Source organism: Struthio camelus, chromosome 2 (assembly GCF_040807025.1).
Source record: "Struthio camelus isolate bStrCam1 chromosome 2, bStrCam1.hap1, whole genome shotgun sequence".
NCBI classification, from domain to species: Eukaryota; Metazoa; Chordata; class Aves; order Struthioniformes; family Struthionidae; genus Struthio; species Struthio camelus.
Window position 1 is genome coordinate 22,245,786 of NC_090943.1, and position 475,253 is coordinate 22,721,038.

A 475,253-nucleotide genomic window follows, 5' to 3' on the forward strand; every position below is an offset into this window, starting at 1 on the left:
GGAACACTGGCTTCTTTGAGGCAATTTCATATAGAAACGTGGGTCTTGGATCATCTTTATTCACTTACATGAGTAAATTATTTTTTCAGAATTGTAAGAAAGTGTAAGTTAAAATAAAATCCAGAAGTATTTTGAAACTGCTTAGCCAATAGGTAGATTATTTTGCTTTATAGAATGTTTTATTTTTCTCAGTATTATGTGCATGGTCCAGTGTACCGCATCAGAATCTTTAAATTTTTATCAAGTATTAGTTTGAGGAAGGCTCTCAACAAGGAACAAGGACAAATGACAGCCAGAAATGGAACTGGGTAGTTCGTACTAGGTAAGTGACACACAGTTCCGAGTTCCTATCACACTTAAGTTTCTCTTTAAGAAATGCACATTAACATTTACTGTGAAGTTTAATTAGATATAGAGCTTTGATTCCATATTCTGTAATGCTTTCATATATTGAAATGCCTCTGGTATAGCAAAATGCATCCTTTATAGTGTAGCAAGCATCACTTTTCAATAAGAAAAGACTTACGAGCTTCCAAATGAACCTCAAACACTGAGAATGCATTTTATGTCTAAATCCCTCTATAATCTGTTAGAGCAACTTGAATACTAGATTTCTGTCTCTGTCCTAAATATATCTTTCAGGTAAAGGTTCTCCTCCTGAGAGCCACTGATGTGAAGTCCGTAGGAGGCATGTGTTCCGCGTCCAAAAGGATTATGTCCTTATTCAACAGCAGTGTCAAATCTAACAAATGACTGGCATCAAGAAGGTTTTTTCTGTGTTTACTGACCTCATAGCATACCATTATCAATGGGATCTGTGCCACCTTGGATGATTTTTGAGTAAAAGCTGGCACTTGAAAGTCCTGTGGAGACCCTCTGCACTGGATATTGGACAGGCTCAGAGTTTCTTGCTATCACTGCTTTTAATGTGTCCTAATTTTTGCTCTCTCACAGAACTTGGCTTTTGATTTTCTCTGTTGTATTAATTAGCAAGAATAAAGTTGCTTTTAGCTAGCGTTTTTAGCGATGAGGGAATGGTTGCCTGATGCATTGGCTCTGACAAGTCATGTCCCCTTTCCTCTCTCCATTCAAACCACATTTCCAGTCCTGTTCCACAGCCTGCCCCTGCCCCCATATCCATACAGCCACTTCTGAGACATACTGGAATGATAACACTGAAATGATCCAGATTGACTATAATCTCTTTTCTTTTTCTGAATGATTGTTTTTATCATCATCCTTTCAGTCATCTGGTTTATTGCACAACCTCAAAACATAGTATCACCATAAGGAAGGCGGTAACACCAGACGGGTGGGAAGGAATGTCTAAGGTGAAAAACCACAGATTTCTTGCTCTGGGTTTGCTGCAGAGGCTAAAGCAATTCAACCATATTCAACTTCAGAGGGAACATATTGTCAGTCTATGTAAACCCCGTGTTCTGGTGAGCTGCTGGAAGTAAATCCCCTTTGTACGATCAGAGTCCCATTGCACTGCAGCAGGTTCCTAAGACTGAACTGTTGAAGTACCGGCATGAGAGGACGTGCCACAGAACTCACTTGCTCCGCAAATTAGTGGGCGCTTGTTTAGCAATGATGGCAGAAACCAGAGATTCGTATTTATGCACTACACCCTAAATGCCATCTAAGCAGTCCTTGACTGTTGTTATAAATTTTAGCTTTGATTTCTTTCTCACCTGCCCACTGCAGATAAAATCTACATTTTATGGAGAGGCCTGCGCTCATGCCAAAGACTACTGGCTTGTGGCTTTGGCCACTTGTGTCTAGAAAAAGAAACGCATGCAATTCTCTCCGGGCATTAACAGTTAACCTTTAAAATTCTACCTGACATCTAAGTGTCCATTTTCAGTGCTTCCACAGGGAGCAGGCAGCTTTTGTGATTGTTCTTTGACTCAGGCCATAATTTTTCTGTATTTTTTCCTGCTTAACCATCTTTCTTGTCTGACATGCTTACAGCCTCCAGGAGTCTGTTGCTTTGGACAGCAGCTTTGCCAGGGCCCAAGGGAGATATTTTTAAGAGGCTTTTCAAAGCACTGAGAATTTAAATTGCTTGAAAAATGCGAGCGTTCATCAGCAGTTGTATCTGAGCCCACTGATGTGTCAGCTCAACACAGCAGCATTTGGTGCTCATCTCCCCCTGCCCCTGTACTTTGGCTTTACTGCGCATCCCCTGCCCCTGTACATTAGCTTCACTGTGCATCCTGGCCTTTTGCCTACTCTTCTTTCAGCCAGGCTTTGACATCTCTGTCAGTGAACCCTGCTGGGCTCAGTGCCTCTCCAGTCAGGCCTTCAGATCACTCAGCCTCTCTTGTTACTATATGCAGGATAGAAACTTCAGTGTGGCTCAGCGACCTGTACTCCTGGCAAGACCTCTGAGCAGAACTCAAAGAGGACTGATGCATGCTCCTACCCTAAAGGCTGTTACATTTCTTTTGACTCAACTAGGAACAGTTCTCTGTGAATGGTTCTCTTAACTGTCCTTTCATTGTCCTCCTTGCTTTTGGGTGGATTCTGGCTGCTTGTTTGCTCAGCTGCTGCTTTTGAAAAAGAAGGTGGTCATTTTTTTCACTGTTTCGCTAATATCCAAATCAGTTCTTGCGCATTCCATTCTTTAGAGGATTAGCATCTTTATTATGTTTTCACTATCATTGTTAGAAAAATCCCTGATTCCCTCCGAAGGTCAGATTCTGGACTGAACACTTGGTTCAGGAGAATTTCTCTTTTCATCAAAGATGGTCTTTAGATCTTCTTCAGAAGACAGTGTCAAATCCAAGCTCTCATTCCACATACGTATACTGTGTTGTTCACTTTGGAAGTGGTGTTGCTAGGCACTGTTGTACTGATTGCAGCCTTTCAGTTCCTAATGCTACTCGTTCTGAATTTTTCAGATAGTTTGTCTGTTAGATGAGATTGTCTGTACCAGAATCTAGTCTTACTGTAGATTAATATGCCATTATAAGAAAACACACTTCTTCCTCGTTAGTATTTCCTCTGACTCAAGATAACATTGACATCTTCCGATTTCATGGCCTGTATTCACCTTAGAAGGCCTATATCTAAAATAAGTTAAATTAATCAGGCTATAAAGGACTGTTTAGGCAGCCCTTGATGACTAGCTATTTACAGTATGGCTGTCTCAAGTTAGATGGGTTAAATGGCATCTCAGGTCTTGCTGTCCTACGGCTCCTCTGTGAAATGTTTCCTAAATTTATTTGAGTGACCCAGCTATTCAATGTACTGTCATTTGCATTTCCACTCCAGCAGTTCAAAACAGATGCAATAATTAGATGACAACTATTTATAATCAACTAATTAGCTGTGGGACTTAAAGAATTCCTCAGTCAACACAGAAGTGGAGAAAGTGAATTGGACTGCAAACTGTGTACTAAGTAGAGGAAGCAAGTAGCTGGATGTTAGGCTAGGCATCTGGCATTTGAATTGACATTCGACTTGCTTGTGCTTCCAACCATTATTTTTCCTTCTTCCAGCTTTTTCAAAAAATAACGAGAAAGCTCTGTCTCTTAAAGCATGACTTAGTGTGGTTTTGGACAAGTTTTTAATTTTTAGATTTTTAATGGAAAGAATAGATTCAAGGGCAGGGGTAAGATCTTGGAACAAAGCATTTATGCTTTCATATCCTAAAGCTACAAAGGCCCTGTTACTTAAATGAACTTTTATTTTGATCATTTGCATTTTCTGTTGGCCTTCAAAAAGCATTGAAATTATTTTCCTCTGCTCTGCTATCCACTTCACCTTTTCTGTAGCAGTTATCTTTGTAAGAAGGGAAAAAGACCAGAAATGTTAGTGTACTTTAGATAACTTTCTCTTCATACAAATATTTCATTGCTATTCTAACTAACATCTGTGGTGCAGTCTCCATTCAAAGTCCCTTTATTCCACCCTGAAGCAAAAAAAGTTACGTTCATTCTCCAGATGTCACTGGCCATGATGCTGTGTTGCACAGCTGTGGTTATAAATAAAGGGATGATGTTTGTTACAATGACAATAGCTACGCTCTCTAGAGCAAGTGCCTATCAAAGCCTCCTGTGAGAGCTTTCTAAACTCATTGCTCCTTAGAACTCAGTGGCCATCACTGTCGTAACAGAGTTCTGTGAGACTAGTAAAGTTGCAACTTTGGTCTCACTTGGTTTATTTGCCAGATGCTATAAAGTAAATGATCTTGTTGCTACAGCTGCTTTTGAACATACTGATTTTAGATCCTGTTTTGACGAGTTACTGCTTATCTTTTTGTTGTTGTTCTACCACTTGGTTGTCAGGATATAAGGGTCAAGCCAGAAGAACACATCAGACCTGCTCATGGGAGGGCCTGCTGCCAGCTAGATATGTATGTTTTCTTATTGTAAAACTTCCTTCTTTTTTCAGGACTGCCAAACTGGTTCTTAGAGATCCGGGATATGCACAGGAATGTACTCATCTCCTACAGGAGGGCCAGAACTGTGATCTGAGCTGTACAAAGTCACCCCAAACAAGGGCATATTCACTTTTAAGTCACAATCAAACTAGTTTGGCCACTAAGTTGAATGCATAATCCACTGTGCACACACAGTCCTATTCCCCTAGAAACTTTTCCTTCCTTAAATACTGCTGGTCTAGGGACTATATATTTTAGGGTTACATGAATCCAGTCTGAGAATATAAATAAAAAAATAGCAAGTCTCCCATGTGTTAATTGCAACCCTGATGACCATTAAGAACCCGCAACTAGGCAGCAGTTTAGTAAGGTAAGTGGAACAAGCCTACCTAGTCTGTGCATTAGTTTATTTTAAAAAGCTTTTTATAGTTTGAATTTTGTACAAGTGTGTACTTAGGTTCTGTACAGTAGCAATCAGTTTATCTGGTTTTGAAAGCAATATTGGGAAACTGTGGATCATATCCAAATAACTGGACCTTGCTTCTTAGTGCAAGATAAGGTTTCTTAATCTGCCATATTTCTTGTCTAAATTTTGCTTTATGTGATCCTGGGCAATATGCTCTAGGTGACCCTGCTTGAGCAGGGAGGTTGGACTAGATGATCTCCAGAGGTCCCTTCCAACCTAAACCATTCTGTGATTCTGTGATTCAGCTGAGGCAAAAACAAGCTAGAAGGGGCAGATTTTAAGAAGTATTTAGGTTCAGAACCCTGCAGATGAGAGGCAAGTGGGATTTTCAAATCACACTTGAAGTTAGCAGGGTTGGTTACAAAATGTTCTTGGAAATTTCACTCAGCATTTTAACACTCTAATGTGCCTTAGAAAATCAGTCATGATCCTCTGAAAACTTAACTATAAATTGTGAAATAGTCAGTGAATTGGAGACTTTCAGTCAAAATTTTGTATCACCCTTAAACCAAGCAATGAACCACTAGGCTAGAGCTATGTTTACTCATTTTCTGTCTCTTTAGACTAAGGATTTTTTAATTAGGCTACGTAAAGTGAAATGGGTGTCAATTCTGAGTTCCCAGTGGTTTGGCATTTAGGATGTTATTCTTGGACAAGAAACTTATTCAAAACCATTTTGATGGTGAGAAGAGCAAATAAATCCTGGATGAGGATTTGAGTCATTAGTTTTAAAGAGGTGAAAATATGTCCCCTTGCCTCTCTCTGACAGACAGGATTGACCATCGCTTTTTTTTTTTTTTTTGGCTATAGGACTGAGATATACCCTCAACAAAGTGTTCAGGGCTGTGAATAGTGAGCAGGGGTGGATGGGTATCTGTGCCACCATATGATGCGCCTCAGTCCTGGAGATACTTGAGGCCCAGTCTTGGCCTCAGCATTTCTTACCTTCTTCCAAGAAGCAGAGAAAGTAAGTGTATGTTAAACCCTGTGCTGCTGTTGTATGGTGGCTTTCAGTATTAAACTAGCTTCTTTAAAGCTAGCCTGAGGCTGTTCTGTAAGAGAAATCTGCTTGTGGCATATGGATCCCATTGGATTAATCACAATAAAGATAGTACTTACGGACTGCAGCTTTAGGCACCCAAATACCGTTAAGCTGTGTGGCCCTGTAAGATAAATATAAGGGTGTTTAGTGCTAGGTGCTTAACTTTTTATCCCTTTTATCAACAGCAATCTGTGTATGGTTAATGACCTAGTTCAGCTCCTATTGACAGCTATAAATCTGCTCTGTGTGTGTGTGTGTGTGTGTGTGTGTGTGTGTTGCTCCTTAGAATGTGCTCAGAAATGAATACGGTAAACGTTTAACGAAAGTCTATTTAAATTCTTATGAAATTGATTTGAACCCAGCCTGTGTTTTCTTTCAATGTATGTTGATAAATGAACAGGCCTAAACAAAATAGATATAAGCAATTTCAACAATATGTGTCTTTGAATGAAATAATTGGTTTTAAAATTGAAGTTAAGTGATGCAAATTCTGTTTGCAGACGTACTGAAATTGCGCTCAGTATTTTAATGGGGAGGAAAATACTGAGTAATAAATATCTCAAATAATAACTCAATAAATAAATAAAATGAGTTGTGTTGATTATTTTTCTTTCAAAAATGTAAATTTGCACATGAACTTTGTGGAGAAGTATGTTTTATCTGAATCCTTTTCTTTCCCTCTGTGTTTAAAGGAGAAAACCATTACAATAATTAGTTGCTGGAAGTTAAAGCTAGACAAATCTAAATGAGAAATAAGGCTAACATACATGGTTTATAGTAAGAAAAATTAGATACTGGAACTAACTACTAAGAAAAGTGCAGGATTCTTCACCTGTGTCAGCAAGCAAACAAAAGAGGCAATTTGTCTTCCTGTGGTGTCACTCTATTGTTTCAGGAGCACGGTGAGAGCATATACCCCATGGGGCTCAGTATGTCCTGTGTGGCTGGACATATGTCATAGGTCACTATTAAAGCTCGTGGTGTGGAATAGATGGAAAGAAGCTCATATTAGCCTTCAACAGAGACAGGAAATCCTAAAGCAGAATTAGGCAACCTTGGAAAGGGGAGGGCCAAATCCTATTTTTCTGTTCTAGCTTTGGTACGGATGGTCCGCATGGAAGCTCAGAGGAAGTAGGAGATGTTGTCCCAGTCGGCAGGTCGTGTCTCGCCTCTGTACAAGGCAGCAGCTTCTGTGTTCAGACCCCCTGGGGGAAAGTTGCTAAGGGACACCCCACGGGTGCCTTTCTACAAGTCCTCACACTCAGCCCCGCCATTCAAAATTTACCCAATACTGTTCAAAATTTGCCCAATACCAGCAGGTTTCTGAGCCCTGCATGTCTTTTTCTAAGTATATTTATTTCTCCTGTAAGTTACTTTTTGTAAATTGTTGGATAGCTCTGTCTCAGGTGGTGCATCACTGATCTGAAGCAGTGTAGGTGTTGTCTGAGCCAGTGTCTCTGCTGCGCTGTCAGCTGCAACTTGTCCAGGTGCTTATGTCTTTTTCACAGCTGTCCAGAGTAATAGCTCTTGACAGGAGAGATGTGGGGCATGTATTATCTGGAGGTCAGAGAGCAGCTACAGAAAGAAAAGTGAGAGGCGTTGAGGATGCTGAGATGGACAGGGAGGTCTTGGGATAGCGTGCAGGGTGGTGGGTGCAGACACAGGGTGAAGAAGCTGGAAGGAGCGGCAGGCTGGGAAGGCCCCAGCATGAACTGCGTTAGAGTGAGTCATGGCACTCGTTCCTGCTTGTGGAAGGCAGGAAAGGGAGGGATGGCAGATGCTCAAGGACCATTTCTCCTAAGTGTGCGCTTGTGCCTGCTATTTTTCATGGTTTCCAAATGATAGATTACAAGTGCAAAAAATCAGAAAGACAGAGTGTTCTCAGAGTAAAATTCAGGTTTTTTTTTGCTTCACATCAAATGCTCCTTGACAATACTCAGTGCATCTGTTGGCCTAACGTTTGCCAAGCCTATTAGAACTTACCTGAAAAACAGCCTTTGAAGTTTCTTGTTTTCTTTCTTCTTGAAGTGCGAAGCAAGTTTCCTGTTATTTATTCTTTCACTGGGCAATTTCCCGCTGTGATGGAATAAGGCAGAGGTCTCTCCTCTGTGTGCAGCTGCAGCAATTGATGCTGAAGACATTCTGAGACTGCCACTGACCACATTTTTTTGCTGTAATCTTCCCGATAAACATACCACGGATAGCTATTTGAATTTTTTCTAAATCTATCCACAGTATTAGAAAAGTGTCCAGGAGCTGCAATGGAGCGATACAATAATATTTGCTTTCCTCTTTTCTCTGGCAAGCTGAATGGAAAGCTGAGGAGCAAAATACCTGCATGTGAGCTTTTAAAACAGCCTTACAGGATTCAGTGAATCATGGTTTAGTAGTTCCCTTAACAGTAAAAAAGGCTGTGATATAAACCTGACACAAGGGGGCAGATGTGTACCATTAAAAAGTCTCCATAGTTTTAAGATTGGAAGGGTATTTATGAATAATTCAGAATTAGCAATAGGACATAGTCTGGTAACTGTCTTGATATGTGCATACATGGCTATGTTAATTACATTTTAGATAACATGGCATTGTATATTTAAATAGAATGAAAACTAACATTTTTACATAAAATCAAAAGGCTTTAGTAATACAGATTGATTGCAAAATCTGACTTCTAGTGCAGATGAGTGGCAGAAATAGCTAGGGAACAAAAATGTCATTATTCAGTTTTTACTGTTTAAGATGAGATGAACCATTCAACTGTAAAGTAATTCAATACTTTTAAAAATATAAACATATTGTGACCAAATATTGTTGTGGTGCTTAAAAATCTCCCAGTGCTTAAAAATGCCTGCGTTCTCCCTGAATATTGATAATCACTTAGAAACTTGTGGTGGTAGCTATGGTGGTATCTTAGTAGTTTTTAGAGTTAAATGTGTTTACAAAGTACTGTGTACCCCTGCAAGAAGAAAGCCAATACAGAAGGCATGATCAAGGAAAAAAACGCAGTAAAAGATGCTACAGTAGCACAAATTTCATTATGCTATTAAAACAAATTAATCTTCTGTAGAGACAACTATTGATAGTGTCTGGATTTTCTTGCCCAAAGCTCTCCATCCTGTGACCTACAGTGTCTTCATAACTGAATCCATTTCAGATTTCATCCAAAGCAAAAACATATTTTTGATTTATTTTAATTAAAAGGTAAGTGCTAGATAGGTTAGTGTTAGATATGAAAGATGCAGAACTGAAGCTTTGCAAGAACTTCATTGCTATTCCACTTTGGCTGTGTTGAAATGAATGGAATTAGTGCAAGAGAATAAACTCATGCAGTATGCTTCACATCTTAAACAGAGTACGGTTGTTGGCAGTAGTACAAGTAAATGCAAATTATTTCTCTATATGTGTATGTGGATATACATTTATGGGTATCCACTTACACACACATACACAGTCTTCATGTTGCAGTGAGGGGTGGGTTTGCAATTCAGTGTTCATTTGGGAAACTGTATTGTTCTGTGGAAGTCAATTCACTCAAGACTATTTAAAATCTCACTTTTTTTTTGTCATAATACCATTGTGCCAGCAGATGATCAAAACTTCCCTTGAAGTAGAGGAGACTTTATTCAGTTAAAGGCACGGAGAGGTAAGTAGATGATGCTGTCCTGCTACCTTTCATATGTTTCCAAGCACATTTCTCAGCCTGGCTTTGAGTATACCAAGTAGTAAATGAGGACATTCTTTTCCAAACTGTTGAGCTCTGTCTGTCAGAGTCATCCCTGACAGACATTTCCTAAGCGTTCGATTTCTTCATTTTACTGATGGACCTGTATGATAGACTAAGCACATGTTCCTTTGCCTTTTATTTATAAAGATGCTCTCTACATGAGTATAGCTTTAATATCTTTTCCATAATTGCCAAATGCGTTATTTTCTTAAGCATTTCTTTATATGCCAGTTGCAAATCTTTTCAGGTCTTTGAATTTCCTCCATTTTCTCTTTTTTTCTCTCACTGCCTAAATGAGTGCGAGGATGAATATAGATCTTCAGGAGAACCATGGAAAGGACAACTTCTATCCTGCTCTAAGAAATGAAGCCTGCTGCATAGGCTCCTATCCATGGTCTCTGACTGCGATGGAGAAAAAAGCCTGTGCAGCATCTTCTCCATCAGACACAGCTAAGATTTGGCTGTTGCTCCCCTTGGGCCTCTTTAGGAATTTTGCTGCTTATACAGCTCCACTTATTTCCTCACATTTATTAGCACTGCAAAAATATGTCTCCTTTTCTGCTGTCTTTCACCTCTCTCAGGGACACCACCTCCTGCCTCAGTCAGTTCTGCCTTAGATGTGTGCGCATGGGTCCTCCGTAGCTCTTGCCCTATGCCTAAGTTTCCTGGCCTTGAAGATTCACTTGCTGTGCTCCAAACTAGAGCTGGAGAACAAGGCAACATAAAAATAATACAAAAGACTAAAGCATTTGGGATAAGTGTGAATTCAAACTCAGGCTAAGATGGAAATCTAGATATGGGTCTCACTGCTCGCTCTGAGTAGAACCGAAGACTGGGCTCCAGGCCCGGGGAATGGGCCTCTCAGATACTACACATTGAAGGTCTCTTCTCTATAGCTTTCTGTATCGCCCCATATAGGCTCCTCTCCTTTATTTTAGATTGAAGTAAAGTGGTTGCTAGGTGGTTAATTGCCATGATTGTCTTTTTCCAAGCCTAGAATGTAGATACTACAATTGCTTTTATGGAATCTCCACTGTCTTCAATTTTCAAAAGTAATTACTCATGGTTCATTAAATTCCTTAGTTAGACCCCTAGCCCCTTAGGCTGAATATCACCGGGATGCGTTTCTGAATTTTTTCTAAGTATTCTCTTTCCTTATCTTAATAACTATCTATTTCTACAAAATCTTACTAGTAAGAGTTCCAAAACTGCTTTCAGATTGCATTTATTTTTGTTGTGTTTTTTTCTCTGCAGGCAATAATTTTCCTAATTGATTCTGACTACAGAATGGCTGGGTTCCTCCATTGTGTTTTGTAAATGTAATAAGCATAATAAGAAAGAACAGAGCAGAAGATATGACAGCTTGAATTTAATCCCAATTTTTAAAATTTTGTTTATATCTAAGCTATTGCCAAGATGTTATAGAGACACTCGGATTAAAATAAAATAAAGCATTACTGAAAGCAGGAAGAAATCAAACTATTTAGCATGTCATAATCTTTTTAATTCCAATTACCTGCTGTGTAAACCTGGGTTAAAAGTAGTTTATTCGCAATGTAATCCAGTACCAGAGGAAACGTGCTCCCTTTATACAAGTCATTTTACACTTTGTACATTATTTACACAATACGATCAGGACTATTTCCAATTACTTTGACGAAGGCTGAATGTATGGTCTATGAAGTGGAAACTTCTGTCACTGAAATAGTTCCTCAGGTTATCTTTCAACCATAGTTTGTTTTCTTTCTCAAGTTTTAGTTGCTGGTGTTTATTAGCTTAGGTTTGCCAAGATCTTGGCTACTGCTGGAAAGCGTGTTCTAGCAAATTCATCCTTGTGAGTCCATCGTCTTCATCCTGACAAATTGTGCAGATTGTTTGTGACCTCGGGTCTCTGAAAAACAGTATTTCTCGAGTTTTAGTGGAAGATTTGTGATAAACAGTGCTGTATTTACTGAGTGTTTGTAAGGCACCAAATTATGTTCAGCTAATGAGTGTTTAGTGCTGAAGTTAGCACATCTCACAGCTGGACATTAGCTAATGAATACAAGCTGGTTTAAATGTAATAGCTGTTTATTCTCTCAAGAAAAAACAAAATTTTGTCCCAGAAAGCCTGGGCAAAGCTTTTAACCAGACAATTTTACAGACATGTTGTCATTGCTCAAATTAAGAATATTTCTCCACTGCCTGTCCACGCTCTAGGAGTGACTGTATGGTGACTCAGATCAGCCTCTGTGGCTGGTTTGTTCAAAGGTCCTGACATGGAGTGGTTTAGGGCTACACTCTGCCATGGATAAAAACGAATCATTAAAATTATGCATATGCTCTGGAAGTATTTTTTAGAACAGGAGGAGTGTTACTCCTTGTGTCCTGACCCAATTAGTGTTTGCATCATTATTTTCTATTTTCATAATTCTAATTATTTTCTATCTTCATATTCATTTCACGGTTTCAGTAGATAAGGTGCTGGTTTTGTTAGTATACAATACCATACTAGATATGGTCAAGGCTGCTACACTGACCACCTTTTTCTGGTATGGAGTCAGTTCTTTTTTCTGGTATGAGTCAGTCTACTCAGTTCTTTTTTACTCCAGAATTTCTGATGCTTCCCAAGACAGCTGCTTGGTGCATTCTGTAAGCAACAAATAACCCATAGGAAATTTTTTAGGACATTAGCTTAAGTAGTGATATTTGGTGGTGCTATGAAATAGAAGTCAGTGCTATGAGAAGCTTGTGTCTCAATTGTCTCAATTTATTTTCCAATGTCTGGAAAATAAATCAGGATGAAACAATTCTGAATTTTCCACTAAAAACTTGGACATATGTCTTCTGAAGATTTTAGTGACTGTTTTTCCTGTTTTTATGTGCGTGTTTTGAAAAGCTTCCCCTGGGCAAGCAGACAAATGATCTGCTCAGTCAGCCCCAGCTTTAAAGTCTGAGAGAAGTGACAGGCAGAAGAAGGGAGAGAGAAAGGAGCAATAGAACATGTATCTGTCTTACGCAGTTGAAAAGTGCTTGTGATTTTATTTTATTTTTTGGCCAGATCTTCACACATAACCTGTCAAATAATTTAGAGAAATTCGTTCTGTCACCCTTGTTGACTCCATGAAGCAGAATTCAGTGAGGATATGACTGGTGTTTTGACGCTGCACCGCAAACCTTGCGGTTCACCTCTTGTTTCTCTGGCTGAACGCATCGTAACTGCCAAACAAGTATCAGAGATGCTAACTAGTTGTCTGGCACAGAACTGAAAGGAATATTATGGGCCGTAGAGATCTCTACCTGTTTCTGGATTTCAAATATTCAGTGCTTCGCTGTGCTCGTGATGGGAATTTGTTGTGAAACATACCATGCGTTTATGATTTCACATCTTGATTGAGGTTTTACTAGTAACTCTGTTCATCGGATTTCAAATACAGTATCTTTTGTGACATAAAAAGAGGCTCCCTTATATATGTTGATGTTAATGAATCCTTAGTTTTTGTCCTACACATAACAAAGACAGGTCACTGCCAGAAAAAATGTCCTTTAATGACCTATGTTTTCCACTTAAAAATCATACCTAGAGAAATGCCAAAAAAAGTAAAGGGCAGTGCCAAAATATGTTTAGCTACTTCAGATCAGGAGTGTCTTATTATGTCATAGAAGTTTTTTGTGTCAACTCTCTCTTGGAAGAAATATTGAGAACTTGGAGAAGAGTCACAATTTATTAATAGCTTATTGGTAACAGAGTAGCGTTTCTTGGCAGTACATACACCGGATGCAAAACAAATTCCTCACTGACTAATGTCTTTTAGCTCTCATTTAAAATTATCAGGTGGTTCCTTCATGATTGGCTATTCAAAGAACATTGTGGGAGGAAGTTTTCCCCCTTTTACTTTCCTTAGGCACTTGTTCATACTAAATGTTTGTACACACATTGGGCAAGTTGCTTACTGCTGTGTGAACTAGCAGAGGATGGCTCTGGCTATGATCACTTTTAAACACATCCTGTAGTAAACATGTTCTTCTAGTTCCTGTTACTGCTGCAATTTTTTATGAAGTATATTCTTACATCTATCTACGTAAGCATACCCCTCATCACTGTAACTGATAAATAAAAATCTAGCTGGGACTTTGCTGTTTAGAATTTTGTGCTGGTTGCATAATAAAATGGAAAGCAAAGGTAACTGCAGTTCTGTGGGTTGTTTTGACTGACATGATCTCATACTGCCAGTGGAAAATGGGACTGGCCCTGCCCATCCGGCTGTTTGTTCCCTCTTCTTTATCCTGCTCACTATCGTGCCAACAAAGGTGTCTGTACAGCCACACAGTGAGCTAAATTCAGCAGCTGAGCAAGATGATAGCCAACCCACAAACAAAATACGTTAGTTTTCACCTTGATCAATTCCCCATCCCATGGCATGGCTGATGAATGCAAGCCTCTACTCAGTAGGAGAGGTCAGTCAAGGAAGAGCAAAAAACGTTTTGGAGCTTATTAGTAGAAGATAAATTTCCGAGCAGAGAGTCTTTCTTCCGTGACATTATAACACTGTTTTTTACTGTCGTTTGCCAGGGTTTAGGACATTTTTCTTCTTAAAAAAATAATGAATTGAGGTAGATTTGTGTAGATGTATTCTTTGTAAAAGAATTTCTCCCACCTCTTAGGGTATGTACAATACAGAGTAATGAAATTTCAGTCCTTGTCAAGGGCTGTATGTGTGTACGTAATAGAAATAGGAACAGTGAAAAACCAGACTTCTTAACATGCTAAAACCAGTTTAATTCCAGATTTTGATGTATCAGAAGCTCTGCTATAGAGTGATATTTCACTGGAAACTGTGATGTTGCTAACCTGGTACATTTGTTTAATGTAAATGAAATTTCAGACAAGGCATAGTTGCTGTCGACAGTCTATCACAATCATAGCATCAACTTTCTGTGGAAGTAGGAGCAGTTGTTTTCCTATAAACCTGATTTTCCTTGAAGTTGCTTGCTGAGGTCTTACTGATGTTACTAAACATTTTTTATTTGAGTCTCAAGGGGGATTAAGAGAGTAAAAACTATTTGTCAGGTTAAAATTAGTATTGTCTGAACATTAATTTATTGAGTGGTGAAGTGTTAAAGACAGACACCTGCTGTCAGTCACCACATTTAAAAGCCTGCAGCGCTTAGATATCTCACAATGAGTGTCATAAGAGCAGCATTTCTCACACCTAGCTTTAGCCATATATAAGCTAGATATTAATTGAAGCTAATTGTATAGACTCTCTCATGGCAATAGAAAGAGATGAGCTGATGTATATGTCAAGCCATTTAAAAAGTGGAGTCCAGAGCAGGTGAGATGGGTCAGCCTTTGGAGCTGCCTCTCTCCAGTGACTGCAGAGGGAGCCTAGACAAGTTTGACCTAGGTGACTTTGGCAAAAATTAGCTTAACCTGAATTAGATGCAAAAGTGGACTGAAAAAGAAGACCTTGATCTTTCAACAGGCCATGTACTCCTACATCACTAAGGGAGTTCTGAAAAAAACTATCCTTAAAAATATACATATAACATATGTTTCCTTAAAGATGCTGAAAGAAAGGGAGAAAATTAGAGGCTAGCTGTAAGTGAGCTGAAAGTGAAAGTATATTGGGATAGTATCTTTCCTTCTACTGGATATTGTGTCAGTTCCTCAGATAGGTCTGTATTAGAAGTCTTCTTCATTTTCTTGTATTGCTGCACTGCTTAGGAACTCCTTGCTGTGGACAAGAACCTCATTGTCCTGGAAACTACAAAAAATAAGGATCCCTGTCTATCTCAGAGCCTTCCGTGAAAGAATGATTCCCATAGCTTAATATGAGTAAGATTTTTAAAGTCAAATTTTGTGTTCAAGTAGCAATATACCCTTAGAATTTAATTTATTCTCACAATGTTTTGAACTTTTCCTGCTCTATAATCCAAACAACCTGCTGTTTGAAGGACATTTGTTAGGGTTCTTAAGCAAAAAATGATTATATTCTACTATGCAGCTTATCTTAAGACATCTACATTTATGCAGAAATCTTAAGATAGCTAGCATGGATCTTGACAGCTGTGAAGCCATGGGGAGCTAAGTAAAACCTGCTCAAGGAACTGGCTAGGAGCTCTGATGTTTTGCTGTGCTGTATGCTACCGTTGTCAATACTTATTTAGCTGCAGTAACTCTAACTTGGGCATGTTTACCTGAACTGCAGGGACTCCAGCAGACATACCCATTGTGTACTTCTAGAAAACATGAGAGAAATTATAATGCAAAGCATTCGTTAGAAGATAAACAATTTAGCTTCTGGCATCAGCAAGCTTAATGGGATTCATGGGGATTAGGAAAAACAATGCATTTCAAGATGACAGTGTGCTAGCCAAAGTAGAGACTGGGAAGAAAGTTGTGCTTGGCTTTTCCTCTTGATTGTGTCTGAGAGGAAAACAGAAACAAAAATTTAAGAAGCCCAAAAGGTGAAGTTGTCAGAGTCCAGTGCTCTCTGACCAGATTCTTTTAGATATTCTACGCATATGGAGAGTGCAATGTTTAATGTAAAAGTTTATTTAGGGGGAATCTGATGTAACATGGGATTTTTTGATTTACTAGAGTGATTCAGCAGTATACTGAAATCACAGTTCAAGTGTATACACTTAATAAAATCTAGCTAGACAGTTCAATCACAATACCAATGTGATTGCCATTACCAGTCTCAAATATGCTCACCGTCATGATGCTAGGCGTCCCCAGTCGCCAGGAAGGAATACGTGAGTTGATACCAGCTGAAGCCCGTTGCTCTCTTCGAAATTTCTTTGTTAGTTGTTGAAGTTTTATACTCTCTGTTGAGCGGAGCTACATATACACTTCCCCAATGCTGGTCTGGCTAATCTCAGGGAGACATTTACATCCTTTTGGTTAGCTCAGGAAAAAAACTTATACCAGGTCCAGGTAACAGATATGACTGCTCATCTAAGATGAAGGCCACCCTTTGGTCCCCTTTCTCTTGAAATAACCTCAGTTCTCTGTGCAACAGAACTGCATCCTACACTGTCCTTGACATTTATGGGGCACCTTGCCCTCTGAGCCTTCTCTCATTGTAGGGGCTGTTGGTCAGTCACAAAAGTAGTCCAGGGCTTGATCTTCCTTGAGCTACAGCCAATGCCAAACTTTTCGGAGTGAAGTGCAGACACATCCTAGGACTCATTATAGAACATGAGTTTCAGCTATTGGTTCTCTGGACCCTGTGTGTCCAGGACAGGAAAATAGAAGCTTTCATTAAAAAAAAAAAAGAAAAAGGAAAAGAAGCTTACTTCTCTTTGCTTTCTTAAAAAGGAAGAACTTAAAGGGCTATCTGGTCAGTCAGTGTCCTTTCACTTGACAGTCTTCAACTATAGGATCTTGAGCAAATCTGAAAAGCTGTTACAGGAACCATGTATCTGTTTTATTAAGATCTGTTATTACATGTATTTATTCCATATGTGTGACGTAGCAGCACAAAAACATTCTGTACCAACAATTAGCTGCATCTTTTTTATATAACTCCTGTAGTATTAAGAGGATGACATTAGAGGTATCTTTGAAAATAAGTGGTATGTCATTTCGAGTTAGTGTGCATTGCTTTCAAAGTCTATATTTAGAAACAACCATGGAAACCTCTTTTGCATGGGCCAGCAGTGATGTGAACATAAGAAAATTGTATAAGTTCGGTTACATGTATCCTGATTTCCTGGGCGTCCCCTACAGCTATGGCTGTAGATGTTGACAAACAGGAAGGTAGTTTCCTCTCTGTAACGGCAGTTCTTTCTCTTACTGATTTATAACCTGTGGGCATAAACTCATTAACAATAATATAATGGTTACCTTAAGTATTTTATTTTCCTCCACTGGAATCTAAATATATTCTCTTCATCAAAGAGAAAACGAGGGGGACGACTGTATAAAACAAGAGATTATAGAATGGCTAAGGGAAGGAATCTCAGTTTGAATGCCTAAGCTTTCTGCAAGCAAGCCCAATTAGCAATAAAGGAGCATTGACTTTATAGGAAAACTATGATGGTAATTCTATTAGAATGAAAAAAGGCAGGCTATTTTCAGTCTTTATTCCTTTAAAAATCTTATGGCCATTTGCATTTTTTTACTATTGAATTTCTAACCTATTCATCAAGAGACAGACAACTTACACATGAAATTATGCTTTTGTATGTGCATGTACAATAGGTCTTTTCACTCCTGTAAAGCCACTATTAGTCCTATAACAATGTTTGCTTACATCTTTTCTGTGTCAGGAAGCTTCTTGCTATTCAAGTCTGCATCAAGTAACAACACTTCCTAATTTCATACAGTCCTAGTATATCAGAGCAACCCACTGAGCGGTTGTTCTGCTGGTGAATTAGCTAGATGCATTCATTATTCCTCCCCTCATTGTAACCACTCAAGCACTCGCTGAAGGAGGAGAAGTCTGAGCTTCCAAATAACAGCAACCATCTTAGGTGCTCCCCTCCTCCTTCTGCAAGGCAAATCTGCTCATACCTAAAAGGTCTTTGGTGCTGATGAAGGCTCTTGTCTTATTTTTAAACTTGACATGTCCAGCGTAGTGGTGTAATTGCTCTGTCATGATTAGCCTTTGTCTTTCAGACATCCTATGTCCTAGAACAAATAAAATTGTATTTTGGGAGAAAGGAGGGCGAGTCGCTTCCTTTTAAAGTGCATCAGGTTCTTCTTTCTCTCCTCTCCCCTCTGCCATCCCAGCAAGCAAATACCATGTATCATTTATGAAGGATTTTTTTTTCTAGTTAAGCTATGGTCACAAAAACCTGGAAAGTGCATACATTTAAATATATTTAACAAAATTTAAAATTAACATAGCATATATGAAGTCCCTCAAGAGGGATCGAGTGAGGGATAAGAGAGACTGCAGTTTAATAAAAGCACCAGGACTCCATTATAGATTTTATGTCTGAAAAGTATCACCCTTACTGTGCATCCCCAGAATATACCATATCTTATCATTAAAACTAGGCAGATGATAGTGAGAAATTATTTGTAAACATGACTTAATTGGATGCACACTACTGATTCTTTCTTTTATTTTAAGGCTTTGGTGAGAAGCAGGCAGGAGATAAGAGGATGAATGAGCTTCAAAGCCTTAATTTTCTCAGCTAGACTTTTTCAAATGGAGTTAAACAGTGAACAGCATATGCCATTGTCGACTCAAAGCATTTATCTGTAATTCTTCAAATTTATCATTCTAATATTTACTTTCTACGGAAAGGGGAGTCTGGTCAGAGTCACCATGTCTTGTCCCACTATCAGTAGCCCCATTTTGGCTTGTATTGGATTGTAAGGCAGTGGAGATGTAAAGATTTCTTTTCTCAAGGGGCTACAATACAGTGGAAATAGCTAAGTGTACATTATAAAGTTTGTTAGCAATGTTGCTACTAATTTGTATTGTTTGTATTGGATTCAGAGTTCTTTTGACATAGTACTTCGCTGGCCTTGGAGCTCAGACAGGAGCTAACAGTTATTGGAGGGGAGCATAAAGTTTTCAAAACACTCAAAAATTGCAGGCTTGAGTCCTATGCAGTTTGAAGTCTGTCGTGAGATGTAGTATATGAATCAGCAAAACCTCTAAATCCTTTTGCCGCTGAATTCATCTCTCAAGAATTATTTTAGACAGTAAGGAGAAAATGTTGGCCTGAATTTAAATGTTGTAAGATCAAAATCATTTTCAATAGCTCTAGAAAGCTAGTAGGCTTTACTGAGACATTGGAACTGTTATAATAACAATGGACTTCTGGGGACAGCAGTAGGTAATGGAGTCTATAGGGCAAACACTTAGTAATAGGAGATATTATCAAGTAGTTTGAGGTTCAGTGTTGCAGCTCGCGCCAGGCAAACAGAATCTGCTTAAGTTCCAAGAACTTCAGAACTAGGCACAATCTGATGTAGAAATCGTGAAAAAAATCATCTCCAAATTCTGTTACTCTTTCTTTATTCAGCTAACCAACACTTTTGACTTAAGGCTAAAACATGAATATTCCAGTAACAGAAGGGGAGGCCTTTTCTGGACTGCTGTTTCTATAGGTTCTGCTTCATTGCTTCCTCTTTTGGTAAGAAATGGAGATGGCTTTTGAAAGTGTGATAATTGCCACACCAATGTAGACATGGTAAAATAATAATCTTGAATTTATTTTCAGTCAATTTGATAATTTAAGCAGTACTGTATGATGGTCAGGAAGAAATTAGGTTTCTCATTGTGGTATAAAACACAAAAGGACAAACAGCATTATAATGAAAATAGTCAAAATAACTGTAGTGACTCCTGGAAAGTAAAATCATGCTGAAGATGTCACCTAAGTGTTGCAGCTCTATGGCTCTGATGTTCTGCTGCTTCATCAGTTAGTACTAATAAAAAGTCTGTTTTTCCGCTGTTAGGCAGTGGAGATGTAAAGATTTCTTTTCTCAAGGGGCTACAATACAGTGGAAATAGCTAAGTGTACATTATAAAGTTTGTTAGCAATGTTGCTACTACAATTCCTTCATTCTTTTGCAACTAGGTCTAGCGTATGGTCCCAGCAGGGTGACATTTTCTTGTGGCAAACCCAGTGGAAATAGTGTGAGGAAGGTACCAAGCTAATTACTAGGCTAGGCTGCAAAAAAATCAAGTTCAACTCTGATTTTAACATAAAAAACTTTAATGATAATATTAATTAAATTCAACTGACAAGTATTTTAAACACAAATGGGGTAGACCTTAGTTCTGCTATATAGGACTGGTCACACTAAAAATAACACTTAGCGTTTTCATATGTTCTTACTGCTCCATATCTATCAAGTAATGAGTACAACATCCCTACGGGGTTAGTAGATAAACTGTAGTAATACTCTTTTACAACAGATAAAATGAGACAGAAAGGCAAATGACTACCCAAGGTCACGCAATGAGAGAGTTACGGAATTGGGATTAAAGCTGTGAGAGATTTAAGAACATGCTGCTTCACTAGTAATCCATGTAATCCTGATAAGTGGCCAATAAACTATGAGGAGTGCAAAGTCCACTGTTAATAGATGGAGACAAGCTGCAGGTTTTCTTCAAGAGCAGAATGTCTTCAGTGGCGCTGTATGTGCTTTATTTATATATTTTTTAAAAGCCACTCTCTAAACTGCGTTATTTTGCAAACTCAGCGTAAAACAAAACATATAAAAGGAGTGATGTCTATATTATGAGCCAAAATAGACATGTTAGTAAAAATTCAGCAAGGGATTCTAAAATACCTGAATCTACATGGTGACTTTTAGTCTGCTGCCTTATATGGTTTATCTTGGACATGATGTTGACTATGTATTTTTATTGATGAAATCAAAATATACTTCTGAAATCTCTAATAAGGATTGCATTTTTTAATCATCCTCTGCATTTATTTACTTCAGGTATTCCATGAAAAGAATATGGAGCTGATAATAAAGCACAATACTTGATGGACAATCAGTGATATAGGCAGTAGCTTGGTAAATGTCCTTAGAATGTTTTGATTAATATTATTTTACTTTACTTGAGGCTTGTGATTCAGCTGTAGGGCCAAAACCTGAAAGTATTTATATACTTTTTTTTTTTTAAATCTTGGTGCAGTAATTTCTGACCGACTAATAGAATATCTCATAAATGAAATGGAAGACAACATGTGAGCAAAGGGACCCATTTGCTATAAAGTATCTTAATATAATCTAACCACTTTATTAAATCAATAAATAATTTGCAAATTAGCCCCACAGAGTGCTTACGTGCTGTGTCTAAAATGTTTCTAGCATCTGGATTAACACATTTACAGCTAATTCAGACATCTTCCTTGGAGAGGGGAGAGGCTGACCTTTTGGGTCAGATTATGTTTTGCTTTCTTAAAGTAAAGATTAAATATGTCAGCCAAAAGAGGAAGGTATTGTTTTTCAGAGCGGCATCTTGTCTGTGCCAGACAGTGGCTCCAAGTGTTTGCTGAATTCAGAGCTCTTTGGTAGCCAGGAAATAGAAGTTGATGCATAGATGCCTCTCTCAGTTGTGCTGGTTTTCATGTTGTTTTGCTCGCTCCTGTGTTACGCTGTTGTGATCTATACTGAAAAAGTACCCTTACTTTCCCTCACTGAAAACACTTAAGCCAAGTAATTCTGAAAAATGCCATTTAAAATGATCTACATACAGAGTACATTCACATGCAATGGCAACTGTATATTATGAAATCTATGAAGAGCAGCAGCTATAAAACCATTGGAAGTAACTGTCCTATTAGCTTGCACTATGATCCAGTGAGTCCTTGTGGTTATAGGAACTGGGGGGGTTAAACATCTAGGTCCTATGTGCAGAATTTGTGATTGATGCATTACCTGAGACTGAGGGAAGAAATATTGTTACTGTTCCACGAATTACTGCAAAATTGGCTCTGATATTAACTCAGCTAAGTTGGATATGGAGCTCTAGTCTGTCCTTTCACAGAAGGAGAGATGGGAGTGGGATTCATCTTACTTCAGTTTACCTAATAGCCCTGAATAAATGAACCCTTCCCTAGGAGTCAGCCATGCAGATGTCTACAGCTGAGCTGATCGCCGCTAGGCTTTTTTAAAAACAGTGCGAATAGCAGAGTTAAATGTCTGAGTTAGGATGAGAAGAATTGCACTCTGGTATATTTTGATTATTAATCAGTTCTCCATTGATTATAAAAGAGCCTGGGAAGGCTAGATTCAGCTTATTTACATTGTAGACATCTATCGTTGATCATAATGAATCTCACTGAGTGTGACTAAGCACAAAATGGCCTGCAACATTTGGGGCAGCTGACCTATCACTTTACTATTGGTTTCTTGGGACATCCGCTTTGTGCTATGTCTGAATTAGACTGCAGAATCTCATCTTTGCCCAAGTCACTGCACAAGGAGGAGACTTGCTACATGATTCTCTAGGTACGGTATATTCAAGTGGTCTTTAGGAAATTTTTGTTCTTTTTCAACCGTTGTAGGATCAGAAGAATTTTTAAGAGTGGGAAGAATTCAGAATCTAGGTAGTTTCTCTGCATAAAGTCGGCAAGAATATATATTCATTTCAGCTGTTGTTTTCACTCAGAATTTATCCATCTGTACCACTGATTAATATGGTTGGTGACTTAATCAATATTAGCAGGCATTGGTGAAGTGATATTATTATATTAAAAGTGATTTAAGATACATTCCAATAAGCAATGATTCTCAGAACAATACTCGTTATCAAAATGTTGACAATGTTGATATTAGGATTTTAATATCCTGCTTGATAATTAAATTTCTGCCTGGCAAAAAATTTCCTCTGGCTCTGCCGTATGGGATAGATACTTCTTCTGAGTTACTGAATGGAATGATATTTATGTACTGGTCAGTGAAAGATTGCTGGTAGTGTTTTTGTCTTGGTAATGTTTCACAGAGATGAGCCTAAAGTTATAAAGAGCAGCTGCTAGCTCAGAAGAAAAATTCAAGTTCTCTCCAGTCCTTGAATCTTCCAGCTTGTTTTCAGTTTCAGGCTAACAGGCTTTAGGGCACTCCAGTGCTGTCAGCTTTTCATCCGACATGGCATGGGGTGTGAGTGGTTAGGCTAAGGAAAAGAGAGAAGCTTTATAAAAGAAAATAACATCAAAGAATGATGAGATCCTCACAGATGTCAATGCTCTATGGCACATTTTACATGAATTATTAGTATTGCTGACTCTTCTGCTAGAGTACAAAGAAGAATGTGCTCTGCTTCAGTTCACTGATCAGTTCTTGACTTTCCTTAAAATAAATGAAACCAAAGACAGGTTATAAAAAAGGAGGTGTTGATCGGAGGCTGCCGTGGAATGATAATTGCTATTTTACTGTTTTTCGAATGGATTTGTTGTTTTTTTAGAATGTACCAATTAAAATGTCTTTAGTATGGCTTCTTAGGGAAAGAAGGGCTGTATTAACAGGCTGTAGATCTTTGCATACCTTTCCAAACTCTCTTTTGGGTAAATCAGTTGACTAGTATCAGTCAAATGGAAAAAAGGGGTAATGCTCTTAAGAATCATAATGTCCTATAGATTTTAAGAAAATAGACAATCAGGTTGAAGAAATAGGCCCTGCTAGTATCCTTACTGAGAGAAAGGCCCCAGAGAGTTCAGATACCAGTTTAGCCATATGCAACAGAGAAAGTAGTAGCTACTCTGTCTTTTGACAATACATTTTTTGGGCTTCACGCTTTGTTAGATACCAGGGTTGAACTTTATGTAAGCTAACTTTAAGAATCTACGGTAGAGACAGCTACACCTGACCTGTTCACCCTGCAATCTCTTTACAATCAGTGGAGAAAAACAGGCAAACTAGGGTGTAATTGTTCTGGCTTATTCTGGATGTCTACTTTAGGATAACAAGAATAATTTTAATCCAGGTCTCTTTATGAGATTCTAGGGTCTGATGCTTCCAGCAGCCAGTCCAAAAGGACACAGATATACCACAGGCCCATTGTTGTATCTACCAGGCATATCTCAAATATTCTAGGGCATGGCACATGGCACTAAATGCCTATGTTTGGGCAACTAAGTCAAGCCCTAATAGTCCTAAACTCAGCTGGCGTTTTCTGGGATTGTATGCGTCCTCTTATGCAAGTTTTCCAATAGAAACACTGTAACTGGACAAAATGCTTCCCGTAAAATGATATTTTACTTCATGCACTTGTGGGTGCTACCCAGAATATCTAGGCCCAGCGTTTCCCCTCACCTCTCATGTCCACAGCCCTTCTGTTGGCAGCAGCAAAGGCCAGTCTCAGTTACATACAACTTTTAAAACACGCTAACTCAAGTCCTACCCAGAATCTTCTTCAAGTAGTTAAATAAACATCTCTAACAGAAGGAACTCTATTGGAGAAAGGAGAAAAGGAAAATGAAATCAGATATAATTATGGAAATCTGAATGGCTGATGATACTGGTGTTATTGCCCTTTTCCCTTCTAAGTGCGTTGCCTGGAGTCCTAGCCATCTTTCCTCTGAGAGCTGTCACATGCTCAAATCTCCAATCACTACTGTCCTCTAATTGCAATCCCTCACAGTTTACTCTCCAGCTCAATGGTAGGAAGGTTAGTTTCTTCTCCCTTTAGAAGTCATTTAATTTCTAGAACCTTGCAGCTTATCCTAGCTAAAAATAATTATAGTTGTGCTGCTGAGTTGACAGAGACCTCACTGATGTGGTGGCTTAGCTCACTGTGCTGGGAAGCTCCCCTCTTTAGTATGTTCAGTGCTAGCTGAGTTCACCATTAACTGTGCCTCCTGATGGTGTTCCTCGCTAGTTGATTCTCCCGGCTGGGTTCGCTGTCAGCTGCTTCTGGAGTACTAAGCATAGCAAGCCCTATAGTTTGTTAGCCATTGCAGACAGGACCAGCTTGCTAAGTAGAATCAGTCCCTTCCTTTATATACCCACTTTGCCAGGTGATATCCACCTGGAGATCAGGCTGTACTTTCCACTCCATATGGACATGCTGATCACTGTTTAGAACGGTATTCTTTTCCTAACTTTTTTGTAAGTAATATACATACACATATTAGAGACAGCAAGATCTGTTATGGTAGGTCTTCTACCACCAGGCAAGAGATAAAAGTCTTGTTTCCTGTCTCCTCAGTGAACTTGTATAGGATATGGATATTATGTTCTTTCTCAAACATCAGTCTGCATCCAGGAATGAGACTCCAGGAATGTATCCAGGAATTGATTTCCATTTAATTTCAGTGAGGGCTAAACATCTAGAGAGAAATTAGGTTCCTAAATACCTTCATCACTCTGGATCTTGCCATTCTCCCAAGAGCAAGTTGGGGAGGAGAAAGGAAAGGGAACACAGAGAATAAGTTGTGATTTTTTTTTTTTTTGAGAATAAAGTTATTTCCTTAGCTGTTGTCCTGGTTATTCTGAAATCTATTTTGAGGCGTTTCAGTCTCTGCATACTGAAGACTTCATTCTAAGTGGCTAGTACGAATTGTGATATTCCAGTCGCAGACAGGAAAGGCAGTATATAAAAAAACTATGCCTGTCATCACTTAAATCTTAATGCCAGCTTTCTAGGGATTTATGAGTGGCTGGATTTAATCTTGAAATGGCAAATTCTAATATTCTGCATGTAGATGATATAGGTAACTTATAAAGATACATATTTTTTAATGGGCTGCCGGATTGGGGCTTTATAGAACAGTTTTGCCGTTACTGTTCAGAGTCGCATTGCACAAATGCCTGATTTTGAATTCAGAAGGGCAAAGCCTTTTTATACCTTTGATAATAGCATATTTAACAGGTGTATTATAGACTATTATTTCTCCCTGAGAATTGCCTTATAACTTTATCTAGTAGTTTTAATGCCTAGTTGAAAATGAGTAGGTAAAACTTGAAAGGGGTAAAGGAGGGTGATCATAATTTTACAAATACATCTTTTTAATGAAAGGAGGAGTTTATGCTCTCTGGTGAGGTCTTGCAGGATTTTATGTAGCAAAGGTCTGGAAGGTAGCGTAGACAAATGTTACTGGTGTCTGTACTTCAATATTTAAGTCTGCAGCTCTTGCATTTTAACAGGATTCTTTGGATATAATACTCTTTTCTAACGTTTTTTAGAGTTCAGAAAGTTGAACATCTAACTGAACCAAGATGTCCCACCAAGCCACAGTTTTCTGTGGCTGGCAGCATACAGAAACCAGTATGGCTATCACCATGTCCAGCTGCCTTTGATGCCTCAGCTCTATTAACATTATATTATTTATAGCTTTGTTTAGTGGGAATTTGCTTCACCATAAGTCGGAAAGGAGGTTTGAAGTCTTGCCTCTTGGTCTATAGCTATAATAAAAACAATTAAACTGTGTTGTTATAATATCTTCTTGCTCCAGAGTTTGTGTGTGAGCATACATGCGTGCAAAATGTCAGTCTACAGAGCCACAGTTTTTCTTCAATTGAACATGTGTCATGGCAGAGATGGCCTGAAAGGTTTTGTGTTTACTATGTTATCACAAAATTAAAAATTATTTTTGTCAATGAGGGTAAGTTTTAATTTGTAAGTTTTGTGTGTGTGTGTGTGTGTGTGTGTGTGTGTGTGTGTGTGTGTATTGTTATTATAAAAAGCTCAATGGCCTTTCACACAGAGGACACATTCAGTGTTTTAAGAGCAAGGAATGGCCCTGATATTTAGGGAGACTAATAGAATTGTTGAGTCCAGGGAAGAAATAGTGAACTCAGTGTAAAGCAGTCAACACACAAGAGTGAGCCTTGCAGTGAACGTTATTACATGTTTTGAAAGAATTCAAAGTTAGAATTAACACTTCTACTTTGTTGCAAAAACAGCGTAGAGGACCAGATTCATCAGACTGCTTTGGCAGTTTTGCACTGTGTTGGCAACATAAAGCAATAATAAAGCTAGTTTAACTGGCCTGTTAAACCTGACTTACTGCTGCTTCACACGACTGGAGTGGTACAAAGCAGCTGGCATACACCGGTGAGTCTGGCCCTACATGTTTAGTAATTTGCTGATGGTGTCAGCAGTGGCAAGATGATTGTGAATGACCCCATTGTGAACTTTGTGAATGATGTTTGGTAAAATCAGGGCTGGACAGTTGACAAGACAATGTTGCTAAATTTTATTCTTCAATGAGTACATGGCTAAGAGCCGTGTACTTTCTGAATGGCTATTTCACATTTGCTTCTCTTTGAAACAAAGGAAGGTGTCAAAAAGCAGAGAATTTTTGTATGGAGCTAGAGTTGAACTGACTTACAGGGAAACTTAAGGTCACTTTTTCTTCTAGTGGTTCTTACATCCTGTTCATGGTTTCTCTGCTTCACAGATCACTGCCAAAACTCGCTTTGCTATGAATCCCTTTAGACCAGCTTTCTCTTACTGTATAGCACTTTTTGCTAAAAAGGGAAACCCTCTAGTTTCTCTGATTTCTTTTCAGAACTGTTTCTCTAGTCTGAAGCTGCAAGAATGGCTGCTACAGCATCACTGTAGCACTTCGGCATTGACTCTGCAATGAAGAAAATGCTGTGTTGTTCTTCCAGCGCACTTTCACAACCAGAAATCACAGTACAAAACTATTTGGTCTGTGCTTGTGAATTCTTGGGCAGTGCATATTTCCCTCTTACAGCAAGGGATGCAAAAGCAGCCTTGATGTTCATGATGCGAAACTTCTCTGGAGCCTTTATGAAATTACAGCTTTGTGAGCTGAAGAGACAATGTGGCATTAATAGGCTTCTGCCAGGTGAAGTCAGAGGCCTCCTTTGAAAGTCTCATCTTGCAGGAATTAGCACTGTCCCCTAATGTGCATTAGTTTGTTAAGAAATTGGATGAGAGGCAACAAACTTAGTGTCCATAAATGCTGTCAACATGGAGCTACGTTGCGTATTTGCTAATAAGACAGCTAAAAAGTCATTTTGTCTCTAAGAGATCTGCTTTTGGCAGAGCAGTGACTGCTTCCACTAAACTGAACTAAAACAGAGGGAGGAGGCACTGGGAACTACCTGGGGCCTTGTTACTCTTCCTCTAGAGAGCCAATTCATCAAAGCACCCAACAACTTGCTGGTTTCCTTGCTAAGCTAGGGTAACCAGGAAATGTCAGTATTTAAAAATGCATTTCTCATCTCCAGCTTCCCAAGAAGCTTAGGAGCCTTCTTTTAAAGCAAAGAGCTATCAGCAGCAAATACTGAAAGAGCACATTTCTCACAGAGAGCCATTTGTCATCTCCAGTTGGGATTACTGTATAATGCTGTTCCTGCTGATACAGAATATGGCTCAGGCTGCCACATAGTCAAGTTCCCATAGTGATTGCTGGACTCCTGGTGACTGTTTAATGTCTTGGTTCCAGTCTTCACAGCTATTGGTGCATCAAACCTCAGTTATTGTAAAGGGTCTTTTCCAGTTTGATTCATGAACTTTCATAAAGATAAAGAAATTAGGATTAGGTTTATAACTACCTGGATCAAAGTTTTCTCTGTTGAAAAAAAATCTAGCTATGAAACAACATTTTAGAGAAGAACACATGAATCTAGTGCCCCAGTGCTTTCCAGAAACTGCTGCATAACAGCCCGCTTTCCAGCTCGGGGAGAATGATGCTCACAGCATTGGCAGCCTTTTTAATCCCAAAGCCACTCAAACAAGAGAGGAAAGAAAATACCTGCAGCAAACAAACAAAGCATTAGTCAGAATGAAGAAATAAATACAAAAATACTCTTAACTATATTCTGACCCTGGAAACAGAAACAGTGTCAAATACTGCACAAAGTTCTCCGGATACCTAGGTGTGGATACAATGTGTGGGATAATTACATATAGTGGTGATGTAATGTGCAGTGACATAATATAATAGGCTAATAATTCTAGTGTCTCTTTTATAACTGCTCCACTGTAGTGCTTTCTCCTTCCTGGTAGGTATCTCACAATATGAGATGTTTGTGTGGGTATATGTAACGCATATAAGAAAGAGAGAGAAACTGAGTAAGGTGCAGGACAAATTTCTCATATGTTAATACAAGTTTGCTGACAAGGCAAAGAAATGTGTGAAATGCCCTGCAGCAAACATTCAAAATGCTCTAGTTTACACCAGGGGACAGCTGGTATACAGATGGCCTGGGATCAGAGGAGCACAAAACTGCTTTAAGCCACACATGCTTTTCCTTGTGAGTTGATGTGTGTACACTGTATCTGTAAGTAAAGTTTTCTCCTGCCATCGCAGCACAGAGGGGTGGGACAAGGCAGATCATGAGGAAGGGATTGCATTGTTGCCTAACAGTCTTTTGGAGCCTTTTGGTTAAATAAATCAAGTTTTGGAATATGCTATTGTGTTGGAAAGCTGGCATTTCAGAAGAGCGTAGTCTTCCGCATGCAGCGTTTCTGAGGTAGGTTAGAGTGCAAATGATTTAGCTTACTATATTTTTTCTAAAAATCCAGAATGCAAAATGAATAGATCTGATCAACCGTCTTAACTGAATAAAACTGGTACCAATCCTATTCTTCAAAGGTTCTTCAGAAAGAAAATGACTATGCTTCGTTTCCTTGTCCATTAGTGTTACATAGGAATCTCTGTGTACTGAGGTTTGCTGTTGGGATGACTAATCCTTAGAGACTGCAACGAGTGTAAGCAGATTTTCACATCCTACATACGTGCCAAGGATTGATAAGGCAGAGCTGGTCTCTCTCTGTCTTGGCCTTTCCTGTGGTACATAATTACTTCATATACATTGAAATTGGTACGGCTGTGCATCCTGTTCAGTTCTAGCCTTATCAGAGAATGAATGGCCTGCCTAATTCTTGACACTGCGCTTTTTTGCCATCATCTTTGCACATTTGGGGAATTTCTTTTCCTCTAATGATAAGAAACAGTGGAGGGCAGGAGAATGGGCATTCAGTAGTCAAAAGGATGCCTGAGCAGGGGTCATTGACTTAGTGTCCTAACAGGCTTTCACACCCGTGTGTTAAAAGGATCATGAGTTTTACAGATGAAAGATAGTAAGATAGAAATGGCCAATGTTACGGTCTGGATTCGCATCATAAAACCCCAAGCTCTTTGTTTTCTGATTCTGATCATCACTTGCTTTATACTGCCCCCTCTAATCCAAGAAATAAGTACTGGCATCCCTGGCTCTAAATATAAAAAGGCTAAAGTGTCAATTTCCACGTATTTAAAAGATTTAAAAGATGAATGTGAGGGCACTTGCTGTGGATAACTTCTGATTTTTACCAAATCATCTTATGTTATTGAGGAGCTTGTTGATGAGATATACAAGGATCCCTGGAAATGAAGCTTGATCTGAAATGCATGTTGTGTTCCAAGGCAGGTAAAGCTGTTGCTGTGGATAACAGATTATCTACGATATGTTTCACGTATTTGTTATCCAAGCCACAAAAGAGCAATTTTTCACATTTTTCTTTGTTTAATACTTTTTTTTTTCTTTTTGCAAAGATTTGTTATCCATGCTTCCTGAGGAAAGAAGTATCTTGCTCTGATCTTAATTCCTTTTGTTTATGGTGAGTCAGGTACCGCCCTGGAGAGCCACAATTATTTTGATACTTACTCTGAAGTCTCAGGAAAATTTGCAGGGAATATATATCAGTTGCAGAATTAATTCAGTGCATCTCTCCTAATCCTTGATAATGATAATAATAATAATCTCATATTTATGTTCATGTCTTTCATTTTAAAGTATTTGACAATATTGCTCATATTGCTCTAAAGGGCCGAAGCGTACTGGAGTATATACTTTATGGGTGTCACTTAGTGAGTGGATTGGAGCAGATATTGGAGAGATTTGAATCAACTTCTCTGGGCTTTGGAGCAGGCTCTTAGTTCAGATCTCTGTGGCGTATCTTTAAGCTCATAAAACACTTGATATTTAGACAGGTAGGTATATGTTTGCACATACTTTTATGGCAGTTCTGGGCAAAATTATGGTAAATTGATTTGAATAAAATGTAGCATTTCATCCAAACAGAGCCATAGTCACACGTGAAGTGATGTATCTGTGTAAAAAATTTTTTTGTATAACTTATTTCTAGCACAGGTACTGTTTTTACACTGCATAATACAATAGGAGCTTCTTGGCTTGTTAGAGTAATGGTGGTGACTGAAATAGGTATAAAGTAGTGAAAATGCAACAGCTATTCTTCTTACCTTGTGAAAAATTTAACCAGAAAGAAAATCATCTGTCAGACTGCAGATTGAGAAAAGGTGGCTATATATTACTGAAATCACAACAGACTTCACTTCCTTGCTGCCTGGAGAAGATCTGTAAATTGCAGCTAGTGTATATCTTTAACTTATGTCCCTAGAATTTTGGAAGAATCTGCATTTTTAAAAATTATACTTTACCTTTGAAGAGAGAAGCCTTTCTCTTACCTTGTTTTCTGCTTCTAAAGCTGAAAAATCTGCTGTGGACACAAGTTATTAGAAATGTTCCTTTTCACTGATTAACGTAGTCACTTTCTCTCTGCCAAAATTTTGCCAATAAAAAGAGGAATGTGGATGTGAGGTTCACTTTAAAAAAAAACAGAGGGGAAACTCAACTGCTGAACTCGGATTGCAATTAAGTGTTTGAATGTTCAGGGCAGAATTGCTCTCACCTAAATTTAGATGTTTATAGTAGAGATGTTTGTGTCTGCTAGTGGTCTAGCTTCTGGCTAGTGGTCAATGGAGAGAAATAAACATTTCTAGAGCGCTGTTTATCTGATCGGCTTTAGATTTCTATCTTTGGGTGTGATGAGTCACAACCTAGATGTAATACCCTGTTGACATTAAAGGCAATCTGGCCTGCAGGTCCAGAGGTGAACGCCAGACATTTACACTGAAAACCTTTGTGCCTGGGGCCGTGAGTCCTACTCTGTGCCTCACACATTTTTCATCCATTCTGAATCTGAATCCTGTTGCACACTTCTAAGTTCTATTACATGAACTATGACTTTTGTCTTGAATCTACCTTGGGCATGGGAATATTATTCATGTTTTAGATGAGGCTAAAACAGATTGTCCAGACTATTGTACAGCCTTTTGCAAAATACTGTCATGGAGAAGACTTTTCCTTAAGAGAGATTTCTTCAGAAACATATATGGCCTATATGAATAAAATTGGGATTTAAAGACTGGGAAGCAAAACATAAGGCTGTGGTTATTTATACATGTGGGCCACTAACCTTAGACTCAGCAATACTGATTTCTTATAACGTCTGCAAAACAAACGCTTGGCAGCAGTTTTTAAAACGAGTATTAAAAAGAAGCTTTAGCCTGTAGGCTGCAACTTAATAACTGTGATTTCCAAAGAGTGCTAATCAGATATGGACTTTTTTTTTAATAGAATATTCCCTTTACTGTAGCATCGGTCAAGATATTCACATTAGCTTCATTAAGCTTGGCAGACATTGTTGGCTGGAATTGTTTAATGAGCCAATCAGCATTTAATTGTGGTTTACTGTCAAAGCATCTGTGATGAAGTCCACACAAATTAATAGCAATATATAATCTCTGAGTCAGTGCAGTAGAAAATAGCTCTGATAAGAAAAATATTAAAGCTTTGGTGAGTGCAAATATGGCAAAACCTAACTTCATTTAAGAGGGGGTTTGAAAGTGGAATTCCTTATGTGTTCAATGGTGTTCTGCTTTCTAAAGTATCTAAGTGTGAAAATATTCTGTATATGCATTTCTCCTCACATTTTCCTCACTGTAGAGAAGGACATTCCTTTAAATCTGCTTTAATCTCCTTTAAATTTAAAAAATGAAATGATCAGAAAAATGTAACTACTAGCATCTTCAATTTCTGAAAACACTGAATCCTATGGAAATAGTTCCCACCCTGTTGTAACAATGTTTTAAGCTGTCTTGTATTAAGAAGTGACATATTATTCTTGCTAAATTAATCCTTAAGGTTTTACTTTCTCAAGAAAACGATATGAGAAAAGTTCTGTCAAATTAATTAAAAGGGCTGTTTACTTTTGTATGCTCTCCCACTTGTATTAGAGAAGAAGTCCTTTCTCAGTAGAAAAAAGAGGGATGTGGTAGATAACTAAGACACATGAGTGCACGTGGAATAGAAAGCAGAAAGGTAGAAATAATTCAAAATGTTAAACAATCTGTCTAGAAAATAAAGGAGCAAAATAAATATTTCAGCAAACATGAGAAAATGAGGAACAAATGTGAGCAAACTGGAAAAAAAGTTAAATGAAAAATTACAGGACATAAAAATTTATCTAAAGAAATCTAAAGAAATCTAAAGAAAACTGTGGAAACTCTGCTGCTCTGCAAAAAAGAAACCAAGCTGCATTTTCTGTATGAGTGAATTACACAGCTCCAGGGCATGTTGCCATGCGTTCGGACACCACTATTTACTCTGCTAAATTATCAGAATGGACAGTTATGTGGCTTTGCCCTCTTATTCTCCCAAGCAGTTCTCCTCCTGGTTTGGGAGCCAGTGCAATCCAGGGACTTTTCCCAATGGGCGGTTTGCATGTGGACACCTTGCTCTGGAAACTACAAAAGTTTAGGAGTATGGAGGTGGGTTGTTCCACACCATTTGGCCTCAGTGGCAGATAACAGTGGTAGACAGCTAGTTACGAACAGACGCATCACCTTTGGTCAGAGAAAGATGATATGCCTGAGAAGAAGCACAATTCAGTCCTGGTGCTCACTGCAGACATTGTCCTGAACTCTTGTCTCTGCCTTCTGGGTAGTTTCTGCATTTTGCATTAAACAGTTAGTTACTCAAATACAGCAGTAGAAGCTGTGATGAGAAATAAAGATATGCCAGTCCTGACAAAAATGACGTAATTACTAGGCTGCAATGTCATGTTTTTACTTGCCGTTGCTTTCTCTTTCTCTGATCTCATGAATTTGCATTTTTCAACTCAGTGCACATACTTGATAGGATCAACATTCCTATTCATAAATGCTTAGAACTGGCTGGATACTAGCATTTTGGTGCTCTCCTGGGAAGTGGTAATTGCCTGGACAGTGTGAAATGTAGGTTCTCATCTCGTTAGGCAGAGAAGGCTATTGAACACTTGCTTGCCACTGCTGAAATGAGGATGGGAGCAAGAAAGAGCTTATATGGAAACAAGCAGTGATATCTCCTCCTCTATGGTATTTTATAGGAAAGGAGAGGACACAATGCAGTTTTGTGATGTTGATTACTTTTTGTATGGAGAAGGCATGCTCTGAAAATGTCTGCTTGACCACCCATCAAGGGGCTTAGACAGGGAGCTGCCTGTCTTCTGAATCAAATTAGGTTTAGATATAAAATAGCTGCTGAGCTCTACAGGCTTGCTGTTCTGCACAAAGTTACAACTGCAGGAGGATGGGGGTCTATATTGCAAGGGGAAGCTGAATGAGGCTTCTAGGATGACGATTTGGACACAAACTTTTATGCCATTCATGCCTCGCTTTCAGTTCAACCCCTTCTGCCAAAAAAAGAGCAATAGCTGCACATATACCTTTTATGTCCCAGGCTGCGTGCTCCCTGTCTTGTAAATGGCACAACTGGCAGTGTGTAATGTCATGGCTGGAAGACTACATGGTATTGCTGTAGGCTAGGAAGCTAGCCAAGATTTGACACATTAGGGTTTTAAAAAGCAACGTGGCTAAATCTATATATGGTAATCCGCAGAATCAGTTTGATTTTCGACATTACTGAGATCAGCAGAAGCTATTGGGAGCCCAGCACTTTTCAGAATGAAGCGTTTGCTTGGGCCCTTGCATGTGGAACTGGTTGCCCAAATATCTTTTGGATCCTACCTTTGAAAATCTTGGCTGGAGTCCAAGTAAATGAGGAAAATGAAAAAAACAAAATGAGCCTTCTAAATATGGCAATCAGTCACTACCAGTTGCTGAAAGCCCCTGTAGCAAAAGCAGTGCCAAAAGTTGAACTGCGAAACAATTCAGCCCAGTAGCAGTTGTCACCTGCAGTTCCTTGTCACCTTGTTGGTTTTAATGTGATAATGAGAAATGCATCAGTCTTGACATTAAATACTTGTGCAGACATCCAGAAAGAGGATGTTTAGGATGTTTTGGGATCAGAAAATAGGGATAAGAGATGGAATCTTGTGTTCTTTGTTCATGGCAAACTTTAATAAAGTATAAGGAAATGACAAGACAACAACTCAGTAACAATAAGAAGTCCACTCTATATTACTGAGCTGTACAGTCTAACAAAATTAACATTTCCTTTTGACAGATGGATGTGACATCAGAAGATCGTTGAAAAGTATTCTCTGGCATGCAAATTGAGTTGTCCTGCTGAGACTGAAACTTTTATAATCCAGATCCAACACATTGCCTCTAGAAAAACCTCAAGCTGCAGGGAACATCCTCGGTCCTTTCAATTTAAACCACTATCTGATCAGCTAGGAAGAAATGATAGAACAAAGTGGAGACAAGGCACCCCATTTAAAATTGTTTTCACCAGCAGGAAATTTTTCCGAATTTTACCTTTCTTGTAGTCACACCATTGTGTAGTTAAGTTTTCTCTGAGAGTGAATAAAAGCATTTAAACAAATTATGTCGGTGTAGGGTAATCGTAATGAAAATGGATGAAAATAATACTTAGGTTTGAAAGCTCTGAATTATTGTAGGATGATTAAAGTCTAGCATTAAATCTCTAGATCTAAACTCACAGATTAATGTTTTTGGGTTTGGCTTAACAAGATCTGGAAAATATAATTCTTTTTCAAGTTTCATTTTTAACGTTATCACAATCAAGCAAAATCAGATGTACTGCACTGTTTCTTCTCTTCAGGATGGTAAAAATCTTTGAAAGTTGGCTAATACTGTGAGATTTCCAACCACAGAGCCAGAAATCTTATAAGAATTTCTAAAGAGAGTTCAAGGTCAGATACTATGGACTGGATTCACTCTCAAATAAAAGATTTGTGCACATGGCTAAACTTCACTCACACTTATCCCTGAACACATACCTATCTGGCAGATACCTAGTTATGGTAAAACCCTTTGTAAGAAAAATTTCTGACATTTATATTCTAAAATTTTTCAAAATATCATATATCCAGATACCCATATGCACATGCTTCTAGTCTCTTTCTTGTGTACCAAATAGCTTTCTTTTTCCAATCTTCAAGCCATTTCTCCTCCAAAAGCCACAGCTGCAGCTTGTTAACAACATCTTGAAAAGACATGGTTAGTAAACACTATTTACTCTGTCTAGTCTATTCTCATTGTATTAAATTTAACTGCTTTGGGCTTATGCTAGCGAACTAAGCAAGAATTAAAATGATTTAGAGTTTTGTGCACTTTATGGATGTTTTATGAGTTTGCGAAACTATTAATAGATACAGTAGATGCTGTGGGTACTAAGTTTTAATTGTTTTGTAGCTGGATCATTAGTATCAATAATGCAATTCTTACTACTTTGTTTCTGGAAGTGTTGACAATATGCTAATAGAGTACATGCAGAGTAAGAAATACAGCAGTTTTAAGCACAATCTTTGAAAATCTCTTGGGCTCAGGATGTTGCTAATAAGCTACAAGCCTGGCTGGTGCAAGAGAAAAAGCATATTTGATATTTGGGTGACAGAAAGAATCCAAAGCTAATAGGAAATGTATTGGCTTCTGTTCACCTAGGTTCACACTCCTGAGTTTGTGAATGTGTTTGCAATTTAAACAAATCTCCATATGCAAACTAAAATTCAGTTGGATTCATAGAGTTCTTGTTTTAAATATACTTTCAGCTACTTGAAATTTTTGATCTGCGTTCATGTGAAATTTAAGTCAGCTTTGACATGTGCTTTGCAAACTTTTGAGTGAACCGGAGCCTACATTCTGGAACCTGATGGTTGAGCTGCTGCCTATGAAAACTGGATTAGGACTATTCACTGCATGGGAAGTTAAGCACGACTTAAAGCCAAAGTGTACTGCATTTGATTTCATTAGCAAATTCCTCTATATTTTTTCTTAAAAGTTTTCTGCTTAGAGGTAAGAGAGGACTAAAACATTGGACTGAATGGGGTATCTGAATACCAGACTTATCAATTGTCTCAAATACAAGTCAAATGACTGGTGTTTCATCTATACCAGGCTGGTACTGGCTAAAGTTTTTCTTCATGAGTGCTAACCGTTACCAATAGACAACGGAGAAAAAAATATATCCTAGGAAAATAAAAGGGAAATTTAAAATGCAAGAATGTGTGAAACAAAGCACGACTTCATAACTGTACTGTAGATATTCAGCCTACCTCCAAACCCCGTTAATTCACCCTAAATCAAGCACTAAACGTATGGTATGTGCAGATGGCTCTTGCAGCTGCTCATACCTAGAATCCAGGTGGGTGTTTCTCAGCAAATTTATCATATTTTGTTTCAAAAATCTGTTCCAATTTTTAATAAGAAAGTTCATGAGAATGCAGAAATAAAAATGGCATGGGTTAAGAATGTCATGCAATAGACAGTACCTGATTTAGGCCCAACTTGCATTTTAAGATTGTTTATGAGGTGTCAGGCTTGGAATTATAGTCTGAAGTATGGATTCACAGGGCATTTTTCTCAGTGGGTATTTCATCATATTGCTCAGACCTTTATAGATTTGCACTCTCACATGTCCCGAACATGGATGTTCAGACTCCTGTACCAGCTCACCACTACACGTAGTGTACAAGGATATGCATGCAAGAAGCAACATCAGATTTATTTCCCTCGAGTAGATGATACCAATGATGAAGTACCCGAACCAGGGCAGGCGGGCAGTTGGGAGCTCTTTGAATTAGCTGGGATTATTTAGAGCTGTTGTAAATGCCAAGGGTCCATCCCAGGGCTAACAGTGATGGTTCTGGAGAGTGTTTTTTCCCTTTGCAGTACAACAGACTGAACCAAGTATACCTTCAGAAATATATGCTCATAGAAGGTCTCCTTATCCGTCCTCCAATGATAGCTCTGTTCCATTCTCAGCCAGTAAATTACTCAATGCAAATCGTAGCTGTTAGGCATCTTTACTACTGATGCTTCCTGCACTCGCAGCCTGCATTATCACCCTTCCTTTTTTGCAGTTACCTCTTCCCTGTTTAGAGGAAGAGATGTAGCTGAAAGGGGTCTGCAGTATTTCTCTTGCCTAGATATTTGTACCTTACTCATTACTTTGGTATTGTCTCTTTTAATATCCTTGGGTGAGCTACATTGATGAGATATTAGTGCCATGCTGTCTGAACCATCAGATTTGGCCGATGTGAAGTCACAGACCTAGGACCAGGCAGCTGTGGCTTATGGTGGGCTGAAGTGGACCAGCATGGAGGGACACTGTGTACCAGTTTGCTGAAGCGCTGTGGTCTTGGAGCAGCAGATGGTTAAGATCACTGCGCAGCATGTTACTTCTTTTAGTTCTGATGTACTCTCCTGCTTGTAGTTCTGCTCAAGATTTTGTCTTTTTTTATGTTCAGTTTCACGCTGTGCTTTTTTCAGTGCTGGTGCAGAAAACACAAGTTATTGGCTTGTTCTTCCTGCAAATCTTACTCTTTGAACTGTAAGTGAAGAGAGCACCTGAGCCATCTGTAATCTGTAACAGACTGTATTAGAGATGGTAGGCACTTAATGTTTCCTATTCTAAACAGAGCCTGTCTGTCTGGAATGACATAGTGGACATTCTTACTGTGGTATGCTTCTTTTCCCCTGTGTGCTACCTACATATGTAATTGTGTCTGGATCATTGTCAAAACTCATCTGATGTATCAGGAGAAATGGTTAGTTTATCCCTCAGGCAAACTGGAATAGCATTATAAAAAGGCCTCACAAACTCAGATTAATTACGATGTCTGATACTATTGCCATTGGAATAAGTTTTTAACTTACACTGAAAAGCTATGGCTTGTTCAGATGCTGCTCTAAGGATTTAAAAACTGAAGTCCAAAACTGCAGTCCTCAGACTCTCACTACCAGCTGCCTAATGCTAAACCTGTCTCACGTCCAGGCCTGAATAAAATGCACCGTGAAAATCACTGGTCAAAGTTTATAACCAGAACTGGCAGAGGGACCAAATACGCATTTCCCCCAGCTCATGATCAGTGGACTTGAGAGCTCATGGCTTTAAATCCTGAGCAGAGGAAGGTTTCTTCCTGAAGTTTGGAAAAGTATGTGCCAAACTGCTTGATCTAACAAATTTGTTGTTGCCAAAGGTGGTCATCCTGCTTCTTCTCCGCTCTCCTGTTCTAGGTGCAGGCTCCTGACCTGTGCTTGTACTGACCTTGTACTAGTTCTGCTGTTTATCAGGACACTGATTCAGTTCACTGAATTTGGCATAAAACTATTCCAGCGAAAAACTGAGCAGTTTACTCAGTTCAGCTGGTCAGTGAGGGATCAGAAGACTGTAAAAACTGGAAGAAGGGAGAGGACAAAGAAGAGGAGAGAAAGGGTAGCACCACTACACACAGTAGCAATTGTCAATTAAATCTAAAACTGGCTCAGCTGTCACATTTACCATCATCTAATGGAAATGATGGAAATGGAGATGGCTGGGATTGAAGATATATGCCTTAATTCAGTGTTTCTTTATTAGCTGATTTGGATTACTTCATGCACTATTTTGGAGGATTTAATTCTGAGGTGCTTTTCTCCCTTTATTGATTGATTGTGTACACGACTGTGAAGTCTATTGCACAAGCTGATGTTAGGCAACGTGCTTCTGATCATTGCAGTCCCTAATTCCATCCCAGAGCTGTGCCCACCTTCTCCCTGGGGCGGACACTGAAATCCTTCCTTACTTTTCTCTGAGTCAAAATTCACACAGGCTAGAATTCAATTCATATTTTTTTTTTCCTGGAATGGCAAGAGATTGGTAGAAAGAGAACAAACAAAGCAAAGACAAAGGAGCCTGCTTGATACATCCCAAGTAGGAATCTTGCTGGTATATATAAATCAAAAAAACACCAGATGAAAGTAATGGAGTTATCCACCAAGATCTTGTCTCTTTTGTTTTGTCTTTAGCTCAAGCCATTCAGATTGCAATTTTTTTAAGGTTGTTTAAATAGGCTATTTCCACTGCAATTTTCTAAATTGTCTTGAGTGAAAACAAAGGAATGATGTCAAGATCTGGGCTTTTATTAACTTAATATATGTTCTCTTAGACAAAATCACTTCAATATACGGTTCCCTTTTGCTCCTCCGTACAATTTAATTAAGTAAGTGGCTCAGTCTAGAATATTGGATGTATTTCTTTCAGAGTAAACATTTTGTTTATCCCTTTCAGAATAAAATACTTATCTAAGGAAAAGATTTGCTTCTATTGGTATGGTAGTAGTGTGATAATAACTGAGGTGATTCCTAGACCTTCTATAAGGCATGGCGTTTTTCTGCCTGGAAGTTTTCATGAAAATACATTGTCATTGCCTGTAAAAGAGAGCCTCCTCAGTATAACCTACTTCAGTTCAGTCAGCAGTCAAGGGAATAAGCACTGCAGAAAATCTTGCAGACTTCAAGATTTGTAAGTTGTGGTGAAAGATGCAGCAAAGGTCTTTAGGTGAAATGTTTTGCTGCAGAATAACAGAATCCAGGTCCTATTTAGAATATACCACTACCAGTCGTAAACAGTCTTATTAAATTAAGAAAAAAAGAGTTTGTTGATTTTGTTGATCATTTTTACGATAATGTTGTAATGTGTCTTGGAGCAGTATTAATCACAGCATTTTATCTCAGATAAGTATTGTCATTTATATCATGCCTTTTTTTGAGTTTTATCATTTTTTTAGGGGGTGAATTTGATTATAAAAATGCTCAAGACTGGCAAACATACTTCAGGCTAGAAATATGAAGTTTCTAAGGACAGCAGAGCTCAGAAAAGGAAATTAGAGAAAGACAGCAGGAGAAACAAAGAAAGGGCAGTTTAGAATGTGTATTGAAAGAGAAGAAAATAATTTGGAGGAAGTTATGGGTATGTATGTATTTAAGCATTTATGTACCTATGGTGACATGAAAGGATTCTCAAGTTTAGTTAGAATTTTGTAATTCAGGAATGATTTTTGACCCTTGCTTACTCAGTTTCTAATTCATGTTTTAGGACTATTAAAGGGGTAACTTTCAGTACAAAATTCACATAAGCTTCCATGTGAAATATAACATCTGAAATGCATTCAGAATTTTCATTGGCTCTATACAGATATTGGGATAAGAAAGAGAATTAGTTCAAAGAATCATAAGTACAGCCACATGATAAGTGTGTATTGATGAAGCTGAATTTCAGGAACAAGGACCTCAAAACATACCCATACTGAACATAAACTAAGAGCCATCATTGAGAAAGTAAGCTGAATGCCTTTTGCGTCTTTGAGAGAGTTTGGCTGACTCTTCTCCTCATTATATTTACTTTTCCACATATCTGCTCTTGGGCTCTTTCCAACCAACTGGAAACATGAAGTACAAGAATATCTTTTCTCCCGAGAGTTCCAGCCCAAATTTACTCACTAGTGAAAAGAGGGCTCTGACTTGATTGCTAAGATGTACAGTTTAGATAGGCAAACATATTTTGTGTGCCTATACAAAGCCAATTTCAGCTTGGCCTAGGGCTCTAAATGCATTTATTCATACAGACTATGGGCAGAATATAAAGACGTAATTGTACAAAAGACTCAGGAATCAGTGTTTCTAGGAGTACTAATGGATTTGGAGTAGCTTTTAAATCTCTCAGCTCTGATTTAAAAAAGTAACATGGAAACAATTATATATTAATTTTTAATTTTCTCTGGGCTACCACATCATATGCTTTAAGTTAATGGTGTCTAAAAACAACTACAAAAAGCTGTAGATTTTTGGGGATTTACTCCCCAGAAATCTTCAGCTATTGAATTGTGGTGGCAGTGAATTTTAGCATTTCAGCATGTTATTTTTTATGGTCAGTGAATGAAGTTTGATGAAACTTGCAAACATGAGTACATGACAAGAGGATGCAGAGGGACTATAAACAGTAGTGCCAAAGCTTGAGTGCTGTCTTGTGCTTGCATAAAAGCAAAGCCTGCTAGTGCGGCCATTTGCTCCAGGAGAATTTCTAATCCCATCTGAAGTTCATTCCAGAACCCTGCAGCAGAATAACAAAGTAACCTTCTAGAAAAAGAGCTAATCACCTTTGGGATAGCAAAATATAAACAAAGAAATGCTGTTAAAAATTATGATTGAGGCCTGTAACATTTTAATGACTTGGCAGCTAGCACAGAATTGCTTTACAAACAAACAGAAACCAATACAAATGCGTCTCTTGGGCTGGCAAGTAAATGTATAAATCACTTAGATTAAGCCCTTTGCCTTTAATACACATCTCAAAACTGCATAATAAGGTGTGCTTAGACTCAAGCTGCAGTGGGAACCGGTGGAGCAATTCATCGGGTCACTTTGGTATAGAGTTAATGAGCAGACAGAATGTCCTCTGTACAGCAGAATGTTTTGCTCTTTACCTTGCTAGCTGCTACAGATCCTTTGATTGCTGAAAAAGTATTAGGAAAAGAGTAGGCACATTTAAAACAGGAGCACACAATGGTGTGAAGGATAATACTGCTGAATTCCCTACTCCTGCCATGAGAGAGAAACACAAACTGCAGATTCTATAACTTTGAAGTTGTCTCCTGTACAATATAGATGAGCAAATAATTTTTATAAAGTGGACTATCAGTTGTGATTGCCTCATGAGCATGTCTGTTGGTTTCCCCAGTGGAGTTAATTTTAGATCCCATGACTGGGTGGCAAAGGAACAGGGAGAGAAGTCTAGCTGAGTGCACAGGAAAGGGTTTGTGTCTGTCATCAGATGTCCCCTATCCTGGGTTTGAATCTGAGACACCTTGCAACAAGGCAGAAGCCACAGCATGGTAAGTTTCTAAGGACAACAGAGCTCAGGAAAGGAAATTAGAGAGAGAGAAGGAGAAACAAAGAAAAGGTAGGTTAGAATGTGTATTAAAAGAGAAAATAATTCTCTGGTGACATCTTCTATGGCACATTCCTATAGAACTGAAGAAGGATGAGCCAATAGTCGTTTCCAGAAACACAGCAAGGATCTTAAGGAATTACATGTAATACGTCACTGAATGATCTATCTTTTTTACAGTCTTTCAAGCATCTCATAAAATTCCTTAGCAGCAATATCATACCAAGTCAACAGACCCATCAAGGTAATGTGGTTAAGGTATGTTTATTTCTGCAGCATGTGTGAACCAGCAATATAGCAAGATGTCTGGCCACGTTTGTTTCTTTAGCTCAACAACCCAGTGCACACTTATAGCTGGGTTGCCTAGAGGCAGCCTTCAGCAGCTATTCAGAACTTAGGCATGCGCCTTGGGTCCTTAGTGAGACATTTTGATCATTCTACTCCAAAAATTACCTGATTTTGAGCATATAGTTATAGACATTTCAATATAAATGCACAGATTACAAATAAAAAAGTATGCATATATGCATATATAACCATACCATGCAACTATATGCAGAGGTAATCCTTTCCTATCACATCATACAGGTCATTTCTGTAATAGAACAGCCATTTCGTATTTCCTGTCACAGTGGACTTCAGAAAGCAGCAAAATGAATGGAAGATATAAAGCTTACAGGGTAATCTGGAGCTCTGCTGCGTGGGAATGCATGTATAACATGAGCAATTAGATATTATTAAACTCCTGTTCAATCTGATGATCAGGTTTGGAACAGAAAAATACACACAGGGAACTGCTGCACTTGGGAGCAGACAAGGCAACAGAGGAGCAGATAGCCTTCGTTTTTCAGAATGCTGTAGAGAGCAAGGCTAAAGCAATGTTCGGTATAAGTGACTTTGGAAAAATGCTTTTAAAGTCAAGGGATAAATATTTTAAATGCATGGTATAAGAAGGGAGGCTATGACCCATTTCCAGAAGTGACTTAGACCTCATTTATTCTAAGGTGGTAAAAGTCACACTCAAATATGTAAGATTTTTGATTTGCATCATTAAATACGTAAAATCTTCTAGGTAGACACTTTCCCTATTAGGGAAAAGGAGGGCATCGGTGTTAGCACTTTCATGCAGATATAGCTGCATTTCTGGGTGGGAGGTACTGGAGCTGCTGATGTAATTATGGTGGTATATGTAAAGGGGGAAGTCTTTTTAGTGTAGGCATGAGGGCCTGCTTTCACCTAGGGGACGGATGTAGTCATTCTCAAAGACTGAGATGTGACTCCTTGTTTTGAAAGGATAATTCCGCTTTTAGATGAGCTGAGTCATCCTTGTGGTTCCCAGTGATGTAGAAAGCCTAATGGAGGCAATGCAGGTAAATACCTAAAACAAGGTAGGGTACATCCATGCCCCCTTTCCAGTGAGGTCCAGCCCTAGCGCTTCTGGGAAGATTTGTTAAACGTTTTGGTTACCATTTCCTCTTTAATCAGTTTCTGCTTATTGTGGACCACCTTAGCAGATTATCGAAAGACAGAGCTGTCATATAAATATATGACACAGAGGGGAAATGAAACAGGCCCCCCTTATAGTAAGAAAAAAAACCTGACTTCTATTACACTCATATTTTCAAATCTTGCTACCCAGTTGAGACCAGCCACCTGTTTCTTGTATCCTCAGTGATTCTTTTCTATCATATTAGACGTTCAGAGATTTTTTTTTCCAGAAGAAAAATGGCTCTCATTTAAAGGAAGCCTGAACTTCATACATTTGCAATGTCCTCAATGGGATAATCTTACGTGTTATGGAACTCAAAGTCCAGCTCTGCCCATCTCAGCTGATTGCACACCAGAAATGTAGTGCTTTGTGGGACAAAAACTCTGTCTTTATCGCTGAGGAAGCAATTTGTTTCATTTTTCTTTAAGTTGGTGGTTTCGTAAAAGTTTTTAAAAGCTTTTTCACTTGAGGAAACTGACTGGTAGAGTAATACTCTTTTATTTTTAATAAAAGTAATGTTTAATAAAATTAGTTTAAGCTGGAATAATATCCACATGGAGTAGGTACACTGGGATAGTTAGGGGGAGGGAGGAGACATTGTCATTATGCCTTTCAATTTCCCAAAGTAGACAAATTCTAATGGCCTGATTCTATGAGACTGGAATGTATCCTGTAAATCTTATTTGCAGAAATTCCTGTGGGCTGTTGTTGTTTTTTTTTAAATGCTTTTCCGATTGTTTATTTACTGCATTGCCTGCCAGATGATAGACATTTCTGGACATGGACAATAATGTTTTGTGCCTGCACCCCTAATTTAGGGATTCTGCTCTCAAAAGCAGATAGTCAGGAGAATGAAATACTATTGAAAAAATTCCTCTGGGTCTGTACCTAAATTTTTTATGCCACGTTCAGTTTAGTCAAGTTATAAACCTTTCTGTATGTGTCATGATAATGAAAATGAAATCATAGTCTTAAATTAAATAGAACTTTGATGACATTTGGGATGGCAGTGAATTATGGATGCTTTTAGAAAGGCATGAAATATATTTATTTTCCTGTTATAATTGGCTAAGAGTTTGTCCCTTTGTCCTGATTGCTGCTAGATTTTTTTCCCATTAAAAGGAAAAGGAGTGCTTGCCTTGGTTTCTTATTAACTACCAGTCCGGAGGCCACGTTGGTGGGAAGGAAGAAGGCAGATCCTCACGGTCATTTGACATGATAGTTCCCTAGGGATAACCCTTGCATAAGCTGGAAGAGATGAGGGACCTTGGGGTGCTGGTGTGGGAGGCATCCTTGCTCTGCTCAGGAATGATGATGTCAAATTACTTGAGAGATTTAATGTTTTTCTCAGGGCTAGAGTGCATCAACAGGCATCTTTAGGCCCAGCCCCTTCAAAGCCCTGTCCTGTCCCATCCCATCTCTGTAGAGGTGCCCAAAGTCAGATCAGGGGCTGCCCCAGCTGCCCCTGGTGCCCTGCTCCCTCGTGGGTGATGGGAAGGGCCCTGCGGTGAGCTCTGGCCCTGCCTCACCAGCAGCTGCTCCTTGGGCTTTGCTGCTCCCTGACCCCCGTGGTAACCCCAATGGGTTTTGTTTCCCTCACAATTTTCATTAGAATAAATTACTGGAACTGTGAATGTCCCTTTTATACATACATGTTACCTCTCTCTCTGAATCTTGATTAATAGAGCTGTTGGACCCTAAGGAAAGTAGTCTTCCATTTTAAACCTCTGTCTAAGCTAGATTTTTCACAATATTTGCAGTTTTTGGAGTGTCTGTTCAACCTCCATGAAAAAATAATTCTAGTGAAGTCATTTGGACTACTCTAGATTTATAAACTGGTGTAGAAAATTAACTAACCTTTTGCTTCCCAGGTTTCACTTTTTATATGCTGGGAGGAATGTTTTTGAATCTTAGCTATTGATCCAGAATACATTCTCTCTTTCTTTGGCTTTGCTTATGTTAGGTGGTTTTCCTAAAAGAAAAATGTGTTACAATCCAACCAGATGGAGTTCAACTAAATGTGAGAATAAGATGTGAAAAAAGACACAACCAGTAAAAAACAATAAATAAATTGTAAGTGGAGTCATTAGTAGAAGCTTTGTTTGTTACTGTATTTGTCAAAGCACCTTTATGAGTGGTGAGGGGTGATCCCATAGTTCCTTGTAGCTAGATAGCTTGCAGAAAAGAGTGGTTGAGGATTATAAGAAGAGTACATTTGTTCTGTTTCTTTTTTTCAGTTGTATATTAGATAACTTTTTTGGGCCCTATTATAGGCCAGAACAAGAATCTGAGTTTCTATATTCTGATGGGAATCAAAGGACTCTTCAAGCCAGCAACTAGTACCATGGGTTTACATCCTGTGTTTTCATTGTGCCTCTCCTGGGTTTATGGCAAGCCCAAAAGTAGTAGTGGATCCATTTGTCCAGTGGCTGCAGGTTTTGGGTTGCAGGTAATACAATGTCTCTAAAGCTTCTGAAAGCACAAGAGCAAACAGGGCAGCTCCTGGGCCTGTTCCAAGACTGAGAAACAAACCCTTCTGCATCTCCTCAATCTCCTTCTGTTTGGAGACAGGAACACTGTCAACAGCACTTGCTTCACTCAGGAGAGCATATGCATTGCAATATGGCCTTTAATTACTCAGCTGGAAACTATTCCTCAAGTAATGTAAAATCATATACTTATTACTGTGCAGCCTCACATCTCTGTTTGCGACTCTACAAATGCCAGATAGCGGCCTGGATTGCTTTATGAGAAAAGTACATAGAATTCCATAACAATGCATGACAAAATATTTTTATTTGTTTAAATGTTGTCCATAGACAAGTTAATTTTCGGTTAAAAAGGCTCACTGTGACAAGGCTGCTGGTTGCAGAGTATTTTTTCTACCCTCAGACTTAGTACAGGTTCAGTGTGTGGAGCAGTCCAGCCCTAATGGACAGAACCTCATGGGACTCTGAAGAGCTGTAGCAGGTACTGCCTGATCTTAAAAAGGTTTTGGAGAGACGTGAATAAGAATACACTTTTTCAGTTTTGATGAACATACAATTTGCTTTGGATTTATGATGAGAAACTGCAAATTTTAGAGTAAGTTTGACTCTCTCTGGAATCATTTTTGCATTCCTAATGCTGGAAGTTTCTATTATTCTATTGATTTTAGTGATATTATTTGAAACATAAGCTTTGATTCTTCTGCCAAGACATGCTTGCACAGACCTCTGTAGTCTTGCAGAGTCCTCTTGACTTAAGTAGAATTCTTCAGTCTAGGATTTTATAAAGCTATAGGCCCTCTTGTTTTTTTTTTGCCTTGTAAGTTAAAACACATTTAAAATTTTTGTAAAACAAATGCGTGACCTAAGATGTCATGTGCAGTATGTCAAGCCACTGCAGCATGTAATTTCAGGGATTAAAATGGGCATTGGTAAAAGGAAATCCTGATGTATCCAAAAATCTGCAGTCCCAAAGGCTGTCACTGTAATGTAATTTGCTAGATTAAAGCAAGAGGGGAAGGGTCTCTACTGCCTGTCATACTGGAGTAAAAACAAGCACAGCACATTTTGAAATGATTAATGATGAGAGGATAATGCTCATTTTAAGAGATGTTAATACACAGTATTTAATAGGAAGAAGGCTGTGCAGGATGTATGATATTTATGTTCACGCAGAATCACAGAAAGAGACGAGTACATGTTATTTCTGACATCTTGATTCTCAGCATTAACAAAATTCTGCTCCGTGTAGAAAAGCTATATAATATGTTTAGTTTATTATGAGCTATGCAACCTGTGTGTGTTGTTACAAAATTGTTGATAAAGGTTTTCATCTGAGCGGAAAACAGCTCCATCAGTTTGCAAGTGTGAAACTGCTGTTTCAGATAGCACTGAGTCTTTGTTCAGTTACAATACTGGCTGTAATGCAAAAATGCAGGCTCAAAGGGATATCTACTTTATCAAACTTGGGATTAAGCATGGGAAATTGTGAATAGGGCTGAGGATAAAGACAAGGAGTAAGAAAGGCAGGGCAGGGACAATCATGGCCCTGCCCCTTCCTCAGGACCTCCTGATATACAAAAAGTTTAGAAATGGTGTCCTGAGAGAAAAGACAAATATAAAAACTAAAGGCACCAGAAGGACTCTACTTGGAAATACAAGGAGGAAAGTTATAAATGAATTGTGGTGTGAAGAAGGAAAGACCAAGGAGTAGAAGCCAGATACTCAGATGTGTAAGTCAGCACAGCCCTGTGAGAATCAATGAATGTGTACTAAAAGGGACAAATTTAGGGAGGGAGGTGCCTGGTATCCGTGAGTATCTGTTTGTGCAACACACACTCGGAAAGCTCGAGATGGAGAAGGTGCTGCATGCACTGAGTGTGCGGGTCTAGGAGTGGAAAAAAGGAAAGAAATGAACAAAAGCAGTTTGTATTATGAAATCCCTTCTCTTCCTACCCTATTTGTAAATTATACTCACTCTTAAACCTTAGGAACAGATCTGGCTGCCAGAGCTGTGGGCTGAAGTTTCTCCAGACTGTTGACTGCACAGAGCCAGGTACTTCTCAGTGTGCGTCTGACACTGAGTAGTTCAATTTCAGACACATCGCCTTTCTTCCCTGCCCTCTCCTCGTGCTTGCTCCAGAAGGAAGCTTTGCTTTGCTTGAGTATCTCTTGCCAATCTACTTTTTTATAAATGAATCTAATTGCAATAAATGTCTCACTAACAATTAACACATGATTCTTGCCTGACAACTGTCATACTCTGTGTAAAGACATGATGCCTTTATGCATGAAAGAAGAAAAAAACATGTTAAGCTATATTATTCATACAAAAACTTATAGTAAATAGTACTATATCTTAAGTGGCAAAAATGAGATAGATTGATGTGGGGATCAAGAACTGTGCCCTGGGGAGCAGAAATCCTATTGATAGCAGAGGACACAGGAAGATGCTCCATGATATTTCCCACTCTTTGATTACAAAACCTTCAGCGCTGCCTGACCCAAAGAGAGCCACCAGTCCTTGCTGTCTCAAAGATCTTTTAACTTCTGCTATGGTCTCCCTCCCACAGTTCTTACCTAAACTCCTCTCTCTCACCACTCTTTCCATTCTAGAATTACCCTCCTTTCCTCAGTAACCAGCTTCAGAGCACCTTGACTCCTCTTGATACTTCTCAACTTTCCATGGTGTGCTCTTTCTCCGTTATAGCAAACATTCTCCTACTGAAGTCCCCCAGTCCTTCTTTCCTCAATCCCCAAATCACCGTCTGCTCAGCTCAGGCAACTCATCACTGCCCATTTTGTCAGCTACTGTGCCACCATACCCTATAGGTGGCTGGCACCACCTGCTGCCATCCTCTTAGCTGCCTTTGTGTTTTGGGGGAAAAGCAAGCAGGAAGGATAAACACACACACACACACGCACACACGCATGCACGCACAAGTAGCCAGCAATTATTAAAATACCCACAAATCCATGTAGATGAGACCTTGGGGATGTAACCAGGCAAAAGTAGACATGTGGTAGTGCTAGGCACAGCTGTGAAGTCCCTAGCACTAGATAAAGCACATTGAAGCCCCGGGGCAACACAGCTGTTGAAGAAAGGAGAAGGGTGAGGGGAAGAAAACTGACATAGTACTATCTTCTTACCTATGTCTCACCTCTCACTGTTAGCAGTTAAGTTTGCTAGAGTGAAACTCGGGCCTGTTATCAAACTGTTTGAGTGTAAAGCTCTTAACATACTTGGCTTGTTAATTTTTAATTGCATTTGTCAGGAAAGAGAAATCTTAAAGATCCTTTGAAGTCTAGCACTCATCCAAAGAAATACCGTGTAACACTTCATTTGTTTTACTGAAGCAGTCTTACGAAGTTCATCAGAGTGCCAAAAGAGGCCTTTTTTGCCCTTTCTCCTCTTCTATCGTAGGGCCAAGCCCAAGAAGCATATACAATGCAGTTGACCTATTGCATGACACAAATCAGTCTCACCTCCTCCTCTGTTGCCCATGGGAAAGATGATAGTTGGGAGCAGGCTGCATTAGTCCAAAGTATATGGCAGATCTGCTTGTCCCAGTAGGCTGTAAGTCAACCTCAGGCTGTAAGTTAGAGACTCTGTTCTTCTTAAATGGACATAGATGCAAAAGAAATAGATCAATATTTACATTTAGATTTCATTTCATGTGGGTTAGTTCTTCAGTGCTTGGTATCATCTCAGCCATCTCGGCCTACAGTCTGGCTGCGTCTGTGTGGTGTTGTCCCAGAACTAACAAGGTCTGGAAAACATGACTGTATTGTTTTCACATCCAAGTTGATATATCTACAAAGCCTGATGCTATGTTGTGCAGACTTTCCAAAGTCTTTTCTTGATGCCAGTCTGCAGACCTCTATTGCCATGTTCCATTGTATGGACAATTCCAAAAAGTAAAAGGAAGTTATAAGTTGAATTCTGCGGGCGGGACACAGCCCATTACTCATGAACTTTTTACATTTGCACAGCAGAATACTGTGAAATTCTCTGAGACTAGCAAGGAACAGGCAATCAACCATACAATCTACAGACCCCTCCTTGCTTGAGGTCAGAAAGAAACTTCCTCTCAAGGGTATGTCATTACATGTTTACATTACATTTTATTTTGAAGCAGGTGGTGCTACTATTGTGAGAGCCAGGATATTAGACTGGATAGCCCCAGGGCAATGCGTATTCCTTTGTTACCCTTCCTCTTTGCCTTTGAGGCAGTTGGAGGTGGAATAAATGCTTTCAATTCTCTCAGGAAAGGTCTGAATGCAGCACAAAGAAACTGCTTTGCGCTGTAGCAGGGACTCCTTTTTTCCTGTTGCAAAGCAACCCTGAATTCTTTAGCAAAAATTATGTGAGAGTTTATGGTGCAAGTTTACCACCTAAACTCAGAGACTTTAAAGCTAACTGTGGAACATTACTCTTCTCTAGCACCTGTGCACTGCAGCATATGGGAAATAGGGACCACAGAGCTGAAAGCTGTGGTAACACAGAACATATGGGGTGGGGGAAACTGCTTTAGAAGAAAGAGGAAAGACAGACACAGAGGGCTCGCAGGTGGGAGTTGCGGGCAGCTGGAAGGAAGGGTCTTCTGGTCTCCGTAAGGTTTGACTTACAGGCGTTCATCTGCACAGTTTGAATAGGGACAAAAAGATGGTCTCCTAGCTGAATACATGAACCTCCAACCTGTCAGAACTTGTGTGACGTGCCTGAGAGGCTGGGGTTGGGGTGCTGTGTACCGTGTCACCAGGGACCTATGCAGAACAAGCCCATCAAACCTGAGGCCACACGCAGGCTTTGTCCAGAATTCCCTCCAGAGTGCAAACTTGCATTACTGAGCCTTAATTCTGTTTTCACTTATCATGCCCAGCTGTTTCAGACTGCAATACTAGATTTTTCATTAGTAACAGCTGCCAAATTTCAGAGACAGCGCTCTTGTTAATTTTGCCTCAAGCAGATCTTGAATGGCTTGAAATGTCTCTAATGTATTTATGTGCATTTAAGATTTGTGTTACCATTCAATAGCAAAATTGAAGACCAGAATTACACTCAAATACAGAGAAAGAAGAAAATATTGTTAAATGGGATACCTTTAGCTTATCTTTCTGCTATCGTATTTGTTTTGGGGTTTATGAACATCATAAATTTCAGGGACTAAGTGCAGTCTATTCAGCCTATTAGGGTTCATTTTCTTTTAATGCTCTAATCCCCTCGGGATGCCATTTGCCGTAATTGTTTCCTGAATGATCCTCCAGTGTTTAAGCTTCATCCTCTCTGCCTTGTAAGCTATTCTGTGTACACTCATGGTTCTATGTAAAGAAAATTGGGACACAAGACATCTGTTTCAAATTTGTTTTTCTTTACTTTGCAATTATGCCCCTTGTCCTCTTATCTGTCTTCCAGAAAAAAAAAAAGTGCATTTGACATTAACTATACTGTCTAAGATTTTATGTGCCATATTCATATCTCCTCAGACTGTCTTTTTATAGTCTATAAATTCAGATTTTATGGTCTCTTCTCATACTTTTTTGTACTTGGATCAATAGTACTGCCCCTCTTCTGAACTTTGCGAACATTACAAACATTAGGCATGTCTGTGAAGTTAGTACTAGCCAGAACTATAGATTGCATTAAGAGTGCAGCCAGACTGCACTTTTTCCAATCAAAACCATTTTTGGCTTGTGGCTTAAATTCTACATATATTTTTGCATTCCTATCTTTAAAAGTTCCTTCACGTTACTTAGATTATTTTAATTCACTGTCTATTCAATATCTATTATTCTACACTTCTCAGCATTGCAATTTTGTTTTCATAGAAGTCTTACTGAAAAGAGACAAAAGACCTGTTAAATAATCCAATCTGTGTTCCTATTAAAGTAGCTTCTTTCTCTACATTTTCTAAGTAAGTGTTTTGTCCAGCCTAAGAAAAATCTCCATGTTTCTCTGATTTTCTTTGGAAATTATTTTAGTCTCATAGAATTTGTTGGCAGCAAGGGTATTTGACAGTCAGCCTGAATTTCCCCGTCTTAAATTCATGTCACTATTAACGGCAGTGTCTTCATTAGTATCTTCATATATCATACCAAAGAACTCCTCCCAGCTCTTAGCAAGCCCCCCCCCCACTCTCTTACCCTTTAACAGTATGCTTAGCTAAGCTATACATACTCAGGCCTTTTAATTTCCTCAGAATTCAGTCCCACTGTGCCCTCAACGCTTCTATTTTATTCTCTGAACTTCCTCCAGACCTTGGAGTTAACAGAGCTCCTGTAGCTCAGGCAAATATCAGAACCCATCCTGCAGTGGGGTCTACTGCTAGTGTCAAAAAAGTCAGTGGCACCAGGACAATTAACACTAGCTGAGGAGACGTGCTCCTGTGCCTAATCTCATGCATCTCTACTATTGTATTGCCATATTATGCTTTCATTTAGCGCTTCTGACCTGCACAAAGATTTTCTGTAGTTATATCTTTTCACAAATATGTCTTACATGCAATACTCTGTCACTCAAGCTTCCGTTACAGCATTGACACTTCCCAGATTTTTCCCTTGCATTGATTGTTTCATGTATAAGGTTAATTTCCTTCAAGCAGCCATACAACGGCATGCATTTATTTTATTACTTACAGGATTTTTCTAACAAATTTCTATGATTTCCAGTTCTATTCTGCCTCATTTCTTTGCCATAGCCAGTCTTTGCTGTGCTTTCCAAGCTACTATATGCAAATTTTATACTATACAATTCTGGACAATACTAGGTATATTAAATTTATATTATACTCATACTATTATTGTTTTGTATTTATATATAGTACTATATATCAACCTATACATTTCCTTAATTTCTGCTTCTTTTCTTTTCTAGACCATCAGCAAAAAATGAAGTCATCAGTATGTGCAGAGTTTTATCCAAAATAGTATTTTCACCTGGCTAGAAACTGTTGTTTACACCCTTAGTTTGCAATTTTTTGGAAAAATTTTTAGCTTATAATAGTGTTTTTGTTCAAGCCACTTTGCTGTTTTTCATCTAAAGGAGACTTAGTGAGACATAATATTTACAATAGGTAAATATATAATACACGTTTACATATAAGAGCAATTTTCTTAATATTTATAACAAGATCTTTTAAAATGATATGAAAATTCGTATGTGCTGGTTTTATACTCCCATATATTTCCACTGAAAGAAAGGAAGGGAAAATGAAAAAAATTAGAGTGGTGTGTGGTGGACTAAACAGATTTTCCATCATTAATTCATATTTTCTTACTTGAAAAAGTTGGAAAAATGGAAAAAAAGGAGAAAAGTTGGAAAAATATATTTCTTCTTTTCTCTTTTTTCCCACTTAGAAGGGAGAAAGGTAAGGAAGAGAAAATTAGAATGCTTTTGTTTTTCATTTTGATTTAAAAAATGTGCTTCCAAGATATCATACTAAAAAAGGAGTATTTTAAAATGGGTTTTGTTCTTACTGTTGATATTTTGAGGATAGTGTGAAAAATACTCATGAATTTTCACTGAGTTCTGTTGAAGCCCTGCGCAAATGCAATTTAAGATCTGGGGCGTTTATTTAAAGTGTTTATGTATGGTTGAGGTCTCCTTTTTCTCGGGCTCTTTTCTACTTCCCATCCTCCTCTTTTCCTAAAAAGTTAGTGCAATTGTTTATGTACATGATCCTTCCTTGACTTAGTTACAAACAAATGAAAAGGAACCGTGCCTGCTTGTGCAGTGTACAGTGAAGGCTAGTCAAACGTGATTTCTCAGATTGCAATGAGTGCAATGAGTGGAATACATAGCAGAGAGTAAGTAAAGTGGGAAAATAGTGCTACATTCTAGGATGTTGCTTTGCAGCTGCACACCTTAGACTTAAATTGTTTGGTTGCTGAGCTTATGGAGGTGTCTCTAGCTTCCTGATTTATAATTTTCCCCCTGCTGAGCTTCAGTTGACAAATTTCTCTAGTGGCAGATATATGAAAGCTGATAGGCTGGCCTTAATAGGAAGACTTCACTGCTTAGAGATACTTTCTAGTAATTGCAGCACATTCCTTCCTCTAGGTGCTCTTGAACTAGATACCTTACTTTGCTCTCTGTACCTTACTCTGCTAAATGCAGGATTAAACCAAGGCCTATGTCACACATCCCTGAGCCTTTTTCTGTATTTCTCTAGAGAAGATTGATTGTCATAGTGTAAAAATGTGAGTCATGAATGTATGTCATCTTTCTTTTCCCTCAGTATGACAAATTTAGACTGTTAATCTCCATGCTGTCTATTTCCAGCTTTAGGTCCTGAACAGAGAATGTGAGAAATTGGTAGGAGTATTCTTTAAACCAACTGACATGAGGATACGCAGCAGCCAGAAAAATAAACGTCTTCTGTATTCAGAGTTAATAAAAATTACTGTGAAAGTAACGTGAGCTCACGTGGAGTAAACTTTTGCAAGTAAATACCTAGAGTAACTGCTGGGAAAGCTTTGTGAATAATGAGAAGAGCTTGCCTAGCCAGCTCTGCAAAGAGAGCAGCAGCCCTTCGGGGAGTTTATGATACCTTTCGTTAAGGATAGCTCTGGCTGTGGGTGAACAAAGATAAAGAGGAAAGTAAAGAGTTCACCTACATGATAGGGAGAGGTGGTTGGACAGCATTATCCTGAAGGCAAAGACTAGTGAAAGAAGACTGGAGAGCTGGAAAAAAACTTTTCCTCATCAAAAGGCAGTGCTCAAGGAAGGAAAACAGCTGGTAAGGGAAAGAGAGAGGGATATCGCTGGTGATCAATTGTCTTTACAGGAGAGAGGTCAGCCATCACCTAGTGGGGCATTTAGTGTATGAGCGGAGGACAGCTGGAGAGGGAAAACGCATCTTATATATTTGGCTCTTTATCCCAACTGCTGTGTAGCTTGAAAAAAATCCTTTGGCTGTTGTTCAGTTATGCAGGGAAACTGAAATCCAAGCCTGCTCAGAAATCTTCAGAATACTATTTCTGAACTTAATGAAAGCATCAAAGTTTCTTTTCAAAAAGTGCTTTTCCAAAACACTAATGGGATTAAATGCTCAGCTCCTACTGACTTTTAATGCGAGTTAGGCATCTAACTTCCCTTTGTGCCTTTGAAAAACTCCTTGTTAATCTTCACAGTTTACAATTTGCCCTCTGAGACTGCTTTCTCTTAAAGTAAATAATCTCTGATCCTCCCGAGAGCCTGAAGGGTTGTGCATCTTGCAAAATCCCCCCAAGAATGCACGATATGTGATTAGGGAGAATTCTTGTCTATTATTTTACTCAGGACCTCTAATGTAGTTTCATGCATAGAATCAGAGCGCTTGAACATCTGCCGCTTCAATTAGTAACTGAAATTAAGGGTGCAGAGCAAAGTCTCTCAGTCTTGCTGCCCACTGTGGTAAGGGCAGAGCTGTATCACTATGGTGGTGTTTGTACGTAATTAACAAGACTTGATATTATTAAATGGCACTAGGCAGATGCAAAACTTCCACCAAATCCAACGAACTGGACACTAGCTATGACTTCTGCTAGTCACAAGAAGTTATGTAGAGAGATGCCCTTGCTCAAAGATCACATATTATGAAAAATCACTTTTATTGCCTTTTCCCAGACCCATAAAACTGCAAATGCCTCTATACTTTTGAAATAAGCCACACTACTTGCAGCGATGCCATGACAAGCTCATCTGCAAACATCTTTGTTGCCTCAATAATTTCCCATTGTTTTATGTTATCCAAGGTATATTACTCATGACTGGAGTAGTGGCCATATCACATCCTGAACTGCCATCATCCTTCACTAAACCATAAAGAGATGTGTGTGCTCCATACCCACTTAACAGAGACTGTTCTGTTCACATTATAAATATGAACAATGGTCAGGTTAGAGAGGCAGTTTATGGAAGGAAAAAAACAAAGAACATGTAAGTACCAAGGGAGGAAAAGGACCTGTCAAGTGCATATTCTCTGTGTCAATCAAATATCAGCAGAACCACAGAAAACTAAACTACTGAACTCAATGATCTCCAAAGCCAGTGAAGCAAGCTCACATAGATAATCTCCATGAAGTCCAAGTAATAACAAAAATCACCACAGCCCACATATTTCAGATTCAGTGAAACAGATTCCGTTGGATTGTCTTTAGATTTGGCAAACCTGAACACAGGCAAAGAGACTTTAAAAAATAGATAAGGGTGCCATTAAAAAAAATGAAACGAATAATTGAATGGAATGAGCAGGTGTGTCCTGGCCAAAGAAAACAAGATCATTTCACAAAGGCAGAAGACCCTCAATAAGATTAACAATAAGCAATGAAATCAAGTCCTCACATTTTATTAAAAAAAAATCTTCTTTTCTGAATTAAAAAACAGAAAATATTTTACAGAAACCGGATCTGTATCGGTCACTTAGACTTATGCAGACTCTGTGTGGAGAAGGTAACTTGAAAGATGGTCCTCTTACTGATAGACCAGAACTGTCAGCCTCTCATAGCCTGGAGTTATTGCTGGCACCTGAAAAGGGAGTGTTTCAGTGGAAGCCAAATTTAGATCTGTAAGTTGCTGTGATTTCCATGGAAATCTGGACTAAACTGATTTTGTAGAAGTTTGCATACATTTTTAGCAAGATTCCTTAGCTGTGATTATTCTTCTGGGTGATGTATCAAGAAAAATTACTTCATGAATCCTGCCAAAATTATGTCTTTGTTTCTGATTCTGATCCATTTGTCCAGAACAAAGGCGAGGTTCTCTTTGCATATGTTTGAAGTTATGAATCTGTCTGAGCAGTCAATGCCTTTTTGTTTTGTTTTTAAATGTGCGACTAAGTCTCTAGGGAGAGGGGCTCTGTCTTGTGTATCTCACAGCTTACCAGCAAAAGCAATTGTCCAAAGGAAACTGCATGTGGTGGTCAGCTATATTTAACACAACTGTAAGATTTGCAAGTCTTTTAATTAAATCTTCATGTGTCACCATAAATACATTAAAGTCTGGTTTTAATAAAGCAGCTAAAAGGAATATAGTAATATACAGAATAGTTTAAAAGCATAGCAATAAAAAAAGCATGGCTAACTTTGCAAATAGTGAAGAGTAGCAAAAGCTCACATTTTAGAGGTGTTTACATTTTCTGGTCTATTTCATGGTAAACCAGAATAAAATATTGCAACAATAATGATACGTTTGCAGGGACTATAGAAAAAACTGGTAAGTCTAGTTCTAGAGTACCTGAAAAGTCACGTAGGTAGTTTGTTAAACTTTTCTAGAGTTGAAAGACTAAAAGAATGGGTAGATGTTTAACATTGATTTGTAGTTTTATTTTATCTGGAGTATCTGACAGTGCATATATGCAACACAGAGCAGAGATTCTTGAGTTAGCTCTGAACTTGCTGCCAGGGGCACTAAAAGTTGTGTAGCTGCTTCAGAGCCATGCTTTGCCTGGGTTTTCCGGCAAGTCTACCTAGCCTGCAAGATACGCTTACAGCCGTACTGCTTCGGGCAACGTGGTAACTCTGCCTGCGGTCACTCATGGTACTGAGAGGGTGGGTATCCTACCTTCCCTGCTCACCCTGTGTTTCTGAGATGAGTTTGTTTCTCCTCCCAAAGCAGCACTCGCGTGGTAACATTTCTGAAACAGATGGAAAGAGTATTCTCAGTGGTAGCTGGTTCCCACTGCTGAGGCAACAATTACTTTACATGTGATTTGGAAAATATATAGGGATAAAAGGTCCTTTCTACAGTGGTTGCTGTTGAAAAGTTGTCATCTGTTAGCAACTGCCAGAGAGGAACAAGACTAGGAAGAAGACTAGGTGCCTGAGCTGCTGGGCTATAGCAGTAGCAACTGTAATAGTCACTGTATTGCATGGATAATTTATTTAATATAGCTCTTTTTTATTCATCTCTATTCAACACTTGCATCTGAATAGCTCTAAAGTTGTACTGAACTTTGTAAAGGTGAGGAAATAAGTGACACTGAAGAAATATTTTCCTGCAATAGGATACAAAAGGGCAACATATCTGTCAGTGGAACATCTTTTGACTAATTATTCCTACCCTTGCTGTACTGTTTTTGCCCTTCAAGAAAACTGTTCCTGGTATGTTTATTTCTGCTTTAAAGGTTGGTTGGAGGTGTTAGTCTGGCTACTCAGTCGGTTCCTACATCTGAAGACAGAATTGAGAGTGAAAATCCTTTGGTGAGAGGAGGAAAGAATCTTTATTTTGCTTTCTGAGACATATGCTGAGGGTATTGTTACTAGGTTATGGCAATTTCAGTTTCAGGTAACACCTGGAATCAGATATTGCAGTTTCTGTTAATAGCTGTTTTCACAGGGCCCAGAAGTAGAGTTTAGATCACCACGGAGGCTTTATTGTCCCTTTTCATTCACACTCACAACCTGAATTTACTGCTTAGCAAAGGAAGATTTTATTTTGGAGTAGAGTCCCTTGTGACACATCAGAATACTACTAGGACTGGTTGTTCTCATATATTTATCTTGTCTTGGAAAATAAGTTTCAGCATTAAAATGATTTTACACCCTTCTTGCACCTACATTGCAGCTTCCAAGTCTCAGTTTTGGGATTCTGGGATTTGATGATGGGAAAAGATTTCAGTTCAGGAGTCTGACAGAAAGAGGGGAGCATATCATGAACTCCAGAGTAGAGCAGAGGTTCCTCAGCTCTGAATTAAAGCAGTTTCAATGGATAAGAGGAAAAAGTGACTCACTTTTGTTATTTATATTCTCGCATAGGTCTTCTTTAGAAAGTTCCAAGAAATACTTGAAATTTCCTTTACCCTTAGGGTATATGGGAGAACTAGGGCTAAGGAAAAATGTTTATTTTTCAGCTTTGTAGCTGGTGTGAGGTTTTCGAAGCTAACATTCATACAGGGTTTTGTGTCTTGGTGCCAATGCTGATGATCTTGTCAAAAAATGACTAGCAATTAATACTTATCCAACAGAAACTATCTGGTTCAAGGCTCTACAGATGGTTTTTACCCTGATCCATAAGCTGGCCCAAACTTTAAGACTTCGTCATGATCAAGAATTCCTAAACACCAATGCGACATTGTATTTTCTAATTATATATAAATACACTGTTACTACTTACAAGAAAAGTACTACAACCAAATCTAATTAAATGGCAAGTATTGAAAGAAAACTTGTTCAAAGATACCATTTCTTCTTTTTATGAATATGAAATACAAATAATACCACGACCAACAGCAATTATATCCTCTGCGAGCAATAATGTTGCTGATGCTAATTATTATTTGCTGTATATTGACATTTTAACCAGGACTAGAGTGGACAAGCAGTAGGCAAGCCATCTGCCTTTGTGATAAGAGTCCCACATAGCACTGCCCTATTTCCATGCTGAAGTGCTTTAGAAATATGAAATAAGCAAGCAAAGCTATTTATGTGGGTGGGGACTGTATTATTTTCACTGGAAAGTTCAAAATGAAACTTCAAAAGCAAATATGCCTAACCAGAGACTTTTAGCTGCTTGTTTGCCCTCTTCCTCATTACAGTCCTGCTTCTGTCTCTTTCTTTCTTTCTTTCTTTTTTTTTGGAAGATACAGCAAAATCATCTTCACAGCATCTGTGCAGGTGACTAAAAATAGCATCACAGACACAATGTAAATATGATTTTTTTTCCCAGCTAGGTAGAGTGAATCAAATGAAAACATCTCATTTCATCTCATCTCATCTCAAAACATTTAATATTCTGAGAGATCTTGCTTGATGGCTTGGAAATCCCCTCACAAATAAGTTTTATGCTTGTTCTGGAAAGATCTCCTGAGCTAGTGAAAGGCAATTTCAGATTTTATACATGTGGACTACTTGATCCAATTACTTTTACATTGAAGTATACCTTACCAATGCTTTGAACAGGCTTTGGATCAGGTGTTACATCTTTTACTAGGCAGTTCCATTTTCAGGAAATAAGTCATATTCTTTTGTAATGTGAGCATGTAGAACCATATTCATTTCTTCTGACCTTGCATGTCTGCAGAGTACACGTCTACATGTTTGCAGAGCACATGTCTACATGTGAACCAGTCGCTCAAGGATCTACTGTTGATGGGAAATGGGCACTTTCTGGGTTTTAATCCTCTTACCTATTCTATGCATTTACTTAGGATGAGATGAATCACGTCCTCTGCTACACTGACTACATCTCTACTGACTGTATACAGAGCCTTAGTGATTAGGTCATAGGGATGTGTCTCCTTCAGGCAGCTGAATGCCACCCCTTCGTGTTCAAGCTGACCCTGATCATTCCAAACAAGCTGCCAAGTAAAACAGATAATCATTACTGATACAGGATTAATTTCAAATAAATAGCTTCAAGCCTTTAGATAATTATCTAATTTTCAATAATTTGAATCAGTCAATATTCCTAATTGTTTGTTTTGGTGACTACATTAGAATCCTTTAAACATGTTACTCTACTTTAAACACCTTCTAAATTTTCTGAATTCTTTTGTGGAGCAGTGCAGTTCAGTTTAAGGACAAGTGGCTCTCTTCTGGTGCATAAAAATTGATTGCTGGTGCTTTATATTTTATTACCTAATTTCTGTTTCTGTTTCTATTTTACTGGCAGAACACATGGTAACATTTCTGACAAAGCAGTTTTTCAGAGAAACAAACTGTTTTGTTAAAACTGAAAATGTTTCATTCAGACATTTTGATTTCAATTTTTTTTTTGATTAGGAAGTATACCCTAGTGTGTTTCTGTTTGCATGCGTAAGAAATAGAGACATACAGCAAGGTACAACAATCCTGATCTAATTACATTTAAAAAAATTTGAAATGTCCAATTTCTGTGTAACTTGATCCTCTGTTTTAATGCAAACTATTCATTTCCATTTCCTTCTCCTGCCCTCCTGTTCCCCACCATGTGAGTGCCTGTGCATGGAGGATGCTGGGAGCTCTGCTGAGTGCCCCTGCCAGGGCCATTCTTGCCGCGTGGCTCCCGGTGCTCCTGGCCAGCTCTTTCAGAAGAGATGTTGTGAAGGAGGCTCCCCTGAACACCTCTGCAGAGACACCCCTATGGGAGCCCGCGTTCCTTCCTTTGGGAGCTGCTTTTAAGTTGATGCTCATGTGCATGGCACCTGCTCGAGCTATGCTGCAGCTGCATCGCAGCCGTGCCTGTGCCTGTTCAGGTGCTTCATGGATATGAACCCAGGTCCTGGCCCATGTCCAAGCTGATCTCAGACCTGCCTCGCTGCTGTGACTTTTCTGGAGGTCACTGGGCTGTGTCTGAGTGGTGAACATCACCAGACTTGCTATGCTCACCTTGCTTGGGTACTGTGGGACAGGCCCTTGCTGGTAAGGCCTCTGCCTTGCCAGCTATAATGGCATGTTTGGCCCCCAGTGCCCTGTCCCTGAGGGGTTGGCCCTCACTGCTCCTTGATGCTCAGAGCAGAAAAGAGAAAGCTGTATTCCTCTGGCCAAGTGGAGCTAAAAAAGTATCTAAAGGGAAAAAATTGCTATATCTGAAACACTCTGTGTGGAGTCCTCAACCCTCAACAAGAATACAACTACTTATAATTTCTCTGATAAATGATACATGCTTTGCTGCACTTGTGCAATACATGTGCCTTCCTTTCTTATTAGTACCTCAGATGACCCTGTCCTCACCTCACCTATTTCAGAATCTCCTTACAATCCTTCCATATCAAGGGCTACACCTATACCTCCTTTTCCCTCTTCCTGTATGAGGTTTCCTCATTCTTTCTTCCAGAGTAAAGTTCTGTACACCAATTTTCATGCCAAGCCTTTTATGTCCTCTAAGGCTCCTATTACTCCTTTTCTAAGTGTTCCTTCTTCAGTGAGTCTCTTTTTGTTTGTTTCAGGGCCGTGTGCCTTCCTGAAACAGGGCTTCTGTCTGCTTCCTGCTTCCCCCTTCTTTCCTACCTCGGGTTCATTTGTACTCTCTGTTCCTTCTGTGGCATTGTTTCTGTACTTTTCCCCTTTTTATCATGTTACTGACACAAATTTATCATATTCTGAAAGAAGATTGCAAATAGTGGCCGTACGTAACAAAAATATGGTAACAGAGCAAACAGATACCTGTAAGTATTAGCAAGAGCAAAATAATCTGGGAATAGGGTAATTTCAAGAATTTTCACAATCGATTTTCTGTAAATATTTTCTTGTAACTGAGGATTGGCTTTCTTCAAAGCACAGGTGTCATTTATACTCTCTGTTGGAGGAAGGTGTTCTAAGCATGAGTATCTGTTACTCAATCTGTGCACAAACTCTATGTTGAAAATCAGCCTAGAATTAATGCGCACATTCACCTTTCCCCAGGCAGATTTAATTTACATGCTGACACCTTTAAAAGAATAATTTTGCTTCCCATTTCCAGTAAGTATGTTTTGCGTGTTCCCTTGGGGAACATTTCTCATCTTGCTGACTCTGCTTTGCCTGTGCTTTGTTCCTTCCTTGGTCTAGTTGTTAGGTCTTGCCATGAGTTTGTTGCTGAGAAAGAAGAAAGGTGGTTTGAGGTTCAAACATTGTTAGTACATACTTCTTGTTTGTGGCTGAGAAAGAGGTGAGATAGGAGAAAACCTCTGCTTTGACAGACCTTATTCCAGCTCCCTGAGGTTTCAAACACTTGGCCTAAGGAAGAGTCATACAAATGGGACTTCTGTGTCAAGTTTGTATAAAGCAAGTGCATTTTTATGGTTTGTTTCAAGTCTGGTACTTAATAGGAACTGAGTTAATGGAACAGTGAAGAAAAATGCTTCTCTTGACTTCTTCTTTGGATACCCTTCACCAACATACCATTTTAGTTCTAATAAAGCTCTAATTCCTGAGAGGATATTTTGTTAAAGCTTCAGTTTTATATTAGTAATAATCTTGTTCTCTAGCATGGCTGTAGCTGGGTGTGAGGGGTCCGTGGTGCCTTAGAGGAAAAAGAAGTAATAGCAATTTGGATGAAGCTGCATGCGTAGAAGGAGGAGGAAAGACAGATTATAGAGGAACCTTTTTTTCACCTCTTTAACTCTGACTGTGTATGGGCTGTGAAGCCAAGACTAGAGGCTAGTTTTTTGTTTCATTCTGAAGAAGTTTGCTATTTTTTTTTTAATCAGCAAGAGAACAACATCTCCCCAGAATGGAGGAACTAAGTATGGACCACGTTTTGTCTACTGAACTACTTTGCCAGCCTGAAGAGACATTGTGACTTACTGCCACATGAGAATTGATTTCCACTAATCTTTTTGATGTTGCATTTTCCACACACTTTGGGCCTTTAATTGAAAAAAAAATTACAGCTTGAAGTTATTTATTTTATTATGAATCCATTTGTTCCATGAATTTTTGGATGGTGTTTGTCATTTACTGAATTCATGGCATCTGTGATCTTTTGTTTCCAGTGCTATTCCTGTGAGTCTTGGACACCAAACTCTCAGCTTTCTTGGGTTGAACATGGACTTCACCCTCCCACAGATCAGACTTTGACCTGCAGTTCCCCATCTGTCTTCACCTTGGCAAGCCTGGCTTCTCTGTATGCACTTTTGTCCCTTGCAGCAGCAATGGCAGTGAAACCAGCCTCAGTGGTCGAATTAAGGGGAAAATAAAAGGAGGATTTTGCAGCTCAGCAGGAGCTAGACTCTGAAGCTAGCTACAGCTGAGCTGAGCAGGCTTTGGGAGCCAGGGACCACTCCTGTTCTAAGGTAATATCCTAAGTGAGAAAGTGAGTCTAGATTATTATTTCTGTTTGGATAAGGAATGAACTTTGGAAATTAATCTCTCATTGAGCCCTCTAAGGCTTCCATTGAAACTCAACTTCATACAGCCTGTGAGCCCGGGCAGCTGCAAGTGCAGGGTCCTATTTAATTCTGAGACGGGTGAAGGCTGGATGATCCAGCTATGCACAGAGGCAAGTTTTTGCCTCCTTACGAGTGCTGTAGCTCCTGTAAGTTCAGAATTTTCATAGAAAAGCTTGCACTGAGTTCCAGCAAACATTTCTGATGGAACCCCTCTTCCTCCAAAGCTGATACGAGTCTTAAAGCATTAACAAGTTAATAAACAGTGAAACAAGAAAAAAGTAAGGGCATAATAATCTTCTATGTGTGTTCCTACTTCAGGTACTGCCAGTAGCACAACAGCCTTTTTAAACTAAAGTATTGTTTATTTAGAACAAAAGGACACAGAGAAATCATGAGGTAAACCCCTAAATCTATCTGACTTCTGCCTCTTTCTAAGGCCCACTGTTTTCTAGTTCAGGGAAAGGCTCTTTGTTCCTTACCCTTTTTCACTCTTGTCAGCCCCTGACCTGTTTTATTCTACCACCCTTCTCTTTTGAGCAATCTTTTTTGAGTATTTGTAATGTTCTCTTTCTTTTTAGGACTGTCACTACAGATTAGGAACGGGATAGGATGCTCAAAGACAATAACTTTACCTATTGTCTTTCATGTTTGATCCTGATGGTTTGGACCTGAAAAAGCATTGAATTACCTTCTTTATTATTCTTTCTATAGCTGCCACTGAAATGAACAATGGTAAGGAAGCATTTTACTGTAAAAAATAACTAATCAGAATTCTTAAATTGAATGATAGTCCTACTTACTACAGTATTGTCTACTAAAATATGAATTAAACATTTGAAATTGAAAAACAGCAGATGTGTAATGTTTAGCTATGGTAGTCCCTTTTTAGCTTCTTTATTTAAAGAAGTTGGATTCTCATTCCACAGACAATTTTAGAAGTGGATTTAATTAGTCATTTTATAGTAAGTATAGATTGACAGCAATAGAATTTTTGCTAAATTTACTGCAGCATAAAGCAGTGACAGCTGGACACTGCAGAGAAAACAGAATGCACAATATTTTTAATTAGGGCCCATCTTTTATTATTCCAAACTGTATTTCCTGAGTTAACTGTATATAGTCTTTGTAGTGTAATGTATTTTTTGTCCTAATCCTCCTTCTTTTTTATTGAAAAACAGACTAATGAGTCATTCCTGAGACCACGTAGCAAGAATTCCAGGCAGAGATTTCCTCTTCTCCAAGATTTTCATTAAAACCCATTTAGGAAAATGAAAGCAGTGTAATAAAGAGGCATCACTGTGAAATGACATTCTCTAGGTAAGACAACTCAGAAAATTTTGTAATGCTTCTCAGGGCTTCCAAACCTTATCTCCCATACATCTGCTCTCTGGATCTCTGATCTATTGGGGATATATTTAACAAAACTGAAATAACAGCTTGAAATCTTTGCTATGTAACATGTATTGATTTATCTGCTTGCATTCAGAGATCTGGTTCTTTATCATTATGTTGAAACTGGCTCAGTCCAGTTGCAGAAACATAGGTGTCTCTAGTACGCCCTTGAGATGCTCTAGAGATCTGCAATCGCTGTTTGCAATGAGGTGATACCACACCTTTGGATGCCTTGCAAAGTGGTAGCCAGAGGCCTATGTTTGGGCAACAGAATCAGGAGATGGATATCAGAGTGTTTGTTTGGGCATCAGAGGGACTAATGCTAAGTTGCCTGGTCTCAAAGCATAAGACTAACAGAGTCTTCTCAAAACGTCACAGACAAGCCCAGATGGAATTGCTTAAGAAATCAGAAACTTAAATAATCAAACGAACGATAAAGGAATCAATCACTTCTAACAAACTTCTCCCCTCAAATTCTTAGCCTGGGTACTGCTTTCCTTGAATTCAAAGGTGATGGTCCTATTAATTAAACAGAAGTTGGAGAGGGTTACATTCAATGCTGTGTTCTCCCTAGATGGTAATCTCACTTCTGCAGTGTATGGCAAGAGTTTTTCAGTTTAATGCTAAAAGGAGGATGTCATGATAATTTTTCCATTCCTTGTGCATTTAAATTCTTTGAAAACTTTGATTAAGACCAAAATCTGTACTTACTGATGCAGAAGGTAGAGTATTCCCATGAATGCCATGCAGTGTAGGCCTTGGGAACAGGAGAAGGCCAGAAGTTGAGTCAATGGAGTTAGGAGTATGAACATCTATTATCTATTCAACATCTTTCGTCGGCATTATGCTTCTTGACTTTTTCTTTCATTTAATGAGATATATCTCAATAGCAATGATAGAATAGTCTGGCTTCATTCATATCGCAAGGAACAGGGAATAATTCACAGAAAAGGACCTATGATAAGACACTTTGTAGATACCAAATACATTACCAAATATATTTTATTTACAAATAAATACATACACACATATATGTACATACATACATTTTTATATATGTATATGTGTGTGTGTGTATACATACACATACATACACACACAGATATGTATATACATACATACATACATACATGTATGCATGTATGTATGTATTTGTAAATAAAATAGTAGCAAGGGAATGCTCTGGGGCACTGGAAATCTTTTGTCTGTACTAATAAGCTGAAAGCATGGTCTCACATTTGGTTATTGTGATTCCTAAAGGCAATTTGGATGAGAGCAGTCTTCTGTAGGAAAGAGATGTTAACTATGTCTACATGGCCATTCTGTGTTAGCATGCCTCAGTGCTAGAGAAAAATTCTGGTCATATTTAATTTACTAACATAGACACAGCCTAAGTGTTGGTAAAAGGCCAAGTCCCAACCTTAAAAGCCTTAAACCTTAAAAACGAAACCAGCAACATCCAGAAGGAAAACCTATAAGTTTGGAATTGTAACTTCTTTGTTAAATCCCAATTTGTTATAATAGTTGGTTTTGTATAGGTTTTTTTCTACAAAAATTTATCTTGAGTTGTTTTCAGTAGAGAAAAATAAGAAAGGACTGTCCACCTTTATTGTTAAAATGAAAGCAATTTCCAACAAAACCAAGTTTTCTTCAAGAATCTTGGAGTATTGAAAATGAAATGAATGACAAATGTTATGATATGACATGGAAAAGCTGGTGGAAAAGTTCTAAAGAGCTATTTTTAATATCATTTTAATTTCAAATCAATATGGGCCGTCAAATACCTCTAGCATACCTGACCTGACAATAAATTTGGTATGCAATATTCCACTGGCTTAACTCTACTTGTGAAACACATTATACATTAAACTACAGTGTCATCTTTGTTTAACCTTGCATACACACACACACACACACACACATTCATTTTTTCAGTTAAACTAGGTTGTCTCAAGAAATATCATTTATAACTCTCAAAATTATTTTTCTGCCTAATTAGTAAAAACATATTGTGAACTTAACAAACTGATTCATCACATCAACCTACTATCTAATCAATTATGAAAGAGATACTCTTCATGTCAATGGTAAATTATGTTTCCCTCTCTTCACTATCACAGTCTCTATTTCACTAGGCCATTGCATTTTTAAATTCAAATCATTCTCTTACTATTTTCAACAAAATCACTAAAACTTAGATCTTTATATGAAGGCTGCAACTCTCCCCTTTGAAAACAGTAATGTAATTATGAATAGTCATTATTGGCTTATTTAAACAATATATATTTTATGGGGACAATATCACTGTTGATCTCCATTACACAAAATCTTTACATTTCATTAATGGTTTAAGCTGTAAATTTAGCGATATGCCTGTTTTTAAAATTCAGGAGTAGCTGATTCAACAGAGGTTTAGTAGCTATAATAACCTATAATACTAAGTTTTTGAAACCAGAAACAGAGAAAATGTTTACAGGAAATGGGTTTACAGGAAATAAAACAACAATAAAGTTGCCTAATTGCAGCAATGGTAAAAGGTTACAATATTAGTATCTATACAGTACCGAACATTTCCATTGGAGTCTACTGAGGGCTGTGATTGATTTCTCTGCAAAAATTTATGTACATTTTTGCTGAGCTTAGACATATGAGTATCCTATTTGGCACCATTATCTCGAGCATCTTAACAGTCTCACAGAAACCAAGTATTGATGGAAAATCTTCAACACACTCTTTCAGAGGTGAAAGCCTGAAATAAAAATCATCATGTAGGCAAGCAAACCCAAACAATTCCTTCTGTGCACTCTCACTTCAAATCTGTCATGGGTCTTTTTCTTCAAAAAGTGTTAATTCACTTGCTGTCAGCCAAGAGACTATTTGCCAGCTTTTATCTAAATTATGATCTCCGAGAAAAACAGCCTTCAGAGAAGAAATGCTGACAAAACCTTAACTATTATGAAACCTATGTATAGCTAATAAATAACACAGTAAGCTTTTTTTCTAGAAGCTTTTTTTGCATGTTGTAGATAATTATTTAAGCTCTCTGCACTCTTTTCAACCAGCAATTCCTGGATCTCCCCAGTGTTGGTTTCTTATTACGTCAAAGGAGTACTGAAGGATACGCTGTGGTTTTGACAGGTGTCCCGTGTCTCAGGCTGGTAGAATTCTGGCTGGGCTTTTATTAAGGAGCCACAAACTAAATAGGTAACCGTGACTTTCGTTTGATCTAACACCCATAGGCGTCTCAGAATATCACAGGCACGAGGGATTACATACAAGTATGCTTAGATTAGTGAGCGGGCTTCATGGAGAACTTCCTTGGAATGGATTCAAATCCAGCTCTGAGAAGTGACAAAGACAATGATTTACTATATATTATGAAAATCACCTGAAATATTATGTGAAAATGTAGGAAAAAGTAAATATAGGAGGAAAATATAGTAGGAAATATAGATGTGTGCTTATGTAAAGTCCAGATTTAAGAAACACATTTGAAAATCATGTTTATTAACAATAATATAGTAAATTGGCAGCTACTGCTATAACATAGCTACAGACGTGCAGGGACACATGTGTGTGAATGTGCCGTTAATGAACTCCATGTGGTAAACATACATCTAGGCTAGAATCCTTTCACCTCCACTAAATACTTTTCCCCTACATGCTATAGCTGAAGCTAAATAGCTGAAGAAGATGGACTACAGGAGGTTTTCACAGAGCCAAAAAACTGTGGTTCTCTTACTCAAGAGGATGTTTTGATTTAGTGTCCATAGATAGATCATAGTTTCATGTATTAGACCTTAGAAAGGTATTAATAGAGGGTACATTATAAACACACTTTAGTACTAACCCCTGTTAGCACTGGGCTTGTAGTCATGCTACACAGCATTTTACCCTTAGGCTGTAGTGAGTGAAGGGAAAGTTGAGCTGGCAGTTACTCGCAACAAGTATTTAGAAGTGTATGATATGCATGGTTGCCCTTCTTAGTTACCAAATCTCAGTAATGACTGTGCATTTAGCATTATATGCTCTACAACACATAGAATGTATTTACTTCCTACTTTATTATCTGTCTGAAGTGCCATACCTTGTGATAAAGACCTTAATTAGGCAGTTATGCTCAACTAAGCATGTCTGTACATTGTTGTCAGGATGCCTTTCAGCTTTGTTTCTCCTGATCAAATCACAGGTGTGGAGAACTGTTTTCTTTAAAGACTCAGTTTTCTGTGGAACACTATTTCTTTTTAAAAAAATCCCGAATGATCAGGAGGGAGCTTTAATGTGAATTTCTTTATTTGGGGAAAAAAGTATTGGCCTGTCTACTAAATAAAAAGGATCGGTCATTGAAAAGTTCAGTGGCCCCATTAAAATTTAAAAGCACATTTCAGCATGGCACTTGTATGGTGCTGTTTCTATCATCCTGTGAAGAGGACAGGAAAAAAGGTAAATTGCCTCTTGTATTTATCTTCATCTCAGCTTATATAATGCTTCACATAGAGCTTCAGAACACATATTTCTTAATGAAATGAAATGGAATGTATGAATGCAGCATGAAAGGGAATAAAATCACATTTGTTTTTAATGCAATCATATATTTGTTTTCTTGTAAGCCCTCCTTCATTCCTTTATTTAGAACAATATTAATAGGATTATGGATCTAATTCTCACTTTCATTATGGATGGGTTGGAGGCACTGTCATATTCTAGTACAGAGCTTTGCATGAAGAACACCTGTACATACAAATACACTATTCCGGGCCAGCTCCCCAGAGTACAATTCCTGTCTTCGTTCTGTTCTCCTTCTGCCCTGCTGTTGCCTTTCCAGGCAGCATGAGAAAAAGAAAGCCTGGAGGGCACTATCTGACCGGGTAGCACAGGAAGAAGTGGGATCTGCAGATTGTTTATCTGTTGGACAGGAGCGCATTTGGATGCAGTGTGGCAGAAGCAGCATGTAGGAGAGCAGTAGAAACGTTACACAATGGTGGGGCTGATAAGAATTGTGTATGTGTGTATATGACAAGCACATAAAGATGGAGACATTCACACATCCATGGTGCAATGTATACCTACTGTTAGGGCTGCTAAAAAGCATGCTGTATCAGTATGTGCATGTTTGGGCATATCCATGTGTCTGTAAAAGTAAGTGTAAAATTCACATGAGGAGATAGCGTGTACTTGTCAGGAGAGGTTGTCATTTGATATACCTTGCTCTCTTTTTTCCTTTGTGCAATAGTCAATACTAAGTTTTGGTACAGATGGAGAATGTCATGGAGTGAATCAGAAGTTTTCTCTCTCTCACTCTGTGGCAGGATCTAGGCTGCTGGGCAGGGGTACTCCTTGCTGTGCCAGCAGTCCTGCCCTGCAGTCATCCAGACCAGGGACATACAGTGGTCCGAAGGAAACCAGGGAACATGTGGGGATGGTGTATACTAAAGTCTCATTCTAACAGCCAGAGAGGATATAGCAAAGCATGTGCTAGAGGACAAGGATACTAATACCCAACAATACAGAGACAAACCATATTTGTAATATACTCACATAATATATTATATACTCCCACTGCCAAAGAGCAATTGCCATAGAGATTAACTGCTTCCTCTGCTGTAGGCTCTTAGATGACAGAAAGGAGTATCGAGTGGGCCATGCACATGGCTAGAGAGCACTGCACATTGTGGGTGGAGGTAGGTGCACATGAGGAGGTGAAGAAGTAATCCAGAGAAGCGATAAGAGAAGCAATAGGAGAGCCAGTGTTATTTTAAGCCTTGGTCTCACTAGACTCAAATCGCAGTGCCCCAGGTTAGAACAGGCCTCCCAAAGTCCATTAGCCAGTGCATGTTCAAGGGTGCAATGCCAGATGCTCTGGATATACTCCGCCAGTCCAGGCAATGTTAGTTGAAGTAGTCCTATGTCAAATGTAAAGAATTCTGTCCAGCAGTGTAAAATCAGTCTATTCTGGTCAAGCAAGTCTGACATGTTGGACTGATGTGTGTGCTCAGGCAAAATCTGTGTCCAGTTTGCCTAAAACCCTAAAAGTAGCTCTAGACAGAACAAATTCCAACTGCTTCACACCAGGTGAAAACCAAAAGAGTGGACAGTCCACCTCCACCAAGTTCCTGAGAAGTCCAGGAGTTTAATGTCCCACAGTTGCTGGGAATGCTGAATCCGGTGTTTACCTCCAAATGCTTTACTACCCTGGCAGAGGAGAGATGGACAGCTGTTGCCCCAGGCAAACCAGCAGATGGAGGGCAACCAGTGGAGTGAGAGGGTAATAATGAAGCATACTATAACCTTGTCCTGCCCTTACCCCTTTCTCCTTATCATATAATCTATGAGTATAGTCCCAAACAGCTGCGATTTTTTTTTAGTAACAACTAATGTACAACTAACTCGAAAAAGAGCGCGTCTGCTGTATATCAGAAAATATTAGGAAACTTGGTGACGAGGACCTAAAATAACAAATGGCTTCAAAAACTGAAGAAATGGTGAAGATTCTTTATTAAAAAAGAATAAAAATAGCAATAGTAAAAAGGCCACATAAAAGTAGGGAATATTTTCAATTTAATGAGAATGGTAAGAAGATGAAGCACAAGGTCAAGAACTGCAGTAGTATTTTTATACGTGTGTTTTCAGAGACAGTAGTAAGGGAAGATCTTTGTCTGAATTCTGGTGGGAAAAGTGACATTTATGCTATAAAGTGATTTAAATTTTCTACAGGGACTAGGTGAATTCTACTACAAATATTTAGCAAAGACCTTATAGCTGAAAGATTATTTTTTTATTTAAAGATAGAACTGAGATAAAAATGGGGCTTTCTACTCGTCTTTAAAAACAAATCCAAAGAGCTCCTTTCCCTGTGGAGTTGGTTTCTGTGAAAAAAAGTGAGAAGATATCTTGCTTAATGATATAATGAACCCTGGGAGGAGAGAACTGGTCACGAAGGAATAAGCTGTAATTGAGTCAAAAAAAACTTGCCCTTCACAGTTTTCAAAAGTTTCTGTTAACATTCAGTATGTAGGAAGAAAGGCTCTATCCACAAGTAAAGAGGATTTAATCGCTAATGAATCATGTAAGGTAAATCATTCCATTATTTAGGGACTTTGTGTTCACATGCTCTTTAACATGCTTCAGTTCAAAAATGATAACAAAAGGGTTTATTGACTGCAGTAACACTGAGAAGAAATTGCTACTTACTATAAATTTGAAGATTAGACTAGTTATTTCAGCTTAGGAAAATCTTTCTCAAATATGGATTTTTTTCCATAACAGGCGAACAGATCCTTGTATTTAAAGACTATCTGTTAAAATAGTACTTTTTTGTCACATCAACTGGCAAAAGAGGTTCTTTATTATAAGATTTTTAATGCAAGAGAGATATACATGTAATGATGCTGGTGAGTTACAGGGAATATTCTACATTTTGGAACCAAGAACAAAGAATCCCGTATATTTTTGCAGCAAAATACTGATGGCAGAAAACTGACCATATTTAAAGAAATACTTTGACTATATTTGAATTATTTAGGAGCCATCAAACGGGTTAGAAATTCTTCCTTCTCATCTTCTCATCTGTAACTGTTAACTGTATTCTGAAAGAGTAAGTAAGTGTCTAGTTGCGTTTCAGGTGATGAAACATAACTCATATGATGAGCGCTTCAGTTGCTGAGAAATAGACTGGCTGCTTATGGGCTACCTGAAGAGATCACTTCAGATAAAGGTCCTCAGTCTGTTTCTGAAGAATTTCAAATATTCCTAAGGAGAAATTCAGCAAAGCATACTCTGTCCACTGCTTATCAGCTAGCAGTGTCAGACAGGTTAGCAGAATGCTTTTGCAGACACTTTCAAAGGGCCCTAGGAAAAATCTCTCGGTTGTCTACCATACAGAAAAGTCCAGTAATGTTATTTTTTAAATGTCTGCTATGAATTAGGTTCGATTTACTGGATTGTGTTTTAGCAAAATAACTAAGAAAATAGTAGATGTGATTTTATTTTTAAAAGCTGGAAACACATGCCTTGACTAAGGAGAAAGGTCAGGGAAGGATATTGATCCTGGAGAATACACTCATGAAGGTATAGAAGACAAATCTTCACACTCAGAGGTAGATCTGAGGGATAGCAAAGAGCCTTCTGGACAGGCATCTATGGACATAATGAAATACAATGCTTTACGAGTCCAATTATACCAACAATTTAAAATTTTATTTGTATATATCTAATTCAGTGCTATTTCAATGTGATTATAGTGAGCATACATAGCAACTATTTACATAGTCTGTAAATGCAGTATACATAAAACATGCAGCCACAATGATTTTGGTTTTCGTACATGGCACCCCTACCGTTATAGGATGTCACCATCTGCCAAAGTGGCCGTTTTGTGAGGAAAGCTTGTGATGAGAGCCGGAGGAGGAGTAACATCCTGCAGCCTCCAGGGGCTCGACATTCGTTCTTTCTTACATAGCTGCTTCACTTAATGTACAGTGAATGTTATTATGAATTATGGTGTATGATATTTCCTTTGTGTATGAACTGTAGCCAGTCCTATCAGCAATCTTATGAGCTAACTAGTCATTACTCCTGAGAACTTTCTGAACCCATAAAATCACTTCGCTTTGTGAAATAGCTGAGTTTTCACTTTTCATTAAGCACCACTCACATAGGAAACTAGAGGCAACATCAATATATTGTCTTCAACTTTAAAAAGCGCTGAACATACAGCATGCCTTATTTATTAACTCTAGATAAAAAAGCAGTATCTTAAACTGACAGCCTTAAATGTACTCCTTTTGTTTTTCCTTGAAGTGATAGGAATTATTTCTCTCAAAGACTATGCAGTAGTCTGAAGCAGGCAAACAAGGGAGGTGGAATGCAAGGAATCTTTTATCATCATCAGGAATAGCACCTTAGATTTTCTACAGCATCTTTTATCTCCGAGACTGACCTGTTATTTCTGCACATGGTTGATTTGTTCAAATTCTGCTTTTATGTAGCTTGCTTGAATATTATGCCACAAAAACCATAAATTACATTTTGTAATTATACTATATCTGTATTCAAATCACACAACAAGAGGTGTATAAGAAGCAATTTAAAGCACTACGTTAATTTACTCTAAACATGATAACGTCTTGCATAAAGTTAAAATTGTTTTATTGAGTGGCCCTGAAAGATCTGTTGAACCACAGAAGAAAAGTTTTAAGATAACAGAGTTAGAACTAAAATGAAATGATACCTTTGCACACCAAATTATTGTGTAGGAAGTGCTTGGGAACAGAGAGACATTAACATCAAATCTTTTGATATACCCAGATGAAGAAAATGAGCAGTGTGATGACATTAAAGTCTGAAAAATTAAGTATGAATATTTCCTTCCAAATTATGAGATATATGGAAGTAGGAAACAGTCTTATGATGAAAAAAACCCACAACATTTCTTGCTACTTCAGTGGAGCACATTTCAGAAGCTGCTGTCACTTTGGTGAGTATCTACTTGCCTGTTGTAACAGTTCTCTATTAAGGGTCGATTCCTCTCTGGTGCAAGAACAGGAGGAGCCGATGTCTCTACAGCAACGTTTCTCACATACTCGCCCTGCAAAACCCACATCTGCATGTTTTACAGCCCACCTCTCAGGAAAGGAGAAAATTTGTAGACCACCAAAAGAAGGGAGTGGGGAGTAGAAAGATAGGCTTTGTCTCTCATATGATACCATAAAAATTGTATCAGAAATTAAGTATAGAATATGGATAAAGAATTGTTTCTATAAATAGTTCCTCCTTAATAGGAGAATGACTATATAGCCAGATAACTATAGCCTGAGAGGAGTTTTTGCTTTGTAACATCATAGAAATCACTGGTGTGGAACTGCAGTTCCGCCTGCAAATATTTCTGTCTGTGACAGAACCCAGAACTGTTGGCTTCTGAGACAACATTTCTCTGACCACTGCTGTAGCAGACAAATGGTCTTGAGGTACTCTTGGAGGCATATCTTCTACTAAAATTTTCATGTGACCAGTCTCCCTTTTACATAAAAGGAACAGCCTGGCCCAGCAGAGGCTGTGACCCTCCCTTGACAGACCTCCTCTGACATAGTGGTGATAGGACTGAAGATATATGCAAGCAGGTTAGATGACCAAATAGATATTTTTTATGTTTAGGCATTTTTTTTAGTGCTAATAGACATTACAAATGTTTACATTGTCAAAAATGTTGACCACTGGTCCTGAAAATGAAATATTTTAAAATCATCTTGAATTAAGGAAACAACTCTTGAATAGCTAACTACTCTGAAAATTGTTTACTCTGAAAATCTTGGATGTGACATTTTCCCACACAGCCTGCAAACACTCATTAGAACTGTTTCTAAACTATTTATTTTAAAAATCTGTTGCGGTGCACCTGATGCTGACAGAATTGATGTCAGAACTTAATAAATTAGAACTGACATGTTTAGGTCTCCACATTCTTGACTGTGCTCATTAGAAAGTTGCAGCGCTTACGCTCTACTCTGAGCCTGCTCTCAGGCCTTCCTCACAAGTCGTTAAACTCTCGCCCAGCACGAGTGACTGATTGCTCTCCTGGAGGTGATGATTTACTGTCAGCAGCAGAAATTGCCTCACCTAAAAGACATATGTAACAACTTCAGCATTTGTGTATATTTGTCTTCTATAGCTTTATAAAAGTTAATCTGATCCCTGCTATAACAATAAGAAAATCACTCCACTTTCTTCACTGAGAAATTTTGCCCGTTATACTGATCACTTCTCATTTTTGTAGTTGGGAGTTGAAGCCAGTGCCATAAAGTAAGAAACCGAAGCAGAACTGTGTTTAAATTTACTCTGGATATTTAAATAGGTAGGTAAGACTAAAGGGTAACAACACTTAATTTGCAACACAAACAAAAAACCTAACCAAGAAGATTATATAGAATTTCTAGATTAACAAATTGTGGCAGAAAGTATAATGCCTCACTGATCAAACAATTCATAGTGCCAGTTCATGGATAAATTTAACTAAGGAATCCGTATGGTTAATCATAGGCCTGAAATCAGCGTTAAGAAACTGAACCCCAGACCATATTTTATTGCAGTCTGAACTGTCATGTTAAATTAACGCTCCAGCTTGCACTTGCATCCATACGTCTGATTGGGTACAGCGCCTGTTTATTGATTTATGCTCCAGCTAATGTCTGGAGCAAACCAACCAATTTGCCAGGTGAAGAAACATTGACACAGAAAGCTGAACCCTACTTTTCTAGGCTGCAGGGACTCCAGTCTCTCAAGCCACAGGGCATGAAGCTTGGGATATTTTTTGACGTTGTGAACCACTCGGTACAGATATAGAGGATTAAAAATCCATGGCAGCATAGCAAATCCCAGCCCCTCTGCCTCTGCCCCCACCAACTGAATCTGATATTATTATTTATCATGAAACTGTCTCAGAACAATTGTTTTTCTTTCCATTCCTTATTTACCTTCTTTCTGTCCACCAATATTTTTGATGTTTACCAAGGGAGTAAAGAGTGATGCAGCAGAGAACACGTAAGGCTGAAACATTGCCTCACATAAATGCTTTTAAGTGTTCCTGATTCTACATGATAAAAAACTGAAGAACATTGAAACTTGTGATGATTTATTTCCAGATGTTTCTAAGATCACAGTATCTGATCCTGAGCAGAGCCTGAGGTCAACAGCCTTTTTTCATTTCAGCTAATTTCCTGTATTCCAGTAATTTTGCTTCTGGTTACAGCCAATGCCAGAAAATACAGTTGTGCAACCTGGAAACATGAACTGAACTGTACTTTTTCAGACCATAACACAGTTTATCATTGAAGCCCATGAATTATTTGTCACACTGGTTGATGGGTCACCCAGACTATTTTGTCCTTCTCTCATTGAACATTTTTCCTTCTGTTATTTTTTTTTATTTGTTGCTTTGCTACCTGTTACTGTTAAAATATTACTCAAAAAATAACAAGTATGTAATCAGCTACCTATGCTTTAGAACTTGCATTTCCAAAATAATCCACTTGTCTTATTCCAGATTGATGTGGAATTCTTGAACTTCTAATGTGTATTCTCTATATTAACTCATTATATCTTCTCACTTGCAAAAAAATGGGGATTGCGAACTGTTAGAAGTGTAGTCTCGTTTCCAAATGATTGCTCAGTTTGAAATTTTGATAGCAATGCAGGGTGGGAAATCGCTCAGGCTACCCAGATTACATCTCGTACTCCAAAACAGTTAAGGATTGAGATGACTTACACTTGCATTGTTATTAAAAAAAAGCTTTGTCTAAAGATACTTTTAAGAAATGCTCTGTATATCAACCACAAAAATAATTTCAAAGTATTATATTTTATTTTGTGTGGACACAGTCTTTAATAAGGGCCTGATTCTATCCCTGGATGTATTTAAAGTGAAACAAGTTCTGTGCATGTGTGAGGTCTGATCAGAGATTTCTGTTTTTTAATTTAAAGTCTAGTCTCCCTGACCTTTCAACAGAAATCACAGAATCACAGACTCACAGAATCGTTTAAGTTGGAAGGGACCTCTGGAGATCATCTAGTCCATCTGCTCAAGCAGGGACCTCTAGAGCATATTGCCCAGGATCACATCCAGACGGCTTTTGAATATCTCCAGCGAAGGAGACTCCACTACCTCTCTGGGCAATCTTTTCCAGGGCTCAGTCACCCTCACAGTAAAGAGTTTTTCCTCAGGTTTAGGTGGAACTTCCTGTGTTTCAGTTTCTGCCCATTGCCTCTTGTCCTGTTGCTGGGCACCACGGAGAAGAGGCTGGCCTCATCCTCTTGACACTCCCCCCTTCAGATACTTGTAGACGTTGATGAGATCGCCTCTCAGTCTTCTCTTCTCCAGGCTGAACAGGCCCAGCTCTTGCAGCCTTTCTTCATAGGAGAGGTGCTCCAGTCCCCTCATCATCTTGGTAGCCCTCCGCTGGACTCTCTCCAGTAGTGCCATGTCTCTCTTGGACTGGGGAGCCCAGAACTGGACACAGTACTCCAGGGGAGGCCTCACCAGGGCTGAGTAGAGGGGCAGGATCACCTCCCTCCACCTGCTGGCAACACTCTGCCTCATGCACCCCAGGATCCCATTGGCCTTCTTGGCCACAAGGGCACTCTGCTGGCTCATGTTTAACTTGTTGTCTACCAGCACTCCCAGGTCCTTCTCGGCAGAGCTACTTTCCAGACTCAACCCCCAGCCTGTACTGGTGCATGGGGTTATTTCTCCCTAGGTGCAGGACCTTGCACTTGCCTTTGTTGAACTTCATGAGGTTCCTCTCTGCCCAAATGAGTTACTCATAGTGCCTATATGACTCCAGAGTCTAAAAATACATCTGTAATACATATCTGAGAGGCAGAATACCTGGTGCCAGAAATATTGTCTCCTTAAGACTACATTCTGAGAGAAAAACTAGGCGATAGCTCTTCAACATGCTTGCTATAAATCTTTATGCTAATCAGATTTTTTTTCTATAAATAAGCTTTTCTCATTAGGAAAAAAAAGTATTATTCAAAGTGCTCTTTAAAAAATCAGCACTTTAAAATTCTTAAAAAGTGAGTGAAAAACTCACTGTTCAGAAAAAGAAATCCGAATTTATATATTCTTGTATAGCCAGTGGCTGGCTTAAGAGCGGGAGGACATTACTCACCTTTTTGTTTTCACCTTTTACTCATTGCCTGAGAAAGTGAAGAAATTAAGGAAGAAAGAAACTTTTATTTTTTAAAATAATACCTCACACTCAACAACTTCCTCTTTAATTAAGAGAAAGCTACACTGATCCTTCCTATTTGAAAAATACCCAGAAAATGGAAAAATAAATATTAGGAACTTAAACTGAATTCTTTATCTTTCATTTCTTACTACTGAAAGTTAGCATTTTCTTAGAAAATTAAAAGAAAATACACTAAAAATTTCAATGTAGTTGAATTTCTTGAAAGTATGTGTGTGTGTGTGTGTGTATTTATGTATGTATACTATATGTATTTATGTATGTGTTCATAGAAAATACATTTATTCAGACCAAAAAACTTTGGTAAAAATTTGCAGTTGGAAAATCGTCATTTTCCAGTCAGCTCCTAAATTGGCATGTCTACATAATGACTTTAGAACTATTTTAGAAGTCATAGAATGCTGAAAAAAGTTAATTCCTTCCAAATAGCCAGATTCAAATGGCCTAAATTCCACCTGACCTCCTGTTTCAGGTAGCTCTTGTCCTTTGAAAAGTGCTGAAGGTTAGGGTCAGCCATTACTAAACACTAAGCAGAAAACACCTGAGTGAAGTGCTGATTGGCTGATGCAGACTGAGAAATCTCCTTTAGGGAAGGAGGTGCGGTGGTGGTGATCTGGTTCAAGTGACTTGGGTCTGACTGGAAGATGGAGCCTATCAAGGAATAGTAGATTTGCCAATTTACTTTTATGTTACCAGGTTAAAAAAAAAAGTTTTTATTACAAAAAAATATCACTTGATATTCACATTTGAAAGTCATTTAAAATGTTTTTTATAACTTGAAAGCTTTTTATTTTCCAGTCTTGTAGCTTTTCAAAGTATTTTGAAAATGGAATGTCTTGAAGCTTTCACCACTGTTCAAAAGATTTATAGTGTATCTAACAGCAGTGCTATAAGTCAGTACTCCAGTCTCTGAAGTTAAATGAGGATTTAACATTTCTATGGATAGCATATTCCAATGTTATAAATTGTATTTCATTAAACAATAATCTTTAATGTAAATGGTCTCCCTTTATTATTATCCCTAAAAATAAAGTGTAGCAAGTGACACTTGACTTCTTGCCACTTGGTCAATTATGACTAATATACTTTCTATTCCAGATCTATTGAGCTGTTCTTGTCTATGTCTATTGTAAATTACCTCAAAATTATACTTCCCTCTGTGGATATTGATTTATCTAAGTGTATTCCAACAAGATAAAGCACATAATTTTGGTTTTGTTTTTAGAACTAAACTTAAAAATGCATCTATTGCGATCTTGAATTATACCTGGTGAAAACTGTAGGAATTAATAATCTACCCATGCTCTGTGTAGTGAATTCTAACACCTGTAACTTTAACTGAAGTAGCTGAGTTCAGTTCAGTTATGGAACTGCAGAACTGCTAAGAATGAGCAAAGTGGGATTGTTCAGCAAAAACCTCAAAAGCATAGTATGTCAGGCAGAGATGAAAGAGCACCATAGACAAATTAATAAATGCTTTTTTCTCTTTCAATTTAAGAAACACTTGGCTTTATTTTAAACTATCCAAAGGCTCTTACAATACGGGAAACTAACTTTTTGGCATTCATAATTGCCAGTAGGTTTTGAGTTTCCTGTATCTCATGCCCAGCTACATTGTGGGAATCCAAGCTGCAGAAAGCCTATGGAAGAGGGGAGTGCGTGGATCCCATGGGCTGGTGAATGGGTACATGTGAATTCCTGGATGTTGCATGGTAGCAGCACTGAGACTACCCTCAACAAGTGCATGGATTTCCTTAAATCTTCTTTTTACTGTGTTGCATTTTAAGCTGCCTGCTTGCAGGCAGACTGGACTCCTCAGGCAATCAGGAAGAGACTGATAAAGTTCAGGACACTGGTGCTTACATAAGGGGCTACAGCTGGTAAACTTGGATGAGTGCCCCCCCGCCCCCAGTTGCTCAATATCCTGTTAAAGGAAAGCACTAAAGTTTGAAAGCAGGATTGAAAACAAAGAGCAGTGAATATCTGAATATAAGATGTGTGCAAAGCAGTGGTTTCTGAGCACATCCAAGGGCTCATCTTTTCCCTGTGATATTCAGCCTGGGTCCTTTGCCATAGAGATGCCTGCTGAGTAACTGGGAGTTAGGAGAACAGAGCTGGGGAGATACTCGGGGAATGTGGTTTGAACAGGAACAGAAAGAGGTCCATATTCATTAAAAGTCTATAGATAACGATTCTGTGACTGCAGTTACCCATCAGAGATTGAGTCCTCCTATCCTTTTCTGCTAAAAATAAGATGACCAGGCATGCAGCAGCATTGTCTCCTGTGTATCTTTTGCTCGTGGCAAAATCTGCAGTCCAGGAGCTACTTGCTTTTCACTTTAACAGAACCTGCATACCTTCTTATCTTTGGGTAGCCCCATAATCACATAAGCCGTTCCTGCTCAGCCATACTTCACGGTTTTTGGCTCTTCTCTCAGCTCTATTGGAAACTAAGAACTAATGGTGTTGTAGGTCTAGCTTCTTCCCAGCAAACATGTATGCTGGGTTAGAGATTTGGCTATGTTCTGCCAATTTCATCAAACAGCGTTTAACTGCTGGAGAAAAAAAATTTAGTGGCTGTCTATTACTTCCATCCCCACTGTAAGTGAGAGGTGGGGGAAAAGAACTGACCCCAGGCCACAGTATTTTTCTAAGGCTGTTTTTGCATTGACACATTTGGGTTTCTTACCCTTTGGTCCCGAAGGTTCAGCCGAATTGCTGGGGACTGACCTAAAGAACGACTAGATGCGCTAAATGCACATCTGCTCTGCAGTGTGAAAATCCCTGACCTTCCGCTGAATTAACTTCAGAGTTTGTATAGTAATCCTGAGCTAATCTTGAGTTACTGAAAAGCACAATGCCTTATAATACCACTGAATTCCTTCTAGGAGCTGAGTTATTGTCTCTGGACAGTGCTGGCTCATTGTTATTGCCTTGAATGAAATAGATGGGCCATCTGGATTCCTTGGTCAAACTGTAGACATTTTTGAAACCAAAGTCTGCTGTTGTGTTGTGCTCATGCTGAAAGCAATGCTTGTCCCACTCCTGTTCAAGTTTGGGTGGAATCGAGGCAACCACATGGAGTGACAGAAAATCATCTCAGTCTATTAGATGATACTCTGAGTGCATCTACCAGGCACCACAAACGATAGCAACTGTGACCACCAAATTAAAAATTACAGCTGGCAACATTAATTGCCTACTTTTTTGTATAATAGCCTCAAGTAGGCCCTCATGGAAACAGCCTAGATGCCAAGATTTGTGCTGGGGAGGAGAAGAGCATGGTGGCCATGCTCTTACTGTGGCCGTTCAAGCCTGTCATCATATAGCAAACAATGGAAGGAAATGAGGAAGAGACTTTGATTCTGTAGTCTAGGTTGTGGTCCTTGTAGCAGAAGCTTTTTATGGATATTACAGTTTGATTGTTCCCTGATGGCTGTCTAATCTTAATGATTATGTGCAATGAAACGCGTAAGCGGCATTGGGAACAGGGACCAGAATTCCTGCTTTTAAACAACGAGGTCTCCTGAGTCAGCCTTGAGTTGGGTTTCTAAGCTCTTGAGAGGAATAAAAGCTCATGCTGCACCCTGGCTAGTGTGCTGGGTTTTAGATGTCATTCACGTGACACCCAGCACTCCCAAGGCCTCAGCTTCTGGCTTTGGGCCAGAACCAAACCCCAGGTATCAAAAAAGGAATAAACACCCTGCTTTGGACCTGCTGAAGACCTACTGGAGATGCAGTTGAACTCCCAGGCTTTGGATTCAGGATGTCTTGACTCCCTACTCAGTCCTACCCAGACTGCTGGCATATGACATAGCTAAGCTGTTAGATGGTTACACAGCTGCTATGGGTATAAATCACAAAGACAGAAAGCATTTGTTAAATAGATATTGACAAAAGGAGTAAAAGAAAACTTTGCAAAGAGTTGCTGAATTGCTGAATGTCTTCGTGGGAGGGCTCACTACCATGACTAACACTAGAGATGTTTATCAGGAGTGATTTACATATATTGTTTTGGACGGCTTGGTTAATGGAAAAATGTCATGTGAATATGCAAGTGCAGAGATAAGATAAATTTCAAGGTTTTATAAAACACCAGCCAGAAGGCTGGAATAATATGGTATTAGTTCCTTTTTAAAATTTTGGACGAGGAAGATTCCTAGTAGGCATTTTGGTTTGAATAAGAGTAAAAAGAAGAGTCGGTCTTACTTTAAGAGAGATGGCTTTTGGAAAGCTAATGTTTTTAAACATATATGTGACACAAATATTAATTCTGCCAGTCTGTATCTAATTTAGCAGTGCTTACTGATGATTGCCTTGATTTATCATTAGAGAAGATACATTTGATCAATTATTTTTAACTCATTACTTTCTGCATAGACTGCGGTTAAAGGTTAAAATTATGCAAAACATAGCATATTAGGACTTTGCACACTTTGAGGGGCAAAATAGTCCTACTGGATGTCTTGGCATCTAGATCTGATTTTTTTTTTAAAGAAAACTATATTCTTTCATTAGCTAAGCTGGAAAGACTATAAGGATCATCTGAATTTATCTCTATGGAGGAATGTGGAAGCTGGAAATGAAATTATCTGTGAGACTTTGAAATGGATAACTTCCGTTCTAGACATAAAAAGGTTTACTGTAGAACAATTACTTTTGCTTACAGTTAAACAAAGAAAATACAGTTACTAAGAAGCTAACTACCTTGAATATTACCATATTCATAAAGCTGTGCAATACCAGCCTCTCTTCAGATAATGAATCATGACATGATCCTGGGCAGTTAGCTCCGGCATCTGTTTGTTGATACCATGGATTGTACACCACCTGCATACTTAGTGATTCCAGCTCCTAAGTATAGTTTCTTTATGAGATGAGGCACAAACAGACACATATGCACTGTTAATAGCAACCATGACAGATGGAAAAGTTGCAGATTAAATGCCATAAAATGCATGCATAAGCTAGTGCGAGTGTAACATTTTCTGAAAAACTAATAAATATATTACTTCATTTGAGAAGTTCATCAATATGCTGGTCAATGCACCTGGAGAGGACTAATTGGCTAGCACCTGCTCCTTCTAGTGCTTATCTGAAATTATTCTGTTTACAGGAATACTAATCCTGTTATAACTTTAACTGTCACAGGTGTGGCCTGACTTTTATAGCTGTTGCTACAAATCTTGCTATACTTCCCCCCCAGCCACTGAGACTATTACAGGAATAGGCCTGTTGTGGCCAGGTTGCCTGTCCCTATATCCTTCATGGTATGCCTTTAATCCCACTGTGATCATGGCATTTAGCACCGAGACTGTTTTCCCTCCCAGGGGGGATTAAATCCCTCCAGGACTACCAATTTCTGCTGAGTTACTTCTTTTGCCGTCCTCCTGGCGACCCTGTATAGTCTCTTTTCTCCTGTTCTTCAGTACTTCTCTTGCAAATACTGCTTGTTCTTTCTGGCAAATGCATTCTGTATGCTTAAAATGGTATCTGGTTTCAGGTTTTGTGAAGCTGAGATGGGCAATAGTTTGACAGTACTAGACCCCTGACATCAAGGCTGTGAATTTAGCAGAAATCAAAGTGAAGGGTGGCAGAACAGCCCAAACACTGCAAGTTTCACGCTCCCCTTCCCCCCTGTCCCCGACCTTTTACTGAAACACACACAGTCTGTGCTTAACAGGTCCTACACAGGCACTGTACCAGCTCCTGACAAGTGCTAAGAATTAGTTACGCTTGCTTTTAGAAATTTAGATAAAGTCGTGTACAAAGATGAACTGAGCGTACTCACGGTTGTAATGCATGTAATGCATGCTGCAGAAGCAGTTCGTTTATTCACTTAGCACTCCTTTTTTATTTTTATTTTTTCCTTCTGGATTGTTTTGGCATGCGAAAGGCTGTCAGATGTAGTCAGTCTGAAAATTCTGGGTAGGAAGGCCAAACATTTTAGGGCTGTGTATATATAAAATAAGGGTATTTCTTAGTGAGAAGAATATTTTTTAACCTTGCTTATTGTATTTAAAAAAATGGGTGGATGGAGGTAAATTTGTAGGAAAGCTGTTTTAAAAGCCTAAATCTCCAGTTGAAACCAGTCATAGTGGATTGTAAGAAGGATATGAGTCTAAAGAATAAACTCTATTTATGCTAAATCTCCTCAAGTCATGTGCATCTGTTGAGTGGCTCTTGGGTTAGATTTTTTTTCACCATGCACCTGTTTGCTTTTGACGTGGCTATGAAATGTGTGACAAATGTTTCAGAAATGTGGGAGTATTTTTCATATAATTGAATACATTTTTCAGTATCTCTGATTTTTTGGGCATAGGATAGACTCTAGACTATTAATCACCGCTAAACCTTCAAAGTGCAAAGTACAGACTTAATCCAGCAAGAGGTCCCTGGTGAAGAAAAGCAAGGCTGGAAAGCAAGTGAGAAATGCAAAAGAGTTGCAGTCTTTGATTCTTTTGGGAACTCTATGTGTGCATCTGAAGACACTTTGGCCTGCTTCTTGAAAAGGTTGCTCAGGGTCAAATTTTGCTATAAGCTTTCAGCATATGACTGATTGAAGTCAGTGGGAGACCTCTGAGTGCATCTGAGGGCATAGTATAACTCTTCCTACTTATTTTCTCTCCGTATATTTTCATGCTATGGTACCTCTGGGCAGGGACAATCCTAGCTGCTCATTCATTTTAAAGGCCATCTGTAAGGAAAGCTATTCTTCTGTTTCCTTTTATTCTCTTTGGAGTGCTGAGACTTCTTTCTTGCTCCCTTTCTTGTTGAGTTATAAAGCTCCAAATGCTCAGATCACAGTCTATAAAAATTAAAACTTCAATCTGAGAGAAAAAATAATCAAGTGGATAACATACTTACAAGATAATAGCATGAGCAGCTACTGGCAGGATCAGCGTATTTAATTTTCAGCTGTCTTCTTGAACATAAAGGATCAAATTTAAAATGAGGAGAGATTTTCCTTCAGGCCACATTGAGCAATCAGGTCTAAAACAAGCCATATCGTGCTCTTAAAGTAGATAATAATATCTATTATGAGGTATTACTATTACATCATCTAATGATGAGGTATTACTATTAGGAATAAATGGTTCCTCTAAAATAATAAAATGATTTAATGGGCTAAATGATGACAAGGTGCTTTCCATGGATGTGCCAGAGGCAGAAATTATTTTGTTGGGACTGGAATCCTAAGCTGACATTCCTACTGCAAAGCTCCAGAAGGTTTGAGGCTCATGGCAGTTTTGGGATTAACATGGTTAAAACTGCAGTGGGTCCCTGAAAGCTCAATGTTTCACAGGCTATTTAAATATCTTTTACGGCAGGCAATGCTTAAAGCTCTGCCTCTGTGTTGAAGCTCATGTGCTTGCAGGAGCACTGTGCTCATAACTGAGGTTGTTACTGAGCAAAGCTCCCTCTGACAGAAGTGGTACAGTATTAGCATCTTTATGATGACGATTCACAAGATATTTTATGTTTACTTGCAATACCAACAATTCTAAAACCAGCACTCTTCCTCCATACTGGCCCACAGAAAAACTATAGTCTAGTGCGGCATCCTGTGTTAAGAGGTATTCGATGCTTATGCTTTAAGGCAGAAGAAGGAGCACCCTTGCAAGGCAGGCCTCTGCCTAGGCCATAACGTGGTAGTGTTTTACTTCTTTTGGTGTTTGGAGGATGCCCCGGGCGTAGTTTCAAACTTCTTGAAATTTATGAAATTTGATGAAATGTGGCAGCTTTTTTTAGATTCCATCAGAGATCTGGAGATAAATTCTGTACAACTAAAAGTGGCAATGTCTTAGTTGAGAACTTTCTCTGTGATAAGAAAGTTGCATGTTACTTGTAAGCCTTTCTCTTGCTGTAATATGTTCACTGACATTGAAGGATATTCTTTCAGTATCATGAAATATATTGGTTTTTATGTAGAATTTCTCCTCTTCTTCCATGGACACGTTTCTCTTTCCAATCACGATTTTGAATTTGCTGTTCTTTGAGTATGTGTATTCCCTATGAGTATGTTATTCCCTATTACTTTGTTTTCCACAAGCTATACTGTATTTAATCTTCTTTGTCAAATTACTTTTCCTTAGACTCCATGCTTACCTTTATATATAACATTGTAGATTTTTCAAATTCAAATGAGTTTGTTATTGCCTGAAATCCCTACATCTCACTATATTTTCTCATTCCCTTGACTTGGAAACATTGTTGAGTCTCGTTATCTTTGAGGACATCCATGCTTCTTGTGTTCTATTTTAAGTAATTTTTTGGACATTTTGTTTTAATCCTTTGATATCTTCAACTATTATCTTGCTTTTGTTTGAATTTAGCGGTTCCACTGGCTTTTTTCCATAAGAAATACAGGGTATAAGATCTTCCTTGCTCCCTTCCTTCCCATACTGCCAATTACTTTATTTGGAGTCAGAGGTGAAGGCATCTCCATTTGATAGCTTTGTCCAAGTGCTAGTTTTCTATCCTGTTACCTGCCTTTGTTATTGTACATTTAAGCAACCCTTCCTTGGCTTAAAGCTATCTGAAAGGTCCCCAGTCATAGTCACTCGAACTGTAGATATCTGTAATATTACTGAGATAATGTTTAAATGTGCTGTCTCTGTAACAGGATCCTAGTAAGGCACCAGGGTTTGTTATACAAGAGAAGAATTAGGCACTTCCAAAATGTCACCTGTAGGGAGCATATTGCCGTCTGTAGGTAGCCACTAGGAAAAGATAAACAGGACTATCTGCACTTCTGCCCACCTATGTCATAAGAGCATCCACGCGTAAGTGAAAGTGCGAGGGGAAGGCATCCACACAAGAGGATGTACAACAGACATGTTGTCTCTGAAATTTGATGATTTTTCTCCTCAGTCCTACTGCTTGCAATTTGGAAGCTAGCCTCCAGCCTTTCTTCCCAAAGCGAAGGTTTGACACCGGGGACACTGTGGTGTCTTCAGAAATTTACTAGCAGTCACTGACAGGGCAAAGCCACTGCAGTGCAGATTCCCCAATCTGCAGCACCCTTGGTGAGGTGGAGCAGCCACAGAAGTTTCTTGCCCTTTCCTACAAACAGGAAAGGGCCTAAATGATTACTTTTAACTCTCTTCTGACCTACTGGAGAGAGGCACAGGAGGAAGACTCAGTTTGCAGAAACAAGATCCGAGCAACCTGATCTGACCTTGTAACTGACCCTGCCTTGAGCAGAAGGATGGACTAAAAAGTTCTGTCCCTTCCAGCCTGAATTATACTATGATCCTACAAGAACTGAACTGTGAATACTTTCCCACCTAACAGAGAGCTTTGAGGGACTTTGCAGGAAAATGCAGTACGTGAATGTTTGGATACCTGATTTTCTGAAGAGAGCTCATATATATGAAGGTATTTTTCTGTAAAGGTTCCAATAAACATAATAAAGCTGTCATGTTTGAAAAGCTTGGATTTTTATTATTTGTATTCCACTACTGAACAGGATTTAGTTTTCTTCTTTCCTCTGACTTTATAATGGTTCTTCTCTGTGATCGGTGGATGTTGAGGCCAAGAATAGGGAAGGAATTTAAGAGGTTTGCTAAACCGGCTAGTGGCACCTTTGTTTGGCTTTGTTTTTTGTCATTTGCTTATGTTGGTGAAAGAAGAAAGTAGGCTCAGTGGGAAACTCTCCTAATATTACTTTAAAGATTTCACCTAGAATCTGAAAGCTGTACTGTGGGAGTTAAAATGATAGTATTCTCTAGTTTTCTGGTCCCCAAAGTAAACGGAAACGGAAGCAGATTTTGGTTAAAAAAAAGCTATGCAGTCCTCCTGTGTTTTCACTTTGCCTGGAATTCCCCAATAGCCGATAATTTGAATGTAACACAGATCTGCATAGAAATATCATGACAAAATGGTTCGAATCCTAGTCTAAGAAAAAGAATTTAAGCAATAAATAGTAGTATAAATAATTTACCTACAAAGGTTATTCTACAGATTAGATGGATTCATTCTTACCACTGCCTAGTTTTGAAAGGACTTTAAACTACTGTTAGAACCATGATGAACATAGGGAAGGCAGAGATGTCACCATATTCAGCAATAGCTTGAATAAATTATTTTATTATCTTAGGAAGTTTTATTTTAGGAATCAAAGATTCTTCTGAAATTTTTTGATGTCCTCATATATCTTTCTTACTATGAAAGTAATGAATTTACAGAGGAAAAGAAACAGATGAAAAATTCTGTGGAAAGAAACTGAAGCACTGAAAACAGGTATGATGGATAAACCTGCCTTCCATATACTGATAAGAAAGAAAGGAGGACAAAGTGATTTACTTCCAGTTTTTAAAATATGAAATCCAAAGCATAAAAAACACATAGAACTCAAGGAAATACCACCTCAACTTTCAATCTTGAGCTTTGTTTTTGCAGAATAACAGTTTATGACCAAAAAATTGCCCATGAGACATATAAAAATCAGTTCCAGGCACTTATTCTAACAATTTCTTATCTCACAGGGAGATACACTATGCATTTGTTATGAAGTTATTATTTTTCTCAATTTTTTATGTATTTTTTGTGTATAGATGCATACATGTGAACTAGTTTCCTCAGTTTTCTGCTTTGTATTAGAAAATGCTCTGACATTTCTGGCTTTTTATTTGGGGAAATATGTTACAAAGAAAGGTCCTCCTGCAAAAGTCTAAAAGTGCTGAATGAAAAAAAAGGTTCATTATCAATATCATTTATTCAAATCAATAACCTATCAAATTTCTAGTACGTATTTCAGTGAAAATTTCCTGAACGTTTTGTAAAGATTTGTGCCATTTTCTATGAGACTGGGCATGCACAGTCTCTTTTCCTTGCAAATCAGCTCCAAAAAGTATCTTATCACTGTTTAACTCTTCCATGATGGGCTCTAATTGTCTTACTGGTAATGTTAAGTGAGTATATAACATAATGTTATCATTTATTAGTGAAAGCTATCTATTTAGGCAAAGGCACTAGGGAACCATCAAGAACTGTATACTGATAAACAGGTATTAGCCTAAATGGCTCATATCCCAACAGCTGTTGGGATTATTACATGGAAGGCTACACCACAGGAGGAGAATACAGCCTCTGCTTGGCTATTTAGTGCTTGGCGGAAGAGAGAGCATTTTTTGTTCGGAGTTTATGGTGTTTAAAGGTTATGTTAATTGTTTAATCAGTTTAATCAACACAAATCTCAGAAAGTAATGGAATAAAAGAGAAAATGCATGTTTGGGAGAATTTTTGTTAAACTGAATATACCTTTTTACTTGATCTGTAGCCCAGTAAAATGCACCCCCCGTCCTCTGGCCTTTTCTCTGCATATTTGGAATACGTGATCAGTGATTGTGGTGAACTTCCTATTCAGGGCTGCGAGACAGAGTAGAAATACTGCATCTCCCCTTATTGCAGCAAAATTGCACACTACCTTGAAGGTTAATGCTTCAGAAGAGTCTTCAGGGTTTAGCATGTTTACTTGTAGCTAATGGTAATTTTCTCCTTATCTGTTTATATATGACTGTTATATGTTTGAGGTCTTCTTGGGGATTGATAAAAATACAGGAACTACTCTGTGCTTTCACCATATAGCTTTTGAATTTCTATAAAGGATTTCCTTCCCCAGATTATCTGCTAATAAAAAAAAAGTCCTAATAACCTATTTTCTTTAGACGCTTTCCTAGCATTGCCACCACAAGTATATTTTTAATGCTGTAAATGCTTTTCCACTGATTGCTACATCTGACAGAATAACAATATAATGTTCTTTTCATGCTTGCATTTTTTTCTACTTCCATTAGCACTGATAATAGTTATCTATGCATAGATTAGTGGAACTCCATGCCCCTGATTAATATGCCACTCATACAAACAGTATGTATGTTTCTATCTTTTAACATTTTTTGACATTACTTGAATTAAAAGACATTTATTGTTCAAAGATCTATTTAGACATCTTTCTGCACTAATTTTTCCCATTGATTCATCTCTACTGTTTTTGAATGATACAACTTGAAAGCTTGCACTAGGAAGGCATAATTGTAGTGATGTCTATACCAAATTACTATAGTTCATAAATGAATATAAAATAAATTGCATTGTTTTTACATTCCAGTGCAATGCAGTTAGTCTGAATTCTTAACACAAAGGTTTTCTTGCTCATTGAGGAAGTGATTCTACAGTTAGAGAGTATGCAGTTATTTCATTGATGAGGAGACTTGCAGAAGGATCCAGCTGACTTTTCTGAACACTAGCTCTTCAGTCTTGGCCTGGATACCATCTATTTGTTGGTCTGAATAGGAAGGGATACAGTCTTATTCACAAGCATTTCATCGGAGTACACTAAAGTTAATGGGAACTCTTTCATGAACCAGCCTGGGAGCAGCAGCGTAATTATAGGACACTCATTGCAAACAAATGGCCTAATTTTTGTTTAACTCCAGACAAAGACAGGAAATTGTCAAAAGTAATGTACAAAGTTTTCATTGATTAATAAAAGTTTCTTCTGGTTCCTACCAGGTTCCTTCCTGGAATTTGGATATGGGGGGAAAAAAAGTTTCCTGACATGCTGCTTCTGTATTCATGACAGAGGTGGAAGCGCTAGTTTTATCTGACATTGTCAATATTGTCTTTGTGAGATACTTCACAAATACTTAGAACTTTTGCCAAGACATTACTCACTTGGGAAGATATGTTCCATGTCTAATGTCTGCCTAAGCCAAAACACTGCTGTGTAAAGCAGCCCTGCTAAAGAAAGTACATTGCTTTGCCACATTGTCTTTGAAGTGCTCTAGTCCATATTTAAGACTGAACAGGACTGTAGGTTCATTCTTTGTCATTACTTCCTCACCTTTAGATGGGAAGTAAAAGGAGAAATGTATTTCTGCTGTCGCTCATCCAGAGAAAATCTTTTTTTTTTTTTCTGACCTAATGCAGTGTGACTTGATCAGGATTTTGCTTTTATTGATAGAAATGGCGGATTTCTGTTCTTCAGCCAGTTTACCTGCTAATGCAGTAGTGTACTTCGCAGCAATGTGAATTTCTTTAGGACAGGAAAAAGACTTATTTTCTTTCCTAAACCTTTTTTCTGATCATTGATTTGTCACATTTTAAAAGTAAAGAGATGAAAATACAACACAACAGTGGAAAGCCACTCTGATTCTATAAAAACTACTGCAATAACTTTAGCCTGTGGGAAGATAAAAGATGAACCATCTATTGAAAGGAATCTGCAATGGATGGTGGAAACTGGAGAATTCCACGATGTGATTATCTTTGGGGAATATTGCTGGAAGAGATACTGTTTAGGGAAATAAATACACCCTCCTGCCATATTTGACTTCTTTCCCGGCCTGTCTATAAGCAAAATAAAGAAACTTTTCCTCTTACTGGGATCCTTAAAAACGGGAGAACTGTCAGAGACATGGTAACAACTATAACTACTGATTTTTATGGGTAGTGGCCAGTGTCATTTTTCTTTTGATTTCAGGGAAGTCCAATGGTGTAACTGAGAGAAGAAGGCACCAGAGTTGTCATGGTTATCCAGGTCTGGGCTTGCAGATACTTAAGGTATTTTCAAAATCATTTGTAGTTTCTTTTTGAAATTAAATATATGCTTTTACCTTTTTCTTCAAAGGGCAGAATCAGTGAAATTTGGTTGATACTTGTTGCCAGGTTACTCAGTGAGACTTGCTGTATCAGAAGGTTTCGGTTATTGTGCTGCTGACATAAAGAAGGGTCAGGGTGTTGGGACCATAGTTTGATGCTCCAAGACATCGGCTCAGTAGGATGTCAAGGGGAGAGGTTGGGAGGCTGGTAGCAAGCCATACAAGTTTCAAACATCCTTATTGAAAATCTGCCCAAATTGAAACATTTTTTTCAAAGTATCCTGTTTTCAACAAAAGAGCAAATTCTAATAGACAATATTCTCGTGGATTTTTCTCTAACCAGCTCTAGAATTTACATTGTGAAAGTCAGATTCAAGATGATTCAATAAGCACATCTCAATATTTATGTTTTAGGGGAAAGAATTAAGCCTTAAATCTTAGAAATTATTTAAGGTATTGGTGCTCTTTTAGTATGTAGGACCTATTTAGCATTGCCCAGAAAGTTAAGTACTAATTTGGTATCTTTAATCTACAAATGTGAATGAATTGGTGTCATTGTAGCTCAATGGATTTTACAAAAATTATATTAAGAAAATGTGTTGCCTTCAGGATGATCGATGCTGTGGCACAAAGAAAGGATAAGGAATGGATGAGGAATGGATGGGGTAATTTGCTTTCACTTGCAGAAAAATGGAGCTACATTGAAAATCTATCAGGAGTAAATTAAAGAAAGGCTGAAATAAGCAGCTACCTTAGTCTTCTTTTCAGCAGCAAAGCTAAAGTGAAGACTTTGAAAATTTGTAAGGCAAATGAACCATAGGAAAGAATAGCCAGTTTAATTTAATTTTGATGCTGTGTATAAAATGATGCTCTATCTTAATAGAATAGACCATGTGACACAATCTTTTTCTTTTCTTTTGTATCACAAGATTGTTTCCTACTGTTTTACAAAAGAGCATTGTTTTGTCACACCTTAGCAACCATCCTTACTGAGATGCAAACATTGATCTCTATCCTAGTTCGCATATATTTCAGTGAATTTCATAAGTGTTGCACTCAGGTCTTAATTGCATTTATATGAAAGATGCTGCGTACAAGAAGGGGAAACAATCTGAATCTGTTGCCTCAGTGGTTCTACTGTGTAAATCTTCCATGGTGGCAGATTTAAGTAGATTATGTTTTCAGTTTGCCATGAACCAAAAAAGAAAATGATATTTTTGTGTATTTGGAGAGTTTAAAAAGTGGAGGCCTTGATTTCTCTTGAAAGGCAGTGATAGCTGTTTTTAGTATGAAAGGAAAAACAATTGTTCTTCCATCAATTTGCTTACTGTAGTTATTTTTATTTAAAGTTGTGTAAATTAAATGGCTTTATCAAGCACATGGCAGTCTGCCTATTTCTTGCTCTGCAGAAGAGGTATTTATGAGAACACACTGCTGAATTTCTGAAAGAATTAGGAAACAGATCCAATAAGGTACTCTGAGACTGGAGTATGACAAGGCTGGAGCTATTGAACCTACCCTTTAGGCACCGGTCTAGAAGCGTAATCAGTGTTATGTGCCCATTCTCCCTTTTACAACACTTAGAGGGACATGGATACCTCAGAATGAGATGCCAAACCACCAGCTTGTTTAGCAGGGAAGCTGCTGAAATCTGTGCAGAGACTCATAGAGCCAGCCAACTGGAAACACTGAACCCAGTTATGTTTCTGCAATATCACTTCTTTCCATGAATTGGATGCCTCTGTCTCCTCAGAATCCAAAACCCAGCCCCCAATTAAAGGGGGGGAGTATCAAGATATTGATACCTTTTCTTCCAAAGAACTGAGTTCTCTCCTCTTACAGGAAGAAAAGTTCGTTATTTCTACAACTATGTATTTCTTCTATCCTAGCCTCCTAGTTAGAGCACTCTGGAAGTAAAAAACGAAGGTTTCACCTCAGCCTGTGAAGATTCAAACCCACAGCTCCCACTCCTAGGCTGCTTCGTTAGGGAAAGAGACAAGAAAATGATGATAGACACTGTAGAGACTGATGTTTAGCATACTCAATTGAGAGAATAGCATCCAGGTTTTTGGACTCTAAGGAAAATATTTACCACTGTGAGGGCTGTCGAGTGATGGAAAGGGTTGCCCATGGAGGTTGTGCAGTCTTTGTCCTTGGAGGTTTCTAAGACCCAGCTAGATAAAGCCCTGAGCCACCTGGCATGTTTTCACAGCTGACCATGCTTTGAGCTGAACGTTGGACTAGGATAGCCTGAGGTTGCTTCCAACCTGAATTATTCTATTATTCTGTGAATTCGATTTCTTAGATAGAGCCAGTTTGCTTGTGCAATCTGGAAATTATACATTTTATTCAAATAAGAAGGATAGTGCAGGAATACTGCGAAATGTTGTACTTAGCTCAGTGTCCCCTTGAAAAATTAATATGGACTTACGGAGAAATTTCTTTTGTTATGCTTAGTTTCAGATCTGAAAATAAAATTTCGAGACTAGAAGTTCACTTGCTGGCTAATTTAATGGTTACATAGTTAGTCTCTGTTTTTCAGTACTGGAAGAACTTTCTTATAGGCTTCAGGGACTGGGCCATGGTGGATTCTGGTACAAATTCTAGATGACAAAAACTAGTTTATCCCATTATTCAAAATGTAGTAAAGTAGTATTAGATTAGGTTGAAAACTGGATATGGTATAGAACTTGTCTTATGGCATCTTTACAAAGTATTTATTGATTCATATACATATCCAAATTTACGCACAAGCAAGCTCTTGTGATTCATTCTATACATGTTTTAAAACTATTGTAACACAATCATTCATATAGAAGTTTCTGGAACTACTGACAGTATAAGATGCAACTTTGGGGAGAGATTATACAAATGTGCTTTTCGAAACAAGTTTACTCTAAGCAGCACTGCAGGTATCATCTACTTATTCCTTTCATTACAAAGTAGTTGCTAATGCTGCAAATAATTATTGCTGAGATTATCTTTGCGCACCTGTGTTGTCCCATTGACATTAATGAGACAGCTTATGCACATAAAATCAATCACAGATATGATTATGTGCAGGATCAGTACCCTACATAGTTCTGTTGTTTACTTTATGATAGTGATGAAGGTTATTAATTCGTGTATAAGAGTGTTGTGTGCAGCATAGCAATGAAACTGAAGAATAAGTCTATATTTCATTTGTGGGTGAGTGTTGTGGTATTCACCCAAGGTGTATCTTCAGTAATTGTAATTTCGTATGTGATATGAATCGCTCCAGTATTTCATATTCTCTGTTTTTCTAGGTTTATAGTACTGTAAGTGATAGTGACAGATTTCCTTTTTCATGTACTTGAATTTTTTGCTGTGTATGAACGCCTTGGGCTTTTCAGCATGTCCTTGAAGCAGTGCAGAAGATACGTTGGAAAGACCAGAGAGAAACCTTTATATAAATGAAGTTCAGTAATAGCAAGCTTGACAAGGAATTAATAAAAATTGTTCTCCGTCCAGTATAATAAAGTATCTGCATAAAATCAAATTTTGCAACAAAACTTACCTGAAATGAACCCTCTATTGCAATTACCTTATAGGTAGTGACTCCATAGCTTATTGTTGCTCATTTCCAGTGTTTATTAAACAAAGTTCACTGCTCAGTTTTTGAAGTCTCTGATTTTGACCTGTGGTGTCCACAAGGAAATACCTCAGCTGCACCAGTGTATACATGACAACAAATGAAACTGTCCTTCCTCTTGCAGGAGGCTTGAAGAACTTTCTCAAAGATGCCAGGTGTCAGAGAGAAACTCTAGAGGGTCTTCAGCTTGAGGAGTGCAGTGGAGAGGTGAGAGATAGCTTTCATGACTGCTTACATCCCTGATGTTTTGTGAGCTGAGCTGTGGTTTGCTTATGAGACCCAGGGAAATTTCAGCAATGGCCTTACCAAAGATATGATATGAATCAAATGAAGATGGGACAAACAATCAAACAGCAGGGACCATTCTGTCCCAAAGATTGACTGACATGGCACAGCTTAGATCCGTGAAGCTAAATTCTTTTGCCTTTCAAATCACCTATATTTGTGTTAATTATATCTGCGAGTTGTTTGGGGGACTGCTAATTGGCAGTAGCTAAAACTGTAACAGGGACTATGCTAAAATTAAACAGTAATGGTGACAGTAGGATGGTGGCTTTGCCTTGGCAGTTTCATTTACTATAGTGCGTATTGTCAAAAAGTATTGAAGAGAAATCCAAAGCCTCAGTGGTACAAAGAAACCTGCTTATGGTGTAGTGTTTCTTTCCTCTTAATATTCTAAACTCATCCATCCAACTGGATAGACAGACTGTGCAGGTCATGTTGATATACAGCATTGCTAAGCATTCCTTCTCCGCTTAGCAAGAAAGTTTCTACGTGACTTGTACAGGGACTTCTCTTGTGTCTGAGCAAAGCCTGTGCAAATGTGCTTGACTGGTGTGTAGCAGTTTGGCGGACAAGGTCTTAAATGGATAAATACTTCAGACTAGTTGACTTGCTGGTAGTTGCCAGCTGACTCCCTGCCACCAGCCAGGACAAACTACAACAGAGGCAAACAAACTGTCATTAGCTGGAGAGGATGCTGAAATAAGTTTGTTAATGGGTGGAGTTCTAAACTCTCACCCAAACCCAAACCGCAGAGCTACCCTTGACCGTGGCCAGCCTTACCCTCCAATAAACACGAGACATTTAGCACTGCAAACAGTCCTATTAGCTCACCACATCCTGCAAAACTTAGCAATAAAGTGAATTCCACAGCCCCTTCTGTCCATAACATTACCTTAATCCTAGCCATCTCTTTTCTCTGATTTGCATTTGTATTGCTGTGTTAAATTTTCCAATCCAAATCAGTTAATCAACCGGTTCAATAGCCCATTATGAAACCCTGTCAACCTTGCTGCGTGAAGCAGTATAATGAGATTTCTATCCAAGCTCAAGAAGCTTGTCCTGCCAAAGGTGAAAGCTGTATATTGAGTTAGGCATGGGTCACAGAGATGACGGAATACTTAAACTCAGAGCTGGCTTAATTTTAGGGTGTGGGGAAGAGTAAATAATATTTGGCTCACTGGTGTGTTCTTTAACGTTTGTTAATCTAGGGAGATTGTGTGGCAATCAGTCAGGACAGCTGGTCATAAGATGAGAAAGAGAGGCAGTGTTTGGAGCAGGAGGACTGTAGATCTTGATTAATTCCTAAATTCTTCAAATCTCATGAAGTCAGGAAAAGGGTTGTTGCTGCCAGAAGCTAAAGATCTCATTTTACTGAAGGGACCTGAAAGTTGTATGTATTTAAAATGCAATGCTTACAGAAATCCATGCCTTATGTTTAACTTCAGACAGTGATTAGGACCAGCTTCAGGTTTGGCAAAGAGTTAGGATTCAGAAAAGCAGGATCTGAGGAACTGGCTCGTTGCTGTTTTCTGCAGAGGTCACTAAGCTAAGGTAAGTGGTGGTACAGGTAGAAGTGAATGTTGTCCAGTGAACCAGGTGGTGTATTGGGATCACTGGGTCATGCTCGAACTGTAGGTTAACCAGGAAGATATGAGCACAGGGACCTTTGTTTTCCTTCTAGTTCAAAGTCTCAACCACAGGTGACGCTATCTGGCTTCCTCCTTAATGCATTTTAGCAGAGGAGATCCATCACTCAGAAGTGCTCTGCAGGCTTGCTGCTCTTCCTAGACTCCCCCCAAAGGGAATATCCCTGCATAAGGTTCTCTGCTTAAAGGTTAATGGTGTCTTAACATGTATTAACTTATCAGGAAATTTACTCCTGGAACGAGACAAATGAAGCTGGAAAGAGGCAAATAGCAGTACAAAATTCTGCTGTCTTTTCCATTTTGCAAGATCATGCAGGGTCTTGCAGGATCAATAGTTTAATATCCATGAATGGGATAAATAGTGAGACAGTTTAAATGTTTCCTGTTTGTCAGGAGAATTTCAGCAACATTAACCACTCCTAGGCTGAGAACTGTATTTTTCCAGGGGAATGAAGTCAGTCCCATTGCTGAGCTGTTTTACACAAGGCTAAGCAAGACCTTTTTGAGTGAAAGAATCTTGCAATGGAAGGAAACAGAGAAAAATTCCTTGGCTTTTCCTCCCTCCTGTGGAGGGAAATACTGTCCATCAGGCAAATGACACATGTTCCTGACATTATCATATGGGATCTGCATAAGAAAACAAGTACAGAAATGAAACTTGGCAAAGTTATATGGCCTGATCCTGCTGTTTGTGTATAGGAAAGTTTTTCAATGTAATATCAGCTCATGTCTTCAGACTGAAAACTCCACAGGGATCTATAGACCTCTTACACAGATTTACTATTAGATCACGTATTTCGTTGGTTAGATTTATAAGTAAGAAGTCCATAACATGTTCATAAATATACAAGTAATTTCACTTTTACCTAAGTTATTTTGGTTCTATTTTATTTTGGAAAAACCTATTTCACATGAGGTCCAGAAAGCATCAAATAGCACATTTGTTAAGTAAGAAATCTGTGTCACTGCCTGAGGGGTGGAAAGGAAGAGAAGGGAGTTACACTGTCACTACATTTGTGCTCTTCCAAGCTGCACAATTCTAATGTGTGGAAAAGCTAATCTGATATGCATTCTTGTAATTTTTAATGCAAAAGCCGTTTGATATTGGAGCATTGCAAATCTCTCAGAGGGAAGCCATTATCCAGTGTTTATGCAAAGCTATCTGAATACTCTGCTATCCCTCAGCAAGCTTTTCTTCTTCTTGCTGGACATTCTGCAATGATAATAACCAGGCAGGACTCATTTGTGGAATTTACAGAGAGATTATATATTCCCTAAATTGAGTGGACTGCAGGCAGGGCTAGGATGCTGCTAGAGAAATAAAGACAAAGAGTGCTTTCTTTTTTGTTCCCTCACTAGTTGTTTAATATAAAATGCATTACATTTGGTATTTAAATAAATTAACCTGCAGCTGTAAGAGATCAATTTTATAACATTCAGCAAGGGGTTTGATATTTGCAAATATAAAGGTCCTAGCAGAATATCCATTAGAAGCATGAAAAAATGAATGTGATACTTTGCAATACAGGTTAAGCAAGGTTTGTGAGGAGACGAAAAACCTTTTACTAGATCAGCTGATCATAATTAGGAAAAATAGACAGGTTTAAAGGCATGCAAACCTTTCTACAAGTTTGAAATGTAAGGCATCAGCCTTCAAAGCTAAGTACTAGTGAAGAGTAATTGCTCTTAATATAACTTACTTATGCTCAGTTAGAGAATCTGAGAAAAAAATGGTTAGTATTGGTAGAGCAAGATTCTCCAAAGTAACACCATAGCAAGGGAGGAGTCCAGGGGGTGCTGAGAGGGAGAAAGAGGGAATTATTTCCTGATGAACACTCAGTGATTTGTTAGAAGCTGAAGTAGGAGAAAGAAAATGACTGCCAGCCACAGAAGCGGATTCTCTTTAGGGTTTTTGATTTTTAATGTGCAGCGTAGTTATAAATTTGAATTTCTGCATACTATAACAACACTGTAATACAAGGTACCCCTTTTGTATTTTTCCTATGCAACACTATCATCTTTGATATACTTAAAAAGCAAGCTAAGCACATGCCACATTCTGTACTCTCAGAGGCCTTCCATTTTGACAAAGGCATTTCTACAGACTAGCAGAATCATTGATATAGGGGATCACCGGGTTAAGAAAATAATTGTCCATAAGTTTCATTAAAGAGCTATGCGTTGAATGCATGCCAGATAACATGTAGCTTTCCCTAGAGCCACTGAAGAAGATTTTTGCAAACTGTACAACTTCAGTGAATACTATCTGAAGAAGTTAAAGATTCTTTGAAGAATTTTTTTTTCCCCTAGGCAATTCATCAAAGATGCATTCTGTCAGTTTTTTTTCCCCCTACTCTCGCATGTAATTTGTGTGGAAAAAAAAAATCACAGGATCACAGAATGGTTGAGGTTGGAAGGCACATCTAGAGAACTTCCAGTTTAACGCCCCTGCTCCAGCAGGGTCACCTAGAGTAGGCTGCCCGTGATTGTGCTCAGATGGCTTTTGAATATCTCCATGGATGGAGACTCCACAGCTTCTCTGAGCAACCTGTTCCAGTTCTCAGTCACTCTCACAGTAAAAAAGTTTTTTATTAGATTCAGACTGAACTTCCTTTGTTTCAATTTGACTTTTGTTGTGTTACCAGGCACCTCTGAGGAGACTGTGGATCCATCTTCTTTACATCCTCCCTTCAGATATATATATATACACATGGATAAGATCCCCCCTCGGTCTTCTCTTCTCCAAGCTGAACAGTCCCAGTCGTCTCAGCCTTTGCTCATAGTAGCCCTGTAAGAATAATAATCCTGTAAATACTGAAACCCAAAGTGCCCTCTCTGTTTCTACCCACAAGAATTTTTACCCATATTGAACTGTGTGCTGTGTGACACTGGGTACTGAAACCAGTGGCTCAGATGGAACGCTAAGTCTGTAACATGACACAAGGACTCAATGATTATATGCAGTTTATTACATTTTGTACACTTATAGCTATGTAGACTGAGAAAAGAGAATTTCACTGCCCCCAAGTACTATTATGGGTATATCATCAAACATCGTAACACCACAAAATAGTATTTGAGATCCGTGCATGTGTGTGAAGGAAGATAAAAGATATATTTCATATGTGAGTGGAATAGGGTTTAGCAGAAAGCTGTGTGTTTAAAAGAGGAAAGGATGTAGGTCTGAGGGACTGGCTCAGGGCGGAAAGATTTAAGCTTATGATATCCATGCTGTCCTACAAAGTGGATATTCTCTCTCTGATGTAATGAAGTTTGAGTTTTCAGAAGACAGAGGTAACAGCTGAGAATTATTTGAATTTTCAATTCAAATTAAAAAATTCCTTCCAAGTGTCTAGGGAAGAAGAACTAAGCACACATGTAGTGGTGATATACTGAGCCGGGGGAGGTGCCCAGACTGTTAGTTGTTCTGAGCTCTTGATTTTATGAATAGCAATAAGCCTTTTTCATTGACCTCTGAAGGATTAATTTCTTTAATTTAGCGCTCACTGGCAAAAATGCCTGCAGAAGAAAAATATTTGGATGTGCATATAATGAATTACAGTGTTTATAGTTTGTATGAGTCAGGAAAACCATAATCTGTTGATTGGAGTTGAACTTGAAAAATACTAATTCATAAGCTTTGACATTCCAATTATTTTGCTATTAATATATATCACATCCACCTGTACTGCTCTCTTAGCATCATTCCAACAGAATTCCTGCTAGACACTAAATGCAGACAATGGGAAATGCTATACCACTGTGTGTTTTTCTAAAGGAGGGTATGGTAAATTTGGTGACACTTTTATATTATTTAAGATGGCTGCCTTTCAAAGACGAAGTACAAGGTATTGTTAAATTGCTGATGAAGGTAGAAAGCTAACAAAAATTCTATTCCATTGAAAATTTATACTTAATCAAACAATAATTTTTGTGCCTGGTGTATTTATTGGTGGCCTGCTGCAAATAGCTTAATATTTCTCACTTTCAGTAAGTGTTGCACTCATTTTAAATTATAAATTATTATTTTTCTTTCTCTGTGCTATCTGGATTTAGCTGCATAGATAGTTATCCAAGTCATGTTGCTGTATGACTAAATATACAAGAACTGAAACAAATGTAAAGGTGTTTAGAGAGTTACCTGAAAGCATTTAAGGAATAAGTTTTCACTGGTTACTTGTTATGTATGTCAGAAATAAAACAGTGATATGACCCTAATATTGTGACATGCAGTATCCTATTTGAGTGGATCAAAAATAACCTATGCATTTAAAAACACATAGATGTTAAGACTATGCAACTGCCTGGATTTGCGCATAGTGGGGCTGTCAAAGAGAATACCTAAATTCTCTTATCTGAAACTAAAAGCACTTTTGGTCACACAGTCCAGCCAGCCTGCCTGAGTCCTACTGGAGACCTGATGCTCCTAGACCCTGTGACTCAGCTCAGCAGCACTGCAGGGTACCAGGAGCAGGACTGGAAAGCATGGGCCTGCAAGATGGCTGAGCAGGGGTTAGTTCAGTTCTGAGGATGATTTCATTAAATCTGTGGGGTTTTTTTTGGTCTCCTAGATACCAGGAAGAACCCTTTAATGATTTTAAACCACCACTAGCTTGTCCCATTTTGCCACCTTGCACATGAAGAAAGAAACAGAAAACCAGCAGCATAGATTTTAATGGGAACACTAAAGGTCTTCGAGATCTAACTCCCCCTCTGCCCAGAAACTGTAAGACATGAGACTTCCAGAACAAAGGATATGCATTTTATTATTGCTAATAATTCTCCTTGGTGGCATTAAAGGTGCGCCACTTGCAGAAATTTCTATTCTGAACACATCAGAAGACATCTCTTCAAGGTACACACATTAACTAATGGCACAATAATAAGCTAGAGTATCTTCTTTCTATTCTCTTCGTACTCTTCTTAAACAGTTTGTTGGCTTTTTTTTTTTTTTTAGGCTTTAATAAGTAATGAAACTGGATACCTACTTTATTCCTTGGACTTTTTCTTGATGCATACAATAGTTATGCAATGTTTCCTAGGGCTACTTCTCAAGTAAATTATTTGCCCTTTCTTGTATAAATTATTTGCCCTTTCTTGTATAGGCCATGTAACATAAAGATTGTTTATTTATAGTGATGAAAGAACATTCACATGGACAAACCTTTTCATTAGAAAAGACTACAAAGTAGACTTTTTAAAGGCTTCACATTGGACTGTGAATAAAGGAATCACATTGCAATGTGATTAGTGATGCAGAAAATTTCAGTGATTTTTTTTTTCCCTCCAAACATACTCAGTTTGGAGAACTTTGCTAGTCAATTTTTAGCACAAAGCTGTCTCACTTTAGGGGAAGGAAACGCCTTTTTTCTCTAAGTGTCATAACACAGTAGGAATTGAATCAGCAACACTAGCATTCTTACTTTTGTTGCCAAACTATCCTGCATAACCATAGGTGACTATACTGAAATCTCTTCTGACGTTTTCGTACATAATAATATACGGAAATTGTGTTTTAGAATTCACTTGACTTCTTTGAGAACTAGAGATGGGGAAAGTAATTTTCATTTAGGCTGCTCTCTCAGCCCATCTTCATTTGCAGCTGCTGAGCTCAAGAATAAATCTGGAGTTTAAAACAATTTTAGCACTAGTCTTTACAAACTCAGAGCCTTACAGTCAGCTAGAACTCATGTCTAATATCCAGTGTTGTAGAAAGTGTCTTCTAAAGATATTCTCTAGTGTCCAAAAACATGTAATTATTCTTGAAATAGGTCTGATTATGAATCGTGAGCTTGTGTGACTGACATTTTAAAATAATTAGAATGATGAATATTTCCTAGCTATGCTGCAATTACCTTATACTAAATACAAGGGAATAGCAATGGTCTGGTCTCCATTTATGAAAATCACAAGAGAAATTGCTATTGTCAGATTGTGCCAGTTTTGGTAAGCACCATGCAAAATGAAAAATAATGGAACCCTTCATGCCCCAAAGAGCTTACAGTCAATAGCGAAAGATAAGAAGATACAAATGATGATAAACCAATAGTAAAGAGATGTTTGTGTATTGACAATACACTTTAGAAAGTTATTGATCATACTATGGTTTAACCAGCCCGCTACACTCAATACAGCACTCCATTAGCCAGCTTAAGTGCCTCACACTTCCTATCAAATGCACGGCCACACAACATTTCACTGGGATTCAGTGTAGTCACAGGTGGGAAAGAAAAATTGTAACTTAGCACCAGCATTTTTCCTAACGCATGCAACAGGATTTACCTCCCTTTGAGCAGTGTTGCCTAGGGGGAGAACTTAGCTTCCTCCCTACTTTGCCACTTCTATTCCCCCAGCACTTAAGAAAAAATGAACCCTTTCTAGGAAGGTGGAGTTTCTTCCATGCTTACCATGGAAACATGGAACAGTTAAGTCTTGGTTAAGTTTAGCTCTTTTATAGCCATAGCTAAGTTAGGCCTGCGATTGTTTAAACTCTTGCTATGGTCAATGGCAAGAAATAGATACATCTCTGATGAAAATTCTGGTCTTTGGAATCTTCTTCTGATCTTTGAATTGTCTTGTCTGCCGAATAGAAGAGTTGGGGTTTAGAAAGAGTAGGATAAATGGGAGCCAAAGTGCTTAGCTTTTATTATAATCTTCTAGAATTACAGATAAATTTAAAGTTCAAGGCATAGACAAGTATTACTCTGACAGATGGACCTTAGTGCTTGTTATTTTCTCTTGCACCTAGTGGCAAAGTTGCACAAGGCAACTAGTTGGGGAAGGTTTTTTCTGGCTTAACTGGTATGCTTTTGGCTAAGCCTAAAAATAGACCTACGTACCTACCAGGATAGAGAAGTATCTAATTTCTATTGTATGTCTATATTTATGTAGATGTGCCTTTATAAGTTTGTCCTTTCTTTTAGGATGGCACTAAGTATTTTGAATTTGCAAGCAAACTCTTTCAAGTACGGCAAACTGCACTTTCAACTCTTGTTCCAGAGGGTGGGCAAATCCTGCCAGACATAGGGGCAAGGTAACACTGGTAGCAGTAAAGTGCCTCTGGGTGGAGCAGTTCCTACTGAGCTCTGAACACCTCTGGGCAAAGGAGCACCTCGCCTCTTTATGTGGAAAGGGCTTCTAGCTCCCTGCTCACCCTGGACTCTCAGGGGAAGTGAAGCAATCCTATTTCTTAGAGAAAAGGAAGGGATTTATGGATAGAACTCACGGGGAGGATTTACCTCTCCTAAGTTAGAGTAACATTTGAAGCTGAAAGCGTAAAGTGAAGGAATACAGTGACACAATCAAATGATAAGTAACAAGCTCTGAATATTTTTAATAAGTTCTGATTTTTTTAATGCCATCAAATGCAGCCTTTTCAGATATTCCTAGTCAACAACTGGGAATGATTATCATTCTGCCAGAGCAAATCCAGAGTAAATCTATGTACAGTACATTATGGCTCTGAGACCATGCTCTACATATGGAATAATCCCAGCTTCATGACACAAAATCAACAAAAAATTGATCAGACAGTAGCATACATTCTGGACCTAGCTATGAACATTAAAAACCATTAAAAAGCTTTAGCATTTCTCAAAGGACTGCAGGAAGCTTTAAATTGGTCTGCATAAATAACAAGAAATAATGAAGAAGTAGCCCGGAGTGCTGAGAAAATGAAAATGAAGATATGTGTTTCATTGAGAGTAGAAATAATAAGAAAAGACTTCAAAAAACATGGCTAGAAAAACTTTTGTTAAAACAAAAGTTAAATAAACATTTTCTTACACATGATAGAGAAGATGATAGTACTTAGAGTTCCAAATCTCTGCTTATGGCTGAAAAGAAACTCATCTAAGTGTTAGCATTGAAAAGAAAAGGCTGTAACAGTGGAGTAATTAGGAAAAACTTTTTATTAATTCCATTAGTTCTCAAACCAGTTAAATGCAGCTTAGGTGGTGAATTGAAATATTGGCTGTTCGTGTTCAAATAAAAGCATGAAATCTGCCAAAAGAAACACTTACAAATCATTAAAAGTCACAATAGAAAATATAGCAATGTTTTATACATTAAAAATGCCTAAGGATTGTTTTTAAAATATGTTGCCCAGATTCTATTCAACCTAATCGTTGACGAGACAAAGATGTTGTTTATGTACTTTCTATCATGAAAATGAAGGAATGCTGTTCTATGGAAATGAAATCACTTTAGAAAAATTAATATAAATTTATATCAAATTCATTTTCCTCTGTGAATTTTGCTGTTAATTATCCATATGATCAATATGCTTCTCAAAACAGCTACATATAAAAATTCCATTGCAAACTGTGGTTTTATTATACACTTGGTAAATAGCAGGCATGTAGTCACTGAAAAGATAAGATACTCTCTGGGAAAACTTTGTTTTTGCTGGGTAGATTAAGACATGCAACCTTAAGCCTGTGACCTTGCGTAATATTACTGGCATTGCCATTCTTCAGATAGGCTTCCTGTAGGAAATTCCCCTGATGTCTGCAAGTCTAGTCACACGATTAAAGCAGTTGAGAGAAACTCAGGATAAAGTCCTAGTTTTCTAGAAGTCAGTGGCAAAGCTCCTATTGGCTGTGATATAGCCTATGTTTCACCACAGTCCTATTAAGTAAATCCCATTTTCTTTACAAAGCATAGCCATCAAATATGTTCAAGGAGTGAGAATTTGAGTTGAAGACAAAGAATGAGAGGTCTTTGTGGCAGTGCCTCAGGTCTCATGGAGAGCAAAAGGCAGTCACACGTAATTTTAATACGGCTGGATAGACAGAAGGAAGGTATTTTGAGCCATGGTTAGATGGAAAGTTTCTATATATTTTCTTCTTTCTCTTTTGGGGCACTTGATGGGAGTTTTGTCACTGATTTAATGGAATTAGGATTTTCTTCGGCACATTCTTGTACATTCTTATCTCTACTGCCGTACCAATTAGAGGATCAGTGAGATTCCTGCTGGGATATGCGCTATAAAAAGACAAACTCATAGTCTGTACATTCATTGAAGTAGGAATGATCTGGCGGATAAAGGGTGGGCAGAAAAAGAGTGGAAGCATAAAGAAATGTAAAGGCCGCACATAATGCAGTAGCTGGTCCCCTAAACTGACAGATTCCTGTTCAAAGACTTGCAATTCTTTTCAAATAGGATTTTCCTTTCTGAAACATAGTCCAGAGATGGATGCTGTGAATATACTGATAACAGTGAGGGTTTCATGTACTAACGTTTTCTGTGATTTGAAACATTTTGGGGGAAACCTGTTGAACAAAGACATAAATTGCACTTGTAATCTAGGCCTAATTAATGAGCTGAATTATTTTCTTCTATGAATCATAGGTCCAGAATGCAGCCTCCTTGTTTGAAGCAAGTCAAGTTCTGGGAATGAAAACTGATTATGCACAGAGAAGCATGGCATCATCCTAGTTTTCTGTTGCCTGGGAGACCACTCTGGAAGCTATTTTGATAACTTCTATGATAAAAAAATCATATTCCCATATTGTGTTTCATCCATCAAAGGGGATCTGTGTTAGGTTCAAGTAGGTGATTGAAGGTGGAGGGTTGGAGTGTGTAAACTCAGCCAATGGACTTTTTATTCGGCTTAGGGAATAGCTAAGTCTGCTAATTGTCTGCCTAAACTTCAAAGAGCAGCAAAGACATTTTCACAAGGGAAAATATATCCAGACTCAATTTTGAAAGGGCAACAATTGTGGCAGAGCAAAAAAAAGAACTGACACTACATATGCTGACAATTACCCTTTTCAAAACCCATCTGTGATAATAGGCCAGGTAACTTATGTCAGATGCTGAACTCAAGCCCATCTGCCTAAGGGATTAGGGAGGGAAGGGGTGAAATACACCCATAGCAGTCCATGTGCCTGTCTTTTTTTGTGGATGAACCATGGGTTTGATATGTTTGGGTCAACCCTATCAATCCTGCTCTGCATGCACTCACAGATGACCAGTGTGAAGATGACCTTTGGTTTAGCACATGCGTAGTAAGTCTGAGACATCAGAGAATGATGAACTCACTGTCTAGGCACTGTACACTTCTTGCAAGCATATTTCTGTCTCAGAAATCCCAGACAGAAATATGAACCCCTAGGGTTGTAAATCATCATTTTTCTCTCTGAACTCTATGGCTAATGAAGGTCATGTTGGCATCAAGCCTGCACATGAACAATGGAGATGTTTGGGCTGTGGAAAGTCTGGAAATCTCATGCAAATCTCCAAAGTCTTCAAGTTGTGGAGATTTCAGGTGTGGAAAAGGACGTGACCAGGGAAAGCTGAACAGATGATGGCTTTTTATATTTTGTTTGCCATATTTTTTGAATCTATTTCCACATACCAGATCTGGACTTGGACATTATTGTTGAATAGTCAACAGCATATGTGATTATTCCTCGACTGACAATCCCTTTCCCATTGTTTTTACCTTGGTACATCAGGCAACTTCTTGTTATTTCATATCCAAATCACAAATCTTCTTGATTAAGTTGTTTCTCAAGCACAAAAATTCCCATGTCCAAATTGGGAACATTTCCAAATGTAGTGTCTTTTAGCCTACAAGAAAGAATAAGCCAGCAATTCCTTTTCACCTCAGATGACTTTTAACCTTTATGCAAACTGCTTATTATATGCTTACATTGACTAAAGACACATGAAAGGAGTTTGCGTTGGTCTGTTTTATGGATCCCAGCAAAACAACTGTACTGCCAACAAATTGTTTTTCTAAATACCATTTTTCTTTTCCTTGTGAACATTTATTTTTGCATTTTAATAAAAAAAATTTTGCCCACTGTTCAGAAGTGTCATAACGGGACAAAAAACTGCAGGTCTACTTCCAGAAATGACATGAAAACATATGCTGTATTAAGTTTTCTTTTATCTTTTATGCTCCTCAGAGAAACAATTCTTACTGTTTGAAGGGGACCAAAGAAAACAGCCATAACTGGAATTTCACTATAACTTTCCTGCTATGAAGAAGCCAAGTGGGGGACAAACCACTATCAAGATCACTACATAGAACACACACTCTTCCATCACAGTTTCGCTTGCTACGTCTGACTATGGAGTTTATGTGGTGTTTCCTTAATGACGTGATTATTAATATTCAAAACTGCTGTTGGAACTAGAGTTGAGTGTTAAGAGACCTCTGTTCTGCTTATCATGAAAAGGAAATGTGTCCACAAGTGATTTCAAATCTTCCGATCCAAACAGAGTGCTTTTGTGCTGCTTTTGCTGCTACCAAAAATGAATTCAAAGACCAAGCCCACCTGCCCCCTGCGTTCCGTGGATGAGGAAATTTGCATTGGAGTCTTCTACTTCAGAAAATATTCATTAAAAAAAGGCAAAGCAGTATGCAAAGTTCTTCATTGCAAAATGTTTAAACGAGTTTCTAGTTGTCATTGCATTCAACTACCATAGTTCTTTGCTGTCTTTTAAAAGTTTTCAGAAGTATATCTGAAAGTTCTTAGCAGCTGCAAATCAAAGATATGCTTTTCCTATGATAATTTTGTTTTCATATTAAGGTGGCCATATTTGCTTAAAGAAGGCTGTGTGGCTGGTGCAGAGCAGATATACACACTAATGTCAATCAGCTGTATACTTAGTCACTCATTTCCAGAACGCAGATGCCTTCTCACAGAACTGAGACTGATGGAATGAGACACATATGAGAGGGTAAGTGGAGTCAGAAGCCCAAGCCAAGGGACCAGCAGAGAAATGGATGCATCGCTCTCACACTTGTAAAATCAACTGGCTGTGACTTCCAGCCATGTCCATTAATTAAACTATGAGACTTTGGTTTTATTATGTGTAATGGGCTGGTGGAACAATTTGATTAGTAATTTAAGCCAGTTGTGTTACTAAGGCTGAACGCATATGGGGTGAGAAAATTGGCCTTTGTGTTGTTTATAAAGTGTCACATTCATCTATAGTATTAAAGAGAAAATATTTATTCTTATTCACCTTGTTTAACCTTAGCTATCACGTCTTTTGCAAATTGTGTGATACTGTACAAAGTTACTTGTTCTGCCGTTACTTAAGATGCACAGTGACTTGCAATTATAGGATTTTGTTTTCAGTTTCAGTTACACATCTGCAAATCTCTAGCCCAGAGAACTTGTGCTCAGATTTTCATTCCAATCTGAAAAATTAATCAAAAACCAATTTGGCCATTTTAGAAAAAAAGTACTATTTGCTCATATTAACAGTTTTAAAATGAGAAACATTTATTATCTCTGTCCTGTGGGGTAGAAGTTGGAAGAGTGGTTCATAATTTGCTACATTGTTTCTCTGTTCTACATAAATTTGCTAGAATCTGAGCATTTAGTTTTACAATCTCTAATAGAAACATTTTCCACATATGAGGCAAGAAGGCCAATATTTCTAAACCTGTAATCTGCATCAGAGAGTGAGCCAACTGCAACTCTTAGGATGTGGACTTGCACTCGCAGCAAAAAAAGCCAGAAAATAAACAAAATGGGAAGAAGTTAATTAGGTTTTTTTTCCCCCCTTTCCAAAAAGGGTCAAACTTGAATTTCTTTCAGAAAGGTTGTGAGGTTCTAGCAAAAGTTGAAAAACACTGCTATGACCAACAGTCGTATTCACTGCACAGTGCAGATTTATTCCTGGATTACTACCCCTCCTGCACATGGAATGAGACAGGCATCCTTCAGAGGAACAAAATGCAAGCTTGTTGTAACTGAAGACTGACTCACAACATATAAACACAAATGTGCAGAGACAAGCTACGTATTTTAATTCTTGATTTCTTTATTATAAGCAGCCTTAAGAAGGTAGTAAAAATGAGTATCCCTACAAATATTGTCCATCATTTTATTCAGTAACCATTTTTGGAGTATATGTATGTTAGATGCTTCTAAAAAATTTAAAGTAGGCATTAGTAAGCCATAGTTTTGTTTTTCTAGTTCATTTTAAATACAGAACTTTCAACTACTATGGCACATACAGATGTCTCCTCTCCCTCTTCCTCTCCTTTTTTCTTTTTGTTCAACTTGGAGGACTGTGAAATTAGTGTAATTTTAACTATTGTACTTGTCAAATTGGACATATTATATTACTCATAAGACACATGAAGTTCCTTTTTTTTTACCCAAGCAGTTAAACAAGCTTTTTTTATTGCTCCTTAAAAATATCGTAGCATAACAGTGAATTTAATAAGGTTAGGTTCTGGCAGGAAGGACTAAATCATGGGAATAATCTGTATTTTACAGCTCCAAACATCAAGCAAATAATAATGTATACTGCTCAGTTTCCCTATTGCTGATATGACTTATTTAGCAATAAAAAATTAGAAAATTGAAAATTTTCCCTTGTGTCTCTTTAATATATTTTACTGACATGACATTTGATCATGTCAGATCAGACTTCAGGAATGGAAGAAAGAATGGTAAAAAGCCATAGCTTCCAAATGCTTGCAGATAAGCAGGAAGAGCAAGAAGTAAGCTATCTAGTGTAACAATGCTTTATTTCTTAAAAGGTTCTTGTGCTGATTGTACAGCTTCATCTGGAGAACATTAATAAAATTGCAGTGTGAAATATATGTCTAGTGAGACTATGGCAATGTAATAAGGCACTTTATGGGTAACATATTATGATTTTTAAAGACTGTTTTTTTTGTTATTGCCTTATGCTTGTTCAATGTGCACAATTTACATTTGACTTTATTTCCAGATACTCCTTCTGTAATAGGGGCTCTTTCAAATAGAAAATAGTGAAGATGTCAAAGCTTGTAATAAAGGAGGGTTTAGAAATGAAGTTTTAATCTGTAGCAGACAGCTTAGGGTCCTGACTTTTTCCAGCACTGAACACTGAACTGTTCCTGCTGATTTCAAGGTTTAAGAACAACAGTGAATCTCCTTCCTCTGCCATGGGGTAGTTATAATCTCGTGCTATACCTGCCATGGTTCTCCATGCCTAGCCTGACACATAGAGAGGCCAACTGGACCACAAGTATTGGCAGTCAGGGTAACTGGAGGATGGTGTCACCATGACGTGGCTAGACAGCTTTCCAATACCAAACAAAAGACATTGGCAAGCAGCTTTGCATTTGAATATATTTATTTTTGCCATTACTCCTTAAAAAAAACAGGTCTTTCCATTCCCTTACACTGCTCCTCAGTCCTTTTCCTGCCTGTGTGATGATACACTCCTCAGGACGAGTTAAGATTTGGCTGTCCCAGCCTTGTGCCTGCCATGTGTTCACCAGTTGGCTCAATGCTGGCCTCACACCTCGCTCTGTGGGAATGGGAGAGAGCAGAGAAATGGGGGTGTCAAGTTCCTTAACAGTGCTTATTCCCAACAAGACCATATAAGATGTTGTCCCTAATATGAAGGAAAGGGTGTTCTTATTCATAAAACTTTCCCCAGATTTGTTCCAGGAAGCATCATATAGTGCAGTGCTCAACAGAGCTTATTTTAGCAGCCCTGTAATATATTTACATTTAAACATCTTGCCTGTGCTGTTACAACTCCATTCCACTGAGCACATTTCCTTTAACAGGAAGACCTGTGGAATTTTGTTTGCACTTTGTTAGTGGGGAAATCACATGAGAGGCAAGCATTCCTCACTCCTAGGCTTGAATTGCACTGCTATCCTGGTGTCTGCTGTGGAGAACTTTTAAGTGGGATGTTTGCCATTACAGCCTCTCCATGTGAATTATTTACTATTGACAGTGGTAGCTAGTAGGGAACACTTCTGTAGGATATGGATTTATAATTACACTATTCCCTTAAGAACTAAAGCTTTTTATGATGGCTCAGAGAGAAAGTTTTTTTCTTGTTGGTTTTGAAACCATGGAAGATGTATTATAAATCTGAGCTATCTATGGTTCAGGAGAGGGAATATGGAGTGAATAATAATAATAAAAAAATGCAAAGAATGATTTTCTCTAAAAGCACTTTAAGCTGATTCCATGGACAAATGGCCGCAGTAGAAATTGCTGAGTTATTATAAAAGGTTAATGCCGTTGCCTGGGCATTATTGTCCCCATAGCAGGGCCAGCAGAATGAGCTTAGCGACTTCTCCTTATGCGCTTCTGTGAGAAGACCTGTGGATTAAGTTAGCAGGCAAAGAACAGTAACTTAAAACTGCAAAAAACCCAATGTCACCACATACATTCTTATACCACCTGTGGATTTACTGGTGTGTACAATATATTATTCTGTATTCCCAACCAGGAGTGGAAAGGTGGCTGTGATGTGAAGGGCACAACACCTATGCATAGCCGTGCGCACAAGGGCCCGGGCCTGAGCTAACGGCTGCTTAGCTGGGAGATGTTGCTGTGATGATGCATCTGCGCAGCTTGCTGAGCAGAGAGACCTTGCATGCGGCTGGCTCTGGGTATGACCAGACAGGTGTTTGTCTGGAGCGCGTGTCTCTATAGATGTAGCCCACATTAAACTTTAATGTAAATTTTGACAGTGACCATGGACTTTAGCATCCAAATAAAGAGTATAAATATGGAAGGAGGTCTTACATTGTGGCTGTAGATGGCTAGTTTAACGTATACTACTCCATATTCACTCTAGATCCTTTTAGCTTTATTTCCTCTATAAAGTATAATACTTGTAAAGTACAATCTTTCTACATGCCTTTAATAAATTATGATATGAAAAAAAAGTTCAACATAACCCTAGAACGAGCCTAAGAATCTTGTTTAGTACAGGATACATATGCCTCTTTAAGTAACCAATCTGAAAGTAATTGGCTTTTAATAATGAAAAAATTGGCTATTTGCTGAATCAAAGCATGAAATTTTAACTAGATTACCTCTTAACCGAAATAGTGAAGGGTAATGAGTACAAATTACTTTTCCAGTTAGATAATTATGATTGTCTTGTTTTTGAAAGTCAGCGCAGTGTAACTATCGTAAAATAAGGGAAGAATTTCAGAAAACCACAGTCCAGAGAATATGAAATTATCTCAGGAGGACAGCATGCCAGAAATGTATTACACTAACTTACAAACAAGTTGCTAGTGATTATATTGAAAAGCACTCCCTGTCTCTAGCGATGCTACAAATGGGCTGTAATGCAAAGGCTGATGATATAACCTGTTAGTAACAGTGCATTGCAGCGGGTGATACAACACTCATGGCTGAAGTGAAGGGCCTGCTGTAACAACTGCCTTGTGCAATTGCTAACCCACAGCGGTTACGGTTGTTAACCCATGATGGTTAACATAACTGCTAACTTTTCCAGTCTGTAGTACAGTATTGTTTCCAGTAAAAAGCTACGGAAAAATGGCAGGCTGAACTCTAAGAAATCTGTTTATCCGCAAGCCTTTATTTAGGAACACTTACTGTTGAAAGTGACATAAAATAACATTCCTTTATCTGTTTATAACTGACTAAGTGTATCATCAAACTGTTGAGTAGATTTTAAGTATATCCATTTTTAATATTGTATTTATTTTACAGACTCATTCTCAGTGAGTTCATTGACAAAATCCCATGTACTCTGTGTTTTCCCTTAAATACTCAGATAAATCAAAAAGCTGGCCTCCTAGGGTGTTGTTTCAGTGCAGAAAGAAATGTGACAGCTGAGTTACAAACCCTTGACTGTCATCTGCAGTCAAAATGCTTATATAGCAAGAAATGTAATTCTGTGGCTGATACTGCTCTAATACAAAAAAACTACTTTCCTTTTATTTTTGTTGGTTTTTTTCCTCCCCAACATCTTGTTGTGAGCTTTAGGCAACGCATTTGAAATAAGAAGCAATCATCTCTTGCTCTTCCTCTTCCAAGAACAGAATTCCACAGCAAATCTTTACCTGAGATTAATCCTACTTTATCGGTTGAACAATGAAACTTACAAACTTACTAATCAAAAGAGAGCTGTGAACTAAGAAAATAAACTCAAGATTGTCACAAACAATGCTTAACCCTGTTGTGGTAAGATTATGGCTGACTTCAAGCCTGACTTTTGTTGGGACTAAACCTTGCTTCATTAAGACCCTCGTAGCTTAAAAGCCTGCTTTTTTACCTCATGCCTGAATTAATAATTACTTCAGTACACAGAACTATACAAAACACATGAGCAGTGTGACTTCACAGAATTAAAATCTAATATTTGGGGTAGCTATCGTTGTATGGCAGCAAGAATCAGTGTCCCCAAGAAAAAAACTGACCAAAGGGAGAGCCAGATATGGTAAACCCTGGTTTATAGCACACGTTATTGTTTTGAGAGGACCCCATGGCAGACTAGATGTTTTAGAAATATGGCTGGAAAGGGTGTAGGACCTCTGTTTCATATTTCTGTAGACATTAAGTTTCTGCCTTTTTCTAAAAGAAACCCTTTTGGCTGGACCAGCACTGGGAACCCTGCATCCAGCAGCAGTGGCAGGAGCTGAGAGCACCCTTGGTGCCAGCACTGCAACCCCTTTCACACTCAGCAAGCTCAGGCATCGGGCTGAGCAGCCCCACTTGGCCCACGAAATCACAGAGGCTGCGGGATGGGCTCTGCGTGGCGCACAGGTGAAAACCAGGTACTGGGCAGGGGGAGCAAGAGAAAGGAATCTAACAACTGGATCTTAACATGTAAGATTTGAAAGGTCTGTGCTAGTGGGTGGAAGAGATATTACATCACTTATTTCCCAATAAAGTAATGCCTAGGCCTTCACCTATATATATATTAGAAAAATGGAGTTGTTTTTCCTCCTATAATAAATTATTGGAATTACAGAAACAAGTATTTCAGTTTCAAGACGACAAGAAAAGTTTTATCTCACAAGACGTTTACATCTTAGATAGATGAGGTCACAAAGCGAACAAGAAGAGACTCCAATACAACAGATGGGTGTCTGCCTATCTTAGAGGCACCGTGACCTGCCATCTGTATTTCCTGGATATTTGCAGCATGTTCAGACTACAGCTTCTTATGAAGAATAACCCAAAAAGATACCAGAGGAAACTGTTTGATGAACAAATTTCTATTTATAATATGCCATGAACCAGGAAGACGAAGAGTGGATGCTTTCTGGTAGGTGAACATAGTGAGAACATACTATGTAAAGTATTGACAACATCAGACAGGAACAATCCCACGATCTTCGGTTGCTTTTCATATGTGAACGGATTACCAACAGATTCAATAGATTTTCTACGGTTTTGGAGAATTCTTATTTGATCAGGTTGTTGGTGTTCTAGCATTGAGGTCACTGATGCTTCCTTGCCAGCTAGCTTATAGAGTGTCTCCATACTAAGCAGCCCATCGCTGTTAAGCACAGGGTCTTTTCCTGTCTCACATACTAAGAAATGGAAAACCCTAGGAGGGAGAACTACCTCTGTGGGAAAAAGGGGGGAATGCCCTGATCTAGAAAGCCCTTGAAGTTCTTATCAGTTGTCTCAAAAACCCTGCAATCTAATACTCCAATCTGGAAATAACTACCTACTGGCTGTAGGTGGATAGCACTTTCTCGAAGGATGAGGTAGCACAGATACAGGGACAGAGAAAATTCTGGCTCTACTGATGAAACAGAATATTTCAGTTCATCACTCTGAACAGCCTCAGCAGTGATGTGGGGACTGTTGCCTGTGGTCTGCCGAGCAGCTACCGAAGATGCTGGCCAATCTGCCTGTTGTGCCAGTAGTGGAGAAATAAAGTAGAAAGCACTGAGGGGTCTGTGACTGGGCTATTAATCAGTGAAAATAGGAGATGCAGAAAAACTTCATCTTTACATAAAATTAGCTGGGTTTGCATGTAATTAGTTCTGTAAATGGGGTTAGTTTTAGACCTCATCGACACAGGTGAGCTGGGCATGTTAACTCAGCACAGGATGTAGAGATAGTAGCTCTGAGATGCTGACTTGGGTCCTGAAAGTAGTACAACGGTGTTGATTATAAATAGTACAGCAGACAATATGCAGGTAATACTATTTTGAATACTCATGCTAATTGATTACAGATTTGCTTTGGTATCTCTCCTGGACACAGCATTATGCTCTTTAGACTTACCTTTCATGTACAAGCGGTGAAGATCACTGGTTTTCCTGCATTTAGGTAACACATAGTTTTACAATCACAGCTGTACTCTGAAAGGGGGAAGAAAAGATGAACGGAAAATGAGCACACCATATAAAAAACATCAATTAAAGAAAAAATTTATGGTTGTTGTTGAATGATGAAAAGCCAGAGGAGAAATGTCCTTAGTTTGTTTTGGTTCGGATGATCATATAATGATGAGGAAATTAAAAATATATCCTTTCTTTTCTCATTCCTTTCTAATGTTTTGAGATCTGGGGCTCGTTTCACTGAAAGATAAGGGAAGGAAAACGCTGGGGATAGTCAATGGAGGGGAACTGGGAGGAGAATTTTGAAGTACTGCAAAAAGTTTTTATCCTAGTAGTAATGGAGGAATTGCCAGTCTTCGGGTTATCAGCACATTGTGTTCCTTCAAGAGTATGCCCACAGAGTGGATGAGACTGGACTAGATTCACGAGACATGAATCCTGTAGGCAGCAGTATTCTAAATCCAACTGCGGGTGAGACATGAGTGAGCAATACAGAGCTAGCAAAACCCTATGCTGTGTCCCTTATAATAGTAACAAAACTCTGCCGCTGTTCTCAGACTTCTGGTAGACTACAGGCAGGAAGGTCATGCTGATACCAGCAGGAAGCGTTTTTGCATATCTTTACTTTATTGTCATTTTCATATTATGTTATGACTAATCGAGAGCGGAAGTTCTAAGTGAGTTAAATCACAGGTAAGTACACGCATAAATGTGCATTCACATATACTGGAGTTGCTCTGTACAGCTGACCTCTGATTTCTATAAATAATGTAACATGACAAAATATTACAATGTTAAAAAAAAAAAAACAAAAGCCAGTGTCTTTGCCTGATTTTGTACTCAGTGCAAGAAGAGACAAACCAAAGATGGCACCACTAATGTATGAGGAGGGATGTAGTTTACAAGAATAAGACTATAACACAAATTAGTTTGGCCATGTACACAACTGAAGATCCTTCGTATTTCACTAATATTTTCAAGTTAATTTATTCCCCTTCTCAGCAACTATGTTAAAATCACATATTCCTTCACAAAAGCCTCTCTGCAATCAGTAAGTTCTTGCAGGAAATGGTGTACTATCAGAGGAGTTCTACGCTTGGAGAAAAGAGAGGGCAGAAGTGATGGGTCAGTGGAGGTTTCCAGGCGGTCTAGCTATCTGCAAGATAAGCTTTTACCCCTTCAGATGAATGTTTTTGAAATATATTTGCATATCGATGCCAGATGATGGTGTCTGTAGTCCTAAAGCTGAACTGAAGATATAAAAAGGCACTCAAATGAAGCAGGGAAATGTTGTGTCAAAGCCATAGATACTATTCTGGATGCAAAATTTACCCAGCAAGTTACTGGAAAACAGCAGTCTCTTGAGTCTTGTAGCAACAGGATTAGCCCTTAAGTAGAAGAGCAAAATTTTTCCCTGACAAAGAATACATAAGAAAGTAATAGGCTAGATCCTCAACTGGGCCTAGAATCTATCCAGCAGTGTAAATAAGTTATGCAATAGATTTTGACTAAAAAAAGTTACGGCTCTCATCTGTTAAGTCTATTTAGAAAAAACCCTTGAACATGCCATTCACATTGCTTCTCAAGTCACCTGGGACTCAAAGATCAGGCATATGTTTACGCTTACCTTCTGATGATAATATAATACATAAGTAATGATGTACCACATCTGGCTCTGTTGCACCTGACCATGCTTGAAAATCTGTTTCTAAGTGTGTTTTATCACTTCCAGTACACAGCATTGCTCTAAGTGCGGGTGTGCAGTGACTGAGACGATGGCATGCGACAAATGCTTGTTTCCATCATTATGAGTGCTGAATAAGACATATCTGAACGATCTCTGCTTCCTGACTATGCGGGGTTTTCTTTAGTAATTGCAATGTGCAGATGCACAGTTTTTGGCTTCTTAGCAGAGTAAAATGAAAGTATTTGGGGCCTGCCTATTTCCAAAGAAGAAATTGGAGATCTCAAAATTCTCTACTTCTGACATTTCATTCTGGGAATTCTGATTTAGCAACAGACAGCTTCACTGTCAAGACAACTTGAAAACTACAGACAACACGTTGACAGTGAGTTTCCATAGGCACTTTTTTCCTTATGAGGGTCTAAACTTCTGTTTTAAGTATTAGTGAGATTACAGATGTTAGCAAAACATATGGAACTGGGCTGCTCCGAAGATCTTGGCTCTACTAATGTACTCTAGCTCTCGGTGCCTCTCAGTTCCAATTCAACATAGAAGGTTTCAGGAGATGGAAAAAGACAAGCAGGCATAATTTTTGTATGCTCTTCCACTTATGACTCAGTACTTTTTTGTGACATGAAGTTTGCATTGGACTATGCTCTTTCCTTGGGTCTGCTTTTCTTTTCTATGTAAGTGAGATATTTTGCTCGGTAAAGGTATGTTAAATAGAGCTAAAAAAAACATTAACTGCAATGTTGTAAGTGAGTGACGCTTACTCTCTACTAAATAACCTTTGCAGCTTTACAAAATAACCATCTGAAAGCCAGATAAGGTTGTATATTTATTCCAAGGACATAGTTTTAAATGTACCAATCAAAGCTGTCACCTACAATTGCTATGCAAGGCAATGAACTAATGAGCTAGTGTTAATCATTTGATTTCATTTTTGCTCCACAAGCTTTAAGCACAGGAAACCTATGTCAAATTTATTTCATTGCTCATTCAAATATTTGCTGTACAGGACAAAGAGGAATGTCCACAAAGAGAGCTTTCTTTTAATTTCCAGCAAGAAAAGATATTGGAAAGATTTGTGTCACTCTGTGTACTTCAATGCTATCCATACCTGGGGCTGACTGTTGATCAAAAACATGTTTTAAAAACAAAGCTGAAGAAGCTGCTTTAACTAAATGTAAACTTCCTTTCCCAGGGGCTAGAAGGAAGCAGAAATCTATTAAGAGGAAACTGGGCAGTGTTATTAGTGGAAGTACACTGCAGACACTGAAAATTGTTCCAAAAAACCTGTTTCCTCAATGAAAAAGGACCTTATTTCAGTTACTCAATACAGCACTTAATAAAGCTTTGGGAAATATCTTCATTTTTACGTATTGCTATGGCAAGCATCACCAGCTAGCACAGTTACAGATGAAGTTTTCTGAGTTCTATTTTTTAGCGCATTGGCAAATTTTGCACTGTTTGTAAACTCTCCACTGTGTTACTTCTTAAAGGAGCGCTAGTGTCTGGGACTTGGAAATTGATGCTGACTTAAGCTTGCTGAGAGCATCAATTAACTTGCGTGTTGTTTGAGTTTCTGATTTCAAAGTTCATGTGTTTATATAATGCTGAGAACATCAAATTATTTCCAGATTCAGTGTTAATAATATCCTCTTTCCTTCCTTAGAAGCCAATTCATTGCCATGTGACATGAGATCGACCTGGTGAGAACATCATAATAAGAGATTGTAAGAGATAATAAGAACATTATACATAATTTATCACATTATCAGTATCTTTCTTTTAATAATATAGCCAAAGCTCCTCCCCAAAAACACTTATTCCTCATTTTTTCCTTTGTAGTTCACGTTATATAGACGCATATCTTAGGCCTTCTGTTTCTTGTTAGAAATTGCATGTGCATGGATTTAATATGAATTCTTTTCAATGGTTCTGATCCATAAAAGGGACTTAGGGCAGCTGTAAAATAAGAAGTATCTCAGAAAAATATGCTTCAGGCACATCCAGTTTGTCATGTTCTGTTTGAAATGGGAAACATTCCAGCAGTGCTTCCTTCATATACTGCTTTGTTTGAAATGTTATGGGAAGAAGGCCTTTGGCCTACACATTTGATTATTCAAATGAGTATTGGAATAAATTGTAGTAAAAGTTTCAGGCAAGTCCAGAGCCTTGGCTTTTGCCCATATTTTTTCCGTATAACAACCAGTTTCTCTTACTTAGAAAGAGCTTAAGAATCACTGATTGATGCCCTCAGATTGGCGTTAGACATTGCTAAATAGAATAATGCCTTGGAGTGAGCCTAGAAGCAGATTTCTTGATCATCTATTGCGTGTAAAATTGAGATCACTCCTGAGGTGTATTCTGGAGTGATCCAGCTAGCTCCTTCCAGAACAAAATCCAGGGAGGCTGCAGGGTCCCCTCTCTCTAGGCAGCAGGAGTGGCATAGTACCAGGCTGGGCTCACACATACCCTGCATGCCTGCCCAGCATGATCCCAGCTAACCTTCCACCTTCACATATTTGGCTTTGCGCTGCGCAGCGTGCCAAGACCCATAGTGGCCTATAATGCTGTATTATAAAAGCACTACTCCTCTCCTGCAACATCACCCAGTAAATGTGAGAGACCATACCTCGCCACAAAGGGGATCTTCTTGCTGGCTTGAGAAAACCAGGACATATAGTCTCCATATACACTGAAATGTTCCAAGGATAGAAAAGCTTTGCCTCTGTCTGGACCAGGCATCAACTACTGCTCCTTCTGGTGACTCATCTGATAAACAGCTGACTGTGAATGCCTGCCTGTCTTTCTTGTAGTCTCTGTATGTGTTCATTTTTGTCATAAAGGGTGCTACTCTGGGAAAGACAAAAGAAAATGAGAGCATATAGTTTCTGCAACTTTTCAGCCAATCTTTATTACAGAAAAGACATAAAGCAGAATTATTTTCTTCAAATTCCATGTTGACTGCGCTAGTTCTAAAGCAAAATAAATTTAATCTTTCCTGGCTATCTTTTAAAAACGAATTTTTTTAATAACATGTTGGAATGTTCCAGCTGTTTGAATGTTTTGGTATGTATATCTCATGAAAACTTTTGAGTTATAGAGGAGTGCAGAGACATCCAGAGGCTCCGATTTAGAAGAGCATTTAATACATTCAGCAAGTCAACTGAGGAATTGTTTTAGTTCCACTGAAGCTGGGGGAACCTGAAGCACGATAAATTAAATAAACACTAGCTTTTAAAATATAGAATATTTTAAATTACAGACTAGATTACAGCACTGCTGAATTGTCTAGATATGTCTTCTGGCTTGGGAGATTATCCCAAAGAGTCACTCAATGTTTCCTAGGAAAAGCTTTCTCAGATTGAAAAATGCTTAAATGTATTATATATGAGGCAAGCTTTTCGAGAGATCATACCTTTTAGTAGAATAATTAACATATTCCAGAGCTTGACAGCCCAAAACGTAACTGTTTTTTTTTTTTTTCCAGCTTTTTCAGTTGGGCTAATAAAATATATTCTCTCCCCCTTTAATCTCTGCCTGGTTTAGCACAATCAGCCTTAGGTATGAAATGCTAGTTTTTGCAGCTTTCTCCTTTGCCATTTAGACAAGACACTGTCTGACTTACAGCAGAAAAATATACAGACAGAGACCTTGGCATTTACAGAAGCAAGAAAATCTTCAGGCAGGATAACCTGAATATCATCTGAGTGTTTCTCAGTGATCTTGAATCCCGTGATAAGAAGAAGTGGCACACCACTGGACAATTATACAAAGGCTGGTGAAAAAATTATGAAGCAGGTAATTATGTGAAAACATGTTTAATAGGTAAGCATCTCTTACTTCTTGCCTATCAGAGCCTACTTTATCCTGACTTCTCATCCTCTTCACATTAGTCCCGGGCATAATTTTAGAAGTAGACTCTCTGTGGGCTGTACTTTATGCAGGATAGCGAACATTTCACATCGCTTTTACATTGCCAATGAGAGAGGTTTCAAGACTAGAAGTTACATACACTGTCACTTAATTAAAGTCATCTTTAAAATACATAGCTATGTAATAATATGTATTATGGCATACATAATGAATATATTTCATCGGCTGGAAGAAGGTGTAATACAGTTATAAACAGTGGTAGAATAATATACCTCAGAGAACAGATATTGTGTTTCTTCTGTTACCAAACAGTTAAATGAAAAGTCAAGGAGTATGTATAAATTCTGTTGGCTTTGCTTCTCTCAGTATGACTAAGTATATGGCAAATGAAATGTGAACTAAATGGGAAAATATTTCCTGAACAATTTATGCTGTCAGAATACCTTGTGTATTTGCTGTAACCATTCCTAAATGTCAGATAATAGACCACCCTCTTTTACAGTATAGAGATACTGCATTCAGACCATAAGTAAAATGGAAAGGTTATAACTGTAGTTAGGAACAAAAGCCTACATCAGATACCCATTATTCTTCCTCTACCGTCAGACAGCACAGAATATATACAAATGCAGCATATATGAAAAAAAAACAAAGAACTATTTTAAGAGGCACGAAAGTGATTGGTTAACAAGAAATTAAAAAATTGGAGCAAGGTGCGCATAATAGACTCCTTGAATGTTGCTGCTTTTTAGCTAAGAGTCCTTGACTTTACAGTTCTAAGAGTCTTTCAGTAACTTTTTAAAAATGCACTTTCCAACTACTTTAAAATTAAATAAGAAAATAGAAATTGTCTGTTACGGTACTGTACAGACCAAACCTTTGTTTTCAGGTGAGTGACTGATGGAAATGATAATTTGCTATCCTTCAAGTCACACTATTTTTAGGAGGGAAAACAAACATTTTGCTAGGGGATTATGTTATTTTTTAGTAGAAAAATAACTACTAAAGTAAAAATACTAAAGTATTTTTCTACTTTAGTAGAAAGAAAGGGAATGTTGAACCTTGGAAATGATGAGTCCCATGTTCTAAAGGGAAATATGCTGCTGTCATCTATTTCCTTCACCCTTTTCTGCCTTACAATCTCTAAATTTTTCTCTCTGCTTTTTCTTCACCCATATATATGTTTTCCTCCTCATTCAACATGGCTCTAGCATCGTTGTTGTTCTTTCTTTCTCTTCCTTCCTGCTAGAAAATTGTTTTTTGGTCTCCTTTTCCCACTATCTTTTAAATATTGTCTTGGTCTTTTCCCCTCTTACAATTGACATTTTGGAGCTAGAACTACAGTGCTTAGGAAGATGGCCCGAGGGATTAGGAAAATGTGAATAGGGAAAAGAGGCAGTGAAGGCATTAGGATTTCGAGGAGCTGAGTGAGGGAAGTATGGCAGGGCTGCAGAGTATGGATAAAAATCCTGGAGATAAAATCTTGCTCCTAGCAGGGCAGAGAGATGGGGCTGGAAGGGAGAAGGACTAGAAGGCAGCGTCCGTAGAAAACTGTGCAAATGAAGGCTGGGAATCTGCAGTTTGACCTGTGTGTTTGCAGCTATAACATATGGCATCTGTTTTCTTTCGCCTAGGCAAAGTGAACAGTCTGCAGCTCTAGCACTCAGGCAGTGACCCCGGGCAGACTTTGCTTCTATCTATAGCTGTTCATGCCACTCTAGGTCACGTGTTCGGTCTGCTTCTCACCCCTCTCCACTGTAGATATTTTTCTTTTCCCGCATACTTGTCTGCTGGCTGAAGGATCGCTCCGATTCCAGAACTGGCTGTCTCTGTGCCATTGTCCAATGTTCAACAACAAGGTCTTGTGTGTGGGGAGTTAGAGTAGGGAGGAGAGAGGACATCTAGCTATAGAAGGTCACCAAGTGAGAGATGCTCTGTTACTCTGTGAATGTTTAACGCTGGCGTGATCTCCAGACAATTTAGTGGGCAGCCAATATCTCCACTGTGATTTTTCATACACATTTTTTGATCAAGTTTGGTTATACGGCAGTAAGTCATATCCCTGAGATGAAGATAACCATACTCCTTCCTGATATGAAATCTCTGATCAAGAATATCTCTGTGAGTCTACAAGCTACTGAATACTCTTAGTTCAAAGTTTTCCTCAGTTCTACTCAAATCTTCATTTCTTCTTTCCCAGTCCCACAGGAAATAATTTATCACTGTTGATTTCATACAGACATTTTATGCAGAGGAAACCATATGCAGAGGATGGAAACCATAGCCTTTGTATGCCTTTTCTATTTTTCATAGAAGAAGCACTTCCATTATTTCAATTTTTCCAGACTGCCTTAACTATTTTAGATTTTTATTACTTTCCTAGGAATTTTCTGTTGTCTATATTTTTGTTCAGGTATAGTGTCCAAAGAAAGAAGCCTTGATCTATACGTAGTAGAAACACCTTCCCAGCTATGGTAAATCACTATATTACGTAAATATTTTTAATATATGCTAGAAAGACATCTACCTTTCATAAAGCAGCAGTCATTTACCATATGCTTTTGATCCTTTCCTAAGGTGTTGCTTTTATCTTATTGCTCCATATTTTGCATTTATGCATTTGATTTTTTTTTCTTTCTTATACGTTGTACCTCGTATGTACATATAAAAATTTCAGCTTTATTTTTCCAGACCTTTTCTCAACATTGTTAAGATTCTTTTAAATGTTAATTCTGTCATTGAGAGAGCTTTCAATCTGGTGTCATCTGCTAATGTTGCCAACGTAGTCACATATTCTCTGTATCATCTTTCACCTTAATGAAAAGACTTAAGAATTTCAGATTTAGGACATATCTGTGAGAGTCCATTTGATATTTTCTCAGTAGAAAATGGACTATGAACTATTCTTTTCCAACATTTGTACACCACTTTCACCTAGATTATATTTCCCTAGTTTGATTAAGGATGTCATGTTGGTCTTTGTCAAAAAAAGCTGTACTAAAGACGTGTCACATTTCATGCTTCCCACTCATCCACTTAACCAACTATTTTGTCAAAGAAGGAAATTATATTGCATGAGCACAATTTATTTTTAAAAAATGCATGTTTGCTGGTTCTCCTTCATCCTAACAAACTGATATACTGTTTAATAAATTGTTCTGCTATCTTTGGGGTACTGAGGTTAGGTTGAAGAGTCTCTAATGCCATAGGAATGCTTTTTCCTCTTTCAGATTGATTTTCTCTCTGCCCTTTTCCAGTCCTCTGTGATCTCACCTGTCTTCTAAGCATTCTCAGGAATAATTGGTAATAGTTCCAAGATTGCTGTGACTGGTACTGAAAGTACTCTGGGGGACTTTTTGTCAAGCTCTGCTGACCTCAGTACCTATAATACCTAGATAATCTTCTGCTCTTCTGCCTTATCTCCCTTCCCTTTGTTACTAATATTAGTTGTATTAAGCACTTGTGGCAAGAACTGGGACAGCTACCTTGGAGCTTAAAATATGACCTGGTTGACACTCTGCACTTAAGGACGAAACATTCACAATATTTTCAATATGATTTACAATGTGCTTGCACCAGTAGGTATTTTGCCTGGAAGTGTCTGCATTTCAGGGATCTACGACCATGATGGGAAGTTCCAAATTACTTCCACTTCTTACTCTCCTTCATTGTTGCAGGCAGAAACATGCTAAGCTTTCTTCTGATTTCTACAACTACCTGAAGCTTTCTCTGCCCATGCTTAACGTCTGCTAGGAACATTGAATTCAGCACAAGGCATGGCCCCTAGATTTTTCATTTGCTTACAGTTGTGGTGGTCCTGATGCTTCCACCCACCTTCTGAGTAGCAGTCACATAGTTAAAATATTCAGTGAAGGTTCAATTCCCTCCTAGGTTTCAAATTTACCTATCTTATTTCTCTGAAGAGTGACTTAAGCTTCAGTTTACATAATAGTGAGGTTAATCTAATGGCTGACACCCACAGTTGAAATTTCCGTGCTCATGTTGTCCTTGGCTATGTGGTCCTGGTCACTGCCTTACGACAGCAAGTTCATACCAGGGAAACAGGGAGAGTGCACAGGAGGGAAGCAGAAAGGCAGGGAACTCTCTCCCTGCTCTAGCCAGGATAAGGAGGAGGGAGCCTTGTGTTAACTGAATGGGTGGAGAAAGGGTTAAGTTATGGTTTTTACTTAAAAGTTTGTTTCTCCTTCTGTTGAATACAGACCTGTTAAAGTTTAGGAAAGAGCCTCGTGGTAAAAAGCATTGGCAAATTTAATTAAAAACTTTCATTTTGCAGAGAAGGTGTGTTACATTGTAAAATAATCTTTTAAATAAAATAATTTTGTTTTTCAGTAGTAAGTACTCATTGTGTCCTATATGTTATGCCTTCCGGCAATAAGTTCAGCAATTACTGCAAGGCACATTTGCTGCTATCACAGGAGGTAATGAAATTAATTTAGAAGATCGACAACACATGGAGAAAAATGTCACTACGGTGAAAGACTTAATGATATGTTAACCAACAAATGAAGAAAATAGTCTTCCTGTGTAGAGAAATCTAACGTGTTTGAAGTATATCCCTGAAACAGTTTGATGTGCTTCCAAGCCTGCGTGAATTCTCCTAGGACAGTAAACTTTCACTATAATTCCCCACAGCAGGACAAAGCCAAGCAGGAACACCATAGCAGGTATAACCTAGAATATATAATCAACCAGAACCTCCCCTCCCTCTGAAATTTGACATTTTGGCTTGAGGAACTTTCATTTAAAAGTCTGTTTTCCTTGGAAAAGAAAGGCCTTTTGCTGAACTCGCAGACTTCTTCCCTGATGCAGTGTCACTGTGATACCTGCAAGTGAAATAAAACATCCAAAGCTTAAACTGAATCTTACAATATGTGTTGCCTTGTCTGAACATTTGCTTACTTAGAGGTGGAGCTGAAGTGGGGAGGAAGCCGCTGAAGAATTACCACTCTGGTCTGGCAGACGGCAGGGAAAGGAAAAAACCCACTGTGCATGGATTCAATTAAAAAAAATTTCTAAATTAGCTCTCTGCAGGAGGTATGGTGGCTGCTGCGTGTCCACTTGTTTGGATGGTTATTCTGAAAATGATAAAAAAAGAAAACACAAAACAAAGACTCCCGAAGAGGTATATATTCCCTAACTTTCCGGAAGACAAGAAGGGGCTAATTCAGTTCTAGAAGATAAAGAAGCTGACCCACCAGATTCATGCAACTGAGCATTTTCACTTTCTAGAAACAAGGGATATGGAATGGGATAGGAGTGGATGTTTCACCCCATAAAGCCCTTAGAAATGGGATTGGCATATTGCAAACGAGTGAGATGATGAAATCCTTGGCAGACAAGAGAGATCTTTCGGGCAGTAGAATTTGTTGCAATGAGTGGCTGGAACAGCCTAGTTTGTGCTAATTTCCATGGAACTGCTGCAGTGAGTCCTTCAGAAAGCTTTAGACCAGAAATTCCTTCGATTCTGTTTGTGCAAGGCCACGTCATGCACAGGGCAGCACCTACAGCTGCACATAACAAAATGTGTCTGTAAAGTAAAACAGACTGAGGACAATACAAAAGATCAATAAGCAAAAGCCTTGTAGGTCACATGTAGTCCCTCAACTTCACACCAGGGATCCCTCTTGAAATTTTAATAGGAGATGAAAATGGATAAAATATACTCCGGAGAAGAAATGTAAATCACTCAACAATATAGTAGACATTTTTATAGGAAGATACTGTCTAAGGGATGGGACATTTGGCTGATAGGATCAGACTACCTTTTGTATTTCTCCTAAGGAGCTGGAGAAATGAGGTACCCAGACCTGGGGGCAACTTATTACTTGTTAACATAAATCTCCTCTTGTTTCCAACCAATCAATTTTTCAACAGTTTTTCTCCAATATTGATGAACTTTTTTAAAATGAGGTTGGGGGAGGATGATGAAAGATAACAATATGAAAATGTATTTTCTCTCTGCTTCATAGAAAATAGCGTAAAGCAAGGCAAGAAAGAGCTCTTTTATTAGATTGGAATAATAAGAATCTATTTTCTCTGTTTATTACTAGTCATGTTTTGGCTAGTTTGATAAACAGACTTACAACATTTGCAATTTATATATACTGCTCAGGAGAACGAAAATTTAATTTATTCTCCTTTATAACATTCATATGAAAGATTATTCTCTGAGATTTGAAAAGCTGCTAGAATTTTAAAGTGGTTTTATTTATAGAGTGTTGCCCTGCTTGTTTACTACTTTATAAGAACAAAAAGAAGAGTGACTTTATCCACCAAACAATATTTCTTTTAAACGAATCCTTTCTAGAAATGAAGATCTTGTAAAGGTTTTAGCAATAACAAATAAGCCGTCAGGAGCTCAAGAGGATCTTACTGTTACCAGCTGCCATGTACTACACTTTTGAAGCAAAACTGGCAGAGATGGCCCTGCTCTGGGTAACAAACTATCAGTTGATCAGCAACAGCTACTAATTCAGAAAAGCACAGAGAAGGACCCAGTATAATGAGAAGAAAGGGATTTTCACACAAGTCTGCAAAAACATGTATTTTGGTTTGTACCAATGACAGTTCATTGAGATGTGAAGGGGCAAAATGGCAAAATAGAACGGAATCGAGTCTGTAAACTGGTGAGGTTTACATTTTCTTACTTTTCAAATGAGAAATGCAAGAGAGCTGGGCAGAGCCCAGGGAAAGAAGTATCTATGACTAGTCTATTTCTTATACATTCTTCTTAAATGTAAGATAAATATAGGTCAATTCTCACCAGAATGAAGATATTATATTACTGGCAGGGAGCCTTAATAATAGCATTTTTTTTCCTTGTTGTTAATAATACAAACATTTTTTTCATAATCAAAAGCTCAGGATGAGAGACCAGAGATCCTCCTCTGGGCATCTTTTGCAGGATCATTTACCTAAAAACTACCAAGCTGTTGATGGGGTCTGTCCAAGGGTATAGCACCCAGAGGTATGACATGGCTGGAAGCTTCTGGCAACCTCTATGTTTTACTCTGTGGCTTCCCACTGCAGCAAATAACTAGAACATCCAGGGCAAGGAGAAGGCTGCTGAGGAATTACCCTGGTTATATAGGGGAGTCTACCTAGAACAGTAGGTGGGAGATGCCTGATTAGGTGATTTGGTTTGATTCACAAACACTTCTATTTTCTTAGATATAGTTTTTAGTGGCAAACCATGAAAATGTGCGTTTCATTTGCCTAGCTGCAGCTATGTTGCAGGCTTGGAATAGTGAAGACTATGGAAAAACATACATGATTAGGAAGAGGTTAAAATAATGCATTTATTTTCCTTCCTTTGGCAGTGATCCATTCTGATCCATTTTAGCATTTGGGCATTGATGAAATATTCCTGCCGTTTGTACAGCCCAGCAACGCATTCTGAATATTTGATAATATACTGCAATATTTTGTGTCATGAATTATGGATCATATGACCCAGGGAAACTATAAACTCCGTAAGCAATGACAAATGGAAAGCTGAATTTGGCTTTCAGTAATGCCAGTAAATTTGTGGTAGCTTTAAATCCTACAGAACACTCAGTTTCAGAAGAAGTCTTTGTTTTCAGTATTTGGGGAAGGCTTGAACATCAAAGGGCAACTTTTAGGGCACCAAGAGCAGCATAACATTTAAGATAAAAGTGTAAGAAACCCTGAAATTTTGTGAAAAGAAAGCTATTTGCATATATCAACAAGTGTTGTCATAGTTATATAAATCATGGCAGATGTTCTGATTAGCAAATCTTAAATCTGAAGAGGCTACGGAAGGCAATGAACTGAAGGAAAATAGAAATTACCACACTTCTGACATGTTCTGGGATCAGTTTGTGGGGGGTATAATGATATGTCCTTGTTCCTCCCTGTGCAGGACTGGCAGGAAGACTTGCGCTTGCTTCCTAGCCCTGAGGCTTCCTGTGAGCAGGAAAAGAGTCCTACTGGCCTCAGCACGGAGGGGAGGATGTTGTAGCTGATGCTCCAGCCTCTTTTTGGAGACTCAGTTCTGGGTAAACATTTCTCCTTGCTTTCCTGCAGTAGATGGGTCTGGTTGCTGCTCTTCAATTAATGGAGATCTGATTACTATGCTGCTAGTTGTAAGTATGTTAGATGGTGGGGACACAAAGGATAGCTAAAAGGAGGCAGAGAAGAAGCTGGTATTGCTCTATCCAAACAGGAAAGAAAAGGTCAATATCCCCCCTGAGCTGAACTCTCTCTGTGGCTGCAGCAGGAATATTTATGAAGAATTTGTAGCACTTTTGGGATGGACAAAGACCATAGATGTCTAAATTCCTTTCAAACATGGGTTAGTCTCCCAGCAGACTAATCCACAGGAGACTCTACAGGTAATGTAAAGCTCCAGGTGCCTGGAACCAGCTCTGGTAAAAGGTCTACAAAGCCTGCTCTAACACTGAGCAAAGAAGAGACATAAGATTTTCCTGATTTATACATCTAAGCTCGTGTACATGCTTGCTTTGAGGCACTGTCTCCATTTTTTGTGTGGAGCAGGTAGAGACGAAGCTGTCAAAATCCAGATGTAAGCTCTGAAAGCTCTATTTCAGGGATATTCAGCTGTGGAGCAGATGGGAAGAGGAGGAGAAATATTTGAGTTTTGCCTACTGCTAATCTGTATTAACGAAAAAGCACTGCAAGCTATTTCCATTATCCTTTGCTTGCTTTTTGCTAATCCCTTGCTAGTCAGAAAAATAGCAACTGTATTTTGAAGACTTAAATTTATTGCATCCGTTCTGCAGATTTGGAAGTAGCGAGGTGCACATGCTTAGAATATTACCAGTCCAGGTATTGCATACATTCATCTAAGTGAAGATCAGCTGATTGCCTGATGGATTCCTACTAAATAGAGTTGGCTGAACTATACCTCTGTTTGTTTCCTCTCCTGTTACTAGATTATATGGAAAAAAAGCGATTTTTCAGACATATAGTCAGCCAGAACCTTTTATATTGGAATTAAGCATCAATGCAGCTTCTCACTTATTGCCAAATGTCTTTTATGAATTCGCAGAAAAAAAAAGGTTAACATTTACATTCTCATAACACTTTCCCTCTATAAAGCCCAAATCACCTATCATCTTCATTTTGCACAACTGTGAATGAAAGATTTATGATTTACTCAAGACAACATGAATAATTGCAAAGTTTTTTCCCTATGTTTTCAGCACTACAGTTAATCATCAGACATACTGACTTCTTTTGGATGATACCAGAATTCTACTCAATTTGATTCTAGCATAGTGATACAAGGTAAAGATTGGATAACTTTTCAAGTACAAAGCAAGAGCCCTAAACTTTCAGACATATCATCTGCCTTGTGTATCCTGGCAGTAAATAACAATGATCTCCCAGATTTTTTGGATAATAGGTAGGGAGCAAAGTGCACAGGCACACTCAAGAGAAAAACTGAAAGAGGTTATGAAACTAAAACACTATATAAGATTTAGAAAACTTGCATGCACTGTATTTGATCTTTACATTTGAAGAAAATGTTTTGGTCTTTTGCAATTTGCGTTCTGTGTACAGCAGCCTCAGAGGTTCACAAAAGTTCATATCAGAAAACTCTGTTACCCAAATGTCTGAATTTATAGGTGTTTGTTAAATCAGAAACAGAGAAACATTCCTACTGAACTACAAAGTGACAGTTATTTGTAGCAGAAAAGAAAAATGAGTTGAAATAAACAGAAAGAGGGAAAGCTGAGTCAGAAAGGGGAAAGAGGAATGAAATAATAGAATAATAATGGATGACTGTAACACAGATGAATTATGAGCTTAGTTCTGACTGGTGTCATAAGGTACAAAAAAAAGTCCTCTCCCCCTAACTTTCCCCTGTTCAAACTGATTCATCATATCATTTCTATTTCTCTGTTCTCAGACAAATTTCAGCTAAAGGCTACTTCAGAGCATTTGGAGGAATCCCCTCTGGTGAGGTCTTGAAATATGTATTTCTTTTTTTCCTGAAGAAGGCTATTCTGCTCTCCTAGCAGGCCTACCTTCTTTCTTGAGGCTCTATATATCTGACACAAGAATTCATTTTCCAGAAATTATTAAGTTTCCACGATGGTTAGAATAACCTTACCTGTCTTTAGTTGCTGAAAAATCCTCTTTGGTCTATGAGACTAGTATAGGTCTATTCCAAAGGGATGGGCAATATTTTTTTGGAATTCATGTTTGTATACCTCTCCTAGAAGCACCAAATCGTATGTGAGCCAGTTCTACTGTGATGCATTTTGCATATTTTTCATTAGTTCACTCCTTCCTGCCATTATCTAGTTTTCCAATTTCTTGTAGACATATTCTGAACTGAGGATGTTAGTTTGTAAAGCTCTTTAATTGATAATTGTGGATTCTGTCCTTTCCGGGTGCTTTCCAATTAGGTAATTTTCTCGATGTTCTTTTACCTTCCTCTCTGTGATTTGTAGTTCACTTTGATTAACTGCACCACTCCATTCACATGTTTTTTCCAGTCCACTTTGCCAAAGGGCTATATGATGCCTTCCATTCTCATTGTTCTTTCCAGAAATCAGTTACGCCTAGCTTATTTATTAATATATTCTTTTCATCTTTCTGCCCAGTGAAATTTGAAAAATTTCCTCTGGTTGCCTACACACAAGCCACTTCACTGGAAATGGTGTTGTACGCCTGTATATTCCCTTAGTTTTGTTGTTTGTATCAATAAGTTCGCCTTCAACTCCAGCTCCCACAATATTATGACATGGGGTTAAGAGTTTTTTCCTGCAGTTCCACTAATATTGATCTACTTTTCAATTTCCCCTTATTTATGTCACCTTAAGTAAATCTGCTATCACTACATTATTCCTGCAGACACAGCGGGACAAATACAGGGAAGATACGAAATGGAGCCTTGTCTATAAATCTTTATCAAATATAATCCTCAAAGAATCTGAATATGAATTGATGCGTTTTACACATGGAAAGGGTTTGAAAATGTAAACTGTGCAGCATTACACCTATTTAGACTTACTTATTACTATGGCTATGTAGTGAAGGAATCCTTCATAGTTCTTTACTGATTCCCTCAGAAATTTCATGCCTCGCTTTGATGAAATGCATATTTTCAAAGATTCTTACTCTTTTTCACACCAAAATTAAGCAAATCAAACAGAAAATTCTACAGTGTATTTTGTTTCTCTCTCTCTCTCTCTCTCTCTCTCTCTCTCTTTTTTCACTCCTACTATCCTACTAGAGGAGGTAGGAACGAAATGTGGCAGAGTTCTTATGGTTTTCTATTCACAACTTCTGTATGTTCTGGAAACTGATGTTTCTCAGAATGAGCTATCCTTCCCGAGGAAAGATTTTAGAATAAGAAGAGTAAGTGATTTAGTGTAAGGTGTTTAGTTTTCCCTTGCTCTGGACTGAGGAAGATTTTTAGTTCTTTGAAATAGTCAATATTCTTACTGTGCTGTGCTTCTGAACTAGGTAATAAAAGTTAGAGCACACTATAGTGAGTGACTGAGCGTGTGATGTAAGTCAGGACTGCCAAAATTATAATCTGTCACGTGTCAGGGAACCAATTATACTAAGTGCATTAACTTCTGGTAAACCAATCATAGAGAAAACTGTGGGCTGTTTTCTTTTGTCAATGTGAGTTTCCTGCTTCTTGATAATTGTTATACCAATCTGCATGATGATAAAGGACCTACTTTACTTTTAAATGGTCACTCACAACTCATATAAGTGCAATATATTTTTTGAGACCTGTGCTTTATGAGAAAGCATGGGAATGTGTTCTTCTATGATCTCTATAATTTTCAAAAAAAAAGTAGCTGGCTTACATACAGCATAGAGACACTGATTTTAATTTTAAATCTGCTTACTGGAGAGAGGAATGTGTTTTGAAGCTATGGTTTCATAATTTGGAACTAACCAGAGGATCTGTTCTTTTGCAGATAAAGTGCAGTGTACTCTGAATCAAATTACATCAACCGTTGTTTTATCTCTGTGTTGCTGGTGACCTTGCACTTAACCTCCTCATTTGTGTCTAAACTTTTGAGTATTGGAAGCAAATTAATGAGAAATATTTTATTCCTACTTTAGTATTTAATTTGTTGCCTATCATTTGTTTTACAATCTTTCTTCTTCCCATTGTTATTCCACCTTTGTCAGCACTTTTGAAACCATATATTGTGAAATACATAGTTGGATAGAAATATTTCTACAAAGCACACAGTCTTCAGAAGAAAATCCTGTTAACACACTTATTATATTCCCTCCTGTATATTAGCTTCCTTCCTTTCTGTATTAACTCTGTCCATGGAGATATATGAAAGTCATAGCAGTTACTCAGTTTAAACACTGACTTTTTGCAGTCTAAGAAACACTGCATAAGAAAACATCACATCTGCTTCACAGCAATTCTTTGAGCTTGCTCAGGTCAGTGCAAACTTCTCCTATGAGTTTTTGTCCGTTCCAATTAAGAAGTACCAAATCCTTCCTCTTGCATGCTCTCTTAACACTCTTTCTCTTAGGCAAGGCATTTTTACTGTGTGAATACAGTTCAGTCAGTGAAATCTAGACTAGCTTTAATGTGGCACAGTTGTTAGTAATGCAGTAAGGCTTTGGAAGCACCAATGTTAGCCCCTTGAACAAGTTCTCGGGGATTTTAACTGCCATACTGCTGATTTCTGGGTATATAAAGTTATAGAATTTACCTACATCTTTTATAGTCCCTGGATATGGCCACTGTTTCTAAAGCCCTGGTATGAATATATCCACAACTAAAAACTCTGTGCTTCGAGTTGAATAGCACTCAGTCATGGTAGGCAGACAAATGGCAGTGGGATAGTTTTGCAGGTAAGATACTTGACAAGAGCTTAGAACTAGTCCTGCATGTGCAGCCATTTCCTACATTTCTTTAAAAAACACTGTGAACTCTCTGTGGCTCAGTTCTTTCAGCGTAACATGGGAATTCTAATGCTTCTTGACCACACAAGACCAGGTCCATCAGTGTCCTTAGCGTTATGAAGAAGCTAGAAAAGCTCATAAATATTTAACACCTATGAGTAAAAGAGGGATTCATCTCGCTCAATGGTAGCCTTCCAAAAATGTAGGAGTCTAAGATCTCGCACTAATTAAGAGAGAGCAGGCACCAGTCCCACCTGCCTCAAACACCTGTCTGAAGACAGGATGAATCAGTTCTCTGAAGGTGCATATATTACTTCCGTGATGACAGAGGTAACTGGTTTAAACTAGAATTCTAACTTTTAGAAGGTAATATTTGGCTGAGGTTCATATTCTAAATAGAAATGTTTGTTATTGCTATAAATAGAAAATACTGTTTGTTACCTTAGAACTGAGCCTGGTATCATCAGATCTTGATATATCAGGAAACAGCACTATAAGTATCTTCTAAATGCATACATTCTCTCCACCAAGGGAGAAAAAACTACCCCTAGAAACTGATGTTAAAGTACAAGAAAGTACCTGAGCTGAAAATCATTTTTTCCTCTGCTCTTGGTCTTTCTGTGTTTTCATGCTTTCTGGCATGTTAGGTGAACATTCCAGAGAAATCTTGCTAGATATTTTTTTACTGACAGCATTTAAATTCATGATGATGAAATCCTTAAGTTTACTGCCAGAACTGAGAAAGAAGGCAAGATCTATTCTCTACATCGTGTTACCATCTTTCCCCAGTGAAAATTGAGGATTCTAAAGTATTTCCAGCTACAAAAATCCCCTGAAAGGTCTGTGGCAGCTGTGATCAGGAACTGCTAGTGATATCTGAGAGATAAAAGAAATGCTCACAGTGAAGGAGTACAAGAGAAACTCCTAGCCATAACTGTTGATTTCTCTTTATTAGCCAAGATACTGATTAGCTTTGATCTACATTGTATTTTATTAGAAATTCTGCTCAGAATCAATAGGAGTTCCAGTCTCCAGTGGTGCAGTATAATCCTGAGCTAGCCACTAATGATTAGCTGTGAACATAAAATAAGTCACAGTCACATTATACCACTTATATTTATAATAATTCTTAATCTCTCTTTAAATACCTAGCTCTGTGCAACAGAGAGTACGGAGAAGATGTCGCTGCTTATCTGATTACCGCTCAAGTCTCCAAGCACAAATTTATTCAGGAAAAGCATGATTAAGATTTTGCAAACTATACCGGATACGTAGACATCCATCTTTCACCAAGATTAGAGTGAGTCCATTGCAAATTTACTAATCAAGTTTCAGCTTTTTTCTCATTTGCATATTACTCTGGAGAGCTAATTGATGTTAGACCAATGGTAAGGGGCATATTTTCACCAGGGTGGGAATAAGAATAGACCTTTACCTTTTTCCAAATCTTGCACTGGTGCCCGGAAAAGTCTCTGAAAATTCTTGGAAATCTTAATATAACGGAGGGACGTTAGGTAATGGGCAAGAAAAAGCATATGTGACTAAACTAAGTGATCCTAAGTTGTGCCTACAGTTGAGGCACTATTTGCCAGTTTAAATAATAATGTTTTTGCGATTTAAAACTGAATGTATGCAAAAAGTTACTTGGTTCAGTCCTACCTATTCTAAACTCTTTGCTATCTAACAATTGGAAAAGATGTTCTGTCTACAGTCACAGAGGTGTCTTTTCTTCAGAAGTCTGCTTGCTTAAAGTTCATTTCACTGCTGCCTGCACTAGATAAATAACAGGATTTGAGGCTATATCATAAGAAAAGGCACTGTATGAAAGAACAGACTGGTAACATCCCCTTTCAAAACATTGCATTCATTTCTGAGCACCTCGTTTCTTTGTAAAATATTGGTGGGAGAACTGAGAAAAACAATGGTAATAATAAGACAGCCAAAGACAGTGACTTATTAGAGAAGACAAAGAGTCACACGTGCATGTGGTAGCTTGGCCAAGCAGTTAATGGTCACCGGAACTATAACAGTGGTCTGCCAATATTTATTGGATATAAATACTGAGAAGCAGTGGAACTTCTTAGGATAATGGAAATAAGGAAAAGTGTAAATCTGCTGGGACAGAAGACAGTTGTGTAGTCTGTTATCTTTTTTGAAGTAATTGCTATTAGTATAGTCCTAATATTGGTTTGTAATTTTTACATGACGACTACAAAACTACATTAATAACAATAAGAGAAATGGAATGCAATAAAAAGAAAAGCGGGAAAACCTTCCTGATTGTTACCATTACTGAGTTCTAGAACATTTTCTGAAAAGCAGCAACAGCCCTGCCTCTTGGGATTTTAAAAATACGGGAAAAACATGAATAAATGGGTAACAGCAAGCACTTTTAGATTGAAAGAGAGCAGAACTAGATTGCTGAGGTTTATCCATCTTAAATTTCTATCATAATCAAAGACCTTAACTTAAAAAAAATACATTCCCCTTTGACTGGGTGTATGTATAATTCAGACGGCACTGAAAAAACAAGTGAAAGAAATAAGGAGAAGACCTTCTGTGTTGAGGTATCCCTTCTTCTTCTTCTTCTGCTTTTGCTTCTTCTGCTTCTGCTTCTGTTTCCCAGAACTGTTTCCCAGAGAAAGCAACGATGTATGTATTATTTAAGTTCATTCTGGAATGTAAGCAGCTTCACTGGGAATGGCAGCTTTTCTTTGCTGTATCTGCAAGCGTATGATGTCAAGCTTCGACAGTCTTTACTATCCACTTAAACATTTGCAGTATGACTGGGACGAGAGAGATGTACGAAAGACAGCATCTTGGAAACTCACTGTTAGGAAGTGCCAGGTAGTTGCCAGTGTCACCCTACCTGGGACAGGCACTGACTCTGGGACCCCGGGATGCTTGACCCGTCCATACAGATCACAGAATCACAGAATCACAGAATCGTTTAGGTTGGAAGGGACCTCTGGAGATCATCTAGTCCAACCTCCCTGCTCCAGCAGGGTCACCTAGAGCATATTTCCCAGGATCACATCCAGACGGGTTTTGAATATCTCCAGGGAAAGAGACTCCACTACCTCTCTGGGCAACCTGGCCCAATGCTCTGTCACCCTCACAGTCGAGAAGTTTTTCCTCAGGTTCAGATGGAACTTCCTGTGGTTCAGTTTCTGCCCATTGCCTCTTGTCCTGTTGCTGGGCACCACGGAGAAGAGGCTGGCCTCATCCTCTTGACACTCCCCCCTTCAGATACTTGTAGACGTTGATGAGATCGCCTCTCAATCTTCTCTTCTCCAGGCTGAACAGGCCCAGCTCTTGCAGCCTTTCTTCATAGGAGAGGTGCTCCAGCCCTCTAATCATCTTTGTAGCCCTCCGCTGGACTCTCTCCAGGAGTGCCATATTCTCCTGAAAGCCACAGGAAGCAACCTGCCTCCCCTACCCTGGTCCTTTGGACTGTGGAGACATGTTTGATTCCTGTCAGCTGGTCAGAACAGAGAGTTTGGTTTGTCTTCTTACTCCAGCTGTGGCATTCCAATCCAGTGCTGCCCAAAAGGTACCCCCGGACAGCACTGGTTGCATCATATGCAACCTTTTTTCCTATATCTTGTCCCTTCCTTTCTCCACCCTTGCATCTCCATTTCTCCACTCCGGTTTTCTCCCAGAAGAAGACCTGGCAATAACGTCTGTTACCCCTGAAATATTTGCATGAAATACATCCTCTGCATTGTTATTCTGATTTATCCAGCTAGCAAGGACCTATCCCTGAAAGACGAAATATATAAACAGATCCCTAATGTATATATTTTTTTCAAGTTTTTCTACTATACTGAGATTAAAGATACCCTAAGTGGAACCTTCCCCTTTCTTCAATATAAAGGTCATAAATAATATTAACGATATAACATCACCTGTGGGACCTTTGGATAAACAAAACTGCTAATGTGCGTGTACCTTAGATAAATGTGTTTAAAATGTTATCAGTGTCCTTCTTATCTTAGGGGTGTCCTGCAGCGTTGCCTTCTGAAGGACATACAATAATTTCTCTACTTCCAAATTCCCAAAAGAGCCTTCAGCTCCATAGGTCTTCCTAAATAGTTTCCAGCATGCTTAAAAACTGTGCTTGAGTCCCTCCCCCTGAAAAACTGGGCTTGAATTCAGTTATGAGTTAGCCTTTCATACAGCACCACATGGTGTAAAAAGTAGGCCAATTTCTGTCAGAAGCATCTCCTAGCATTTTTTTGGTCTTAAGAAAATCATAGATGAATAAACATCATTTCTCACAGGCAGTGATTTAAGTGCTTGCAAATATCTTTCCTTTCCCCCTCCCTAGAGAAAAGAACTGTCATAGCCAGTGAGAGTTAATACTTGCAAAACACACTATTTCATAGAATTTCTATCAGTATTGCCAAATATATTTTAAATTTTTAAGTTTTCTTTTATGAAATAACACACACACGAGTGCTTTCTGCTATTAAAAATAGCTATCAAAACAATTAAACTATTAAAAATATATTAGGAGTGTTTGTGCGTGTGTTCACATGCGCGCGCACGCACGCACATCCTCTCCTATTCAGCGACAAAAACCTACTATTAGGACAGCTTAGACATTTATTAAGCAGACAGAAGATGGATTATACCATTAATACTAAGATATCATTTGACACTTTGTAGTGCTTAGCATACACTAAGAGTTGAGGAGAAATTTGTGGTGCTTTGCTCTAGAACACAATCTCAATTGCAAAAAGTCTTCTTACAATAGAGCTACCTTCCAATTTACACAATACTAATGTGTTATCCTGATGATAAGATCCTGGTGCAACAAAATGACTGGTGCTGCATTCTGCTTTCCATACCCCACATTTTCTCTAGTTCCTGTCATAGCTAATTGTAGCAGTCCAAAGTTTTCTGTACTTTCAATTTGATGAAAACTTGTGCCTTTTTTTGTTATTGTCATATGTGGTCTTCTCCCATATATGCCATGAACAGTAGTGTTTGAAAAATGTTGTAATGCTTTCCTTTTCTTATTTTCTACATCTTTGTAACTTATGAAGGTAACATTGCTCTCTTTCTTGCTACGCAGCACTGCCAACTTTGTAATGCAGTGATTTATACTCATCTCCAGACAGATGCATCAACTGAAATGTGATTTACAAGTAATGGGGCTTGGTCACATATTTTATTGTCTGTATTTAGACTTACCATCTGTCTTTGCATTAACATATATAATGCAAATGACTTATTTTGTCGAGCCACAGTTAAAATTTCAGGTTATTTTGTTGTTCCTTCTTTGTCAGGTCACTTATAATTTTCAATGTATTCAATGAAGTTTTGTAAAAGATACTTGATGTGATTTTTTTCATCTCTTTCTGCCCAGGTATCTCTTCCTGTTGTCTAACGACTTATAGGCAGAAGTACTATATTCCTCATATAGTTTTGATGTTGATCCAGTAAGTCCAGCTCTCATAGTTTCCTGTCATTACTAATTGTATTCTCTGACATCCTTCACTGATCTCATCTTTTCTCCTCTATACTTCATGCCAGCATAAAGTCTCTTCATGTCAGGGTTCATACAGTGCTAGCTTCCTCCTGCTGCCCCTGTCAGGTTCCTTTCAGTCCACTTTCATCAAGTCACTAGTCCCAGACATGCACTATTGTTGGGTGGCATATTACAGTTCCTTAATTCAGTCTGAGCTTTACTCAGTTTCCCTGAATTCTCTTTATTTTCTTCATTTCTTTATAACAATTCTCCTGAACTTCTATCCAAAGCTATTGACATCTTCGTTGTCTGACTGCCCCTCTTTCCTATGGCATGTGTGCAATTCCTTTTAGTATCAGAAGACACCGTTAAACCTAAATACTAGTTCACAAAACTCAGAAAGTCTTCACTGATGACTTAATATCAAGGAAATCCTGACTGCATATTTTCAATATCTACAAAACAGATGGAAACTGTTCTTCTCCGTTAGTCTTCAAATAGCATTTCCTATACATCTCAATTAACAGATACACCTGGAAGCTTCTAACATACTCATGAAAATTTCTGTCGGTGTGATACTGTTCTGCACTGCAGCATAATTTACCCAATTTACCTGCAGCTTTGTCCTCTTTCCTCCTTCAAAGCTTTCCTCTCTATATTATCTCTCTTTGCCTTTTAATAGCTCTTTACATCCTGAAACTTTAGTGTCCTTCTTCTTTTTGAGGAATCCTATCATTAGTTTCAATGTACTTGACAATTTTTTCACCAGTAATACTGTTCAGTTACACACAAATCTTGGGAAAGCAGACTATAGACCTTAATTTTTGTGTAGGACATTTTGCATAACTCTTTATAAACTGATGTTAGATTCTCTTCCTTCCAAGTTGCTTTCCTGTTAGGTTCTTCTCTCGATTCTTGAATATCCTCATGTGATCTGCACTTTATTTTGATTAACCACATGATGCCATTTGCAATTTGTTTTCCTGATCCACTTGGCAAGAAACTTCATGATGTCCTTATTTCCCTTCCTCCTTTCAAGAAATCAAAGATACTTTTCTTCATTAATCATTGTATTCTTCTCACCAGTCTATTTCAACCATTTGCATAATTTCTTCTTTTCATTGACAAAGACCGTTTTGGCAGGAATCATCACCATTACAAACATTCTTATTAGTATTCTAGAAGATTGTCCTATATCTAACCTGCAATACATTGCTAATATTAAGAATGCTCTTCTTAAAAATAACTAACTTTCTTTAAATTTGATTTTGAGATGAAAGCTCAATGTAAGAAAAAATATATGCCAATTTTTAATTAGCAGTGATAAGGAGCCCCAAAAACTAGATACCAAGGAATAATTTGCAGAATTACAGAATAACAGAATCACAGAATAATTGGGGTTGGAAGGCACCTCTGGGGATCATTTAGTCTGAGCAAAACACGGTCAGCTAGAGCAGGTGACCCAGGAGTGTGTGTAGCCAGATTTTGAATATCTCCAGGCATGGGGACTTCACAACCTCACTGAGCAACCTGTTCCAGTGTTCAACCACTCTCACAGTAAGCAAGTTTTTTCTTATGTTCAGGTGGAACTTCCTGTGTTTCAACTTGTGCCCTGCCCTGCCTCTTTTCCTGTCACTGAGCACCACTGAGAAGATTTTTAGCTCCACATTCTTTATATCCTCCCACCAGGTATTTATACACTTCAGATCAGATCAGATCTGATCAGATGCCCCCTCAGCCTTGTCTTCTCCAGGCTGAACAGTCCCAGCTCTCTCCCATTGTCCTTTTATGAGAGATGTTTCAGTCCCTTAATCATCTTAGGGGCTCTTCACTGACTCTTCACTGGAGTCCATATCTGTGTTGTACTGGGGAGCCCAGTACTCCAGATATCATCTCACCACTGCTGTGTAGCGGAAAAGGATCTCTTCCCTCGACCTGCTGGCAATGCTCCCTAATGCAGCCCAGGATGGCGTTGGCCTTCTTTGCCACAAGGACACATTGCTGGCTTGCATTGCTTGAATTGCTGGCAATTCAACTTGTTGTCTTCCAAGACCTCCAGCACTTTCTCTGCAAAACTACTTTTCAGCTAGTCAATGCCCAGCATGTACTGGAGGGCTGAGGGCTATTCCTAGGTGCAGGACTCTGCATTTCCCTTTGTCGAACTTCATGAGATTCCTGTTTACCCATTTCTCCAGCCTGTTGAGGTCCTTCTGACAATTTAATCAACATTATGTGCAAAATGCCTTCTGTCACAGTAAATAGGCACCAAAGATGTCTGGTCTTTTTTATTATTACTATTAAAAAGAAGACACACACATACAAACACAAATTCAAGGAGTTTTATCTTTAAGGTATAGAAGAGCCTTTCAGGTTCTGAGCTTTAGAAAGATTTGGTACTCTGCCAACCTCACAGCTGCCAAAGAAAAGGCAGGGTTGCTGTCCTACGCTGTTAGTACACAAAAGGACTGTATGACCTGTTAGCATGCCTGACTTCCTTCACTTATGGAAGAAAAGTAGTCTGGCAAGAAGCGCTAGATAAAGCTACCACCTGTTGGGCCTTTGGATGTTGTCAACAGGGCTCCTGCCCTCTATAGCCAAGTCTGTGTAGAGAAATCAGTGTTGGACCAGGCTTTCTATATTAGTGTCATAAAATGAGACCACTGATGACAAGGAAGGGAATCAGCATTTTGGCAACTGTATAGAAGCACATGATGCTTGGCGTAGAAGGATGTGATGAGGACCGCATAATTCAACACAAAATCTCTTAGTAATGTAATAACTGGCCTAGAATTTGCTGACTGCTTGTTCATTATTGAACAATCCCAAATTGTCTGACCAAAAACCTACCCTACGTCTCCTCAGCTTCTTGTCCTAGATGACTAATAGGAACTATTTTTGAAATAGGTCCAGGCATGTCTTTGTACTGCCTTTAGTTTTCCACAATTCTAGCCAAGCCTCTATATACCAAGAACCCTGAAACTCTGAGCCAAAATCTCTCCTTCCTGGTACTTATTCCATAAACAAATTCCCTGTTAGATTTTAAATACAGCTGACACTGATATATGCCAAAAAAGAAGGTCGAACAGAAGGATTCTTTGATTAGAAATTCTCTTAACCTCTTGAAAAAATATGGCTTCTTCCTTGTTAGCATTTGTGTAACCTGCATAGGAAGGAAAGGAAAAATAAAAAAACATTAACTCCTTAGACAAACATAACAGGTAAGAGTCACTAAATGCGGCAGTTGAATAACACAAAAAGGGATGTTCGGTATACCAGGTGTATGTCCCTGTATCTCTGTAAGATTTCAGAGGAAACTGGGGAACTGAGATAAGGTATTTTTTTCGACCAAAATTTCTAGAATTAACACAATTATTTGTAGTCTTTTTTTTAAGTGCTTTTCCTTAGAAAGTTGCAACTTTTACAATTGAAATTTGAAACTTTGGGTTATTAAGAAAAAATGGATAGTTTTGCAAAATCAGCTACATCTGGAAGAGAAATCGCAGCAACAGTTTATTTTCTGAACAGGTATTTGTCTCATTTCTGTCATGCTTTGCAAATGCCAACATTTGTGATATTTGTAAAAGGACCACAGAATTGTTCCTCAATCAACAATGCGCTGACCCACTACTGTCTGAAAAATGTGTTAAATGGGATCCATGACTAATTTAATCAGAATTTTAGTCCTCAAATGCTGTTCAAGCACAGGCCTTCTGAATTTTAACAGTACCACATTGCAGTTGTCTCCAAACAACTGAAATCTTTTTTTTCCCTTTAAGGAAGGCTTTTCTCTCTTCCTTCTGTGATATGGTCACACCTATTACTTCTTTTTGGCCAGAGGAAAAATAAACACTTAAAATCCTGTTATTCAGCATAGTACAAAGATAAATCTGTCTTGTCTTTTTTTCTGCCCCTCCTCTCCCAGGAAGGTGCTAGAAGAAGTGAGTAAAAAGCACTGCAATAATCTTCCTTGCTATGGCTACACACTTACACATCTATCAGATTTGTAGAACAATTCCATTTGCTTTTCCTATCTCTTTCTCTGGAAATGCTGCTATTCCCTCTTTAACTCTGTCTGAATTTACTCTTTTTTTTTTTCACTTGGGAATTTGATCAGTTCTGCAGAAGGACCTAGGCCAAACACATTTCACTCCGGCACCACAAACAGCAGAGGATCAAAACTGTCTACCACATCTCTAACTAGCTCAGACTTTGAACAGGCGCTTTTGTGCAGCTGTATATCTTCCATCCTAGTCTCTTCTAATGGCTTAGTAAAAATCCTGGCACTTTCCTTGACACCTCTCCTCAGTCTTCATATTCACAAGTCAGAAACAGCAAGAAGCAGTGGCAGTCAAAAAATTATAGTATCCTCCAGGTTTCATTCCAATCTCTTCTCTTAAATCTTGCATTTGGTGCTATATGAGCCAGTACTTCTTCAGCTCTTAGCTTCTAGACAGGAATCCAGAACTGTGGGCTAGATGGATATGTGTCTCCTACACTTAGGGGAAAAATTAGAGACATCAGAATGGAGAAGAAAATGACCAATGCAGTGATCCAGGTAGCACACGCCAACAGAAAATGCTGAGGATGGGGATTTTCTTGCTCTTTTCTAAGCACTTTCAGGGCTGTGGCTCTGGGTAGGGACACACACGACCACAGCCTGCAATCCTCTCCTGGTGACAGACCCATATAATGCCTCTTTCCAAGAGGTGAGCAGTTCGTTCTTTTTCTTTATAGCAGGAGGATGGTGCTATTATCCACTTTTTTGCAGTAAACTGTAATTGGCATGGGCACTCTGAAAACAGAAGAATATTTAGAGCAGTCAGGCTGCTGAACAAGGTCTTTGTGTTGCAATTGGAACAGTTACCTAAATCCTCTGTTGGGTCTGGTACTTTCCCTTCTTTCCGTTTCTACTTCTACTTGTGTCTGATCACATCTGTTATAAATAAAACTATCTACATCTATCCTGAAGAAATGACAGTATTACAGAATAACTGCATTTATTTGAAATTGTCATTATCTTGGTAAGAATGCTGGAAACAGATTTGCTCTGTAGGACATTTGACTGAAACCTTACTGCTTACTTGAGTTGCAAAATTTTGTTCATATTTATTTGTTAAATATCTCTCTTTAATAATCAGAGAATTTCTGTGAACTGTAACAAGCACCAGGAAGGCTCTAAAGAGTAAAGAAGGAAAGGTCAAATAGCTATACCGCATAGCAATTTCTATATCAAAGTAATGTTTATGTCAGAGTTTCCAAAACCAAGAATAATATTCCTCTTCTAGAATTCAGACAATATATTGCATTTCTTAAAGAGTGTGACATTTTGATCCATATTCTCATCACAAAGCTTGATTTTTCACCAGACAGCAACATGTGTAATCCTTGTGCAGGTATTAAGACTTGCACGTACCGTGAGCCCGTCAGGAGAACAGGTCCTAGAAATACCTGCAGTGAGCTGAACACTTGTGCCTGAGCCAGGTACCCTCTTCCATTCAATCTATGGTAGATGGTGTAAAATGTAATCTGGAAGTGAGAAGCTTCTAGATTTGCAACAAGATTTTGCAGAATGTTTGGTCTTAAACCTCTAACTACTGTGTTGCCAACTATAAACGCAGTCAACACCGAACACTTATCCCAAACAAGTTTCCATCTCTGGATTTGGTTTTGCAAAATCAAACCTCCTATGATTAAGTTTTGTAAGATCAAAACCAAAATCTTATTAATTTGTCTTGGCACAGTTGTCTTCACTAAGGTAAGTTTGAATAAAGTTAAATATACTGGGATTTTAGCTAATCAGCTATCTTAATATCTTTCTTCATCTTCGTTTTCAACATGACACTTCCCTCTGTAGTCTCAGAATTTGCTTACTATTGTAATATTCGAGTTTGACCTCTTTCTCAATCTTCCCTTCTTACATTTCTTATTCCACAGAAAATTCCTGACCAAGCTATTAAAATAATATTCCTCAAAAAAGAGGAAAGTGAAATTATCCTCCAAAATACAGTCTTTACTAGGCCAAGGAATACACTCTGGCTGCTTCTCTGGTATTTGTCCATATCTTGCCTTTGCCCATTAAGTGGTTACAGACTCTTCCTCAGATTTTGCTCTCAGAGCCTTTGGCATTTCCTTTATTATATTTATTCTTAAAGTAATGGCAATCTAGTACTAACTGGCAGTGGTTGTTAGATCTCATGGACTTGGAATAGATCTTTGTGCTTAATATTGTGTTTGGACATGTAGCCGGTATTTATCATTAATAATAGTAGTTAGAGAAAGTGTTTTCCTTTAATTTTTTTTCCCTTTAATTGGATCTAGGATGACCAACAGTGCAATTTGAAAATATAAAATTTGTTTGTAGTGGTCTAAAATGTGCACCATTGTTTAAAAATATCAGCTAAAAAGCTATGAAGATTCAAAAAAATTTCCAGGCTTCAGACCTGCCTTTTCTTTCTATGGGCATCCAGTCTCTAATTTCAATAATATCTTCATTTTTATGTCACTACACACAGACTAATGATTTAAAGCCTGTTTTGTCATTTGGAGATTGTTCAGTGACTGAAAACTATGCAATTAGCATGCCAATTGAATCTGCAAAATGAATCTAAACTTTTCCAAATATAGTCATATTAAGACCAGTTTATAGATTAGAGGCTGAGCATCCGGCGTGCCTGCTTTCCAAGGTGAATGAAAGGCTGCTGCATTTCTGCACATACACAAAGTATGGCTGTGGTGCCTGGGGGTTATGAGTTCCCCATTCACAGGGAAACCTCACAGACCCGATTAAGGTACCGACTGTTGTTTTTTTGCATTGAATGAACAGGTTAGGCACCAAACACCTTGTAGTTTCGGTAGAAGGCAGGCATTTAACTTGCTTTGAAAACCAAGTAAACACACAATTAGCACCTAAATATTTCTGAATAACTGCTTCATAAAGACTAGAAACAGTTTGTCCGTTTGCTGAGTGTAGATAATACTGCTTGTATTTAATAAGCCATTTTTATATGACTTTTTTTTCATATGTTCTCTCTGTGAGGCTCCATTTAGTCAATAAAGATATGCTGATTTGGTACACTTTTGATGTACTTCTTGTTTCCATATGAATACAGAGTGGCACAAAACCCAGTTTAAAAAAATCCTCATGGTGCTAATAAGTAATGCAGCATTTGCTGTTTTGGAATAAAATGGGAAAAACACAAACATTATGCAGTTGATTGCTTTGAAACAGGATGAATCATCCTTTGGAGATGCCTATCTTTTTCAACTAGTTAGAGTGAGTTTAATTTAAATTAGATGCTGAGTTTCTATGTGTCAAAAGTTAAGCTACACAAATCCCAGCTTCTCTAGACAGTTTATAACTACAAATTAAACAAAGCCCAATTTGCTTTAATTACTGACCCAATGAAGAGGGATTCCTTGTTTTGGGGGAAAATAATTCAGATATGTAAACACAGAACATGACAAAGCTCAGTGTTTTAATAAAGCTTTTGTTTTAATAAAGCTTTCTTGCCAGTTTAAACCATAATTAAAAAAAGTTTTAAATTACTTGGGATTAAAACAATTCCCCATAATGACAATAAATGATCAAAATAATAGTTTAGCTTTTGTAACTATTGAACACTTGAAACAAGGTGAAATGGAGCAAACACTGTGCGGTAGAACTATTTATTTGTCCTTGATTCAAAATACGGTGTCAACAGGATTAACTACAGAACTATGTTTGAATAAGAATTCAAATGTCTATTACAGGGAGAAAATAATTTTAAAATTATCTGTGATTAGGTACCAGTGAAATCTGGATTCAGTTACGAGTATTCTGTGCAACACAAACTTCCTGTGTACACGTATGTTGTCGCTGCTCATTTTTTGGCTTGAATTGATTTATTTTTCAGTCAACCACAGTTTTTCTTGTAGCACTTAGACATGGGTAAATATTAGATACTCTTTTTTAGCTCACCGCAGATAGTGAGAATGCAAGAGCTCTGATGGGAGAGGTCACTCGTGTGGGATTTAGAATCTCCAGGTGTAAGAAATGTTTTTAAATGCTTATTTGAACTCCTCAAACAAGCTAATACCTTTCTGATGTCCATGTGTCCTTATACATTTTAATGAGCACACACCAGAAACAATATTTTGGTTCCTATCGCTATAGGTATATTTTAGAAATTGAATGTGCATATCTCATGGTGTCCAGAAAATGAAGTCAGCAGAGCCTATTTCCATTAAAGAAGGAAGACTCTTAATGTAGTTTGATAAAAGGAAGTAAATACACAAAAAAAAGAAAGAGGCTTAGCAGTGTGTGCCATGGAAACCAAGATTAAGTGTCCAAAGAGAAGTATACATAAAAAATGGCAAACAGAATTATTTCATAGGCTCCAGGTGGATTTCACACACGGAATCAGTTTACAAGCCCTGAGGACCCATGAGTAAAAAGGGATACTTCAAAATGCACAAAAGCACTGACCTGAATATTAAATGAATGTTTATGAAATTACATGGCTAGGTAGAATGCAGACTGGAACAGTATTCAGTCCATCTTAAAAGTATATAATTTACAGTTGTCGTATTTTCCTGAGCGATAATTTTCTGCTATGTCACTTTCTCTTCCTGTTGCCCAGTTCTTTCATTTAGTGAAGAAAAGAACACGTCTCTGGTGACAAAGTGCATGTTGCTTCTTCAGGCTGTTGCAGTATAACCAAACAGGACACATGAAACATTCATCAGTGTCATCTAATTATGGTATGGGCAGAATTATGTTAGAAGTTAAAGAGTTTGGTGGCACTTCTTGTGACTGTGTATTTTATTATGCTGACCTTTTCAGTATTCAATGAGTTGGAGAGAAACTCCATACACTTCAACCCGTTTGCGTACACACAGACACAACCTCACATGCAGATTTTTTTCTTTCTGCTAGACTCATAGATAGTTGGTGGCATTTGATATTTCCTTCAAAATAATTGAGAAAGAAATGAAGTAAGTGGCACTGACCTTTCTTACTGTTTCTTTTTGGATCATTCCATGAATCTGCCACATTAATTCTTGTGGTTCTGGCATCCTAGCTGTTGATTGCAATAAAAACAAACATCTCAACTTTAGGTAATGAATCTCTTAAATTTATAGATTTAAAGTGACAGTCTCCAAATAGGTGCTAATGACCAATCTGAACAGCACAGATTCTGAAAGCAATCTCTTGCTGTGTTGTACCTTACTTTACAAACAAGCCTTCAGAAAAACGAGGCCACTTGTAAGGTAAGGATCAGTATTGCAGCAAGGAGTTTATCATCTACTCTACAACGGCTTTGAAGAGTGATTTAGGTGTTTCTAGTAATGCTGTTGTCTAGCCCACAGAATAGAAGAAAAAGATATGGTTTCTGCCTGGTCGTTGCATCTTTTTTTGAAGAAACGTTTAGTAGTTAATAACTTCAGAAGATGCATCTGATTACATTTGAAGTTCTTTGGTTAAGGAGCAGGGAGTACGTTGTTGCCATTCCTTGCTTCCTTCTAAGGTTCTTTGGCCACATCCAGTGCTATCGCAGAAGTACACCCTTTGTGTCCTTTCTAACTAGTGTGGGAGTTTCTGAATCCTCACTGTAATTTCACCAGCCACTTTAAGAGAATGATTTATGTATAACCTTTATGAAAAATGACCAATTGTGTCTTTCATGTTGAGAGAAACGTGACAAAAATATTAAGCTGGATGCTATGCAGATTAACTTCTAATTTAACTAAAATAATTATTTAACAAGTCACATTCCTTAACATAATCCATCATGTTGGCTATATAATATCAAAATTTCCACCTTCTTCCTAATTACATTTCCCAGAACGCTGCACATGCAGTAAGTTATTGTTCCTGTCTGCTGCTCAGTAGGTGCTACGCACTCAGATTTAAACTCACCGGTCTACCACTGATAAACAGTATGCAACTGAAGGAAGCTCTGTGTATATTGTAGCCTTTTAAATATATGTCATCCTAAAGACATTAAGTTATTCATAAGAGTACAGCCTTTTGCAAACATCCTTCTTTTCTCAAGGAAATTGTCATCTGTGTTTATTTTCCTGCATAAATCCACAAGCAGGCTGGATTGCCTTCTCATCATAACTGTAATGGCACCTGATATGCTGGAGAGACTATATTTACTCAAAACTATGTCTTATTGTAATATTTAACCACACTGATAATGGTGATGTCTGAACTGAGGCAGATACACAAGTTTCATAAATCAAAAACGCTGCAAAAGTCTGAAGCTAGGAGCTCATTATAGGCAGAAAAATAGGTATCAGAAGTTACGATGATGTTTAACTGTGACTATCAGGAACTGTAAGAGGGAAATAGGAAAGTTAATTTGTTTGGTGTGAGATTTCTTTTTAATGAATCACATTCCTTTCTGTGAAAATGAAAGCTTCTACATCAATGCCCAGGTGATCATGAATAAAACAAATTGAAAATATGAAATACTATCTCAAACTTAGAATAGATAGTAGCTTTTATCTTTCTTTCATAGCACAGAGCAGAACAATGTAACTGAAGCAACACAGAATTTTAGAGTTAAAGAACATGTAATTTTTCGGTCGAGTTGATAAGCTTCACGTTATTATCAAATGATGCTGTGTGTCCAAATGAAAGCACCAACAGCACATCTGTGTTATCTTCTCAGATAATAATATGCTATATGGTAGAATTACACACTTGTCCTTGATGCTAGAAATAGTCTTCAACTTTTATAGCTCTACTTGGGCATGTAACTACTTGCACCATTAATTCATGACATAGAATTGGCCCAGCAGAACTGTAGGCTGACTGGAAGCTATTTTAAACAAATCACAGTGTTCGTACTACATCCTCTGCTTGCCTTGGTTGAAGAAAATGTCACAGGTGTCCTCAGTAATAGGAAAAGACAAAGTTTGGAAAAGCGCTTCTTTTTTCTTTGAGTACATTTTACAGGCCAGTTACTCCAGACATGAGTTTTTGGAAGTTATGAAACGCTCACTGAAAGCCCCTCGGTGGGATCTATGGATGATCAGGACCCAGGCATATCAATATCCACATCCAACCTCACCTTACTCCTCAGTCCAAGCCAAAAAGGTCATTTATCACAGGAGGGAGCACCTGCTGCTTCAACAACAGTCAGTGGACCTCTCACTCCCACTGCTGCCTATGACCCCCCGACAAACCACCAGTGCCTTCTGCAAATGTACCTAAGATAGGTAAATATAAACATAAGCTCTTGAGGATTTTTGGTGGTTGATAACCCACACAAAGGTCTTTTGACCTTTTCCTATACTGACACAAAGAAGATGAATACTATTTCTGTGACTTTTGTCTAGGATGCATTTGGAATTGGGTTGTGCCATCTTAGATCAGTAAATTTATTTGTGTCCATAAAGGTATGTTTACTTAATGACCTAGACTATTAAGTATTCTGGAGCTGAATTTATTTTTACATATGCACGTTAGCTGTCCCAGTGATCATTAAGAATTGTTTTTACACAACGAACTCTGCCTAATCAGACAGCTAAGACTGAGGAACAAAAACGGCTTAAAACTACGTGTTTCTCACATCAGTTCCTCTATTCCTCTCTTGCTTTCTTTTCTTTCTTTTCCTAAATTTTGCATCTCAGGAGCATGAGCGGAAAATCCAAACTCAGCTTGATTCAGATCTTTAATGCAAACATTCCCTTAAATGCTGCTGGGATCACTGAGAGGGACATCTCAGCTAGATTTGAATTGATACCTTGAGGGGAGCACATCAGCTGTGCTCCTTCCACTGCCAGCCCATGTGTGGCTTCTGAGAGCTATCCTCAGAGCCATGATCTGCAAGCTGAGGAGGAAGGGATGGCTTGGTAGCTGATTTTAGTCAAAGTTAAGTTTTCAGATCTAAAATTTAGCTGTGCAGAGAAATATGGAAAAGCGGAAGAGAAGGGGAGGTGAAGAAAGAACATTTCAGTCTAATGGAGAACCTCAAGTTTTGATTACCTTTGCTCACACTCAGAGGATGAGATCCTGGTGTGAATCAGAACTGTCATTTAAGTAAAAGGATCATACTGATTTCTCCAGCTGAGAATATGACCTGCAACATATTCCCTATCTGTTCCCCTCCCAAAGTTTATTGAATTAAACTCAGAGGAGAACTAGAGAAAAAGTCGCTAGAACCACCCCTTCCTCCCCTTAAATTTAACAGAATTGCTCAGGAGTTTTCTTCTTCATGGCATTCTGGTCACAGAACTGTTCTGCTGGGAGTTTGCCCAACAGCTTGATGGTATAAACTTTGCACAACTCTTCTCTAAACCCAGCTAGTGTATCTGGCCTTGCCACTGACCTATTTGTTTGAAGTCTGTACATATTAGTTGAGGCTGAACTTCTGTTTGCAGTAAATTAGCACAGCTCAGGGAGAAGTCTCATCCTGTCTTACTGACCCAGGGCTGCATACTGATGAGAAAGAAGTTTCACCTTTTTAGTTCTCTAGAAGCTGTCTTCTGTATTTCAGTTTGTTACTATCATTGTTATTATTGCAAAAGAATTCATCGATTTTTACTTTCTTTAATAAGATCTTTCACAGAGATTTATAAGCTCCATTGCATCTAATTCAGATTAATAACACATTTCACTTAAATACCTTCTGATTCAGGACACTAGTTTGTATTAACTGTATAACACGGAATATTTCTTGTGCTTGAATAACTTTCTTGCTTTCATCCATATAGCTGCTCTCGGGTTAACTCTAAAGGACGCTGCCTTAAATATAATAGGCTGTAGCACTGGATCAGGAAGTAATAACAGTGTAAGAGAAGATAGTGCAAAACATGCTTATACTTTTCTCCAGCAATGCAATTAAATGAATGATTGTAGCCAAAAGTGCATCATGGACAGTGGATGTGATAAGACCATGCATCTGCTGATGGAAAGTGCAGCATGCTGTTTACCTGGGTGAGGGGCATCCTCTGCTATCTCATACAGCCCTAGAAAGCTGGTCTGTCTGGAGCTTGGCTAGGACAGACAAACACTACTTCTCTTTAGCAACGTCTGAGTGAGGTGGTTGTCCGACAGAGCATTGTTCCCTGACACATTATCCCCAGATGTAATGATCTGAGTTTGGCACTCCCAGATAGTGCCTCAGCAGTCATGGACCCACTCGTGGACTATGCTGACGTGGTCATCCAAGGGGCCTCTGAATTAAGTTATCGTGTGGCCTCTGCCAAGACTGACAGCCATCTGGCAGCTAATGCCATCTGTGGAGTGTTTGTCTGGTGACCCCTACATGTAGAAAGAAGGCTGTGACCATCACTTAATTGCTGTCCCCCTCAGCTAAAGTCCCCTAGCCAGCCATTCTTTTCAACTGGAAAATACGAGCTATAAACTAACACATTTCTGGATAAGCACTTTTGGGTAAATAACTTTTTATGGAAGTTATGAATCATTTTCTTTGAGAAACATAGTGCGGCAATGATACATGCAGTTGTTTATAAACAACTCTTTCAAAAGAACTAATGGTTTAGGTGATTTTTATAGTCTTAAGTTTGTTAAATACTGAAATTACAGAGGTTATTTGGCAAGTCAGTCTAAGGGTTCCTTTATTTTCAGAGATCTACAATAAAAAATAGCTGCTGAAGAGATTTTCAGTCCTTGTATATTCTCTTCTGTGCAGCATGTTTTGTGGCTAATGTGTTTGAAACAGACCTGTGAGCATAAAACACCGTTAAGATCCTGCATTGATGCTTTCTTGAATCCCAAAGATTTTCTTGGGCAGTCTATGAATCCTATCAGGCTACAGAAAGTCTCTGCACTGGTACTCCATAGGCTTGTGAAATGTTCAGGGACAGGACAAGGTCAGGAAAAACATGTTAAGCTAAAGAAACAGAAAAGGATCAATTCACCAGCTTTAAGCCAAAGTGGATACATTAAATGACAGAAGCTAAAGTGCTTTGTAAATAGTTTTACCCCATTCAAATGACAGCCAAATAAACAAACAAACCTCAGTATTGATAAACTTTGAGGGAGGAATAAGTTTTGTTGGTGGGAAAGGATGGGTAACTGTACTAAAAGGGGAGAGGGGAAGAGGAGGGGTGACCTCTACCACTTCATCCGTGCCTCCGATTCTGTGCTAATTCTGTTCTACCAACACTAGGCAATACTTCAGTAGAGAGAACCAGAGAGAACAGAGGAAACAAATTTCTACCGTAGTAATAAGAAATTCAAGACCAAGCTTCCAGAGCATTTCACAGGTGGTTATAGCTGCTTGGCTTGCAGCCCTCATGCCTTACGCCACCATCCAGGGAGCTATAATTGGCTACAAGCACATTGTGATTCTTTTCTTATGGCTTAGTTATTGCTCAGGTTTACTAAGTATGCCTAAGTTATGTCTAAGTGTGTATCTCTCTCTCTCTCTCTCTCTCTCTCTCTCTTTTTTTTTGATTTATCATTAATTATGTCTGAAATTATGAGTAATGAGAAGTACAATTTTGGTGTATTGAATCTATTTGCTACATTATTACAAACACCTTTCTAAACTGCATTATTTACAAATATTCCAGGAGATAGTATTTACTGATAATGACATGGGCAGTTTCATTTTATTCAATTGCTCCGTCTTGGAATTTGTTTTTTCAGAGTAAAAGGATTAAAAAAGATGCTTGGATTAAAAAGATTCATTAGTTTTATTAATGTAGGCTTAGTACAGTTTCAAATTCACTGTCTAAAGGTAGTGCTAAATAAGGAAAATAAGCTATACTTCTAGTAAACTGTTAGTATTGAACTTCCAGCTACCACTGTTTGAGAGTATCAAAATTATCTGATGAATAAGCATCTTTATAGCAAAGGACCCTGAGGGATCTAAAATTTATGAAGAATTTTATTCAGTGAAAGCAATTCAATGCTTGTGTTGCCCTATCAAAAACATTTTGCTGCACAGTACCTTCATTTCTGAATGGATGTTTCTTCCTGGAAAAGCAAGAGAATAGACATTTAGGGTAACAAAATCACTGTTGCATGAGCACAGTGAAGGAAAAGAAAAGATATGATTTAACTGGGAGTGAATAGCTCGGGAAGCTATTTCTTTTGGAAGGTTTTGACAATTTACAGAAATCATTTCTAAATTATTAGGCAAATATATGTGGAACTAGGCAGAATTTTCATAATTATTCACTGTAAGTCTAATGCTACATATAGACAGGACAATGAAGTCACTAATACTCTATTCAAAGGCGCAGTTGTTTTTCTGTGTTATATGATGAATAGTTTCTTAATATTACGTTAATTTAGGAGCATGTGCTCCTTAAGGAGATCCACGAATTGATATAATATATGTTGCGGCTGGTGACAGTCAATTATTTTTCCCCATGAACCACATCAGATCTTGTTAAGGGAAAAAGCTCTCCTAGAAATAATAAAAAGCTTCATTGTCTATAAAGAAGGTGGTGAAAGCCTTATCTGTTTGGCACCTGGGCCTTGGAAGAGCCTCTTAGGTACTTGGCTCAGGAGACTTAGGGGCTGCAAAAAGCAAATGCAAAAACACTGCTCTCTGAGTGGGGAGTTGGACTAGAGTTAGCTCCTCCCCAAAGGGTAAGTGTTTACTCCTGCCCCTCAGGGATGGATGATGATGGCTTAACCTGTTGCAACCTCAGCGGCTGCTCAACTGTCTGTCACCTGAGCAGGGAATTAACTTGGCCATTACTCATCATAATGTTTTAATAGTGAAGATAAAGTAGTTCAAAATACATAAAACTTGATGGGGGAGTAAGTGCACCTCAGCTGCTGCAGTGTGTAGTGTTTGAGCCAGAGTCTGTGGATTCACCATGCAGCGCACAGCATGTACCTCTTGCAATCAAATCATGAGATTGCATCAAATCTCTCAACAAACCCAGAATTTTGTATTTCACCGTTACGAGCAAACACGGTGATGTTTTCTGAGCAGTTACACACTGCTTCTTCTGCTCAGCATAAAAAAACAGAGGTTTGCTCATATGAAATACTGTATTTTAACAAACTTTTTTTCCCCCCATTATTTACTTACTTACTTACTTCCTATTGCTTATTCTATCAAGAAGCTTCAACATACATCCAGTTCCACCATCTTCTAAAGTTCCTCAGTGTTTCGGGTCTTCTTTTTCTGGAAGAGGACTGTCTTTGCACATTCTCTTTTAAATGACCCATTAAGGCTGTTGTGTGCAGGGAACAGCCTACAACTCAGCAGAGTAAGACCTGCATAAACTTTTAGCATGCCCTCCTGAGGCAGCTACCTTGTTAAAAAATCCTGAGGATTCAGAGCATGAAACAGCCACAAGGACCAAATGCGTTAAATGATGAAATAATAAAATCTACTTGCCACTACTTCAGTCCTCTGTCGCATACCTCATGCATACACTGAACTGAAGGGCAGTAGAGAGCCGCCAAAGGAGACCTTCCAGGTACAGGCACTTCTAGATATTACTTTTCTACCTACCTCTCTGCTTTTATCCTCCTGTTTTCTGCTCTTCCCCATCCCACTGGGGCAAGTTGGGAGTGACAGCTTGAGAAAAAGACTTCCTTCTCACCCTTGCAAATGATTGCATTCCTAGATGCTGATCATGAAAAAAATTTGTCCTTAAAAATATCGTTTTGTTCAAAAAATGTACATATTGAAGTTATAACCCATATGAAGTGCTGGTAAATATTAAATTTTAATACAACTGTATGATTTTAATGCTTTTCATTGCTCTTTCAATAAATATTTCTGTGATGATAAGCCAGGAGCTGTCCTTGGTAACCTTCTCCATTGTTCTAGGTTTCCATGAAAATTAGTTATGTTTAGCACCATATAAACTAAACACAGTTCCAGAACTTTTCCCACAGAGGAACTGGATGTGCACACTTGACCTACTGCTTTCTATATTTATAAAAGCCACTGAAAAATCATTTTTGACATTTTCAGGGATCAAGGAACAATAACTTCAAAAGGAAGTGTGAAACTGCAAACAATCACTCATGAAACTAAAATATAAAATGTATTATTAAATGCAGTACTTTTCTAACTGTCTCAGACAAAAAAAAAAATTACCTGGGGCAACAGATTTGCTGAGGAACATATTTCATATTTCATGTACGGGCTGAAACTCTAGTCACAACTTCAGTCACAAAGAAAGCACATTACTGTACAAAGGATAGTTGTTACTAGCCAAATTATTTCATGCAAATTTTATTATTATTTCATGAGTGTAATATCAATCAGGGTAACAGTTATATATTTTTAAAGATAATCTTAAGATTTTTTTTTCCTCCTAATTGAGCATCCTATTGGGCAACATTACCCAGATAAGCTCGGTACGATACATCTCACTGAACCGGGAAAAGATGAACTTGTAGCTAGGTTAATAGCTTATGGTCCCTCTAGAGTCAGTGGTGAGAGATAGGAGCCTCCAGACTGGGCTTCGACCTGTTCTAAGACAGATGAGGACAATCTTCCTCTGGAAGTGCCTGTGTCTGTTCACTAGTCACGTTTTGGCCCTAGATAGCTACTAGAAAGCAATATCCCTGCACTTTGAGATGACAGAAATTACGTGAGATAAATCCCAGACTTTGTACTCAGAGTTTACTTTTAGGCATTGGTCTAGTCATTCAATCACAAACGAGCTTTTTATGGTGTTTTCAGATTTTACTCTGCTCTGTCAGCTTAACTGGTAACTCACTGGGTGTATGACCTAACCCTTACCTGTTTACAGGTAGAACAAGTCAATTCAAGCGACCTTCAAGGGACTGCAATATCATAAACTGCTAAACTTTCATTTTGAATAGTCTGAAAAAAAAAAAGAATTAAAATTGTAGTAAGTCCTTTTTTATGGTTACATCTACTGCATAGGGAGAAGAGGCACCTTGCTTAGCTGAAGCAGATGACCTCCAGGACCTTTTACACTTGCGAGCTTGCAGCTGAGGCTGTGTGTTATACATGCTGTAAAAATCCTGGAGAAACATTTCATTCCCCTCACTGCCAAGCTCTTAACTTATCTATATTTGCCCCGTTCAAATTTTTCATGTAAAACAGGTGAATTCAAGTGTATTGGAGAACATATGCAGCCCACAATTTTAACAACGTATTGCACTGTTAAGAAGTGCCCAGTTTAGAGAGATTTTTTTCTTCATAAGCTACATCCTCTTCACCTATACAGCTGCAATTCCTATATTGCCAACAGAAGACAAATCATAACAGCAAGAAAGAAGCAGTGCCTGTCAGTGCTAATAGATTTATTTTCTGCTAAATTGCATGTTTGAATATTCTGATTTACTAAGGAACTAGTATGCCGTGTTCATATGACAAGTCCATGTTTATTCCAATCTGCCTATGAATATATAATTTAAAGAGAGTTGTACTGGCTTTTTTGTCCGCCTGGTGATTTTTACCCGGGGGTACATATTTTGAAATCACCAGAGGAGAGAGTGCTTGACTCATACTAAAAGCAAGAAAGTAATGGCTAATCATTAGTTAGGCTTGATTACTGTATACAGGGCACAAAAGAAAAATAACCTGTTTTTTGCACATTGCAGACTTTTATCAGAGCAAACAATACCGACTTGTAAATACAGTTCTTCAGCCCATTCCAGCTAAACTTCACGCAGTCAGCTAGACTACTCTGCAGCAAGGCTTGACTGTCAGGGCCCCACACGCCAGCTAAAACTTTAAGAGAAATAGAGTGTCTTTTTCCCATGTGGCAGGTCTGGGATCTCATCCAAATTCTGCCTGAAAGGAATCATAATTGATGCTACCATTTAATGAAGTAATCCTAATGTATGAGTGTGTCCCAGTGGGAGCCAGCTAGCCGGTAAACAGTGTAGCTGAGAAGCTGCTTTTTTGACATTCTTCAAAGATGCCAATGTTTCCTCCAGCCAAGAGAACAAAGTGAGGACCTAGTACTTCTAATCTGAAAGGGAGACAATGCAGAAAAAAATGTTCAATTTCTTTGAAAAACAAATTCTTGAGGACTCTTTGTACATGATAAATAAGCAAAAAAGAATGGAAAATCTGTCTCTTCTGCTTTGTAGGTCAGCTTTAAAACTTCCCGCTCTTAAAGAGAATGTTGCCCAAAGTTATCACATATCTACTGCTTTTTAATGGCTCATTTCCAAACGAAAGAAGACTTTTCCATTTAGATCTCATTAAACTTTACCATGGGGAGATAAAAAAAAGTATATGACTGAGTCAAAGAAACTAGTTCAATTACCTCAAAGTTCAGCGTTGCCTCAAAGCATAACACTAAACAATAACAATGAAGCTAGCTTCAGCTGCTACTTGAAAACGTTAATTACCAATTGGAATGCATTGACAAAATTGTTACTGGACAAAGACAGCAGGCAGAAAGTATTTAGCAAAGCTATGTATTTAGGGAAGATATTCAAAGGGTGGTTTAAGGGCACAAGGAAGAAGAGAGGTTTGAAATCTCTCAGTTTCGTTTTCCCATTAGGAAAGCACAGTGTTCTTCCCTTCTGCTTAGGGAACCGCCAAAATGGAGTATTTCAGACATGGTCCTCTCTTTCTACTTCCCAGCTGAGAATATGGAGCGTTGCTTCCACTCTGCCTGTTATGAATTGAGCTATTAGGCCTCAGCATATAGGCAGCCAGGGAGCATGGAGTAGCTCGGAGACTCCATAGGGGTCTGTAACCCTTCTCCTTCTTCCTAGAGGCAAGCTCCTAGATTTAAGGTGCTGCAGTCCTCACAGCATGACCATGACTTTTTTTCTTTGTCCTAAAGACCCTTGGGAGTTTAAGGCAAGGTGATTTGCTCAGGATCGTGGAGATACCTGGTGGGCAGTCAGGGAACCGAAAGGAGGTCTCCTGGATCTGTGGCTTAGACCATAGGCTCTAAATTTATTTCGTCTTGTCGTCTCCCTATTTTTACTAGTTGTATGTGACTCCTCAGGGCGGAAGACACCATGTTAATCTTGTTATCAGTGCTGACAAAACCAAATGGTAATCTTCCAGACAATTCTCTGTTCTTTGTTAAACAAAGAATACTCTCTGTCTCATGCAAAAGAGACTGATAAATATGGCCTTTTCTCCTCTTTCATTCTACCTTTTCAGAAATATATAAGCGCTGACCTGCATCTAGCTGCAGTGTGTTAAAATAAGTGTTGAGGGCAAGGAGTAAAAAAGAACAAGGACAAAAAAGTGTTTCCTTCAGGCTCATATAATAGTGTCAGTGGTAAGTTTTGCTTTAATAGGAAAAGAAACACTGCTGCTGCCTGTTGAAGCAGAAAGAATATATTACTGAAGACAAAAAAAATCAATGTAAATTATTTTGTGTCCTGCATTATATTACTCTAAGTCAGACACAACAGAGGAAAGCAGTGCTGTATGTGATGGAGAAAGGATGTAACTAAATACAAAATGGTATGAATTATTTCAAGGCTGATGGACAACAGAAACAATTCAACACACATGACTTACGATCTGAAAATTTGCCTTACAAGCTTATCTAAAGTAAAGAAGTAGCTGGAAATCAATACAGTGCGGAGACATGGAACAACAATGAGTGGGAAGCAGAAGAAAAGCGAGGGACAAACCAGCCTATGTACATTGGGTAACTGCTGCGCCTCTAGCAAGTTGCTTTGGCTGCTTCAAGGTTTTGAACAGGAGGCAGTAGTGGGACCCGAACTGCAGGTGCCGAAGGCCGTGCTGCCTGCGCAATGTGTCCCAGGGGGGCCTGTGGCCAAAGGGTGCCTCCTTGGTAGTGCGCTTTCCTCCTGCAACGTAGCACTGGGCTCTCGCCTTGCTGTGCGGTCTCTGTCCTTCCCCACTGCCCTTCTGGCTCCATGAGATGCCATTAACATGTGGAAAAAAATGGAGGCACCTTTGTAATCAGCTATAACTTTGTTCTCTCATGAGGCGTGAGGGCCGGACCTGTTTTACTGCATGATGCATTAGAATTGCATTGCCGTCGAATGACTTTTTCATGGCCTTAAATTACCTGGGACCAGTTCTGCCAGGACATTGCGCTGAGCACATCCGGCAGGTTGAGCAATCCAGAAACGTTACTGACATATAACGTACCCACCAGCCTGCTGCGAGATCTCTCAGCATGGGATTTTGTGAGTGATGATGAAAACCATGCCCTGAGATCAGGTTCTGCCTTGGCAGAGGCTTTGGACCTTCCCTTTCTCCCCTAGTTTAATCCTTTACAACTACCTAATCCTTTCAGAGGGTTATGTCACAAAGGAAATCTGTTGAATATTTAAAATATTTCCCTGTGTTTACCAACGTAAAACTGACTGTATTAGAAACCAATGTAAAACTAACTGCCTACACAACATGCAATCTGACTGATGAAGCTGGCTTTATTATATCTCAGTGTGAAAATAATTAATTATTTTGGAATAAATGGAAGTGTAAATAAAGTCCTGTATAAGTTAGCATGAACAAAGTGTTACAACACAGCAATTTTAAAGCAATCAGAATGCAGATTAACTAAAACAAATATTATCAGACAGACCAGAGAGGATTAAATTGCAAAGAACCTGTATGATATGCTTAACTAGTGTAAAGAAATAGAAAAAAGGGAACCCAATAAGCCTGTGCCAGGCTGTAAATAAGAACGAAGTTTGCAACCTGCCTAGTGATATATGTTTGCATGCAGGTATGTTTCTTTTTGTTGGGTCTGTTTTTTGAGTGAAATAATCTTAGGAAAATAAGTGTAAAGGCTGCACAGAGCAAACCACTCACAATATATATTTGTACTGATAGAAGTTTATTTGAGTGCTAGTAGTACCCTACACTTTAAAAGACTTACTAGACTAAAAAACATTTAAAAGAATTACTAGCAATAGGAGAAACAGTCAGCTCTGGTCCTATTTTTCTAAGATTAATTAAAAAGGGGTTCTGGATAACGTGTTATCAAAGACATTTTTGTATGCAGTAATGCCAGACTTGCCATTTCAAAGCTAAACTTATTTCCAATACGACTTTCCTTCAGTAAAAATTCTTCATTTTTCTTCCTATACTAATTAATGATCCTTCACTTACAGGGCAGGGGTCTACAATATAATCTTTTTAATATGAGTTTTTGCTATGCACTAAACTGCTGTTATGGCTGGTAACCTTAGCCTAATAATTGTGCCCATCACTATTGTCCATTCAGTCTCCTAAGATTATGTCTATTTTTTGGGTCTGATTTCTCGGTAGTCACTTGCCAAAACTTCGATGAGAAATTTCCATCTTTTATATACTTTTTTGTTGATATTTTCAGATGCTTTCTTTTTTCACTTTGTACTAAATTTTCCTAATGAACGATACCAATGTGGGATACAAGATCTGTTCTTCCTTAACGTACAAGCTGTACAGAAATTATTCTTTCACTATTAAAGTGTGGTCAGCTTTGAAAAAAAAAAATTCAAACACGTAGTACTGAGGCTTATTAATATTTGAAAGGATTTACCCATGCATCACATACATTCCCTGTTACCTGAAATCTTCAAATCAAGATTAATGGCTTTCTAAAAGATATGGTCTAACTCATCCTGAAGCTCTATTTGAGATACAGTACTCACCTGGTAAACTACCTTCTCACTTGCAGTCAGCAGATGAGAGGAGGTTATCACTATGATGTCTTGACCTTAAGCCTATGAATCTTTGAAAGGTCACAAGCTCCTTCACAATTCATAGAGCCTCCAAAACCATATGTGTTATAAAGAAAGAAATGAAACTGAAGAATGTATAGTCAGCGTGTAATTGCCTAGTCTGGACTTTAACTGGCGTGGCAGAGTTAATCTTGAGGAAAAATTTCTTGGTGGTCTTTAAACTCCACAGACAGCATCTCAGTTTTGTGGTACATCGCTTGCAGTTGGATGTATCTTTGACTGCAAGTGGCAAATACTAGAGTTGAACGTAAGTGAACTCTCTGCTTAGGAATCAAAATGTCACCAATAAAAAATACCTGCAGAGAACAAAAAGCTTTATATGCGTTTCCTCCACAAGAGTGGCTAATAGCACAAAAAGGAGAGAAACTAGAAATAATCTTCCACTGCTCTGTGCTCCCTGTGTCAAATTTTCTGTACAAGTTCTCTATCCTTTAGAGAGCTCTTGAAAAACTATATAATCAGCATTCTTTTCCCTTACAGAAAAGGTGGAGAAGGAAGAAGTGAAAATTGATGCATTTATGTTGAAGAAAAAGGAGGATGAACTGTAAGCAGATGGGCTGGAGGACAAAATGAAAAATGTGAGTACAGACACATGGCACACAGAGGCTGAAAGCGAGAGTGGCAAAGTGGTTTCTGAACTGAAATGAAAGAAAAGACCTTGCTGAAATTAAAAAAAAAAGTAGCTGGAAAACAATAGAAAGATCCAAACTTTGGGACTTTCACAACCTACTGAACTACTGAAAGAACTGAGCAAGCTGCAAAGTTGCCAAAATCAGAGGAGAGTTTGGGTTTTATAATTGGACTATCCACTGAGATTTGAGAGTTCACTATAGGGTTTTTTTTCCACAGATAAGTATCTGAGTTGATACTCGCTATGTGCAGTGCTGACTTAGACTCCAGAATTTATTGATATTTCATGAGATATTTGGTGATAAACGAAAAGTAAAATAGCTCTTTGACAGAATAAATTAGTGTCTGACAACTTATGACTTAGCCTCAGGTTTAATGATATGATTCAGATTAAAAAAAATTCTTTATTAGGTTCTAAATTTTGCAAGGTGAACGCATCAGGGCGAATTCAGTCCCAGTGCAATCCATAGACTTTCAGTGGGTTACACCAGAGATGAAATAGCTTGAAGCCAACTGAAAGCCTTCTGGTGTGCAGGCAAAATGAATAAAAAAAAATTTTGCCTCACAAATGAGTATATTATATCCTCATCTTTAGAGTGGAAAATTCAATTATGTGATGGAAGTGGCATATGGGGAGATAGGAGGAGGTGAGCTGGGAAGGGTCAGTAGGAATTCTGGCAGGATGGTAAAGAATATGGGAAGGGTCAGTAGGGCACTGTGGGGATGAGGGTAAGAGTTCAAAGTCGGTGAATGTTCGGCAGTGGTTAGGGTGAGGGAAAGCTCTCTTGTAGCTGGTCTGCTCTTTGGACGTAAGAGAATCTCAGCATCTCTTCTCCTCCTGCTTCTCCCCTCATTCTTGCTCTAGGTTGTGGTCTCCACCCCCAGTGCAACCTAACGTGCTGCCAGTCTTACCACAGTCTTGCTCCAGCCTTTTCATACAAGTAGCCTCCAGTCCTCACAGCATATTGTGATATTCCCACTACTTACTGAGAAGGGATTTTATTTTGATGGGCACAGAAAGAAAGATATGAAAAAAAAATCACTTGTAGACTTCAGAGGCAAATTAATATTCTTTAAATAAGCACTAAAATCTTAGCTTTAACTGTATTAGCTTATCACTAAAGCATAGAGAACCTTGACTATGTTTCTTATGTGTCTGAAGTCATACTTTACCTTTGGAAAGGAACTTCTCAAGCCATAGTCAATTGCTTGGTAAAATTCTATAAAAAGTAATTGAAATCTCAAGATATAAATTCCATCCGCACAGCTAGCAATGTTGTCCGCGTTTTTGAAAATCTTAAACTTACAAACATTAAAGAATAATGGTATTTCAGTGAAAATGGATGCTTTCATGTTTTTCTGCCTACCTTGGCATGTTCTTTTCTAAATGAGTTTACTGAAGTACAAAATTGACAGCTATGGATAATGAATTCACCTATTTCACCTAGACAGCCAGGCTAAGCACACACAGTTGCAAGCTATGCCACACTGGTGAGATAGCACCTCTCAGTTGACCTATACAGACCATTGCAAATGATAAAATGTACTTCAGTCTTCAGCAAGTATGATGTTTAGGTCTTACCTATAACATCTCATAATGAAAAATGTGAAACAGCTATAAAACAAAAGCAATGCCATCACATTAGAAATTTAGACCTTCTAGAAGGTGTTGATTTCAGGTTATTTCTCTTGCGCACATGGAGCCTCTGCAAGCTCCCATCATGAGCGTTCATAGCAAGGCCTTCTAAAGGGCGATGAACTTGGAACAACTCATCCTGAGCAGTGGGTTTCAGTTGCAAGAACATTTCAGCTGCTGAGAAATAAGGAATTAGGAACAAAGAAAATGTACGCTAGCTGATGATCCTGCAAGAGCTTGAAGAAAAATATTCTCCCTTCCCTTTCTGCATAGCCTGTAAGAGTGGATGTTTTGGCGGCTGCTGCTCTGTAGTTGAATTCAGTTTTAGTCAAGAAGGCTTCTTTCCAGATATCTACGTACTGGGCCCTGGCAATCTATCTGGCTAACTTTTTTCTGACTATTTAATTTGGTTATTCAGATAGTTAGAGCTGATGAGTCCTCTGTCATCTGCTATCTTTATATACATACATACAGAGAGCTAACACTGCTTGTTGAAAGTGCAATTTAAAGACAAAATTGCCCCCTCAACTAAAGCACTGTAGAATAACATGGTTCTAAAGTTTTACTCTAAGAGGTTTTGTGAAGTGGTTGAAATTCCACCTTTTAAGTCCCCCAGTCTTCAATTTTGCAGGCAAATAGCCTGAGCAAGTAAATCCTTAACTAGGGCTCAGACCCAGAAGACTTAAGCCAATATCATTACAAACAACAGCAGGACATCCACTGACAGTAGTACTGCAGAAAAGGACCTTCTAAGCAGGACAAGGCTCAGAAGTTGTATCCAGCCTTCTAGAAATATTCCCCTGACTCTATGTAAAATCTTTATTTTATTTCACATTCCCTTCAAACTAGGTACCAAGTATAAATTATCAGCTATAATCAAGTATCAATTTCTTGCTATCAACCTCCAGAGTACCTCCATTAGAGAAATGTTCTTTATTCTGGTTAGAAAAACTCTTGCCACTTCTTTTTAGCAGGTAAACAGTAGTATTCTGTATAATACCTACCTTTTGCTGAAATCTATATTCAAATGAATTAAGTATTTTAGTTGAATAAAAGTTGAGTAGGTGAATAAAATATTCCAATTTAAATCTACCAGCTTCCTGAGGTTTTTAAATGCCATTAATGAAATTTCATTGTGGGAGGAGAGAGGAAGAAAAAGGCTAGCCATATATTTTTTATTCTGCAAAACTAGAAGGCAGGGAAATGAGTAGCAAAAAAAAATCTTGTATAGGAGGATGCTGGAACATGTGCCACAAGTTTTGTGTGTCATCGGAAATTCTGAAGTGTCACTTTGTTTTTTAAGGCAGATTCAAATTCAGTAAAGCTAAAGAAAAGGTTTGCTCTAACTGGCTCTAGACTTTCCACTGTCTGTGGAAAAAGCTTTCCACTGTCTGTTAAAAGAATTTGTTGCTATAATTTTACCAAAACTGAATGGCCTTCCCTACCCCTAGGCTCACCAGTATACATGCTCAGATGAAATTGGTTTAGGCCATATTATTTCTTGCAATCATTTTCTTCAAGCTGTATTCAAGCCCTTGTTGATTTTTAAGAGAGTACAAAAACTTTAGCTAATGCACTGTAAGTTTCTTACTTTGCCTACAGTGTGACTAAAATTGAAAAGATTTGATTTATTTGTGTCTATAGCAGTGGCCTTACTCAGTGACTCATGGGTAATATGTATTATATTGCTGAATGAGGTTCACCACCATGACTCACAACCATAGGAAGTGGCCCTTAGTCCATTTTCACAGCAAGAGCGTGATATAATGTTTTCTACATTTATTACTCAGTATTGTTGCCCAGGAGCTGCTAAAGGTGAGGAACTGTTAGCGTGAACATAACAATTGATTTATTTTGTCCTGTTTTCTTCTTCTGAGACATACACGGTTCTTAATTTCATCCAAAATTATCAAGCGTTTGGTTGTAACAGACATTTATACCAAGTTGTATCTGTGCTATCGGCAATCACAGTAATTGGAATGTAATAGCAGTGTATGACGCGGGCAGTCTGTAAGGGAGGATCTCTGAGATAAGTTTGTGCACCAGTTAGATAATTACATATATGCTCAGGTTGTGCTTTCTGCTCACGAAGTGAACTGCAGTTCCTGAACTTCTCTGGAAACTGGATGCACCTCAGGATGTATGAACGAATGGAGCAACAAAGGGAGAAGAATGGAATAACAGAGGAGTGGAAAGAAAATCCCCCAATATTCTGAGGTATAAATGGGTGTATTAAAGATATTTGGATATTAAGCAACCTGGGTAACCATTTTCACACACACACAGGTATTTGCAGAAGCAGCACAGTGATAAACAGGGGAACAATGATGAACTGGAGTGACAAAGTGTTAATACATCCCCCAAACTTGGCTCTTTAAAGGTCAGAAACTTTTTAACATTAAAACATTGAAAAACTGGAAAGTAGTGTAGCACATGCTAGAAATCTACCGGCAGAAGCCTGCAGAAAGACATAAAAAAAAATCAGTATTACAACATGCATATGACTGAATTTCAATGAATCATCATTTTATAGTGCCCATGACACGACATCGCCTTCTTCTCCTGAAATTGAAGGTAAGGACTGATACAGTATTTTGTGCTGACTTGATGTTTACCTTAAAATTGTGAAAGCAGCATAAAGGAAAACAGAAAAATGAGGGAGAGAGACTAAAAACTATGTAAGATAACAAGGCAGCCATTGTTCTGTTATACACACAGACTTTCTATGCTAGATTTTAAAGTCTGTATATAGCAAATTGGAAATAGTGTTTTCATCGGCTCTTTCTTCATATTAAGATGCTAAAAATAGTTTACTGGAAAAACATCCTCAGCTTAGTACTCTGTCATACCATTCACATAACAATCAAGACTGCCTTGCTTTGGCATCTGTTTCTTTATATTTGATGTAGCTTCAACAATAAATTCAAATAAAGCTAGAAGGAATTTTCGTTGCATTTTTGAAGTGACTAGCTCAAACTTTGATTTCATTTTATAGTTGATGGTTCATCATATGGCACCAGGACTTTAAATATGATCCTGGAGGACTTTAAATATGATTCCAAAAAACATAATAGAAACTGCTATGGCTCTATGAGCTGTAACTTCTAGCTGGAGATATAATTGGTCATTTAGACACAATATGAAACTTCCCTATACCAGGAAGTTTCAAATGCCAGTGGATTTCCATTTCTCTAGCCCTAATAGCAATACAGGCTGCAACTGTAAATACTCCCGTAGGATTGGTAGCCAGATCTTCCTAAGATAGTAGAGGCTGATCGTATTGTAAGTAGCCACACGCAGTGGCCCAGATGTGACATATGCATTATAGGCCTTATCTGGGAAGCGACCTTCCTCATGTTTCCAACCAAATAAAAACTTAATTGCGCCATTCTATGTTACCACAAAAAAGTTGAAATCTGCCAATGATAAGTTTATAGAAAGGCAAAACAACTATATTCATAGCACAGGAGAGTGAGGGAGAAAGGATTTTTGCCTGACTAGCCTCCAAATGAGATTTAGAGAGCATGTCTCAGTTTCTGGTTTTAACACAAATTTCTTATGTCACTTGGGACAATTTCCTTGTGAGCTATGTGCCCAGCATACTTTCTTGTCTCACAAAGATGCTTGGCATGAAGCTAAATTGGCTTATATTTTTAGGAGTGCAGTTCTAACATTTTAAAGGTGTTTCGATGTTCAGAGTAGTGGGAACTACACAAGCCCACACAGCAGGCAGAGTACTAATGACAACGTAACGACGATGACGACAGTGTCGGGGAATCTGCATCGCCTCTTCTTGATAAGTGGATTGTAGCCAGTGGCATGGGTGCGCGTAAAGCTGGAGCAGCCACGTGCCTGAGGACTGTACGTGCAGGGGAACGTGCCCTCCCCGAGGGGGAGGTGTCGCAGCCCTCTAGGAGGGGGGCACATGTGAAACCAGATGGGTTCTGTGTTTGGGGGAGGCGATTAACTCTTTTGGGGCTTAACTACAGAAAGGCGTTTATTAACAGTCTGTATGTGTCTAGCATTGTTATCTGTTGCATTGCTGATATTTTGTCCTGATGTATATAGTTCACTGATTGTTGGTTAATTATGTGCCATTAGTAAATCAATAAACTGCTTCCATTCCAATTTTATTTAAACCACACGAGTGGAGCAGCTTTCCCCTGTAACATGTAAGATGTGATTTATGGTTTTGACCTTACAACTAAAAATAGTGGAAAAGGCACAGTAAACTCAAACAAATCAAAAAAGTTTAACAATCAAAGTGCTGAGGGTGGGATTTCTTTTGTAAGTTGTAATTACACCTGCACAGTTAAGATATGCTGTTAACAAAGATCACTGTAAATCTCCTTTTTGCTAGCTGAGGTATGCGACCAACCAGCAGTTAGGAGAGCATGAGACCTGTCTTGAGCCTGGCTAATAACCTGGACATTTTATGCCATTTTAGTTTCAGAGAATACGAATCAATGGTAGAGGAAGTTTAACGGAGTAGGAAGTGTCAGTTTGGTGTTCCTTCCTCCTTACACCTTTGGCAGGTGTCAGCATTTTATTAGGAAAAAGTACAGAAAAGAAGGAGACACAAAAATAATGTGAAGCTTGGCGACCTAGAGACCTGAAAGGGACCTCATTCGAAGGCGGAGGTGTGTGAGCTGGTGGCGGGGCAGCATGCTCGGGTATGGGGACAGCACACAGCTCCGCCAGCGCTGCGAAGCCCTCTCGCCAGCAGCACGCTCGCCCAGCGCTACGCAGCTCTGTGAGGGTGGCTTTTGCATGTGATGCTATCCCACACGTGACTGACACACTGCTTCAGAGGGGGCTACCTTGAAGGTCTCTTATCACTCTGCTCCTGTGATGGGAAATCCCTTTCAAGTGCACTGTGTGCTTCCCTTATCAAAAGCAAATTTTATATTGAAATGAGCTAACCAAGAGAAAATGTGGTTTAGAAACAACAGTTATCCGTTTAGGTCAGACTCAAGTACCTGGTCTTGTTTGCGGTGTAACTGTCTGTTGCACATTGGACACGGAGGTGCAGGCAGTACCTTGGAGAGTTTGGTGGCTCCTTTGTGCTTTAGACTTAGTGAGAGGGTGAGGACAGACAGGCTTAGCCTGAATCACTGATATTTTCGTATTTGCATATTTGTTCCTTGGTGTCATTTGTTGTGAACCTGGGTCAAAACTGAAAGCTCTGAGAGGGTGAGGGCTTTTGAAAATTGCTCCATTAAACAACGAGAGGGCCATTTCTACTAAAACTATTACAAATTTTACCTTTTCTGGGTAAGCTGTTTGGGGGTGAGAGGTGATGGAACGAGTGGAGTCCTGTGTCAAGAAGAGCTACTAAAAATCTTCAGTGATGTGTCTCAGCAACAGGCTGTGCTCAATCACATCAGCCATTAAATATCTTTGAGAGAAAAACCAAATTTCCTGAGAGATGGGCAATCTATAGCAACCATAAAAAGACATGCTGCATCCCCAGCTTAATCAAAGCTCGTGGTGGTTGCAAAAAGTACGGAGAGTGCTTGTGTCTGCTAGTGATTGTGGATAGAAAAATGTGTTTCAGGATAGCTGTGAGGGTGGGCAAACATCATGCAGTACATTCACATTGCGTTTGTGTCCCTACTATAGTCTATTGTACCAGAAGGACAGCAACAGGTAACATCTTTTTTTTATACCAACACCAAATTCAAAACTGATACACATATATTTGACTTGCTGCCTACCACTGAACCCAAAGGTATACAGAGCTTAGCACCTACTGGGCAGTATCTGGGGGAAACTGGGCTATTCATCTCTTTATATCTTCTGGGCCTCTTAGCTTTCAATTAAGTAATAGGCCTTTTATTACAGGCTATTACAGCAAACCTGGCAGTTTTAAAAGACATGACATTAAAGGCCGCAAGACTTTAGCCACCTGAGAACTGCAATATATAACCACCATGAGATGCTCAGCCTAAAGGATCTGCTTATAATAAAAGTGAAAAGATAAAAAAAGGAGAAATTATAGATTCACACATTTATTGGACTACATAGATGTGAGCACTGAATTTTATGACTCAGATCATTCCAGTTACCTCTGATTGTCTGAAAACCTTATTAATAGCATACAATGCCTTTCCTGTCAGCTTTTATTGTTTAAGTAAAAGTGAATCCTAATAAGGTCTTGTGTGAAGATGACCCCTTCTTATTCAATACATTTGGTTCCCTGTTTTTGCTCATCTAGATATTAATATGTATTGTTAAGTAAGAGAGATTTGTAATAATCCTTTCTCTCCTCACTCCAGGCAGCACTGTTTGCCAAGGCAGTAAAAGTGCGTGAGCTGCTTTCAAGCCCTGCTCACACCTCATCAGCAGAATTGTTTCCTACAGACCAGTTCCCGGACAAGTGTTAGATGTGAGCAAATCCACTGAGAGCAATCAAAACGCACAGGTATTACTTGGGGCAGCAAAGGAAAACAATCAGCCTGTCCAGGCCACTGACATCAGCACTTGGCCTTATGCGACCTGTATTACTGGAGCTGTTGTCTAGGGAAGAAAACTGTCATATCAGCCTTCAAAGCCCAGCATTGATTTTTGCAGGCTGGTATTTAGTAAAAGATACAATCAGCTTTGTTTCCTATAAAATGAAATAATTACTTTTGGAATTATCAGGGACAAGTTATGGACTCTTACAATGACACTTTTACCAGAAACTTTACGTTATGATCTACATTAGTTCCAGGATGGTAATTTCGAAAGAGAATTTTATTGATCTTTTTGTTGTCAACTTACTGGATCACAGCCTCAGCTGTGTGAATCAGCACATCTCATCTGAAGTTGGCAACATCACCAATGGGCATATTCATCCATGGAATGAGTTCATTACAAATATGCATTTGGCCTGATACACTGCTGCACTTTTTGGGGAAATAGCTCCAATATTTCCATCAGAAAGTCGTATAATGCAAGGTAGGGAGTACACAATTGTGTGTTAGAAGATGTTTTTGTGTTTTCCATCTACAAATAACCATCAGCAATAAGCGACAAGGAAAGGGACTTTTATATATCATGTATTTGTTTCATACAGAAAAATTTTAGAAAAGAGACTAATTTATAACACTTCTAGCAGCTAGGAAAAAAAAAACAGGAAAAAAAATATAAAGTAGACAGAAGCATACAAATGCAACACTATTTTGTTCACACATATATATAGGAATAAAAGACTTCTTTTGGTGCAATGACTGGCCCCTCTGAGAAGACCAGAGGATTTAGTTATAATATTCAACAGAATAGATATAATTTTAACAGTTTTATTAATGTATTTTAATTAATAGACTTAGATGTTCATTTAATTAATTAATTAATTTATTTTTCAAAACAGAAGCTTTTCTAAAGTTCAAGAGCTCACCCTGAATTACTCCTGGATAAATTTCTTTCCTTGTATTCCATTTAACTAAACTGAAAGGGTAAACTAACTAATTTAGCAGTTTCTTTAGCTATCTGTAAATCCATAAATGGATCCAGTATTCTATTTGCCCTATTTCTTATTAATCTATATGCCTGATGCAGTATCTCTCTTCCTATTCCATAGTAATGAGAAAAAGGATTACTTTTTTTAATTCTCATTTGTCAGCTGCTCAGCAGTCCTGGAGCAGCAGATACCTATCTTTCCATTTATTTTTTGTAGTTTGATTTTTGCCCACTGCTTGGAAACAACTTCTGCAGTCCCAAGACTGCAAACTAGATCCACATTAAAGTATTAGTTTGGACCTGTCCTGGACCTGACTAGCTTTTTTGACAAAATGAAATTGGCAACATTGCATTTAGAATTTCATTTGAGAACTGGAAATAGAGTGACTTTTGCTAGTCGGTAAATGCTCTGTACTAGAAAAATCTTAAAAGTAAAGACTAGCTGTAGTTTTTCTGTCAAAATAAAAGACTAAGCCTTGCATTACAGTGTTTGGAAATAGAGTTGCTTAAGTTATAAACAGTAAAATGCATTGCCAATGACTCTCACAAACCTGGCTCCATTCGTAGCCATTATTGAGGATTCGTCCCTAGGCTGTTGTCCTGCCCAGAAAGCTCACTTTTTTCTGGCATGCCTGCAAGGATGGAAATGGATAATTCTCAGATTTGCTCTTTCTGTTCAAATTGCCTAACGCTTGGGGTTTTGAGGCTGATATTGAAGCAGATACTGCTTTTACTTTGTCTCCACTCATATTTCTCTTGTGTGTTTGCCTGTGCATACTCCCATGCTGATTTGCTCCACTCCTGCAGGGGAAAAAAAAAAATTACAAAGCCTGGGAGCTCTTGTTAGCACTTCAGAAATCAGGTTGTACTCTGCAGCTCGTAGTGTTCTCTCCATAAAAAGAGATGAGGGAAGGTAAAGTTGAGAACTGGAAAGCTCAGACTTTGTAACACAAATCTTGCACCTGTAAATGACTCATTTACAGCACGTTCCATGGTAACACATGAGCAGACACGAGCTTCTTTGCCCATGTTTCAACCCAGCTAGACAGACATGAGCTAGCTCCGTATCTGAGGCACAGTATCTTACTGGGCTGAGACTGCGCTAACATGATACGTCTTTCAGCAGATCAGATGTGTATAATATTTGTAGTTAGAGCTCTCTTCAACAGGAGTCATGGGGCCCAATTTTAATTCGCTCCTAAAAATAATGATTTAAAAAAAAATAAATTACTCTTTCTTCTTCTACGTGTGACTTTTGGAGTTGGAGTATTTCTACAAATACAAATTGTACTTTTGACTTCACTTGTGTCATTTACCTACCAGGCCCTATTAAGAAGGCTAAGGATAGGTGTACTTTGACTTAGGCAATGTTTATCAAATTGAACATCTCTAGGATAGCACTGAAAACAAAACGCAAAGAGAAGAAACTGTAACTCGCAATAAATTCACCACTATCTCTTTTTATAGGAAAAGCCACTTTTAATCCTGATGTCTTTATGCACAGCTGCTCTATTTCCTGTTCTTTTTTCTGCTACTGTGCCAATAAGTTTGATCCTGGTAACGCTGCAGAGATCTGAGTCTTGCTGAAGTCAATTCCGGCCGTTACCAACAGAAACTGGAGTCTGCATGGCCATTTCTCGTTGGATCTTCAAGGCTAATAATGAAATGGGACGTGATTCTTTCCCACGGTAAAACCACCACTGCAAGTGAACGTGTGTGAGACGGGCTCCTTTTATTCCTTCTGTCTTTCTGTTTCTTTTGAGGCAGCAGCAGAGGTGGCTGATAGCTCCAGGGCTGTGCATCCTTGAGGCAGATGAAAGGGTGGCACATGTCCATCCCTCCTTGAGCCCAGCCCCGCTTGCTCCCCTTGCCTGCACTGATGAACAGCTGTCAGCTGCTTTCTCTGCCAGGCTCGCAGTGCACCAACTGGCTCTCGTTGTGAAGATGTGCTCATTTCCAAAGCAATGCACTCCCTTTTCTGCTGTCTGTGTGGGCACGCACTGTATGAGGAAATTCCCTGCGGAGCTGGATTTTTATTTTCTCTTTTAATGCATTCACACGTGCTTTGATGCAGCGATTTTTATTTGGTGTCAGAAATGATGTTTTCATATGAGGGACTGCGTATGTCTTTGCCCAGATCTTACATGTGAGCATGACACAAATTATCATCCTTAGTAAAGTTGTGCATTGTATTACATAACCCTTAAAAAAAAAGGCAGTAGCAACAGATAAAGCAGCACTTACACTTATGAGCAGCATTTTATGGCATTAGTTCCATTTAGGCTGTAATGCCTCTCTGACACAGATGCTTAATCTACTCTCTGTTTTTCAGAATGGCATTCTAATGTTATCCAATCATTCTCATTTCAAAGCAACCATCACAGCCTCCCCCAGCCCTTTGGCTAGTCTCTATGTTAAAGACTTTTTCATAAATCTTTCCAATGAAATGCTGTAGTGAATAAGCTGGGCATTTTTGTTTTTGTTTTTGTTTTTTTTTTTTGTGTGGTAATTCGTGGGCAAGGATGGGACTGGCTGCTATGCAGAGGCAGAGGGGAAGGCATCCTGCACCTTGCAATAGCTGATGTATCTATCTCCTCTAAAGGAAGAAGGCAGGAAATGGCAGGAGGTCTAAGTTGACCTGGGTACTTCTCTGCTTAGGGCAAGCCAGGTGCCTTTGCCTCTTTTGGCAGTTTCAGCCAGCTGAAGCACCCTATTTTTCTGTACAACAGCTTATGTCTTTTAATGGATTCTATATTTCAATTTGATTTCAGTAGGAAGGAACAAAAGCTTTGCTATAGAAATAGCTGCTTTTAGGGCCAGCTGTCCAGGATGTTGTTACTTGGTTACTGGGATTAGTGGAATGGTTCATGAAGTCAGATGTTTCTTAGAGTATTTAAATATCTCGTCCTCCTTATTTTTTTTCTCCACACTTTAAGTTTTCTGAGTAAAATATGTAAAAGGACATCCACATTTTTGATCTTTACCTACAATTTTTTATTAGTTATTATATGCAACTTCTAAATATGCGCTTATGTCCCTTTCAATGTTTAAAATACTTGTGGTATTTATAATGCCTACATCAAAGATTAAATTAATTAAATATAGATGATTAATTTTAAAACTTCTCTCATGCTGATCCTGATAATGCACAGCACAACAGACTGGCATCCCAGGTGTAAGCAGCAAGGAAAAAACACTAGTGCTATTGATCCAGACAGGCATTCATATTTTTAAACTTAATGGAAAAGGTTTGACTTTCATTAATATTTTGGGCTGCTGATTATGATTATAACTGCACGGAAAATGAGAGACCTCTCCTTTATTCAGAGCAAACGTACTGCTGCCTATTTAACACTCAGTAACATTCCTCAGCAATTTTAATGAAAGTATCTAAGTGTTGGCAGATGTGGTGAGAAATATTGTTTGCCTGAGTGTGTTTTTGCCCATTCTTTTTCCATTACTGAATGTAGCAATTCAGATTCATTTGTAGTACTTCAGCTGAGCTCTGTATGTGCTGTACAACTACTAATACCCACTGCAGGAAGAAAGAAGGAAGAAAATAGGGTTCGGAGTCTCTCTCTCAAACCAAAGCCAAAGTATATTCCTTCTTCAATATGGGAATAGCTGACAGAACTTTTATTAAAACAGCTGTCTACAAACGTCAGTTTTGCACCTACACTATCCTAGAAATAGCAAAGTTGATGTATTTCCAGCGTGCAATGGGCAGTGGTTGCAGAGAAGATACAGAGCAGACAAGTAAAAGCTCCATACATTATTTAGTTCTCAATGTACCAAGAGACTCCACTAAAACACTAGGGCAGACAGCAACTCGGCTAGCCTCCACATACCACTTTACAGCTTCTGCAGTGAAGGTTTCATTTAATTTCATTAGTCTTGCTCTGGATTTCCTGTAGCACAGTGTGGAGTGGCTGTGGTTACCGTGCTTGTGTGTATGTGTGTGCGTGTGTATTTTATTCCTGGCGATACTTACCACTAATATCTTAGTATCCTGTGGTAATGCTTTACGTGGCCTCTCTCCTAAGGCACCTAGCAAGACAGGAATGAGCTGTGATGACACAGAACACTTCCCCATTAGATTCATGAATGAAATCCCAGGAAAATGTTGGACACCTAAATGTATCTAATGGAAGATTGGATTCCTGAGGATGGGGCTGGTGAAAAATGAAGTAATATATAAAGCAAATGTGTTTATATTTTTAAAGTGCTGCTAATGAAATAGCAGTATCTATCTGAAAACCAACTGTCTTGCAGGCCTATGTAGTCTAGCATCCTAGTTCGAGTCAGATCCACAACCTGAAAAAGTTTCCTGCTTTTACAGGTCCACATGAAAGCCCTACAGTACACCCCTCATCACTGGGCACAGACCTTTTCCGCTTCAGCACAGATTCATCCATTCCTACTCTCACTCGCTCTTCTTGAGCCAAAGAATCTTGCATCATTTCTGCACCATGGGGGTGCTCAATGCATCTGCTATTTTTTGAGGTGCTTTTCTGGGAAATGAGACTGCACATGCTCCCCAGGCTGAGACCTGGGTTTACCACCTCATGGCCAAATGATCTGATTGCTAGGCTTAGTCTCCAGGATGGGGGCAGATGTCACTGTTATCCCTGGAGGGAGGTGGGCGATGCCGCTGAGCTCTGTGCTCACATGACTGCGTTAAAGATGCTCCATGTACTTCTCCTTGCTCTGGCCCTCAGGGGCACAGCTGCTCAACATAACTCAGCCAAGGCTGATCTTGATATGTGCCAAGCAACTTTACATACTGAAGTAGCTTTACTTAGGAAAATTTACAAGCCTAAGTAAAATTTTAGATGTTTGGTATTTTTTTTAAATATAATTCCTAGTCACAGCATGGAATCTAGAGCCCTGAATCAGGCACAAGAGTATAACAGAACTAAGTGTCCAAGAATGACATGTACCAAAGCCCAGGATGCCGACCAGGGGCTGCAGTTCCCTTAGCTGTCTTGTAGGTACTCAGGCAAACTAGGGGGAGTGTGTGTGTGGGTGTGTGAAAATAAGGCGAGCGCTACATCCAACAGCAGACGTGTCTTCCTCACCTCAGGATTCATAGCTCTGAATTTGCTTTAAAGGTACATATCTAAGACTCCACTTTCTCCTTAGAGAAGCCTTTTTCTCCTCCCCACCATAGTTCATATCTCCTCCCACCAGACTCTTCAGTTTTGTCTGGTTCACTCTTTGCAGCAGCTTGCAGGCCAAGTCAGGCCCACAAGCACTGGCTGTCTTCCACTGACACACCCACCCATTCCTCAGGCAAGCAGGGCATTGTACAGGCAGAAGATCTATCTGGTCCTCACAGCAGGATGCACTTTGGTGTTGCTGGATGTGTAAATACCATGAAGTGACATTATTGTATCATCTTATATGGTAACAGAGTGCTCTTGTTTTGTCTTTTTGACTGCATTGTTGACTGCTCTAGGCCTTGCATTGAAAAACCACTCTAAGCCAAAAATGCATCATCAACAATAACAGGGAGAAGTGGGCGAGTGTGAGGGGGTGCATGCATTCATATGCAGAGCGTCACCCTGTACCAAAACAAGTCCATGCTCACACTTCCTATCTCTTGCTCTGCCTCATTTTCCTTGCTGTGCTGCTCTGGACAGGGCTGAGGACTGTTCATCCTCAGTGCTGGTGAGGCAAATGATGGCACAAGGTCTCCCTCATCTTCTGAAGAACGGGTGTCTTAGAGAGGGCAGTCTTTGCCTCTTTCCTCTGTTGTGGACTTTTAAAAAGGGGGCTAAGGAAGGCGGTTTCTTCCTTGAACATCGGATATGTCAATGTTTCTCTATGTACTTGTGGGAAGCTTTGAAGCCACAGACACACTGCCCAGCCTGATACCATCCTTTCCTCCTCTGCTCTCACGGAAGGAGACCAACTCAGGGGAAGTGACAACAGAGGAAGCTCCACAGGGGTGATTTTGCCCAGGTGCAGGAGGAAAGATGAATGATGACCTTTGCTCCCAGGGGAGCAACAGGACCTGCAGTCCTCCAAGCACCTCTTGCTGTTCCTCACCCCTGGCCCACAGCCCATACTGAGGGCAGATTCAGCAGAGGTAAGACCCAGCCTTAAGGCTGATTAGTGCTAGAGGCAGTTTCACCCCATGTGCCAGAGATAAGTGACACTGCAGCTGTGCATGGCTTATGTTTTACAGAGGTATTTATTTCCAGTAACACTCAGTTTGTAATCAAAACCACCAGACTTATCTCCCTAGGAACAAGATTTCTACTGGAAGTAGGCCATTCTGAAAATACCCATTTGTTTATGTAAAAGACACCATTTTCTTCCATTGGAAAGCTGCTCTTTATCACTGAAAGGGGAGGTGAGGGGGGAAAGGTTTTATTTCTGAGGACCTCACAGGCAAGGCAAAACTCTTTTAAAGTTTAAAACGTAAAATAAAAGGACACTGTCAGTGATGTGTAATCAAACATGATGACCAAATTAAAGTATAATTTGCTACTTTCAAAGCAAAATTTGTTGCCTCTTATTGAAACAGAAGAAAAATGACCTAATGTTAAAAATATCAGCCCAAACAAAGCTATACACAAGTGATATTTATTACTAGCAGCTTCTAGGTGTCTGAGGAAATATCATGCCACCCCAGCAGTCAATAAATAAATTGTCTTTTGAACTAATATTAGCAATTAAGAAAACAGCCTTTTTGTGTTTCAAATAAGAGGTATTCCAAAGGAAAGTATGTAAACCGCACAGGAAGATTTTAATTATTACCTCTATACACCACTTCTCCAGAGAAACAACAGAGAAGCAGGGGTCTGTATTAGCTAACTGGGCAAAATAGCTTAGTTAAATGGGTGTAATTAAGAGTACTGTCTTGAGGCCTGCCTTCAAAGTCCTTTCTCTGCTTTTAAAAATTATCTGGGGTAAGTTTTCCACTGAAGAGAACAGTAAGTTGTTTGATCAAAATGTCTGAATAAAAAGGGCCTAAAGGATTCAGAATTTAGCTTGCTAACTTCCATACAGAATTCAGCCAATAACAGAAAGTCTATCTTCAGACATTTTTCATCAGTCAGAACCCATACACTGAAGAAAACTCCAGCGGAGCTTTCTTCAAAGATGGAAGTGACACCAAAAGTAACCATTTCATCTTATTATTTAGGGATTATAGTAATGAAAGAAAGCAAAGGAGTGAGAAAGCAGAGCTAGATAAGAGATGGTAAAAGAACCAAAGACAATAACAAAAAACGGAGGCAGGAGATCTTCAGCTTCTCCTGTAAATTACAAAACTTATTGTGATCCCTATTTTAGAGATGGCAAACTGAAGCACAGGGAACTAAATCACCTTTAGAGATTAAATACTACAACACTAAGTAGGCAACATTTATTTTCTAGGTGGCTGCTGGAGTTTGCATGGGACCCTCCGAAACTAGCTGCACACAAGGAAGCCGCCTATTTTAGTCGGAAGAGAAGGGCATAGAAAGGGCCGGGGGGTACAGGCACCTTTGGGTCTGGAGATACAATTCTCTTCCTACCAGGTGCAAACCTTATTCCACTTTGTGTCCTCAGCTGTTTTCATCTCCAAGAAAAATTAGAAAGCCAAGAAACCCTCCTACGACTTGTCAATAAGCTGGTAGTTAGAGTACAGCACCATGATTATAATATTGTTTAAATGAAGTGGAACCAACATACAGACTTCAGCATTTATCAGTGTTCCAGGTGTAAAGATATTGACCACTCTGAATCCAATTCACCTCATTTTCCCTGTCAGTTTTATCCAAGCTGCATTACTTTGTCGTATCTAGCTCCAAGCTGCATTACTTTGTCGTATCTAGCTCCTGAGAAAGCACTACCAGCAGACTAGTCTTAAAATGCTGCTTGGGGCGTCTAGCTTTCTTTTTGCAAAGGAGTGGCATAAATCTTCCATCAAGCGAAATATGCGCTCCTGCAGGCTTAGACAGAAGCTAAATGGTGGTTCTGAAGACATTTCTGGTGTTTAAAGGGTGGAGTTGGATATGAAGGAAGACCCTGTGCGTTCTGACTCAGTGCTGCCAGCACACAGGCTCACCGGTACCCTCAAGGCTATACCTCTGGGAGAAGTGACATCCCTCCTCTCCCACATTTCTCCCTTCCTCCTGCTCCTCTTTCTCCTTCTCCTCTCCAAAAAAGTTCACCCTTCCCCCCTGCTTCAAAACTCAACCTACCATCCCAATCATAAAAAAACCCCAATAGCAGCCAGCAACTCTTGAGACATGAGAATTAGGGAGAACACTATGTTATTGTTCAGTAGCATTTGATTTTGGCTTTTTTTAGGCTTCAAGTAGTTCTCTGAAAGAAGATACACAAGCATTAGGATGGATACCAGTGAACCTGCTCTGGACAACAGTGCTCTATTTCCGTTCTCCTAATGGCTAATACTATGGCTTTAGATACAATAATTTTGCATAGCTGAGATACCCCCCAGGTGGATGCTAAAGCTTGTCTTTTATATAAAGCTTCATTGCTGCTGTCAGAAAACAATCAGGTAGCCACTTCAAAATCACTTCAGCCACTATATTCAGATGTCCCCAATGCTAAATTTTCATTTGATGGTCTGTCAGCTGGAACAGGCAGCAACTTGGGGTACTCTGCATGCTCTAGCAATATCTCTGCTATCTGAAACACTGCCAGCTCATGACAATTGCTTGCAGAGTCTTGTTTTGGAGAGTTTCTGCAAATAAGAAAGGTGCGTATCATTATAGGCAGTTTCTTTAGTTTATCCAAGAAATTTTTGAAATATTCTCATACACTTCTTTAGAAGTCTTTATTACTCTGCAGACTACATCATTTTAACTTGGTCAACAGAGTTCAAATCATAAAACTCACTATACAAGTATGTGAACCAGCTGAATAGTTGAAATACTCATTTGCCATCCAAACGTGGACAGTAACCTAAAAGAACTTGGCAAGCCAGTTTGCCAGTGAGCAGGAAGATGTGTTCCTCACAGCAAAGTCAAAATATTCTGTATAGATTATGTAACTTTAATTTGGTTCCCACAATCATTCAAAATGCAGTGCTGTGTTATGTTTTTCCAGAGAACCACGTAATGCGCATTGTAGAAAATGAACCTGATCTGAAGCTACATTAGAAAGGTATAATGAAGGAGGTTGTTACCTACATGATGCCTATGTCATCTACAGGAATAACAGCTGAGAATCAGGAAGGTGATTATAGGAAGAAGAAGAACAGTTTCATGCTGGGCTTCTCTGGAAAATTGTCTCCCTTCATAGGACTGCTGGGAATACAAAATAATCAAGGTCTATGTATCCCTCAAACATTATGAAGACGAGTAACAAAGAAAAACCTATGAATAAATTAATAATTTGTCTTCAGAGCAGGGTTTGGACAGCATGCAACAAAGAATGCAACAAAATTTTGAGCAAGGAGGAGAAAAATATGGAATAGCTGCTTCTTATGAGCAGTTTCCATTCTTTACATCAAATGCGTCATACAGTATACCGAGAAATATGGCAGGCAATTAAATAAGACTGCATCAACATATATATGCACAGGGAATAAGATTAACATTTCATTTCTTGTGTAATTCTAGCATTTCTTAGAGTCTGAATACAAAATTTGGCAACTTTAAAGGTCTTTTTTAACAATGTGTCTGTGTATGATACATGTATCTAATATACTGACTCATCTTATTGAGAGTTAAAGAGCTATTTGGCAATGTACTTCGAATCTTTGTTCTTCAAACTTGCCTTTTTTGTGAAACAGGATGTGCTGCAGCATAGTACTGAGAGTGTGAGGTGTTACGGAGCATTTACTACTAAAACATAAAATAATAATAATAATTTTGGGAAATCTTGCAATCCTTCCACCATGACTCATACAAAAGATACATGAATTCACAGATAAGGTTTAAGAGTAAAAATAACAGCTAGAATAAATGCCACTTTAAGTAAACATTCAAACAAATAAAATATTCTGAAATATTTTAACGTTAAGGACCAGTGGGGATGCTAGTGAAGCCACTGTTCCAGAGACACTGGATGGAAATTTCTTTATGAAATGTTCAGTAACATTTGAATCTTGATCTCTGGGAGGGAGTTATAGGACATTTTTTAATCTGCATCAAATAACTGGTACTTTATAAAATTATAAGAATAGGATTCACAGTTAATTCCAATATTTCATCACACTTTCTGGAACAAAGATTCATATTTGTATCATTTTTTAATGTGGCAATTTTAATTATTAAAAAATTAGAAAACCAGATGGAATTACAAAACAGCAACAGATTACTTAATTAACTTTTGCCTACTGGGATAAATAGAACATACCACGGAATATATCAAAGCAGACACCAACGAGACACTATACATTCTACTAGTACGCAGGAGTTTTCCTCTTCAGACACCAGTTCTTTTCAGACATAGGCATATGTCTATCAGTCTCATAAAACAAACCCAACAACTTGTCATGTTATAATCCATAGCATATAACACCATGGCAAAAATAAAAAGAAGTACACTAAGATGCTCCCCACAGATCAGTGAAATCTGCCACCAAATTATGAGACTTGGACAAAGAGTAAAAAAAAATTCCTGCTATTTTAAGGGTTATGAAATTTAAGTTAGTTTGCAAATACTAATAATCATCCTTCAGCTGTGCAAGAGGGAGGGCCTTAGAACAAAAGTAATAAAAACATGAATTTGAAAATTGTCATCGTATTTGTCAAACAATGTTACAAATATTCAGCCAGCTTCATTGTATGACATGTATTACATACATGGGTAAAACCATGTGAAAAACATGAGTGAATCAGACAAAGTGCAGACCTGTAAACCCACGATAATATAAATACTCATTACTCGTATGAAATATCCCTTAAACTTATTACAGTATTGTGTAGATTTCAGTATATTTTTTAGTATAATTTGCCAAGATGTGCTCTGAAATAGCAATTATTTCAAAGAGGATACCAGCATATTTCAAAAGGAAGCTCTAGAATTGCTTTATTTGCCCAATCGACCCTAGCTGATGACTTCCAACATCCCTAGAAAACTAATGATAAGTATTGGACACCAAATATGTATCTAAATGATGTGCACTGTTATCTTTTTATTTAATAAAAAAAATGAGTGTCATCAGATATATATGTGCATACATTTGGTTATTGCTATTGGAATTAACAGCCTGCGATTTAACCCAGCCTTATAGAAATCGGGCTCAGCAGAACCACACGAACCGAGAATGCTTGCTGCAGGATTTTCACCAGGCTTCAAGACAACGTGATTGTTAGTACCTTCAAATTAATACCAGTTAGGTTTGAACAATTTAAATCTCACACTAGATGATTTAAAACAGTTGAAAAAAGAGTGTGTTACACAAAATAAAAGAATACAGAAATTACAGTATTGTATTATTTACTGAACAAAATAACAAGTAAAAATTATGTTATTTTTTAAACAGAATTAAGTAACAAATTTAGACCATACAAGTATTGACAAGAAATGTAAATAAATGTATTATTAAGGTGGTATCTACAACTTGTTTTAACTGCTTGAGAAACTGCAAATGTTGAATACTTTACTTCAAAATGATTCAAGTGCCTCTATTTGTACCATATGTAAAAAATTTGGTAGTCAATGACTACAATGAAATGTACATACAATACCTGAATTTAATATTTTAATAGCTGAGGCCCAAATCATCAAAGTGTTTAGGTTCCCACTCCTCATGGAAGATCTGGGTCTCAGTGTTTATTAACCCCTTCCACTGAAGGAGTAACTTTTTTGATGCTGTGAATTTATAGCCTTATCTTTCCCTAGTCAGGGAGGGAAAGGGTCAATATTAAAGAAAGGGTGGTTCCAATAGGCAGAAAGGTTATGGCACTGCAACTACATGAACCACTTTCCCTAAACAACATAAAAATATTCTAATATTAAGGATTATTTTACAACTCAGTGGAAATATGCAGTAATGCAATCCATTTCCTTTGTCTGGATGACAAAAATGCAGTCTTAACAGTCACAAGAGCCTGCCTTGTGTTAGCTATAAAAAAAAATATATTTTTATATATATTTATGCAACTACTATGTGCATTAAACAAAATTACTGTATGAATCAGCAGGGTTCAATAACACTTGTATTTGGATCTTTGGGAGGGGTGCACTGAAGTCTGTGGTGCTTCTCTGGAAAGACTCATGATGAAATGGCAAGGGATAGAAACCCATTTGTTTAAAAATCTTAACATTTTTCTCATCACATTGCCTGAGAAATCATCCATAAGATCTCTGCCAGCTAAAAGCATATGTTGCCTTCACTTCAGCCTGTTCTGCTGCTCAGAAATGAAAGATATCCCTTAAAAACAAACCTGATAATTAATTTTTAGTGACCATTGAAACTGAAAATCAGCACAACTTCACTGTGGACTCCCTTGAAACAACATATTTTCACCATTGTGAAAACTGTTACTTTCACCTCCTACCAGCTTGTGTTGACTTATCATGAGTTGTTTAGAAGGACAGTATTCAGCAATGTACAAGAAACATTGTACTTCTCCTGGAAAGCATATACATTGTGACTCACTCACTTATGTGGGTAGGTGAATTTAGAATTGAAAAGCGAGTGTTTTTCCACATTCATTTGTAGAAGTATTAGAAAATTCCTTTTTTTTTTTTTTCCTTAACCTGCATTGAGCTACTTTTCTCAATCACCTGTGATCAATGCTCAGTGCTCTTTGCACTGAAAGGGTTACAGATTTGTCACTCAGTCTTTGAGATACCAGAGAAGAACACTTGAACCAAAGGGTAACACCCTTGTGCACCAAAGCTTTATTATATTTTTGATTACTATGCATCCCCATACCTAAAGCCAATAACATGGCACTTGTGCCATAGTTCTGATACCGTAGGTGTCCACTGACAAGCATTCTGCAAGAACCGTTTTATCTCAGTCCACTAACAAAAACTACTGTGCAGTGGTAATCTGGTATCTTAGATAGTTTTTCTTCTTGGACAAAGCTTATCCAAAATCTTCTTTCCATCAGGCTACAGCAGCTTAGGGCTCCTTTTCTTTAAAGAGAGGCAAAGTAAATGTCTTACACCTGTAGGCCAGTACTGGTGTTCTGTCCTAGAAGTTTTAGCACTGCTCCGATACAATGAAGCCTTCTTTTTCTCCAACTGGTTCCACTTCAGCATATGCAGGATGTCCAGATCCTCGTCTGAATTTCATTGCTGGCCATCTGCTTGGACGCCGCTAAAACAGCAACAACAAGAAAATAAACTTTCAGAATATGAAAGGTGCAACAATAAAGTAATAACAAAAAACTTTAACGGTGCCCTGTAATTTCAGTTTCTCACATGCTAAAATCCACTCCATGTAGTTGTTACAGGAATGGAGAAGCACGGCTCAGCAACAAGAACTAGAGCAATTAATCCATCTTTCTAAATTGGCAAGTGCTGGCTGTTCTCAAAGGCTTAAATAATCACCACTACTCCTCGAAATGAAGAGGATGAACTAGTTCCTGTCCAAAGCTGTTGACTAGTGTATCTGTGAATTTTGTTATGTAAAGCTATGCTGACATAGCTTTATCTTCTAAATGATCTGTCCACAGCTCTTCCTTACTACCTCTGCACAGGAACTGCTAATGTAGTCTACTCCATGCAGTAATGTGCATCAGTGTCCACTGCAACTAGACTATTTTAATTATTTAGGACAAAATTCTGGCACGCTTATTATGGATTGCCAGAGGAAGGACTTTCTATCTCAAGTCACATCATTCTGAGTTGTTTACTTTGATGATTCAAATGAAAGCACCCCTTTCATTTAAATACTCATGACCTTTTAGTACAAAGGTCATAAGAGGTCCTAACCAATTTTCATTAGTATCTTTGGTGACTGCTTTAAAAGCAATTAACACACAGAGAAAAGAAATTAATCATTTCAAGGGCAGGTAAAACAATTCCTGTATGACTGTAATGTCTCCAGCAAGGAAGAGTGTTTTAGAAATCCTGTCTTTTCAAACTAACTAATGTCTGGGGTGGCTCAGAATTTAGGTGACGAAGCTGAGATTCTGTCAAAGAGAACGGGCTGCAGGAAAGCAAGACACTCAACTCTTTCTTGAAGTCAGTTAGCAAAAAAGCTCTCCTAAAATGCTTATTCATTATTTAAAAATGTGGCTGCTAAATATGTTGTTATTTATTGTTCTCTCTTCTGACTACAGTTACAGTATCCCTGGAAGAAGAACCAGAAGATACAGCAAGCTATGTAGAAACACTGGAGGAAAATGAGAGGAGAAACAACGAAGACCAATTACAGCTTATATTTTCATTGACAGTGAAAAAGCTTCAAGGTTGCATCATAAATGACTTGTTGCTTACTATTTGAAAGTGTGGAAAATTGCCCGCTAACCAAACCAATTTTACTTTACCATCTTTCTTCTGAAAATAAACATGGTATTTCATTTGCTGGCACCAAAGTATCCCATTTTTATTGGCTTCTGATTGCTCAGGATATTTCATGCTACTGAGAAGCAGCTCTGGGGATCACAGAACACCTGCAGCCACGATACTGTACTGAGACTTACTGTGCTACTGGACAGGGGCCACTAAAAGAACTTGAGGGTTTAAATCCTGTTACCAACAAACCACACAGCTGCCTCAGGGTACACACAAAGTCTTCCAAGGTGATCACTGTTAGGAAGACACAATATAAAAGCGCCGTTTTTTTTTTTTCTCCTGTTGTAGGGTCAGGTTGCTTCTGAGGCATCCAGAGCTAAATTCTGTTTGGCAGGTAATTTAAAATCCAAGGCCTTTCAATGAAACATCTTCTTACAAAGCTGGAAGGCAGAGCACTGTCCTCTTTAATGGATGTGCTTTTCCTAATAAGAAAACTTACTCTACTCCAACTTTGGAGACTTTTTTCTACCTAAGCTTGATTCAGAGCGGTTTCAAAATTAAGAAGGATGGTTTGGTTAATGCTAATGAAAAAGCGAGTTTGGTTAATGCTAATGTTCCCTGATTCACTAAAGTAAACGAAGACTAATTCAATTAAATGAAAACGAGTTATTCCAGATTTACACTAGTATAAATGAGAAAAAGATTTGACTTGAGAGGTCTCTGATGAAAAACCAATGGAAAACTGGTATCTAAAAATAATTAGAAACAGTCTCAGATGGCAGCACGTAAGGGTGAACTGAGCTTTCATCTATTACGATGCTCTCTAATTTCCTTTTAAATGTACCTAAGATTAGTTTCTACTTCCTTGGTACATTGCTGTCCCAAACCAATTCTATCATTTTTGGCTATCCTTTTTAATTGGCTTTTCATGGTGATGAAACGCGGAATAGATATGTACCAATTCTATTGATACAATGGGATACAATGTAAGCATTAGCTGTTGATCCAGAAATAAGCCAATAGATTTGAAGGTCATCTCTAAATATTAAAATTGCAGCTTTTGTGTGGTCTCGCTTCATGCCTGAGGTGAGATTTTCCAGTCTTAATGACACACTGCTTGTTTTCAACTTTTTGTATGCGGGTATTGTAAGAAGTTGCCAGTCTTAAAAGAGAGCAGAGAGAAGCTATCCATTCATTGACTTGGCTTTTGACCCAAAAAGCTCTAGATACATTACAGTTTTAATTGATACAACCAAAACTAACTTAATTACTTTTGGAGGTTCAAACTTCCTTGAGCTACTAAAGCAGCTCAAGGAAAGCCTAACGCAGTCTGCCCCACACAACCACCCCTTCTACACCTCCCCCCAAAAAGCAAGGAGAAAGCAAGCTAGGTATTTAAACTAATCCCTTAGTTTTGCCGTACAATCTAACTGGAAAAAATATGTTTCCTTCTCTGGAATTAGAAACCTCAGAGGAAATCCTCTGAGCTGTGGGTGGTGAGTTGGTAACTTCTGCTTCCTTTCAGAGTTTCAAAGTGCAACACTTTCAGAGTATTACAAAGCAGGAAAGCAGGAGTAGGCTTTTTTTCATATTACTGAGGCTGCCATTGGGTTCATTATTTTAAGCAAATGAGTTGGAGGAAAGCACCTGTAACCTTACATGACCAAGACAATGTATACTTCGGGATGCAGAAGAATCACTTACGATATACATTTAAAAAAAAGTTAGTTCCTGTTGAAGAACAATAAGACAAAATGCAGGAAATCAGTAGGGGCAGATAATCCTGGAAATTGAGATTTACCTTTCAAATTTCTTACACTGTGCTGTCTACTCCACTGCTGGTGACTAGGCAGTATATTTGACTTCCTACAACAATACTAAGGCTGGAATAAGCATCTTATATAAATCTTGGAGCAGGGGCAGAATGGACACTATTTGTCTTACTGTGAGAAAGAATTACAAAAGAGAAAGGATTTCACCTCCAAGTACTAGAGAGAGGAGAGCGGAGTATCTGCTGGTTATTGTTGCCCTGAATAATCTCCAGCTTTCTTTGCAGTTGACTGTGTTCTTCTTCTGTCATCTTTTAACATGAGCGAATCTTGAGGGTTATATGACCTCTTTTATCAATCAAAATAGTGTGATTTCATCGAGAGGTGACCAAAGAAAAGGCCCAGCACATATCTGACTGCACTTAACTGAATGCTGTCTAAGCAAAGCTAAATTGTGCTGATCTGAAGACGGTTTTCAGTGCTGCAGTCTATTAATTTTTTAAAGTCATTTGTCAGCTTTAAATCATCTGATTTCTTGCCAAACAGTAACTTCATTAAGCAAAAGGACAAACATGGCTCAAGTCAAGAAGAATACGGGAGATTCCCAGAGAGCTTAATGCCTTCTGTATGCATGTTACTATATTTTTGGAACTTAACACAGAAATTTCTAGTAAACTTGACTATACTTCAGGGGAAGAAAAGGAAAAGAAGCCAATAGTTTTTAGGTTAAAAGGCTCGATTCATTGTCCAGGTACATATCAAAGTGAAGTGATGTAATTCTTTCTTCCTGTATTTTCTATTGCCAGCAAGACTCCCATCTACTGTTAGCCACAAGATCATCAATGACATAACTCTAAAGCAACACAGCACGCAGTTTTGAACTGAACAGTCAGCTCCAGTTCAGTAAAGAGGAAAAATTCAGTAAAATTTATATACTTCTACACTGACAGACTGCAAAGCAATCAATGTCTCTAATCAATACCATCTTGAAACAAAGGAAGCGATCAATTTAGACTTCCAGTGAAGAAAAATGGTACGAAATTAATGCAAGATTTTTTAGTTAGGTTTTTAAAATACATGAGAAGAATGAAATGAACTGAGTACACCTAAATAAGAAAAGAGGTCTACATGGCGTATATCACAGAAAAATAAAAAGTATGGGATAAGCAGCACAGAAGATCAATTATGGGAGGACTGACAAAAAACAGTTATATCAAGTAGTATTGAAATGTTGGAATTTGAAGATTGAGTCCCTGCTTCTTTCTAAGGAACTGAGAGACATTCTGATGCAACACATTATAAGGATATACTCTACTCAAAGTCTCTGTCAGTTGAACAATATTTTTCACCTGAGATGGTAATTCACTAAAGGCAATGGCAATAATTATATTTTGTTAGCTGCAGCAACTCTAAGGATTTTTTTTTTTTTTTACATTTCCTTTTATGTATCTGCATGAAAACAAGGTTAGATCAGTGATGAATAGGAGGAACTTGGCAACATATATTAAATGTTTTGATGTTCTTGCATTCTTTCCTCTACAGTTCATTCACAATTCTATACAGATCTCCAACGTCAGAAGACAGTGAAGGAAAATCACCATTAAAATTCTGCCCTTCTCTCATCTTCCCCCTCTGCTTATACTGAAGATCTAAACGATTATCAAAACTTTCTTTTCTATGTATTTCAACCACTATCAAATCCCAAAGTGTATGACTCAACACTTCATGCCCATTCAGCTGCAAATTTGAACAGGAGATTTCACTAAGACACACACAGACAGATTCTCCTTTCACACTTAGCTTATATAAATTGTTACTTGATTTACATGAGAAGCTCAGTCTTTCAAAATCCTGAAAGACTCTCCAGAGATCCCTAGCAAACTTGATTTCCCACTAAATTGCACAAAAGCTAAAGGTATTCAGTATCTTTTGGGCTGAATATTCTAATGTGATTTTGTCTTCTCTATTTAGTATTTTCCTGTATTTCAATTCTGTTAAATTTTCAGAGGACTGTTTCACTGTTTCAACTGAAGGTTATGTCTTACACACTCACATATTCACTGGACATATTCATATGTCCAGTTCTTTATCTAATTTAAGAATATTTCAATCTATTTAAAAGTTGTATTCTTTAACCATACTTTGTCAACAACTCATGTTCAACCCTCATAACAAGAAATATGTAAATATAGAGCCCTCCAAACTCAGAATTAAGTGTCACAGCCCTGGACAAATTGTATAGACTTACATAGACGAATTAAGAAAAGAGGGGAAAATTTTGGAAGGTCTGTTGCTAAATGAACATGTGCTAACCTGATACCAGCAAGATCCATTAGTCTGATTACACTAGGCCACTATTAATCTGCCTGGGTAGCTAGGCTTTCTACTGTCTCATGAAGAGGAAGGCTTTCCTTACTACTACCTACCTTGCCCATAATATGCGTTTATGTGCTAAGAGTTACCTGAAATACTGTTTAGGAACTTACAATCTGTGCACGTCCTTAATCCCTTCTACAGACACCCAGTTTATTTGGCGAATTCCAGTCAGAGACAGACAGGGCTTCAAATATCTGAGACTGCACCTCTGACATGTATTGTTAGGGAAAAGAAAATACCATTTGCCTGACACCACCGTGGATATTTAGCAGAAACTGTTCAGAAATACAGATAGCCTCAGACGGTAAAATTCAATAGGATCATTTACCAGCTTCATTTATTTTTCTCTTTGATTTGACAGAAGCGCTAGTTTGAAGCATCTCTTTGTGATTTAGAACACTTCTTAATACAACAACATTTCTGCAGTCTAAGGATCATACAAGTAGCTGGCTGCTGACAGATGAGAGACAGAACACCTCCTTCCTCCCCGCCTTTGACTTTTATCGTCAGTGTTAATTATTTATTTTAAGGCTTTTCCCCAGTGGATGATTTAGGTTTCCCTTGCTGAGCTGCTGGTTCCTGCTGAGCTGGATAAGCTTTGGAAAAAATAACATAACTATCAGTGCAAGGCAATGACAATGAGATCAATGACAGCATCCAAAATGCCAGGACACTGCAGAACTTTGAAACAAATGTTCCCTTCTTTTTACTCATCATCTTCATAGAACATAATTCACCTCTAACTTCTGGACAAATTAAACTGATGACTGTGTCAAGCCATTTTCAAATAAAAGCATAATCCCCTTTAAAATGTGTCTAATAAAAAAATGGGCCTTACCCCAAATGAAATCAGCACAGCTCTGTGAGCCTCATCACCTGTCTAAGCCAGTTGAGGATCTGACTTTTTTTTTAATTCCTTCTTTCTTTTTCACTCTATCTCCTATTTAGTTTGCATTTGTTTGAAGAAATACATTGCATCTATGATATTAATGCAGAAACCTGGATATGCTGTATGAAATGCAGGGATGTCTGTTAAATGATAACTCTTATTTGTGAAGTGATGCATAACAATGAGCCAGAAATGCCCATTACCTGTCTGAAACACAAGAACTATCTCCAGCTTCTTTGACTACTTTTTCCTTCTATTTCCTTCCTCCAAGCAGACAACAGAGGAACAGAGGGTCAAAATCTCAGGAAAATCTAATGCTAGATCTGAGCAAAATTCAACAGTGCCAGTGCATGTTTCCACACAATGCAATACAATCATCTGTGCAGCTCAATTCTTAGAAAAATACCCAAAGACTAATGCTTTCTCAGAGAACCCCAGGTACATCTCAGGATTTGGGAACCATCCTCAGTTCATGCTAACAGTTAGTCTGCATGCAGTCACCTTACTGTGAGGCTGACAGAGTTAAATGGTGTAGACCCTTCCATGCTGGTTGCTCTCCATGCTAAAGAACAGCCCTGGGCATATTTAATTTATTAATAGAGACATAGTTCAAGCTATTTCAGGAAGAGTCAAGGTGCATCTCCCAGGGTCTGATTATGCACTATTATTTTATTTGTTGAAGATCTACAGCTGCTCCTTCCTTCCTCCCTCTTCTCTCCCTGAGGTCACCCCCTGCTAAATAGCACCAACTCAGCTCTCTGTGCGGCCAGTTACAAAACCAGATCCATGAAATTATCCAAAATGAAGTAAAATAAACAACTAAAAAAGACACCCATATGTGCAAGTGTGTGTGTGTGTGCGCGCGCGTGTGTGTGTGTGAGCGCACATCCATATTTCTAGGCAGCTGAAATCAGCACAAATAAAGATCTGAGGAACCTCCAGAGAGGGTGGGAAATGAAGGTAAGGGCAGCAATTTTTAAAATGGGATCTTCAGTCAAAAGGTTGATTACTTGTGAGCAGAAATACGCATACTTCTCTGTCAGTGTATGATCCTCACTCTTAAGATATCACAGCCTCTGAAGTTGCTCATATTCCTATAGCTTCAGAGGCTACATGTGTTTACAACATGGAAAGACTTTTTTTTTTGTACCCGTAAGTTGAATACAAGAGAATGGATACCAGTTCTCTACTTCTCAAGCTGGTTTGGCTCTTCGCCTGAGGTTAAGACAGTCTTAACTTGCAATGTTTGGTTAGGCGCACTCTACCCCTATATATTCTACCCATGGGAGAATTGTCACAGAAAGATTTTCTTCTGCTGTTGTTGGGCCTTACATAAACATGTTTGGCAACACTATCTCTTTTTCCAGCTGAGAAAAGACATTACAACTGCTGACTCCTTGTCTTCACACTGGCCAAGATTTCCTCTGCAGACTTCTCAGATGTGGTCAGATCATGTTGCCTTGGTTTCCCAAAGGCAGAGCAACAGGAGGACAGCTGTGGTAAGCAGCTGATTCAAACTTTAAAAGGACCTTGGACCAAAATATAAGTAAAAAAGGTAAGACAAAGGCACACAAAGAGGATGGTGTAAGAACATGCATGTGAAAATTTCTAATGTCATGTGCAACCCTTTGGTCCACACGTAGCTGGTGTAAACAGGCAAAAGAGAGTCTGCCTTATGCCTTGCACTTTAATTTGCCAAATTTTCCTTGTACATTAATTGCTATCACTGCTAAAGTTCCTACACAAATGCATATCAATAAAGGTTAAAAAATAAAAGAAAAAAAGATGATGAAGAAAAAGAAGGGAAGAAGTAGAAGCTAAAAGACTACTAAGGTTGCTGTTTGGCCTGGAACTTGGACTAAATTTGAGCAAATCCATCTGACTCAGCTGGGAACAAATTTACCCCCGTCCAGATTCAGCTCCATACATACACATCTCTTTTGCTCATATTTAACCATTAAATAGCAAACAATTCTATTTAATCTAATTTTTATGTGCTCTTGTATTCACACAAATGCAGTATCCTACAGTTGGGACATCAGGCCTGGCTTCTTGTCCAACAGACCTCAAATCCTGAATGCAAATTTATTTTACACTACATAGCTTAGTGATTATATTAATTATTTTCTAATTGTGTTAGAGCTAGCTATTTCCATAGTTCATTAATTTTGCTGCATTTAAGATTTTTAGTATAAGCTTCAGCTTTGTTGAAAAAGACACAAAGGGTACTACTCTTTAACATGTATGCTACTTTTCAAAAATCTGTGCAAGGAAGTAGAAACTGTACTTTGATGCTCTGTTTCTCATTCTCAGGAGGCAGAATTCCTCAAGCTAAAAGCACGTGTGTAACTTGATTCAAGAGAGAACATTATTGTAAACAAAAAACATATCTGAAGGATAGAAAATGCCACAGGAATAATTGGGGGAAAAAAAAAGATGACCAAGGCATACAATATCTCCTCTGTCGCACTGCAAGTTAATCTTTACCCAACACATACAATCGGTTTTTAGAAAGGGTTTGCACTCATTGGAACTTTGATTGGAACTCCCTTGCTTAAAAGTTCATAATTAGTTCTGTCTTTAGGTCATCAAAGAACAGTCCAACTTGAACAATGAAACATATGTTCAATAGTTTGGGGAGTGGAAGAAGCAGTGAAAGAAACACCACATTTCAATTTGAATCTTCTACACAATAACAAAAAGGGGAACTGTTTTTGAAAAAGTGTTGAACTATTTGGATGGCACTCTTTTCAAGTGATATATTGGCTCAACAACTGTGAACAAAACCGCTACAAGAAACAATTTCTTCAGACTTGAGGGAAAAAAAAAATCACAGAATTATGTTCCTCTTTTCTAAGACAACGGTTACTTTCTGAATAAATGGCATTTTTCCTGGCTTTTGCATGTTACTTACTTAGATCAAGTAGTGAACTCAGGAAATCAGAAGTGTTACTGTCGGTTGCACTGGTCAGTGCAAAAAAACCAGTGTGGTTAAATTTGTGTGCATTTATCTCGCAAGCTCACTGAGAAAAGGGACTAGATGATAGCAAACATGAAGGGCATCATGACTGGGATTGGGGATGCATGTGCAAGAAAACCTGAGTAAGGTGGTTGTGCATATTGAATGGTATATACAGAGATCTCAAGGGAGAGGGAGGCTTAAATCCTCAGATCTGTGATCAGATTATTATCCTTTCCTCTGTTCAATAACCAGTTACGGTTACAAAACAAATCAATTAAAAATTTGTTACAGAGCACTTACCCTAAAAAAAGCCAGAATCTAACTGAAAATGATGTGTTACCTACAGAATCATGACAATACCCTAAAATGTTAAATGCAGAGAGAAATTTTTCTATTTGTTTAGTTGGGTTACCTTTTTGAAAAATGCATGTTTAATGTCAAAATGATGTTGTATAGGGACACTTCTATAAAGTAACTCTTTTAAAATAAACAGAAATGAAGTAGGTCCACTTCCTTTATTTCACCTAGCCTTAGCTTTATTTTAATTATTGATACTGGAGAATCTGATACAGATATTGATTTGGCTGACAAAGGAGACTGAACCTGGCTTCAGCTTCGTGTTTAGACTGAAGAGATAACACTGTAACTCAAGCCAGTGTAAATGAGTAGTTCTTCTTAAGAATTGATACTTGATGGAAAATTATACAATACTATTAGTTTTTCAGACAAATGCATGAGGCAGCTGCCTGTGCATCTGTTACATCTTGTTTTAATTGTACAACTTTATTAATCACAAGATTCATACAAAATAATAATATTTTCTGAAATATTTATGTCCTTGTCCTCATTATATGACCAAGTTCACGGCAACTCTCTTGAGCTCCCTCCCCAGAATGGTAATGTCCAGATCCACATTTCATGCATTTCCCACAAATAATACAACTTGTCTGCTGTGGTGTGTGTGGTACTATGTTAGCTAATAACAGCTTACTCATAAATACTCCTCCTTTTTCTTCATCTCACCAATACAATAAGGAATTCTTTTGTAAAAGTGACATATTTATACCTGTTACTTTTTCGTTTTGTTCTTCAGTTTCAAAATGCAGGTCTGAGATGATATACTCTCCTCTTTATATTGGATATCATAGGTATATCATATATCAAATGAATATGGGAAAAAGAATGTATTTTACTGTTTCTTTCTTGAATTGCTCAAACTATTTGTACTTTCTGTTTTGGAAATGAGATGATTACACTTCTGAAAAGCAACTTTAGTTCCAGAATGGATCGTCTTACTCTCTTTTTCTGTACTTAAGATACCAACAATGGTGCAGAAGTTTTGGAATTTGTGGAGATGTTCTGAAATGCCTTTCTGATACTGTTTGTATCAGTCACAAGGAAAGCCCACCCCTTCGTGGCACAGAATGCATGCCTGTACTTTTTCTAATTCTGGCTAAATGGACGATTCTTCACAAGTACAACGTTCTTCCTAGTAACCAAGAAAGGATGTAGTTTATAGCACATTTTGCATAACTTTGGTTTTGACCAATTCTTCCTGTCCTTATTCACTTCTTCCTGCCTCTTTTAAGCAGAAAGATTCTGTTTCTCTAGGTTTTTCTAATAGCCTACGTTGCTTGCTAAAAGACTTTTTAGCTTTGACTGCACAGATTGACTTACAGCACATAAGGACTGAATTTAGTGGAATGGGTTTACCAGAACTGTTTAAGGCACCATGGTTTACATGATAAACATGATATAAATTTTGACTGAAATAAATGAACAAGGCAAATTACTGCTCTGAGAAAAAAATAAAGGTATGTTTTAATTTGGCATAGTTATCCTTTTTCTCTCCTGGAAAATGGTGCTGCCATTTACTTAACTTTTTTAGTCAAAGCATAGGAGATAAGAAACTTGTTTTTACCAGAGTAAAAGAATTGCAATTCATTCTGTGCGGAAAACAGAAGGGGACAAATCCTTCTCTTTTGTAAATGGACTTTAGTGGAGTTTTGTTTGTCTATGGCAACAGAGAACTGGCTTGAAATGTCACACATGCATGAAAAAAAACCTACTGATCTTATTATTTGGATCCTGTTCCTAAATGTTTAAGACACTGAAATAGCTTGAGCTTAGAATACTGATCAACAACTCATTTTGAAATCTGTCACTAAGAATGAATGTCTTCATCAGTGATTTATCTTGCTCTTCCAGACTTTTACCTAAGCAATCTCTAGGTACTGCCCTACCGAATGTTCCAAATCTTCTAGGTTCCAAATCTTTCGCACAACCCATTAAAAAGTGTCCATATTTTTAAAAGTAAGGGAGTACTGCAAATGCGATTATGAGCAATCAGAGTGTTTAGGCAGTCTATATTTATCATAAGATGGAGGAATTGCTGAGTTGAAAAAACACAGGTGAGAGCAGATATTTGCAATTTTTTGTAGCACCAAACACCTACAAAAATTTTCCTTTCTCATACAGTGGTGTTGAACTGAATAAATGTCAGCAGCTACAATATAGATGCCTGCAGCTAAGCTAGTTTTCTGCAGCTAAGGGAGAAAAATGGCAATTTATCTAATGTTAAAGGACACGTCTCAAACAGGTCAGATGAATCATGGTCTAAAAGAGTCTGTTTCTCTCTACCACTAACAAAAGGAGCAAAGTGAGCTGATGTTACATGTGGATGTTAAAATTAGGTGAAAAGAATCCTTCCCACACTCTGAGGCCATGTGTTAAAAGATTTCAACAAATGAATGTATGGAGCAGCTAACAGAAGCTTCCAGCTTCAAACATTCAGTCAGCTCTTCTGGAGAATTCATGAATGCAAACATTATTTTATTTTTACACAGGAAAATAAGAGAAGATTGTACAGCCCCCAAAATAAAATGCTAATGCACATGAACGCTAATGGGAAAATGTTATGATAAGCAAGGAAAAGGAAAGATAGGAAAGAAAGGTGGAGTGGTACCTGTGATATATCTTTTGTGTATTTCCTGTGTAAAAACAAGAAAAATAAATTGTTGAATTCATAGCAGCTAAAGAAGAAGCAGAGTGACAAACATGCTAAGAGAAAACAGCAGCATGTGGTTAGGCAACCACATTTCTTCAAACCTTACATTATAATTCCAAGAATTCTTTCTAGATTTAGTTAAGAAAGTCCAGCTCTGGAGACTTCAATGACACCAGCTAAATGACAGGACTACTGACAGAACACGTTCCTTTTGTCTTACCTCTATAAAGAAGAGGCTAGCTGCTGACGTTGGATGATGGTACATGTAGACAGTCACAAGGATTGCTGCAGCCACAATGAGGATCAGTATTAGGATTCCAACAATTAAGCCGGCGTGAAGCGTTCCACCTTTCTTCTCAGCGGCACTGTCATCTGTGGAAGCTACAAGAATCGCATACTTACTAGCAGAGTAACTTCTGACTTACTCATTCCATTTCACAGCTGGTAAATGAACATTTCCTTTTCCTGTATTGTAGTTTCCTGATTTTCCAGAGCCCAGGTTGGAAAAAGATATTAGATGTCTCTTTCACATACAGCTGAATGCTCATATAAACTTAATGAACAGACATTTCTAAATGTTTTACTATTTCTAGCTCAATAAACAAAACTAATACCATTCCTCTTGAAACTAATTCAGGCATTCTAAAGTTCATAATTACCTTCATAATGAATTTGGCTTTGATTTTCCCATAAAACTATCACAGCTGCCCTACAGACAACAAGTATTGAATTGAACACACTTTGGATATGGTGGTTTTTTTTTTTTTTTTTTTTTGCAAGCTTCAAGTTGAGAGATATCAGAAACCCTTTTGAGGTTTAGCTAATAAACATATTCGTTAGCTTGGAGGGCAGGTTCGAATCACCCTATGCAACTGAATCAGATCACCAAAAGTGTAACAGATGGATGTTAAATGACCCTGCAATGTTTTAATTTAGGTCCAAATGGAACACATATCATACCAAAGTATGATGGAAGACCATCCGTCTTGAAACCGAGAGGTCGCTTAGGTTATCCTTCCGTTCGGAGAAAACAAGTCTGTCTCTGTCACACAGTAGCCTGTGAGCAGTGCTTCCAAATAAGCGAGTGGAAGGCTTTTAACACCCTTTGTCAGAAGGTCTCTCAATAAATTAGTCAACATGTGTAGAACTGCTTGTGCCTGGGTGTGATTTCTATTTTAGACATCCTGGAGTATCATAGCAAGCGCAAACATGGTAATAAACAATGATTGCTCAGCATCCTCTATGGCATAAAAGGAAAAGTGCTGTTCTGCTCATCACTGCATGGAAACAAGGAGGGCAGGCAACAGAGTGATTCAGAAGCCCTGGATTTAATAAGCACTAGCAGAGCACCAGTGAGTTGGCTTCACAAGCTTACATCTTTGTTCTAATATTCCCACTGCTGTTTGCCTTTCTGGTGATCCTTCAGTTCCCCTCCATGCCTTACTCCATACAACACTTGTCTGTAGTCTCATTTGTAGGAACTTTTCCTTTAATTCTACTTTTAAATTTCCTCACAAAATGCTTGTCTGCCAAGCTGCCTATAGTGAAAATTGTTGATTTCTACAGTCATCTGTTTTGTTGTGCCATTTCCCTGAAGGATTTGTTTGGTTCTCTTAGAGCATCATGGTCTGTGAGGTCAGGGACTGCCCCCCTTATCTGCTCTTAGAAAACAGCTATTGAGTTATGGGTACCATTTTAAACAAATCATAAATAATAATAGTAAGAACAACTGTACATGGTCTTTTACTATTCACCAGATGGCGAGCAAAGCATTCCTCACTAACATTAAAAAGGAAAATTGGAAAATAATAGAAGAAGGATCTGGTGATCTAGGTCCTTACATAGTGCTAAATGCCTTGTCTGAAGGGCAATACAAGAAAACAGGAATGGTTAACCTCAGCATAACAGCTCAAACATCCATTCATGTGTGGCAGCACTTTTTATTAATGGACCAAGGAAAACCTGCATGGCTTGTTCTCACAAATAGATTGCATGGGATTATTCAACAATAGGGAGAAAAGGAAAATTAAATGTATCATTTTAACCAAGTGCTATTTTAACTTACAATGAGTAAAATAAATCTATGGGGGAAGCAAAGAGGTTTAAGGTAAATTCACCGTACTTTTGTCCGTATCTCCTAAAATCTTGAGGCAGGACAGCTTATATACTGTGCTGCTCTGCTCTTTCTCATGAAGTGGGACAAAGAGCTGAGATGACAGAAACAGAGTACAAAGGCAGCAACAACAACAATTTCGGAGATTAAAATAGGTCTTAGGAGGCATTAATGAATCCATTACAAAATCGCAAGCATGAACCCCCACCCACATACTGCCTAAGCCTGACGATACCTTTCATGAGTACATGCTCCACAGGAACTTCAATTTTAATGGTGCTGACTGCAGATATCTAGCTTGAGCTTAAACATGAACAGGATTCAAGAATGAGACCTCTCCCTGCCTAACTCCTATGAAGGGATTTACTTAACTTTCTCAGAGCTCAGTTCACTCACATGGATAGCAGCAGGCTTTTTTTTTTTTTTTTTTTTTTAATAAAAAGCATGTAGCACAGGATGCAAGGTTAATGGAGAAGGAGAGAGGAAGAAAGGTGACCTTAGAAAAGTGCCTGTAACATTCAGGTAGCAGAAGCCTTTACTTGATACAGCCATTAATGGTTTATTAAATAGCTATTCACTTTCAACTGAGAATAGATGAATATATACAAGCTCCAGATTTAATTTCTGTTCATGCACTGTAACATATTTAGTATTAGCACAAACACTTCAAAGCACCAAGCAAATGTAAATTAAGCCAATGAAAGGCCATCAGGAAAGACCTGCTTTATTGCAAATGCTCTGGGTTGGGCTATTAATGGGCTCCCACTGAGGAGCAGTTATTTATGTGAGTCATCCTGCTGAGAAGTAGCAACTCTCCAGAAGGAGCAGAGGATTCCTAGTTTACCTATCTGTCTCATAATTGTTTTTTTGACAACTTCATACTCTTTGATTTTTCCCACCAATGACACACTGGTGCACCATCAACTACTTTATTCATTTTCAGGCCAAATTACACTAAATGAGTAATTCATATTGTTACTATGTTACTGGTGAAGGCAAAACAACATATTCTGCATATTAAAAAATGCTGGATTTCAGCAGAAGTCCTAACCATTCTCTAAAGACCATCAAAATAATCCCTTCTGATTTGATATTTTCTCAGCGTTTAGCATTCAGCTTTGCAAATGAGAATACCGTCACTTCCAGATAACACAGGTGACAACAGCCTGCCTAGATTTCTGCTAGTCTAAGGTAGAGTATTGCATGGACACTAGTGTAGTGATCAGAATGTCAAATGCAAAAACTAATGAAATACAAGAAATGCTTTTCTTACATGACAACAAGTGTACGTAACTTGTAATTTCCATAATCGAAATTCAGTTCATTGACCTCAGGGTTCAAATACTCATGAGAAATTGATTTCACTCTCTTTGCACAGAGACAATAAACAGTATTGTCAACTTTGAAAATACTCTGTTGCAAATCAGCTGACAGTTCTTTTAAAAAGACACTAAAGGAAATAGGTTAAAAAAAAAAAAAAAGGACTGAAAAACTTGTTCAGGTACAGAAATCTTGTTAAGCTTATCACAGCACATCTGCTGTTCCAGGCAAGGCTAAGCCCACAGGGAGGATGATATTTGTCTTATGACCAATCCTTTCCCGATCCTTTCTCAGGAGAGCTCTCCCCGAGCTTTCCTTTCCTTGTGTTCAGAAAAGCAGTTATTACCTACAATATGCTCTATCTATCTGCTCTCTATATGCACTATATCTATATCTACACTCTATACTTATATATAAAACTATATAATTATAACTCTACCTAACTCCTTCCCTGATTTCTTCATGTGTAAACCTTTTAAGCAGAAGGAGCCTGTTAACACGTGCAGGATTAGTCTGCTTCTCATTAGGTGCTGAATAACAGTACAGAAACAGCAGATAACTGTTTTTTCCCCAAATACAAAGGGACACAATACAAACATGAAATAACTACTCTCCTGCTGGAATGCTGTCTAAAAAAAGAGTGAAAACGTAATAAATATGTTCTCATTGCATATACGATAAATACACAGAGACTACCTTCCTTGATTTCGTATTATTATGTTATGTCTCTAATTAAAGTTGCGTTAGCTTCTTTGGAAACAGGAAAAACGTCAAAAAAAAGCTCAAAGAATTGTCATGAATAAAGAGTCTTGTCCTGGCCCCTGGGAACTGTAACGTTGACTTTAACAGGAGCAAATACATGTAAAAATATTTTAAAATAGTTCAAAAGGGGACAGTTATGCTGAGTCTTTGTGAACACACTGTAGATAATTTCTGAATATTGTTTATCTCACTACAGCATATATTAACCATTGAGGTTCACAAAATAATGAGATACAATGTTACCTACTATCTAAACTTAAGGTTTACCCAAGGTTTCCATTGTGATAGTTTTGTATCTCATAAAAATTTTGATACTTACACATACACTTTTCACGATGGAAAATGGAAACGTGTGTGTTATCCAGCGATTAACAACATCTCTACCCTTGAGATCAGAATTATGAAAAAGTTTTACTGGAAAATGGAGGGAAAATATTTGAAGTTCTGTTATTTCTTCTCCGTTAGAAACTTTCCTCTATTGAAAGTGACATAGAACCAAGAGCAAATGACACAAAAACAAAGAATTACATTGTGCAACATGGAATTGGTAAATAAAACTTTGCTTTTTTCTTTCAAGAGCCATGTCATCCCTTTTTACTCCTACCTTTTGATCAGATGGGAAAAAGCCTCAATTTAAATTCATTGTTCAGCAAGATATACATCTTAGAGGGATGTGATGCAGATCTTATTAACACTCCTGACTGACACAGCTATACTAGCAAAACCAGGGATATAGGTGACCTAAATAGCAGCAATCAGCCCAAAGATAATACTGTTTTCACATGAAGAAAACTCAGCTTTGCGCTTTTTTCTCGTTCTGAACTGGATGAATGATTTTTTTATGTTAAACCACTGCATTTGTCACAAAGAGATAGATAGAAAATTAAACTAGAAATTGCTTCTTATATAGGAGTGATTTATTATAAAATGAGTGTTTGCTGCTAGGACATGTGGTAGCAATTAGACACACTACGAATGAGCATTCAGAAGTCATGATTTTTTAGCTAGCTGGCCAGACTATCACAAGGGTGAAGGTATCTACACAGCTTTATCAATACAGAAATTCTAATATATTAAGTTGGCAGTGTTCCTGGCATGGACTTAGCTTTGTGGTAATGCTGCTCAGGGTAAAAGTGCATGAAAATCTCTCTTACAGATGAAACATTGCCAGACTGGAAAAATGTGTATGTTCAGGTATAACCACATCTACAATAGAGACTTATGTACTCTTAGTACTTATGAATTTGCATTACATAGATTTAAACATCAGAGAAACAGAATTTGTGATAACATTTTCAGAGTCTCTGTGCGAATATGCCCTTCTTTAATAGCTCATTTGTTAACTTCACAGTTTCCCTGGTAGTCTCCAATGTATGTACATAGTCATTTAGGTAATGACTATATCGGTATTGGCTATGATTTTGAAGCTACAGCATATCCAGCTGCTTTATAAAAATGTATTTACTGATAAAACATGGAGTAGAGTTATGCTGTACTACTAATATTAATCACAAGTAGTATCCTACTGTTCTTACACAAAACCACTACCCCTCAAATACTATCCTAGCCATTATAGACATTCTTATATGTAATAATAATAATTATTATTATATATATTTATATTATAATGTCATGTGTAAGAGGGGCCTTACTAACATGTAGCATGATGGAGCATATTTTCAAAGAGCTTACACACAAATTGCCAGTACCTCACCATGCGCTCTAAAATTAGGTGGAATTCAGTATAAAGAATAGACCAGTCTTATTGGGAAAGTGATATTTTATTCATAGTCACTTTTTGGACTGGAACGTCCAATGTACAGATTGCAGTGTACTGCACCAACCCTCCACATTACTATGTATGCCACCTCTAGCCTGGAAACTCTGTAGCCCTGTTGGCATGACTGTGGGCTTGAGTTAAGGTGCTCCTAATAAGAGGGAGGGCATGATCAGGAGAGCCTGAGTACACAGTTACAGCAGACGGTGAGCTCAGTACAGCCACTGGATTTTTTTGGGGGGCCCCATTTACATCTGGAATGCGAGTCTTCCAGAAGACTACTTGTTTTATGGGACAGGTATACTGCTCTCCAAACCTAAGCTTTTTTCCTGTATGTAATGCAGATTCCTGAACAGATGATTAATGATTCACATACAGCAACTGTGGGAGGGGAGAAAGGAGTTTACATATTGAAGGATTCTCCAGAGAATCAGAAGAATCTCCACAGAAATGTGCTTTCTACCTCTTTTAGGAACCGAATGCTCTGGACTTCTCAGCTTCTTCATGGTAATGGGGTGTGATTTTCTTGCTCTTGTGGGTTAATTTCTTTAACACTTTTTAACATTTTGAGGTTAAGCCACTGCTACACTTGGTTTCATAATGAGTTATAAAGTTATGGCCCAGAAAATGCTTTAAAAATAGGTTTCCCATTGCATGTAAGCAGTGAAAGTTGGTCTTTGAGTGAGAATATTATGAACTGTAACCCACACATTCTGAATTCAGTTTCTGGATCTGCCATGAATTTTCTGTAGAGCCCTGGGCAACAGAGTAAATCCCTCCAAGACCATCAAGTGCCTAGTGAACTACACGGATGTGAATGTAATAAAACCAAATCCCTCTTCACACAGGATGCCAGCGCTCTTAATGCATTAGCTAAGGACTTGCATTCTTCTGCCCTAAAATATCACCTAACACCGCAAAAGTTGTCATCAGTATTAATTTTAGTTTGAGTGGCTTGAGGCCACTTAAACAGTTACACTATGGAGTAGCATTAAGCACTGGTCATCGCAAAGCTCAACATTCTAGCGTGCCATTTGGCCTGGCCACATAGCTGATGCTGCTGCTAACTCCAAGAGCGGAAAAGGTCACCAGATTACAAGCATTTAAATTCAGTCAACGCACTAACTCCTCTTAACCCTACTGAAAGCAAACACACAACTGTTAGGCCAAGCAGGCTGTTCCTTTCTAAAGATGTATTTAGCGCTTCCAGAGTTATGTATTGGGATTTCATTTTCCATGTGGAGACAGAACAAGCCCAGGTACTTCAGCTTTGATGCAGAGGGTATAACTGTAGTAGCCTTCTTTCATTTAACCTCAGTTTTTCCTGTCCTTCTCAGCCACCAATGCACAGTGATAGCAAAGATGAATAGAAGAGATTGCAGGAGACCGTGGCTGCAACCACTGGGTTAACTCATGCGGAACAGGTGGTTAAAAAGACAGGAGATCACAGGAGCTTTGTGTGCCCTAGCTGTTGCATCACCACAGCACTGTGACAGCAACGGTAACACACGGTAAGATAAAACAAAGTAATGCAGCTTTGTCTTAAATCTTTATCAAGCATATTACATTTTGATCTCCATCAGATCTCCATTTAGATTTACCTGTGCTCTCCAGGATAACTCTTTGAGCTGGTACAAAGTCCACGAATTGTATTGGTTTAATAATTACTTAAATGTATGCCTTCACAGTCAAATCATGACAACTCAAAGAGTGGGTACTTTTGTACCATTTTATATTTGGCTTAGAGAAGCAAAGACAAACTAAAGCAGTATAAGTCAGACTGTGTAAGACAAATTGTCTACACATAGTTGTTCTGGTTTAGCTAAACTGTTTTAATATCATGTTTCTTTAAACTAATGTAGTGTATAAGGCCTAAAATGGTGTAAAAATGCCCTTTGGGGTTGCAGGCAGAAACTGACATTTGCTCTCTTGTGGGTAAATTCCAGTGGTACTTGTTTGGGAAGTCTCAGTCATTATTTCATTGACTTTCTGCAGATTGTATAGCTTATTTTTACATATTCTGTGATGACAGCTGTAATAAGATGATGACAGCAAAACTGGGTTGCAATGCACATGCAAGAAGTTCTGGAAAAGTCAGAAGTATCCTGCTCCAAGGAACACTTGAGTACAGTCCAAAGCACCATGAAACAGACTGAAATGAACACAATTTATCAATGCTACTAGATTAAATGTCCTGAAAATAAAGATTATTAATCTGTGCAGTTATTTTTTTCCTGGGCTGGGTGAGTTCAGCACTTTTTTCTCTGGTTAAGAATTTAAACTAGTACTTCCTGACAGAAGTAAGATTTTAAAATGTGCAGCTCACACTCTCTGAAACACATAGCACTGCATGTCAAAGAGCTGTATAATTAAGAAAGACTGAACTATAGAAATCTCTCCTCCACTAAATAACACCTGAAAATACACAATCCACCCCCCTAAAATGTTACAGTAACAATGCAAGTTAATTATCACCCTACTACAAAGTCTTGAGCTGGACCATAGTTCAAAAAGTAATTATGTTCAGTAAGAATAATAATTCATGGCCTTGATAGATCATTGTACCATGCAAAATTACTTATGAATTATCTGTTGATAGGAAGGTAATTAACTCCTGTCTCCACTGAACTGGGTATTTAGAATTCATAAGTTCTGGAACCACAACACAACGGCAGGAATGTGCTGTAGACACCTGTATTTTTTTCAGAAAAAAAAAATACGGGCATGAATAGTTGGACTGATCTAACAGAAAAGCTCCCGGCTAGAAGGACTGAGTTCTCTCTGCCCTAAACATCCCAACCATGAATCTTACCTGGACTGTAAAAGTTAGATATCTTGTCTAACCTAGTTGTCTAGGCCTCCAACATAGTCCAAGTGGAGAGACAGGTATCTCCAGAAGCAATTTGGGATGGGACGTATTTCCATCTGGGGCTTTCTGACTGTATCTGCTGGCTACAAACTCTGTCTAGACAGCCAGCCGTAACTTATTCAGGTGACGTTTAAGCCTCAGGCAGTAATAATAAGGAGCAATGAATCCTACCTGAACAGTCGGGGGAAAACTTTCTCAATATTTCAAAGGCTTTTCAATGAAGGTCTTCTCATTTTGTTCCTTGGTCGTTTAGACTGCTTGGGTAGCTGGGCATTTACCAAGGCTTTAATGATGTTCTCTTTATGCACAATGGGTTGCAGATACCATCAGTTCTCTATGCAGTGACACATGCGAGGGAAACCGTTTATCCCACCTGTGGCCAGTGACTGGTATCTGTAACTGTAATTGCTTTAGAAAATTTATACAGTCCACTGGTCATTGCATATAATATGTAGAATATCTTTCCACCTGTGTCTGAGGTGCAAAGAAGATGGCAGTCTTTATAACAGATGCTCTCTCTTTCCAAAGTTGTAGCGACTGATGCTCTAGGCTTTAGAAGGCTTTGGTTCAAGATGCTGCAAACATGCACCTATCTAGTACCATACTGAAGAGCAACAAGGCTGTACATGCCTACGTAAGTCACAAGATTTCCTGAGAAGGAAGAACTTGAATTATTTCAGAGTACACTGGGCATCTCAATTTCATGTTTTTTACAGCAACATGCTGTAGATTCAACACCTTTTCCTAACAATAGTAGTTTTCTATTCTGAGTGCTACAGCTGAACTTGCAGAAGACAGTGAGCAGCATTTAGTACATTGCTTGGGTTTTAAGTTCAATTTTAATCATGCTTTGGTCATACTGAAGAAAACAAGAGAGAGCTTTAATATATTTCAAGACCTGATTCCAAATCTAACTAGTGCTGAGAACTGACTGCTGAGAAATTGATAAAGTAGGAACATTTTGGAAACATTCAGGGAGAAATACAGCATAAAATGTGGAGATATATCAGTATTTCTTAGCTTGTAATGTACAGTGTAAAATTCAGTATATGAGATGATTCGCTGACTTATTTAATCTGTGCCTTAGTTGGTCCCTTTGGAATTTTCTCCCTTCCAAAATTTAATAAAAGGGGGTTAAAATCCAAGCAACTCTGTACAAGGCTCTTCTCTTTCTGGTTCATTTGATAACGGACGTGGTTAATTGTTCTTCATGAAACCAGCTTTCTTCATATTCTTATTCTATTAGCATATTTCTATCTATCATCAACCTATTTTGCTCATCTTTGTGCTGTGATACTTTTCTCTTTTTCTTCTTCCTTCCATCACTAATGACACAGTTCCAAAGCTGCTCCTTGACAAGACTTTTTTTTATACAAGCACAGCTTATAGTACAGCATAAATAAAATCAACTCTGTGTCAAGTTGTTTCTGAGGAAATGCTTGCTTGCCTAAAATTGCATGAGCTGTGCAGTTTTAGTGGAACATCGCAGGTTTGAAGCAAGTGCGAAATGCACAATTAAACATATAATTATGTTATCTAGAACCTAATCTCAACAGGAATTTTACAATAATAGGAAACACCTCAAATCCTCCTTTTTTATGAGAGGAGATGTGGAAAAGGAGGTCTGAATCTTGGCCTGCCAGGTTTCTGGAAAGGAATGGGATCAGAACACATCAGAACACATTAACACATTCACATCATGAATAGAGTTAAGGTAATGTAACGCAAAGGTTGGAAAAGTAAGGTGTCTACTCTAAGATAGTCATCAGAATACAGATTTTTTTCTGTATATAATAGAGACAGACATCTACAAATAATAACTTGTCCCACTTTGGACACTTATTTTAGGATGGCATGAATGACCTTTTCTTGACTCTCTCTTGCTACTGGCTACGAAAAGAGACCAAAAGAATGGCTAACAGCTTGTACTCAGTGGCTAACATTAGATGAGATGAACCCTCAGGAAGGTTATTTCCTGTGGCTAGGCCAAGATTTGAAGACACAGCAAAACCATATCCTGTGGATCATGGTCCATACAAGGTCCACTTCAAAAATTCTATAAACCATCATGAAGGTTAAGGCTTGCATTGTTTAACTAAATGTGTTTTATTTAAAATTGGGGACAACTCAGCTAATCGACAGTGACTTGTTAAACCGAGTTACCTAGTTTGGACTCTGTGATCATGATAACTTCTGTTAAAACTGTTTATTTTTCTTAAAAGGCTAACTTGTCTATTTGTTGAAATAGGTGTCATCATCTGGATCATTTAGAAATTCAATATATCAAAAAGAACAAGAGGAGACAACCGTTTCCCTGATACTTGCTGAACAATGCATACAACTGTCCTTGGAGCTACAAAGCGGAATAATTGAGAGGGACTTACAGCAATCAAATCATCACAATAAAATGCGTGAAAAGGTCAAGTGAAATTTCTAGATGTCCTGGCCAGTCATCCACATCATCCACCCAGGAGTTCTCAACAAGAAAATACTGCACTACTGTATTGCCACAGACAATTGCTCACAACTTTTATGAAAAATTGGGCTTCTAAACTGGTTAGTTAGCGGTTTTGTGTCAGGAAAAAAAAAAGAAATAACAACAGCAACTACAATAACCAAAATATACATTTGTAGTGCGGGATTCATTTTAAATTTTACGAAACATTTAAACTAGCTTTTCCTACATGGTATTTTAAAGAGAATTAAGAGTCAAGAACAAGCGTGATGGAAGGCCAGCTATATGTTAAAATTTATTAGTCATATATCTATGCAAGCGTCTATGAAGAAAGAAGGAACGCAGAGCAAACAGATACAAGCAAATTTGAAATTTATGTTGAAATATGTCACAAAAGGTTGTGGATGGATTACAGCAGTAACTTGCAAGTGATTTTCTCATATAATTAAAAGGTAAAACAAGTTTTACCTGAACCTGCAAGTTAATTTACATTTAGTTACTGCTTTATAACATTTGGCTTTGAAAGCTCCAGCCAGAGGCGAGATGCAGAATTTATATAGAATCCTTTTGTCGGACCTAAGCAGATATTGACTGCTATCATCCAAGGACACATCAAGCTATATGCCATCATTGATCCAATACAGCTTTAGTTGCCATTATAAAAGGTTCCCTTTCATTAGAGTTTTAACGGATCCAGTGCGAGAAAGTAAGGACCCCGTATTCATGACCTGAAATAATCTACTCTTTACGAAAGGCTGACAAATCACAGAGAATCAAAGAACACGCCTGCGGCTGCGGAGGTTTTATCTGAGCCTAGTCTAAGGGTCACTGGAAAATTCAATGCATAATCAAAGATTCATCAAAAAGAATTTCCCAGATTAAAAGCTACATTTATTGTGTGAATGAGAAATCCTGGTCTGTAGCTTTTCTTCTGTATTGTTTGAAGCCTGTTTCTTCTTCTTCTTTTTTTTTTTTTATTTCAAGAATAAAAGAAACAGCTCAAGTAAAGTGAATAATCACACCAGTTGTTGGTTTCTCCTTCTAAAACAGAGCAGCTTTCTGCATGGAAAAGGACTTTTTATATTAAGGTAAGTGATGCTTCAAACCCTACCACCTCTCTCTACCAAACAGGCCCCAACCATTCCTCCTTTACTCAAGTATTCAATATTTTGTTTGCTTTCACAGGAATTTTCTTTCCAGATCTTAGGCAAAAAATAGACAAGTGGAAATACAATTACATTGAGTATCTCCAAAACCGGGAGAAACCCGAAATTTATTTTCTAAAATCCATCTTTTGAATTATTTTTGACATAACAGCATACTATTCTGTGCTGTCCATGAGATGCTCAAGGCACAGAGAGCTGCTTAGTCCCATGCTAGTCATCTGTCACAGGGCGATGACTAGCAAGGCAGCATGTGGGTATAGCTCAGCTGTGAACGTGCTTTTTGTACAGAACAGGGGAAATGTGAGAGTGAAATGCTGACTGATTTACCATATTATTGATCTTTAAGAGCACTGAAACACATTTCACAACAAAACAAAAAGTAATTCAATTTCAAGAAGGGTCAGAGAAAGCAAGATTCAGAGAACTTCCTATACACAAGATGGCTAAAAGCACAGCCCTCATTTTACAGATGACCTTATTCCAAAAGATCATTTATGTGTCAAAACCGTGTCAAACAACAACACTGGCAACAAATGGACAATTCCACACAAGGAAACGTACAACGTATGTTCAGTTATGCTGTTGCTAGTGACAGTGAAATGACAAGAGGAGAGGCAGTAAAGGGATGGCAAATGCTTCCTGTGGAGAGAGTAAATCTTTAATTTGAGGGAAGGGGAAAATAATGTCTCACAGGGATTAACTCAACTGAAAAGCAAAGGGCAAGAAAACAAATCAAAATGGTAAGTGGCATCTAGACATGACATTTTTTGAAGACTTGGACAGCCATCTGCCTGGGCCTTGAGGGCACCAATAGCCCCAGTACTCAGCCAGTCTCACCTGGGACCCCTGCCCATGGGTCTGGAGACTGCATTTAAGCCCAGGCCCAAGCCTCAGCTATGTTGTAAGTGAACTTCTGTTCAGCACTGTCTTTAATCTTGTCTCCCGGATGGACCTCATACCTATGTTGTAGGTAGCTTGTCTCTAGTCCTGTCTCTGGCCCTGTCTCCTGGATGGACCTTGTACCTCTGTTGTAGACTTATCTCTGGCCCTGGCTCCTTTTGCTCCTGACTGGACTCCCTGGATGGACCCTGGACCCAGTTAGTCACTTTGCCTTGTCTGGGACTGCTGATGGGTGCCATTACCAGCACCCAGCTCTGTGCACAGTCCTGTTGGTGAGGGCGCTGCCTGCACTGGGGTCATCTTCGGCTCCCAGCTTGTTCCCCCTCGTGGAGCAGCCCTGTTCTTGCTCTTCTCTGACACTGTCCTCTTGCCAGGGCCCTGAGTACACCAGCAGGCTCTATTTGCCTTTGTCAGCCTGTAGCTATCTTTGTCTGTGGTCCTGCTGGGGGTTTTGCTGCCTGTGTTCAGGGTCTGCTCTGACATGGTACAGCTGCACAACCTACGTAGCTGTGAAAGCAGCTAAGGGCCTCCACCACCATGTTCTCTGCATAGCGATTTGAGAGCTGCATTTGAGCTCAGGTCTTTGGTTCTTGCCTGAGCTGTGTTGTAGGCATGCTGAGTCTGGTCTTGCACCTTGTTGATCCTGGCCTTGCCTTGCTGAATCGGCTTCCTGCCTTGACCTAGGTCCGTCTCTCTGCCTCATCTCTTTGGGCTTGGCCAGTAATCACTGGCTGACCCTGGTTAGTCACCACAGCCGCTCTGCTCACCCTGCTTGGGGCGGCAGGACGGCATCCTGTCTGTGAGGGCACTGCCCCGTGCCTGCCTGGCTGCCGCCCTTGGCTCCCAGCTCCCCCTGGTTTTCTGAGCAGTCCACCCTTGCTGCTCCCTCATATCAGGCTGTCGGAGATGCAGTAAGCACCAATAATATTTCCTATATGCCAATACTGCAGAAATCAGTTCAAGTCTTTCTGTTCTCCTCAGTGAGCTCTATGTTGGCAGTGAATACAAGTCCATCCTCTATCTAATGGCCTAACCCTATTCTAACTAAGAGCAAAATGCACATCACCTTCAAAGGGAGAAGGAAAACACCACAGGTCTCAGTCCTTGAACCCACAAAGAACATGACAAGAGTAGTTCCTTGCAGTGTCATTTAAAAGAGGCCCTTACCATTAAGACAAGATGATGTTATTAACTTGCACAGGCGAATGTGCATGAAGAAGTACAGGATCTCTGCTAGTATAGAGGTACAGACATAAAACAGAAAAGTTTATTAATAAAGAGTCACTATTCACTATTATGAGTGCCCTGGTGCTCTTCTACAGAGATGTGGAAGGCTGAAGTCCCCTGGGAGTCTGGTAAAAGATATTTCTGCAGTCAGATTTTGATTAGTGAAGTCAAGCGGGATGTAATTCTACAAACTACTAATATCATTAACACAGACAAAAGTTCATTTCTTACCTCCATTATCTTTTAGGTGCAGCGCTATCTTGGTATCATCTATAAAGGAAATTCAAAGTTAGTGAAGCAGGAAAATGCCGTTTTCTAGGCCATGAGTCTTTTTAGGAATGACTTTCCAATATCCAAAAAATTCCACAACTAGAAAATGACTTAGCATTCAACTCAATGAGAATTAGGTTGTGATGTTCTTATTTATACTGAACAAGGCTTTACTTCTTTGATACTAATAAAATAATTTTGAGAATGACAGAGGATTCAATATACTGGTAAATAAAGATACTATAGTCTGTTTTATAGCACTTACAAATGATTCTTTTTTTAATATATTCATATGTTGCTTGAGAATTCTACTGTATTGTAGACTGTGCCAGCATATGACAAACCCCTCAATTATTTAGTTTCTCTTCTAAGAATTATGAAGAAGTCTACCAGTTTTAAATTCTACTTATCTTCATATTTCTCCTATTGCTTGTGAGCTTTGATGAACTAAATGCTGGAGCAGTATTAGCAGAGGTACGTATTGGAACAATACTGCAAATGCAGTTCAAATCCTGTGCTGACAGCTTCTAAACTTTTCTTGCTGCAACCCCCACCCAGTTCTTCTTATCAGTAGATTCCCACCCTGTAATGCCTTTAGCTCAAAACTTCCTATCCCAAGCCACTTAAAAATTCTGGTGATACTGCAAACACTCAATAGCTTCCCATATATTAAAATTCTATTCCAAAAGAAATCTCCATCCTCCATCCTATGTCAAAGATGCCATTTTATTAATTTGAGTTAGCTTTTCTACCCAGCAGATTTTTCCCCAGAAGCAGGAAAGCAGGTTTTCTCATTCACAGAATGGCAAGATTTAAGTAGTCAGCAGAACAAGGATGAGAACTGACACACCATCACTTATCCAGTTAATTTGGTTCAGAAGCCTAAAGAAACTACTTCAGAACAGCGAGCATTACATGAGAAGACTAGTGTCAACTGACTGAAAAAAACTAAACAGGCAAATTTCAAAAGAGGTCTTTAATTTAAGTTATCTCCAATTTTCACCTTGCCAAATACAAGAACCAAAGGGATCCAAAAAACATCTGTGACGTCATAAGTTTGTGATGGGAGTTTCTTCACCAACTTTAATTGGACCCTTTATTTATTACTTCAACGTGTTTCAGACTACGGGATGGTAGTTAAAGGAAAATGAGCAATGCTTACCATTTAACCACAAGTTCTCTAGCAGGCTGCCTGGCCTGCCTGTCCTACACCTAGCACTGTCCTCTCCTCCAGCACTCCTTGCCTTCGTGCCTTACGGTTGTGAGAGCGCCTTCTGCACCTTCACGCAGAAGCCCGTGGTGCTGGGTTTGGTACTGGTGGGTCTATGTAGTGGTTTGCAAAGTGTTCACATTTGAGGGACGTTTTCCCTATGTGCCTATAGCACTTAGCACAATATAGCCTACTTGAGAGGGCCTTCTGGAATCAGAAATAACTCCATTAGAAGGCGGCAGGGCAAGCAGCCTCTTCAGACCAGACCAAGCTCAGATGCCTAAACCACCACAGGATGGGTAGGTAGTGTAGAACAGGACACCTGTTTAGAGATAGAATTGTGCCACTGCTCAAACAAGGAAAAATAAGGTCTAATTCTTCTTGTTCTTCAAGCTGCAGTTTAAAAGCAGCCTCACATATTATTGCCAGTGGCATTCCCTGCTCCTTCCACTGTCCTGAAACAAAAAGGTCAACACGAACACATAGTTAAAGAATATAAATTTTTTTTAGACTTGTTAAAGAATGCATTTTGACACTATCGACTAAAGCAGTCTATGTAATTCACCTTCTGTGGGCAGACTAGTTGGCAGGTGGGAAGTACTGTATCCTCTGGTGGTAGTCAAAACTCTGAACTTTGTGGTGGTTGGCTGACTTGTGGTGGTGGAGTAAGCAGGTGTTTCCATTTCGTCTATATTCTTTTCACAAATCTTATCTTTTGACTGTTAGGAAACATCAAAAACAAAGAAGAGAAAATTATTTTTCAGCGTAGACTGTCACTGAATAAAGAATTTAAGCATGAACAAGCTGTCAAGATAAAAGGAATGAAAATGGAAACCCTAAATGAAGGATTTCAAGAGCTTTTTCTTTTCTTTCTCTTTTCAAGTGCTCTACACAGCTTTCAGCAACATATATTTTTCATTTAACTGCAAAACTTAAAACGCTTAATTGTTAATGAATAATTCAACTTCAAAGTCCCTGAATCACAAACTTATTATTTCCCCCAATCAGATTTTAACATCTAAGATTATCAACCATATTATCACTACTCTATTGTAATGCACAGTGCCTCACTGGTCTGGTTGTCACAAAACACGTTAAAGTAAGATGCACGGAACTGAATCATGGCTACTCATATGGAATACTGTGTAATTAACTGTAGCATTTAATTAGGCTTTACATACATTTATCAAGAAGAATATGCAAACATGTGTGAAAAGTAGGCATGTCTTCAGTCTATATAAAGTTCAAATAGCCACAGTTTACAGTAATATATTCACTGTATACACCTATTATTTCTAATATTAAACTTACATAAATACATATAATACAAAGCATAAATAATAGACTTCACCCAATAACTGAAGTTTTATTTTCATGGGCAAATATTTAGATCTGTATCTCCAATCTTTTAACTTTTTTGCAAGTTCTGGACACTTTTAAATTTTCTGCAGGGGTAATGAATGTTTTCCTTTATGGATCATACAGTTTTGCAAGAAAATACATGCAATTAATTAATCATAGTTTTGCAAGAAAATACATCCAATTAATTAGCAACAAATATGGGAACTGCCCATAACCTCTGCGCTCCCAATCCACTTTAATGAGAAGTAGAATCCCACAAAATCTGCTTTTTTGAGATTTGCCTGTCAAAGCCCAGTGCGTGTTATCTTGCTTTTAATGTGTGGTTAATTTTATGGTCCTTTGTTTTATTGGAAACAATGTATTACTTTAAAATGTATCATAGCTGCAGTCTAATTATTCTGTAGATTTGTTCATGCTTTAGCTTGAAAGACATTGTTAATTTCACTGAGACAATTTAATCAAAATTTATCTCAAAATCTATATTGTAAAGAAGGAAACTTTAGTATGAGAATGATCATCACTCATCTTTTGAATGAATGCATCTAACATGAACCTCTAAATACTAATTATGAATAGTTGAGCTCCAGCAGTAAGCTCAGGAAGATGCTAACAAAGCTGTTGTGTCTGCTCCAGAGAGCCTCAATGCTAGGTTGTGAACAGCAATCAAGAAGTCTGGAACAGTGTGAATCAAGCTATGAGTTTCTCAGATACACTTAACTTACCGATAATTTCCTCTGAGGGCATGTATTAAGCCTTAGAGCACTGGCCACATCGAAACAAGAAGGAAAAAGCAGAATGGGATGCTACCATCCTGCAGAGAACAGTTTTGGGGTAATTTCATCTATAGGCACAACTGAGTCCTAGTTAATTATAATCCAGATTAGAGCAATACAAAGGTTGAGCCCTATGCAAATACTCCTAGTAACTTTTCTGTTCTAGAAAAAGATGTCCTCCACGCACAGTAATTTTTTAAAGAAATTCCATTGCCAAAACAGCAGTTTGCAAGTTACAAAGCTGAAGCTTCAACCCTGTGTAATAAGGCAGTATGTAGAACGCACTTATTTTGCAGTTAGAGTCATATGAAAAAAAATTCTTCCATCAGATTGGATTTATGTCATTATTCCTCTCTGTTCTTCCTGAGAATAAAAATCATATGTGCTCTTCTAACTAAACACTTGTGGCTACATGTCCTTAGGTTCACTTGACACTACATTTCAGAAGGGCTATGCTGCTGAAACTCATGGCAAAATTTGGCCTTTTCAGCCAAAATGGAAAAGACACCACTTTTTTATGGCCATCAGGAGATTAAAAGTCTCATAAATTAATTTGTTCTTATTACCACCATCCCCAAAAGAAAAAAAAAAAAAAACCTTTTAAAAGGAGGACACTGGGAAAGAACCAACAATAAGATTTTTATAACTGTGACTTGAAAATTAACTACTCCGGTCCAGGAATACCATGAGCGTCTCTTTTACAGGAAGCCTGTAATCCCTGTTTGACAGTCCACCACTAGCACACTTGGAATCTTCCTCTTTCTCTTGCTGCCTCCCCATAAAAAGAAACCTGAATGCCTTGTACTGCAAAAAAAATCTCTACTAAATCATCTGTAAAATTTCTTCTGTACTAAATGATTTGGCCAGACTTCATAACTATAATGCAAGACATGCAATGCCTGTTTTTCTCTTGAGACTACTCTGGCAGTGAGCTTTCTGAGGTGAAGAACATCACAGCTCCTTCCCTTTTGGCAAGAGTCATAGATCTAAGAGAAAAACATTACAAGGGCATTGTTTTGGGGCAGGCTTTCTGGTACTTTTATGTTTTATTTAAAGTATTTTCTCAGAGATAAGATTTTTACTTTGTGTCCATTTTATTCCTTCAAATGAAAAAGGAATTTTCTCAGACTATTTTTCAATATAGCTTACTAATACCATTGACACTGAATGATATAGATAAATATAGCATGTCTCTTTCCTTGAAACCATGCTTCATGATCAGAAGAATTTGATCAAAAGCATCAAAAATATATAAATGGCCTCTGGTAAATGGTTTGATGATATAAACTACTCACATACCTCTTCAGGGCAGCCACTGTCTACCCAGTCTTGCCGGTGACGGTCAAATCCACTGGAGCATCTTTAAACAAGGAAATAGGTAGAAGTTGTCCAGATGGACATAGGAGAAAAATATGAACAAGAAGGATAGGAGAGAGAGAAAGAGATAAAAAATAAATGCCATGATTTATTTTAAAATCTGTATAATTTATGTGGTTTTATTTTCATTCAAGAAGCTCTTGCTTGCAGTATGAGTCAATCATTTAATTCATTTCACGGAAAGACATTTCAATGGATGAGTTTCCTCGTTGTCTTTTAATAAGGCTAGGCAAGTAAATAAGGCCACCACTATAGTTAACTGTATTTGAGTGGTAATTTTTGGTTCTCAGTAAATTGAAAGATGCTAAGACATGTCAAGCGCTTTACCACTTCAACCAAGTTAGGGAAACAGTCCGCTTTGGAAGAATGGAAGAGTGAAATAATTTTTATAGTCATAAAGAGGATGTAAGCAAATGTAGTACCTCATGAGGGATCACAAACTCTTTTGTAAAATTATTCCGAGCAAAATCTAAATCTTTGATGAAAGATTTTGAGAAAATGTTGATTCTTTTATTAACTATTTTTGTGCTGACCACCATTCCACAATCTGCAGTGTTACTAAAAAATCCCCCGACCTTAACAGATGCAATTTATCATTCACTTTACAGAAGCTGACCTTTCTGAAAACCTATCGCAGAGAAGAAAAGAAATCCCCAAAACAGAAATGTATCCCACCAAATTACAAAGCCCTCCTTCCCAGAGCACAGGAACCAAGGCAGCAACGAGCAGTTCGTTCCTCGCCCTCACTGAACGTCGAATGATTGAGCACTGTGCTGGGAGATTAGTGCTGCTTTCCCAGACTTTGGGATCTTCTGTCTCAACAAATGTTTGAGAGAATAAGAGGAACCTTGTAAGCAGAAAGAAAAGATGACATTCCAGTTACCAATAGACATAGTTTTTGGAAGTCTCACTTCCCATCATTCTCTGAAGTTTGAAGAGCTTCATTAGTAACTCCTGTGCCCATCTTGAAGGAGAACTGGTCTAATTTTCAGACCTACTGAAAACTCATGGACCCATTACATTTCAGTGATGCTGCTCTGACTGACATCTAATGGGTTTGTGGGTATTTAGTACATCTGAAAATCAAGCCCAATGTTTAAAAATGGTATCAAGCCACTCAATATGTTCTTATAGAACAAAGACAATTCCTGCCACTACAGATCCATGCTAGCTTAGGCCCAGTAGTATTTAGACCTATCAGGGACTAACAACCTTTCATCTTAGACTTTATATTATATGTAAATGGTGTCAAATGTAAGGCTCCAAATATTAAATGATCAAAAACTGATCCCAGATGCACATTTTTACAGTTCTGAAGTCTCCTCTGACAAACTACTGAAATATGGTGGCAAGTAACATTGCAGGGGTTGATTTTTCCCCAAGAATTAACAAAACATGAAAAGATCCCTGCCTTATGCAGGACTTGCCTTGGGGACAGATATTGCAAACATGGGAAACACTCTTCAGATGACTCTGCCTTAAAGAAAAGCGCATAAAACTGGACACTGTTTATTTAACATTTTCTGTTGATGCAATGGTGAGTCCAAAGAATATTATTGGAAAACAGCTAGATACGCTTGGCTCCAAGCAAACCTGTTGGAGGCATACGTCAATGAAAAGTCAGCCATAGAGGATACCATCATTGCTGCATTGTTGAGTTATAATTCTGGAAACTCTCATTACAGTGTACCACCTGCTCCACTGACTGCATTTTTAAGACTTTCATTTAGTAGCATGATGATAATTCCCTGTTGCTGCGAAAACATTGGGGCAGATTTGATTAGCTATGCCATTTATGCCAACATGGCCATTTTATAACAACTACACATTCAAGTGATGAAGCAAATCTGCTCCTGGCAAAGCAATAACAAAGATGTTCTAGGCAAGGAGAACAGGGAAATTTCTGAAAAGTAAGGAATTTCAGGATTTCTGTGGAACTTGGGAGTACTGATTCAGGGATCAAAGGGAGAATTAAGGCATTTACATGTATAACAGAGAACATCTGGCATAACTAATACGGCTAAGTCTGGGTCACAGCAAAAAGATGTCAGTATCCTTTCAGTAAACTGTATGTAGCTAGAAATGAGGCAGAATATCCTAAGATCTACCAGATGCCATTTACCTCTATTTGGCAGAGAATATTTAAATGACAAGAAGTGCCCATTTAGTGCATGAGCCAAATCTCTATGCTTTTTCTCTTCTAAGAGAGCTCACTGAGAATTAATAACAATAATTATTACTATTAAGTCAGATGTCCCTCAACAGAAAATTCACCAAAGTTTGATCTGTAAAAGCTAAAAACATAATGGAAAACGATCAGCAAGGAAAGGGACAAAGTCTGGATGGAAAAAACTTTTCACCAGGTTGAACTAGAATAAAACCATTAGGATCATTAAAATGCACAACACATGTGGTTTATACCAACGATTCCCTAGGCTTTTTTTTTTTTTGCTGAATATCTGTAGCAGCATATAAACAATGGATTTCTGGGAACTGAAGGGCATTCCAGAGATTTCAAATGATTTCATACATACCAGGTAAAGTTATTTATTCAGCTCAGTTATAATATTTATCGACTCCTCTAAATGAAAGGTTGACCTGGAAAATTAAACAGAAAACTGAACAGACTGAACCCTTTCCTGCTTTTAATTACTCAGGAAGGCCTATCACATTAGGAACACGTAACCATGCTTTTTTAATTTACTGGGCTGTTTGAATTTCTAAAAGAATAATTATAATATTTTAAAGCGGAATTTCTTCCCAAGTGAGGAAGATAGCAAGTACAGATAAAAGTACTGGAAGCCTTGGTCTGTCCAGCTGAAGAAACATATTCAGAAAGTGATACTGGGAGAAAGAAAGATATCAAGCACTATCTTTGTGTTCAGTCTGGCTTTGCCTCCCTTTCCTTCAGAACAGGCTCCATTTTGGTTCTTCCATCCTTTGAATATCACTTTCTTGTCACACTGTGTTGCTTGTATTTTCCTACCTTTGTCATTTTCCCTTGCCAAAAACGCAGAACTTTATCATAGCTCAAAGGGTTAATGAAGTTCATATGAAGTACCTCTGTGAATGACTGTGGTATGAATTTGTAAGGTACCTGAATAGTATTTGTGCTTATCCTCTAATGCAATAGACTTATGCACATATTTAAATTCAAGCATAAATGTGTAGCCTGTATTTATCCTATACTTAAACACATTGCTTAATTAAACTGCACTGCTGAATAGTTGGAAGAGGATTTGGCCCGACTGCTTTCATGAGGTCTTCTCTTGATTAGCTAAAATGACTTGTTCAATAAGAGGATTTCAAACAGATAGTATTGCAAACAGACTATCTTAATGTTTATGAAAATTCAAATATAATTACTATGCCATAGACAATACTTGATGCATCATATCTGTGTCTGCAGTACTGAATACCTTCATCATTTGGTTGCACACCACTCAAAATTTACATCATACAGGTGAGGATAAAGAAGATCACCGAGATTAGTGGTAGAAATCCCAGCAGGTAATCCGCAAGCTGATGATGGTTCCATAATTTTGTAAGACAGAAAGCATGATGGAAAAACACAGGTACATGTTCTGTAAAGTACTCCTTCAATATCATGTAAATGGAGAAGTGAAAAGATGTTAAAAAAGCTGTACTTTTACAGTAAAAGAGGCTGAACATGGGTGAAAGTCAATATTTCTTACTCTGATGTGAACAGGCAATAAGAAATAAGGACTCCCACAGAGAATTCTTGTTCTTGGAATAGCCTAAGAATGAAACCAGGCTAGAAGAAGTACATTTTATTTGCAGTTCAACTAGAAAGAAAGGAAAAAGAATCCTCGCTAAAGTGAGACTTGGCAGAGTTCTGATTAAAGAAGAATAGAAGGATATTTTCTAAAAAAACTTAATGTCAGTTACAACAACAAAGGAAACCTGCTGAAAAGCAGATAAAGAATGAAAAAGAAGCTTTGAATAATTACAAGGAAAAGAGAGCGTAAAAGGGGCCCAGAGACAAATTTAGGAGATTAGGGTATCAGAATTTACAACAGAATTGGCAGAAAATAATAGCAACCAACTGTGTGTTCTCTGGGAAGGAACTACACTGAAATTAGTTTTTGATATTAGATTACATTCTTCACTGACTTTCATTTTGTGCATTTATTCCTGCGCAAAACGGGTGTAAACCACTAACAGCAACAGAATTTAGCAGTGAATTCTGACTTATCAGCATGGTATATCTGTTTTGCACACATGCAAATGGTTATCCAGGGTTCAAGGAAAACAGGAATCATGCTCTGAAGCACTACTGGGTGTACTTTACACGCTGGCTGGTGATCTGGAATAGCACAATTAACCTCCCTTTCTCACCTTTACATGATTGTCTGAAATGTTTTCTATCTTTGATTATTCAACATGATCTCTAATTTTTAGAGTTTAAGCTCCAATGATGATCTTACACTTTTTTCCACCATTACATGACACATTTCCTTCTGTTAAAGAAATAAAAGCGAGTGGCTAGCTATATTGTGAAATTGCTTTAAACTGATATCCGCAGAAGCATAGCTGGCTTCATATACCCTTTCCTTTGTCTCTTATTTTTGAAATAAAAATATGAAGGTCACCTTTATAGAAAATATTTCCTTTTTCAATATAGAGAGAGATGAGGAAACGGAGCATAGGAGAGATTAAGTGATTTGGCTGAGATAACAGAATTCTACAGCAGAACTTAGACTTAAGCCCAGATCTTCTGAAAATCAGACTAGTATACAGTAATCCACAGCTCCCGTGCATCTCATAATACTCACAGACAGGACTTGAGAGGACCTAAAAACACATCAAGTCTTGTGTGGCATGCACCAAGGCACAGATTTCACTCATACATTGGCCAAGCTCCTGTTTTTTTTCTTCAAATACTTTCACTGCGATTTTGTTCCTTCATAAAACCCACTGTTAACAGCAGCAACATCAGCAAGTAGTACAGACCTCATGACAGGATGAAGGCAGTCTGCTGCCTAGAGATACTAGGAAATAAAGCTTTTCATATTTCTGTTATCATGCACGAATCCCCAGCTTTACATAGCTATTTCAGTATCAGCGGCCATCAGCACCAGAGCTGCTAGAAGGAGGAATGCTGAGATACTTTGGTATGGCCAAGCTAGGTTACTGCTCCTGTTATATCTCATTCACAAATTATAGAAGAGTAAGAAATCAAAAGAAGTAGGAGCTATGACAGAAGAGCTAGACATAATGTGATAAACTGACTACACAAGCAAATATTTAAGATGTTTATAAGGAATGCCAATGAAAAAGGAGAGCTTTCTGCACAAAGAATGTACACAGTTTTGAAACTGCATATTCAAACTACTGCATGTGTGGAAAGCATGGAAGAATTAGGGTCACAAAAAACACCTACTGTAAACTCTTAGTGAATTATTCAGCTAGATAACTAAAGAAAATAAAGAGCCTGAATCATCCTGTAACTGGCTCTGTTCAGAAGAATTTAAAGTTCAGAAAGGTGTTTCCCAAATTAGTATGCTATTCACATCCCATGTTTTCTCCAAAAAGTGAGTCCGATTCTGAAGTGAACATTCAGCAAGAATAGTCTGTAAAATAGATTACTGAAGAATTACAGAACAGTTGGGGCTCACCAGTTTCCTCATGAATTTTACATATTAATATTCATTGTGATTTCTGGTGAGAAGTAAGTTGTTTCATTAATGCTATATAATAAATATTGGAAGAGTTAATGGAGACGAGTTAAGGTGGGGAACCACAGATGTAATGGTGTAGAAAAAAGTCTCGGTGTATAGAGAGAACAGTGAGATAACTTCATTTATTTCCCTGAAATTGGGAAAAGGGAAATTCTCCCAAGGGAAATGTTACAGAGTCTCCACTCTTTGGGCCATTGGAAAGAGCAACTAAAAATATACGCCATAGGGAATTAGTAGACAATGCTGAGGAATTAAACAGCTTGCTTTAGCAGTTCTTCATCTCAGATTTTCCAAATTTTATGAGGAGACATACAGATTTCAGGCTTGCCAAAATGAAAATTTCTGGTAGTATCATATAGGAGTACGTACAATTTAAAATACTATGCTTAAAAAAAGAGCCTTTTCACTTCTGGCCCTTTCTTAAAATATATCAAGATGACTTAAATGATGCTGAAGTTATTTTGAGGAGCACAACCATAACAGGTTAGTGTTTCTGGAAAGAAGTTAAAACTATTGTGATATTTCTGGCTGCTTCTCTACTAGTAAAATAAACATGCCCAGAAATGTTCCTTGGCATTGAGGATTACTGGCACAGAATGGCCTATGCCTGAACAAGCAAACCTTTTCAACCTTGAAAGGAGAAGGAGACTGCACGTAAATTGCCGATTGAGAATAATCCCTGGAACAGCCTAACTCCTCCACACCGTGCCTGGGAACTGTTCTGGACAGTGCTCCCGGGCAGAGACTGAAATCAATTCAGGGAACATTGTAACAATTGAACAGCATAGACAATCATTTTCCAATGCCCAGGAAGCTTCCCAGGTTGTGTTTTATTTATGTGTAATTCTATGTCCAAAAAATAAGTATTTGGTACAGGGAGATGGAGTAAGTGCAGCTGCACAAGTGACTATTTTCGTTTGACTGTTGAAGTGATCATTAAATCTGATGGGGAGTGCCACTCTACATTACATTTTCAGTGAACAAAAAAAAAAAAGAAAAAGAAAAGAAAATTTGAGGGAGAACCCTGTTCCATTAAACAAGAATTGCTTTATTTAAATCTAAAGCACTTGCAATGAGAGCAAAGGAAATGAAGAGTGAGAGTGACAAAACTGGTGGCATGCTTTTACATAGTAATGGAGTGGTTAGGACGCTTATATGAACTGAAGCAAAACTAAGTCCCCCACAAAAGTACACTAACTTGCATCCTGAAGAGTATCCTAGAGACAAGTATGAAAACCTGGGCTTCCTGTTTCCCATAGAAGTGTCCTGAACAAAACTTGGAGGTGTTCTGAAATGGTCTGTCCTCAGCTTCTGCTCTTTCACTTTACTGTTTTATAAACCCTTGGAATAAAGAAAGAAAGGGACAGCTGAGATTGTCTAGCCTGACAATGTAGGACACAATGCGGAGGTGTAACATCTGGATTCTATTACCTAGTCTCAGGAATATTCAAATATTTTATACAAAATAGACAGCAGCTCATTCCCCAGAACATCCTATTTTCTGATGGTCAAGGAAAGAGTCAGGATTTATGTATTAAATTCCTCTCAGGCATCAAAGAAAAGAAAGCTGACACCTTTTCTCTCACTTCCTAAATCAACGTTCAAGCAAGATGGGCTACTGGACAAAATGCACCTACTGCGTCATCACTATTTTTGCTACTCCACTAATGAAGCTTTTCTATAACTGAATATATTTGACAAATGGACTTGAATTCATGAAACTTGCGTTGGTAAAATTTGTGTATTTTCTAACAAAATATTGCTTGTGAAAGAAAAAAAAATTGCCAGATCATCTCCCTGTTGGAAGTGGTAGAGTTGATTTATTGATGCTTGTTGGAAGAGAAGGCAAGATAAACTGAAGACAGTAGCAGCACTGCTCTGCGTACAGTCGTGCATAAAAACATTACAAAATTACAAGAAATTATAGATAATCAAACTAACCTGTTTCTATATAATCCTGCCTTTTATGATGAAGAATTCTGTTAGGATTACAATAAATAATTATTTTTGTTAGAAGTACCTTGTTTATATATTCAGCCCATAAACCAGGAGAAATGCTGTTATAGAGCCTGACTGCTCTCTTCAGAAACTAAGCATCTACTTACATTTTTCCCTCAGCTTCCATACTAGAACTTCCAGGGCTTTTCCTCTCCAAAGTTGAAACTCCTCACACCCTGCCATACTTTGGTTTCAGGAACAGTGGGCTTGAATTATTTTAAAATTCATTATTTCCATTAGGGAAATAGACCAGTCAACTTTAACTCATTTAGTAGCCCAGGAATAGTATTTAGTATGAAATAAGAAATGGTATATGATAATTAACAGAGAGTGAGATGCATAAAAATGTGAACAGCAGTTTAGCAAATAAAGGTGACTTTTCCAGACAATGTCAGACAAATACATGTCAGACAGGTTAAGGAAAAGTTAGCAAATTTCAGGGAAATAAAGGTGAGTTGGGACTTTCCACAGACAAAAGTGGAAGGAACAGCCTGAGTACCAAAACCCAGTAAAATAAACAGGGTAAAAATTATGTTAGAGAGATACACAGTAGGTTCATACCTGATTATTTTACGTTAAGGTATTTAACAGTAACACAACAAAAGAAAGGTTTGGGACCCTGACTGCATTCCTCTGTCTGTGAACGTGTGCTCATATGGAGGAGGTCCTCATCTGCAGTTACTCAAACCTTGAATCTGTCTCTGAATTTAGGTAAGCAAGGAAAAATTTCTGCCTTAATCTGCAGCTTCCCTTTCAGTGTTTTTGAAGTAATCTTTACTCTTGAGGTTAAGTAACTATCTGTCTTCTTTTTATACTGGTTCTCATTTTCATTCTGTATTCACCTAATCATCAGCAGCATATATTTCACATTACTGTACTGTAAAAATTAATGATGTTTTATCTGTTTTGCATTATTCTTTATTTACTCAGTGTACTGTGTGAGCATGTTGTTCAGAATAAATCTTTAATCTGTTATCAGAAAAGCCTGCTTTCTTAGAGAGGGGTTCTTGCACTCTTCTGATTACCCAATCAAAATCTAAAGGTTAAATTAAGCCACTATTTGACCCACATATTTGGAGAAAAACCATGCTATAATGCTTATAACCTGGTAGAGAAACTGAGTCGTGAGAAAGTCTATCACACATAGAGCACTGCACAGAACAATGACTAGAAGTCTGAGCTGAGTTTCTCAAAACGCCTGGAACATGCATAGACTGCAGTGTGAGGCATCTGCCTACGGAGCCCTTCTGCAGGGAAGTGCCACCTTTCACCAGCCAAGTAGGAACGTACTTGAATCCACACTTCCCTACAGTATAAGCTATCAATGTAAGAAACAAATAAAAACGAAACCAAGCAGAAACGAATCAGAGGCTGCTGTGTTACTGAACGTGGCACAGCTCTACCAACAACTGACTGTTTAATCCCAGAGTGAAGGCAGGTTTAACAGAGCAGGGCAACGCTCACTATTGTGCCCTTAACATTCCGCAAGATGAACAAACAATGCAGAATGAAGTCCACATTCTGCTCTACTAAGATTTCAAGGATTTGTGGCTGGCATGGAAGCTGCTGTTCTAGATACGGATGGCTCATCAAAGACTAGGTGAAGATCTGTCTTATTGTTCTAATACAATAAGTGAACAATAAAAATGTACTAATGTGTAAAAGAATCATAAAAGAAGTTTCTATAGAAATGAGCTGTGCTAACTACCTATTTATCTAGTGTTTTATTAGTGTGGCATCTTAGATATGACTAGGAAACTAATTTGCAACTTGGCCTTGCATTTGTTAGGAATCTGCATCAACAAGGAGCAGACCTGTTGCCCTCATGTTCTGAGTTATTTGGGAGAATAAAGCAAAAAGTAATAACTTACGTAAAAATTTGTAACTAATGTTACAGCTGTAACAAAACTGTCTAGTTTCTGTATGGAAACAGAATTTAAATTCAGTTGTGTAGGTATCAAATCTATGAACGGTAGGATAGTGATAGTTTTATTCTCTAGCTTGGGGCTACTGATCAGTGAGCAGAAAGGAAGGCACTGCAGGAATGCGTGAAGAAAGGAAACTTGAAGAATGAAGGTCATAAGAGGTAAAAAATGCTAATACTATAAGACAAAGCTCAGGTTTTCAGGCTTTACCATGAAAAAGTATTCCGTATAGCTCTCATGAGGTATATATCCATTCTAAAAAATCAGCTTTGAACCAGGCAAGGGGATGAGCCTGCTCTAGTGAGTCCCATACCATACTTAATCAGTTTGCTGGTCTTACTCTGATGTCTCCTAGGCCTTTGACAGCTACTGTGTCTTCACTGCAGTTCTGCGTACCAAGAGATGAATTTTGTTTTGGTCTATTTGTACTAAACAAAGCAACTGTATTGGACAACCTATGCTCTAGGGCATTTACAGAAATTCCACAAAATCCATGGAGTCCAGCTACTAATAAATTCTACAAAATTGTCCAAGCTGTAAAAAAGGTATTTATTTGCTACTTATGCATACGTCAATCTCAATGAAAAGCTAACTCATCTGCCCTCCCACTTGAGAAGATCTAAGATCTTGTGAGGCTTCTTTCATCACACCTCAGTGATACATGAATAGGCTCACCCTGGTCTGAGAAAATGCTTTGTTCACTAAGCACTTCTGCGCCACTTTCTTTTCTTGCTTTACCTCTCATCAGGTTTGCCATGCATACAAAATTCTCAATTATTGAATGCTAACTCCCTAACAGTTTCTTGAAGTTCATGTGTTCAAATTAGCTTGTCAAATTATGAGAAAGCAGCTTGGAAAGGATTTGAAGAAGTTGGGTGTGGTGCAATTTTCTGCTCAATAAAGAACAGATCTAGTTATCCTATCATTCTAACCAGTAATGTACTGGGGTTGATAAATTTACACATTCATTCTTGATACATTTGTTGCACTTGATTAAAAAGACCTATTGCTGTCTCAACACACTTTTAAAACAGAAGAAATATATGATGCATTTTACCTAGAGCAGACTCTGACAAAGGGCCAAATTTTCTACTCACAGGCTCCTCAGAATTTCAACGTGAATTGCTTCATAATTGGGGAATGAACAGTAAACTAGTTAGAAAAACAGCACTGACATTACTCTTCACTTATCGCAGTGCAGACTTGCTTTAATTCAATAAACTGCTTGTTAAGACCGAGGTGTTAGGACTCTGTCATGTTTTCATATAAAGGCACTCCAGCATTACACACTGCTGTTAGGGGAATACAAATTCTAGACGTAGACTGAATCTGAGCACGTTTCTTTCACTTCGCCTGAAGCAGCAATATGATTAAATTCATGAAGTTTTACACATTGATAGAACTGAATACATTCTACACAATAACCTAAATTTTAAATTGATAGCCTTTCTATAGCATTTAAACTGAGATTTTCCTTGTCATCTGTATACGAAGCTATTACACAGATTGGATTATATATGCTCCCTCTGGTGGTTTACTTAATCCATACAAATGCCTCTTTGTGTGTGTGTGTGTGCATGTGTGTAATTCAATGGCTAAGATACTGGGGGTGACTTTGTAATAACAGCATGCTACTGTCAGCTAAACGATGAGTAGGCCTCAGCAAGTCCCCCCTCCTTCTTTTAATTAGGAGATGAAAGATGCAATATTCCTAAAGCAAACAAGGAAAATTAAACCCTCAAATAGCTAAAAACAGTAAGTCTGTAAAAGTGAGTATTTGAATAAAAACTGATCTCTTTGATCAATTGCTTATGAATGTGGGGACAGCACTAGAAAAGATCTTTCCGCACCCCTTCTCCGCACTGTACTATGTGTTTTACCACCTTGCATTGCAACACCTAGACTTGTTAGATCAACCCAACAGGAACTTAAGCTTTACATTTCCTCTGCAGTTTCATTACCTAAGAAGATCTTGCAGAACTTTTGAAGAATGTATGTATAACATCTCAGTTTAAAACACAGATTTCAAGATGTTTTTAAAGAACTTCATGGTTTTGGTGAGATAACTAGAAGGGCTTACAACAAAGCCTGCCAGTCAGAGATTCTACGTGCTCAGTATGCAATTAAGCTAATGTATCTGTACTGTCAGATGATGAAGATCTGTGGTCCTGATCTCTTGCATTGCTTTTCCTTGTTGCAAGCTGGAATCTATGACCTTGATTATGGTAATAGCTATCATACAAAAATGAGGGAGAGTTTGCTAACAGTAAGCTTTGTGTGGAGAAAGACCCTTCCTGGGTTTTCTTTTTTTCTAAATTTGGGGTTTTATGCACTCCGATTATATCATACTTATTTTTGTGCATAAAAGCACAAATAATAGGCACATGTAATTCTACAAGGGGCACTTAGCACACCTGATAAATATTTTTGATCACATGAGATTATTATTTATACTACGATACTTGATCCAATGCAGTTTATATGAAGAGAGGTCTGGTCAGATGGGACATACAGAACAACAAAGAAACAAAAAACTCAATCCTTTTCCTCTTCCTTATATTAAAGATTTCCAGATATAAACAGATATAAACTATTTAAAAATTCAGTAATACATTTCCAATTTCTATCTAAAAGAAGAACAAACAAATAAGACGTTTCATGCTTGCTCAAAGGTTCAGAACACAAGTAACAGGCAACCATTTTTGCTTCTCAACTACTATAAGGGTACCATGGAAAACTGTCAGTTCATATTTCAACTCTAAAATGTTTTTTTAAGAATTGTATGTGCCTAAAGATTTTCCCTTTCCCACCCTACAGCTACGGAATGCAAAATAAGTTGTTTCCTTCTTACCTGTTCAGATGGGAGCAGTGATTATAGCAACAAAATATAATAATATTTTCATAATAATATTTATAATAATAAAAAATTAGAGATATTAAGACTTAAATCACATTATTGCTACCCTTCCCAAGCACATTTCTGATTTTTCACTTTGCTCAGAACACAGTCCATAAAAACAACAGTAACTTTATGGTTTACACAACTGCTGCTGTTACTAAGATTCATGATTAAGTGTTGAAAGGAAATCTATAAAAAATGAGATTCCTTCATCATTCAACTCAGTATTGCCCTAAGGGTGCATGAGGCTTTGGAGGCTCTATACAGAACCACAGAGTCAGAATAACTCTGAGTAGCGTGCACAGAGAGCCGTGCCTCATCGATATACACGCAAAGTCCAATGCGGGAACTTGCTTGGGGGAGCTGAGATGAGGAACCAGTGCTGTGCTCTGCAAGAAACCGCTGCCGGGCTCCAGAGCTGCTCTGGGCTGGACCCCTGGAAGGGGGCACATGCTTCAAGGCTTGGGTTAACCACCTAGCCACCCCATGGACCCTCACGCAGTGGGTGACGGGCCTTCAGGGGACCCTGGTTCAGTTACCTCTTCTGCCTCTGTGAATCTCTAATCACTGAGACATGCCTGTTTTGGAAAGGGCACAGCAATGCCTAATCAGAGACACTTCACGGGGCTCAGGTACTTCACATTCAAGCACCTGTAGGCATTCCCTCAGACAAATGTATTTGACCCCTGGAGATCCTCTTGGTCCTACATACTTATATCCAGGTTCCTGTGAAAAGGTACTTTTAGGACTGCTCTCTTATTCAGCATAACTTCCTTTGAAAGCCTAAGTAAGTCAGCCGGCTAAATACTGTTGTGGATCTAGCTGTTAGGCTTTCAGGTGCCACTGGCATGAGGCAGCACGGTTTGAGGATTTAACATTCAAATACGGGTATCAACAGTGACAGATGAATAAAGGTATCTTCTAACCTGTTCACATCTCTTGCCCTTAGTCCTTCAGCACTTCAGTTCCCTAGGTCCAATGTTTGGGATGATAGTACCACACTGAACCAGAGGGATTTGTTAAGGACTGGGAGATGCTTTTATTCTGTGGTAATGAAGTGAAGCATGAAAGACATACAAAACTGGAGTCTCCAGCTGCAGAGAGTGCAGGACTGTGCCCTTTGTGTGCATCAGTAGTTCAATCTCACTGCCAAAATCTAAGACCTTCCTTAAGTTCCAAAACAAAAACATCAATATCAACAGAATATGAACATAAATCTTTCCAAAATTTTGTAAGGAGGAAGCTTTTAAAAAATTCCCTGATCTTTTAGGCATCATATTTCCACGCTAATTTAGTGCTAGGTCTTTGAAATTTAACAAACACAATTTATTTCTTGACTAATTAACTTAAAATTCCAAGGGAACTCATTATTTCACTAGTGTGAGCAAACTGTACAAACTGAACCTGTAATATAATGGCAAAGTTGCCCACTAAAGCTTCAAAAAATTTTCCTAAAAGATGACCTCTCCTGCATGCTATACCAAGTGTCTTGGGTATATAAACATTTTCAGAAGCACAAAAAGATGATATAAAAGGATCTAACCCAAATGAATTCGCTCAGTTTCTACACGCTGGGAAGACAGAGCTAATGTAGAGAAAATAATCCAAGTTTCAGCCACAGGTGATTATTATTAGACAGGTGCCAAGTGTTTCCGGTGTTTTATAGACACAAATCCTTGTGTAGGAGAAAGCTATGATACTATCTTAGGCTATATATTTATGAATACTTAATTTCTTTAACTTGTGAAATGGTTCTCCCTCTTATGCATGGTTTAATTTTTGGGTTTTTTTAATCCTTAGGGAACCTCATCTGCTGAAGAATTTAAAAGGTGATGTGCCTTTGCTTTAGTCATGGGGCAACTGCATGACATATGTCATTCTGGATTTCAGAGTGAATAGTCTGACAATCTTTTATGAAAGTAAAACTATGATTTGAGCTTGTTGACAGTAGCAGGAGGTTTTGCTCTGAATCGCCTACAGGAAGAACTTACCTCTCTCTACAGATTGTAGAGCGGGTACGCTAGCTGGGCTGAAGTTATATACAGTAAACAACCCACTGCGTTGCAGAATAAAGCTATTTTTCTTCCAACACAGAGTGCCCACATGGGGGAGTACAATTATTCTGCAATGGCTCTGCTGGTCAATTTTCCTTGTGCAGTTCAGAGTTTTCCATAAACTTTCTGTATTTCCAACAACTGTATTTTGTTATGTGAATGATTCAATACAGTATAAATTTTATGCAAGAAAAAATTTGAGGATGCTGCGCTCCTTAGAAATATAGCTTTGGATAAATGGGGTCATAATCTATTGAAGAAAAAAGTGTTGTACAAATGGCAGAGTTATTTTCTGCTAGATACATGCTTGCTTGCTGACCATGGGGGAAGCCTGTTTGCTCTGGGAGATCTCACTTTAGCGATCTCCAGAGTGCTACTGCAGCTCCGCAGGAGGAACGCCACTGTCTGTTGGCCACATCTGTGACTCTCATTGCTCCATAACAGCCTCCTCTCTGGCGAGAAGACACTCTCCCGCTGCAGAGTTCAAAAGGAGAGATTGAGCATTGCTCAAAATGTTGAGCATTGCTACACTCAAACCTTCTAGCACCAGGTTCAATGCTTTCTCCAGGCTTTTGCACCAAATGCTAATTGCTTTCCACCTCTGGGCTTTGCCTACAGCCATGAGATGCAGCCTTTAATGCACCACTGCCTGGACTAGACTGTCCAGTTAGCTACACCACTTTCCACTTCACAACTCAGAAGCACTACTTGTGCATTCCCCCTAAGCAACCGCTTCTGCTTGCTTCAAAAACTCCTCTGAGCACCCGTTGTAAGGTGAAGTGTAAATATTAATATTCTTCATACACTAAGCACTTCTGAAATGTCTAAGTTAATAGTTCACGTAATGCTTTGCCCTTGTTTCTCCAAGTAAATTTTATTCTGCTGCAGCAGAACAATGTTTATCACAACAGGAGATCAAAGTCTAGGGTGACTGTTTTACAAGGCTGGTTACTGAAGAGCAGTGATATATAGAAGAAGCTGGAGAACTGTGATGAAGGAATTACAGTTTTCTACCCTTCAAGATTTTTAAATAGAACAGTCAGGAGAAAGCTCTTCTTTATCACATGGAAAGAGAACACTCTACCACAGCTAATTTATTTTTGGGGGGAGTTAAAACTTAAAGTAGTACTGAAGCAAATGATTCAGAGTACTCTTTTTTGATCCAGACATAGAGAACGAGTAATAAGAAAATGCTTTTTTTTGTGTCTCCCAAAAGTAAATTAACCTCTTGAGGAACAGAAAGGTAAAAGAAAAGAGATGCTCTAGAACATGAACTAAAGTATCCAAAAGTGGAAGGACGCAGCAGAAGATTTTTTCAAATATGAGACAGAAATGAGTTCTGAGCACAATGACCCTATGCTGTAATGTACCCTAATTACAATGATGTTAAACCTTCACGTTTTGGAAAGTAAGTTGCCTCTTTTCACAAAATTTCTATCCACTTAATATTTTTGATCTATTTGTTGAAATAAGCTGCTAGTTTCAGAAGGTGGAGGAAAGAAGGCCAAAGATGGCAATGGAGCCTGCAAGAGACATCATTGTCACAGCCTTGTTTCTGAAGGAAACAAAAATTTAAAAGATCAGGTAAAAAATCAAGCATAAAATCAAGATCTTCAGTGGCCTGGAGCACATCTTTGGAGGATTTCAAGAGGTTTTCAAGATCTGAATGGACCAAGTCTTCAAAAAACAGATCAGACCGCATAGCTCGCTCTGCTTTGAGAAGGAGGCTGGGGGACGTTATGTCTAGATGAACCTTCCAACCTGAACTACTTTATGATTCTATACACATGCCTCCATTGCTTACACCTGGTTTACTATCACTCATTTTTATATAGGCAGTTGGATGCTATGACTGTTTTCAAACTATTTGTGTATAAACTAGTACAATTCCTGTATAGAGGCATAATCTTAGTTTGTTCTTCTGGATCCAGCCTTTTTTTTTTTTTAAGGGATTAACTCCCATTCCAGCTTCTGCTGCTAGTCAAACAATGTGCGAACACAGTCTGCATAAAATGAAAATTCTCACTACTATCAGTAAAGGTCTTATTAACAGCAAAGGCTGTTCTTTCTATCTGCTCCTCAAAGGCACAACAGCGTTGCAGCACAGAACTGGCTGTTTTCAGGAAAACAGTGCAGGGGCTCTCTATAGGTTCATCTTTGATTGCAGCGTGATCGTCACAACCAAAACTATCCATCTCTTTCAAAGGATCTCTTTCAAAAGATCGTAATTGAATAGAAATAGGTGTGTTAACACGGTGTATTTTTCAGGTTAAGTTACATTGTGGCAGTTATGAAGAAGGAGAGGGGCAGTCACATATTCATCAAAACACATGGAAGGGAAAGCAGCACAACTACATGCCTGTTGTTGCTTCATGCTAATGGTAAAGGATAAAACCCTTTAGGTCTCCACAGTAATTTGTGCCTTAGGGAGTAAACCAGATTTTCCAGTAAGCTCTTCTCTTCAGAAAATACAGAACAAAACAAAGGGTTTATGGGTTTGCCTGTTCTTTATAAGAGGTCTGAATCTTACCATCTCTTCAAATCTTACCAGCTATAATTGAGTTTATCCAAACAGAAATGAGAACACTTGCTACCAAGCAATAGACCTTGCTCATACCAAAGCCAACAGATACTCACTACTGCAACACTTACTAATGGAAGGAAGATTGAAGAATACCCGAAACCAAGAAATTGGCTAAAGCATTCAAGAGCCGTATACGGTGACTTGGAACAGTTTGCTGCAGGTATGCTTGTCCTTGAAGACATCTGTCATGCTTTATGTGAAATGATTTAATTTAGCTTTAATTCCACTCAAAAGGAGATTTTGGAAGAGAAACTAAGAAAAGGAAACTTCTTCATTGACTTATCACCAAAGTGGAAGCTCAAGAAAATGTAATAAAATTGACCCCAAATTTCTAATTCCATGCCACTTTCACCATTTCAACATGATATCAAATCATTGCACAACTTTATAATTGTAATAGCCTTTTCTTCTTTTGTTATGCATCCGTTTTATGCATAACTTTTCTGAACCTAATCACTAGGGTTGAAAAACATAAACATAATAAATACCCACTATGATAATGCATTTTGCATCGGAGGAAAAGTATTGAAATAAATTCATGTTACCAAGGTCACTGACTGAAGAACTTTTTGGAAAAGCTATGACCATGGAGTTCCCATTTTGCTACCAGCCCTCCAGCTGCTCTACAGATTCTACAGGGTTCCCACTACTGACTTAACTATCATTGTGTAGGTGGTAGCGAGAGGCTGAGGAGACCCGACACGCTCACTAAGCATGATAAAAGAAGTTAAAAAAGAAAAGAGTGAGTTTCTGGACGTGTTGGTTTCCCTACTGTTAGGAGAACAAGTATTTCTTCGTAGTTACATTGCCACCCAGCGTCTGCATGTAGTTAAATTATTTTTGATGAAGACAGGATTACAGGGAGAAAATGTGAATTTAATTATGATTTCTATTTCTTGCTCTCCTTCAAAAGGATTTTAAAGCATGGTTAAGAAAACAAGAAACAACTCCTAAAACAACTGTTTTGATCCTTCTTGCCTAATTTCTTTGCTTTAGTGAAATGGGACAATGGTGTGTTGCTAGTGATGGCAATTGAGGTATATGTTCATGTGAAAGCACATATATCAACTTTAAATATTAACAACCCTCTCTGCTGAAACACCTACAGGCAAACTTTTTGGATATCCTTTGAGCACAGCTGTATATCCAAGTTAAAAAAAATCCTTTTCTTTACCTCTGGAGTTTACTGCACCAACTGCAGTTGAAGCCAATCTGGGCAGTGACACAAGGACCACAGCTGTTAAACTGGAGACAAGCTGGGAAGTAGATAAACAAATGCATTATTACAATAGTCACATAAACAATTCTCACAACAAGTGCAAAAGGATACACCTTCTGAAAATATATATTTAGGGCATCAACAGATTCACAGATGTCCAAAGTAACACACTAAAACCAGCCTATCACCATATAGTGCACAACCATATGCACAGAGGTACATTTTATCTGTAGGATTTCATGTGTATTCCATTTGTAAATGTAATCCCATTTCCACAACCGTTCTGTCTGCTTTAGAGCTAAATTTTTATCTGTCTGCTTAGTATTAAGCATTTCTTTAAATGTCTTTCTTCCCTGGCACCAGTGTTCCTGGGTGTAGCTAACATTCAGACATATGCAGATAATAAGACTGGCAGGAAAGTGTGCAAGAACTGTACTTGGATTAGAAAAAGGGAAAGAAGCTGTTTCCAGTTTTTCACAGTGGAACAGCTGGCAGTTTCAACCCAAAGATTTCTAAACAATGTAGTCTTACCATGGACAAAAAAAGAAGATGAACTGCAAAATATGTTTGGGGATGTTCCTTTGAGATGGCATGAACTATACACAGAAATGTTTTGCAAGCATGAAAATTTTTCCTCTTCTTGAAGAAACAAATTTAAAGGTGATATAAGCAATCTTCTGAAAAATGATCTGGCACAGATTTCATTTATGACCTACTAGGAGATGTATACCTATAAACTAACTTGAGATACAAGAGAATGCTTTGGATAATGCATCATCCAGCTGGGAATAAATCTGAGAAAGGATAAATGAATCTGTCCATGATTTCAGATCCACAGGTAAAAGAAAATATTTAAAATTGGGGGAGGGGAAGGAGGAGTACTCGCCGCAAATTTCACTCCAGCCTGTGTTATATTTTACTTACTGGGTAGAGGTATCATTTCAACAGCCGACAGATTGGTAATCTTTGACATCTGTAGCTCCACCCTGTGGTACTCATAAATTGTTCTTCTACGGACATCTACCAGGAAAGAAAAATAAAATATTTTCATTGTTTATTATTCTGCTGTCTATATCTTAGGAAAAATAGTGGATGTAATGATTGCTTACTGTACCTTATGTCCACATGACACCAATTTTCCTCAAGGATACATTTTTAACTTTCTTACAGGAAAGTGTTAAAGCTCTACATAGGGAGTTTTTCGCTTGATGAACCATCAGAGCTGACAGAATAGGTACCTATCCCCAGCAATTATGAAAATGCTGAGTGAGCTCTCAAGCATCTTATTCATTCATTTAGGGAGATATTTTAGAGGGGATACTACCAGACATTTTAAACTATATGTCAGATGCTTGCTTTCCTAAAATATTTCTCAGCTCATACACTTGAGAGAAGTGCTTTATACGCTCAGTTTGTCACTTGTTGTTTAGATGTGCAAACGAAACTGATTTCATTGCTTAATCAAATTTGTTAGCTACAAGCTAGTTCACATCCGAATGCATTAGCACAATTTTTTATATAACAAAAATATTTTAAAGGACACAGGTCAAGTTTCCTAAATAGCCAGTGGAATGTATAATCTTTACACACATTGACTACACCTAAGTTTCTCAAAGCAGAAATTCAATACAGTCAACACACTGTTCTCATAGGCTTTGAACACACAGATGACTGTAACCCAAGCACAAGATATAATGATGATTTTTGGTGTTCTAGATTGAAAGTTATGTCCTTTTTGAAGGCCTGCTAAACTTCAGTTGAAATCAATGCTAAACATAATCAGAGATTTTCTGTAGAACCACTCCAGAAGTATAAATGGCCACACACAAAGGATTAGCAGGTTATTCTGGTCAATGTGTGGGCTAAGTCTATGTGCAATGGACGAAAAGGAATTGAAGAAAGCCACAGGCTTAACTGTAAATGGTTGCCAGCCCTGTATGACTAGGACAAACATTGCTTATTGGCATAAAAGCTGCATTTCTGTAGCCTGAAGTGAGTGCACTTGGGCTTCCCAGCTGTTAGACAGTCACAAAGCATCAAAACAGAAGTATTTTTCACAGTCTCTTGGTAGGCATTTTTCAGATAGAAAATGGGACCTCAACTAAAATAAAGCAAGTAATAAATAATCTCTATGGGACAAAGAAAAGTTGCGCTACAGTCTCCCCTGGCCAAGGTACCTTTTGCCATAAGGAGACAAAGCTTACTAGGAAAAGAGGGACAGTGAACCTCTAAAAGCATAAGTCTGGGTCATCAGCAGCACACAAAAAATAACCATCAAGCTATAGGGAATGGCTGGAAAAAAAAGAGGAACCTCTGAGAAGGGAGGAGGAAGCAGGGCTGTGCAGGAACGTGGCAATTCTCTCCTGCCTTGGCAAGAGTTGTGTCGGAGGGAGCAGCTTCTTCCTTCTCCCTCACTGCAAAAGCTTTCAGGTGCAGGTAAGCAGGATTTATCTTTCAGACAACAATATTTCTACTTAGCTCCGAAACAGCTCAATTGCCAAGCAATTCGTCTTGTCATTTATTTGAGGCTGACTTTGCTAACCCCTCCTTGACAGTTGATTTCTGTCCTTATCTCAAATACACATATTAATTGGGCCAGTTTGCACATTTTACCTGCAACGTCATTCTGACTGGATAAAGGATAGGTACTGGGACATGGAAAATATTTACCCTAGAAAGTGCCTTATACCTATCCATGTCCTACAAACCAACTGGGCAGACATTTCAAGATTAAGGGTTTCAAGATTACGCTGATCTTGTGCTGGAGTGCAGAAAAATGCTTGCCAGCAGTGGAAGGCTTAGGCTCCCAGTATAGCAAGTCCTACAAAAGCACCTGCCAAATCAGAGTGATTAAGAAATGTGTTTGAAATGAACTTCTGCCAGTGCTGAAGTCTTTAATTTGTTTCCACAGAAATCATGATCCTTCTGTCCCAAAATAATAAGTAAATGAATACATAAATTAAAACAGTGGGTGTTGGCACTTTAGTCGAACTCTACTGCGTCTCATCAGTAGCTGCACAGACTGGTATGCTATAATCATCTTTGCTCCAAATTTTCCCCGACAGATTCCTATCAGGACTTGCAAGAAATAAGGAGTTTCTGGCTTCCCCAGAATTTAGTGAGAATCAGTGACTCAGGTCACAGACATTTCTATCTCACCCAATGCACGAAACTGCTAATAAACACTGATGTGAAGAGAATTGTGTTTGATATCCAAATCAGCATTTCTAATCATGCATAGTTCAGCATGCCTGCTGATCCCATTAAGTCTCAGTTCCTAGTGGAGCCAAGTTTGAGCTTTTCTTCTGCAGGAAGAAGACTGTGCCCATGGCAGGCTGCGGGTTTGCAGAGGAGCGTTCTGCGTACTATAAGAAACCTGAGCGCAGAGAGCTACTTGCATAGTGATATCCTAACTGCTTCATATATACTTGCAGGCAGGTGGCTGCAAGCACAAGTCTTCAGGCTTCTGTCAATGGCTAAGCTGCAACAAAGCAGGTGCAGATTTTTTCGAAAGTCTGACTTCAAACTTACTGTGCACGGCTCCTCAAAATGCACTTATTCCTCGCTATTTAGAATTCTGAGGCCTCACCTGCCTAACAAGCTAGAAAAGATAAACCCAACAAGATAAACAGAAAAACAAATATTCTCCCCCCAGCCCCTCAAACCTGCCCCTGTCCAACTCAAGACACAGGCTGCCTTTCATTCAGGTGGAGGTTGCTTCTTCTTTTCGTGCTGTCTGTTTAGCTATTTTGCAAATAAAGATAAATGCAAAATCACAAATTGCTTACTGGCCCAAGTACTTCAGGATGTCTTATAACTCAAGAAATACTACTGAATCATTTGGCTTGCTAACAGACAAAAATTAAGCTTCATGTGTAAGTACTTTCCTGAAAAAAGACATTATAATGTCAGGTCTAACAGAGAAGGGAAGAAAGGAAAAAGACTTTTTGCATGCACACATATTTTTGAAACACAATTCCTGGTTCAGGAAAGTTTCAGAATACTCTGCATATACTTCCCTATTTATGAAAATATTTTAATTTTCTGTAGGTCTTTCTGAGTGTCTCTAACATCCTTTTTAATTGAATAATATGAATATCTTACAATTTTTCAACAATAGAGTCTATTCTGTACATTTGGTTTCATTTATAGCATGGTCCAAATGGTTTTTTGGTTTCTTTCCATGGTATATACAGGTACTGTCTTTGCATATGGAGCCAAAGGTACATTCCCAGCAGAAATAGCTGAAGTAAAAAATAGCTACTTGAGGTTAAGTACTTTCCTCGGCGCCCTAGAGAGGTAACGTGTGGCGTCAGAAGGCCAACTGAAAGAATCCTTTCAAGGGCTTAAGCAATAGATCAGCAAATTATAGATGTGCAAGATTTTGGTCGGACAAAATGTTTTCTGCATAGTTTTATCACAGTGGTTTTAAATTAAATAATGACATATAAATACTCTACGAAACAGAACTTCCAGAGTTAACTAAATTTACTAAACAGAGAGAGTGCTCTGGAGATAGGGCAGTACCAGATGACTTAGTAACATACCTGAAGGGTCAGTAACTAGCAATAAACTATTCTAAATGTGTGTTCAACAGATGCGCAACCTCACACATGCTTTCCCATCACATAATCACTTTTCCTTATACAGCATTCCTCAACTAGAATCAATAATCCAGTGAAATGTAAAAATGTCAGAGAAGTCCGCCTGCTTTTTTAAATTATACATTCACGTGCATAAAAACCTTTGTCAGTGAATGATTCCTAGGGAATCAAGATCAGCCATATACCCAGCAGAAACTGCTAAACAACAGCATATGTATTCATACAGCTACAGTAGCTGCAGTCTCATTTTTAAGTCTAGCAGATAAAGAAAAGGCAAATGGTGAGATGATGTATTTGATTATGCAAGGGCCAATTTGAAATAAACAATTTATGAAACGTATCTAGCTTACTCTGCCAGAGATTTGCAAAAAATACAAGGGATACAGAAGCCACTGTATTACATAGCCACTTGTTTTGCTCAATGGGTACTTTGCTCAGCACAACCTGCTGTACAAAATCTTTATGAATTGGAGCAAGTACATATTTTGCCAACATGGTATGTCTGATTTCCTCCACAAAACAAGGAAAAAATATCAAGGAAGCTTTTATTCTCTACTTTCAACAGCTTCAAAGTGTTAAAATTGTCAACATTAATTAATTCTCAAGGCACTGACACTCGGATCAAACATGCCTGCAACCAGACTACCACAGTTGCAATCTTGGTCGCAGTCTGTTACACAGGCATGTCTGAATCTTGATCAAAACGCAAATTCCCTAGTTAGGTATATTCACTTTTATCATTCTCCTAAAAGTTACTCAGAATTCTTTAAAGGCCAGAAGCTGAGTCACAAAGACATATAATCCACTAATAAGCAAACTGGTACAGTAAGCTCCATAAATATCTGCTTTATGAATAATATAGAAATTCTTCAGCAACGTTCTGTCTATTACACAGTTTACTTGGAAACTCTTCATGTCCTTGCAAATTTACCCCAAATTGTGATGCCAGCTGATCTCTTCTTGGTACAGGATCCAGGTCTGAAGGACCCGTTTTAACCTCCTATATCATCACTACATGACAATGCCAAACTCTGAGATTGGTTGATAACCAATTACGGCCTTGGCAAAAACAAAAATATGTTTAGCCTAAATCACCTAGTATCAGCCCCTGAAGGGCTTTTAAGTCACCAAAGAGTGGCAGCATGCCCACCTCTTCCCCTCGCTCTGCTCCTCAATCAGACATACGGTGCCAAGGATCCCAGCTGCCTGGCTAAACTCTTTTGGGCCAGCAGACAAATACACAGAGCTGGAGGATTTGGCATTCTTTGTAATTATTTACACTAGTGGAAAGTAAGAATAAATGCTGCAAATTTAGAACAGGCCCACTTTGCACAGAGGTAAATGACAACATCACCAGCAAGGCAGGAGCAAACTAGGCTTTGCAGTTTCCCAGATGGCGCCTACACCTTTAGATGAAAAATATTACAAAATAAACTAGAAATCTTCTTTTAGCCTTTAAGAAGATAATGCTAAAATTCTCTTAGGGGTTCCCATTGCTGTAAACAAATTGGAACAAAATGTTCAGTAAACAGTTATAATATGCAGACATGTCACTTAATTAAATGCTTGAGCTACACTACATAGTGAGTGGCACAAACTGCGCCGAAACTGGAATGCTACTAATACATAGCTAAGCTACAATTTCATTTGATACACAGTGTTGATGAGTCATTTCAGTGCTATTAAACATGGGGTTGTCAAAGTATGGATTTCCTAAAATAGCTGTACCTAATGTAGTAGAAGCCAAGATCATGAAGAAAAATCCCTCATCATGGAGAAAAATCCAGCCATTATTTGTAATAGGAAGACAAGCCACTCATCTCATTTTATCAGTGTATTTTCTGCTCTAGTGGAATACCACAATTTGGGTAAGCATACTGGAGGGCTTTTTCACTGATAAAATAAAATATTAGTTGCAGGAAATGCTTTTTCACTTCTTCATGTACAACAAAAAACTAATTGAAAGACAAGAGGGAGAGAGCACCGAAACAAAGGAGAGAAAAGAAATAACCCTGAAGGAAAGGAAGGATGGCGGAGAGGGAAGATAGTAGGCCCCAAAGTCAGAAAGAGACCTTGGGAGCTTGCAGAAGGGAGAGTGACAGACTTAGTTGACAACTGAAAGGACTGAGAAGAGAACTCCAAGGATAGCTGAGAAGAGAAGAGAAACAAGAAGGAGCAGGGAAGAGAGAACGGTGGCAGTGGGACAAGGGCACAGTTCTTGATACAATGAAGACACTGAAGAAAAGAGAGAAGACTTGCTGAAAGAAGATGCAAAGCTATCCCCTAGTTTTGCTACCGACAGTCATGGTGTTGTCTAATTGGAAGACATCCATTAAATCTCCTTAGCATCTCTGTTACAAAAGGCAAGAAGTTCGTTTATAAGTTTCCAGTCTGCCTACTGGAGAAGAAGTCTCCAACAGAGAGCGGACAACCCTCTAACTTAGCATAAAATTCAGAAGCTGAGGTCTTGACCCTTGCTCACTGTGTCTGAATTCTTCCTGAACGGGAGAAGCAGAAACCTTTCTGCTGAAGTTTATTGATGGACTTAATTTTCCACATTGCTGCCATACAAATCTCCAAATTTAGGGCTTTTCTTCCGAACCTTAGTGTCAAATAAACATAATCTTCCCTTCACACTTTTATCTTTTAGTCCAAAGCGCCTCCAGACTATATGCAATATATAAATACATATATCTGTATATACATATATAAAACATAGCTGCTAATCTGCATGAACATCATTTATCATACATAGGCAGGAAAATGAAGACATTGTCTACATTCAAGTAGTAGTAGCAGATCAAGATAAAAATTCAAAAAAATATAAAACCAACAGGCAGAAAGTCACCTGACAAAAAAGTCTCCCATCTCTATACCCTTAAAAGATAAGGCAACAAAATATTGGCACAATATGTAGGTATCTGCATTTTTTTAGGAAGAGAGAAAACAGGTGATACCGCACAGCCTTTAAATGTAGGAGTACATTAACAAAATCAAGTATGAAATACTCAAGCTACTCCATTTCAAAATGTTCAGAAAATCCTATCTTTTGGCTCTTGGTTCTTCTAGATAAGTTTTTTGAGTCTTGATTAACATGCACTTTTGATTTGAAATATATGTTCACAAAGGAAGTGTATTTTTCCCTCCTCAGAATGAAACAGGTTTGCCTGGCTTTAGAACACACATTTCAGTAGTACTAACAAAATGATTATTAACTTTTTGAATAGCATGTCTGAAAAAATGATAAATAGCTCATTCTACATCTTCCAGGTTTACTTCAGTAAAAATGGAGTATTATACTGAAATTTTAGAATTTCATTTACAGCAATGTTCAGCATGCAAAGCGCACCAAAGATATTCAGCACTTTTGAAAAGTAAGCTTTTACAGACTTTTCTACTCCACAAATGGTGAAGGTAAACAGAGGACAGTTGTTTTATGAGCGCTTCCTCCTGGAATATTGAACTATGCACTTTAGTTGTGAACATAGTGCTATAAACATTGAAAAAATATATTACCCCATTGAAACACTGAAAATAGTTTTGGATTTTTGGGGGAGGAGAAAGAAGAAAACCAATGGAAAATAAACAAACATGGTGCAGCTCTGCAAAACATCTAGCTGAGAGAAATCACTACGTAACTCACAGTGTCGCTCTGCCTAGGCTTTCCCCCATTGAATTGTCAATTATGTTTAATTTTATTATTAGTGGGAAAGCTTATTATTTATTTACACCTAGCAAAGGCCAACATGCCATAATTACACTTTCTAGTGAGCAGTGATCCCTCAGGTTACAAAACCCTAATCACAACTGTCTATAATTCAAGTTCCCAAGGAAGTAACTCAGATTAACTTTGTGACAGAAAGTGAACCAAGCTAAATGAAGAATTTTGCACGTAAGTTTTTCACTTTTGCAGTATGAGTTCATATCAATAAAGATAGAACATCTGGAATAGTTTGGACCTCTGTCTAGCATAGATTTTGATAAAATAGGTTTCCTTCACATTTTTATGTGCAGACAGAGGAAAGACAGAAAATGCTAGAAGTTCCATAATAGCCGAAGCGCACCTTTTTGATGAAGTTCTCTAATGATTAGTGCTCAAATGTCAAATGTCAAATACACAAACTTACTGTGTTTTGAAAGAGAGCTCCCTGGCAGGAGAGTTTCAATAGGCTGAACAATGTAAAAACACATTGTAAATAATGTTTGTTATAAGTGAAAGAAAAAGCTTTCGCTTATAGTATTCTGAAACTACAAACGTAATTTCCTTTGAAGTGTATGGGATTTTGCTGTTATATCTGGGAAAGACCTCTGGACAGCTGCACCGGTGCATTCCAATGCATTCCAAACATTAAAGCGTTGTTATTTTGGAACATATTTACTGATGGCAATCCAAGAAAATTTAACATTAATCTATTAAAGTTCTCCGTCCACTTCCTTACTATCCTAAGCCATTTCACAGTTTTAAAATGAGTTCTAAATCCATTTCAGGAATTAAATACGGGATTTAATCCACAGTCTGCCAAAATAAAAGTTATTTCTTACAAGTTTGAGCTTCGCACCTCTCCTTTGTTCCGACAATAATCCCAAAATCCCACAATATATCCTGTGATCCTTTCCTGTAGTCCCCTTTCCAAATGCGCAATCCCCTCCTCCTAATACACTAAAATCTCTTCTGTATCCTCTAATTATCAAGAAGACAAGAGATACTCTTACCCCACCCCTTTCCTTCCCTCTTCCTAACAATGATGTGGTCATTATATGAACTTTTTCATAAAATTACGTAGCTCCATCTAAGAATGAGTTTGGATCTTGTCTCTGCTGCTCTTTTTAGAAGAGCTTCTTAGAACTTTAACTATCCAGGCTTGAAATGCCTAGATGAAAAATTTGAAATGGCTTTTAATTTTCACATGATAATTATGTTCCATTGTCTTGCATCTGTTTTTTCATTTCCTAACAACATATTTTTGCTGAAATTTTTCTACCTTTCTGGTATTCATCCCTTGGTGCATTTATAGAGATGAATCATATCGATATCAGCCTTCATTTGGTTAGGTTTTGCCTTCATACAGCAAACCTATGATCCTATCAAGATTTTTACATATAATCAGAACAACTTATCGCATTGCCTCATTTTTCTCCATTTCTGTTATAAATATCTCCACGATACCTCCTCAAATAGCATTCACTGTATTCATAGTCTCATCAAATTTGTAATTTATTGCCGTCATTTGACTGACTCAGACATTGAACCCTTCTTCCTTTTACACCATTTCAGACTTTTTCTCCCATAAAGGGACTTCTGATACTAAGCTCACACACATTTACTATCAATTTTCATTCTCTTTCTATTATTGCAAAACCATTTGATTCTTTGTTCAGACTTCAATATTCTGCCCATTACTGATACCTCACAATTGTTTGCAAAACTTTCTACATACACCTACTTCTGTCACCAATATTAACAAATGAAATAAGAATAGTTCTTTCTTGTGCCTTGAAAGGGAAACATACTTACCTGAGACTTACACTACTAACTTAGAGATCTCTAAAGTTAAGTAAGGTTAGTATTATATCTCCAAGTGAGTAGTAGATTTTTAGGAAAATATATAGGGTATGAATTGAAGAGGATATTTTTGTTCCAATATAAGTAATGTCAGAGGTACACAAAAATAACTAATAGAACTAAAACATGAAGCAATCGGGTTTTTCTGTCTATCCATGAATATAAAGGGAAACTGCGTTCCACGTGATGGAACAGTCTTTGCTAAAGTGTTAAGCAAGAACTAACAGCTATATTATCTTTGCTCTCTTTAGGGACAAAACAAATAGTAATTTATATTCTTCTGATGTCTTAAAGAGCTAATAAATAAGGTAAACTAATAGTTTTATCATTTCACTTTTTCAGTAATTGACTAGAGCCATGGATGATTTAACATCCCTGAAAAACAGGAATATAAGAAATGCATGTTTAAAGAGCATCTGACACTGGCTCTCTGTCGGCCAACATTATTTAACAGTTCTGTCAGGGTATGTTACACACTAAGTATATTACATACTTAGTACATTACATACTAAGAATAGGTTCCTATTTTGTTAAAAGTTTGGTTTCAGGAAAATCCACTGCAAACTGGTCACTTGATTAATACCACCTCTGGCGTAAACTATAAACTAGTAAAGAATAAAGTTATCAGGGATTCCCACCATCCACAGAACCAGATATTAAGGCACAAAGCAGTACATCACACACAATAATGCAGTAATTTAATGCAATTACTAATGCATTAATGCATTTAATGCAGTTATTAATGCAATAATGCAATAACGGTATCAAAATACTTGCTACAATTCCATATTTAGCATCTTTAGTCACAATCTATTTTTCTTATATGCTGCTGCTTGAAGAAACTTAATGAACAGAGTAAGATTATGATGAAACTAGAAAGATCTTCTGGTAATTACAGTCACTTCATATAGTTAGGTGAAAATGTCATGTGAATGAAAATTGAATATTTCTTTAAAAAAAGGTTTAGAGAATATTAAAACCAGAAGACTAGTAAGTAACTATGCATTAATCAAATACAGTATTGTGTCATAGTAAAAAAGGTGCATATCTGAAATATTTCTACAGAAGGATAATTCAAATTAGAATAAAGACTCATATATACTATATATTTTACTTATGAAGTCTGTAAATCTAAGGAAAGCCCTTTTAATACAGTCCTGAAGCCAAAAGATACTACTTGCATCTCCTACACTGAAGCTGTGTGTGACTATTCAGACAAATCATTGGCACAAATCATTCAGCCTAACTTCTGCTTGAATCTATCTTAGGAGCACTTAGAAGCCTAGAACGCCAAAAAATATTCAGATCGTTTACTTACGAACAGCACTCAAAACGTTAAAATCAGTTGCCTAGAATCATTTGCTCCTAAGCACTCAAAAGCAATCCATGATACCATAGGCATATCACAATTATGTATTGTACTCTGGAAACAATTTCCCTCTAAGACCTGCTCTGTTAAGTGAAATCTGCCTACCTCATTCAAACTACACTGAGTTTACAGAGAGCAACAGAGCACGTTCAAACTTTCCATCTTCCCCATAGCAGGACAAGTAAGACCTAGGATTTATGGTCCTTCATACCACAGACTGCTCAAATGTGATGAAAAGGGGTGAACCGTCTGAGAGAGTCGACCACTGCGGCAGCTCCCACGGTGGGCCTTGTCTACCTTAGAGAGAGGTTGGATCTGGCCAGTCCTTACCAGTCTTGTCTGTGTCATACCTCTGCCAGGGTTCACGTTAGGAGAATATGCCTGAACCCAGCACACTCTGGAGGCAGCCCCAGGAAGCTTGTTCAAGTGCAGCTCCTTCCACCAACACGCTGCTTATTAGGGGTGCGACACAAACTGAACCTAGTAAACTTGCTCCAAATATGTAAATAAAAACAGCACACTTGGAAAGCAAGCATACTCCGAAATGCCTAAAAAGTCTCAGAGGGTTCTGGACAAGACACATTAAAACCAAGTAGCAAGGAAATTAGAGGTGATGACTGTTTTTTTAGTTTAGTGTTTTTTTAGTGTATTTAGTGGCAGAGAAAATTAAATGTCAGCTGAATTGCCAAGATTATGTGAGCCCAAGGCACTAGTTAGCAACTACTTCTCCTCTTCTTTCATCTCACTAAAATGAGAGGTATAAGAATTTGAAGTTCAAAATTTAAAATATCATGAACGTCCAGCTTGGATATTTTTATCTTTTTTTACTTGGATACAGAGAAATTTTCTGACTAGGCTGCTTCTTCCCTCCTAAGGATAAAGAGACATGTTCCGCAAAGAGTATCTTATGGAATACCAAATTGTGTTGGTTGATTGTTCAATTCTGCAGTATTTGGCTGGCCATTTAGATTTATTTACTTAATTTATCAGCTCATAAGAAACAATGACAGAGAAAGCCACATTGGGAGTTATCAAGCAAATAAAATTACACTTGAATTAACAAGCCGAAATTAGCTAAGTGATTTGTTGTGCAGCTAATCATCCTTGATGAAATCAGCTTATACTTATTTCCCAGCCTCCAAACCATTATCACCACTATATACTACATACTGGGAATTTGCTGGATCCTGTGCACCACCACAAATGCATCTGAGAGTCCCACTTTCACTGGGTGGTTGGTTGAACTTATCTGTGTCACAGAGACAGGAATCTGGAAGACAAAATAGAAAGATAGGTGTGAAGCATTTAACTTAAAAAGTTCAGTCTGAAACAACAGCACTGTCAGAACAAGTATTTAGCCAGTGTAAATCAGAAGTCCTAAATAAATATATTATTCAAAATGGTATAACACGACTAAGGATTTTTTGAAGATTGATAGATTAATTTTTATTTATACCAGTTTGTTTTGCATCTTATACACACCAACGCTTAGAGGTGGAACAACTATTATTAATGATGATGCAGAAAAGAGCAGGATTTTTCAATAATTTATTTCTCTCAGTTGACAACAAAGTGGGATGAAGTGCTAGGAGCAGACAGAGAGGAGCAGGCAATACCTCTCATATACTAGTAAACATACAAATTGTGAAGCATGTGGCTCAGATAACTTGCACTGAAAACTGAAGAGCTAGCTGAAGAGAGCTCCGGCCCACTGATACTCATGTCTAATATGTCTTGGAGTAGCAGGGAAATCATCAGTGTTCGGGAGAAGCTGGGAAACGTTAGCTGGTCACTAGCTTCCCAACATCTACAGGAACAAAAAAAAAGAAAGCTATAGACCAGTTCTGTTTTACAGGACAGAATACTGATGCCAAGTAACATGGTTTGCCGAAAACAGGTCTTGTCAAACTTCATTTCATTCTTCGCAGAGATTTCAAGTTTGGCTGATCTTTGTATAGATGTAAAAGCTTTAGAAGTTTGTAAGTTTGACTTAGTGACATACAATATATACGTAACATTCATACATAACATTTATACAATATTGATATAGTTAACTAGACTGATCACAAATAACAGCCATCTCTGAGGAATCGGGTCAGACTGCCAGTGTGTCTTTACAGTATATCCTGATTCTTCAGACATTAGAACTAGCATTCAACCGCTTTATTAGACTGGGAAGGAACCCCAAATTTACTACTGAACAGTTTTATAGACGACATAGACTGGCAGAGTGATAGATAATGAAATACTGCTAATCAATTAGTAAGATTAGCCCTTGCAAAAATTGCAGAGTTATAACTCAGGGAACAAAGAATGCAAAGTAGAAGTTTGGGGACTATTTTCTGGAAGCAGCAGTTCTGAAAGGGATTTGTGGGATGTTAACAGATGATCTACTTGAGCTTTCAGAGGTGCCTTGCAGCAAAAACCTAACTGATGTGACCTTTGGCCACACAAAGTGTAATATAAGAGTGGGGTAGCCATTTTATTTACACAATGCAATAGATCATTACTGAAATGTTACATAGACTTTCAGAGGCTCTATTTCTTAAAAAAGATGCTGAAAACTTAAGTTGAGGAAGATAAAAGAATCATGAAAATAATTCCAAAACTTCTGTAGTTCTCAAATGCCATTAAGTGAAAGATTTAAAGAGCTCTGTCTGTTTGGCTTCTTGAAAGGAAAATGGAAAGTTGGTTGATGACCATAAACAAGTACTGCCATGGGGAAAAATAACTCAGGGGCTAAAAAATCTTATCATCCAGCACAGAAATCTATAACCAGAAGCAATGGCTGGAAGCTGCAGATAAATACATTCAGAATAGAGTAGGCAAATGTTTTTATGATCAAACGTTAACCACTGGGATAACCTACCAGGGAAATTATGATTGTCTATCCCTTGCTCCTTTCAAATCGCAACTGAACATCTTATCGAAAGCTGGTGTTCGGTTAACTATAAATTCCTAGGCTAAAGACAGACGAAACTGGATCAAGAGTAAGAGAGTGAGATACAAGGTGCTACATGAGCTGATCTAATAGCGTGCCGTGGCTTTAGCGATGTAAAGCTACAAAATTTATATCGTTGGCCATTACTTCTCATTTAGCAGAAAAATTTCAAAGTAAAAAGCTGGTTATACACCCAGTAAATGAGCGAATCAGCATTGTCTACATATCAATTAATGGTATGACTTCTGGTGGTTGAGTTGAGCATTAATAGTTTGTCCTGCTTTTACTCGTTCCCAAAACATTGTGTAGTTGTCCTTTCTACTGATGACATTTAAATTCAAGACTCTGTACAGGAAAACTGAATTCTGATGAATTAAATACTGTCATAAATTTCCAATTCTTTCTCTGTCTCAATAATCTGGAGAATTTGCACTGGTTTGGCTGAATTTATTTATGGCTTCTTGCATACAGGATTTGCTCTGGTATGACAAAAGGCATGATATTAAACTAATGTGAAAAAAAAGAAGCAGCTTTTTAATGCTTCTATTCCTACATCAGTTGGCTTATATCAGCTTAGCTTTGATGCAGTTACTGGAGAACAAAAGAAGAGGCTGAAAGAACCGTATTTTCAAAATTCTCAAAATAAAACACTCAAGGAGATCAAAAACAGTCTATAAACTTTCTCCAGCATGAAAGTATGAATGAAAGAAGGGAATTATTCATGACATCAGAATACTGTACAGAAAAGCTTATATTAAATATGAAAGAAAGACTTATAAGAGAGAAGGGAGTGACTCTAGAGAAGCTATTGAAAGTCAAGGCAGAAAAAGCGTTGATGAGAAAGATGCAATTACTAGCGTGAAGACACATCTCTTCCTAGTTACAGAGGAACTAAAACAGATGAAGAAAGGAATTAGAGTTTTATGGACACAAAATCTAGATGGAATTGATGTTATGAGTAGGTGTGTGATCAACAGTGTGCTGGCAAAATGGACTCAAGCATAAATGTAACAACTGATATAACAACACAATTATACTCATTTTTACATGTCAGTGCAAACCAGGAGAAGCTGCATTCAGGTCTCCTTCAGGATAAGCCTCCTTAATTTTAAGTCTAGTTCCTTATCACAGATTTTTCTGAATTCATGAATAATTTAATAATTTGCATCTTTCCTCAACAATTATGATAACAGCAAATTAAAATTGTTTTGGTAGGAAGGAGTGATTGAGTACTTGCAGTAAAAATGCCCAAAATGTTTTCGTTTTATTTTCAATACCACTTTGTTCAGAGCTTGAAAGTCACTTTCCGTTTCATGAGCTAACAACATTTATGAATGACTCAGCGATACCTGGTACAAAAATAGGAGGCTGGAGCCAAGTAGAACAGAAAATACAAATAAAAACTGTAGAAATTACAAAATTCTGGAGCAGAAATATTTCAAAAGGTTTTTTGAAAGTCCCTGTGGGTGTCTGTGCTCTTGTGCTAGGCTTTCTAAGGAAAGGGAAGAACTTACTCCTAGAATCATTCTCTAAAAATAGTAAGGGCAAGCAAGACAAGCTTCTCAACTGCAGAAAGTTGTAGTAAGATCCTCCAGGCTAACAGACTAGGAGCTTCAAAAAAGGCAAAAATTTGTGTATATGCTTTATAAGTAGGGAGGTGTTTGTGTAAAGTAAAGAAGTGTCATGAATTAAATCAATAATAGCCAGCTCTTCAAACTGAGATATAGCCTGTATCTAACAATTAGTCATACAGAATGGGAATGCTGTCAGTGTAGAACGGTAATCCATGACTCAAGAAAAACTCTTTTCTTCTCTTGAAAAATTACAGCATTATTAAATCTACAATTACAAACACATCTATATTATTTGCAGTGTGGGAAAATGAGACATTTTACAGAACTCAGTACCTCAGTCTCTCTGTAACGAGTGTATGAGTGGTATTTTAGAGGTGAAATCCTTTGAATGAGATGTCAGGATAAAAAGGGCTTTTACCATATGACATCTTATGAGGAAATATGCCCTTTTGAAGGAAGGCTTGTAATAAATGATAAACTTATTTACCGAAAACTACAACCATACATAGGTAGCAAGCAGATATTTAGTGTTCTGTTTTCCTCATCTGAACGACAAGATATGTCATGATAGGCTGAACAGTTAAACATGTAGTGAGCTAGGAATGTCTAAGTGTTCACTAATGGGTGGCAGGAATTTTATGACATTACATTTGGAGAATGAATTTTAACTAAAATCATTTTGAAACGTACCTTAGTTCTACCACAGCCAACATAAACTTTTGTGTTCTACAAGTCACCAGTTTATGAATGAGTTTCCCAAAGGTGCATTATCCTGGAGCCATTGACACGTATGTTTGGGATTATGTATTTCAACAATAGAGGAGATGTCTACAATTCATGATGAAATTAGGAACAGTAATCTAAACAGTATTTTCCATGAGAGAGTTCTCAAATTTCATTTGTTTCAACTTTCTTTGAGGACAAGTTAGAATCCTGTCCTTTAGAATGGAATAAATCAATTGCCTTTGACCTTACCCTGAAGGAGGTGGTAAGCAGGGTACAATTACTGCCCCACTTCAAAACTGAGTCATAGATAAGATCCAGAGTATGCTGCACAATAGTAAGTAAGAATATAATATTATTTATACAGGGTTTTCATTGCCAGTTTCCTTAATAGTCATTAATTACCCTACATACCAAACTGCATAAAACTTAGTGATGACTGCAGGTTGTTTCAGTTCCCACTCCCAATAACTATTTCAGTTGTCACTTATTACACATTCTCTTTTTAGCTTTTGACAAGTATATGCATATATGTCCCACTCAATAAAATTCCTTTACAAAGAAGTCGAAATTTCACAGTAAAACTTTCGCAACTCATCTATAGCTCCATTTTCCTCATATCTCTTACAATAATGTGGCTTTCTTTTGTTTTGTATCACTATTAAATATCTTTATAGAAATCAAATTCCTTCTCAGAGGATTTTTTGTAAACCTTATACATCTATCAGTCATTTTCTCATGAACCAACTGGGATGTCACTCATGAAAAAAGAGTTTTATGTTCCATAAACTGATCATCTTATCAAAACAAACTATATCCTCTTTCCATGTTCTGAACCTTGTTACTTAAAACATAATATTTTTCATCACAAATAGCAGGAGCATCACTTGTATCCAAATGCCAATACTTAGTCAGTTCCATTCACTTCCATCTGCTTTCACGGTAGAAAGAAATTCTGCAGTAAGTTTCTTTCAGACTTGTTTCTGACTTCAAATACTGGGCAATTTGACAAGCATTTCAACTTTTATAATGGTTTCTGGATGACTACATGAATAAAGAGTCACCACTATTTAAATGAACGCAAAAAGCCTTCAATTCAATGAAATTAAGGAACATTTCCTAAACCATTAATAAAGCCTTTGGCACCTTTGCCTAACTTGTTCCATATTAATCACAGAGAGAAAAAGATACCAAATGTTACACTACGGAACATCATCAGCTTTAAGCACTAATGGGAAAGGACTATAGTGAAGGGTGATTTCGTTTAAAAAAAAAAAAGAAAGAAAAGCTCTTGAGAACTGAACATTTAGAATATAAGACATGAGCATTCACTACTAAAACCTACAAAAGTATGGCTTTTCAGAAAATGTTCTTTATGACTATGTTCTCTTGGCTAGACTGTACTGTAACTTAAGTACTCGATACACTCTAGAGGTGGACCTATAAAACTTTCCTGCCAGCTGATCTATTTCCTAACATATTAACTACTTCCCAGGACACTAATGGTGTAAGCAAAGTGGTATTTAAAAAGGATGTTGTATACGCTATAAACAAAGTAAATTGGCAAGTAAGAAATATTTGGCATGCTTTAGAATCTTGCTAGTTTTTTCTTTCACGGAATACACAGAAAATTGTACTTGGCATATAGAAAGGGCTGAGTATACAAAGCTGATGATATTCTCATTTGAATGCAGTGTTGATATTAATTCTGATTTTACTCAGATATTATTTCATATAATATGAAATATTATGAATTCCAGAACACACACACACACATATATATATATATGTATACATATAATATATATAATATGAACTCCAGACCTTGGAGACAAGAGAGGAAGTCTGGAGAAAGGAAGACTCTCCCTTGGTGGAGGAGGATCAGGTTAGAGATCTTTTGTCCAAACTTGACATCCACAAATCCATGGGCCCTGATGGGATGCACCCACGAGTGCTGAGGGAGCTGGCGGATGTTATCGCTAGGCCACTCTCCATCCTCTTTGAAAAGTCCTGGAGATCAGGAGAGGTGCCTGAGGACTGGAAGAAAGCCAATGTCACGCCAGTCTTCAAAAAGGGCAAGAAGGAGGAGCCAGGCAACTACAGGCCTGTCAGCCTCACCTCCATCCCTCGAAAGGTGATGGAACAGCTCCTCCTGGAGGTCATCACTAAGCATCTGGAGGACAAGAAGGTGATCAGGAGTAGTCAGCATGGATTCACCCAAGGGAAATCATGCTTGACCAACCTGACAGCCTTCTCTGATGGGATGACTGCCTGAGTAGGTGAGGGGAGAGCAGTGGATGTGGTCTCCCTGTTGTCTCCCTGGACTTCAGCAAGGCTTTTGACACTGCCTCCCATCACGTCCTTGTAGGTAAACTCAGGAAGTGTGGGCTGGATGAGTGGACAGTGAGGTGGATTGAGAACTGGCTGGATGGCCGAGCTCAGAGGGTTGCAGGCAGTGGTGCAGAGTCAAATTGGAGGCCTGTAGCTAGGGGTGTCCCCCAGGGGTCAGTCCTGGGTCCAGTCTTGTTCAACATATTCCTCGATGACCTGGATGAAGGCACAGAGCGCACCCTCAGCAAGTTTGCTGATGATACTAAACTGGGGGGAGGGGCTGACACACCAGAAGACTGTGCTGCCCTTCAGAGGGACCTGGACAGGCTGGAGAGCTGGGCGGAGAGGAACCTCATGAAGTTCAACAAAGGCAAGTGCAAGGTCCTGCACCTAGGGAGAAATAACCCCATGCACCAGTACAGGCTGGGGGTTGACCTGCTGGAAAGTAGCTCTGCGGAGAAGGACCTGGGAGTGCTGGTGGACAACAAGTTAAACATGAGGCAGCAGTGTGCTCTTGTGGCCAAGAAGGCCAATGGGATCCTGGGCTGCATTAGGCAGAGTGTTGCCAGCAGGTCGAGGGAGGTGATCCTGCCCCTCTACTCAGCCCTGGTGAGGCCTCCCCTGGAGTACTGTGTCCAGTTCTGGGCTCCCCAGTCCAAGAGAGACATGGCGCTACTGGAGAGAGTCCAGCGGAGGGCTACCAAGATGATGAGGGGACTGGTGCACCTCTCCTATGAAGAAAGGCTGCAAGAGCTGGGCCTGTTCAGCCTGGAGAAGAGAAGACTGAGAGGCGATCTCATCAATGTGTACAACAAGTATCTGAGAGGGGAGTGTCAAGAGGATGAGGCCAGCCTCTTCTCCGTGGTGCCCAGCAACAGGACAAGAGGCAACGGGCAGAAACTGAACCACAGGAAGTTCCACCTAAGCCTGAGAAAAAACTTCTTCACTGTGAGGGTGACAGAGCATTGGAACAGGTTGCCCAGAGAGGTAGTGGAGTCTCCTTCGCTGGAGATATTCAAAACCCGTCTGGACGTGATCCTGGGCAATATGCTCTAGAGGTCCCTGCTTGAGCAGGGAGGTTGGACTAGATGATCTCCAGAGGGATCATCTAGTCCAGAGGTCCCTTCCAACCTAAACGATTCTGTGCTTCTGTGATTCATATACTGAAATTAATCCTGACTTAAACCTGATACTATAGTAAAAGAGGAGTATCAGAAAAACAGATTAGCAATTATAATAGCTAAGGTTCTTATTAGGGTTACATTAGCCTGTTCAGATCAAATAACAACTAGACAAAGCACCAAACTAAACCTCACTGTGCATTTCAAACAGTTCTTGCATTTCAAAAACTTGGGTGCATGGCTCCTTTTCCTACTAAGTAACTTTTCCGAAAGATATTCTGATGTCTCTAGAGATTTCAGTACTTCTCGTGGCCCAGCTTCTTTTCTAAATTTTCACTTTTTCAGAACTGACTCTGGATTTTGGATAACAACGGTGTGTTCTAAACCGCTTCCTACCAGGCGAAGCGCAGAACACGGACGGTTGGGCAGAACAGCTCCGGCAGCACTCTGCAGCTCCCGGCCAAAGTCCTGCCTCTGCAGTCAGCACTGTGTTTATGAGGTCAGCGAGCCTGACACGGGGCAATCTCTCCCGGAAAAAGGCAATCTCAAATGGTTGAATAAATAGGAAATAAGAAGTAAAATTTACCTAATGTGCTCTCAACACAGAAGTCTCTATTCCTAGCTCCTTTAAATATAGAATTAAAGTTATTTTAGAAGTGGATTCTTGGGTTCTTCAAGATAAACTCCTAGTCTCAGTAATACAGGACCACTCCAGGATGCTTTATAACATCACTGGCAACCTTTTTTCTTCATATCTTACGCTTGTGCTGCAGTTTGGAAACTTTCAGCAACAATACAATAAAGATTTTGCAGAATTGCTGTACACTGCTATAATTTCCAGTGAACTGTGATGCTAATATGAAATGGCACGAAAAACAGGATAGAACTATGCTTGTGCAACTCTTATTCATGCTAGTGAGTAGTCATACAAGTAGTCTTACAGGAGCTAACAGGACTCCTGACAACATGATTCACCAGCAAGAGAAATGGTTCCAGAAGAACTTTCTCAGAAAGCAATGAAGTCGATGCAGCACTGGAAAATCAATTCCTAGCCAGACTTATAAGCACCAGAGTTAAGTTTTAATTTACAAGTGTCTCACTTGTTCTCTCCAGACAGCTTGTGTCTGGTCAGTGATAGGAAATTTTATTCCATTTCAGAGAACAGCTGAGGTATTTTTAATGAAGTAAGGCAGGCTGCAAATAAAGATTGTGGTGTACTAGAAATCTCAGCCTCCAAATACTTCCCCCAGAAAATTCCAAATGGAATGCACTAGTTATGATGCTCAGACATTTTGCAAGAGCTTTTTGGTTAAAGGATTTACAGCATGTAACTATTACCATTTTAAAAAAATCTCTTAACTATGTGCAAGATTCTAAAGTAGTGTTTGATAATGGCATTTGGGAAAAAAATACCTTGTGAAAGGCTGTACTATACAATGTGTATTCAGTAGTGGAAAAACCACAGATTATCAGATTTGTGAATTCCAATTCTTTCTATCTCAGGATTAATGACAAGAACATTAACAATATTCCTTCTGGTGGAAACAGCTTGGTTCTGGAAGAGGTTCCCCATAGAAGCAGTGAGAGCAAACAGCCTGACTAGCTTTAGAATCGAACTTACTGTGTTTCTGAATAGATTACATGACATAGTTACATGCAATTCCAGGGAAATACATGGGATTAGTAGGTGGTCCTTTTCCTCCTCTCTCCACAACTGAAGGAAAGTTTCCATTGCCTGGCATTCTGCATGACCATTTACATTTGTGCAAAATGAATGAAAGATACTATCAGTTTAGAGCAGTAGCTTCTATTATTCATATTACATTCATTTTGTGCATGGCAGGAAGGTGATAGAAAGGTCAAAGCATTTGACAACCAATAATTGTGGTTTCTTGAAAATGTCAATCATTTTAATACTAGAATTCATTTGCAACTCTTGTCAGATGTATCTTAAAATTACAAATTGAAGTAGCGTTTCTTCTCTGAGCCTGGAAGGCAGGAACACTTCTGCAGTCTTCAAAACATAATCATTTTCAACAACTACAGAAAAGCAAAGCTTTGGTGCACACACCCCTGCGGTCACGCACAAGCTCCACAGTGCTAACAAGATGAAAGCTTTCCTGAAGCTGAAGTTAGCACTGAAATAAGTTGTATTTTTATACATTTAAGCTACCAGCCTCTATAGCATTCAGAAACAAACTGAGAACCAGAGCAGATCTTGTGCATGTCTTTTAAGATAAAGAAAACTAGGTACGTATGCATACCAGAAGTTTCTAGGGGTCTGCAGAAATTACGCAGCAAGAATACCCTGCAGCAATCCTGTTTGCAAGCTGCAAAGACATCTATCTCAAGTGAATATATGACTACCACTAGCAGAATAACCCAGATCATCATGAGCATTTTCATGAAGGGGAGAGGAGTACTATTATTTCTGCTTCATTTAGGTGCATGGCTAAAACAGAGGCATGAAAAATGAGGTTGAAGGCACACAACTAGCCTGTAGCAGAGGGAGACTAGAACCCAGATTTCGCCAAGTCTCGATGATCACTTATATCACTGATTACCTTTTTATATAAGGAGGACAACTAAGAGATATACATATTCAATAAAAATTGAACCCTCTGTGCCAAACAGATTAAAATAACCCGAAATTAAGGAAAGCACTCTTTGCCCCTGCAGACATGCTTATCTACCTTTTGATACTCATTTGTATGAAATTCACCTGGAAGTATATACTCAATATGACTCTAGCATCAAGAAGAAAATTCATCTAAAGTAACAACACCTGAAATTCTGAAACACTTGGAGAATGCAGAGTGAAATTTGAAAAACTAAATCCCAATAGAGACAAAAACATATTAGTGCTATGAAGCAAGTGGCCTTAATCTAACCAGTGTTATTGCCAAATAAATGGAAAACTCCTCACAGAACTAGAGAGAAACAGACAGTTATTTTTTATTTGAAATATATAGACTTTGAAATACTTTAGTTGCCAAGACATGGAAGCTACTGTAAAAAGGAGACCTTTTAATATGAACCACTGAATATAGAGTATTTTCAAATTGGCCCAGATCAGCTGAACTAATTAAACAAGTTAGACGCTACCTTTCAAAAAAGAAGAATTTACTAAACAATCAAGAATTTACTAAACAAGCAACACTTACAATCATTCAGAAAAGGCCAACTGAAGTAGTATATTTGAGCCATACTGATGGCTTTCAAGTCCACCACATGAACATCGCCTTTAGTGTAAAATTTCATTTTCAGCAAAATAGGGATCTTACAAGCAAAATATGGAAATGATCTTATATAGCTGAACTTTCAAATATTAAAAAAAAAAAAAAAACAAGTAGGGAAATTCCTGACAGGTATAAAGTGATTTGTCTATTTAAATGACAGTTTTCAGACCCGACTTACTTCTTTGTAGCCGAAAATGATACGCCCATCATTGAGAAGGGTGGCCTGAAAAGTGAAACTGCCCAGGTTGTAATTATCCTGCAGATGTACATGATCCCACTGGACAACTAGTGCTGTGCCTGTGAACCCCAGAGTGGGGGTAGAGAGGCAAAGGGAAGAAAAAATGTGAGAAAAATATTAACTGATCATAGGAAAAGTACTTAACTGCAGTTAGTTGAAACAAGAACAGTGATTTGTCTCTGTTTAGCAGCTTTCAGCCCAGCATCTCGAAGCGTCAAAGACATTACAACCACAAGTTGCGTTCTAAATCCTCTTAAAGGTGGACACCGCAGTGCCATAGCTGACTGCCTCAACTATTCACACATAAGCCTCCTAAAGCAAGAGTGGTCCTGTGACTTGTTCAGAATCGCACAAGGAGTCAACAGTCACTGAGGGCAGGCCCCAGCACTCGTGGTTCAGGCGTGCTGCTGCTGCCACTGCTCTGCAGTGCCTTTCCTCATACTGCATAGAGCCTGACTGCTTTGAAAGGTGAAGTGCTAATAGCATTGCTGGTTTTGTGAAAGTCATTATTTGAAGAATTCAGATTCTTCCATTAACTATGCATTAATATAAACAGCATTAATTTTTCTGTATAGTATAAGCACTCACTGAGGTTCTGTAAGTTGAAGAATATTAGGTGCTGGCAATAAATAAATGTAGTTTAAATTAAAACCACTAAGAATCCACGGACAGGGTAAATATTGAGTCTGGTGCGCAGAGATTTAGTTGCAAGAGACCAGTTAATATTCATGGGAGTTCTCTGGCTGAATATCCACTTATCACACTAAAAATGTACCCCAAGCGACTTGCATACCCTGTGAGTATGTTTTACAGATGTAGAGGGTTACAGGCACATTCAGGCAGTTTGCCTGAAAGACACTTATCACCAAAACTGTTAATTGAAAATGTCTTTTTCATATTTAAGACAATATGCTTTCTCCTCCTTGGCACTAATGGGAGTTATGTGCTTTGATTCACAACATTTTAATTTCATTTCTTGCTAAAGTGTTGAAGGTGGGCTCATATGCTGCTACCTCAATGTACTTTTGGTATCTCCTTGAAACATCTTTTGTCACAGATCTTCAGGGCAGTTACTTTCACTACCATATCTTGTCAGTGAATGTTAAGAAATCGTGAACATGCAAATTTTTGAAATCTACTGCAGCAAGACCATCACACCATTGGCCTGCATACCCTTCGTAGGTGTAGTGCATGCTCATTGTGTGCACCATGCATTTTTCCTTTTGTGTCTACATTCATTAAATACTTTCTGAATGCTTATTTATTTTAAACTTAATTTTAAAGGAATTCTAAGGGACTTTAAATTCTTGGAGCAAAATAGCCAAAACTTTTTATAATCAGTCTTTGAGTTCCCTAGATTTCTGTGCATCTCAGAATCCCACACTAAAGTGGAGGTTAGCTGCCTTCAATGCATTGTCTCTTCACTCCTAGCATCCTTTATATAGATATGTGTGGAGATGAGTTCCTTGTGAAGTAGCTCCATGAGTGAAACTTGGACAGGTCACTAAATTGTGTCCTTTAGATGTGGTTCTAAAGCAGCACACGTGCCCAGAGAGATAAGACAGGAATGAGTAAGAAATAAGGAACTGAAGATACAGCTTGCTCAGTTTCTTTTCATTTGGAGTAAGACAGCAAATTCTTGGTCCTAAAGCGCATGGGATCCAAAAGAACTCATGCCCTATGCACGAGGAGGGATGCAAATTCTCAAAAGACTGTTCAACCCCACCATGAAAGCAATGTGACACAGCCTGGTACAACTGGTATGAAGACTGTAAGTCAGGAAAACAATAAGAAGTAACAATGTCTTTCCCAGAATATTCAGCTTCTTTCAGTGCAGATGACAAATCACAGGACAGTGTCAAATAATTTATGGGATGAAAATAATCACCTTTTCTGTTAGAACGTTCTCAATGCAAGGAGTAGGGTTTCTCGGGTAGGTCTGAAAGACTCATGTAAGTGTTAACTTTTTAACAAATAAATTCTGCAAATAATTACTAGCTTATAAGAAAATGTTATGATTGGAAACATGGGTTACAGGTTATATTTTGATCCCTGATCTGGGGAATTAAAATTTCAGAATGAAGCTTCTGGATAACACAGCTGGTTGGAAATGCGACTTACTTTTAGGTATGTTTGTAATTTGTGCTTAAATTCAGCGTGAATTAATGTACTATGTTCCCATGATGGAACAAGCTTGCCCAGGAACATTTAAAATAATCATAGAACTCATGATGTTATTGCCAAGCTTTAAATTCAAAACATATAGTCACTGCCTTTCTATTTGGTGACTAGAGGCCTGAGGTAAGGCATCAGATGTCACTTCATCCCATAGGTCATGTTTCCAAAATGCTGATTATAACTGATTTCATGAGACAAGTCTCCACACATTTAAAGCCACTGAAGTCTGTCACAGTGCCTCAACTGTAAGATTACAGTTTGTCTTTTACCCTTTCAATCTTTTCTACAAGGAACTGTTGAGAACTACTTGCTATAGATGAGTGTATTGGATTCCAGTCCTGGGACTCAATACACATTTAGTCACTGACATATTTATTAACCTCATACCCACCCTGCCTCTGTGTATGTTTATGATCGCATTCGACAATGCTATTTTCATTTTAGCTAGTGGATGGATGGTATTTACTATACATAGAGAAGTAAAAGGAACATGCGCTTTTACAAAAGACAGACTTTTCCTTTTAAAATTGATCAAACACGCTGCTAGCATTTCAGTTTGTGTACTTTTAACATCCAGAAGGCATCTACACAGCTAGGAAAAGGCATTCATGATTACTTAACCATGTTCTGAATTATGAACTGTTTATGGCTGCTTAGCTATGTTCTTTATATAGCCTGTTAGTTAAAAAATATTTTGAAATATCTTCAATTTTTCCCTCAAAAAAAGTTAATTCGGAAAATATGAAGAGTCAATGGACACAGACACATTCATTTATGAAGTTCCACTACATACCATTATCAAAGTATCTGACTGTTGAATTTCTTGACACACTGGGGTCAAAATTTGCCATTAAAGGTGCAATATATTGTGTGGCTGTTAACATTCGATGCACAACTTCTCCAGTATATATGAAACCTACAATAAAGAAAAAAATATTGAGACCATTTCAGTAACTTCTGAAAAGTTTTAATAAAATGGTAGGTTTAATTAGGCATTGCCAGAGTATTAAAGGGTCATCTGAGAGAAATTAACCCCCCCCACCAATTTTACAGTGAATTAAGCAAGAGCTAAAATTGCAGAAGAAAGTCTGTGTTGGCTACCAGACAAAGAAGATCCAAGACGAACAAAGAGATTAGAAGTTCAAGATGCCATGTTTCATATAAGAAGGCAAACAGAGCAAAAACAAGGAAAAACAATTTGAGTTACGGACAAAATCCAGAAACGCAGCATTAGCAAAATGCGCCAATTACCACCGTACACCTTTCACCATGCTTTCTATCCTTTTCTGCAATTTGCCTTTTTGTTTCATCTTTGCAAAGGGTCACCTCTTCAGAACAGAGGCTAACCATTTTTCATATTTGCAGACACACAGAGTGAGGGAGAGCTTCAGACAAAAGGAGGTGATAACTTAAAAAAAAAAAAAAAAAGACTCAGATGAAGTGTGGTGCAGGGAGGTATTTTTGATGATCATAAGCCAAGCTGCAATTCTGGTGCGTTCGCTGCACTGTCAGGTCTCACTTGTTTATCCTGTTCATTGCAAACTCCGTAGTTCTCTTCTGATTTATACTGTGCTGTGGGGTGCTTCTATCAGAAGGGTTTATCCAAAACCACTTAGTGGTTTGGAACTGGAGTTATTCCTTTGAGGAAGAACAGTCGTCTCTGCTGAATAGATGGCACTGTAGTGACACTACCGTTTTCTTAAAATCAGAGTAATGTTTATTTTAATGGTAGGAAACTCCTGCTATTTTAACAATAAACGGTCTACAAATGCACCTGCATCACTTAGGCTTGCCAACTCTACTTTGAAGATGGGATTAACTTATTTAGACACTCTTATCTATAGGCCTAACTTAGAAACTCCCATTGCCCTATAACAAGTCTTTGCTTAATTGTAGTTTTAGCTTTTGCCTAGTTTGTCAAAGTTGACAAACTTTAAGATGATTGGAGCTACAGGTATCCATCTACCTGTAAATCTTTAAACCAATATTTGCATGTCAGCTCTTAAAGTGATTACCAAATGTTAGCTTATGCTGAACTGCTCTTTTCTGTCTGCTTTTTCTCCTTCTATTGATTCAATGAAGTACATTGCAACAGTAAACGCTCCAAAAAGGACAAGAACATTAGAATTGGCTGGAAATTTCCTAACTGAAAAAACTGCATTTGTAAAATGCTGTTTTACAGAAATTCAATTCTTTGTTGGCAAGGTGACAGTCGGCACTGCAATTTCAACAGGGTTTATGCTGATTGGTGCATTTTTTTCCTTCCTCGATCATAGTGAGATTCTCTTTTCCTCTCCAGCCCCACTTACTGTCAAGCCCAAGAGGTTTCTTTCTTCTTACATTTAGTATCATTAGACTACAACACAAGATGAAGGAGCATATCAATCTGTCCCTAAAACAGGACATTCCTTCTCTTGTGAAATTCCAGAACTAAAGAGAAATTTGAACAAAAGGAATTACCCTCAAGGTAGAAATACCATTTTCCAGTCCACTGCAGCTAACATGCTATTCAAAAACTATTAGTGTGCAACATCACTTTCTTAATGGTATTATCTCCATCTTTACCAGTAGGAGACGAGACAGACTTGTTAAATGACTTGTTTAAAATGATACAAGAAACCTCTGAGAGCACAGAAAAATTAACAGAACTTTCTGGAGAGCTTTAGGTATCCTTCCACTCCTGTCTTCTCCTGAAACACGTCGCTAAATGCTTGCTAACTGTGTTTTACTGAACTAGGCCTAGATTTCATATTACGCTTGCTGTTCGGAAACACTATCCTGTATGGCTGCTAGCAGTTATGATGAAGCACCATGCAGTCTACTCAAGCGAATAAAATAGGAGACGTAAGAAAAGAAGCCAGGCTTGGATAAAATACAACAGAATATACATCTGGAAACACTCTGCATTGCCAAGGGGATGAATTAGAGACCTAGCTGCCTTTGCTTTCCTTTAAAATTCATCTATATGTTCAAAGACATGGTATTTAAATATCTGGCCACCTTCTAAATTACTAAATTAATTCCTAGGACTTAACTACAACTGCCTTGTTTTTTTGGAGAGTCTTTTGAGTAAACACCTAAATAGCAATTTTCTCTTTTGCTACTTGATAGGAAGAGAGAAAGACAGGTTAAAAAAATTCTGTCCTTGAGTTTTTACAACTCATTTATAAATCCGAACTTTTGGAATACACAATTGCGGCTGTAATTTTACTCCATTACTCATCATTTTAGGATAGCTAACAGGCCTGCCAAAGCATTGTCCCTGAAATGCATTTTAATTATTTCCTATTTATTGCTGTCTGCTTTTAAAATGTCACTCCCTTGAGAAGTATTCTCTCACGCTGATTTAGATATTTTAAATACCTATCGTTCCAGAGAATATTTACGCTGCTTATGAGCTCTAGGGTCATGCGCATATGGATTTTAACACATTCCTGAGTAGATCTATAACTTTGTAACCATTCCTCAAAAATATTCAGAAGGCAATATATGCAAAACCTTTGAGGCCATACTCATGTATTACAACTACCCTTAATATACCTGTGCTTATTCATCCCTGGCACAATGCTCCTGTCTTCATATACACTTTCCCTTTCATGCTTTCAACTCATTTACAGTATAAATGCCACCATTATAACTAATACTAAGGCAGATAAAATAGGAAAGGAAAGGACTTGATTTTGTTAGAACATATAACTAAATAAACCAGATCAGATAATTAGTAACCACAGAGTGTATTTCCAAGTGTTTGCCAGATGCAGCTTTACTTTAGACAAAAATGGAAAGCAGGAGGTGGATGATAGCTGGAAAGCAGGCAACACTTGCATGGAGATCGTTCTAATGAGAACTCCAGTCATGCTTCAGAACAACTTGGAAAGATACACGGAGTCATTTCAAATCATCCCAGAGATTCAAAGGCTGAAGCTACTGTTGAGCGTGGACATTTTATCACATCCGCTACAACTTAAAGAAAGCAGGAAATGTAAAATTAATTTATTCCTGCATGGACTTTCGCAGAAAATTGGCTTACACTATCTGTGACCTGGTTTTCTGACAGTGGTAAATGCTCATGGTTGATTCATTTATTCAAGGAAGAATTTTTCAGACCTACAATCTCCTAAACCACTTAATCTTTCCTTTAGGGGAGGAATTGGTAGAGCTCTTTTCCAAAACTCTCCAGAAGTACTATACCTACAAGCACAATCTGCTTCTAAATACTGGAATGAAAACAAATAGGAAAAAGAATAGGAAATATAAGTAAAACTAAGGATGGGCTTATATAAAGCCATTTGTAAATCAAGAGGGTGTATACCATGTCTTCATTCTCTATAAATACACACTAACACAAACAGCAAGAGGGAAAACTACACGTATAGCACTACTTAAATATGAAAGCACACTTCCAGTTGATTCAGGACACTGATGTGATTTCTGAATGAATGCACTGATGTGCGTTTTGTGTTTGAATCTTTCTGCTCCAAAATATGCTCTATATCTGTTGCATTTTAACATATTTAGCAGTATATTTTCTTGGCTAAGTAAACGTTATTGGAAAACTTGCAAGATCAAAAATGGCATACAGCTTTCTAAAACAGCACCGCTCTTTGATCATTGGCTTTTGGGTTGGCGGACTCATTTCCAACATTTTGCTTACATTGGGAGACAGGAAAATTGAACTGCGCTATCACTTCTGTCAGGTATACTAGACTGTCACTTCAGTGGCTTCAGAGGATTAACACTGGATGCACATCACTTGATCTGGGAGCAAAACTAATTAAGGCAGTAATCTTGAAGATTACAACAATTCTACATGTGGTCTGTGTGCTTGTGTGTGTGTGTGTGTGTGTGTGTGTTTTTACTGCTTCTAGGTGTGCACAGAGACCAGTATCAGTCAAAAAGCTTTTTGACAATGTTTGCCAAGTGTGAGGAACAACAGAACACAGGTTCAAACCAACACAGACAAGGAGGCCTCTTGAGTTTGCTATTCTGTGTCTAGGAAGATGGAATACACAGGTGACAGAAAAAATGAAACATCTATATTGACAGTTATCTTCTCCCTTCTAACGCCCTGCATGAACAAGGTGCATAAATCTAAGCCTGCCCAATTGTTTTCGTCTTTAGTTTTATGTGCACTTTAGCAACCAGCTGAATTAGAACAAAAACATTTTAGGTAGTAATTTCCTGTGTGTTTTTTAAAAATGTCTAAAACAATGTGCCATATATTAAAAGCAGTCACATGTCATACTGAATACAGAGCATAAATGAATTACACTTCTGTGTGCTTGTGAGGAGCAGACTCCATTGTGAGAATATATAATTTAGATGCTCAGTATCTCTTGAAAGCTAGTATGATAGTTTAGTCTTTACCTACTATTTTTTGCAACAATTACATTATTTATTTGAATAACTGTCTAGTATCTTGTTATTTATTTTATATTACTTATTTTCTAGTAGAAGATAGGTGGAAGGTTGCAGCTGAAACAGATCACTTCATGTATCACAATGTTACACTTAGCAATTCTTAGCACCCACCCAGTTGAAGTCACCCCCACTGCATTCATAGAACTACCTCATTATCCTTAGATGGAAATAATTTTCTAAAATGGGAAAAATGTTCTGGCAAAAAGTATGCTTTTTTGGGGGAAAAAATATTGTGTCTGCTGAAAAACAAAATTTTAAATGGCTCTAAGTACTAGCAATGAAGTAAGTTGCTGAGAAATTACTTCTTAAAATAGCCATGACATCATTGCTTTTGTGAAATGGCTTGTTTTCAAGTTTGTTCTCCAAAATGATCTCTGTTGAAAATAAGAACATGTAACTCTTCTCAACCCGAAACACCAAGCAATGCATTTGACAAGAACAGGAATGCTCTACAGTACTTTGCAGTATGAGCCGATAAGCAGTTTGATGCCTCAAAAAAAGAAGTTTTCTTTTTAATAGTTGTGAAAACAATGAGAGCTTGGCTTAATGTCACGTAAGTTCAGCCAAAGCTCCATAAACCAAAATCTACACCTCAGGGGTTCTTGCCGTGATGATATGTTTTGTCCTATATACCTTTTGTATAACATTCGTATTTCAGTTATAGATAAGAATATCAGTTTTATAATTTAAAAGCCCTGAACGTCTCAGGGGTAGCTAACTGTTCCTCTTCTACATCAGTTCTCACTATCTGAAGTGTGTCCGGAAGTCTACAGTGAAGGCTTTTTTGGCCATAGAAAGTGCTCTGCCACCCACTCCGCAAGTGTCTGATCATGTTGATTTGTAGGTAAGTGAAGGACAGATGACATGTATTTTTCTTGAGAGGTAACTTAAGTCCAAATCAGAGAAGTGAAAAGATGACACAGAGAACTGAAGACTAAGAGAAAGAAGTCTGCATTTTTAAATGGAGTAAAGAAAAAATCATTAATTTTTCTCTTCTGCAAAAGTAAAATCTAAATTATCTCATACAAAATATTACATGTACAAAGAAATGAGACTTTTGCAAAGAAAATGTTCATTTTTTTTAAAATCAGACAGCTAGTGTTAAGCAAAACCATAAGTTAAAAGCCGTAGTAATACAAAGAACTGTGGTTACTTAGCTGGAAAGGAAACTGTCTGCCAGTAGTAGCTGAACAATGAAAAGTTTTGCATGAGAGAGGCGGTCACTGGGCAAAGGCAGAGCTGCCGTTCGACTGAACAGTTCAGTGTAGGTTTATTGGGCTGCCCTTGCAGCATATAAACTAGAAGGGAAATAGCAGAGGAGTTTCTGAAAAACTGAAGCAAAGTAAAGTGGTTTCCCTAAGACAGTATGCTTCAGCCCAGATGACCCAAGGGAAAGCCTTGATTTTAGTTTTTATATTCAGGAATGCAATAAGCTTTGTAGAAACACACACTCACCAACTGAAATGTCTTGTGGAATTATTTCTTTCATTTCTCCCTGTTAATTCTCTTACTTAAACTAGGTAAGAGTACACAACTTCTACTGATCATTTTCCTCCAGATCACTTTGAAAACTGCATGTGTGGCTAAGACAGAAAACTGCAAAGGAACTAGCAGGAGCTTCCTCACCTCTGGACACTTCTGTTTTGGTGTCAGCGTAATTAAAGTCTTCGGAGGTGATGTAGCTTGGGGCATCTGGGAGCATCCCATATGACCCTGGAGCTGCCTCATGGAGAGATGAGCTTCTGTTTGAACTTTACTATCTCAGACCCTGGGCACTGTCCAGTTTTGATGGAAGCCAGAGTTAGCCCAAGCACTGTTCGGTATAGACTAATATCTTCTACAGTTTTCACAGCTTTACTTCCCAGCAACCTAGCAATTATATATCATTGGTAGTCCAGGAACCTGGATATATTATCCACCTGATCTGAAGATCTACCTCCCCATCGCTAATGGAGGAGACACCAGAGAGACACCATGAGAGACTTACAGAGGTCTGTTTCAAAAAAAAACCTGCAATCAGCTATGAGGCCAAAGCAGTGTTCTGTGTCTGGCTTTCTGTAAAGCAGAGTCAAACATCACTGACCACGGGAAAGGAAAGCTGCGTACAACTTGAAGGAAAAGACAGAAAATGGATTCGTATGTCATTTTGATGCCTCTGGCTGCCAGAGATGCATTCTTGCTAAAGAACTGTGAAAGCACATCAAAAACTCTTCCTCTGGGTTCTTGAATTCTCCTTATTTTGCAGTATTACTGATCTGGAAGAACTTATATTCTGCTTCTACAATTTACCTTAATGTATTAGTGTACTTATTACAGGCCTACAGCTCTGATATTATTTGTCTGTCACTGACAGCCACTGCTGGTAATGCAAAAAGGTGCATTCATTACTCTTGTTAAATTACTGTTTGCCAGGATAGCAGGAAAAACAGAGAGATAAAGACCGAGAAGTACAACATAAGAGTTTATATAAACATCCTGTTAAATTGATGTTGCAATAGTAATTAAAATAACTAAAATAATTCTTGGACTTCTCACACTCTGAGACAAATATTATTGCAATTAATTCTACCCAGCAAAATCTCTGCATATCTGCATGAGATTACCCTTCGAGACCATTTGAGCAATTTCTAGATATTCACATTTGTAAAGAGAAAACATCAAATAAATTAAGTAGAGAAATCAGAAAGTAGTTTATTACTGTTCTTAGCTAGGCATCCCAATTTTAGGCAGTGAAATAAGAGTTAGTGAAACATATCTGCACACTTTATGAGCGTAGCTGCACACTTTATAAGGATTGTAACAATAGCTTCGTGAAGGGCAGGAAGGGAACTGCAGTTTGTGCCCTCAGGGCCACCAAGTGTTGTGTGCACTGTGCGCCACATGCTCCAACGCTCAAACCACCCTAATACCTTGGCCCAGTCCTATTAGTGGGCCAAGTCCCAGACATCCCATCTTAGATCTCTTCATTTTGCCAGACTATGCTGATAGATGTCCACAAAAAGAAACCCCACATCCTAAACTCAAATCCATAACATTTTCCACTACATGAACACCTATTCCCTAAAGCACCTTCTCAGTAGTAGGATGCTGCAGAAGACAACTGTCAGCTGGAAAACCCACAGCCTCATTTGCCCTCAGCAGCAGCAACCAATCTTTCCCCAGTAGGAACGTCAGAAAATTTTAGGAGTGATGTTACTTAGGCACATATAACCATCAGCTGAGATCAATATAAGATACAGAACACGAGCATCCAGAAGATATGCATTTGTGTTTTCAAAGGGTCAAAGAAGTCCAAACTCTTCTACCATTGAAAAATGCCACCTTGCAAGCAATTGCCTCTCCTGCAGTCATTCCCAAACATTTATATTCTCCTTTTACAAGATTTTTGTTAACAAAGCTATATTAAAAATTAGCACCTAATAAATCCTTACAACATCCTTTGATTCATCAGTCATTCAGAAAAACTCATTTCAAACTCTTGCAGCACACAGGATAACTAATTTGCAAAAACTTTTCCTCTGTTTGAAGAGGGGAACAAAATACGTCTTGTGCCACATTTAAATGAAATTTATAGAAACCCAAATCCTCCTATAAAAGACTCTTCCACACACATTAACACCTCTTCCTAGTCACCTCTTTACTTTCATTATTCATAATTGTTCTAAGTGACAGGAAAAGATTCAGCCCTTTTGTTGCAGCTACTCTTCTCTAGGGTGATAAAACGTTACTATTTCAGACACATCTTTTCATTAGGTTAGCAAATATTTGCCTGGACTGACACTGTACAAACGCTCTTTTGGAATAGTTATTACATTGGTTTAATTCCATTCTTTTATGTAATTTATCTCAGAACAATTATAACCAACATCATAGAAATGAAGTGAGAATAACAAGATCAGGTCCATAAATGATAAAAGGACATTTGAGCTTCATCAACCAGTAAAATTCTCTTAATTTACCCTTCTGTAAAGCTGCCCCATTTTTTGCATTTCCAAGAATATTTTCAAATTATATTTCATGCATTTATGATCCTTTCTGATATCTCACTTGGGAAAAGGCAGAGCTGCAAGTTTTCTGCTTGGTTGAAAGCCCAGTAAGACGCTCTTTATGGAATTATTTTAATTGGAGCTGCTGAGAACAGCTCCAAAATTTTGACACACATTTTATTTTCAAGATGCTTTTTGTTCCCTGTCTGTCTGTTTCCAACCTATCACTTCTGTTAGCCTTACCTTCCTTTTTTCTACCCAGCAGTAACAGTAAAAACTTGATGAAGCTATTCTTGTTGCTGGTATTAAACCACAAAAAGACTAGAAGACACTTTTATTTGTGATGAAAAAACGGCAAGATGCGGCATGGGGGGAAATAAAATATAACAGGAATCATGTTGCTTCACATATTTATTTGGTGAAGCTGCAAATATTGCACGGGTGTTTAAGGCACAGCCCAAAAAACCTCCACACTGCATATTTGTCAACTGTGCTAAAACATGCTTTTTCTCTTTGCCTTTTCTGATATTTCTCAACCAACTGTTTAATGATAAAGCAAATTCAAGAGAATTTTACATTATTAAGTCCTCAAAATATATCGGAATGTTGAATTCTAGAAACAGATAATGTCATTTACAATCACATCCTGACCTACATGGTCACATTAATATTTCTTTGATACTTCACTGAAGTAAACTAAGTAATGCCATTTATCCCAAGTGGCTGATTTATTATTATGTCTCTGGAAGAATGTTATCATCACTATAATTGCACTAAGATTATGGTGTAATTAAACAAAAGGATAACAGCAACGCCAGAACCCTAGGACAGTCCATGAAAGTTAAACACCTTCATGGGCTCACAAGATCAGAGTAAAAATGAACCAGTCTCTCATGCTATTTTATAACTCTTTGCAGCCTGTTGGTAAAAATGAATTAGAGACAGATTAAATGTATTCTTTTTGGCTTTGCTTTTGTTTGGCTAGATTGAGTGCACCAACCCATTTCTTCTTTTAACGTGGCAAGTGGGATATCTGAAAGTTAAAACTCCAGAAGGCACAAATATAACACTGCTTCTTAATTGCATGATCTTGCAAGGACTTCCTGAGCGTCTGTGTGCATGAGAGAAAAAAGAAAAACTAGCCAGAATCCTCATGCTTTTGCATATACTTCTGCACTATCTCATGTAGCTGCTTAAAGGCAAGATTAGTTTCTCGCCATCATTTTTCCTGAAAGTATTAGCTGGAAATATTGCAAACGTGTACCGTATGATATTGAGGCAATGCCCATGTTTCCCAGCTGGCTGTAACACTTGCTGCTGTTGCAAAAAATGTATGATCTGGATCTAGTGGAATGTAACCCATTCTGATGAATATCCCATTTGAGTTGGTTAGCAAAGGGATTATGTATTACGAAACTCTTCCAGCAGAAGTTTTTCTTCTGACATGCCACACAACACCTCATGTAAGGAAGCTGTTAGCTATCACAGAAGCAAGAAGAGTACTTTGAAGTATGAACAGTGTGAGGGACAGCAACCAATATTGAGATTTAATTGCAACTAATGTATCTGTTCACATACTTTTAATGCCTCTGAGTTGTGAATGCTTTCAAATTCAGGAGAAACAAAACCAAAGGTTATTTAGAGTCTAGTAACTTGTATCAGCTCCTCTCCAATCAGGCCCTTACTTCCCCAGAGAAAATTCTTGGACAGAGTCATTGTGACCCACATGAAATACAGTATCTACTCGTGAGATACTGCTATGGGATAGCTCCCAAGGGCCTCTCACCTCCAGGCAAACAAAGGGCAGCCTGGTTCCTAGACAGGCTGGAACCAGAGAAAAGAGTTTGGTGGGAGGATTATCTCGCTTGGGCTGAATATCTTAGCAGCTGTGTCATTGCAGTAACCTTGAAGTTGCTAAATGCTAGGGAGAGGCTTGAACAGAATTGACGTGAGGAGACGTAACTTTGCACTCTCTTTCTGATATGTCTGTTCCATAGATTAGGGAAAATATTTTCATGCCCGCACAGATGTTGTCATTGATAAAACAGTTTGGAAGGAGCTGGGGAAAGTAGCATTTAAATATTTAAAAACATTAAAAGAAAAATTGTTTGTCTTTGAATCAAACTGTTATAATATCACACTGCTTTGAAAATATAGATTTTTTTTTTCTTTTGCTGCTTTGTGCCTGTCCTGCCACAGAGTCTCATAAAATTTAAATTAATTATGGTAAGGCTTTTCTGCTTGTCCTTTTTGTTCTCCTCCTCCTTATGGTCATAAAAAGCAGAAAAAGGAAAAAGAATGCGGTTCCAATTCAATGCATCTTCCTAAAATGCAGGTTGAACCTTATAAAAAAATCCACCTCAGTCAGGGTGAGCCTGTGGTGGAGCTGTGCACACAGAGGTTTAGGAGCCCAAGAGAATCAACTCTTCCCTCTGAAGATCTCAGCCCTGTTAACAGCCTACCTGCTCCATAACGTCAGAATGTGGAAACAGGCTGTGACTGGGCTGCTGGCAGCATGTAGCTCCCCGTATCATTCAGTGTTCACTTGCAATAGGCATAGAGAGCCAACAGTAGGAAGCTAATTTGCCCATAATCACTGTGAACCTCTCAGTAAACACAGTTCTGCCAAGTCTCATGGCTCTACTTGTTAATACCTTTATTTTAACAGGTTCAAGTGTAAAGTCTCCATTGGGATGCACATGCTGGGATGGATAGCCTGTCTGTGGATCTCTGGATGCTTTAGAGCATATAAACATTAGCCCTAATAGACAAATGCCTTTGATGAGTAAAATGTACCCCAGTGCCTTGCAGCACAAGGGAGCATGTGCTGAAGAAAGCATGAAACTTGGTCTGTATCTCTGTGCCTCAGTACCACAAGAATGTGTAAAAATACATGTTGCTAATGTCTTTTAGACATTTGCAAATGACTGGAAGGGTCATCTCTCATAAATTGAGTATGCATATTCAGTATTACATAATCTAAAAGAAATTCCAGATAAATGACTCAGATTGCAAATGTTTTGTGTAAGTCTTCCAACAATCACTGATGGGCTTAAATATTTCAGGAAGTGCCATGGGAAGTAAACAGAAAATGTCCTCAAACTGAACTAAAACAATGTTAATTTAGGAAGGGTTGAGAAATGAAATTACAGTATTGTTCTGCTTCATGGAAGACACATATCATGCAACATACTTCATTCTGATGATAAATGTTGGTCACTTAATCATATGGTAAGTTACAGGTAGCAGTAGGATATCTATGGTAAATACCATGCAACTATAGGCTACATAAACATTGATTCCTGCCTCCTAAACCAAAGTGCAGGCTACAACATAATTATGTTTAGACTTACTAAAAGTAACCATCACTTGTGGTTACATGATATTCACCAAGAAAAAGCCATTTAGGTTCTGCCCAAAGAAAATATATTCATGCCTTTCAACTTGAGGAGCTAGTGGAGCATAACTGCAGCCCCGTGACTCACCACCCAGTCAAAAGATAAAATTAATAGCAAGGCACCTAGAAGACTACTCTTAATGCACAAAGTCTTAGCTGGACATTAGGTGTTATGAGGAAAAGAACATTTCATCATGCTGTGGAGGAAAATGTGTGTGTCACACAGGGCAAACTATCTGGCTTTTATCATTGCATTACAGGATAGCAAAGTGGTGACAAATTTTTCCATGAGCATTTCACCCACTTCCTTTTGAATGAATAACAATATGAATAGTAATGGATTAAACCATCAAGATGCAAGAAGAAAATCTATCCTCCCATGAAATTTCATCAGGCAAAATATGGCCTTGTTCACGTTCTGCTATTTTTTAAGAAATGAAGTTCCTGAAAGATTAAATTCATGAAACACACAGAAGCAGATGCAGGAACAAAACTACTTCCAGGTACCACCTGCGCTCACAGCTGTCTTCATTGTCTGAGGTCGTGAACTGCAGCAGAGGAAAGATGGAGTGCCTATCAAATTTTTTGCTTCACTCACTTTGTACAATGAATTGCAAGCTTTATATACTTCCCTTGAAAGTTTATATGCGTACAGTTTGGCATCCTTCTGACTGCTGCCACTACTGCCATTGCATTGTTGCATTAGGGAATCCATTATCATTATACCCTTGTCCAAGTTTTACACCCTAAAACCTGCTACTTTCAAGAGTAGTCATCAGTATTGCAACTCATTCATGTCTACTGTGAAACAAACTGTTGCTCCCACATGCCACACCAAGTCAACAGAGAGCAGATCTGAAAACAAGCCAGTGTTTCTGCTGGGGGGGACTTAGCAAGAGGACTGTGGAGTTGGCTTGAAGACTGTAGGCCAGATAAGGAGCAAAAAAAATGAATACCAGCAAGTGTCTCAGAACAACAGGAGGGGGCTGCATGCATCGCAGCACACACAGCGATAACAGATGGAAAGACCAAGAACTTAGAAATGCAGTTCCCTGGAACATACTCTGTCTTTCACATCGATATCAGAAAAGCTTACAAGGAGCAACAAATAAAAAAAGTAAAATAATAATCAAAAGAGTACTAATCACTTTCAGAGCATGCACTCTTCAAGGCAGTTTATGAGAGAAGGCTGTTTGGCTCTTACCATGTGGTTGATAAACAACCCGTTCCCTGAAGACAGTAAAGAGAAGGAAAAGCAGATACAGCTGCAGACGACAGCAGGGCTCTCTATACAGACAACACAGTTGGGGAGGGCACTGAAACCAGGAGTAGCTGTATCAATCAGCTTCAAGGACACAGAGGCACAGAAGTTTCCTGCATCATGGCAGAAAAGGCAGAGCCATGGGAGTGGTGAGAGGTCTGGATATTACCAGGAGATGTGAGGGAGCAAAAATTCTACAGGTGGACTTTCAGACCCCAAATTTTCAGATAGCACTCTTATATTCTGGGGGAAAACAACGGAAGAAGCTCTGCTATATCACAAAAAACTTTGCAGAAAAGCTTTAAGAACAGCTTAAAGAGGACTCAGAGGATGATGGTGGGATGAGCATGGGAAAAGAGTCACTAGGGAGAACAGGGGGTACCATGTACTCTGGACCTGCATTCCCTTTCAGTCTTGCAAACATTATGTAAGACACTTCAGATAAACAGGATCCTGATAAGCTACATTTGTACTCCGCTGCCTTGGGTCAATTGCTAGAGCAGCAAGTCAAGAAGTTCTAGTGATTCATGATGCTGCCAGAGAACAGCTTTCTGGGTCAGATGACTGCTGATGAGAAAAGCAGCATCATAAATAATTAAGAGCGGCACAGTGTCTCTACTGATCTCTCTGGAGATTTTCAAGAACATTTCTATTTCTCTCCCTAAATTTTCCCTTTCCTATTCATCTTCCTCTATTCGTAGATGACCTTCCACCACAACTTATTACTCTTCTCACAGAATCTGGGATTGTGTGGAATGGACGACAGCCCAAAAAAATCACTACTGGGGATTTCTGTACAACTGGTGTGGCTTACATTGCCTGTCTCTTTATTCTCAAGGCAACAATGTAAACAAAGAACAGGAAAGCTCCTGATGCAAGGAAGCTTGGTATAAGTATACATGCGACTATGCACATATCCATGCTTTTGCTGCTGCTTTTCCATCTACAGTTGCCCAAGGGAAAAGCGAAGAAAGGCTTGTCCTGGCAGTACTCAAATCCAAACAGTAATCAGGCAAAAGACCAGCCTGGCTGGCTGCCTGCCTTTTATAAAGCTGTTCCCTGAAGTGATTGCTAGTATCAGATAGAAACCTTTCTCTTCCTGCCCTCCAGGGGAATGGCCTGAAAATCCCTAGAACAGAACAGGATGGACTTCCCTTTCTGCACAGGACAGAGCAGGAGCCAGACAGATGCAAGGCAGTGTGGGGTGGCTGGCAGCATGTCCTTGGCTCACACCAGAATGATATCCTGCTATATGTCTATAACCGTAACAGAGGTGGTCACAGATGTGATGTGCCGATCCTCATGCCATCACTTGTTTGCCTCCAAGATTAGACTTAATGTTTCCCAACTGAAATTCAGCTTCCCAATTCTTGTAGCTAAAGTCTAACGAATACATCAAGGAGGTATAAACAAATATCATTATGTAAAGTACTGTCCCTTCCACTTTCCATCTGCTTTCCCCGCTTCTACGTCCCTCTGACAAGGGGACTGAAAACTAAGCCAGCAAAAAAACAAAAGAAATTCTTTCTCACTCCAGCTCATTGTACTGCGGTATAATCCCTTTTGCCATCATAAGGGCAGTGCCCTAAAGGTAGCGAGAAGGGCCAGTGGTGAGCGAAATTGTTTCTTTTGTTGGTAGTGCAGGTTTACAGCTATTTAAAATGTTCATCAATTTACAGCCTTAGACAAGCTGGTACGGTTAATGTTACTTTGAAAATCTCTTGGCCTTTCAGTTTCCCTTTGGGACTCTAACTGGGCTAATCCACTCTGCCTCATACTTCTAAAACTTTTGGTCTAAGGTGAATCTAACAAAATTTTTTACTTCTGCAAGTGTAAAGTACTAGCATTACTAGTGGTGTAAACCTGTTAGACTTTACCTTTCTTTTTGATCCTGGCATGTAGAGAGAACAAATGATCTTTTCCTGAACTGAAACCACATGCATGCATGCTAGGCCAACTAAAACCCAGTTCTCAACAGTGACTGGAAGATGCTTCTGACAGTAAAAAAGACATGCCTTAGAGATAGATTTTTTTCTCATTTGAAAAAATAATGCTTCAGTGATAAGGCATGAGGAAGCGATCACGTAACAATGAGATTCTGGACTTGAATGTTTAGTATTAGACCAGCTGCATAATAAATCAGCAACAAAATAAAAACAAATTAGGAATGTTATGATTATATCAAGAGACTTGAAAACATCCCGCCAGAAAATTTACAGAGCTATAAATCTGTCTTGTAATAGACATGTTTCACTATAGTGGAATATACATCGGTTCTTAAGAAACTGCAAACCTACATTTTATTTTAGCTTGTGAAAACTCATTAAATACCATCATGTTAAAATCAATGTCTTTTAAAATTGATTTAAATGAACGCCAAGCCATTTCTTGATAGAGCACAATGCAGGCATGCCTCTTTGATTCTAGTCACTTATATAAACTACGCAAACAGGAGAAAGACTAAGCTCTATTAACAGTGTCTATTGAAATACGACTGATGAGTCCACAAGACGGAATCACAAAAAGAGAACTCCAGGATCCAATTTAAGAATCAGAACTAAATTTCAAGCATTGTTAATATACTCATGAAAGTCCAGATTCATAAAATAAATACACGTTATTTACAGAGAAGTCTATAGGCAATTCACATATTTTATGACTAAATTTAATGCTTCAGCAATTCAGCAATGGCTGGCAACACAACCAAGTAAAAAGCCCTAAGGGGGATGAATATTCTACAGGTTGCAAAGATGGCTTTTCACATTTAGCAAATTGTAAAAGTATTTAAGGGCTTGTATCTAAAAAGTATTGAAGCTTCATCAATGCCTATTGAGTTCAGTCAATATTTAGTGTGCTTACAGTGTATTGAAGAGCTAATGGGTTTGCTGGCAAGTCTGGTTTTCCTCCTATAAGAGTTTGTCTAACAAGGAATAGTACCTCTCTCTACAGCTCCTGCTATTATATCTAAATTTTTGGCAGAAAAAACATCTTGTAGAAACCTTTATTCGGTCGTGTTCATACAACTGCTAGCTAGACACGAACTCTACAGTGTCACTGACGTTCTTTTTTTCTGTATAAGTATTGAAATAAGAAAACAGATACTATATTTAAAGGGATTAATAGAGAAAGGTCACATAGACAAATAAAGCCGGGGGCTGACCTGGGAAGGCGGGTAGTGCTTCCTCACTTTCTGGAGTACTGAGCATGAAAAATAGCTTTTGCTGTTTCATTCTCCCTTCCTAACGTTGGCTGTTTGTATATAGACTGCACCACTCAAAGAATGGCACTTACTGCAGGTTTCTATGTTCTTGATACATTTGCTTCTATTACCATTGCTTTTGTTTCTGCTTCTCTTTCTGCCTTGTTAATTGTTTTCAAACTTGGGTACTTTTTGTAAAGATCGGGAAACCTGAAGCCCATAAGGACAGTAGACAGCGGAGCACCATTTCTACCGACACTTCACATATTTATACATTTCATCTTCCATACCCTACATATCGCTTTCAAAGGGAGTAGTGATGGTCAGTTAAAAACACTTCTGCAGTGACAATTTGTTCCGAGTCACACTTAATATTTTAATTGGGAATATCTTATTTGCTGCACATTTCGGCCTATAAAGCATATGCAGCAAAATACACTCTGTAATGGCTGATTCCTAAGACAGTATGGCTGAAATCCCATCAAGTCAGTAATATGAAACATAATTAATGAGTTCTCTCACCATATGCTTGTAAAAAAGTTCATAACAAAATCTATTTTAATCAGCATCAACTTTGCCTCCTGCATGTCCTGGGCACGCTTTTGAAGTCTTTTGATCTAAACAAGTCCCTTATGACATCAGTGCTTCATTGCAACGAGACTGCAAAAGAATATAAAGCATTTTCCATGATTTTGCCTAAATTTCGTATGTAGAACCTACTTGTTCATACTGAGTTCATAGACCAGGACTCCTTGAGAAAACTGGCATGCATATATAAAACACTTCTCATTCATCCTAGATACATATCCACTGTTAGCAAAGTTGACCGCACAGAAAGAACACAGGTCAAAAGGAGTATCTGACTTAATTCACGCTATTCCTAGGTGCAACTCTTCACTGGATCCACATTCTTTAATTTTACATATTGTCAACCAAGTGTTTTCAGAAATAGTTGCTGGAAGAAAAAGGACTCTGTTGATCTTTTGAGATCTTAATACAAGGTGGCAGAATTTAAGGAAGTACCTTAAAGGCCTTATCTTCCTTTTAATGCAGATTAAGAAAGGAATTTAAGACGCCAGTGTTGAAATTTAGACTTATGCAGAGCACTGCTCATTTCTCAGGTGCGTGTATTGAATATTTCATCTTGACTTTTCACTGCTACTGATCTGTTTGTGCTCAGAAATAAATCTTCCCTTTACTGTCAGTTCTAAACATATCACTAGTCCCTGCCCTTTGCTTTGCCACTCTCCTTAATCTGAGCAGTCTTTCCTAAGGCATTTGTATTACCATTCTAAATACTTAAACTCTGTAATCAAGTCACCTCTTCATTCTCAAGGCTGCACATACATAGCTTTTCAGGTCTTTTCTCATAAAATAGGCTTTCTGATCTCCAGGTTAGCCTTGTAGCCTTTTCTTGCAATAGATTTCTGAAAGAATTTTAATACCCTTTTTGAACTGCAGTGTCTAATTTTAACTACACATTTCTAACTGATTTTTGCAAAAGAAGTAGAGAAAGAGACTCTGCACCTAATAAAGCAACTGTTTGGAGCCTGAGCTAATTATCTGCGTTACGTGGCCTAGGTACTCAGCAAACACGTATTTTAGCAGTTATCATTACACACTGGCTTCCTGCATTTCAGTTATTCTATTTCACTTCACTTCGATTCCTATTTCTACTCTTGAATCAAACATGTTACTCAAGGTGACTAGAACAGTGGAGGAATACTGGTTTGCATAAGCAGCTTTTAGCTGCTACCCCAGACACATGTCCAATTTCTGCGCAGTTTCCTGTCCTGCTAAGTCTCCTGTAAATGACATCTTCCATCTCATGTATTTTGACACTTCAATTCAACAAACGACTCTGCTCATTTTATTTATTGGCACATTTACAGTCTTTGCTTCCACAGATCTCAGCACCTTACAAGATTGAGATAAATCATTTACCTTCAGCAAGCACAACCCACTTTTAACCCATTTCTCAGAGTGAAGGACTGCTGATAACATATTCCTTTAGCTCATCAGGTATGACCTGCTCTTGGTTTCTCATCAAAAGTCTCCTAATGGGACTGAATTCCTGCAGCAGGAGCAAAGTGAAAATGTACTTTACTGCTATGATGCCCTGCTATGAAGATTTACTTCAGGCAGTGACTCTGACTTCTGAAACAGCAGATAAATACGAAGAAAAATTGTATGCTGGTTGGTAAGATATTTGCTACCAAGCTGCATAAGAAACCTCCTGCCAGTTTATCACTTCTAGGGAGGAGAGCTGATGGGGCATTAAGAACTTGCACTCTTGCGTTCAAGCACTACCTAATGTTTACACTGCTATAGAGAGTCTCGTAGAAAGCTCTCCTGGGTCTATATACTGCTTTTTGCTGTATCGAGCTCTTCTTTCACTACGTGGCTAAGGTGCATCCAATTTTAATTAATATGTTCCTGGAGCTTTAGGTTGTTTGGAAGTGAGCTTTGCTCAGTGTGACATGCTATATCCTCAGCCAAGATCAAATGTTAATTAGTTGAGTTCTTACTAGCTTTGCATTCCTTTCTGCTTTTCTGTATGTTAGCGCTGGGTAACAAAGCCTCTACTATAGTAATGGAAGTGACACTCCTTTCCCAGTGGCAGGGCACCAAATGAGGAACATCTTTCCAACTGCAACTAAATGGAATCAAAACAGGCTGTGCTGAGATATAAATATACTAAGAGGCCAAACTGTTTTGATAGAGACTTCCACAATCCACACTATCTGAAAAAATAAAAAAAAACCTCACCAACAAAAAAAACCTCTTAAAATCACAAAGCAGTTTTTTTTTCTTTCTTGAATAAAACAAGAAATAAAGGCCATTCACCTTTGGGGGCATTTTAACTCCATGGATTTTAATTTTTAGGCATTCTAACTCTGCTATCATAAGAAGATGTGTGAAACACACAACACCAATGGAATGAGATCCACTAAAGTACACTTTGTTACATACTTTAGTATTCTGATGCCAATTATTTTTCTCTTTTGCTGTTTTTAGGAAATTAGCTGGTGAAAATCAGATAAACGTAGAGTTTTTGCTGATAGCAGGATTGTAGCAATAGTTGAAGTAAAGCTTTGTCAGATCCCTCCCATCACAGCTGGATGCAGTCACGTGTCTTTCCTTCAAGTCTTATAAAAGCAAGGGTCTGTAGCTAGATTTGTAGCACGCCATTCACATTGAAATTTGTTTTTCATTGCTGGGCCAAAGTCACAATGAAGTAATTTAATTTGTTCCATTATATATCTATCTGAGCAAATGCAGAAGAGCATGCTATTAAATTAATACAGTTTGGAAAACTATCATCTTAAGGTTTGATGACACTAAGACAGAGGCACATAACCCCAGCATTTGTGAATAACTTTTGAGTAACATGAATATTGATTGAAGATCAGACTTCTTTTTTTTTCAGAAGAATTCTTTTATGTTTAGAAATTACCTTCACGATGACCATCTGATGGCAAATTCATATGAGGCTATTACACGTATATTTTGTGACATATCCATTAATTTCCACTGTAATAAGAAATTCTGCCTGACAAAAACACCATTCTGCAAATGAGCATTTCATGAATTATCTTTCCAAACTCTGCAGTGTAATGAGATCAAGTTGATATACTAGGAAACGGAATATTTAATGAAGATTAAAGCCATTAAAACACTAGCAGACCTGCTCAACTAATCCAGTCATGGCCCTTTGTATTTACTGCTTGACTATATAAGCTATCAACTGCCCCATGGGGCACAACAATTTCATTCTTAAATTTTACTTGTTGGAGAAACTAGAGTTGCAGAATAGGGCAATATTACAGGATGAAGCGAGAGTCATCCATGAATAAAATTAAGTGGCTGCCTGAATTACAGAAACCGTCTGCAGTTTGCTGATAGCTATACTGTTTTCTTACTGCTCCAAACTTTACCTAGAGGTGAGGCACTGCTTAGATCACACCACAACTCCATTATCGATTTTCTGCTGTGTTACCATGGAAACTTTTCCCACAAAAAAAGTGTACACTGCCTTACAAATTCATAAATACTCTGTGCTTATTATGTTGAGGGGTTTAGGGGAGGGGCCAAATCTAAAGGCTCCTTCATTTTAATCATCCAGTTAACTGACAACAATGCACTGTGTCCTAGTCAGTAATTTTTCTTACGGCTGTTTATGGTTTCACAAGGTTGAGAAGGTTTCCATGGATATCAATCAGCTGTTATAATGAGATTCTTCCACTCAATGTCTCCCTACAGTTTCTCCACTCACTCATTACATAGAGGCAACCTTTTATTTGTTTCCTCCTCAGGTTTATTATTGTGAAGTCGCTCAGCTGGAACCTGCTTATAGGTGTCGTGACACAAAATGGCTTTTTAGGCCAGTGCTTTCAATTCACTCATTTTCTTGAGCAGGTGAAAAGAAAAATGTTTTGTGTAGTGCTGCCTTTTTTTTTTTTAAATGAAGTCAATCAGTGAAGCAGTCAGGCTTTAATTCTTTCCATGGTAAGGACCAGTCAACACACGCTCAATATAAATGGAAATAGTTCATCTTGTTCCTTTTTAAAAACAAGACAAATCACCCCAAAAATCCTCTGTTCATGAAAACAGCTTTATAATGCCAGAGCCACCCTCAGCTCTGTAATTTTATCCAAGGGTCGCAGAATAACTGATTAAGATAACAATAGTACATTAGGCTACTAACATGGAGATGACTCTAGCGGTTAAAGAAGTTGCCATAATCTTAAAGAAATTTAGCGGAACAAACAGCAACAAAAATGTAATGGGTCCTTGTGTCCCATGACTGTGATCTGCCTTGCTTCACTGAGCCTACAAGGGCTTTTACCTTTGACTGCAGCAGAGCCCAAAGGTCAGATGAATATTTATGAAACAAGGATATCTACAGGCAAGCCTGCAGTTTGCTCACTTTGCGTTTTAAAATTCATTTTCTTCTATCAGTGCATTAGTGAGTTTCTTCTTGTGAGTTTTTCTTGGTCCCTGTCTTCTCAAGTGTATTCTGCAGTTCCACCTCCCTAATCTTATTGGAAATGCTTAAGTAAAGTTTACTATCTAATTCCACATTTTATTGTAACTTTCATATTGATTTAAATATCCATATTTCTCCCTTTTATATATTTTAAATGCAGTGAAGGAATAAATATTTCAGGCAACACTGATTTATGAGCCCCCTCCCTTGAGCACAAAGTTGGATAAGGTGACATCCAAACGTCCTTTTCAATCTCAAGTATGCAATGTTTCTATGATTATTTATATGACTGATCTGCATAGAGTCCATAATCATCTGGTTCAGTCTTTTCTGTGAGGCTCAGTATAAGCATAAAAAGACCTGCTCTGCCATCAAATAGCTTTCAATCTTAGTTGATGACAAGACACAATAGGAAGATGAGGCTAAACATCATCACAGATTGATCCCACTCCTGCTGAAGTCAATAACAAATCTCCTATGGATTTTGAGAAGGTAAATGTTGAGCTTCCAGCTGGCTGGTTCTGTCTCAGACACTGATTTAAAGCCCAAGAATGTGCTGAAATACAGGCAGAAATGGACAGCGGAATGGGAGCACTGTTGAATAAAACAATATACAGAAGCCAAAGTAATAGTGAGAAGACAATGAAGTGACTACAGACAAAAAGAGAGGAGAGAAATTGAAGCTCTGACACAGTCAACACGATGAAAAGACTAGGTATAACTGGAATTGATTAAAATAGGATTAAGAACAGAATGTATTCATTAATTCCATATTTGTCTGAAATTAAAGTCTATTGTTGTGTATTGTAAAAAAACGAATAGATTGAAAGTACAAGCATGGGATAACCATGGCATATTAAAATTAACAGAGAGAAAAAACAGTTTTTGAAAAGCTACGTCAATGCCCTTTGCTCCTACTCGCAGATAGCATAAATTGCTAAACTGCCAGGATCATGCAGAAGAAAGTTTCCAGGAGAAATCATCCAAGAACACAATCAGAAGTACAATCACAACTAAAATTCAATATTATCATTGGAAAAGGAATGGAAAGAAAATAATATTTCAAAACAAAACTCAGAACATTTCATCCTAGTTTAACAGCATGCAGCAGTCTTGTAACATGACCCCTTATTTTTGTCTAGTCACATATCAACAATTCTCAGCCTCTTAAAGATGGATTTTTACTGTTGCCTACCATGGCACTGAAAGTCTTTATAGTAATTTACACCAGTAATTCACATTTTACATAATCCTGATGCCATACAAATAGATACATATGGCACTGAAAGTCTTTACAGTAATTTACACCAGTAATTCACATTTTACATAATCCTGATGCCATACAAATAGATACATATATAAGTATATATGATCACATGCATTACCACACACTCTCACAAATGGCTAGATTACACCCCCCCCCCCCACCCTTGGCAAGAAATTACTCCAATAAAAGAATTGTGGATTTGCAATCATACTGGGACCACATAAGGCCACATTTCAATACAGTGCTGAGTACAGAAATTCCCGTATCTTTGACTGGACACACACTAATTGGCGGAGTCAGCTTTTGCCTCTCTCCTTATAAAAGGATGACCAAAAATGAGGTGCCATGTTAAGGTCAAGAAGACTTTTCATGCTACAATAGACCCTATAGTCATCAGCTATATGAAGTGTGACAGCATCTCCATTTTCTTGCTGCCAAAGTATGAGAAATGTGCTAGCTGGAGTTTTTGTGCTGGCTCGCACTCTCCCTGGGATGCAGCAGTGCAGACAGCAACGAGTGGAGCACACTATGCCCCAAACGTGAGGAACTGGCAGACCCACCATGCAGAACTGCCAGTTGTGCGATTTCTCTCATGCCAGGACTCATCCCATTACATCAAAATACGAGACCAAAGACTGTATTATAATATTTACACATGCAGAAACATCCTGAGGACAGAATTTTTTTGTCTTTTGACTGACCTCTTGATCTATGACTTGAAATCATAGTATTGGCAAGCCGACAGCTACAGTTGTGTGGAAGCTAGGCACATTAATTTAAAGAAAGGAAGAAAGGCAGTCCCAAAATAGACTGCCAAGCTTATCAGAGGAGTGAAGTTGGATTATTTTCAGTCAAAATATTAATAGGGGCGTTAAGCTGCCACAGAAAACAATGATGAGCTGACAAGATCTCTGTAAAACCATTCGAAATGAACTCTCCCTTCCCCTACTCCTTACATTTCCTTTTGACTGAAGCGCCTCTGAGTCCAGGTTCATTGTTATCTTTGGAGACCACCTGTTCCACATGGCTCTCCAGTAAATACACTCTCAGTGCCTTCTGGCTGAAAGGACAGCCGACCGCTTGCTAAACAGCATCTTTTTCCACACTGTCCCAATTCTACATTAACGTACTCAGTTGATCAAGTTATTTGTCACACTATCAAAAAGTGTAGCTTAATTGGCACATCACAATCATTACTCTCCTACCAAACTGCCGTTTGGTTACAGTACAATTAATGTGCACATCAGACAATTATGCACTGGTGAAAATGCACTGGCGAGCTGCCTACTAATCCTGTGATGTTTGCTGCTCCTGAAATAGTTTGGCTTATGACATGTCCAGGGAAGACAAATGACTGCTGAGGACAACGCTATAACAGTGTTGAAGAGCAGTCAAATGAGAAGTCAGCATGCTCCCCGCTAAAAGCCACATATTGTACCCTCTGACGAAAAGAAAATTGAAATGATTATTCATATTGATCACAGTATATCCAACCACCGGTCATACAAAGGAAATCTTCAATAGACAGAAAACTGACTTGATTCTGGCATTCTTGTCTTATGACTAAAAGGCAAAAAATAAATAAATACGTAGCTGTACTAGCTACAGACATCTTGATAGAAAACGTTGAATAAGGAAAACGCGTTGCTGAGGGTGCCTTTATTTAGTTTTCAAATATTTAATAAGTTCAAATTGCTTCTGTGAGTGGAGTTAACCTTTAATATCTATGCTGACTGCCAGAATAACTAAGAGTGAGGAAAAAACGCAAACAGAGTCTTACTTCACAATAACTACATTTCAACTTCAGAAATATTTGTGAATCTTGTTGATTCTGTCTAGATAGTACTGCATTTATTCCTGAAAGATAAGTACTTTCAATGCACACGAAAGGAAAACAACATGCCACATGAGATTCATGAAAACTATGATCCTTCCCATCTCCTTAGTTTTAATAAGGATAAGAATATGTGGCAGAAATCTGTTAAATAGTTTTCTGTCAACAAAATATATCCATGAAACCATCTCCAGACTAGAAATAGGCCAGCACATGGATTTTAAAATATATATTTTTTATGGATAAAGAGTACTCCACAGATATTTTTATACCTTTATATTTCACAGCAATGCAAATATATCATTTACCACAATAAATGCACATTGCAGTAATCTTTAGTCTTTTCCAGTTGGGATAAAATATAACTGGACCCACTGGAATAATTGATAACTATATTGCTATAATGCCTCAGTGCCCATGTTGTAAGATGTACATTTTTGGATAGGTGTTATCTGTGCTCCATTTCAGTTTCCAGCAGCACTGTGTTTTTCTCAATAAATGACAGTGAGAATAGGAAAAAAAAACAAAACAACCCCAAACCCTGCCAAACCTGTACCTAGCAGTGAAATCAGCATTTTTGAAACAATGAAATAGCCCCAGCCATTCCTTTAAGACGCCTATGGCACTGGAGAGGCAATTTTTGAATTATATTCATGCAGGGTGAAGCCACCAGTACGTCTGGGAAAGGCCTATGTCCCTTCCCCTGCTGCCACGATGGAACCAGATGCAAAATTTATTTATAAATATTAGATTAAATGCATTTTGCAGTTGGAGAGCTAAGGCCAGATTCTAAAGCACTCTCTCTGCTGAGAAGGACCAGGGTCCTTGAGCTGCTCCATCAACATTTTTCACTATATCTTGAGTGAATACATATGAAGTAATGCCGAAAGTTATTTTATGAACATTTTCACAGCTGATGGCCCAACTTTACTATCTCTGCATGATGAGAAACCCACATTTATACTGGAAATTGGAATTAGGAAATAAAATAGTCATATTTATTAAAGATTAGAAGTGCAGAAGCATGAACAAAATATTTGTAAAAACTCAGAAGTTCTCCTTAAGGAGAGATTTCCGGGCATCTACATAGGCTGTTGGCAGGCCGCTGATGGGCAGTGCAAGCATGTCTCCTCCCAAGTAAAGGACAGATTCTTTTCCACATTACTATACTAATTAAAAGAAGTCAGAAATTTAATAGAATCTATAAGAACACAATTTCTTTCAAAGAAGGCCTGAAGACTTTTTTTCCCCCTGAAAGCATGGAGGTATATTTTAATGTCTGAGAAAAGTCATATCATTTCTGACCTAACCCCATACTGACACTTAACAAAACAAGGTAGAGCTCCAAGCTGCCCAACTGAAGGAAATGAAACAGAGGCAGTAGCTTCAGGTGCGAATGCATTACTCAGACACAGAAGCAGGTGTGCAGTTCACATTATGGTTGCTCTGATCATTAAGAAAGTCCAAAAGCCTACAAATATAATGGCTTACAGAATAACTCCTAGGAAATAAATATGGGCCAAAGGGTAACAAACACAGTTTTGCCTTTCAAGTACTGTTTGTAATGCATCTGTGAAACAGGGAGAAATCAAGGGACAGAAATTCTGAAAATGAAATGCATGGATATGAATTAATGCCTCACACTTCATAGAAAACTACTCTTTATTTTACTCTATAGGATCAAATACCTGGAAGAGATGGAATTTAAGAATCTTAGTCGACATTCCATAGATATTTTTATTCCTTTATGTTTCATGTCTCCCCCACTCAAGGCAAGGAATAAAAGCAGAACATAAACTGCAATAAAAAAAGAATGGGCTTACAGAAATTGATTTTTATTGCACTATAAAGCCATTGCCAAAACACCTGATTTTATTTGGCTTCAGTGTAACTTCATGTTGAGATACATGAAACCACACATCTACTGTCACTCAGCTCAGATCTTAACAATTATGTAGCTAGCCCACTTAAATTATTAAACTCTCAAATTAATAAGCATTTCTTTCTTTGAAGAAACAATAGTATAATCCCATACTTATTTTTAGTGAGCCAATTAAGTTGCTTGAAAATCTTTAAAACAGTCACCATTTAAGTTCCATTCAAGAGCCTCTTGACTCCACCTGCTCTCAGATGTACCAGGTTGCCTCGAGCAGGAGCGTGAAAGCAGCAGCCACTATTCCTACTTGAGGAAATAGCTACAGAAGGATTTTTCAAGGTAAGTGGCCCTAGGCATCAAGGGTCATGACGCAGTTTTACAAGGTTTGGTTTTCTTCTTCAGGCTGGTTAAAGACTGAGAGTTATAGGCTGCAGCTTGAACAGGTTTTGTAGTACGGTAATGGGTGAAGCTAGAATACTTCCAGCAGGAAGTGCAGGGCAGATCCTGCCTGCTAAGTTATGCCAATATCATCTCTGGCAACACACGGCAAGCTTTGCACCCAGCTGATACTTGACGGAGATACAGTATTTGCACTGATGGCCCTACCCCCTTGTCTATTTATCTCTTACTTTTCCAGAGCTGAGATCGGAACTGCCTAGTGAGGCAAAGTACTACCTGCATGCCAGATATTCTGGCTACTCTATCACTTCCTGGAGACACACTAGAAAAATAGGGCTAAAAGCTGCTTTTCCTAACTGAAACAAGAGCCTGAGAATCACAGCGAGGCAAAAGAAACAAAAAGGGAGCCCTCTACCTTCAAAACCCCACTGGTCTAGAAGACAGACCTTAAGCGACTGGATCATGTGCGTTTTGTCCTGCATATTTGAATCTAACAATCACAGCAGCACACATAACAATAGGTAAAACAACTACTAAAATAAGGGTTAGTGGTAGTAGTTCTAAAATAAAAGCCCTGACCAGAATACTAACTGCAATATTCTGGGACATTAAAAAGAATCAGAACCGACAAAGGCATGAAAGAAGCTCTTCAAAATAAGTGGGATGAAAATGCATTAAAACAAATGTCCAGTTTTGAGGCAAACGTCTAGTAAAAGCAACAACAAACCCCTTATTTTCTCTTCCTCCAATTTTTCAAAACGTTATCATTAAATCAATGCTTCTTTAGAAAATTATCATTTCAAGACCTACCAAGGAAAAAAACTCTGATGAATTCTCCCCTAAAACTTTTTGAAAAGCAAATTATTATTTAGTCATGTAGGGTCCTTTTCTACTGCTCACATTTGGAAGTTTCTCCTCAGGAGCAAGCATAAACATAGTGGGAAAAAGCCTGAGGACTGGGGATGTCAGTCAAACCCAGCATCACTAATAGAAGGAAAGAGGAAAGGATGTGAATGGAGTCAAGGCCAAAATTGTAAGGAGGAGTGGGAAATGAGTGACGAAACTTAGGTCTCAGTTCAAAACTGATAGAGATCCATGGGAACCTGTTTATTTCAATGGCCTTGGTTTCAAAAAACAGACTGCTATCAATGTGAGCAATTTGCAAGGGTAATGAATTTAGCAAGGACTGGCTTGAGACAAGGTTGTTGCCAAGGAAGGAAAGATATTAAAATGAAGAAGTTGGCAACAGACAAATGATTTTTCATAATGTGACTCAGACAACAGTTGTATGTATTCTGTTTTTGAACTGTTGAGAACGCAAAACATGTAGCAGCATTTGCTCTTCTTAAAATCCACCGAAAGTCAGAGGCGGACAGTCATTACATCTGCACTGCTGCACAGCTGAGATATTAAGAAAATCTGTATTCCTAATACTGTCTTTTAGGGATGCTAACGAAATTATGGGTACAGACATTTCCTCTGACATTGACAGATCCCATACAGAGAAATCAGAATATTTTAGCTGCAGTAATAAACATAAACAGGCTTACATGGCTTGATTCACCTGCTTTTCATTCTCTCTAGCAGTCTTTCTTCAGAAACACAGATAGGAAATGGAAATTACGGGTAATCAGAAGCTTTGGATACAACAAAGAAGGTACTCTTAATAACAAGAAAAAAGAGAAATTATATTTATATTTTAGTAATGCTGCTGGTAACATGTAAAACTATGTGATTAAATAGCATCTTCTTAATATGAGGCTTTGCTATCAGTGGGATGTTCCAGGCCTTTTTGTTGCTGCCTTCCTTCAGGTCCCACAAGAGATTTCCTACTTCCTCATCAGTGATAACTGGCATCAGGTCCCTGTGGGCTGCTCTGGAACAATTTTAGGATGCAATTCATTTTGTTAATTATATTTCTCCTGCAGTAATTTCTGTATTTGCTTTTAAATCCTTCATTGATTTTAATTAAGCCTGCATAAGCTTCCAAACTTTTCTTTTAGATAACAAGAAGCTGCTTAATGCACAACAACCAAAACCCCTACGCTCACTAATGCAGTTGGAAGCTAAACCTACTGTCACCTGCTAAAATTACTTTGAACGTATTGCCAGTGGCACAAGGAATTAGTAGGCTTGAACTGAAAAAAGGGAAAATGTCTTTTCTGAGACATTCTGAGTTGGAAAATCGGGCATTGTTTCAAGGCTTTAAATTTCTCATTTTCTTATAATTCTTTTCCTGTATTGATTAAATACAAGACTGCAAATTCTCTGAGGATTTTGCCATGTTGCCAAAAGTGCCTGTTCTTTGGATGGTGGCTTTTCAGCAGTTTTTTGTGCATCAGAACCTTACAAGCACAGCTATACCACATAATGCTGCATCCTGTTAAGAGATGTTTTAGCTAACACAATGCAATGCAGAGGTATTAGATTAAGTTACAAAGATGAGATAGCATAATTGCTTAGCTGTTTCCAAGCTCAAGCCATCTCCTGTGCTAGTAACCTCTCCTAAGAGAGCTGAAGGCATTTGATCTGTACCCATGCAAAAGCCTTGCCCAAATTATTCTCCTCTTCTTCCACCTAACACTTCTCACTTAAATGTCTCGGGGAAAAAAACAGACCTTGACCTGTTTAAATGCTAGGGTCAGTATTTCTGTTGCTCTGCTACAAATTCTAAATGCACTCACCTATTTGAGAAGAGCAGCAAGTGCAGCTATCAATGCTACCTTAAATAACAGGATGGGTTTTAGCAAAAGCAGCTACCATGAACTGCTTAGGAGTTGCCCTGATATGAAATATAGGCAATTAGGAAAATATCCTGTGGCAACATGAGGAACTTTACAATCCCCTTCACTGGCAGTATAGTTTCTGTGATCAGCTATTTTAACAGTTATTTCTTAGGGAAGCCAAATGAACAGTCAGTGCCGGGGTCTGTAGACTTCACCAGAAATACAAGGAAGAACATGGATTTCTTAATGTGTTTTAGGATTAAAAACACACATTTATGACATAGTTACATGTGCAGATTATGATATCCTGGGATATCCTAACCACATGTTCTCTGGTGGCTAGGAACAATCAGCAACGGTACATGGTACCAATCAGCAGTACAACTGCCTCAGGTACACAATTTCACATCTGAAGTTTTAATTCTGTGTTTACAGAAGCCTGATTTGAGGCCTACAAGTTCCCCTTAAAAACAAAAGGAAAGAGCCTTGACTATGAGTCACACGGGAGCAGCTGACTAAAATCCTTTTAATAGCCCTTTGCCTTTTTCCTTTAAATCAATTTCAATTTCATTAAGAATTTAACTCATTCGAAAGAAATCTTCCTCAAGAGGATGGGGAGCAGTGCTGTTGTGAAAGCTAGACATAACTTTTGGAGACGGACAATCATTAATTATATTTGGACAGCATTCAAAATAATAAGACCTCACTTCCTAAAAGAAGTGCTGCCATTTACAGTAGCCCTTATGTGTAACAATTAATACTAATCATGAACTGAATTTTCAACATGCTTCCTGGCCGGAGGGGGTCTCTGAATGCTCTATGCTTTAAAATACTTCAAAAAAACCCAAAACCCTCGGTAACAAACTATCCGCATATTTTTTTATTTTGCCTTCATGAAACAAACCTATGAAAGTATTATCCAGAATTTATAAACATGTTTTTATGGATCTTGGAAGGTTTATGGCTGAGCACATTTCATTGGGTCCATAACTTCTAAAGCAATACATCATTATTATATAATATCATATTATGGCCACAAAAGACCTATTTTCCAGTCCTTATTAGGAATTGCATCTTTTAATTAGACACTAAACGTATCCAACATTGTTCTCACTGGCTTCCAGTTGCCTGATTTTAGTTGGAAATGACTTTTTGTTTTTCTCAGTAAATAACTTTTCAGTTTGGGTTTGCAGAGTTCAATTATTCTGTTTGTGCTGAGAACAGCAGCTAAAAGCGTGATGTGATACGAAAGACAAAACAAAGCAACATAAAATCCTATTTGAGACTGGATATACATAGTCGTTATTACAAAGTCAGTTGGTATGAAGGCAGAAAACTTTTGAACTTATAAACGTGCAGGAAAGCAAATAAGCATTATATTTTGTAGGACATACAGAAACAAAGACTTCAGAAAAAGTCAAGTGTTCAAGATATTCACTACAGTGTAAAAGCACTATTATTGAAACTTTGTAACACTACTAGAAAGACAGAACATAAGACATATGCCTACTATAAAATTCCACGGTAAAAAGCTACGGATCACTCTTAGACACAGCCTATTCCTAATAACTTCCCAGTGTTCTGTGATGTAGCTGCTGGCTATCCTGAGGGGTGTTTGCCCTCACATTAAACCATTTAATTTATTATTACATAGGAATTGTCTGATCTGCAAAATTATTTAAGTGCTTTCCTGGCACCACATGCAGGCAAATGCACTAAATAGTTACATGTTTTCTTATTCTATGAAGAACTTTATAGACAAATTCGAATTTGCTCATTCTGTCCTGTTACAGCTTCAGTGCCCCTGCCTATAAACCTAAAACTCAAGGTTGGCCAGTGCTTTTCTGTATCAAGATGCGAGTGATGTAAAGGCACATGGATTTTTTTCACAGCTGGTCATTATCTTTGCCCTAAGTGTTTCGGATCCAATTTGTAAGGATAAAGCATAAAGGCAGGAACAGAAAGAGCTGCAGGAGTTTGCTGACTGAAGGCATGACGAAATAAGAGTTTCAGGGGAAAACCGATAGAAGGGTCATGTTCTTTCAGTAAAAGGAAAGGTAGTTCCAGAAGGGACCCTTGAGTGAGGTATGACAGACAAAGGAAGCTTTACAGAGAGAAGAGTCATGCATCAGTTCTGCTGTGATAGATGTAGGAAACAGACAGGATGAGAGGAGGTAAATAGAAGGGAACTATATGACCCGAAATTTGCCAGTCAACAGCCAGCCCTGTACGGTGAGCTGCCCACTGGTGATGATGAGTGTAATTCTCTACAATAAACACAGGGTAGGCTGAGTAAGTGATTTTGGCTAGAAACACTGTGATTCACTCAGTTTTATATCACCTTTGCCATTTAACAGCTATTGACCATCCACTAATTGGTGTTATCAAATAGCCCTTCATTAAACAATGAGCCACCTCCTGCTGCCTTTTGCACTGGAGGGTCCAGAGCAGCAAGAATGATCAGAAAAGCCTGAACTAAGATTTCTGACGGTCTCCAATGAGATACTCCACTCACTACAGTCATAGTCTAAATATTCTAGTACGGTGAGCCAGGCAAAATTCATTCCACCTATTCATTAGTTTTGAGAGAAAGTTTAAGAAAGTGAATTTATGAAAGATGCCGGGAAAATGCATGCACTCCTCATTCTCTGCTAAGGACTGGAATCTCCAGTACAGCATAGTTCGAAAAGCATAGGCTTATTCCAGGCTGCAAATTCAAAACCACTCTCACACTTTCCCATCTCAGATCCTAGCCCCGTGAACCCTTCTCTTCACATGGCACCACTAGCCAGGTGAAGAGATTTCTCTCCTACTCAGAGGTATTGCTCTGTGTGCCCATACAAAATGATAGCGCTCAGAGGGTGCAACATTCAGGCCTTATGCCTTTCCAAGCAGCAGATTGTCCTCTTTTACTGAAAGTACTGTCCTCTTTTACTGAAAGTAAAGTACTGCAAAAACGTGACGCAAAATTACATTAAAACTCTCTCCAGTTTGGAAATTATTTTCAAAATATCCCTCACGCTGTTTTTAAAACAGAACAATGAAACATGAACACTATAACCCTGTTATAGTGTTAACACGCCCAGTGCCCATAAAGATCTTCATAACACGTTATCTTTGCATTGAACTTGAAAGTCTTAAGCAGCTAACTCTTAACTTGCTGGGGTTTTCTCTTTTTAGTTTGTAAGATTTTTTCCTCTTTGTTACTTTCCCCCCAAGTTATATGCACGCTTGTAAACAGTTTGATAATGGAAAAAGTATGATTCTTTCATGTGAGAATAAAAGACAACTTTGACTCAGTCGTCCTGACTAGTCAGCGTTTAGAAACGGCGCTTTGGTACCTCACAATTACTCCTCAGCATGAATTTTGATAATGTCAGGTTTCAGGAGAAAATTTATTTCACTGTCTTCGATGACTATGATTTCATCTTGAATGAGCAGGGGACAGGAATAATTTTGATGAAAGGCTATGCAGTGTCATTTTACATACACAAAGACCTACCTCTTCAATAAGTACAAATAATTTTTAAGCTCATCATCTATCCTTACGAAATATCATGATCATACCAAGAGTTCATGACTTCAGTTTTAAAGAATTCCCAACTTTTTATTTGGTATATCCAAATATAAATCCTAAGTGGGATTTCATATTAGGATTCCTTTTTATTTCTTTGTTTGGTATTCATTGCATTACTAATGGTGGTAGGAGTGCTCAAGCAGCATGCATCATAAGAATTATTTCACATAATTCTTGAGCAGGAACGTTCCTCCATTGAAAGAGGATTTATGAAGAGTGATCTTTGTTTTCAGCAGCTTCTCTTACTACGGTCTTTACAAATTTAACTGCTTTCTCCAGCTTTAGCATGGCAACATATGGCTGAATCCTCATTCTCAAGTAAATGCCAGAACTTCCCTGCAAGAAGACTGGGAGTCACCATCCCAAGAATCTCTAGCTGGAATAGCCTGCTGGACTCCTGAAGCACGTCGCTGCTCTGTCTCCGTTGGTTGCTGTGTCTGTGTCTGACAGACTGTCTAGTTTCCAGATCTCAGAGCAGTCAGCTACAACAACGAGGTGATACATGGCTTGCTTTTTAAGGGCCCATCCTTGCTTTGCTTCAAAATCTCTTGCTCAATTGTATCGGTTCCTGTTGCTGTACTGCCCATATATACTCACCAGCACTCTAATATTCTTGGTTGTATTTAGCCGATGCTTGTCGTTGTTGGCATTCTTGGTTCTGTTTCAAACCACCTAACCTCTAATTCTTAGTGCTATGAGTCAATGCCTATACGATGCCATTTTAGATGCTATCTTTTGGATGATTTAACGCTTATGAGTTTTCTAACAGCAGTTCCTTGTTGCAGTTCTTATATAAGGCTATCAATACAAAGCATTCTGGGTGAGTTTTTTCTTCATGACAACTTTGAGTTCTTCTTCGTGTTTCATTTTTTCATGTTTTGTATTTGTGCATGTGCTATGCGTGCGCTAGGTGGACGATTCTGGAGCCTTCTTCAAACTAGTTGGTAAATTCTCTCAATATTCAACTTACCCAGCTTTATAAATCTAAAAATTTAAACACCTAGATCTGAGCTGATCACCTCCAGGTTCTCTTTGTAGTGATATACATTGACATAGAATTAAACACTCGCAGGATGCAATTCACCCGACCTGTGTCAAATGTCTGCCTTAAATATCCACAGACTTTACTGAACATACTGATTACATCTCTACTGCCTATACATGAGCCTTGGCAGACAAACAGATATAGGTTTCTGCATAGTTAGATGAATTGTACCCCTTGTATGTAAGCTATTTGTTCTGCTTGTAAATTTGTCTACAGGCAATGCCCGCCTCTATAGCTCATGGCAGTTATTTCAGACTCTGCACTTTCATTCAAATGTCCCTTCTGGAACTACCTGTGATCAACCCACTGTGACTCAGTTAAGCTTTCTTGAAGCAATAATCATGTCAACTCTGTCCTTTTGCTTTCCTTCAACAAATATTTTTTTTTTCCTCTCTCTCTCTCTCTCTTTTTTTTTTTTAAACTTCTAGAGGGTGTAAATTTTAGAAGTTATACTTATAAAGATAACAAGATGCATCTTACAGATTGATTTTATAGAGAGAGTCCTGGCTGTTACTGACATGTTCAGAGGCTGCTGAAGTAGACAGCAAACTTTGCTTATCCCATATTATGTGGCTGCTCCTACCTTGTTCAATTTATAATACATCCCCTTAAAATCCTGTGGTTTTTCCTAGTGTAACTAATTACTAAATGTGCTCTTTTTCATGCTTATTTGCTGGGGATAGAAGCCTGCCACAAGTGTTAGCTCTACACTGATTTCTCTTTATTTTGTTTCCATACCTGCAGAAACCTCCTGATTTCCAACATAATAACCTGCCTGATAGAGTACAGAGAGCACCAAAACAGTGCAAGATTGAGGCTTTGTCTTTTCATTCACACCTATACTGTTGTCTCCTGCACCATTCACCTGTGCTCCTAGAGACAGCGGGTATGATGGCTTCCCCACTGGGAGCTGCTACTGAAATTGCTGCTCTGTTAAAAGGCAATTACTTATCCTAATAGCAGTGACCTCCAATTTGATTTCTTCTTCCACTTGTTTCTCCTGCAGTTTTGTTCCCTCTAGCTTTACATCTAACTTTACCAGAACTGTAATAGCTTCTCGCTCCTGTCCAGTGTCCCCTATCAATTGAAATCACGTCTAGCTTTCAGTGTATAAAATTATTTCAGCTCATTCCCCTCACTCGGCTTCTGGTTCCTTAATACCTCACTGTGACTCCATCTGCTCACTCATACCTCACTGTGACTCCATCTGCTCACTCATCCTGCACTCCAGTCTTCAGCATTCGCTATTCCTCTCCTTAGACTGTATTCTCTAAGTACAGTCCATCTAGCTGGCATCTGTACACTGAGCTCCCTGAGCACTCTAAGCTTCAGCCTGCAACTGCATCTACATCTATTTCTCTTCTAGATTCAGACCTAGGTCTCTTTCTTTGAGCTTGGAAATCAGTAGTGATTTGCCCAAGTTAAGACAGAGTAAAAAATTAACCAGAGACTTCAAGATTTCCCTCACAGACCTATTTTGCTATTTTTGGTTTGCTGAAAGGAATCACTCCCACATTTTAGGGGCTAATGCTTGAGTAGTATTTTTCTTCCAGTTCAGAAGATTTCATTTCAGTAATGATATCATAGTTAATTGAAATGAATTTGCTAGAAAAACATGTCAAGCATAGTCATAACCTGCATGCTAGTACTTGCATTGACTTCTCTTTTGCAAAACGGTCACTGGCTTTAGGAATAAAACATGGTGGATGGAGCAAAAGAAACAGCTTCGGTATCAAAAAACGCTAGTTATGACAGAATTGTCTGGATCAAACTATAAAAGTCACTCGGAGGTAAAGAAAATTTAATAGAAACAGGCTTTGAAAACCTTAACAAAAACTACTATGGAACCCAGGCTGATAGTTAAATAATAATTAAAAAAAAAAAAAGAAGTATTTTTAGGGGATATACACATGGGTTTCTTTTTAACCAACAGCTCCTGAAAGACTAGCTAAATCAAAGTTCATATTGACCTGGCAGGAGGCTCTAATCTGTTCTGAAGCTTCCAGATGCTGCTCTGCTCCCCCCTTCCTCCTCCCCCCCCCCCCCCCAAAAAAAAAACCTAAAAGGAAGTAAACTGTCAAATAAGGAAAAGTTATTTCCAGTATATACTTCACAGGTGTTTCTAGTAGGAAGCAGCCCCAAACTAACTCCAAGTTTTGCAAATCTACTTCGAGGAAGACTTTTGTTTCATTTTTCGCCTGCTCATATACTTTGTTCATATTCTAAACACCTTTTGTATGCTTTCACCGCAGTTTCTACTACTGCCGTGCTTCCTGCTACACCACCATGAGAGGACAAAGGATAGGAGAAGTCTCATCTTAGCGTCCGTGAATAGACAGTGGGCAGAGAGTGTAAGTGTCCTGGAGTCTGTGATTTGAATGGAGTTACAAAGATTGGGGCCTGGAGAAACAGGCTAACAGTGGTTGGGTGGGCAAAGAGCTTCATTCTGGTCGTTATATCAGGGCTCATGCCAACAGTGCTGTGTTGCTGGTTTCGCAAGCAGAGTTTCCTACTGCAGGTTCCTCCATAAAGTCTTCTGAAATCTTGCCATAAGTTACCAGACCTATAGGGATGGAGTTCATATTCCATTACCACTCCCGTATGGAAGAGACGGGCTGTAGCAAGAGCCTGCAGAAGCTGTACGAATCTAACTCATGGACCTCTACTCTGCAGCCTAGAAAACGGGTGTGGGTCCAGCAAGAAGCTTCCAGTGCCCGACTTCAATTTGATTCCAGTTCCATCCCTAATGTCTTAGGCAGCCTCATTTTGAACACATTCTCAAATTTTTCTGCCTTATTAGCCCTCTATAATACCCTGATGAGCAGATGTAGCTTCGGAGAATCAAGAAGTCTGGGTTTTTACATCTCCTATCCCCCTTGCCTCCTTCCCCTCCCCACATTACTTCACAAGTGCATCTGCTGGTTTGAAAACGCTATGGCTTAGATTCCCAAAGTGTGGTATTAGATTTTATCCTTGGATTGACCAACCTTTACAGTAACTATTTTTTTATACAATAGAAGTTTATTAGTTACATTTAGATGGTACTGCTACTGCTAAAAAGCCTACTAGTGTGTTCAGTGCTAACTGCAGGAGCTGCTGTTACAGACACTCGATATGGGAAAGACAGCTACAAGAAGAACAGTAACAATTAAAAGATAAAGCATCTCCCAAACATTCTTAGAGTAGACATTAGATTATATGGCATATAACAACAATACACCAGTCGTATGAGTACTCTTCATGCATAACCTACTTAACTTGACGCTTTTACCCTTTTTATATGGATATATGCTTCTAAAGTTGTACAATCATGTATTTTACCATTATTTCCCATTTTTCTAAAAATGAGTGCCAGAACTCTACTACATTTGTAGATGCCACTTCCACATGAAATTAAGTGCATTTTTGGTACAAAGACAAAATGCTGAGAAAGCTAAGTATTAATTTTTCCAAGGTCACATGAAAGAATATGCTTGAAGATGTTTTTTCTAAATTCTTAAAGTAGTGTTTAGCACTGATATGATTCATAAAATAATAAGCTGTCTGAAATTCAACTCTGACTAAAAAATATCTCAGTCTTGACTGTCCATGGATGAATTCAGGAAGAAAACATAAGTCCATTAAAATCAGCCTAGATGGTAAACTTATAATCAAGCACATATCATCAGGAATATTGCTGAACTCATCATTCAAAAGGCACAAACCACAAACAGCAGAAACCACTATATCAAATAAGCACATACTGAACTGAAGTGAGTTCACACTGCATTCCAATGTGTTAAAAATATGACTGCTATTGAAATGGAAAATAATTTACATGCTCAGTTTTCAGATTACATCAATAGGTTTTTGCTACTGTTTTTGAAGAATACAGGCACTACCACATGGGGCTGAGCTATACAGTCCAATCCCCTTCAGATTCCTTTCTCTGACACCATCCAGGATTGGATGCTTCAGAAGAAAACGCAAGCAGGCAAATATGGGATAGTTTGTCCACCAAGGAAGTTTCCTATCTCCTATCAGGTTTGGCCTAAATCCAAAAACTGGAATCTTCCAAAATTCTACTCTCCTTTTGCTCTACTACTATCTGTCATTTGCTTGCATTACTTTATATATTCTTTTTAGCCATTTGAAGGATTTGAAGGATCTTCCATGAATTTCTCAGTTTGAATAATCCGCTAGCCTTGATTTCTAGATATGCTATCTGTTGCAAAATATAGACATTTGGAAAATAAGAGTTAAAGATACCTGGAAGAATTCCCTAGTAAAATACAAGAAGTGTAGCCCATGCACTTTCCAATACAATCTGACAGAGCTAATGTATTCTTTTATAAAGAAGTGTTCATCTATTTCCTTGATAGCATAATTCTAGAAAAAGTTCTATGACCAAAATATTATTTGCCCAGTATATGATAACACAGCACAACCTTTTTATTTGCTGTCTTTTTTGTTGTTTACAAGTGTCCATAGATAAAGATGAAGGTCAAGTATGCTTTATGCTCTTAAGCAGTCTCGTTCTATCACATGTCCTTGACTTGCAGGATACATAAAATAATATTTTCGCACTCCAGGGAAAGAACAGAGATTGAAACTACTTTAAGAGCCCTCAAGCCCTCCAATTATCCAAACCATCAGGAGAAATTCAGAAAAAGAAAGTTAAAACCTTTATTTATCCCTGGCAATAAATATAAGGCTTAGTGAAAATCCATAACATTCTGGGTTAGCTACTACCCTCCTCTGCAACGCTGCTACAGGCACAGCAACACCATAGAGAAATGCTCAGCTGAAGAGAGATGGCACAAAAGGAAAAAAAAAAAAAAGTTTCCTAAAAAATTTATAGTGCCTGATACAAGGCTTGCACTAGAAAACGTAGATGCTAAACAGCAAAATAAGCCACACAGAGAACAAATAAAAGGGAGTTACTACCGTGAATGTGGAAAATTAATACAAACAAGCATGAACAGCTGTGTGTTGCCCCATGTTGAGCAGGATGTGGAGCAGATTCATGTGAAAAGGACGGCATTGCTGCCCACTGCGCTGCAGGACAGAGCACAGGATTTTTCCCAGCCCCACAGCCCCCACGCTCTGTCAGTGGGTGTCAGTGACTGGGAACAAAAGATGTTTCTTGAGCTCAGCTCCCCGACATTTGCCACACTACAAAAATCTAACGCAGTTTGCACGGTTTATTATGGAAATATCTAAACTTGTGGCCTGTAAAGCACAAACTGTGGAAAGCTTCACAGGAAACAAAACTCAGCTTTTTCCTGTGTTATCTGCTATTTTTAAAGCCTTGAGAGCTCTCCAGAGGTTGTTTTAAAAACAGTCTCTGCAGGAATCCTGGGAGACAGATGCCCATTTCCCATAGAACCACAAATTGCTTAATTTTGCTAATAACAATATTATAAGCTGTCTTACCTCCTACTTATGAATTAAATAGCCTTGTCGAAATACAAGCTCAGGACAGTTGCAAATGAAGCCCTCAAACTAGTCATTTTCATTCCATGTTCTTCCTTTCCTTAGTCAAGCAAAGTCATCTCAGCAAAACCATTTGGAAGTGGAAATAAATATTAAACGGAAAAAAGTTTAACTTTATACCCTGGCAGTTTCAAAATCATCTTAAGTAACTGTGAAACACTACTGTGCCACAGAGCAGCCTACATGAAGAATGCCACTGGGCAGGCAGGGCATAGACATTTTTACTGTGATACGGATTTAATGTGCCATTGTTCTCAACTCTCCTCTTAAGACGACTATTTAATTCATGACTGGGAGGTAAAAACAGTTTGTAGTGCTGTCATTAACGTAATTAATCACGTCCTGCTCTCCAGGAAGTGGACATCTGTCACGTGGAATTCCTGCACACATTAACTTTGTCATTCTTTTTATTTCAGAATAACCTCTGGAGGACTTTCAGATCTCTAATAATAGAAATACCATTGTAAGATGTTGAATACTATATGGCATGGTTCTACAGTTTATTAAAAAACACCTGGAACCTGCCTTTATCATTTGTATCACACTGCACCACCAGTGACTTACAGTAACAAAATTTGCAAATATAGCCGAAGCAGAAGATCTGTCTGAGAGTTATGACACAAATATACCTTTTCCTGGTGCTTGTAAGTCTCAAAGTTTCAGAAGAATGTATCGACAGGATGACTTACAGTTACTGAGCTCAATCTAGATATTATTTTTAAACCAATTATTGACTAGACCTTGGTTTCCCAAGATATTGGTTAATTTTGAAGGACAAAAGCATGGAAATGTCACATCAAAAACAGAAGCAACTCTGTACTAATGTCAGCGACCTTGGTAAAAGGACAGATGCTAAAGTCATATTCAGCGTGACAGAATAATCCATGGATCTATTCACTGCAATATTGTTGTATCAAGTCATTAGAAGAGTAAAAGGAAAGTACAATCATAATTCAGTGTTTGATTAACACTAGTAGCAACAGAAGAGTGCTGCAGCTAATATAGCTAGTCCTGTATGCCTATATGCTTAAAAAAAAAAAAACAAACAAACAAACAAACAAACAAACAAATTCCCCAAATGCTCTATACCGAAAGTAAAAAGTATGTTTCCCTCACAAACTACTATTACTAACAGGTGAACATCAAAAAGTTTGTGTAGATATATTAAAAGGGATCTTTTAAAAAGCCTCATTTAACTTTCAGATCCCCTCCCGGATCTCCTCTAGTTTATCAATATCTGATACCTTACTCTAGGATGCAAAATATTAGAAGATTAACAAAACTCCAAAATTTGTGAAAAATTGTCCTTTCTCCCCCTACAATCCTCCTGCCATTTTCACATTTTTCAGTGTAATCTTCCATCCTTTCCCTCTCAAAAAAAATAAAACAAAAACCAATCAAACACAAGTCCTCAAAAGCCCTAGCTCTCCCTTGGGGACCTAACTTTACTCCCAAGTTTTTGGGGGCAGATGGGGGAGCATGGTTACAGTAGGAATACTATACAGGACTGGTAAATATTCAGGGCTTACATAAGAAGAGGATCTATTCCACCCTGTTCTTTCACAGCACAGAGCTCATCCACTTGAGTTTGGCACCACATCAAATGTAACTCCTCTAATAGGAGAGCGCAGAATTAGGCGCTGGCTTTCAAGCACTGAAATGTAGCTAAAAGCTAAGTAGAATGGAAAACAGAAGCCTTCACATCCCAAACAGCAGCATCAAAACGTCATCAGTGACGAAGGAAAAATCCCGATATTGAAGACACCCCATAGTTCTGCATGATTTTTATTATTCTGGCTGCAAATCAACCATTTAATATCATCTTTTATTCACATCTGTCCATCTCCATTGTGTTACCAAAGCAGCACAAGACAGCGGAGATCCTGATACAGCACAGACTGCAACCTCCCTTCCAGCTGCTCTTGTTGGAATTCCGGCTCTAAGTTTCCCCCCAAACTTTTAGTCCTCCCCCCCACTGAGAGCTGCAGCAGGACATGAGATCTCCATGCCCTTGTCCCCAACGTCCTGGCTAGGCTGGCCTCTCACAGCATGAGAAGGAAGACTCTTGACTGGGGAGCAGGCAGGTTTGGTCCTGGTGACGGTAGCGCCCGCTCCTGTCTCCTTGCCCTGCTACGCCTCTAGGCGGAGCACTTAAGAGTCCATGAACTTGTTGGCATCTTTAGGGAGCAGAGGATGCTGTTGGGTGTCCTCTCCGCCTCTGTCTCTTCTCCTACTTCCATGCTCTTTCAAAGGGATGGTGGGTCTGTTCCTAAGGGAGGAGATCAGCAGGAACAGCAACAGCAGAAGGGCTGGCCCTAACCACGTGGGCACCCAAAGTAACAGGGCCAGGAGCTCAGGTTGTTTCACACCTTGCATATTTCCCCCAGAGAAGGAGGAGAGGAACACCTCCAGTACTGCCTCAGGCAACGCTGTACTGCACCAATGTAACAACCTACCCCTCACTTGCCTTACAACTGACAAGCTACAAGTGCTTCTCATCTTCAGATCATAAACCACCTGCTCCCAAGCAGCCATAACCTGCTGTCCGAGTTTCTGTCTCTCGTTTGGCTTCTACACTATCTTCATAACCAGTGCAACTGCTCCAGCCACAAAAGGAAGAAAAATAAAAGATGACTGGGGGAAATACCTAAATAGAAAATGATTAATGCCATAAGGTTTTCTGCTGAAAAGGTTTCATATCAGTTTAGCTTTTGCTGCTGGAGGTTTTTCATCATATCGATATTTTGTAATGTTCTTTCTGTGAAAATTTCCTAAATAAATGCTGCAGTTTATCTCTTGACATCTATGGGGGGGGGGGGGGGGAAGGTATTTTTTAAATAGCCGCAAGAACCTCTTCTCAAGTTACTCAAAGTGAATGGGTAGCAAGCCACTTACCCCCAGTTGCCACAGTGATTTCACGTAGGAAATGGCCATAAAATGGAAAATCGAAGGAAAGATTCACTCTCTGCAAGGAACAACACCAGAAAATAAAATCAATAATGTGAAGAAAAGTAAGAGAAAATAAAATGAAGAGTCCTCCGCTTCAAAAGAATCTGTTTCAAATATCTCTTTTTGTTCTTCACTGAAGCCTTGTTATTCCAAATTTGGAACTGCCAATAGCTAACTGGAAACAATTCTGCGTAGCACTTAAAACCCTGATAGCAACGGATCTAAACAGCTGGAGACTTTACAAAACAAAATACCTTTTCCAAATAGACATTTTAACCCTCTGATAAGAACAAATTAAAAAAAAAAATTGCTGAGTTCTTCCCAAACAATGGTTTTAGCCTCTTTCTTAAGAATCATCATCAACATTTAAGGCTGTTGCAATATACAGTTTTGATAGCTTCCTTGCCTGTAGGTCGTTTGCTCCTCAGAGGTCCTCAGTCACATGGTTCTTCAGAGTCAGAGCTCTCCCTGACACCCTGCTGCTACCTGGATATGCATCTGGCAAACAGTCACTGGAAGATACTTCCTCCACCAAACATGAGTGACACCAGTTCCCAAAGCTCTGTATACAGCTAACTGGAAGGAAATCCTACGGCCCTCTGAATACGCTGGAAAAATGTAGGAAGATGTAGGACACTGTAGTAATATCCCAGAACATCACACCTACAGAAAGGAAGTATCTTGATATTTGTCATATATCATAAGACTACACTTCATACCAGCCAAGTTATTATAAATATGCAAATACATGCATTTATTTATACAACAGGCAAAACAGACATCAGGTGCAATCATTTATAAAGAAACAGGCAATAGAAATACTAGCAAACTCCACATAATCTACTTATCAAAAAAGAAAACAGAAGTATCTCTTTTCCTGTCTTTTTTCCCCCTCTGTCCACCTGCAGGTGATAAGCCCTTTGGAAAGGCTCAGTTGAATTCACAGCAGAGAACTCTGCTGCTCAGAGAACATACTCTGCCCCTTACCTAAGGTCTTTAAAAACTATGGTTCAAACTCAAGCTCATTTTTCCTCTCTATCTCTGGCTCCGTCCTTTCCCACCTGTTTCACTCCTTTCCTAAAGACTGACTCTTTAATCCAGCCAGGAAAAAATTTCACCTTTTCACCAGGCCATTGGCTTCCCCCTTCTGCTTTGCAAGTGCTATGCTAATCTTTGAGTACGTCCACCTGTAACCATCACCTGGTCTGCCATCAGGCTAAACCCTAATCAAATTATTAGTTACGAGAGAAAGTGATGAAATCCCAGTGAGGTCTTTTCACAGCTTAAATGTTATATCCCCCAAAAAACCTAGCACTTGCTATTTGGGCTTCAAGCAGCTACATAACTGGGATAGATGTATGCAACACATCAGTATTTCTTATTTAAGAGGAGTTACTATAATAAATTTTTTTGTGAAGAAATGAGGAGGTTGCTGGTGAAAGTCTCCCAACGCTACCTTTGATGTCTCCACTTAGGGAAGGGCAACAGTCCACATATTTTAAAAATAAATAAATTTAAAAATCATGTTTCTTTTTGTCTTTCTTTTCCCTAAAATTACTTATATCATGGCTTTGTTTATTGCTTCTGTATTGTAGCTGATTATTTCTTCCCTCAGGATTATACTTTACATGCACCAGAAATGTTTAAAGAATTATTTGGCATGAAATTAATAACTGAAGATTTGCAGTAACTTTAAATTAGATTTTCTTTCCACTTAAGTGGAAGTCAGAATTTTGACAGAATTTATTAGCACTTTCTGTTTTTAATTGGAATGCAAAATCCAATTGCATTGTGTTAATTAGACTGAGTAGGTTCTAATGACCTTTTCTGTATGTGTGTAAATATGTATATACAACTGAACGTTTCTAATCAAAATGGCATTTGTAAAAGACACTTACGAATTAACTTAAACAACAGGGTTTTTCCATGGTCTCAAGTTTTCACTGCTGAGAAGGAGTATGCTATATTTATGTGCTTATTCTGTCACACATTATTTCAAAGAACACTGTTAAAACGGCCAATTTTTCTGACCAAAGCATCCCTCTTTCTTTCATACACTATTGTCCATTTCACCTATTAGCACTAACTTTTTTAATAATGGGAGAATCATTAAATAGCTCTGAAAGACAACTGTGCCTATTAACAGTCCTCTAGAACTGCTGTAGCATACTTATAGTAGTATAAAGATAATATTTCCAATATATAAAGACCTGGTCCTATGACCATTCAAGCCAGATATAGATCATTTATTGATTTAAGTCAAAAAGTGATGCCCTATAACCTGAAAATGTAATAGATGTTTAATACAGACAATTATTTAGCATAATACTGTGATAAAGAACCAATAAGATTTAAGGAATGATTTTAAGTGTAATAATATTATAATGGCCACCAAAAATAAGATTGTTTCTAGTTTTCCTGCTTAGCTCACTTTTCAGAAAGAGTACTATAACTTTTGACGCATGCAGGAGGAATGATTTTTTCATGCATAAATGATGGAATGAACTGATATGAAAGAGAACTGAGGTTCACAAGAACGAAGTGCTTCTGTATCTGCTTCAGTGTTTGAGTAACCAACCAGTACTTGTCTAATTTAAATACACTCAGCATCCAAGTCACACATAAAATTCTACTATAAAATTGAAAAGATGGTGGCAACGTATCATGGGGGAAAAAAAACTGCATTACTGAAATAAATCCTTTACTGCTAAATATTTTAAATTTTCCATTAGTATTAGCTTGTTAAATTCATCAGACACTGGTTATGCTGCTTACAAGGCCAAACCACCTCATGGGTATCCTCCCCTCGTTCCTTTTTCCCCCAAGAAGCAAAAAAGACTGGCAGCTTGTGGGAACTCAGAAGATTATAAATCTGGATTAAAATTATACTTCTGAATGAAAGAAAATACACAAATTCAGTGTCAGGACAAGAGTTATTTCATCTTTCCATCTCCTGTATTTTTGAAATAATGACAGAAGAATAGAAGACATGAGGATTCTCAATATTCACAAAAAGAGTTACACAGAAGCTATAAATTGGAGCGCCGTCATGTCAAAAAATACCAGTTTCTGACTCCATTATCAGCAGATACTGATAAAGGCATTACTGATGTACAGCTTAAAGATATAGAGATGCTAAAAGAGCTGCATCTAACTCAAAAACGAAAGTGTTTGTGAATATAGCAGTACACATACTATACTTTCTTTTCTTTTCAAACACCCTTTCAATTCACAAATTCTGATTTTTTTCATAATTACTTTTTTACTTTCAGGAAATGAATGCAAATAAACTCTCTATCATAAGGCAGTGACACAAAAAAGTATATAACAGAAACCTTACATATGAGATTTTAAAATTCTACATAGTCCTTTATTATATATTATTAAAAAATGAAAAAAGCTGATGTCCTCTTCAATCAAAATAATACACTTAATTTATTTTTCTTCTAAATTTAACTCATTGGAACTAGAGGTCAAATTTGAATTTTTCTGAAAATCTAGGGAAAAATAAATGCTCAGCAAACCTTTTCAGTTCACAGTTTTACAAAATTACCCTTAAAATCCATCATAAACTCAAACTTCCAGCAGTTTACAAGATTGCACATTAATGTTTAAAATTTTTAGCATTCAAAGACGCCCACACATTATAAGTGTATTAATAATCAGCCCTTAATAAATTTAATTCCTTATCCTCCTGGCAAAGCAGGAGAGTAATATTTAGAAATTATAAGCATGTAAATCACCAAGTCACAGAAAGATGTGTGAAATGCCCTTTTAAAAGAGTAATGACAAATTTAATTCCCTTCTCTGTGGAAGAGAAGGGAAGGCATTGCTGCTTAGTTATGTATGGTTTCCTCTGAATATTTGCCACTATAGTAGTGCTATTGTTTCCTATTTTTTCCTGCAGAAAAACATCATCTTGAAAGCCTGAAATGAAGCAAAAAGCAATGACAGGGTCAAGAAAGCTGTAGTCCACTCTTTCTCCTCCATATTCAAGATTAGAAACTCCAATTCATTAAAATCAGTATTTTGATTTTTTTGATACATTAATCTCTGAATTGAGGTTCTGTCCCCTAGGCTAATTGAACAGATAGTGAATTAGGCAGATCTTACTAAAAACAGAGATATTTAACAAAAGCCTTTTTAATTTTCCTGTAAAATATCTAAACAGGTGATAGAATATGTCTTTTTTAATAACTTGTTATATAGTACACATGGAAGTTGCTTGCTTGCAAACATGCAAACCAATTACAGATCCAGGAAAAAAAAGGGGGAGGGATGACTCAATGGTACTTTTTCATCCATCAGAAGAGACATAAAACAAATCTCTGAAAAGAAGTTTTTAAAACAGAACGCAGTCACGGCTGCAGCCACCGCAGCAGTCCAAGATATTTGCTTAACTACCAACAGAGTTTGGATATCAGTGTGCTAAATTGGAGACTGTAATGGGTGCACTCGGGGACCACAGATTTTTCTGCAAGAACTGGCAGAAAGGTGGAGTGGGAAGCTGGGATTCAGCAGAAACATCTTAAATCTCTTGCTCCAGCAACAGCAAGTTGAAGCCCTTGTGCTCTGGAATCTGAGCTGCCGAGCTCCCCGCTGCCACCCTCAACAGATCCCACGCTTACATCAGAAAGCATTAGCTCGTTTTGAACCTTCAGTTCGATAATTTTAACGATATCTCCCTCTTGGAGTTGACATTTCCCAGGGTATAATCTCAGGGGATTCCCAAGTGGAAACAAGTCGGTTTAGAAGGGGTTGGCGGGGGGGAATTGCCTTCACTAATCATTAACAATAGGTTAAATTTCTCAAAGGAATTGCACTAGTGTTTAGGTCTGGAAACTGCTAAACTACTTTTATGAGGCCAGTGTTTTACTCTGGATAGGTATTTTTAATTCATTCATTACTTTTGTGCATGTTTCCATTCTCTCCCTCAACCCAGATCAGCAGCAGGTGAGGAAAGCAAGGTAGCCAATAAAGGCTCTCACTTTTTGGCACACTTTTTATCTTGTTGGAAACAATCTGCATTAATGAAAAGATGATATAGATGATATAGAAAATAGATGATATAGAAAATAGAAAATAGATGATATAGAGCTTTATTAAAACTACCTCAAAGATAAATAACTGCCTGAGCCCTCTGTATTTCCATGGTCCCTGGCTCCTTACGGTCTTTTTTTGTCTGTGAGAAAGATATTTTATGTATTGGACACTCTGTTAGTCAAATCTAGTGGATGCATCATCCCACGTTGTCTTTTTTCATTTTGACCTAAATCCTAGCGTGTTTCTTCTCTCTTTCACACATAGTCATCTAAGAGAGTTACCTGGCTGGTGAATTTACTTGCTCTGGGAAATAACAGACAAATCCAGAGAAAAGATGAATTTAACTTTGCTTTCCTCTCAGCTTAAAAACTTAACTGTATCCTCTCCTCACATCTTTAACAATTGTACAACTTTAAAATAAAGCATTAACTTGATTTTTTTTTTAATTGCCAGAACCCAATGGCATTTTGTTGAAGCTAAGTGAGTGAATAGATGAAAAAAGAACCTCATGAACCCCAATTCCGAGTTCTAATTCTCTGTATTTAATTCATGCTAATATTGCCCCTTCTACTTATGCAGTTTCTAGCCACAGATCAGGTCTGAGAACGCAACCTGGAAATCATGCAGCGTTCAATTACATCTGTAAGCATGCACCTTATTTTCATACTCGTTTTGCCAGGCAGCGTGGTAACAGTTAAACAAAATTGCTAGCCTGGAAGTGTGATCACATCTATTTCTTTTGTTACTATCTGACAACAAATGAACAGTGTAAATAACATTCTTTCATGAGTTTTATTAATTCTCCAAAAAGAAAAAAGCGTGACACTTTATACAGTGGAAGTGCAAACACAGATACAATCCATGGCAGACTTAAACTTAAGCAACTTAATCCTGAACCCAGTTCTGTTGCTTGAAATCAATGGCAAAACTCTCTCTGACTTCAACAGCATGACTAGCTTATTGTTTGATAGCTTGCGATCTAACCTGAAAAGCAGAGGTGAAATTAAAATAAATCTGGAAAGACATCTCTGGAGGGCTGTTACAGCAGGTGTGGAAAGGCAACTTGGAATCTTTTGGTAGCAGTGCTTTGCAGGCTTGCATAGCTTAACTATAAATCCAAAGATGAAGCTCAGTAAACAGGAGCCACAATACTCGGGTAAGTACTGTTATGTCAGTTACTGGTGAAAAATCTCCATGTCAGTCAAAGAAGAAAAATATAAAAGTTCAGTAACTTACTGCTGCTTGCCGATGGGTATTGGAAAGAATCCCATGGATCTTTACTTTGTCTTTCTCCATTTGGTCTATGTTGACCCACAGATCCCGGCTGGTCGAATCATATGGGCCATACGTCCTTGAGGTATAATAATTATGATCTGTATCCTCCTGAGAGGGGAAAAACACACAGCAAATCAGATTAGAATGGAAGATGCATCTTAGTTTTATACAAAACTCACCTTGGAAATACTGAGTACTATTGCTCCTGAGAGCTGCAGAAAAGACCAAATTGTGAGTCAACAGACAAGAAAAGTACAAATTGCAAATTTGTTACAGAAGATAGCTTTGTTGCTAACCTAAACAGTAGGTAAGGCAAAAACCTACCTCATGCAATCCTCTTATATTATGATAGTAGTTTTCACTATCCCCAAATCCTAATCGTACTGTTCCCTTAACCACATCAGTAAAACGTATGGCAAAATGAAAGGTGCCTTTCAAGGAGAAATGACCAGTAAATTCTGTAAAACCTGCCACATTTTGACAGTAATGAGCAGTTCTTACTGCTAACGCTTTAAAAAAAATTGTATTTTTTAACATTCATAAGTATAATTTATTAGACTATCCTTTATCAGAACTTCCTACTACTCACATACTTAGCACATAATAACGTAAAATTTTGAAATATTATGTAAAATATAGTATATGTTTAAAAATTCAAGTATAGGAAGCTCCAAAATTTCTTTCAAGATAAGGGTTTCTTTGTGCTGAGATTGTATAGAGTATTTAACAGACAGTCTCTGTACTGAAAGGTTTAACATCAAATTTAAAATAAAAAAGACCACCAATGAATAGGTGTAGAAAACTATAAGAGAATGGATGTAGGAATAGGGAGTTCTTCATCCTTACAAAGTTCTTTCTCTATAGAAAAAAGCTTTAAAACAAAAGTCAGAGTAGCAATCTCTCTATTTTTTAATGGAAGGGGAAAGAAAAGGTCACAGAGCAAACAAATAATAGTACACATAACAGAATCAAGATTTCCCAAGATCTATTTGTGTGATCCAGATTCTACACATAGGACAATAATTGTACTTCAAGATTATTTTGTAAACAGGAAATTATTTAGAGGTTAGTTATTGCCAGGTAGGTATTACTGATGAAGGAAAAGGAATGTTATTGGTGAGAAAGTAAAGTCTATTACCAGTTACGATGGCCTACGCCCTCTTGAAAGGTATCTTTGACTGTGAAAGGAAACAAAAGCGCTTGATCTGCAGTGAGAGATGAAGCATATCTCAGGTTCCTAGCCTTCCTTAACTTTTCCCAGTTGTTGTGACAGTAAAATATTTTACACGAAGGTCAACAGGATTGTCTACTTTCTGTTGAATGGCTACAAGAAGCGCTGTAAAAAAAGCACATGCTGATATTTCACATTTTTTTCCTCCAAGCAAAATAACCAAAGTCTCAATGACAAAGTGTTTTAAAATTAGAATTTAGAAAATAAAGTGGCATAGAAAATGGAAGATGAGGGCTTAGAATTTAGATTTAGAATCGTCCCCATGATGAAAAATTGCAAGCGTACAAGTCCCTCTCCTACACCACTCCTTATACCCAACAAGTAGCATGAGACTCCTCTCATATGATCCCTTGCTTCCATGCAGACCTAAGACCTCCTCGACACGACCCACTCCTGAGAACATACCCATTCCTATGGAGTTGCTCCTGAACTGACGATACACTTGTCAAGGGCTTACATTCTAGATGAAGGGGTTCATTGTCTAGGTGAAATATATTGACCATAAATCCTGTTTCAGTTGAAAGTCATTCTCTATTAACATCATTACTGATGAATTTTACTTTAACTGTTGCAGATATTATCAGGTATTTTCTCCTTGAGGTCTTCTACATCTTCTGCTGTACTTTATATGGCAAAATGCACTTGCCTAGTAAATCTCAGTGATGACATTTTTGAAGCAACTTCTAACAACCTCAGCAGCTCTATGTTAGTCATATGAGTAAACAAAATTAAAACTATCCTGTCAGAAAGATGAGAGAAAAGTCACCTTACCAAATTATTTTCTTCTTCAATGGTCAACAGCAACAGTTATTACTGTCATGTACACAGAGGAGCTATAGTAGATTACAAGGTTTTGATAACAAAGATATATTTTCCCAGTCTAATTCTTCATTCTGATAGAGTTTCCACAGAAGTTAAAAGTTACATTTAAGCATCATAAAGTCTCAAGGAAAGAGTCCTAAGAGACAAAGAAGGACAAATAATTACAAAAATAGCTTATTTCAGACAAACATGCAATGTTTAAACTGTAGTTAAAACTGTGTGCCAATTTTATGCGCTTCCAGTTTTTTATGACTAACGAAAGCAAACTACTGCAATTACGAACTAGTAACTAAGCTGCTACCTCCACAACAAGAATGCAGATATATTGAGTCTAGCAGATTGCTCTGTAAGACTATTTTAAATGGTATCTTGATCCATGCTTAAAGGAGACTCTGTAAACATCTTGCAAATTAAACATCTAAATTATAGCCTCCAGCTCAACAGTTTTGTCAGTGTGTGCAGAATAACTCATGTACAAATAGCTATCAAATTTTGTGTAAAAATTTCTCTTTTACTCTTGTAATTCCTGTAAAATAACCTTGGATTCTTCTGAAAGGAAACATTCATTTCTACTTGGATGACAGAAAGAAACAGGAATTTCTCTTGCTCATTGGAAAAGGTCCTTAAGCTCCACTCCTATGTATTTTATGAGTGTGCTATTAAATATTTCTCTCCTGCACTCTAATTTTTATTTCTACTCTCTGTAACTTTGCAATATGATGAGAAAAAAGAATATGCAGCTAACTACCACAGTTAGGCTGAGAAGTTTAGCTCAGGAGCTCTTGGTAAATTTATGAATCATGGTTATATTCCAAGTAGTTTGGAATACATGTTAGTATGGAAAAGAAACTGTTAGAGTTTTCCTTAAGTCCTCAGCTATAGAGAAGTGCTTTACTGGTATCCATATATACACATAAGCTCTCACTCTGACAGACTGGTTTATGGGCTTCGACTGATTACACCCGTTTCATAATTCCATCACCTACAGATACTATAAGACCATGGAAAACTGCTTCAGCATTTATGCCACATTTGGGTGTAAGATACTGAATTATTAAGAAAATAATTTTCATAGCCATCTGACACACAGATATGTAGAATATCTGCAGATATGCAGAATTATATATAAATACAGGTATGAAGAAGAACAAACTCTACAATAACTTTTAATGCAGCAGAAGTATGTCACCAAATGAAAGAACATGCAGAGAAAGCAGAGAACTTGCCCGCTACTGCTTCAAGAAGAAATAGAAATATATCTAAAGGAGCTGACAGCTACATATGGGGAAATCTTTCCTTTTTTCCTTTGTTTTACAGGAATTTGGAGGAGAGAGGCATTACTGCCCATTGCTTCTCTAAGAGCATGATCTTGTCCAAATACTGTATGTATATGAAATAGGAAGCAGCTCTCTTCTTTTGATAAGCACAGCTTTTAAGCAAAAGATTTATCCAGAGACTTTGCACCAGCTATGAGGATTACTGCTGTTAACCTCTGTGAGCATAAAGTGAATATTTATTAAAACTTTTCTCCTAACTCTTCCCTTTTGGGGAAATAAGTTACTTTTTCACCTGAGGCAACCCTATATGCTGGGTTCCTATCTTGTTGTAGATTGTAAAGAAAATTAATTTCTCAGAGATTTCACAAGGGATAGCGTCTGATGACATCTTGAATACATTCTCATACTTCTTCAGCCACAGCTGCTTTTTGTCATGAGTGCCGAATGCACTTAATATTCACGAAAGCTCAGCACAAGCTTCACAAACTGAAGATTAAGCCTTCTTTACATTCCAAGTGTTCACTATTTGTCAAATTCAGTGACTGAACATCCATTCCATAAGGTACATATATGGATATTCCCAAATACAGTCCAAAGATCCCAAACTCATTTCTTCAATAACTGGTTGTCCTTCACAGATTAAGACTTCAAACGTGTTAGGTGAGCTGTGATGATCAAGGAAGTATGATGTAACTATGTACAATATTTCAAAGTAACAACTACATTATGGTTCTGAAATGCATTCAAATTGCTAACTGGGATTCTGGACATAGATGTAATTGAAAATAGTTAATGCATAAAATACTGGAACATGAAACAATATAGTTATCTCTCACTGAAATAAGACACCCTGACTCAATTATGATGTGATCAAATCTGGGACTTTACAAATTTAAATCTCTTTCACTTTTTTCTTCAATAGAAATTGAAAGATACTGTAAACCTCTAGGAGACAGAGGATATTATTAAGCAAGATTTAGGTTAATAAGAGCTTCAGCTGAATCCAGCTGTATGAATATTCTGGTTTCAAATGCTGGATCCAGCTGAATCCACACTACAGAAGTTACTGAATGAAAATTTTTGCCATATATATCTGTAAAGCTGTAACTGAAACCAGTTAGTAACTTCAACCTGAGAAAAAGTATCCAAGCATGAGCTCTACTATTGTTCAGTATAAAAGAATACATTTCAGTTTCTCTTTAGTTGAACGAAGAGAGAAATATATTGGCAAAACAAACCATTACAGATCAGACAGCCAATGGTAGTTACATTTTGGTAGTTTTAGCTTTGGTCACCTTCTCCCACTAAGAGTTCACACAACTCTTAATTAAATTTACTTTAAAAGTTAAAGAACTGTTTGTGACCTGATGGATAAAAAAAAGCAAAACCAAAAACACCCAAGGCTGTTAATCTTCAAATAATAGGAAGGAAAATTTACAAATTATTGACAGCTGCAATAGAAGACAATTAAATTGTATTTAATGAGATAACTCCTGTTCCCTTATATACTCTATTCGCTGAAATTATATTGCCAGGCTTTGATTGTGACAACCAGGCTTTGATTGTGACAACAGCACAATGAAGAAAAACTGAACCCATGAAGGAAATGGAGTTCGACTTTAATAGACGCCTAAATTTATCACTGTAAAAGGAACATGTGGTGTCTGATTTTTAACAAAATGCACCATTCTCTAAAACGCTGATAAAATCACAGACTAAGCCTATTTGTAAATTAAGAGAAAGTGCTGCTCGTACAGAGCTGGCAATTCCCCCTCACCCCCAAAATTTAGCACTAAGAAATTCATCATCAAATACTAAATTCAAAAAACCATATTTAACTCTGAAGATAATATGAACATTTTTAGTTGAGTAGCTTATGAAATTAATCAATTACGATTTCCAAAAGTTGCATTTGTAGAGTGAGATGGTAACAGTGGAAGGACAAAACAGGCACTTATATGTTAAAAAATAGAGTATATTTCATGAAGAGAACAAAGATAATGAAATATAGTTTGGGAAATTTAGAGGAAGGAAATGAGCTAGCAATTAAAAGTATTTCCCTGGTGAGGAAAAGCCATTCTGGCAATTCTTTTTACAGCAAAACACCCTGTCTATTAAAACAATCCAGAAGCAATATGGGCCCAGCACTCATACAACAAAACTAACAGTCTAAAAACTACTTGCACCATTGCCAGACCTCACGCAACACATCTCAGCCTACCCTACCAATGAAATACAGCCAAAATTGAGTTCTGAATTTTTTCAGATTTTTGTTAGAAAATTGCTCTTAGAATTCTGAAGATTATTGGCATCTTCCAGCTAAAATGAGCAACAAGAGCAGAGAGCAGAAGGGACCAGTAATACAGCTCTCCACTTCCCACTGGATTGCAGCTGACTGTAAGCCTCTTCCAGCTCACATACGTTCAGGAACTGGGATGAGGTGAAGGAGGTGCATGGTCACACTGCGGATTACCAAGACAGAGGAAGCATGTGTGTATTATATTGTAACTGTATTTTCTGATTTAATCACCTTTTCTTTCACCAGGCACTGAATGAGACAGGGGCGGCAGGGATACATGGAGAATACCAAGAACATGCCCTCAGTCTAACAGCCATTAGCAGATGAGATGAGGGAGTATGGGGAAAGAATATCTATGGGGAGATGGTATCCTAAGGGGAAGATTAAGATCAGAGAAACCAGGGAAAAGAGGCAGCTAAGCCTGCTGCTTCCATACAACTGCATTTTAACACACAGAGTACTGTAATTATAATCAAAGCATAATAGCGTTGTAATTTTACAATTTTATTGTATCTGATAAGCATTCCTCGGAATTGAGGATACAGCTAATTTGAACTGGCCTCTCAAAAATTGAACATACTAATTTCAGTCCATAAGCTGCATACAAACTACTGCATGAAAGTCTTGCAGAGGATATATATAGTAGCTGCTTATTTAGAAAGCTTGACTGATACAAGTGGTTCTCTCATGCTCAGAAGCACTGATCTCATTTCACAAACGCTTCGTATCAAGGATCAACTCCTCGTTGCTGCTCACTTTCTTACAAAAGCACTTGTTCTGCATGAATCTCTCTGTTGAGGAAGTACGCCGTTTACAAGTCTGCCTTATTGCTTTTACAATGACAAAACTACGATCGGGTTTAGGCACATCTTCATTTTTCAGCATCTAATGTGGGAAGTACTTAAGGAATATATATGGGCATGACATATGTCTTCCACATCAACAGTCAGCAAAAACCTGAAGACAGCCTCCAAACTTCACCACTGCTTACATGAGCTTGAGCAAACCCATTCCAAACAGCTAATATTATGTCTAGCGAATGATGCAAACCCAGTCTAATAAAAGAGGAAACCCTATGCCTACATGCACTGGCATTAAGAACTTTACCTTGCACTATCTACTCTAGGAAAATGACACAAGTGCTCTACACAGTCCTGAAAGCCTGTCATTTGCGTATAGGAGGCCTCAAACTTTGGGGTTTTCACAGGACACCAGGCCAGTAGAGAATTCACTTTGCCTACAGTCTCACACATTTACATATGGAGGTTGTTACTGTAAAAAGGTAAATGTCTTCAGCTGGGCTAAAACAAAAGGGGCAAGAGTCATGAGCTCTTTAAGGCTTTATAAGCTCTATATCATCTTGAACTCCAAGGATTTTAAACTCCGCTTGTCTGTCTGAGTGACTGACAGCACCTCTAACGAAGTTGCACACTGACAGGCAGTTTGGCAGAGAAGGATCCCATAACTCTGCTATTAATCCAAAAAGCCATTCAGTCTTTCAGGCATTGTGAAAAATCCACTTGGAGCCACTGTCTTTTTCATGATATTTAGCCACCTATGAAAGGAAACCTCCCCTTGGGATCTGCTATACAACTGTCAGCTTACTTAGAAGTTATTAGAGCGGTCTGATAAAACCCCTTGTACAGTTTTGTCCTAAGAGATAAGCTTCAAGAGAGTAAAGCCTTTGTCATGCCTTATAAGGAGAAGAAACCACAGAGTTGCTCAGAAATGATTATAGTAAGGAAATACTTATTACATAGGTTTGTTTATAATTTGCTAGATCAAGGATTTTAAGAAATGACATTCTCAAAATAAACTTTTGGTCATTTCACTGTAGCATCTGCGCCACTAAAAAGAAAATAATGGACACCACTGCAAGAAAATGACCATGGAAATACCTGGCAACAATTTGATTTTAGTATAATTTTGAAAAACATTATGTAGCTTTTATTTTTTCATTTTTTAACCTGTGTAAATGACTAAAGTGTTCATAAAACAGAAACTCTAAAAAATTATGTTCCTATTAGAGATAAAAAAACTGCCAGGCCCAGATTACCATGCCTCAGTGGTTACTGTTACAGTCCCCTGCCTCTGAACAGCCCCCTTCTCGGGGCGGCGTGACTGTAGATTATGCCATAAACAACTACACTTCTGTCTAGTTAAACAGCACTGAAAGACTTAAACATTTTATTCCTTTAAAAAATTCACTTCTTCTGGGGAATTTAACCAACAACATATTTCTGAGGACACACAGGTTTGCAAACATACAATGTGCACATTTGTGCACAGTTTTTTCCTAAGATACAGTCTGAGTTTTGCATTGTTCCTTTATTGCATCCAGATACTAGAGCGACATTAAGCTCTCCCTAGCTCATTTTGCCCTCTGTTACATATTCAGAAGCTGGGACTGCTAAGCTGCCCTTGTTTCCAACTCTTTAGCCCTTCTCTACTGGAAAAAAAGCAGCAGGAAAAGAGCAACCAAGACCTGGCAACTCTGAGGCCTCACATGGCAGATCTGAATCAGGACGAAACGTGTTAAAGATTTGAAAGATTACATTAACACTAGCAGGTGTAGTTTCTAGCTGATCAGGACTGTATGTAGGACCGCACAGGACATTGCCTCCACAATTTCTCATGTGTGCTGTACTTCCTGAGCAGTTAATACAATGTTGCACGGATCGGTCAGGGCTCACAGCTGAAACTGTGAAGCAATCAGTTGTAAGAGCATGTACATCCCATATTAAATTGATACAGGCAGGAACACGCATTTATTAATACACTCGCTTTTTACCTGTGCGGATGAAGCCTAATTTGAAGCTTTCAGAGGTTTTGTATGTTCACCTCATTCAGCACCAATCTTTGTCAAAGCCGTGCTGTTCAGTTTAGCCTGACAGCAGTATGCTCTTCACAGAGCAGAACTATGGTAAAAAAAATGTAACAAAGGTTACAAAGGGAAGCAGGCTTTCAACATTTCAAACTGTTACTCAGACATATGAAAAATATTAGCTTAACAGGTGGTACAATTTGCATTCATACAGGTCACATACGAATATTTTGGGAGCAGCCAAGCAATTACAGAAAATTTTGGCTAGTGCAGAAAGAGTCAGGAAGAAATTCTGAAATTCTAAATCCTAGTTTTTTTCCTTTGCATAACCCTGCATTTAAAAATAATCAGTGAAGTGCTGGCTATAGCAATAATGTACAGAAATTTACATTTGATTGATAATCTGAAACAGCTTCCTTTGAGAAAGTTCCAACATTTTCCCCTAACTCCACGTGAAGAAATCAGGAACACTTTTTTCCTTGACTGCACGGATTCCTTTTTGGGGGGAACAGATAACTGACTCTCCCCTACTGCAGTAACATTAAAGATTTCAGAGTGGTCTGGAGTAATTCATCGTTGTCAGCAGGATTCCTAAAGCTTTGAAAATCTATCCCTAAAGACTGTTCTTATGCAAACTGAAACTATGCGGCTTAGCGTAACAACCTGTTCCTTACCTAGCTGAATTCCCCTGCAGTCACAACTCAATACAGTATTCATCCTTGCTCCCTGCTCAGCACTGGCTGTGCACAGTTGCTGCATGCTGTGAAATTAGTTAGGGCTGTTTGTTTTGCATGGATCGAACTGAACAGAGTCCTCCACTTTTTGCCTGACTGAATCAATACCAAGCTTCTCATTTTCCCATCTCCATCAGCAGTGCTCTTATCTTGCTGCGTTAGCTGCCTCCCTAGTGAGGGCATCCCAAGATGAATTGGTGATGAGAGGGCCAGAAAGAAAACGGCTGGAGAGGAAACATTTCCATTCTCCGCAGCCACACTAACGTTCAGCTTTCACTAGCTGAGCCTACTTTCACACAGCTTCTGCAGGCAAGGGCTGAGGCGTGTATGACTGAAATAATTAATTCAGGAAAGTACAAGGTCTGCGGTTCATCCTTCTCATAGCTCTTTTCACTCATGACTTCAGTGATTCTGGAGTAATTTGCTTTAGGAACTTGGAGATGAAGAGGGATATGGAAAAGTAAAATATTATCATCAAGAAATTTCAAGGGCAGATTCTATTACATTCTGAATCCCCTGTCTCCTCCCCTGCTATAAAAATTCATTATCATCAGCATGTTAAATTAAATGCCCTGTGTGCTGACATAGCTAAGCATGTGGAAATGAACTCAGGATTACCACGGAGAACTATGGATTCCCTTACTTGAGAGTGGGGAAATTTGTTTTTAACTTCTTCTCTTTATTTTTCCCCCATGGTAGTCTAAAAAAAAGGGATGAATCTCACCTCCAGTCTCAATTCTTCAGCTGTATCTGAGTTATTAGTAGAGCCATCACTCCTTGAGTTTAGATTGAGAATAATGGAAATATTGATAGGCTCAGTTCTTACAGGGCTGGTAATGAATTCAGTCCAGCTGAATACTGTAGCAAGACCCAGCAAAAGTGTCACGATTACCTTGCTTTAAGTAAACAATGAATAAATTCAATACACAAAAAATATGATGCTTTTGTCTTGTTTACCATTTTGCAGCTGAAAGCCTGAAAGAAAACAAGACAGTGATATATTGGTCTATTGGCTAGGTAGAAAGTATGACAAGGCTGGTGGAAAACTCAGCTGCACAAAGAGTGGAACAAAGTGAGTAAATTAACAGTTGCCCCAGGTTCTAATTTTAGCTGCAAGTAACATCCCGTTTCTTTTGATTTAACATCAGTAATGGACTAGGATGTTTCACATGTAACCTATCCTCCCTTCAGACCAATTTACTTCCTAGTTCTTTCTATAGCCATTAAAAATAATCAGTGAAGTGCTGGCTATAGCAATAAGGTACAGAAATTTACATTTGATTGATAATCTGAAACAGCTTCCTTTGAGAATGTTCAAATATTTCCCCTAACTTCATGTGAAGAAATCAGGAACATTTTTTATCTTGACTGAGTCTAAAAAGAAGGCGACTTGACCACGCTGAAAATAAGTGGCATTCTCCATCTAGTAACAAGGTAGTTTTCTAGAATAAACTCTTTGAAAACGTGAATAAAACATTTTAAAATAGCACCCGAGACTCTTCAATAACAACGACCTTTTCTGAACAAAACATAATAAAATTTGTTTTGAAACTCTGTATGAAAAATTGTATAAATCTTACCCTTCAGTTATTATATCATTTAACAGCAAATTTTAACTCTCTCAAAACAAAATATCATATTTGAAAACAGTACTTTTTGTTCTCCAAATCATCTGTTACATAAAAAAAAAAAATCAAAAGTGATATCCCTGAAGTTTGCAATGCAACTGCAGCATATTTTAAGCATGTTCTTCCAGTACATTATAAATCTGTGTTGTAACCTTTAAGCTTCTGGCTATGAAAATAATAATATGGCATTTGATTTAGTGAGTGGATGCCAGCAGGAGCCCAAGAATAGCTGTACTCTCTTAGGCCAAACATTCTTTTGGTCCAGGATCCTGTCCCCAGAACTGACTGGTAGCAGACGTCTGGGAAAAGTAAAGGAACCGGGGCAAGCAGTGATAATTACCCATTTTTCCAAAATATCAGTGATCTGCTACTCAGGAACTCTTTTTATTTTTGATAATTTGTGACAAATTTGTATTCCATGAATTTGTCTACTTTTTTTAAAATTTGGCACCCGCAGCATTCTCCGTCCATGAGTTCCACTGTTTACACAGCTTAATGACGCGAGGAATCAGATGGAAAGCTTGTTAAATCCTGTACAATATTGTGGAAACATCAGAGCAATGAACAGCACACTTTCAAAGAGAGACTTTTAGGCTTAAATTGCAGTTACATAGACGATTAAAAAAAGGTGTGGTTTAAATATGATTCAACATGAACTGGTCTAAGGCAAGGTAAGATAGGGTCTGAAATAATGTAGAACATGATGTAATGTTACCCTCAGTTGTAAGATAAAATTTTTAGTACAGCACTTTGAGCCCCGCTTGGGGAGGTATACGCAACTAGAAACAGCAGCAAGCTCTGTTTATACCAGATGACCAAGGGTTGATCAAAGAATGAGAAAACACTTGCAAACCTACAAGAGAAAACCGAATTTTTTTCTCTCTCTCTCTCTTGAATAAATTCTCTGCATAGAGGGAAATCACATAATATAGCAATTATTAACTATAGACAAGAAACAACTATACTTGCATAAAATCGAAAATAAAAATGAATGAAACTTTTCATATGAAAATGACTTTGGGAGTAGCCCAAGATACGCTGCAGCCATATAATTAAATCAGTAAAAGTGCATTTCTTCACTTATGCTCTTAAAACAAAACTTGCAGTTTCCCTGATTTCGGGCAAGGGGAGCTCAATAATATGTTCTCTGATCTGCCACAAAATGAAGTAGTAGAAGAGAGGAGATAGAGACAACACTCTTTGGCTTTTTAGATTTCCTTTAAGTGGTTTTCTGCAAACTCAGATTTCAGAACACAATTATTAGTCTTCAAAGAATCAGAAAACATGAGCTTTAGATCTGTGTAGCTACAAAGCTTCATTCCTCTGCAGATATATTTCAAATGCTCTCATTCAAATAAAATTAAAATACCTAAAATCTGGTTAAACCTTTGTACTGAAGTTGTGTTACTTTGCTACTTTATAATCCACAGTAAAATATGACCATGCATTAAAGAGGAAAAAAAAAAAAACCAAAAAACTTGCATTTAGTCATGATGCAGAGATTAGTAATATCCCTGATTTTATTAAACAAATGAATATATCAAAACTTTGTCAAGGGAATTCACTCTCACACTGCTGAGGATTACAGAAAAGCAAAGCAAGATACAAACACAATTTAAGTCTAATATTTGAACTATAAATTCAAAAGTTAAACAAGCAGGCAACTCCACACAGATAATTAAAGTTCTAAGAAATGTCAAGTCAGAAAACAGTCTTTAGAAGTAACGTGTGCCCCTCTATCCTAGCTCAGGATTACTCAAGAGAGAAGAAACAGTCATTAAAGTTGTATGGACAAGGATTTTTTCTTAACTACAGCACGTTCTTATTAGTAACTTAGAGGGACAGTGGTTTCAGAATACATAGCATTAGTCACTGCTCTTTATTTCAAAATCCTTCGGACACACACAACTGGCACTGAAGATCTGGGATGTGGGGGAGAATAAGAATAGAGACAGGCCTGGCCAGACAATCGTACTGTTTGGTTTTGAGGTTCATGCAATTATGCATGATCAAGTTTTTCTACTTCTAACGCACTGCAGTAGAGCAGTAATTCCAGGAATGCCTTATCACTTATGCAGCTGAGTGAAACTTAATCTTAACCATTATTTTTTCCTTTGCTCAGACTTGCAGTAAGAACACAGCAGTGGGCACGCTGACACTGCTGTCAGTAGCGAAGAGCAATTGCTCTCAAATCCCAAGGGCTGTAAAACTCAATCCTTTCTGGTGTTTTTGCCAGTCAGAATCAGATATCTTCACTTGTATGAGTGACTGGAAGTGATAAGGGGAAGCTCTGGGAGGAAATACAAAATTCAGCAAAATATCGCTGCCGGTAGAAAATCCACCAGAGTTGTTTTAATAGGGTCAAGACACTTTCTGAGTTTAAACTACAGGGACTGCTAAAATTTACATTTCAAACAATGCTTTGAGAAAACAAAGCAAGCAAGGAAAAAAAAAAAAGGAACAAAAGTTGTGTGTCTCTAGTTAGCAACAACTCTATTTCAGTTGAAAGCAATGCACAGCAGGAAATATCAGCTACACTCACAGGAATAAATGAATCATTTCACTAGTGAAAGATATCTTTGTTTTGCACGGAAATAGGCATAATTTTCCAATGCTCATAACTACTGGGGCGGGGTGTGGGGAGGGGAGAAGGTACTAGGGAGTTTGATCGGACTTAGCATGCTCAACATGCTGTTTCTTGCCTGGAACTCAATCTTCTTCTGTCATACAGTTGCAATAATTCATTCTGTTATACAATTTTATAAGAAAGATGATGTTTTTCTCATTCTTTTCATGGTGCAAAGTAATAAAACCCTACTGTTAGCATGGCTGCGCTCAGTTCAAGCCTGACTATGCTTGGATCTATTAGTTTATTGCTGGATTTCTTTTTGATATTTGAAGTTTGCAAAAGACTCTAGTTTTGATACAGTATCTCTAGAAAGTGGCCACAAATTCTTAAGTAATTCACTTGTCCCAAACTCTTTTTGCAAGGTTTGTCATCTTCTGCTAAAGCCAATGCAAGCTATACCTTCATGACTGCTCCATTTCCATTAATCTGTATTTTACTTTTCAGTGTTGTACTATTTACTGAGGATTAACTTGTCACAAAAGAAGTGAAGCAAAGGAGACCAATCAAATTACCCAGATAACTTCTATAAAGCCTGCAGTTGGAGCTGCTTTACAGGAGATCTGGGATGAGGAGACAAAAATTATAAATACAGAAGGAGAATTACTTCAACAGAGAGCTTTACATAATAAGCCTTATTCAGTGCTCTGTGTCCATGTCTCTAGCAAGCACTGTGTCAAAACAGGAATGCATACGTAGATCCATCGGTGCAGGGGACCTGACATCCATATTAGATACGTTTCAAGGATCAGTTCACTTTCTTGGCCTAGGAAATGCAAAAGAGCAATCAGCAACAAAACTTCGGCTACCTGCCCGTCGTAGCTTTATGGCTACAGGGCTTCAGGGGATCAACAGAGGGGTCAAACACAGCCATGAATCTGAGTTTATGTTAACAACATTTTCACATAAAAAACCAATTAGTTTATATCAGTGACTTATTATAGGGCACGCTTCTCTTTCTTTTATGAGAGCACGTGAAGAAAGCTTACACGTTTGTCCTGATTTTGCCCTTGCTAGAGAGAAGAAATGTCAAACTAGACATATTCATTAATTGTGTAAGATCTATTTTCACGGTCATTACTTTTTCAAGGACATACAGTGATTGCAGCTACAAATTCTACCCTACTCACTGTATTTCCTAGGTTCTATTTATTCTAAATAAAAGGCATTTATGAGTTACCTGAGATGAGGTAAAAAACCCTACAAACCTAAAACTAGAACAAAAGAGTCCTGAACCAAACTAAAAATCAAAACAAATGAGAAAAAAAAGGAGAGAAAAAAAAAGAGAGAGAAGCAGCAGCCAATTATGAGAGGTTAAAGGGCTCTGAAGCTCGTCTTAAAAATACGAGATGACATAACACCAGAAATTTAAGAAATAAACTCTCTAGAAAGAAGAACTGTTGGTGACATAAACAGCAAGTCTTTTTAGACTATTCCACCTGTTATCTCAGACCTTCCCCAACAAAATCCCTGCCTTTGAGAGCCCTGTAACTATGGTGCGGAGCACACTTCCCCACTCAGTGCAATACGGTCGAGTCCTGAACACTGATTAGTTAGTGCGTACCCAGAGGAGATTTTTTTTCTCTGTATCCTAATGCTTCAAAGCTCCAAGTAATTCCCCTGGCATAGTGGAAACACTTCAGCACCTGAGACTCCCAAAGTCATTCCAGGTAGAAGACATCTACTGTTGTTTGGCTTTGTTATGCCAGGGAGAAAAACTTCAGTTTTATCAAATTCACTTCAGTTCTTAAAAACTCTGAACAAACTTTTTATAAATAAACTTTTAGAACAGGAAAGTCTCTCTAGGAAAGCAGAAGGCTAACTTCTTAATTGCAAAAGAGGAAGCCAAACTGTAAAGAAAATCATAAAAAAAAATGTGAAAAATTACATTACATTAACCATTTGTCTTTTGTTCTAGCAGTCACTAACTTCCTCTGAGAAATGCCTCATCTCTGGATGCTCCTGTTTGCAAAGGGGGAATCTCTGAGGCTTTAGCTTGCCGTGGGCTCAAGGAGACTACTTGCTTGCACTGTGTCTCCAGGATGCTGTCTTTGCAGAGATACATTTAGAGTTAACCTGGACTGGCAACAACCTATTTCCCACCTTGGGCATTTCTCTAAGACTGTAACAGTTGAGCCCATTTGTACAAGATGAAATCTCACTCCTTTTACACTGGAGTTTCTTTTCAGGATTCTCTCTCTGGTTCTGCTCTGTAGTAGGAAAATAAACATTCATTGTATATGGCCCCAGAGAGCTATATATTGTCCCTTTATCCTTTGTATTTGGGCTGTAAAGTACAAAGGGCAAATAAAGCAAGTGGGACCATCCTCTGTCCCTGAGAACTTCTCTGGATTTTCAGCATTTCAGTCCCCAAATGACACATTACCATAAGCTTATTTAATTAAAAGGAAAGAAGATTCTCAAGATTGTCATATTGTTTTATAACATGATTATGATGAGTACTTGCTAAATGCTCATCTTATACTACAATCTCCAGCTTGCCATCAGGTCTCCAAAAGGACCATGCACGCCACACTCACAGAAGAGCCAGTTTGCAGCAGAGACTGTTGTTCTTCCCACACTTTTCCTTCCTCTTGGCACTGTCAGTTTTTGGGGTTTGTGCTGCCACAACACTCTACCAGTGGCCCACAAAATGTTATCCTCCAGCAACACAAAGGGTCTTGGAGAAGGTCTTGTGTCCTCCTTCCCTAGGTCCTGCACGTTTCCTAAGGTCCTCAGGAACCTTAGGATCTGATTCCTAAGGGATCAGATGGCTATGGCTACTGGTTCTGCTAGTCTCTGCAATACAGTTCAACTTTCAGAGGGTCCAGTTCAAGAGAACATCTTTATTCAAGAAAGCACCTTAACATGTGTATCATTTCACATCAGTTCCACGTTTAGGAGCTGGTCGACCTTGACTACTGTAAAGATGTGATGAACTGACTTACAGTGCACTTTCTACAACCCTTGCCAAAGGTTTGAATTTCATGTACCAGTCAAGTTGATCTTAAAATGGCCTATGGTTTAGGGCTGATGGAGACCTGGGATTGTGCTGTATCGAAGTTAGAAAACAATTCCTGGTCTCTCCAATGGAAAAATATGAATGAAAAATATCAGTATTTGAATACTATAAAATATTAAGAAAAGCCAGTGGAACTGAGTCCTCCTCCACATTGGTTGAATTTATCTTTAGAGCTTTTTTCCACATTATAACTGTATACATTTGATAATAAAGAAAATATTTTAAAGCTATTTTGAAATACTGTGCAGAAATTAACCATCCTCCTTTATGTCTCAGTTGGTTTTTTAAATAGCTAATTGGAAAGTAAACTTATCAGTGTAAGGAAAAATAGGAAATAATGTCAAGTGAAAATTAAAGATGCTTTCATTATCCTTAGGCTTCCGGTAAAAGAAAAGTCTTCCACGTTTACATGGCAAGCGTACAAAATACTTTAGAGAGAAGCAGTATCTGTGACGAAGGAATCTTGTAATTCTGTACTATCATTAAATATGAGTGACAGACAGCACTCCTTCTGTGGATTTTCTTCAGCAAGAACTGCAACATACACAGACAAAGGGTTATGAAAACCAATACACTCTCCAGCTCTACTGATCAGCTCCAAAGCTGCAGAAGACTGCAACATATGGATTCTTCCACGGTGACTATATGTTGTACCCTTTACCTCCTCTAAGATGGGCACTAAGGATTTTTGTGAAGTGGCAGTGTGTTGTAGTAGGGATTTATAATGGAATCTGGTAACGTTTAAAACCACAATTCGGTTATTTCACCCTGCTGGAAAGACTTTAGAAAAAGAGAGGGCTACAAAGGAACACAGAATCCGAATTCAATAAACTCAGTGCGGATGACATATTTGTGACGTTAGGACACTATAATGCTATTAATCCAATAGGAAAGACGGCCCTGAAAAAATATCATTCTACATATATCCACCTGCAAATGTTGATTTTTTCCCTGAATGTTGCCACATGTGAGCGTTCCTTTGGGAGTTCTCACCCATTTCACTTTCTAAGAGCTTTTAACGCAACAGATGGAAGAGGCAAGTGACACTGCCTCGGCATCTCCACGTAAGCCATTTAAAGTCCAGCTACATGAATGTCTCTGTACCTGAGATGCCTTCCACTTTATTGACTAAAATAACTAGAAGCAGGATCGGTGTTTCGGTGTTGTACCTGAGTGAACTGCCATACATACGGCCAGATGGGGAATACAGGAAGCAACAAGCAAGTCACAAACCAAAACGTAAATCTAAAATATCCTTTACAAGCTAGTGACTTCCCTGTTTATGCAAGGGGAAAAATTAGTACTGTGTAAACTGGGAAGCTTAAAAAAAAAAACTCTCAGAAAAGCATTGTTATTTTTGACTGATGCTGTAGAGACACCATTGTCTCTACAGATGGGTTTTATATTGCTTTGTATTCGTTACTGTGTAAAATAACAGCCCAAAATCTGACAGCTGTTTTGTTTGCCTGAGAATGAACTCTCCAGAATTAAAAAGTAAATGGCACTTTATTGAGGCACTTTATTGAGAATGTAAAGACTGGAAATGTATTGCATCTGAGCTTATTTCAAGCTGTATTTTTTTGAAAAATATAACACAGACTTTATTAATTAAATACTCAAAACTTAAAAAAAAAAAAAAATCAACACTTGCTGTCTGTATATAAAGACAAAATCAAATTTGCTACTGCCTTTTTGTAAAATTATTAAGATAAAGTAGCACAATAGCAAATTCCCACACATCACCATAGCTGGAGAAGCTTCACACCAAGTGATCACAGGGCAGGGTCTGAAATTCTTCATGGTCAATCTCTGCTGTCCCTACACTGCTCTAAACTGAGAGCAAATTTAAAGACAGAACGGGAACTCATTTGGTTTGAAATGATATCCACATCAGGACAAACTGGCAGTTAAAGTTTTAAGGCAAACAATCAGAGGCTGAATTAAATGCTAAATCAGAGAGGAAAATTTCCCAGGGCTTCATATAGAAGGATGTGATGCACTATTAGTCTTTACTGGAAGGTCGATAATCAAACAGTAGGGAAAATTATTTCTAGCTCCAACCTGGAATTTTTCCAATTTCCCATTTCCCTAGGGATTTTTCCCCTCAATAACTGTCTCACTCTTCATAAAGATCAAATGAAATCTTGCAAATGAAGGGTTTTACCTAAACTTTTATGAAAGGTTTTTAAAATACTCCTTATAAAAATATACACACACATATAAATATAACTTTATTTTCCAGTCCTCCAGCAGGAACTCCCCATGGTTTTTTTTTCTCAAGGAAGGAGATGGATATCCTCAAGAGACTCTCTTAAAAAATCAGAAGTGACAGGCTCCCGTCCTAGGACGGGAGCAGAAGCTCGTTTCCATGTGCTGGCAGGGTCATAAAAACAAAAACCATGAGGCTCCCTTCCTTTGCCCATGTCTGAACATACTGAAGTGAACATGCTCATTTTTGAGGATTCTGGAACTTTGAATTACAGCCCATCAAAGCTAACAAGTTGAATAAAAAGTAAACGGAATAAATTTCTACCTCAATCTGGGTGGCGTTGTCATGTCCCTCTTCAAGCAGCAGGTCCGTGAAGCCCCCCGGCTCTGAGGAATCCTGCCCCATGCTGGCTCTGTTAGTGTCAACTGATTTGAGGGACTCGGAGTGCCTTTTCCACCTGTGGCTGTTTAGATGTGAATCCACCTGCACATTTTCCTCCACTCCAGGGGAGCTCTGAATAACTTCATAAAACACACCTGTTTGGAGAACACAAAAAAACAAAAATCAGGTTAAAGATTAGTCAGACAAAATACTTGCTTTACTAATCATAAGTAAGACTGGTTATTGCTGTCTGTAAAATTTAATTTAATAGTTTAAAATAATAGGTAGTATATTATACTTCTTCAAAATTCTAGAATTTGGTCTAGGCTTTGTAAAATTCTCTAAACATTCAAAATGTTATACTTTCCTGTTACGTCTTGGAAAAGTTCTTCCTGTAAAATTTGTAACTTTGATACTTCCTTAGCCAAAGGTGTCATTTCCCCAAATAAAATAAATCCAAACAAACAAATCAATTAACCATCCAGCAAAAAACCAGACACTCAAAAGTAAAAGAGCTAGAGACTCACTAAAGTCAGGTAAATGCTTAGCTTTTGCTACTGATTTCATATGGCAGGAATTTGGAAGCCACAGTGATAGGCAGCCATATAAACCTTATGAGAGGCACAAAATTCCCACAAACATCTGTTCCAGTGTAAAAATAAAGCTGCCCTTGTTCTATGCCAAGTGATAAATGCGAAAGCTGTGTGAAGTTCGCAGACACCCACCATGTGCCCTGCAAAGGGAGAGCAGAGCGGGGGGGGTGTTTTACACATTCCTTTCGGACTCCGCTCACGCTTGTTCATAATTTCTTCATGCAAATACAATTATTAGCAAGACAAAAAATGTAAATACTTCAGTAGTTTCCAGCTTGCCCAACCCAACAGCCAGTCAAAGCATTTTTTGTTAATTTATTTCAATTCACAACATTAAGAGGGACTAGAGCAAGGCTTGACAGCCTCTTGTACCTTTGCATACTCTGTGCTAAAAATCTGATCCATTTTTCATACTGTCATGCACTCTTTGGGCCCAAAGGAGAAGCAGAGGGGAGCCCCGTGCTTTCCATGTGCCGGGAAGAAGAGAAAGTTTTTTAAATACAGAACCGTAAGGTTCCCAAAGAAATCTCAGAACTGGCAAAGTTAAAAAAAAAAAAAAAGAGAGAGAGAGAAAAAGGGTATTATTAAGCATTAGATACGTCATCTAGGTGCATAAGAGGCGGAAAAATAGAAAATTACCCATCAAAGGTTTAAATAAGAAATAAAATTTTCCCACATCAGAGCAAAGTGAAGGAGTTATAGCTACAAAGGAGTCTGCCAGACATTATTCTTGATAGCTTAAAAACAGTCTATAATAGGCTTTATATTCTGTGTTTCTGTTTTTCTATGAAATTGCCCCAAAATCTACTAAACTTCTTCCCTAAGCTATTTGATCACCCTCAGCCACATTGAAATTAATGTGAGCTGCGGACGCTTTATCACTGACAGAAGCCAGAATTTAATGATGTAAATCAGTAATGCCAGGCCATAACCTTCCTCAAAACTCAAGTAATCAGACTTCTTTTCTTTTAATTGGTGGCTTTTTGAAACCTGTTTCCTTCCATTTCTTAAAAAGCTTAAAACACTTGCCTGCTGTAAATTGCCCCGGAGTCCCCTGTTTTATGTAGTAATCAGTTGCCAGATGCAAATGGACAGCTCAACAGATGAACTAACTCACTCCTCTGCAGCCCTTATCAAAATCTCTTTGAAGCTGCCCTATCCGCTTCACCTTACAGCGACTCACCGCAGCGCTATGGGGATCACAGAGAGCTGACAAACATGACACGCTTCTCAGATGCAACGACAGATATGCATTTACTGCCTGCGATACAAAACACCCAAGGCTGGCCCCAGGAAAGAAAACACTGCACTTTCGCTGCAGCACAGACCACAGCGCTAAGGCACCTGGGCATCTTCCGCGAGACGTGGGAAGAGTCAGACATGTGCAAATGGGGTTCCCATGCTATGGTGGAACGGCTGCGTGTCTGGGGGACCCCGCTCTTGTCTTTCGAACGATCGTCCCTCGTTGCCCCTTGGTGGCTCTACAGCCCGCATTCACAGAGAGAGGCAAAAATGCATATTTACCCTCATTTTGCACTCCCACTACAGTCTACCCTGTTTACAGTCAATAATTAACATATTGAGTGAATCACGTTAGCTAATAAAAAATGCCAAAGTTAGGGGAGAATCCTAAATCCTACTCACTTCAGCCTGACTGTCCTCTGTAAAGGAAGGAATTAAGCTTTGTCCTCACATCCTGAATAAAAATGAAAGCGGTTTTTATGTTTCAAGCTGTTAAAAAATACACTGTTTTTAAAAATAATAATAATATACTGCTGGAGAGAAGAACTAGATGAGCACGTGGGAGTATTTCCACTGGCTCGGAAATTCTGCATATTTACTCCCTATCAACCCATAATTTTCCTACCCGATATGCATCATTACATCAGCAAAATTTAGTATTGGCCATTCTCCATTAGAGAAATCTTAGACCTCGTCAGTGCACAGCTTTTACCCTCCTTCAACTTTTTAAATTAAGTATGTGATTTTCTCTTCAAACGCAAAAAATGGTATTAACTATATTGTTACCATGCTATTGCACTGATAAATATTACTTTACAGATACAAGCTATACTGACATAAGGAAGCTTTATTAACAGTCTAACCGTATTCAGAATGTGAGTGTTACATCCTTTTAAATCAAACAGAAAGTATGAAAAGTATGAACTAATAAGGTCTTCAGTATAAAACTATTTTTCTGGCTTTCTTCAGCATTATCTGTGAAAGCTCTCACCAGTGTTACCACTAGACTCAGTGCTAATAGTCCTGGAGAGGGGGGATATTGAAGGTACAATCTGAGTTGAAATCTGGATGGGTTTTCAGGGAGTGAAGAGAGAAATTTTACTATAGGCCTGCTCTGTCCTTAAACATTTTCTTTAGCTGCTGAGGATGGAGGGAGAGAAAGAGAACAGTGGCCTGGCCATACCTTTGCTCCAGCCCAGGACGGCTGTTTGCTTTGATCTCTACACATCTCTAATCCTGAGGAAGTGGCAAACGACAATTGTCTTGAAGTGAGCTGAAGAGGTTTTTTTCCGTCCATTTTTCTTATATAAATGACTTATTTCAACTAAATTTAAGTTCTCACTTAGATAAATGAAGATAATTTTCAAGTTCTAAATGCAGGCAGCTCTTGAAGGAAAACATCCAGAGATCTAACACTGCAACACTTTGCAAGTTAGAACTATTCCATGCTTCTGGCTGAAATCTCAGCGTAGCTGACAGATCACATAAAAGGCATTTTACAGGAAAGGTACCACAGCATTATACTCCTGTCTTTTAGATCTCAGAGCTTGCAGCCAAATACTGTAAGATCTGATTAATAATAAAATCGCAATATTGGCAAACATGGATGAGTAGTAACTTGTTCAACCTGTATGAGCAGAAACTCAGGACTATGACAAGCCTTAAAATCTATTAAAATTGGACCTACAGTTTTCAACATGGCCTGATATTGTCATGTGCAAATCACAAGGGTGTTATATATAGCTCTGTCACTGGCACGCAAATACCTCAGTATGAAGTCTCTAAAGTTGATACCGTACTGTAATATTTTGGAGCAAGTGAAAATAGGGCCCAGGATTTCATAACAAACATGTAATTAAGCCTGTATTTTTGTCCAATGATTTAGCTGTTGTCCTTGAAGTCTTCATAAAATTAGAAAAGAAAGTGATTATGTGAGCAGTTTCTTTTCCCCTTGGGTTGAGTTAAAATTTAAGATTTCAACTCTCTGTTGAAGAAAGAGAGAAAGGCAGGGGGATGGCAGGGGTGGGGTAAGGGAAACCCATCTATAAAAAGCTTTCACTGCTCTGAGATCATTTGGAGTTAATGAGCGGTTGTTGGCAAGTTCAGAAACTCGTTGTCGCAACTGCTCAGCCCAGCCCTCGGTAGTCGATGTGATCAATCAGAATCACTGCCAAAGGCTTGCTGGGAACCGGGGCATCATTCACCCAAACTGGGAAGCCCTAAGAAGAATACTTGGAAAGGAAATTGGGGGAGGGAAGTAAGTGACAATTACACACAGACTTGCTTTCGCTCACCTCGCAGACAGCTGCTTCAAATTTCCTTATCTACGGGTTTACAGAGTCACAGAAAAAACACTTTAAAAAGACTATAGAGTGGGTAGCCTCAGCTGCCCTGTAGCCAGCTTGTTGTTCTTTGACTATCTCAGCTTGTGTTTTAACAGGTTAACAGGTACCAGACAGGCTCTTCAACTGCATCAACAACCTGATGGAACAAACACCACTGAAAGTTTTCTCTTCTTGCATGTTGACACCTGACTTCTGAGGTGGCTCTGCTAGTCTGAGGTTTTTGGCATGAAGATGTGTGTTGTGTACTTCAAAAACACACAGAGCTGCTTAAGAGAGTGATCTAAGTCTGTGCTGGAAGTACACGGCTATGGAATATGTCAGGAAGGTTTTCTTTTTCAATTCTGTGAACTTTGGAAGCAGTTCTTACAGACACAAAGTGCAAACTGGGATATACAAGAAAAACTAGCTGCAAGGGAGGAAACCACCTGACTATGAGAACTGGGAGGCAAGTTCACTGCTTTGCCAGGTGTGCCCTCAGATAAAAAGGGAAAAATTTAAAGTAGGTAAAACCAAAATCCAACATCAGAAGTTGACAAGTGAGAGCTCTGACTTGGTAGGATGTCTTGTTTGCAAGAAGCTTTATTTAGAATGAAAGTCTAGCTTTCACTTTACAAGAAAAAGAAGCATTCAAGATTTTATGGACAGCAGCATAACAAAAGAGGAAAAAAAAGCTGTTTTGAAACAAATAAGTCAGGTAGGTAAATCATCTACCGCTCATTTAACTATCTCTTTTTTTTTGTTGTTGTTGCTCTTTTCCATGAGGTCAAACAGATGTTTGTGTAACGTCTCAGCACATCAGAACTTAAGAACTGCATTTCTGAAAAACATGCTTTAATTACGTTTCATGATTGCAGATATTTAGGCCAACTCTGTAATTTCACTAATTTCATAAATGCACCATAATCAACAAAATTGGTGTTTTTTTAAGACCCCAGAAATACTCATACGTTTAAACCTCTATTCAACAGATTGCTTGTGAGATAAAGTAACATACTTCTAAATCTGCCGCAGCTCAAATGCCAGCAAAATCAAATACTGAATACACAAATCTATTCATCAAGAAACTGAAAATGCCACACTCCTTTAACTTAAGTAACTTTCTACAGCTTGTCTCATGAATCTTTATTTCTACTGCAACCATTTTATTTGTAAAGATGAGAAATCAAAAAATTATGGTGGAAGACATGAAAACCGGAACCACGAAGTGAAACACTCTTCAAAACATGAAAATTCCCTTTAAAGGATTCTCCAAGCAGAGTACCAAAATATTGAATGCACAGTATTATGGCAAAATCAATCACATTTCTAAGAACAATTCCTAGCTTAAACTGTTTCTGCCTACAAACAATTGTGCTACAGAGGCATTTTTTCTGCAGCACCTGACTCTCAGAGGCAAGGACCAATTCCATCTGTCTGACCTTGACTTAGATAAGAACTAAAGCGGTATGCTTAACTTTCAGTATGTCCAGACTAATAGTGGATACGTTTCTTAACAAACATCATAAATCAACATGATTTGTAAAAGCACCTAAGTTCTCACATAGGTATCCCACTGTGACAATTAGCACAGAATCACTCGTGCTGATTTGGATCCTGATTTTTAAAAATGCTCAAGAACACATCCTGCCATTTTCTTTTTAAAGCTTGGTAAAGACTGCTAAGAGAATTTTAATATTGTGTTTTACAACAAAGTATAGGATGATCCTACGCTCCCCAAGCAGGGAGTAAGAATTTTTGTGGCCTGCAAAGGGAGCAGGCTGGGGTTCTCCTCGCATTCAGTGCTTTGTTGTGAGTTAATGATAATAAAGTATCGAATGACTGTGATCGTGACACTGAAACTACTGCTGTTCTACTGCATGCTTGGAAGAGTAAATAATACCTAAAATAATAATGTCATATTACTGTGCTATAAATGTTGATATAGGCCAATATTCTAGCAGGTACTTACTAGACAGCACATGCTTTTAAGTCTGTTAGAGAACTGTATGTAGCCACACCTAACTTTGATAATGTTACTGCATATGTTAAAAACTACCCTCACTCGTTAAACACTTTTTTCTGCAGCGGTAAAGTAAATCGCAACTAAGATTCATGTTTAATACAGAGTTGTTATCAATAATAATAGATCCTATGGCAGGGAAATAACATAACTGGCAATTTCCTTACACATATATTTTATCAATGGTAGGAATTCAGCCTTTTCCTTTTGCAACCTGGCTTTGTTCAATAATTATTTTTAGTCACAACGAGTCATCCTAAAGAACATTTCACAACATTCCTGGAACTTTATTTTCATCAGAATTATAACTGCTGCAATTCTTTTTTCTTGTCTGATTTACTTTCATGTTGCAACTCTTAGCATAAACATACTGGTAAACTAAAATGGTGCTGGTAAAGTCAAGAATCTACTTGTAACAATACTGTAACTTTGAGCAACGTACATCAGTGCTGGGGAATTACCGTCAACTTCCAGGTTTGCTCATACTCTTCAGTAACATAAATAAAATAATTTAACATGCATTTGAAAAATAATTTAACATGCATGTTTAATTTATAAATAATCTGATTATAGCTTTATAATATATTACATATTTATATTGCCACACTTCCTGTCGGTTCCAGTCAAGGACCAGGATCTAAGTTTATTGTTAACTGGATACACACACAAAAACAAAAAATAGGCTCGCAGTCTATCTTGAAGGCACTGGGCAATAAGGAAAAAGAGAGTTTTAATAAGCAAACAGTAACAACAGGCATCATCAAAAACCTAAGCAGTATCAAGTTTTTTTGTGGGCATCACCGTAAGAAGGAGATTTAAAAAGGAAAAATGATATTCTATCATTTGATGTGTTTAAATCATTTTGTACTACTACAAACTAGACAACTTCTAAGTTGCTTTCACAACTGAGTTTTAAGTAGTGATGCCAGAGCACGGGGAACGGCAGTGCTAACAGAAGTGGAAGGCATATAACGTTTCACAGCTACTAGGCTCTTACATGTCTCAGTCATATGCATTCCCACAGGAGCAGACCTTTAATATTACTTTTGGAACTGTAAACCCAAATTATATTTACATAAACAATGCAGAGCATAATTCTTTATTGCAACCCACCACTTTCTGACATAGGGAGACAAAGCCACTTTGCAAAGAAACCACAAAAAATGAGGATGGAATTGATTCTGGTTTAGCCATTCCTTACAAAAGGAGATGCTCTAAGAAGCTTAGATACCCAGACATGGCAAATTCAGTGTGAATACCACTCAGCATCCCTATTAACAAAGTAACAAAGAAGCCAGAATTGTGTAGTTCTGCTTTAATTTAAAACTCCACAGAGGTACTGCTACTAATGTGATTTTTTTGGAGCTTTCAGACATATCAGGTCTGAGAGGTGGACTTCATGGAACGCAAGAAAAAATGCAAAAACATGCTTTTAGTGCCTAGCCATTACTTTTACTGAAACAGGGACAGGGTATCTTAGTATACAATTCACCACTGAAATAAATTCTTCAATTGAAAAACAGGAGAGCAAAGAGTTTTCTTCTGCTTTTCTTTTGCTTGCCTCAGTACTGCTGTAACTTTAATGTAGCTTCTCTTCACATAATTTTGGTCTTTGCTGTACTTACGAACATTCTTTAACAACGGCCTTCAACCTTTTTCGGCTGGAGATTTCTAAAAATTTTCCAGTGGAGTTGCAGATTTAAGCCTACATCCCCATTCTCGCTTTCCTACCCTCCTTCTCAGCACACAATTTTGCAATATGGAAAGGAAGCCTGAAACTCGTAATCTCAGCTGAATAGCAGGAAACTTTTTCTTCTTGATACCTTGAATAGTGCTGGGATTTTTCCTTCTGGCATTTTACTTTCAGCTATCCATATTCAGCATGATGAACACAACTTAATGCTTGCATACCACACAAATAGGTTTCATATCCACATTCTCACTAACACATCCAGTTATTATTAATACAGATTCCCAGGTGTATATAGATGAATATTTATGACAAATGATGTTTGCACATAGAGAAAGCATGTCTGTAATGTTCTTGTTTTCCTGGTACACAACAGAAAATATTTAAACTTGTATTTTCTTGTGGATGATCGAAGTACAGCACAGAAAAGCAGGAAGTTTTAAATCACCTGGGGTTTTATTATTAACAATCATAGCAATAATGTCAAAATGTTAATTCTTGTGTAATTTATGTATCTTCTGTCCAAACCTCACTATATCACAAACAGCATTAAGCCACAAAATTATTTGCCTGGAAACAGCAAAAAATCAAAAATTCAACAGAAAACTGTCCTGTTAAGAGAAACAGAGCTCTCTCTATAATATTCTATTTATATGCAAATTCGTTCCTTCTCAACCTAGATTCAAGGGTTTCCCAGAGAATACTAATACCAACTCTACCTTATTTAAGCTCACTGGACACAAATTTAGAAAGGCTTTCTTCTATTCAATAGTTGGATTACAATCCAATTGCCAACATCATACACTGACGTTTAAAGCTCTTTCCAATATGTCCTCCTCATGTTTCCAATTTGGAGGCTTCTTTCTTTTTCCTGAAGGATCTAGCAAACCACTGCCCTGGAAAAATCCAGGGACGCCAGCCTCACGGAGGGTCAGCATCTCTTCTAGATTCAGGCTTAAACAGAAGGAGCAAATAATTCTTTCTGCTGCAAGATGTGCAATTGTCTAAAATAGCTGGCTCTGTCCGGTTTTCATGTCATGTAGATGATAAAAATGGAGGAAAAAATTAGACGGAGGATTCTACAATCACATCATTAGGACTAGTTACTGTGCCTGGGCGGTGGAGAAAAGCATACAAAAACGAGACTCATTCATAATTTTAACTAGAGCATATATCTGGAAGTTCTTTTGCATGAGTTGTCCAGGGAGAAGAGGGTAAAGAAGAGGGACACGCCAAACTGCATTAGTTTGGCTAATTTACGATTTTCCCACCAGGCAACGGCAAGTGCAGCTTTGGTAGAAGGGCTGTCTTCAGTTTTAGCCTGAGGGAAAGCCAAAGGGTGAGAGAGATGCAAGCCCACTTTTTGGAAAGCTCATTTTTGTAGCATGCAGCAGCAAAGAGCACTAACTGCAGGGACCCCACTCTGGCCACGATAGCGTGGGCTGGTTCTCCATACGCCTGTCACTCCCGCAGCTGCTGAGGCAGTATCAGAGGGTCACTGGCTTCCTGGGCAGCCCCATCAGGCTGACCTTGAGTCAGGAACAGGGATCAATGTCAACATTCACGCTGAGGGCAACCAGACCAGATTTGGTGGCAGAAGCAAAGAGATACAGCCAAGAAAAACTCACATATCTGCTCAGTGGAGCTGTACGTACATGCATTTACACATAAAAGTACTTTACAGACATAGATTAAAATCTGAGCAACCCTGCACAGTGAAAATTAAAAGAAGGGTGACATAACACTTCACCCAGTACCACAAAACTTGAGGGACGCATAGAGCAGAGCTTCCCTCTCCTCCCTTGACAGGAGAGCCCAAAGGATGGTAATCACCTTGTTAACAAGTTTGTTTGCAAACAGAGGCACACTCCTAAGCTCCTTACTTGGGACTAACTCATTTCTTACTGAGGCAGGGGCACTTTGCCAAAAAACAGCCTGAATAAATAGTACTACAGCTCAGAATTCAAATAAAGGCGAACACCTTCAAACAAAACAGATCACGCGGCGTAGCCCCCGAGTGACTGAAACACGAAACGCTCTGCCTGCTGTGTCCTCCGTTCCCTCCCGTTTCCCTCTCCGTAGTGGAAAGGAAATGGTTTGTGGTGTTAGTCATTTCACAGGACTCGGGATTTAGAAAGCTGGAAAATGAACAAACAATTGCGATTGCCCAGATATGGGCAGTGGGGAAGGCGATAGGATCCAATATTAAGAAAAGGCTAAAGAAAAAAGCTGCCTGGCTTTGCTTCCACTGTGGCAGTAAAGGACGGTTGTCAAAGACGGAAAGGTTAAAATTTACAACTGTTTGTAGAGGCAGAGCTTGAGCTTTACTTCAACTCCGGGCTAAAACGCACCCACTGATCTCAGATAGAATTTAAAAATTAAAATCCGTCCATTATCATTACGGATTAAATAAGCAGTTTTCATATCTTCTTTAACTTTCTTCACACGAAGGTTTCAACAGTGACTTAGGATTCAGAAAAGATGATGCCAGCAGCAACTAAATAGCTTGATCATTTGGACAATTAATGAATTCATTTAATAAAAAGTGAAGCCTTCATGCCTGAACACTGAACACACATGCCAGACCTGTACCATGGTGTCAAGACAGGGTTTTCATGAAATGTCCTGCTAAAAGTAAAAGTAGTAAATTGGCATTTTCAAATAAGAGAGTTGCTCCAAGGCTCAGTATCAATAAAGATTGTCTCTCTGGGCTTATGTGGTGGGGTTACATGCCTAGGTCAGCAATGATAGAGAAAGACATGAAATGTTGGTAGTTTAAAATTTTCAAGATGTTTTTGAACTGATTTTCTTGGCTTTTCAGACACACTGAATTACGCTTATTATGTTTTTTTTTCTTTCTTGAGGCCTTCTCTGTAGAGATGCAATGGTAAAGAAATGACAATGACTTATTTTAAAAGAGGAGCTTGAAGTTTGTTTCAATATCTTTTCATCCTCATCCCCTAATTACTACCCAAAATAAATTTCCCTATACGTTTGTCCAGTTTACTCATTTCTGTATCTTTTTTTCCCAGAAGAACAGTACAAAACTTATTAATCTATTGCTTTACATTTTCATTCGTATGTGTTAAAGATGCATCTTCTGAACTCCTGAAAACATAGTAGTGATTTTAAATGGTAAGGGGCTCCAAAGTAACTCAGTACCAAAAAATACAGCCCTGTATAAGACCAGCCACTAGAGAAGCTGGAACCTTTCAACTTTCCAGGAAGTATAAGAGACACCTAAGAAAATATAGTAAATGTAATGGCTGTAGAGACTGATTCTACAAAAGGAGGAAACCGAAACATAGCATGGGTTACCTCATTTTTGATAGTATTTTTGCACAATAGGTCAACTTCACTTTTGCTATCTGTAAGATTCAGATAATAATACTAGCTTCCTCTGTAAAACATAAAATAATATATTCATTGTTACTGATGACAAGTGCTAGATAATAGTTACGATTTTATTACTGAAATGCCATTGTTTATTTCTTCTAGACTCTTTGTTATTGCAAAGGAGCAAGTTATTTTCTATCTTATCAAATGAAGATAGTTTTGTCACTGAAACTAAAATGGATCTAAATGTCTTCAACTCCTTCTTAGACAAAGTTCTCATTTCAGTTTCACTGTGAAATCTGCTGGAGAAAAACATCATGTTTCTAGCACACTAATAGGAAGAAATTAGAGCTGAGGCTGCTGCTAAACTCTGGCACAAAATCTAGATTGCTGGACTCGCTGTGGGAACAAAAAAATAAATAAATTGTACATCAAGGGGGAATTGTTGTAAATATGTATTTAGACTCAAAGAACATCTGCATTAAACCTATCAAGAAACAGAGACATAAAAATAAGAATTATGCCAGTTAGAGATATGAATGATAGAAACTCATTCTTTGTTTGGCAGAACAGAAATAACCCATTTGAAAACTGGCAGAGATACTGTAGAAACAGAAGAGAGAATATTGCATCAATCTTGAGAATTGTCAAAGCAATTAAATTATCTAGAAAACGCTTAATTGGACTGCCCGATAGATGGAGTATATTGCCTTTCTCTTCTTATCCCGAAAGACAGACAACTGGGACTATGGATTGTGCTTGAACTGGAAGTAAAGCAAAGCAAAGGCACATTTTCACAACTGTGCTTTGAAACAACAGGACTGGAAGAACTCAACTCCCATTTGTTAACAGACTTTACCTGTGACACTGCTTACATGCATTTCTATTATTTAACATTATGCATTTCTAATGAGGGAATTGCCTTGCTGACATCCATTTTTAATACAAGGAGCTTACAGGAATTTTAGTTATTCAGATAGACATGTTCTGGAAAAAGTCTGAATAAAGTGGTTTTTTTTTTTTTTTTTACTGTATATCACAGAATCACAGAATGGTTGAGGTTGGAAGGGACCTCTGGAGATCATCTAGTCCAACCTCCCTGCTCAAGCAGGGTCACCTAGAGCAGGTTTCCCAGGATCACATCCAGACGGGTTTTGAATATCTCCAGCGAAGGAGGCTCCACTACCTCTCTGGGCAACCTGGTCCAATTCTCTATCACCCTCACAGTGAAGAAGTTTTTCCTCAGGTTTAGATGGAACTTCCTGTGGTTCAGTTTCTGCCCATTGCCTCTTGTCCTGTTGCTGGGCACCTCGGAGAAGAGACTGGCCTCATCCTCTCGACACCCTCCCTTCAGATACTTGTACACATTGATGAGATCGCCTCTCAGTCTTCTCCAGGCTGAACAGGCCCAGCTCTTGCAGTCTTTCTTCATAGGAGAGATGCTCCAGTCCCCTCATCATCTTTGTAGCCCTCCGCTGGACTCTCTCCAGTAGTGCCATGTCTCTCTTAAATACATTCCAATTTTACTGCAACACTCCCATGAGAAAACATTAACAGCTCTGCAGCACTCCCGTTGGGATGCTTTGCTAAGACACCTTGTATGTACGTTTCAGCTGTGCGCTTTCTCAAACAGGAGGCAGAGATGGACGCTCCAGCACTGCAAAGCACATGGTGCTCTGGACGAGCCCGCTCAAATGATACCATTCTATGCTTAGGAAAGGACAGATTTACAACTCTGTCTGCTGTGCCTATGTTTTTTTCTAAGAGGAAGATAGGACATTGTGCAATGTGCAAAGATCAATGTTTTAGGATCATCACATGAAGAGTATATTATTTACTTTTTAGAGGGTGAGAAAGTATAGAGGCAAGACACGGAACTAGATCGTGAGAGTACATTTCTTATAAAACACAAGCATGCTTAAATATTTTGGGGAGCTTATTTGGTAAATGGAGCTGAACTCAGACTAGGTAGATTCAGCAACTTAGATGAATTTGTCCAATGCTCAGTGCATTGGTAGAGCTGAAGTGATGGCTCTGCAAGGGATGGTTTCACAAGAAGGGTTGTTTTCTTCCTGGATAATCACCGTGATGCAGAGCAGTAACATTTCTACTTAGCACTTGCTCAAGTTTTTTTCAGGTTCTCTATTGGCACTGGTTAGAAGGCAAACTCAAAGAAGAAAAATAAGGAAAAATGTCTGGAAATCAAAGTGAGTACGACGTTTTTTAAAAGTTATTGGACACACTGGCACTTGAATGTTTACTTTCTCCTTGCTTATTAATCAAAGACAGGATTACTTGGTGTATAGAAAAAATTAGGAGAGTAACAACTCATTCGGGAAGTGGCCTATTTTGTGAGAAAGAGACTGATAATATATCCATAAAATATACTTGAAAAATCAGCCTCTTGTTTCTTCTTATTCTTCCCACTACCAATTTTATTCCTAATAAGCACATACTAATGCTGTCTCAACATGCTACTTTTTTTCCTTTCCAAAAGAAGCACTGTGACAAGAGTCAGCTTTCATTCCCCATACTCTGTCCTTGAGACTCAAGGACAGTAAAGCACCAGCCAGTTGTAAGAAAAGACATCTTTTACAGTATTATTATATTCCTATGTTAATGCTGCTTGCTGCCAAGGTTTTAGCCCACAGACTGGCTGACAGCCCACTCAGAGCCACAGCAGCCACAGTAAGGTTTGGAAACAAACCTTTTACATCTTGCAATGGAGAACTGATTCAACAGCAGCTTGACTTCACTGTTGTAAGAGCGCAATGCAGACATTTTACCTGCTTCCTGAATGGAATATGACACTAGAATTCACACTTAAATTTCTCAAGAACATATTCATAATCCTTTTGGTTTTGTTCTTATTCAGCTCAATGCAGACAAGTAGCAAGGCAGTCTCCGGAGCACTTACATCCATACTGCCAAACCACTTACATCTCATGTTCGTCCTCAATCTTATGATCTTAAATGGGACTTAAACAGTCCCTAGAACTATCGTTCATCCTCCACAGAGCTGTCAGCTCCATTCTGTTTAGGAGTTCATCTTAAATGAAACCGTTTTCTTGCTGAATGCCTGCTGCCTGCCTCAGTGTGTACACCTCATTTATTCATGCAGAGAAATAGTTGGTCACAACAGATCTATAATTCAACGCCTGACTGCTTAGCGGGATAAACTACCAAATCCTGGATATCTAGGTGTCCTCAACAAGTGACTATTAACCTTGCATGGGTGACTGTGCAGGCACAGGACATCCCACAGGCTCATCACTTCCAAACCCCTAAGAGTCAATGGGTCTAGTCCACGGTATTTCCTCTTCAGATAACTGTAAAGACTGGACTATCTTGTAGCAGATCCAGTAAAGGAAGCAGTCATGCTCAGTCAGTAAAAGACCTTGGCAGACCACTCCTTCATATCTGACTGAAGAGCTGGCTTGGCCAGCTTTCTTCCCCAGCTGAGCAGCTCACTTGCTCCCACCTTCCAACTTTGGAAAGTGCATGCTCATGCTGACAGACTCTCAGCGTTAACTCTTTTCTTCGTAAAACAGGGATAGTGACAGTCCCCATGGATTCAATGAACTGAATTCAGAGGGCTTGTTCAGGAAGTGGGCAATTCAGACTCGACAGTCTCATTTCTCTGAAGACGCTGAAACCCACAGCTCCCCATGTCTCCGTTTATTTATTGAACTACAGAGGCAAAATCCTTCCTGCTTCCTCTCTTTTGTTCTAGTTAGTTTTCAATGTTTTTTGGCACAACTTCAAAAGCAGGACATCTCCTAGGAGATGGAAGACCTCCTTCAGGCTAAGGGGAGCCATGAACTCTCTCTCTCACTTCCCAAGAGAGTGCCTTGACACTGCAAAACTATGTGAATTCAAGATACCCATCCCTGGGCTTAGAAGACAAACTGAGCATTTTCCCCTTTTCTTGCAAAGAACAATTGCAGGTGCTACCCTCAGAAAAGCACTGCATGCTCTGGATCCTACGGCAATTCAGTTCTCTTCCACAGCCCTGAATCGAGCAGCTAAGCCCCAGAAAGAAGTGGGATTTCAGAAACACATAGATTATTGTTTCTTTCTGTTTCTCATCTTCAGATAACTCCCAGATCCACATATGGGTCTTTGGGATTGCCATTTCAATGTTAACAGTAAGCACATAACACAAGGCTTTAATTCCACCTGGGAATTAGAAATCTACAAGTTTCTCATGACAGCACTGAGTTTGTAAGCGCTCAAATCCTTTATTACATTTGTACCTTAACCAAATTTTGGAGGAAAAGGAAGAGTCTGTTGAACATTAGATTTAATCAGTGCTGACAATAAATACCTACTGGTTTCAAAGACTAAACCTAATTATATAGCCCATGTATTACATCTGAATTTTCTGGTCTCTTGTCATTCACGTGGCAGTTTTGCATAGTTTGGTGTACTCGGGCACACCATTTGGCTCTAAGTGAGCATGAGAACCACTGACACTTGCATGAACCAGGGCCTTTCAAACGGCTGTTGTTCACGTTATTGCGTAACTCCTAGTGATCATTTTCCCTCTTTTCCATTAATGGTAAAACAAAAAATCACAACTGCTTCCTGTACCCCAAATTAATCTCTCATTCTGCCTGGTTATGCCAAAAGCTGCAGATTTTCCAAATAGTGTATGCTTACTTTTACATGATTTACCTAAGCAGTTTCTGAACATCTGTCTGGTATTTTCTGTTTCTAAAATGGGGTGAAAGCATATCTCTACAGCATCACTCTGTACCTAGTCCTGGAGGAGAAAAGTAACAAAAGATAGCAAATGCAATCTCCTCCTCCTCTCATATAAATGCAGCAAGAAGGGAAAAAGCAACAACTCACTTTATTATCCTCAGCAATTTTGCTGAAGTAAGGAGACTGAAAGCTGCCTGCAATGGCAATGAGAGATTTTTTCCTTTTGTAGAAGGAAACTTTCCATGTCATTTATATGACTTCTCCACAGGAAACCTGGGCACATCAACAGATTGTTTTGCAGCTTAAGCTTTAAATACTAGTGATTTCACAAACATCAGCTCAAACAATTTCCTTCAGATCTGTTAAGCACTGGGACTCAAATATTCACAAATTGAACCCTCCTTCTCCATTTCTTGTGTCTCTCTCCCTCCTGCTACACATGGATGCGCCCGTTTCCCCACTGAGTGACCTGCCTTGGACATCCCCTCCAGGGTATAACCACTCACATTGACCACTCCTTGTACGTATCCTTGAACTTCCCATATCCTGAACCCCAGCTCTTATTTTATGGAGCTCATGGCTTCACCACTCCCTAGTCAGAGCCCTTGCAGCTCCATCATTCCAGCTACAGCTGCATACAGGGAAACCCTCCTTTTAGGTGTTTCCTCCTGCCCCCAGTTCACTAAACCAGCACTTTGCAGCTCTGCCCAGGCCCTCTCCTCCCCTTTTGCCAGCTGCCATGCCTCTCCAGATCGGTCTGCACTCTCCCAGGAAGATGCACAGCATCAGCCCCTGCCTTGGATCCCTACTGTTCAGCCTGGCTGACAGAGAGGAGGAGGAGGAGAGCAGAGACAAAGAAGCAACGCTGCTCTGGCAGGCAGTGGCTGCTGCATGCACAGATTGCTTCCCAGCCTCAGCCACAGGCTTGGCCCCACTTGTTTGCTGCCTCTTCCTAACTTCATTGCCTGAAATTAGATGTTATACTCTTCAAAGGCCTGCCAGAGAAGATGGGGTTGTCAGAGGAAGACGAAATAGCAGAGGGGAGAGCAGGAGTGCACAGAACTCTGCACAGAATCAGAAAATCACCACTTTGATAAGCAATATGACAAGCTGGAACTCTATTTTGCAATAGTATTTTTTTCAGTATCAGAAAAGGAATCTTTTTTCTGTTTTTTAAATTTTAAAATTAGGACTTTTCACACCTGAGCTTAACATTTGAAATTATGAATTACATTATGAATGTCTACATTATGAATGTCTAACAACAGCACTGGGCTTATTCGGCGCTCTTCAAACATTTGGATAATGAACTTACACGGTATAATTCACAGAACAGTCTATATAACTTTTTTTATTTGTTAGCGACTGTTCCATGATTAAACATGCCATAAACCACTAAGAAAAAAATCCAAGCTTTAGTCAATCTAGTGGAAAGACAGTGAAGTGGTTTGCATACACATAGGAATGGGGATAAAAAGGCTGCACACATTCAGTCCAGTGGAATGTCTAGATTCTGGGAAAAAGAAAAAGGTAATTTACTGCTGATAACTAACACACAGCAGCAACACCACGAAACTGCTGCTCATGAGTTAAGGACCTTAGAAAACTCAGAAGAAGACAGAGTTCTAGTACTCTGCTGCTGCAAGATGCACCATATATCCAATAAATTGTTAAATCTCACAAAGTGATTTGGAAGCCACACGGTGTGCTCTACAGTAAACAGGAGAGCACGCGCTAGTGGTCTGCAGAGAGCTAGTTAGTCACAGGGTGCTTCTGGCTCCTAAACCACATTTTAAAAGTTAAACTCGCATTAAATATTTATCTGATATTTACTGTTTCATGTAAGCAATTGCTGCAATTGCCACAGGACTATTATTCTGTTGCCAGAAAGAGCATAATGATCTATGCAATGGCAAGCAGGCTGGGAAGTAGGCCCATGAGGTAATGTCTCTCTTGAAGCATGAATTTGTGAATGTTTTGTATTACCAAACACTTTGGCCAGCATTGTTAAACGTGACTGAGCATTTCCCATTTTGCTGATGCCTGACTTAAGCATCTTACAGAGGACTAATTTTTTTCAGGGTGACCTTTCAGCACTTTCTGAACTTCATGTCATCCAGAAAAATATCTCCACAGACATCAGCTGTCGCTTGATCTTCTGGTTCATCTCATCAGTAAGGCCAGTTTCTTCCTTACAGTTAGTACTATCCACATAGAGTTTGAGAGTTAGAATTATAACCACACCTTCTGGGATAGATAAATGCAAAATTTGTCAGCTGGTGCGACATCCTGAAGTTCAAGTGATTTCAGTGGCCTTGTGGATGTTCAGAACCCAGGTTGTCACTCTGCTCCCCTTAAGGCATGGCGTCTCGATGGAGGCTGGAGCCTGACTGAAACGTCCAGCCTTGGAAAACAGAGCTGAATTCAGCTGAAAGAGACTGACGTTTCTGCAAACTGGTGCTGCAGCCTTTTCACAAATGTATATGCCTCACACAACACCAACTGGAGGAGCCATCTTGCCTCTTCTTACATCACCATGAGTGCTGCAGTTTTGAAGGTTTCTCTGGCTCTAACATTACTTAGTTGGTTTTCTTCCACGGACCAAACCTGTGTTTTCCTGGCTAACTTAAAAACCTTTACACTTGGAATATTCCAGGTGATCCCCAACAAAGCTTCTTCCCTTTACGTAATGGTTTCAGGTAGGCTGGGTTCCTATAAAATAATAACTTCTGTTCAGACACTTTTGAAAGACTTCTAAACTTCAATTTGGCTTACAAGTAGCCCAGTTAATCTTGTCTTTCTCAAATTAGCACTCACAGACACATTATCCGCTCTGAAATTCCCTATCATTGCTAGGAAAGCCACCATCTGGGTTACTGTCAGGCATCTACATTTTCAGTTAGGAGAATATTATTTGTGGGGAGAGGGAGGACTTGCAAGAAAGGACAAAGGTCACTAACATAACATTCCCCACTAACATAGCTCAGTTGTAGTCAAAATAGCTTTTGTATTTCCTTGTTTGAAATTAAATCTCCTCTGAATCGAATGCAGATGTCCTGTGTTTGCTTATTTATTTACATTTTTTAGAAGCGGAAAGTAGTGTAGAAATGGTGAGAACGGTTTGAAAGCTCTGAGAACGAGACTTGACCCCAGACGCACTGCTAGCCATTTACCCTACTGTACCTGTTGTAAAACATGTTTCTCAATCAAAATACTAGTGAGGAAAAGAAAGCAAAAAGTAAAAAGCTAAAGCACAGTATATACCTAAATTAAGTAAAACGAAAATGAAGCGATTTCAAAGGCTTCCTATATATTATACCATGCATTGTAATTATAATTAAATACAGCTGCTGTCTCCTTTAGTTACTGAAAATGCAATCAGCAATGAAGTTAATTTGTGTCTGATCAAGACTCTTACAGTAACTGATTACTTACAGATGCCAAGTCTCCAAGTGAAATTTTTGCCACCTGTTTCCAATTTCAGGATGGGCAGTTTTGTATTTCCACAGCTTACTGACCTAGTGTGGGGCCATGCCATCTGTTGCTGTATTCTCCATGCTCAGTCAACAGTTTCCACAGGACATTAGCAACACCAGAGGAGCTTTATCACGAGTTTTTCTCCTTTACACAAGGAGGCATACTAAATGCTACAGCCTGGAAATGTCAAAACTGCAAAAAAGAAGCTTCAGAGAAACACTGATTACTTTTCATATGTCAATGGGCTTCACTCAGGGTGTGAATATGGTTTATTTACACGTCTAATTAACCATATCAAGGTGTTTACATGTATTGTGTAGGCCAACTTTCATTGCATTTGGATTTGGCATTTGGATCCATTATCTAGTGTAAACACTGAGTAAGAGCTGAAGCTCTTTAGGAGAGCTCATTCAATTCATGGAAACAGCACTGTCAATGTGAAATCTGTATACTAGCAAATATAAAAGTTTAATCCGTTTTAAAAGGTAATAAAATACAGTTGGGAAATAAAACAGTTTCGTGGTGATAAAGCAATGAACAGATATACAGAATTGCTCAATTTTTCCACAGATCTACAAAGGATATCTTGCTAAACGGTTTTTGCAATACATTTTTCTATTTTCTATTTCAGAGCAAGACTTGTTTTCTAAAATATATCACCAATATTGTTTAAGCTATGTCTCATCTTACAAACTAATTCCAACATGTATTTTTACTGCATTGATTACTAGCTGGTATCCGTAAGGGCAGCCAGCTACGGGAAAGGACTATTCAATTATCCTGTTTGTAAGTTGCAGTACAAGCCTCTAGGGGATGCTGTGCAAATAAAATTGATACCACGTTTTCATTTTTGGACTCTTTCCACTATAGAAGTCCCAGCTGATATCAACCCATGTGACCTACGTTAGCTGGTGTAATTATCTGCTTTTTGTAGAACATAATGGCAATGCTTCCCAGCTACTGACAAGACCCAGGGTGGTAGGTGCCCTGCAAATGCAAAAGAAAAAGACTGTCCTGTTCTTTCTTTTGCTGTATAGATAGAGCTAAGCTCGAGGTAAAGGCTGTGCTCTGAGATGAGCTACAGAGGATGACATATCCTACATAACATTTTAATCACATTTAATCACAGCCAGTACCAGACTGAAGGAAAGTATCTTGACTACAGATGCAGTGTTTCCTGAGCTGTTGAGCATCTTTGCGCTCTTCATGTGGCTCAGGGTCAGAGGAGGCAATAGTGCTCTGGGCAGAGGGGAGCCCTGGGAAGGGCTGTTCTCGCCACAGCTTTGAGGCATGATCGCTTCGGGCATGAATAGCTGAGTGGGCATGAATGGCAGGCCACGGACAACGGACAACGTGCCTGGGATGGCAGAAAGGGAGAGTGGGCAGAGAGCACAATGACTTTTTGCTAAGACTCCCAAAACCCTTCAACGTGATTGTTTCTTCATTTCAATGACAAAGGCAGAGATTTCAGAAAAATCTTCTCCCCACAGCAGGAGTTGAGGAAAGAAGACGGGTGTCTCCAAACTGTACTCAAGTTTAAAAGGTATTTAAAGTTCTTCTTTCCTCTCCAAAAGAAGCTTCTGAGCCATTCCCCTAAGGTCCAGTGTTTTGTAGAGGCAAGAGACAATACTAAAAAGCATTCTCCAGCCAGCTGCTGCTCTTCCAAGGCCCTCCAGACTGCTGTTATGGCTTGCATGCCGATGCTGATAGCCACCAAACACTTTTTTCCTCATATTGATTTGATTAACCTTCTGCCATATCATTTGCTATTATTAAGTCTCTAGAAGAGTGAGAGCTAGTTTGGCTTTGGTGTGAAGCCACTCAAGTTTATGTTTTCTGCTTAAAGAACTCTGCCAGGCAAAAATTAGGAAGGATTCTGGCCTACTCACTGAGACATATTCTGACCTCAGTTAACACTGACATAAAACTAGAAGAATTCTGTTGACTTGCGTGCAGCTATTCCCATTGTACACGAGTGCATCTGAGGTCAGAATCTGACTCAAAATGCTTGCCAAAGACTGAAAAATATTATGAAAGAGTGGCTAACAGAAGCTACCCACACCCACTGAGCTGTGGATGTTCAGCTGAGAAGCAGATGTTTTAAGGGTCAGTACTTCTGTAATAAGTAAACATATTTATTGTAATGTAGAACGCTGAGCTAATAATATAAATACCAAGCAGGACACTTGAAATACCATGCAAACAACAACATACATATGAAAAATAACTACAACAAATACTCATTTTTTCACCAGAAAGATCACAGAATCAGCAGCTATTTACTGGTTCAGCACAGTAATTACAACGTAAGCTTAGCCAGTGCTTCCAGTAAAGCCTGCTTCCATCCATGCCATTTCTAATAATCTGTAACATTTCCTGGCCTGATATTCAGAGATTTAGCTGTCCAAAATACTAGCTGAGTTGCTCTGAGAGAATGACCCAAAGATCATGTGCTCTGCTTTTCAGATTCAGTTAGCTAAAACGAATCTACTCACTTTTTCATAAAGACCCCCCATTTCTTACTCAGCAGTAGAGTTGTAGAACACAAACGAGGGTTTCTGAAGACTAAACATTTTAATCAGAAACAAAGAACCTACCATAAAATGAAATCTTTACATTTACTTTTGTTGCCTCTGTGCTTTGGCTAATAAAATATACTGGCACCGTGTCAGTTAAGCTTTCCACCAAAAAGACACCCACAAGAACTCACAAACAGAACCAATACTTAGGTTTCCAGTAACTTTGATGGGCTCTGGGCCAGCCCTTAATAAGGCAAACAAAGTCTCAGTTTTACAAGAGCTTCTGCTTATCTGGATCCTTAAATTCTCCCAAAGCTCCTATTCTTTCAGAGGGAAACCACGGAGATAGGCTTGTCGAATTAAAGGCACGCTCAGTCCAGAGCACCAAAGCAGACAGCAGGGAGAGGCCTCCAGTCACAGGGAGCCTCGTAAAGGCACCTGCACTGCAGCTGTGGAGGGCTACAGAAGAGCACCAGTGCCTTACTCCGCCTGGGACCTCCACCAGCTTCAGACCTGTCCACCAGCTGCCTCTGGTACACTGGGTGTGCCGGAGGCAGCAGTGCCACCTCAGAAATGGATAAAGACCCCTACTAACATTGTGGTCAAGAGAGGTGATCCTTGCATGCACTGTACACTCCTTTTGGATCCTTTCAAAACCACAGAAACACATTAGTGTGCCCAAATGTCGGAGCAACCTTCTCATTGGACTTTTAAGATTTTAAAAATACAGAAGCATCATCCACTGCTTTTTTCCTCAAGGAAGAAAAAGTGTAAAAATCACAATAAAAATACAGATAAATAGGCAGATTTTCTGCCATAGGTGAAGTGTTGAAGAAAGGTATCCTCCCTCCCATTTTCTTTTCTAGAAGAAAATTAAATATTTCCTTTTTTTTCTTCATTCAAAATAGCAGACTTTCATACCCTTTCATATGTGCTTTAAACTGAAAGCCCTTTACCTACATTTCCACAGAAATCCCCTTCATAAGCTAGGTTTTCCACCCCAAGCAGTGAATCAACTGCAAGAAGCAAGCAAGCCAAGCAATTCACTCACAAACTAGCAAAGATCTCTTCATAATCTGAACTATATTCAGAAGGGCTTAACATCCTCTTCAGGCCTACATTTTTGCACAAGCCAGTTTAAGGTGAAGGAAATTAGTTTGCTGGCTCCACTAGCCTGGCAAAACTTTGGAGCAAGTAAGGAAGAACTTACACGTACAGAATCATCTCGAATTGTACTTATTGTCTTATTTTCTTCTTTGAATATTGTTCCAATCTGTTTATTTATTTATTTTTAAATCAAGAACATACTCTTCTGCTTGGATGAAAACATAATTTCCTTCTTAAATTGGTGTAATCTCTAAAGGTATACACCTGTTTCTGACAAACCGGGTGTTCTTCTTCTGTGCCCAAAGAAAGAAATCTGAATACACATATTAATAGAGATGAACATGGGCCACGACTAGAAAACTCAGGAGCTGGACCGAGCCACTAAGTTTAGGAAGTCAGTCACGTAATGGCAGATGCCAGGATGAACACAAAGGATTTTCACCCAGCATTAGCTAGTACCCTCCGGCAAAAGGAAAAAAAACCTCAGGTAAATCCCAGACACATCACTAACTCTGTATTTGCTATTTAAATTGTTTTTAAGCTATAAAATTGCTTGCAGAGTTTCATGTTACCAATCCTCCCTCCCCCCCCCCCCCGCCAAAAGGTTGTTTTATTCTCCGCTGACCAAAGATTTACTCCTGACACATTTTAGATCCTTAATGTAGTACTAGCTAGAGTTTTCTTGTTTTTGTCTACTTGTTGAATAACAAGCTTTCTCAAAAGGGGTTCAGAAACCCTACTATTAATATAGAAGTCAAAAATGTTATTATTTCATTTCAAGCTGTTGGGATTTGTGCATTTTTGCATGTCCATGTTGCAGCTCTGGTTTAGAAAAACACAGATAATGGAAAAGGCTAAAAGATGTATAGATGATATGTATATTTTCATTGCCCATGTAGCACAAAATGGTAAAAAAATATATGTTATAAAAAGTAACTTAAGATTTAAAACACAGCTGGACATGTAGAGATAGACATATGTTCTTAAAATCATAAGTTGTCTAATCGCGAGCACTGATATTTTCTTCCAGATTCTGGAATACAAAGGTAATCACGTTGAAAACAGTACCGTATGGTCTAACATGAAAGAGTTAATTCATGAATACAGTCACTAATTTCAGTAGTACTTCCATAACGCACAGTGAGATTTATGAGCTCTGCACCACAGAAGCCTGCAGGGCAAGACCATGGACCAGCAGAGAGGCCTTTCACACAACAGCTCCGCTTGTGCTGTGCTTCGAAAGAAGCAAAGATACAAACAGAGCTGGAGGGCCAATTTCTTTCACACACAAACTAACCCTAGCAAAAATTTTAGAATGCAATAACCCAGTAATATGCCCTTGAACTTTAGATTTCAGTAAATAAATCACTTAAAATAATGCAGCTAACCTCAACTTGTCGAAAGGAGACATGGATATATGGATACAGTGCTATACATATCACTGCTAAACAGAAAGGATGTGCCTGGACAGAAGAAGAAATAAAGAACTTAAGTGTTTCAGATTTTGGTTAGGCATGCAAACATAGAAGAGTTATATAATAGGACAACATGGAAATAGCTTTTTGTAAACTTCTTTTCATTATTTTTAACTGCTTTTTATGTACAGCAGAGGTTTGGCTGTCTTTTTAAAATATATTGAGGATATGGAATCCAATCATTGTTCACGTCTGTTAGTTGAATTTTTATCGAGTCTTATTTTGCCTGTTTTAGATTATTTTTTTCCTACTGTGGTAGAGCAATTAATCTAGGTTAGTGTAAATGGACTGCATGTTAAATTCACTTAAGAATGTTCTGAAAAATCTTTCAGGTTAACATCTAATTGCTCAGCTGTGTTTCAGAAAATGTTTCAATTAATACTTTACAGGACGCAAAACCTCTTCAGCAAGCAAAGAAAGCTTTATCAGTGATTATGTTAGGAATCTGCAATGTGACTTTGTGAATTCTACAAGTGTCAAAAAATATATTTATACATTATTCCCTTTAGTGCTGTAAAATACAGAAGCAGAAGGAAGGACAGGGCACAGCAGAGGGAAAGCTCAATATGTGCAGAGTATGAGCATAATATTTACTCCTCAGTTTTCCAAAAGCAGAGGAGGAGATTTAACACGACCACTGCTATCACAGTCTTAAAGCTCAAATGTATTCAAAATGCAGTCAGGCCACTGCAAGTGCAAATGCACCAAAACCAGCAACAAATTAATGCAGAGATTTTGATAATTTAAAAGGAAAGAGAGACAAAACTCCATGAACTCCACCCAGGGCTTTGTTACTGTTTCCAGTTTTACAAGGAAACTGTTTCTGTAATAGACACTACATACACTCCTAAAATTTCTCTAAACCCATTTCTCTCTGCTCTCAATCATTTACTGTGTGGAGACACTGACAAGTTACTATGTTTTATCCTTGCTTAATTTTTGGGGTGGAAAGCGGTTGACAGGTATGTATGAGTGCCTTGTGGACTGGTGGAAGTGTTAAGCTGTTAAGAGTGATTTTATACACTGGAGAGTAAGAGCGAAGGACACTGAGTGTATGAGAACTCAAGACATTTTCCTTTTCTTCCACACAGCATAAACTTCAGCAGACAGTAGCACACACACAGGACTGTACTGTAATGGAGCTGAAGACTCATGGACATGTATTAGCAGTACTGGCATATGCCATGAACATTAATTCTTTCTCACATTAGTGAAGAAGAAGAGAAAGGAGTAAAGTATTGATACTTTAAGGGAAGAATTTTAACTACAGACTGTCATTTTATAGATCTCAAATAGGTTTGTGCTTCAGCATATCAGAAAATACATGTAAGGCACAGAGCGCATAGCCTTCACCCTCCCATAACACATCTGCAGATCTGAATAATAAAATAAAAGCACATACCGAGTCTCTGGACATTTATCAACTCGGCAAGTGCTACATGTGCTGTATTTTACACATCTTCATCAAGAATGCAAATGTCTCAAAGACAAGGCCAAACTTGCCCCAGGGCAGTCTCAGTCAATTAGTTAAATCTAAAGAAAAATGTACCATACCTATGCAAAAGGTACCACAACAGAACCTGAAGATGAGTTTCTCTCAAGCATGTGGTGACTTCCTTAACACTCCAGTGGATAAGTAGATAAGCTCTTCCTTCCCAATAAACTGTAGAGCTAGAAATAGGTCAACACCAAAAAAAATCCAGGTTTCATATAGAATATATTCCAGGTTTTATTATGTTTACAGGACATCAGAGGGCTGCATTTTTCTTCCCAATTTTACCTGGAGATAGTATTTTATAAGACAATATCATCCAAAGCAAACTGTGAAGGTCAGTCTACAGCCAAGCTGATAACACTGCCAAGAGATATACAGAATTCTCCGCAAAGCACAATAATTCTGAATTTCTATATGCTATTGACCAAAGAGTGAATATACATTGTGAGATCCAATAAAGTAAATTGTTGATAAGAAACTACTTTCTGGTCATGGGTTAACAGCATCAGTCTTTTCTAAAGCATTCTACTTCATCTGATTGCTGAAATAATGGTGTCTTTATGGTCTGGATTCTGAGAGTCAGGTAAATCCCTGGTGTGAGTCCGACAGGAGGCTATAAATTACATGCATTTCACCGTCTCTTCAAAGTATCTCTACAAGGGAAAACTTGAGTATATTTCTCTCTCTCTCTGTCAAAAAAAAGTGCTTTGAGAGAGAACACAGTCTTGTAAGTGAGATCCCTGCATCTTTGATTCAAGTTCAAAGGGGATGTTAGGAACACGGGAAGGCCTCTTCTCTGAGTCTCACTGCCAAAACTGATCGCTCTTTCATGAAAGAATATCAAAGAAGAAACTAGGGACAAATGGAGAGAGTGACACACTGACAATTTCTTGACAGGAAAACTACTTCAAAGAAATGTGATGGAGTTGTACCAACTGAGACAGAAAGGGGAAAAACCATACATTACTTCAATTACTTTAGTGCATTCAACATGGACCCACCGACCACTGATATAAATCAATTCCAGTTTCAAGTATTTGGACATCTCCACATTAATAATGCCCTGGTTTATGTGTAAGAAATTTGGGCAATATAGTAACCTTTCTGAAATGTAAACTGGAAATGATAAAAATGTTCTTTAAATTTGTCAGTTTAGGAAAGTTTCATGTCACCCTATTTGATTAACGATTGATTTTAATGCCTTTCTAAATAGAAGTAGTATTTTTCTTGGTTCACCAATAACATAAAATTAATGGCATCTTAGGGAATCTCACAACCATACTGTTAAATATTGTGTTTTTATTCCAGTTGTCTTACTTGCATTTCTGTATCTCAGGAAGCAATTTTTTCCAACAGTCTCCGACCTGCAAAAGATTCTAACTCAGCCATAATAATTTTCTCCTGTTAGAACAGATCATATCTGTGCTCAACCTGAAGGCATTTTTAAAATAAACAAACTTTGAAAGAATCCGTTCTAGCTTTTTACAGTAAAAAGTAGTGCATGGAGTACAGTAATATCTTTCATTCAAGAAATTAAAGAAAATAATTACCCCTCACAAAAGTAAAGGAGTCCTTCACAAACAAACACACTCTGTAAATGACTGCGAGAACCTATAATATTGATTCAATTAAATAGCTCATAGCAATTTCTGGATTAGATAGGAACAATAATCTACTGTAGCCACAGAAATTGTACTCATCTGAGTCAAAACAACTAAGGCCCCCTCTAGAGCCGTATGTAAATATCATAACCTGGAAACTCTGCAAGCTATGAGATGAAGTTTTTGATGTACAACTTTAGTTAAGATTTCTCCTGTTCACCTTCCTGCACGTGTGTGTGATCTAAACCGGGACAGAAGTACAAATGCCACTGGTGCTTTATTATGGCTCTCGCTTTTGCATGCAGGCAGAGAAGGGTTTAATACCATCAGCTGCAGACTGCTCAGGCATACAGGGTGAGCAACACATTTTCCCTTCTCCCTGGTATTAGCCCAAGAGCACTTCCAGAGGCAGCACAGACGAGGCAGCCTAGTGCCATTGTGGCAGTCTCAAATTCAGAACACTCTTGGCCCAAAAGAACCTGTGCCCAGCTGCAGGGAGAGAAGAGGGGTGTGAGCTGCACAGACATCTGTAATGGCTGTATGTTGCAGCATTTTAGCTTAACATCCTGTTTACCCTGGCCTTAGTCTTAGCCTGTTGCTGCATAATGATGCAAGAGATTGTCTCATGAAGCAGGAACTCTGAACGTTCAACCAGATTTGTAGGCAAAGCAAGTTTTTCATTTTCTCCTTGCAGCTCAATAGTCCCCTTCTGCCTTCACCTGGTAATCGCATAGCAGAAAATGAAGAACATTATGGCGCAGACAGATGACCCTCTACTACTGTTTTTCCTCCACGACCTCCTAGCAAGCTCCTAATTTCTATCGTCACCATGGCCACAAATAATAGAGGACACTGACTTCTTCAGACTAGATATCAAAGTACCCAATAACCCATCTTTTTTTTCTTTTTCTTCAATGTAAGCCACTCAGTATATTCTTACTGACCTGAGAAGTTTAGAACAAAGAGAAGCAGAGCTAGAGAAATTTATGGAATTCATGCCAACAGTGGTAAAACTTGCAGTATCCTTTTAAGCAAGTCAAAGAGAAGAAAATTCTCTCTTGCTGTCTCTCTCTTTTTCTCATACAAAAAAATACTATTTTATTTGCAGGTCATAAGGACTTCTCTGAAAGCATAAACACTGAAGGAACTGAAAGACTTTGCAAGTGAAAGAGCCAGAGGCTGCAAGACAAACCATGCTTAACACAGGATAATAATAACAACAGACTACCTGAGCTCGACCTGCTGATGAAGGAGGGTAACTGCCATTAGCTTTGTAAAGTCTGTGGCAGCTGTCTGAACACAGTGGCCGGGGGGCAGCAGGACATGTCATCGCAGACGCTTGCTCCAGTCCAGGCCCAGCCTGTCAGAAGGACTTCCCTTGACACTTGCAAATCTTGCAGCCCTGGGAAAACTTTGGTTCAGGCATATGCCAGTCAGGGCAGTCCTATGGACCCCATTCTGCTGTAGACCATATATAACCACAACACCAGTGTGAAATTACATTACAAGGACATTGCACTACGGGCTTTATGTTCTGTTTGCACTCTCTGAACTGCCTGTCATTTTGACTTTTAATTAAGTATTTCTCTGTTCAGTCCCTCAGAGGAGAAATTTTTGAGAGAGACTACAGAAACAGAAATTTCAAACCAAAGGATTTAATAAAGTCTCCAGATAAGAATACATAAAATTGAATGTCTCAAATGTAAACTCATACAGCACAGCAGGGCTGTGCTCCACATCCATGGTCACAACAACTTTTCAATGTAGATTTCTTCACACCAAAGATATGGGCACATGAGCCATTCTTGGATCTTCTGAACCATGCCCAAGTAACCAAAGGTGCAATTTCAGGTTATTTAACTGTTTCATTATCCTGTTTTGCCCTTTATCACAGCATGCTACAATCCCAGAAATGGCAAAATATTTGTTCATGTCTAACAGGCTTTTTTAAGTCCAGACACTAAATTTATGATTCTGCCATTATACTGTAATTTCTACATGCCGTATGATTACAACTTTTTCAGTGAGCCATCCACAATATTAATAAGAGGCGGACGATGATAGGCAGTATTTCCAAAAATTGTGACAAACACTGATACTCTTTCTATTCGTGAGAAGACAGGCTACAGATAGAAATCTAGAGTAGAACAAACTGAAGGGAAATTGCTTGCCTGCACTGATGGACTAAGATCACATCTGCTAGTACGTGGAAAGAGCAGAAAATCTCTTCCACTTTATATTACAAAGTAATTAATCAAAGGTGTGCAGTTTAATGCAGCTCTGAAAACCATAGGATATATTGCCTTATATGCCTCCCTATTTCACAGGAGTGAGTACAATGTCCATCTGAACAAAGCAACCTAATACAGCTTTTTTACAGGAATTTCTTATCCAGGCTAGTCTAATCGAGTTACTAACTTTCCAAATGAACTCTGCTTTGAACAGTATCTGCTCTATGAATGTACTCTACGTGCAACATATCTATATATGCATATGCTTTCTGAAACAAAGAAAGACAGGCAGTATAATTTCTTCTTTCATCTCAGTATTCTAGTACTGATCACATAACTTGCTCTCTGAGTACCATTATTTCTGCCATGTCTAATGGCACAGAAAATAAACACTGCAGCGTGTCCTTCCCAAGACTATGCACTACAATGCACAAGAAGGAAAAGAGCTTGGAAGCACATGTGTAAGCGCACCATGCAGTGACATCTGTCTTAACACTCATCTGTTGTCAATTATATAACATAAGAAAACAAAGATAAAATAGCATGCTAGTGCTACAGGAGGAATCCAGCATTTGAGAAGTTCTAAGGACTTTGACTTTCTGTGAGATCAGCAGTAATTTCGTTATTGACATTAGCAAATAAACAACTGAGGAGCAAAGCTTATTTCAGGTCTCAAACTAGCTTCTGATTGAGGTGGAACAAAGATAATTGAAGAGGCTTTAATTGCAACGGTGGGGCATTTTCTTGGGGTGATTAGCTGGAGTAAGAGAAGGAATAAGGTAATGCAGCTTATAAAATGGCTATATACACAAAACTATTTAGTTTAGTGTGAAAAATTTCAGCTACACAAGGTGGCTTTCCAACGTGAGAGCTCTGCTGTTTCTTCATTTAACAAGAGCATTACCTGACTAGTATGGTGGGTTGACGTCCTTCCAGAGTTTGAATGATATAGTAGCTATGTCCCCTGGGATTTGACAGGGAGTTTCTAAATTAAAAAAAATGGATTCAAATATGTGTGAAATCTACAGACACAAATTTGGATTCACAGTTGCTGCTCCACTGACAATTTTCTCTGAAGTGCCAAATATTGGTTTTGATGAAGCTAATGAGAGTTTTCAGCTAATTTAATAAGACCTGAATTTGTCTTCCATGTGTTGTTCTAACCTAATGAAGTGAATATATTAACCACCTGACTGTCCCAAGATATCACCTACTAAATCTATTTGGAAAGATGAGGATGGACAGACATTTGGAGACTAATTCCTGACTGCTTCGTACCAGTTGGGGGGAACAGTGTAATTCCTCTTACTTCAAAGACATTCTGTTGAGCCCAATGGGAGATAATTTTTTCTTTATTTTTTGAAAAGTACATGTAATACTTTCACTTATTTTTTGTTTTCAGCCAGGCTTCTCATACTAGTTAAACATGGGTTGGAGAACAATGAAAGATTTGATCATCACTTTTTTCACTGAGCTGACTATTGCTAAGCCTTGCCCAAATACCACTTTATCCGGCATTCAGAGATGTGTTGATTCACAGAATTTCACATTAATGGAAATGAGATAACCTATCTGATTTCATTTCATTCTATATTAACTATTCTACATTTTATTCTACATTTTAAAAATAGGAACCTGGGCACAGAACAAGAGCGAACCTCACTTCTACTGCCTACCGCTCAAAGTGCTCAAAGAAGTCAAAAGTGGTCGTTCTTTTGACCACTTTTGACTTTTTTGAGCACTTAGAGCAGTAGTTTCCAAATTCCAGTGGAGGGGGCATTCCTAGTTAATGGCATTAGGAATGAATGTGCCCTTTATTTGAGAGAAGAGCAGCAGACAAGTACGTTCCTTTACATTTACCCATCAAAATATCTGAAGTTGACTTCTAGACCTCAGGTTTGGAGGTAGAAGATAATTCAGTTTATATACATTTAATTTTTGACAACTTAAATAGAGTGTGCTGAAAAAGGGTGGCAATTAGTATCATTTATAGTGAGAGTTTTGCCATGCCCACTGGAAACACTGGAAATTATATCTACCATACACCGAATATAAAACCAATTAACAGACAGTATAACTAATGATCACCACAGTTAAAGAATAGATTCAAATCTGACTGGAAGCTACTATAAGCCAGACTGCCTTGCCATAACTCAGTCATAGATGGAATATCTTTAAAAACACAATCTCCTCTACATAATTTAGTCACTCAAATGTGGTGTTTGTTGTGACTCCAGCATTTCATCTCCCAAATGCCCTAAATACACACTAAAAGCCACAGAGAGCATAACTTGGGATCAAGCATCTTCCTTTCACTTGTGCTTCTGCCCGCTGAGGACTATAAGCAGGAAGGGAGACAGTGAGGGGACTGCAATGCGCCTGAGGACCAGCAGCTAAGAAAGGAGAGGATTGCATTTTTATTTACAGGAGGGGAAGGAAGAAAAAAGATGCTTACAGGACAAGAGTTGTGTTGGAAGGGTGAAGTCAAAAAAGAATCTGCATACACTGGGAACAAAAATGTGGTAAATGAGTAAAGACTTGCAAAGTAAGCCTAACTTTTTGGCTGCCCTGCCAGAGAGACAAACTCCAGTGGCACTGCAAGACTGAAGGTCACAGAGAAGTTCTCTGTAAGAGCCTGAGACTACAAGATTTTTAACTCATAGTTTCACTTCATGTTTCAATTATGCAGATTTATTATTACTAGCAAGAAAAGTAGCACAAAGGATGCTGTGTACATAAATGGAAGCTGGGGTCCTGTCCTCTTTAGGAATTTAGTGATATTCAAAGAAATGTGCACAGAGACACTCAGGAAAGGAAAAGAGCTAGGGAGCAGGGGAAATATTTATCTAGGGTGTCTCATTTCTGTTTATATTTTTGTTAATATCAAACTCACTTTTAAATAATTTCAAACGTTTAACTCAAAGTAATAAATACCCCTAGATTGCAACCACAAACCAGGTGTTAGGGAATACTTAACTGACGTTACTGAAGAGTAAAAATCAAACAGCTGAAACCCAAAGCAAACTAGACAGGAAAAAAAAAAACCTCCATGCCCTATTTCAAAACAAAAAAACAAAAAAAAAAAAAAACAAAAAAACCCAAAAAAGCCAGATAACCTAAAAAACCCTTTAAATAACTTTTTACATTTTTCTTATAGACCATAAAGCAGCAAAAATGGACTTCAACCCAATATTAGGAACACTGTACAAGCATTACCCATGGTGAAACACAATGACTTCAGCTTATGTTGTCACTGCTCAGATTTACTTTGACAGAATTACTCCTATTTTAGGAAGAGAGCTAGCATTTTTTCCACTCTGCCCCTTAGTTAATTTCATTCAACAAGTATTATGCCTCCCTAGTGCTACCCAAATTACTGTTTTAAGTACTAGCACTTACTGTTTCTGTAAACGTAGCCCTGTACACTCCCAGAAGATATGCAGATGCCATGCAGATCCCTGTCTTTGAGAAAAGCTAGGGATAAGCAGCTGCTAGCTGTACTTCTTAACTTCGAACATTACAGAGGAACTAACACCCTCCATAAAGCCCTGTGCATTATTAAATCTTTATCATAATGGTGGTTACTGCAGTTGACTAGTACCTGTTTTTTCTTATCACTATTTCAGTTTGCTTCAACATACCTTTAGAACAATAATTCTAAGGCAGCCATGCTAAGCTATAGATGACTGTAGAATATTATGCCTAAAATGTATAGAAAACAGGAATGACAGTTTCAGTTGTGATAGTCTGAAACAAAATGCTCACAATCAGTTTGTTCTTCTGACCTTGTATTCAAGTACTGTCCCTAGCCTTTAAAAAACTTGTTCAGTTAGTGTGGAATTTAACCATACACCACCTGACCTTTAACGTGCCATGCTTTCATGTGCTCTGTTCTTCAGGCCACCTAGTCTACCACGTAATGCTGGGCAGGAGACTGTTCTCCATCTTGACAAATGCTTTCCTCGGCTTAGCAATATAGGCATTTAGTATTTTCTGCTTTACACAGCAGTGCAATCCAGAGAAACACGAGACTATTCACTCTCAAGAGATTCCAACTGTTATGAATTTAAACATTGTATTTTCTCCACAATATGGATTGCTACAAATACACTTACACTACAGTCACACCAACAGTCAAAATCGAGCTAAGCTGTATATAGACATGAATAAAAAAATCCCAGCCTTTAGAAGGTTACAAGCTCCTTTCATGATGCTGATTCCTTACAAAGTATCACATAACACTGATTTTATACATTTGCAAAGTTAGATATGTATCGAATGATGCAGATCACTGCACGGATTTTCATTAGGTTTTAAGCACTCGGCTGCTATTGATTCAAATGAAAGGCACATAAAAATGCTTTCAAAAAGCCCACTGTGCCTACTTGCGTCTGACAGTCTGCCTTTGAAAATATGATCTTAACATTTGCGGCAGTACCTAGACCCTCTCCTTCGGCTCAGGTTTGAGGAATGCAGGCAGGCTCCTCCACTCCTCTCTCTTGCATAACTTGACCAGAACACAGAACTCAATATAAGAATAGAGGATGAAAGCCTGTGTAATTTCAGAACCTCCCACACACATGCCAAGAGAAAGCACATGTTTGCCAGCATGCCACCACACTTTTTTTTATATCACAGCTCTTTTCCTGACAACTGTAAAAATAAGTGAGAAAGAATCATTTGTGTAACATACAGTAACGTATTAGTTAATAGGCTTCTGAAAAGCACAGCGATACCATAACAAGACATATGGAATAAGAACATAAAGGTGGATTTAAAGTATACAATAGCAAACAGCCTCATAGCATGACTAATACAGAGCTTAGACTTCAGGTAAAGTAAAACAGTGGTAATTTTGATAAAACAGCAAACTCTTACAGAAAATGTCTCTAGCCTAGTAGAACATCCAGTTGAATGCACAATAACAATAAAGATCAGTCCAAAGGTATAATTCAGTCTCTCTATCTTGTTCACTAATATAGAAACTCATTACCTCCATGATTCACAATCCTTTTCATAAGTAAGTTGATCATACTAATATAAGATAGGTATCTTACCAGATAGGTATCTTAGTCTTACTAATCCAGTTGAAATTGTTCTGAAAACTTTGGATAAAGTTCTCCTAAACTCTGCCCTAAATGTATTCATGACAAGTTTACATTTACTTATTCTTGTGCAAATACTGCTCTTTAGCTTAAATAGGCTTCTCCTCTGTTATTTACCCTAGTGATCACACACAAAGATCAGCTATAACCTCACTCAGCCTTCATTTTGGAAGGCTAAATAAGCCTAGGGCTTTTAGTCGTCTCTCTCTGGACAGTTCTCCACTTCGTTTTGCCTTCTCCTCAATGCCCATTTGTTAATTCTTCCTGAAGATAGAAGACCAAAGCTCTCTGGAGCACTGCAGAAAAGTCTTACCAGTTCTTTGCACAATGTAATGTTCTCTTGTCAAAAAATGTCTCAAATATCACGTTTTAGGATCACATCACAATCGAAGCATGTTTATTTCTGTGGTCCATCTGAAATTTCCTTTACAAACCTTGGCAGATTAGCGGAAACCAAAACCTACCGTATCACCTGGGTTTCTGTTCTGAGCTGACTGATTTACTCACAGACTCAGCTGGGCTTTTGATCCCAGTGAAATGGCGTTGTCATGTTTTCAGGCACAAAAAAAAAAAAAAAGTTTTCCAAGGAACTCATATCCCATGTAGGCAGTGGGATGAGTAGGAAGATTTTTTTTTAGGTACTTCTTTTTAGGTACTTCTTAGAAATCTGAATTCAAGGGACTCACCAGCAGGCTAGTGCCAAAGCTACGATAATTTAGTACTTGCTAACTTAGTGCTCAAAATAGATGGGATTAAAAATACATCTTTGCTTAAATACGAGAACACCCCGTGTTGGGCATCCATCTTACAATGGCTCTAAACATAAGCCACCACAATTTCTCAGAATGTTCATTATATTAGATCAATACTTTCTTTTTCTCATATTTAAATAATCAAGGTGATGATACACAACCTCAACTTCAGATCACAAGAAATTAAAAGCTTGAACACTATCTAGAAGACCTATTCCTTTGAGTAATCCATCTGGCTAATTAGAAGTAAATTTGCTTTTAATTTACCTGTACTAGGATGAGACAGGACATGTCAGAATGTATTATAGCCTTCGGTTCTATCAACCAGCATCGTTCAATCCCAAAACAACCAAAGGCTTTAAGATGGGAAGATTATTTAAAGAGATTATATACCATATTCTTACATGTTAAATAATTCATCAGAATTAATTCTACATATATTAACAGCTTTTTTTGCTCCTTCACACAAGTCCCAAAGATCAGTTTATGAGAATATGAAGTGATTCAGATGTTCCTACCATATTTAAGTTCTCTTTTGTTTTAACACTGCCTTCAGAATGGCCATCAGAACATGAACAATGTATGAAAAACTTTAAATCAAAAAAAAAAAGTTTTAAGTGTTCATAGCAGTCTATTCCAGCAAGTGGAATGATATGTCTCCCCTCCTGCCTTGCAAATCATGATGTCTTGGATGTCAGAAGTCTATCTTTTCAAGAAAAGGTCACAAATCACCTTTATTGCTGCCTGATAGGAAAACAAGCTATCAACATTATTCATTCCACAAGAATATTTTATTTCAATTAAAAGAGCAAATTGTTGCATTTCTCAAATGGCTGGAACTAGGCCAAAGCAGAGAACACACAAACTCTGCTTCCAATGTTCAAAGGCACTATACCACTTTAGCAAGGCCAAAACAGGAAATCAGTGATGCCGACAGTTTCGTCTTATCTGATATTACCCAAACAAAGCAAAGTAATCTTACTCTTTGATTATTCTTGAGCGGTACGCTTAAGCTATTAAACTAAGCTAAAACCCACTCAGGACAAAAAAAAAGATCTTTTATATTTATGAATAGGCTTGTTCAACACGTTACAAGTAGAATAGCTGAAATTAAGAGAGCTCAAGCGATGGGTGCCCTTCTTATTTTGTCTTGTCTCTTTCAATAGACAATCTCTATCAAGAAAGAGGACGTCCCTCTCTCTCTAGAGATGGTCAGCATGCTCCTTCTGCAGTTTATTCACAAGCCAGCCATAATCTACTTTGGTCACTATGTCACAACTATACTTTAGATCCTTACCATCTCTCCCTGCTGCACATCTCAGGTGACAGGGTTGGATTCTTTTGCCTCTCTCCTGGGTTAGATCCCCCAGGATCTAACTGTTCTTGGCCTGGATCAGCAAAACTTCCCAGCTGGCAAACCTAAACATGAGGTAAGCCCCACACAGTCAGGAGCAGAAGAAAAACTGTTCTGTGGAATCCAAAGATCTCCAAAGAGTTTCACCAAAATAATGTATTAGCTATTTGCCCAATGAGGATTAAAACAGTACATGGTCAACGCAGCTTGTCCCAGAACCTCAGAAGTATTTAGATTTGGTGCTTAGCATCCCTAGCTCCCACTGAAACGAGGAATGCATTTAAGGACTGGGGTTGTAAATTCTTACTTAAATATTATTCTTTCATTGCAAACGCAGCTGAGATATATCAGTCTAAGCCTCCCCAGTCCTAGGAACAAAGAATCACATACCCCGCTGCAGTACTCTTTCAGTGTTTTTGTCAAGGAGACATTTCTAGGAGTTTGGGCTGGCTCTCCTTTCTACTGTATTGGGGGATACTTTTAAGATTTCTGTCTCTTTTAATCCTAAGCCTTATGACCCTGTTAGCCCACCTGGATCTAGGTTTGGCATTTCTCTGCTATTAGCACTCCCGCTGTTCTCATGAGGCCTTTGGTTTCTCTTGGTGACATTTCATCTATGTAACTGCTCTGCATCTTTTCTGCTCTCTCTAACAGCTTCGTTTGCGACTCTAACTGATCATGCTGAAAAATATCAAGCAGGTAAAATAACACTAAATAGCAGGGATATAAAGCCACAAAAGATATCTTTCTTATTCAATACACATCGCTTAAAGCAAAGGTTAATACCGTCTCCTGTAAGTTCTGAGAGTGCAACTGGGAAAGATGACAGCACATCAAACGTAAGAATAGAAGAATGTATTAACACTGGAGTTCCCAATTTTGATATAAAATTAGGTTAGAAACACTTATTTCAAACTCTTGGAAGGACTGATCTCATTGTTCTTTTGTCACTTCATTCACTGAAATTTAGCCCATATATCTATGCTGATTATTCCATTGCTGAGTGGCTACATACAACGATAACTAATTCCGGAATTTTTATTTTTTTGGAAATTCCATTTATTTTAACAAAAAATTATAAAAATAATATTCACAATGTGTTGATAAAATCCAAATACTTACAGTATGCACATGGATATGAATGCTTTATGAAAACCTGTATGGCAGTCACCCTCTCTTCCTTCAAAGAGAGGTTCAGCTTAGCTGTGGTCTGAATACAGTAATCCTTATATGTAAGCAGAGCAGCCATCCTCATTCTCCAGTGAAGCCTCTGACCATGACGCGTTGTTAGAGGGCTGCCCCCACTCTTCTTTTACATAGTATTCTAGCACAACTCTGTCCGTGCTTCATTTCTGTCCATTTTCCTCCCTGTTTCTCAGCCTATTCTTTACTTTGTATTTCTCTTTGCCCCCATCTCATCTCTTTCCCTTTCTTACTATTTCGTTACAATTTTTCCATACTTCTGCTTCATTTTCACCACTAAGAAGCAAAAAAATGTCTTGGCATGGGGTCCTGCTGATGACTTCAACAGCTGAGACTGGACACATTTTGGGAATTTAACTCAGTGTTCATGGTGGAAAAAGAAGCACAAAAAGTACTGGTCTCGCTTCTTTCTTACCTCATCTTCACAAAAATAAGCAGCTCTTTCCGTGTCCAGCTGGAGTAAAAAGCCACTGTTACATTTAGGCTGGTGCAGGTGTAAGGACTGACAGTTATTGAGATAACTGAGACATAATAAGGCTACAGATTCATTGCTACTTTGCGTTTGTGAAAAATTACTTCATTGGATGAAGTGACTTAATACCCACTCTTTATCTTGAAGCTCTTATCCCCTCTGAAGCAGTTTATACCTGAACAGAGAAAAGTAAATTGCTTAGAGGCCAGATAAAAGAATAAACTTGTTATAATTTCACGCGCTTGTACTCATTTGAGGAAGGGTCGTGACTCTTATTTCTCAGCTATTAGATACACGGCAAACACACACACAGGCACCCGCGCACGCACAAGGAGTACCTCAAGCTGCAGAGAGATGAACACCCCACTCTCATTAGCAGTTTCTTTGTCCCGGATAAAGTACTCTGCATATAACTTATGTCAGACTTTGCAAACTTAACTTGTCAAACACCATTCAACAAGCTTTCATTTGATACAAAGCATGTAAAATCAAATAAAAAAAATGTAGAGAATATTGAATAAATAAGATTAATTACTACAGTTGATTCTTGAAACACACCTTCACCGTTTCCCCTCCATCCACAACAGTGAAGAAATGTGGAAAAAATGAAACCATTAGCCAGCAAAGATCACTCCATGACCAAAGATTAGAGCTGTGCTCATCATCATGCCCTTAAAAAGAATTCTATTTCTCCTGATAAGAGCTAAAAATGTGTGACAGTGCACGACTGTGGAAAATCCTTAAACATTCAGGCAGTCTTTCTTTTTGCTGAAAAAGGCAGACAAGCTGCATTGCTGCAAATACTTGATCAGGTATGGTTGACAGAACATTTATACGGTGCATACTTAGAACCAGAAACATTAAATGTCCCAATCTTATTTTACAAGCAGTATGAACCATGGCACAGATTTGATTAAATGCTATATAAGTTATCTGACCAAATAGAGAGGAGCATCATATTTTGATTTTGTAATGTGCGCTGTTGATCCACATCAAATAACAATTCTAAGAACCATTTGGTCACAACAAACTGTCTTTCCCTGCAGGTGTAAGCAACAAGTCAGCAAGCTTTTCTGAGCTGAGAGAGACTAACTTTGTCCAAATTTGTTGCTGACAGCTACTCACAACTGTTAAATTACCTACCAAGGACTCCAAAGTGTGAAAGGTCAAACTCCATATACCTAAATGGCATCTGCCACCAAGAATTCAGGCTTCTTTTGAAGTGTAAATGCTGCCCTAGAATTTGATGAACTTTTAAAATGATAAATCCAGCACAGCCTTGGCTGTGTAAACCTTTGGAGTGTGATAATTACAGAGATAATATTAAGCTTGACTTGTGACAGAGAAACACAGAAAAACCAATCAATCTATCTGTAAATCACAGCTCCAGCACTGCAATATAATACTTAAAATTCATAACATTCATAGTGCAGTCGGCAGGTTACTTAATTAGGGACAGGTAACAAGGCTTTTTATTAGTGGAATAAGCTGTTCTTTTCCTCCATCATGAACAAAAAGAAATAAATATTATAGTAAATATTTGTAAAATAATCAATAAAGTCTGACAAGGAAACAGTTAAAATTTTTTCTCTATTTTTTTAAGTGTTCAGAGAAATGTATGTTTCACAAATCCTTTCAGATATGTCAAAAGTCCAAAATATTTTCTGTAACACAATTTTTCAGAATTCAGCCATATACAGGCATCACAAAAAAAAAAAAGAGGGGAGGGGGGAGAGAAACCACATCTGTGTCTAGATCAGCTCCAGAAGTCAAATGTTTTCATTAAGATTTCTGAAACAGAGGGAGTATAGACAGGAAATGGAAGTATCCTTTCCTTGAAATTTCCAAGATAAACTAATTAGCTAGAAGCAGGAAATCAGAAAGCATCAGTATATCTCCCACTGGCACAAAGGCTTCTTGTCTACTACATCAGAGAGTGTGAAAATAGGATCTCTGTAATGCTACCATGTTTAACAAGACTCATGGATGATCTGTGATTAAATGCAGGTCACATAAAATAACCTCTGGAGTCTAAAAAACACAGAATAAATTTGCATACCAAGTGCACGCACACAAATACACACACATATTCAGAGTACCACTGCTGGAGGTTAACTAGCAGGAAATTCTTATGTTCCTCAATGAGGCTTAAAAACCCATTTAGAAGTAGGCATAAATGTCAGCAGAAATGTCTCACTAAATCATGGCCTTTATCAACACGTAGGAGGAGTGACCTTGCTACTCGTGAGCAGGAATGCTACGGGAGCAAGCGATGTAGATCATTCCAAGTCACTGGCAATTAAAAATATTCCCACACTTCAACAGCACATGTTCTTTAAATGTCACACTGTCTTCATGAACATTTTGGGGAGTTATAAGTAAATAAATAAAGGGACTCTTTTCCCCCAGCCCTCTCTTTCAACCATTTGAAGTGCTGTCAGTAAGTAAAAATAAACAAGACAGGGTGGTGCTGCATGACCTGAACTCACGGAGAGACAGCAAAGCCGGGGAACAACCGCTTCACGAGTGCAAGCACCAAGCAGAGAGCTGGGTGCCAAAAATACAGCCCCTAACATCAGCTGCTGTTGCTTTTTGAACAAAGAGCTGAGAAAGCCCCATTCATCCACACAGGTGGGCTGAGAAGGAAACATAATCAACTTCTGTTAGTGCAGTTTTCGGGATGGTAATCCATGGCACATCATCAACAAATGCCACGTTCAACAATAAAAAAAGAATCTCCGCTACATTCCTGGCATTTTTAATAAAATGCAGTTTCCAAGTCCTGACAATTCAAGTGCCACTTCCTAACATTTAAAATAAAATACAAGGTGCCACAGCTAGATATCACCATGTTAGCAAAATCCTGTTTCCCTACAATGAAAATACTCCTTTTGTATCAATTTAAGATCTAAAGGCATTTTGTCTTTTTACAGATAAACTCATGCTGATATACCAAACACATACATACCGCGCTCTTTGTCAGCCTAATAATGGTGGACTGTCTTGCTGAATCTTACCTGATGCTTTTCACATTTATTTTTTATTTGTATACTCAACCACTGAGGTCTTGTTTTCTGAATTCTTAATTCCCCTCCTTTTCTTGACCTATTTTTTAAACTTGAGGCTTTGAGAACACTGTTACACTTTTATTTATCTACCAGATGTCTGGACTTCTTCTCAAGTCATCTGTCCATTCCTATTCTTGCATATGTATGTATTTCAGAGCAATATCAAAGCTTAGATTAACCATTTCAGATTATTCACGGCCAGCATGAAAAGGCTAAGCTTTGATATTTTCAGGACAATGCCACAACTTAATGCATTTGTTGAAGGTTTCTTAAGAGTTGATATTTTTAGAAGATAAATTTTGACTTAAAAGTTGAACAGATTTGCTAGAAGTACAAGCAAGCATATTTGCAAAACATATAATTACAGAATCACAGAATCGTTTAGGTTGGAAGGGACCTCTGGAGATCATCTAGTCCAACCTCCCTGCTCAAGCAGGGACCTCTAGAGCATATTGCCCAGGATCACATCCAGACGGGTTTTGAATATCTCCAGCGAAGGAGACTCCACTACCTCTCTGGGCAACCTGGTCCAATGCTCTGTCACCCTCACAGTGAAGAAGTTTTTCCTCAGGTTTAGGTGGAACTTCCTGTGGTTCAGTTTCTGCCCATTGCCTCTTGTCCTGTTGCTGGGCACCACGGAGAAGAGGCTGGCCTCATCCTCTTGACACTCCCCCCTTCAGATACTTATACACGTTGATGAGATCGCCTCTCAGTCTTCTCTTCTCCAGGCTGAACAGGCCCAGCTCTTGCAGTCTTTCTTCATAGGAGAGGTGCACCAGTCCCCTCATCATCTTGGTAGCCCTCCGCTGGACTCTCTCCAGTAGCGCCGTGTCTCTCTTGGACTGGGGAGCCCAGAATTGGACACAGTACTCCAGGGGAGGCCTCCCCAGGGCAGAGTACAGGGGCAGGATCACCTCCCTCCACCTGCTGGCAACACTCTGCCTAATGCACCCCAGGATCCCATTGGCCTTCTTGGCCACAAGGGCACATTGCTGCCTCATGCTTAACTTGTTGTCCACCAGCACTCTCAGATCCTTCTCCGCAGAGCTACTTTCCAGCAGGTCAACCCCCAGCCTGTACTGCTGCATGGAGTTATTCCTGCCTAGGTGCAGGACCTTGCACTTGCCTTTGTTGAACTTCATGAGGTTCCTCTCCGCCCACCTCTCCAGCCTGTCCAGGTCCCTCTGAAGGGCAGCACAGTCTTCTGGTGTGTTAGCCTCTCCCCTCAGTTTAGTATCATCAGCAAACTTGCTGAGGGTGCACTCTGTCCCTTCCTCCAGGTCACTGATGAATATATTGAACAAGACTGGACCCAGGACAGACCCCTGGGGACACCACTAGCTACAGGCCTCCAACTTGAATTCTGTCATCTGTCATCAGTTTAGCCATTTGACTTTTGAAATACAATGGGAAATCTAGCAAAATTCACTGCATTGCTGAATTTATTTGAATCAGAAATTAATTTGGCTTCCAGCCTTAGCTTGAACTTGAATTTCCAGAGCCATTTGTTCCTGGCACTTTGGGTATCAAAATGATGTTAAAAAAAATCTTTTTCTCTCTCTACCTCAGAAAGTGAAAATGAAAAACTACAGATGGCAAAGGAAGGGTTTCTTTACAGCATCTACACCAGAGATTGCTTAACTATGTGTTTAAGTCTTAGTGGTACTTAACTTTAAAAATGTGGCATTGTCTTTAATCATAAGAGGTTTGGCTTGTGCCTGAATAAGTGTGTCCTGAACAAGACTTGAGAGCTGATTTTATAAAACCTGGTAATTGCCTATGAAATCTGCCAACTTTTTTATTTTGAGATTATAATAAGATGTTTAAGATATAATAAGATAGAAAAGATATTTACTATTTCTAATCTAGTTTTACACTGAAGAGTGTATGTGATTTTAAATATGATCCTTATACTTATCTTCGTATGAGGTAGGCTTAAAGGCAGAAGAAGCAGGTTCATAACAAAATAAATATTCTCCTTCTTTAACTCTGACCCTTCCTTGAGTTCTGTTTAGTTGACAGACCAAGAGGTGAAGTGACAGAGCATAATCTTCTGACTCATTTCAGTCACTCAGGGAAATAAGTTTTAAACAATCACCCTTCTGAGGGATAACTTGCAGATGAAGTGGACAGAAACGTCATGCTCCAAGGACTATTTCTTGCACAGGCTCATGCATGCTTTTGGTTTTAAGCACGAAATATAATCATTAAAGTTAATGGGAGAACTCACAGTATGTCAGAGTGTACAGATTTAAACCAAAGTGATTTGAATTACCAAATTTAATCAGGAGCAAAATCAGCCAGGAGAAAAACTTCACTTCAATCTTTCAGTTTAATCTTGTTTTTAATCTGCTGTTTTTTCCTTAAAGAATATTTGAACCTTTTTCCTGATAAAATTTTTCATCTCTTCTTGCAACCAAGGAGCATTATACGTAATATACCTATAAGTAGTGACCAATATAATTGCGTCACTTAATACACATTTATTCAAATCCTGAACCTGAGAAAAAACTTCTTCACTGTGAGGGTGACAGAGCATTGGAACAGGTTGCCCAGAGAGGTGGTGGAGTCTCCTTCGCTGGAGATATTCAAAACCCGTCTGGATGTGATCCTGGGCAATATGCTCTAGGTGACCCTGCTTGAACAGGGAGGTTGGACTAGATGATCTCCAGAGGTCCCTTCCAACCTAAACGATTCTGTGATCTGTGATCTGCGACTCTGTGATTCTGTGATCTGTGATCTGTAATTTTTACATTGTATTAAGTATGAAAACAGTGAATGCTGTATTTGTTATTTCCTAGAATGGTTAAATTTTACTCATTATTTGGGTCCATGTGTGTGGATGGAAAATTATATATCAATTTAAGTTAAACAGAAACAACATATTAAAATAATTTAGTCAGGGAGTAATCTCCCTTAAGGTCAGCCATTTAAAAGTTAAGCACTTATTTAGTCCCAGCCAGTTACTGAGGCTCTGTTTATACTCAATGGGGATAAGAGGCAACTTCACTGAGTAATTACTCTTTCTAAGGATGAGATTATTTGCCATCTTTAATGTCTATCTGTTCCCACTGAACAAAGAGAGAATATAGACATTTTGCTTAGTCTTAACAACAGATGCCAAATGGAATGATTCCCACTCATACTATTTAATCTAAACATTTAAGTGCACTAGAGACATAATAACAAACATAAATCCTCAAAACTTATACTATTAAATAAATCAAGTAGTTTTAAATGTAAAGAAAGTACTATCTATATTTTGTAATTCAAACAGGTTGACTTTGGTCAGCATAGTCTATAAAATTTCAGAATTAGAAAACAGTATCCATTCTCATATCGTATTTTAACCATAGACTGAAAATTAAAAAAAAAAATCAGAATTTTCTATTTTCAAATTGTTTCTTAACTTTTAATGAACAAATCACCAAATAGAGCTCACTGAATAAACTGAAATAAAGTATATTCTGTGTAGATTAGGATACTTCTGCTAGAAGCTGATTTTGTACTTCAGTAACCTTATGTTTCAGGTGATTGGCCAATGATTTTCAGTGGTTCACTCATCTGCCTTTCTAAAAATCCTCTACCTCAAACACATCATGCTTAATTAAGTATTTTTGTTGTTGCTGTGATTTCTTTTTTGTGCTGGAGACTGGCTCTAGGCAAAACAAATGTGCAGAAAGTACTCGTGCGTAGGAACATATCAGCTCATCGTACTTTATTTTATGGCTTTTCATTGTAAGAATGTAAGCCAGAGTTAATATATGCATTTTGCAACCTTCTAATGTTTCATCTAATGTTTCTTTAAATTTCTATACATTTCTTGGTGACAAAAACATTAGATGCAAATTATAAAAAAAAGATTACCAGAAAAATTTCTCTCAGAGAAAGAAAACCTAAAGCATGTCTTTCGTCTCAATTTTCAGAACCTTAAAGCAAACAATTAAATCAGTGTTTGTTAGCAATTGCTTATTACATTTGCTATGCCTGATGAAAACAGGATAGGAAAAAAAAAAAAAAGACATCAAGAATTCTGCCTGCTGGCGGTTCTACTAAGTAGAAAATCACATCTCCTCTGCCTCTAAGGTGTTCTACTGACAATGCATTACTATAGACAATAAAGTGTTGTTTGGATGCTTGTTCTTTTCACAGCAAATTTACAGCTAAAAGGAAACCAAACTTATTAAATCCCATGTCACCTTGAGACCTACCTGTCTATAACCAAATCGTTCAAACACAGATACTTAAAAGCTCAACATCTTAGAGGACACACTTACAGTGAGCTCGTTGAATAAAATGAAGGTTTACGGTTGAAATATGCAAATTTCCTAGAGACTCTCCACTCAGGTAAAAATTAGGAAAGAGGAATATATCTTTCTTTACGACAAAGATAAGAAGACACATCATACGTGAAGAGGGAGAGCTGCAGTAATGAGTTTAAGATAAAGTAAAATTGATGCACAATAAATACCTGAAACTGAGAATAATTCAGTTGAGAAACTACTGCAGGAAGTTAGTTATTGCCAGCTCTATCTTAACAAGACATGGAAAAAGAGTCCTTCTGCAATGTTTCATAGTTTATCTCATGTTTATAATCCTGAATACTTACTATCATTAACTTCATCACCTAACCGCTTCTCCTTTTCCATCTTGTTAATGAATACACAGAATAGGTCACAGTCCTAAAAAGCTCTACTGGTGTCCTCCAGTTTTCAATTGTGAGAACTGATCCTTTACTTCTACCTCCTTGTTTCCTAAGAGTTTCTCAGCTTTTAAGCAGTTATTTATCCATGCAAGGACCTTCTGTCTTATGCCATGACTGCTTAATTAGAAATCTTTGGTGAGAAAGCCTGTTCAAAGCTTTCTGGAAATCCAAACAGGCTATCAGCTGGATCTCCATTTTCAACATGCTTGTTTTTTCCCATCAAAGCATTCTGAGAGCTTTGTGAGGTAGAAGTTCCCTTTACAGACAATATGTCAGCTCATTCCAAGTTCATCATATTTATTCATATAATTCTGCTCTCTACCATAATCACTACCAATTTTTTTGGTAGAAATATCAAGCCTGTCATTCCTTACATGTCCCCAGGAGCCTTTTATTAAAAAAAAAAAAAAAAAAAAACAGCACCACATTTGCTTCTCCCCAGTCTTAAGAGTCCAAGGCAGTTTTAAGCAAGAGGTTACATACTCTCATTGTAATTCATCCATAAGTTTTGTGAGAACTCTTTGCTGAACTCCCTCTCATCCTTGAGACTTGCTACTTTTTATTAATCTGTTCCAAAATGCCTTCTGCAGTCCTACTTCAAACAGCTTCTATGCCACATCCTCCACAAAGAAATCCACAAGATTTCTATCATGAAAGTCTCCAGTTTCTTTTTTACAATTACTTCATTTAGCCTTTTTCTTATGGTGTTATCTTCTTTTCTTTTTATATTCTAATTGTACTGGCTATACAGGCACTCTTGCAGACTTGTGGCTCCTAGTGTGCTTGAGGAAAGCTTCACTACAATTTTGATTCCCTTTACTAATTGTTCCTGAAAAATTAAGTGACTAATTGCTCCTGAAAATTTAAGTGAAAGGAAACACTGTCTACCAGAAAGTAATGCATCAATGTTTTCAACAAGTCCTATGAAAAAAGCTTGTGAATGATTCATGACAGCATGGATGAGACTTGAAACATCCCAGAGTTAAAATTACAGTGATAAGTTAGTCATCTAGGCTTCCTCTAAAATCAGCGGTGAAAAAAACCCTCCACAATGGTTTATGCCAGCCATTTTAGGATGAGGTGAATTGCCTCTGGGAGTACCTCACTCTCTCCATTCATTATATAAGGAAACTATACCTTACATACAAAGCTTGTATTTTTCTTATTTTTATATCTGCAAACATATAGTCAGACCATCTAGAATAAGAGAACTACTAATAAGCTCAAAAGCACAAAGGAATGTTTAACTGTTGTTACACGACATGTTTTCACTATTTAGCTGAAGGTTCCTGCCGTAGATTAAAATTTTAGAGCAGAACACATCTGAATACAAAGGAAGCTCATGGTCTTGTAAGCCTTACAATTAGTACCCATATTTACTACGGTAGAAACCCCAGCATTCAAATTCTCAAATTATGGGAAACCTGGTTTCCAAAATGAGGCTCAGATGTCCCTCAAAGACAATAGCTTATGAATCTGAATTTTCATTTTAGCAGTATGTGTAAGTTTATGTACATATCTGAACATTAGGAAGTCCAACCACGGAAGACCTTCAGTCAGAGCTATTACCTTTCAAACACCAGAATCTTTTTAATGCTGAGGTAAAAAAGGGACATATCACCACATGTGCTATAGAACTATACTTCAGAATAGCTACTACAGTTACTCAGGGCACTTTAAGTACGTTATTCAAGGAGGATTTTCTGTCTAATGCCCACACATCAGTATATTAAAACAACACTTGAATTAACAGAAAATCATTAAGTTGATTGCACAGAGAGTGGCTTACTATCAACTGAGCTGTGAAACTTCAACTGTGAAACAGTTTAAACATAAGAGTTGAATAGACAATGGGGAACTTCATAAAAGAAAACTGGTAGACATGGATGTGATGGCCACTGCATCCCTTCTAATTATCTGCAGATGGCAATTTGAGGAATCTTTCCAAAGGAAACACTTGTGCAGAACGACGACCGGATTGTGTCACTTGCAAAACATCTCATGTAGGAGACAGTACCGAGACAGTGTTTCCTAGAAAATCACTGCGTGATAGAAAATGCGTGGACATATCCAAGGCCTAATCCAGGGAGTTTTGCTTCTGACTGTCCGTGGACCTCTGTGTGATGTTAGGGGATTCACTTTGCCCAAACATAAACAGCACTGCAGGAAGGATTTGAACACAAAAGTTAAGCAGTAGATACTTAACATAGTTGTGGAATTTACTATTTACAAACCAACACAAAATACTGGGAATAAATACTTCTAGATATCCAAAGTTATTAATCACCCCATACTTAGGTTCCTCAGAGAGCAGAGTACACATCAATAAAATTATTTGATTATTAAATCACAAGGCAGCACTTGTACACATATTGAACAGAACGTGCACATCGTGAGAGGTCAGATGTTGACACTGTGTAAAGAACAATGGCCACGAGCATCAGGCACTCAGCTGTTCTCTCCTGTGACTGTGCAAAGCATCATCTATCAAAATGTTTAACGAGGTTGCAGTTTTATGAAGAATATGTCCTTGTTTACAATGGAAAGTAAGTGGCAGCAAAACCTATAGCATATAGCAAATGACAGTCATATCAGGTAAAACACTTCAAAATACAGCGACCTGACATTATCCACCATTGCACATAAAAATCAATTCCATAAAATCACATTTCTTTTAAAAATAAGGGAATAAAGAGGAGAGGCAATCAGCAAATGTTTTTTGTAAATGCACCCTGACAACAGAATACAAAGCTTGCATTCATACTTCATCATTTCAAGTACGAAGCTTTCATCAGGAAAGTAAATGATGTTCATATGACACAACCACCTCAGGAAGGGACTGCAGACATCCAAGGGTGGCAAAGTGACAAGAAATCTTGTTTTCCTGACTGGACACTGTCAACAAAGTTGTTCTAAGCAGACTGCTTAATTCCGCAACCCTGGCATTGCCCCTTTTGCAATAGGCTCCTAAAGGGACTGAGCAATTAGGACAGCTTATATCTGGAGTATAGATCTGCAGTATCCCCTTCAACGAGCTGCTACTTGCAAGATAATATGGTTTTAACAGTGTCTATCACTAGACACCCCCTACCCCACCAACACTGAACTTAGGAAAAAGAAAAGTAACTGACAGATTTGACAGTCAACCATTCCAGGAAATCCAAAGCACAACAACTCCACCATCAAGAATTCCCTAAGTAAAGACGCTTTAAATAAGGGTTTTAAATCAAAAAGTAAAATTTTGGAAGTTTTATATTTTATTCTGTGCTGTGAAGGAAACGTTGAGAGGGTTCTTTATAAATCTAACAGTCACGTAAGAGGATCACACTGTTTTCCAAGATTAAACTTTTTAGAAGTCTTTAAAGAGTACAGAAAAGTAAGATATTTTTGTACTTATGTTAATTTCCTCTTCCAAGCCTTTCTCCGATATTTTGCTTTCCTTTCCCAGATTAATTTTACCAAGCGCCTTTGTTGTCCTCCTCACTTTTAAATGCTGCCTTAATCTTCCCCATTATTCACCTATTTATCACATATAGCCGACCTGATACAGAAGGAGGACTATACCTCACTAATTTATTTTTAGTGGCTGGCAATTCTTCCTTCCCACAGAGGATTAAGTATAGTCTAGTATTTTCTAAATCATGTATCTTGCCTTGGAAATAAAGACTGTCCAGAGCTAAATAAATGTGTGTGAAATATTTAGTAAATCAATAGTGTAATTTCAGTGTCCAAAAATGCTTCTCTAGGAAGGAATTTGTCAGTAGGAGTATCTGCTTTTTAACTCTCCAATCCTGTCGCACTGCAATAACAGCAAAACTCTTGCATATTTCTAGACTGCCAAACTTGGAGCTAAAGATCAATTCCATCAAACACTTAAATACAGCAGTATTTTTATTCCTTGATTCAAAAAATATGTCTTGCATTGATAGAAGTTAATATTTTTCCTTAAAATTGAGAAATAAAAACAATGACAGGTTAAACGACATTTCCTCTACATTGCCTTTAATAAAACTGCTTGGGAATAATCATGGCCAAATTTAACATCACCCTAACAAATTCATTTTCCTGAAACATATCAGTTACAACTAGCCCTTTAATCAGAGGCTTTTGAGAGAGGGTTCCCAACATCAGGCGGGAGACCAAGAGGGCATGAAAGAAACTAGCATACTAGCATCTGCATCATCACCAAGAGCCCTAGGTTGGGGACCTTCTCCTTGAGAGGAGAAAAGAGTTTTCTGAATGTACATTTAAAACAGTTTCGATGAGCCTCATGCTAAGCCACAGCTTAGTTTCAGAGTGGGAGGGGGAGGAACTGTGGCCACGGGCCAATGACAAGGAGGTGCATGTAATCTGCAGGCGCAAAGCTACATTTAGCTCTAAGGCTACAGGGTCTTTCACCTTGATCAGGACGAACATAAAAGCAGGAACTAGGGATGTAAAAGACCTATGCTGAAGTCCCAGTAGCAGGTCATCCTGCGTTAAATCTCTCCTCTCTGATCTTTCCAAGCTAAAAAAATAAAGGTGTGAAACCAGGCCTCCTGACAATTCAGGAAAATGCTAGGAAGCTTAGAAGAGCATAGAATAGAATAGCATAGAATAGAATAGAATAGAAAACAAAACAAGCTGTGAAACAGCCACCTTTTCTGTTGGATTCATTAGCTAGTTTGCAAGCCCTTCAGAGTAAATACCACATCTCATATGTTTGCATAAGTAGCAAGATCCTCAGCTCATTTGAAACCTCTGCACATATTAATTTATATCATAAATTAACAGAAATACATAAGATCTCCTATGATTATAAGAACTGGGAGAATAAGAATGTCAATCAATGTTTTATAACTTTTCTCTGTTTCAAATATTTATCTTCTCTTTTATAACATTTCCCATTTTGTTCTTCTAATTTATTTCTTTCTCCATTTCTCATTTCTCTCTGGTATCATTCCTTATCTGTACTTGCAGTTGCTTTTAGAAATGGAACCTAGAGAAAACTCCCGCTGAAAGATAACGGCTCTGTTTGCAGATAAAATAGTCCACGAGGAGATTTAGCACATGATGGGGAGCTGCAGTGCTGAGCACCCTCAGTCACGTTCTGTGCATCAAGCACCACGGCTAGCTTCAGTTGGCTTAAGAGCAGCAACATTTTATTGGATTCAAATCTCTCAAAGAAGAGAGAAATAAAAGTAAAAAGAAAAACAAAATCAAGGCTTAAATATGACTGAAGGAAAGTGTTGTAATCCAGAAGTAATATAATTGCGTTAGGATTTTTTTATATTTATATCCTGAAGCCAGAATTACCATGATCAATTTAAATCAACCACCACACTGTAAATACTTTAGGTACTGAAAACATCACTCTTGTACAGCTGACCTTTTCTGCATCCTCTAAAATAGCACAAAAATTAGAGTTAAGGGAGTTCCTGAAACCTAAAATATTACAGTGATAGCAATCACTAAGGGAAATTTTTCATAAGTCATTTGTATGTTGTAATACTCTCTTCAAGGCTGAAGAAATTCATCATGGAATATGGTTTTTTTTTAACTGCTGAAACTTTGAAAAATTAAAAAAAAAATTAGACTTGCTGGGATTCAGCCCCCTTAAAACGTTCCTCCTTTCTGCGAGTGGCATACAGCCTGAGGCACTCATCTATCACTTCCTTATGGGAGATCCTACTTAAAATTACCCAGGACAAAAAATTAACGAGAAAGGTTCTCTATCTGGATAAAGTTTTGGAAAATCAGGCATACTAAAATGTATGCATTGAGTTAGGTTAAAGCTGAACCAGCCTCAAGGAAATAATTTTTTCTCCTCCCTTTTAACACCGCGTGAGTGTTGGTGTGTGTGTTTAAATCTAAGAAATAGAGGTGCTCAGACTTCACAGTAATGGGAACAACAGAAAACACTAACTAGGCCCTCTGCCACTGATTTAAGCACTTCACAGTCTTCAGTGTTTTTATCTTCACAATATACAGCTACTTTCCTGACTGTAGAGAAGGAGAGCAAAAAGAGTTCAGCATTCATTTCACTTAACTGCCTCTAAAAGTCTGAATTAGCTGCCTCAGCTCCTACTACCTTCAAAGAAAAGATACAGGCCTGTCCAGCAGCTCAGTCATCCCAACGCTTCATGCACTTACCTTAAAATGGGCTGAATCACATTTTGGACATATTTACCTCTCCCCACCCATCAGAAAGGGAAGCCAGATAAGTAACTGATTTGACTCAGAGTAACCCCACTCTGTCGGCAGCTGCAGTTACATAAGGTGATTCACTGAAAGAAAGTCAGACTAATACCCAGCAAGAATTGCATGTGCTCAAGTCATACTGACTAGCTGATCTAGACCAAAGCGATGGGGTAAACAACACAGAGGAGATAAGCAACAGAGCAAGTCTGATGGTTATCCCAAGCCCTAGTTTAGTAGTTTACTCAGTGGACCATCCTTCCTGGAATCACACGTTCTAAAATAAAGCTAATGAAGATACCTTATTTTGAAAGCACTTTAGACCTTTAGACAGTAGGACTGCAGTTTATTACGGCTATCAAAGAGGAACTGTAGGGCTTTACAAAAAAGAAATAAAAAACTGGCTCTGGTCAGAAAGTTACCCCCACTACTTTTTTCCTAGCATTTTTTAAAACCACTTGATCTGCAATTTAAACTTAGTATCTACAACTGCAATCAGGTTGTTTTGTTTATGTATTAAAAACGGGACATATGTTTACAGCCCACATGCAAGTAAATACAAGATTTGAACAAACTTTGACAATATACAAAGACATGTTCAGAAAGCTAGGGTCAACTATTACTACAAACCTTTTTAACCTACATGTCATATAAATTAAGGTTCTGTAAACTCATCTAGCATAAGGTCCAATGTTACTTACGCTGAACTTGTACAAGAAGCTACCATGCTAAAGACCCACCACAGCACCGAGAGCTGGATGTTGTACGTGCTGCCTAGGCAGTGCTTCCCACCTCTCCTCTCCACTTCTTCTTCGCATTCAGTACAATGGTTCAGAGATGGTTCATCTTCATGAACTACCACGCTTAAACTCAGTTTTAAATGCACTGATATACTGCTGTGCTGGCTTAGAAGCCCCCAGAAACATGGGATTCGGCAACACAGAAAAAAGAAGCAGGAAGGATTCCTATGAAAGCCTGTAAGTACACCCATGTTTGACTCTCTGGAGGTATTCACCAGAGATGTGAGAGAGCAAGTGGCTACATGCTTGAACCACTCGTGCACTTAAACCTATATCATCAAGTTATTAAATTTTTTAACGAATGCATGTTTTTGAGTGCTGCAATTTCAGATACATTAGTTAAGGGAGTATTTTACTGAATGCAGCTTCTACTTAAAACGCTGATATAAATGACACGTGCAAATTAAGGCAGTCTATCTGTCAGCAGTGTTTTTTATTATGATTCAGGGCAAAGCACAGACAATGAAACAATGCCAATGGGAGGAGAGCAAGCTGTGTTTTTCAGTCTGCAGCACATTCCAGGAAGGACTGGGAGTCTAATCATTCCTACCGAGCACAGGAGGCAAGAAGATGACCTTACTCCTTTCATTAAATTTACAGAGAAATAGAAAAAGGTGATGGGGGGAGAAGGAAGGGAAAGAGACAGAGATGACTCTGAAGAAGTAATTTTAGCGTACACAGTGTGACTCACTATTGATGAATAAACCAAAGACAATTTGATTCATTAAATGAAGATTGCCAGTTTGTAAACATACACTGCAAGCTATTGACTTAACTGAAAAGTACATTCCATCTACGCAGGGATGCACTAAGCTTTTTATATGGCTCCAAGCAATCTGGGATATTTCTCTGTGTTGTAGTATTAGCTCTCATTAATGAGTATTTATTTAATTTAATAGCACTTGTAGTGGGAGTAGAAAATGTGTACAAATCCTTGTAACCCCTATTAATAGGCTTTCACCTCAGGGAGAGAAGACTAAGCTCAGATAAGGAAAAAAGATAGTCAGATCCCTTTCACAAGGAGCGAGCCTGTCCAAATGCTGGTCTTCATTTTTTGCTGCGGTAAGACTATAATTGGAAACAATTTCGTGAAGCTAGGCCAGACTCCGAATCTATCAAAACTTTCAGTGGACTTGAGAATTGTGAGATACTGGTTATCAGAGCCTAAAATTAAAATGTCATGGTGTCCCAGCTTGGAACTTGCAGAATTCCAGTGCCTGAAACTGCATTTTAGGCAACCATTTCCCCATAGGAGAGAGAAAACCCCTGAGGAGAACAATACCAACACCTTTTTGGTTCCATCTAAATTAAGTATGAAATTTGGAAGACTTGCTCTACTGCAGTCATACAAATAGAACAAAAAGAGACAAGCCAGGAGGAAAAAGAGGTTCCATTCAGTTCAGCTTTTACCATCTTGGCGACCAATTCATAAAATACACATACTCCACTGATTGCCTCACTTTCTCTTTTTGGAAAAGTGTGTATTTCCACGGAGCTGCTTGCCTGCTTTCCTTCATATTCCCAGGGACAGTTGAGCATGTTAGTATGTCCTAAAATAGTACATCTTATTTTTTCTTTCACAGAAGTTCTTACTTCTTCTCCAAAAAGAGAAGAATCTTCTTCTTTTAGTCTCAAGACAGAAATTTTAATCTGTTTACTTCAACTGTTGAAACAAAACAATCCAGCATAAACCATTGCTTCTGTATGGATTAGTGGCATTGGGAATAAAGGGTTTACTGTGGTCCCTGTCCTACAGAAAAAGAGGTAAAATCTAGAACAAATGTAAAAATTATTGAAAAATTCAAATGTAGAAATGATTTCAAGTCAGCTCTCTCTTGCTTGCTAAATGCAAACTGACTTTTCTTGGTATTACAAGAATTCCTGGTTTTTTTTTTTTTGAAAGGACTTGAATACCTTCATAACGAAAAAGGAAAGTGTGAAAAAGGATTCACTAACGGTTAAAAACAATGCTTGTTATAGCCCAGAAAAAAAATCTCAGTATAATGTACCAGGAAAAAGAGGGAAATGACAGGAATGTTGATGCTATTGAATCAGAATTTTGCAACCTCCCTAAAGATTTTGCTCAGGTCTCCTGAAGAAAGAGCAGAAAACTACAAATCATATAAACTTGAAATTAAACATTCCACATTTTAGGATAGTGGAAGTGATACTCATACAAATAATAAGCTTTTAACTGCATATGACAACAGAATGAACAGAGGATTTGGGATAAATGAAAAAAATCACATATATTTTTGCTTTGTTTTCCCAAATGATAACATAGCTTTGTTTCTTGACAGGTGGTCCACAACAATGGAATCTAAGTAGCCAACTGCCAAGAAACTCTAGGCTGAATATTAGAAGAGTCCTCTGCTTCAAACAGTGACAAATCTTAAAATGCCATCTCAAATTCCATGCCTTATTTCTTACAGACAAGGAATCTAATGATCTCCTCCCAAAACAAGATTGCTAGAGTTACAGAACGAGAAATAGGTTTATCACAACTGAACAAAGCTCATCTGTGCAGAAGACAGAATTCTCAGATCAGGACGGCAGAGCAAGCTTTGTGGGAGCCCAAAACCACATCATCCTTTTTTTCAAAGTGCAATATGCACTTTGATTTTCATAATAGAATATTTGATAGCCTAGATATGGTATACACATAATTAAAAAAAAAAAACCCTAAAACAATGTTGTATAAACAATCTTCCACCTGGAGAAAGAAGAAAAACAATGAACAGCATATGGTAAACATTAGTCAAGTTGCTTAACCCATTTCTGCAAGGCAGTGAGACACTCAGTGATAACGGGAGTAGGAAGAATATGAATGGAACAGAAAGGGGAGCAAGCAGATAAAGGCAGAAGATAAATTGTCTGAGGGGAATGTGGCAATGACTTAGCATTATAATGCTCATTTTACAGATACCTGCAAATAGCTTGTATAGAAAATGGGAAAAAATATCAAAAATTACAGAATTGATAAACAGAGTTCATACTCATTTTTGAAAGGAGGCAACAGAACACAGGGTTTTAACATTTAAATGAAAGTTGACTTATGAAAAAAAAACTAAAATCAACTTTTTGGTCAGGTACATGAAATTAGGCCCATCAGTCACAAGAATGTCACTCCTCCCTTAAACAGGATGAAAATTTTGCTGCCGTATTCAGATGAATTGGACTTATTTATTAAGAGGGCACTTGCCTGCTCATCAAAGTGTGGTCTTATTCCTGTTATGCTCCTTCTCATTTGGCATCTTTCCTCTTGTCTTTATTTAGCTACCAAAGTACCGCTGCTAAATCCACTGCCAGGTCACTTGCCATAAACATGACTGGAAGTTTGATTTTTTGGTCAGGAGACTATCACAGTGCATTTACGTTACACCTACATATAAATTCCTTTTCCCTCTGAGTGTCCCCATGCATTTTACCCTTCTATGTCTCTCTAGACTATGGCTCTCTGGAACCAGAACTGTCTTCGTATTTTTCTCTTACATAGTGTCAGTGCTTTAACAAATCAGAATTAATAACAATATTCCAGAGGGTGTTCTGGAGCTCTGGGGGAACGCTTTCCTGAGGTCACATATCAGTGGAGTACGATCTCTGCCAGGGGGCTGTAAAGGCTTTCCAGGAGAATCCCTGCAGAACACTGAGCAGGGGAACCCCTGTGGAGTCATTCACCCGAACCCTGCATCCTGCTACCGAAAACATCATGCGGCATCGTTTGGGGAAAGCCAAAAACGCAGGAAAAAATAAAATAAGCAATAAACTAGACACATATGTAGAGCTAAACTGCTTAGAAATGAAAACTTAGCAGGGAGGTACATTTGCTACATAACTCTGAGACCACATAGAACACAGCTGGCCTTCAAGAACCTCCAATTTCCATGCAGTTCAATTGTGAGTTCTTTCCTCCTTAAGGGATTAAATCAGCGAGAACCTTAAAGGGGCTTTCTGTGGCCTCTATCTCTTGCAGTCAGTGCCTAGTTTCATTTTTTCATGAATGCTGTCTCTGCTGTTACAAGCATCATTTCTCTGTTCCAACGTAACTGGATTGAAGGAGAAGGTGTGTGGGAATTTTCAGATGGGAAATTGTCGAATTTGAATGAGAATCATGCCAGGGGTAGAGGCTGTGAATGACATACAGCTAAGGACTCAAAAAGGCATCTGTAAGAAAAGATTGAAATTCAAACTGAGCAGTCCAAAGAAAAATGACTGAACGTGCCTTTTTTTTTTAATTAAAAATCCACTGTGTGAATGCCACATAAGTTAAAAGGGATAAATTAATGCTCTCGACAATATTTGCAGAACAAAGCCGAAAATGACATTTTCTGTGATTGAAAGGGACACAGTGAAAGTCACTTAGAACTGAGATACAGCCTTGTTTCCTCTTATTATACTTTTATTAGTTCAATTACTGACTTCATGAGACTTCCCTCCCCCTTGTTTCCCCTCAGCCCCAAAATAAAAAAATTTCACCTGTCACTACTCTTTAAACAAGAAACATTTCTGCATTCATGACCAGTGTGGAACTAACAGCCCCAGAGAACGGTGTTTACTCCCAGTTCATTGCACGGGAAGGGGATGAGCAGCAGAAAATTGTTTTGCAAAAGTCCAGGTATGGAGATGCTTATTTTAACACCAATTTGGGTGCATGTGGCTGAGACAGCCAGTGAGCATGCCAGTTGTGATTTACACGTTTGAACAATAGTCAAAGTACTTTGTTTTATTATCTAGGATCGTAGCAGTTGCTACCAACAGCAGTGAAATATAAGATCAGGGCGTATTTGGTCAGCTTCACGTGCCACTCATACTCAGCATTTCCGGGTATTTCAGTATTTGGTAATATCTAGGTGCTGTTAGCCTACTACAGCATTTATAGTCACAGGAAAAATTAATATAACTCAAAATGACCTGCCATTATTTCAAGGTTTACACTCAAATAATTTTGACAGTAGTTCTAGTGATTCCAGAATGGTGAATGCTTCATGTACTATATGCTAGAAAGGTACAAGAAAAAACTCTGTGCTCAAGGGAAAAATGTAGCTCACTATTACAAAAACCATTTACCTTAAGAGTTACAGACACAGCCTGCTCTTGTATCTTCTGAAGGGGGACATGCACACCTTAGCAGCAGCAGTGACAGAGAAGTTAAAGCCTCTTTAGATTCCCCTGCTGGTAAATTTGTTCCTGTTGACTCTACATCAATTCCCACCATGTATTAGCTTTTCCATTAAAAAAAATCCCCAAACACAAAGGTACAGAGCAGGGAATTCTATGACCCTTACTATTTTCCCTTTATAATTAACTGTTGAACATGTTTAACAGGAAAGGAGCCTGTGTAAATACATACTTTCAGATAAGCTATGCTATGATTGCTGTACTCTAGCACATCACTTAACCTGCTCAGGAAGAGTGAGATATGCAAGGGGCCAGGAAACCTGACTGAGTCCTGTCATGTGATGAAATTTCATTGACTTGATACGGGATATAGAGAGACAAGGGATATTTCACTAACAATTCAAAACATTTTACAATTGAGCTTTTTTTTTTTTTTTTGGGGGGGGGGGGGGTGGTCCATTCAGTATTTGAGGAAGACAGTCTCCTCTCCATAGGCACAAGTAATGAGGACCTAGCCTCTGTGGCTACAAATGTGAAACTAATCACCGAAAAGGATATGACAAAATAAAACACAACACAACTAAGGCCAGCCCATAGGTCTGAAACATAAGGTTGAATCCCTGAAACTAAAAGAGCAGCTCTGGTACTCTCCAGAGCCCTAATGTTGTTTTTTTTTTTCTCCTAAATTATATCCAGCTCCAACTAATAAAATGTCCTGGTCCAACTAAGGTATATGTAAGGTGTATGTTTATCACTGTATGTATATACACTTGAGCTCACTGAAAGTAGGAAGTGTAGGACTACCACACTAGAATTGATGAGATCATATATCCCAGAGAATTCCTAAAAATTATAAATATCTTCATTTTAAAAGTGTGCTCTAGTTGAATACAGTCAATACCTGTGTTACATAGATAGTTAAGTGTGTGACATCATGGCAGTTTGGACATTTTTCCAGCTGACAGACACAAGGTATGTCAAATAAAAAGCCCTTTGGACAAAAAGACACTGCTGCGATTTCCCTATGTGACGTTCTGTATAATACGGGCCATAAAGTTTTCTAGGCCCAGAAAACTTCCTAAGCTGCTGTTACTATGTCCAAATCCGTATTCTTAGGCATTTTATCTCAGCTAAGAGGCCCAAAGCTGTCAGGCTGACGAGGAGTGTTCCTTCTCCATCCCAGTGACAAGTTCAACAGGGCTCCAGTCCAATGTCCGGGCAGGGAACTTGGTGGTACATCACATGAAGTGGGGACGTGCATCATGCCATCTACTTTTAACAGAAAGCCATGTCCTCTTAGCTGCCTCTTAGCTTCAGGAAGGCTGCATCTGGGAACACTTATTCTGGGAGGCCATAACTAACGTGTGAGAAACAGTAACTCCTTAAATCACCTCTCCCATATCACTCACCCTGTGAGTACTCTCTATCCTTTTCTGTTGGCTGAAGATAGCCCATTTAAGTTTGCACTTTAAAAAGTGCCGAGTCAAGTTAGAAAGCTGTTCTTTACCACTTCTCAGTGGATAGTTTCTCCCTCTCACCCAATTTCAGTGTAATTTGCCATCACTTGCTCCAAAGAGACCCTCACCTAGGAGACCTTGCCTGCCTTTGACTCTCATCCCTCCACAAGATTTCAGGTTACAGAAGGTGCTCAGATTCAGGGATGGATGTTCTGGATGCTGGTAGAGATTGGGTAGAGGTCTGGTTTTAGCTCACTGTGTAGACACATATCTGTAACTCTGGATCACTTCCAGTTAACTACTGCACAGCTTTCAGAAAGCCATGCAACTTCTATTTAAAGATTTTGTGTGAAGAAGAATCTACCAAATACCTGTGCAAGCTGTTCTCAGGGTTAATTACTCTAACCATTATAAAATCACATCTCATTACAAGTCTTAATATACTAGATTGAAGCCTTCAGTCATTAAAACATTTTATGCTTGTCTGCTAAATTAAGTAATCCTCTATTAGAATAAATGTTTTCACTAGGATTTCTCTAGAACATGAAACGACACCTTTTAACTCTCTCATTGAGAAGTCAAAAAGATCAAGCTTCTCATTGTGTGAAACATCGCCTTCTTTCAATCTTTTCAAATTTATCAGTATTGTTTCTGAAGAGATAGGGTGATGGTCTCACTGACAATGCATATTATTGCCTTATTGCTGCTCAGTATTTCCTGGTTCATGCTTCTGAAGATTGCATTTGTGCTCCAAGTCACCCCACCATCCTGGAACTCATGGTCCACTGATTATCACTAAAGCTTTTAAACTTATCGGGAGTTACTGCTTTTAAAAGCATCCTGTCTTCTAGGGGGTTCCTACTTTTTTAACCTTGTTTTCGGTTGCATTAATTTCTTTTTTCCTTTTTTAATTTTTTTCAAAAGAGTTTATGTATTTCAGATTTAAATCCTTCATAACATCATGTTTTTCTTTTACATATTCTGTGCTGAAGTTGAGGAGCCTGAGGAGAAAAAAGTCTGGAGAGAAAGTATGGAGAGAGAAAAAAAATGCTCCATTTGCAAATGGGCAAAAACTTCTTTCTGAATTTCGAATGTTACACTACGGTTTGCCAGTATGTACCAGTAAAACATTACCGCTCAGTTGAAACAATATAATGCAGTCTATCACTCCAATCATGTAATCATTTTTTTCAACACTCCATAAATATTCCCAACTGCCTTCAGCATAAACATGATGAGAAATATCAGACTTAACTATTTCTGATAAAATATTCAGGGGAACCAAGATAAAGCTGAAGCTCACTCATTATACGTTGCCAGTGACAGCAGGGTATTGATCCTTTAAACAGACATTTCCTACTTCAGAGAGAAAAAAATGAATAAAAAGTTAAAATTAATCGGAAAAGGTCTGGGTAGAGATGTTACAATGCACAGTCCTGGTGCAATGTAAGAGTACAATTTAAAATGTAGTAACTTCCAGCACTACATTCATTTCTGCAATACTGCAACCAATTTACAAATAAGAGGGATGCCATCTGTTCTCAAAACAACCATGGGAAAAAAATGCCTGCTAGCAATTATGATGTTGTACATGAGATACGATTTCTGCAGATTTCACTTACTCTTTTTTGGGGGGTATTTTTGCTTATTTGCTCTAGAAACTATGTCATCGCAAATACCGATGTATGCTCTTACCAGTATCTTTTCTGTTCTAGCCTACTTAGCTTAAAGATGTACTTTTTTAATCAGTGTATTTGGTATTCATGATTAACGTGAATTTGTAGAGAGGAGATCTGAGAGAATTATGTGGATTTAGGTTTAGAGCTTTTTCCATCCTGGCAGACTGATATTAGTTGAACATTTATTCTGTTCTGGCTAATGTATTCTCTCTGGCCTCTCTATTATTCTTAGATTTCCCTTTCTCTTTTTAGTAGTTATGGTACATTAGTATAAGTATTGTTTCTTTTAGCTTATGTTACTGCTGAGGCTTTGCTAATATGAGGACAGCAATGCTGCCACAATTGATTTCACTGTTACAGATTTCCATAGTCCTAGAGGGTTTAAAACTAAAAGAGAATATAGATCTGTTAATGCATTTTGCAATATGATTTTTTAATGTGTTTAGTAATGTGCTCAGATCTTTGAAACAAGTCTGTGCACTCTGAATTGCATCTGAAAATGATTTCTACACATAGTAACATTCTGGCATATGATGTAGCTGCTACCCAAATAAGTCAACAAAGATATAGCAAAATACAAAATAAAGTCATGCAGGAGAAAAAAAAAAAAAACATAAGATGCAATATTACTTGCTATCATATATGCTCTCTTTGCCCCCCTCTTCCCTCCCCAAAGCTTTCTCTAAAAAAGTGGTTCTAATTTACTGCTACCACGTGCCTTGAATGCTTGGCAACAAAGCTGCAGTGATTATTTTCCACTTACAAACTAGCTGCAGTAGGTCTGAACAACACCAAATACTTTATTTTAATGTGCCCCCACCCTTGAAAGAGTGCATAATCCTTCTGGATATAGAACAGCATACGGATTAGGAAGAGTAGGAATTTATTTGTAATTTAAACTACAGGAACACCTGGGCCCTTGCAGCAATCTGTGCTTGTTGCAGAAAAAACTTCCGCAGACACTGAACTAAATCAATCCTCTATGCCAAAACCCCTGAGCCTATAGGAGCGTGACTAGTAAGATGTGATTGGATTTGTCAGTCACATCAAAAACAGGATTACCTCTTTCCATAGCGAAGGAGGTCAGGACCAGTCCCCGAGGACAGAAGATAAACTAGATCAGCCTCAGAACATCTACACAGAAGAGTCCTAACTTCCACGATACAGAGGAGGCCCAGGGGGACCATGGCCACAGCAACGCTAAGAAATGGAAACTTACAATGTCATTAGCTCAGTTTACCTGCTAAGAGCTATATTTCAAGATTATTTAATAAAAGCTGAGCACATGTCATTCAGAGCTACGCAAAGAACAATAAAAAAGCTTCACATTTATTTACTGAAACAATTTTCAAGATTTTAAACACACATTGAAGAGAACAGCTCATTTGGTGCTTACAACAAACAGAAGGGAATTTAATACTAGAATTTGAAAACACAGCATTTTAGAGCTATGAATAAAATTGCCCCAATACAACTAAGCAGATACTTGGATTTCTTAGAGCTGAACCTTAATTATGCTCTTACTGATGTCCAGCAACAACCCGCATTACATTATACCAGGCAGAACTGTACTTTCATCTAGAAAAATCCACTGTTAAGCAGCAATTAAGTGGATCTGAGATTATGTAATAGATGTATTTCAGCACGGAGGAAACCAGACACATTGCACGAATGGGAGTTATGTTTTTAAATTTCATTTGTGCTGTGTGCTGCAAATCCTATTCTGTTCTACTGAGCTATTAGCCACTATACCTTAAAAAAAAAAAAAAAAAAGACTATCCTGTTTCACTTCTTTGCTAATGCAGGCACATAACAGTTTAAGTACAAATGGCAAGTTCTGATTTATTACAAAAGGCCATAATTTATTTAAGATGGAACATCTACTTTCCAAAAAAATAGAGGGGAATAGGTAGCCTAAGAGAACACCACCTCTCTCCCAGACTTCAGAGCGTATGTGGCGTGAAGGAAAACACGAACTCCCATTCTGCTGGCACAGCAAATGCCACAGAGGACATGCACTTGACTACAGGGACCCAGCTATCATCATCTCCCTCAGCACTGGGCAAGCAACATGTGCCAAGGGGAGAAGGCCAAACTGATTCTCCCTAGGACATTTCAGTGCTTCCGCTTGGTTTCAGAACTGTGTTTCACACTTTGTGAGCTAACAGATCTTCCAGAGGCATCCTTGGGCCAGAAATCATAGTGTTTATTATACTTGAGAAACAATTTCTAACAACTTATTCACGAAAGTGTGTCTATGGACATAGGGCATAAGAGAACTCAAATACATTTGCTTATTTAACTGCTTTGCCTGTTCAGTAAAGGTTCGATGAGTAAAACTACTCCCATGCGTGGCTGTGGGACTGAGTCTTAGTGATTATATCAGAGCGGAAATAATTTGGGGAAAAAGCATAAATGTCCTTACGGATACTTTGCTTTAGTATGCTTTATGGCAACAGGCTATTCACAGTGCCGTTACTAGAGGAAGATTATGTGGGCTAGGAGACCTAAGATTAGCCACGCTAGCTGTATTTTGATTTGGATGGATGGTATGTGTCTGCACATGACCAAATATTTCTCAGCTCCATCTGTCTCTCTGCTGCATTTCTGAAGATATGGTGTTGACATGCTTAAGATTCTTATTCTTTAAAACAATATATATGGCAGGACTACTGTGTCTTTCAGGACCCTGCTTGCCCACAGGATCAAGAAGGCGGAAAACCTCTTTTAACATAGCTGCAAAGACGACCTTCAAAACACCACTGTGCCACTATTTCTTCTTCCATTCGGCAGGAGGCCATTTAATGAAGTTCACTGACTTGTCTTTCTTTCCTTCTGTGCATCCACCATAGTTGCACTCTTAAGAAGGGAAAAGGGTGTATTTTTCATATGAAGTAAACTACATTTTGAAACTGTCATCTGTGAGTGATCCCTGTTAGGTGGTATTGTTCTCACTTCCACTTAACTTCCCATTCTCAGAAGTTTATATATTGTTCAAAATGCAAGAAATCATTCATTTTGGCACTCGACAACTTGGCCCACCAGAAAAATAGTGACTGCACTGAAAAAAATCATTTTTTGCAGTGATCAAGCTGCAGAAATAGAGAAATGTCCTTTCACAAACTGGTCTTTTCAACTGCAAAGTCATTTCTACCATGAATTTCAGTTTGGTACTACAAAGATTCTCATTTGCATCTGTGGCCCTAAGTTAAAATTTTATTTTCTGTATGTCCATTAAATGAGCCATGCCCTGCTCCTAAGGGAATAAAATAAACATGTAAGCACCAGGCTCAGTATTACAAGTGTACAGGTCAACCAAAAAGTGACCCTCCACACAACATTTAGAGGGGGACAAAGACAGCAGCAGCATCAGGCTCCACAATACATGCCAGGGACCCAAACCAGGATACCTAAAAAAGGCTGCCTGTTCCTCAAGGATGAAAAACCACAGTTGATACAAACGTTTCTCTGTAGCAAAAAAGAAAGCTTCTCTACTGTAACGATAAATGTGGTCTCCAGGGGAGAAACTTTCTCAGAGTCTGGTCCAAGACAGAATGAAAGACCATCACAAGCCTTATCGTTACCTACTGCACTTACAAAACATATTTCTGTGGCTCTGTCCTTCTTCTGCACGTTGCTATAAAATCTACATTGAGAGGCAAGATGCTATCAGAACAAAATCACCATAACAAAAAAGCCCCATGAAAACAACAAGATGCAGACACATGGGTGCTTTCCCCTTCAGAAAAGGATGAGGGGATAAACATGTGCAAAACCTTATTCTGTTTCATCTGGCCAGAGAGCAGAGTGATAAGAATCTATGGAGCATAGAAAAACTGTAGTCCAAGTCTGAATGCTGATGTAAATACAAACTATCCCAAGGCTTATCAGTCACCTGAAACACCGCAGTGCCACACTCCCCCCATGATTATGCTCTCAAGTTCAACCTCCTTCCCTGCCCCACTTGTTGGTATGTTCTTTAAGCTCTCATTCTCAACACTGGCACCAGGATCTTCGGGAGTTTAGCAGAGTGGCAGCCCTCAGACTGTTGCTGTGCACGAGGAGGCAGCACACAGTCCAGCCCAAGGCTGCAGACAAGCATTAGGCAGCCCTCAGGGAATAGCAAGGAACAAGGTTCTGTCCTGGAGCTGGCTCAGCTGCAACCAACCACCCATCATCTCTGCATTTGCTCTGGCTTTCACCCTGGTCCCACTGGAGTCAGATATTGTTTTACTACAGATTTTCTTGAAACACTCTGTCTCCCGTGCCTGTTTTGAAAGAGGTTGTTGTCCTTTATGTCCTCTTCCCTTGGTGAGGGCACTCTTGATGGACTGATGAGGATGAAAGAAGCAGCTACTTACTCCACAGCTAAGGAGTCTCATTTCTTCCCAAAGTCATCACCCATATCATCCCAACCAGCTGGTGACATTTTTAATGAACGTCTATCAAATATTCATCTCTCTGACTACATTCAAGCTTTAATTTGAACTCTGTTGGGCATGTTCTCAAGCAAGGCACTTAAAAATCAGTGGAATTAAGAAAAAGAGAAATCCTGTTCTGACTCTCATTTGTAATATGCCATTCAGATATCGTGACTTACATCAGCATAACAAAACCTGGTGAGTTTATTAACATATTCTAAAAGTATTTCCCTAACACTGGTGTAGCTTTTTGATTGCAGTAATAAATAATGTATATTTAAATCACAGACTCACTGGAAAACAAAATCATGAAAACTTCAAAACAAACCCTGTCATTTTTGTGTTCTGTTTCACAAAGAAAGGAAAAAAGGGAAAAGGGGGAAAGGGAGAAAGAGCAGAAAAGGGGGAAAGGGGGCAAAAAGAAAACAAGGAAAACAAGGAAAAAGGCAGAGGAACAGACTTACTATGAACAGTTTAATTAATGGGCAAATAATTTGTTGAACATCAACAAGGTGTTAACACTGCCCTGAAGGACTAACCGGAAGTTCAGCGCTCTGTTAAAACTATAGCATGCTTCAGTGACCAACAGAAATCAATAGTCAGCAAATCAGAGATCTGTGCTTGAAAAATAGAAAACTGCTGTTTTCTGCTAAATGCTGCATCAATCAGTATCAGTAGCCAATATTTTTTCCATTTTCAATGCACCAAAAAGTAATCCTATTGCTCACTTGTTATTCCCTCCCTTTTCTACTTGCAAAGCTGTTATTCCCAAAAGATGTTAATCAGTTGAAAAAACTAGGAAGGAACAAGAGCAAACGGCACAAAAGATCATTTCATTTGCTTGACTAGGCACATTAATGAATTCCACTTAAGATGGAAAAATGCAGTGAGCACCACAGCATCATGCCTTGCTTTAGCCTAAATGATTCAGAGTTTCTGCTATTAGCACATACAGTAAACTGTAATTAAGCAATTACATATGAAAGAGCATAGGCTGGGCCAATATAATGTTAGACCCTAAACGCCTTGTTTGTCTTAGGCCATCAGCTTTAACTCTATTTCAAAACGACACATGCCCTGGCTGGGCTGTCTAACTGTGATAATAAAAAGCTACCTCTTCTTCCCTACCACAAAACAATTCTGCAATTATTTTTTTCTTACACTTTTGTGTCAGCCCTTTCAATTCCTGTTAACCCTTTTGGTGCTTGTAGCAGCTGCTTTTCAGACTGCGATGATGGCTAAAACACTGGAAATGAAGAACAAAGATAGGCAGACTTTCCTTGTGATTAAATTGTGAGTCAAACTATCGTTTTAGAATAACCTAAAAATGGTGAAAACATGAAAAATTATCTTAATTAGGTTTAAAGGGAATTGTAAGACTTTCCTGGAAGAGGCATATTCTCTGCATCTCCCTGATCAGAACATAAACACAGACAAAAGAAGGTGATCTACACTGTAAGGGACAATTGTGACTACATCTCATTTGTACAGTTTTTGCAATGTTTTTTGTCTTACAAAAAAAAAAAAAAACCAAAACAAGACGGGTCTCACAAAGGCCTACTAAAGGATGTAGTCTACCCCTACGTGCAGCAGCAAAGTGAATAAAGGGATACATTTTATTAAGAGAAAGTAGAGATCAGTACAGGAATATTGCAACATAAGACATTATAGATGGTAGTATTGTTTGAAATGGGCTAGAACATGATGATATGCCATATCTGTCTTTCAAATACACATATCGCTGCATTTCAGATGGAGCCCTAAGAATGAACTTGTTCCATGTCAGCCTGTCTATACTTTTGTATCAGAACTTGTAAACATTCACTTTGACCACTGGATGACCTCATTCTGATTCTCATAAAGCAGATGTGACAGTTGCTGAAAGTGTTAGAAAAAGATTAGGAAAACAACTGTAATTACGTAGCAAGTGTTTTGATAAGGACAGATTAAAAAATAAAACAAAAAAACCTACAGAACTTAGGAAAAAGTATTGCAATATTGCTTTTTCGTAGTGAGATAACTTCAGTGCCAGGTTTCACTTTTTCCCATGTGTATTAACTTATTTTTATGATGTTATGTTGCATCCCAAAGCATATTTCTTTTAGTGCAAATAGGATGGTAAAAATTGTAAGAAATATTCTTGTATCACAGCTACTAGCCAGCTATGTATACTTTCTTTTTCCTTTTCCAGAAAAGAAGAGGCATATATTGAAACTTTAGGGTTTCTTTTCTCTCTCTCTTTTTTTAACAGACAGTATGTGTTTGTGCTGAAATTACAGGACTCGCTAAAATGAAATATTAGAAGTAAGCATAAAAGGCTTATTCATAAGTAGCTTATGAGATGTGTTTTAGGAAAAGAACCTCATTACTTTCTCAGATTAAAAAAAGTAGGTTTGTAAGGTGCATTATAATGGTTTTCACATCTTGTTCAGACAGTGTCAGACCCCAGCTACTGCAGACTATCAAAGGGACCCATCCAGGAAGACTGAGGAGTAGACTGATTCAGTGCTGCAAATTTTGTTTTGTAAGGCCTTCTCCTTGTTTTCAGCGCTGACTCCTGGTCCATAGCAGCATAAGACTTTCCTCCACCCAACAACACAGGGAGCTCGTGTTCAGTAAAAGCAAACAGTGTTTGTAAGGTATCAAAAACCTCCCTCCTTTCCACATAGCAGGCAAAACATCTGTGCAGGCTCCAAAGCAGACTTTGGCTCCCAACAAAGGAACTATGACGAAAACCACATGAATTTGAACAAGACCTTTCCAGCCTTTCTCACACACACACACAGACACACAGACACACGTATTTCTTCAAATAGCTCATTCATTAGTCTACGGGGAGTCTTCCCCACCACTCCTAACCTTTGTGCAGACTCATCTTCAAAAGAATGACAGCGAACACTTTAGAGACATTTGTGAGATCCTGCCATATTTTGGAGACAGTGCATTCTTTTTTTCCCTACTTCAATGACTGTCTAGCCATGTTCCTGCCAAAAATTTGTTTTTCTCTTTCCATGTTTTCTGTTCTTTCTCTTTAAATTAAGATCATATTTGAGTCAAAGATTTAAAACAGCTGAGCTTTCAGGTTTGAATTGAGAATAGTCATTTACCCATTTGAACTCTCAAAATCAATTTTACTTATTTCTTCCAAAACTTTTGTCACGTTTTTCTCAAATCATTTTGCGAACTGAGCTGTGCTGCAGCTATGTAATTAATCAGGCTGTGAATATTAAAAAATTTGGCAGTTTTGAATGCTTTATATTCTGATTTTGGCATATAAGTCTGTCAGCAACAACACAAACTTCACTGCTGATGTCTTTCCAAAATAAATACATGGAAATAAATTGATTTAAAGGTTGCAAAAGGGCTTGGCTTGACAGACTTGCAGACTCATGTCCTCTATTTTTCACAACAGGAGGAATGTGGATAATGGCCAGGACATCTGTCAGATAAACTCCATCAACACCCATAACTCAGTGAGCCGGACACGTGCAATCTAATAATCTGAGTAAATCAATAACGTGTAACTCTGAAGTTGGTGGACTTACAGTGAAGAAGAATTTTGCTGTGACTAACTATTGTGATCAATATGTAGTATGAGAAGACACAATTATAGGATACTGCAGGCCAAGCCCCTCCCCCCTTTTTTTAAAGGAAATATCAATCACCAAAAGCAGCAGAAGGTATAAGAGACTAAAGGAATTATGGCTCCAAAGCAAACCAAATGGAGCCAGCATGATTTATCAAAGAGATATAATGGGTCATCAGTACTTGACATAACAAACTAAGAAACCTTTAGAATCATTAATAAGAGAATAATTTAAGTTGGAAGGGACCTCTGGCAGTCATGTGTCCAATCCCCTACTCATCTCATTCATATAATACATTCACATACTATCTCACTCACAACAAAGACTCATCTTCAGTGAGTGGATACAGTCCGGACATTGAATAAAACTCTTACCTGCAAGACCTCTCCTCCACTAACTCTAGAAGCTGGAAGAAAGGTTAAGAACGAGGGAATAGGTAGTTTTGTGAAAAAAGAGCATGACTGGACAAGACAGCTGAGTTGATCTAACAGTTCACCGTTGCCAAAAAGAGTGATCCTTCCCTCTCCTCCTCCTGGTGGTATGGTCCTGCCCCATCCTTGTGCTGACTCTAGCTTTTGTTTGGCCCCTCAGTCAGTCAAGTCACCTTGCCAAGCTAGCAGTGCTGCTTGATTTTTTGCAGATTTAAAGAGCCAAATCAGCTGAGACAAGCCAATGGACAGGAGGGAGCTGGACCAAGCAGCCAAACTCAGAGGGGAGAGAAGGAGGAAAGAGAGCAAAAGTGCGGCAGGCCACCACATTGGCTTGTCTGATTCACCTAACCACGTGTTAAAGCAGATGATAACAGGCACTCAGGAAAACCGGACTTTGCCCTTGCCTCAGGCATATATCAATGCTAGATGCTATTTTTTATGCAGAAATGTCCCTGAGCAGAGGGCTTCTCTTTGAGTACCCCATCTCTGGCACTTGTGTCCCAGTTCTCAAGCCCTGAATCATCTTGGGCTCCCCCTGGATCCATGCCGTGCTGAGCTGTTCACCACGCTGGAGCAAAACTCGTGGGGTTTGCTTGGGGCTGGTGGTTTGTGGAGGGCTTTCTAGCTGCTGCTGCCAAACTCAGCTGAGCACAATGCTCACTGCAGATGGGAAGTTCTAGCAACACGCAACTTAGCTAAATCCACACAGCACTGGCAAAGCAGGGAGACAATCACTGTAATAGAGAACCTACCTCTGCAAAATTTGAAAATCATGCAGATATCTAAATACATTAGAATTTCTCAAAAACACAATCTGATGTACTATATACATATATGTAAAACAGGAAAATACAAAATTACTTTAATATTAGACTATTACTGCTCCCTGCATAATAAAGACCAAAAAAGAAAATCACTGAAAAATATCCCCAAATTCTATGTTGGCTGGAGAGCAACTCTTGCACATAAAATTAACAACTATAGGCAAGTTTGTCTCTCTTTGATGGACTGCCACTAAGGGTGTGCATAACACACTCCCATATCACAGACCGAATATAACCTGTGCTTTGGGTAGAGAAGAAAGGACAAGAAAGCGTGAGCAGAACCTCACCACTAATAGGTTTCCGTAATTCTCAACTGTGGCTCATGGAGGGGACCCATGCCACCTCCACTGGGATCATCAGCTTTCTCCACAAGCAGTCACGAGCTCTAAAAGGAGCTTGGTCCTACAGCGCAGAGGGGAAGCAGTCAGTGTTGAGATCTGTGCGTAGGGCAACAAGAAAAGAAAAACATGGACAAGAAACAACGTTCAGGTACAGCTATGATTAAACTGGTCTCTAACGGGATTCTGACTCCCAGGGTGTGTTCAAATCCAACTATCCTTTCTCTCCTTATATTCCCATATGTATTTCCTAGAAATTAAAAGAAAAGATTAAGTTACACGTTTTGTAAGAGGTTTTTCACTGACCTGAGCTATATACACTAATTGCAAATGAGTTGCCATTCACCATCACATTCACAGCATAGGGCCAGGGACAGCCCAAGGCTTGCTGACAATGAGCGCAACGCTCAACATCGCCACATCGAAACTGTGGGGCCCGGCGCTGGAATGGGGAGGGCTCAGCTGGGGTGTCTTGGAGAAGGTAAATGAGCCCTGGAGGTGGGCTGGCTGCTCCCGCTGCCCCAGGACTGCCCATCGTGAGGCTAGCGGAGCTCCATATCCCCCGGCTGCAGCGCAGGCAAAGCATAAAGCACAGCTATGGGTGCCCCTGATGCTCAGCTGCCCTGTCTCCATCCACGGCCAGGGCTAGCCCTGCTAGAACAAACTGTCCAAGCTTTTTCTCATTAGTGTGGACAATTCAATGATATTCACCATCTTATTCATCCAAACTAATATTTTCTCAATTATTTAACAATCATAAGGTATTTTATATATTTTTTAATATAGATTATACATTGTAGTTAAAGTGAGAAGATCCATCTGTGCTGCCCTATCGCTGTCCCTAAACGGCGTTGGCATTGTGAGATATCTGTGAACACACAAAACAGAGAAGCAACCTGCCCCAAACTCTAAATGCACTGCCATATCCTGCCTGGTCATCTTCAGCTGAAAGAGGGAAAAGCACATAATCCTCAGCAAGCAAGCAGTGAAATCTGCTATAAAATAAGTTTCACTTATATATGCAAAGAGACTACAGGAGGCAATTTCACAGTTTGGTCTATTATAGAAGTGCTCATCCTGAATAGATTTATGTCTTTAGCAATCATTTAGTAATTACTTCCTAATGACACTTACTAAACCATTTTTCATTTAAAAGAAAGGACTGGACAAACATTTAGGTGAGATTTTAATCTTTAAGTCACATATGCTTCTGGATGATCGCATAAATGTCTGTGGTACAGACTGTCACGCAAACATAGAAGCATATAGCTGATAAAAGCTCCATACAAGTTTTTGAATTTAAAATTACATTTTTCTGTAGTAAGGACATTAAGCTTTAAAGCTGTTTTGCATCCACCAGTACCTACTTGACAATCCCAGATGAAAAGCACAATTTAACTCCCCATGCTTTATTGTATGTTGGAAGGAAAAGCAGCTTACTCTCTTACTGTGCGATAAAGACAGCCCAGACCGAAAACATAAACCTCCCTTAAAAAAAAAAAAAAAGTGAGAATTACGAGTGTGTTAAGAGCAAAATTCCAAACAATCCAATTGAAAACTTTATGCCAGATCTTAATGTCTTAACAAGTCAACAAATAACAGTCTCTTTAGCTCAAAATTAATGTAATAAAATATTTGAGATTTCCATCACCCCCACCTTGCAAACTAATATAAAAAACTCCTCTGTGAGAACACAGGAAAGCTTATTAGTCTCCAAAGAAAACTACACAAACAGAGGTAGACTGGATAAGAAACCACAGCCTTAAATGATCTTAAATTGTTCCACAGAAAACATGGTAAGATTTATTATGATGTTAGGAATATCATGCCATGTCCTCCTCTATCTCCCAAGAAAAATTGCTGAGGTCTAAACTCCATGTAAATGATTTTTGTTAGTTTTAGCTCAGCTAACTAACTTAATTCATAGTTTTTTTTAACTTGTGGTCTCTGAGTCCTGAAGCTCGATGAATTTCATCCAAGTGGTTCTCAAGAGTTAATTAACAAAAGCATACCCTTTCTCAAAAAAAGTAAGATTAGCTCCGCAAGCAGTCAGCAGTCATTAGAAAAATGTAGCACCCTATAAATGGACAGTGTTAAAAATCACTACCTTATTGGTTTTTAATTGTCTTAAATCCAGTGCATCAGATAGATAAGTATGATTATTAGGAAAAAAACAAAGGGAGGAAAAGTTCTGTATTTGGCAAGAAAACCAAGTTACCTTCATCTTTGTATTTCTCTTTATTCAATTGTTAGCCTTTGAACCCAAACCGACCTCCCTTTCAATGACTCATGGTACAATATAACTAGTCATCATAATTTTGATATTTGCTGCAATGCACAGTGGCAGCTTACACAAGGACTTCAAAATATCCAGATAGTAGAATTTTTAGTCACCTTTTCTCTCAGCATTCTTCAGAGAATTTGACTCGTCTCTGAATAAAAAATGTAAAAAAAAAAAAATCAACGCTACTACAAATAAAGGAGAGGAAAAATCAAAGCAAGATCACAAGCAATTTCTTTTGTGAGTAAATCAGAGCTAAGTCAGACTAACTGAGAATATAAAAGCACAACCCTAGAGGTAGAAAGGAAGAAACAAGAGACTTCTTTTTTCCAGTAAAGACAAAAAAGCAATCTTCATACAGGAATGGGTCAGATTTCCCTACACTTACCACAGCTGGAGCAGTAACATTTCACACTGTCCTAAGTCACACATACTGTACAGTCCATCCTTAACACATTCTGAAAGGTCTGGAGTTTAGATTCTTTATTAAATGTTCATCTATTGGCTTTAACATATTGTTGAACAGAAAGGACTCTGATAGCCCAAATACGCCCATTTGAGAGAACTGAACTACCCTTACTCCTAAATGATTCATCATATAACTATAAAATCCATGACTAGGACTATTGATGATCCTATTTATGTACTGACAAACTGTGAGTGACACAATTCCGCCGAGGGCAGTATTGAAAGTGGAAGCTGAGCAGCCGGCATACTGGACATGAGTGCAAACCAGAAACTTTCAGTTTGGACTTGGACTTACTATTGTCCACAGATCACATTGGCTGGATGGAAGTTTTGAATCAAACTAATCAGGGAATCAACAGGGAAAGGAAGAATGAAGTAATATGACTCCTAGAAAGTGCAGAAGAAAGCTGAAGGCCAGTTTAGGTTTCCCTCATTGATTAGCTTCTGGAAGCAATGCTTTCAATTTAGGGAAGGCTTCAGCTAATATTTGTTAAGATTAAGCATCACTTTAGAAAACTGTAAAAAGCTAAAAAGGGTAAATTAAGTCATGGAAACCAGCTCACTTGCAAAGGAGGAGTTTTATAGTGCGGCTGAGGGCAAATGTCAGCATAACTTCATGTAGAACACGCTGTGCATTATTAACACTTGGCCAGTGCAATACCGATTAAGAGCTCAACCCTACAAATGCTTATTCACAGAAATAATTGCTATTCAGATAAGAAAGCCTGCTGAAAACAATTGGTCTACTAAGATACTCACAAGAACTGAAGTCAGGGTAAGACTGTACTACAAAAGAGAATGTAAAAGCAAACTCAAGCGGCCTGGACTGTTCTCTGACTTCAAGAGGAGTCACTTCCATTTTGAAGCAAGAAAGTAAGGCCTCATTTTTAGCTCAGGTGTCTGCTTGGTTAACTTCATTCTATGCTGTGCAAGAAATACTCAAGACTTAGCTAAGCTCTTGGTGGACAACGATCCCTGAAAGATTTAACATTCTCCACAGAACACTCCAGTAAATTATACAATAATAAAATATATTATTTCTATGTCCTTTTAATATGGAAATTACTCTAATTGCAATGTGGCGGTAACCTTCAAAAAATATTTTGTCCTATTTTATCCTATACAATAACAAGAAATGAGATATAATAAGATATGGCACGGGATTATAATGCTATTATCCTTTTGCATTTCAAAAAGCATATACTGTAAATGAGGCTTCATATTACAGTGCTTCAGTCCTACTACTCCCTGTTATTTCAACGAGTGCACAGAGCAAGGATGGCCAACTCTTGTGCTGATCGAGTGTGGCATCCTTCATGGGGCATCATAACACAGGCACTGGAATCAGTCTGGCACAAAAGCTACTGTGAATATCAAGAGGGAGCTGCTGGATTACATGAAGCATAGCTGCACGCCCAGGCCAGCCCAGCCCGGAAGCAGCAGTGGTGCAGTTAGCCCTGCCATTTAGCTGTTGTTTCTTGCCTTTGGGATACACTTGTACTTTGTCTCCTCTTGCCTCTGTGAGGTTTTGCTGTGAGACTTGTGACCACACAGAGGTTCCCTCGTGCATCAGAGGACCGTAAGTGATCTGAAGTGTACCTAAGGCTGGGACAGAGAAATGTGAGTGTTGTAACTCCGTTTTATCATTAAAATTCCTTTCATGGACACATACATCTTAGTCTACCACTCAAGATGGGTGATGAGTGGCAACTTAAAAGGAAGAATTTTTCAAAAAGAGAATAGGTTGCATAATCTAGCTAGTTAAGAGTTCTGGCATCTTTCTCTGGATCTGCATATGTAATTTCTATTTACAACAGTGGGAACAAAATATATACAGAAAGGTAAATGAAACAGAGCACTCATTTATCATATTCTACTGACTATTATATTAATGTAGATTTTGCACAGCAGACAAGACATTTTCATTTTCACAGTCTGTGCCATGTTAATATCCATATTTTTCTGCCTGTAGGTTTAGCACTTGGCAGTAAGCCACTAGATAAGCCATGAAGTACAAAGGAAAAAGAAAAACAAAAGCATGCTGAAACAGTCTCTACAATCAGCACTGCAGACTCTGCCAGATGGAGCAGATGATGTGGTCAATGAAGGTGCAGAAGGTGAAAGAATTAATTCGAGGAAATTAACAGGACGCCTGACACCCAACTGCTCCCAAGAATCTCTCATGTCAGCTTCAGCCGTCTGTGCAGTCAAATGCACGTGGTGGACACATGCTAATTGCGCATGACTCTCCCCACTGTTACCGAATGTATTCATTATATTTATTGTGCTCATCTCAATTCATCTCCATTATTTAGTTTGGTCAACAATTCTCTATTTCAAACATTTTGAATTGTAAGTCATAGCTGCAAAAAACCCCCCAAAACTTCCAACATTGCTTTGCATTTTCCACGTTGTTGCCAAAAGTATCCCAAATTGTCATTTTTTCCCCCTATATGCGTCATAATATGTTTGTTCCATGCATCTAGAGTTACTTTGGGGTTTTCCAAGCTTTTGATGCTCTACTATACCCTGTTCCCCCCATAAAAAATACTGTGGCAGCATTTTTTCTCATTTTTTAGGATCTATATTTTTCAATTCAGCCTATTTAGCATAGTGAAAATGCAAAAAAAGGACTCAGTACAGAATGACAAGAGGCTTTTCAGCATAGACCTCAACAGCTTTATCTTCAAGACGCAGGATAACACCAGTCAGTGGCAAGCATAGGAAGACTTAGCTCTAAAGGTCTGCTGCCTACAACAAGAGCTGATTTTTTGATACCTTGTACTACAATCTCTGATTTTTCTACAAAAGTACAAAGTACAGTGGGTATCTTCATGTAAAAATTTTGAGGCAGTAACTTTTAAAAGACTCAAATTAACTTCCATTCCCAGAAGGTATAGTATGTGTTTGTGAGCATATGGGTGCAGGGAAAATGAAAGGCTTCTAATGATTTTGCTACGCAGAAGTGCTGTTTCGCCTTCCGAAACGCTGCCAGTATAGGACGGAGAGCACAACTTCAAAAAAGGAAGGAGGAGAACAGTGTCCGAAGCTGCAATCCTTCCATTATTATTCCATATTTAACACTTGTCTATATACCGATGACAGTGTATGTATATGTCATCCAACCACAACCTCAATGGTTGTAAAAATCTACCCGCAGAATTAGAAGTCAGGTAAATAATTCATGAGAATAAAATGCCTACTAACATCTTTTATACCACTGTAGACAATAATGCTCTTTCCTTCTTCCACCTCATTAATGTATCATCTAGTTTACATCCTGAAAATTCAAAATACGGAGGAGGAGAATCACCACTGGTAGTCTACCTCTTCACAGCTCTACTTCCCAGTTCCCGTGGGTGTTTGGCAAAAAAGTACAATTTTCGGTCACAAAGAATTAATCACAAGTTTTTCAATTAATTACACGTTATTTAAATCTCTGTTAAAATAACACCAGTTAGTATTAAGAAAAGGGGGAGGACATGGGACAAACAAGAACAAGAGGCCTTGTGTGATCATACCCTCACCTGCACGGTGTCAGCGGCCTTTACGTTTCCACGGCTTCACCTTTAGCCCCCCCGAGCTTCCAGGGGACGAGTTTAGGCATGCTGCTTCCTCTGACATCCAGCAAGAAATCAAACTGCCCAGGTGCCCTTTTCTGCTCGTGAAGGCTCCCAGCACGAAAGCAGCTGAACACACCGGACCTCCAAGCTCCACGCTAGCTCCTTGCCCTTTCCGTTCCTTATTTTTAACCCTAGTCCAGGTGTGTCCTCTTAAAACTAGTGCAAGCCCCCAGAGAGCCTCTGTGAGCACTGCACGACAGGAGAGAGGCCAGGGAGACTGAGCTGCTCCCAGCCCCGCTGTGCCTGCAACTGCAGGCGGCATTATTGCATCAGCGTGATGTCACAGCTGACCTAATAAGCGCCGTTTGTGATCTACCTGCTTGTGCTGAGGAGACCGCGCTGCCGGGAGAGCCGAGGAAGGCTCATGAGCCTCTTGAGCAGTGCGCTGCCTTTATAACTCCCCCAAATACCGGTGCATACTTGCAGCAGCATGGGGACTAAAGCGCCCACAGGAGGCAGCCCGGGGCCACCGGGATGGGGGCGGACCAGCTCAGAGAGCAGATCCCTTGGCACTTGCCCGCGGGACCTGCTTACCCCCCTTTTTCCCCATGTCTCCCCAAGCAAGGCAGGCTGGACATGCTGTCCGAGCGAGCCTCGCTCTTTCCTGCAGTCGCACGATGCATGCCAACACCTAAACTGCTGGATGTCTAAAGAGGGTGAAAGGGCAGGAATCCGATCCAAGTGAGAATTACCCTTCAGGGCACAATAGTACTCCTCTTTCCTCAAACTCTCTGCAATGGCCAATAGCAAAATGTTAATCTTTTCTTTTAAATATCTCAATAGTCACATAAATGCAGAAGGACGTACAGTTTGAAGACTTAAAAGAGGAATTTGGGGTCATTAGTCTTTTTCAATCATCAGTTAAGTGATTTCAGTGAAAACAAAGCTTTTTAAATGAGGATTCTGGAACTATATCTGATTTAAAAGTTGACTATTTTATGCCTTTCCATAGCATCTAGACGTTACTTTTACATTTAATCTTGTGCTAAGATGCTTCACTGCAAGGAAGAAACCTACAAGCAAAACAAGTCATTTCAATTTTATTCTTTCCTTGTTGTCGCATTTTGGCAACAGCTAATCAAGAAACCAGTAACAGCATCAAATTCTGCCTTTTGTTACATTTCCCAGACTGCATAGGGAAGTGGCAAATGCATATACAAGGGTCTAAAGAAATTTTTTTTTTTGCCTCATATTCCCCTTTGTAGACTTTTTGGTCTACTGAATAACTAAACTTTGCAGAAATGTTGGTTTATATACCTTGTACTGACAATTACAACTTTCTTAACTAGTTGTAAGTCCAAAAGTAGTAGTAACAATTATTTGTTGACTCGGAAACATGATTTACACATTCACGCCTTTTTTAATTTACATGCTTTTTTCTATAATACTGTAACAGAGATCTACTAAAGCCTGTAATTTATCAGCTAGAATAAACATCACTTTGTACAATGACATTACTTATCAACTGCTGATGGCCAGATTTGACTTTAAACAAGTTGCAGATGACTTTTGCCAAGTCCTGCTCTGACCAGTGTCACTAAAATGTTTACAAAAATAACAGGTTTTTTTCAGAAAAAATAAAAATGATAAAAACAGCCTTTTCTGATAAAAGCAAAAGTTTGCTAGCAGTTATTGATCTTTTTCATATTCAGTGTCCTTGGCTTGGCAAGCTAAGCCGATTGGTGTCCTTTAGAGATAGGATGCTGGAGGACGTTCCAGATTCACTTCTTTATACTTATTTCCATAGTCACTAAAAGCTATTGTGTGCCCTGCAATGTATTTGGAGGTCTGTTAGTAAAACATTAGTTCTTTTCTATTACCTCCACATTAATAGCAATGCAGTAACTACATAAATATCTATTACAAGTATTGGTGTCAGAACAGCCAAACCTCTCAAGGATCTTACCACACAGCAGCACTCTCGTCCAGCCTAAATATATTTGTTCCCACCAAATTAGCGCAGGGATGTATTGCCTTATTAGCCAAATAACAATAAACATGTGTCTGCTTTCTGCGTAAAAGGCAAATGATGACATGCATCGGCCAGCTCTCACTTCTATTACACTAACTAAAAAATCTCGCAATAAGCATAGCCTCTACGGAGTCTGCATGCGGTTTTGTTTTTTGCTTGCTCCACTGTAACAGCTAAAAACTGAAATGTAGCCAAGTCCACACTGTATTTTCACAGGCATGCTTACAACCTAGTTTCAAAAGGGCAGCCCCCTAAATTGCAGACCCACAAACAGCGCTCCCCAAGCAGCTCCCAGAGAGAGAGACGCCAGCGAGAGGCAGGCTGCCGCCGGGCAGGCACGGGGATTGGCGCCTGTGCTAAGAGAACCACACGAAAGTGCCCATAAAGTTTTGTACAACGCACTTCATAGAAATCGGGCCAAGATTTCAATGGCACCTGGACCTCCCAGCAGGGGTTATATTGCTTAAAAATTTGAAGAACCAAAGTCCTAATTAGATTTGTAACACTGGTTTTCCAGGTATAAGCAATTAGCCAGGAACTTTTTAACTAAGTTTGAAAGGCAAATAAACTGCCATTTTACCACTGTTCTGTAACTGATGTCTCAGCACACAGTATTTACACTAACAGCATCAATACCTCAAGTTTCAGACAATCTCTTCTTTCTAATTGCAACTCTATGTATTAATGATATTTATTACTGCAAATGAAACATATGATCAAACAAAGACCTTGAATGGTGTGAACCCCATGACCGAGATGTACAAACAGACGTAGCAGTCAGGCCTTAAGTTCCCACGTTAAGGAAAAGACCCAATGCGTTTATGATTTCATTAAGACAGAGAAAGAAAAAGAAAGCCTTCTAAAAATATTGATATATGCACAATGTAAAATCCTAGCCGTTCTTCCCTGCCTGTTATTCATCTAGGGTTCCAAAGGTACTTTATGGGAAATTATTCTAAGTCCTAGATCAGGAAAAGAAGAAGAAGAAAGCCATTTCCCAGCAGTCCCCTGCCATCAATCCTCTTGAAAAATAAGCTTGACCATAAGCTCGAGGCACAACCAGCCTGAATTTAAAAATCCCCAAAGGGCAGTCCAAGCTATGCTGGGGGAGCTGACATTTCCTATGGGAAATGTGACTTCTAAAAACTTTCTAGTTAAAAAAGTTTTTCAATAAGATGAGATTTACAAAATGTGGACAGAGTGATAGGAAAAAAAAAGATACTTGCCTTTTCATTACCTAACGCTTCACACACCTTAATTAGAATGAACTTTCTCATTACTTTCCTTATTTTCACAAAAAATTATCACTTCTCTAATTGAGATCCTTTTTTTTTCTTTGCACTACGAGTTTTTTGATGATCAGTTACGATGATCATTTTTGTAGATTTGTGAAGAAATTGACAACACTGCAGAAAAAAAAACATTGACTTTTTCAGATTACTATTGTACTGTGCTGTATACTTTCTGATGCATATTGATGACCTCCTTGCCTACTTCGATAGGAAAAGATAATTAAATTTAAGTTGAGCGATGTACCCAGTTCTTCACAGGCTGAGATTCTCTGCAGCAAACATCGCCCACAGTTGACATCAACATTATTAATATAAAAATAATCAGCAACAGAGACCAAGTGCAGAAGCCTTTCTTTCAGTTTTATTCTGCCCTTATTTCTAGACAAAATCTTCTGGAGAATTCAAGACAAATTTAATGTTTAAGAATGCACAACAGACTGGAGTTTTGAATGCCTAAACTTTTAACCAGATAAATTTGCATGGGAGCTGGATCTACAGAAGGACCATATTTCAGATAAAACAATCTTACAGCTTTTGCCTGATGTGCATATCATTATTTTAGATACCCCAGATAACTCAGAAACCTGTGCTTTTGTCCAAATCACATCACAACCTTACTAGGGTATTTTAGGAGAACACTAAAGATCTACCACTAAGAAATAAGGCAATAAAAAATTCTGCCTATCTCTTTGTGGTGGATTTCTCAAATTGAGGAAGACAGATGGATTATTCATAAGAAAAAAGGATCCTGACTTTCATTTACTAAATGAAAGAAAAATGTCTAAGTCCTTAAGAGCAAAAATAACATCCACACCTTGTCTTTTGGGGTCTGAATCTTTTTGCTTAACCACCAAGACTTCCTGAATTTGTGTTCTCTGAGCTTTGTCCAAACCAATATTCACTGAAGAAGCTATTCTGCTTAGTGGTACCTCTCCAAAAAATCCTTAATCCCTTGTAATTAGCTAGCTCTCTTCCTCCTATCATGTTTACTATTGACATTGCTAATTATTTTCTTCTAATGAAAATCAAGGGTTGCTTCAAGAAGAATCATTTCCTGGACCTGTCAGTTACTTTTCCCCTTCAGGTGCTAATGCCTCCTGACCCATACCTGTCACACAAGCACAAGCATCTCATAGCTCCTAGGCAGCATCTCCAAAAAACAAAGCATTTACCAGTCTTACATTTTTTGACCAGTTTAACCCTTTCATACACAATATATTCTATTTATTTTATATCTATCTATCTATCTATCTATCTAAATTCTTTATATTCAAAAGCATTTTTCTCCTTTTTTCAATGAAATAGTTAAGTGAATACATTGATAATCCAGATGCAACTTTTGGGCAGTTTTGACAGTATAGCACCAAAGTCTGAATAACAGCTTGTCTCCTAAAACCTCGTGTTCAATAACTTTAAAGGAGCATATTTGCTTGTATGCAAATAAATTAAAAATGCCCTGTGCTCCCCTGTGATTAGATAGCATCTGTATCAGTAGAACTTCCTAACACACAGATCTGTTATTTCAAGAAAGCAGATGAGCTATTTTATGTTGACCAACTCACTACACACCAAGTCCTTAATATGTCATCCTAGACATTCCTGTAACATCTGACCTCTCCTGCTTGTCAGCGGACTATAGTGCACCGTCTTGTGGGAATCCAGCTCTTGTTTCACCTGTTCCCGGGGCAGAGGCCGAAAATGCTGCAGAAGACAGTAAACGTGCTGCTGTTCCAAGCAACACAATATCATTATCCACAAACCATTTTCTGGGTCTGGAGAGCCAAGGATATGGATAGCGCACAGCAGGGACTGAGGTCTTCCTTGAAAAGTGTGTGTGAGAGGAAAAGGTGAGTGTCCAGATAAGCTTCACCCAGAATCAAAGTGCAATACACAGCAAAGTGCAATACAATGTTTTAAGTATGCCTACTCGATGACAGGAATGAATGTTACAGTTTCGTAATCCTAGACCAATACAAATAGAATATTACATCTTCGAATATTGGTGTTCAATCATATTACATTAGCATTCTCCCTAAGAAACTCAAGTTGTTTTAAACGGATAATCCATTGGTCCACTTTTAAAGTATATAACACAAATAATGTGTCATGTTTCCGTTTTTAATAGAGTGGGTTGTGGAGGAAGGAAGAGAATCTTTGAAGTTATTTAATGCTTTTCTTTGCACAGGCACTAGTTTCTAGGACTTTTTTTTGTTTAACCTTGTTAGATAAGACTTTCTTAAAGTAGCTGGATTAGATCTGAAGATTAGTGCTCATTAGCCAGTGAATACATTAGCATGTAGTTGTGACAATATTCTCACCAGCTTCTGAATTCCTGAATATTAATTGTTCATTGCTAGCATGTGAACTTTCAGACTTAGAGCTCAAGGACGTGATCCAAAACCAAATATTGCTTAGGGATGCAGAATCAGAACTGCTTTAGTGTGTTGCTGTTAGATATCTCACAGTATTGTCAGGTAACAGGTAAAAAATCATACCACTAAACAACCATTATTGCTACTTTTCAAACATTTCAGGTCTAAGCTATTTATTATCTCAAAGTCCGTTCATAAAGACCAAAGATGACTGAGAACAAGGTTTTTAAAGTACATCATAAAAACCTTGAGGAAATTCTCCTGAAAGTGGGGGAGCAGAACACCCACAAAGCATGTAGAGATACTTTCATCTGGCAATTGCGTATCAGACCTAAGTGCAATGCATCATTCTGTTTGACTCTATTCATAAAGGTCTGAGTTTAATTCTATTGGCCTGTGGCATATTATTTAGCCTCTGTATCTGTTCCTCAGTTTCCTCATCTGCATTAGAATAATAGTTGTCTATCAGTATAGTTATAGACCGTATATAGTTGCAATATATCATTACTTCACTAGCTCATTTTCTAAATGAAATGACTGCATCATTTAATTTTGCTTCATTTCTTAAACTCCTCATATAATTTAGACAATCGAAGAGTATACTTTGTTGACAACTAGCCAGCAAATACTAGAGTATTGCTTGTTTTAGATGACTGGCGTACAGCTTTCATTTGCTTTTCACTGCTTTTGTAAAAAAAAAAAATCCTCCAATGCATAAGGGTTGTTTCCTCTGTTATTTTCATTATTTGCTCTGTGACTACCTGTAAGCGGACAATTAATTTCTCACATATCTTTTAGCAACACGATCACTAAACAAACCATTAAACAGATCGCCCACTGCTTAACTAGTAAAATATAATCTTTATCTCCTTCAGCCTGCTAATTTATCTCAGGAAAATTCTTCTGAATTTCTTTAGATCTCCTTGCCCTGAAGGTTCAGCAAAGTTATAAAGAGGCAAAGGAGACTGCAAGGACTGTTCTTTTTTAGATGTACAAAAATCGTGAATAAATAAATAAATACATGACAGAAAAAAATATAAACTGTAACTCCCAGAAGATGCTGTGTATGGTGTCTAGCACTGCACATCAGGGTTGCTACATTTATTGCAGCTAGATGTAAGGTGAGCATGAAAGCATCAGTTCTTCTTGTCTATTATTAAACCAAGGAACTTCAAGCTGAGCAAGTCTCTGTGGAGTTTGTGTTTGGAGAAAGACTGCTTAGTTGACAGTAATTAATGCCACAATATTTTTTTCCCTAAGTAATCAGTGTCAGCCTCTTTCTCTTCCCTCTGAAACTCTGCTGCCACTTCACTGCTTGGGGTCCTTCCAGCCTCTGTCACACCACGCAGGTGGCGGTACAAGCATTAGAGCACTGACTCTTCAGAAAGAGAGATGCCAGCTCTGAGAAGACAGATCTGGAGCGGCTAAAATATAATCCTGAATGGATGGCGAATGATTTTGTCAGCAAACGCTTTACCTCTGTCAAGAGATACTGACGCTCAGCATTTCTTTGGTTATTGCCTGCCTTTAAAATAAAAAATAACAAGCTCACTTCTGTGAGGTAATATTACTGTGACGTTTTGATTTAGAGATCTATATAATATTCCATTATCAAACATTATCAGATATGGCCCTGTTTCAATTAAGTGCACACTTCTGAAAGATAATTTCCTAATTTCCAAGCCCATCACCAGTAAAACACATGTAACCCATAGCTATCTCTAACCTTATATTGTCTGATGAAAGTACTCAACATGATTTACAAAAGCTGAAAATCAAGCCCCAAACACGGCACGTGTTTAGATGCTTAAGTATGAATTTAAGAGGCAGACCTTTAACCCTACTTGAAAGAATGGACAAGTAAATATAATCTGGACAGAATGATATGAGTTTTATCTTTGTTTCATCAAAACTGCTTATAAAGACCAGATTATTTTTTTTAATGTCCTTCATGACAGAAACATGCATAACCCATGAATACTTTACTATCTAAACAGCTGTATATCTCCTCTCATCGTTCTGAGCTTTGAAAACTAAACACCAACATACTGCCCTGTTACCCTTTAAGAGATACTGATAGACATCGTCTCTCCCTCTCGCTCTCCCTGTTTCATCTTTCAAGCTTTAAGCACTACCTTAGTTGCAATTGTGACTTTTATTGGGCAATTATCATCTGAGTCTATATAAAATCCTTGCCCTTCACTCCATATATTAGACAAAACTGCCATTGCCTGAGGCATACAGTAATAATACATTATAAAATATGAAATCTAATAAAACAGGTGTTGTTTCTTGCACCATCAAATTCCTGGATTTAACTAGTGTTTAGAGCAAAAGTGCTTGATGCCTCTCCCTGACAACTCCCACCATTACATCAGTGAAAACAGAATGTTCTCCTGGCATTGCAATACACGCACAAAGCCCAAGGCCGCTGTTTCTTCATCTTTTTCAGTTGAGGGAAAAAAACTAATCTTCTCCTCCCCTTCCACTCCCCCCAAAACCTATGGTATCCCCTTATATTCTTTTGGCCATTGGGAGTGAGGGGCTTATAAAGCAGTCAGGAAAAGAAAATGTCATTGCTTAAGAAAATGATAATTTTACCCTGATAATTGATAGTGAAAAACAATCAATTCAATTAGCGTGCTGCTTCTGACTCTGCCTGGTGATAGACACTGACAAGACAGAAACTACACTAACATCAACAATTATGTTATTAACTTCTTTGTCCCCCCCATATTATTTGTTTGCTCATATGCACAGGGATGTTGTGGGTTATGCTATGCCTTCTTCGAATTTGTATGTATTCCTGATTTTCGTGGATGAAGAATAGTCACAGTGAGTGAGCAAAGCCATGCTAAAGAATTAATGAGGAGTCAGTAACACTCAGACTGCCTAGAATATCCGGCCTAATCTTTCACTCCATACTACGTGAAATGCAGCTTCTGGCCAACTCAGCTGTCTGTGTGCAACTGGCAGAAAAGGAAAAATGCTAGGTGTATGCCAGCCTCCCCAGCCCTGCAGAACAGGATGTCAGCTGGCAGCTGTTTCCCTAACAATTCCCTCAACTAAATATTCTTTTGAACTGAGATTTGTGCAGATGTTTATGTCAATACAACTTTAGTAAAAACATCTAACACCAGACGAAGCAAGAATCTTCAAAATAATTTAAGGCAGCTCCAGGAAAGCAGTGGGAAAGAAAAAGTAAAACCAACAAGTTCCTTTAACAATGAAGCCTCTGTATTTTTTTTTTTTCTATTACTTCTCGGAGGCCATTCAAAAATTAAATATAACATGGATATGGAACTATCCATCAGCTTAACCTATTTTAGCTGCAGCTTTTCCTATTAGCCTTTACTACAGGAAGAAAAAACTGTTCTTTCTATGAATGCTAGGTTTGAAGCTTTTCACATGTCCAAATAAAGAAAAATAAAGTAGCCATACAGGTTAAGTAGGGAGCCTTAACAGTTGGTACAGGCTTCAGTTATTCAACCTGGTTCTAAACTTCTTTAATATCCAAAGCCTAAACGTGAAAAATAACATTGACAAAAAATCCAAAATAAGTGACAGAAATATTTTCAGTGAAAACAATACAAGATTTTTTGAATACATTCTTTTATTTTCTATAATCTCATTGCCATGTGTCCTAATTTTTTTTAATAAAGATTGCTTTCAAACAATAAAACTGATATATTATCATGTTTGGCATATAATGAGGTTAGGATTAACTCTAGCAAAGCCCTTCAAATGTCTAATGTTGAGATGCATATTTTCCTTTGTAGCATAGTTGTACAGAAAAAGGCTCTTTTTTGATCTTTTGTTCTCTTTTATGATGAGTTTGCCAATTGCAAATTAAAGTGTTATTATTATAACTCAGATGAGTAGAGGCTTATGCAACTTTTTGAAAAACTATGCCATTATATTTCTAATAAACCGATTGACCACTGGAGCTTTCCTAGAAGCAAAGTTCCAGAGCAGAAGATACACAAAACTCATCCACAAATAACTGCTTTGAACCAAGGAAGTAAAAGACATAGCGGTGTGGCAATACGTGAACGTTAAATCTTATGTGATCCTCACTCTTGCCTTGACTCAAACACACCCCCAAAAAAAAAATTCTAAGCCAGACCAAAACTAAGACCGATTACCAATTTAGCATAAGAACAGTATTTCCTTAGTAGTAAATCAATACTGAGGGATGGCAAAATTACAGGTAGGAAAATGAATTTTGCCTTTTTCCTGTGTTATATCTGCCGTTGTGGACAGAACTAATAATTCATGGGAAGTAGCAAAGAATGCCCATCATCCATCACGTGCACAGAAACAGTAATGAGAGAGCAAAGAATGCTTTCCCCTTACAGCTCCAAAACACTGAGAACTACGGGAGCACAGAGAAAACTTCAACGAATCCTCCAATCAAGTCAGTAAATCTTTTAGAAAGGGCAATTAATAGCAGGGTTTTTTAATAAGTTAAAAGACTATTCAACTAGTTTAGAACTCAGAACTTCTGCTCCTATCCTGAAGGAATTTGTTTGCCGCGATCAGTAGAGGAAAGGGAGAGGACAGGCAGTGATTCCTGCTGGGAAGTAGCAATGGGCTGCAAATTGTAAGCTCGAGCAATAGTCTGTTTTTCACATGCTTTCAAGATCTCTCACTAATTCAAATTTGTGAAAGACATGTTCTCTTCTGTATGCACAAAAATCACATCTCCAGTTGACAGTATTTACTTTACAAGTAAACATTAAGTATTCTAGGAAGAGGAAGATATACAGAGAGGGGGATTTTACACATCAGCATTTCACACAGATTACTTCCCCTTTCATGCATGAAGGAGAGAAAATGTATATGTCTGTAGTTTGTTTCTACTGCAAGTATGAGTCTTTTTTCCTAAGCTGTATCTGAGCAGAGTGGATTATTTGCTATCCAGACTCTGTATTTAAATGCAGCACTGGAAGAAAACCAATGTTTCAGCATCCAGAATCATCATACGTCTCTGGCAAAGCTGAAATCTGAACTGGAATCTGAAGGGAAGTTCCCAGGTTGCTGACTTCCTACCTGACAACAATAGCGGTGAGTGTCCTCTTTCAGTGAAATACACCCTACCATAAATACATGCTCCCTTTCTGGATCCAAGAAAATAACTGTAAGCAATAGCATAACGAAAAAGAGAAAATATTGTCGTTTCAGTATTATGCATACCTAGCTGTTTTGGAGGTGTATTCATTAACTCAGGCTTTCAGAAGCCACTTCCTATTCAAACATCCTTACTCTCTTTTGAAAAAGGGCTTACTGCAAGTTCTCTCTCAAAAATTCATGTCCTAATATCTTCTTTACGTACTCAACCAAGTACTAGGCAAGGCTCTCCTTGGATGCTAGAGAGGCTGTGCATTAAGCCACCAGACATACAACCACAGTGCAAAGACTCTGCTATATTCTTTATTCCTGTTGGCTTGCACAGTGATAGACTAAAATGAAATATTCTATCTGGACTTTAGCTCTCCTTGAAAAGCACTCAGATTCTGATTCACTTTCAAAAGATGCACATAGTGACATCATTAGCCCCCAGTCTTTGAGGAAGGGAAAAGTGTTTTTTTGTATTTGGCTTGGTTTCTTTTGTCTTGAGAAGACCTCAGTAAACTACAGAAAATAAGAAGAGTTCAAAGGAGGATCAGAGATGAAAAATGCAACAAAACATTTAGAAATGCCTTTGAAAAACTTTAATCAAAGAAGGTTTGGTTCCATCAAAGTGCAAACAAGAAGCACCATAACTATTTGTTTGTGGAAGGAATAAGAAGAAACAACGAAGAAGCAGCTAAATGCAGCTGTAAATAGAGATGTTCGCTTCATCTCCCTCATCCTGGGGACATACCTATCAAATGGTAGAGTAAGTAAATCCCTCAAAATAAACATAAAAACTTAAATCTCCTAATACATGGGAAATGAGTTTTTTCTTAAATTCTCAAGTAATCAAATATTACTGAATCTAGAAGATTCACATGCAGTTATCTGCAGCTGTTCCATCCTGTTCCTTAATCTGTGCAAACATTGGCTTTCTGAAGGAAGATGTTTGCCAGGTAAAGGTTGGGAGCCAGGGCAGCTGGTTAGATTTAGAGCCAGAGGTGGTGCTGAATAATACAGCACAGGATGTGAATCCAGCTGAAAATATTTTGGATTATACAAGGCACCACACTCAATAGAATATGAATTCAATTATTTTATTTGTTATTTAAAGGGCTTAATACTTCAGGACTGGCTGGGCAAAACAACAAGATTCTCTTTAAACAAGACAACAATTATCCCAGAGGAGTAACTGTAATATGTACTTTAATTCTCAAACTTGAAACATAGGGCGATTACAAAACCTGGAATTTAGAGCATCTGAAGGACGCTTGCAAACATACCCATTATTTACTATTCTGAAAAAAAGGCATAAACATGTCTGGCAGCCTCGAACACTTGAGTTCCAGTGTCTGATTATATCACAAACAAATAAGTGCAAATGAGTTGCCACTAGCCTAGCCAGCTCTCAGAAACCCATTCACATAACACTGCTCCAGTTCTTATTTATTTAACTTTACTTTCTTCGGTTTCATAAAGTTCTGGAACTTCCATCTAGCATTCTGACAGGCAGGAGTACAAATTAAGAGAGTTCTCCCTACTAAATGATCAGAAAAAGATAAAAGAGATAAAATAAAAAGACTGGAGACAAAGTCTTCACAGAATCATAGAATGGCTGAAGTTGGAAGGAATCTCTGGAGATCATCTAGTCCAAACCCCCGCTCAAGCAAGGCTACCTAAAGCACATTCCACCCAACTGTGTCCAGATGGCTTTTGAATATCTCCAGGGAAGGAGACGCCACTATCTCTCTGGGTGATCTGTTCCAGTGCTCTGTCACTCTCACAGTAAAGAAGTGTTTCCTCATGGTCAGGCGCAACTTCTTGTGTTTCCATCTGTGCCCATTGCCTCTGGGCACCACAGAGAAGAGTCTGGCCCCATCCTATTGACACTCCCCCTTCAGATACACGTTTATAAGATCCTCCCTCAGCCTTTCCTTCTCCAGGTTGAACAGGCCCAGCTCTCGCAGCCTTTCCTCTCTCCTCATAGGAGAGATGCTCCAGTCCTCTCATCATCTTGGTAGCCCTCCGCTGGACTCTCTCCAGTAGCGCCATGTCTCTCTTGGACTGGGGAGCCCAGAACTGGACACAGTACTCCAGGGGAGGCCTCACCAGGGCTGAGTAGAGGGGGACGATCACCTCCCTCCACCTGCTGGCAACACTCTGCCTAATGCACCCCAGGATCCCATTGGCCTTCTTGGCCACAAGGGCACATTGCTGCCTCATGCTTAACTTGTTGTCCACCAGCACTCCCAGGTCCTTCTCTGCAGGGCTGCTTTCCAGCAGGTCAACCCCCAGCCTGTACTGGTGCATGGAGTTATTCCTCCCTAGGGGCAGGACCTTGCACTTGCCTTTGTTGAACTTCAGGAGGTTCCTCTCCGCCCACCTCTCCAGCCTGTCCAGGTCCCTCTGAATGGCAGCACAGCCTTCTGGTGTGTTAGCCTCTCCCCCCAGTTTAGTATCATCAGCAAACTTGCTGAGGGTGTACTCTGTCCCTTCCTCCAGGTCACTGATGAATATATTGAACAAGACTGGACCCAGGACTGACCCCTGGGGGACACCACTAGCTACAGGCCTCCAACTAGACTCTGCACCACTGATCACAACCCTCTGAGCTCGGCCATCCAGCCAGTTCTCAATCCACCTCACCGTCCACTCATCCAGCCCACACTTCCTGAGCTTACCTAGGAGGACGTGATGGGAGACAGTGTCAAAAGCCTTGCTGAAGTCCAGGTAGACCACATCCCCTGCTCTCTCCTCATCTGTCCAGCCAGTTGTCCCATCATAGAAGGCTATCAGGTTGGTCAAGCATGACGTCCCTTTAATGAATCCATGCTGACTACTCCTCATCACCTTCTTGCCCTCCACGTACTTAGATATGACCTCCAGGATGAGCTGTTCTATCACCTTTCCAGAGATTGAGGTGAGGCTGACTGGCCTGTAGTTCCCTGGCTCCTCCTTCTTGCCCTTTTTGAAGACTGGAGAGACATTTGTTTTCTTTCAATCCTCACACACCTCTCCTGATTGCTCTCTCAGCGCTCATGGGTGCATCCCAGCAGGGCCCATGGACCTGTGGGTGTCAAGTTTGTCTGAATGATCTCTAACCCAATCCTCCTCCACCAAGGGAAAGTCTTCTTTTCTGCAGACTTTCTCCCTGGTCTTCTAGGTCAGGGAATCCTGAGGGCTGACCTTAGCAGTGAAGACTGAAGTGAAGAAGGCATTCAGTACCTCTGCCTTCTCTCTGTCCTCTGTCGCCAGGGTCCCTGCACCATTCAGTAGTGGACCCACATTTTCCCTAGTCTTCCTTTTGTTAATGATGCCTTTGAAGAAGGCCTTCTTGTTGCCCTTGACATCCCTTGCCACATTTCATTCCAAATGGGCCTTGGCCTTCCTCACTGCATTTCTGCATACTCTGACTATGTCCTTATATCCATCCCACGTGGCCTGTCCCTGCTTCCACATCCTGTACACCTCCTACATATGTTTGAGTTTTGTCAGGAGCTCCTTGTTTATCCATGCAGGTCTCCTGCCCCCGTTGCTCGACTTCTTGCTCATATGGATGCACCGTTCATGAGCCTGGAGGAAGTGATGCTTGAATATTAATCAGCACTCTCAGATCCCTCTTTCTTCTAGGGCCCAATGCCATGAGATTCTTCCAAGAAGGTCCCTGAAGAGGCCAAAGTTAGCTCATGTAAGCCATTGGCAAAATTCACTGACTCAGGGGAACCAAAATTTTACTCCAAGCCTCTCCTGTCAATATATATTGACACACATAGGATGGGTTAGCGTCCCACAAGACAGTCATAGCTGACATTTTTAAGTGTAATGAAAGGAAAACAGGCAGGCAAGCAGAAGGTGAAAGCAATGAATCTCCACAAGAGTTCCTAAACCGTTTCTGTGCTAATTTCTTCTGGAAGCAAGTACTGTTACGATTCCCTCATAATTGTATTTCTGTCATTCAGTATGGATATGATGACTGACGTTTTGCCAACATTTTAGTATGTTCCTCTTGCAAAGCCTGGCCATAATAAAACCTGTAATAAAACTTCCCTAAGATTTTGTCTGAAACAGAATATGACTACCCCTTTCACACTTTCTTTTGTTATTGAAGATTCTGCTTGTGAAAGTCCGTATGTCATAACTACCTCTCAGGACATAAACTCAAACGCAACTGCAAGCGCTCCTTGCCGTGGGTCTGCTGAGAGGACTTGCTGGGTGGATACCTGGAACTCATTGCCTCAGTCACAGGGTACATCTAAACAATGCTCAAGAACTGGCCAACAGTTGTTAGTCCACACTAAAATCAGCCAAAATGCCTCAAATTAAAATGATCTAGGAAATATGAATGACACTCCAGAGAAACGCCATGTGAATATCTTTATGTATTTCACTGAAAGCATAGAAAATGGGGCAAGAAGAGGTCTATCACATCCATCTGGATGAAAGCAAGCTCGATTAGACATCAGGTGTTCCTGGCAGACATTTGTCTAACATATTCCCAAGTATCTACTGGTGGAGATTTTCCATGTCATTAGGCAATTTATTACAGAGCTTAACTGCTCTTATAGTTAGAAGGGTTTTTCTAACCCCTGCTCTACATTTCTCTTGCTGCAATCTAAGCACAGTGCTGGTTAGTCGATCCACAATGGCAAAGGAGAGCAAACTATTGCCTTTCTCTTTGCAACTACTTTTTAAGTACCTGCAAAATATTTTTGTGTTCCACTTCAGTCAGCTACCTTATGTGCTAACCACATTCCTTTAACTTTCCTCTACACTTTCCAGCTGTGTAGCCCACATTTCCTAGAGCTTTTGTCTCCTCATTCTGTCCAGTTAGTTGACTTGTATCTTTCCTGAACTGCATGCAGCATGCAGACCTGCACACAGCAGTTTACCTGAGGCCTTATGAGTTGAGAAGAGGACATCACGTTCCTCTTATGATCCATTACGGCTTTTAAAACTTTTAATGCGAATCCTCTGTCTGTTCAATCTTTTCTCATCCTGTAATGGTGTAGTAATATCCAGGGGAATAGACTCTTACACATTTCTATATAGACTGTTACTCTGATTTGTAATGATCATCCCAAAACCAACCCTCTGATTTATTTTAAATCCTCTCACCTTTGCTTCATCTGCAAATTTAGTAAGTATTTCTCAGTTGACTTTTCAAGGCTGACAACCTATTGATAAATGTCTATAACATGTGCAATAGCTTCTAAGTTCTCAGATAAGAGCACAGAATTTATCTTTATTTATAGTTTCATTTTAATTTTATAGAATCCATGGCTATAGAACAAAATCCAGTTAATTTTCCTCTGTGACATCCTAGACATCACTAAGGGGTTTTTCCGACTACGTACATCATCACTCGAGTAACTTTTTTGTTCTTTCTAATTGTGTTATATAGTCTGTATGAAGCCTCTTGTTGTTGGGTGAATGTGAATGTCAAGACACTCATTGCACATAGCGTGCAACTTAAGATTATATTTACTTCTAAAAGTGTAAAATATTTCTCATGTTGTAGAAGCACAGTGCTGTAGCCTTTACTCCTTGCAGATAATCTCTTTGAAATCAGTATAGCTGTTGATATGAGTTACACAAAGAATTCTGAAAAGCCTATTATTTGTGTGGTTTTGAAGTTAACACATGTATAGTACAAAACGTGATTATCACTGACATACTTTTGGAGCAAAGCTATGCATATTACTTGAATAAAGTCCCTACCCTATTAGGCTGCGCTACCTATATGTGATATACATATACCTAACTCTCCATTATGTATGTTGCCTGGTATGTGCCTGTGGTGAAATCATGTCTCATTGAAGCCAGCCCCTCCCACCACAGAATTTCGGTCTTCACTTTCACACAAACAAAACTCTCATTGCTTCAACTGATCCTTCTTATAACGAAGTCCTGGAGGACTGGCTCTGGTCAATAGTAACTAATTTCATAAACATATCATGTTCTAGTTTGAGTACTCTTTTAATTGAAGCGTGGAGGGAGCCTAAGGACATTTAAAATGGTGAGGTTCTGTGAAATAAGGAATGTAATTAGGGAATGTTTCAGGGTGATGGAAAGGGTGACTTCCATCAACACCATCTCAGTCATTTGAGGCCATCCACCGATCTTCATGGAAAGGAGTTTTTCAAAAGCAGGAATGTGAAGCACAGCTATTATTACTGTCACTGAAGAATGACACATGGGTGAGAAAAAAAAAATCAGTCTATCAGATAGAAAACCACCGCTCTAGCTAATAAAAAGCTCTACATTTCATCTCTTGTCTTTACTAAAGAATCCTTCAGAACTATTAGCAGTATCTTTTGTTTCCACAGAATGAAAACTGATAAATTAGCAACAGAGGAACAGCTCCTAAGCTAGACAGTTCACTTCATGTAGTTATATAAATGGCCTTTCTGAAATGTGTCCAAGACTTAAATTATTCTGATTAGTTGACTTTTGTTGAACTAGCAAAAAAGCCTTTTCACTGTTGCTCTCATAGCAATTATTATTCTTGTTTCACTGTGTATTTTACTAGTATTTCTTAAGTATCTTGTTATAAATCTATTTAAGGAGGTTTGAAACAGCAGGGGTAAAAGAAGAACAGATGCAGTTTGACATGATCCTTGACTTTTCTGTACAATTATTTTTGAAGTTGCAAACTGGTGTCTCCCTATACTCAACCTGGAATGGATCAGAATGGACTTCAAAAAGGAAAATGTGTGCTCCTAAGCCTATCTGTTATATTTATATACCACAGAACGATATATAAAATACAGAACAACAAAGTTATGACTCCTCCTGTGCAGTTACTACATATAGTTGGCTTCTTTTGGTTCAAGTAACAACTTCTGAGGAAGGGAAGCTCAACTGTAAGACTAGGATTTCTAATATTCATGTCCACAATACATTTTTCCTTGTAGATAACTGTTCTCTTCAGATTCAAAAAAGCTCTAAAAGATCTCATTTATCTAATCTATCATAACCAATTAATTTTACGAGAAAAATATTCCTCTCTTATCCTCAAACATCAGACCTTTCGTGTCCCCATAATTCATCTCCCCAAACTGCTATCAACTCTGTAATTGGAATTTGTATCTCTTTGTTCCCATAGTTCTTTCAAACACCACTTCAAGTCCCATCACTTCTCATTAGCTAGTAACTTCTAGACTCCCTTTGATAGAAGAGTCAAATCCTGCAAGTCAAAACTTTGCAAATTAACATTCATGATTGCACACCTCACCCTGCTCCGTATTATCGGCTGCTGAATCAGGAGTAGAAACTACTGTCTCAGTTCCCTAACACGTTAAATGACTTTGGAAAACTGCACATTCGTTACCCTCTCCACATATCATCCCTTTGACCCCTATGCTACAGGGCAATAAAATCCAAAAGATACTCCTCTAACAATATAGTGTGACATGCCATCTAAAACCAGCTGTGAAGTATCCTGTGAGATATGCTATAAGAAATTTCCCCTGCTGTATGATGAAAGCACATGCAAATAGCCTTTTTATTAATTGCATCATGTATCAATTTTCTCGCTTTCCTTCTTCACCCTCCTTCTCTCCACTCCAAATGGACAAAGGGCTTCATCCTAGTATTTCTAAAGATCTAGCTCAAGTCATATTAAACGAAATATATCTTTACACTGAAGTAAAAAGGACTAAACATGCAGCAGTTCAGAAGCTGAGTTTGCATTTCAGTAGATTCCATATGGAAACACGGGGCTGGTAACTGCAAAAGATGCAAAACAATTTTTTGCAAAGAGGGCTCCAAAAACCATTCTTATTCAATTAACACTGTTTTTCTGATCAACAGTACGGATCAAAACGGCCAAAATATAAATATTTCCACATTTAGGAATACATCCAACAAGGCAAGAAGTAAAAATAAGAAGAAAATTCTTCATTATCCAGAAACTAGATTACTAAATGCAAAATTCTCTACATGAAATACAAGATGATAGTGAAAAAAAAACAAAAAACAGTGAGTGGGCTTAGGCACTCAGGAAGCAAAGCCAAGAGTCCTCGGTACAGACAGACTTCCCCTTAACACAAGAAGACAGAGAACACAGAGACACAAATGTGCAGAGAACTGTTTGTAAACTCAAAATTCATCCAGCTGATTAGGCAGAAACAATTTTTCTTTAGGATCCTAGCAGGGTTTTGTTTTGTTTTCTCATCTGACAGTACTTTCAGTTATTCAGACAGAATGACAAAAGAGCATATGTGCTCAATGATCAGAGGACCTACACCATCAAACTGGGCATCTGCTACTCATTTTTGAGGGAAGCTGCAAGTGACTCTCAAGTGAAAAACAGAATACTGAATAGTGCTGAGCGGGGCCAGCTGGAGCAGGACCAAGCAATTGGGCTATTTTCAGAGGAACTTAATACAAGCAGCCTGCAGAAAGTAATTTATACCTGAGACTGCACCCTGTAATTGTTTCACTGTATTTGATCAGCTACGTTATGGAGAAAAGACCTAGGCATACGTAACGGCCAATGACAGACCAGAGAGAGGCGCAAAGGTGATTCCATTTCAATAAGCTGTCCCTGGCTTTGCTCCCAAAGAAAGTTGAGGTGCTCTGCAATGACCCGCCCACTAATCCATGGAAATGCAACTGGATCTGGAGGTACTACATCCTTGAACAGGATGCACCACAAAAACAATCACCTAATTTATGAAGCTAAACAGTTTCTACTGAATTGATTATATTCTTACCTGCCTTGCACCTGCCCCATGCTGTCCCAAATTGCTTATTCATTTTTGAAAATGTTATGACTACCTAATGCACTTCCCAGGTTTAACACCAGCTGCTATTTCTGTTGCCCTTTCTTCCACACCAAAAACACCTTTTTCTTCGATTTTTCCCTGTAAACTGACAACCTGTTTAAAAACATTTTGCAAATGAAATGCTGAAGCATTTCAAAAATGGGAAGTCCAAGCAATACACTGAATCATTGTTCAGTGACAGAACAGGTAGGGTTCAATGTTACCTATTATTCTTCTGTTTCTATATTTATATGTCTACTGGCTGCACAGCATTTAGGGGAAATATGCTCTTACTTCAATTAATTTTCATTTCAATAAGTCTTAAAAATATTTTTATGCATTTATTGCTTCAGATAAATCCCTGAATAACCTGCTTCATATTTTCAATAAGGGCAGTTTCTCATATTTTAATGGCACCAGGAACAGTTTATTAATGTGTACTGTATAATACAGCTCCTACTAGAAACCTTTGTAATCTCACCAAATTATGGGAAGAGGGGGAGAGGGAGAGAACTCTAATTGAAAGCAGAGTTAGCAGTGAGTTTCTTCAAAATGGTAAACCACAGAATAATTTAGGTTGGAAGGAAACTCCAAAGGTCATCTAGTCCTACCCTCTGCTCCCAGCAAGTTTAATCAGACAAGGTTGCTCAGGGCCAGGTCTAGTCTAATCTTGAACGCCTCCAAGGATGAAGACTCCATAACCTCTCTGGGCAACTTGTTCCAGTACTTGACCACTCTCATGGAAAAAAAAAAAAAAAGTAATAATACCTAATCAGAATTTCTCGGGTTAATACAATCTTTGCTAGGCAAATTTTACAAATATATGACATTATTTAAAGTCACACTAATTAAAAAATTCCCTGTGTATTCATAGCTTTCTCTCCCTGCCCTACCCTGAAAACTAACGCAAATGGTCTGCATTTCATTAGGTAGGCACTACGACTTCTATTTGTTTTATTATAATGGAGAGCCGCCATTTTCAAAATGGTAGCAGATGAAAAACAGATCACACACTAACATTTTAAGGTTTTTTAACAGCTACTGCTCCCCTGCAGAATATCCAGAAAGAAGGGATGATGTGTGGCCTGTGAGGAATACTTATATTCCTGTGAAACAGCAGTATTTAAGAACTTTATATCTCACAACCCTAAGAAAGGTGCATACCCCTGAAATGCCTTTTTATCCTATACGTTTGAGGATGTTCATGTTATCCTTGTAAGTGACTTACTCTCTTTGAAATTCAGCAGAGCTCTCAGACTCCACGATATCTTTTGGCAACGAGTTCTTATAGGTTAAATATGATTCGCATTAAAAAAAAACACTGTAGTTTTTTCAGATTTTTATTTGTTCCTTTTGGTTTAACACAGTATGTCTTTGCTATATTATATGAAAATTAAACAAGAGTGTTTGGTTTGCACACTCCATTGCTGTTAGTTTCTCCGCCTTTTCTCCCTTGCTGCTTTTGAGACCTACGGAACCCCGGACAAAGGGAGAACACCTACCTGGGGAGTTCTTTTATCCCCCAGTTATTCTCTAGCTCATCTGGGAACCCCTTGTCTTTCCATTTTACCTAGGATGACCTTAAGTGAATACAGCATTCAAGGAAAGGACAGCCACTGAGATATCTTTAGATAACAGCAAGAGAAAACAACACGGAGAATGTTAATATATAGAACAGATAAAATGAGCCAAGCCTGGATTAAACAAAGAATACAATGAGTTTTTCTAGAAAGTGTCTCCTTTGGTAATATGTGACCTCCCAAGACACTGAAAATGCAACACTGAAAGGCACCTTTGCAGAAAGCTCCTGAACAGTATACAATGAAATCCCACGTTACCCAATCCTGATCTTCAGGATGAGTGGGGATAATACAAAAGGAGGGAAAAAAATATTAGACCTGCTTGCACCTCAAGGTAGTAATTTGCTTTCCACCAAAACTATCTTCTACACTTGCTACACTATCTTGCAGTTACGGTTGTGGGAGGCCTGGTAAATATTTCCAACTTTTTGTATTGCTAATTCAGTAGTGTCCACAGAATCAGAATGGCTGAAATGAGTGTTCATAGCCATAAAGAAAGATTACTGAAGACTTTAATGGATCTTTCCCTAAAAGAGCTCTCAAATAGATAGGAAAAAATGGAACTATGATGGTGAGAGCAGATGGTAAAATTATCTCTTAAGATATATTAAATCACAGCTTTGCTGATTCTGTTTTCCATACTTTAAATTAAATGACCAATTTGGTAAAATTTGCTTTTTGCAGCAATAGCAACAGATTTTTGCTACTGCCACTGGCTACTGCCAGGTGCCTTAAATTTTATTGGAAAAATTATAGAGGCAAAGGGCTATACTATCCCCTTAATCATTTTACTTTATGTCTCAGCTCTTGTAAGGTGTTTCAGTTTTAAAGTCTCAGATTAAGGTGATTTAGTAGCTTATACTTTCAGTGGAGTTACTCTAGTTATAAGGTATATGAGAACATCTCCCCGCTGGGAGACTTTTACTAAAATATGAAAGAAATTGAAGGCAAGTTCTGTCCTCAGCTAGAGGATGCTGAACATATGGGAGTTAGTAAAATGCTGTCTGGGTTATCTGGATCTGTTTCATCCCTGTGATCCACATGCTCTTTCACAGATTCATCATCCAGCCTTGTGGATGATTTGTGAGGGTATAAATTGTCCCTTAATAGAAAAACCTAAAAATTCCTTAACACCTCTCTTAGCAGTAGCTCAGCAACTTCAGTTTCCAGTGCGGGTTTCACTATCTTGTATTAACTGCTAATTTAAAGCTAATTATAGAGCAAGGGCTCTACAACCCAGGGCCCAGTCAAGTCACTGGAAAAAACTCCCAGTTACTTTAATGGTGCATGACCAAGCCCTGTTAAAAACATAAAAATTAAAACCATTAATTAAAACCATCAGAAAGAAAAAACAAGCAAACCCAACCCAGCTGCAGTTATTCAGAATCCTGTGTAATTTTTCTAACAAGTCCCATTCCTAGGTGAACAAAGAAGCCACTGTTTTGTTAAGCTTCACAAAACCCAAACCACAGAGCACCCCCTGTAGTTACACTCTGCAGCACCTGACTTCGCCTTTGTAATCACAATATTGGGGCTGTAATTCTCAGCTGCTGGCACTTTCAGCTAACGCCTTCTCTCACCCGCCTCAGCTTTTCCTCTTCTGTTGTGAAAGACATCTGCAAACAGCCAACTCAAGACTTAAACTGCAAGGAAGCCGTGCTTCCTCTGCATACCACACCAACTGCACTAACCTCAGAGGGTGAACCTGTTGCTTTTCTACCATAAAAGGGTGAATCCAAAACATCTATATCAAAGAATATGAGTGCACTTAAGCCAAAAATACCACCTGCACAATTTAGCTTCTTCATTTCTACATCAGAGGTAATGCAGAGACTACTTTAGTTTCCTCCTTTAGTTATTTATATGCAACACGTATCAAGACCCTTTTCTAGACAACAGCAAGCATCCCAAAAGCAGAGCTCAGCCTCAGTTTCCTCTGCTATTCTGTGAATCAAGATCCAGAAGAGAGAAATCTCAGCAGCATGGCACAAGATAATTAAACTCTAATAAACTATAAACTATAGCTCAGCTTTACAAATAAAGTAATCTGTACAAGAGCAACAGGATGCCAAAGCTTTGTCACCTATAATGCGAGAACAGACATCGTACCATTTACAGACTGGGCAGAGGACAATATCTGCTGTTCACTAGGCTATGTGAAATGCTTACTGAGACCTCGGATTAAGTTTACCAGTGCATTCCTTCTGTTCATCCACACTGGCCTCAGTAAAGTGAACAGGCTGTGAAATCAATAGCTTCCCATTTGTTCGTTTTTAGGAGAGGCACAATGCTGTTTTATATAAAAGAGCCTGAACTGCCAACACTTCAATGAAGCTGAAAGGGCTTACCAGCCATTGACCCAAAAGGACAATAAGCACACACCAGTGAACGCTCACTGCTCCCCCACGAGAGAGACTGGGCAGCTTAGTAGTGGTGACATAAGTTTTAAGTTCTGGGTCATCAGATATAAAATATCTTTTCTGTCCACTAAGCATGCATTGACCCAAAGGACACAAGAGGAGCTGGCAATCACTGTCCTTTTTTTTTTGGAGTTATGATGAGCAATTTCTGGCTACACAAGCAGTTTCATACAGCACCAGGCTAAAGGATGCCAAGCCTATTCTGATCCAGCCAAGGACTTGCACAGGTATTTCAATAGGATTACCCAAGAGCCTGACAACTGAGCACAGGCTTAAAAGGTTATGTTGGACTGGGACCGGACTGCTCAGTATAGAGGTCCCTCTTGATGAACTTCTCTGTATGTCTATGTATTGCAAAAAGTGCAAAAGACCTAGTGTGAAAGGTACTTAGATGCCAAATCTACTGCTGTTAGGTGCTTAAATATCTCCTAAGATCTGAGCCGAAAAAAACCCTTTATGCTCCCAGTCGCGGTGGTTTTGGGAGCCTTAGTCAAGAGGCCAGGGCCTGAACAGGCAGGCAACCAGGTGAACCCTGCATGGCAACACAACACGCTACAGAAAGCCATCGCGGTGCACTGAACACTCTCTCAGATGCTTCTGTAGCAATCTAAGTTTCTGCTTCTCTCATTTTACTGTCATCCATCAGCACCAAAGACTCTTCAAAACAAAAAAAAAGTTTCCAATTCTACAATAGTTCTACAACAGTAGCTGTAGTGTAATCACACTTACAAAATAATCCATTACAATACGCACTAGTTCTGCTGATCCGGGAGTTATCCATTAACTCAGATAGTATTGGTCAGTAAATCAAATGATCTGTTGTATACTTTATTTATGTAGACTCGTTTCATCAGGTTGACCAAAAACTGTATTGTAACTGGGTGCTAAAGAAAAGTAGCTGTACAGGTCAGACAGCAGATTCAGTTTCGGTGCTTGTTTTCTCTGGAATTTGCCTTCCCTAACTGTGTAATCTTTGAAACGCAGAAGAAAGGACAGCACTTGTCAAATTCTGATTGCTGTAGAAATTGAAATACACAAAATAATAACTAATACAGTCAAATGCACATCCAGCTATCATTTGCTAGGAAGGTAGACAAGGAGATAATAAATGATTCAATTTGTAATTAATTTCCAGAAAGGATGAGTTTAAAAGAAAAACCTATATAAATACACTCTCCAGGACTTGGCAGAAAATAATGAATGAACAAGCAACTCAAAAGGAAAATTAACGAATGACAACAGGAGCAGCCAATGTGTAATGTGGAGATAGACTGCAAGAAAATTAAACAGGGTGCTTATGGGAAAACAGCCACCTTTCTCATATTCTGTTCAGAAAAACATACAGTTCCTAACTGAATACAAGACTATTTTTCAATTGGGAACTTCTCAAGAAGTCAGAAGCTGTGAAAGTACGCTGCCAAAAGCAGCACTCCAGGAGATAACTAAAACCTTAGCACCATAGTGCTGATTTTCTTGAACACTCGTCCCCAGATTATCTAATAAAAAAACCCATCAGATAAGAAGATACAATAAGCAATATAAGGTTATAGTGAGTGAGATCTAATTAAGAAAGTGGAAGAAAAAAATGCATGAACAATCTTTTGGGAAAACTACACTTAAGTACTTGCATATGCAAACATATAAATTCAACTTTACTATATCCAATGTATGCCTAAAAAACGCTTGTATTTTAAGAAATTCTAATTCTATTTTCAAGGCCTGTCCCGAAGCTTCATATACCTTAACAGGTTTTTATGTGCCTTGCAATAACTGTAGTTGTCAGAACTTTACCACAGTTCTCAAGGTCACATGCAAACAGGTTTTCTAAAGGAACACTGAAGAAAGGGGAAATAACAGGTACATAAATGCAGCAGATACCACATGAATAACCACACACTCTGGTTTTAAACTAATGGAGACTTAAACGGAAGCCAGCCTTACAAAGCAGATCACAATATGACAATTCACATATTACAGCTGCCTCACTGAAAGAGAGAAACATTTTTATGGAAGTTGTAGATGGAAAAAAAAAAGCATTTCTGAATTAAACACTCATTTATAAATCTTGTGATATCGCTCTCCTGGAGAGAGAAGGAAACAGAACAATACTTTTTTTTTCAAGGTCAATAATGAAATCAAATTTGTGGCCTTCTCCCCAGCCAGCTCTCATGGACATTCAGTGTTAAAATAACAATAATAAAAGAGCTTCATACTCCTAATAAGAGGAGTAGTCCCCACTCTGAGTTTCTCTTCCAAACGTTAGCAGGTAACAGCTTGCTATGATTATTGCTTGCCTTCAAAGTTCCCTCACCAACAACTGAACTTCGTTTTGTCACTGCCACAAGGAGTCTGCTCTCGAGGACAGCAGGGACAGAGATCCGTTTACACCATTTACCACTGCATAAAGTCAGTGCAGTCATTACAGTTACAGGCCAACTGCCTGAAAAAGCCATGGGTCAAGTCCCTCAGTCATGGAGGGAGGTGAGAATTTCACCTAAATCAGAGCTCAGAATTTAGCTACAGATTTGGAAGCAGCATTCTACAATGCTAAGCTCAACACAAAGCACATGGTACATTATATGGGGATGAAAAATACATTCTCTATATAGCAACACGTAGCACCAGTTAGGAGGGCTTAGAGGAAGGATTATCAGCCTAAGCTGTGGCAACGCAAGCTGGGCTACCAACTGTGTAAATACCCCTGAGAATGCGGAAGCACAACAAACTGCTCAGAATATCTAAACCTGAGAAAAAACTTCTGCACTGTGAGAGTGACAGAGCATTGGAACAGGTTGCCCAGAGAGGTAGTGGAGTCTCCTTCCCTGGAGATATTCAAAACCCGTCTGGATGTGATCCTGGGAAACCTGCTCTAGAGGACCCTGCTTGAGCAGGGAGGTTGGACTAGATGATCTCCAGAGGTCCCTTCCAGCCTCAACCATTCTGTGATTCTGTGAATATCTAAGGCCCAGTGGGCAAAGGTGGCCTAATAATGGCAACAAATAAAGCAGAAGATCAAGCTTCTTTAAAGTGCATGTGCCTACTGGGCTCTCAAAGATCTCAGACTAAACAAAGTGCCATTAGCTCACACACGCTTCATTTTCTTAAAGATGTGTTGCAAATGTCCTGACACTGAATAAAGATTGTAGCTTTTACTCTTTGGCTTGTATAAGACAAGAATAATAATCTGAAATACTCCAAAATTATACAAGAAAAAGGCCAATAGATTATTTTTTAACAAATACCATGACTTCTTATGACTCATTACATTAAATTGTGGAGTCATTAAAACTGCAGACATCATAGCAATATACAGGTATATGGTAAAGCGTGACCTGTGAAGGCAGGACTAAAGTCTGATTATCACTGATATTGAAAAAGCCTGAAAACTGTACTACTGGGAATCTGTTGCTTGTTCACTCGCATCCCTAAAGAAAATGCAAAATTTCACATGCTTATTTTCTCCAATTAGGCTTATAAAAATCACTTTCAAGAACATATTAAAGTAGTATCACGCAAAATACCAGAGCATTTGCTCCTCAAAAGGTTTTCATGCAGGTTTCCAGCCAAAGCAAAATTTGGCAACTAAATTACTGTCCTTATTACTATAATGTTTTTCTGACATCTGCTGCCCTGTTATAATCAGTGCTCGGATGATAATGATGACATGGGATAGGATACTGTACATCTAATCAGTGCTTCAGCAAATGAGAAAAAAAAAAAAGCAGAAAGAGGCAGAAGCGAAAGAAAGCATTTAGTATCAAACTAACATGGAATGAACGTTTTGGTTCTCAGGCATTCCAGTTGCCAGATGTGTTTCTGATATCCAGTAAAAAACTGCTATTTATCTTAAATAAATGAGGTACTAACAAAAATCAATTCCCAAACCACACCTGTGTTTCCAGCAATCACTGCAACACATAGTTTTACCGGGGAGCTCTGAAGGCAGAGGCAGCTTAACCTACTAGCGATTCATATCATGTGATGCAGAAATGTGTATAATTGGTGTTGATAGGGCAGGGCTTAAAGCTCCCTTAGACATCTCTCCTCCCAGTAAAATCTTTTGGCACAAGTCTTTATCTGTTTGTGGAGAAGCACGGGGAACATAAACGCTAGCTTGTTTGAATCCTGGAGTCCAAATACCACAGCTGTGGTGGTACTCCCTCTGTGATTATTTGCATTAAAGTAGTACCTGGTGATTCAAACTGTAGTGGAGAATTCTTTGCTGTAAAAATCATCCAAATGTATTAAGAATTTACGATCACCCTGAAAGAGCACATTATGCATGGACAAAAGGCAGAAGGAAAGAAATACTGCTCTCAAAACTGAGCAAAGTCCTTTCACACAGACAACATGTGAAAGAACTGGACCTGGGTTTCCTGAAAATTGGTTTGGTGCTTAACTGTAGGAGGATACTATATTGGAGTCTTCGTTACTTGAAATCTAAGTTGGATGCCTTTTTACACACATGTATACTCAGGCCTTAACAATACAATACCAAAGTTGCAAACTCCCTGGGAACCCTATGACTTAGGTGCATGCAACAGAGCTTTCTACGTTAATTTGATAACGGGCAGATGCTTCTTACAGATATTCCTAAGTCTTTCTTCCAATTTTTGAACTAGCCTGTACAGCCCTGCTACCCCTTGGGTATTCTGAAGAAAAACACCATGGCTTGGGACAATGGAAAAGTGGTTAAGTGCCCTTTGTCCCCTAAACAACTTATTTGCAAGACTGAAACAAGATCCAAGAAGATAAAAACAACAAAACACACTATTAGCAGCTCTAATAGTTCAGTTACTTTGTTAACGGACCAGCTAGCTCCTAAAGCTTACCACAGGGCAGAGGTGCACCAGCAAGGTTCTGGAGCTACGTTTACTTGGTCTCACTGGGGGGGGCTCCTCTGGACGCCTGTTCCGTCATTTTTTCAAGATGCTCTCAGGAACTTAACCTCAGATGGAGCCTTTCTTGTTTCTTTTGTCTAACTGACACACAGAATGATAACGACCTTCTCTCTCTCTCTCTCTCTCTCTCTCTCTCTCTCTCTCATTTTTTAAACATCTCTCATTTTCTTAACCAGATGAAATTCCTGGCTTGACTTTAAACTGCTTTTGCTAGTTAAAGGCCAATAATACAAAATGATAAAATTTACTAATTGTTATCATAGTAAGTTTGTAATGACACATGCATTAGTAACATAACCAGAATTTTTTCACCCTCAGGAGCCAATACAATCTGAGTGTGGTACTTGAGTATAAGGTAAACCCAGGATTAGGGAATGGCGGTGTGATATGCGTGACATGCCTCCAGCATGGCAGTAATGATGCTGCATTCTCATCCTCCCCTGCACGATTCTCCACTACACAGGGGTCACAGTGGTTTTAAAAATCTATGACCAGCCATCCTCTCAGGATTTAAAACCATGCTGCAAGGTTTGTACAGTCCGCAAAGGAGTACAGCAGGGCCATGTAAGTACCAAACACGGTATCATTAAAAAGACCTGGAGGGAAATCCATAGTTACATGGCTACGCTGTAAAGGCTGTGCAGAAGCCAGCAGGGCAGACATACGTGAGATGAGCGAAGAGCCAGGAGCCTGAACGAAGAGCCTGGGCAGTGCAACCCGTCAGGGGTCATTACGGGACCGGAACAACACATGGGCAGCATGCAAGAAACGGCAGCATAAGCGAGTCAGCAGTGTGCAGACACGTTACAATGTCTTTCAGCCTGCAAACAAGCAAGCCATGAAGCTAAGAAACCGTTCTTGTCAGGACAACTGGAGCAGAAGCAACAAAGTTATGATATAAACCATGCTTGCAGACAGCACTCCTAGTAACAAGCTACAAACTGAGGCTCATTGACAACACCTCTTTGGCATGCTCCCACAACAGAAGTTATGACATTATTTTGGAGTCAAGCACGCAAAATTTAAATATCTTTTCAGATCATGGCAGGAAGTGAATTGCAAGGATAGAGAACATGCCAAAAAACGTGGACTGCATCCTGTGAACATGCCTAGTTGTATCTCCAACTACAGACTTTGGGCTACACCCTTCCCTTGCATTGCTCCTGCAGGTTTTTACCTGATGAAAATTTATTGAGCAGCAAATTGCTCATTCACCACATCCCTAGCTGGCTTAGAGACCTTCTTCCACCATACAGCACAACAGGACCTGAAAGCAGCAGTCCATGTCATTGACTTCAGCACCCTATGACCACATGCATCCATTATGTTTCATAAACTTCCCATACTCACTCTTAAATTAACTCTTCACATTGAAAGGGAAGTGCATCCAGAACCTCACCACTTTCCTGGTTACTAATCTTTTCATTTACAGCATAAAATTATTCATGGCCAATGTATAACTAATCTTTACCTCAAATATCTCTTCTCTGATTTTTCTCCCTGGATATATTTATAGAAAGCTATTGCATCTTCTTCCAGACTTTATTATGTAAGACTAAATAAATTCATCCTACCTCACAGAGGATAAATTGTCCCTTTTCGTCCCAAATCGCTCTTTTCTGCACCTGTTGTAAGTTGAGTATTTTTTTCTTCAAAATGAATGATTAGAACCCCATGCAATACTCTAGGTTCAGTTACAGCAGTGTAGAGCTCTCTCTGCTGAAAGAGCTAGTTCTCATATTTTCTAGTATCCCATTGGCTTTTTCTACATCAGCTGCGCATTTTAAGGTCCAATATTTCTGCAGCCATGAGGTAGATGATAGGTTTTTTTCTATTCTTTTCAAGAGATGAGCTTACAGCAGAATTTCTGGCTATCAGTCACCAAATATGTGAATGTTAACTTTGTATTATTTCATGCCCTTTCCATACTCCAACATCTTTTAATTAGTTTTTACATGATTTTCTAGTTCTCCTCTGTACTGATAACTCCTTTTAATTTGAGCCAACAGCAGAATTCACTGCCACGTTCCCACTTTTTCTGCCAAATTTATTATGGAAATACTAAAAAAGACCAGTCTCAATGCCAACTCCTGAAAATTTCTACTTGGTTGGAGGGAAGCTACTCCTCCCTTCCCTTTCAACACTACCCTGTGGAGTCCTTCCTTGTCCACTATAATTCACTTATTAGTAAACATTTTCTTGAGCTGAAATAACAAAGTCAAACCGTATCAGATGCCTTTGGGAAGGCAAGTAAAATAAGACCTACCACAATCCCTTTTACTAAAGGGTAAGATAATAATATGCCTTTAAAGGTGCCCTCAGATTAGTCAGGTAAATCTAACTTTTGCTAGTTCAGGTTACATTCTCTCCCATTTCACACTAGTTTTTAAAAATTAATGGTGAATCATAATGTCAATAATACTTCAATCATAATTTTATTATTTCAAAATTATTATGAACTTTTGAAATTATTGTTTCAAAATGTGTTGTAAAGCCTAAGAGTATAATTGCCTGCATCACTGTTTTTCTTATTCTGTAATGCAGGAATGGTATTTGCTATTCTCTAATCATATCACAGAACTCCAAGCATGACAGATTTATTTAGCATGTGTTGCCAAAATGAGTGCATTCATCTTGTAAATTACGCTTCAGCTTGGTGGTGGGATTGCCATTTTCCCATGCTCATTTGCATCTTCTTGTGTCTGCCCGCACAGTCCACACCGTCACTAGTACAGATGAAAAGCATGCATTTCTTTTTTTTTTTTTTTTTTTTGGCAATTATGGTAAATTATAAATGCTCCACCGTGCATATCCTTCCCTCGTCCCTTTTAATTTCTACTGATATGGTACCTGTTTTCATAATTGCTGACAAGATCTTATTTTGGTGACTTTGGATATTCTCACTTTTTCCTTCATTTCTGAATCCCTAAGGCATAAATCTCTTTGCTGACCTAGCCTTCTCTTCCCCCTATTACTTATAGAATATCTGCTTATTCCAAATACCTTCTTGACAGATTTTTCGCTCAGTTAGACAAAGTCTCTTCCTAGAAATTCCCTCCTCTTTGTTAGAGATTTCTGAAAGCCTTGGCACCTTTGATACTAAATTGCTCCCTGTCTCTCACTTCTCTCTCTTTCCAGGCCTCCTACACATGCAAATATCTGAACTCAATTCTAGGTGACTTTGATAATGAGTTCCCTTGATTTTTCAAAGTTTGCCCTTTTGAAATTGAGGAAAGAAAATTGAATACTGTAACAAATGGAACTGAAAATTCTGACTCGAGAGTTAAAAAGAAAAAAATCTTTGCACTTTGCTCTCCAAGAATCATTTTGTCATCTATTACCAAAACAGAATTAAATTCTTTTTTCCTAGAGAGACACTGAAAATTAGTGAAAGGTAAGAAAGAGGAAGCTTCATTTGTTTCCCCCTCAATGAACTACATTTCCCAATATAGTCAAGTTTTAAAGAAATGATAAAGAAAAACTTTTAGCTTATAAAGCCTCTGCAAAACAAAAGAAAAATATTTAAATATAGATTGAGCCTGGACTCAGGTGAGAACATTTTTTAATTTAATATTATTATCGGGGGGAAGAGGGTAGGAAATTTGTTTGCTAAAACCGGCTGGCAAACAAACTTATAAAAATATCCCCCGAGAATATAACTTTAAAAAGGCTCTTCTTTCAACAGAGCCCCTTGTATAATTTGCTTTAACATCTGTGATCCTGCTTAGTTTGTTCTTTATTCATATTTCACTAGACCTATAATTAGACCTCCCTGAAAAGACATCACTTCTGGTGTCCTAACGAAGAATAATCTCGAGGAAGCTGGTAATAGTTTGCTGAGGGAGAGCAACAAAGCTGCTTCACTACTTGCAACTATTTTTTGCAAGATTCATTCTCTTTAGCAGATGGAGCACTGCAATAAAAAACAGATAGTCAAGGCTGAGGAGGTTATAAAGCTCTCAAGAGCAGGAAATTAGATAGGCATATCTGCCAATATATTCTACTTATGAAAAGTCATTAGGCATTCCCGATTCTTTAGTTCCTCCTTCCCCGAATAATAGAGTAGTATTTTAAGAGCAAGAAATTCAAATCATCTCGTTTTAATTTAAGCTTATTCTTACTATTTGCTTTTATATGCTGAGTATATAACTCATGCCAAACAAGAAGTATACACCTGCTAAAGAGAAACCAATTAGATGTACACATAAGTAGGGGATTTTCTCCCTTGAAACTTGATCCTGCAGCCTAAGTACTGTTTTTGAAGTGGTCAGCAGCTACTGTGGTATTGATACCCCATGATTAACCTTTTGTTTCAACCTGAGTTTTAGCCCCTGATTCTAACAGCCTTTGAATGCAAGGCAGCTTTCCCCTAATCTTCAAAGGGAGCTAAAATCATTGGTTATATAACAAAAAACCAAAGCAAAACAAAAACAAAGCACACTTTTGGGTGGTGCAGGCCCAATTCAGTATATTGCACTGTGCACCCTTTTTCCTACCTGACTAAACAGCTCTGGGATCCTCATACGTCTTCTTCCCTCTCTCATGCTTTAGTCAATGACTTAGCAGCTGGACCCTAGCGGCTCCTTAAGGGACGTCTATAAATCTTAACAGGCAAACTGTTATTGGAGCCACTGGGATATTTGCCAGAGTAAGGAAAGCAAATTTAGATCAGTATCTTTAAGCATAGCCATGTGCAATGATCAAAGTTGCCTGTTTATGGACTGCAAAATAGGGTGGTCACAAGAACCCTGATATCCATCTAGCCATTTTATTTGCATGCACTATGAGGTATTATTAGAAAGTACGAGGTACTAATAGAAAAGAAAAGTTAGAAATAACTTAAAGTACTAGCAAATTAAAACGGCAAAGAGATTGCAAGCCTTCTTATTCGAGCTGATCCAGAAGCACTAGCTTTTTCCCTCATTTCTACTGCACATGTTAATTGCAACACCTGTCCAAACTGAAAAAACTGAATACCTCATCTTTTGAATGTTTCAGTAAGAAGTAAGCTTCAAGGAAAAGATAATTGCTAGATGCTGTTTGTCGTCTTCTACTGATCTATCACTTAGACTTTAATGCATATAAGAAAAAATAAAAAAAAAAACAAGAAGGCGTAATTAAGCTAGGAAAAACAGGGCTATACTCTTGTGAATACACAACATCATATCAATAAACCAAAGTAAAACTTTAATAAATGGAGTACATTCTCAGAACAGTAAAAGGAACAGTTCCTCTGGGAAATAAATACACCAAGATTTCAAAATCATATCCTTATTGTGGAGACCATGAAATTCAACTTATAAATGAGCAAATAAAGAATGAAAAATGAAGACAAAGAAAACTTATTGTATAATGAAAATGCAATGTTTTATGTATTTTATATATATATATATATATATATATATATATACACATAGATGCATATATGTGTACATACTCACACCCCTTCTATCTGTACATTTATATAAAGAAGTCATACATTTGTCACAAAATGCAACTGGGCACTGATGAAAATGGGTTCATGAACTAATATTATCATGATATAAATCCACAGTGTCCTGCAGCTCCTTCTAAATATGTCCTATTCATTTTGCATCCTTCAGATAGAATTGTGATACTTTTACACTTCTTTTAAATATTTTTTAGCAGCGGGGAACAAAGACAACCAGAATCATATGACCTGGCAGTGCTCTGTGCATACCGCACAGCGCTTCCCGGAGCAGCGGCTCTCCCTGGGCCGGTTACAGCAGCAGAGCTGGGCTCTTTGAGAATCAGCAGGAAGGGTTCTTCGAGAAACACATCTTCTAATGTGCTGTAAGCACATGGGGCTACTGAGCAGAAGCCATCGTGTCTCAAGACTGACTATTATCTTTCCATATATTGAGACTTCAAGGGCTAAATGGCTGCAATCCGATTTGTTCCCAAGCAAAGGCCTTACTAAACTCACCGTGCAGCCTTCACATTATCTGGTATTATTAAAAGTGAATAAAAAATAAACTCATGCAAACTAAGTACAAAATATAACCACGTATAATGTACATGCAGAACTGCTTAAGATGATTTCGGCCATTTAGCTCTCACGGACATCAGCGTTAAATGCCCAGGATGAAATACCTAGGAAACTGTACAGTAACAGCCACAAAACTACATGGTATAACTGAATTTCATCTCATTAACTAAATTAACACATTTTCAGTTTTGCTGAGAGGGCTCCAAATGTGTTATGGTTTTTGTAAAGCCAGAAATTCCGAGCTAAGTGGAACACATGTTTCATGGATATTATCAAGTAGAGGATTAGAAAACTTTTAATATATTTTCCCTATAACTCTAGTCTAAATATTCAGAAAAATGTACCTTTTTTAGAACTGAGACAATAATTTTACTTGATGACTTGATTAAATTTCCAAACCAGATAATTGTTCTGTAGAGAAAAGAAAAACATCCAGCTGATGCATTTAATTTATAGCAGACTTTAAAATAAATGGCACAGGTCATTAATTTTATATTGCAAAAAGCCTATAAATTAGATTGAAATGCTCAGATGCATATATTGCAAAAGAAAATTAACTTTCACATTTGGCTGGGTTTTTTGGTCATAATTTCTTTGGAACAACTCTTCAGCAACTTAGTGCATCTCTATCAAGGTAAACTGAGCTCCTAGATGGTTTAAATATTTATTTCTACACTATACACTATGCACTCTTTAGGGTAAGGATAGAATCCAAAAGATCTTGCATCTGGCTCTGCGTCCCACAGAATTAGATGCTCTTCTAGCACGGGGGCAATTAAGTCTTGGAGTACCTCTGATACTGCTGGGTCAAAAGCCACGTTCAAGCACAATACCAAGTCAGATTTTTTTTGCTGCCTATGAACGTGCACTGTAATTCAGTGAAAGATCAGGGACATCCTATGTGCAGGCAAGAAATGTCACAGGATCACTTACTTTTTCTGGACTTGTCCACAGAGGCAGAGAAACTCATGGTCTCAGTGAAGCACATCTGAAGGGAGCGTTTGGATAAATGCCTTAGTAATGCAACTCTCCTTGGGCTATGGCATTTATCCAGATTTATCCTCTTCTGAGGAGATATCCAAGGCCTTCGTTATCTCCTTCACATAGGCACAAGAGATGCTGAAAGTAGGCCCAGTCTCTTCTAGACCTCAGCTTCTGTGACAATTCTTTCCTCCAGAAAAGGGAGGATCTCTACCTGTTCCTTTGACCTAACATAACTTACTTTTACTTCTTGTTCTTAGCATTGAAAGAAAATTGAAAAGTAAGAAGATGAGAAAGATGAGGACAGTTTTTTAAGAAGTTTTTCTAAACTCTAGAATGGCTAAGAAATAAAATTCACAACTTTACACACAGTTTTTCTTTTTTTAAAAACTATACACTGGCATGTCCATGGAAGCAAATCAAATTCTTTACTTATTCCAGGAGGCCACAGCTCTACTCAACAGTAAGCTTGAATGGCATCTTGTAGCGACAGAGAGAGGAATGACCCAGTCTTGGATTGCCAAATATTTAAATAGAAGCTAAAAAGCTGTTGGCAGGATGGTAGAGTTCTGACAGAAATTGTGAAGAGGCTATCAGCTTGTGTTTTAGCTAGTAGTTCTTGTATATTCAATTTTAAGTCTGTAGTTCCATCCCTATGAATACACACGTCTGCTCTGAAGGTTAAACATGAAAATACAAATCAGGAGCACAAGATTTTTTTGTGTCTGCAATCTTGGCAAGTCATTCAATACTCTAGTGCCCCACTGGTAAAATGAGAATAAATAATAGCAGTTATTAGACATGGCAGTTTTGCGGCTAAATCCATCAGTCTTTACAAGGTACTTCAATATATGATGATCATGAAACCTACAAAAAACATTGTGAGTAAATACTTATCATTTCAAAATTCAAATCCATCCATTCTAAATTCAAAAATACTAAGTAAAATATATTACAGTATAAATATCCAGAGGGATGGGAGTGAGAAAAAGCACACGACATGCCTTTAAATCATGAAACACTCGCAGGATTTCTCAGTGTGTTTGGAGAGTAACGGCTCTTATTCTTTAAATGCCGTTTGGCTGGATAAACCTGAACAGCAGGAATAGCGATAGTTCAGTGAACTTTCTGCTAATACCTTGGCAGGTGAGCATCAAAATCCCTAAGCAAGTAAGAGTGGAGATGCCTCGTTACTGATGAAAAGAGCAAGTTGTGGGGGGGTGAACATTTCTGAAGCCAGAAACATGGTTTAGGATTCCTGGGAAAGCATGAAGACTGGTGCAATTTGCCTTGGCAAACGAAGATAAATGATCTACCATGTCAGTTAACAAGTTAAGGAAATACAGCCCGCAATTGCAGAGGGATGAACAGTCAGAGCAGAATATATTTACATTCAGCATCCTATTTACAACGAAGGCATTATTTTGGGTTATATCTTAGTGCTTTCTGCTGTGATTTGCAGTGCCACAATGATGGTCAGAGGATACTCTGTCAAACTACAAGCTAAACCACTGTTGCCACAATACAGCTGTAAATATACAGAAAATTATCATGGGCCAAATGAAGTCAGCCTATACTTATAATTATCATCATTATTCATTTTTTTCTCTTTTCCTCTGCAGAAAAGCACGTTTATAGGACTGTATGAACAAACGAATCTTAAAAGGAGTGATACACAGCAGCAGGGTCCCGTTCTGCCCTCCTGGCCTGTCCTCCCCCATCCCATACTCTCTAGCTGAAACAGGTGTGTAGGAATTCAAAAGGAAGCATTGCTCTGCAATGCCTGGAAGGACAACCCGGCACAGATCCAGCCTTTTCATTCCTCAGACAAGGCAGCCATTGACAAGAGCAGTCACCTGGCACGGAGATACAGGTAGGGAACCTTCCTTTTCCAGTTTACATGTCCTATTTAATTAAAGAAGTTTCTGACATTCCTTAAACTGTGCAATGGACAGTTCCTCCTTTCTGTGACTTTCAGGAGTACAGAATCATAGAAGTCTTTTTTGTTTGTTTGTTTTTAAAGATTGAACAAGAACCTGAATTAGAATATAAAACACTATTTTCCCCTAAAAGGACGCTGCTTCCCTACTGAGCCCTCTGAATATAACTTTTCCCATCTCCCCTGTCTCTGGCTTCCTACAGATTTAAATTAAAGGAGTAGAATATTTATCCTCAAAGTAACGTATTTTTTTGTTGAAATTTGATTATATCAGCATGGATGTTTTAATCTCTTCCCCTTAGACTCTCGAGCATGTGAGTAGCCCCTCAGAATTAATAGGGCTGCTCAAATGTATGGTGTGAGCTGAATCAGCCTTTCATTCCTTCCCAGTAATGGTCTAACAGCTCCCACATTCGACCCAAGGACTCTGCTCTCCTTGCCCCTTCCCCCCAACACACACGTTTCAAGAGGCTCAAGCTCTCTGAAAGGCAATGCACTTCCTTTGCCCTTCCAATTAAGCAAATCACATTATCATAAATTATAAGTAGATAGTACAATCATCAGCAATAAAAACAGGGAACCAGAACCTTCTAGCCTCCAAATTCCAAATATTTTCAAAGAATATAATGAACACCTTTGAGAGATGCAGTATAACATTTTCGTACCAAGGTAAAATCCCTCTCACCTACTCTCTTCCTCAGAGCATACTGCCCATGCTTACTACCCATGGGAAAGCTGCATCCAGCGCTGTGACCAGAGATCCCACATGGCAGTATTTCACACACATTAAGGGCTGTTGAGCACAGTATAGAATTAGAGGAAAGACTGTGAGGGCACAAGCCTCTTTTCAAATTGGCCCAAACAGCTCCCTTAGGAGCAAACTGTGGCTGCGCTGATGCATCTGAGAGGAGAATTTAACCCCCATTTTTCCTAAATTAAATTCTAGGTATGTAAGACCCTTTAAGCATTTTGGTAACACCTACCATGCAGATATCTAGCATAGCTCAATTTGGCAATGAATTTTCATGCGCACTTCTCTTTAAGCACACACTTCAATCACATTTTTAAGTGCTGTGCCAACATGAGACTTAAAAGAATAGCAACTATTGTCACTCTTATAATAAATTTACAGCTTTCCTCTCTTTGCCTTCTTCTTCTCCTCAAAATAGGTTTGAATTCTACATGAAAGTCATGAAAGTCCAACAAGCTTTCCTCAGATCTCCAGAAAGATTCTTGAAAACAGGGGGCCAACTGGCTGGCCCCACAACTGTAATAGTGGCAGTCTCAAAGACTCCCAGATAATTACAGAGCTGAAGTTAAAACTGAAGTGGATTTATGATGATGAACAAAACATGACTGTGTCAGTGCAAGACATAACTAAACACTGGACAACCTCCCTGGCTGTTTTTTAAATTTCAGTAAGCATACTGGTTTGGTATGTACCTCCACTAAGCTATGCCATAAAACAGCAGAATGGGGATAAAATAATGAAATTCAAATATAAGCATGGGATGGAAAACACTAAAGATAAAAGAATTATTATTATATAGCCTACACTAACTACAGAAAACTCTGCAGATAAAGCTAGACATGACTTCCTATCCTAAAGACCTCACTCTCAGCTATTATCTATGCCTGCCAGGGGAAAGAAAATGTGATTCATTATCATCTCTGGGCCACCTACTGAAGCTAATGAGAATTTTGTTTGTGTAAAAAGTAGAATAACAGATTATAAATTTGCATCCAAGAAGCATCATGTAATAAGTGTTTACACTTAACTTTGATGTGATCTGTATGTGCTTATTGCTTCTCAAGCTCCGTCCACATTTCAGTCATTTGCAGACAGACCATAAAATGTATGAGCATATTAACTTTGTGCACCTCCTAAACATGTCTTGTACATGACAAAAACAAAAAACAAAAAAATTTGATGCCTAGCTCTTACAGGGGAATGCAACATGTGCCCATCAGAGCTTGGATTACTCTGAATAATCCTCTGCTCTTGCCCACTGCAACCATGTGGGAAGTGGCAGTCAGTCCATTCTGGAGGCGGAAAGATCCCTTTCTACAGAAACCTTTCCAGAATGTGCAGAAAAGCAGCAAACAATTATTGCTACTATTGCAAACAGCTTCCAGCGATGGCCTTGGACAACCTCTAAGCCACCTGAATCCTGAGATCCAAGATCAGAAGGAAATCATAAACCTCTACAAATTTTTCAGCCCACCCATCTTCAGGACACCACTTGCACACATTGTTATTGGTAAGTAAATGTTTAAATGCAGCAGTAAATAGGGGGTCATTGGAACCTAAGGATGCAAGCCCAGATGTCCCAAAGCACAAAAATCTATTTTTTCACCAGTGACTTCACTGTTCTGGAAAAGATTCTTTAAATTCCTTTTCACATTTAAGGGGGAAAGGGTTTCATATGCTTTGCAAGCAAAGAATGATAGCGTTTTAAAATTAGTTTTTATTTTTTCATTGTCGCTATTTCTGCAGAATACAAAAAAAATCACCATCAGTGACAAAACAGCAGACACCAAAGAGCACTGATTGTATTAGAAGATCTATCAGTTCTGTTTTTAGCCAGATACTCACTCTTCAGGAAACTTCAGCATGATTTATAGCATCAGAGGTACAGCATTGTACGTGGACTCTATATAAATACATATGTATTATACAGCAATGTGTCTGCTTAAAAGTTCACAAAGATACATTCCCAATAAAAGCTTCTATCATATTTGTGCAGTATAATAATAGTATTCTACCTCTTACAATGCTCTCTTTGTGAGGAGGATGAACTTGTTAAAAGGTCAAAGAATAAGATGTTATTCACAAATCGGCAGTCCTGCAAACTGATTGGTTTGGAAATCTTTCTTTCTGACCAGTGATTACTGAATCCTGTTTCTTAATCTCAAAGTTTAATTACAGAAAAAAGTAATTTTACAATTTGTGAAACACCATCATTTTCTTCTCTCCAAGAATTCAACAGCATAAACAAAAAGAAATAAGACCAAAGAACAAAAAGTTTCCAAACCACCAAAGTAGCATGCACATCAGCAGAAATCTGACCAAATTATTTGTCAGTTTTACAGACAAGTATATTTGGGAAAGAAACTTAACACATTGGACTATAAAATGTGGCAGTTTAGGATCTGCTGTTTGTACCGCTGAGATGGACATTCCCTCTCCTGTTACAAGCCTGAAAGAGATGAACATCAGTAATGGCAACATTTCTGCAACAGCACATGGGCAACAGCAACCCCAGTCTAAGCCTTGTTGTCCCTGTGCCCTAATCAGAGCCCTTAGTCATCTCTACTCTGATTTTTTTTCCAAGATAGATGTAGATCATTGGAACAAAAATTTGAGTGGGGTTTAAAATCTTAGATTAGGGAATTCAAGGATTAGATTTAAGAGAGAGAAATTACAGCCCCGATGCTGGTGAACCATGCAGAGATTGGAAAGATAACTGGACTATACCAGTAGAAAGCGGCTCATTCACTCTGAGATGGGAAGGACGTGTTTTTTTAATTTGGCAAGGTAGTCACTCTCTCAAAACCGCCTTCCTATTTGTAAAATTAGGATATTACCCTACCTCTACAAGGTCTTCCAAGAATAAGAACACTAATGAATATAAAGTACATAGCTAGGATGATTACGGGATTAACTGAGAAAGCTGTAAGACAAGTGTGGCCTGCAAACAGAAATGGAGAAGTAGAGAGTACAAATTGCATGCCGAGAGCAAAGGGAACCAAAAATCTGGTGCTGAACCTCAGAAAGTACCTAAACAAAGCCATCATATCCATCATAATTCATATCCATCAAAAATTAAAAAAATAAGTAAATTCAAAGTTTGAAATGCTAATCTTCAGGCATCTCAGCTGACACATAGACCTGCCTCGTTTTAAACACCAGCCCCTTTTTGGGGATACACGGCTAGCTACAGAAACTGACAAAAGACAGCGGTAATTCCTTTTCCCCATTCAAAGTGAAAAACTGATTACGGGAAGAGTCATTTTTCATGTCACTTTTTCTATTTTGGTAAATGACTCTGGCTTGAAACAAAGTAGTATTACTAACTCTCCAATAATTGTCCATGTGGTTGTGCATGGAAGAAAACGGGCTGACACAGGTACATTAAATTGAAAAAAGAAAAAAAACCCCACAAACAGCACAAGCAAAGACAAGTAAAGACAGACCAACTTTCAACAAGGCATACTCAAATCAGTCAATTCCTTGCTGTTGTACAAATTTTGAGTGTTCTCAAGGCCCTATGTCTCTTCTGGGGTACGTCGTACGTCATATTTTAGTATATGTCTGAAGATCGTTACGGGGTACTGGGAAGAGCGCTGCTGATGGCCCGTGGTGCACAGGGGCCTGCGAAACAGAGACTGGTCTAGATGCCCCTTTTACAGTGGCCTCTGTTCTTAGGGAAAGACCTGATGGCCTTGGCAGCTCCCTCTAGCTTTGTTTTCTAAGTAAATAATTTTTAGGACAACTTACTATTATTTTATTTGTGCTCTGGAAAGAGGGGAGTGTGTACAGCTTGCAGCATTAGCAGTGAAAGGAGTTTTATGAAGCCTAGAAACATTAACATCAGCAAAACTGGAAGCATTTATTTTTTTGCTTAGCTTGATGTTTAATTGGGGAAGATTGCCTGGGTTTTTCTCGGTTGAATGTAAAGGCGAAAAGCTCCATACTTCCACATTTTACAACTGTACATTGCAATTTATTATGCAAGTTATGCAAGACTTAGCTAAAAAGTATTGCATTATATATACTTTCTTCATTAAAAATATTTTTTAAATAAAAAGAAATAACAGATGTATCAAATAAATGAAAAACAAAACTGATGTTAGGCTATAATGGTAAGTAATTTACTCTGCCCATTTACTTTGTCTTGAAACTACAACTTAGATGGCTATACACATATTTATAGTAGAACCAGTAATAAATTGTGTTGATATCGAGGTCAGGATTTTGCAATACACCAAATGCTAAGCTTCTAGTCCATAAATGCCTTCACTGCAAATAAACCATATATCTATTATCTTTACAGCAGCTGCAATCTGGAAAATGTGCTCTCTTTTAATTTAGTTGCCTCATGAATATCATATTAACCAAGAAGCAACCTGAATGAAAAATATGTTATAAAGTGGAAAGCCTACCGACTGCATGATCAAGATGACTGTTTTTTCTAGTCATTTACTCCTCTCCTGCCATCAAATAAAAGCAAGATTTCCACAAGATAAAATGATGAGTTCTTAAAGAGCTTACAGCGTGTGGCCAAGTTTTCAGCAATGGGCAATCTCAATTAGAGATTGCTAGAAAGTTAAATTTCTCATCCTAAGTCAAAATTTTTTGTTCTGATTAAAAATAGAAGGAAGATGTAATCTCTGAAGGAGGCAGGAATAAGGAACTGGAAGATGAAGGATGGGAGAGAAGAGCCAGCTCTGCCACGAAAGGGTTCCCAACAAAGGACTATGACCTTCTACCTCAGGGTGACTGAGGCATGATTTTCAAAAACATATAGGGTGGCTTGCAAATGCAAAAGGAGAGTTGCATACGCCCACACAGGCAAGGCGAAACATACAGCTGGGCAATGTCATGGAGAAACTACATTAATAAAGATTCATGCTGGCCTCCAAAAACAACTTGAGTACCCACTCCAAATTTTCTGCAGAGGCCAAGATGGCATTTTTCAGCATTTTTTCAAGTAAATTTTTCATTTTTCTAGATAATCTGCTGACTCACCAAGAGCAGAATCTGCTTAGCAATGAACTCCCGCTTCTTTAACACTCCCCCCTTCAGAGAACACTAAAGTTGCAATGGATGATACCTGCCTTTTACTCTCGGTCTAGCAAAAACTCATGTGAAGAGGAAAGTCATAATTATTCGCTCAGATTCAGTATTGCCTGTTCAATATTTGCAGGATCCACAGTGATCAAGGAAAAGAAAGAAAGAAAAAATAATAGTGCTTGAGTAGAAGAAAACATTAAATGCAACTAGAAACTGCTCATTATGAGACAACTACTGCATCATACTCAGATATTCTAACACCAGCTAGGCTGAACAGACCAACTTTTGACAGAATCTGCCCTAATAACTACAGTAATGGAAAGCTGCAGTAAAAACTGTAAGTGGTAATGCATTACAGTAATATAAGCAGCCCTTTGACACAGCTCAATTACACCTATAAAGAAAAGGACCAGAGCTCCTAGCATCAACTATGAAACAATATATATTAGAAACATTATCAAAGATAGGTTAAATGGTAAAGTTTATATGTTCCATTTGTGGGACTTTGCCTTTAGGAGTCAAGGATTTTTTACTCAGTAAAGAAGCATGGGGGAAGTGATGTGTGCTTACAGTCCAAAAAAGTCACTAAAAGAATGTCTTAAAGGAACAACAACAAACAAAACTATACTTAAAAGGGAACCTAGGTAGTGGCAATATTAAAAGGTTAGAGGCCTAAAACAATTAAGACTCAAAATTGTCTTTAAAAGCCTTTTTTCGTGATATAGGAACTCTAAATAAAGCCGCACTTTTAAGTGACTTTAGCTTGTCTGCAGCCACAGAAAGTATGTATTAAAATCATATTAAAATCACATATATCATTGACAAATGAGGGACAGAGCTCTCAAGCTAAGAAAGCACTTGCAGTCATGCTTGTATTTTGCTGGACAGCGAGTTCAAGGTGAATTCTGGGATACTGAAAGCTCCCACACAGAATGATTCAAAGAGAGCTGAGGGAGACCCTGAACGGTCATTTTGCCCAGGCGTTTGCTGCAAGGCAGAAACAGCTGCCATCCTGGACAGATGACACTTCAGACATACATTTATCCAGATCGTTTCAGTGGTGAAGACTCCTCAAAGATGATTACTCCCCTAGCCTTAACATTGAGAAGTTTGCCTAGCTGCAATTTAAAACACTTCTACTTGTGGAGAGGAAGTTATTCCCTTCTTCTTTGCAGACACCTTTTATGTACTTGAATGTTGTTACTGCGTCACCTCTTAGTTTCCTGCTCTTTAACGTATTCTTCCCTTTTTCTTCCTAGGACTCTCTAATAGAGCCACATATTTCTTAACGCCTAAAACTGGAGAGAATATTGCAGTTGGGATCTTTCCATTGGTGAGTACAGCATAAAGACATATGGAGTAATCTATCTTCATAAAGATATTTACGTTTCTGGTGATACATCCCACTGTGATGTTTTGCTGCTTTTGAGACTGTGCGCTCAAATCAAGTACCAAGCTTGAGGGACCCCTGGATCTGTCCTAAGAGCCTGCTCAGTTTGCTCATTTCAAAAGAGTAAAAGGTTGGGCAGAACGCAAGTGGAAAAACACTCCTACACGCTGACTTCTGGGCAAGGGAAATATAAAGTTACCAAAGCCCTTCCAAGCGCAGCATTTACAAAGACACTTAGTACAACTGATTGCTCAATGTTGACAGCAGAGTGCTAACTAAAGTGATGTTTATTAGTTGGATGAGGAAAAAGAAAGGAGGAAGGGAGGAAGTGTTTCACCATGAAACAGAGCACTTGGCACTCACAAACGCTACCTCCAGGCAAGTTCTGCAAAGTTTTATGCTCATTTGTCAAAAGCCACAAACAAAAACAAACCCACGTGCACTTAGTATGGTTTCTCCACATACTTCTCCACGGAATGCAATCTCCGGGCTTCTTTCAGTTCCTGCTGTGATTGTGCAATTCTCCAGCCTAGTAAATATGCCATTTGCCAACTGCACCACATTAACACTCCCAGCCCACCCCTCAGCAAACCTGCTAACAGTTGGATATAGTTTCACACTGCTGGCAAGCTTAGCACATTTCCTTTTACTAGATAAGAAATGCTCCTGTCAAATTATCTTTTGTTCAGTTCCCTCTATACAGGTACCTGCACACGCTTACCTTAACTACTGCCTTCTCCAATTGCTTCAGTATTCAGTCTCCTTGGGGAGCATGAACCACATGGGGAATTCAAAATACATCCTCGCACCAGTCACACCAACTGCTCTCAGTCTAAGGGAATGAAGCACGGATGGGTTTTGAAGCTGGGGCTGCTACAGAGCTTTCTGCTTTCCAGTGTTTTCAAAGTTACAACCAGCAGAGCTGTTCAGAGAGGCTGACAAACCCACAGTGCCTTTTATCGAGAACAGAGTCAAATGATGAACCTAATTTTTTTTTTAAGAATATCTTGACTTGCTTTGTGGAGAAAGCCAATAGGATTCAGACTGAACATATTTCCTATGTGATAGCTGTCTCCAGCCTACCTCAGAGGAAAGCCAGCTTTTGGGGCACTGCTGTGCCAGCACCTGGGAGTCCTTCAGGAGACCTAACTCCAGTCCCAAGCCTCCCTCTCATGCCGCCTGTGCAGGTGCAGGCAATGCCAGCGCTGCCTCACAAGAAATGTGGCAAAAAGCTCTTAATAAATATACCATAGGTACAACACCATAGGCCTGCAACTATTTTTCTCAGTGGCTTTCCTCTGACCATCTGACTTGATGATCTCCCTCCCCTGCTCCATTTGTGGCCTCAGGAGTCCCTTCCCGTAAGGGAAACTCTCCTGCTGACCTGCAAGATTTGTCAAGGTATCTGGCATTCAGCGAGGCAGAGGATGTCCGCTCTGTTTTATATGTCCTGCATGTGTTGCTAATAAATCGTTATGCATAATGAAAGAACCTTTCAAACTATGGAGATCTTCTTTCTCAGTTTCTACATTTGTTTACAGTGCAGAGAGCTGGCTTCCCTGTTGTTTGTCATCAGCTCTGCCTTAAGTGTCAGGCAAAAGCTAGCTCCTGAGTCAAGTGTTTGCTGAGTTGTAAGTGCTTGTGTGAGGTTGTCAACTCTGCAGAGAATTATTTACAACCAAACAAAAGCATTGTTTTCCCCAAGGGATTTTTAAACCTTCAGTGAACTACAGGTATTGATCTTGCTCTTAGTTTGTGGAAATGAGTTACTACAAAAGCAAATTTAATACTTAAATCAACCTTGGCACAGTTTTAATTTACCTTTCACTTTCTAGCAATATTTTAAACTACCCTTTCAAGGGAAATGACAACGACAGAAGGGTGAAAAATAAAAGGAGGAGCCAGGATGAAAGTTCAAAGATTTGACTTTTTTAGTGGGAATTTTTAGTAAAAATGCAGTATGTAAAGAGGGTTTACTTTTGAATGTCACTGGAATTCCCCAGTCTTATTTTCTCCATTCACATAGTGCACACACAAACAAAAAATGTAATTTTGAATGCAAAGAGAAAAAAAATACCTGGTATGCATACTTTCTAATATTGTATTTATCTTGATACTTATAAGATAAGCAATAATTCAACTGAAGGTCCTAATAAGCAAAAGAAACCAAGCAATAAAAAAAAAAATAGTTCAGCAGTAGATAAAAGCCATAAGGCACTCTTTAATAGTAGTTTATCCCATAAACATAATTCCACCCATCTCTGAACAGTGATGCTTGGAGACAGCAGTAGTTCAATGAATATAAATTATACCAGGATTCTTGAAAATGCTTTGACAGACGAGGAATTACAGTAACAGCCTCCTAATTCTTGTGGTTGGGGGGGAGGGGGGACAACTTCTGGGAATACTTCAACAAGTAGTAAGCCCTCACATAAACCACGGGGGGCCTTAATTGCTGTGTGGGCTTTCATAAGAACATTTGCTTCAGCTCACTGAATTCATGTCATATTCAGCTTGGTTACTGTAAAAACACACAAATCTTAAATTTAAGAACCTTCACCCCTGATTTATAGCATTTTTGTCAAAAAAATGGAGCCCTGACCAAACACTAAACGTAGAAGATGTAATGCAGGTGGTGAGGAAGACTTTTCGAGAAGAGCTGCAAGTCTGGCAGGGCTGCGCGCTAGCAGCTGTGCCCTCTAGCGGGGACAGCCCTGGCCCCCAGCAGCTCCCCAGCACAACAGGTTTCCACCTTTGTTAAAAAACCTGGATTTTAAACACCAAAAGGCAGCCAGTCAAGTTATGGCATGCGTAGGAACTGATTTAACTTGAACTGATCTCACTTGATTTTTACCCAGCACAGTAATTCTGAAGAGCTGGCGAAAAAAACTACAAACCTTGTGCAGTTTCTTTTGAAATCATGATATACCCATTTAGTAATGTTCTCAGAAATCCTCTCCCGGCTCTGGCTGCACCAGTGCATTTCAACTTTTGCATTTCTTAATATTGTTACTTCACTTCAGTTTCAGTAAGGTGTTTTGCTATTAAGTATTTAAAAAACACATCATCCTGACAAATGAAATAATAATCATAACAAAACCCAAAAATCCATAAACAACCTCCCTTGAAGAATTTGCAGCTACTTCAAAGATTTCTTTTCCACTTTAATTCTTTAAATGTTTTGTCTGAGCTGGCCCGAAGGGATACAGTACAAGCTAAACACAGTGAAACTTTGAAATGGCCCTTTTTCATTTTGGCTCACAGAACCTGAAATTGAATGCAGTTGCTCATGTTTAAATGGTTTGTTTTGGACATAAGGATATCAAAATTTACAGAAAAGTTTTCAGAATATATTTTTATTATATAGAATTCCCCTGGCTTGGTTTACTGATTGTCCTCTTTTTGCTGATTAGCAGTCCATCTCTGTATTTTTCCCAAATACAAGCATTATAAAAGAACAGTAATGATGAAAATATATGTTAAACATGACTTTGATTATGTTAATGACATTTAATTGTTGCTGTCATAATACAGACTGTTTATCCAAAGGGGAAGGGAGAAGACTTTAGGGTGATAAACATCTAGCTGTCAAAGCTGGCATCAGATTTTCCATCTCACTAGTTGCACAAAACAATCTCTTAGTATATAGTCTTCATATTGTATTAAATATCAAAATAATATTTGTTCTGTTATTAACCTCTTGATATTTCATGTGATGTTCAGTAAGACACAAAACATTCATAAATGATTTGTGGATAAGCAAGCAGTAAGCAGTTCTATTTAGTTCCTCTTGGTGCAGACATTAATGACTATTACAACCCAGTTGCCTAAACCAGTAATGTGCAGTGATCATTTGTCTACTGATATTTCATTTAGTCAGCACTGACATTTTCTTTTCCAGATACAACAGCTGGTAGATAAATAAACTTCATGATCTCAGTCCACTGCTACACAGCTTTGTTATTTTCTTTTTGTAATCTCACCACCATGCTTTTTTTCCTGATGATTAACATTAACAAATACCAACATTTATTGCCTATAAGGCCCGAGAACAGCAGCATGAATTTTGCAGCAGTACGTGAAAACCCTCCTCCCAGTTTTTCTCTTTGGCCTCAACTGACATGTGAGCCCCCAGCAACCTGCTGAGCTACCTCCTCCTTTAGCAGTTCCCCCAACTCAGTGGTAGGTCCCTGTCTGGGAAAATCCCTGGTCTGTCTGGCACATTATCTCAGTGCACATTTCAAAAAAACTCCTAAGTCTCTCTCGTTCGGGTCAGTTACTCTGTGACCACACAACTCCTCAGATTTGTATCAAACCTTTTAAGAAACGAGGAAGGGGCAGCTCTCCTGCACCCGTGAGGCTAGTGGACCCAGTGCTTCATCTAATGATAAACGGGCTGGTGTTTTGAATACAAAGGCATAACTTTAAAATATATACATAAGCTAGAAGCCGCTGCATCAGAACCTCCTTACCAGCAAAAACCATGACTTTCCCTGTTTGTTCATTAAGTAGCTCTGCCCAAGCACAGCAAGCTTCCCTTTGGCAGCTTTCCCCTCCACAGCACAGGAATGCAGAGTACAGAAGGCTGTAGTGATCAAAAGGGAGCCCCACGCTGTGAGAATTAGTCCCTAGAGAGAAAGCACTACAGGTGCTGCGTGTCAGGCATTAACAGGTGTCTCTAGGAAGGACTAATTAGAGGACCCCAATAATATCATAGGCAAACTTAATCAACAGAATAAGCCTCTTGCTCTTAAAGAACGGGTCCCCCCAGCCCTGTGGGTCTTCTCCCACTATGCTGCTCCTTCTCCCAGCTCTGGTTTTCACGGCGCACTGCACGCTCCCAGCTCCGCGGGGGAGGAGAGTGCCCGCTAGCTCCCCGAGTCAGGAGCTGCAGGGAAAGTTTGCCTGCCCTTCCGCCGCTCGCCGACGGCAGCGGAGCGGGGCCGCGCCGAGGCTCCCCGCGACCGGGCGCCTTCCCCCACCCGCCCCGCTGGGGGGAGGTGGCGAGCCGCCCGTGAATACCCAGGAGCGGGGCTCCGGGCACCCCGTTAAGGGGCCAGGCAGGGGACTGCTACTGATCCTGAAGCGGATTTATACCGACAGCGCGAACTTGAGCGGAGAAAAGTCCTAAATGATCATTAAAATAAATAAATAAAGTTACAGAGTGCTCTTTCCGGAGGAGCCGAGGCGGAGGGGGATGGAAACCTCAGCAGGCAGCTCCAGCACGACCACCTCGGGCCTCGCCAGGCCGGGGGGGGGGGGAAGAGTAAGCCTCCCCGGGGGCAGATAGCGCAGGGGGAGCCCCTAACCCCAGGGGCGCTCCTCGGTGCGCGGCGGCGCGGAGCCCCCCGGAGCCCCCTCGCTCCGGGCCTCGCGGCGCTGCCCCGGGGCCGGCTCGGCCCCGCCGAGCCCGGCAGGTACCGGCGTCGCTTACCGCGGCTCTGCCTCGCCGTCTCCCCGCCGGCGAGCTGGCAGCGCTCGCTCAGGCACTGGAAAAGTAATAGAAATCCAGCGGCTAGTTTGCTTCTCCGCAGCCTCGCCATAGCACGGAGCCTGCCGAGACAACTCTCCGGGGGTGCGCGCCGCTCCTCTTCGGGGGTGGGAGACGTCCGGAAGCTGCAGAGAGCAGCCCTAGCAGGCGGCAAGTCGCCTTGTGCGCGGACTTGCTTTCATTTAGCGAAGTGGCAGGGGAAGAAGCCGCCGGGGTTGAAAGCGCTGGACTGGGTCGGGGGCTCGGAGGGGGGGGGGTCTGTCTTCGTCCCCCCAACTTCCACGGCGTAGCGGCTTTCAGTCCAGCGACATCACAGCCGGGGAAAGCAAGCCCAGCCTCGCCTGCGAAGTGCCAAACTCTCCCTCCTCGCAGCCTGCTGATAGATTTTAGGAGAGCCACTGAGATCCTCCCTTCCTGGCCTGCCCCCACCCAAATCCCTTCCCCCGCAGGGTGAGGCAGGGTGCCTCGGGGACGGTGCCTCCCCTCTGTGCACTGCTAGCGACAAAACCTCTCCAAGGGAAACGAGCGGGGAAATCTCCCAGCCGGATCCCGCGGAGCCCCGGCCCCGAGCCGGGGGGAGCGGACCCGGAGGGCGGGCGGATGCGCCGCGGCGGAGGATGTGCACGGAGGGAGGGAGGCAGGCAGGCAGCAGCACGCCAAGTTCTCCCTCTCTCTCTGGGAGGTTTCCGCGGCCGGCGGTGTCAGTCCAGGGGCGAAGCTGCCCCTCGGCACGGCCCCAGGGGCGAGGGCAGCCCGCGGGCGGTCCCCGGCCCTGCAGCGAGCTGTGCGCGGCCGCGCTGCCGCCGCCCGCCCGCCGCGCGGGGAGGAAAGGGGGAGCTCGCCTCGGCCCGGACCGGCGGCGCCTCCCCCCTTCTCGCTGAGCGGGAGCGCGGTGGGGCGCGGGCGCTGGAGCTGCGCGCCGCGCGGACCCCCCTCCGCCAGCGCGGAGCGGCGCGCTGCTCCCGGCTCTGAGGACACCCACAGGGCGCGGGCGGCCGCGGGGCCCGGCGCGGGGGCAGGACAGGGACAGTGCGGAAAGTCCCTGCGGGGGCGGCTGGCTCCCACCGCTGCCCGGGACGGCGAGAGCGCAGCCCGCAGCCGCCTGGTGATGCGAAAGCTGCTTTGCGAAGATGCGCCCGGTTCGCAGTACAGCAAATCAAAGCGGCCCTCAATCCCCCTCGGCGCGCATCCCCCCGTCCTTCCGGAGAGACCGGCCTCCCTTCGCCCCCCTCTCCCTTCTTTTCTTTTTGCCAGAGGAAGAGTTGCTCATGTGCACTTATCACTCCAAAGGTGCAAGGACCGGGGGCTCCCCTCCTGCAAGGATGGATCCGCGTGCTTCATTTAACGCACCGTGCATAATCCCATCCCGCGCATTAGTCTGCGAACAAGGGCGCGGCAGGCCGAGGCGAGCAGAGGGCGCAGCAGCCCCGCGCGCCGACCAGCGGAAGGGGCAGCGGGCACCGGCGGCGGCTTTCACCACTCGAGCGAGCCGTCGCTCTCGTTACCCGCTGCGCTCCCCGTAGGGAGCCACGAGTGCTCCGTGCTCTCAACCCCTGCTACAAAATAATTAAATTAATTAGGACGACAATTAAATTAATCAAATAAATAGGGCTACAGAATGTCAGAGCGGATAACTAATACTTAATCACAAAAGGACAGCCAATAACAGGACCGTGTTTTTCCTTAATTTACCCCTGTTTCTGAAATTAAGAATTCATCAGCTCCATTGTAATTGTCTCGCTCTTTAATCTTTGACATGCTTACATGTAAATCAAAGCATAACACTTCTGGTTTTAAGAAGTTTATTTGAAGTGAAAGCAGAAATTTGCAAAGTCTTTTCAACATTTTAAAGTATAAATACTTAAGGATGCTGGAGGGTAATATCAGTAGACTCTATCCTCTTAACAGTGGGCCCTTCTTAGTCCAATCTTTTTGTATATAACTTAAAAATAAAACATAAGGATCCTTATCAGCAAGTCCAAATACTGCTAAAAAATAACTTTAGATTTTCTCTTTTAAGAAGAGAAGACACTGGAGAAGGAAAATGAACTTATCTTAGGTAATAATGGGCATGAAATCCTGGCCTTGCAGAAACCTGTGGGAATTTGGAGTGTGTGGTCACCAACCAGGTGATCTGGATTATGCCACAGACTTTTGTGCAAATTTGGTCAAGTTATTTTTAAAGCTATTGTTGTTCCTTACATAAAATGGGAAAGAGGCATTTCCTCCTGCTGTCCAAATAACAGTTTTTTTTTCCTTGACCAAAGAAAAAATGTGGTCATATTGCCAAGTGTTCCTCAAGTTTTGCTGGGGCTGCTGAAAAGGCTATTGAGCTTTTGGCCTTTAATGGAAGGAGCAGGGAGTTAATAAGTTAAGATTCAGCCTCATTATTAAATGAGAATAAAAATAGTAAAGCTGAAGTAAGAACTTTCAAAATCTCATGTAATCTGCTTGGGGAGTTTATTTTTTTGGATTGTAGATTAGCATATCACCAAGTTATAGTAAATCTTAAAATAAAGACTTGAATGTTTTGAAAGAAATATATGCACATCTTTGTTAAAACAGATAATAATAAATCCTTCAAGCTTTCTATGTATAGTATAGGAAAGCCTAAAAGAGGACAAGTCAAAGTTCCTTTCATTTTCAGTCTGCTTTTCAGTCTTATACACAAGGTTTATAGTTTCAGATTTATATTTTTCACAGATGCAGTACAAAACCTCTGTGTGCTTGAGAAAGGAAAGGGTAAGTGATACTCAGTGGAAGCATGCAGTTGCAGATACAAAGGCCAGCAACACATCGGTCCCACAGTCCTAATTTGCAGTTCTCTACCAGTTGTGTGACAGCTTTGCAATGCGCACTCTGCGAGGTTAGCATCCAGTCATTGCGTTCGGAACCTCTTGTGCTCCAAGGTAAAAATCAAACCTAGCTCTCCACGCAAGACTGCATTCTTTGTCCCCTGTCTATTCCAAAAGATAATCAAGACCTATATCTTGGCATAATTGCATGTAAAACCACAAACAAAACACTGTAACGCACTGAAAAAAATCAAATGAGAGTTAGTAATGAATTCTGTTTTGATTAATGACAACATGTCATTGCTGGAGAGGCATTCACAGCTGAAAAGATGTATTTGTTCATTGTTATTTATAAAGCACAAGTAAAACTGAATGAAAACTTTTCTTGAAGGCTTCCTGAGTTGATGAGCTGTATTTATTTGGAACACAGTGCCTGTGATAAGTTTTCATTTCTCTCACATGCTTTTATCCTCACCCTCCTTGCACATTATCTCATCTCTCTTGGGGATAAATCTTGCGGCGGCATAAACGGCAGTGGTTCCATAGAAATCAATGTGAATGCTTTGATTTTCAGCAGTCAAGGAAATGGCCTTGTATTTTTCTCTTCTTGCTTAGCTCCAGCATCCCTGATTATAACATCAATCATTCAGGACAGAAGGGTGGGAAGATTCTCCCTGTTTATTGTATTGGTCTGTCATACCACTTGCAAGCACTAACTCTCCTTCACACATTCACAAAAGAATTTTCTTATTTTTCTTCTTTTCGTATCGACATAGTCTTTTCAACATGTCTTCTGAATTCACTGCATCTGATTAGGAAAAGCCAAGTTTTAGAACTTCTTTTTTCTGCCTTCTTTAACATGTTGTTAATCTATTCTGCTCTAATAGGTACAGATGAGACACCCATCAACTAGCCTCCCATAGGTGTTCACTGCTAGCCTGGCAGGATGCCTGCTTTTGATTTTGAGAAGTCAGGGGAGTATCTCTGCTTCTTTTGGGAAAGAGGAACTGATAGATAATTGCAGCATCCATAAGAGCAGGGAGAATGCCTCTGTCTCCCTTTCCAGGAATAAACCAAAGTGAGTTTTCCCGTTTAGTGAACTTGCCCTTGGTGTTATTCTGCAGAGAACTGTGCCTGCATGTTAATAAATGAACTACAACCAGCAATATCTACTTCTGCAACTGAGCAGTATCTCACAAATTACCTACTTTCCTAGAAAGGCATATAGATAATAATACTTGATCTGCCAGGATTGTTCCATGTAGGGACAAAAATGAGTATGTCACCCTTACAGTGCTAGTAGCCCATAGCTTGATGTTATGAATCACAGAATCACAGAATCGTTTAGGTTGGAAGGGACCTCTGGAGATCATCTAGTCCAACCTCCCTGCTCAAGCAGGGTCACCTAGAGCATATTGCCCAGGATCACGTCCAGACGGCTTTTGAATATCTCCAGCGAAGGAGACTCCACCACCTCTCTGGGCAACCTGTTCCAATGCTCTGTCACCCTCACAGTGAAGAAGTTTTTTCTCAGGTTCAGATGGAACTTCCTGTGGTTCAGTTTCTGCCCATTGCCTCTTGTCCTGTCACTGGGCACCACGGAGAAGAGGCTGGCCTCATCCTCTTGACACTCCCCCTTCAGATACTTGTACACGTTGATGAGATCCCCTCTCAATCTTCTCTTCTCCAGGCTGAACAGGCCCAGCTCTTGCAGTCTTTCTTCATAGGAGAGATGCTCCAGCCCTCTAATCATCTTGGTAGCCCTCCGCTGGACTCTCTCCAGTAGCACCCATGTCTCTCTTGGACTGGGGAGCCCAGAACTGGACACAGTACTCCAGGGGAGGCCTCACCAGGGCTGAATAGAGGGGCAGGATCACCTCCCTCGACCTGCTGGCAACACTCTGCCTAATGCACCCTAGGATCCCATTGGCCTTCTTGGCCACAAGGGCACACTGCTGGCTCATGTTTAACTTGTTGTCCACCAGGACTCCCAGGTCCTTCTCTGCAGAGCTACTTTCCAACAGGTCAGTCCCCAGCCTGTACTGGTGCATGGGATTATTCCTGCCTAGGTGCAGGACCTTGCACTTGCCTTTGTTGAACTTCATGAGGTTCCTCTCCGCCCACCTCTCCAGCCTGTCCAGGTCCCTCTGAATGGCAGCACAGTCTTCTGGTGTGTTAGCCTCTCCCCCCAGTTTAGTATCATCAGCAAACTTGCTGAGGGTGCACTCTGTCCCTTCCTCCAGGTCATTGATGAATATATTGAACAAGACTGGGCCCAGGACTGACCCCTGGGGGACACCACTAGCTACAGGCCTCCAACTTGACTCTGCACCACTGATCACAACCCTCTGAGCTCGGCCATCCAGCCAGTTCTCAATCCACCTCACTGTCCACTCGTCTAGCCCACACTTCCTGAGCTTACCTAGGAGGATGTGATGGGAGACAGTGTCAAAAGCCTTGCTGAAGTCCAGAAAGACAACATCCACTGCTCTGCCCTCATCTACCCAGCCAGTCATTCCGTCATAGAAGGCTATCAGATTGGTCAAGCATGATTTCCCTTTGGTGAAGCCATGCTGACTACTCCTGATCACCTTCTTGTCCTCCAGATGCTTAGTGATGACCTTCAAGAGGAGCTGTTCCATCACCTTTCCAGGGATGGAGGTGAGGCTGACAGGCCTGTAGTTTCCTGGCTCCTCCTTCTTGCCCTTTTTGAAGACTGGCGTGACATTGGCTTTCTTCCAGTGCTCAGGCACCTCTCCTGATCTCCAGGACCTTTCAAAGATGATGGAGAGTGGCCTAGCGATAACATCTGCCAGCTCCCTCAGCACTCGTGGGTGCATCCTGTCAGGGCCCATGGATTTGTGGATGTCAAGTTTGGACAAAAGATCTCTAACCTGATCCTCCTCCACCAAGGGAGAGTCTTCCTTTCTCCAGCCTTCCTGAGTACCACAGGTTGAAGTTGCACATAGACTTTAATGCCCTGAAATGAGTTTGCCATTGTGATTCACCTCCATCCCACTGGAGCTGTGCTTATAGCTCATTACGGCTGAAGAAGGTGAATAGTGTTGCTACTGAGAATTCGGCTGAGATGCTCGTTTTGGTATTGACAAAGCAAGGCGTGTTAGAGCTGTACACTTAGAGTGCCATCCAGCCAACTGCTGCCTCTGTCTCTACCAGTTTGAGAGGACCGTAGCAGTCTAGCTGATCCACTAATCGACCATGCAAAACTGAGATATGAAGTATGAAGCAGGAGGGTAAATTCTGTGTTAACTAGGGAAGTACACTCACTTTCTGGGGAAGCTGCACTGTGCTTTTAAATATTCCTTCGTGCCTTCCCCCCGTTCCAAGCTAGGAGAGCCTCAGCACTCAGCTTGATTTCCTGGGGCAAGAACTGAGATTCTTTCCCTGGCTGATTCACACCCCGTGGGCATCACTGCCAAATTCCCCATAACTCTGGGCATGGTGTTATACGCAAATATATGAGTTTGCATAATTGTGATTAATTGGAATACGCCTGCACTCTGGCTCTGAAAGCTATGTGCTTAATGCTAGCGCAGCTTTGTTCAGTGAAGCTTTCTGCTTATCTCTAGGTCAGCAGTGTGACAAACCTCCCATATGTACTGCCTTATGCCTATGCCTCAATCTATGGTTAGGGAGAGCTTCCTGTGGGGTAAAGAGAGAGTTCATATTCATGGTGTGGTAGACAGTTTGCGATGGGGAAGCTCGAACTGAGTCCCATTATCTCATGTAGTGATAAAGTGCCTGTGGTTCACTACCATTTTGGGGGGAAAACAAAATTAAAGAGAAACATTTCAGAATGCAAGACAGCATTAAAAAAAATGCTTGAGGTTAAACAAAAAGCTTAATCCAAACCAATTTTGATTCATATTAGAGCTCTGTAGTGCTTTTAAAAGGACAGTCATTTTTGAAATGGAACATCCTCTCAAAATGAGAAACCTGAAAGTTTCAACTAAAATTAAGATATTTGAACTAAAGATGTTTCAAACATATTCTTTCAATGAATCTTCATTTGCAAAATTGATACATGCACCAGCAATGCTACACCAAACAATACCTTTGCCCTTGTGATCAGAAGCTCCAAGCAGTTTCTAAACTGTGAAAACCACAAGGATGCAAAGCCCAAAACAGGGACTGGGAGTTCCAAGGCACCATACCATCTGTTGAATACCACAGAAGGCTCTGGCTGTGACCCTTATTTGACATATAACCCAGGACAGTGATAGGTATGGGACCCAGGAATAAAGGAAGAACCAGAAGGCTCCCTGAATACTTGTGATAGGGCCAATTTTAACAGGAAAGCTTATAATCAGCAAAGCACTGGTCAGCAGGCTGAGTTAAAGCCATAGGAGACCTGAAAGAGGCTAAAGGATGATACAGAAGAGAAAGCTACCAAGGAAATAAAAATGAGAGAACAGAAGAGCAATTTTGTCAGTGCCATTTCTCTGGATAACTAAACATATGGAGGCAGATTTTTTTGTGTGATAAACCATACATACCCAATACCCAGGCTCTATCATGAATGGCCACAAGGGAGCTGGTATGGGCTATGGAAGAGTATAGGGGCCAGACCAACCCATTGGGTTCATTATTCAGTTGGGCAGTGGGACCCAGCATAGGACTGTACACAGAACTATCACACCTTGTGTAGTGTGAATGTTGATACCAGTAGTCATTGAATTAGTTAATTTTAAGAAAACTGAGGGAAGTTTTTAAATGGAACGTCTTTTGACATTGAAAAGTCAAAAGTTTCTGCTAAAATGCAAATCAGTTTCAAACATAGTTTTTCAGTAACTGCATTTTCCAAGAAAGCAAGCCTTATTAGGATCTGCAGAACTACACCAAGCAAGTTCACATTGAGGCCTTTCTTACTGATGACCTGGAGCTGGTAAGGGGCCCTGAGTATTTGCTATAGCTGTAGTTACAGTTGTGAGTAAAGTTATTTATTTACTTAATCAGTAGAGGCCAAAGAACAAAATCAGCTGCTTGGCACAGCAGGGGAAGCCAGGCAAGGTGGCTGGTGTTAGAAAAGGTGGATGGGGTGGGATTAGATTTTAGACCAGCAAGCCTGGGTGAACTTTAGTGCTAGAATGATCTTAATGAATGTTTAGATCAGACAAATGACAGAGGAATAGACCTGACATTTCTGAATAGGGTCATGTGTCGTGTTAATGAGGGTGGGGGGAAGCTACAACTGGTGGCAAAAATTTGAGGGTTAAGTCATGAAAACAACCAGCACATTTTTGTGCAGTGGCCACAACACCACAACGCTCCCTGCACATCTGTAAGCTCGTTGCCCACTTGCCTCCCTCTGTTTCCTCACAGGTGAGGAAACCACACAGACTGCCCTCGCAGTTTACGGCCGGGAAGATCTGTGTGGCTTGGGTGGCCATGTTTTGCTCCATTTTGGGCCTTAAGAGTGTGGAACGTATTTAAGAGTCCTGCCTGTGGTCTGTATCAAATGAGCAAAGTATGTACATATTATATGGTGTTATTTCTTCAGTTTATCACCTGGAAGAAATAACACTGTTGGCCATGTGGGGACTGTGCAGGACAGACTTTGGCTTTTTCTCTGCTGTATGGACCGACATCTCTAGGTGCAGCTGTCACATCCAGTGAGCCACTGACCAATGACTATGCTGTACTGGGTGATGCAACAGAGAAAAGACATTTTTACCTCTCAGCTCAGGCTGTTCCTTCCTCACACATCTCCAACACTTTATCCCCTCATCTCACTTTCCGTGTCTCTCCCAATCCTCTCTGGAACTGAGCTACATATTTGACTTCCAAGATCCTTTGTATTTTCATCTCCCTGACAGCACAATGCAAACTTTTTGTGTGTTGACCTTTCCTCTTTCCACAGCCTTTTTTCCCCTCGCTCATTAAACATGTAAGTCCTGTTTTTGTTCTGGCCCAATATATAAATGTGGTATTTGCATAGGTTAGAAAAGCACACAAGTCCCATTGGACAACTTGTGCTCTTTTCTGAAAAACAGTGCAGCATTTCACTGTATTAGGGGTCTGTATTTTTACCTGTATTGCATTTGTCTCTACAGGCACAGTAGCTCTTCTGTAAACCTGGTGACTGGAATTTCCCTGCTTTCAAGGGGTGGTATTAGAGGATCTTTGTTCACCAGCAAATGGATAAGCAAACTTCATCAGCTGACATAGTCTAGCTAAAAACCTAAGGTCATCCTAAGGTCCGCTGTATTTTCATGTGCACAGTTTTAATGAACAGAAAAATTTTGAGGTCTAAACACATACAGAATGCTTTGGAAGAGTCTTTCGCTGCTCCAAGGAGAGGGAACAAATTTTCAGCTGCTGGGCAGTCAGCCTACTCCTCTCTGATCTCCAGCTACCTCTGTTCATTCGAGTGCTGCATGTGCCTCCTGCATGTGATTGTCCTGAAGGGGCCTGGGCCCTGCAGAGACAGAACATCATGTAGGAGCAGCACATGCAGACCACAAAACCTGCTGTGGAAACGTGCCAGCAGCCTGCGTCTGAAAAGCTGGCAAGAGGGCCATGCCTCAGCAGGCGAGCGGCGAAGGGGTCTGCCAAGCCAGCCACAGAGGCTGCAGCCTGTGCCGACAGAGAGCAGAGCTTGCTGGAGGTGTTAACACCGGTTTCACCAAACTAGGCTAAACCATCTTCACTACAGACCTAGTCTGGCTGCAAAGAAATGAGAAATACACAGTAACATTAGGACTAGCTATTTAGAAGCTGCTTTGGCTAAGATTTCACCTACGTTGCATATTTCCCCTATGCATGTTGTGAGGGAGAGCCTTAAAACACATGACACACACGAGGTGTGTAGGAACATACAGCAGATTTTCAAAATGCCACTGTGACACGTGTTGACAGCAGGCTCAAGCAGGGGATATTTCTTCAAAGGGGAGTATAACCTACCATGTTTTCTTCCTTCCACTTGCTATTAAAATGCTTCCTTAGCCAGGGAAGTGTTTAAGACAGTGAGAACACTCCCAAAACTTTTGGAGGCTAGAGCAGATGAATGTCCCATTTTGTCTTGTGTTGAAGTGGTCCCTGCCTGGATATTGCAGACTAGAAATGTCTCTGTAGTGGTTGCTATCTCTCAGAAATGCAACAATTATTTCCTCAAAGGTAGGTGTACCCATCTGCCAGGCAAGGGGCTTGGCCTAGCCAGTAACTCCTGCTTTCTGACTGCTTCCATTCCTTTTTGCAGTTAGGTTTCCCTGTGGCTGGTCTGATCTTTGCCTGAATAGCTCAGCCCCTGTATAACCATCTGGATGTGATCCTTTACAGCTTCTGCATGCACACTGGAGCCTGGCTGTGTGCCTAATGAGAGAAACTGTGCATAAGAGTCTGGTGAAGGGTGGCCCTTATTTGACAATTTTTCATGTCAGAAATCCACCCCAGCTAAGTGTTTATCTTGAGACTTTGATCTCAAAGATTTAGCTCTCCCTGTGGAGCAAAAGCAGATTCTTGGTCAGCTGTATCTGTAGTCCTGACAACCCTTTCAAATGTCTAGATGGTGGAAAGAGAGATGATTATATCCTCTTTTAAACTCAACTGCAACAGTTCAACTACTTAATATGTTTACCTCAGGGTGACCCTATTTATGCTGCTTTGTTTCATGGTACTGCAGGCATCTAACACTGTGAAAAGATGGAGGACAGCAAAATGATTCTGGGGGGAAAAAACACTTTTATAAAGAGTAATACGTTTGACAGGTGTATTATATCACATGTGGTCTCTGACTTTGCTATGGACCTAGAGATTAAGGAGTTTAATAATATGCATTTACAGCTAATATTTTTTATTTAACAATCTTGAAAACATTAACACCTATAGAAAGGCTATTTAGTTAGTGTTAATCAATGAACACATTAAATCCCAGAGATGAGCCCAGGAAACGTCCAAAATTACTGCATTTACTTTTTGCAGCGTAGAGAGCAGAGGGAGGAGAAAACCAAGTTACTGCAGTCATAACTGATGAAGGGCTGTCTCAGAGTGGTTGTACGGGGTAACAGAGTCAGGAAGAGAGATCTGAAAAGAGAAGGGAAGGAGATTCCAGCAACAGCCTCAACATAGATACAAACTCAAAAGGTTCGCCAAGATAAGCGAGGCGTTACAATACGAGATGCTAACATGCCAGGTCTGCCTTGTGCCAGCCAAGTTACTGGAGCGGTTAAGTAGGAAGCTTACAGGCAAGCATGACTGAGAACCATATTTTATTGATTATTTTGTAGCTTAGTTTCCAATTTTGTAGTTGACCTAAGTCTTTTACTTTTGCTAGAATAAAGCTTCTAATTTTCCTGTTAATCTGAGGGGGTATTTAAAATGAGTTCAGGCACTTCTGATAAATCAGAAGTCCTTCTCCTGCTAGTTATCTAAACAAACTGATTTTGCTGACAAACTCATTGGGTGTCTGAAATCTCAAAAATTGGATTGGATTTCACATCAAATTGTGCCTGGATATTGCCTCCAAGTGCCATTTTTTACAACAAATCTGAGTGTAAACCACTCTAGTTTAAGTAAAGGTGAGGCAGCTGACCTCTTCAGGAAAGCTGGTATTACGGTAAGCTTCTTTATTCTTGTAACATAGTTAGTTGTCCAACTCAATCTAGCAGCTCATGAAAAAATTTTCTGGTTACTGTTGTTAAGGTAGGGTTTGAGACTCATTTAGAAGCTTCTCCGGGAAATTCTTTCTCCTGACATGAATTTTGAACGCTCTTATATCATATGATCAGAAAAAGAAACCCAACAAAAAAACCCAACAAAAAACAATTTTACAGAAATGATGTATAAAGCCATTAAGTGAAGTCTCATGAAATCACTAGAACTCACTCCTTTTTTTCAAGGAGCGAGTATGAACTTCTGGATGGATTTTAATACTTGGTTGCAGTCTCAGTTTGTTGCATCTATTTCACTAACATGCTGAAGAAATAAGTCTCTGAAGAGGTTGCCAGTGTGGCCACATTATCAACTAAAATTGGATACCCAAAATAAGTAGATATTATAAACATGCAAAAGATATATACTCAATAAATAATAACAAATTTCTGAGATTATAACCCTTGCAGTTTTACATTTCACAATGAAGCCTGTCAGTAGCCCATATACAAGTATCAAGAGTTGCTCCACTAACCTAAACAAGAATTAGGTCCCCTTTATTTGTAGTTCATGATGAGTGCTTCATACAGAAGACAGATTGTACATGTATAGATTGCGAAACAGAGGGTTTTTAAAACGAAAATGCAAAATAACATCTTAAACTAGCAGTGTTTGAATATCAGCAAACAAAAGAAAAAGCTTTATTTTTTGTCAAATTTGGAAGCACTTAATAAATTTTTAGAAATAGAGGACACATGGAAATGTTAACTGAAGTTATTTAACTTATGAAGTCATGATTCAGTTATGGTTTCTCCTCAGCCAGTGCTGTTATGTTGGCAACAAGTAGCTATTGAATAATATCTGGCAAGCAAATGATGCGAAAGCATCCTTTCACTAATAAAATAAGAGGCCTAAAGAGCTAATACTAATGCTTTTGGACACAGTGTGAGGATTTATCTTAGATTAATCTTATCAGGCATTTTTCTGCAGCTGCAAATTTTGACATGCCATGGAATGTACCTTAAAGATACTGGTTAATCAGTAGCACAAGTTAAACTTTATTCTGAAAATGAAACTTCTCTCCTTTATAATCCATCATCTATTTCTTTCCTTCTTTATTCTTTTCTCTTTGCATATTCCCTTTTTTTTTCTCACGAAGAATGATGCTTTGAAGCAAGAAAGTCATGAACCGTAGACTCTACAAATATGTCTGTCAAACATAGCTCAAAGATTTACAATCTTTTTATCATTAAATTGAATTGTGTATATATTTTTAGAGATTTGACAGTAGAGTAGGTCTCCCAAAATGCTTTTCAAAGTACATGAGCATTTTCTTTCCTTTAGTTTTCAAGTTTTGGATACAAAAGTTTTCACTTATGAAAGAGAACAGTTTTTTTTTTTTTTTGTAATTCAGTATTTTGTTCAGCACTCCAATTAGTACTCATACCAGTTCATATAGCTAATAATACTTATTTCAGTCACTGAAACAAATAGGATGAGGTCTTACATTCTCCATCTACCTATGTTCCTTGTAAAATTACTTCGGCCTAAATAGAATTAAGCGTCCAGGACCAGAGGGAGAGGTTCTTGGCTAGCGGTGGTCACAGAGCATTGTGATTTCAGCAGAGCTGAGGCAATTTACCTAGGAAAGGCAACAGAGCTAGTGTGTACAAAATAATAGCTGGTTGCAATCCAGGGAGAAAAAATTGCTTATGCAGCTGACTTGGGCATCCTGATTCTTTGTGTTATTTTACTACAATGATTTTAGAATATTTTCACTTCATTCTAATGCTGAATGGAAACTCTTCCTGGAAATCAGTGTTGGAACTGCAGTCCCATACCAGGCGAAAAGTCTTTTATGGTTAAGGTGTCAGAGAAAGGTCTTCAACTGGTTTGAGCTGAATTGAATTACTTGGATGTCAATGAGAATTATGTCAGTTGAGACTACTTGAATATTACAGAAGTACATGGCTGGACTTAACGGTCCTTCTTCGGAACAACCCTCTGAATGACCTGCCTGCAATTTTTCAGCAGGTGAAGGCTGGCTGTTCAAATAGTGATGAGAAGAGCACCGTTTCCTTCATGCTCTTGATCCTTTAAGAATATGTCATTTAAGCTTTCATGAACATAAATGAGCTGAAGTCTAACATGTTACCATGCACTACCTTTACTTTTATTGGATTAACAGTGAGATGAAATGTAGCTGTCAGCTAGCATGATTAAAATGCGAAGGTTTTCACAAAATTAATTTGGAAGAGAAAAAAGGTAGGAGTAGGGATATGTGTGTGTGTGTGTGCACGCGTGCATGTGTACACTTCTGCCTGCTGTGAGAGGCAATGTGAGACCAGATTTCTTTAGTAATAAAAGAGTTGAATTAATTCTTTCTGACATGAATGATACAAGTTTTATTTAGCATACTGAGTATCTGATCTTCTGCAGGGTCATTACAGTATCACAGTTCATTTTAAAATGTTATTAGGTAGCCACTGAGAAATACTATCAGCTCTTGGCATGAGCTTAAAGACAAGTTTTTTGCCTAGTTGTGTTGAAATACAGCTCTGCATGCTTTTAACTATCTCTGACTTCCTCTTCATTTTTTTTTCTGTGTTTTCTTTAGCAGATTTTCTCCATTTCAGTAACTGTAGTTCAAATTTGCAGAAGTCAGGAATTCAGTGCCCAAAATATAGAAAGAGTGCCTCTAGCTGGATAATTTAGTTTGTTTCTCCAGTGATTGACCCCCTTCTGCAGGGCTCACTGTCTGTCTGGGCAGACTCCTTTAACTGCAGCTCTTACTTCAGCGAACAAATGATGGAAGGTAAGACAACTAAAAGGGGGCTATACAAATGATACATGGAGTCATGGGTGGGTGCGATGTATGCAAGTGCTTTTAAATCTTCTTGGCATCTATGGTTTGTGGACAGATACTGATTTTCAGAGGAGAAGCTGTTCATGCTGACCCTCCTCTTTTCCTATCTGCTTGAATTTTTCAAATCACAGCAAAATAAGAAAAATTGTCAACATTTTATTTTTCTTTCTGAAGTAACAGACGTTTTTGAAGCTTTAAATTTTAAATAAAAATTATATATATGTGTACATATATATATATGTTTTGTCTTCCTTTCCATCTATGAATCTAGAAAACATTCATGCAGTTTTTTGTAATGCCTACTAAGCATGATGCAATTGCAATTGAAGGACAGCATGGCTCATACACGGGAAGATGAGGGTAAATATGTTTTCTAAGATTAGTGGAGAAAGAGATAATTACAAGCAGTCTCATTAATGTGATTTATCAAGGTTCTTAAGCAGATATAACCTCAAAGTAGAAGAGGAAATGTCTAGACCCAGAAGTTACAAGATTAGCTTGGGATTCAGGAGAACTGAGTTCACTTCTTGCTTTCTCAGACTTTTTGCAAGCCACCTGAAATACAGATTCCCTTCTCCTAAGCATTCCCTTCTCCTAAGCATGGACGTTACCATGTCCTTACTTTGCAGAGTTAGGTTGAGGGTGACACTGAAAAGGCTATGAGGTGCGACACTGCTTGGGAAAGGCAACCATGCAATAGATAGGGCCATCCACATGCCTCAGCACCTGGGTGAACTGGGACCCCCTCAAGCTGCAGACCATACTGTGAGGTTGTCTGAATTTTTTTTCCTGTGATGCTCAGACAAAGAATAGGGTTATTAAAACATTTTTCTCTACTTTTCTCAAAAACTATTCCGCCTCCCTACTTTTGGGGTTTTTTGTTTCTATACTATCATCACTCCCTACAGCAGTTTTCCTCTACTAAATCAGGTCATTCTTCATCCCACTCTCCATGCATTGCCCTCTTTCCCTAG

The 475,253-nt window shown here is 38.7% G+C and overlaps 1 protein-coding gene across 3 annotated transcripts; it reads right to left on the reverse strand.

The window, feature by feature from the left end:
- Nucleotides 1-185,368: 185,368 nt before the first annotated feature.
- Nucleotides 185,369-461,382, reverse strand: PLXDC2 (plexin domain containing 2). Of its 3 annotated transcripts, XM_068934616.1 has the most exons (15): nucleotides 461,359-461,382; nucleotides 459,952-460,381; nucleotides 332,244-332,455; nucleotides 313,209-313,355; nucleotides 306,876-306,945; nucleotides 264,321-264,443; nucleotides 261,290-261,408; nucleotides 250,353-250,452; nucleotides 238,571-238,666; nucleotides 237,602-237,683; nucleotides 219,188-219,248; nucleotides 216,319-216,472; nucleotides 214,505-214,543; nucleotides 199,905-200,065; nucleotides 185,369-187,539 (listed from the first exon to the last, which is right to left on the reverse strand). In XM_068934616.1, exons 2-15 carry the CDS (start codon nucleotides 460,058-460,060, stop codon nucleotides 187,423-187,425), a joined length of 1,590 nt encoding a protein of 529 aa, XP_068790717.1. In that variant the 5' UTR covers nucleotides 460,061-460,381; nucleotides 461,359-461,382; the 3' UTR covers nucleotides 185,369-187,422. The 3 variants fall into 3 exon arrangements, with proteins under 3 accessions (XP_068790717.1, XP_068790716.1, XP_068790718.1); XM_068934615.1 differs by lacking the exon at nucleotides 461,359-461,382 and having other exon boundaries at nucleotides 459,952-460,682; XM_068934617.1 differs by lacking the exons at nucleotides 459,952-460,381; nucleotides 461,359-461,382 and adding an exon at nucleotides 332,828-332,889.
- Nucleotides 461,383-475,253: the final 13,871 nt, after the last annotated feature.

Excerpts from the sequence above, each read along its gene's own strand:
- PLXDC2 (XM_068934616.1), bottom strand. The coding sequence starts at position 460,060 with ATGGCGAGGCTGCGGAGAAGCAAACTAGCCGCTGGATTTCTATTACTT. Across the intron at positions 237,684-238,570 it reads TGAAATGATACCTCTACCCA|CTTGTCTCCAGTTTAACAGC; the intron begins GTAAGTAAAATA and ends TCTACTTCCCAG. Across the intron at positions 200,066-214,504 it reads GCACCTAAAAGATAATGGAG|CTTCCACAGATGACAGTGCC; the intron begins GTAAGAAATGAA and ends CGATTCTTGTAG.